The following is a 522,806-nucleotide window of genomic DNA, read 5'->3' on the forward strand; positions in this document are numbered from 1 at the left end:
TCAGCGAAACGAAAACATCGATTTTGTGTATAGTGTGAAATAAAAAAAACCGGATAAAAGGGATATATTGTACCTTTAGTAACAGTTGAAAAACTCACAATCAGATGCTCGAGCAAAGATGACAAGCATCATCATCAGCTCTTTTTTTGCAGGGTGGAGGAGCTCTATGGTGCAACTGGGCACAGCTGCCCTCTCCTCAATATCCTATATTTGAGATATAAGTTTCTATATATGAGTTTATATTTTTTGAAAACTGTCCCTTTTCGGATTTGCTTCCTCTCAACCACTGGTAATGTGAAGCTTTTGACCAAAATCAATTCGATATAGATCCTATCTCAAAACTATCTGCACTTCATTGATTAAAGAAAAGGATTGTTTTTTCAAGATGGCAGATCAAAATCTAAGATATCTAAAAACGTTTTTTTCGCGTTATAACGATTATGTTATCTAGAGCTCTTTGAATAAGGCTGGTGTTTTTCTAAGATGTAGCAATAACGACCAGAGATACACAAGTAGATTAAGCACCATTTCTTTTAAACAGCATGTAAATCTTTCCAAGGCTGTTCAGTTATGTGTTTGAATCACGTGACCCTGGAATCCTATGCCATATCTCATGGTTTAATTTATTCCGATAAATCTTTGGAGCGATTGATGTACTTAATAATTACTTTTTATGCAAGAGAAGATAATATCCGATATATATCTATTGACAATTCCGATTCATATCTATGTGCGTATCTCTTTGAAAAGTTTCAATACGATACTAGTTTTATGGAATTAACCAAGAATTCGATATACCATTCTCGATTGAGAACCTCTCAGGCACTTTGACGTCAAAGATCCTTGTACAAAAAAAGGTAATTGAAAGTTCTTATAAGATAATGTTACAGTATAATTTTCCATAATGAAAGCAATTCTTTGCCGTGTACGAAAACATTGAGCGTTGATCAAATCTTGTTTTAAATTCAACTAAGTGTAAGGCAATGTACATTAGCACACGTGAAGAAATTATCTGCAAAAGCTCTATGTAAATTAGACAGTAAATATTTTATGCTTTTATTAGTTTGAAAATAAATGTCTCAACGACAGCTCTCAGATCTTGCACTGATGATGAAATAAAATTCTAATCACACTGCAACGGCAATCGCGGATGGGGTCTAAGCTAAGGACCCTTACCCTCATGGTACGATTATGACAGTCAACTGGGATCAACTATTGTCTTATCGGGGTGAAGACCCTTCTGGTGTTAAGGGTCCTTTTTATTTTAGTACTTTAGGGTCCTAGGTCTCAGGGTCTTAGGGTCTGGTTTTTACGGTATGCCAAATAAAAGATACGATACTTGAATTACAATCCACTAAAACATAGCATAAAATAAAATTAATACCATCATTTCCACATCAATTCCCACATTCTTACTTACATCGCTGTGTCAATGCCAGTTGTTACATAAATGAAACAGATGTGCGCAGAATTTTGCATAGTATTCAAATATTCGCAAGAAAGCATAAAAGGAGATTTTGGCCGGATAAACCCATTCAAAATAATTAATATTTCATTCATAAGCCTGCTATTCTCTCGGTTTTAAAAGAACACGTACATCGTGTTCCTTCAGTTTCCTGCTGTCGAGCAAGCTCGTGAAGGTCGTCAAACGCTTCTAGAGAAAGCTCTCTGTCATATTGGTAAGACATGTATCAACTGTTTGTCGTTATTTTATGGTCATTACTTAATCTAACGTAAGCAATGTTTCAATAATATGTTTCTGTGACTGTATGACCAACTTTTGAAGCAATGTTTTTCCAAGGTTTAAGACGTATTGGTGCAATTTTTTGTGGTATTGCATGGCTGGACTGAAAGTGGCATTTCAATAGAGATTTTGATTACGCAAATCTTAATTGCAGGTATAGCTAAGTTGAAATGATTAACAGGGTATTTTCACAAGTTTCAAATGTCTTGTACCGACGAAAACACATATCTTTAACAGCCTTACTTTATCGGTCAGGTGTGTTGTATTCGAAATGATATTCCGAAATGAAACCAATTAATAAGTTTGGACTTTGAGGAAATAACAATGCTGGTGAACATCGTACGAGGTCGGGGGAGAGGATCGTTGCCTACAGAATTTCAAAACTATCGAAGCAAGTTTAGTTAAGTTTGTCTTTATGGGAAAGTTTCTTGGTAAATAGAGACTCGCGCTCTGTATTCAGTATTACACTAAACAGGCAGTTTAACAGCTTTGCTGCATGTCCCTTAAACCAAGCGCCATTTTGTATGAAAGAATCTGACAGAGACAAGCTAAGCTAATTTGAAATTATTTCCTTCAATTATCCTACGTTACCTCTCTAAAATATAACAGATTTAATTCTTGCAGTCTTAAACGTTAGGAGAGTTTAAATAATAGAGTCACATTCGATCATTTACATGATTCCTAAAACACAAGAATTTTCGAGAACGTTCATTTATCTCACATTTATTATTGCATATCAAGCAATTGAGAATTTCGAGAGCTTAGACGACAAATATACCACTTATCATTTGATCCTTTCAATTGTTATTTGCATTAGCATTTCTATTCGAGACGATACCTTTTCGCAAAGAAATTATCTCTTTTGTTTTGAAAGTAAGTTTCCATTTCATTGTCGTTGTTCAAACAGCAAATAATGGTGGTTCCAGAGAAAGCAGGTAGATAAATGAGCAGGTTTCTTTTCCCACTGATGTAAATAGTCCTTGAGTTGGAACTGAGCAATCGTTATCAAAATTTATAATGCTTGCAACAGATAACCAAAAGATCAATGCGGTTAAGTGTTGCCCTGAATCTTGTTTGATGCTCTGTAGAATCAAATAAAACCTTCGGGAAAAATGGAATTTGTGCTATTTCCTTAATGAAAGAAACTTGAATTTAACACAAAAATTATTCTAAGTTTTTCAAGATACACCAGAACGACAGATTAGCCTTTATCACTCAGGCAAGCAACAATTTTCCCCTTTTTGTTTGTATGGAAATGAATTTTGGCAAATACATTTTCACTAAAAATTCCGTTAATGGCAGTTGATAAAATTCCGGAGTGTACACTCAATAATTGTGAAAAAAATATTTGTTGCATCCTTTATTGTACAAAGATGTTTCTTAGAAAAAGGAAAGGTCGGCTTTGGACATAATTTATTCGAATTCAAATTGATGCACGTAATCTAAAACTCACAAAAATTAATCATTCAAGCTGGAAGTAAAATATTTGCAATTTTCACCTTTTTCGATTCACAAAAAAAAGTTATAATTATGGAATAAAACAAAGCAACTCTATTGCATTACGGAGAGATAGCCGAATTCATGGGATTTACTAGGTCCTGATATCAATTTTCCTTCATAATTATGTCTTAAACTCTATCATTACATCCAGTTCAGTGTACGGTTTTTAAAGAAGCAAAATAACCTGTTATGAACCAATCACGGTGGGAATCCACCGAGCTAAGATGGCAAGCCTGGTCAAGTGTTTAATTTCCCTGATATCCAAGCGCCGAATACTTTCTATTGATCTCAGTTCATAAATTATGAATGTAAAGGTCTTAAATTCACAAAGCACAAGAGTGAAATCGAAACAAAACAATGATCCCAAATGCAACATGAATCATATTTGCTTACTTTTTCTGCGCGGTTATATGCCGAGAGAGACAAGCATCTTATGCACTTAGAGACGTGCTAAAATCAAGAGCAGAGTTTGGCATGCTTGGTTGTTGTCGACGTGTTTACATCTGTGTATAGGCAGGTGAGTTTTTTCGGCTGCTTCGTGGATTCGTTGCCATTTCCTAATCGCTAGAATGCAAAAACCAGGAATATGAAATATTAAGGGACATATTATACTCATTCTATATTGCTTGGGTTATTTGCAATACGACATAAAATTGTTGATATTTAAAATTCATTCTTTTATCAACTAATTAAACTAATTCTACGCAAGATTCTTGTATATTTCAAAGGCATTTTATCTCCAAACAATCTTTTAAGGAAAAATTTCAAAGCATTTTGATTAACAAAAGCAAGTCCAGGAATTTATACAAACTATTTAACTCCTGCAAATATATTATTAATAGGTTCTTTGTATTACCTGATTAATGACACCGTTGTAAATGTACTAAAATCGTTTTAACATACAAACTATCGAATATTTATTTGTCGTTACTCCGGAGTATATTTGACTGATTTCAGGAAAGCCTAGGATGTTGATATCAAACATAGGTTGAGAAACTAAAAAGTGGTCTAAGTATTGAAAATAATAAATTTGAACTTCAGGAAAAATATTGCTTATTCCCTCACTTCTGTCATTTTTGTAAGTGAGGATAGGGAGTTGGAAGAAGAAGAATATGTGTTTGAAAAAATGCAAGAGAATATCTAAAAAACAGTTTAGTTATACTTGCTATAAGTTTTGCAAGACTCTTAATAAACTACTTGCAATTTCGCCTATTTCATATCATAATGTTGCTAAATTCATCGAGAAATTGTTTTTTTATTGTTAGCATTCTCAATGTTACGCTTCTTTTCATCATAATTATAAACACAACATAGAACAAAACAGAGCTTTCAGTAATGTTGAAAATAACAGCGGATACAAGTCATTCAAGTACTGAATTTTTAATTAATTGAGATAGGAAATCCAGTCTGAAATTTCCAACCGCAATCGAAGAAATTTCAGTTTGAGGTGTCCACCTGCCAAAAAGCTTTTTAAGACCGCCACGTGGTAAATTTTGCCGTGGTAATTCAACTGAATCTGCAATATGACGTTATAATCTATTTTAAACTGCAACTGATATACATAAAAGCATTGCAGATTCTCTTTACAGCCTTACAAATGCGAAAAGCCTTGTCTGGAAGCTAGAAGGCGAAATGCTAACTTATTAAATTATATAAGGATAAGGGCTAAGACACAGACTTATTGGATTACGATATCAGAAGGAAGGCAGTCAAATTATACGAAGAATGAAGATGACCACAACGCAGAAAGGTTATTTAGTATTATATCGGAATATCTAAAAGTGATGTAAAATATTGTCTTTGGTGACCAACCGTGGGTACCAGAGCCCTACTCCTTCACAGTCCCACTCTTTTACTGAGGCTCTTGCACCCAGGGTACTGGCGGTCATTCATCTTTCCCTGCATGGCGATAACGATCTACGGTTTGTGCGTAAATCTTCCCCCTTCGGCCGTTTGGCATTTTCTTTTCACGGCAGATTTATCAAAAAGCGAAAATACTTTCACTCAAATAATGACATAGTAGCAATCCAAGAAGTGGTTTCGTGTGCCTAGTATAAAAATGACTGAGATTAGAATATAACGTAGCATGTATAGAGAGAGCTTTGATTTCAAGTTGGAAGCGTACTTCAGATTTGCCAGGCTGTTTAGGATTTTTACATGACCTTATCCTTTCTAAATGTCGACAATGATTCCAGAGTCACTCAGAATGAAGAAAGTATTGCAATACTCTAAGAGTAAAGCCATGAAAACGTAGCAATTATCCTGATATTTTGCTCGATTATTCGACAGATCATAGCTTACTAGCAACGTTCTCGAAGCATTGATTGATGAAATGACATTAGCTACACTAATTTTTTTTAAAAGAAACAAAGGTCGATGTTGAGTACTACAGTTTTTTAATGTTCTGGAAATTTCAATACTCAATATTTCTTAAGAGTTTCTTAATTATGATGTCATGAATGATGTTATGAAATGTTCGTGACCTTTTTCACGTCAAGAGATTCGTTTCCGTTCTGATGCCGTATTAGATGTGGGAAGTATATGTTTACCCCTTGTTTCTTAATTTCTAGGCCATCAGGGCAATCATGTTCTTGGATTTTACAAAATTTCGTTGTTCTCAGTTTTATCACGACTTAATAGTTTCCTAAATTTTTTGCTTCGAGTACTGAAGTTTCTTAATTTTTTCTGACTGTCCAGTACTCGTTTCCTATAGCCAGTTCCTTATAAGAAAATGAGTGTAAACAGGACGAGAAACACACAGATTGAATGAAACACAAGCCTTTTGCACCGCATTGCCTTTTATAGTTACTCAAAACAGTTTTCATATATGTAACTCTTGGCCAAAGAAGAAAAACGCATCGCAAGTGACCTGCTTTGACGTTTTCAAACAGATGGTTACTGCTATATGAAATGTTTTGGGGAAATATTTTCCACGTTCATGTGTACACACGAAGCGAAATTGGAAAGGTCTGGAAATAAAGCCAGAGTGTTTAGGGCTACCACACAATCTTGACCAAATTACGCACTCAATTATTAACTGTTTCAGCAGGTTTTTGTATAAACACATCACTAAATGTCAGTCGATCACTTCTTGTTTCTGCAAACGGCCTAGCACAACTCTAGCGATCTTCGACTCTAGCGATATTTCAAGCTCCAATACAAAAAAATCTTGCGTCTTGAGAAGATATTTATGATTAACGTCTGTCAGTCTATATTCATGAATATGATTAATCATAATTAATCATAACTAATCTTTGAAGTTTTGAGGTCAAAAAATGCGATTTGAGTCTTACGAAACATGGAAATTAATAAAAGTGGTCTGATCACTGATTAGTCACAATATTGATGCCAGATCTGTCTGCAAGTGACTAATACAGGCAGACAGATTTCACCTGCCTTGGAAGGTCACAGCATTGTCGCTTTGTTTGCTTTTATAGCCTGTTCTGGATATGACGTCATAATAATTTCACGGGACCACGAAAGAACAGTTTCTTGGTGTATTGGTTATGGTGTAACAAGACTATAAGTTCTGAAATCATTGCCGTAATAAAAAGACAACTATGCCAAATATTCTAAACTAGAAATCTAATTTAAACCAGAAAAAACCAGCAAGAAAAAAGCTGTCACAAGTATAACAAAAGGACAATAGGATAATTTTGCATTTAAAGGCTTGAAAACTGCAATAATATCATTTGTTTCTGTAAAGCACAAACAACACAGCAGAAATTAGGGGTTAAAATCTTGAGACGTTCATAAGCTTGATCAAGGTAGACGATGCACATTTCTAAGCGATCTTGTCATGCGACTTTATCTTTTTTGAATTCATGTTATACAAAGCAAATACGAGTTCTTACTTTTGTAGGGAACAAAAAGGGAGCAGGGGACAAAAAGTTGTCTTGACAAAACCTGAAGCCTGACACAATTATCGCTCTAAGAAAATTAGCATCTGTATCCAATCGAGGATGACAGATGTTGAAACCGAGCTTATAACGGGCCAACCGCCTAAATGCGAAGGAAGTACACAGAATGTCTATTTTGATGATGACGTCGACCCTGGCTCGATTAATGCTTTCGACAGTCCGAGGATTTCACTTGTGAATCAATGTGATAGCGAATCAGAAACATGGACTGAGCGCCGTGTGAGGATTAATGTTGGAGGCAGAAAATTCCAAACATGGGAAAGTACGCTAAGAAAATACCCTGACACGCTTCTCGGATCAAACCAAAAAGAGAAATATTTTGACTACAATAGTCGGGAATATTTCTTTGACCGAGATCCAGGATTTTTCCGGCATATTTTGAATTTCTACCGGAAAGGCAAGCTACACTTCTCGGCAGAGCAGTGCGAGCTTCCCTATGAGGAGGAGCTAGACTTCTACCGCATCGACGCTGAATACATTGCTCCTTGCTGCAGGGACGAGTTTGAGCCTCTTTTAAGCAGAGTTGACGATGACGAACATTTGGAGTCTGTTGTTTTTCCATTGCCACCAAAACTGCTATCAGGAAAGACATTCAGGGGCAAATTACACGTCATAATGCGATACCCAGAAGTAAGTTTTGTTGGCAAATTCGTTTTTTATCTCGTTGCGTCAGCAATTATCGTCAGCGTTATTACAACAGTAGTGGAGACTGTTTCTTGCGGGGAGAAAAAATGCGGAGAACAGTTTCCGAACGTTTTCAAAGTAGCGGATACAATATGCGTAATTATATTTCTGGTGGAATTCTGTTTGTCACTATATGCATCCAAAGACCGGCTGAAACACTTGAGGTCACTAAACACAGTCGTAGATGCGTTCGCCATATTGCCATTCTTCATCAACGTAACTGTTGAGGCGCTCAGCGAAAGCAGCAACGCAGAGGTCCAAGCACTGGTAATTCTCAGGGTCTTTCGCATCTTTAGAGTTTTCAAACTGATGCGAATATCCGAAAGACTGCAGAACCTTGCAAAGTCTTTAAGAGCAAGTGCACCAGACCTGCTGTTTCTTTGTTTTACAATCTTTTTGTGCGTTCTTATTTTCTCGTCGATAATATTCTATATGGAGCAGTTGGAAGGGAATCCCGAGTTCACATCGATTCCAGCAGCTATGTGGTTCGGCGCCCAAACTATGACGACCCTTGGGTAAGTTAATTTGGTAATTTGATTTCGTAAAGATCTCGTTGCACCGGACTTCATTATTTTTCCAAAACAATTTTCAATCTAGCTTTGCACTTCAACTAAAAACATTAATCGTTATGTCTTTGGCATTTACCATTAACAAACATTACCGCTGTACTCGAAACTTTGTCAGTGTCGACATAGACAAACTATTTCTTCATCCATAACATATTTAACTAAAACAGCCTATAATTGTTAGCACCTGAAAATGTCTCACCATGTTACCAAAACAAGATAAATATTGCTGCAAATTGAGTAATACACAGGTACTAATTCAGTACAAAAACATATATGATAACTGCCAAATGTTTTCTGGAATACCCCAAGAGTCTATGCTCGGTCTGATGCTATTCTATGTTAACTTTTATTTATCGTCCTGACGTTGTTATCAACTCAATATATTTCTTAAAGCAGCAAAAGATTGAAACAGATGCCATGATTTTGCTGTTGCCCCAACTTTATTATACAAAAAAAACAGCAATTGGTTTCTGCCTCGCTGATTCTCGGTATTTTAGGACCATTTCCACTTCAAATGTTTCTTTATTGTATTTTTTGGGACTTTTTACTACCAATAAACAGCTGGCACAAAAAATGAGAAACTCCTGTTCACATTTTATCGAGTCTGTAAAAACATTTGACGTTGTATTTTCAAGTCTAGATAGTCCAGAGGCTGGAGGGAGGCTATTGTCACTCGAGCGGAGAATTTATCACACCAACTTTTTTTTAAGTAGTTTTAGGCGCAGATTACGAATTTGAATGTTGATCAAGTGCTTGAGGAGGCATTTCCGAGAAACAGGGGGTCAAAACCCAAAAATTGGGGGTAATTGGTCTATCAAGCACTGATTGCTTGTAGTAATCTTAAATCAGTTAAAACATAATATTACATATAATTGGCTCTATATCAGCGAATTTTGTCATTATAAAACCGATTCCTATATATTGGGGGGGGGGGAGGGGGGCCTATGAACTTTTAACATTTCATCTTGTTGGAAAAAAACCTACAAAATTCGCATTTTTCAAACATTTTTCAAGGAAAATGCGGCTAGAATGTATTCTCAATGAATCTGCTAGTCTTAAAAGGTCTCCAAATGCTTTTCCCAGCTTCATCATATTTGCCAGTGCTAGTGCGACACAAGGAGAGCCTTTTCTTTTGCAGCTCTTCCTTAGCTCCAGGATGTGTTGCATCTAGATTTTGCAACTGTTGGCAATAGCGCGAGCTATATCGTGCATATTTCTGCTTATTTTTTTGTGAAGAAAACGGAAGCGATGAATCTAACATTGCACGGCTTACACCCGAATAATTTTAGAAAAAGTTAAGAAGAATCTAGCTGCATATCTTCGAAAAAACTCAACAAGAACAACCAGCTTGAACTAAAATTTTCTGGCTCTTATAAAAAAGAATGTAGCCGAAGGAGGATCATTTTCGATACGGTGTAGGCCTAAGAAAGTGTAAAGACAATTGACGTCATAAACTGATTTTCATTGATGGAGAAATTGATGAAGAATAATATCTTTTAGCTCCTTTTTTTTACTGGAAAACAACATAAAGCGTTTGGAGCCCTTTATGTCTAGCAGCTTCATTTAAAATACATTCTAGCTGCATTTTCCCTGAAAAATGTTTGAAAAATGCAATTTTGTAGGTTCTTCTTCCGACAAGATGAAATGTTAAAAGTTCATAGGCCCCCAAAAATAGGAACCAGTTTTATAATGACCAAATTCGCTGATATAGAGCTAATTATAAGTAATATTATGTTTTAACTGCCATAAAAATCATCACAAGCAATCAGTGCCTGACAGGTCAATTACTCCCCAATTTTTAGGGTTTGACCCCCTGTTTCTCGGAAACGCCCCCTCCAACACTTGATCAACATTCAAATTCGTAATCTACGCCCAAAACTACATCAGAAAGTGTTGGTGTGGTAAGTTCTCCGCTCGGGTGACAATAGCCCCCTGCCAGCCTATGTGTCCAGTTCTAATTGATTTTAAGTTCATTGACTTTAATAATATTATTTTTAAGACATAAAGAAAAGCAGAAGTATAACATATTAAAGTACTTTTCTGTTCCACACTCCTCAGAGTATGAACGTTGTTGTTGGGGAGGCGAGCGAGCAAAAATCTTCAAATAAGCGTGGCAACCTTCCTTCTTGGAGTCACTATAACGTTGTTTCATGCATCCTCTTTGACTCCAGGACGAAGGATTGCCTCACCCATTAAACTTTTTCTTGCTCGTCTCCCCCAACAAGTTGGATAGTGACCAGAGGTAAGCAGGAAATTTATATCCAGATACGGCACGAAAGTAACAAAGGTAACGGAGTTTTAGAGAAAAGTACTGGAGTAGGCTGTTTTTGCTTTTCGGTGCTTTCCTCAAATTTTACGGTACCAAAGGCGGTTTTGAATATTTTCGATGTCAAGCTTTCAGTGTTTTAAAAAGTTTTTCAGAATATCGAGCTTAATGTTTCTTGTACACATGTCTTATTTAAAAAATGCGTAATTTTACTTTTAACCAAACGAACTCTCGAAAATCTTAAATATCAGTTTACCCCATATAAACAGAGCTTTAGTTAGGTCAAACATGGTCTGTTGGAGCTAGTCCTACACTTACTATCTGTCACATGATTTGGACATAACGTAATTTTGCCAGTCAGTCAAAAGTAGGCCATAAGTATTTTAATTTCAAAACTGATTTTCAGCTACGGCGATATCACACCGAGCACAGCTATTGGCAAAATTGTCGCTGCCGTTTTTTGTCTAGCTGGGATTTTGGTTATTGCTTTGCCAGTTCCCATCATTGAAATGAAACAGAAACTTGCAGCACAGTGTGAGCGACCAAGTCTTGAAAATCTGAGACGTAAAAGACGGCTTGAAATACAAATGGAGGAACAAAATGGACATGGTAACACAAGCAGTGAGCCTGGCAGATGTCATTTACACAGAGAAGCGGTAGTCGACCTTTGAATTCAAGCATCATAGAACCAGCCTATCGACTGTTACGTCAGATGACATTTTCGAACTCAACTGGGTCACCTTAGAACGGCAGTATTAGGGGTATCCAAACAGAATTAGAAAATAAGCACTTAATAGAGTTTATAATAACAGCCTAGCCTAAACTTCAAGAGCCGATAAAATAACAAAATAGCCTTGAATGCTCAACAAGTAGTAATTTTTAAAACCAAATAAACTGTTATTTCTAAATCTGTCAATGCAGGCCAACTGTTTCCAAGGTACACGCCTCAAATTTCGGGCTTCAAATTTCGGGCCTCAAATGAGCACTGAACTACATCAATGTTCACTGAACCTTTTTTCCCAAAAGGAACTGGAAAATAACAGAAGTCTGTTGTCTTCTTACTATTCAGTGCCTGTGAACCCCCCCCCCCCCCCCTCCCTTCTGGAAAGTTTCAAAATCCTCCTCAGTCTCTGTCCACATATATACACCTGAACTTAATTCTTCATCTCATAAGTAAATGGTTCTTCAATATTTTGTTTAGTTGATTGCTAGTTTTCAAAGTAGAGAATAAAGGATGAATTATTTAAATAATTACAAGCACGTGTTCAATCTTATGTTGAGTATAATTAATAGAATCATAAAAGATGCAAATTTGCCAATAGTCCTTCATCAAAGTCTTCAAGAACTCTTTTTATTACTTTTAATTTCTTGTTGTGAGAAAACGTCGTCTTTTGAGGTTTTATTTGCGATTTGAATGTAGTTGAAATAAAGCAAGGCCAACAGAAAATGACCGCAGGAATAGAAGGCAAAGAGGACTGGGAACAAGTCAGGGAGACGCTGTGGTGGAGTGATGGTTAATGCCAGTAGATGTATGACGACTGAGCCAGCAATGGAAAGCCCAAACTGAAAAAATATCATATGATTGAATCAATACGAAAGGTTTTTGAGAGTTTAAAGTAAGAGTGCTATTTGAAGTAGTTCTATGAAAATATAGTTTCGAAATGGATCGGAAAAATGAAAACAATACATTTTGCGTTCTACCAATGAATATTGTCTAGTTAGCAAACTTTTCAGTTTGTAATAGTCATTATATACTGAATACTTTCTATAATTAAACAAAACAGCTTTATAACGTTGAAACGTGGACAAAACGAAAATCAAGTATAAATTAGAAATTTATAAGTTTTGATGAAAAAATTCTAAAAAGAAAACGCTGAGAAAAAAACGGACAAAACCCCCCTGATTCAAAAGGAAGTCACTTGATACAAGAAACAATTATCATAGACAAGAAACTTCTTTCTAATCTTTTTGTTCTGATGTTGTTTGCTCCTAGCTTAAACGCTAAATACATTACGAAGATCGGGCACTTACTAGAACTCGAGTTGCTCTGGGTTGTTTCCTCAAATCGAGGAATTGATTGGCCAATATAAGAAACAATAACATCAAGGCAGTGTAAGAAATTGCTTGCCCATCCCTTTCAAGTAAAGGATACATGCTGAAAAATGAAGAAGAAAGTTCGGTTGAGTGATTACGAAGAAATGGATGCATAACTGTGGATTTTTAGCAGGGTGTGAATTCGAATTTTCAGCCATATGGTTTCTAAGCATTTTGTCAATAATCGTGGTTTATAAACACAATAAAGGTACCAAGTTACCTAAATATAAATTTTCTGCTATTTACTTGACCTAAGCATGGTAACTGTAATAAATCTTAAGGAAAAGGCAATGATTTCAATTATGAAACACTGCCAAAATTTGACTAGAATCCAGAAGATGATACATCTGCCAGAAAAATATGATAAGCATAAAGAAACAAAAATATCACATCTATAATATATATCAGTCTAAATAATATTAATATAATTTTTTCACTATTTAGGATTCTAATATTTCATAATATTTTAAAAATGAAATAACTAATAAAGAAAGAAATGCCCATCTTTGATACTGAGTAAGGCATGTAACAAAAAAGCAAATATTACCTGAATGTAGATATTAACAAAAACCAAACACATTCCAAAGGCATTGTTGGCAGCAATAAGCACACGGGCCTGAAAATGAAAAATTGCCTGTAACTTTAACTTACAGACCTCAATATGGCTTTGAAAAAAGCAAACATTTTACGACATACTAAAAGCCTTTTCGTCTGACACTCCTCAGAGCATAAAACGTCAGAAAAAGCTTTTAGTATGTCGTAAAATATTTGCTTTTTTCAAAGCCATTTTCAAATTCTGTACCGCAAAAAAATTGTTCAGACCTCAATATATATTTATAGTAATCAGCTCAAGGTAACTAAGTCTTATGCACCCCCCCCCCCCCCCCAGCTGGCGTCACTTTGTGGCAAATAGGCAAACGTCACACTTTGTGAATAAACACGACTTTATTCGTAATTTTAATGACTAATATCAAGAACATTTTGAGAATGCACTAATAATTGACAAGAAAGATAAAGAAATTGTTGCTCACAAAGTACATAATATGCTAAGACTAAAATTATATTTGATATTTGCCATCTTATTGAATCAATAACAATCAAACTGATTATAAGCTAAGAGACGTCTTTTGATTTTAGACAGAATTTTGTAGAAGGATGATTTCAAGCCAAAAATATGAATTGACCAATTCGTGCGGTGTTCATTGAATGAAATTAAATTTCTTCGTATAAGAAACCGATCAATGCAGAGATTTCAATTTTAAGTTGTTCATGGAAGAGAACAACATTTGTTTTTATCGCCAAAAGTAATTAATAATAACTTTGTATAAGATATATCTTGATCATTTCTCACAGAATTAAAAATAAAAAGGAGATTTACAACATAAGCATACTTCAAAGCATACTTAATAAAAATGGCTTAAATATCAAACATAATAGAGCAGGAAAATTTTGAAGGAAAATTTTGCAACAAAAGTTTAAGGCGGTATTATAAGGATTCTTAAAAAAAAGTCTAAAAACTATATAAAGGGGAAGTGATGTTTCAAAGAAACTTTAGTAATACTTACAAAGCAGCAATTAGAATAGACTTTTCATGAACTTGGAACGAAAAAAGGAAAAACGCAAGAGAGCAATTTACCTGTATAGGAGAAAATTTTTAGAATAACGTCAGAAATATCTTCATTGTAAGCTTTTGTGTATAGAACAAGAAGTAATCGGTTGCAATCCGAGTTTTACGTTTAATGCAATAATCAGGCGTATAGGAAAGACCGGTAAAGGAGTCGTTTCATATATAACATGATTTATAGATCATAGGTATGAACAACCTAACTGAAACTGAAAGGCGATAAATGAGTCTGAGAAAAACGCATAGCTTTAGAGAAAATTCATGATATGATATGCGCTAATCTCAGAAAAAGAAGAAGTTTCGAAATATTGCAGGAAGAGGATAGGCGATATGGGGCTTACCAGACTCAAAAGGAACTTCTTTATTGTTGGTCGGAAGAAAAGATCAATGCTTGTTGGAATGCAGACTAGAAGCGTGGTGATAAGGCTGCGAAAATGAAAAAGAGCAAACCAATAACATTAACGCCTCCTTATTCTACATTGGAAAGTTAACAGAATTATTTGTAAATTCTGAAGGGTAACAGAGGCACAGCCGTGTCTGACACACTTTGAATAAAAACTGATATCTCATAGCGGAATTAAAACAAACTTTTTGTCTTTAATTTTTACCTAAGTTTGATTATATGCAAGCAGGTTTCGAGAACCTGAGCTTCCTATTTTTGAAATTGCCACTTCTTAAAACTGCCAAATATAACAAAAATTATTCAGACGTCAGTAATTTTTCAATTCTGCTGATAAGAAAGTCTAGCCCTATTGCCTTACAATATATAATGTTTCTTTGCAAAGAATTTAAAAGCAAATAAAACAACAGAAAATTTACAAAAAAACGTTAAAGATTTACCACATCTGAACTGTACGTTGCACGGACAGGATATTTTTTATCTTTATCAAGACGGAAAGCGAGCACCAAAAGTTTGCAACTTTGTCCTAGACACAATATGAAAAAGGCAATTGTTTAATGTAGTTTAACACTGGGCAATAAAACATCTATGACAAATGGTAACAATTTTATTCTGATTATTGGTTTAGTCACTGTGTCATTAAGACCAAAGTACGTTATGAACACTGCACAAAGTATTCTCAAAGAATATAGGACCCTCACTTCGACAATAATCTGACAAAAACATGGCATTAGAATGAGCGACATCTGCCGCGAAATAAAAAATACAGAAAGGGAGTCATACGTTCAAAATAACTTATTGATTATACAGAAACATTTTTTGCATTGAAGCAAGATGGACAAAATCCAGCAAAATAAAGTTCGAAAAAGTCTCATAATATTCACATGCCTAAAAAGAACCTAGGCACAGTAAACTCCCGATATCCGCGGGACCAATGAAATGGTTCGAGATAGCAAATGTTTGAGCTACTGAGGGGATATTCGAATAAAAGTATCTGCAAGGGGAATCTATATCAGTTTGACTTAGCAAATGCTCGAGTTATCGCCGGTTCGAGTAATCGGAAGTTTACTGTCTTTCGTTCATCTACCGAAGATTTAGAAGCGTTTACCTCATAGAGTCCTCGAGCAAATGGAAATATTCTATGCAGCACTTGAAGTGCAAGGGATAAGTCGCTTAGAAACGGCAGCCAACTATAACACGAATAAAGAAGAAAAGTTAAGACAGGTGGCGAGGATACTTCAAGGTTACTACGCAACGAATATTAAACAGATTATGTCTAAGCTGTTTTTGAGATTTGGTACTCTTCCGTTTTGATGTCGTAAAGTAGCAAAGCCTTAGATCAAGTGGATATGTAGATATGGTTTTATTGCTTTTGGAAACTTGAAACCAATAAAACGAAAAGTAAGATTGCTTTGTATCAACTTGCGTATAGTAAGATGATATTTGATTGCAGCGACATAAAGGAAACTAAGTTGAAAGATAAGGAATGCATAGACACTGCGGGCAATGCTGAAACAAAGTACTATTGACATCATATCTAGAGATAAACTTGCGTAGATGTTTAAAAAAAGCTATCTATGCTCGGTTTTTTCGATCCGGTCAATTCCTTGCACAACTCTGATCTTTTTTAAAAATAAATAAAGACTTTGTTGCATAATCATCGAGTAGCATGACATGAAGGTTTTCAGCTAAAATTTAGTACAAGGTCGAAACATGGAAAAAAGGGAAAAACGTTTCGTATGACAATTACTTCCTCTAAGGCCGTAAGGTGATTAAAAGAGCCTAAACCTTTACTGTCAAAACACGAAAAAATATTGATAGGTACGGGTAACTTTCGCTAACTGTTACGACAGCGGAACACGCAACATGTGTATGAGATAAAACAACCCAGTACAAAGAAATTGTATACTAACCAAATTATGAAAGTTGTTATAACTGCAACACCAATACCAACTAGCTTTATAAATGATTGAAACCTGAAAAAATCAAGAAGATAATTTTAATTGCATTCTTAATGCAGTAACGTCGATGCAGAAGGACCTCATTTGTTTGGAAAGGGTAACAGAAGGAAAAAATTACTACTGTATCAAAAATTGGAAGATAGCTCATTAATATTACTGTATCTGACGCGTGAGTTACATTTGGTAGCATTCTAGATTACGCTACAAGTCTCTGCTTCGCTACTGCCTCACTTTGCGGAGGATACAACAGATCGAGCGTCTATCAATTCAATTCAATAGCGTAAATTGTGACTCATGGGGAAAGTTCATAAGAATTCCTAAACAGAAACCTCTTCAATTGCTACATATTCCTTCATGAATAAAAGTACTTTCGCAATTTGACTGACAGATATTAGAGAGCTTTGGCAAAATAATTTTGCAAAATGAAAGTCTTCTTTGCTATATATGTACTTATTATGCTATGTTGATAGATTTGTCCTAAATCTTTCTAGCTCATTTCTTTGTAAAACATTTGATGTTGCATTCAGTGGACGTACTTCCAAAGCAAGGTACTGTAGAAGCAAATACTAGTACAAGGAATACAGCCTATTTTCGAAGAAACCCAAGCACCTTAGTCCTGATCAGTGCATGCTTACCAAGTATTTTGCTTGTAACATAACCCAGCCAGATAGAAGAAAAACGGGAATGCATGATACAGCTCCATCTGTTTGTAATTCAAGGCCAATGAAAAGAAAACTGCACCAGCGATAGCCTGCTTTTGAACAAGTAACACGACGGCCCAAACACACAAACCAAGACTGATGCAATTGTACCTGTTTCTAGGTAAAGGAATGTATACGCTGCTAACTAAAAGAGGACCCATGCCTCTGCATCTTTGCAAAGGGCTCATATTTGCACAGGCCCAACAAATTCATTTCTGACAATAAAAATCCGTGTAACAAATGGCCAAACAGAAAGAGAAATTCCGTCACTTTTGCGGAAAGTTTAACATAAAGCTGCTTATCTAAAAATATGAATTAATCAATCGGATTTATCAGAATTTTTTATTTTCAAGTCAAATCAATCTGTGAAAGAAAAAGTAATATATTTCAAAACAATGTTGGTAAAGGCGCAATAACCAGACTTCTACTGCCTCTAAAGCCTTATTGATCTTTTAAAAATCAAAGCCACCTGTACGATTTTATGTACATGTAAAATTAGCCTAGACACCTCAAAACATTAAAAAAAGCCAAGAAACCAAGAAAGTTAGTTTTTTGAAAAAACAACATTTCAGAATCTATTCTAACAATAGTATAATTGCTCTGAAATTAATTACGTCAATCGATTCATACTTTGTAATAGAACGGTAGAATGAATAATTGAAAAGTCTGGTAGTAATTGAATAACCAGAAACCTTAAAAGAATCATTAAAAGGATATTGGAAGTGGCCATGGTCAATTAAAATCAGTCCAGGATAAGCAAGAATCAGCCCAAGCAATATGTTCTGTTGAAGAAAAAAGATCGCAATTACTTTGTTCAATACAGTCTCCTCACCCACAACGAATACTGCATCTTGTCTGGTAGTGGTAAAAAAAACGTTTTCCAAAATGGATTACTATAAATTATAAATACGGACACCATATGATATGCATAAAAAATTACCGTGAAATTGAGGTTTTGGCCAGTGTCTATCAAACTGGGTCTTCTCAGAGAGAAAATGTATAAAATTTGATAGACAATTATTTGGTTCACTCAGTGAAACATGTCATCTGAAAAACTATCCTTGGCTTTTTAATGTTTACTGAGATTTGGACGTCAACAAAAACGTACATCGTTATTTGCCTTTTGTCACCCAACACAGTCTATCTAAAGTACATACACGACCAACACAGTCAGGACATTCTACTTATTCAACTTAAACGATAATTCAATTTATTGTGTACTTCGCTTTTGGTGTAAAGGAGAGGATGGTTTCAAGTTGCTACTCAAACTCTGAGCAAAAACCAAAAGGAGACTTGGTTTTATAACACAAAAGCGTCAAATTGGCTCTCTGTTGACCAATCAGTTTTCTTTGATCCATGGTATAATGGACACACCATACCATGGCAATCAAACAAGCCCATTGTGGTGCTCACACAGAATAAGATTATTTCCCTTACAGCGACAGATTTTTCAAAATTTGAAGTAAAGGAAACCCATTATAGATTTTTGCAAGTTCTGAGCTCCACAAAACAGCAGATCAACAAATGTCATTTGTGATGTTATTTTTGTACCTGTCGTAGACCAAATGCTTAAACATACGCTTTTTCATTCTGTCAAATATCGTTTGCTTGTGAATGCTACATATTGGACGAATCAGGACAATAATTAATAGGCGACCAAATCTTTTTGAGGCGTAGAAAAATTGACATCTTCCCTAATAGATAGAAATTTTTCTATGGTTGAAAAAACTGTCGTTGGTAAGGCGACAGTATATTTTAGAGCAGACTGAGCTGAGCTGAAAAGTTTCTGACCTGAGGCATTTTTAGGTCAACTGAAGATCCCCCTAAAAAATTTCAAGACAAACGTGAATGAATAACATCACTTGCTGTACACATCCTTAATGCTGGTAGGCATACGGCATGCTATTAATGAAATGGATAGAACGAAACAAGTCACTTGTGCATAATGCTAGCTAGCAAACATACTGCAAGTAAATATTCACGAGCATTCATTTCGTCATCAAAGAAGAATACGAAAGAACGACGATTAAAAAAATAGTAGAAAAATACAGTCAAATGTTTGGATACACAGAACGCAAAAGAAAAATGGCTTAGGATGAAAAACACTGCGGAAGGGATGCAAAATGGATAAGCATGAATACAGACAACACTAACAAATCTAATATATAATGCAATAGAAGATAGGAAGCTATTTATTAGATTTGTTGGGGGTAAGATTCCAAGTTTAAAAATGGCCCGTTTCTCAAGGGTCTTGCAAGCAGTGCGTAACATTGTTTAGCAAATGTAACGAAAATCTCAGAAGATACAACCCTTTGGTAAAAAATAACAAAATAAGAACTTCTTTGGATCAATTCACGAAATCCAAATTTCAGTTACCCCCATTAAACTCGGGGCAATTATATCTAATATAATACCACAGTGTAGCAAAAATTTGATGGCACTTGACAATAAGGAATTCCATGTAAGAATAGAGCTAGGTAAACAGACAGTTTTGCCATCTAAAAGTGACAATTATTTGTGATGCAAGAATGCAACAAACCTTTTTGCTTGCTGTCAATTTTGGAAGGCCTGAATTAATGAATGCTAGGACAGCAGTCATGTAAATTAGCACATCAGCAGTTAGTACTAGAATAAAAAATATCTATTAGCTAAAATGTCCTAAATTCCTAGTGGTACATTAAATGGCTAGAGTCAACAAAAACCAGCATTCCAAGATTCAAAGTAAGGCTGGTCAGAAATCAACAAAAATTAACTCAGAGCAGACAATGAGTTCGATCCAAATACACAAACAAACTTCGTGATGAAGAAAAATTTAATCTTTTTTCTGAAGTTTTTTAGGACTCCAATTTACCCCTAAACCCTTTTTTCATGACACTGCCAGGGCTAAAGCAGCATTGATGCTGTTATAGTCTAGCTAGAAAAAAATTTACTTCTGTTTTCTCACATCTGCATGTTTAAATCTTTTTTTATGATTTATAACACACATAAGAAGCAAATGGTTTGCAACTTGAAACAAATTTTATTAAGAAATTCTGCAATAGAAAAATCTTAAAAAAAAATCTGAAAAATATTGTTAAATCAAAACAGAAAAGTTGAAAGAAGCTATTCTTAGACAAAAAAACCTATTGCCAGCAGCACATCACAAATTTTAAAAAGAATATTACCTTCTTCAGAAAAATTCAAAGTGATAAAGAAAGTATAAGGCAGTTTTCACTTGTGCTTCATCACAAAAAATGTATTCTGCTAATCTAGATTTATATCTTTTGGAGACTTTTTTGGCAGTGTGGAAACTGTACTATATCCATCTATGTTTACCTGTGTATCTCATGAATAGTTTATGGTGATAGCTTTCAAAGCCACGAGAAACACCAAGTTGCACCCATACTGGGTCAATATAATTGGATCTAAAAACAAAGTAACTTACTCATCAACTTGCTAAAAGATAAACTTGTGGTATTTATGACATTTAAAATTATGAAGTTGATTTCAAGGGGCCTAGTATTACATAATAAACAATTCCATAACTCTCATATTGAAGATAAATGAAATAAACAGAATGCACTAATCATGACTGGCATCCCTACAATTTATAAACTGTTATCTTAGGTCCAGGAAAATCCCCTTAAATATTTAATTGATTAATAAACTTATGAAAATGCTGTTAAAAAAATAATGAAAAACATACATGAGAGTTTACATAAAGTAAGAAGGAAAAATGCAATCTGGTAGACGGAAGTGATAAAGGATCTATTGTAAAAATGGAAAATTTCAAAATGCCTCACATTAGTCCACAAAACCAACTGTGGTATGCTGTTAAAGGAGGGTAATCAAGTCCCCAGTAGAGAAGATCATTTTTGCTTGAATTCACATACCTGAAAGATTTCAAATGAGTATCTAATCATAAAACCAATTAAAAAAAGTAACGTTTTATAGGTTGCACCAAACATTTGAGGCCCTTGATAGATCATGCCCCTGGGCTTGGAAATTTAAATAAATCCAGTATTTATTGGACCTTATACTTGTTCTTCTTAGATAGCTCAGTATTTTTTCAGAAAATTGTTTGTCCAGTCTAGAATAATTGTTATACTGTATCCCTTATGTAATTGAGAACTGGCTTTTAAACATCATTCTTATTAATGTTGACTGCTTTTGGCTTTTGGCAAAATTGCTTTCAAAATGTAATTTCTTATCTTATTATCTGATGATGATGATTCCATAACTAAGGATTACACCAAAGAGGAAGCTGAGGGGGTGGAGGGAGTTAAGCAATGATTTTAGACAAAATAAAAACACAGAAATATTGGGGTTTTCAGGGACTATAGAGTATATATTATAGAATATGAGGGCTAAAAGCTTGGGGAGGGTGGCTCCACATGCCAAAGTTCAACAGCATGGTTTTTCTGTACTGTTTAAAGTACACTTATGGATAATACTAAGGGGGCTTTGGTTTTTTAGAAAAAGTCACTTGGTTTAGCTCAAAAGACTATCTAAGTGCATGTGGGCTTGATCAAGCTTGAGCACCTATTCTTGCATGGACTGGATGATTTCTCTCTGAAATCTGAAGTTTCAATAAAGACAGTGATAGCATATGTGCATATAGACAGAACAATCAAGACATAATTTTGGCCTTAATCATACTTTTAACTTGAGGAACTTCAATTTAAGCTGGGGGTACCTGTACAAGTACAACAAATAGTAAAACAATTACCATTCCTTAACAGGCAAGTTGTATGTTATCTCCATCCAATGTCTCTGAGCTTCATAATCACCATACATTGGAGCCTTGTTTTCTCCTGCAAAGAAAGACTTGTTTCAAGAGGAAATATACTTAAACTTGCTTGAAACTGAAGTATAAGTTTTCCAGTCTTAAAATTTGAATCCTAAATTCCTTTTCTGCTTTTACAAAATTATTTGCAGTTAACAAGAATCTATGATGGAAAAGACAATAATTTACCAAATAAATTTCATTCTGTTGACTGAAATGTGTTAATATTGACTGACTGAGATCGGCACAAGTCCCAAGCATTGTTGGTAACGTTTCCCCCAGTATAGGGCACCCTAGCAAAGAGTTTAGGGTCGAGCCCCAGCAAAGAGTTTATCAATCAGGATTTAGTTCTAAAGTGTTGCCATTGCTGTTTTGGTGTATTATTATGGCAACGATAGATAGAAGTAATTTCAAGACACAGTGACTTTTTGGTCAGTAGACATTTAGCCATACATTTTCAGCAAGTGGCCATGTCTTAAAACCTGTGCATGAAAGATATTTGTGTAGCCCACCATAACAAAACAAAGCCAGCTTTATTCTTTCAATTTACATCAAAAACCATTTAATCTACCAAATTTCTAGATTAATCCACCGAAAGCCATTTAAATCAAACCAAGCTCAACCAGTGTAATGAATTCAAACAAATGCAAAACAAAATATTACATTTTTGATGATGAGCATTGACTTGGGATTTTATGGACTAGAAGTAAGAAGAAAGAAGGATTTACTATGATCTCAAGGTTGCAAATCAATCTCTGTGAAAATCAGTGTATTCTGGCTAGCAACCTTTGTTTGCAGCACATTTTGTTTCCAGGCATGCAGAATTCTGACTGCATTCCCTGATTTAAAACAGTGGCCTTTTGCTCTTAAGATATAAATTTTCAGTAAATAAGAGTGGGTTCTTTTATCAACCAATAACCTATCATACTTATGGAAGATTCTTGACACTTTTTACTGCAGGAGAAGAGTTGAGGATCAAGCTTTGAAAGGAAAGCAACTGATCTCAGTTTTTTTCATTTGCAGTTGTTCAGTAAGGCAAGTCACATGGCCATGTACTGAGAAATAAAGAGGCAGGGCATGCGGTTCAGCCAACACATACCCTATCTGTATGTGGATGTATCTCAGAGCAATTTGTTGAGATCTGGATTAGAACAAGCACATTGTGTAGATTATAGAGAAGTTAAGTACAGTCATCAAGTTTTATGAATTTATATGTGTACTTCAATACCACCAATAACTTATTGCGGGGACTCATAGCATCATTTCCGACATCAGCACCACTCTTTAACAGAAAGGTTGAAACAGCACAAGGCAAGGCCCCACTCCCAACCCCTCTTCTGCCCTCATCCTTGACTGTAGGTATTAATCAAATGTTCATATTTTCTCCATTTTAAAACATACGTAGCATGATGACTATGAAAAAAATGATCAAATTTTTCAAACCTGTTTTCTAAACTTGGCATCCTCAACGTCAAAGATTTCTTTAAATTAGAAACTGCAAAATTTATGTTTACAACAACAACTGCACCCAAGTTCTTTCTGAATTATTTCAGAAAATTAGTGTAAGACACAACTATAAAACACGCCAGGTTACGAAAAACATGCCAGGTTACGAAAAAACAATTATATCTCCCTCTGGTGAGAACAGACTGTCGAAAAAAATTTATTACCTTTATTAGTATCAAAATCTGGAAGCAAATACCAGAAGAGATTCGCTCCAAAACAAGCAAAAATTTATTCAGTAAATTTCTTTTCAACTTGTTACTATACCTATATTAGTATAAATACAACCAACCACTCTGCACCACTCCATTTTAATGAATTCTGAAAATCTCTATTTTATCTCTCCTCATAAAATCTCTATTTCATCTCCCCTCCTTATCCACTTTCATGTAATTTTTCTATTTTTTCAGATTGTAATCTTTTTCTGTTACTGTTTCTTATAATTTTTTGAAATTCAGGTTTATCTCAGTGTCCTAGGCAACACTCACAGACATTCTCTTTATCATTCTTTAATTTATCTTTAAATTTAAGACAATAAGTAAATATATTTTTAATAAACATGCTGTAAAAATGTTACTTAATGAAAAGAAATTTGAATTTATTTTCATTAGCATAAATTTGATTTAGGATTGTGTTTTAGGTGTTCCCTTTTTAAATTCTTGCATAAACAATACAATTTTAAAAATTAGATGTCGTTCAATAACTCATGCTATTCCACTGATAATAATAATCAAATTGGTCCAGAATAATAAAAACAACATAAGAATGAAACCATACCAAATTATAGTCTGGAATATTGATTCATGAAGTCTTCCAAAGCGCTCTGGCAGAAATAAATTGCTGCGCACACATGGGGAGAACCTTCTTAGGCTACATTTTTGATTTTGGCCATTGGAAGCATTGCTAAGAAAGTGAATAGTTTACCAAAACTGAATAGTGTGCACACATTGCACATTTTGTCAGCACTGTTGTACACATGCACACATTTTTATTTGCTCTTGCACACACAAGATCTTGTCGAGAACTGTCATGTTTTGCAGACTGCTATAACATTTCTTAGCAGACACAACCCAACCCACAATTACAAAACGGTTTCGAACATAAATAATTTTAAAATTTCCAGCCTACCTGAGTACGGATTGAGTGAAACAGTCCATCGGAGGAAAACTGCCCCAATGATTGCAACAAAATGATTGATATAAGAAAAGTAACTCATTGTGATGTTTTGGTTTAAACGTGGACAAATTTTGTGAATCTAGGCCTATCGTTTTTTAGTGTCTCGTCACCAAAGCGAGGCAGCCCTTTTAAAAGCCAGATTCCCCTCTACAAAATATCATAGTGAAAATATATATTATATAGTTGAAAGGGAATTTTGAGTCTGCATGCAGGCTAATAACATATACATAAGCAAGTGTTTTATTTTTTACCACAATTTTAACGGGAATCAATGGAAATTAATTGAGAAAGTTCATTTAAGTCAACGGGAATCAATGGGCATAGAGTAGAATTAAGAAAGATCTCAATACAAAGGACTCCCATCGAGGCAGACCTGAGTCATGACCACTGATCTCAAAAAAAGTATGGATCGAACAACCTACCGTAATGCCTAGAACAAGCGCCCCCCCCTCCCTCAAATTAGAGCCCTCCTCGAATGAGCGCCCACCCTAGAGGTGAAGTTATTGAATAAGGACTCCCTTCGAAGAAGCGTCCATCCTTCAACCTTCAGAAATGGGCGCTTATTCGAATTTTCAACGAGAACACAATTGGAAAGCAATTCAACAAGAAAGATTAATGAACAACACAATTTGCACCCAAATCTACTTTTTAAATAAGTGCCACTCTTGATTAAGCGCCTCTCTCGAATAAACCCCAACCCTGGATTCTCAAAAATTAAATATGCGCCCGGGCGCTTATTCAAGGCATTACGCTATTGTTCTCTTACATCAGCACGATGAAGCTAATCGAGTCTCTCATCTTGAGACCTCTCGCGCCTAAAGCTTTGGGCTGCCATTTGTTAAAACGGCGCACACACAGTGCTACGCCTTAAATTGTGCATTAATCATTAAATTTTTAAATATTCTAAGATACAACATGCCAGGGCCTATTTGAGTGTGCAGTATTACACATTTTGTGCAGTATTAATTTTAAAACGTGCAGTATTGATTTCGAAAATATGCAGTATTGAATTTTGGGATTTGTGAAAATGTCTATTTGCGGCTATCCCGGATTCCTGCTTTGTTCACAAAATGTGCATTTTCCTCGTCAGTTCGATAAAGAGTTCGTGTATTGTAAATCTCGCTTGACTATCGGAAAGTCGTTCTTATCAAAACTTAAAACAAAACGAAATGCCCAGAACCAAAAACATAACATCTACTGTAAATGTCAGCATTGCTGCAAATTTCGTAATTTGATCTTGTCGAAGACAAAACATTTAGTAACAATGTATCAGTTGCCCTATCATGTTCTGGGCATCTAACAGAAGCTCATTTAACTTAACAAAAAGAACGATAAAGAGCCTAATAAAACCTTTTAGTTGTACTGTCCAGACAAAACATGAGATAGTGACTCCGTTGTTTACAAGAGATAAGTGACTATGGTTCTATTCAAGTTTTGTAGCTACTGTTTGTTTGTTTTGTGGCTGTTTTAAAGTGTTATTGTTTGTCTGTTTGTGATTTCTGCATCAGGGCCTATATACGTGTTCAAAATTTGGGGCACGTGGCTAAGACATCTGGGGTTCGCAAGGGTTTGCACTGATTGCAGCAAAAAAATTTTCTATTAAAATACAATTAAAAATGTGCAGTATTAAAAATTTCTTAAAGTAGGCCTTGCAACAGGCCCAGGAAAATAAGTGAACAGTGGATTCTTTGTTACACAAGCTTAACGTCTGCTTAACGTCTCTTACGAATGATGCAAGTTTTTGTTTCAACGGTTACTTTCAATTTTACTATGAAAAAGCAAGTTGAACTAAAACCATCAAAATTTCTCTCTAATCTCATACAACACGGCCAGGTCTCAAGATGGATGCTGCAATGTGGAATCAATGCTGGGCTGGAGAAGCTCGATCCAGTCTCTTTTTGAGATCAGTGTTCATGACATTTAATCGATACAGACTTTTCGGTATATGTGGATGGCAAGGAATTTGCGGTGTAAATCATTGATCTGGTTAGGAGGGATTTGCGCGTAGAGAGTTTAGAATTGGAAAAAATGACAGCTCGATTTTAGCCAAAAAAAATTTGATCTTAATCTTGATGATGTTAAATTTTCGACCTTGAAATAGGTAAATAAAATGTTTATTGTGCTTTATAATACCTTTTCAGTTCTTACTTAGTTTGTTGTCATTATCATGTTACATTGAAGAATCGGTCGGATATATAGCGCAAGTATTTGTTATGTAGTCATAGGAAAGAAGATTGGGCACGAGAGCCAATTAAATCCCTAAAAAAGCAAAACAGTATTTACACTGAGCGATTGAGATCACTCGCTGAAATTGTATGAAGCCAACAACGTAATGCAAAAATATGAATTTTCAATGATTGTTGCCATAAGCATTTCTATGTGTGTTTTTGTTGATTCATTCTTCGCTACCCTGAAAACACTTCTCTTGAGGCCGGCCTCTTATAGGAAAATGAGAGTAAACTGGAAAACTAAATCTAATTGATTGAGTAATTGTAAACAAGATATTCTATCGAAATAATTTGTATTTGTTTACAGATAGTTTGAAAAGCTTGTTTTCCAGTGCAAGGTAGCATGTTCAATCGAAACTTGCTTGGAAAAATTTACGTCTTTTTAATTATTTACCTGATGTTTTTTTGTTTATAAACCAACTGGAAATGGAAGTAAATAGAAAATTCGTTGCGCTCTCAACTGAAGCATCAAGGTTTTAATCAATAGAAGCATTTTAGTACAAGCTGAAAATCATGGCTTCTGGTGATCAAGTTTTCGCTCAACGACCAGTTTTTCTTTTCTTCTACATCTTAGTCGCTGTTCTTGGAATACTTGGAAACTCTCTGGTTTGTTGGGTACTGGGTAAGTTAGCTTCAGTTCAGTGGCGTACGCATGGCAGCAGCAGTGGGGGGTCTGGGGAAAATGTTTTTGGACCACGCCCTTCAAACACTCGCGAATGCAGAGATACGCTCTTTCTGCAAAATTTTTCACATTATTCAATTCATGTTAGCAACGGTAAATGGCAAAGTACTTTTCAATTGTTATTGACACAAGCATACAGTATTCTATCCCACCTTCCCCCCTCCTTGAGTTTTACATAATCTCGGAAACGGTCCTTGAGATTTGGACAAATCTCAAGGACCATATTTTAGAAAAGTTGGGTGTCCAGACCCCTCAATTCCCCCCATTGGGTACGCTACTGCTCCAGTTACCATTAAAGAGTTTTCCAAATGAAGTTACATTGTGGTAAATTAAGTTAGCTCCAGTAAGTTTTTCCTTTCCAGAAAGCTCCAGTAGGTTCAGTAGGTTTTACTAGGGAGTAGGTTTTAAACAGTTCTATGATTGGGACCTCTTCTTTCAAATCTAGTTGAAGTTCATCGATTTTGTAATTCACATTTTGGCTAGGGAAGAGGTATTTCCAAATTGGTTGAGCAAAGACCAAACTGATTAAGTACCGGTTGTGTGCATGTGTGCTGATTAACTAACTTTTGTGCTGATCAGTGCTACACTTTAATTGCATGAAAAAAAATCAATAAAGCTTTAAGATTTGTCAAAAAGGTGGTTTTTAGACCGCTCTTGCCTAATATTAGTTTGAGAGGAAAGAGATTAGATTTGCCGTATGTCATACAGTTAGGAGCGTGTACAGGGCTCTTCTAACGTGCAGGGGCCAAACAGAAAAAGGGGTTGGAAGGTTCCCAATTTAAAATATCCACATAAAGAGCTGCATAGCACACATCAAGAATCAACACAGAAATGTGCAGTACATGATGATTTAAACCAGGGTTATTAACAAACTGTATCTTAAAACAGGAACGAAGAAGCATAAAAAAGACAGTGATGTGTTTATTATCTCCCTCGCTGTGGCCGACTTAATGGTATCCATGACGTCACCAGTTACATATATCATCTACCCAAACTACTATGGCATTTCATCGAAGCGGTACGATGCGTACGTGTGGTACCATATTAACATTTATCTAGGTAGAATGTCTGGTACAGTATCATCATGGACTTTGGTATCAATCGCGGTAGAGAGACACAGGTAAGGAAATTTGAATGACTTTATTCACAGCAGATGTCTGCAGTACGTAGCAAAAAGAGCCCTGCAGAATTTGCTGCAATAAAAGTTGAATCAATATGTTTGTTTAGTAACTCTTCTTCAGTTATTCTCTAGACCTTTAACCTGAAAAGGCCTGTCTCTTTTACCTTTAACAGTATTTTGTGCTTAGATACACTAGATATGTACATAGATATACTGTGCCCCAGAACAATAGAGTGTTATACTAAAGCCCTAGCGAATGAAAAATGATGTTGTGTTAGCATGCCAACGGAATGTAGCCTTCAAATTTTTTCATAAGAAACAAATAATTTAACTTTTAGGAGTGTCTTTTAGGAGGCGTGAGTGTCCAAACGTTATTCTTTCTTTAATTTTTTTTCTACAAATACATTCTATAAAATATTAATTCTTTCTATATTCTAAAATCTTCATCTGAGTCATGCTTTTACTTCGTCTTATTTTTGAAGCAAATCAATCCTCGGTATGTTCTTCAAAAAAGGATGTAATATTGTTATGTTTAGTTATCACTAACATGGCAGTGTGTAAGTTTCAAAGTAACAATAGTTATAAGGAATATTCGTATTGCTCCATTGAAGACCAGTTTTGTTTGGTATCCTTAAGGAACATTGCCCAGAAAACCTCTTCTACCATTGAAGCTTGGAATATTTCATAATTATTATCAGGTGCAACGTAGTCTAAAAACAGTCATAAATATCTTAACAATGATATAGTTCAACATAAACAGTGAAATATTCAATTTTTTCAGAGCTATAACAAAACCACTACAGTCCCGAATTTCAAAGAAGACGAAAGCAGTAGCAATATGCTGTACATGGGCAATTTCTTTTCTTTCATATCTACCAATTTATCTCTACACATACGATGTTCTGAAAGTACCACTCACCGTTATACTGTACTATGGAATAGCCTGGTCAAGCTTAACAATTGTCGTCCCTCTAATTGCTCTAATTGCACTCTATGTCCTGTGCATTAAAGCTCTCAGAGTTGCTTCGAAGGCGAGGCGTCGTCTTTCACAACATTATATAGAGAACACGCGAGCAGTAAAAATGTTCCTTATCATCGTGACTTTGTTCTTTCTGTGTACAATGCCGTTGGCAATCTTGCTGAAAATATTTGTTTTCCGAGGAGTGAAATCTTTAGCAGAGCTACATATGTTCGAGATTCTGACGGAATTCACGCTAGTTCTCCTACTAGTAAACAATTGCTTGAATCCATTCATATATGCAAGAATGCACCAAGATATAAACGCATTTATGAAAAGAAGTTACCGGAGAGTTAAAAGCATCTTCTCCAAAGACAGTGTGACACCTGCACTTTCAGCTACCGTTACAGTCATCTAGAAAACCTTTCCATCTCTCCGATTAACTAAACAATTTTTGTGTCAATTAAAAAGAGCAGTGTTAAGGTAAGCGTTGCTGGCTGCTTGCACTTTGCCTTGCAAATGAAACAATTTCCTGTGACAGCGTCCTTCTAAAGTTTATAACACAAATGGTTTAAGTACTAAAGAAAAAGTGAGCTGGGCACTTGCCTCATAATTGTTACATTACGTTTGAAGGAATCAAAAGGAACAGGTTGAGAGGCTACCAAACCGTGAAACATTGTACATTCTAAAATTGTTGGGACATCCTGTTCTTATTTTGGCAAAACAACCATAAAATGGCAAGATGATCGACAAAGGAAAGCTGCCCATAAGTGTATCAAGGTCAGCCCTTAGGTTGGGCCAACCTAGAATTAAAAGTGTTGAAGGTGATGCTACATTGTACCTACGTTTGAAAGTCTAGTGTACAAACGTGCACAACATCAGTTTAGATTTTTACGACAAAGCAAGCATGAGATAAGTTTAGTGTGCAATTTTATATCAAACTTATATTGTAGTACCATGTAAAACTCTGTAAATAATTAAAATATAATTGATCATTTTTTAATTTGCATTGTGAATAAAAGTTTCCAGAGTTTACTGTTTACAGGTGGTGTGGCTAAAGTCAAGACACGGTCAGCAATCCCAATTAGCATTGCAGGAAACACATTTTTTGTTTACATTCAAGTATACATTTACCAGCAAAGTTTATCTTAACAATAGGCAAAGAAAGTTTCAACAAAATTTGCATGTGATTTTCTAGTTTACCTTCTTGACCCTTATTTAGGTGTTTTGGTGGCTGAATAGGAAAGTTAGATTTGTACAGCAATTTTGAAGTTTGAAAGAAAACCAGAAAACTTTCAGTACAAAAATATTTGATGAAAACCCTATTTTACAAGATACTACAATAAGTAGTATTTGCATGAATTTTCTTTATTATATCGATTTTTTAAATGCTTGTAACAGTTTTTCATCTAAATTGCTAGCAAGGATGGTGCTAGATAAAAGAGTTCAGAAGCATTTTAAAGCTTCTGAAAGGGACACTGGTAGAAAGAGGCAGTAGGCTGCAGAAAATAGGACAATTTTTCATAGTGGTTACTTCTACAAAAAGGTTACCAACATTCATATTTTCTGTAGCTTACATCAAAGGAAGTTCCAAATTGCAAACAAATTTCAAAAATTTCAAAATTTTTCCAAGCCTGCCAGAAGAAAGAAGATTGTACTTCAGGGTTGCTGAAGTCATTAAATGTTTGTATACATCTATTGGAGAGTCAGAGAGACATGCTGATTACGTATCAATTACTTCAGCATCCAGAAAGCCTATATGAATAATAAAAGTAAACTAAACATTTTGGAAACCCAAACAATTAGGATATTAAGTATTATAGGAGTAGAAGGATAACATATCATTTTAATTTTCTAGGCCTTCAAGGAAAAACTGCCATGATTCCATGTAAAGACTAGCTATCACATTTTGAGTTAACTATGTTAGAAACTTCCTCAACAAATTTAAAATAATTGTATTTTATGTCATATTCCATATCATACCAGAAATTGACTGCAATTGTTTGATCAGCCTGGGTAACATGATGGAACCACAAAGATGGCAAGTACAGCAACTGTCCTTCTTCAACTTTTGCAACATATTTCTCACACTTTGCATATTTAGGGTACCTTTTAAGGTCAGGCTTCAATGGATCAATGGCTATCCATGACACTGAGTCACAATCATCCTCGTTTGGTATACTCTGATCATTTGATTCACATCTTTCAATATTCTGCAAAGAAAGACCCTGGTAGTCTGGGCTCCCACTACCATTTACTTTCAAATACATATTATCCTTATTGAGTTCCTTATATTCATTTTGCTTTTTGCTGGACAGTTCAATAAGGTCAAATGTTCCAGTTACATTTTTCTTTATACTGAGCAAGCTTGTAAGTCTTGTATGGAATACAATGAATGTCTGTAGGAGGGTGGAGTATAAATGTTTTCTGTCCTCTGACTACAGCATACAAATTCTCATAGTGATCCTTATGCATTGATGTTACTGATTCAGAATTCCCCATCCAAATATTTACTGCATCTGGATCTGTACCAAAAGCCGCTGAAGCCCAGGAAACATGGTGGTCTGCAACAAAACAAGCACAACAGATAAAAGTTGGCTGTAATCAACTTAATAATTACACGTGGACTGAATAAATATTAGAATATTTTGGTACCAACTGGTGACCTGAAATAGAAAAACACATTAAAATGCACAATCATGTCCAATCCACGATACATAGAAAATTACACTGGATTTTTTTTGAAAAGTAAATTAAGTTAAAATTAAAATCGAAGCATTGCATACTTATAACCTGACTTTCTTGGCGCTATAAATGAATCTTAATACTTACCCGCATCTTTTAGGAGTTTATCAAACTCATCCGTGAAATTTGAATTTTGCTTCTGAACGTAGAACACCCCATTTGCCGATTTCTTTTCCCAAATTTCTACAAATGTGCTAAACTCCATTAGCCTTTCTTCCGGTAAAGCGAATAATTCACCCGAAGGAGCATCTGCGTAGCCATCTGGTGTTACTGTGACGGTAACCTGTGTCGATCCTAATTCACTCTTAAGATAATCATTTGTCCATTTCGACAAAGCAGGCCAGTTGTCAAAAGCGTTTCTTATGATCACGGGGCGGTTTTTTGATACATATTCACGAAGGAAAATCAATGGCGTGGGAGGAGAGTCTAGAACAGGAATTTCTTTTGATAGATACAATTCTCTTGCCTCCTCCGAGAGCTTTTCAAACACTCTTTCAAACCGATCGTCCATTCCAATCTCTTCCTTATTTAGGCCAATTTCAAGCCCAGCCTCGATTCCAAAATTCCAAGAAATCCCGTTGCCATTAGCAATTTCTATCTCTCCAACGATGGAAACGTGAAATTTCTCACGCTTGCAAAGAAACTTTTTTCTTGACTCAAAGCTTTGGGTAGCAGATTTAGCCGTTTCCACCATGGATTTGTCAGAGAAAATGGCAAAAACAATTGACAGGGTCGTTTTTGTGAACAAAGATTTTTCAGATGTATTTTATTCAATAACACAAAGTTCGTAAAAGTGGGGGAGGGGCTCGATTTTTCAAGGACTCGGAGCACATTAGATCACGGTACACCAGAATTGTCGGCTGCTCAATGAGTTCAGCGTCTTTGCTGTGTAAAAAAGATTTTTCGCACAAGGAGAGTAAAAAATTTACCAAGCGATTCCAGACTGAAGGTCTTTCCTGAGAACTATGAAGTATGTTTTAATCCTAAACACTACGTTACTATGCGTTTTAATAAACTACACCCAAAACGATGTAATCACCCAAAACAAGCCAAAACGACCCATAACCAGCAAAAACCAGCCAAAACCAGCCGTAACGACCCAAAACGATCCAAAATGTCGCAAATAGCATCGAGCAGAACGGACGTTTTTCGCGGCTTTTTCGTCCTGTAATAATAATAATAATTGAAGCTAAGTCTCCATTTCGGAGCAGTTACCCAACTACTGGGTATCACAAGCTGGTGCTATACTTTTAGCCAATCTCTTTATTTCTATTTCATCCATTGGTAAGAAATTTTTGAAGGGTGTTGTTGATACTTTTTAGAATTTTTGAATTATTTGTAACTTAACAGGTCTTTTCCATCTTGGGTTTTTGATAAAAACTTGGGCAGTCCCATAAGTGTTCAATATATTCCTGTGCACGGGGACTGAGAGTGGGAAAACCAAGAAAATGGAGGCGATGCTGTCCACCCTTCTAGATGCAGAGCAAGTAATATGTTTTCCTTTTCACTTCTTTTCACTTCTTTTCACTTTTTTTCGCTTCTTTTCACTTCTTTTCACTTCTTTTCACTTCTTTTCACTTCTTTTCACTTCTTTTCACTTCTTTTCACTTCTTTTCACTTCTTTTCACTTCTTTTCACTTCTTTTCACTCCCAGTTTTACCTATTATTTGGCTGCTTCTTTTTGTGTTATGGTCAGAGACCTAAGCGGCCAAAATAAACAACGACATTTTCACAAATCGTCTTGACAGAAGCTTCTGAACTCAATGTAGATATTTGCACGATATTTTAAAATACTTGTATCATAGCTAATAATAGCAAAATAACATTTTAAGTTTTTTGTAAATTCTTGTTTACAAAGATTACGTTATTAATTATAGCATCAAAATTTTGAAGAGTTATTAAAAACATTTTATTATGTTAACGTGTTTGAGGCATGAATTTCAGATGGCTATATTTTAGAAAGTTCTGTTGTAACCTTGTTTTACATCAGTAAAATTGAAAAAAATTAAATGTGAACAATAGTTCAACCTTATTGTTGAGGTGGGAGCAAAAAATAACGTTTTTGAGTTGCTTCCATGCAAAACATTAGTGATTTACTGATATTTTTCAAAGATAACTCAAAAGCTTTAACTGTTGCAACTTAAAAATTCTTAGGAATCATCACTAATATACTTCAAAAAAATTCTAACAAATCAATATTTTTTCGACATTCCACTACCGAGCTGCAAAATTCTTATGACAGATAGCATTGTTAAGCCATAGTGACGAAACTGATTATGACCTGTACGGTAAAATCCTCTTTTAAAGGCAGTAAAAGTAGTTGTAGCATTCGCCAACAGCCCAAGGGGGGTACTTCACTTTACTAAATACGGGGACACGCCCCCAAAATTTGCAAAGGCGCCCTGTTCTGGATTCAAATTAAAAAATCTGACACTCTGTCCCGGAGTTTCTCTAGGCTATCAACCAGCATACATTATTTTCCTATATGGTTTCAAAAAATGTTTCACAGTTTCGGCAATCAATTGTGGTTCATTCTGCGCTGTTTAATTTATCAAAAACTTAAAATGTCATAATTCAATATTTTATTTTTGCTATGGATTCACGCATAATGACCCTGTCACGAAGCCAAAAAGAAAATTACAATCCTGTCATGAACGCAGAGTCAAAAAGTGATAACCTGTCCCGGAGTCTGAAGTCTGAAAACAATACCCCGTTGGTCGGCACGTCTCTGTTTGCGGAAACATATGAGTTCCCCCAGGCTAACAACCAATGCCTTTGAGTAAACAGTAATATAGATATACCCTGAAGGACGATGCCCCCGTGATCAGGACAAAAAAAGGCGCGAAAAACGGTCGTTCTGCTCGATGCTTTTTTAGTGCAGCCGCTTAGCAGTTGAACTGTGCATTTTAAGATACAAGCATGAAAGTTGGTACTAAAAGTACTTTTGTATTCTTCTTCCCTTGTACGTAGACACAGGAACCACAGAAACGGGGAAAGGGGCTATGGGGGCTTAAGCCCTCTCCCAGTAATTTCCAAAATGTACTTAAAACCATACAAAAATAACCTTGCTCTTAGTTTTTAGCATGTTTAGCCCTTCGAAAACGTTTTAGCCCCCTCAATCTGTAATATGATCCGCATGGACAGTGTAAATTTCTGTTTGGTATTTCCTTTTACAATACCCACTGATACCGAGAATGTTGTTTAAATTATATTTTTTCCAAGAATTGAAAAAGAGATTGGAAAGCAAAAAAGGGGATTTATAACTTTTTCAGGAAGTTTTATGAGCATGGCTACAAAAGAACCTTTCTTTCTTGTACACCCCAAGTGTTTTCCAAATGATAATAGGCAAGTTGTTATTTTATGCTAGAATTGTACTAAGCCTTCACTTTCTGAACCCTAACCTTTAATGGTTTGGCCATTTCCTTTTTGAATTGAGAAAATTATTGACACCAGCCATCCTGACAAAATTGGGGCTAGATGGGGGTCTAGCTTACCCCATTGACCAAGAAATGGGCAATGCTATGCATGTTTAAAACGATCTCTCTTTATGAGTGTTGTGAATCAAACCTTGACAGCCCAATTTATCTAAACCGAACAGATTAATTGAAAGAACTGTATTATTAGATCTTTAGAGATTTTAATGATCTCTCATTCATTTAGCTTTGTTGCTTATTTCATTACAAATACAGGGTTTGACTTACTTTAGAAAAATCATATATGTCTGCAACGAAATTACTTTTAAGACATTGCATAGATAGAGGAAGTGCAGTTTGTTCCTTCGGAAAAATTATTATGTGCTTTGTTGCTCGAGAATGTTCACATTAGAATGTGTGCTGAAAAATTTCTATGGAAAGATAAACGAGTCTCTATATTTTGATACTAATTGGTAGAGCAAGAATTCAAAAATACCAAAAAAACCAAAATTGTAAAATCCAAGAAAATCCCATAGATTTATGTTTAAAAAGTGATTTTAAAGCAAATATAACATCAATGTAAATAATGATTGGTTATTTTGGCTTCTTATCATATACATGCAAGAAAAAACTAGCTTTACACTAGAAAAAACTATTCTTCCAGCTGAACTACTTCAATCCTATTTGTAGATCTGGAAGAGCTCATGATAGTTTCAAGGGAAATACATATTTCATATCACTAAAACTTGTTGAAATAAAGTACCGTTTTCAAGCTTCCTCCATCATTGAAGATTCATCCATATCAATGGTTGATTTCTCAGCAGTCCTGTCAGTGTCTTCTCCAAGACCTTCATCATCCGAACTGTCTATGGTTGTGACTTGAGATTCTGCTGCATTATTGAGTGCATAAACGAGAAGTTCTTGGCTTATTGTATCATCTCTGTGAATGCTAAGTGCCTTGTGGAATGCAGATATCGCATTTACATAGCTGCCAAGATAACAATGTGCCAATCCAATTGCTGAGTATGTTGAGGCATTGTTAGGACAAATGTTTAAAGCTGTCTTGTGGTAATGTAATGAAATCTTATAATTACCTAGCTTTCTACATACATGACCTAAATTGCTAAAAAGTGGTTCCCATTCTTCTGGTATGACATTGCCATAAATTATTTCAAGCCTTTTCAAGGCATGCTCAAAGTATTTCTTTGCAGACTTGTAGTTACCATTTTGGTAATCAATGCAGCCAAGTTCATGCTTAACAAATGGGTCATCTGGTGATATTTTCAATGCTTCTCTGAAGAAATGTCTAGCAAGTTTAATGTTGTTGGTTGTTATGTACTCAAGCCCTAAGTAGAAATAAGGAAGATGTGAGCCAGGCATTAATTCTGAAGCAGTAAAGTAAGCTGATATTGCTTGGTCATGCTCACCATCATTGGCATAACTATGGGCAAATCCAAGCCAAGCAGGGGCATATACTCGGTCAATCCCAGTTGCCTTCCCAAAATATCTCCTTGCAGCTTCACTTCTTCCAGTTAAAAGGTAATATGCTCCTACAGCATGCCATGAGATGGCTCTTTTAGGGTAGTTATTAACCAATCGGGAGGCAAGGTGGTAGAGTTCATTCTTCTTTTTTAACTCTACCAAACATGATATGTGCACAGGCAAACAGCTCTCATGAAACTGGTCCTTTGTCATTACTGCAGATGAAAGCTTGTAACACATCTTGAAGTCACAGCTATTGAAATGCCTTACAGCATGACTGGTAACTACATCAAGGTTTTCGTTCAGAGCCTCAAGGTGATTTGGAAGTTTCGGGTCGACTGGCTTACAGTATTGCTTGATTTTACTTTCATACAGAAACCTAACAAAGTCGGCTTCTTCTTTTGAACACTGCGTTGAAAATGGGAGTGACTCAATCAAGTCCAGTTCTTCTTGTGCAGTCATCATGTTGTGTGCAGTTAGGAAATCGAACGCCTCAAAGCAATAAACATCAAGTCGTAACGCCTCCTTGAATGCATCTGCAGCAAAACTCTTTATGATAATACTGTTTCCAGACCCCTCGTACGCCATCCCCTTCAACAAACAGATGGCACTTTCAATTTTCCGACCACAAATTGGTCCTTCAAACTTGGAAATATCTCCCTGCTCATCACAAGAACTAACATCCACTTGATCATTTTCAAGTATATCCAGCACTTTGTCCCATTCTTTTCGCTCTGCATAGCATTTTGCTACGATATATTTGGCGATTGGACTACAATTCACTAGGCCGTGCTTTTTCAACAGTTCTGCCGCTCTTTCGTACTGTCCTGTCAATAGCATAGTCTGTGCTAGCCAAATAATATCTTGCTGGCTGTTGCTGGACAAGGAGCACGCTTTATCTGCCCAAAACAATGCAGTATGGTACAGATGATTGTCAATATATGTTCTAACAAGATTTCGCAGTTGGGCCAAATCAAGTTTCCCGCCATCGTCGTCCATGTTTGGCGAATAGTGACACCTAAACTACTTCGTGCAATACGCACGAAATATGAGAGATCGCTTCGGCCTGTTTCGGAATTATTTTAAATCCAGCTGCAAAGTATCAAAGTACAGGTACAGGATGATATGAAATTAGGTCTTGGTTTTAACAAGGGTAATGGGCAATGATATTACCGAAAAATACCGCTTTTTATTCCAAACATCCAAAATTTTGGCCCTTTTTAATGCAAAACCGCTTGGAGCGAATATCTGTGTGTATAGGAATGACATTCCAGAATTTGACACCTCCCAACGTAACAAATTGTATTTCGAAGTTAATTCTTGCTTAACGGGCGGCTAATATGTTGCTTGCAGCTTGTTGTATGTTGCTCGTTCTTTCTCATGCATAAACTTAGCATATTGAAAAGTGCAACTGTCATTAAAGTTCAGAGGCCCAAATGCCCAAATCTATAGAAAAATCGTTTAGAGACGTTTTATTTTACAGTTCTTAATTGTAAAGGACGAAATATTTGCAATTCGCCGAATCATAAGGGCAAAAAGGAGATTGTATTCGATATAACCAAGGCTTAGATTTCTAAAAAATTATCAAGGCTTAGATTCCTAGTGCCGCAAAAGTGCCCGGTTTATTTGAAACTACCATGGATTGGTAACACTTTTTTGCGATTCGAGAGTCAGATTAGGCAAGCCATAACCAAATGTTTCTTTGCTGTCAATCCTCGGATTGTTTACAGCACTAGGAGAGCCCTTCCATCCATTCAAAAGGATTGCGTTCCTACCAAACAAAAAAGTTCCGTCATTTATGAATTTACGTGCCAGTGTGATTCTGGCTACGTAGGACGCACAAGATTGGGGGATAGGATAAAACAGCATGTTCCTTCCAACATACGAAACAAAACTGCCCCTCAAAGAGAACAGCCTCCTCGATCTTGTAGGTCTAGAAACACTGTTAAAACAAGTGATTCTGCCATCGGTCAACATCTTTAAGACAACCCAGATTGTGCAAAACTCTATAATGACGACATGTTTCGGATAATTGGCAGAGCCCGGTCGTCCTTCCATCTAGCAGTTTTGGAGTCAATCTACATAAAAACGAAAAAGCCACCATTGTGTAGACAAAAGGAGTTCGTTTTCTCTCTTGGACTCCATTAGTAATTTTTCTTTAGGCTCGCGGCACTGATTGGTCAACTATACCGGTCTTGTGCTTGCGTTTTTCTGATTGGCCTATTTCGATCCACAACTGGGTATATATTTTCCATCGTGTTCTTTCGGAACCTTATTCTGACGTTTTTGCTCTGAGAAGTGTCAGACGAAAAAGCTTTTAGTATATCGTAAAATGTTTGCTTTTTTCAAAGCCATTTTCAAATTCTGTACCGCAAAAAAATTGTTCACTTAATTTTAAGTTAGCTTAAATAGTTACATGATTTTTGTTCCGGAAAAATTTCCAGAATCACAAATTCTAGAGCACAGAAAAGATAATTGATATTAAGATTACGATAATTGTTGATGATAAAGATTGATAATGGCGATTGATGATAATGATGGATGATGCTGATTGATAGTGATGCCAATTATTACAGTGATTATGTTTAGGGAGTATGATTAACGATTATGATTTGCGATTATGATTGTTGCATTTGATGAGGACAACGATGATGGTGATTGATTGTGATACCTACGATGATGGTGATTACGTTTGGCGATTATGACTCATGATTGTGATATGCGATTGTGATTGGTGATTTTGATGATGACTATGATGTGATACTGGTTGATACTGATACCAATGTTGATGGTGATTGTTTGGTGATTTTGATTTGCGATTAAGATTTGCGATTATGATTGGTGATTTTGATGATGACAACGATATGATACTGATTGATAGTGATATTTATAATTATAAAGATTGTCAAACTTAGTGGTAGGTGGAAATGACTGGTAGTTACTTCTTGCAGTAAAAAAACAAGCGAGTTCAAAAGAATAGGCAGTATTTACGAGATAATAGTTTGTTTAATGCTAATAATTTCAATACAGTAAATCCTTTATTTAAATAGCCCAAAAATTAAAGCATATAAAATACCCTTATAATATTTCAGCTACAATATATATTGCGAATGTAGAAAGAAATACAGTGTTTTACAAATACATATACCTCAATTCCCATTAAATACATGCATATAACGCCTCATCAAGTAAAAAAGTTTTCATCAGTAAAAAGGAAAAATAAACAGTTTTATTCTTGTCACCTCTATTGTAGGAGGCATTTACGATGTAGATACGCTCAGAGGGGGTTGGGGGTTGGGGGGCTTGGGGTATGTTCCAAGAAAGTATGACATCGAGTACAGCAGAGGTGGAAAAGGTCTTAAAAAAATAGGGGAAACCTTAACAATTAAAGAGTTGTTTGTGTAAAGAAGTTTTAGACATAATGCATTAGTCTTGTCATTAGATGATATCATTTGTTTTTCTCCAATAATCTGGCCATCTAACTGATATATCGATAAAGGATATAAAAAGTACAATTCGAGCAGTGAATCTGAACATTATTAAACGTTTTAGTTTACTTGGAAACGCGAATGCCTGTTTCGTAAAATCGAAAAACATCACCATTTCGTTTTCGTTTGACCATTTTAAACAACACTGCTTTACGTTATAAACATTTTTTATAACGAATTTCAGGGTTGCAGATATTTCATTCCAGATTCTCGTTCATATCACCGTGATGCATGGTTTGCGAATAAGAAGGCCTTCTTCGTTGATGACGTATCAATGCCAAGAGCAGAATATCGCTTACTAGGGTTATCTACAAGTAGGATATTCAATGGGGGGTTGGAAGTCAAACACAGTCGTCATCTTGGCTGATACCTTTAAATAATATTGAGGTATTTCAAAGTGTGCTTGTTTATTAATACCTTGATACCACAAAATATCACGAAACAAAGATTTTAGCTTTAATTTCAATACAATATCCTTAACTACAAAATGACAGTAACAATAGACATTTAAAAATTTTACAATCAAAATAACGATAAGAATGACCCCTCGACATCTCTTCAACAGCTTCAACAACGATCATTTCATTTAGTCATTACACGTAGGACGATAACAAATATCTAAAAATTGATTTCCTTTCTAGAAGTTGCAAAATGTCACTGGGTAAGCCAGTGTTTGCTTCAACTGCGAAGTTGCTCCTTCTTCATACCTTTTTAACTGGAAACAGGGTCAAGATGCTGGAAGGCAATCTACCCCAAAATGCCTTTGGGGCACCGTTTCCTGGGGGGCACTCAGCAACGTGTGCCAACTTTCCCATGATGACTTGCACGGTTGCCAAGTGCCCTCGAGATTCCTGCAAATGTTCACGACTATCCCAGAGGAACTCACCATGTTGCCAACGTTGCTATAACAGGTTTTTGTATTTTCGTCAGTCATCCCAAACAGGTTTACCTTTTGAAACAGGATTCTTAATTGTTCCACTTGGTAAAAACTTTGGTTGGATTCTCTCTGAGGGTTTATCGTCATCTGACAAAAGGAATTGATACTTTAAAGATTAAGAAAGATAACACGAGCAATTAGCTCAAAACCTGTGATAGTTATCAGAAAAGTCTTTTCCATTGCATTTACGTCACAAAATAGCTAAAGGTTTTGAAAACCAGGCAGACTTGCTTATACGTTATCACAAAATCATATCCAATCTTATGACAATCAATCTTGGTTTCTGGATATGTTCGAATCTCTTCTAAACCAACTTGAGCACACAAAGGGCACAAAGGAACATATATCCTAAGATAAGCCACATGTGTGTTACAAATAGACAGTGGTTTCAAAATGGCTTTTAAGTTCGTTCTGTCTTCGTATAATTCGCTAGGAATGATACAAGAGACTTGTGAGAAATGAGATACAAGAAATTTGACGGTCCAAAAATACAATTACATATGTAATACTCTTTTCATGTCATATTTATCATATAATACTATCAACATTTTTGCTATCAAAAATTTTTCTGAGAACATTTTGAAATCACAATACGTTGTCTATTTTTATTAGTTTAAGGCAAAGGCGGATAGGTTCAATCAAAACACAAAAGCATGATTCACTTAACAACCTTAATCCTGTTTTCATGAAAGACTATTTTGTACCCAAAACCGCCTTGACATTCCAAAAGCCAGAACTACCACGGGCTACTGCCCTAAAACAGCACATTTACAGTTTCAGCTTGCATCACCATTATGGTTTAAACAGTATAATGGAACAGTATAAGGATTTATCAAAACCCTCCCGAAAGTTTATTTGCTAAAAGAAAAGCCAAAGTAAAACCCCATTGCAATTAAGCCAGGTATGTCCTAACCCCGCTCAGGGCAACCGAGAGATTTCGGACGGCCTAGGGCAAAACCAAGAGACGAGGTCCTCTGCAAGCAGAACGAGCAGAAAGTCTTTGCGACAACGCCCTTCAGATTAGCTTAAAATGCATTTTAGAACCTTTCTTACAGTCATTTTATCGCAATCGTTGAACGCTTTATGTTGTCTTTAGACATTAATTTGCTACATCTGATTAATTCCATTCTTAAAATGGAATTAATTATTTATGAGGCCGCCCCCTAGACCTAAAGCCTCTGGGGCAATTTGCCCCCTTCCTCCTCTCACGGTGGCCCTGACTCAACTATGAAATTCCTGGTAACATGAAGGCAAAGGCGGAAAGGTTCAATGAAAAGGGCGGCTTTTTTAACGTAAGATTATTCAAATCAATGCGGATTGATAAGCAAGAAGTCTCCAAGGCAGCTTATCAGACGAATCTAAAAAATATTTAACGTGGCTAAGGGAAATGATTATTCACTTCTGTGTTATTTTTTTGCTTTTACAAAAAAGGCTTATATATGAATAATCATAAAGTTAGGTAGAGAATGTATTAATAAAGACATACCCTCGGGTCCGATTTCGATTCTTTCCCATACAAGCAAACTGGCATCCATTCCACCCGTACTGAGTAGAAATTTATCGTCATTCGTCCACCGAACGTTTGTCACGTGACTACAATGTCCTTTGTAGACGCGCGGACGAGCACCACGTTGCTGTGAATGGGAAACAAGAAATACGAATTGAACAAAGCTTCAGTATAGCTTATAACATTCTGTTATCAAGAAAGCTTGGTTACGAGAACAGAGAGAAATGCTGTTCTCTAAGTACGCAGTATTTCCAACAAATTTCAGCATGTCTGCCTTCTTTTGAAATAACAGCTTTCAAAATTTCTTCAAATTCTAGTTTAGGCATCGCAGTTACATTTTTTGCATTGCATAAACTCTTTTGGATAAAAAGCTCTTAAGGAATTTAACTGACATAATGAAAATTGGGCCTGGATTGCTTTTAAGAATACTTTGGGTCAAATGGTATAAGTTACAGACAACAATAGTTCACAGACGAATCATTCAACTGATGTACTTTCCCATGAACTTTCCCAGGTAGCATCGTGGAAAACACCAAATGATTTGTTGACACAAAGTTAAACATTAATTGTAATTTATCTTACCAGAACAGGATATTGAAAGAGTTTCACTTGACCAAAGTCATCTCCGCTGGCAATTAGCTTATAGTCCTTGCTTCTACTGGTTGCATTGACATCTGTGACGTCAGTCATTGGAGGGAATATACCTTTAACCGTTGGTCCTATGACACAAGTGAAGGTGGCCCAGTCTACCCTAGCTACTGCATCAATGCTCATTGTTTTCCTTTTGCCGGATGGGGCTTCGAATAAAAGATGTTCTCTAGCACCCGAGTTTGTTTGTATCATCTGGCCTACGAAATAAAACGGTCTATTGCAAAACTATTCTGAGAGGAACTATTCCAATAGAGTGGAAAAATGACGATGTCATGAATATAACTTAATCTTGACAACATGGGCAGAAGTATCTATGTAAAACTGCGAACAATGCGATTTGATAGTGAGATATCTACAAATGTGCAAAGGCAGTTACACCTGTTACATATTTACTAGATGTGGCCAAGAAAAGATTTGAAGATTGTTTACAGAATAGTGTTTTTTTCAGGTTAGATGTTCAAATCCAAAAACTATAAAAATAGATTTTTGTGTTTTTGTGAAGTCATCAGTTTGCTACTCTTTGGAAGAATTGGTCAAGGTGTCTTTGTATAGCAAAACATAGTGATGCCTTCTCTTGGAATCATTTAGAGCTGGCAACTCCAATCACCACAAGTATATGCTTAGCATTTTGCTTGATATGTGAACTCGAAGAAGATACCAAAGAAAGAGAAAGGATGTTGAAAAGGTTGTTTTTCGTGATGGTCTTAAACTTTGAAGATGCAAATCACGTGACTTGTTGGAAAACATGCTGTACAGAAAAAGTGCAATAGATTCAAAATCGGTTTAGCAGCATATTCGCTAACCATTCAAAAAAGGCTCGGCTAACTTCGATCTAACAACCTCGCTTCTAAAGTGTCTTACCTCGTTTATCCCAATCAAAATGTGTAAGATAACTGGAATTCCCAGTACACGTTGCACACTTCTTGCCTCGCTTAACACTGTAAATATCAAGCATATTGTCGTGAGACGCAGCTGCCACAAATTTGCCATCTAAAAACCAAAGAGGCTTGATTAAACTCCATAAATACCAAATGGTCATTAGAAATATGGCTCATATAACAACACACAATTTTATACCATTTAGGAGAACGATCAAATGATGTCAGTTTTAATTTCAAATAAGTCAACATGAATGCATATAAAACTGCCAAAAAAAGAAAAAAACAAATTGTAAAAATGTCAAATGCAATCCAAAGGCAAGAAAAAATTATGCAACATTTTTTAAATTATACCGATCACTAAACAAATTAGTAACTAACTGGAATAGCAATTTGTTGGCTTTCTAAATACTTCACAAAATGAAATGGTATGCTCATTAACGCTCTTTTAATCTATGCAAGCAACTAAGAGCCGTTCACTTGCGCACACAAAACTTATCATCTTTAGATGAGATATCATACCTGGGGAGAATTTGATATCGGAGAGCTCTTCTTTCCTGTCTTTCAAATGTATTAATGTTTGCAAAGATCTTGCATCCACAATCATGAAACTCCCTAAAACGAACAAAACCAATCAGTGCCTTGATTGGAGTGATCCAACACATGACAAGATTCAATAAGCAAATTTCAATAAAAAATAGTCCTATAAAAGGATTTCTGATGGCCAGAATAATGATAGCCTATTAGAGGTAGAGGCTTATATTTGATTGGCTAAGATTACAAATCGGCGCCTGATTGGTTGTTTGATGAGTGGCAATTTTCCTTTGACCAATCATAATAACTGACAGACGACTTAAACATACATGCACGATGTTTTTATTTTTATTATCATAAAACCGTAATGCAGATAAAATAACGAGTACAGTAGACATTTAGCGTTGCCTCTTCAAAAAGTCTCACTCTGAGAAAAAACGAATTTCAGAGCAAGGTTTCAGGCAAGTCTACTGGTTGCAATGCAAATATCCTCAAGTCACAGCGTAGAATAAAATACGTAACACATTACTCCATAGACTACATACTTTTGCCTCGTGTCAGGAGCGTCGACATAACTTACCGTCATTTAAACCAACAGCTATAGTATCTCCAGTAGGATGGTAATCGAGGCAGCGGCCTCCTTTTCGAAGCACGGCAACTCTTTTCATCTGGCACTCGCTTAAACTCCATATCCTGAGAGTTTTATCATCACTGACTGTGGCGCACTCTGGTTCACGGGGATGAACAGCTAGGCCCCATAACTCACCTTCTCCGTGGCCCTAAAACACAGAGTGGCGTGTAAGAATAAAAATTGACGGCTGTCTTAGTGCAAGTCACAGGAAGGAAATAGAAAAACCGAATTTAAGCGATTCGCAGGTTAATTCATTACTGTCATTAAGGTTCAAACAAACCTGAATGCTAATAAACACATTTAAACAAAATGCTAATTTCAAAAACTTATCTTGGCAACAATCTAAAAAGAATAATAGAATGCGGAGCTGTCGGTGAAAAAAATTAGTTTTAAAAATGCTAAGAAAAAATACCAACATTTGCCGTTTGTCACATTAAGAAGTTGAAGAGCTGGACAAGGAAAAATCACGGAAGAAATCAAAACTATTTCAATTTCTGTAAATTGTGGCAAGGAATGATCTTAGTGCGCAGAATATACTTGCACTTATACTGTGGACATATCTGTTACATATCGTAGTAATAAAAACACATTTTTTTGATGGATGTGGTTAGAAGCAGCTAATCAGAGATAGTTCAATACCTGAAGAATCATTTCCATTGACCCATCAGCAAAAATTTGAATGACGTCATCATGCCCAGTCCCAACGACGATTCTTCCCTCGTCAGTATGCAAAGATCGGATTGGTGGCTTTTCATGAAGGAGTATCGTACCAGGTGGAAACTTGGAGGTCTCGATTTGAAACGCACGTAATGGCTGGTTGAACATTTCATCCCAAAGAACAACAACGCCGTCTTTTCCTCCACTGACAAATCCCTTTGAAATGAAATGAAATCAAGTGAAATCAAAATATGATGCCGAACAGAGAGTTAAAGCTTGAGGACTTCAGATAACTTTGCGAAACGAGTATCTTTGGATACAGGGATTTGAACAAGAAGGATTAGATATTTAGCTCCTTTTTCTAAAGACTCAAAGATGTTAAAAATAAAAGAATTTCGCAGATACTTTTAAAAATCTTCGACATTCAAGTAACTTTGGCTTCGAAAAACTACTTGGGAACATCGGCTTTGTTTTCAGGACCTTTCAGATAAAATGGTGCACCACTGAAACGTTATTGTCGAAGATTGCAAACTGATTCTAATGTGAAATCAACTTTCAACTGAAACAGTTCTCATATTTCTGGGGCCTAAGAGCGTCAAATCCAAATAAGTATCACTCCTGTCACTAACACCATGAAGTACAGGATACACCGAAGGACAATTGGTTGATAATCGGAAAAGTTTCTTGCGGCGTTTACAGTTGCTATGTAACCATCATTTGTTGAGAGATTCCTGGAAAAACTTGCAATAGAAACGGAAACATTTTGAAATCGATAAACCAATGAAATTAAACCAGTGGTTCACCTTATCATCCGACTGCAACAGTGCAAACATTGCGTAGACAGGACCTTTATGTGCTGGCATCCTTTTCCTAAATGTTGACCCTTGCCAAACATATATTTCGCCAGTTGAACTACCAGTATAGCACAAATGCTCATAAGGACTGTGGCACACACAAAGCATGTCGCCCAATTCTCCTGCCTTTCCAAATGTAGCAGTTCTTTTCACGATCTTTTTGCCTAGAAAATTTGAAATCAACTCCAATTATATTCTAGTAATAGAAGCGCATTGCCGTAACATTATTGGATGCTTTACAATGCAATATGAAGAAAGCTGATTACCAACCAGAGAGCTCTTAAAATACAAAGTCACCATCAAAAACAGTCAATTTTACTATTTAAATCTATTGTTACCGGCGAAGTCTATTTCTTGAAAACATGACACCCTTCCTTTTTCTTTCACGACAGAATCTCTTAATGTCATAATCCAATAGCAAAAAATTGAAAAACCATTAAACAAAGGCAGCAAACTTCGACAAGAAAATTCCCAATCATAGCATTTTGGTGGCAAAATGAACCAGTCTAGGTATGAAATCAATTGCAATGAAGATTTTGTCAAGTATATATTTAGGCTAACCATCAACTGCCCAGAACTTGATATGCTTAACACCAACACTAACAAATAGGTTGACTTCATATGGGTTCCATTCCAAGTTGTAAATGACATCTTTGTGACCCCTTTAAACAAAGAAACCAAATTTCAAAACAGATTAAAATGATTACACACAATAAGACTTTCAAATTTAGCAACAGAAGCCTGGATAAAAACAGCATAGGAATCTTGATTAGCTAACTAAGATGGTGTTCGAATGAAATATAAACAACAAAACTGTCTTAATAAGATATCAGGCAAGATGTGCTAAAAGGACTGATCCAAACTTTAAGTGTTAAAAACTGACACCTGTATTTTCATGATCACAAAAAATCAAATCAGGGGTACAAGGGGAATTCAGATCCAAATACTACCTTGTAGATGCAATTTTTTCCTGTTTTCTCCAGTCCCAAACACATATGCAATGGTCATCATCCATTCCTACATCTGCCAGCATGTTTCCATCACCTGTAAAACAAAACAGATCATTTTAACAACAGTTTAGATACAGCATTGCAGAGCATTGTAAAAATTTAGTTATGAATTAGAGCAACCACTACATAATTAGTGGATTCTCAGATGAGTCAAAAAATAAAAAGCAAAGAGAAATCTACTTGAAAGGTGGATCCTTTAATACTCTAACAATTGCACTCTCTATCAAGTAACCAACAGGCTAGTTAGTGTGTTCTGTTTCACTTTTTGCATGGTAGCAAGCAATGCTGCAAACAAATGAAGTTCTAAAGGACTGCTGAAGAGGTATGATAAAAGAGGCACTTGGAGATTATCAAGGATCTTGATGTGTTAAGACAAGGACCAGCGATGAATCCTTCTAAATCTAAGGTACTGAATATTTGTAAAATCCCAATCAGTTAATGCCCTAATTGGTAAAGAGACAACAAGTCTTAATTCCAGGCAGTCTTTCATAAATAGAAAAAACTCACCAGAGAAGTCAACACAGATGATTCCTCTTCTATGGAAACCTTTGAGAATGGCAACCGTCTTCATACTTCTGGCATCCCATACATGTGTTGAGGGATTTTTACCAATCTAAGCAAAATGATAAACATAAAATATTAAAAATATAACTTAGGCAAAGTTTTGGAACATGAAATTGTTAAAAAAGAGCCTGCTTATTAATGGAAAAATGAAGATTTAGTATGACAAATCACTAATTGCTTTAATATTGCAGAAACATAGTTACCTGTTAGGTATTCAATTATATTGCTTACAGATATGGAGTAAACAATTTTCTTTTGGATAAATTAAAATCCCTAATAGATAAAATTCTAAAAATATCTACAAATGAAACAGAATTTTGTGTTATTAGAATTACAAAAGGTAGGTTACCTGACCAGTTGCAACAAAGTCTTGGTCATCATGAATAGTCAGACATAGAACATCATCATCATGGCCACTGTAGAACCTTTGCTCATGAGTTTTAGGGCTATACACAATGCCAAGAGCAGCTGTGTGGAAGACTATTTCATTGCTTTGTGTGTAAAATATATTGTTACAAGCATTGTAGCCATGGTACCTGCAAAAATCATGTTGTTGATTAGAGAGCTTTCATTATAATCAGATGCAGAAATCTGAACAATTTTTACTTCTATCAAACATTGTCAAAATACTTGAGTTATCACTTGATGTTTCTGTTCATCATTCTTTTCTTTTTAAACCTTTTTTCACAAGTATGACTGCAGTTAAAAACTAATTGTTTGTTTCATGTATAGTTTAAATTCTTATTAATAGCAATTTACATATATTTTCAAAATATCCTGCCATGAAATAATTAGGACAAAATGGCTTATGTGATTAATTAAAAAAAATTGATCAATGATTATTGACTTTATGAATAGTTAAAAAGGCATATCTAATGCTTTTAATCCTAATTCAAAATCTCTATAGACCCATTAGGCATGTATGGTATTGAGAGTAACTCCATAAAGCAGCAATATGTACGAACCCAAATGCAAACTTCAGCTTTAGACCATCATTTGGCTTTTTAAGAAGCTTCTCTGGGTTGGCCAGGGCCCTTTCCATAGCTTCATTGTTTGAAGCAATTGTGCCATTTAGATCAATCACTGGGTAACCCTTCTTGGCTCCTTCTCCAAATGGACATTTTCTTAAAACATGCTCATTTGACAGACATGGTACACATGAGAATCCTTCCCTAACTCTTTCTGAAGAGGCAGCACCATACAAATCTCTATCAATAATACTCCAATCTTGGATCTGGCGTAGTTCAGCTTTGCGTCTAAATGCTATGTCATATCTCCACCAAGCAGATGTGTCCTCAGTTTCTCTATATATCCATATAATGTTTCTTTGATATTTCAAAAGATCATGCAACCTAATTGGATGTGCACTGCATATAACTGTCATATACATCGAGAAGGCATCTAACCAGACCAAAATGTCTTTTCGTAACATTTCCCTTAGAATTTCAGTGTTGACCATATTGTTTGAGTATCTCAAAATGTCAATAAGGTCAATGAAGCAAAAAGAGATAACAGCATTTTCAATCTCTGGGTTTATTTGAGGATCTGGTGGTCCAAAAGAATTCATGTTTTTCCTTATTAATGTTGGCGATGTTCGGTGGAAGCCGTTACTTGTTCTTCCTGGACTACTATGACGTACACTTGCATCAAAAGGAGCGGCTGCCGTTGGGGAACTTCTTGGTGGTCTATTTTGTCTTAAAGTAAGAGAGTTCATCGATTCATTCAAGTTAAAGTTTGGCTTTGTATGTCCTCGCTGAAGGCTATTATCAAAAAGAGATTTTGTATCATTAACTCCACTGTATGTTACCGATGATTTTGGGGAGTATCCCAGATCGTCCATCGTCTGGTCAAAAGCTAGGCCGTCGCTCTTTGCTGTTCTCAAGTTTGCTTGCCCGTTGTCAAAATCAGTTTGTTCTTTCATGAGCTTCTCCCAAGGAACTTCTTTCCTTTTAGATTTTGTTCCTGGTGCTCCCTTGTTTGTTGTGCGGCTTCTGGCCGACATCTTAGACTGTCTAGTAACCCTACTCACTGCCCTTTCAAGTCAGCCATCTTTAACTGTTGTTGTTGAGTCACAAACCCTGAAAGGCTTTGAGCGGAGCGCGGGTGTTTACATCTTCAATGACATTGGTTGCTACCAACTCGTTGCTAACACCCGATCTCTTTAACCAGCAACGTGAATAATTTATCGCAACTTGTTGAACTATTGAAAAATACATAAATACGATTAAAAACACAAAAATGGTCTAAGCAATCTCTATAGCTGGGCAGCGATAAAGCAATGTGTCCACTGATAGATAACAAAGGGTAATATGTCCGCTTTGGTATCCACGTCTTGGGGGGTTTTACCAATATTAATCACCAGGTTTCAGGTTTTTTCTCGAAAGCCTGCAGGATTTCGGAATCGGATATTCGGTTTTCCTAATTTTAGCCCGGTTTCCTGGTTTTATTTAAAAGTTTTACAGGTTTGCCGGTTCTAACACCCAAAGCACCCCCTCTTACAAATGTCATTGATAAAGGATTTGATTGGCAAAATCTTAGAACATAAAAATTTCAGTTTCAGACAATATCCTAGAAATTATCAATATTGAGATATGAAAAAAGTGACCAAGTAGAAATTGTTTTTCGTTTTCTTATTGTCGTGCCATTTTGGCATACAGTTGAACTTTTTTCGGGATGTTTCAAAATTTGGTGATAATTCCGGCAGTGTTCATCCATATAGCTATCTCTGTAACAAAAATGTTCTGTTCCATCCCACCCTCGTGCCCCAGCAATGTCATTTAGAACCATTGCTACGATACGCATTGATTTTAGTGACTGCATTCTCTCCATGAAAACCTTGTATCGCCATTCCCATCACTTGCATACTTGCGCTATCGAAAAGCTTTTTTGAGTTTACATGCATATGAAATATAATAAAGATTGTAGTTTACCGGTCTGTTATAAAGTATAAATATCTAAACTTCCACGAGCTTAACAATATTCAACCGTGGTCATTGACTTAGCGGGAAGAAACAGGGGAGATGGCTACAATGGGACCTTTTTCGCCAAATAATTCTATGAAAAAGGTATCTGGGGATGCATACGCACCCAAGCACCCTGTCTGGTTACGCCATTACAATTTCATCTCATTTCATTATTATTTCAATTCTAATTATCGAAATAGAGAAAAGCTATCAATTAAATACATAAATTGCTCTCCAAATTGCCCTTCCATTTCAATCAAGTATTCACTGTGTGCCAGCCTGTTCGCTGCTAAAAATGACCTAATAACGATATTTATAAAGATATTTTTTTATTGAAATAGGAAACATTCCAATTGACAGGGCAGCATTTACTTCATATGGTGAAAAATTCGCTTATCTACTTTGTAGACATTTTACAAAGCGCGTTGGTAAAGTATTTCTTGAGATTTCCAAACTGTAGAATAATAGAGGATAGTAAAACTAAAGAAAAACAGAAATTCAAACTGTTTCTCATAATATGTCTAAATATTCACATGTTTATAAAATACATCGACATAATAAGGAACGATAGAAATAACATTCTACGTAAAGGCGAACAACAGTCTCACACATCAAACACATGCAAACATCAACGCCATTTTGAAATGAACACGACACAAACGATATACGCAAAAGTGGCACAAGAGGGCCTAAACCGAGCGATGGGAAAAGACAGAGAAGAACCTTTACGAGGCCAATACAGACTGTTTAGGGAAAGGAGTCAGGCAATGCATCCAGCCTAAAATAGTTTCGTATAGAGAACTTTTAGATTTGTTGAGAATTATAACAGATATTTGGAATAGATGCAACTAAATGTCAATAAATTCAACCTTATTTAAACCAAAACCACTGATATATTTTAGCATAAACTTCGCATACAAGTCTTCATAGTCAGGCAAGGCAATAACGAATTAGTGAAAATAATGGAAAACAAATTCAGTAGTAATCAGGCTTGATTAAAACAAGGTGACATTTGGATTCAGAAGACTCTTGTTCATTAAACTATTGGAAGGGGGAGGAGTCTGGGAACTACTGTAACAATATGTCGAATGAGTGCAGTTTTCGAAGTTGGGGCAATGGTTGTCGGGACGTTACAATGCCAACTTGACCTACCCATATAAAGGCCAACCAGAATAAGGAGCACCATCAGGCAACAAAGAGTCCTGGTGTGGTACAAAATTAGAAACCAATGGGAAAGAATTAAAAATACAAAACTACCAAAAGTTGCCACTGTTATACAAACAAAACAAGATAAACAGAGTATGAATTCTTAAAATTATTGACGGGATGTTTCATTGAAAATTCTGTTTCTGCGGATACCTCAAACCAGTTAAAAATTAAAGACAAAAACATTTCGCTGGTTTGAGGGACGAAATCTATCAATCTTCATATGGAAACAGAAAATAATTTTGCAAATCTAACTTGAATCAGGCAAGACTTCATCTGCCTTTAGAAGTTACAATTTGCAATACGTCAAAAGACAAACAAAATCTGTCAAACTGCAGCAGTGACTGTCAAACTAAGAAATGACCCAAACGGGAGCACTGTTTAAACTTTAGCTTTGTCTACAATATAGGTTCTTTTTTAACATTTTAAATATAATCTTCTGTGAGTCTAACTATATGCACATTTATCATATACACTTTTAGAATTTTATCGGAGGCCACACTATAGCTACCTCAAGCAACACTTTTTCAGTATCACAAACGTTAATAAAGTTTCTGTTTTAGGCAACTAATATTTCTTTAAGTAATACAATACAATCATAAACTTCACCCAATATTTAAATAAGTGGTCATAAATAAACCAGTAATAGAATTTGTTATACACTTCTATCAAACAATTGTTTGAACATCCCTGTCTTATGTAGAGCACGCAGGGCAAAGCCACATTTTACAATGATAATCGATACTGGGCAGATAGCATCTTACTATCTTGAAGAGGAACACCATCACCAGGAAAACACTTCAAATAAGTGGCAGATTGGATAAAGACGTTTAATGTCCATGTAGCAAGGCCAGAAACTGCAGAACATATTACAGGGAAGTTCAACATCTGCAAACGCATAACAGTAAATACATACCAACAAACAACTTCATTCTGTCCCTAGTGCCTTTCATTATAGTACTTTTGGCAGCATATGCTTGCCAAATCTAAAATGAAGTCTCTTGTGTGGTACTTTTTCTAGGATCTTCATTTTGTAGTAGTATCTCATGGCTCGAGCCATTTTCTCATAAGTCATTGACGTTCTGTTCTTTGAAAGACCCCACAGTTGTGCAACGACGCCAGTCTTGATAAGACGAAACTCTCCTCTCTCTCTCACTGTCCATTCAATAGCTTTAGGTGACATAGAATCGTTGTTCAAGATGTCCCTTAGAAATTCCCACAAATGGAGACAATCATTCGCTAAAAGAAAAAAAGTAATGTTAATTGGTAATACATAATCGGGGATAATTATTTGGTAATACATAATCAGGGATAATTATTTGGTAATACATAATCGGGGATAATTATTTGGTAATACATAATCGGGGATACATCTTGTTATAAGTTCTATGAATCATTACCAGCATAGAGAATTCCAATTTATTTGAAAACCCTACAATAGAAAACTGTCACGCAAAACGAAACCAAATATAGAAACCAGATCCCTTGCAAGCTGTTCTTTTGCTGGTTTTCGCTTCATAGCAGGAGCTGAAGGGAAGGCAAACCTCAAACTTGCTTTAGAATATCTGTGGGTCAGACTTGATTAGAAGTCACACATAACACTATGCAACCACAGTGGTTTTCGCTCTCAAAATTTGATAGAGGCTAATAAACTACTTAAATTACCAGCACTGTAACTTCTATTGTTCTTGGAAGGATGCCCCTCCATACATTATAAAATCTATTGTTGTCAATGAACAATCCCTTCTGTTTCTTTTGTTCTCGAACAATAAACATTCTTTAATAATCATACCCTTTCTACCGTACTAAATTATCTGAAAAGTACTCACATTTCTGTTTCACTCGTTTGAAGACAGGCTGTTGCTTGGCCAATTCTTCGCCTATGTGGTACAAAACGAAAGGGTCATTAGAAAGTCTGTTGACATTACAACGTAAGTGTGGGAAAAAACTGTCGTTAAGACATTCTCTAATTTCAAAATTCAAATACCCTTCAGATCATGTTCGATAATACGATTTAGGAAGTATTCAGAATTTTGAGTGTTGATAACCCTCTCCTCCAGGTTTACCAAATCCCTACCGTAGGGGAGACCAAATTCCAAACAACATTGGCAGTTCTCGTATAATGTCAATATCAACTTAACAGAAAATAGAGATTTCAACAAACGAGTTCAACTTCAATTGCTTAAGAGTTAATACATACCCAGATGCTCGTTTGCCACTCGAGCTAGATCTAGCAGTCGGCTTTCACCATCAGCCTCTGTACCTGTGCTGTCAACTTTAGGGCATTGTACGGCAGAGGTCGTGTATCCATTGGTTGCATTCTCTCGTTTCACTGAAACATATCCATTGCTGTTCGGAGGGGTAAAGGTACTTGAATAGCTAGAACCTACACCATTTATGAACGAGGCTGCAGGTCTCGGTATGATAAAATCGTCACTTGAATATTTGTTCTCCGGGGCATGATTTTCATCAGTTGACTTCGTTCCAATCACATTGTTTATCAGCGCTGATCGAATATAGGCAAAATCATCGCTTTTCGGCGAAGCCGTCTTGTCATGAAAATTGCCGCCATTGGGCAACTTCCCGTTTGATAATGCTTCTTTTTTCCCAGAAATCTTTTGAACAGCCTCTGGAAAAATCACTTTTTCTGAGAACACTTTGCTAACAGGAGAGCTGTCTCTGAACCCGTTCACAATATTATCTGAATCAGAGTTTCGCTCTTGGATTACTCGCACTTTCACAGATGGCATACTTGCTGGCGCATATTCTGTCTCGTGTCGCTTCTGCCCTGGACTGACAGCCGTAAAGGCACTCTTTCCGATATCACGATGGCGACCAAATGTACTCCCGTGTTCCACATGTGGGGGCGATGGGTATTGCCCTGGGCGCCTGGCGGGGACTCTAATAGGCGAGTAGGTCGCATTTTCGGGCGAATGTGTTCTGTATCCTGGGCGAGAACAACATGGCAGCCTGCATCCATAGACCGAGGCTTCCCCAGCATCATGTCCTGGCTCTCTTGGCCTCACAATCATCGAATAATCCTCGTTTTCACCATCGCTGTGATCTGTATCATCTGAGTGGTGCGTAGAACTATTGCTAGATTCCTTAGCATTTTCCTCGTGTTTTATAAAGGAACATCTTTCCTGACCTGTTTGTTTATCTGAGTCAGGTGCAGCGGCTTGCTGCTGGACCACTCTTGACCCATGGTTGTAGGGCTCACGTTTCACAAAAGAGCTTTGATGCTCCTTTGAAATTGAAAGGTCTGGTTTCAAGAAGGTTGACATCCAGGACATCCGCATTGTGTCGGGTGGAGTTATTGAGTCTCTCATTGAACATATCAAAGTGGCAGCCTCGTAGTCTTGCTCGGTTTTGCATTCTACTTTACTGTAAGACGAAATAGAAGGACGCTTTGTTGACGAATTGACGGCCTCGTACGTTTTTGTAGGCGAAACAGTTGGCGAAACAATAGGTCCGTATCTGTCCAAACTCGAACGTGTGACGTATGTTTCTGCAATGTTTTTAGGCCCTTGTTGTAAAGGTCCGCCAAGAGAATAAGCGCGTTTCTCTGGAGGAAGGAGGTATCCAGTTACCAACATCGCTGACGTATCTACGACTTCCTGTAATTGAAATTCAATCGTGTTAATCATTGGTTAAAACTGAATATCTGGCAAAAAAATACACTTATTTGTCCACCCAATTTAGCATGGATTTTTGGGGTTTTTTAAATGAACTATTTCCAAGCAGCGTCGAATTGGCAGGAGACCTCAGACAAGGAACCAGTAAATAGTAGAATGGAATAGAAACCTAGAGGGGGATACCTCGGTTTCGATAACCATTGGTCGGCCTCAACAAAAACAATAAAGTCTCTCCTGGAGCCCGTTTCCTAGTGTGAGCCTATTGCTGTATTAGGAAAAACAGCCTTCTTAACGAGACGCTAATTTCCTAAAAGATTGAGAAGAATGTTTAATTGTTACGAAAATGACATCTGTATGAAAGATGAAATCTGGAGAGTCGAAGAAAATCGAGAGTTCCTAAACACGATTTAATTTCTGACCAGATCTATCAAGCAGGAAGTTGATTCAATCGTCCAAGGTCAACTTGCAACAATACCATTCCAACATTAGTTAAAACCGAATTTTATCATAACAATCCAAAGAAGGAACTGGCAATAGCCTGTTCGATGCACCATAAAACCTCAGCACTATTTGGTATAGGTTGGGCTATCAATAAAACAAATACCAAATATATTTATAAGGTAATTTATAATTCATAACAATCTTAACGGAATCAAAAACACTAGAAGTTTTTTGGTGCCTTATAGCCTCCCCTAAACTGTCTTTTTGATCTCTAACTACCCCCCCCCCCCCTCATGAAACTAACTTAAGAAGATTTAAAAAGAGATACGATTGCACTCGGGGATGTGAAAGGCAATGAAACATAAAAAGACGACTTTATTCCCCAACTTCGCCAGTAATCAGCGCTTACATAATTTTGACAGACTTACCAACCCTTTGCCTCGAGTCATTTACCCTGCGTCTGATGAGTGCAGCCTTTTTCTACTGCGCTCGATCCAATACACCCTCAATACAGGACCACTTAAGGAAGTAAATGAACGGAAGAAAATCAAAACAATATGACGTCAGAGCTTACGCTACTGGCCATGGGCGTTTGTTTCGTTACGTAGGCAGGCTATCGTGGAATTTTTCTAAAGTATTACTCATTCATTTGAGTATTTTGATACTCAAGCAACTGTCTCCCCCCATTGTCTATAAGCCTCCTGATTGCCTCCTAGAAAGCGGCGGATCCATCTACCGCCATCTATTTCCTTATCGGAGCATATTGTTGTAACGCAAAATTGTCGCTATAAAAACAACGAGGCTTGTGTCGAAAGACAAGGAAAAGAACCATAGGCATTAAGATCACAAGTTTTTCCTTAATACTCGACAATTTTATCGCTTTCCCATATCACATTTTCCAAATGAAATTTGATTTTATCGAATAATGTTTGCGATCTGGAAATCCTTGAGTATCAGCTTACTTCTTTCAAATTCTTAGATGGGGCTATTTATAAAAGGTGCCTCAACAAGCGTTTGAAATAATTTTCTTGTGAACGAATTCATGAGATAAACAGTTTTAAAACAAATTTCTTGCTAACGGTTCGGAAGTTACTCTGGCAAAATAACAGACTATGTTTTGAACAAATTCCAATATGCCTTGAAAACAAATCACTTAACCTTAGGGCTCTATGCGGTTAAAAGTGACTTGCGTAAACCAAGCACTAGCTGTAGAAGCAAGCAGAAAACAAGTGAAAAATGCCGGATTTCCCTTGCAAACACATGACTAATCTAAGCGCCAAAGTTATACTTTGTCTTAGATATTGAATAAAGACACCAAATCCTGTTCAAAACCGAGCGAACCTTCAGCATTTAACATCACAAAGAAACACTTCCGTGTAGTAAAACTTTAGACTACCGAAAACGAAGGGGTGAAAATACAAAATCGTAGTTATGGTTTAAAAAACATGAAAATAATGGCAAGTATAAACAAAGAGGAAAACACATTAAATCACGACGTACTGTGATTAGAGAAATTTGAGGGTGAAGAGCTTTGTGATAAAGAAAGAGGGAATAATTAAGTGACTCACTGTGGTTGACTTGACCTCATCTTTTTGCTCTTTTGTATCTTCAGTTTTTATCTCTTTTTTTGTCACATCAAATTCTTCGGTCCTTTCTTCCTACAGTTGAGAACGGTAATGTTGAAGAATCGGTGAACGCGCGATTTATGTAGGCATATGACAAAGACTGTTTGCTAAGGCCGAATGCATTCAGCCGGTGAAGACGATAGCGGCGCTAGCCTTTGCCGCGATAAATTTAGCCTTTGGTGAATTTAAACTGGATTAAGTTTCAACTGAATGGAGGAAAGAGGAAGGAGTCACTGAAGGCAAACTTCTTCCTTGACTTCCAGTCAAATATCTGCCATTTCGGGGTTCATTGCTATCACCACGTGGGCGTTTTTGATTCACAAAAGCATCTCAAACAGTACATTTTCCTGTTGTCTAACGTAAGTCTGCATGTTTTCAGAAAAAATGTACAGGTTAGCGTAAAGAATAAGGTTGTTCGAAGAATATAACTAGAAATAATTTCTATTTGTTTAATATCATGACATACTGCCCTTCAACTACTTAGCCATTGCCTTTAAACTAAAAGCCCAGACAAAATTGTTGAAAGAAAACGTAATTTTCTTCTTTCCGTTGCCCCAATAAACCCCCTTTACCCCCGAACCAATATTGTATAAGTTCTGTCTTTAGTGCTTGAAAACATGCATTCAACATCGAATCGAGGAAGGGAAGAAAGCTATCGGAAAGAGAAAATATCACATTTCCTTAAAAAGTCTCAAATATTTTGTCCGGGATTATGGTTTTTCTACAAACAGTTAAGCGTATATCGTACAGAAGCTTGACCTCAAAGGTTAAACCCCATAGTCTCTTGAATACATCGAGCATTGTAGAACTTTGGCATCACCTCAGCTACCTTAAATAGTATGATGTCGTTTTGGAGAGGTACATGAACTATATAGGAAGCCTGGCAACAATCATTTTTAACTGATTCGAAGAATTTTTCGTATAACCAAAGAAAAAGGTCAAAATCTGAAAAAGGTAACATGGCAATTGCAAAACAAAAATAGTAACTTTAAAAATTAAAGTAACAATGAAAATAGCTGAACAAAATTTACAGCTACAGGGTAGAGGTTGTTACGCTGAAAGAAAACTCAGTGTAAAAAGCAGCACTGCCACCTGCGCCTTTCCCTACCTTCTGTACGCCTACTCTATTAGCAGCTTTACAAAACAACGATAGTACCCAGTAGAGTTGCAAAACCCGATGTGTCCGATTAACGATGGTCTCGAGGATACGGAGCACTTCATATTGTAATGCCAGTCTTTTGAAGAACAAAGACGGGACCTCCTCGCTTGTGTCATTCCAGTGCTGCACTCATTTGAATTTGTCAACGTTCTAAATCCTGTCCTTTTACAGATTCTTTTGTACGGAGACAAAAAGGTTGCAATTTAAAGTAAATAAATTCATTTCGGAATCTACTATCTTGTATATTTCAAGAACAGAAGGCTTTGAATGATAATACAGTAATTTCCATTACATATTTCTAAATCTTGTGACTCGCCCACTTATTTGTAATTTCCTATATATATATTTCTTATCTTTTTATGTTAACATTCATTATGTGTACGTGTAGTATTCGTATTTATTTGTCTAGTTGCATGTAATGGCCATGGGGTTGTCACTGTCCTTTGCTCCCTATGGTACCGTACCTGTAGTATCGTAGAGTCATAAGTATAGTCAAATGTAGTTTGTATTGTAATATATTATCTGAGTATAAAAAAAATACCAATACAAATATTCCCGAGTATACAGCCCCTTGAAAAAACAAACCGATTACATAATTGGGAACTCTGAGTCTGCATTTTCATTCCAAAATACACCCTTATTGCTTAATTGCCAACCCCCAGACTTCAGTAAATGTACCAAAGACGATCCAAATACCATACTTGGTGTCCAGCCACGTTTTGGGCCAAACCATATTTGGTGTGATGCCTTTGTCCATTTTGCTGAGAACATGTTAGCCACATGGTCAGCGACCAATGAAAGAGAATGGTCAACAAAACAAAAGAAACAAAATATTGAACATAAAACGTGCCTTGTTCCCCTTGTTCTTTCGCGGAATTAAGGAGAAAGACAGTAAAAAGAAAGACAATTCTCTTCCTTTTTTGAGAGCTTATTGTCAAGTTGACTTACTTAATAACAATTAGGTCATAGCAAAGGAATGTTCAATAAGTTATGGAGTCCGGAAAGAATTGATCTTGGGTATCATGTTCTGTTTGACTTGAAAGCATTCAATTTTCTCACATACAAAGGTGATAAACAAAAGAATATTATTGTGTTATTCTCAAAAAATATCAAAAAGTTCTATTTAATAAGCATCCCTCCTTCAAGCTTCTTGTCTAACTGCAGTAGAGATTAAACCCCTAGAGATTTTTTTGCAACTAATCCGATTTAAATTGAGCCACCTTACATCTTTGCTGGCGACTTTTGCACATTTGCGTATGGGTACCATGTTTAAACATTAATTTTTCATAAAAATACCTTAATTTTTGTCGGGCCTGCGCATTCCGTGACTTTTAGAATAAATATATCCTTGAACAAGGTCCGGAGTCCCCCAGTGTTCAGAAGAAAGATTCAAACAATTAGATTATAATAGGCTGCAATTCTGAATATCACTTAAGTTTAAAAAGTGCGAAAAATCATAATAAATAGTTTTGATAAAAGGCCTGGATAACATTCTTTATCCACACTTAAATTTTAATAGTTACGAGCCTCAATAAACTGCATGCATCTGCATAAAATGTATGTAGTTGCTTCACCCGCAACCTGTACTTTCAACTGTAATGGGCATAAGGAATTGGGAAAAGCGTCTCATGTATATGCTGATATGCCTATATATGCCTTTACTTATGATATGCCTATTGAAAAAATATTGGAGGGAACGAAGACCAGGTGAATTTTGACTTAACACTGGACCATAAAGTGTGCAAGTCAAAAATGGGCTCAGGAGGGTTAATGGGCCGCGGATACAACAGAACAATCGGCTGTGGGACAACAATGTCGATAATATTGAGCATGCATTGGGAGGAATCATTTGAAAATCGAGGAAGTGAAATGGATATCCAATGGCAAACAAACTGGAAATAGTTCATGGATTCGATGGTCATTTGTGTCAACACTCAGTGTGAAGGAAGTAGATACATGTTTAAACATTTGCCAAGAAGACCTCTTGTTCGTCCAGATATCTTGTTTAAACAGTTGTCAATAAACAGTTATAAAGATACGTTAAATGAAGCGAATATCTTCCTCTTTAGCCATAATAGTCGGAAATTAAGCCATAGCTTCGAATTTCCCGGACATAAATGATTGTGGTTCTCAAATAGCATGGAATTTGCATTTTTATCCAAATCTTTCATGACTATAATGAATTCAAATATTTTCATGAACTGCAGTTTGAAGAATGGCATTTTAAACCTAAACGCTTTTTTTATAAGGAACCTACCTCAAGGCCCTGTTCCAACAGTTCCTTATTCGTAGACCTCAAATCATCAAACTGTAGTACCAAAAGTTCTTTAATAGTTCCTTAATTTGCTTTGACTACAATAAGTCTTAACACTAAATAGAGAGGGGCGAGTCAGCATATGCGGAAACTACTCAATGAAGCACCTGACACACGACGAATAGCAAACAATCGATGTGAGTATTGGCTGCAAATGAATGGAACCAGCTTTTTAGTTCTTGATGCTTGCAGTTATAAAATTTTTCAAATCGAAAAGTTCCTTAGGGATTTCGTTTTTATTAGTATAAGTTCTTTAAATATTTCGGCCTTCTACATGTAGGTTAGGTTCCTTATAAAGTGGTTCCTTATAAAAAGAGCGTGTAAGCAGAGATGAGAGTATTTTTTCATTTCATTGAGCAAGATCTTTAGCGTCCCAGCAATCAGGCACAGAGAAGCGTTGAGAAAACTGGGGGTCAAGAAAAAGTGGGGAGGGGAGGGGGCAAAAACCGAAAAAAGGGTTCACTGGTGGTTCACTGTTTAATTTTTAGCATTTTCTGCAAAATAGGTAAAACTGATCTGCCGTACCTCGAAATGAGTGTCATTGATGGCAATATAGGATAATTTTGAGCTCGGGGCATGGAGCTTCTTAGGACATGAGCTTTTCAAGATGCAAGTGGTGTCATTGTTAAATAATTTTGTACATATTTCACCAAATCACGATCGAATTCATAAAAAAGAAAAGGAGGTTGAATGCAAAACATTATATGCAACTTAGTTAATTTATCTACTTTGCTCTGCTTAACTTTATTTCACAATATTGTGTATTCTTTCGATGGAAATTGATGTCGTCCTCTGTTCACTTTCTCTCAGTCGTTGTTTTCGAATAGAACCATGCCTAATAAGCCTCGATCGGAAAACGTTTCATTAAGGTACAAATCTTACAACACTCTGTATTGCGGCTAATGTGCTAAAAAGAGACCGAAGATGTAAAACACTTGCTGATCGCTAGCGGTGGCTTCACACGGTCATAGGCTCCTGGCAACCCAACAACAATCTTAGTCCACATGGTAAAAAATTAATCAGAAGGCAATGGGTTATTGGATACTCACGTTGGCGCGATCTGTATTTGATTCTCTTTCATCAGTTGCCATGACGACAGCGAGAACAGTGACCTGTAAGGAAAAAAGGAAATTATAAAAATGGCGGGCTGGTAACCAAAAATGTCGATTTAACATACAACTGAGAACTTTCTGCGCGCATATCAACTCAATAAGGCTAAATTAAAAAAAGGAACTTTTGGGGAACTAAAATCATGCCATAACTTAAAGAAATGATCACTTAATGCTCCGCTTTACCTTAAAAAACAGGTAGATGTGAGCATGAGCGGGCAAGGGGGCAAAGAAACAAGGGCTCGCTGGCTTATGTGATCAAGCCTTGTCACATCTTTGTATTGTATGACGTAACGTGTTTTTTTCAATATGATAAGCTGTAAACTCCCCATCGTTCGTTCCTGAAAAGCTGCTGTAATGAAAACCAAAATCCGGGAGGTTTTCTATAGAAGCACAACTCAAAATTCATTATCGTCCATCTTCCCATATAAGCGGCTAGCAGAGACAACGAAAAAAATTTAAGCTGATGATGAGGTACTGTATAATGCAATTTGAGCAAAGTTTTGAAACCCCTTGCAAATATACTGTCTCAAAAACAAGAAGATTTTGCAATCTGGTGGTCGAGGGAGGGGGGAGGGCGTTGTCGGCAAATCTTCCAACTCGTCGGCAAATCTAGGATGGCCAACTCGCTTTGTTAGCAAATGGGGCCTTAAAACTTCCTTCGAGCACAATAGCGAGCGATTGCATTACATACGCCCTAAATTAAAGACAATCCAGCCTCAAAGTTTTGGAAAATCAAGACCAGCAAACCTTAACTCAAATTTACAGGTTTTTATTCAAAAGAGTGTTTATGTTTCAAAACTCACCATTACCTTGAATTTTATTCGACTTTTTAATGATTCTAAGCATTATTAGTGATTTATTTTCAACAATTGCAAGGGCAAAATATTAAATTCATTTTTTTGGAAAAACCTTCCTCCAAACTAGGCTTGTAGGTTCGACAGGTTTTAAGTTTTTGCTATAAGAAATGAATTGTGTGTTATTATTGTTGGAAAGCAAATATGAAGTTGTTGGAATATAAAACACAGAACAAAGGTATAAACTATGCAGTGAAATATTACATTCGTTAGAAAGCAAAGGAGGTACGAAGCCAGTGTTGTCAGCAGCAAAAACCAAAGGGACAAGGAAGCGTTATCCATTGCATGTTTGCATAATCCACTTAGAACTAAAATGTTTAGAATTAAAATTTAGAAAATAGCTCCTATGCGAAACATATTAAGGTAGATAAGCATTTGATTGAAGCTTTCCCAAAAACAAAACAATTCAAACCGCCTACTGCCATGCATTGTTGGTAGGCGACGTGTTTTGTACGGGTTTGACGTATAAAGATGGTCTACCGATACTTTAACTTCCTCGTCCCCATGGCCCAAAACTTAAGTCCATCGGTATGTAATCGATTGGTATGGGCTGAAACTGCAAACTATTAGCGGTCAGAAGATATGTTGTGATTAGATGTGTTTAGAAGCCCCGGCGACTTGAAGCGGGCAACAGCTATAAAATTATGTTTCCGCGTTTGGTGAATTTTCAGTCTTTCTTCTCAGAAAAGATTCCTGTCGTGAGAATATTCCTGGCCTCTCTACAAAGGCTTAGCGTAAAAGGCAAATGCAACTGGTTTCCGTGCATGGGCGTCGAGACGGGGGTAGCTTGACTAGAATATTCCAGGGGTCTCGCCACGAAGGGCCTTGTGTAAATTGGACACTTTTTCATCCTTTGAATTATAAATATCTAGAGGCCGTCTCAAGTTTTACCCCGAGGCCCGAGCTGGCTCTGAACGATCCTGTTTTAGGTAGCATAGTATCCGGTAGTAAAAGCAATTAACTGTCACTGCGGATTTCTATTTGAATGAAATGTTATCCATAACTTTGCGGTGAACCAGAATGTGAGACACGGTCGCCTGTGAAGAGCTCCCTCTACTTGAATGGTTTTGTTTATTTGGTGCATAATTGATATGGGAGATATTAAAAGAGGACAAACAATGTATCAGGGGCTGCGCAGAGCGCAGAGCAGGGTTTCTATGAAAAGAACAAGACAACCCTGATAAAAATATTCTTTGAAAAATCGCAAAGAGAAGAAAAGTGGTACTTTGAGATTCAGAAGAAGACTCAACCATGGACTAGGGGCAGGATATCTTATTCTAGCATTTGAATAAAAAATAATGAGATACAAAAGAGCATGGTCTCAAAAATGTTTGTGGCCTTTGCCAAGAACCTCCCCCCTCTCACTTACAGCAGCTTGCCCCTCCACTCATTCATAAGATATTTTGAGACTTTTGAATCCTTTAAAACATTTGCTGCAATTTTCTTACTCTTGGCTAACTTATGTGACAGCATATGAAATGGTATATGAAATGTAAATTTGTAGTAGCCCATCGTAAAATAAAGGGAACTAATGAATGCTAAAAACTTGAAACGTGAAAAAATTCAGGAATCCTAAATATGTACAGCAATCTTGTGAGGACTATTTGAATGCCTGGGGAAGTATCTAAAATAGCATTTCTAGAAGCAATTTTTAGCATTTGGGAATATAACTTGCAAGATATCACATAAAGTTGGTTCAAGATATCACAAAAAGCTCTACACAGAGAGAAAAAGAGGATGTCCTGATCTATCAATTAGTTCTAAAGAAGTCCAATGATTGGATTTGAGTTTAGAACCTATGTGATTGGAGTCTCGTGAGGCCTTGCTACATTATAAGCATCACAAAATAAGAAAGTAATTCTCTAGCCAATTTCTAGCACCAAGAGGCTCTGTTTGTGAATATGCATTTCATTGCAAGACCTAATGAAAAGATCAGAGGGCAACAGCAAAGATCAGCTTTAGATCAAAATAATGAAAGGGCTGCATTAGAGCATACAATGATAATGGTTTCCAGGAAAACTTTTGTTTATGAATAATAATTGTTCTGTGAATCATGGGGTGGCCAATCATAAAATGGTAGGATTTATGTCTAGACATTATCATTCTTATTTCAATTGCCACATACACCCTGTGTTTCTCAGTAAACATTCATTGACCAGCTTTTCAAATTGCTGTACAAGATACAGGTTATATAATCAGCTTTCCGCTGCATGTTAACCGGAAGCTATTGGAAAGGAACACTTTCATGACTTTCTCCCCACTCTTTGATCTACTGCAAAAACACTGCTGGCATGGATTTCACATGCCAATTAAGACAGGAGTAGAGAATACACATTCATGGCAAACGAGCTCTAAGTAAAAAACACATTTTATTGCATATTTGACATTAGATTTAAAGATTTAAAGGCACAGCCAGTGTTGTATAAATGCTTAATATGGGTGGTGGCTATATACAAACAGACAAGATTAGATACCTTTGGACTTAATTAGAATTACTTTGGCAATACCAAACTGATGAGGTAAAACAATACAGTCTGCATCTATATTCCAGAAACATATTGCATATTGTACCAAACCAGTGTTTAAAAATGCTCAATAAATCAATTTAATGTCTTGCATAGCAGTCTCTGTTGAAGTACAAGAATTAGCAGTAACGGATCTGAATGAACTACAATTCTTACAAAAGAGAGTCCTGTACTGCACAGACTGTAGATATCCAACAAAATTCCTTCAAACTAAATGATATTTATGAAAAAAATCTGAAATTCATGCGCAATATCTACCATACTGATAGAAACTGACAGGCTTCAAAACTACTTCCACAATTATAAAAGTAGGCAAACCATGCAAGAAAGCCAAGTTATTTTGCCGACCCATTGACCTCTTTAGATTTTCATTGTTGACCATACAAATTTTCCAAGACCAGCAAGTTGCCTTTTATCCTACTATTCGTGAATGTTGGTTATATTGTAACCAACTTGGGACTCATGTCCCAGCTCTGAAAAGATCTGAGTCACTTTACTGACTTGTGACATTCATAACTTCATTTTAAAATTGTCTACTTCACAGTAACTGCCAAACAGATGCATGTTACCAAAAACATGAACAGCTTTATTAAGTTATAAATCAAAACTGGATTTTCTTGACATACTGGATACTGATAATTGTGCATTATGTCACTTTCCTCTATTTCACTGCTTTCCTCTATTGGCAAAAATCCTCAAAGCCAATCATATATCTAATTCTCAATCCAATTATCTGTTTCCAGAAACAACAAAAACAACCATGCATACCTTTTTGTTTTGGTAGAAATGTGTCTGTAGAATATATGCAAAAAAATAAAGCTGCCAGGAAAAGGGGGCAATGCATGTATAGGGGCAATTATGTCACCCTTGCGCACATTTTATGGGAAAAGGAAAGATGGTTTGTCGACGGTTATCAGAGGCAAAGAACCTGACGGATAATGCCTAACAATTGCATAAACACTAGCAAATCTTTATAAGGGCCTTTGGGAAGGATTACTTGGAACATATGCTGAGGTTATACAAAGGGGTAACTCAGCATCAAATTAAGCTCCAGATGTGAATCAAATACGTGGAAATAATCCCGTTGGAGACTTTTCGATTGCAAGTTTTTAAAGTGCTTTTGTGGTTTCATATATATAAGACTGTGTTGTTGTTCCACATCGTAGGCAAACCAGTTGGCCACGCGCAAACCACCACGCCATAAGCAAGTTTCATTAGGGCTGTGTACAGGGCAAGTATATGCCATAGGATCTATTGCAAACACAAACTATGCTGTAAAAATTTGACTTATAAATTTTCGCTTTATCTAAGTCCAGCTCTGATTGCGACTGGCAAGACAGATGCAGATTCAAATGAGGACAAGTTATGCAAGGCTTATTATACTATCGGGAAAGACCCGATGATTGGAACACATTAGGCTCCATGAAAAAAATAGAATGCATTTCAAACTGATACAATCCTCTTCTTAGAAAACTTGCTTCAATCTGAATCAAAAGGGAAAATCTTGTTTCTTTGTAAGAGCGATCGACCAGCACAGCTATCGCTCCAACAGGTATTAAAAATTCTAAATCTGAAAACTTTCGCCTACTATAATTACTTTGAATTAAAATAAGTATCCTGGAAATTCCCCCTTTTTAGATGATAAATAATTACAAGTCTTCGTAAATTTGGTTGCCTGCTATGACAGTAACCTAAAAGAAACTGAGTTTTGTTTGTCAAGGAACAAGTGGCATCCGTTCATTCAAGTGTGGATCATCGAGAACAAAGGCAGCACATTTTTATAACGTGTTCAAACAAGATCACTCGAGTAAAAATAATACCTTCAAAAACAGGCATAAAACTTTTAGGATGAGCTTATTAAACGCGAAGATCGATCGTTTATTTGGGAAAGAATCGGGAATATGAAAACTTCCCGGTAGTTTGAAGGGCAGATGTTCAACAACGAAAATAAGGGCCTAATCAGCTAATGGCGACTCACGGAAGTGGAAAAGTTTCCAGTATATCACCGTGAGAAAGATTTGATGGAGTTTTGTATGAAATGTAGCAATAAAATAAGCTTTGTACAACCTTTAAGATAACGTATTGAATTTTCTCACCTCAATATTTTGGCCTTTGAGGCTCTAGCTGACAAGTGCCGTACTTCCGCGATCTTTACAAAAAACTAGTGGCGCACTTCAATCGATAATTCAATTTCAAACGAATTCAGCTATTCAGTAATGGCGTTTCATAAATGAAAAATTTTTCCTTTGCTACAATGAAGTGAAGATGATTGTTACAGAAGAGTCATTTATCAGATTTCTGCTTGGTTTTCCTGTTGCTCAGCACTTTCTCAAACGATTTTCTGAACTTCTTCCGCGTTTTGGCAGGCACCTATTTGAAGAGAAATTGAATAAGGCGGTCATGACTTTAGGCTATAGTGCCGCCCGCGTGTGGCCGCAGCCTTTGACGTCCATCTTAGCGGAAGAGGAAGAAAACCGAGAGCCGAGAGACAACCAGTGGAGACAACACAAATGTGTTTCAAAATTTTGTCATTCTGTTTGTCACTGTAAATAAAGGAGGCAAATGATTCCTCAGCTCTGCTTTTACAGGATCTAAATATCAGGGTCAAGCACCTAACAAATTAAGAATTTCGTATGTTAAATACAAAAGGCTTCAACTTACACGGAATAAGACCTATTTTGAGACTGGGGATCTAATTTTCAACAACAAGCCAATATTGCCGCATGTGCTATGCAAAGGCTGCAAAGTTGATATGTGATCCAAATAGTACAATCAAAATTTTAAGTTCATTGTAGAAAAATGGGTTTCCTCAAGACCCCCCTGGATGCCAGACAGCGATGAACATTTGCGGCTAAGGGGTATGGTTCGGGGTGGACCCGCTGTTTCCTCTCAACGTGCCACAAGAAAACATTGGCCGTTGAGAGAGTAAGCCAACAACCAAAACCAACGAACTTTCACAATTTTTTCTTAATAAAACATCCTTTCAGACTTTAGCAGTTGCAGATGTAGAAAATCTCATTTATCTTTGGGAAAATTAGAAACTTCAGCAAAAAGGTATGGAAGACATCACGAATGAAACAAGAACGAAAATGACGTGATCTGATTGGTGGTCTTTTGTGAATGGAACAGGTGGCTTAATCAAGACGGGGGTCCGAGGTTCAGGCTCGTCGGCGATACCCAGGTACCAGAGAAGATATTCGCCGGGTCCTCGCATCTTTTGAAAGTTGTTTGTCGCCAACTCTGTGGCCTATTGACGCATGTGTAAAACGTAGATAACTAAGTCCATTCAAAAGACTTTTCGGTTATACATTCACGCGCTTAAAAGAAGAGCAAAAATTAATACAATTAAATAACGACTTTGTACACGAATGAAAGGTACGACGTTTCGAGCATAACTCTTCATCAGGTAAAAGAAGACATTAAAAAGGCGAGCGAGATGAAGCGATGGTGTTTAGGTTTTTCTGCAGAAATAGCATATCCTAGGCCACTTACAAGATTCTTAGTTTTGTGTCAGAAATTTACAAATTTTAGAAACGTAAAGCATATCAGCTCCCAAAAAGTTTGAACTGGATCGACAAAGAACAATATACAAGCAGTTAGGGGGTTCTTGCTTCTCTTTCTTCACATGTTATTGTTTTCCAACCCTCCCTCGTATACAGGCTGTGGCCGTAAAATTCAATTAGCATAAAAGACCGCTTTTTGAATTTGAAATGGAACATGGAGTAGAAGAGTTCCACTAAAAAAAGAAGCTTTTCCCAACTAGGGGTGTTTTGTCGGCAAATTTTCAAACATATCGGCAATCAAAGGATGGTTCATCCACTTTGTTGGGAAATGGGACCTGGAAACCCCTCTTGAACACCATAGCTAGCAATGGGCCTGGGCACGGTATCAATTGCCAGTTTCCAGATAATTTTGTCGGTGTTCTTTTCAAAACTACTTGGAAACAAGGAAGTAATCGTTGGGCTAATCCTGAGAAAACAAACACTGCTAGAGGTGCAAACTCAATAATTACCTACGAAACCAACAATGGCACGATTTCCAAGTGATAGTGAATTCTTCGAAATCAAACCGAAACAGGTTTTCAATTCGTAGTACCTTAGCGGAAGATTTTTGAGGTTATTTCTGTGAAAAAAGAGTTATTCCCTGCCCTGTTAATGTGGGGATTAACCCATAAATGAGCAACAATCCTTTTGTTATGATTTCTTGAGCAACAATCCTTTGTTATGATATGGAAAGTTCTTGAAAATTCCCTCTGTTGTATGTTAGAGAACTCAATTAAATTATCCTATTATACCTCAAAATACCAACTGCAAAAAATTCTTGAATCAAATGAGAAAAAATTCTTGCCAGCAGCGACGTTCCAAAATCCAAAGGGTTACAGAAAAGACTACCTTGATTTGTGTTTAAAGATCAGTAAAGTTTTTCAAAAGTGAAGAAATTTTCATAGTTTGCATCTGAAGGCTCTTTTGTAAAATATAATTTCTTGTACAGAAACGCTGTCAAGGCTGTCAATGTTGTCAAGGCAACGGCTTCTTTCAGTGAACTGTGTTGCGCATCCAAGCAACCAGAATAATAGATTTGCGCACGCGCAAAGGCAAATTTATTGGTCTTATCGTTAAGTCTATTACTGGCATCCCTATGATTACTGGATACTGAATGGCGGATAATGGAATCACGTAATTGCATATACTGCAGCTAACAAAGGTATAAATTCATGATTCAAACAGCTTCGTCCCAAAACATACACCTGCATCAACATGTAGGTATTCAAACCAATAGAAAGAAAGGAAGCGATTTGTATTAGCTGTAGCAGGGCGGAGTAATGACATCAAATTGCTAATTGGCTATTGCTACTGATCCGCAGAAAGATCGTCTACGAGAAATGGACCTCACTTTTAATTTGGGCTAAACGGGCGGGAGGATAATGTTTTCAAAATCGTTAGCAATTTGGTATCAGGTAATCACGAAACTGTATCTGTGTGCTGCTAAGGGCCTCCGATGAAGGGGGCTGGGTGTCCCCACCTTTTTGTAAACAATTGAGCTTTTTCAAAATCTTTTGCTATGGGTGTTATATTTTCCCTCGGCCCTCCCCCACTTTCAAACCTGTGTCAGAGCCCATGTTTTTCTCCAACCCAGTACCAACTGATAAAAAAAGGAGTAATCTATGGAAGGGATGGGAACTTTTGCTCGCTGGGCAGCCTTTCCCTTATCTCTTTGCCAAAATGTAAAATAATAAGAAACTAACCACCAGTCAAGTCCCCCCATATTGTTTAAATCAATGGAAAGCCAGTTGGGTTGCAGGGGTAATTGTCCCACCTACACTCTTTTTTTATAAGAACCAGTAAATATAAGTTCAGGCTGACGGTTCTTAATTTTTTCGAAAATCTGAGGCTGGATTGTTCTTAATTTGTTCTTAAATTAAGAGGGTGTAAGCAGTGCTATTGCTAGCTTCTTCGCTCTAAGGTGGTGTTCAGGCCTCATTTGCCAACAAAGTGAGTGAGACAGCCTTAATTTGCTGACAAATTTGAATATTCACCGAAAAAGCACCCACATATCGCTAAAAATCCTTGATTTTGAGAAAAAACGTTGTTCAAAATTACATTTTGCAGAAGCTCAGCCTCAGCTTGTTCTTAATTTGTTCTTAACTTTTGACCAGTTTTAAGGCTCGTGTTCTTATAAAATTGTTCTTATAAAAAAGAGTGTAGTTAGTATGTTAAAAGAGGCCTTGAATCCTTAGCACAACCATGAGCACAACTAACTCTTAACAATCCACACAATGAAACCGAGCCGAAAATAGGTAAAAAAGCAGAAAAACAGCCTAGAAAATGTTTGTGAATATTTGTTTCTTCTGTTGAATGTGATACTGTGTTTCGTTTTATTTGCCTGATTTCATTATCATGAAAATAAAATAAGGCCTAGGGACAGCCTTTAGTGAAAGATTATACTTTACTACGCACTTTTGCAAAGTGATTTCCTGGAAAACACGTCCACAGAGGAACATCAAGTTTTGACCCTGTGTTTTCTTTCAATCAATGTTAACAAGTACGAAACAAAAGAAAGCCAAATAAAATAAGATTGCTTCTTAATAATTTAATTTCCGTACATTTATTTTCCTAATGCAATCAAATCGCGTGTTGTAAAGCTTAATTCAGATTTTTATTGCAGATTTTTAACGATTCCTCTCAAACCAGAAAGTCAAAGGTTACATAATGTGGGTCTTCAAAACATCACCGATTTATAAGCTCTGCAACACAACTTCCTCATTTCGCCACAAACACTTGGCTGTTGAAAACCGTTGGTCCAACATGTGTATGCCAAATGAAAGTAGTTTAGGTAACTTATTTCAAGATAAGGTCTGTCAAATACAGAGACATCAAGACATTAAGGTTGGAAGGGCACAGGTAGGAAGTAGCCTGCGTGCAGACTCTGTTGACAAAGTTGAAATATGAGAAAAAGTAGAGTCTGCGAAGCCGACCCGATTTTCTTGTTCACAGGTTCCTCAAAATCAAGGAACCGAATTTGATTAGTTGCGGGAATTTCAATTGCATTTTTTAGTTTTCAAAGTGGCGCCTTCGAGTAGAAGTATAATAGGTCTGTTTGTTCTTTTGAACAACTAGAATTACAGAAAAACATTGCACGCTAATGGAGTTGTTGTTTTAGTGCTTAAAGTAAAATGTTGATGTCAGCGAACAAGAAAAGCGGCTCTGTTGCGCAGACTCTACTTCCTCGCCTCTTTTAAATTTCCGAGTCTGCAGGCAGGCTAGTAGGAAGGGGTGCCATCATGTCACAAAAAGTGTCACTATTCAGGGCTGTTGGAAGCGGAAGGATGAGGAAGCTGAAACCCCTCCCAAAAATTGTCAAGCTTTACTACTGAATATTTCCTTTATATCAGTGTACTGTATGAAAGCAATACAATGGGCAGCTTTTTCCACCAATATGAATTTCGTTTTGATCTGACGGCGCAAGTATTCAAAGAGAGTACATGTGCTTTCGGTGCACCCTTGAATCTACCGTCTTTTACTCATTTTCAAATAAAGCCATTTAATGAGGGACTAAGGAGCCATTTAATGAGGAACTGATCCAATGTCAACTCAAGACTTAAATAATATTTTCTTTATTTTCATTTGCCTATTTTTTGTAGTTTTTATCTTCTGAAAACAATAGGGAGGGTTTGAAAGTTTGATGCTCTGCCGTTTGTAATGTTTAATTAAGAAGGATCTGAAAGTATAGAAGCCTCTAGAAAACACGACTTGCAGAACTTTAGCCAACCGTTTAGAGAAGTAAAGGATTTCAGCAATTATTAGGTGAAGTAAGTGAAAGTAATATATCCTATAAAAAGGATTGTCCGACATCAACCTTAATTCCGATAAAGAGGCACTATGTTGGTGTCAGAAAAGGGGCTTTTCCAAAAGGTCTGAAGATGGAAATTATAAGAAAAAGGGCACTTTCCTCAGAATTGGGGGCTCGTGACCCTGGTTTCCTTGGTTCTAAAAACCTAGCAATCTCCTTTTAAGCACAATCCTTTGGGTCTTAGATACAGTCGCTGTGCAAACAGAAACTTCAGCGTTGTAAATTCAAAGGAAATTCACAGATCACTACGAGCCAAAAGGAATTATGCTGCTGACGAGAAATCGTTCGTTCTTGCAGTGGAGAACATGTGGTTTGATAGTATGTAAATCAACAGGACACTTCCCTGTTGGCTGTTGAAGCCGTTAGTTCTTGTGGCATAGTTGCTTGAGATTGGCAAAAACAAACAGGAAGGAGTTAGCGATCAACAAGATTTAGCAAATTCTTTATTCAAATGTATAATTCCATTTTCAAAATATATTTTAGCTATTTCTAGTCACTGTTTCTGCAGCATTGATACATAGGGGAAATTTTAGACAACTCCCTTTTGAATTACCAAATTTCAGTAGCACACACCTCTAAACATGGATCTTTTTGCAGATCTTATGCCAATTATAAGAATGAACTTAAAGCCAGACTAAAAGAAAATGTCTTCACTTTAAATGAAAACTTTTGAACAATTGAAAATCGGAAACATGGTCTCCGACGCAGGTTTGAAAATTTAGAGGAGGGGGGGGGGGGAGGCAAGGGAAGATTTAATAATCAAAACAAATGATTTTGAAAGAAACGTTTTCAAAAAATAAGAGGGTCCATACTCCCAGCTCTCCTTCGTCGGAGGCCCTGGGGCACAATAAATGTTGCATGCAAATGACCTCGATTGATATTTCCTGTTTTCTCGCGAGAAGGAAATAGCACACAAGGGGGAGGTAGCCGCTAAGGAGGAAGTACATTAGCTGACGCAGCTATCATTTTTGCGCAGTTCGGAACGGCTCTCCCACCCAGGGTATGGGGAACCGTAACCTTCTAGAAAACAACAAAACAATATAAACGATCTCCTTTCATTACATTAAACTTTATTCAACCTCTCTGAAATTCATTTTATTCAACCCATTAGCGTAGTGGTGTAGTGCTTTCAAAATAACAACCATAGATGCAATTACGTGAGGGGCTTGGGGCTCAAGCTTTCTCCTGGGAACTTATGAAGATGGGTTCTTTACCCATTCTGAGATTTTTTGAAAACAGCAAAGTAGCAGCTAGCTTACCAATTTTTCTAAAACCCAGTTGCAAAAGGCCTGGTTCTAGTTCACTTGAAAATGTTGCTGATACGAAAACACAAAACAAATTACTAATTTTCACAGAGGCTCAAAGGCAAATTTGAAAATGCTGAGCTATAGCCAAAGAGACATAGCCAAAGACTTCACACAAACGTCCTGGTACCCTGTTGTCAAAGCTTATCAAGGATTTGCTTGATTGGGAAATGGCAAAAAGAGACTAGAACTTTCTCAGCATTAAAAAATGCCCGGATTATTTATAAGCACAATTTATAAGAACAGCCTCGTATTGGTAAAAATTCAAAAGCAAATTGAAGCTGGGGCTCTGTATAATAATAGTTAACAATGTTTGAAGACAAAACGTTTCTCGTTCATCGGCATAACCTGTCAAAATAATACTATCAAAAACAAACAATCTCACTAAGAAAACTGTTACATTAACCATGTAATGTTGCATAGGAAGCTAAATTAATGGTTGACTATTCCAGCTTAATGCTCAGCGGGGAAATTGCCAATGAGCATAAAATTGGAAGAAAAATAAAAAAATGTAAAGGGCCTCCTATCTTTCAAAGTTCTAACACATGGCTCTATTCGTTTAAAAAATCCTTGGACTTGCAATTTTGGTTTGGATGAGGAGGGACATGGATTGCTGGAACATTACTTATCACTTTGTCATGTCTTCAAGTGAAAATTAGCGGCATTAGAATGGCCTCAAATTACGTGCATGCTATAGGAAACTCTGAAAAGCATAGCTAGTTGTTGTGGGCTTGAATATTTTTAAATTAAATCTTATTTAAGCAACCAGAATATTTCCGAACGAAAAAAGCAAAGGATGTACGGCCTTGGGCTAATTTGGTCCTAGTAAGGAAAAATCTCTATTAGATTGATCATTGGGTTGCAATAAACGATTGAGGAGTTTCCTTCTTTCTCCTATTAATGCATCAAGACTGCAATGTAATTTTTTTAATGAATCTTAATATGGAAAATCTTACCTTTTTCTGTATTTTGTTTACTTCCTTGTGTGTGAATTGGAAATAAAAGTGGAATCGATGTCCGTGCCAAGTGTATACAGTCGATAAAGGAAGTGCAATAAAACTTTTTGCCGCATTCAGAACATGAAGCTCATCGCAAGTCAAGGTGACCCCAACAATAAGCTTAGTATCGGATTCAAATATATCCAACAGTTCAGATGGTCCGGATTTATTTACAGTTATTAAGAGTACTTCCGTATCTCAGAAAGAATTACTTAAATATGGAGGAAAGCAAGCTGTTTCCTCTATGGTTACCTTGGTAGGGCTGCGCAGAGAAACGAGGAAGCTCTCCAACTCGCAATGGTTGTTATCAAAATCGCAAAGATGCGGCACTTGTGACGTGCAAGAGAGAGTATTTTATTGAGTGAAGCAAGGCAGCCCTCCTTCTTGGAGTCAAAGTGCATGCGCATGACACGAAGTTATCTTTACGCATCCGTTCTGAGTCCAGGACGGAGCGTAGTGGCAGACTGTATCATGTAATGTATGATGTACGAGAACAAACCTCGACTTGTAACTTTTGTTCGAACTACAATGAATTTGAATTTTGAAAAAAAATTGTTGTGGTAGTATTGCTCGTAAAACAATTTGAAATTTTACATAGCACATATAGGGGCTCGTGGAGACTGATGCCCTGAAAGTTATTGAAATTTTTAATTTCCTATTGACACTGGCATTATTATTTTTATTATCATTATATATATCATTCATTATTGTAAATTTATTTACAGTAGGCAAGAAACACGTATAATAAGAATAGCTAAAACCTAATTTGAGCCTACTATATTGAAAAAGCTATTTAAGTTAGTATCTCTCTAATAATTCCTGCGGGATTAACGTAACTAAAGCTGTTAAGTTATCCACAAAGTTTGCTGCTTATTAAAGACAGAGATGACTACCTTTTAAAAAACTTCCACGACATGGAAATCACCGGATGAAACTTTTGAAAGCTAAAAGAAAACACATCGTTTTGCCGACATCAACCCCTCGAGAAAATGTAACAAAAACAGCAGTAAGTTTTCCTGTATGCATTGATGGTGTGCTAGGAACCAATCATTCAGCCTTATCGTTACCTTATCGTAATTGATTTATGGAGAATAAATGGCTGCTCCTCGCGAATTCTGAGCTTTCAATCAATGGACACAACATGGTGGTCTGATTGCAAAATTTTCTTTTCCCGTATCTTTAACAGCCTTCCCTATCCTAACGCCATTTTTGCGAGGGACGTATGTCGTGCACGTGTGGGGCCGGGGGTAATCTATTGCCAATATGCAAAGAAGGCCAGTAAATATACACTGAAGTCGTTTCTTTTTCTGCTTGCAATCTTTGATTATGTTTTGTGGAGATGGTGTAAGGAGTTAGATGCAAAATTCTTGGACCTCAAATATGACAGATCTGTACACCATATTATGGATGAGATTCAGTTCAGTTCAGTTTAAAAAATGTACCTTCGGTAGACTCTAGTTCTTTTCTCCCTAATTGCCTAGCAATCGTTATATCTGCTTCCTATGTTTTTGAGTTGATCCAAGGGGTGGAGAGATATGTAGGTTTAAAATACGGATGCTTAGGGTATGATCTTGGCTTGGGCTTTGCTTTAGTATGAAACACATTTTTGAGTAGCCACATGCTCAATTTCTTTTGTGGGTTCATATAGTACTGGAATATTTTTCGGGCCTCAATATCTAGAGAATATCGTAAAATGGTAAAGTTGCTTTAAAGGCAAATCAAAAACATCAAGGCCACGAGACCAATTTCCCCTTTTCTTTTATAAGAACATGAGCCGGAAATTGGTCAAAAGTTAAAAACAAATTAAGATCAAGCTGAGCTACTGTAAAATGCAATTTTGAACAACGTTTTATCTCAAAAAGAAGATTTTTAGACATGTTTGGGTGCTTTTTCGGTGAATATTCAAGCTTGTCGGCAAATGAAGGCTGTCTCATTTACTTTTTTGGCAATTAGGCCTGAACACCTCGCTAGAGCGAAAAAGCTAACAATCGCACTGCTCATACCTTATACATTTTAAAACAAATCAAGAACAATCCAGTTTCAGATTTTCTAAAATATTAAGAACAATCAGCCTTATAGATGGATATGTTATGAAGACTCATGGACTAAACAAATCTTTTCATTCATTATAAATAAGATCTCTTGATGGTTTTGATTTTTAATCATAAATTGAACTTACCTAAAATGGAAAGACTTCTTGTCAATAGAAACTCAAACAGAAGAAACTCCGCAGCAAGTGCTTGAGAACTGGAAAAAACCCAAATAGGAAGGAAATATATCACATTGGAATTCGTTTCCTTTTACAAATTATTTTCCTTCTTCCTTCTGGTCAAAGAGCGGTCTTAAAACATATGAAAATTATTTGCATGGAAAGAAAGGCCACGAAGTACACAGATATGCAGGGCTTACGGTGGATTGTGTCTAGATAGAAGAAAATCAACGATGACCTATAGAAGTAAGCATTCAAGAAGGGGCATAGGGTTTAACAAATTTGATGTAAACTACACTACACAATATCTTCAAATTGCCTGTTTTATCAGATACCATAAATCCTGGAAGTAGCTATAGCTCCTCGGTATGATTTTGGATGGGGGAATGGGTTTCAAAAATTATCTGCATAGTTAACTCTGAACTTGGGGGGAGGGGGGGTTTACTATTGAAGTCACAACTATTTTGCTTTATAAAAAGTAGAAAAATCAAGAAATCAGAAAAAACAGATTTGATTAAGCTTAAACCCCGTATTATAATGTTATAAGGTATATTCTTGTAAAAAATGTGCATTGTGAATACTCTTTGCACACTTATGCTTATAATTAGTGTAGAGGCTCACTCAAGGGGGACGTATATGGAGGGATCACTTGAAGGTTTAAGAGAACATATAATTGCGATATAATTTATGCTTATCCACAAGATAAAGTGATGATTGCCATAGGCGTTGGAGCATGGGGTTTCGAAGCTGCAGCCCCCCTCCCCCCAATCAAGCCAAATGAGTCGAATTTTAGGCCTATTAGGGCAATTTTATCTCAATGAAGCAACAACATTCGTGCAAAACTCATAGCCCCCCAAACATTTTGCGTCTGCTACGCCCATGACCATTGTAACGATATTCTTCATCAAACACATATGTCAAGTTGAACCACAGCACAAAAAAATCAAACAAAATTTAACCATTCTTTCAATTTTCATCAACATTAAGCTCCAAATTACATGTTATTGTACGTCTAGTTGCAAGGCCTTGAAATCTTTTCTCCTTTTCTATTTTCGTGCGAACTAAAAACTAAAAACTAAAAAGAACTAAAAAAATAAGCAGAACGCATCTAATTTACTAGGGGGTGCTTTCTCCTCGATTAGTTTATAAACTACTGAGAAAGTTTCCTCCTTTAAATAATTCCCTGTTTACAGTACTAGCTTGTTTCTCCACTACTCTGTATTTGTTATGTTACGTTTATATTATTTAACTTCCTTTTACATTGTTTATACTTTTAAGCTTGGATTATTTCTAATTTGTAACAAGTGTATGTATCCAGTGGAATTTAAAATAATACTGAACTGAACAGAACTGAAAAGATCTCGTTTGTTTTTCAAAAATATGACTTCGTGCCACTCCCGCCTCCCTCTTTGATGGGGGCCCTGAACTTTAAGTACTGTTCTACTTTTAGATAATCTACATATACGACCTGTAGTTACTCACATCAGTTTCGAAAAACGAAATCATTGAAAATTCCTTGAGCCACAGGTAAGTGTGGTCAGGGAGCATGATCCTTTACTTTTCAGTAAGATACATCAAAGTGATTTTACTATCTTCATAAAGTGATTCTTAAGTTTGCCCTCCCTTTATTCCAAACAAAGATGTTTTGATGACCAAAGCTTCGAATGTCTCTCTACAGGTAATGTTTAAAGTGTGCCCTCTCTTTCTACAGAGATAAGAATGTTTAAAGAAAATAAGATTTTGTTGTGGCTCGTGCACACAATAAAACGCGGACCAGCGTGACATTTTTGTGGTAATATTTTGACCATAAGCTATACGTTACAATCACTTACCATACTATTGATTTAAATGCATGACATCATACGAACATTGATATAAAAAATGTTGAATTATATAACATAAAGGTACCAAAATAAAGCTTTGTAATCTGATACGATTGAGCAGCACCATTACAAACAACAACCGTAACATCCAGGTGTAAAAGACAAAACATACCGAAAAAGACAAAACAGACACGAGGCAGGGGCATGAAAGAGACATGTGTTCCATTGAATCTTTGTAGATAGTGGCAAAAGAGAAAGCCTTTGTGTTAGCATGTTGTTGTTCAATGTTGATGATTTTTGTGGTACAGCGTGGAGGGATAACTAGTACTAGGCCAAGAAAAAAATTGTTTGGGGCTTCATACCCCTAGATCTAAGTTCTTCTTGTGGATGCTGAAAATTGATCGATTACTCCCTCTTGGAAAAAAGGTTCAACAATAGACCCCCCTTTTTTCCTATATCGTTTTTTCCAAAAAATTTGCAAGAAAAGGCGTCGAAAACCTGGTTCAGGCATTTGCTTGCCCGATTTTCAATAACCTCCCATCCATGTGTACCTCGTTTCGCAAAAAGCCAATCAAGTAATTATGCAAATAGTTTTTGTTCTTAATTAGTATGTACACACATGACCTTTACTAGGGAATGAATCTTTAATACATCAAGTAAGTCATATAAATATTTATTGTATGCAACTTTGCAATTCATCAACAGCATTGAACTTTTTCAAGAACTTTGTATGACTACGACTGTGCTCAAAAGTGTAAACAATTTTAATTTGCCAACAATTAGTCCATATTTAGGGTGCCTATAAGCTATAGCATATTCAAAAATGAAAATTACCAGTTCCCAAAGACCGCGAATCTTTTTTCAAATTCCCTTGTTTTCAAGCCTGTTCCTTTGCCCTTTAATGTTTCTGGCATCTCTGGTGTCTGGTTATTTGCCTCTGAAGCTTTATTTCATCTGGGCCTTCAGCTGCGTTTGTTCATTGCGTTAATTTTCAACGTTGTTTCCCTGTGCGAACTGAGGTTGTACGCAGATAAATTTCGAGGCTCATATTAGAAGGTTTTGAAGAAACATTATTTTCCTTGTTCTTATGCAGCTGTTAAGTTTCATTTGCAGCCTCTAAAATCCCAGACGCATTCAAATTTCAAACCATTCTTCTGACAAAAAATTCTTTCTCTACCTACAGTGCCGTCGGAACAAAATTCATATTGGGGGGGGGGGGGAGGGGAGGGGGCTGCCCAATTGTATTCCTTCTCATCTAGTACACTGTTAAAAAGGAAATATACTACAGTCTGACAATTATTGGGGGCCCTCCCCTCCCCAGCCCCCCCGGTTCCGACGGGCCTGACTTAGATTAGCAAACAAACACATTGCTAGATACGAAACATGCAAAAACCGTTACTTACAGTGAGATAATCTTTTCATCAATTCGGATGCTGAAAATATTATATGCTTCGTTTTCTGTAGTACCAATTGCAACTTTCTTCAACTCTGCATCAAGATGGTCTTTCACCAATTGAACGATTGTGAAGTTACTCAACAGTACTTCCGTGTTGCTCATATTGTCGTAAACAAACTAGAAAAGCATTCAGAAGAACAAAGGGTATTTTGATAATCATGCATGCAAAAATGCACCATGCCGTCAATCTACTTCCTTGTCTGAGCATTACAATACCATAGTTTGCCGATGCAAGCAAAATCTCATCAAAACGTTTTAGTGAACCAGGTTGCTTTTAAATCTCAATCCGATGGCGTTAAGTCAGTTCTTTTACATCTTCATTACAATGACAAGGCTATTTTATTGAGCATTTTCTTTCTACGATTGTTTAACTGCTCTTTGAACTTTCGAGCACCCTCTGTCCCATGAGCGCTTCTTGATTGCTACGAATATGCTAAGTCTGGTGCTATCAAAATGACAAGGGGGTCTTGCGCAAAATATTGCAAGAAACAATAGCAAGATGGGAAAGTGGCTACTTTTTGGTATCAAAAAGTGGGCCCAGGCCCCTGAGCCCCCTAGCACAAAAACCCTGTATGATACAAATACTAAATAAATAACTAAATAAAATTGTCACCGCTTTTGAATTAAATGAACCGAATCATCAATTAAGCGGGATTTAAAGTTGAACAGACTTTCAGCATTGATAAATAAATGCCACTGTTGATTCGGCCAGTTAAATCAAAGATTAACAAATCTTTTTTAGTCGAAACTGGAATAGGTCGATTTAAAAAATCAAGTTTTAAAAAATGAAACGAGGGACAAAAAAATGCTTTTTTAAAGTGCAAAAAAAATTTGCAAATGATTAGAGTTCTATAACATAGGTTTCTACTTTAGCGGCCAGATAGTTTTTTAAGTCAAGTACCAGAAATTCAGTATCAAATCCTGAAGACAAGTTATAGTATGATTCAATTCTAGAAAAACCTGTATGATCTAGAAAACATCCATTGCCTATCGGTATTGACCTCATTCGGCACACATTACTTGGACCTGTAAGCGGTTTCATTCTTCAATTACACGGGTTTAAAGGGCTGAGGGAGTGCATCCAAATCATGCTATTTTCAGCTTGGTTCCACTTAAATTGATTTACAAATTACATGTTGTCCTTTTCCAACAGTTTTGAGCCCGAACCTGCTGTTGTGTGGTGTTTCAAGTCCTCGATCACGAGAAGCCCTGAGTTAAACAAAAATCTTTGCATGTAAATGCTGTTAGCCTTAACTGAATATGCAACAAACTTATTGGACTTATCATATGTGATTCTGGAAAAAACACATGCAAAGGGCAGTGTAGCCGAATATCTTAAAGTCTTTGATGATCCATAAATAAATTCATAAGTTAACTTTTGATTTGCACCTTTCCTTGAAAAATCTTTGAATATCAGGCCATTTGAAATGTATATTTTATGAGTTAAGCGATCAACTCAATCGGAAACAAGTTGATTGAATTTTTTCATGGTTTTCTTACGCGCATGGTAACCAAAGTCTAAAGAAGAAAGAATGAATAGCAAAGCAAGACTGAGTATAGAATTGCGTATGCAGGGGTTAGCCCTGAAGATCGCACTGAGCGCAAACCAATGAGTAGCAACTTCGAACCTTCCCTGTAATGCTCATCAAACGGCTTACAGCTCTCAATACGACAAGAAAGAATGAATAGCAAAGCAAGGCTGAGTATAGAATTGCGTATGCAGGGGTTAGTCCTGAAGATCGCACTGAGCGCAAACCAATGAGTAGCAACTTCGAACCTTCCCTGTAATGCTCATCAAACGGCTTACAGCTCTCAATACGACAAGAAAGAATGAATAGCAAAGCAAGGCTGAGTATAGAATTGCGTATGCAGGGGTTAGTCCTGAAGATCGCACTGAGCGCAAACCAATGAGTAGCAACTTCGAACCTTCCCTGTAATGCTCATCAAACGGCCTACAGCTCTCAATACGACAAGAAAGAATGAATAGCAAAGCAAGGCTGAGTATAGAATTGCGTATGCAGGGGTTAGTCCTGAAGATCGCACTGAGCGCAAACCAATGAGTAGCAACTTCGAACCTTCCCTGTAATGCTCATCAAACGGCCTACAGCTCTCAATACGACAAGAAAGAATGAATAGCAAAGCAAGACTGAGTATAGAATTGCGTATGCAGGGGCTAGTCCTGAAGATCGCACTGAGCGCAAACCAATGAGTAGCAACTTCGAACCTTCCCTGTAATGCTCATCAAACGGCCTACAGCTCTCAATACGACAAGAAAGAATGAATAGCAAAGCAAGGCTGAGTATAGAATTGCGTATGCAGGGGTTAGTCCTGAAGATCGCACTGAGCGCAAACCAATGAGTAGCAACTTCGAACCTTCCCTGTAATGCTCATCAAACGGCTTACAGCTCTCAATACGACAAGAAAGAATGAATAGCAAAGCAAGGCTGAGTATAGAATTGCGTATGCAGGGGTTAGTCCTGAAGATCGCACTGAGCGCAAACCAATGAGTAGCAACTTCGAACCTTCCCTGTAATGCTCATCAAACGGCCTACAGCTCTCAATACGACAAGAAAGAATGAATAGCAAAGCAAGGCTGAGTATAGAATTGCGTATGCAGGGGTTAGTCCTGAAGATCGCACTGAGCGCAAACCAATGAGTAGCAACTTCGAACCTTCCCTGTAATGCTCATCAAACGGCCTACAGCTCTCAATACGACAAGAAAGAATGAATAGCAAAGCAAGGCTGAGTATAGAATTGCGTATGCAGGGGTTAGTCCTGAAGATCGCACTGAGCGCAAACCAATGAGTAGCAACTTCGAACCTTCCCTGTAATGCTCATCAAACGGCCTACAGCTCTCAATACGACAAGAAAGAATGAATAGCAAAGCAAGGCTGAGTATAGAATTGCGTATGCAGGGGTTAGTCCTGAAGATCGCACTGAGCGCAAACCAATGAGTAGCAACTTCGAACCTTCCCTGTAATGCTCATCAAACGGCTTACAGCTCTCAATACGACAAGAAAGAATGAATAGCAAAGCAAGGCTGAGTATAGAATTGCGTATGCAGGGGTTAGTCCTGAAGATCGCACTGAGCGCAAACCAATGAGTAGCAACTTCGAACCTTCCCTGTAATGCTCATCAAACGGCCTACAGCACTCTCAATTCGACATCGAGCATTCTCCATCGAGTTATCTTTATAACTACCATTGCGTTGATTAGAACCTGTTTATTCATTGGCCAAGATTCTCAACATTCATGCTTCTCGTCTTTTTTATATCTGATAATAATTACATGCAAAATAAAGTAGATATATCAGTAAAAAAATATAAATTTTAAAATGCAAATAGCGATTTGAATATCACACTAGAGGATTTATGCCAAATTACAACAGGAATAAAAATAGGGAATTCGATATTATGTAAAATCCGTAGCTATGTATTTTGGTAGACACATAATCCGGCAAACTAGTTTTTCAATTCTCTATTCTTCTTCGACAATCTACGACTACGATCTAAATCAAAATATTTCTTTTTTGCAATTAATAATAATTTAATAATAACAAATACAATTACCAATTTAAATACACATTCAGCGAATACGTACAAAATATCAAAACGAAGTAAATTGTGCTAAATAATATATCCCAATTATTGCTGAGTTTCAGTCGTACTAAAAACCAAAATTCAAAAGTAAAAACAACAAACTGAACAGTGAAATTCAAGCACTAGCTTCGAGGGTTTCTTCCAAAATGCATTAGTTAGAAAACAACTGCAAATTAGCTTGCAAAGGATTTCCATTTTTCAACAACTTTGTGAGAGGATATCTTTTATTGCAATGCTCGCGATACAGGGCTAAAAAAACCTGTTCTTGCCCCCCCCCCCGACATAATAGTTATAGGTCATTGTATACAAAATAACTATTATATAACTTGTTGTAATCTATCCGTGATCTTATTCGAGTTCACCTTATCTAATACTAACTGCTAATTATGATACAACGTATAACACAATGCTGTAGTAAAATGTGCCCAGTGTCCAATGAATAAATATTGTAATTGAGAACAAATATCAATGTTACTTAATCACAATAAGTATGTGTGAAAGATTATCCATATAAATAGAAAATCTCAAAGAATGATTTTTTACGCAGTAACTGTAAATCATAAACGGTTAATGACATCCTTTACGTTGGGAATTGAAGTTTGGAGAGGAAGTGTGGTAGGGGGAGATTGGGGGGAGATTACCTATTAGGAAGATAATCATTGCTTCATGGACAAAATAGGAAGCAATTTTTAAGTTCATAAAATAGAAAAATGTTTAGATTTGAGCTAACATGACTCTGCTTCCGCATTGGATATCAGTGAGCTGGTATTTTACCAGATTTTTACTGCAGCGAAATTCGCTATAGAGACAAACATTTGACATCACATTGAGGAGGGAGCTATGACATTCTCAAAATAAATCTTATTTTTGAATAAACGGTATACAAATATTGTTACAAACAGGGTCCCTCTTTTTCCACTATGCTCAAATATGACTTTGTACTGATGCGAAGTGATTTTAATTTGTTTGGTTATAAATTGACTTGATCAGAAGACCTAAACAGGGAAAGCACTAACACCCTTAGAATAGCTGTAGAATTGAAAGCATAATCTTTTGATGCGGAATTTGCAAGAAGATGAGATGCAGTCTTATCCTGGCTCAATAAATTTAATTCTCCATCAAAAGATAAAAATCTTATGAAATCAAATCAAAGACAGGCTTAATTCGGCGATATGGCACAAATTTTGCATTTACATGTGTTTCATTTTTATACATCAACAAAGACTGTTTTCAACAACAAAAATCGTTGATGTATATGTCCTTACAACATGTCCCATTCAAAAACTTCAAAGCAGCGATCGAATCGACACAATACTAAAGGACTCAGGTCTCCTAGCGTTTTGGTAATAATACAACAGGCCTAACTGTAAAGTAAAAAAAGGTCTCAGGCCAGGACAGGCAAACACATTAACCCTTCAGTTAACCCTTGGGTGCGCTGATTCAAAATTAGGTGAAATATAACTGGGTGCCTAACCATGAGGTAAAGCTAAAGGTATGGCATAATTTGACGCTAGTTTGCTTCTTGGGCTTAAGTTAGGAACAATATATAATTCGGGGGGATTTGAACAAAGTCATATGATCGCAGGATTATCTAAGTACCTATAGACCATGTTCATAATACCCCTATTCTAGGAATCCTCTATAAAGCGGTTTTTAAATATTATAAAACAAAGTTGAGTTAAGGCTGATTTCCACGAGGCGAGTTTCGCAGCGAATTCGCGGCGAAATTGCTGACGAAGGGATTAAGGCATGCGCAGTTTTGATTTTTGATTTCGCAGCGAATTCGCAAGAAAGTAGAAAAGAGTTCTACTTTTTCGCGGCGAAATATTTCGCAGCACCTAATAACCAGTCAAAGCAAAAGTTAATTTGCTTGATTTGTAAGACAACAGTCTTTGGAACATTCGCCATGCATGCATTTCTGAAAATGGGCGCCTTAAATTTGAGTTTTGGGGCAATCAATATATAATTTCGCAGCGAATTCGCAGTCTTGTGGAAATCAAAAAACAATTTCGAAGAGAATTCGCAGCGAATTCGATGCGAAATTCGCCCTGTGGAAATCAGCCTTTACACATCGTTGCGAAAAGACGAAATCGTTAATCACGAATTCATGAAAAATTCGAGAAAATCTTATAACAAAGAAAAGTTTGTGATTTGCATGTGATAAATTTTCATACTTATGACAATTTGTATAACGGCTAGTAGTGAAGGATATTTACTTAACTTGAAGTAACACCTTTGTGTTTCATGTAGGACATAAAGGTATTCCACAGAAGTGTCACAAAATTGATATACATCATTCTTAAATGCGAAGGAACAACGTAGAAATTCAGCAGCTGAAATGCAAAAAACTATCATTAGAACTATTGAAAACTGACTTTTAAATCAAGTGGAATAGAGTTTAATCATGGGTTGCGCAAGGGTAGGAGCTGGCAACAAATGCTTTTCATCCAAACCATGAAAAGAGATAAGGCAAAACCAAACAATACGGATATGATTTGGGGGTCGCTTAAAGCAACGACAAAAATGCCTTCGTCATTTGAATGAGCTTTGTCGGTAGTAATTTTACAGCAAGACTCGTTTTAGAATTTTGAACATGGTAAGAAGCGTAGAAAACGGACAGCATGCACAGGAAAAGGAATGGCCAGAAAGCTGTATGTCAAAGCAGAGGCAAAAATTGATTTTGAAAAAAAGATAAATCCATGTGGTGGGAAACAGGCGATGTTCTTAATTTTTCGAAAATCTGATGCTGGATTGTTCTTAAATTAATGTGGTGTGCGCTCTAAGGAGGTGCTCAGGCCTCATTTGCAAACAAAGTGAGTGAGACACCCTTTATTTGCCGACACATTTTGAAATTCACCTAAATAGCACTTATGTTTTCGAGATGGAACATTGTTCAACATTACATTATACAGTAGCTCAGCTTGTTCATAATTTGTTCGTAAATTTTGGCCAATTTTGAGACACGCGTTGTTATAAAATTGTTTTTATAAAAAAGAGTGTATTGCAAGAATTAACAGAAATAAAGAAGGAAATAAAAGGCAGTAACAGGAAGGAAAAGGGAAGGGAAAAGAGTTGTGTTCTTCAATCGAACAAAATTTTACTTTCTATAGTGGTATAGATTGTTTGATAACTCTCATTTAGGTTTGATTTTTAAAAACTTTACGAGAACAGTCAATGTCGAAAGCTACATTATTTACAATGTTGAGCAAAAGGAAATAAATTAACCGTGGAATTTCTAGTACACCGAACCCTGGTCATTCCTTGGAAATTGATGAAAACATCCTTACTAACATACGAGGCAAATAAACACTCGTCCCATAATGGATAATGTCACGACAGCTTAGAATAACAGATGATATCGAAAGCTGTGTCCACGCGAACTATTGTGGTTGCAACCATGTTGATCTGAATGTAAACTTAGGGATCAAGTATGTTTATGTCTGCATCCAGTGAGAAAAGATAAAATCCACTCACCTGAGCAGCTGGCCAAACTGAAAGATCCGCCTGCAAAAGCAATTTGCATTATTAAATACCGGTTCAAGTTTGACAGTATTTTCTAATGAAATAAATTTTGTAGAGGATTGAGAGCGATGAGCAGGCTATCGGAGATTTCAGGAGGGAGGGTTGTGTCGGTAAGATAGTTATTTGCAGTGTAAAACTTACTTATGTGGCACAATAGTTACTTTTATTGCTATAATTACAATAGCTTAATGTCTCAATGTAGCTACAATAGGTAGCTCCAAAGAAAATAAAAAAACTAAGATAGACTATAAATATCTGAAAAAGATTAAATATTTCTTGAAATTTTTCCTAGGGGGTGAATGATATTGACACCAAGGTGTATACATAAAGCTGCATTTAAAACATACGAGGAGGATGGAAGATTGCAATCATCCAGGATAACAAAACAGATTACACTGGCTGATTATGCACAGATTATCTTAACAATAAGCCTATAGGATGTAAGCACAGTCAATCAATTGTAGTGTAGCGAAACAGTCATCCATACAGAAAGTCAAAATACCATGTCATAAAGTTGATCTGTGCCATGTTGATAATGTGGCTCAATGAAATCAGCTGTTTTAAATGGATATGCCGAAAAAAGGAGATACTGGCTTGAAAGATAATGAAATTTGATTAAAAGAAAATAATTAGAAGATATTATTGACTTTTGGTTTGGTATTCTATTGAAAATTTCAAGAATAAATGAAAACATTAGTAAAGCTGGCTAAAGTAGCAGTGATGAAGACTTAAGGTTTCATTGCTCAAATTAGAGACACACTTCACGAACAGGTCTAGCCTGGTGCACAAGTGTATTAACCAATGTGCAAAGACAGCCCTGTCAAGGTTCAGTTTTTGAAAGAATGAGTGTTTTGAATGGAGAAATCGCTTGGACTACCATGGGGAGTTTCTGCCAAGGCCAGAGGTGGATCTATAGTTAATCCTGGTAGCACATGAATGAAAAGGGGAACCAGGAATAACACTTAGAAAATTTTTTCTCTTGCCATACCCTCTAACTCTTTGGAAACCTTCACTTCGAGTAAAGTATGGTTTCAGACACACCTTTTGTGGGATCTGTCATAACTAGTTGAATTAGAATATGCTTGGGAGATGATTGTTTTCCTTTACATTACAGGAAATATTGCTTGGGGCAACCAGTGTTGTGAATAGGCAAAAAAGGATTATACAGAAATTGTGGATTGACTGGATTCCTTTTCTACACTATCTGTATCTAGGCCATGTTAGGACAGAGGATTTTTTTCTAGGATTTGGAAAAACTGAAGAATTTGAATAAACCAGAAACTTTATTGAAGAATGCATGAGAATTCTGCTTTGATGCGGATGAACAGGAGAAAGTACTGAAATGCCTGTGTCTCAGGCAATGTGTGAGACTTAGAAGGTCTGCAAAAGGCAAATTGGTTCTAAAAATTTCATAAGACCATGCACCTCTTGGCACCTGAAGACACTGACAATGCATCATTTGGCACTATATGGTGGCCTGATCATAATTTTTTCAGATGTTCAACTGGATTCTGGAAACAGATGTTAACAAAAGGACTACATGAACATTCACTACACACTATAAAGTACTGTTTTGCAACACCATTCAAATCAGGGCTCATGCAACTTGGAGGGGGGCAGGAGACCATGGCCTCCCCACTTTTTGTGAAAATAAAGCTTAAATGATTTATTTGGGTAACCTGTACTGCTGGCCCCTCCAATCTAGTCCTGGTGATATTAGGCATGCCATTGCACGCACATGCCTCCACCCACACCTAAAACTCCAGAGGCGCTGCTTTCTATCGCACGCGCAGTTCCGCATTTTGAATTACTATTTTTTTCTCTTTTGTTTCTTTAAATTTCTTGTTTATTTTCTCTAAAGTAATTTTTAATTTATTTTGCGTGGGTTATATTGATGGCATTCCCAGAGGCATTTTAACTCTTTGCTTCATTTCCATTAGGCCCAGTTTCCATTTTACTCTGTTTTTGTGTCTCTCAGTTCTCTCACTTTGTTCTTTTCGTATTCTTGTGAACACATTTTACCCTGAACGAAACGTAGGTGTTTCCATTACTCCATATTTGTCCGCTCATATCCTCTGCTCGAGCTCTTTCTGAAACTGAGATTGAATAACTCTGTTTTTGATTGCCTCTGTCTTTGCTGTTCCCAATAAAACGACACGTATTCAAATGATTCCGTTTTCGGATGACTCCACTTTGAAAAGCATTTTTGAGTGTATTAATGACACTTCTTCTAAAATTTCATAAGAACATTTTGGTCTTATGGAAATCTCAAACAATTTTTCAAACACACCTTCTAATACAAATATGACATCAGGTCTTCATAAAAATCGTAAGGTCTCCATTTTATGAACCGCACATCATAAAATGCCTAAACTTTTCAAGGTGTGCATTTACTAGCACGCCGCCAAATTTCATATTACCAGGACTGAGTTTAGGATCAGGGGTGTAGGCCCTGCTCCTATTTATTTGCATCAGGTACTTGTTTTCTGTCTATAAAGATAACTGGCACACAGAAAATGGTTTGAAATTGTAAACTTAAAATGGACAATCATGTAAAGAAATGAAACTGAATTTAGACTCTCTAAAACTGCTACAGCCAGAATCCATTCTTAAAACATTCAAAGTTATAATAAAAACAGTGAACACTTGAACTTTGAACAAGTCTATTTAAGACTGCTTTTTAGATGCGCCTGCAGCAGTAATTTCATCAGCATGGTTTGCCTGCGAGTGCCGCTCACGTGCTCACGCATTTTAGCGAGGCTTGCCACACCTTCAAATTTGTGACATGGGCCTGCTTTTTTATTAAAAGTAAAAAATCAAAATCCAACTCTAAATACATGCAAAAAGAAAACTACACATATTGGCAAAATGGAGGCAAGAGGCCCCTCATATTTGCCACAAAAGGGGGCAAGAGGCCCCTCAAGTTTAGGATCAGTCAAAATCCAACTCAAAATACATACATAAAGAAACTCATGATGATAAAAACTCACAATGTAAGTTGGTAAAAATTTTTCTTTTGTTTCTGAAACTGTTGTCTTTAACGTTTGACCTTCCAAAAGACCAAGACCTCAAAATAAAAAAAGAATTTTGAAATTAGAAAGACATCTTAAACATGCATTTCAGCCTTTTATAATCTGGGAAGATAAAAAAAATTAACTTTAGACTAGCAGTGGCTGTATCACTGCAACAATAAGGAACACTGCAACATGCCAAAAACACATGTAAATAAAGTGTGACTAATATTTTGCCCCCAACATATGGGGCTTGATAAGAGCAAAAGTAACAGCAGAACAAAAGTGTATTGCCCATTTTACCACCCTGCTAGAACTTTGAATTTCCAATTTGTATTTGCTGGAACTTTTCCAAGGTCTTGCCAGCTGGCAGGAAATATTTTATCTGCACATGATATTTTGAAATTTTGCATAGGTAGAGAAATTTTAAGATCCAAGATAATTTTAAAGAATATTTTGCTCGTTATTTTGCTCAATTCAATCTTTACTGCGTTTTTCTAACAAGCTAGGGGCCCTGATTCTATATTTGTTATATATTATCACCAAGATACACCTTCTTGTGGTGGGATGCACAGGGTAAGCCCAAACCAAGATTCTCCGCATCCCATTGAAAACCATTTTCACTCTGGAGCCCAGCCCAGGGAAATACCAATACTATCCCAGTATACCTTGGCAATCTACTATTGTTTATCAAAGTTCTATGATCTGTGTAACAGAATGATTTGCTTGATCTAATGGAGATTGATATATCTTAAATTCCCTTTTAAGCCCCCTAGGGGGGGGGCTTATTGTTTTTCAGCACTTTAAGGGGGGGGGGCTTTTAAGAGTCTTAGTAAATTGGGAGAGGGGGTTTAATAAATATCCTTCAATAAAAAACCATTTATAGTGGTAAACTAATTTTTTGTTATTTGCAAAATAAAAAGCATCAATAATATTGTCATCATCATCATCATCAATTATTAATTCTAAAATATCTTCTTGGGCCATGTGGCCTTCTGAAATCAAGCATTCAAAAAGGTTGACTTCATCCCTTGGAGTACCAACAGCCTGTAATTTTGATAAAAGGCCTGCACATGGGCCGTGCTTTAAGCACATTTAATCTTTGTCTTTCGATCTGTCATACTGGAAGAGACATGATGTGAATTTTGATTTGATGCAAAGTATTGAATGACCAATTAATAAAATGAAAATCTCTGTTTTTTGTCAAATTTTTTTTTCAGCATCAGTGAAAATTTGGGGGAAGGGCTAAATTGAGAGGGGGGCTAATTAAAATGTTCCTTCTGAAAAGGAGGGGCTAATAAGAGAGGGGGGCTTAACTGAGAGGGGAGCTAAAAAGATAATTTATGGTAAGACAGTCAACTACTATGAAAAATAGATAAAACTCAGTGAGTAACGAACTAAAGTTACCTCTAATTGAATAACAAAGGGTCCCAAACCTTTAGGGGCCCCCAGCAACAATATTTGTTATTTTTCTTAGGGGGCGCAGCTGCTCTTTACGTCACTAATAAAATTATTTGGCATAATGATAGCAGCCTTGATATATCTGTACCAAGGACATACTTATCTAGGGGGCGCTAAAAATCGGGTCATCTTAGCTAATTTTGAGCCATCACGCTTCTACTAGTTCGCAAGGAAATGGCTAGCGTTGGCCCCTATAACTGAAAGTCTGGCCCCCTGCTAGCCCACCCACCCCCCAGATTTCAGGGCTAGATTTGTCACTGGATTTTTTATGCCAAAAGTAGAAAAGACGAACTTAAAATACTTACCTAGATAAAATGATGTACATGCATAAGGAGCAAAGACTAGTTGATCAGCTAAAACCTTCTTGAAAACTGTCCTGTGTATGGTACCTTTAATAAATTTGTCTAGCCCAAGATACCAGAAATGATTCACAGGCCCCTGGAAGGATGCGAATGCAATAACACACAGGGACCTTCGAAAATCATGATTACGATCTTCGCCTCGCATTCGACGCTCCATCAGCTGTGTCAAGGCATCTCCAAGCCCGAAAAGTGTCACGTAACTAACAGTATTTGTGATGAATAAATACTTTCCAAATAATTTTTTATAATATTCCCTGGCCTGATGCAATGCTTGAGGCACAACCACAAACAGTTTTCGCGACATATTCTGTGCCATTCCTTTGTTGCAGCGTGCGTCAGACTTGAAAAATGAGACTTGTATCAGCTAGATACATTTTGAATGATCAATCAAAATCCATGTTGATAAACATCCTTTATCCTATCTTACACAACAAAAACCAAAATCTTCAGCCATTCTCCGCCATGCTGTCTGTTCACATGAAATCGCTACATTGCATGACTAGTTTCAGCCTCAGTTTGATTACCAGCTGACAGTCTAGTTCGAGGCCTCATTTTTTAGATTATTGTCCCTGAGTCCAAATAAACGTCCCAGGGCTGAATTCACCATATTACAAAGTATGAAACGACGCTACAATATGAAACGACCTTACAATATGAAATCACTCTTTGCTACAAAATCACGTTAAGATTTAAAAAGAGCCCAAATATGGAACCACACCACTATATGAACCGGCCCTTTGTGTGTACCAAAGCGAACCTTTACTAACCAAGATGTGAAACAGCCCCACTAACACTAAAACATATTATCTCAATTTCCTAACTCCAAAATGCTAGTCACCTCAAACATTTTGTGACTATCTATACAAGTTTGCAGCGAACATGGTCTGAGTGTAGCACTGTTCCATTCCATTTCAGGGGCAGATTAGAGGTCACTGGTGCCCCAGTCACTAATCAATCTTTGTGTCCCATCCTTTCTAAAAGACCCACTCCATTTCAGCAGTTGGTTTTATAGTAAGTAATTTAGCTAACGATAAGATGGCATATAACAGTGCCTTAACAAATAAAATTTACGATTAAGTGTAACTTAATCAGATATAATTTCATGAGGGTGTACACTTGAGTCGTTACTGTTTGTTGCGACGTCAATAGCTTTCACTTTCTTGTGTGCCGGTTTTATGTACACAATGCTAAAGAGTCGTTCGGTCTCATAAGGTTTTGGTAATAAGGCATTAGGGTTCAATGCATAGATTCAAAGCCTCTGAAGGGTCTTGATTGAACTAGAGTTCGCCTAGAACCGTATTACATTAAAACCCCGCAAACAAGAATCTACTTTTCTAAAGAACAGATTGACTAGGTTCTTATAAATGTGGTACTCATGATATTTTCAGGTTGTGGTTATTATCGCAAGGACACTAACAACTATGATGCACAAGGTAAAAGTAACTAGATTTGAGAATGGCCTGACTGAACTCAAATTGTAGAGGTCGATATGGTATTCTGTTGGGGACAAACCAATTTCAATCACAATATGAAAAAATTGAAAATAAAATGACATGGCTCTGAATATCAATTAATCAAACCACAATGACGACTTGGAAACTATGCTTTCTGACTTTGAGAATTTCATAATTTATTTAATATGATGCACAATCTCATAAGAACATGGAAAGAAATCAGAAAGAAATTAAATGGGTGTTATTTTCCATAAAATCAGTCTGTAGGTTCTTTTTTTCCTATGTTCTTGTTTGCGGATTTTTACTGTATTACATGTTAGCCGAGAGTATACAGTTTAGACTTGAAGTTTTTAAAGCAGGAGTTCGAAAAATCACTTTAGCTGCTCTAGCAATAGTGCAATAGTGATTTTAAAATGCTACTTTTAAAATTGATAAATATTTTGCTTTGATAAAATTATACTTAGATTAGGCAAACGTAGATGAAAACTCTAATTTCACATTCCAAAGGTGAAAACTACGATATTAAATCGCTCATGTTCAAAGATCTTAAATTCACTTCAAAATGGAATCAAATCATCCACAAATATAAATGTAATTAATATTCGTAATTTGGTTTTCTGTAAATAGATGCTGTTGCCCAGTATGTACTAACAGCAGTCAATTTTGTCCATAATGCAACCTCTTAGATGCTTAAATTCCCTAAAAGCAGTTACCTATTGAATCATTAGGTTTTTTTTTGCCAAAATGGATTTTTTTTAGAATATCAAGGCGTAACAACATAGAAAAAGGCTTATCAAAAGTTTACACTTATGCCAAGAAATTTTTTTAACGTGCAATTCTACACAAAATGTGCAATTCTAAATTTTTTTGAGCAGTTCTGAAGGAAAATCTGTGCATTTCAAGAATTTTGCTTTAATGAACAAAAAAATCAGATAAACTTTTCAAGATAAAAACAAACCGAAGTTTAAATAATGAAACACAAAAAAGGTAATAAAGATGGCGCTTAAACTAAACAAATAACGATTGGGATTTAGAATATATAGAAAGGCATTCGATGTAGAGGAAATATAATTTTTACGAAACTCCATGGTCGCTATATCGTTTTTGAGTCACACATACACGAAGCACTAAATTGATAGTGTCAAAACAGGAGTTTGTTTAAACTCTAAAATCAGAGAACATTAAAAATTCAGAGCAAAAAATAAAGCATGTCATCAGTTTCAAATTTTGATTTTACAGTTGTATGGTCAAACAAAACTTGGCTTACAACTATATTGGATACAATTTAACATTTACTTCTCAAGCTGCTGTGCAATTGCTGTTTACACCTTGCTTTTTCGTCATCAGTTTCGTCCGTCTTATTGGCATAGCTCGAAAAAAGACGATACTAAAGTTTCTAAAACATTAAATATTACGTCCCTATAAAATGTCGCTCCACAAAAATAATTTTAATTTTGAAGACTCTTTATTGTTGACAATGGTTTCTTGTGATTCTACACAACAATGGTTGTCAAATGCGCGAGAATTTGGTTTATTATTATAATTTACTTTATAATTTTTCTTCCAAGTTGAGCTAGAAGCTTTTACTGCAGGTTGATATGACATTAAAAATCTAATTCGAAATATTTTTTATTGAAATTGAGTGTTATACATAGGCCTACGATATATTAGCGATAAGCTTGGCATTTGATCATGCATATTAGCTTTGTCCAAACCTCTGCCTTCTAGAAAGGGGGTTCTGGAGCATTAGCATGGTGTCGTATATTGCTTCCAACGCAAACAGCTACTCGAACAGTCCACGAAGCAAAGAAATAGACCTTTTAATTCTACCACGCCGAAATTATCGCTCAAATCATTACAACTCTAGTTACAAATCAGCACAAGAGGCACACAACCTCTATTTATACTACTACTTATTATTACGTCATTTTACAAAAATACCTACCACGATGCGAGATTACCATCGAACGTTCGCCTCACATGTCTTCCTTGCACTCAGTGACTCCGTCACACGTGGTTAGGAAGGCAAGGGGCGGCCGCTCCCCATGCTCAAAAAGTTGGTGTCTGAAAAGTTCAAATCTGCAATTAAATTAGTACCTGGGGGGGGGAGGGGGAGGGCAGTTGATGTTTCAGACAAAATTGAAGCGTTTTAAAAACTGAATGCAAAAACTGTAAGAAATATTCTTAAATTCTAGGCTAATCTAAAGGGCGTGGTCGCAAAACTTTTCTGCTTGCTTAGCTCGCAGAAGACCCTAGTCTGTACCTCTATTGAATAGCTTACAACTTTCCCTCGTTCTAGGGTTTATATAGAAAGTCCTTCACGTTCTTTAGAAATTCTTGATAAAATAGAAATTAAAATGCTAATGCGCTTGAATCTTGAAAATAACTGGATTCTGAAATGTTTGTCCATTGAAAGTACTGTGCCTCCTTGGTTGTGATGGTCTATGACGCAGGCTTTACAACCCGTGTTGAGTATAAGTGCCTAATAATGGACTTACGTTTGATAAGCTCTAAATGGAATTTATTTTCATTTCTTAGAACCCCCGGTACCCGGTACGGTGCCCTAAGGCAATTTAAACTCATGAAAACAGAAATGCGCTCATGGTAATGGTAAATGGTAAAAGCTTCTTCAACTTTTTCTAGATTGTGCATCCGGCCCAATATCTCCGCAAATCCACTTTATTGACGCATTGGTGTAGCGGATGCAAAGCATTCAGAGGGGTAGGGGCTTAGTACGGATCTCGCCTGAAAACGTATGGTTTATCGAGATAGAATTGCTCGCATAGAGCCTAAAATGTGATAAACTTCGCCTGGTCAGTGGAGGGGGGATGCTACAGCCCTCCAGCCCCATTGTCTCCTTCGCCTATGATTGCACGTGATGAAGTAGCGAGCTGAGTTTTTCGTCAGCAGAAATTTTTTTGGAAAAGATTATGCTCACACCACTCACAGTCTGTTACTTGTAATTATAGCAAATGTCTTAAAGGTAGTGCCTGCGCCTCAAAATTTCACACAAAGAAGGCAGTTTTTTGTCACATTCAAGAACGCGCCATTGTCCACCTTGCACAAAAGTACAGTTTGCAGCTCCTCCATAACGATTCAGTTCATTTGCCGCCCAATTTTCATATGTTGACTTAGAGCCATCAACCCATCTGTATATTCCGTCCCTATGTGAGGATAGTCCAATCCAATTAGAAGATTCTGCAAATCTACTATCAATCATATTCTGCCTCTTTTCATCTTTAACAGATATCAAATTGCCTCCAAAGGACCGGCAGTTTTTTTCCGCCATATGCCAAGTTAATGGTCTTCGCTCTTTAAAGAATATCATCACTAAAACAATAGAGGATCTGTGTCAACAGGACAAATGCAGTTAAAAACAAGGTAGGTTCCAAAGCTGAAATTGCAAGGCAAGGTAAGGCACTGTCTCTTACGTAGTATACATTCGTCACTTTCCTATGTAGAGGCAACTTTTGCGCAATGTTGGCCCTAGAAGATAGCAGAGGTGATAAAGCTACTCTAAGAAACTCTAACTTTTGTGAGTGCAAGATTTTGATGTGCTCATAATCAGTAACTGGAAACAATAGTTTAATTTCCATGCAGTTTATCCAATTGAGTTTAAAGTATTCTAGGCTCCTTTTGATGATATTACATTTTCAGTTTTATCTTTATTTTCAGACTGTTTCTTTTACCTGACGTTGGTTTCTAACTCATTACCTGTGTTCTACAAAATATGTCACTACCGACTAAGAGTTCAGGGAAATTTGTTCCGAGAAATCATATTGAAACAAACAAAGCTAAAGAAAGTGGTGGACCACTTTGAATGGTTAATGTAACATATGCACCACCACAGGAATCGAAGGTCTTCCAGGGTCTTCCAGCTAATAATTTAAGGAACCGATGTATGATCTCTGAGGATTTCGTTCATATTGACTTTGAAATAATGTAGAGTTACGATTACAGAATAACTTTGGAAGAAACTTTATAAGAAGCAAACTATAATTATATTTTGGCCATTAATTATATTTACTATTTCTATGGTTAAACCCCTTCATCGGAACAAATTCTGGCGCCACCATTGCTTTTGCGTGAGATACATCGTAGATTTTGATAAATTAGTTATTCGTGACTGACAAATAGCAAAATAAAATAGGTTATCAAATTATACTGCAATTAGGCAATATTTCCCTCAGTGGCGAAGCCAGGTTTGGTGGGTCGGTTAGGCTCAGGCTTGTATAATATGCCACGCCCTTTTGACCACGCCCAATAATAAAACGCCTTCTTCTAATTTGTTAAAATTTATTCATGGTGGAACAATTTTCAGGGATTATTCATGGTGGAACAAGGGAATTGGAAACATTTTCCAACAAATTTAGCTCATTTTGTGAGCTATCAGCAGTAAGCGATGGTGATGTCAAAAGTCAACCAAAAGTACATGTAGAATTTACAGAATGACTGGCTTCTGATTATTGGCTAGAACAGAAATTTCATCATTTAGCTTCGAAGGAATTTTGAATTTTTTTAGAATAAAAAAGTATTAATTCATATTTGAAACTAGGTATTATTTCTGCCAAACACACAAGATTGTATCCCTAGCCAATGAAGTAAGACGTCTGATTGTTTTGAAGACAGTGACAAGAATTATTACCCTCGAATTTATTGTTTCCTTAACAATTGGTCAGGCCATTGCGAAATAGCCTGATCAAGATGTCAGAAACGATGCGTTCACGTGAAACTTCTGGCCAATCACCTAGCTTAATTGGGGGAAACTATGACGTTGGTCAGGCGAATTTCTGGGAGCCTGACCTTGATCATAATCATAATCAGCGGTGAACCACTGCTCCATAAATAAAAGCGCTCCACCGCAGAATAGCGAATATCTGAAGATGAAAGATAGGGACGCGAAGATAGGATGTTTTTCTTTCTTAGAGTTATTTTTTCATTATGGGAAAAACATATCACTGAAAATTGTTGGTAAGGCTCAGCCTGACCAGCCTGTCCTCTGGCTTCGCCACTGATTTCTCCTAGTTTAAAAGTGTTGAGAGAGGAATTTGCGCAGTAGACTGTTCATGTCGAATGTTTCATCTACAAAACATACCTATAAACGTAAAGTAGATTAAAAATTGATTAAACTTACATTCCCTTGCTTGATAGGACATACATTTGAAGCCGGGACATTCACAAGTATCTTTGCATATCCGTCTTGGAGGACAAGGATTGATCTTTCTACAATAGTCACCCATCTAGAAAGTAGCAGTAAATAGCTTTAAATAAGCAAACAGAGAAGTTAATAGCTTGTTTTTTGTAGTAAGACCTACCTTTATTCTAGGATGAAAGTTCCAAGCAATGTATTTTCGAAAATTGTTGTGGTTAAAATTTTTCAACTATATAATGGAACTCTGCGAAACTTCACTATTTTCATTAGGGGTATCAAGCTTAGATGCCCAACGAGAGGGCATGTCATGCTTGATGAAAGGGCGTGTCATGTATGAGCCTCAATTTAAGAGCACATCGCCTCAAGGGCTGAAATCATCAGAGACCCCGAGAGAGGGTCTTTAGACGCAGGCTGTTTGTTACCCTGGGTTCCAGAACGTCAGTGTCGAGGAAATAGGGCGTCGAGGAAATAGGGGGTTGCGGGAGAGTCCTCCGCACTCTCCCGCACCCGCAACCTCCTATTTCCTCGACACTAACGCTCTGGAACCCAGGGTGGCTGTTTGTTTAAAGTCAAGAGTTATGCCTCTAGTTTTTCTGGTGTTGTCTAAGCAAGCTGTTTCCGAAAAGCATTTGTAAGGCCTGTCTTCAGTGGCGGCGCCAGCTGTTACAGAGTGGGAGGGTAATGGGCGTGGCCAGTGTGACAACGCCCCTTTTGCCTCGTTCCAGTGATTCGTCACTTTCCTTGGGAAATTTGATCTACCCCTACCCAGCGCTTTTTAATCCATTTTTAGAAGAAATGTATAGACCATATTTTCAGAATAGTGGGGAGGTAATTACTCCCCATAGCACCCCTTGACGCCGCCACTGCCTGTCTTTTCTATGAAAGAAAAATAGTCTTCACTTTCTAAATCACCTAGCTATTAAGAGAGCAATTCAAGAAAGAGACTGAAGTGGGGTCTCAATTTTATCAAAGTGGAACAACAAAAAACAGCTTGGAAATTTCGGAGTTTAAGAACAGCTACGCAGACTACAATACTTCAACAGAAAAGAACTTCAGTTGCATTTTTTGAGATTGATTTTCAACTTCCGGTTGCTCCTCAAGGAATTTCAACAATTTTAGACACCCAAGCACAGAGTAAGTATTTCTAAATTCACCATAACAAAATCCCTCAAGCAAAGAAAAATTTTTTATTGGAAGTATCTTACAGGTACACCTATCATCAAAGCTCAATTTGTGTGTTATCGTAATCAGAGATATTTTTCAGAAATAGAAGAAACTCGAAAGTTTTTTGCAGTTTATATCTTAATTACAAGTCCTTGATAAATTTTCTATTATTTCCCGCTTGAACTAATTAAAAATTTCTGTCACTTGTTACGGTTATTTGAATTTTTTAGTTAAAAGACTTTTGCGGCCGTACGGCCATTTTCTAGCGAAGGGTGCAACTGGACTGTAATACTTTCGGATCGTAAGTGTAAAACCTTAAGAGAACTTCGGGGCATAACTTTTTATGAATGTATGATGAAAGTTTCATACATTTGGAAAAGAAAGTATTGCTTGATTTTTCTCAATAACGAATTCCGAGATGGTATATCTTTCATGCTTTGATTTATAATGCTGCTAAATTTGTCAGTGTTCCATGGGCTTCGCGGCAGGATGGAAAGTTGGGGGGGGGGGGGAGGGGCTTGTCAAGGGAAAATTTAGAAATCACAACGAAATATTTTGAAAAAGCTCTCTTGTTTTGCAAAAAGTATAGGGGGGGGGGCATGCCCTGTGTTCATTTCCTTCTTGCATCAAACACACTTTACTTTCCGTCTATACTTTCGCTATCGATCAATACTTCAGACTTTATCTCGAGGCGAAGAGATAAACATATGCGCGTCGGGCTCGAGACGAAAGCGCTGATCGATGGACGAAAGACAGAAGTATATGTTGCTGTTCCTTGCCTCGTTTCTGTTTTGTTTTCCCAACTGGGAGGAGATTGAAAAAAAGATGGGGAAAATACCATAAATTCAAAAACCAAGCTAAGGCAAAAAAAAGCAATAAAAGTGCGATCTAAACAAGATTTCCATATTCACCCGACAGATACCTTGGCAGCCATAAGTTTGCCCGACAAAATCTGCTTTTTTGAAGATTGGGGAGGGGGGGGGGGGTGCAGCACATATCCTCCCAGCAGTTTCGCCCCTGCGTGAAACAGAGGAAAATCTAGGATGCCTGATATGAGAATAATCTCTTTCCAAAATGCCAGATAACTTAAATATTACAAATGATTTTGTAAAGAAAGAACTTGACGAACTTTTACCAAGGTTTGATCAAAAAGCGTGGTCTGGTGTATCCATCCTTGCGTTGGGCGTGGCCAGGCCCCATCATCAATATCAGCAATGGATCGATGATGCAGCTCACAGACCCTCTCCTTTTTGTTTGCATTTATTGACTTGCATTTTGTATCATTCAAACATAGCGATTTGCACACATTTACATCAGTATCTGGAACCACGCTATAAGCGCCAGGAAGAGAATACTCGTCTATTGAGACTTTGAAATCTGCAAATGACTTGCAAGAAAGACGCAGAATTCTCATTCGTATTCGGCTTACCAAAACAATCAATAGAAATCTGAAAGATAAAATTTAAAGCTTTTCTACCAACTTGGTAAAAGCCATATAAAATATTTTGAAATATTTCAAGTGTCTCTTTCCAGGGGCATAGCTACTGGGGGTATTGGGGGGTGTCAAATCTCCCAATATTTCCAAACAGTGATAGCATTCAGGAAAATATTCGGGAATCAAAAGTTCGGCCATTAGAGAAGTTTTTTATTTCTTAATATACAACTTAAGAGCGCATATGAGTAACTTAAATATAGATAATTATATTTTTTATTTTTTATTAATAGAGATAAAATATATAACATTAACTATTTTAGCTATGTTTTTCATTGAAATCCCAATTGATTAAATTTTCGGGAAATTTATGGAAAACGGGAAAATACAGGCAAATTTTTTTGACCTAACGCGTTTACCAATTCCAGTTACAATCAGAGATGTCGGAGAGAGGGGCGCTGGGGGCAACCGCCCCACTTACTCTTTGCTTGGAGGGGTTGGCCGGGGCACGTGCATTGTTACCAAGACCCATTCTGGTTCCGTAATTATGGAATCTATATTAATCATCAAATTCTGAATTTTCTTTTTTTGTCAAGCAAGGGGCCCACAGGCCATTACATTTAATGGCCAAACAATTGCAAAAGCTACCTACTGAAATGAAAGAGTCCAAATTTCTACATGCTTTTTGAACGAAGCATAAAATCTTTAGGAAACTTCTAATGTAGTTGTAGATTGTTTGAAACATTATTGTACATATATTCATCGTAAATAGTCGCCTTAAATTAGCTCAGTGCTAGATCTTATTGCCAACTCAACGGTGAATATATTAATTTTTATTTATTACTTCTATGTAAACAAAAATAAAATGTTTATTCTTTATGTTTTTTCTTTTCATTTTATTATACACGCATTGGTTGCCCCAAGGCCCGCCTTTGCTCTCTTTGGCCCGTATTCCAACTCCCGCACGACGTACGGACAAGTGCAGTGTATGGCCACAACCGTCATCATTTCAACACAATATACATTGACTAAAAAAATTTCGTCATGACAAAATTTCGGACAAATCCTTTGACGAAAATTTTTTCGACTAAATTCAAAATGAGACGAAATTTTTTGCATTTAAGATTTTTGAGAATTCGCATAGAAAAACTATAACACGAGGTCAAGAATCAAAGTTGTATATTCTTTTGATCTATTCTATGTAATTTACGTCATTTCCTCATTTACATAATTTTCATAATTATCTTTATCATAGGCATCATCATCATCATCATTGTCGGTTCTTGAATTAACTTTCCATTTCACCATCGTTCAATAAAAATAATTCTAACTCAGTGGCGTAACGAGGGGCAGACGCCACCCCCAATGGCAAATAATCGCTTAGGTTGACTTGCTGAATGTTTCCTGCTCAACTCGCCTTTGCCCAACCCCTTCCCCCCAAATCTTACCACCCTAGCCACCCTACTGCTCTAGCTGTGTTTCGTCGCCGGTTTCAATGGATTCCACCTCTGTCTTTTTTAACTCAACTGTACTATTTCTATCATTCGTTCAAGGTATTTGCACTTTTCACCCAAATTTTGAACTCTACAGGAAGCATTATTTCGAGACCAACTATTTCTTTTGGAGATCTTTCCGAATCTTATACTTATATTCACACTAATAACTTTAATTATACTCTGTTTATAAAATTCTATGCCTTAGAGATATAGAGTAGAGACTCTTTAAAAGTATCCCTTTTGACTCCACCCTTGCATTAACTTAGGACATATACCTCTTTAATTTGGTTTTTCCTGACATGAGGTTCCGTGTGAAAGAGATGTATGGGGGATTAAGCCAAAGTCCGAAAGAGTGCCAAAGCCCCCATGTCTCCACGAATTCGGTACCCCTATAGAATTGAATATAAAGCAACCTGTATGGGTTTGTCACTTAAGATCTTGGTAATATGTTGCTATTTTTGTGTTAAAAAATCCACGACGAAATTCTAAAAAGTTTTCCGAAATTTATTCGACGAAGTTTATCCGCCGAAAATTTATCTGACGAAATTTTTTTGTTGCTAATGTAACAAAAACAAAAAAGAGCTGAGAGATGTTCGGTACCAGACAATGACATGTAATAAGGAGGGCTTTTCGCCCCATTTTTCTGTTTAAACGCAGCACCTGGGCTATTGCAAAATTTGAATGAAAAAATTGTATGACACACATCAATAGTAGCGGAGTTTTTTGCCATTAAGGAGTGCTTAGTCGGCAAATTTTAAAACTTGTCAGCAGTTAAAGGGTGGCTCATCAATTTTGTCGGTATTTGGGACTTGGAAACCCCCTTTAAGCACAATAGTTGGCGATGGGCTTGAATAATACCTCCTAGATATTTTTCTTTTATCATGTTGACCGTTCAAGCCTGATTTTTGATAAATTCTGAACTAAAAGCCAACTTTTAGCATGCAGCTGACATGACTTTTAATGGTTCTATGTACAGTAAATCCCCGCATATAAGAACCTACAAAAATAAGAACCTAGAGGCTGTTTTTCCTAATTTATGTACCTTGTAATTAAGAACCTGTTTCAGTGTGATACAATATGATAGGTTCTTATTCCAAAAGCAAAAAATAGAGTTTTCAATGGTCCTTATTTACTCCCAGATTTTTATAGATGAGGTAAAATCACAATCGGTATAAAAATTTTCAGTTGTGCATTTTAAGCATTTTATACACTTTAACGAAAGAGAGCTTTAAAATTACTTGGACTTTTTAAGATAATTATATATAGCAAAATCCAAAATGTTGAAAATAAAAAAAAACATTAGAATTCATAATTTTCAATTCCTGAGGACGTTTGAGATCATCTCCAGATCCATCCACTGGCATAGGCAGCCAGTGCGCTCAAATGTCTTCCTGTAAATATCTTTGTAATGTTGCATTAATAACATTGCCAAAAGGAAAAAACAGGGTTGAATGCATCTCTTGATAATGAATCCTAAAATTTTTAATAAGGGATCCTTCCAATAAGAACCTTCATACCCTGAAATTCATCCAAGTACCTTCCCAATAAGAACCTACTTCAGCCTGAACCTCAAAAAAGTAGGTTCTTATAAGTTGGTTTGCAGCCTGAACCTACGCTAAAATTGTACAGAAACCGAAATATTTAAGAAGAAATTACTCACAGAAAAGAAGCAAACCAACTGCAGATTTTCATCTTGGTATACAGACTTTGATTATCTATGTTGTTGACAATCCATCATCTGTACATTTAAAGATATGTCGAAATTATTCAAGAATATACGGAGCCGAATCTCACAGCTAAGTCACAGTTACATTTTTGTAAAATAATACAAAAACGACATGACCTATGCCGTTATTATTCTTGTCTATTTGAACTCAATTTTGGGTCTATCGGCCACAGCTAACGTCAAAGCACGCTGCTATCTGACGCTGTCAACACAGTCCACATTTGGCCTTCATTGTTTTTTTTTTTAAATAATTATATACAGATTAAAATAAGGTTGATTTTATATTGTGTATATTGAATTGTAAATTGGGTAACTTGTTTTTTACACTTATAAGAGTTTCTGCAAGTCTTTTAAGTGGAGGGCCCCTTGACAATCAGCATTTCTTAAGGGCTGCCATCCTTTCTTAAGGGCAACATATGAAATGAACAAATGAATGCGAAAATTCAAGGGGACTACTGGTCACATATCAAAAGCTAGCGATCACCAATAGTTACTCTCGAGTAAACAGGGGAACGATAGAATAATTGGGGATTTGAATAAAAATTTGGTGGGGTTGGAAATTTTTTTTATAAATTAATAAGCTCGGGGATGATTCTTTGGTGCTTGAGAGTACCACAAGAACAAGCGCAGTTTTTGCAAAATTTTAGTTACTTATTGCCCAGTGCTTTGGGAAAAACAATTAGAATCATTCCAAATCTAAACTGTCACTGAAAGTATTTTCAATTACATTTTCTATACAGTAGCTTTAGAATTACGTGTAAATAAAGTCTCCATAAAGATAAAGGAAAAGATGTCATTTAAACTTAGCAGTGGCAAATGCTGGCTGGTTGCGAAATTTTCATAACTTTACAATATATTATTGTGATATGCTTATAGAGTATGAAAGAAATTACATTCCCACTATTCGATAACAATATATTCTTGAATATCAAAACTTTCTGCTTTTATGTTTGACGGAGTTATTAAATTTAATCCAATACCAAATTTCCAAGGCATACCGTAAAAACCAGACCCTGAGACCTAGGACCCTTAAGTACTAAATAAAAAAGGACCCTTAACACCAGAAGGGTCTTCACCCCGATAAGACAATAGTTGATCGCAGTTGACTGTCATCATCGCACCAAGAGGACATATCAAATGTCAAATGCGCAATGCAGACAGCGACAAGGAAGTTTACGGCAACGTTTTGGGCTTTTTCTAGTTTTCTTTTCTTTTGTTCCCTTTTAGAGTGGTTGCCATAGAACTGTCGATATTTTCCTGCAAACTTTGCGCAAATCTTTATATTAAAAAATGTATCCTGAAAACCTCTGCCATTTGATTTTAGAAAAATAATTATCAAATAATTCATTGAATTTATTTTTATGCGGGGAATTTGTGAAGCTGACCTCTGTTAGTAGATATCAGTTTCAGAATCATTTCGTCTATTTTTTCTAAATTCGGGTCTATTTTCGATGGCATCTAGTTTACTTTTGATTACTGATTTCCTGAAAGTTCAGCCAAAAACAATAAGCTTTAACGTTTGCTTTAAGACATTTGTCGATTAAAAACACATTCTTGTGTATAAACTTCGTTTTTAAAGCTTGCGTTTTTATAGAAAACTTCTGTTTACACCCCCCACGATTTGCCAATAATGCTATTTTTTTCAGAATAGGGAGGGCAGAATCCAAAAAAATCACGCAAAAGCGACAAGCAGCAACTAAAGGAAGTGCAAAGAAAGTGCCTGCATCTTCATCTCTGACACAGGCCTTGATCTTGATCTGTGTCTCTTCTTTATTGTTGACTCCAAGAGGTTAAACGACTTTGAAAGATCTTCAAATTCCTTGTCACTTTCTGACTTATTTGAAGGCACGCCATAGTTGGCACAAAAGCGCATTTGACAGTTGGTATGTCCTCTTGGTGCGATGATGACAGTCGACTGCGATCAACTATTGTCTTATCGAGGTGAGTACTTAAGGGTCCTGGGTCTTAGGGTCTTAAGGTCTGGTTTTTACGGTATGCCAATTTCCAAGGTCAGAGACACCTCTGCTCGTGTATGTTAGTGGCGTTCTAGCAAGGTGAGCAACGCCTTAAAACTCATTTGGCTGTGTCTGATGTTGCTGACTTGCCAAATTTCGGGTCAGTTCTTTTTTTTTTATAATCATATTTGACGCGTCAAATCGCTGTCCCTGTAAAAACGTCAACGATGACAGCGCAATGGTAGATTTTCTGTCTGACATTTTCATAGAGAGGAAGATAAATAATTCTATTGAGAGAAATGAACTTGGTTGTAATTTATTGAACCCTCTAAAATGACTTCCCACAACCACCAAATGTGCAAAACTAAGGACAAATGGGAAAGGATCTTATGCATAACTATGACTTTGATCGGGAATTTGAATGTGTAACTGTGTTATTGAAAGTAACGTTTCTATTCATCGAAAGGCAATAGGTTTTATCAAAATACCCATACGTTACGTGATGCTCAGGTCACAGCAAAATGCAGAAGATTAGTCTTGGTCATCGTCAACTCTGAACGAGGAAGCCCACATGGCTGTCTTCATTTTAGAAAACATTAATTTCTGTCAGTTGATATTTCATCTATAAACCTTTTTGTGTGACATTGATACAATTCATTCTATAAACATTTATCATTATATCAAACGTATCTTTCATTCGTTGCACCATCCAAACAATTGACGATGATTTTGGTGCAGGCATTCTTGATTTTTTAAACAGAGCATCGCTGAGTAGCAAAGTCCTGTAAAAAGTGTAATAGAATCAAAGCTTTCTAAGAATATTGCAGGTTCAATGAAGTAGGCTACTACAGTTAATCAAAGTGTTTTAAATTTGAGCAAAAGTTAATACACCTAATAACGACTTTGTACACGAAAAAAATTTATTTTCTTCAATTGCAAACTATTTTAAATTTTGTACATATTTTTAATAACTATTTATAATATCGACGTACATCATAAAATAATCAGTGAAAGTTTGCTTTCAGTCTCTTGGATAGTTTTTTAGATATATGCAATCGTACAAAGAAATGTCAGATTTACAGAAATTTTTCTTCAAAACCAAAGATCATGGGTTTCCTTTGCACGATTGAGATTTTACGAAAAACAATGAAAAACCACGAAAGATGGAAATTAAATTTATAAATTACAATGACACCCACACAATTAAAACTAGTGAAGAGTTATGCTTGAAACGTTGTACTTATCTTTCATTCGTATACAAATTCGTTATTTAATTGTATTAACTTTTGGTCATTATTCATCGACATATAACAAGCTGGATTACATTAATTATCAATGTTTTAGATTTGGACGCTGCAAACCCATTATAGTTTAAAAAAGCGAGACTGTGTACAAACTTTTTGGTTTAGCGATTATGAAACACTTAGCTGGGTCTTCAAGAGATATTCATCACTCCTTGTATTAGGTTGGTCGCAGCTGCTGAAAGACTGTGCTTTTTTAAAGCAATTTTTAGCTGAAAAAAAATTCATTATCAACATATTTCAGTATCTTAAGACTTCCATTATGCAGAGTTCAAAACAATCTTCTATTCGAAACACCTTGCCATTCCTAAGTACGACCTTTCTAGCATATAACAAAAGTTGACCTTAAGGGAAGCCTTATGTTTGGACGTCAATTCTTTGCCCCAACTCCATAAGTCTACCACTACCGTGTTAACAATTTCCAAAACAATAAAACGGTAAAAGTCATATTGTATTTGTTCTTTAAAGAGCATTTTCTCTACACCTCTTCTCAACGTTTGAACTGGGAAGTATCTCGAAAATATTTTCATTACTCAGAGGGCGAATCCCTTCTCATTCAAAACCATAAAATTGATGTTGTAGCTAACCATCAATGAGCTGTTTCATTTCAACAACCGTCTTCTCGAATGTCTAAAATTCTAATAAAAAGGAGATCACAAGTCAAACTTTGCTTGCTCTTTTCTTCTCAATTCATCAGCCGCACATCCCTTGAAGGAAGTCCATCGAATATCTCTTTCTCCCTCTTCAAGCTGTAAGAGTACAAAAATAACTTAGTACATAGCAGGTTAGATCAAGGGGGTTAGAAAGAGGGGGCAGGGGGTCCCAAAAGCGTTTGTAGATCATACTGAGTTTGATAATATGCACACGTTGCCTCTTAACTATCTAACCAATGACTGTGTTGGTTTGCACGTGCTTGTGCATTACCACTGTACGCTATTTTTAATATAGTCATTTCTATATGTTGGTAAACAAACTTTTTGGCCCCCCAATGTCAAAGTCATAACCACCCCCATGGATAAGATTAACTGGGTATAGGGCTAAAGTATAGCTATATTATTATAAAAATAGATTTTCATGATATAATGACTTAGCCAGTCTATTGACAAAATGGGAAAAACTGCCATAACTTTTGGTGCAGTAGCAGTAGGGCGTATCAGGGATGGCAGAACGACCAAGGGGCAAAGGGGCAGGCTTGAGGAAAAGGTTATTTGAAAGATAATTCCCAGCTCCTACTTATTCCTTCTACTAACTGCCATTTTTTTCACTCTTCTGTAGGTATCTTGAAAATTGGCTAATTTTTGGAACAAGGAATTATTTCACAAGTTTTCAAAAATGTCATCATGAATTAGCACCACAATCAGAATATCATACAGATCTCTCTGATTATTACAACTGACAGGTTTCAAGGCCACATTAATGAAAAGGACACTCTGGCCCCTCCTATCAAAAGGCAACAGGGATGGTTGACTACCTGTGCCCCTTTCTCTGGTGTCCCTGGGGGTGATGAAGCTCTGTATGCCTGCTGCCTGGGCAAAATATTAGTATGCATTTTATTTAATTTATTTTGAAATTTATCTTATTACATTGGATTCTCGTCACCGTTTTGCTTTGCTCCTGAACTTTATCTGGTACCTAATAAGTACCCTGATCAATTCCAAAATTCATAGTACGTTTTAGTCTAATTCCTGATAGTCAATTCCCTAAATTCAGGTGTTATCGATTCCAGAATCCCACTCACATAACTTTTCCGATTACAAATTCCTGACTCCAAAAAATGGCAATTCCTGCTTCCCCGAAAAACATATTGGCTACCCTCTACACATGCTTTTCCAAATTTAGAATAGCATTTTGTTATTGAGTTTTTTTGCTTACTACATAATATCTTCTTAGAAAAGAAACTTTTAAAACATAACATATTTGTGGTAGATCAGCATTGCAAACAATAACTCAAAAGATGCCAGATCATTTGCATGGATCGAAAGTTTAAACCAGCATTGATCTCATGTACATAAAGATATCTTCTGAAATTACATGCCATTGACAATGCATAATAAATTTCAATAACTATGCGGATATACATCATTATTCTACTGAAGCTGAAAGTAAAGCAAAAAAACTCACCAAAAAGGCTCAAGCAAAAAGCATGAAAGTACCAATAATTAGTACTTACATATAATTGGTACATACAAGTATCAATAATTTTACTAGCACTAAGAAAATACCTCATTCCATGCATAAAGCTCTTCATAACAATGTGGTGAAATGCATTTTCTAATACAGATGTCTTTTTGTAGTCCATCTTCTACACTTTGGCAGGTTTCTTCCCTGCATAAATAATCAGCTCTTTTGACAGCTCTTCCCTATGAAAAATTTTGCAAAAATATCAAACAACTTACCAGAATAAACAGGATTGAAGGCCAGCCTGCACAGGTGCAAGGTCAGTGTAGTGGTGCACACCAAAATTTGAAATTGCACACCAAATTTACTATAGGGCTATTATGAAGACCTTTTCTGCACACCAATGAATAATAAAAGAAAGATTGCATGCATGTGCTTTAATGACTGTGCAGGTGCAGTATCTCTTCAAGAGCAGCCTTAATCTGCACACTGGATTGAAGGAGCATTTATTTGTGCAGTAAACTAAAGCAAGTTTTTCAATTGGCTATGGCAATTGGGAAATGGGGTACCTGATGATTTGGAACCAAATTTTGCAAAAAATATAAACTCAGCTACCAAAAATTTGTTTTCTAGTGTTGCATTTGGCATTGGTCTACTTTTAATCTTGAATCTAACATTCTGGATAACAGTCAAACCCCCAATAATTGAACATTTTGAAAAAATGATAGCTAATATTTGATCAGGCAGAAATTGTATTGTCAAAATTTAAAACAATTTCTGCTAGTACTACTTTTTTATGTCAAGATTGTAATCTTGTGAGGAACTAACAGCGACTTTTTAAGGAAGCAAAATTTCTAGGTACTGTAACCAGACTGCAGAGTATGGCATTTTCTAACAAAATCACAGGTGGGCAAGAGCAAAATTTCAAGTGTCTTTTGCAATAAGTGTGTACTTCAATTGTGTATATAGTGCACACAATTTCAACGAAGATAAGGAAATGGACATAATTGATAGTTGCTTTGTATCTATCAAACCAATGCAAGATTTATGTAGATCTTGAAAAAACACGACTCTTCATTTGCCCTAAGCAATAGGATACACCCATGTCGCACCCATATCTCGAAATGCACAGGTGTGTAGGGACATTTTAAAGAAAATATGAGATGTTTCTCTCACTCATACAGGCTGATTAAGCCCCGGTCAAGTGAACAAACATTTCATCAAACAATGAGTCAATAAGTTATAAGAACTTCGCCAAATTTCTTGAGAAAAATACTAACCCAATTTGATTTCTTTCGAAAATGATAACGATGGAACTCGAGGTCTTTGGCTACTATACAGAGCAATGCAGCTGAAATCAATGTAATTATAATAAATATGCCGCTATAAATTCTTCCTCCCGTTGCTTTTGCTGCCATAACCTGCGAAATCCGGCACTTTCTGCAACTTCCTTTGCATGTTTTTTAAGGTAAGTTTATATTTTTATTGAGGCACCAAGACAAACAACATCAGCAGCAAATAGTCTCGTTTCAGAAGACCGAATCGCTGCTTTGCCAAAACGAGGTATATTTCATATCAAGATAGCGAAGTCAAGATAACAAACTATTTGATATTTGTAAATTTGATCTAAATTTAGATTTGAATTTGAACGTAAACAGGGCTGACAAACAACTTTCCAAACTTGAGAAGGGGTGTTCTAAAACGGCCAAAAAGCGACTTTTTATCGAGCCAACGCCCTCTGGCCCCCTCTACTGCCTTTCATGTTAAACTTACATCATTTAGATTACTATTAAAGTTTTTGATAAGTCAGAGAAATCAGGTGCGAGATTTAATGGAGCAGCAAGCACACTAACGAGAAAATAAATTCTCACTCCACAGGATATATACCATATAATGAAATACCAAGATTGGCTTCTACCAAGCATATGTGATATGAATCCTTTTAGATGTTATAAACAATGAATTCACGGCCCATGTTTTAACATAGCTTTCACATGAAAAATGCTGCCATTTTGGATGTGACAGATATCGACGAAAGTATGCGAGGAGTGACAGCTATGTGCGAGCACCACACTCAAAGCACTACAGAATTTCTATTCTGTGATGGCACCTTGTCACTTTTTGAAAGTTAAGTGTTGTAAATAGACAGTTCATTTAAACAATCGCTTTTATGCTGTTGCTGTTGTTTTGTTCGATTATTGATTTTGCTGCATGTCACGTGATGGCTACATACCAGCATTGCATCAGACATCAGATCACACGTTGTACTTTGTGCCAGGTTCATGTACATTGCATCAGATATTTTTCTATCGCTTCCCTGATTGGCCAGAAACATTAAATACATTTCTGTTAACCATATTTAGTAGAGACGTATTATTTTCCTAATTTTAACCTTTGCCCCTAGATATTCATATATATATCGTGTAGCGTAGTTTTTAGAGAGACTCGCCGAAAGCTGTAGATTAATGAAGTTGCTGTCGAAATCATTTGCCGTTAGACGAGACGTGTCTTCATTCGAGTTCTTCTGCCCAAGGTCGTAAGTTAATTCTACTTACTATTTAGAACTCACGCGTTTATGTTAGATCAAAGTAGTGATTTAACAGTGTTATCAATGTTCAAGGCATCTTCTTTGAATGGCCACTTTCGAAGCAATTTTTCAAGATTTCATCTTTTCTATTTGACTTCATATCTTTGAATTTTGTTGACAGTTGCAGCTTTTTATCTCCGTCACCCCATTAAATGCCAAATTGTTTTCTATTTCATTTCTGGCAGAGTCACGAATAGGAGGCATAAAAATAGCTAGCCCTCTCTTTCCCACGTTTCATTCCAACGATAATGCCCTCCGGTATTCATAAAAAACGGAGAAACATATTCATAACAACAGATCAAAACTCCTTTAAAGCTCAAATATGATTTGCAGATTTGCAGATCTACAGGAAGATATTGTTTGACCTAATAGGGAGATCCACTAGATGTAAGGGGGGGGGGGGTTGATTGCATAGACAATGAGCTATTACTTCCGAAATTAAATGCCTATGGTTTTTGTAAAGATGCTCAGCTATTGATTTATAATTGCCTGTTCGGTAGAAAACAAAGGGTAAAATTAAATGGTTCATTCAGCACTTGGCGAGAAACCTTTGTAGGTGTACCACAAGGATCAGTACTTGGGCCTCTTCTATTTAATTGATATATTAATGATTTATTCTTAATGGTAACTGATACTGCAGTATGTAACTTTGCTGTTGATACTACAATTTTTGCAGCTGACTGCCAATTGGATAAAGTTTTAGAACGGTTAGAAACTGATGCTCTTGTTTTATCAAAGTGGTTTCCAGAAAACTTTGTGAAATTGAATACAGGGAAATGTCATCTTCTTACTTTTGGAACAAACCAAGATGACATTAAGATCAAAATCGGCGAGGCCATTGTTGGAGAAAGCTCTGAAGAAAAACTGCTAGGGGTGATAATAGGCCAAACATCTTAATTTCAATAGTCACGTCTTAAATTTATGCAAAAGAGCCAGCCAAAAACTGCATGCTCTTCCTAGGGTATCGCCATTTATGGGTTCTGATAAACTGCGTCTCTTAATGAACAGCTTCATAAACGCTCAGTTTAGCTACTGCCCCCTAATTTGGATGTTCCATGACAGATGTCTGAATGCCAAAGTTTACGAAATTTACGAAAGAGCACTCAGAATTGTTTATAAAGACAGTCATGCTGACTGCGAAGCATTGCTGACATTGGATAATGCAGTATCGATCAGGGGCGGACTGGCTAATTTTTTTGGCCCGGGCAAATTTTGATCAAACCGGCCCAAAAAAATAGCAGATAAAAAACTCCACGGAGAATGCAAGTAAATGTTAGTCTGTAAGGAAAACAAGTTTTTAAATTCAGTAATTTTGTGCATGGATGAATGCTGGTTAACAGAACATGTTAAATATGTCATTTGCTGACTAAATAGTAAATAACCAAAAATTTTAACTCATTGGTTTGACTTTCTTTCTAAATACAGTAACTTATATGTTGATAATGTGATCGTTCTAGATGTCATCTAACAGGTGTTTTTCTAAGAACATTAACATGAAGGACTCCAGGTTTGGCTGCGAAAAATTGCCACGTAATCTGTTCTTTATATATTTAAAGTGGAAAAGCTTCTATCACACTCAACTTGTGACAAATAATTTTCTAATCCTCCGGAAAACCACAATGATTTTCAGCAGCCCAAAAATATCGATTTGTCAATTTCTGACCCCAGTTGAAATTTTATCGTGTAGCACCATACACATTTGGGCGGGGGTCCATTTGACTTATGATAGTATATGCCTAATAAATTTACCATAAAGCCCCGGCAAAACGACTGGACATTTTCACTGACATGCACTGGACAAATGTCCAGCGTAAATGTTGCGTCGTTTTGCCACCTTGTCCAGTCTTGTTCAGCGATGTTGAATGTTGTTCAGTCGATTTTGAAGGCAGCCAAAAATGTTCAGTGGACAGGATTGAATTTCTTTTGTTCACTGATGTTGTACAGAAATTGTTCAGTCGTTTTGCCACTCTACTGAACATTGTCCAGTTCGCGCACGCGCAATCGATTAATGGTTTGGATTTGGCGTCAATTTATTTCCCATATTCAAATCTTCAACAAACTTTCCTAGTCAACACCGCGAACTTTCATTAGTAACGACGAGTCTTCTGATCAGATTGGCTTTAGTTCCGATAAGGAAAGCGATGTCAGAGAGCACAAGGACGGTGATTTTGATGAACCTAGCAGTCCTATCCACTTTTCAATAATACACTCTAATTCATACGATAACACGGTTAGGGCTCTGAAAAGTGTATTTTCAAAGGTAAAGAGATGCCCTGTTGCCAGTTTTCCCACCCGCATTCTTCAATAGGGAAAAAGTTCATTGGACAATTTTCAGTCGTTTTGCCATAACCAATATTTTCTTGATGTCCATACTCTCTGAACAAGTGAGCAATGTCCAGTGTGCGACCAGTGCAAATGTCCAGTCGTTTTGCCGGGGCTTTATGTATCGCATTGAAACAGGGATGTTACAGTATAATATGTCGCCAAAAAGGAAATACCGTCAAGAGAAAATATAACAAAATGTCAATAACATGTTCCCTGAAGAAGTGTGTTTGGGCTGCGGTGAAAAAATGAATTCATAATTTTGATGGTTTTTGGAATACTCGCGTGTATATTTACTCTTTCCCACAAAGTCTCTGAAAATTCAAGGCAAATAGATCAATGCGTGGGTATACTTCTTTGCCTCGCATTCACTTTTTAAGCTAATTTATTTTTTTTGCACTTTTATCAAACGGCCCTCAAACCGACCGGCCCTTCGGGCGATCGCCCGAATAGCCCGACCAGCCAGTCCGCCCCTGGTATCGATTCACCAACGCAATCTTGATGATATTTGATGATATAAATATACAAAACCAAACATAACCTAAACCCTAGTTTCATGAGTGAGATTTTTGAAACAAAAAATGTACATTATGATTTGCGAACTAAAAATAATCTTTGCATTCCAGAAGCCAGGACAACTTCCTTTGGTATAGAAAGTGTGAGATATTTAGGTAAAAAACTGTGGCAAACACTACCTCACAGTATAAAAGAGTCCCAATCATTGGCAACATTTAAAAAAGAATTAAGAGCACACCCTGTAGAATGCGACTGTAGATTATTTAAAATATTTATTGCTGGGTTAGGTTTTATTTAGAATATTATACCTTAAACATTTTTAACATTGTACCATATATTTATTCTATACTAATTCTTCATAGATAGTTGGCCTTAATAAGCTTCTTTATAGCTTTTAGACGTTCATTTAGTACGCCAACTTTGAACAAATTATTTATTATTATTGTCATTTTTATTATTGTATGTTAAATAAACCCATGGCTCTGACGATAAGAATTTTGAAACAAAAATAAACCTAGAGATAAAAGAATAATAAAAATAACTAAATATAAGATACCATATCAATTGTCATAGTCAGTGGTGTAGTGCTATCAAAATAACAAGGAGGGCTCTTGCACAAAATGCTGCAAAAACAATAGCAAAAGCTGGAATTTGCCAATTTTAGGCATTAGCGAGGGGGGCTCAGTCCCTCTGAGCCCCCTTAGCTCTACATCCTTGGTCACAGTATTTTGCGCTCTGTCTGCTATTGCTAACAATCAAAGATAACCCCAAAGTAACAATCGAAAAGCATCCATTTTTCCTTAGGGGTTTTTGTTTTCACTTTAAGCAAAACAGCAGGATAGAAATTATGTTTTACAAAAATGTCTTGCAGCTACGTACTAATATGGATCTTTCTCAGCTTTCGAAAGCGTGTAGTTGCCATGTGAATCGAAATATCAGTTACGACAAAAATGCAGTGCAGCAACCAACCTAACTCGCTTGGTGTCAGATTCCAGCAAGCCTTTTTCTTTGTCATGATGATTTCCAAATAGATTCGGAGCTACCCGCAATGGTTTCGGATGACAGAAACACGAAATCTTTTTTATTTTTACGAAAAATAAATACATTTATACTTTGAGACATGATAGTTGGAACTGAAACACTGCTATGAAAGATATCTAGGATTAACGAATAACTTCAATTCTCAAGGCAGAACCTTGACATATGCTGCGCCATACTGCTTTTCGTCTGGCTGGCCCTTCAACACAACAGGAACGAGGTAGGAGCCTTGCGAAGACACAGATAGCTAAAATTAAGGAAAGCACTGTACATTTTCAGAATAAGTAGCAAAAAACGGTCACAATTTAGACTAAAAAAGCAAATGATCAAGATAGCTAAGGGGGATTCATATGCAGATTGATTTTAATTTTGGTAATTAACTATATTCAAAGCTTCAGTAACCTAAGTTTAAGGTACCTTAGTCTTAAAGAGATTGAAGACGGAAGTTTTCACAATGAAGGGGAAACCTTGAGATGTTTTGTCGTAGTCGACCAGCTTTCTTATTAAAAGACCACACACTATATCATATCTGAAAAAGTTTTAAATTATGCAAACCCCTTTTCTCTCCTTCATCAGAACATCATTGAAATCAAGAGAAGGAGTCTTAAGAGTCTTATTACGCGTCCCATGTAGAAAGTGATCCCCGTAAAATAAAGTCTAAATACAGGAAAATATTTATAATGAATAAAAAGGGAGAATGACAAGGGAACAGGAGTTGCAGAGAAAGATGGTGAAGCGCCTACTTGTCTTTCAATTTGTTTTCAAAAATCCTCTCCTTTTTTCCTGAATTTATTTGAATTAATGCAGAATCTTTCCTTTCAACGCGATGAGGATGATGGTTAACACATCTAAAAATATTTTTGCTTCGCATAAGGTAGGCTGGGGGGCTAATTTTAGAGGTCTGGTGGCATTGAGTTTTTGGTGATACCCAGCAAAGAGAAAAAAGGGTCAAAAACTGTTTGTACGATGTCATTAATGTATGGCCCATAAAAAAGCCAGTGTTTAATTTAAACTTTCGATCTAAGATATAGCCAATTTTTAAGGTTAACAACTTCTTTAAGAAAAACAAAGAAGAAAAAGGAAACCTATCTGCTATTTTGCAACTGGGAGTCAACTTCTAACCATCAAACCCTTCCCATCTCAACTCCAGGGAAAAAACCTCGAAACAACAAAGGTCAAAATTTCACAAATTGAAAACTTAAAACCATGCAAGAGCACTTAGAAATTGCATTCCTCACCTGGCTTTGCTTCTTAACTTCATCAAACGGCTCCTGTTCAACATTTGGTCCTTCTTCCTTCGCTTCGGGTAACACATATAGATAATCTTTCGAATTCTTTTCAACTTCTTTGGCTGTGGAAAAAATTGTGCGCACATTAAGCCATGGAAAACAATATAATAATAGTATTCCAATAAATACAATAGCATTGGTATAGTCATGACATCTACTGTGTTCTATATACCTATAGCGTAAATATCATTTACTTGGTTTTTTTATAATTTAGGCCCGTAGGCTGAGATGGCCCTCAACCTGATTTCAATTTGTTTCTACTAATTATAAACAAGAACTAACAAAACTGGAAATAATCTACAAAACTGATTACAAAACAAGGCTGAGTTACCGCGTTTGTATAAACTAATCAATGTTTTGGTTAAAAATACGCTAATATTTAAAAAGAAATTAAATTAGCTATGAATTGTTCGATCTTTTCTGCACTTTCCGTGCCGAGCCGTACCGTACCGTACCGAACCTTACCGTAACGAAACGAAACGAACCGTACCGTACCGTACCGTACCGTACCGTACCGTACCGTACCGTACCGTACCAAACTGAACCGGGCTGTTATGGGCCCTTCATCATATCGCTGCACTGTATCAGCTAGTGGCAGATTCAAGTATGGGCGTGAAATTTAAAATATTTCATCACATTGCTATACCCATAAAATTCGCAAAAAATAAGGCACATCTGTGAAATGGATTAAAAATTCCTCATTCTGAACTTTCATAACAAGCAATTTTGCTATATTTACCAAAAAGATGAAAAATTATTCTCATTTGTATATTTTTGCGATTTTTCGCCCTTGTGACCACCATGTTTTCAAGGCACTGTATGTTTGGTCAACTTACATGTTGAAGGTGCAGAGGGTTTTGGCTGTTGAAGGTCTTCATAAATATTCGGGGAGTCTTTCCGACCAAGCGGCGAGTAAACTTTCGGTTTTACGATCTTTTCATATGCATACTCGTATGGGCTCTCATGTTCACTAGCCTTGTTAGTTACAATGACGTCGTCATATTCTTCATGTGCTTTTGTTTCTGTTTGGTTTTCCATCTTGAGATCGCTGGTATTGTCCCGGGGGCTACGTTTTCTTCTTTTGCTACATAGAGGGAATGAAATTATCTCTAAAGCAAAGGTTACTCTGTGAGGGATGTCTGGGTATCTCATAAGAATGTTACCAGGTGCAGTTCCTTTTAAGGTAATAGTTAGTATAATGTATGCCATAAAAATCATGTGTATGCCAAAATCAATTGTAATGTATGCCAAAAATCATTTTAATGTACGCTAAAACCAATGTAATGTATACAAATAGTCGGTAAATGTATGCCAAAAATAAATAATGTGCATATCAATAGTCAATGTAATGTATGCTAAAATCAATGTAATGTATGCCAATAGTTAATGCTATGTATGCTAATAATATATTACGTGTATACCAAAAATCATTTTAATGTATGCCAGTAGTAGATATAATGTATGCCAATTTAATAATTAATGTATATGTTAATAGTCAATGTAATCTATGCCAAAACATAATGAAGTGTACGAAAATAACCAATAAAGTGTATGGCAAAAGCAAATAAGTCTGAAGACAAAATGCACCTTAATGCTACAAAAAACCTCACGAAGGTAAAAAACCGAACTTTAATGGGATGTTTTGATATCATGAGTAACCTAAAGCTACATAACTATTTCAAGAGCCATTGATAACTGCGAGCCTTTGTGCGTTCATAATAATAGCAACAGCTTGTTTGACAAATACCAAGTACGGCGACAAAAAAAATTCTTATAGTAATTTTCGATTTCTATTGACTTGAATCCATTGACAATAAAATATTGGACAGAAATTCGTGAAATTAAAACATTGACAATTTAGTGTTTGAGAAAAACGATAATTTTATTATTGTATTCAAATTAGGAAGATACTTACATCATGAAGAGGAGTACGGCGACAAAAAGAAGAAGTAGAACAACAGTGACTGCAAGGCTCACAGTGATAACAATGGGTGTTGGGTCTGGCTGAGCTGTAATCAGTTAGGTAAATCTAAGTATATTAGCTCAAATAAAAGGAAAATTAACATGACAAGTGAGGGAAGAACCAATCTGGTCAAGTTTGCATGAAAGCAGAGTTCATCTCCAGAAATTCTCATCACTGCAAAACAGAGATTCCGAAATCTGGAGGTGGAGCTCCAAGAGATATGGACCGGTCAACGCCCTGCAAAGTATCAGAAAACGCTGGAAAGCTCTTTGGTCGATTGATATGCCTTGGAAATTGTGAAAGCTTACAACCCTAATGTTGTTTGCATTTCTGTAATAATGATAGCATTAATTGAAGTGATAGTTTTTAAGGGGCAGATTAAGATATTTCATCGATGCTAGGGGGAGAAAGGTAAGGAGTATGCAGCACTAGCCAGGTATAAACGAGCTTAAAGAGGACTCTGGTAGATAATGCCACGTTAAAAGTCGCCATTCAAAGTTATATAACATCAACATAACTTATATATAAAGAGAAATGAGAGATTTAGCGAGAAATGATTGGTCAAGCAAGTAACCAATCAAATATTCAACTAATATGAAGGCCACTGTTCCATGAACACAAAAAACTTTCCGCAAGTTTATAACCAATGAAACACGCCATTCTTCTTCTTTGACATTAAATTTGCACATCTATACATATTTACGTTCATGTCTTTGACATTTTCCTATGGCCTATGCTCTGAAAAAGTAGAGTATACTTGGTGTATTTTATTTACGATTTCTAAATGTCGTACCTGGATAGCCTGTCGTGATTGTCTTTTGGGATGTTGAAACGCTTGGACGCATCGGTACGATTTGCTTACGATTTGTCGTCAGCAATTCACCAGACATAGTTGTCGTGAGCAATTTACCAGTTGTCGTTGAAAATTTACCAGTTGTCGTTGACAAAATTGTCGTTTCGGTGTTTGCGTCAGTATACACCGGACCCTTCGTTTGGGGCAAACAGTATACACACTTCGACTACAAAAAATGAAATTTACAGGTATAAAACAGACATTTGCAAAAAATATCAAATATATTCGAATATTCCTTGAGAGTTTTGCGTTGTCATCACAAGTGACGGAGCGGAAATTTGTGTTTTTGAGTCAGATATTTAAACTGGTCGTCTCTTTCAAAACTCAAATGAAACGACTACCTCAAACTCAAAGAATGCTCTAGTTGATTCAGAAGTAAGCCTTGCACCTCTCCTTGAATAACTACCTCGTTGCATGCTAGCAATAATAAGCCATTTTTATTTTTCTAATTTTTTCAGGGTATCAGACTGAACGCGCTGCAAAAGGGAAGTAAACAAAGAATCGTGCAAATAAAGTATAGAATCATTCGCCACAGCTTTTGACAAACGTAATCAATTCACATTTATAGATTGTCTTAGAATTGGATGCCAGTTATTCCAAAATTGCTCATCTCGCTATGAAATGAGACATTTAGAAAGATTATTCATGCGCATTAGGAGAGCGGTGTTGACTTTTGGATACCGCTCTATAGTTGCGTAAAGCGACCGCCTGTAGAATGGAAAACTGTGGGCACATTTATTTTTTAATATATGTGATGCATTAAAAAGTTTACAAGCACATATTACAAAATACTTTACCTACAGGAAATTACTGTTTAACATTACTAGGACGATACCCAGGAGAGCAAAGTACTTTGTCTACCCCGGAGCCATTAAACATAAGAAAAAAGCACTGCTTGTCCTGTATAATCTAAATAGCAACAAAATATCGACGAGCTGCAAGAGCTTTCTCAAGCCTCTTTAGCTGAGCAGTTAGCATCCTCAAATCGTTATTGCCTTTATTCGTACAAGTGCCTCTTTACATATCTTGACGTCTCACATACCTCTACCTATCTATGCGTATCTGCTCGTACCTCTCAGTATCTCTTGAATATAACTTGCCAACTTAAATATATACATTTTTCTACATCCTGTTGTTGCCATAGCGGCTACTTATGGTAATGCTACTTATGACGTCACCAAAACTTCCTTTTAGAATTTTTGAATTTTAACCACAAAACATAAAAGATCATCGTTAAATACTTCCAAATATGCAAAATTAGTCAAATATGTCACAAATTGGTCGAGATATTGCTAATGAAAGATTTGAAGTTTGCAACGTTTACAAAGTTATGAACAGAGACCAAAATACAGAGGTTTGATGCGAGGTTTAAATTGATGTGGAAAGAGCCAGTGCCTATGTGGCCAAATCCGGCCAAATCTCAGCCAATTCGTAACACATCTGGCTGATTTTGCAAATTTGGAGGTATTTCATGATGTTCTTTCAGGCTATGGGATCCAAATTCAAAAATTCCAAAAATAGATTTTTGTGACGTCAACACTTAAGAACTCTATAATCTAACGGGAAGTAAGCTGATCAATGTGCATTATGGAAATACAAATACACGATGTTACGTCAATTGCAGTGTTCAAATGGTAACATGAATACAGGGTGTGTCTAATTATCCCAGAGTGTTACTTCTCAAACGCGTACGTTGGAAAAGACGCGATCAAATCAAGTTCAACTTCAATTCTTTTTTCATTAAAGCATCTTACTAGTCTTCTTCTGTTTTTCATTTTGTTTTCTAGCTACAGTTAAGAATCTAGCAACACTAATATATAATTCTAGGGTACTATGTGCAGTTTTCATGGCGTCAAATGTACAATTAAGAGGGTTGGATTAAGGGACATTTAGTACTACAATTCGATAAAAAGTGGTCCTAAAATAAGGAACTTCAAGAGCTAGGCCGCGCAGGAGCAAGAAAACACTGACAATTTCATTTGTTTAAATAGCCTGCATGCAGACTCTTATCATTTCCTACGTGAAATAGTTAAGTTTTTAAATACTTTTTCCGCAGTAGAGTCTGCACGCAGGCTATGTTTACAAGTACAACACTTCAGAGAAAAAGCTGTGAATTCTTTTCTGTGGGCCTAAGTCTAGTTTCCACGTTTAAGTTCCTTCTTCCATCAAAAAACCGAATCGCAATTTTAGCAGCTAGGATTGGAAAATTAGCAAACTTTGTGATGAAGAACACTTACCCGATCTTTAATGTTTCCAAAGACTCAACTCCATGGGTCAAAATGCAGAATTAAACAAACTCATTCATGAGGTTTGTTGGCAAAAAAGAATTGATATCAAAACAAACAATCAACATAAGCATTGTTAATTAAACGCGGAAACGATGTTTTAATGACGAGCAAAATTGCTTCAAATGGCATTCTATATTGGAGTGCATTCTATATTGAAGGGCATTTAGGTGGGACATTTCAGAGAATGTCCGAGCTAATTTGGGGTACGACTTTTTAACCTGAACACGGTAGGAAAATCCAATGGGAATCGAAAGTAAGTCCGACTTAGACCCCGTTTACATTACTCCTTGATTTCGTTTTTGTTTGGGCACGATACCTCTTTTCATCTCGTTTACACCGAAGCAAAAATGAACGGATCCAAACTTGAGCCTGTTAACACTTGAGTAAAAAGAACGGCACTTTCATGTGAAGCACGCGCAGTGAAGCCGTTTACACTAGAGAAAACAAGTTCGTTTCGGGAACGGAACCAAAGAAGAATGGAACCCTTCCCAAACTAGCAGGGAACCTACCCTGGGTTCCAGCGTCTCCACTATTTAGTCTCAGAAATGTGGTTAGAAACTAGTCACAGAAGCATCCACTCATGACTCATGGAACCAGGATGCCTAGTGTAAACGCAAAGCCTATCACCGCTTTTCAGGTACGAAACCAAAGAGTTCTGTTCTTTTTTCCGTAGTGTAAACGGGGTTTTAGTTAAAGCCCGAGTTACTCAGGGTAACTCAGACCCTGTTTACACTGTCCCGTGGAAGTTTGGAACCGTGACAAAACTGTCGCGGTTCGCCCTTCCGTTCACGCTAGCACTGTGGAACCGAGACGATTTTGCTCTGCTATCCGGTATAGTTTTGTTCCTGCTTTGAAAGCGAACGAATTTTGTACCGCCACGGTTCCGTTTTTGAACGGGACAGTGTAAACACCTATCCGAGACGATTCTGTCACGGGTTCACAATGAGATTGTCACTTTTGTACGGCTGTTTCAGGTTTTGATTTTAGACGATTTTTTAGACAAGGGAGTTGTCAAGATAGCTGTAGAAAATTCAAACTACGTTTCCAAACTCCTTATCGCCATATTAAATCAAGTGGCAGCGATCACTGGGCTGAATATCTGTTCAGCAGCCATTTACGATGGTTACCACCGTCTTCGACAGCGAGATTTAACTTCTAAGGATAAAGAAAAATTCTGCAGATAGGACGACGACTTCGAAGATTGTGGACGAATTTGTCTCCGTACTTATTTTTTGTTGTCTCCCAGTCCAAGCCTTGCTTGCCTCGGTTGATGAAATATAGCCTCCTTTAAACAATGTTCTACTATTGAATTTAGGCCGTACTAGGTACAGTGTAAACGGCACGGCTAAACGGAACAATTTGGAACCGCGACAGTGTAAACACTTGCGAATCGTAACAGAAAAGAATTGTCCCGGGACAGTGTAAACGAGGTCTTACAATCGTAGCATCCTTCTTGATTGAAAGTGTTAACGTTTCTCATTTAAATGGTGTGTTCAAAAATTCAACTAATGAACATCAGGCAATGTGTATATTATAATAAAATATCTTCAAAAAATACTTCAAATAAAAAAAAATAAAACAGTTTTAGGACTTAAGGAAAATCTGATTAAGGTGAGAATCATAAGCAAGTCACTCTCCGTTAAAAAACCCTTAGTACAGAGCTTTTTATCGACATATTATTACTGTGGTCATAATGGAAATACCAATTTTCATATCTTTACACATGGCGCAAGCTCTGCCAAATCCAATTGGTACCTGTCTCTTGCCCTTCAAGAGTTTTCACAGCAACACTCATTTTTTATAGGAAACTGGCTATAAGAAACGAGTACAGGACAGTCAGAAAAAATTAAGAAGCTTCAGTACTCGAAGCAAAAAAATTAAGAAACTATTATGTCGTGAAAAAACTTAGAACAACAAAATTTTCTAAAATCAAAGAACATGATTGCCCTGTTGGCCTAGAACTTAAGACACAAGGGATAAAAATATACTTCCTCATCTAAACACAGCATCAGAACGGAAGCGAATCTCTTGACGTGATAAAAAAGGGCACGAACATTTCATCAGGAACCCCAAATATAAAATTCATGACATCATAATTAAGAAACTCTTAAGAAATAATGAGCATTGAAATAAGCTTAAATGTGTTCTTAAATTTATTCCTATTTCAACATCGATTATTCTACACTCTTTTACTATAGATTTTGTCATAAGTTCACTAAATAATACGAAATTTTTAGTTGCGTGGTTTATCAGTTAACAGATTCTACTGTTTCTTCAACACGGCAAACAATTTTTAGAGGGACATTGTTATTTCTTCGACTTTTCGTCTGAGGCTGGGTAGGTCTTTATGGCTTTTTTACTTTTTAAAAAGAGCGCCTTTGTTTTAAAGTTTGTTCTAATGAAAAGAGTGTAGTCTTATACACTCTTTATTTATAAGAACAATTTTATAGAAACACGGGCTTCAAAATTGGTCAAGAGTTAAGAACAAATTAAGAGCAAGCTGAGGCTGAGCTACTAAAATAAAATATATATAGTTAAATGCAATTTTGAACAACGTTTTACTACACACGAGGATTTTTAAGAAAGGTGTGGGTGCTTTTTCGGTGAATATTCAAACATGTCGACAAATGAAGGTTGTCTCAATCACTTTGTTGGCAAATGGGCCTCAACACCTCCCTAGAGCGAAAATTCTAGCAATCGGACTTCTTACAACCTATTTATTTAAAAACAAATTAAGAACAATCCAGCCTCAGATTTTCAAAAAAATTTAGAACAGTCAGCCTGAACGTAAATTTACTGGTTCTTATAAAAAAGAGGGTATGTTTATTAAAGTTAACATAGGGATTTTTTGCCACCTTGTTCAAAGTTTAAACAACCAACGTTAACCAGTCGCTAATAAATTCGCCACTGGCTATGAAGGCAATCTGTTTATCTAACATATCACTCCAGTTTTTAGTGGCAAAAACATAATACCTATCTTGGGCATTGTGCAGGGCCTATGGCCGCCGTCACACGTTCCCATAAACACAGCTTTAAATAATGGCCCTTTTACGTTCCCTAACGATTGCAGGTTATCAATAACGTAACAATTCATCTATGAAATTAAATATATTGCCCTTACCATTTTCTATTAACAGTTCTTTTCCCTTTCGCGTTAAGACATCCACTTTTGCTTGCGGCAAATTTTCCTCAATCTCCGTTTGTATAGCTGTCGTGCCAAATGGGCAATGGGTAGTGAAACTGGTCCGTGCCAAATTTAAGTATGCACCCGGAGGGGTATAGCCTCCCAAGAGGGTCTTGTTTTCGAGTGAAAATTCCGGGTAGAAATTATACCTTTTCTCTTATTTTCCGAAACAGGTATGAAGATATTTTTCCAAGGACAGGTCAGATTTGCCATGCAAACGAAATTGCTGTCCACTTCATAGTTTTTTTCTCTTTTTGGAATTTAGAATTTAGAGCTCAAATTTGGAATTTAGAAAGAGTTTAACTTTCTATATCAATTCAAAAAATACATTACTAGTAAAATTATGCTAGGCAAACCATTAGTTTCCTGGATCTTATTAAAGGACAAGTATAATGTTTTCTGAATTATATTCCAGGACAATGGTATTAAATTTTGTCTGGCAGGTGGATTCAGAGTTGCAAAAAGTTGTTGACTTTCCTGCAGTTCATGGCCTCAGCCTTCATCATTCTAACACAGTCGATCGACTCGGCGGTCATTGGTCTCTGGCACATAAGCCGATCGGAGAACGACGTCATCAGGGTGTTGTCGTTGAATATAATTTGGCACAAGATAGACATTTTTGACATGGTTTCCTGCCGATTTTGACGCATTTTTGCAGAAATGGAGCAAAAATATGCTCAATTTTGCGCGGCAAATAAACAACAGTCCACCTAGCCTAGGGTAACATGCACTTTAAAAATATTCACCTCCAAATCCTTTTTTTTCACCGGTTTCCATAAGTTGACACTTTCTTCATGATGAATTCACAGAATAAATTATATAAAAATGTGCACCGTATTGGCCAGTTGCAGCAGTGGAGTGTTTATCCAATATTGTTAACAGGCGAGAGGCAGGGATTCTCGGCTTACGACAAATGAAATTCAAAATAGCAGGGAAAAGCGGAAACAAACTTATACAGATAGCGTATTACACTACAGTTTGTTGTTAATACAAGTAAAAGCTTCATTGTTAAATTTAAGCAGATAACAACAGAGTCAGGAAAACATCACGGCCCTCGCCAATGGCCGCGGGAAGGTTGTAAAGACAAAGAGAAATTGAGGAAGGTGGCAAGAAATTTGGAAGCTTGTGTAAGCTGAAAAATATTTATTGTCTTTGGCTTTCAAAATACAAACATAAAAAAGAACAAAAATCGAAAATAAAATTCAAAACTTCCTTTTTTAATATGAAACTGCTTTGCTCTGGAAAATTTAGGCAGTAACTTTTCATAATTTTTTAATAATAACACGATTTGGTTATTAATCAACATAAGCATTTTACTTTGCATTGGTCTTTAAAAATATCAGTAATTGAAAACAAGCCACAAATTTCTAGAAACGTTTTGAAAAAAACAGAGTTGCCAGGATAGGAGATCAAGACCAGTTGAGTAACACATTTTCAAACCTCGCCCAGTTTACACCCATTAAAATTGAGGAAGGTTTTATAGTAAGGTTTTCTTGGCCGGAGGAGGGCTGACCACTTTTCTGGACACTGGATAACAAAGAAACAATTTAAGGGTAACAGCAATCATTACGTGGTTGAGCTGTAGGATATGCAAAGAACACAGGAGAGCTATCTAGTCGCATGCCCATTTTCATCGTTATTACATTTCATTTCAAACTTATCTCAATGGGTTACAATTTAGTATTAAAAGCGTGGTTTGCAATTGGCCCTGTGAAAAAGAAAAGAACAAAATCTTCTCTTGAACTGTTTAGATCTGTTTAGATGATAAAAAATCTAACGAAGAAAGCACGGATAGAGACCCTCGAAAGTGTTCATTACATCGACTGTTCCATGCTTTTTTCGTTTTCATCCAGCCAAAAAGAGTAAAAATGAAACTACATTGTTACGAGTTGTGCGCTTTTCCAAAGGTTAAATACCACGTGAAAGAGCGTTACGTTTTAAGCCTCTGATATTAACACAATAGCTATCGTGGGCCTATGATGTAGATCACTAATCATCATTCATCAGAGATGATTGAAAATCTAGAGGGCAAATCGTTTCCAAACACGCCTTCAAGGTGCCAGAGAACTGAAAAGTCAAGCATGAGGTATGACAATTCTTCCCATATGCAACATCGACAGTGCGACCTGTGTACCAGATTCAGTTTATATAAAGTGAGTCTGGTACCCAGGACAGGGTAGCAAACTGTGACACCGGCATGAAAATGGGTACACTGTGGTAATTTCACGCGCTGATGACGATGCCGAACAGACACAAGCGGAAAAATGCCCCCAAGTGCTATTTTTAGACTGGGGTACTTGACCCCAGTCCTCGAATTGGGCCAATTAAGTATGCTGTAGTTATTTTGGATGCAGATTCCGGTCATCCCTAGAAAGTTATACTTCCAAAATTTTCCGTTCTGCCTCCACTAAAGGAAATTGATGAAAATTTTCTAGGACCTTCCACAGGTCTGAATGAAGGGTGCTCCCCATTTTTTAGAAAAATGCCTTTTACTACGAATTAACCTCTTAAAAAAGTGCGCCTTTTCTACATGTTCCCCTTCCAACTTTGAATGCTTTCGAAGTTCCTACCGAGTCAATACTAAGTACCATTTGTACTGTCTTTTTCTTGGGTTAAACTTGTGGTTTCGTGTTGAATGCTGTTAATTTAAGTATTACATTAAATTTTTGGTTTCTTGATTACTTGTTGAACTGTCCACATATTGATTGATGGTCAAAGGAAACTTTGGAATTTCAGAACGGGTTTGCTTTAATCAGCTACTACCGAAAATACTTCCCTAATAAAAAAATACAATATGACCCCTGAAATACCTGGAGGGGCGTGACCAAATGTTTGTGGAATAACTTTGCCTCCATGCAATAGCATGGGATCAACTACCAATGCTATTTCCCGTTATCCATTCATCGAGACATTTTTTGGGACCAAGATTTTCAATTCATTTTCAGTTTGAAGGGTAGGAGAATCTCTTCATGTCATGTCATGTCACGTCACGTCACATCATGTCACGTCACGTCATATTATGTCATGTCATGAATTGTTAAATCATGTCAGGTTGTAAAGGGAAATATACTGAAAAGATTATCTTGGCCAAGAGGAGCTCCTGAGGCTGTTATGAACCTACTGAATCAACAGCAGGAAAACCACTTACATTCTCCAAAAAAGTTATCTATAACAGGAATACGCATCATGGTCATTTTGCAGTGTTTTAATAATTCCATATCAGACAACATTTTACGACAAAATCTTATAAGCAAACAATTTATACACACATTAATCAGAGCATCTACTTAACTTTGTGAGTCCTCTCTAGGTGTCTTGAAAAATGCAGATGGATCATGGAATGGTTCTCTGTAGACACTAGTGTATTTGACAACAGCTGCAAGTAATCCTAGTCCAAATGCAAATTTACCTCCTGTTGCAATACCACGATCTTGAAATAAAAAAACCAATAAGCATATTCAAAGTTCTGTCTAAGATGGTGTGTTGTACAGGACAGTGCTGGCTTGCTTCTTTGAATTTCATGCTTAATTCAATCACTAAGCTCTATCTATACTGCAACAAGCACCAAACAAAATGACCTGTTAACAGTATGATGATTCTGTTTATATTAAATATGTACGTTGCATGTGGTATTTCATCCAAAATATCATATAATAGCGAATGAATTGAGTACCAGAATGATATCCATTAATCGAAAGTTAAAAACATGACATTTCGAAAAGTTGTTTGCAAATTTAGGAATGCTTCAATAAATGTTTTTTGGCCATAGTTCATTATTATTTTGGAAAACATACTCTGCTGCAAAACACATAGCATAGAAAATTGTAAAATCATTGAGCAAGCAAGGTCATACTTTTATTTACTAGGCATCCAGGGATCTGTCTGTACAAAAACAGAAAATCATGTGTTATATACATCTCAGCTCAACAATGTGAGCAGTTTATAGTTGCTGATTGGTTAGAAAGGAACCAATCAAAGAGGTCATTCATCCTCTTAATGCTACTTTTGAACTATGCATGGATAAAAATTAAAAATTATTTTTTCTGTATTACCAAAACCAGCAACTTTGAAAATGCAATTCACACCAAACAATAAATCATCTTGCTCTAGTCTTTTAGATTGTTGAGCCCTCCCAAAATTTAAGCAGCTCTCTAGTTGGTGAGATGATACAAAGTCTGTGCTCTGTAATGTAATCTTGCTGACATAAAACATTTGATAATTGCATAAAGCTTATTCTAGTATTGATGTTTGGAATTGTTGTAAACATGCAAACTTACATCGAAAACCTAGCAGTGACCCAGCAGCAGCACCACCAATCGCCCAGCTTTTGTAGTCATCTTTATCTCTGATATTTGTTGCCAAGGTTGTGACCACTGCAAAAGTAGCACCAACTCCACCTTGAAGAGAACAAATTTTGAAAGATTCACTTCGTATATTTCTTATTAAATTAGAAACATGAGACATAAGAAATAATTATTAATCATGCCAGACAAAACAAACAAACAAACTGGACAGTAAATGCATTTAAAGTAACAAAAAAGTTACATTAGGTTTGCGATAGTATTTGCACAACTCCACACATGCCTCCTTAAGTTCTTATTCTTTCGTGTGCAGTATCTTGATAGAGAATTTTTTCGTAAAAACTCTTTGGTTCATCGGTTAAAAATTATTTTATCCTTAAAACCTCATAAACTTTCTCAAACAGCTATACACCCTTTAAGCATATTCACAAGATTACATATCATATTTAAATGGCTAACATATAAAATCTTCATTAAAAATTTTATGGTCTACATTTCATGAGCTGCACACTCCTTCATGAGTTAAAGGTCTGTGATAACTAGCATGCCAGCAAATTTCATAATATTCTCAGCACTGTGGAAGCACTATTGCGACCCCATGGATTGGTAAACCTTTATAATAAAAATTTACATTAAATCTTTCTGTATGGTCACTTGTGTTTTATGTGCTTTTTGCTACTTTATGTAATTGTTATTTGTAGTATGTAATCTTTAATAATTAGATTATATAAATTAGTGTTGAGTTGTTATATTAAATGTTATAGTCACATGGTTGCTATGTATTTCCATGCTCCCTGCGGAATCATCTTGTAACCTTTGTATGTTCTTGTAACATTTATTCGGATAAAAAAAATTTCATGATACCAGGACTTCATTGCTTTCCATACATACTTAGAATCAATCTACAACAATTCTACACTTTTTGCAAGATAAAAACATTATAATTATACTTTATGCTTAAACTTTTTCATTTAAATCAATTACAAAATGTATTTAAGTTCATTCTTGTTGCAACCAGTGGAATAAAACATTGGCTTGAAAACCATTAAATTAGAAGAAATTCCTCTTCCTGAATCATAGAACTTTCAAAAGAAAAAAAAACTAAATAGCTACTTAAGCCAAAAGCACACAAAAATATACAAACCATAAAAGGCAGCATTGATGCCAACTAGCCTAAGAGCATAAAGTAGGGGCTGAGAGCCAGCTGGAGGGGGGAAGAGGGCTGCAACAGCTGATCCATATATACCACCTTGAAAGATAAAAGCAGGAAACCAATTAATGAGTGGCAAGAAAAAGTAGTACAAGACAGTGGCATGGTGGCATGGGGACCATGGCCCCCCTGAATATGGGCACAATTGGAGATAAGGGGGCACCAAAAATGTTTGCTTGTAATATTTACCTTGGAACATCAAAATTGATCGTACACAGGTAGAACACTTCACAGTTACTTGCTGCATAGTGTTGCTGTGAAAAATCTAATTAAACATGATATTCTACAATCAAAGCACATTGGGTTGCCATGACCCAATCAACATTTGTGTCATATATTGCTCCCTGTTTTGTGGTCAACAGATGATGTGTAGATTTCCTAGTTGCAGCTTTGAAGCCTGCTCTGAACATTGTGGAGGGGAAGGGCACAAGAAATCAGAAGTAGTTTGTTAAGTTGTAGATTTTGAATTGAAGGGAAGAAAAAATACATTAAGTTGGGGCAACCAAAAATTAATCCCACAGAATTTTTTGGAAACCAAAATTTTATGTTATCGAAATTAGATTTGCTGACAACACTAGAAAAAACTCGTTTTACATCAATTGAATGGCAAACTAACAAACTTAATATTTTTTATACATCCAATACAGATCTATTTTCAGTTTTTATCTCTCCTTCGTCATCAACAAATAAGATATCCAGCTCGTCTTAACTACCTTCTCTGGCTGATCTGGTGCTTCTCCAGTCTTTTCATAATTTATTTTAATTTCTTTTTCTAACATTCCAGCAGTTTTAATTTAAACGCCTTGATATTTAACCCTAAGTTGGTCAGAACTACTAATCTCCTCCTTGCAATAGGCAATCAAAAACTGTATAAATGCCTCCAATTAATTTTGCTCCATAGGCTATAAAAAAATTGAAAAATACCTCCGCTAAATAAGAGTCTATGACACTCTTTAGCTCCATTTATGGAGGTGATATGAAAACCTGAATGAACGCCAAAGATGTTTGGGCCTAATTGAAAGGAATGCACCCTGACCATCAATACAATAGTTTCTTGTTATTTATATCAATCTGCACTCTGAAACAAAGGTCACCCTTTCTTTCTTTCCCCAACACATGAATCCTCCCCTGCAAATTTTTTCTAAAAATCAATAATTATGTTTCTCTGAGAATTGTCAAATTGTATAGCAATTTATAGTGGTATAGCAACTTTTTAAATTTTAGTCTGGGAGATGCATTTTTAGCCATTCTAGAAGGCTTGATTGCAATAATTTTCTTGCGCGTTGGACCCAACCATGGTGGGTCCTCCTATGCCACTAAACTTTATTCTTAGCCCTAAAGATTTAATTTTGATGAAATCATCCCATAAGCAGTGCCGTAAATAGTAAATGGAATAAGGTTACCTTTAGCCAAAAATCTGAGGAGCCCCAAACAAAAATTCACTCAATGTTATTTCACTCTGAAACTGGTATTCTGGATATAACAAACGAGTTCAAGGGGCTGCCAGCCTGTATGAAACATCAAATGTCTTTTGATTAGTATTTTATGTTTTGCCTATCCTATTTCCTCAAAAATAGGCCGACTCTGGAATATTTTACTGAGCCAAGATCGAGAAGGTCAAATGATACTTGCATTTTTAATCAAAACTTATTCAAGAAATTTTGAATTCAAGTTGCAAAAATTGATTTCCCTTCTAGAAACACGTTCTTATATATAACCATGATATATACACTACCAGGACAAAAGTATTGCAACTCCTGCGAAGGCGATTAATGGCGGATCATGCAATAACTTTTGTTGTTGTCTGATTAAGCTATTGTTTAATCAGCCAATGGCAAGCAAATAAAATTGCAAATTCAATGAAGCGTTAATTTGAATATTCTATTTTGATCTTTCAAAATTTTAATCAGCAATTCAAGTAACTTTTAATTAAACAGACATTTTGTGGAGGTGCTTCTGGCTCTGATAAGTACAGAAAATTGCTTTGGAATTGATGCACAAAATTTGTTGATGAAATGCACTGGGATTCTGTTTCATTCTTAATAAACTCTCCAAGTCAGTTTTTGTTTGGACCTTAGAGAATCTTATGGATTTCAAATCAGATCATTTTTATTGGCAAGAAGAAATATTCACTTATTTTAAGGTTAGGTCTTTGTGATGGCCGAGGAAAGACATAGAGTTTGCAGATTTTCAGGTAAATTTGAGTAAAAATGGCCATGTAAGGGGGATGTATTGCTTTTTATGATAAAAACTGCCTTCCTCATTTTCCTAGCATTGATTTGATTCCACTAAAGAAACTGTTTTGCATTATTTTGACATGTTCACTGCATTAACTCACACATCGCTAGTTTATGATTTACTAATTTATATGGGCCTAACTGTACCCAAAAAATTACCCAAGGTGAAATGGAAAATTTCAGGGCTAAAGAAGTCAGGAATATTGACTTAATTTGTTGTTTCCTGATCTCTCGCTATTTTGCTTTCATTTTCTGTAAAAAGTTTTGAAATCTTTAGAAGTAAAAGACCAGTTACACGAAGTTTTATCACACTACTAGCTCCTTATCCTCTTGATATTTTGATTTTACCACTGCAGATACTTTTTCTTATAACTGTAAGAATTCTTAGGTTAACATTGTAATTCTGAGTATTTCAAAATCCTCAATAAATTTCAAAGAATTTGACTACTGGTTTAGCCTGATTATTTTCTCTCTTCATGGGAATAGTTCAGCATAAAGATATTAGTTTTCAAAACTTCAATTTTTTTGGATGCCATTTTCGTTTGGGTGTTGCAATACTTTTGTCCTGGTAGTGTAGATAGGGCACAAAAATTGACATGGTCACCCCAGGAAAATGTAGCCACCCTTCCACTGGTGCAAGAACACATATGTCAGTAGACTAGAATCTCTTTTCACAATCGTTAACTTTCTCTAACAACTCCTAAAAAAGATTGTTCAAGGGTTTAGTGAAGAGTGTCAGGATGGCTATCAGAGCAAGACAAATGTCCTGACTCTCCATTAAAATAAGCACAACTTAAATTCAAAACTTTGTAAAATTTGTCTCTATTGTATTTTACTTTTTATTGAGTATCTTTGTGATTATTTTCAAAAAGGTATTATTACGGATTACATATTCAAACTACCTTGAATTGAAAAATATTCTGTCTCACTATCAAATATTAAGATACAGATAAAAGTGTTGCATTGCTGTTTATAATATCATGAAAAGAACACCTTACCAAAAAAGGCTGTTTGGGCGCCAACCTGAAAACCCTTTAACATAGCATCGTCGCCTGGATGATGGTCCATTTCAGTAAGATATGCACCGACTCCATACTTAACTTCTGGCTCTTCGCTACCCATCTCGCCAGAGATACAATTTTGCAAAGATGGCTGAATTGCTGGAGGAAAGTTCAACTCGATACCGAGGCTGTACGCGAACACGAGGCTACCCTCATTTTATTTCTTTGGGAGTTGTGGGGGACCCGTTTTCATCACGTCCCGAATCGTAAAACTTTACTAAGAATATCGGTATTTTGAAAATTTTTGAAGCTTTAAAGGTTTGGTAGAAGGAATTTGCACATTGCCATTATTGTGTGAATCTAAGAATCTGCAAAAATACTAAAAAAAATTGAAATATTTGTTGCTAAGATGTCAAGCAAAGTAGGCAGTAGAATTTCTGTTCGAATTTAGACATGTAACTTTCTGAATCCTAGCGAAAAGGTTTGTAGGATGAAGCTGATCGTCTTCTGGAGTTTTCGCAGATTAATAAATAGCCTTTAATTAATTTGTAAATAGTAATAAATCCCTACTACTGTATGCCTATTTAGCCCAGGGATTATTTGGTTCAAAAAAAGACGGGCCAAAACGTAGCGAAATACCGACATTTGCTTGATGGTTGACTGCAGATCGCTCCAGTATGGGGTAAACATGATTGAATCTTAGAAATATAGTTTAAACCTGTTCACAGAAATGCCTTCCGTCGCATCGGTCTTAAAGACCGTATCTCATGTTTCTTGAGGTTCTGTTCTGGTCTGGTACCCCTGTTAAGAATTTACAGACGAAGACATAGTTGAAGGTCGTGACATTTCACCTATCAATAAGCAACTTAACTGATAAACACATGAAGAATTGGGAGTTTAACATCCTTCAAATTTTATTACAAGCACAGGAAGATAATATAATAGATTATTTGATAGACCTTCGAGAAAGTATTTAGCCACCTCTTCAAAATTGAAATTGTTTCTGTCTTTACAGTGGGGATAGGGGTGGTGTAAGGTGGATGAGGACTGTGTTTTTTAAACTAGCTGACATGCATTGACTTTTATCATGCTTTGTCGCCCTTGATACCCCAGGTTGGTTCGTAATTGACAGGTGCAGTTAAACGAACAATCTATAATTCCTCCTGCTTGCTCATCAAAATCAATTTCTTAATTGAATGATTATGCGTTTGTTTGTGGTAAAAAAGCTTCTTATGGATTCATCAGTCGATTAAGGAAAAACGAAAAAAAGTAGAGGAAAGGTTAAACTTCTGCCGAGGCTAGCCTGCGTGCTAGACGAGGCTCGATGTTCTATTTTTTTGGATTGATGCTATAACTACTTATTATAAACTGTCTCTAAAACCACTGAATAAGAGCTTTGCATGATATCCTGGCACAGTTAATTCACCGATAAAATCTGTTTTTGAGATGGTCGTGTTCGTATATAACGTGTTCTTATGAAAAGGAGTGAAAACCAATAGTTGGCCTTATGGGTTCGTGGGATTTTCAGCGTAGTGATTTGCTGCTAGAAAGACAAATTTCTATAATAGTGTTATTTAGATTTGATCATAGATTTTAAATTTTATCAAAGGTTTGATAGACAACTCAAACTTTCTTAGCTAGAAACCTGATGAGACAACAGCCTTAATTGATATCTCATTTAGAATTGCAAACTAAATGAAGAATAAAGGACAGCCTTTGGGCTAGAGCGTAATATGTCCACGAGAAAGTGTGAAGAATTCCATGTTCACATTCATACGAATTTGGCATGTTTAAACATGGTTTTAAGATTATAGTTTTCAATAATTTGCTACATCGAAATTTGTTAGCTGCTTAAAATCCTAAGATAATGGTATGAGAAAAGATTAGGAATAGCAAAGGGTCAGTGACGCCGGAGCACGAAGTTCAATGCTTGTCTATTCATTTTGCTTTTGTTTTGCCAGTTTTTTGGCACTTCGCCCCCTGCTCCAGCACCTCTTTGGAAAAATGTTACTTTCTACAGGAAAAGCCTCTTGATGAAGTCGAGGCTTCCATTTGTTTACTATTAATTAGTCGTCGTTTTAGTTTCACTTTGGCAACACATCGTGCAAAATGAGAAGCTCAACGATAGGTAAACTTTGCCGCGCTGTTGATATCTTTTGTATAATACTGTTTGGAGCTGGAATAATCCTTTTTGCTACTACTGGCAAGCCATATAAGAGAGGCTTTTTCTGCAACGATGAAAGCATTAAGAAACCCTATAAAGACAGTACCATTTCAACTGCGTTGGCTATTGCTGTTGGGGCGGCCATAAGTCTGGTGGTGATTGTTTTAACAGAGATCTTGTGGTATCGCCAACACAAAAATGAAGCGGAAGAATTGCAGATGGGCCAGGAATCTATGTTCTTAAATATACCTCCTGTGCTGAAGACAATAGGTTGGGTCATACTGGTTGATATTTATGGGGCGGCATTGAATACTTTCATTACGGATGTTGGCAAGTACAGCTTAGGCCGTCTACGACCCCATTTCCTCAGTGTTTGCAATCCTGATTGGGCAAAGTTACAATGCACAGATTCAAGTGGCAACTACCTTTTCATTACAGCCGATGTATGCACTGGAACAAATGCAAGGTTGTCAAAAGAATCCCGGTTATCTTTCCCATCCGGTCATTCATCATTTTCAGGTGGGTGACTTCCTTAGATTCAGTTGCCCCTCCCCTTTTTGAGTTGAAGTATCGTTTTTGTCACTTAGTAACACGTTTGGAAAGACCATAATTAAGAAAAATGCAATCAGTTAAAAAATGGACGTTAAAATGTGTTCAAAGGAAAGATGTGTGTGAACTCCGGTCTGCAGAGTATGGCACTTTTCGACGAGATCCCGGTGTGCACGAGCAAAAAGCCTGGTGTGCCGGTGTGCACCACCAAAAATTTCTGGTGTGCTGGTGTGCACCAGCTATTAAATTTTCCCCTGTTATGGTTCAAGTTTTAAATTTGCATTTTACTGTAAAAATGCGAAGGAGCCTGCCTCACGTGCCTTCTTCTTTTGCCCGCATTTTCTTCTTCTTGTCTGGGTCCTTCCAATAGAAGCCACAGAATTGTCTATGGGACCACACCCAGCCACGCCCATATTAGTTGCCACACCCAAAAATACAAAAATATCTCCGGTGTGCACATGCCATACTCTGCAAACTGGTGTGAACTAGTGTTTAAAATTACATTGCTGCTAAAATCATCAAAAAATATTTATATTTTCTACAAATGCAGCTATTAGACTGCACTCTTTTCTTTTTATAAAAACACACTTTATAAGAATGCTATGTTTTATCTTCATTTTTCGAATATATCAATGACAACCTGAGAGCATAACAAGCATAAGATGAAGTTAGAAGATTAGTTATGTAAAATGTTATTCATATAGTTAATTAAAGTTCTGTTAAACATTAAGCAAATTGGCACCAATAAAGGTATCATCAATTGAAGCACCTAAGTGAAGCACCTTTTAAATTCATTTACATTGATATTATTGATAGATTAAACATATTGTTCCAACAACATTTAAGTTTATAAGGCATTCAGTCAAAGTCTTTGGTATCACTGACTAGGTATAAGGTTAATAGAATATTTATAAGTTGAGTTATAATTACCCCAGACAAATATGTTTAGAATATAATTTTATTATCCTTAATAAATATTCATTGTTTTCTCAATTAGCTTATATCATGGTATTTCTGGTGTTGTATCTTGAAGCAAAGCTACATTTCCCAAAAGAAAGCAAGTTTCTCAAAATACTTATCCAAGCAGTCTTGATCTTGTTGGCTTTATACACTGGCTTCTCAAGAGTTTCTGACTACAAACATCATTGGAGTGATGTTCTTGCAGGATTTTTAATCGGAACCATTGTAGCAATTGTAACAGTATTCAGAGTGCTGCAACCACGTTTCAGAAGAAGGGTTATTGCAAGCATTGAGTGTCAGCCAATCAATGTCCAGGGTGAAAATTCGGCATTTCAGATGAACAAAAACTATTCTGGTGAAGATCAACCATGACTTTTTGCTGCAGATTTCCACAGTGATTTATATTGATCAAGCTTGTTGTATTTAACTGCATAGAAAATTAAATGGAATTCCTGAAAAAGGATGTTTTTGATAAGTTGTTTAAGCTTTGTATTCTCATTAATATTTTTATGTTTAAACTGGTGTTTGTTTTGCTGGCATTATAGGCAGTGGCGTACCCAAGGGGGGGAATAGGGGGGGTCCTGAGCCCCCCACTACTACAGCCCTGGGTTCACCACTGATTATAGGATAGGAAGTTGTACAAAGTACAGAGAAATACCACAACAGAAAAAAGAAGTTGCACTCTTAAAGTTAAGCAAATAGGAATAAAACTTGTATTCAAGGGCTACAATGAAAGTCATATTCACAAAATTTATAATGGTCAACCATGTATTATAAACAATGGGTATGTTATCTGGCCTGTATATCTGGCCTGTATATCTGGCCTGTATATCCAGGAGCCAGTCAACTCAATGAAATAAATGAAGAATTTGTGAAGCCATATATACCTTTAAGAGTTTTAAAAGCAAGAACACACCTTTATATACACGTAAGTTTAGTGACAAAGGATTGAAAACAGGTTGACAAGCTAATAGTATTCAGAAATGAGAATGGAAAATAGAAATCTTTTACAAATAATTGTTTAAAAAATTTAAACCAAAACACTTAAAGCACACACATGAGTGTCAACTTGGATTATTCCAATATATTGCTTATTTTGAGAGCATTTTCTTAAAATCTTTATAGTTCTCAATGCTTTCAACTGTACCAAGTTTAAGTTCCATATAACTGTTAGTTGCAGACTTCAATAAAACCATCTCATTAACTGTTGGCAAGTCTCGAAGGATATAACCCAGTAATCGGAGAGTAAGGATTTATTTGTATAGGTAGCCCTGCCTTGCTAATCACCATCATAACAGTGTTAGAGTATGCATCTACAGTATGGAATCCTCATCAAGCAAATCATATAAAGAAAATTAAGGCAATACAAAGGAGAGCTGCTAGATTTGTAAGGATAGATTTTGATCAACACTCTAGTGTCTCTGATATGTTAAAAGAACTCAAATGGCCAACCCTTCAAGAAAGTCGCTCTATTGCAAGGTTATGTCTCTTCCATAAGGCAGTAAATGATAATATTGCTGTTAACATTCCATCCTACATAATGGCACCAATACGGCTTCAAGGAAGAAGTGAGCGGCAGTTTATCAACATTGGCGCTAATACCAACACACATTTGTATTCATTTTTCCCAAGAAATATCAGATGTTGGAACATGTTACCAATCGAATACAGGCAACTTAAAGAGGAGATATTTAAAAGGAAGCTTCAGAAAGAAATTGAACTGAACAAGGCCTAAAATAAGCGTGGTCTGACTCACTTTGTGGAATTGTAATTGTAGAAGGTGTGGATATGTAAATATCGCATTTTCTTAAAAGTGCAGCATAAAATACCAATTGAAACGCCTGAGATAGAATTAGGAACGTTTTTTCAATGCAAAGTGAAAGCCAAATCCCAGCCTTATGAATTGCAGTCATTTTTTATAAGTAAATTGCTACAAAAAATAGGCAATGGACAATAACAAAGAATCAACAAACTGTAAAACTCGAAGCTTCAGTAAATTACGCTTTATGATATTGTCGTACTGTTTTGAAGAAAGATGGACTCGGTATACATCTTCAACTTCAAGACATCATGTCAAAGTAGTTTGCTTTTACGACTTACTTAAAAAAACACTGAGCCTAAAGACCGAGATTATGATTATGATTTCCTGCCCGTAATGTATTTGGGTGTTTATGTAGATTAAAGTAGATTTCAGAAAAAGTTGCAACACTAATTCAACTAAGGTGTTTTAAATTGGAGAAGCATTGGAAATATTGCTCTCAAGGCTAAAGCAGTTTAACGATAATAAGCCTTTCGGTGGTATCTGGGAGGAACATTTAATTGGGAATATTTCATAACAGGGGCTATAGTCCTCCCTAAGTTTTTTGCAATCGTAGGTTACAAAATGTTTTTAAAGTTTACGATAACAAACCCTTTAGTAGCAGTTCTTCCTGACTGGAAACCCGTTTATTTCAATTACTATAGAAATACAAAACCGAGTTAGATAAAATAAAAATTTATCTTTGGTCAAACAAGCTAAAGCACCATGAAAAAGACAAAAACGGCGTTTTTGGGTGAAAAGGGCAGGAAAGCAAAAGGATAGTAACAGGTGGCAAGTTCCGAGTTCCGTGAACAGCTACAAAGATATGGCTCCAAAAAACCAAAAGTACTAGAGTCTGGGAAACAAGACTGATTTAAGCTGGTTTTCGAAGGAGAAATGAAAGAATAATAATCGAAACATTTGACGGAGATTTGACGGAGATCCAAAAAAACCATGTCAAAGGGTTTCCTTTCGATAACTTTTTGCTCACATTAAGATATCATTATATGTTGCTAATTTTCTTATTAACCCAATCCATATCCTGTAAAGAATTAGCTTCTTATACTTCAATCATTTAAAATTTGGCCAAATAAAACATCCTATTTGCACTATAGTGGCAGTTTCTATCTTTGCCACGCCCATTTTGCCATTCGCAGCAAAGTACCACGCCCAACTTTTATGAAGAAATGTGGATCTGTAAAAATTTCTTATTTTAGGCCCTGGAACTGAAGAACATAAACGTTGTTAATCCAAGGACACACTGTGTTCACAGACAGGTCAAAGGGTTGCCTTTAACTGTATTTTAGTTTCTTTTCTATTCTATTCTAACATGTAACTTTTATCATTAATTTGCACCTGCATTAATTCATAGATTCCACTGACCATTCCATTACCACAATGCCCTCTCAATGTTCCCTTTAATTTTCAGTCCCTTTTTTATTTCAGTCTTGCCGCTGACAAAATTACAGCTTCTCATTTGACATGCAAATGTTCAATCTAATCATTGATCAGTGGCATCTTCTAGCACTTTTTATCCATTAATCTATTATTTCTCGCACTCTGAGCATTATACCGGTACTCGGTCCTGCTCAGTATCGATGTAGAAGTAGATGAACACATTTTATTGTTGTCTCCCAGCTTCATTACCTTCTTTGGATGTCTCTCTGCTTCATTACCTTCTTTCGATGTCTCCCAGCTTCATTACTTTGTTTCGAATGACTCCTAGCTTATCTGCTAAAATTACTTAATTTTATTATTCTACATCAACCTATGTGGTTGACTTTGATTGTCCCAAGGTAAAGTCAGGGGCCATGGTCCCCAAATTTTTCTGAAAGATGCATTGTTAGTAATGGATAGCTAGAATTTTTCAGCCCTGTAGCCCAAATTTTGTTGTTCAAGAATGGGCGACACCACAAGTTGACACTTTTCGATGATCGACTTTGAATTTCATTCAGAATCGATGGGGAAATGGTGGGAGAAAGGTGGGGAATGCATGGGATGGGGTGGGGGGGGGGGTAGCATGTCATATAATTTTGACTTTGCTACTGATAATCGATAATTTCTGTTGCGGCTCAATTTCTGATGACACTAGAAAGTCTTTTTCAAATCAGTACAGAACGTGTTATGGTTAACAGAACTTTAAAGTACCATAGATTAATCTAAGTGCTAATTTTCGAAAACCTCCACAATAAAGCAGACAAAGAACCAGACTGGATTATATGATATGTTGACAATAAAGCAGAGGACAAAAACTGTTTTATCCCGGTTTTCTCTGCAATCTTTGAATAACGGGCGCTCCCAGCACTGCAGGGGTTGTAGGACCTATAAAATTCATGGGAAGGCCCCCTATACCCCTGCCTGCCCATCATATTTCTGGCTGGTGCCGTCCTGAAGCTCGAGGTGTGGGTTTTGGTCATGGTACACAGAATTTTTCCTAAGAAAATGAACATAGAAAATTACATAATTAGATTTCGTCAATCACTTTCATTTAAATAATTACTGATGGACTGCATATCAAAGCAATAATATTTTACATTTATTTACACGAATATCTACAGGATTTTCAAGTTCTCACAACACGAAAACTACACATAAAATATTTCCCTGAAGCTAACGTTTAGATGTGGGCTGGAAATAATTCATTTGGACCGTCATAAGACTCAATTCGAAACAAGTTATAATTAATTTCATAGTCTTACTTATGATTTCTTAGCATCTTCATTACCAATGCTCTTCTGTGCAATAATACCAACATTTAGCACAATTGGTGTTGATTTTTTTCGCAAAATCTATAGCATTAGCCAGTAATTTAACGAAAAATTTTTGAAGACAGGAAAAGTTTTGTTAGTTTCTCATAGAAGTAGCCCAGTTCCGCTTGAGATGAAATTACTTGGGAAATGAAATAATGAAATCAGCAAAACTACATTGGTAGATATCGGCATGAAGGAACATACTGTTCTAGAAAAAAGTATCAAAAGCACAGAGATAATGACAATGAGTTAATGATAATGAGTTGGTTCACCTAACGCACTACCAACCGACCGGTCTTGTTTCTCAAGACAAATACAATTCGGTCTGGTTTTTCAAAAAATATAAAGGAAAGGTCCTTTACTCAGGAGAAAAGGCACTTGTGTTCGTGAAGAGATTCAATTGGGACATGTGATGAATCTAGTGTCGACTACGAGGCGACCTGCTGAATTTATAGCTTATGAGTTTGGCAGTGCAAGGGAAGCGGGTAGCTGCCTTCATGCTGAAAATGAGCCTACATGAGGATTCTAAATGCTTTTGATTGTCAAAGGATGGCTCCTTAACTATGTAAAAAGATAAAAAGCAATTCTGGAAGACACTTAAAATTGTGACTGAACCTATTTTTGAAGGGTGAGGTCACAAAGATTTCGTGGCATTGGTGGTCGTGTGTCGTTACAGATCGTTACAGTATTAATCAACCTGAATCATGAAATAATGACATATGAAAACCAACATAAAGTTTTATGACCTCTACCCTTCGAAAATATGTTCTCTAAAAAGAGGAAATGGAAGTGTATATTTAATGTCAGTATAAAATGTCTAGCCTAGCCCTGTTGCGTCATAAGACCTTGTCGGCAGAGGTACATTACAATTGACTAACATAAAGGTTATAATGCTGGCATGTCACAAAATAAAGAATAGTTTAGTTGGCATGCCGTAATGAAAATGCATCCAAATAAAATGTCTGTGTTTACAAAACGTAAAAAATGATTTAACTTCTACCAAAAAAGACCTAATTGCTGATAAATGTTGACGAAGCTAACAAACTGTACCATTCCACGAAGTAAGCTTTTCCATAATTAAGTTCAGTTTCATCCTTTCATCGGGGTCCATAGTCCAGCACTCTTTCATCAGACTATAAAAACCCGCCGGACACTCATCCGGACATTGTAACAAATGTCCTTGAGAAACTAAAGCCATGGCCTCTTTGTCCGACACATCACCATAAGGTCTGTCAGCAAACGAGAAAAGCTCCCAGAACAGGACACCAAGAGACCATATATCGTTGCTTTTTGTGAACTTCTTTGTTTGAAGTGCTTCTGGTGACATCCATCTGGCTGGCAGTGTCATGTAGTTATCGTGATAATAGTCTCCCGGATGAAGGTACAGTCCGATGCCAAAGTGAGCTATTTTAACAGTACAATCGCTATCAATAAGGCAACTGCGGGTTCCGAGGTCCTTATGGACAATGCTGTTCTCATGCAGATACTCTACACCACTGCAAATCTGGACCGCCATATCAATAAGAACATCGTAATCTACGCACATAAACCGACTTTCTAAGCATGCATCTGGTCTTGACTGCATAAGGCAGGTCTTGAGATCACGCTGACTATCACCTCCGTATCCGAGAAAAGGAACAGCACCAGGCTTGGAAACACACAAAAGTTCTGCTATATTGGGATTATCAAGTCCCCTAACGTTGCTTATCTCAAGATTAAAGGCGTTTACTAAGCCTTTGGTTGCATCGCCACTTAACCGTTTTACTAATAATGGTGTCACACTCTGGTCGTTCTCTACGAGCTCTGCTTTCCATAGCTCCATGAAGAATCCTTTTCCAATCATTTCTAAGAAGTTAACAGAGCAATTGTTAACTTCCGGTACCTGCTGAAAAAAAGAGAAGTTTTTCAATTTTCATGGATCTGAGAGGAGACAAAGGGACAAAGTTAAAAAGTCATTACTCATAAACTGAAACGATAAGATAGAAACAAACAGTGAGATTTCACGTATATATCCTCTTCATTAAGATTGTTGTTAATTGGTCTGTTGCAGAGTGCTCGATGGTTCACAGATGGAGTTATTTCGTGTAGAGAAGAATGGTTCTGACTTGATACTGAAAATGTAATTCAGAGTAGCAACTTAGAGCCATCCTGCTCTTTGCAAAAACGCCTATACTCCTTCGCTCATTTTCGTCCCCGTAAAATCATAAAACGTTCGATTAAATTATGTCCTATCAGTTTCTGTTCAACCAACTGTTCACCTAATTGTATGTGGAAGAGACGTATCAAGCATTGAACACGATAAGGGCATTTATGAACTTTAACTTTGCCAACTTTGCAGCCAGATTCTGCACTCATCCTTTTTACTCCATTAAAAAGCTCTGGGAAAAAGGTTTAGATTCATAACAGTTCTCTTTAGTTGAAAGTTTTCCGATTAAATAGTCCATGTTGCTCCTCTTTTACTTGAGTGCGAATTATTTACAGGAAATATTGACAAATGACAGCGAGATGGAACCTTAGAAAATTTTCTGGATTTTTCGCAGTTGCAAGGTCTATGCTATTAGGACCATAAAACATCTTACTGGGTGGAGGTATAGATAAAGATAAATTCTTATATCGGGCCTAAATAAAGATTTAGCGGATCGATAGACGTTTCTGAACTTATAATCAAAGCATTAGAAATCGTACCACGAGATACCTTGTCCATTGGTCCTGGAACACGTGGACTACCTATTTTGTCCTTGCTGACCTTAACGGTCGTAACTGCTACTGCATCGCCATTTGGCACCTGAGCAGAGCTATGACTAGACGATTCGCCTTTCTTTTGCTGCTTCAGGTATAACAGCATTACCAAAACAACCAGCAGGAGAACGGAGAGCACTATTGCTACTGGAACAACGTAGTAAACAAGAGATGGAGAACTGCCACTTGCGATCTTTGCTGCAATATAGAAAAAGGAAGCTTGATATAGGGATAAAGCAACTGACTGCTGAACAACTGAATAACTGTCATGAAGAGCCCCATATCAGTTCAAAGAATGCCAAGCTTGAGTTGTAACGAGCACATGCTGTAGTCGAAGGAAGTTTGTTATGATTTGAATTCCTTTTCTTGATTTCTTCATAAATCAAAGCAAGAGCTCATTGAAAATCATCAGCAATCTCTGATGATTTTCTATAGAATAAGATGGCAATACTACGAAAATACCATGTTTGCCAAATTTAAATTTCTAGCTTAAAGTCTATAGTTCAACAGAAACTGAGATCATTGGTAACACTGAACCATGTACCTTATAAAAAACAAAGCTGTTTGATAAATTAAGAATTTTGAAAACCTGAAAGAGCGCAATGAAATACCCCTAAATATGCAAAATCAGTTAATTGTGTTCCAATTGTTCCACTTCCAAAACCTGGTATGTATCTTTCTATGGCCATATCACAGGAAATCTGTAACAGAACTTAACTTATTTAGAGGTATTTTTCTATGTTATTTTGTCCCGTTAGTCAAAACTAAAAATTCTAAAATCTAAATTTTTTCATCACTTCATCACTTTGACTCTTTCTTATAAAAATGTTGCAAACCTGAGAGACGACACTTGGGTATGTCGCAGTATTCCTTTTTATCTTTGCTTACATAGCACCAGGGGGCCTCCCTTTTTCCTCCATAATTTCTACAGTAACTGTGTCGAGCTTCATACGAACCAACGACATTCCACTGCAAACACTGTTTGCCGGACTGCGACACTTTTATCTGACCACGGTAGTCTTCACCAACGTCACTGTAGCATCCGCTAATAGTGGAATCAGAAGACGAATCTGTTGGCAAAAAGGGGTCTGGGTATCACAACAGGGTATAGGTAGCAAAACATGGAAAGATGGTGTCAGCAGGCTTGGCGGTTGTTTGGTCGGAGAAGTAGAAACATGTTTCTGACCAATAGGAAATAGACAGATTGATTCGCACTTAAACGACTTACTGTATCTTTCCAACTTCTTAACAGTATGCGTACCTAAAAGATTGGAAGGCGTTTTCGAGAGAGCAGCTTATTCTAAAAGGTAGCCTTCTCAGAGCTTGAACTTATTAAGGAGGACTTTCTAAGACGCCGGATTTATTTTCAATAAGGTCCGTACCCAAAAATGAAAAATGAAATAGTTTAAAAAGCTTTTTAACTGAATATAAGTATACAAAGGTGCGCCAACGCACAATGAATCGAAGAAGAAATCAATTGGCTGCTTTTTCCAATACCTGACAACATAATATGGGGGCGTATTTGAGAAGGGGGTGGGGGGTCTTCCAAAACCCGATGCTAAGGAGGGGTCGTATTCGAGAAGGGGGTACGACCGAGTATTATGTTAGCAACTGGGGGGAGGGGTGGTGTGAGGGGGGGTTGGTTGCACAGGCCCCTCCATTAACAACAGTGGTTGTGGCTCTAAATATTCTAAAAACTTGCTTATGACATAAATGAGCTTTGCTAAATTTTGCATCAATGGGGCAAAATTTTATATCAAAATCTCATTTCAAAAGCAAAGTTAAAATAAGATAAAATGATGAATACCATTAGCAGATTTGTCACACTTCAGTATGTCACAGAATTCCTTTTTCCCACCAGCAACGAAACACCATGGAGCATAGTTCTCCCCTCCGAAATTCCGGCAATAATTGTGCGTGAACTTGTAAACGGGTGAATGATTAATCCAAGGCTCACACGCTTTTCCTGTCTTGCTAATATTGACCTTACCATCATAGTCTTTGCCAACACCCTTGTAACACTTTGTACCTGATGCAGAAATAGAAGTAGTTAGGCACAACGGCAGAGCATATCATTGCTGTTCAAGGGTGGGCGTCCTATAGAAGAACGTCGGAAACCTGAGAAAATGGTATAATTCTTAAGAAAAGGTTTTTAGATACTAGATTTCATTGCAAATTATTTTAAAGGCCTAAAAGAAGAGCGAAGTTCATAAAAGTTTGATCTGGGAAAACCAAGGGAAAATATCTTGCAATGTGCAGAAACCGTGGGTATAAATTGCAAAAGATAACAGGACTTTAATTTAAAAGTTCGTACATTTATACGTTAGCAAAATCGTACATTTGTCAAAATGATTTAAGATACTGCGAAGGAAAAAAGCTTACCGTTTTTGCTTCCGCCTGGTGGTCATAGAATAAAAAAGAATTAGATTTAATCATTTGATAAAAATTTGAGTCAAGACCAGAGTAACTGCAAATGCAGCTTTGAAAGCCAAGGCATATAACCGCCTTTGGAGTCATTTCATATCAAACTAGGACAGGCATGTAAACCAAAGAGGAATAGATGTCAGGAATTTAAAAGTAATATACAGGAATTTATAATTTTCAGATACACCCATAATTAGTAATTTATCAATCAAAAAGGAGAGTTTGATTTTATTAAAATTTTTATCATGTTTATCACGGAAATAAATTTCAAGTTTTATCTGCATTGATATTTGCCTACATATTTGCAAAAAAATCAGCCGGGTGCTCGCTGTAAATTTAGAAGTATTTTATTAAGACACTTTTAATATTAGGCACTTTTAGCCCATTCTTCTTCTTGGCTTAGCCAAAGACAGCAAACAGTGGACGAGTCAATCAAAATATAGGGTTAACAATTTGAAATCAGAGACTGGCAAGTGAATTATCATTATTTTGCTAGCAGAAGAGCAAGGGCAATGATTTAGAATATAGGTACGGGATATAGGCATGGAGAAAACGGTGCATGGGGTACCTTGGACAAATATGAGTTTTGCATTTGCCTAGGGTTGTTAAGGCTAGAGGTTCTAGAGTAAACAAGGAATTTCTATTGACAATCAGATTTTTAAGGGTTTTCCTCTGGTTAGAAAGGCTTTACTAAAGATTCGAAATTAATTTTTTGTTTAAGACTTAGCTGTTCTATAATGTTGCATTTTCATTGCATATATTACCCTTCTGACGCATCAAAAACTAATATTCAAAACTTTTATAATCAAAATCACCAGTGCTGATCACAGATTTCAAGTACATATACATTTGTACCAACCAACAGAAAGCTACTCACCAAATACAATGTCTTTCATTGGCTCGCAAAGCTTGTTCTCTTGTGGCAAGAGAGTACAATCGGGCAGAAACTCGAAGGCACTAGTGTGTTTCCTTGCCATTTCTACTTCATATTTGCAATAGACCTTGTCAAATAGATGACAATCTTCATGACATAAACGAGAGGCAGGTGTAGTGGCTGACTTATTGCATGTGTTGAAAACGTTGAAGCACATAATAGCAAGGCTCATCTCCAGGCACCTAAAAGAATATTCAACGTGAATTACAAAGTTCAAGAATAACAAACGTTATTTTTGAATAAAAAACAACAACTACAATCAAAGATGATTAACAAAAACTTTGAAGTGAGTATTACATAGAAGAAGGCTAATTCAATATCTATTCGACAATCTAAAAGAGAAATTATTTGCCTTTGCCACGAAGGCTCAGGAAATTTGGACCAAAATCATCAAACTGAATAAAGAAAACCCCTAGAGTGCATTAAACAAATTACTAGACTGTATTGGAAATTCTGCGACCGTTACCCCCCCTTTCCCCTTGCCCTTCCATTCACCATTCGCAAATAAATTTACTCTAGCCATTTATTCCATCTTGAAAACCCGATCAAACTCTACTTGCCTGTCAGAAAAATGATTATTCTTTTTAATTCTTCTAAATTCACGGACTAACTGCTTTTCAACTAGGCTCTGCGGGCTAAAGCTATATTCGAACACATTGTTGCTGCCCTTTTGCTTCATGTACTTCGCACAGACTTGTCCTTTATAGGGGACACATCTTCCAAGGCCATCTCTAAAAAAGGGAAAACCCAAATGTCACTATACTCAAACAAATTCACAAAATTTCCAACATGAACGCAAGAGGATTTTCTACTAAGTTACTAGCTCTGTTCCTATTCTTGTCCCATAAAACTAATGGTAGACTCAGGATTTTCCAAAAATTGGGAATTTAGCAAACTACAAACAACCACACGACAGTCCTTTTAAATTGGTTCTGTGTCCACCCCTGCGCTATTCCCTGTGCTTCTCTAAGGCAATGTATTTAAGAATTATTATGAGCAACAGCAGAAATTTTCCGAAGAGAAAAACTGACGAATACGAAAAAACGTTGAAAATCTTCCTCATCTCAGCCTTTTAAAAGGGCGTTAAACTTCAAATCTTCCGATGGAGAGAAGGGCTAGCATGTTCTGACAGAGCATACAGCCACCAGCATAACGCTAGTGCCATCCATGGAATTAACTATTCTTTATCGTAGAAATAAGTGAGTGAACCCTTTTCTGAGAAATAATGATCGCATGTTGGAAAAAATATTAAATTAATGGAAAGAGACAGTATAAAACTTTTCAGAACAGGACTTTATGCAGTCTACTCATTAAAACATCGCCATAACGTCGCCACAACATCGTCAAAACGTTGCCACAATAGAAGATCGAAAATCTAGTTAGATAATCATTGTTAAGAATGAATTGTTATATAAAACCCGTCCTCAATAAAGGAAACAGAAAGTTTGTAATAGAAAAAAAAGACGGTAAATAACTATTCATTTGAATAGCGTTTAATTTACAACAAAAACAACGGAAAACTTACCCATATTTGTTAGGAACCTTCTTCACTTTCTCTTCAGTTTCTTTATCATCAGTAAGGGGATCTCCTATCACAAGTAAATGATTGATTTACAACAAAAGTTGGAGGAAATATTAAAGTGCAAAATCAAGAAAAGGAAGATTTTGATATTGCAGATGCTACTTTCACAAAATTTTATTTTTTTCACACTACACGCATTTTGTATAAGAAACCAAGCTCAGGAATAGTACCCACTTTCCTAATAGTCTTGTTCAATTTAGTGCTAAAATTTGTTAAATGTTTCTTTAAATGCAACACTTAATCAGTAAAAGGAGATCTTCCTTTTTAGTTTCCACGTGAATTAAATAGGAGATCGCCGAAATCGTCGAAAAGAGTTATTTCCATCCAGTTTTTAAAATGATGCATTTTCAAGAAACTTCTTAATTGTTGGTCATCTTAGGACTTCGTTCCATGTAAACGGTTCCTTATAAAACAAATTGCGCGTATCTCACGAAAATGGGTTGCAATCAAGGAAGGGTGTCTTTCCCTTCGATTCTTGAGACCTGTCTTATTTCCATGAAAACATAACTTTTTCAAAACAATTTTCAGCATTCAATGGTGGTTGTAAAATTACTGAATTCAACATCTAGATCCTTAAGATCCTCCCAAATTCCTTCAAAACTCTTCTGACAATACATTCAGCTCAAGATTCGCTTTTGGTTAAAGAAATTCTAGATAATAAAGCCCTTTATTGTATCTATCCATAGTTATGGTCTATCCTTAACTTACAAAACAGGTACAAAAACGTTTTCTTATAGAATCTAAAGTAATATTTCCTGAGAAACGATTAACCCGAATACATTCGGAAGTGGCACATTCGCAAATTTTTGACTTGCTTTCATTTGTTATCCACTATACTTTGTAAATTGAATCCGTTTTAGTTTATAAACGAATCGGGATGTAACGAGGAAACCGCCCCAATGACGCCATGTTTGAATTGAAATCAAACATTATACAGGGACCGTTATTCAAAACTTTGCGTCAGAAATATTTTCTGGCTTTCCAACGCTCGTTAAACAGATTTTACCTTGAGTAAGTAATGTCTAGAAAGAGAAAATCTTGTTCCATGTTTGATTTAATCTTATTAAGAGGAGCAGGGCTGTCTCTATTCAAACAATAACCTTGAATAGTTTCCAGGTTTTAGGCCGATTTACGACATAATTCTATAGGCAAAAATTGTCTGATTTGATCAGAAACAAGATTGAAGGTCAAAAACGCCTTTCGTGTGAGCTAAGTAAGAAATTTCATCCTCTTCAGCTGCTTGCTGTTTCCTTATTCTATATAAATTATCAACAAATGTCTGCACTGCTCAACTGCTGAATAGAAGATCGGACATTAGTGATTAGACAAAGCTACTAATTCTGCTTCCGGATCTTTTCCAAAAACGAGCAAGAAGAAACTTTTAGGGAAGATAACATCTAGATATACACTCATCTTTTTTATAAGAAACACAGGTCTGTTGAGTACTCCAGTTTCTTAAGCTATGTTCACATTGCTCCGTATTCGTTTTTCTCCGTTTTCATATCGATCAGCTTGACCTGTTCACACTGCTCCGGATACATTTGATAACGGCGTGAAAACGATGAAGCGTTCCCATTGCTCGGCTCTGGATATATTCCTCCAAGTAGTGTACTAACTTCGAGTGAATCAGCCATGTTAAGAAAAGCTGTTCAAATTGGCGCGGTCTACGCATCTTGCTGTGTTGTTGTTGTTATCGTTTTCAAAAGTATCTGTTTTCGGTGTTCACACTGCGTTTTGCGTTTTCGAAAGTCTCCGTTTTCAAAAGTCTCCGATTTCAAAGTGCGTTTTCAAAAGTCTCCGTTTTCAAAGTCTCAGTTTTCACAGCGGAGCAGTGTGAACGCAAGGTGAAAACGGATACTTTTTTATCCGTTTTCATTGGAATCCGGAGCAATATGAACGGGGCTAGAAATTTCAATTCTCGTATTTTCTTAAGAGTTTTTATAATTATGATGTCATGGATGATGTTATGAAATGTTCGTGACCTTTTTTATCACCCCAAGAGATTCGCTTCTGTTCTGAAACTGTACTTAGATGTGGGAAGTATATTGTTATCCCTTGTGCCTTAAGTTCTAGGCCAACATGGCAATCATTTTCTTGGATTTTACAAAATTTTGTTGTTCTCAGTTTTATCACGATTTAGTAGTTTCTTAATCTTTTTGTTTTTTGATTTCGAGTACTGAAGTTTCTTAATTTTTTTCTGACTGTCCAGTACTCGTTCCTTATAGCCAGTATCCGTGAGGATACACTCATTTTTATACGAATCTCGCTATAAGTGTCACTCTGCAGCGACGAAACTTTCCCCGAAAACCAAACATACTACTGTTTCACAATTATTGCGGGGGGGGGGGCTCAACATCGCTTCCGACAGCAGATGTATCTGCAACAGCCGAGATAAAATGAATCGCTGGGGCATGTATCTCTAGGATGATGGTAGCTGTAAAGATACCGGGTGTAGGCAAAAGTGAGAAAAAAACCGAACCAGGAGACCAGAAGACCAGAAGAAACCGAATTAGAAGAAACTGGGCTAGAGGAAACAGGGCTAGGGGAAACCGGGCTAGAGGAAACAGGGCAAAAGTTTACTCTGGCTCGTTTAAGGGAAAAGGTTGTAAACGTCGGACCAGCGTAATCCTCTTTTTTGAGTAGCACGATGGTGCTAGATAGCGGAATTCTGTTACATTTCTACTCCGAAAAAAGCCAGCTGCTGGCAGCATTGTTTGCAATACTCACGTTTTAAAACAGAGAGAAAAACACTGCTCTTGGCAAAAAGTTTTCCTTGAGCAGCAACGCAATCGTACTTCCCAGCGTCGGCAAATGTCACATACTTTATTATCAATGTTGACACGAACCTAAAATGAATATTTCGTTGAAATCAACTTGCATTTGAAAAAAGTGAGTGAGTTAGAATGTTTATGGATGTCATGAAGAGTAAGCTAACATAATAAGAGTTTGACTTGAATTTAAAAACTACAAACAATCTATACTGTTGTAAAAGAAAAACTAAAACTGAACAAGTATGTAAGAAAATACCCGCCTCCATCAGGGCTCTCATTTCGCATGCAGGGTAGCAGAAAAGAAGGATCAAGAAAGAGAGGCAGAAAAAATTTGATGGAGATTTTAAAAAATTATAGGGTCACGAAATGTTGCTCGTTGAGATTTGGAGTGCCATTATGTCCTTCACGTTGTGAATTGGACTTTAAAACATTTGTTTTGTTTCAAACATTCTTTTTTGTTTTGTTTCAAACATTCTTTTTGTTTCTAAATGTAAATTTTATTACCAGGTCACATTTCCACACGCAAAAATACACAATACTAGCGTAACTCTTAGCCCTGGCTAAACGACCAAACCTTTCACTAAACATTTCACTAAACACTTTGTTTAGCCAAAAGTTTAGTGAAAAGTTTAGTCGTGTTGCCACCCTGTTTAGTGTTGTTTAGTCGTATTGAGTGTTGTTGGTTGGTTTAGCGTTGTTTAGTGCTGTTTCGCAAATGTTTAGCCGTTTTGCCACCAATTAAGCATTTGTTGTGATCACGCAGGCGCTCTAGCTGTGGAAATCCAAAGGTTTTCGTCTGTTTTCGTTGGTTTTTCTGTCTCTATGTGACCCAAAAAGCCTTTATGAGACATCTGCATATCTCGTTGTACACCCCTGTGTCTTCTTCAACAGTCAACTTTGTTGTCAATGAGTTAAAAAGTCTTTTCTTTCCCCGTCGCTTCATCCGATTCTTATTTTTATCCACTGCTTGTGCATGCAACAAAATAAACCAAAAGCAAATTCCTATGCAAGATCCCCCACAACCCAACAGCGTTATAGACAGCTCGCAGTTCAAAAAAGTTAAGTGAAGTTTAGTGAAAAATTTTGTCACGTTTTGCCAAATGTCTGGGTGCATTTTAATAATTTACAATTTTATGGGGATGAAATGATATATGTATATATAGATCTATACAGTTTACAGTTATATAACAACACATAGGTCCATCACTTTTATCACGGGCCTCAATATGTGTGGTCATTTTGGCCTCTTTCCTATCAACTCATTCAAAAAAATTACCGATGCTTTCTTTTTCATTAATTTTATCCAATTTTGTTTCCAGTCTAACTTAATCTCCTTAAATGTTATAAATGTAATTTGATTAACCAAACATGATAGCCCGCGAAACCTTGAAATTGTTCTGTCTCGTAAAGCCTATTCCAGACCAGATTTTGAGTTTATTCTGAAATCTATCGATCAAAAACGCGTCTCTTGGCTGCACAGAAAACAATTTAGTTGGTTTTTTGGTCTCTGCATAATAAATCATTCATCGATTTCGTGTTATGTGGTTTTGTGCTCGCCAATAAACACTGTGGAGAACGTTGAAGGAGTGGCTCTTATCACAGAAAATTGATAAATGTGGCTTTGGTTAATGAAACAAGCCAACCCACTATCACCCTTTATAACTTGATAGCTCCACGACCTTTCAAGACCACGATAAATGACGCTGAATTACAGATAGATTACACAAATGGCTTTTCCACTCAGATAGGGGCCTTCCAGACCATGAAAAAAATAAAAAACACTAAACCGAAATCCTATTTCTTAACTAAACCGATGTTGCTTATATGATATAAACTTAGCATTCACGACAATATGGTTTGATTCAGTCAAATAAAGTTGCTTGCATTCGTGTTGATAAAAGCCAAATAAAAATTAAACGTTTCTTGGATCACCTTACATATTTTGCTTGTTCAGAGGCGTCAACTACCCTGTCAAACTATGCTATATTTTATGGCATTTTTAGCATGTAAATTTCTCTGCTAAACAAGAGTTTCTTTATGATGCTGTCTACACCAGGTGAAAGTTCCGTATCTTTAAATACTTGCAAAGCAAAAGCATTCTTGTTGTTTCATATTATAATTATTAACAAGTATGAGATCTACCCTTTAGAGTAAAAACGGTACATTCATAGAATGGAAAATATATTGGAAATTGAAAGAAAAATACGCCTTCAAGCCTTGTCAAAAAATTCCTCTAAATATAAGGGAGTTTCGGACGAAAGCGCCCAAAGCTCGGAAACTCCTCAACTTTCCCTCGGATGAAAATTTGCTTTATTTGCCTTACTCGAGATCTTCTTTGTTTCCTTTGCACATAAGTTTCTTAATAATGGAATTGAAGTTTTTGTCTTAACACTCTGTCAGTAAAAAAGAAAGTTCAAATTCCTTTGATTGCGTATGCTTTTTATTTTTAAAGTTATGTTATGCATTGGCCATCCTAAAAACAACTATTTCGATGGGAAACATTCCCCTAGTTCACAGCTGTAAATACCAGCTTAAAAAAATCCTCTGAGATTTCTGTGGACTATGAAAACACCGGCTTAAAAAGTTTCGAAAATAATATTCCTAAAAACCTGCAATTTTTGTTATTGAATTCTCTATAACTTCTCTATAAAAGACAACTTCTCTATAAAATTGAAATTCTAAAGACAACTTCTCTATAAAATTGCAAATATGATTTTTCATTAATATTCTAAACCCAGTTGGTGTTAACACTCTAACTAATTGTATACTAGCTTTGGACAGATCTTTTTAAGAAGTGGGATTTTAAAATCAAACTGAACCGAACAACATTGCAATCGAATAAACTTACTGATAGCGGCCTCTGCTCCTCCGCTTCAATCTGAATTTCCGTATGTTCATATTCAACTTGGTACCATTCCTCACCCAATAGACTTTTAAGTCAGACTTTCTTTCAAAGTTGTAGGCCTTAAAATGGCACTTGAGTGCTACTCGATCTTTGTTTGTGGCAGTCAGATTTCTCGAATATTCCACAGCGAGTTCACGGACTGTCAATATGGAAAATGAATGCATTATCGGCTGAATATTCTTATAAAAGGATTGCTATTATGAAAGGATCGCAAAAATGAGCATACGTGCCGAAAACTAGCATGAAATGAAGGATCGAAAGCTAGTTGAAACCTTATTTTAATATTTAGATTGAATATCTAACTTGTTATGTTAGTATACGGCCATGCAGAATCGCCGGTGCTGTCATGGAGAGTCAGAATCCCCTGGTAGGATTTTAGGCCGCCTGTTAGGTTGCTAAGTTAGGCTCTGTTATTGAAGAGTAGCCTTGTATCTTTGCAGAGTCCCAAATACTAACGATTATAATGGCAGAAAGCAAACATTAATCAACTCCAGTGACAATGAGACATTTCATAGATTTTGCTTATGAAATCGAATCAATCGAATGACTTTGAATAAAAAGGTTTTTTAAGAGTGGGTCGTGCAGCTCACTTTTGAGGATCGTAAGTGTGACATTAGGCTAACCACTATCCAGATACGATACCCCATGATTAAAAGGGATATTCATTCTTCTAGGTCAGAATTGAATAGACAAAAGTAACGCAAGGAGGCGGTCAAACAGAGTGTTAGAACTTAGGGGCGTGAATTCTGATACACTTACAAGAGTATGGAAGAAGCTCAAGTATTAACAAGCCATCCCTTCAGAGAACAACAATCAAATACCTTACCTCTCCATTTCAAAACTTACTCAAGTTTGGAGAAAATAAAAGCTTAGCTGTTATACTTGCTTGACTAAAAGAGAGACAAAAAAACTGACAAATTTGACGTTTTCAAGCATGTTTAAAACTATGAAGCATTGACTCACCCAAGGATGGTAACTTTTGACAATTTGCATGAGCTGGAGTACCAGTTCGTGGAAGCGCCCAGCATGATGGGACAAACTGCTTGATGGCATTTATGCTTTTCGCTATCACAAATTCCTCCCGGCAAACTTGTTGTTCCAGGAACTTGCATTCGTCTTGACAGAATCTTTTATTCAGAGGGGACAGCTTTGTTTCATCACAAATTGGAAATATGTGATAACAAATCAAGATTTTTGCATGCGGCCAGCATTTGTCAGAAATTCTTATGATGGATTGTGCTGGTAAAGAGGAAAATAATGATTTTGGTCAAGCAGTTTCAATAATTCAACATTCTTACTGATATTTTGCTTTTCTTGGTTTTCAATTTGGCCGGTTTTTTGTCACTACTGGCTTTCAATTGAAGGTTAGACACATCTTGGAACAATCTACGAATGAAAGCTTGCCAGACAACATTCATGTATTATTGAGGCGCTTACCTTACTCATAATGGTATAAGAGGAGCGATATTTTGGGGGAAGGTGCTAAAATCATTTACTTCAATAATGTGTGACTTTCCACTTTCAGGGTTTAGCCAGGTGTTTGGAACGGTTGGCAGCCAAATATTTAATGGTTGGCAACCAAATTAGCCAGCTAAATTCAGTACACAAAAAAGCTAAATTTTTGACAATTGCGGGGAGTGATAGTGTAATCAAAATTTGCTTTGTAGGTTACAAAGCTTTCATTTACTTTTATCTTACATTGTCTGTTATCTTTTACGTTGTTTCATGTCTCTTTATTTGCAATTTCGAAATCATTCTAAAACAAATTTGAATATCATCTATGTAAAAAATTTATTTTCCTTTGCATTTTTTGTGATTTTTTGCAACATGCTGCCAGAATTCTGCCAACTTTTGCTTCTTCGGCCAAATCAATTTATGACGGCCAATGGGTTAAAAAAATTTGGATGTCAAAACCATTGATCTAAATTGCCTTTTTGTGTAGAAAAGATGGCAATTTTGAGTACACTGTGTTTTAGATTGGGGGTCAAAAAGGCCAAATTGAAACTTTGGTCACTTTTGATATTCTGAGCATCCTCTATCCTTTTACAAGCAGGGGTGCCTTGATTTGAAATTTAGAATAATTTTTGTAAGTCTAGCATTATTTTATGACAAATTTGGCATAATTCGAAAATTGAGATCTGGTCACACTGCTCGGCGTGTCCCTTTTTATAAGGCTATAAAACTTGCTTCTATTCTAGAAAGTGGCTCCCATTTTTAGATCTTTTGTTCTCTTTGATTACATTCATAATGTGACATGAAAAGAGCTTGCCCAGTGCTTTGTCTTTTAGCAAGTTTCGGCAAAAACCGAATAGGGGAAAATCCTCTAGCATCAGAAACACTTTTTACCCAGAATTCGCTGTAAACCCATGACCAAAACATTAAATCGCATAACGCAGACGAGAACAAGCATGGAAGACTATCAAGATATGGTTCTTCTCATACCACGAATATCTAAAATGCTTAGGCAATTTGGTGCTGGCGGCGCGATTCGCCTTCTGACTTAAAGTGGGACAAGGGACGAAGACAAGCTGCACGATTGCTTATAACCTTTTTGTTTTATGTGGTAGAGCATTAGTTCAAAATGGGTGGCAGAAATACATTAAGCTCTTAATAGTACTATAAGATAGACTGAAAAACTTAAGTGGACTACGAATTCAGTCTGATTTTATTCAAAAAGTCTGAATTATTACATGCCTACAGACAGCCCAGATTTTGAGATTATCTACAAGAAAATAATTAATCCAATTAACAAATGGGAATTTCTAAGAAGATCAAATTGATAATGAGAAAATCGTCATCCGAAGTCTGGATTGTCTGGATTCCTGTAAACTGCCATCAATTCAAATGAACTGGTGTGTTGTTTATTGGTGACTCCCAAAATGGCGCACGCGAATGACTCACGTCTACTGCTCATACTCGGAGACGCGCCAAAGTTCTTTTTCTTCAAGATATCAAAGAAGGCTACCATTGAAATTTGTATGTCAATTTCCTTTGTCTACAAAACAGGAAAAAGGCCACTTTCTTGTAGGGATCCAAACGGGTGTAGATCCATTTTAGTTCCGCTCTTGTGTTAACACCACAAAATTGGTACAATAATTCAGTTCTCCTTTACATTGGAAAGTTTGAAAGGAATAAGAAACAGAAATGATGAGGCTAAGGTTTTTGCTGCATCTAATCGTCGCTTTAGGAAGCATTTTCTGCTATTTGAAAAGATTATATATAGTTAAGTACGATAATTTGCAAGATTAAGATGTTTCTGGTGCGATTTTTGTCATACACAGGGGCTAAATTCTTGATTTTTAAAAGAACAACTTTATAGGAACATGAGCCTCAGAACTAGTTAAAAGTTAAAAACAAATTGAAAACAGGCTGGGCTGCAATAAACTGTAATTTTGAATACACTCTATTTCTATAAGAACCAGTAAATTGAAGCTCAGGCTGGCTGTTCTTATTTTTTTCGAGAATCTGAGGCTGGATTGTTCTTAACTTATGACTTGCAACACTTCTAAAGACGTCTTCTTGCTCAATTTCTTACGCAAAAAGTGCCTGTATCGATAATTTCTTGGGCAGGAAATGTGGTGGGCCTTGGCAATTACATAGCTTCATTCCTGTGTTGCTAGAATTAAGATTCGCCAAGCCAAGGGTGTTATTAAAGGAGGTAAGATAAAATTAGTTGGGTTTCTCTCAACTGATCAAGAAACCTTCAAAAGGCGCTCCAACCAAACTGCGAAATTTATTCTTACTTCAACTGCGTAAACACATGATGACATACAAACACGTTTATTGAGGTAATAAAATTTAGATGTCTTTCATCGAGCAGCATGGCGCAAATTTAATCGATCATATGCCAGTTTGCGAAGGATTTCACAAGTCGACGCATTATAGAAAGAAACAACTATAAAACATGGGTTGTTGGAATAACAGGATGGAAGAAAGAATACCGGACCATTTCTTTTCATGAGAGGACCCTGTTACAAACTTTGATTGGTGGACTTGCAAGGGATGCTGGGATGCAATTGAATACGGATCCATCATTATCCTTTCTATTCCGAACAAATTTTCATTGCAAAACAAATTTGTTCAAATGTTTGGAAAATGTAATGTAGCCACCTTCTCCCCTCCCTGTCAATTCATTAGCAATTGTGGACCACCAGGAGGACCATTCTAGAGAAAGTGGGGGTCCAGGTCGCCTAATTCCCAACTTGCATACCCTACTACATACCCTACTAAATGACTTTGTTTCGTTCCTTCATTTGAATTCGATTCAATTGAATTCAATTCAATAAAAAACTGTAACACAGTAGATAAATACCTGTTTCCAACCAGTTTTTTGTTCTTGCTTCTAGCGAGGCTTGGCTTGAGAGATCCTTTATAAAAACATGTTTTCCTCCGAGGTATTGCTTGCACGTGTCTCCAGTGTAAAGTTCACATTTTCCTGCACTGAAAATAAGAACAAAAATAAGTTCCAATGTAAACAGAGATAAAAATATTCACAAATAAAAAATGAACCAAAAAGACATAAAAAATATTCAGGCAAAGATGAAAAATTTTTCTCATCTTCACAGTTTTTGAATCTTTACGAGTATCGAGCTTTAAAATATTTTTTCTAGTGATAGTAAATATTTGAACCTTTTTTACCAGTTTTTTATAAGTTTCATAGCAAATTATTTTGCCATAGGAATCCTGTAGACTGCCGAGAAAAAGAAAATAAGAAACGAAGAGTTTAGAGCATGCGATGGTTACCCGAACCCGGATTTTGCTTGCCAAAAAGATCTTCAAAGTTTGCTTTATTGTCGGGAGAAAATGACCACATTTGTGACTCCGTAGAGGCCTTTTTCTACTCATGCTGTTTTGTGAACTATAAATGTTCTTGACCAAAATGATAAGGATTGTAGCCAAATTAAAGCTACAATAAGTCAAGCTGTATAAATTTCGAAATTAGGTGCAATTAGTAGATGCACAAGTAGAAGTGCATTACGAATCTGTGCCTAATCTTTGTGGTGATCTTGTACTGTTGTACACATTTTAATAACAATATAGTCAATAAGAATATCAAGGCCAAAAATCGCTTGTATTAAAGAATAATTTACGAATAATGCAAAACTCAAGCTTCATCAAAAATTAAATTTTTTTGCCTATTTTAGTTTTTTGGAAAACAAAACAAATAAAAAAGTTTCACACTGTATGTTTTAGAATAGACGTGAGTCTTACGATTGACGTGAATTTATGATTTGGATCAGGAGTGAAGAAATATAAATAGAAACTGATGAAATGGCTGAGTTGAGATTGTGCTACAAAATGAACATTTATATTTCTATTCTGTTCTGTTCTTGTGTTTATTATGACGTAATACTTCAACAAAGATTTGAATTTTCTTCTGACTTTCAGAAAAATTTCTGCGTCGAAAAATAGGCCTACTGACACTTTTTCCTGCTTCATTGATTAAGGCATCCGGTAGGAGCGGCATATAACCACACGTAAACGTTTGCATTTTGGCAGATTATGCCGTGTTTTGGTTTTTTCTGAGAACATCAACTTTTAACCACATTTATGAGGTCCCTAGAAAAAACTTTCAAATTGGCTAGTCAGACGTATTGGTACGAATGAGGTGGGCACGTGATCAAAACAGCAACATGGCGCAAGATTCCACAAGAAATCAAGTTGTAATTTGTTAATTCCATGCGCATGGTCTTACAAGATGGTGATTGACGAGATGCACATTCCCCTGGTCACCGACTGTCACTTCAAGCACCAAGAGCGGATTTGAAAAGTGCTTAATGGCTATGACAGTGTTTAAATGAGCTATTCAAGAATGAAAATCTCGGCGTACAATCAATGTTACTGGTCGGTTTTCTATGAATCTACGTCTGTGGTTGCAACAGCCTATTAGCCTCTCGACGCAAGCAATTACTGGACAAGCAGGTCATTTGAAAGATTCTGACCTTCGAACACAACTGACTTCTTCCTCTACACGCAAACCTTCGTCCGTCTTCAACTATAAATCGTCTAAACGCAAAGTCGTTCAGATGACAAAACAACTGTCTTTTACCCCATAATAGGATGTTGTGTTTGCTTCATTGGTAGATTCTGTCAGGCCTGTCAGGTACTTTAATGTTTTGGATACTTGGAACGATTTAATATATTGAGAATGTCAATAGGTTTATATCATTAGATTGTATTTTTTTCTCCGATGTTATACAACTTATTCAAACCCTTCTTAAAGTGATAATCAAATGCCACAGCCACTGAGACCTTTGCAATAACCTTCAATTTATTTGGCAATACAGCCATTCGTATGTTTTTCTTCTCAAGAAAGAGCTGCCTGCCAGCATAGAAGGGATGCAAAGATACTATTTGTCGAACAAATACAACAAAGATCTCTCTCAGGTTAGTGCTAGTATTGATACTTGATATCTAACGAGCCTGGGCTCTAGCACAAGAGAACAGTGAAATGGAGACTACGTATCAGTTACGAGGTTTGTTTTGACATGGTTCCTTGCTATATCAAATGGAACAAATCGTTTTTTGCGTTAGCTAGCATTTGCTTATCGATTTCAAGACGTTTTTGTGCGTTTTTAGTGGTGCAAAATCTTACGAAACCCGCTTATCTTATTTTCCAGTCTGTTTCAGTCATCGCAATTTTCTCGTTGCTGTTTACTTGCGAAAACAACTAAGCCATCCAGAAAGCGAGTTACAAATATTTACCAGGTAGTAGTTGACCGTACGTTTAGCATTTATTTAGCTTTGTGATCTTTAAGCCGTTGTATCTGCATAAAGGATAACCGCTTCGATATCTTACAGTTTGGTAGGACCAAGACAGAACCAATCACAAATAACAAATACGATCCTTTTTAATGAGAACCCAAGTCTTTTAAGGGTTTTCTGCTCATTCTCTGATTAACGGGGATGTTGCGGGACACATCTGCATTCAGGGGCGGAGCGAACATTAATCAAAACTTAAATCTAAGGACTTAGCAACTTCACATGAAGTGCTGTAGGCTATCAAATATGATTTTGAATTCGTCATTAAGGGTTACGCGGACGCACTGTCACAAAAAAAGATTTAAAATGCCCTAATTTATTATCAAATACAAAGATTATTCGAGTATTGATGTTTAACCTTTTTTGTAACTTCTCTACAAGTTATAAAAGGAGAAGAGATAAAGTACGAAATGGATCATGCTTTGGTTAGCAGGACAGTCAAATTCGTGAAAAGAGAGACTAAAGCAAAGGTACTCTGCGAAACTTGGAAACGTTGAAAAACTCAACCTACTTTACACCACTTGCAAAAAGCAGCATTCAGTTTGAGACTTTAACCTAAATGAATTAACTAAATTATTTCATAGCATGAAGCTTTCTATCTAATTTCTGAAGTTTTATACTCTGAATAGTGTCAGACGAAATGCTTAGGTATGATTCAAAATGTGTGCTTTCTTCAAAGCCATTTTTAAATTTTGTATCACAAAAAGGTTGTTTTTAAATGAATTGTGTAGGAGGATAAAAATTAAAGTGCAAAGAAAAGAGGCAAACAGTACATTGCTTTGAACATTAAAATTTTGCTAAAAGCCATACTGTGAAAATCTGCATAACGTAGACCCTATTAAAAGGGAAAGAAGTTTGACTGTCTATCTTCAACCCCGTCTATCAGTAAGCTTCTAAGGGAAAGACCTTGTTTTCATTAGAAGTCTGTCCTGCATCCGCGGGGTTGCATCTCCCTATTCGGTCCTGCATCCGCGGGGTTGCGTCTTCTTATTCGGTTAAAATATCTCAAATTTTTGCAATTCTTGTAAAACGAACCCTTCTATTTTGGAAACAAAAACTAGTGCAATGCCAAAAACATAAATTTTGAGCAATAGCAGCATAGTCAAAGTGCCACGTGGTTACCACGTGGTTGCCACGTGGTTATTTTGACATTTGCTGGCATCTTTGTTATGACAATTTCACATATGATTATGAACATCTAAGTACGTAAAAGATTTAAGCCTCATTCTTTCATACCAACTCAAAGAAATATCTGTCTGCACTTTAGATCAAGACTCAACGACACTTTCGACACTTCCACACCATTAACTAAATCTGAAGAAATTCCCTTGCTCTTTCCTTGCTTCATTATTTTGCTGCATATCAACTTTCACATGTCAGGCCAAAAAGCTTGCTCTCCACAACTTCAACCACAATCAATCGTGCTATGCTACGTTGAGTTATTCTCAGTACCAGTCTCTTTCCTCAATATAGAAATCTGAATTGTAACTTGTTTTGTAACTTGTAACTTGTATTGTAACTAGTCGGGACAGAAGAACAACTAGGCGCCACTGGAATTGGTCACACTTAGTGAATTCACTTTGGCAATGTTGAAATATTAGCGTCTCCCAATTCTTAGCTTTAGGGAAAAGCAAAAAGAAAATTCAACTTGTTAAAATCTGGTAGGCAAAAAATTCATCAAGAAAAATCAAGAATGGCCATCAAGTTGTGACCTAAAAAAAACTATAGGACAAGATAGATCACATGTACGTGTGAAGAAGAAGACCGTGGAAAAACGAAATATTGGTTCCAAAGATATCGTAGGCCGGTGATCTTCACTACATTAAGAAACCACTCTACTCTCTATCTCAGACAAGCAGCGTGGCCAATGGATAAACTGAGCAGGTTTGAAGACAAGAGACCTTGGGCGAGGTTCTCAATACAACTTTTGGCTTAGAGAATGAAGTAAGTCGGTGGGGGGGGGGGGGCATTTGCCTAATGAAACCCCTCCAGCGCAACCTGCCAGGTAAGACTGTGCACGCAAACAGGAGCCTGAGCTAACCTAATTGAACAGGATATTCTAACCTCTAATGAATTCATTATCGAAAATCTGACATGCACGCTTTGATTACCCATCTCCATCTTCGTGGCTTCGAAAAGCAAATTCTCGATTTCATCATCAGTTTGCTTGGATCCATTTAATGGAGCAAAGTATCGGATAAGACTTTAAGCTCCACCATTAAGTGGTCACAGGAATACTTCGGGGCATTTGGCCTATAACCCGCCCTTATAAAGGTTTCTTGTAAGTAACCTCTTAGGAAACGAAATATGAGCAGAAGAGATGAGATTCTATGATAAGGCTCGCAAACATAGCCTTTCTATCGGACAGGACACATCTTGGTTCTCAGAGAAGGAGAAAATAGTCTAATCTAAAACAAAGAAATATCACTGGAGCTGGAGGGATAGTGGACAGTTGTCCCTGTCTCCCCCCTATGCTTATTGCAAAGGGACCCTACGCATACATTTAGGATTTCTTTCGTTTCATTATTGAGCAGGGGGTTGTAAAGTTTTTTTAGCAGCTATGTTATTGACAATTGTCTTTATCCTCAAGGACCGAAAACACATCCACGATGAAGCAGTAATAAAATTCAAATCTTTCTGTCATAAAAACCCGATCATTAATAAATTAAAGTGTTCTGTCCTGTTTTGCGTCAAGAAGCTCGGGGAGTTTCCGAGAAGCAGTTATTTTATAGAATTCAATATAGATTTGTGAATTTAGAACTAGTTAAAAACTGTTAGTTTTAAAGTTTATTGTAAACCAGAATTGTTGAAATCCAACAATTAACAAGTTTGCAATGAAGATAATGAGAAATGACATTTTTGCAATTCTCTTATTAATGGTCTGAAAGTTTAAAAACTATAGAAAAAATTTCATATAATTCTGATAAGCTAGCGAGTATTTAAATCGAAAGCAAACCAATTAAAAAGGAAATTCTATAAATCTCTATAACAATGATGATTCTATGAATCTTATACTTGTTAAAAGGCAAATAAATCGTTTCCAAATTTTGAAATACTACAAAAAAGGGTCCTATTCTATAAAGCTACTGAATAAAGAAAAAAATTTTGAAATAAAAAATCCTAGGAACATCTAAACAAAGTTAAAATTACGACTTATAATTTCAATTTTATTCTCCACATTTCATTATTCTCTATTTTACAATTATATACGATTTATGATATGATGGGAACGGAATACTTGATATAATATGGTCCCAAGGTTTCCAATCTTTGAAAAATCAAAACATAGGGAACGTAAACAAGATTGTGACTCTTTTATCCAAAAATCAAGTTTTAGTGGTACTCACTGACAGCAAAAAGCACTGTGTTTTCAAAAGATGACTACCGTAGGTAGGCTTTGGAAAAATATCTCGGGTCTTAGAATTACAAAAGGAAATGGTCTTAATGTAATCAAGTGGCGAGATGTATCTGAAGGCGCATGACTCATGTTTGGATGAAATCCATCCCAAAATCAATGTGACACTTACAAGCCACAGGGGATCAATACAATCAAGCCTAGTGTCGTCTCGAAGGCCGTGTAATGAAATTTCTAAAGGCTTCTGCATATTGTGCATTCATGTTATCTATTCAGCGACATAAAAATAAATCGCCTCCCCTCCCTCTCTAGCTGGGAAGATCCTATAGCAATTGCTGTCCTTAAGATAAACAGCCTACATTCTCAGTAGATATGTCATCTTCTTTCACTGCGTAAACTTCTAGTCCCATGACTAGTGTGGACCATAGATTGGAACTTGTCACATTTCTATTTTGGAGGCTCGAAAACCACCGCCTTTAGCCTCAGAAGTCTGAAAGCGTAGCTTGTTAGCACAAGAAATTCTTTTCAATGTCACCTCAGCTGGGGGGCGAGAGCTGTTAACCACGGCTTGGACACTTGCAGTGATCTTGGCCTTGACGTAACCATTGGGAATTATGGAATTACAAGTAAGCGAACGAACAAAGCAAGCATTCTTTGATTAAGCTACTAATCATAATCATAATTTATAAATTAATGATTATTATATAAACGTATTTTCTTACTTATACATCTTTTTCAGAAAGGAATGAAAGATACCCTGTTTTCAGAGCTGATGCCCTGTCACTCCATTCACTGATTGGTTCTCGTCAACAATAGGTTCTGTCGCACTTTCAGAATGGAAGAAATAAACTAGAAGGGTTCGGTAGAATCACGAGAGAAATGATTAGGCGGTATTTTGCTTAATTTTGGTAAGTTCCCTCGCACGCCACACTCACACAAACTTCGAGGTGCAAGTCACTCCATTGAAATCTCGTACAACTTTGGTGGAAATTCTATTGTTTTATCCTTTGAAATCCTTTGTTTTGGTTGCAACCCTAAACACTCTGTTATTATAAAAACTAGTAAATTTAAATTTAAGGCTGACTGTTCTCATTTTTTTCGAAAATCTGAGGCTGGATTGTTCACAATTTGTTTTTAATTCGATAGGGTGTAAGCAGTGCGATTGCTAGCTTTCTCGCTCTAAAGAGGTGTTCAGGCCTCATTTGCCAACAAAGTGAGTGAGACAACCTTCATTTGCCGAAAAGTTTGAATATTCATCGAAAAAGCACTCACATATGTCTAAAAACCCTCGTTTTTGAGAAAAAACGTTGCTGAAAATTTCATTTTACACTAGCTCAGCCTCAGCTTGTTTTTAATGTTTTCTTCCATTTTGACCAATTTTGAGGCTTGTGTCTTTGTGAAATTGCTCTTATAAAAATAAGTTTAAGTTATTTGCAAAAGTCGCCCCTCGACAAGCTTTTATTGAAGGGCCAATGAGTCGTATCCACTGTTTCTTGCCTTAGGCCATAGTTACAGCGTCATTGCTCTCAAGCCAATCTGTAATTCACCTAAATGTGAACTTAGGTGCTCCTCTGAATTAGCTCTGTGCCTATTTGCTCGCCATTGATAAAAGATAACGCAGTAAACATGAATTTAATGCACTGACCTCCTTGCATTTTAGTCTGTCACGTTCACTACACGTTGACTGTTAGCAAGGAAATAACTTAGTTGCAATGCACGATGCATCTTTTCACTGCCTTCTGCAAACAGTTAAGAAGATATCGTCAAAAGCTATCTTTAGTTACAGGAAGCCAAACAGACAAAAAAATCAAACATGGAGTCTCTGTTTGCATCCGTTGATAATGGAAGCGAATATCAATTGCCACTGCCATAAAAGTTTAGAAAACTTAAAAAATATGATGTATTTTACTTCGAAACGTAACTATTGCCAACAGCAAACGTCAGTGCATGGGAGAGAAGGTCCTGCGAAGGGGATAGAAGTTGTAGCTGTCCCAAACATCTTACAAAAATTTTACATTTCTCCTATCGTCCTTTTTCTCTAAGGCATCACATTTCGGAACGCCCTGCGGACTCAGTCCGCAAATTATTGCAACCAGTCGGTGAACCATTGGTCTACACAGTCTGCAAATTTGATACCAAACCCCCCTCCCATTTGCTACAGTTACCAACGGTCAGAATTCCTGCTATCGACAATGGCCTCCTTCCGGAAGGTTGCTATTTCAATTCCGCTTTTTAAAGCTAGGAGTCCTAAACTTTCAAGTTTACTTTTACCCGAAATATTGTTGTAACATAAAGAATTGCACAGCCACCAGCTTAAATGTCATTGTCGTGACGTTGGCCTGTCGTCGACCAAAATATTCGTCAAGTCATCTTCTAACCCAACTCTTTAAACCCTTGAACTTTTCAACAGCAATGAAACTTGCCAGGACAACTTTTCGGATAGAAGCTTGAGTCCATTTAGGTGAAACAAAAAGCTATACAGCTAATTTTACTAAATTTTCTGCTTTTTATTCTCCATGCTTGTCTTTGAGTCTTGCTGCTATGTCACAAGCACTGGGCCGTTGGAGACAAGCAAAATATGCTCCAAACTTTATAAGGGAAGGGACTGGTGAAATACTCAAAATTGATACTATACATCAAAACATATAGACCTGAACAATGGCCTAGCAACCTGAACAAGCGTGAAGTCAGTATGTTCTATTGGCTTCCAAATATGTTATCGCTGTACAGATGGCAATCCTAAATAGTCGTTGATTGAAATGAAATCCAGTTTTTTGCTCCCTTACATGTTTTCCTGAAAATTTTTGCCATATAAAGCATTTCTGACCGTCTTTTAGGAAAGTGATGGTGTAAGTTTGATTTGTATAGCAGGAGATCGAGAAACGAGTCAAACACCGATAAAATGGTATATTTAAAGAAAGTCCTGATCATCATTTCGTTTTTAAACCTTATTTTTATAATATTTATTTATCGGCACTATTTCGACAGATCTGGGAACATTGGTAATAAACGAAGATCATAACATTATTTCAAGATGAGCACGATAAGTGCAAAGGGTATAAAACCAAAGAATGATGGGTTCTTCCAGCCCAACTGTGATATTGCAGATCTGGTTGCAAAAGGGTTTTTTCCGCGTAATACTTTATCGCGACAATGGAATGAGTACATTACCAAGCATCGGACATGATTTCTGGCAGGACGTAAACAATTTGCTTTTAAATTATCTATATCTTTAAGCATGTTTGATGAAACTGGCAGTAACACAATAACATTGACAAGCTTTAGCAATTTCAGCGTTATTCAGAGACAAGAATAGCTCGAGCGCAGGATGCTATTACACGGGATTTCACGATGACGCTTGCGCTTAATACGGCACCGCAGCCCTTGAATGTTATTGAAAATCAATTTAAGGAGACCGCATGAAACTCATGTATCTGATCAAAATCCAATTACATTAACGACCGTTTATGGTATCCCCATTTGGGCATTTGTGACATTGGAACACTTAGCAATGTTTGTAAACGAACCAGAATCTGTGACAAGTTTGAATACCTATGTCGATTTAAGCCACAGTGTTTACATGCCACTTAAACTATCATCTGTGCGTAGTACTTACATTTTTCGAGTTTGTTTACCATCGGCCTTCACCATTAATGATATCCACATTAGGGTAGTCATCAGACCTAGATAAATCGAACGAAAATAGCGTTTACTCATCTGGGCAGAATTGGTTGTAACAAGACACCAAAACCTGGAGCTGTACCGACACGGACGGAGAACGCTGCATTAACTTCGTCTGTCTGGTTTCTACAAAAGCATCCAAATTCTGACAAGGCTATGACAGCTAAATAGCAATTTATTTAGGCTGAATCAATTTCACTTATATCCACAGCTTTCGCTCCTACTACTGGGCAATTAATTATGAATTGTGGTAAGATTCTGACCAAATAATAGTAATTTTGTGTTGAGATCGAATTAAATGGGCTGGCCCTAGCTACCAATATAATGACACGACCTAAATTTGGTATCTAAACCTCCCTAGAATTGATTGTTTATTTCAACAAAACGGAAAACGAATTATCAACATTCTTTAAAACCGCTAAAATTCCTGCACTGGCTTTGACAGATAACGAAGAGTGCCCAGCAAGCCCAATATGTCATAAGGTTCGTCGCTAGATTACGAACGTGTTCCTCATTTTAGCAATCTTTCTCAAAAACTTCAGCTGTTATACCAAATCTTTCAAGAGAAAATAAGAAGTTCACGATGAGTTTTCCTGTGCTGATTCCCAACTAAACATACACTTGAAATCAAAACAAAACAAGAACATACTTATAAGAAGCTCACCATAAAACGAGCATCCAGCCATGAGTATGAAGTGAAGCAAGTGGCTAGCTGTTTGTAATTTGAAACGCTCAACTGTGGATTGTTCTCTTGGTTTGCCTCAGTCCTAAATTCACATAGCTCTGTAAACAAACTTTGGCTACCTTTCGTTTTCAAACAACCGCTAAAATGACAGTGAGAGCAGAAACGCGTCGCATAAGTACACGAGCGGAAGCCTTTTGAAACAGGATTAGCAGCGGCAATTACGACAGTCTCGTTTCACACGAATAAAGGTCCGAGTGTCATTGTGGGTGCTGCTGTCTTCTCGCAATCTGCATGGGCCGATTGATTCCAACTGCGGACCAGAGCCGATAACGAGGATTTATTCTATTGTCTCTCTCCAGCGCACAATTCACCTGATTTCCATTGAAATTAAAACCCGCGTCCGGAGATCGGCCTGACAGAACCTTTCCTTCTCTTTAAATAAAATGTTTCCAGGAAAGGATGCACGTGGTTTCAAACATTCATTTTTCGGACAAAAAGTTCATATCGGATAAAGGTCCCTGTAAACCACATATTCCACATATCTCAGAAATCCGCTCTGTTCTTTTAATACGAGATTCAAATTTTCAAAGACATCTCTTTTTTACTGACATTCTGGTGAGGCTGGGCTTGTTCTAAGCGGACCTCGAAGCTCTTATGAAATGTTTTTTTAAAAAGGGGCTACAACCTTCTCATCTCTCAGGCAAGAAAAGTTTTGTAGCAAAAGAATCACCATGGAGATGAAAAAACATATATTTCAATTAAGAGGAAACAGGCATATGAGGTAGGGGCCGGGGGCTGTAGCTGGTAGGAGCTGAAAATAATGCCGATATTTGAACAACGTTTTTGAGGCTCAAAATGCCATCACTTCCAATTTTGATCGTTCTTGTAGACCCCCTTATTCATTCTTTGAGTTTTTCATTTGAAGGACATTGGAAAACTAGACGTTATTTTTAATTTGCACCCTGTGAGCTTGAACGATTTTCATACAATCTATAGGCGAGAAGCGCAACATCTGCTCCCAAGAAGGAAGAATCTGGCACAGATTTTTGAAAAGTTTTACAAAATTCAGAGATTTTGATTTCATGTCCAGGATAATAAAGGCAAAGTCACAAAAAATCAAAGTCACAAAAGACACAAAATTACTGAAGTCAGAAATGCGTTTGCCGTTCTTCAATTATTCCTAGCATACATTTTTCTATTATTTCAAAGCATATTGTGACAAAATTCACATCAATGCCTTTGAGGTTAACTTTTGCTTCAACAATGGAAATTATAAAAGCCCAAAATGGAAGCTAATCAATTTTCCAGCTGCAATATTTATTAGATAACCCAATCCCTCTAAGATAAACATTACGTTGGGTTTACTGAACATATGAGATGCGGTTTTTGAGCAGACCTGTGTTTAATAATTATTGGGATTATCTTTCGAGCGAAGTTCAGCTAGTGGTGGCAAGTGAAATATTTTGGAGGCTGTGACAGTTAGGAAACGTTATGATATAACCTTCCTTCGCCATAAACACAATTTCCACTCATTTGCCAAATTATTTTACAGGTTTTTCTCTTTGTTGCAATATTTTAGCATTACCTTACATAAGGTGGAGGGGTTCAAATTTTAGGGCGGAGGGGGCATACCCAACCCAGCCCCTAAAAGAATCCTTATATTGGTTATTTCCAAATTTGATGTCGCTTGCAAGGTTATCTTTACAGGAACATTTTCCATATTTAGTAACATCAGTGTATTTTTATTATGCTGTAAATTGTTTATTGTTTTTGTGTAATGTTTTTTTCAGTAAATTTTGCTAAGGCTTGCTTCCTCGATTAATTCAAATTGAATTCAATACCTATCTGGATTTTGATCGTAACTGTTAGGAGTACTTTACAATCTGCTTGTAAAATACTAAAGGGGTAAGGGGTATAGCATGTAGAAATATCATTTATTTGCAGTGAAAGCAGCCTGCAGTAGAAACTTTTAGGATCCGAGCTACTTTCCGCTCTAGGGAGGGGAGGTTCAATTGATTTGAAATAACTTTCACGACACTTGCACTTCCTTAGACAAAATTTATGCTATTTATTTCAGAGTGTCCATTGCCTTGAGTTATCCATAATTTAGAGGTATACCTTATTTGAATATATGAGTCATCAAAAGGCATCCTTTATTCAAAACATTTGTTATTGGGAGTTATCCATTATTAGGAGATGTACCTTTTAGCAAGGTATTTGATATTGTAAGATACCCGCTATTTAGTGATGTCTGTTATTGTAAGGTACCTGTTATTAGGAGCTGTCTGATAGTGATATATAAATATAAGTTTTTTTGCTATTGGAGGTGTTCGTTATCACGAGATGACCATTATTGTAAAATATTTGTCATCGGACGGTGTCAATTGTTGTAAAATAAAGTGCGGCATGTGTTACATTAATCAAGTAATGTAAAATGGTTTTACCTTGCTTTAAAAACTGGCAAACTTTCCTGCCAGAAAATCTTCCATGAGATATCTAACCTAGTTTGTTTTTCAGAAACAACTAGTATATCGCTTAATGCCCATTTAAGATGACGTCGAAAATTAGTGGTTGGTATTAGAATTAGCGGAGTTTTTTGACGCTTTATGATTTGAAAAACAGATACAAAAATAAGGCTCCTCTCGTTACTACAGATAGAGGTCATAATAAATTTACCAAAAAAGGAAATATAATCTATCTTCCTTATCAAAATAGGAAATTTTTATGAATTTAACATTAAACTTAAAGATATAAAGTAATTGTGTTGGCAGGATTGCGATAAAAGTTCATGTAAAGTTTAAATCTGGATTATTAGTATATGAGTATTAGTGGTTTGAAATAAATATTATTTATATTGATGAATGTGTTTTTATTTTAAAAAACAGAATTTTCTGGTAATGCAATCATAGACGGATCAAAATAATTGACAGAAAAAGAAATAAAAATTTCCAAGACTTTTACTTTTGATACAAACATATTTCAAGCTAAAGTATTTATGAACAGATTCTAAACAGTTTGTACTTGAATATTGATGTCGGTTTATGCCTTGTGTGCTTGGAAACTGAATTTAGTTCGCTTCGAGTTAAAAAGGATATTGTCAGAACCCGTACAAGAAGTCAGCCACATTTTGTACAAAAGAAATGAATAGTAACTAACGCTAAACCCTTTTTACTCCAAATGTTTCAAAATATTTCATTTTGCCTTCTTACCCGTATAAAAAATATCGAATAATAACAATTCATTTTCGAAAAACAGACTCAGTTCGTTGAGTTTTGCTATAAACTTTGCTGTAAATTTTTTAGGCCTTCGTTAAAAATTCTCTTTTCATAGAAAACGTGAGTAATTTCCACAAGAGATAACAAAATGAGAGCATTGATCCAAAACATATGGGATATAGAGAGAGGTTAGCTAGATGATGCAATATGCTGCCCACTCTCAAATTAGCCATCCCCCCCAGGCGCTTATAGATTTAGGGACCTTTTACATGGTCACTAGTATCAAGGGGGTCTTATTTGAGAGGGGGGACTATACAACAAACCTACAAGTTGTCATACAAATAGGTTAATGATACTTAAAAATGGCTTTGAAAAAGGCAAACATTTGAGTATACTAAAGCTTTTTATCTAACAATCTTCAGAGTATAAAACGTCAGAACATAGATCGAAAACTCTACGTTATATAAACAAAGTTATGAATCGAAATAGGTCAATCAGAAAAGCGAGTACATGACTGTTGAGGTTGCAGTGCCGCTTGTCTTTTGAGAATGTTACCAATGGGGTCCGTAAGTGAAAACAAACTCCTTCTGTCTACGCAATAGTGGTTTTTTCATGCCTATGTAGATAGATTCCAAAACTGCTAGATGGAACGACGATCGAGCTTTACCAATAATCCGAAACATGTCGCCATTATTTTTTTGCACAAATATATAGTTTATAATTTTTTGCAAAAATGTATAGTTTTTAATTTTTTGCATAAATATAAAGTTTATAGTTTTTTGCACAAATAGGTTGTTTTGTAGTTTTTTCAAGATATCAAAGAAAAATTTAAACCAAAGAACAAAAGTTATTTTCATTGCCTTGGTGGTTTTTTGTCAATGCTTCCTTTTTTTGTTAAATGTACTAAAATGGTGTATCATTCTGTCGCATCTCGATTCAATCCTCGTGGAGGCTTGATGATTAAATACAGTATACTAACGATTAAATACAAAACATTGACATTTTAAAGTAGAGGATTACTTGAGGGTTGAGGAATATTAAAAACTTTTATTTCCAGGGTGGGGGCTTATGCGAGAGGGACTATTTGAGTGAGCCAACTTGAGCATTTACACTGAAAGAAATTTCGCTTTTAATTTGAGGATAGGACGAATAAAAATTCCAACAACATTACTTTTAATACTTTCATGAGACAATCATGCAGTGAGCAATTGAGTGTAAGTTTTGTGGATAGAAAATAGCATTTGCATGTAAAATAAATTTTGAGTTTATGAGAGGTTTCAGAAAAGATGGAACAAATTGTTTTAATGAATCGTGTTGTTGCATGTTTTAATGAATTTTTAATAACCTTAGATAATATACCTTTAGCAAAGTTTTCTGCTGAATAATGTACTTCCATTTAATGAAGCAAGTGATATTTTACATTCAATGTTTTTTTGCATTCGCAAAATACTGCCGTTGTTGCTGTTTATTTTGTGTTGGCTTTATTGTTGTTCCTGCTTACGTTTCTTGTTGTTGTTGCTGTATCTCAATTTTCGCACTATTTGCAACAACGGACAATGAAGCCAAGTGTTTTAGTTTCTTTTTATCTTGCGTTCTTATCCGAGTTTTTTATCATTTTTACCATGACATCACGTTTATTTCATTTAGCTAATTTCATTCATCTAATCCAAGATTTTCCTTTCATACAGTCAACTGTTAGTCCTTCTGTGTTATTTTTGGCCTAACGATCAATCATGGCAACTGCTGAATATAGGGGGGAGGGGGCGCATAAAGCAAGGAGCAAGGTTGTTGGTGAAAGATTTGAATTTGATTTGGAATGAGGAGAACGACAATTTCTGAGGAATGAAAATAGCTGGAGGGTTATTATTAAGGATGAATCGCAGCTTTACGACTACCAATTGGCAAGCTAAATAATTGAATACCCGGAAAGAGCAAAACTTGCATGGGGTCACTGCTGCACAAATGTGCCCCAAAAAGGGTGCTTTAGAAAAAAATTACAATGGTTATCTTTTTGTCGGAATCGGTCTAAAGCCTTCTCGGGGGTAGGCTAAGAAAATTTCAAATTTTTATCTTATATCATAAGTTAATTTGAGTATTTCAATATCTTTGTATTTATCCCATTTAATCCCTTAAAAACTTATATTATGATGACTTCGGTGTGTCAAAGCAGTGTCTTTGAAAATATCGTTTTACTAATCGGCAACTTCTGTAGCAAAAAGTGGCCAAACAAAGGAAGAATTAACCAGACTTAAATCCAAAGGACCAAGTCAAAGTCAATGCAGTACAGTCGTGGTGACTTCTGGGTTGAACAAAAAGATTTGTTTGCTGCTTCCGTTATCATAAAGCATTTCAATTAAATTTCAAGCCAACGACAAATTTAGTTAGACTAACAGCTTAAATGAAATATGATTAAGAGAAACAACGGAAAAGATCCAGAATAAAGCAACGCAAGTTAGCAACTAAAATTTTTGGCGTTTAATTTGATTTGGCTTTGACCCTAACTGGACGCTAGGCAAAGATAAAAGTTGTTGACAAAGACAATAACAAGTTTATAAAGTTTTAAAAATATATCTAGAAATTAACTTTCTTTTATATTAATATGAGATTTAGAATTGAGATATAACCCTATATTTGTATTTCATCATATTAAACTGCTTGATACAACCAGTACTATTATCGTTGATTGATGTTGCCTCCCATTACCAAGGATCAGCAAATAATCCATTGTGAAGATCATTACTAGTTGAAAAGCCTCAATAAGCAAGGTTTTAATAATGGTGGTCACCGATTTTTGACTTTTGATTTTCATCATCATCATTCTTTAATTCAATTTCAAGTGAAGGAGCTACCAGGTATTGCATCGGTAGAGATGAATTTAAACTATAGTATAATTTAATATGAGTAAACTTTCTTTTTCTAATTCGAAATTTTACCGTTATGGTTACTGTATGGGTAAAATGCCGATTTGTGTTAACCTTCAGTTTGAAGCTCGAATATGAAGTAAGGCATTCACCGTTTAAGTTAACTTAGGCTTGCTTTGAAGACATTTGCAGTATTGATCTTCTATCTTTTACAATTCAAATATAAAGCAATAAATGTTCTTGAACAATAATGCTCTTTTTAAAATAACATCAAATCAAAACATCCAACATGTAGCTTTTGGAAAGCACCATTTCATAAAATTGCATTTCCAGTCATTAGAGAAACAACTGTTTTGACTTTTCTGATCGATACTCATCTTCAACAAAACAAGTTAGTCCTTAATTGAAACATAATGGTTTGCAACTAACGTTTTGAGCACAGCAACGCGTTTTTTATGTAATCATTAGTGAGGGGTTTTATAACTCCTCAAGAAGTTAACAACATTTATAGAGTGTAACAGATATTAGATATGGGAACATTCGAGTGACGTCACAAGTGACGTCGAGATGACCAAAATCGACGCCAGTGCATGAACTAGGAAGCATATGCAGCAAATATTCAACTTAAATATCCACCTTGAATCTTAATTTCAAAGTTTGCCTGAATGCTTGTTTTAATTGATTGACATAGTACACCAATTTCTGGTGATTAGGACATTGAATCTAAGGTTGATCCAGTCATTTAGAGGCTTAACCTAAGCCTAACCCAAGTCTTTGTTTGTTGTCATTTTTGGAAAGTTTGTCACGTGGGATAGAGCCGATGTGCCATAAGCAAAGTGGAGCTGTCCCAAATGCAAAATTCCTGCGGGCCTATGATATTCAAGACCAATGGATTGTTAGACAGTTGAAACTTTGCATTGAAGGCATTCTCAATGATGTTACATTTAAATTGAAATGTTTCATTGTCTAAACTAGCTTTTAAATGGATTTTCACTTTAAGGCTTCATATTTAAAAAAACACAAGACAAATATTTTATGCTAGCGAACTCATGTTAATTTTTAATGAGACTCTAAGTTTTCTGATACGAAACATGCAAAGTTCCTGTTGCATGTTCCGGTTACAATTAGTTCTGTAATTCATGATATGCAAGTTTTATAGCTATCTGGCTGCATTTCGCTTAAGCCTTCTCTCCTTGCTTGTTATTCACCTGTCATATGTAGCTTGAAAAGCGATGTAGATCTTTGGATATAGCAAATACAGTTAAGTAAAGCAGTTTACAGTACCTGAGATCTTTTGCACAAAAATGTTCCATTAGCATTGAAATAAGCATTCCCTCTTAAACAATAATGTATAATCATGTTTAATGGTGTCAGGTAACAGAATGCTGGTCAAATTGAGTTGCTAACAATCATGAAAGATAATATGTGTTCTCGGACGCTATTATTTGAATCCAAGCATAATCTCCAAATGAAAATTATTGAATGTGTGATTAGAAGTGCAAACAAAGAGACAGGAGCTTGTTTGTTTCTACGTAGTGATGGAATTTTCTTGGATTTGGCCCCTAAGCCATCTGTAAAGTCTGAATGTTTGATAATTCTACTTAGATCACTGGGGCATTTTTAAGTCCAAAATTGAAAAGTTGTTAGAATGTGGCTAGATTATATTACAACGTGACGTGAGCAAATGGCCAGCTGTCTGCTTGAAACAAACTGACATCCTTCAAATACTGTATTTTATTTAAATAAATTAAAAAACTCATTGCACTCGGTACATCATATTTTATTAAAAATGTTCTTATCTGTTATATGTAACTTACGAAAGTACTTGCAAACGATCCTATCTCAATCAACTTATGGAAAACTTCTAAAATTTCGTATTAATTCAGTTATATAGACATAAAAGCATTTTATCATCTAAAAGGGTGCTGGATAAAAAATTTCATTTGTGATTTCAAAAAAACTGAAAAACAGGTCGCTCATTGTCTTACTTTTGTAATTGAAATGTCATAGAAATCCAATATAGCAAACTCTTTTTATCCAAACTCTTAATTCTGTGAAACTCTGCAATATCATGTCTAAAAATGGTTAAAGTCCTCTCCCATGCCAAGAGGTATTGACAAATGAATATCCATGTAATGCCTGCCAGTTTTAAATGCTACATCCCAGAACCCTTAGTTAAAATAGCAATGCTTTTTGAAATCTTGCTTTTTAAGAGCACAGGCATGCATTTCCTTGCAGATTATTTTCCATCAATACGTGGCAGCTTTCTTATCTGTTCTATCCTGTTTTGATTCTGTTGCATCACCTAAACTGAAACACTAACTAACATAAATGTCCTGTTTTTCCTTTTGCAAATGATTTGATGTAGCTGTGAATGCAATGCGCAGGACAGTGCAAATGAACATAAGAATTTGTTACAGAAACTGCGGCTTTGCCTTAACACCCTGCGAGATTTCATCTTCCCACAACGCTTAAACTAATTGCAGATAAACTGAGGGAAGACAGAAATATTTTCACGACTTGCATGAATAAAAGGGTGGAAGGGAGTATTCTTCTCTAGGAAACGATGGGCGAAAGCTTAGCCATGCGGTTGCGCATCACGACATCGATCACTCATCATCCTCAAGTTTATGGCTAGATTGGAGCCTTGATAGAACCACGGTCGCCATGAACAAGAGGCCTCTATTTGGAAATGAGACTGATATCGACACATTTGCTAAATGATACCAGCTGAAAATTATATGCTGCTGCTCTTAGATTCAATAACTTTTATTCAAACATGTTAAACAGCATTTAATGTAGTTTATAATCGCTCAATAATCAGCCAATTTTCAAGAATGCATTTAATTAAAAGTATAGAAAATTGACACTTACAAGTAAATAGTAACAAGCAACAAAAAACAAGATAGAAATAGAAATATGGATATCATCAAAACGTCTTCGAGAAAAGATCGTTTTGTATTGTGTAGGGATTTATGGTACAGTTTCACCTTTTGAATATCAGCAGCCATTTTGAAATGTACTTTTCGAAACTAGAATGTTAAGGACATCTGATATAGAATTCTCCTGCAGCAGACGTCTTCGAAATGGAAAGATAATCACGTGCATTGCCTTCACTAGGAAAAAAGGCGGTATCCATTTCGGTTTTAAAATCCTAAATCTAATTTGATAAACCACATCTCTGTGGTGTTTAAGAAACTTTCCAGCTGCAATTTGTCTTACCAGCTCAAAATATCCATTAGACTGGCCCGGGGATGTCTTAAACACGAGAGTCAAAGAAAATCAGGGGTTCTCAGTGTTAAGAAGTAGAATAGCAATGAGGAGCGCACGGCACTGAGTGAGCATTATGTGACATTACGGAATGATCCTCTGCTGACTGATTGCATTGCTTAAACATGTTTCAACTTTCAAGAAACAAAGAAATATTAGAAGTACAAAACGACCACCAAATGCAAGATCAGAAGTGCTGCTACGCTTTGACGTATTGAGAAAACCTGTGGTAGAAAACATAAGCTGCAAACCACATTAAATTACTACCAACAAACGCTGATTCGAGAGCTTTTAAGTTCTGTGTTGAAGGGAGGGGGTCAAAGAGTGCGCTTTTTAAGTCAGTATTTTCTAACAGAAGGTGCAGTGCCTGCTTTTCCAGTCGGTGTCCTGCTATAAGCAACTTTCATAAAATTGTTTGAAATATGTTGCATTTAATATTTTTGTATAGTAATAGTCTAGTTTTGCTTGGTAATAGTTTAGTTTTGATACTTTATGAGGCTTCCTGTTGGCCTAAGTTCAATATTAAAAGCAAGTTGGCCTACAACGTAATATCACGCCAAAAAGCAAAACAACGACGCAACCACATGCTCAGAGGCCCAGAGGGGTCACTTGGGCTTTTTATAAACAGGGGGATCCATCCAGCAAATATGGGTAAGCATTTTCCTTAAGACCTGTTAATTTTGGGTACCTGATTTAACAATATGAGCCTCCTGATACCTATGGATCAAACTGCCATATAACAATATCAAAAACAGGAATATAAGAACAGATGTGCTGAATTTTGATAATTGCGGATGGACCTTCCCGTATGTAACAATTTTGGGTGACTCCCATGGGCTCAGAGGTACTGCGCAGCGTCTATGATCTTTCTAAAAATATCTTTAAAAACATGAATTGAGAAAGTCTTTTTTACATTTTAAGCATTCTATACCATAGTTGATATGGAGAGTTTCCCTATATTGACCATGTCTTCACATACCTTTGGTGCAAATAAGTTGCATATCATCTACGCAATGAAACAGTTTTGAAAAAGTACGTGCCTATGTTTTTAAAGATGTGCGATCACCCAACTTTGCAGGACCAGAACCTTGTAAGTTATCTTTAACAGGTTGGTAGCTTCTGTTAGAAATGTAGAAATCTGCTGAAGACCAAATTGATCTTGAAAAACATAATCATATATACCTCCTTCAATTGAGACTATGGACAAATGAGATAGGGAGTATTTTAAAGTTGAACGGGTTATGTATAGGTTGAGAGGGCGACTGTGGCTCAGAATAATGTGCTCCTCTATGCCCTTGGGACCTTAAGTGAAACATGCTGATTCTGTAGCTATTTTCTATAGTAAGCAGACAGTCGAATGTATAGAAAACATATAAGGTTTATTCTTTAAAAATGCTCATAGGCCAAACGTGAGCCAACAAATGCAATCCAAATCTCATTTCCTTTAGTTAAGAGATCCAGCCCACGTTTCATTAAAACGGGTGGCACAAATTAATTCATTTAAGAAACATATTGACTCGTCTGGCCTTCAAAGTATAGAATGAATCCAATTAAAAAAGAAAGAATGAAAATACACAATCGAGGATTACACAAAACTTAGATCCAAGATTTTGTAGGATTGGAGCTCATGAAATTTTGATTTAGAAACGTACACAATTATGTGGAGATTTCCAGGAATCTGAAAATTTAATAAAAAATAAAAAAACCAGGGTAAAAAAACTCTGTTGGTCAGATGATTCATAAACGGAATTTAGAAACATCAGAAAAGGTTATAAAGAGTAGCAAAGAAGAAAAAATCAACTTATTTCTGAAATACCAAAAATCAAGCTAATTAGCTAGTTAGCTAGTTGGTGCGCTCTTCTAAATAAAGTGACAACAGATTAAACTAGTAAACGTACATCAGTGAGATCTTGTTAGCTATGTTTAACTAACAAATTTCATGATCAATTGGTTAGCAAGTTAGTTTTTTAGTTAGTTAGCTAGTTAGTTAAATGGCTGCTAGCTAATTAGTAAGTAAGTTAGTTAGTTAGTTAGTTAGTTAGTTAGTTAGTTAGTTAGGTAGTTAGTCAATTAATTGGTTAGCTGGTTATTCAGCTAGCTAGCTAGCTAGCTTATTGGGTAGTTAGTTGGTTAGTCAATTAATTGGTTAGCTAGTTATTCAGCTAGTTGGTTAGTTAGTTGGTTAGTTAGTTAGTTAGTTAGTTAGTTAGTTAGCTAGTTAGTTAGTTAGTTAGTTAGGTAGTTAGTCAATTAATTGGTTAGCTGGTTATTCAGCTAGCTAGCTAGCTAGTTGGTTAGTTAGTGAGTTAGTTAGTTAGTTAGTTAGTTAGTTAGGTAAGTAGTTAGTTAGTTAGTTAGTTAGTTAGTTAGTTAGTAAGTTAGTTAGTTAGTTAGTTAGTTAGTTAGTAAGTTAGTTAGTTAGTTAGTTAGTTAGTTAGTTAGTTAGTTAGTTAGTTAGGTAGGTAGGTAGGTAGGTAGGTAGTAAGTCAATAAGTGAGATACCAAGATCGTAAGGCATTTTATAGAACGCAATGAAAAAAACTTGCAGATAGAGATTCTAGTTCAAATATCAAGGAAAATCCCAGTTTCCACTTCAAAAATGTAGAAATTTGACGTTGTAAACAAGAAAAGACACAAAAAGTATGAACGAAAAATTTAATCAATAGAAGTTTCTGTTTCATATGAACATAATGTTAGATTGATATTACAGGTTATCGACCATAAGCAGTCACCTGTCTACTTAGCTGGAAGACCAGCCCAGCTTTAGACATATGTCAGATTTCATATTTTGTGTTGAACACTTTAAGCACGTGAAAATGACAAAAATGAACATGGAGAAACCTTAATATCACATTCATATCAATAAACTCTCAACACTGATAAAGCATCACAGTTCGTAACTTAGCAACACAGGGGTTGCTTGATTGCATCGCGAAGCAATTTGTTGAGATAAGATTCTTCTCTGTAAAATACAAGCTTTTTTACATAAAAGAGATATTTCAGCCAAACTGTCACAACCAAAGCCAATTTAATCTCTGTTTTGGAGCGAAGAAATGAATATTACATTTATCACGCACATATAAAACTCCATCTCGAAACACGAAAAATAAATATTTGAACTAAAGTTCAAATCCCTCAAAATGCCACTCACTAACTATGAATTACGAAGCATCTATACAAAGCACCAAACACTGATATTGAAAAATACATAGTTTTGCCAAAGAAACATTTCATGGAGTACACAAATCCATTTAATAGCAATCGCTGCACACATGCTGTTCATAGAGGTAGAGGGTCAAGAAATATTCTAATGTATTTTTGCTAGACTTTGATTATAATAGCATAAAATATCTCAGATGAATCATTTCAAGAACAAATGGAATTGAGTGGATGTTTGTATACTGTGTTCGTTTACAAAAATTGAGTGCTAAAAGGACCACCAACCAATGCTGGGTATTACCTTCAAAACAATGCCAGGCATTGACTGGTCAATATCATGGTAAAATATTAAGAGTGATCAAAATATTGTCTGATCTCTTCTTTTCTTGTACAAAATAAGGGCGCAAACAAAACATGCATAAAGCATGTATCCTTTGCAGGGAGGATATAGGGAGTGACACCCCCTCCACCAAAATTTTTAGTGAGTTGGTCGTTAAAAACTGTAGCTGGTCAACCAAACTTTTGTCGGTAAAATCATCTATTGATAGGTGAAATAGCACCTAAATTTTTCTTTATATACAATGTCTTCGTCGGTAAATTTTACTATTTATGACCCTACACCCCCTGGTATGAATGGTCAAACTACGCCTCCGATTCTTTGCGTACCGTGAACGGTTATGCGAAGTCACATTTCTGTTACTGGCATTGATGATCTGGGTGTTTAAACTCCATGGTAAGTATATAGGTTTTATTATCTAAATAGTTTTCCATCCTTGAAGCCCATTCTTGATCTCGCAAATCTATCATGGCCTGATTGGGTTTACCAGAAGGTTTTCCCATGCATTTTGAATATAGAATTTTGCTGGGAAATCTATACAAAAAAATCTCTTAAAGGTAAAAAGCCATATAGTAATGCTAACATTCAATTTCTTAATGATATAATGCCAAAAATTCAGAATTTAACAAAGTTCAGGGTGATTTGAGGTGTAATTACGTCAGGTTTGATAAATAGTGTCACTTTGTGTCCTAAATTAAACATACGATGTCTCCTCAAACTAGATCCAAAACGTCTCATAATCTATTCACTCACTATCAAAATTTTGAGGTCAAGAATCTGCTTTTCAATACTCGATTTGTCCCATTTCCTCTAATTGATCTGCCAATCTGAACTGGCAGCCAGTCGCAACTTGGATTTCTTGGACCGTCACTCCAGGCCATAACTCCTTCAGTATCAAGCCATCGTCCGGATCAATGTCAAAAACCGCCTGCAGTTAAAACATCAAAATTAATAAGATTAGAAAGAAACATATAGGGAGGGGAACGGGAGCGAGGCGAGGATTTCATGGTTACTTTATGTATGGGAGAGAAGAATCCTTGCGTCAAACAGTAAATCAAAATTTGCAAAAAGGGTTATCTATAGTAAAACATCTCCTGTTTATTTAAACGTTTTACCTGATTCATTTTAGTATAATTTACCAAAATTTGGATCTTTTGTCGTATAGTGGAAAAATTTAAGGAAGACTCTCAGAAATTTTGCACTGAAAATTGCAATTTGAATGGAAATGTTTTTGTATGCAGTGGAGGACTCAAAAAGGCTCTTGTCTTAAGAAATTCAAATTTAATGAAAAAAAATAATCTAAAAAAGAAAATCGCTCTCTTATCACATATTGGAGGATGGATGAAGCAAACTTGGGGCTATAGACAGTACTTTTGGCACAAAAGTGCCACTACAGGCCCTGAAAGGTGACATATGAGAGATTTTATCCCTTCGGAAGAGCAGAAGGTTAGCATAAAGCATTATACATTTATTCTGAAAAAATACAGACAATTTGGCAATGCGTTTCATTCATGTAAATCCAGACATTTCATCAGAGGTCTAAAATGACTGGAATTTTTTTTGCAAAGGAAAAAGAGTCTCGGCTAGTCTAAACGAAACTAGACGTGCGAATTAACAAGACATCGACCATAATAATCATAAGACGGAGAATTTACGGTTAACACTTTGGGCTAAAATTCCCATAATGGCTGTTACTCCAAGAAGTGAAGGATTAAGACATTCCAAAGGTTTGAGATAAATAGTGTTTTGAGTGTCAGACGATTTAAAAACATTTCCGACTTGGAATGGTCCATATTAGAACACTCTTAGGTTAAGTGACTTCGATCTTAGAAGCACCATAAATATTGTGGGGATATAGTAGACACTGTAGTGCTAAACTCGAGGGTAGCGCTACACAAAGGCGCCGAAATCACACTTTTTTGGGTGAGACGAAGTTAAACTAGTGCCAATTGTTTGAATATTGAGTGAAATCTTACGGGGCATTTGACGAGCATGACGAATTGAACTCTTGCTAAACGGTTCGATTCAAAACTGTAGGACGACTGCTTATGGTCACAGACAACAGCTGACTAAATTGACCTGTTAGTAATCAAAAAGAGAAGCGCGCTGTGCCTTGAAGCTGATAGTTTGCATATAAGCATAAGAGAAAGCTTAGAGTTAAATGAAGAACTATCTTTCAATGGTCATTTTTAGTTGCCCTATCAGTCGAGGAATTAAGAGGTTTGGATTATGGCCGATCAAACTGCGCGTAACTCCAACAAACTAGAACTGCAGATAATGGAACCGGCTGATCCTTTTAGTATCCCGTGAAAGCTAATGGAATTGAGTGGAAATAGCAGGCCTTAATAGATAAAGTAGTACGAAAATATCACGTCAATAAGGCTAAATTAGCTGTAATATACCAAAACTACATACTATAGTGACCAGTTCTTATGCACGTATATAGTTAAGCTAATTTCTAACCGAAAAACTTTTTCCATACCTCGTAATCGTTTACACAGCCATGTTTTCGATGTGCAATTTCTGCCTAGTCTAGCATATTGGTGAAGCATCTAGCAGATTGCTCAATTTAGCTGATATGACTGCCGTTAGATAACCCACTCAATTCAAAAGGTAATAAGGCCTATTTAGAGTATAGCGCAGGGCCTCTGACGATCGGGGGCATGACTGCCCCATTTTCCTTTGCCCTCCCCACTTCAACTTTCCAACTTGCATCGGAGCCCATGTAGCTTCAAATCTCTCGTTACATACAGCTTTTCTGCGTTGCCCGTTGTGTCATCAAATGCGTAACGATCTCACTCTCCCAGGTATTCTTGAATTGAACTTAGACAACTTGAACTCTAAAGATCTATGTGAAAATATTCTCTTTTGTGATACCAAGTACAGTCAAATTGCAAATAAGCCAGAATTGGAAGCTACAATTTGCTATGTTTTTTCAACAAAACTACGAAATTGAGCTTTTAAATACTGTTCTTCTGTGTCATCTACTGTTCTCCTCCTTTTGACTGTGGTGTAGCATTGGAAGTGTCGTAGATAGCGAGACAAGATGACGTAATGTCCTCTCCATCCTGAAATTATGGGCTATAAAGGATAGGGGGAAGAAGAGGTGTGAGCCCACTCACGTTTTATACACTGTCAATTGGAGGGTGTCTCTGAGATCAAGATTAAGCTGTCAAGAGTCTCATATAGTAATGATATTTTAATAAGAGAAAAAATGGCCAAAAAGTTGGATTAGAGTCAGTTTCAGGAAGTGAAATCCAAAAAGTTATTCATATTTGCAAAGGCCTCTAATGCTAAGAAACAGCGCATTCCTTGCCAAACTAATTAAACCCTTCACTGAACGTCTGCAAAAGCCCTATGTTTGAACAGGTAATAGAGTTAGCAACTGCTAATAACATGTATAATCGAAGCTCAGTTATTTGCGCCCTGGATACCAGAGTCTCCATTATTTAGTCCAAGAAATATAGTAACGTTGTTTTATCTCTGTTATTTAGTCTCACTAGTCATACATTTTTTTCCACTGCAGATGTCTACAATACTTTATCCCTGGATTCATGAGGCTTTGGTAGAGAGAGTAAGTTATTTGTGAGCACTAACGACAGTAACGTCGAAGTGTGAAATCCTATACAAAAGTTCGTAATAGTTCCACCAACAGTATGTACGAAGTCAAAATAGCACAAAGTATTCGTCTTGCAGAGGCATTTTGTATTACTTAACTATAAAAGGGGCTTAAGCTGGGATGAGTTTTAATAAACAAGTAATTTTGCTTGGTTAAAAGGTAACAAGGATCTTGGAGACAGGTATACATAAAATACCAATTGGCAAAAATGGCAACATTAAAGATACAAAGTTTTTAGAGGCTTAAACCGAGGCTGCCTTACATGGTCAGTGCGAGGCTAAAAAACCATCAATGGAGGAACCGAACAAACGTAAATAAAAAAGTACTGGCATTTTCTAAGAAATCTGGAAATTCAAGCAAAATATTCGACCTGCGGATACAAAAGTAATTTAAGAAATAGATCTCTTCAAAAGATATCAATGGTTTACCTGATATTCTTTTTAACAGTTTAGAAAAGATAAAAGACTTCCTTAAATAGATAATTTTGACACTTCATTCATTTTCAATATCGTCCTGGCAATTGCCAAACCGTTTCAATTACCATTGTGGATTGAAATGATTTTCACAAATCTGGAAAAAGACTTTATTTCACGTTAGCAACGATTCATCAATGGCCACAAAAATTCAAATCAAATTCCTTTGCTGGAGTTGAATTTCACCTTTCATTGTGAAAGGCGCTCTTGCTTATTGCTAGCAAAAACAATGTGAAGAATTTTCAGCATGGATTTGAGGCTTTGCAATTGAAAATGCGCCTCGTTTTGGGATAATCTATTCGGACAAAAGGTAAGCATGTTGATCCCAAAGTAAAACATTACAGCCACGGTCTTTTTCACGTCAAAAGCATTGTAGTAACAAGCCAAACTTCAAACAGGTAGAGCTAAGCAACTTAAGATTTCCTTATTTGATGACTGGCAATTAATTCTAATCACAATTGATTAGGATGTGTCCTAGCCTGAACAGAGCCAACAGCTTATGTTTTCTTGTATTAAAGCAAAATAATACGCAAAACAGAGCACATGGCAAACACTTGGTGAAAGAACGATTTAACAAAGCGGGGAAGGGATCAAAAATAAGAGGCTGTATTGCAAGCATAAAAATGAAAACGGGGCTGGATCCTTTCTTTAATGATGTTTAATAGTGTATTGAAAGCAGGATAAAACTCCAAAATTGTGTATATTATTGGCTTGTTTAGTTCTTTAAGCTATATATTTACAAGAAATGATTGCTTTGAATGTTTCTGTTTAAGCCTAAAAATTTATTGTTAGAATTGCCTTGTAGATATGAAGTTTATTCTACGTAAGAGCTAACAATCTACAATCCTTGACAAAAGTCCTTGGAACACCCTGTGACCAATGAAAGATTTTGAAGAAATAAAGGTTTCCGGCTGTAAGATACAGATATATCCCCCCTCCCCCCAAAAACAATGTTGGCTGAAAAGACTATTACTTACCCTAGCTGATAAACTGACATTGGACGAATTTCAAGCTTTGAAACTGTTGTTATTCAACATTGTTTCAAGGGGGAGAGGGGGATGCTACTGAATTTATGCGAAATTTTAGCTTGGTGTACCAAGACTTTTGGCAAGGATTGTCTGAGCGCTTTTTTTTAAACCGTTAGTTGCATGAAAATCAATGTTATGGGGGTAGGGGTTCTTGGTAGCGCTGATTTCATTGGCGTCGAAAAAAATTTGATATTTAAAATGGAATTGGCCTAATTTAGCTATTTTTCGAATTTTAGAGATATTATGATTATTATTCACTTGTTTACTTGAATTCTTCAAATTCTGCTCTGTTTTTTTCGAAATTAGATATTGAAAATTCACCAGACTTGCAAGGGAAAAAACAAAAGATGAAAAACAGGAAAATTAAGTATTGCAATTGCTGTTCAAAGCACATGTACGTGTGAAAATGTCTCCAAGATAGAATTTTTGGAATGTCAATGGCGGAAACCTTCCTGTTTCTCACTGTGTCGGTGTTGTATAATTAAACGATAAGCTAAGAAATAAAAACGAAATTGACTATAGTATCAAAAGCAGTTGTTGAGTTGCTCTTTAACAAACATGGTGTTTCATAGCAAAATTAGCGACAGAGAGAGAGCGTTGGCTTGCTACTTGCGAAAGGGAAGGTCTTTGTCGTTTCGAAAAATAGCGGAACATTGCAAGATTTCTGTTTCAAGTGTGGTCCGTATTTGTAAGGAGGGGCCTTCAACTAAACAAGAGAATAAGAGGACAGGTAGACCACCACTGATGAGCAAAAGAGACAAGGCAAGGTTTCTTAGGACTTTCAAGAAGATGCGAGAAACAAATGGAAACGTCAGAGTGATGGATGTAGCAAAGGAATGCCAGATCACACATGTTAGCTACAGGACTTTGGTAAGAGCTCTGCATGATGCTGGATATAGGTTTCTGAATCCTAGAAAGAAGGGTATACTGTCAGCTAAGGATAGGAGGAAGAGAGTATCATATGCCAGGGATGCTTTAAAGAAACATGACAGAAATTTTTGGACGGACGATGTTTTGATGTATCTGGACGGAGTTTCATTCCATCACAAACAAAATCCGTATAACGACGCTTTGTGCCCAAGGGGACGAGTGTGGAGAACAAAAAAAGAGGGCCTTGTGTTTACAAGTAAAGGATCGAAGAACTTGCCTGGAGGGCGTACACTACATTTGTTGGTTGGTGTTTCCTATTCGGCAGGGGTTGTTGTTGCGGAGGAGTACGAGAAGATGAACGCCCGGTGGTTCGCAAAATTTGTGCATGAGACATTGGACAGCACTCTCAGAGAATGTGCAGCGATGAAAAAGAAGGAAAAACTGTTATTCGTTATGGACAATGACCCCAGTCAAAGGAGCAAATTGGCAAGCGATGCTTTAGAAGAAGTGGGTGCTGAACTTGTTGAGATACCAGCAAGATCACCGGACTTGAATCCTATTGAAAATTTATTTAATATTATAAAATGTAATTTGCGACAGGAGGCGTTGAGAGGAAAAATCGTGAAAGAGGACTTTCAGACTTTTAAAGGAAGAGTTTTGCAGGCATTTAGTGACTTTGATGTAACTGTTATAGATAGAACTATTCGAAGCATGCATGATCGTTTGAGCACTCTAGCCATAAATGATGGATATAGAACTAAATACTAATTCAAAAAAACTTAAAAGTGTTTTTTTGTATGAAAGTTTCTAACTTATGTATCATAAAATTTGAACTGCAGCTTTGAAATTGCTTTTGTTCTCTATGGATTTGTTTCTCTGTAGTGTTTGGCAGCTCCTCCGTAAGCTGCGTGTTTGAAGATTATTTTAAAATACTCATACTAGCAGTTCATCTGAATTTATTGCTTATTGTTTATCAGCAAAAATTTTTAAAAAGCCCTTTATAACTGACTAATTAGTATTGTTGTTCAAAGTTCTGGATAACGTCCATTGCTTACGTAATAAAAAGTGATAGAGTTGAATTGGATTGGAAAAATGCTCTTGGCCACGGTTTACCATCACGGTTTACCATTTTAAAAAAGCTTATAAAAAATAACAGGTTGCAGGTATATTTCGGTAGTTTCCGCAAAGGAGGTACATTACAACGTACCACAAGGCTGATAAGTTTCTACGAAACTGGATTGATAAATTTTGAGATTTAGCCAAAAATGTTCACGGTTTACCATTTTTGAAAAAAATGAATCTTAACTGTTCCTGTTCTTAGATGGAAAATGGTAAACCGTGGTGATTTCTTTCAATTACACTCGAATAGGCAAACGCGAGAATGGTTTTTTTTTGTCTTTAGAATGTACATCATAGTGTACCACTTTTTTCGGGGAATTATTTTAAAACTGTCATATAAACAAGAAATTCAAGGGGGAAATGCAATGGTAAACCGTTGTCGTTTGGCTGCCCGAGTACCATTTCGCTTTGTACGGGGCAGCTTCTCTAGGAAGGAGCGTCTGGAAATCATTGTTATTCCAAGAGCATTTTTGCAAAACAATGGCCACATGGGGAGACTGTCTTCTGCTCTTCCAAAGAAAACTGATGCCTGAACGTAAATATGCGCCAGCGAACAGACATCATTTCTGTTTCACGATCATCCATTACCGAGCCTTTGATAAAGGAGATGGGGGCCTTGGCAGTAGCAAACACTGGAGTGTCCCTCGTGAACTCGATGTCCTTGCTGTAGTTGGTTTTGGGTGCAGCAAAATGTACCACATGGCCTTCAAGCAACAGCAGCATGTCAGCCCAAGGAAGTATAACGGGAGACCAACGAAAATCGTTGAGGAATATAACCTCCTTGTTCTCAACTCCAAGCCATGCATACGAGCAAGTAGCTGGGGACAGAAAGCTATCGTACACCACTCTAAGGGGGTCTAAGATGAAAGTCTTGCCACAGTTGGCGGGGCCAGTAATGTAAATATTACGGCCCTTGCCACGACCCATAACAAGCAGTTTGACAATGGCATTTGCAAACACAGACCTATCGATGCAATTTTTGTCAAGGATTTGGAGAGCACACTCGAGCCACTGGCCTTCACAGGTGCACCCAACGCTAAGCTGCTCCTTAAGGATGTCTATTCTAGACATAGAAGCCCTTTCTTGCTTCTCCTTGGCAGTCTCCAACTCCCATACGGTGTCCAGAAGATCATTCAGCTTTTTATCGCCTCTGTTCAGGACAAACTCGTACAACCTTCTGTCACCCTTTTCAAAACTGGACTTAGCCCGAACAAGAACATCTAAACGCGATCGCAGCTTATTTTCAACTATAATATTGGCGACATCAAAGTTTGAAAGACGCTTTGACTTCAGCTTCTTTTCCTTTGAAGGGTTTTTTGCAGCTTTTTTCCTTGTTGCCTTGCTCGTTTTTGGAGAAGAAACAGTTTCAGGGTGATTGCTGCTGGTAATGAAACTACTATCCTCCTTGACAACATAATTGAATGCTGTATGATAGCCTGTGTGACCAGAAAAATTAATGACAATACCATACTTTTGTTGGACATAATTTTTCACTTTTAGCCATCTCTGTAATTTGTCCAACAAAATGCACATGTGGAAATGGTAGCCGTTTACTTTGTGCTGCTCCATGCAACATGCCCATTGGGAAATTTTTGCTGTCGTTACTGCCTCAAAACATTTCACGATCATATCAGAGAATTTTTCTCTATCATAAACTTCAGTGTTAGCGCTACTGTATGTTATCAGATAAACTTTTCTTACGTCTCTGCCCCCAATTTTTTGAGGATCTGCGTTGCTACTGGAGTTAGCCATTTTGACTATCTGAAGACATATGTAATCATAATTAAAGAATTTCAACTTTTACTCCCTCAACCGTCAACCAAATTGGCCTCGGTTTCAAAAAGTGACCTCCCTTCTTTAGGTAGATGCAACAAATTTTCAGAATACAAATAATTTCTAATTTTGCTTTATTTTACGTATGAAACCAATATTTTTAGAGTAGATAGACAATTATGTTATGAAGTGGACTAGATATTGAAAAAAAAACACCACCACTGAAATCAGCGGCATGGAAAACCTCAGATTGGAACTAATTGCTTGATCTCGAATGCACTGCTTCAAAAATATTTGTCAGACAATCCTTGACAAAAGTCCTTGGAACACCCTGTGACCAATGAAAGATTTTGAAGAAATAAAGGTTTCCGGCTGTAAGATACAGATATATCCCCCCTCCCCCCAAAAACAATGTTGGCTGAAAAGACTATTACTTACCCTAGCTGATAAACTGACATTGGACGAATTTCAAGCTTTGAAACTGTTGTTATTCAACATTGTTTCAAGGGGGAGAGGGGGATGCTACTGAATTTATGCGAAATTTTAGCTTGGTGTACCAAGACTTTTGGCAAGGATTGTCTGAGCGCTTTTTTTTAAACCGTTAGTTGCATGAAAATCAATGTTATGGGGGTAGGGGTTCTTGGTAGCGCTGATTTCATTGGCGTCGAAAAAAATTTGATATTTAAAATGGAATTGGCCTAATTTAGCTATTTTTCGAATTTTAGAGATATTATGATTATTATTCACTTGTTTACTTGAATTCTTCAAATTCTGCTCTGTTTTTTTCGAAATTAGATATTGAAAATTCACCAGACTTGCAAGGGAAAAAACAAAAGATGAAAAACAGGAAAATTAAGTATTGCAATTGCTGTTCAAAGCACATGTACGTGTGAAAATGTCTCCAAGATAGAATTTTTGGAATGTCAATGGCGGAAACCTTCCTGTTTCTCACTGTGTCGGTGTTGTATAATTAAACGATAAGCTAAGAAATAAAAACGAAATTGACTATAGTATCAAAAGCAGTTGTTGAGTTGCTCTTTAACAAACATGGTGTTTCATAGCAAAATTAGCGACAGAGAGAGAGCGTTGGCTTGCTACTTGCGAAAGGGAAGGTCTTTGTCGTTTCGAAAAATAGCGGAACATTGCAAGATTTCTGTTTCAAGTGTGGTCCGTATTTGTAAGGAGGGGCCTTCAACTAAACAAGAGAATAAGAGGACAGGTAGACCACCACTGATGAGCAAAAGAGACAAGGCAAGGTTTCTTAGGACTTTCAAGAAGATGCGAGAAACAAATGGAAACGTCAGAGTGATGGATGTAGCAAAGGAATGCCAGATCACACATGTTAGCTACAGGACTTTGGTAAGAGCTCTGCATGATGCTGGATATAGGTTTCTGAATCCTAGAAAGAAGGGTATACTGTCAGCTAAGGATAGGAGGAAGAGAGTATCATATGCCAGGGATGCTTTAAAGAAACATGACAGAAATTTTTGGACGGACGATGTTTTGATGTATCTGGACGGAGTTTCATTCCATCACAAACAAAATCCGTATAACGACGCTTTGTGCCCAAGGGGACGAGTGTGGAGAACAAAAAAAGAGGGCCTTGTGTTTACAAGTAAAGGATCGAAGAACTTGCCTGGAGGGCGTACACTACATTTGTTGGTTGGTGTTTCCTATTCGGCAGGGGTTGTTGTTGCGGAGGAGTACGAGAAGATGAACGCCCGGTGGTTCGCAAAATTTGTGCATGAGACATTGGACAGCACTCTCAGAGAATGTGCAGCGATGAAAAAGAAGGAAAAACTGTTATTCGTTATGGACAATGACCCCAGTCAAAGGAGCAAATTGGCAAGCGATGCTTTAGAAGAAGTGGGTGCTGAACTTGTTGAGATACCAGCAAGATCACCGGACTTGAATCCTATTGAAAATTTATTTAATATTATAAAATGTAATTTGCGACAGGAGGCGTTGAGAGGAAAAATCGTGAAAGAGGACTTTCAGACTTTTAAAGGAAGAGTTTTGCAGGCATTTAGTGACTTTGATGTAACTGTTATAGATAGAACTATTCGAAGCATGCATGATCGTTTGAGCACTCTAGCCATAAATGATGGATATAGAACTAAATACTAATTCAAAAAAACTTAAAAGTGTTTTTTTGTATGAAAGTTTCTAACTTATGTATCATAAAATTTGAACTGCAGCTTTGAAATTGCTTTTGTTCTCTATGGATTTGTTTCTCTGTAGTGTTTGGCAGCTCCTCCGTAAGCTGCGTGTTTGAAGATTATTTTAAAATACTCATACTAGCAGTTCATCTGAATTTATTGCTTATTGTTTATCAGCAAAAATTTTTAAAAAGCCCTTTATAACTGACTAATTAGTATTGTTGTTCAAAGTTCTGGATAACGTCCATTGCTTACGTAATAAAAAGTGATAGAGTTGAATTGGATTGGAAAAATGCTCTTGGCCACGGTTTACCATCACGGTTTACCATTTTAAAAAAGCTTATAAAAAATAACAGGTTGCAGGTATATTTCGGTAGTTTCCGCAAAGGAGGTACATTACAACGTACCACAAGGCTGATAAGTTTCTACGAAACTGGATTGATAAATTTTGAGATTTAGCCAAAAATGTTCACGGTTTACCATTTTTGAAAAAAATGAATCTTAACTGTTCCTGTTCTTAGATGGAAAATGGTAAACCGTGGTGATTTCTTTCAATTACACTCGAATAGGCAAACGCGAGAATGGTTTTTTTTTGTCTTTAGAATGTACATCATAGTGTACCACTTTTTTCGGGGAATTATTTTAAAACTGTCATATAAACAAGAAATTCAAGGGGGAAATGCAATGGTAAACCGTTGTCGTTTGGCTGCCCGAGTACCATTTCGCTTTGTACGGGGCAGCTTCTCTAGGAAGGAGCGTCTGGAAATCATTGTTATTCCAAGAGCATTTTTGCAAAACAATGGCCACATGGGGAGACTGTCTTCTGCTCTTCCAAAGAAAACTGATGCCTGAACGTAAATATGCGCCAGCGAACAGACATCATTTCTGTTTCACGATCATCCATTACCGAGCCTTTGATAAAGGAGATGGGGGCCTTGGCAGTAGCAAACACTGGAGTGTCCCTCGTGAACTCGATGTCCTTGCTGTAGTTGGTTTTGGGTGCAGCAAAATGTACCACATGGCCTTCAAGCAACAGCAGCATGTCAGCCCAAGGAAGTATAACGGGAGACCAACGAAAATCGTTGAGGAATATAACCTCCTTGTTCTCAACTCCAAGCCATGCATACGAGCAAGTAGCTGGGGACAGAAAGCTATCGTACACCACTCTAAGGGGGTCTAAGATGAAAGTCTTGCCACAGTTGGCGGGGCCAGTAATGTAAATATTACGGCCCTTGCCACGACCCATAACAAGCAGTTTGACAATGGCATTTGCAAACACAGACCTATCGATGCAATTTTTGTCAAGGATTTGGAGAGCACACTCGAGCCACTGGCCTTCACAGGTGCACCCAACGCTAAGCTGCTCCTTAAGGATGTCTATTCTAGACATAGAAGCCCTTTCTTGCTTCTCCTTGGCAGTCTCCAACTCCCATACGGTGTCCAGAAGATCATTCAGCTTTTTATCGCCTCTGTTCAGGACAAACTCGTACAACCTTCTGTCACCCTTTTCAAAACTGGACTTAGCCCGAACAAGAACATCTAAACGCGATCGCAGCTTATTTTCAACTATAATATTGGCGACATCAAAGTTTGAAAGACGCTTTGACTTCAGCTTCTTTTCCTTTGAAGGGTTTTTTGCAGCTTTTTTCCTTGTTGCCTTGCTCGTTTTTGGAGAAGAAACAGTTTCAGGGTGATTGCTGCTGGTAATGAAACTACTATCCTCCTTGACAACATAATTGAATGCTGTATGATAGCCTGTGTGACCAGAAAAATTAATGACAATACCATACTTTTGTTGGACATAATTTTTCACTTTTAGCCATCTCTGTAATTTGTCCAACAAAATGCACATGTGGAAATGGTAGCCGTTTACTTTGTGCTGCTCCATGCAACATGCCCATTGGGAAATTTTTGCTGTCGTTACTGCCTCAAAACATTTCACGATCATATCAGAGAATTTTTCTCTATCATAAACTTCAGTGTTAGCGCTACTGTATGTTATCAGATAAACTTTTCTTACGTCTCTGCCCCCAATTTTTTGAGGATCTGCGTTGCTACTGGAGTTAGCCATTTTGACTATCTGAAGACATATGTAATCATAATTAAAGAATTTCAACTTTTACTCCCTCAACCGTCAACCAAATTGGCCTCGGTTTCAAAAAGTGACCTCCCTTCTTTAGGTAGATGCAACAAATTTTCAGAATACAAATAATTTCTAATTTTGCTTTATTTTACGTATGAAACCAATATTTTTAGAGTAGATAGACAATTATGTTATGAAGTGGACTAGATATTGAAAAAAAAACACCACCACTGAAATCAGCGGCATGGAAAACCTCAGATTGGAACTAATTGCTTGATCTCGAATGCACTGCTTCAAAAATATTTGTCAGACAATCCTTGACAAAAGTCCTTGGAACACCCTGTGACCAATGAAAGATTTTGAAGAAATAAAGGTTTCCGGCTGTAAGATACAGATATATCCCCCCTCCCCCCAAAAACAATGTTGGCTGAAAAGACTATTACTTACCCTAGCTGATAAACTGACATTGGACGAATTTCAAGCTTTGAAACTGTTGTTATTCAACATTGTTTCAAGGGGGAGAGGGGGATGCTACTGAATTTATGCGAAATTTTAGCTTGGTGTACCAAGACTTTTGGCAAGGATTGTCTGAGCGCTTTTTTTTAAACCGTTAGTTGCATGAAAATCAATGTTATGGGGGTAGGGGTTCTTGGTAGCGCTGATTTCATTGGCGTCGAAAAAAATTTGATATTTAAAATGGAATTGGCCTAATTTAGCTATTTTTCGAATTTTAGAGATATTATGATTATTATTCACTTGTTTACTTGAATTCTTCAAATTCTGCTCTGTTTTTTTCGAAATTAGATATTGAAAATTCACCAGACTTGCAAGGGAAAAAACAAAAGATGAAAAACAGGAAAATTAAGTATTGCAATTGCTGTTCAAAGCACATGTACGTGTGAAAATGTCTCCAAGATAGAATTTTTGGAATGTCAATGGCGGAAACCTTCCTGTTTCTCACTGTGTCGGTGTTGTATAATTAAACGATAAGCTAAGAAATAAAAACGAAATTGACTATAGTATCAAAAGCAGTTGTTGAGTTGCTCTTTAACAAACATGGTGTTTCATAGCAAAATTAGCGACAGAGAGAGAGCGTTGGCTTGCTACTTGCGAAAGGGAAGGTCTTTGTCGTTTCGAAAAATAGCGGAACATTGCAAGATTTCTGTTTCAAGTGTGGTCCGTATTTGTAAGGAGGGGCCTTCAACTAAACAAGAGAATAAGAGGACAGGTAGACCACCACTGATGAGCAAAAGAGACAAGGCAAGGTTTCTTAGGACTTTCAAGAAGATGCGAGAAACAAATGGAAACGTCAGAGTGATGGATGTAGCAAAGGAATGCCAGATCACACATGTTAGCTACAGGACTTTGGTAAGAGCTCTGCATGATGCTGGATATAGGTTTCTGAATCCTAGAAAGAAGGGTATACTGTCAGCTAAGGATAGGAGGAAGAGAGTATCATATGCCAGGGATGCTTTAAAGAAACATGACAGAAATTTTTGGACGGACGATGTTTTGATGTATCTGGACGGAGTTTCATTCCATCACAAACAAAATCCGTATAACGACGCTTTGTGCCCAAGGGGACGAGTGTGGAGAACAAAAAAAGAGGGCCTTGTGTTTACAAGTAAAGGATCGAAGAACTTGCCTGGAGGGCGTACACTACATTTGTTGGTTGGTGTTTCCTATTCGGCAGGGGTTGTTGTTGCGGAGGAGTACGAGAAGATGAACGCCCGGTGGTTCGCAAAATTTGTGCATGAGACATTGGACAGCACTCTCAGAGAATGTGCAGCGATGAAAAAGAAGGAAAAACTGTTATTCGTTATGGACAATGACCCCAGTCAAAGGAGCAAATTGGCAAGCGATGCTTTAGAAGAAGTGGGTGCTGAACTTGTTGAGATACCAGCAAGATCACCGGACTTGAATCCTATTGAAAATTTATTTAATATTATAAAATGTAATTTGCGACAGGAGGCGTTGAGAGGAAAAATCGTGAAAGAGGACTTTCAGACTTTTAAAGGAAGAGTTTTGCAGGCATTTAGTGACTTTGATGTAACTGTTATAGATAGAACTATTCGAAGCATGCATGATCGTTTGAGCACTCTAGCCATAAATGATGGATATAGAACTAAATACTAATTCAAAAAAACTTAAAAGTGTTTTTTTGTATGAAAGTTTCTAACTTATGTATCATAAAATTTGAACTGCAGCTTTGAAATTGCTTTTGTTCTCTATGGATTTGTTTCTCTGTAGTGTTTGGCAGCTCCTCCGTAAGCTGCGTGTTTGAAGATTATTTTAAAATACTCATACTAGCAGTTCATCTGAATTTATTGCTTATTGTTTATCAGCAAAAATTTTTAAAAAGCCCTTTATAACTGACTAATTAGTATTGTTGTTCAAAGTTCTGGATAACGTCCATTGCTTACGTAATAAAAAGTGATAGAGTTGAATTGGATTGGAAAAATGCTCTTGGCCACGGTTTACCATCACGGTTTACCATTTTAAAAAAGCTTATAAAAAATAACAGGTTGCAGGTATATTTCGGTAGTTTCCGCAAAGGAGGTACATTACAACGTACCACAAGGCTGATAAGTTTCTACGAAACTGGATTGATAAATTTTGAGATTTAGCCAAAAATGTTCACGGTTTACCATTTTTGAAAAAAATGAATCTTAACTGTTCCTGTTCTTAGATGGAAAATGGTAAACCGTGGTGATTTCTTTCAATTACACTCGAATAGGCAAACGCGAGAATGGTTTTTTTTTGTCTTTAGAATGTACATCATAGTGTACCACTTTTTTCGGGGAATTATTTTAAAACTGTCATATAAACAAGAAATTCAAGGGGGAAATGCAATGGTAAACCGTTGTCGTTTGGCTGCCCGAGTACCATTTCGCTTTGTACGGGGCAGCTTCTCTAGGAAGGAGCGTCTGGAAATCATTGTTATTCCAAGAGCATTTTTGCAAAACAATGGCCACATGGGGAGACTGTCTTCTGCTCTTCCAAAGAAAACTGATGCCTGAACGTAAATATGCGCCAGCGAACAGACATCATTTCTGTTTCACGATCATCCATTACCGAGCCTTTGATAAAGGAGATGGGGGCCTTGGCAGTAGCAAACACTGGAGTGTCCCTCGTGAACTCGATGTCCTTGCTGTAGTTGGTTTTGGGTGCAGCAAAATGTACCACATGGCCTTCAAGCAACAGCAGCATGTCAGCCCAAGGAAGTATAACGGGAGACCAACGAAAATCGTTGAGGAATATAACCTCCTTGTTCTCAACTCCAAGCCATGCATACGAGCAAGTAGCTGGGGACAGAAAGCTATCGTACACCACTCTAAGGGGGTCTAAGATGAAAGTCTTGCCACAGTTGGCGGGGCCAGTAATGTAAATATTACGGCCCTTGCCACGACCCATAACAAGCAGTTTGACAATGGCATTTGCAAACACAGACCTATCGATGCAATTTTTGTCAAGGATTTGGAGAGCACACTCGAGCCACTGGCCTTCACAGGTGCACCCAACGCTAAGCTGCTCCTTAAGGATGTCTATTCTAGACATAGAAGCCCTTTCTTGCTTCTCCTTGGCAGTCTCCAACTCCCATACGGTGTCCAGAAGATCATTCAGCTTTTTATCGCCTCTGTTCAGGACAAACTCGTACAACCTTCTGTCACCCTTTTCAAAACTGGACTTAGCCCGAACAAGAACATCTAAACGCGATCGCAGCTTATTTTCAACTATAATATTGGCGACATCAAAGTTTGAAAGACGCTTTGACTTCAGCTTCTTTTCCTTTGAAGGGTTTTTTGCAGCTTTTTTCCTTGTTGCCTTGCTCGTTTTTGGAGAAGAAACAGTTTCAGGGTGATTGCTGCTGGTAATGAAACTACTATCCTCCTTGACAACATAATTGAATGCTGTATGATAGCCTGTGTGACCAGAAAAATTAATGACAATACCATACTTTTGTTGGACATAATTTTTCACTTTTAGCCATCTCTGTAATTTGTCCAACAAAATGCACATGTGGAAATGGTAGCCGTTTACTTTGTGCTGCTCCATGCAACATGCCCATTGGGAAATTTTTGCTGTCGTTACTGCCTCAAAACATTTCACGATCATATCAGAGAATTTTTCTCTATCATAAACTTCAGTGTTAGCGCTACTGTATGTTATCAGATAAACTTTTCTTACGTCTCTGCCCCCAATTTTTTGAGGATCTGCGTTGCTACTGGAGTTAGCCATTTTGACTATCTGAAGACATATGTAATCATAATTAAAGAATTTCAACTTTTACTCCCTCAACCGTCAACCAAATTGGCCTCGGTTTCAAAAAGTGACCTCCCTTCTTTAGGTAGATGCAACAAATTTTCAGAATACAAATAATTTCTAATTTTGCTTTATTTTACGTATGAAACCAATATTTTTAGAGTAGATAGACAATTATGTTATGAAGTGGACTAGATATTGAAAAAAAAACACCACCACTGAAATCAGCGGCATGGAAAACCTCAGATTGGAACTAATTGCTTGATCTCGAATGCACTGCTTCAAAAATATTTGTCAGACAATCCTTGACAAAAGTCCTTGGAACACCCTGTGACCAATGAAAGATTTTGAAGAAATAAAGGTTTCCGGCTGTAAGATACAGATATATCCCCCCTCCCCCCAAAAACAATGTTGGCTGAAAAGACTATTACTTACCCTAGCTGATAAACTGACATTGGACGAATTTCAAGCTTTGAAACTGTTGTTATTCAACATTGTTTCAAGGGGGAGAGGGGGATGCTACTGAATTTATGCGAAATTTTAGCTTGGTGTACCAAGACTTTTGGCAAGGATTGTCTGAGCGCTTTTTTTTAAACCGTTAGTTGCATGAAAATCAATGTTATGGGGGTAGGGGTTCTTGGTAGCGCTGATTTCATTGGCGTCGAAAAAAATTTGATATTTAAAATGGAATTGGCCTAATTTAGCTATTTTTCGAATTTTAGAGATATTATGATTATTATTCACTTGTTTACTTGAATTCTTCAAATTCTGCTCTGTTTTTTTCGAAATTAGATATTGAAAATTCACCAGACTTGCAAGGGAAAAAACAAAAGATGAAAAACAGGAAAATTAAGTATTGCAATTGCTGTTCAAAGCACATGTACGTGTGAAAATGTCTCCAAGATAGAATTTTTGGAATGTCAATGGCGGAAACCTTCCTGTTTCTCACTGTGTCGGTGTTGTATAATTAAACGATAAGCTAAGAAATAAAAACGAAATTGACTATAGTATCAAAAGCAGTTGTTGAGTTGCTCTTTAACAAACATGGTGTTTCATAGCAAAATTAGCGACAGAGAGAGAGCGTTGGCTTGCTACTTGCGAAAGGGAAGGTCTTTGTCGTTTCGAAAAATAGCGGAACATTGCAAGATTTCTGTTTCAAGTGTGGTCCGTATTTGTAAGGAGGGGCCTTCAACTAAACAAGAGAATAAGAGGACAGGTAGACCACCACTGATGAGCAAAAGAGACAAGGCAAGGTTTCTTAGGACTTTCAAGAAGATGCGAGAAACAAATGGAAACGTCAGAGTGATGGATGTAGCAAAGGAATGCCAGATCACACATGTTAGCTACAGGACTTTGGTAAGAGCTCTGCATGATGCTGGATATAGGTTTCTGAATCCTAGAAAGAAGGGTATACTGTCAGCTAAGGATAGGAGGAAGAGAGTATCATATGCCAGGGATGCTTTAAAGAAACATGACAGAAATTTTTGGACGGACGATGTTTTGATGTATCTGGACGGAGTTTCATTCCATCACAAACAAAATCCGTATAACGACGCTTTGTGCCCAAGGGGACGAGTGTGGAGAACAAAAAAAGAGGGCCTTGTGTTTACAAGTAAAGGATCGAAGAACTTGCCTGGAGGGCGTACACTACATTTGTTGGTTGGTGTTTCCTATTCGGCAGGGGTTGTTGTTGCGGAGGAGTACGAGAAGATGAACGCCCGGTGGTTCGCAAAATTTGTGCATGAGACATTGGACAGCACTCTCAGAGAATGTGCAGCGATGAAAAAGAAGGAAAAACTGTTATTCGTTATGGACAATGACCCCAGTCAAAGGAGCAAATTGGCAAGCGATGCTTTAGAAGAAGTGGGTGCTGAACTTGTTGAGATACCAGCAAGATCACCGGACTTGAATCCTATTGAAAATTTATTTAATATTATAAAATGTAATTTGCGACAGGAGGCGTTGAGAGGAAAAATCGTGAAAGAGGACTTTCAGACTTTTAAAGGAAGAGTTTTGCAGGCATTTAGTGACTTTGATGTAACTGTTATAGATAGAACTATTCGAAGCATGCATGATCGTTTGAGCACTCTAGCCATAAATGATGGATATAGAACTAAATACTAATTCAAAAAAACTTAAAAGTGTTTTTTTGTATGAAAGTTTCTAACTTATGTATCATAAAATTTGAACTGCAGCTTTGAAATTGCTTTTGTTCTCTATGGATTTGTTTCTCTGTAGTGTTTGGCAGCTCCTCCGTAAGCTGCGTGTTTGAAGATTATTTTAAAATACTCATACTAGCAGTTCATCTGAATTTATTGCTTATTGTTTATCAGCAAAAATTTTTAAAAAGCCCTTTATAACTGACTAATTAGTATTGTTGTTCAAAGTTCTGGATAACGTCCATTGCTTACGTAATAAAAAGTGATAGAGTTGAATTGGATTGGAAAAATGCTCTTGGCCACGGTTTACCATCACGGTTTACCATTTTAAAAAAGCTTATAAAAAATAACAGGTTGCAGGTATATTTCGGTAGTTTCCGCAAAGGAGGTACATTACAACGTACCACAAGGCTGATAAGTTTCTACGAAACTGGATTGATAAATTTTGAGATTTAGCCAAAAATGTTCACGGTTTACCATTTTTGAAAAAAATGAATCTTAACTGTTCCTGTTCTTAGATGGAAAATGGTAAACCGTGGTGATTTCTTTCAATTACACTCGAATAGGCAAACGCGAGAATGGTTTTTTTTTGTCTTTAGAATGTACATCATAGTGTACCACTTTTTTCGGGGAATTATTTTAAAACTGTCATATAAACAAGAAATTCAAGGGGGAAATGCAATGGTAAACCGTTGTCGTTTGGCTGCCCGAGTACCATTTCGCTTTGTACGGGGCAGCTTCTCTAGGAAGGAGCGTCTGGAAATCATTGTTATTCCAAGAGCATTTTTGCAAAACAATGGCCACATGGGGAGACTGTCTTCTGCTCTTCCAAAGAAAACTGATGCCTGAACGTAAATATGCGCCAGCGAACAGACATCATTTCTGTTTCACGATCATCCATTACCGAGCCTTTGATAAAGGAGATGGGGGCCTTGGCAGTAGCAAACACTGGAGTGTCCCTCGTGAACTCGATGTCCTTGCTGTAGTTGGTTTTGGGTGCAGCAAAATGTACCACATGGCCTTCAAGCAACAGCAGCATGTCAGCCCAAGGAAGTATAACGGGAGACCAACGAAAATCGTTGAGGAATATAACCTCCTTGTTCTCAACTCCAAGCCATGCATACGAGCAAGTAGCTGGGGACAGAAAGCTATCGTACACCACTCTAAGGGGGTCTAAGATGAAAGTCTTGCCACAGTTGGCGGGGCCAGTAATGTAAATATTACGGCCCTTGCCACGACCCATAACAAGCAGTTTGACAATGGCATTTGCAAACACAGACCTATCGATGCAATTTTTGTCAAGGATTTGGAGAGCACACTCGAGCCACTGGCCTTCACAGGTGCACCCAACGCTAAGCTGCTCCTTAAGGATGTCTATTCTAGACATAGAAGCCCTTTCTTGCTTCTCCTTGGCAGTCTCCAACTCCCATACGGTGTCCAGAAGATCATTCAGCTTTTTATCGCCTCTGTTCAGGACAAACTCGTACAACCTTCTGTCACCCTTTTCAAAACTGGACTTAGCCCGAACAAGAACATCTAAACGCGATCGCAGCTTATTTTCAACTATAATATTGGCGACATCAAAGTTTGAAAGACGCTTTGACTTCAGCTTCTTTTCCTTTGAAGGGTTTTTTGCAGCTTTTTTCCTTGTTGCCTTGCTCGTTTTTGGAGAAGAAACAGTTTCAGGGTGATTGCTGCTGGTAATGAAACTACTATCCTCCTTGACAACATAATTGAATGCTGTATGATAGCCTGTGTGACCAGAAAAATTAATGACAATACCATACTTTTGTTGGACATAATTTTTCACTTTTAGCCATCTCTGTAATTTGTCCAACAAAATGCACATGTGGAAATGGTAGCCGTTTACTTTGTGCTGCTCCATGCAACATGCCCATTGGGAAATTTTTGCTGTCGTTACTGCCTCAAAACATTTCACGATCATATCAGAGAATTTTTCTCTATCATAAACTTCAGTGTTAGCGCTACTGTATGTTATCAGATAAACTTTTCTTACGTCTCTGCCCCCAATTTTTTGAGGATCTGCGTTGCTACTGGAGTTAGCCATTTTGACTATCTGAAGACATATGTAATCATAATTAAAGAATTTCAACTTTTACTCCCTCAACCGTCAACCAAATTGGCCTCGGTTTCAAAAAGTGACCTCCCTTCTTTAGGTAGATGCAACAAATTTTCAGAATACAAATAATTTCTAATTTTGCTTTATTTTACGTATGAAACCAATATTTTTAGAGTAGATAGACAATTATGTTATGAAGTGGACTAGATATTGAAAAAAAAACACCACCACTGAAATCAGCGGCATGGAAAACCTCAGATTGGAACTAATTGCTTGATCTCGAATGCACTGCTTCAAAAATATTTGTCAGACAATCCTTGACAAAAGTCCTTGGAACACCCTGTGACCAATGAAAGATTTTGAAGAAATAAAGGTTTCCGGCTGTAAGATACAGATATATCCCCCCTCCCCCCAAAAACAATGTTGGCTGAAAAGACTATTACTTACCCTAGCTGATAAACTGACATTGGACGAATTTCAAGCTTTGAAACTGTTGTTATTCAACATTGTTTCAAGGGGGAGAGGGGGATGCTACTGAATTTATGCGAAATTTTAGCTTGGTGTACCAAGACTTTTGGCAAGGATTGTACGTAAGCAGCTCCAGCTGCAATTTATGTTGACATATCGAGATTAGAGTCCCACTTTACAAGTCATTATTCAATTAAAAGAAAGAGGAAAAGAATGTGCAAATGGCTACCTTTTCAGTGATGATCATATTCACGCATCCTTTCCCAGTTAATGGCAACGTGCATTCTTCAAGAATCTTGTGTGTTCCACCCTTTAAAATACAGAAACAACAAAATATGATTGTATTATTAATGCAATATAGCAGGAGGTTCTCAAACAATCTAGTCAGGTTGAGAGGTGAACAAAATATACAGATAAGTATTGAAAACTGGTATCTTTATTGTTACATATTCTTTATTGTTTATTGTCACAATAAGACAATATGAAAAAAATTAAGAAATGATAAATGAAACAAATTGCAGTTTCGTATTTAACGTCAAATGCGGGTCAATCGAATTTTTAAATCAGGTTGTGGAGGCAAACCTTATGAATTTAAACATCTTAATATGCACCTAATGTAATAAGTAATTATGTTGAAAAATAATGATGCAATTACTGAATGAAAAAGTTTCATTTCTGTGATGTTAACAACTTCTCTTTTTACGGGATAACAAAATTTTGTCCTATGAGTACTCATTGTGAGAACCAATCTTTTCTTGTTAATTGTCAGAAAAGACAACACGACAGAAACATAAAACTGTGCATCGTACAATTAAAGGCAATCTGTCTCGTTGTGGATTGGTTAACAAGAACAATAGCTGGAACAATAGCCTAAACACGATTCCAGCGCTCCGCCATATTTTTTACAATGCGATGAATTAAAGGGGGACTGGAAACTATAGAGATCCCTTTGTTCTTATAACCAATCAACGTCGTGACAGATTGCCTTTAAGTGAGATATTTCTAATGGCAAAAAGCTGAGCTCTTTTATGGGAACTCTTGGTGAACCACAAACGGGCTTCGTGATACAAACAATTGAATTGTTTCTCCGTTGTTCAAAAATAAAAGGTTTATATTTCAATATCTAAAGCACTTCTTGTTTTGCCAGTGAGAATTATCAACCTGTTACCTTGGCGCAATGTTCCATAGTTATAATCACTTTTGTGTCCTTGCTTGAGACTAAATCCATAGCTCCCCCCATTCCTTTGACCATTTTTCCCTATACAAAAACAAAAGGTTACAATAATTAAATAGAGGACAAGGGCATTAAACTTATTTCTCGTTACATGGTAGTCCCAAAAGTCAAGATGAATGAAAGTTTTTTAGTAACATCAATTGTTCATCCTTGGAAAAAAGGACAGCCCAGTGACAAAGGGAATGGTATACAAGTTCATTTATTTTTACAATGTAAGTTTCCTAAATTCAAATACAAGTACCAAAACGCTAGGTAAACAGACTAGCATCAATGTGAATATGGAAAAGACAGAAGAGGACCAAAATACACTAAAAAGGACAGAAATAGACCAAAAGAAAAAAAGAAGGAAAAATAAAGAAGAGACAAAAAGTACAAAAATAAACATAATCGTACAAAAAACATAAAATGGGCAAAAAGGAGAAAAAGGGAGAGAAAGGAAAAATGAAAATGAGAAAAAGGACAAAAAAGATTGAAAATGAAGAAAAACGATATAGGGTGCTTAGAAATGATCTGAGAGGAAAGAAATTTGAAATGAATTGAAATCAATAATACGGCGAAATACGGCGAAAAATCAAAGTCATCTTTTCGAGAGTATATTTCCCTGTTTGTAATTTGATGATGAAAATCGAGCCGCTATTGGGTAAATCTTTATTTGAAGTAGGACAAATGGAATAACATCACGGACTATGTAAAGAAAGGGGAAAACATTTATTCTCTGAACTTAATCTCACGTCACTCTTTAGCCCAATATTCTTGAGATTAAGTCATCTTTTCAGCAATGAACAAAAGTCTTTATATATAATTGGGGACTAGACAAAAATTCAACAAGGTGATTGACAGTATACAAATGCCTAAGGACGTAGGATATAAAAAGATTTCAAAACGAAATTATATCCGTAATAGCTCAAACTATATTTCATATTTCGCAATAACATAAAGCCCCGTTTTATCTAAACTGACATATTTGTCAAGGAATTTGGTCATTTCATTGCTGTGCTCGGGTCTTCAAATGAAGCTAGGATGTCAACAATTCATATTTCATTCCTGATTAATGGTTGTTAATTGTAATAGACCAATTCGACTTATGGCCTCGTTTTGAAATAATCTTCAAATTCTATTGTACACAATTTGTAACCTCAGATTCGGATTGACAGCAATGATTTTAGTCTACTTGTAAGTTTTCATTATTTTATTGCTCACGATATTGATTTTATGACGACATAAAGATAAACATTTTATAAGAGATTTGACCGTGATTGGCGACTAGGGGGGTGAAGTTTCACCCGGAATGATTTTTGCGGTAAAATCCTTTGCAAGTTTTCAAACTTCATTTTTCCATAAAATCTAAATTACAAGCACAAACAAAATGAAAAATTTATCCAGCCTAAATCTATTGTGACAAAACCAAATCTGAGCTTAAAAACGTCGTATAATAATATTTTGCGAAATTTCCAAAACGAGGCTGTAAGTAGAATTGGTCTATTGACTCTTGCATTTGAACCAAAGTGTGGTTTACCAACAGAAAATGCCCCCTCCTCTTGCTTTAGACGTAGGGATTGGGGCGTGAAATCGGAAAGCTTTACATTACTGAGATTGCGCAGTGATAAAGAAGATGAGCTGTATATATATACTATATCTCTCCAAAAAACTGTCAACGTCATAACATCAACTATCGAAGAAAACCAATTTCCATACAGACACTTCTTCGCACCTTAGTAATTTCGTGCACACTTTGCTATTGCACGACAATTTCCTTTGAAATTTTGAATATCTAGATTTATCAACTTTCTTAGGTTGCAAAGATCCACCCTTGAATTTTCTTACATTTTTGGAGTACCGAGCACAACTTTCTTATAAAATACCTTCTTATAGAAAAACGTGTAGGCTTGGATGTCATTGGAATCTTAAACCAGCAGACCGCCCTTCGTTATCAGTTTTTAGAAAACTCCATCTGATAAGACTTTCGAGACTTTTGTCCTATGTCAAATGACTAATCGCTGGTCGTAATTTAGTATTTAGATATGACCACAAAGTGATGGCTAGGATGTCGGCAATTCATATTTCATTCCAGATTAATGATTGTTAATTTAAAAACACTCGAGATAAAAATGCTAGCCAATGCACGCAGACTGCAAAATGAAGCCTTTGGCACATCATCCGCATGTTTTTCGCAATAAAATGACAAAATATCTAACAAAGAATTTTAGCAGTTGGTTTTCAAATGCATCTAGATTTCGCAAGTAACAAAATATCGCAGTTAGTTAATGCTACAGGAACCACGGTAACATCAATGTACACAAAGAAAAATATGAGTATGTGCTACCGGTGGACTTACTTAAGTAACAGGATAAATCAGTAAGAATGTTAATTTGACACCGAATAAATTGTTGATTTTGGCGAAAACCTACAAACAAGACCCAGAGTCGTCGCAAGTCATTCTAATAAAGATGGGTAATCAGGTTCAAGTCTCTTCAAGGAGGTGGCACACCTCAAATGCCTCCTCTTCTCACAATGAAAGGGGGCATTCTACACGATGCATTTGATTAAGTATTCTGCTGATCCAAATAAAAACATTTGTCGCAGGCATAGTGAAACGTAATACATGACTGGTCCCCTTTTTGTTTTCACATTTTCAAAGGTAGAATTCAAAAGTCTATAAAAGTTACGAGAGGAAAAAGACATTTATCGAGGCAATAGGTCTTCGTTATACCAATGTGCATATGAGATGGTATACAGATAGCAGCAAGGTGCAATTCATTCACTTGAAGACTAACCTTGACAACTCAGCAATGGCATAATCATTACTTTCTATGACACATCACTACATCTACCTAATAGCTTTCTAGTCACTCTCGCCTACAGTGTCCCATGCAGCTAAATGATAGCTACTCCTAACCCATGACATAAACACTTTTAAGATCAAGACATAACCCACGTACCGGAATCATCCAGTTGGCAACATCACCGAACTCAGAAACTTGCATTGCTCCAAGGATTGTCAAATCAATATGGCCACTAAAATAGAGCAGATTTTCCTCCTTTATCTCTTAATCTTTAATTTCATTCTTTATATATTTTAGGCACTAAGGACCGATCGACTTCTAAGTAAAAGGGGAAATTGGATTTTCATTGAATCAAGTAATGAATTGATAGCAATATAGAATTCTTGAAACTGCAAGCTTCTTACCATAGAAGTGAAGTGTAATTTTTATTAAAGAACCTGGTTTCCAATACAAAAAATCAAGATATTTTATCGAGCCATATACTTTTTTCAAAGCATTTTACAAACAGTCAATCATATTTAGCTCAAAATTGGCAAATACGTAAAACTTGTCGTAGATGTGTCTTTTTTGTTTCCTCCCCGGTAAAAATAAAAACAAAACAAATTGAAACGGAAAAATTTGCACTTTCACAAACTGAAGCCCAAAATACAAAAGGCCTAAAATAACTAGCCCGGCTTCGATTTTTAATGTGAAGTCATAATTAAAAATTTGAGCCCTAACGGTCTACGTAATGAATAACATACCCCCTGATCATTGCAAATGAGTCATCACTTGAAAAGAAGGCACCTCCTGGCAATGTTGTGACAGTTTCTTTACCTGGATACAAAGACAAAAAGTGAAAACAAAATACATAAAAAGAGCTGTTATTCAACAGGAGTTGTTATTCAAAGGGCCCTCTGAAAAAGAATCAGTTGCAATAAAGAATGAAAGCAATAGGATGTCAAAGAGCCGTAATAAAAAAACCAATTATCAATTATACCTTACTTGCAATATAAAAACAAGGCTCAATTTTAAATAGATTTTTAAAAAAACCATTTAGGAAGGAAGACCTACATAAGAAAAACCTTGAGAATCGTATAGACATACTGCCGATTCAACGTAACATCAACTTATTCGATATGACTTTGATTTTCGTCGTCTTTGTACGAAACACATCCAGATCTTCATTTACTTGGAAAAGGAGTGTTGGATTTCAAAGACCAGATTCAAAGCATCTGTTTTGCTTCAGAGTGATGGCATACCTATACTTGATTGGAATTAAACATGAACCCCATCCCCCCAAATACACTGGCGAATTCCGAAATACCACTTTTCAACTCAATGCAACACCACATTAAAAGACGGGGTTGAAGCATATACAACACCTGCATTTATCAAGTCGGCATCCTCTTCGCCTTGCTTTGGGAAAGGTCCCTGAAAAATGAGATAATTCTCAATGAGAGAGACGATTCACAGAAAAACGAGGGCAGGGAACTTTTTACATTATTATCTAACTCTTGTTTTAGCTTTCAAAAGCTACAACTAGAACATTGAGCGAAAGATAGTAGAGCGCCTTAGGCCATAAAAACAAGTATTGGCCAATCAACAAGCTTTTGAGTTGTATCACGCCTATTGATTGGCCAGTTGTTGATTGACATGTAGCTAAAGCAACTTTAGCATCTTTCGATTGCTTTAAGGAGACAAATAAGAGCTGTTGACGTGATTCGATTGCCTCATTGTATTCCTGTGCTAATGGGCTAAACGGTAACAACAAAAATGGTTCTGTCTTCAGCATTTACTTCGTACGAACAGCAAACCTAGTCTATGAAAATCATCAAAAGTTGACCCCATGTAGCGTTTGGCAATTGAGTATATGGTATATGTCTAAAGTGTGTATAGGCACATTTAAAAGCTAATTTTGGTCCTCAAGGTACAAATTTTAGAGATATGGAGATTTTAGAGATTTTAGAGAATTAATATGGTCTTAGAGTTTAAGAGACAAATTGAGCAGCTAGAACCAGCAAGATTTTCCAAGAACGACAGCCAATTAGTCTCAGATAAATGACAGTTCAAAGGAACAATGACTTTATTCATCAAGAAAGTGATCTGTAACAAGAATAAAAATGAAGCTGGAATATACTTTGTGACGAAAAGCAAACGGGTCAGCAAAATATAATTTATCCCTGAACTCCTTCGTAAAACTCACATGTTTTCAAGTTTTCTAATATGACTGTCAGGATCCAGTTTGCTCTGTTTAATATTATGAATTTTTGAAGCAATTGACGAGCATGAATAATGAAAGGGTTTAAAGCCACTTAAGTAGGATTACTTGGTGAGATGACCCCTTTCTTAATGACAGGAGTAGTTGTTATAACGTGGGAAGAAACTGGCCTCTATACGTAATTATACAGTTATGTGTTTTCGAAAATTGTAAATAATACCTTTAAATAGGTGCCTTAGGTCAAAGATCAGCAAACATAATTCACAAAAGCATTTCTGCGCTAGGCTGTTATTTTAATGGCTTAAGAAATTCATGGATCGATAAGACTTGAATAAAGCAACAAATCTAAAGAATATCTGTAATTGCATCTGAACAACTTTCCAAATACAATAAGCTCGTTTGGTACATTAGATCGTGGGTAACATTATAAATGAAGACGAGAGTGGAAAAAATGCAAAGATTCGCTTTGAGACGTTTTTATAATATTCAGTGTCAGGGCTCAAGAATATATGCAAAACAGCATTGGACTAAATTTTAATCTGTCATATGTCTGGCTCTAGCATGCAGCTAGTCACACTCTAATCAAAACGTAAACTTAACAGGATTTTAATATTTAAAACAAATGTGTAGAAATTCATTGCATTTCTCTTTGCATTGCATTTGTTTGTAGATAGTTATTTCTGCTATAATTGCTTAATCTTACGCAACATTTCAAAGCTTGTCTCTGCCAGCAAGACTCAAACTATCGTTATAGACCACATTAAAATATCTTTCTCGCTTGCTAACAAACATGTACTGTATTATACATATGAAAATTACAACAAAAAGTAAAAACTCGCAACAATAATAGTCTGCGAAAAATTAATACCAAAAGCGTATCTTATGAGTATAAATTGGCGTTAATTATTTGGCTATGAGGAAAATTAAAGCCAACATCTGGTTCGAATCTTAAACGATTGTCGTCATTCTAAAATAAACAATTTACAAAACATGCAGTTCCAATGATTAGCAAATGAATCTTATTCCAATACTATTCTATCATTTGCTACACCCGGCAACAGCAGGGGTACGTGTGATATAACAAGTTCGATCAAATTGTTGATGTTGCTGTTGCTATAACACATTGCCCTAATATGTCATCATTGTTACGTCACTGCTTTGCCATTATTTCCCAGAAAGGTGGTTGGAGCTTATATGTAGTATTTTATCTTGATTCCTCGCTGTTTCGTATTCTTACCAGATTTATTTGCTCTTAGGCTTTCTGATTTTCTTTCTTGCAAAAGTATTGCATTTTTGGGAGGTGAGAGCCTGTTTCAAAGATATTGTCAGGTATGTATGACTCTAGGATTGCTATAAGTGCCCTAATAGCGACCCGTGCTAAATTCTTCTTGGCTGGTAAACTTACCTATATATCTGAATTTTTTAACAATTTGGAGCCAACGGTACACCACAGTTCTCAAATATAAAAACATCACATGGTTTTATACAAGCCTTGTTATGTAAGATAAGTTGACAGGTTTTATCGTCCTGAATTTCCAGATTGACGTGAGCCGCAAAAGCACTTCTTTAGTCCACGGCGAAAATCTCTACAGAAAATCACGTACATCAAAGGAACCAACAACAAAACAACGTCATTTAGGAGATCTGCAACCAAAATTACAATTGCTGGTGTTCCAGAGTATCTTGCCATCGAAAGGCAAGTAATGACAATCGAAGGAAAAGAAAGGAAAACATAACAGATGCTGATACGAAGCAAAAGATTTGTTAAATGCAGCTCAGCTCTGAAGTACCGCTGCCTTAGTACAGTGGGTCTTAGGCCGTATTTGGCACTAGTCCTTGATGCCGAATGGACTGCATAAGAATACTTTACCATATCTGATTCGTCATTTTCTGGCGTACGTTGTGATTCGTTGGTTTCTGGTGTACTTAAAGACGTAGGACTGATTTGCAGAGCATCAAGACGGCCTACTGTCTTTTCTCGTAATTTGTTTCCTTTTACCATGACTTTATTTTCATGAGGTAAAATTCTATTCTCGAAAAAGCTTTTCTTAGGTTCAAAGCTATGGTTGCTACGCCCCTGCCTGTTCTCAACGCAAGCTTCGGACATAATTGGTCCTTTTCTTGTTACCCCATAATAATGCCTGTGACGGTTTTGACAGTTTGCATTGAGGTCCCTGCAAACTTTCCTCATTGTCAAACTCGATTCAGAAGAGCTGATATGGTCACTGCTGTTGTGGAAAAAGGAATCTGCGTTACTGCCTTTTAATTGGGTATTCAGATGGAGGCTGTCGACCTTCGTTTTTAATGGAACACCCGCAGGGGATACTTTGTTAGGCCGAGAAGACTTTTTAGTTACAGTGAATTGCCTGATAGAAACTATTCTGCTCGCAAATTTTCTCAAAAACCCCATCGAAATTTCAGGCTCGATGGATTTTTTTGCATCTACATTCGGGTTTGCACCATCCAAGTTGGAAGAAATATCTATTCTACTTTCCGCATTTGATTCTCCTTTACCTGTGTCCAAGTTTTCTTTGGAAAGGTTCAAAGAAAAGTTTTCGATTGTTTCCTGATTGCCAAGTTTTGTAGAACTTTGCATCATAAAATGATCAAAATTCTCGCCATTGGTGGTGCCTTCTCTTACCAATTTCTTGCCCGTTCGCAAGTCTTCAACTTCCAAAACCAAGCTATTTTTGTTGGGTAGAGGATTCTCTGAAACGACATCATGGTCTGAACGACCGTCCTCATTTTCAACGTCTGCAAAATCACCAGACTGTGAGCTGAAACTGGCTGGATCACTGTACTTTTCAGTTCTTTTTCTATATTTTGCTGACTTCACTCTTCTAAATTTCGAAATATCAATATCACTATCATTCATTTCCGAATCATTTGTCCCACAGTCGTTGAATACAGCAGGTCCATTGCTTTCCACTTGTAAAGGGCAAGAGTGATCTATGCTATATACTGATTGAATGTTACGGCCTACATAATGATCGTTATCTCTTTGTATCTCTGCATCTGTTGGGCTAGATTTGTTGGTCTTACTGGGGGAAACATCTGTGCTTTTTGTCTTTAAAATTGTTTTGATGGAAGACGTTTCATAAGAACTGGTGCAATTGCTGTCACTTGGTAAATTACTTGAATTGTGCATTTTCACCACTGCATCAAGATTGCAATTAGAAGTTAATTCACCAGGAAAAACCAAAGAGCGGCTTCTACTGACCCCTCGGAAGAATTTTGTGTAGGAAAATGCAATAAAAGCTACATTAAACAAAACTAACATGATGAATATTGTCCCGAAAGTGGGTCGCTTTGGCGAGAACTTGATGGTGCATGAGCTTCTGATGTCATCAAAACTGTAGCTTTTTAGGCCAAGAAATGATGTTATAAAAGCGATCAACACAATACAAATGTGGTAGAAGATCATTTGGTCATGGGAAAAGATCTGTTTCAAAACTCTCGGTTTCATGATATTCAAGCATCGATTGTAGCTGATAATGCAAAGAATCATAAAAGACTGGATCGTTGTAGCAACTTGAACTAAAGCTATCAGGCTACAAACATCAGAATTCAGATACTTTGCACCGAAAATTTGGTTGATGATTTTCGAGTAAACAACAAAGGATGACTGAACGGTTGAGGCCAAAGATAAATGCACCACAAACTGATTGATTTTCTTCTGCAAAGGCCGATGATTATGAAAAGCAAATATAAAGGTAATGTTGCCGATTGTACCAACAACATAAATCAGCAGATACACAGCGATGCGACCATAAACAATGTACGCAGCTGGCATCTTTGTCAAGTACTGCTAGCGATCGTCGACGAACATTCGGCTGTTTGAGCAAAGCAAAACTAATTTGATAGAGTGGGCCTCATAATCGAAACACCAAGTTGACGACTGGCGCTAGCAGCAAAAAGCTTAGGCTTAGGTTCAAGCTGAAAGACACGTTATCACTGGATAGTACCCTCTTTCTACTTCTGAGACATTTTGTTGATGATATTCTTGTCAATTCTCCGCATCGACTGACACCAAAACATGAGTCAATACCAGTCTTCTTTCCGCATTCCGCCAACACAGAGGCCCCTATAAAAAACTTTACTGCAGCATTAGGAGGAGATAAAATGACAACAGACCCTCGCGTTAAGTACTGTTATCTGATCGAAGTATAATACATCTCCGTTACGGGTTGCTTAAGTTGCAAAATAATAACGACAATTGGTATGAAGACTCCCTTCCAATATTTCTTTCATGTAAAATGCAAAATTGGCAAGTTGAGTGGAAAATCTCTTAGCCTAGAGTGCAATCAGCGGTATACAGGCATCACATTGCCACAACTATGATAATTTATCCAGCAGCCGCGGATGTATTCTCTCATGTGAATTCACGTACCCTTGGGGTATCCATAAAAAGAAGTAATACCAGCTCGGGAAATATCATCTGTCTCACGTCGCTATACACCGAAAGTATTTTCTACAAAGTGACTTGCTTTTGCTTCTCCACTTGCCGACTTTCATCGGATTTAAAAATTTGAATCAGTTTAACCATTCTTTAATACGGTTGCGTTAGTTTGTCTATTGTAACAAGCTCTGGATAATTCCCATAAACAATCTAGGAGAACTTCTGGTCAAAATCGTCGATTCAGTGGAACAATTTTCCATATGTTCGATTAGCCGCGTAATCCTGTGAATGTATTTTTGATGAATTTTCATGCACCTGTCTGTGGTGTTAGCAACAGCAACAACATAGTGTGCTCAGTAGGTCACTTCATAAAGCAAAAATGGGATGTAGGGGTTTACAAATCGGCTTGGGTGTTGAAAAAAGTGATGCAAGAAAATTGAACTCAGTGAACTTAGTTGAAAAAAGCGACTTTGAAGCGTTCCCTGTATGCTAACAAAAGACCTGATCATCCAAAAATTGCGCAATCTGTATTACTTGAAACTTCGTACGAGATCTTTCATTCCCATAATTCACGTGTGCATTGGATAAAAAGAACCCGTTTTCTTGAACCTTCGAATTCTCTGCTGAAATGAATAAAGAGACCGACCAAAAATATCTTAAGAAAAATCAGAAAACAATTTTTTTAATGTGATGAGACATAATATAGCATGTGAATGTTATTCACAACCCTTTGAAATTCACAATAATTGAAGATATGGAAAAGCTGCGAGAACAAGCCGAGAAGACATTTGATATGAAGATCCATTGTCAATGGCCAAAGATCCATTTACAAAACCAGCGGCTTTTTGGCACTGACAGTTTTTAGAGAACTGGATATATCAGCATTATCCCAAGCTCAATTATATTTTGGAACTGACCTTCAGATGAAGCTTTTTTAGATAATTGAGATATTAAATCAAATTGGAGACTTGCAGTTTAGAATTTTATTCAATGCCTTCACATATGAAATATCTTATCCTGACAAAGATCTTCATGCCAAAATAATGAAGCAGCTTTTTGATTGCACATTCAGTGGCTGTTTTGTATACTCCTATTTCAGTGTGTCACTTTTGCATAACGTTTTGGAAAATCGAGAAGACTCTGAATGCGCACGAGAATATTGATTTAAGGTCCAAAAAGGCCTGTAGGCTTGTTCCTCGAGATATTTCGATTTGCACCGATGCTTATTCAGTTGACGAGAAAAGTGTGTGTAAAATGCATAACTAAAACTAGAAACTGTAACAACTGCTAGGATATGAGACTTCCTCAGGCAATGATGCCCTTAAAGCAAGATTAAAACTTGCAAAGAATCCTTGTGCAAGTGTTATTCTCACTGTTTCTTAATTTCTGTTTCATTAGATGGAATCTCCCTGATCAAAGTTCTTCATAAGGTCACAACTCTTTAATTACCACGTCATTGAAAGGCCAAAGCTTTTAATTTCACAGGATTAAATCTTTCAATCACTGGCCGACGACTTCTAATTTCCGTTTATATTCTAATCTTTCAACATTAAGAGAACAGTTAATTTCATAAAACTGTCTCCAAAATTCTTTCACTAAGCAATACTAAGAATTCGTTATAATTACCATAATTATTGCAAATAATGGGATGAATCGTTAAGGACAAGTCAAACTAGAAAAGCTAAGAGAACAAAAAGTACATTGATAAACTGCAAAATCGTTGTTTAATCGATTCATAGCTCAAGTACCCATTTTTCCACGACAACAATCCACTTTGCAACTATGACCAAGACAAGCGTATTTCTTTTCCTTCGGAAAGCATCAACGTATTGAAATGAATCTTCCAATTGCAAGTAAAAGTTAGGAATAACTATAATTATGGTATAGTTCTTGTTTGCCCTTATGGTATCATGGCATATTGTTTCTGAGTTGATATTATTCTTCCACTTCGATTTTTGGAGAATTTATACGCACTGAGTCTTAGGGAGCTGTTTGATCAAAAAACCTTCTCATGGCGTTACCGGATGCAATTAAAAAATGGCTCTACACTATCCTCTAAATCTACGATCTTTTTTAACGGATAGCTAGACAGAAATTGTGAAAGTGTGGTGATAAGAGAAATCAAATGATAAAACTGAGGTGAAGCTCGTAAATGATAGGCATATCCATACCAGATGATTTGGTGGAAAGACAATGAAAAAACAAATTAAAAACACCATATTCCTTATTTCCCTAGTAGGCTCCAAGGCTAAAATTCTATTTTCTTAGCAAAGATAATGGCAGAAGACACTGTGATTAAACAAAATTTGCTACTTTCTTAAATTCTGTAGAACGTGCTTTGGTATTTCCCGAGTACTATTGTCCTCCTTGTTATGAAAGGAGACTTTCTGTAGATTTTTGGGAATTGTACTTTAATTCTACATGAAGCGAAGTCATGAAGGAACCACTTTAAAGCTTTATCGTGGAATGTGTCAATGTTTAATGTTCATATATGAGACAGACCCGTGCAAACGTTTTAAACATTAAACATACTAAGTAACCTAAGCCTGTTACATTTATTATATAATTGTTTCTGCAGAAACTAAATACGTCACAGAAAACTGTTAAACCAAAAAGATCTCATCAAAAAGTTTAAAGTAATCAAATAGAAAATGTTTGCTGTTGAAAATTGATCAAGTTTTATTAACGCAATCAGATTTTTCATAAACGAAAATCGCCACTGTCTGCTAAAATCTTCTCACTTTAAATTGAGCCAAATTGACAAATTAAATGAGAGGTTAAAACTTGATGAGTTAAATTGCCCTTTGTTATTTACTTTCTTATTTGCCAGCCTTATTGATTTTTCTGGTTTTAAAATTGGCGAATATATTATATGCATTTACAATTTAATTGTAATGAAACTTTTAAACTGAAATTTAATGGCATTGCTAGATAATCCTGTTGTGGTACATCCTATGCATAACAGTAATACATTGAGGCAAAGGTGCTTAAAATATTCGTGGATAGAATGCTTGGATTTTAGTTCAAGACAGCTCGTTAGGTGATTTCACTGGCAGATTATTTTATAAGTTGACTTGTTGATAGCCCTTATATTTGCTGTAGAAATTACATTTACTGCGTCAATATTCTATTTTCATACATTAAACGGGACTTAAGAAAAATAAGCCCCATGCAACTATCGCAATAACTCTCTCATAGCCCTGCAATTAAGCAGAATTTAATATAACACTAAATAAGACGCTTCTTTGTGAAATAAATACTTTGAAAATCTACTTATTGTACAGACAGCAAGTTAATCAACGCCAAGGTATGAATATATGTTGGAACAGACAGGGTAATTGGCGATGGAGACAGCTCATGATAGCGTTCTGGTGACTTAATTGCATTCGCACTGACAGGCAAAGGCTAAGTATGATATAAGATTGTTAAAACGCGAAACAAAAATGTAAGAAACACAAATGAAAGCATTGTCAGTTGTGTTCTGATAAATACAGAAGAACAAGAGAAATAGTAAAAGCAAAGGTTATTGAAAAATGTGTCCGAGTTTTACGCGTGAGAGTAAAGATGGGAAGACTTCTAACAAAATGAAACACAGTAAAACTTTGGCATTAGCATCTAATAAAGATTTGAAGAAAAACAGAAAAAGTCACTAAGAGCCATGTAGGAATCTCTAATTCTCAACATAAGCTTAAATTCATCACAGTTATTTCCTTAGGGCACCTGGCTATAAGAAAACATTGTGACAAGAGGTGAAACATTTGATCTATGCGCAAACAGAAAACATTTCACTCACCAATCCTAGAATGCCATTTTCACTTTGCAAATGAACAGTTATGTCCGGTCGAATGTAGTTACTGGCAAGCATTGGCATACCGATACCTAAGTTGGCTGTCACGTGTTAAGGAAGTTTTAAGGTGCATTTGAGGGTACTGGTAGCAATCAGCAGGGAGAGGAAGACGACAGAAAGGCAGGTGAAAACCGAACAATTGTAATGCCACAATGTAATAAAGACTTATATGCATCAAAAGTAGGGAAGATTTCAGGGTGAAAGGAATAAACAGAGATGCAAAAAATCGCGAAGACAAAAAAGAGCTATAATCAAATCTAGAAGGGCTTGTTTCAAGGGGTCTCAGTCTTTGACAAAAACATTTCAATTATTTTTTATTCAAATTCACTTACTTTTTGACAATAGCTAATTTCAAAGAAAGTGCGACTACTCTCGCAAGGTGACACACTATTGGCTGTAATTTGTTTCGAACAATCCCCGTTAACTTCCAGAGAGAGAAACATTTATTATTTGAAAGAATCACTTCATATACTCGTAAACATACATTTATTTTTATGACCGACTGATAAAGGTTGTTATTGAAAGGATACCGTACATTCCGTCTTTGAATTCAAGAGCAGCTCTTTTGATAATCCTTTCCCTCATTTCGGCTGCAGGTGATTTTGGTTTGGAAGTTGTACCTTCATGCCGTACTTTTAATTTCTAAGAAAAGGATGAAAAGGGAAGGATGAAACTAGGCTGATCTACATTAAGGAAATCTTAACCAGATGAAATTGCATTGTCCTCCACAATTATCAATCAACTATGTACTGAGAGAAAATTACACAAATATTGAACGAATACATTTTTTGATACATTTAACAAATCAAGACAAAAAACAATAACTGTTAATCAGAACATTTCTCTTAGGTTGATGGGCCTTGTGACTGGATATAAACAACAAAAGCTTCTGGCACAACATATTCACGTGCTAGAGCCTTGACATTGATTAGTAAAACAGGAATGCAATAATGCATAAAGGTATATTGAATTTACAATACGACAGACAACTTAAACTGTTGACCTTTCAAGACTTAAGTGCTCTGTCTCTAATGAAAAATGTTACCTCAATTCTCTTTTGGTAGTTCTCCCCTAAAATGACTCTGTCTACGTAGACACTTGGAATGTGAATATCTTCTGGCCTGAATTCCCCAGTTTCGACAATCTCTTCAACCTGTCACAAGATATAAAACAAACCCTTAAATTTGACTGAAACATTACCTTATCTTATCTTTATTTAGGCTTTTATCAAACTTATAAATGTTCAGACTACTTGGTAACAAACAGCATTGTTTTGAGAAAATAATAACTATGGATTCATTTTTGGGTTTCTCGATTGGGTAGAATAAAACGAGAGCCTGACTTACTGTAATGCTACTGTTGCTCTTGCTAAAACAAAATCAGTTTTCCAAACTTTCAACATTGTTATCCAGAGGTAAAGAATCTCAAAGCCAATAACGAATCTTGAATCCTTAATAGTTAACGAAGCAAAGATATTTCATAACCTTTCACTTTTTTGATATCTCTATTCCTACCAGTTGCCTGTTGATCGCATTAAGCATGAAAAACAGTGTAGGAACTTAGACTGCCCTATTCTATACACCAAGCATTACCTGTACGGCATCAAGCACTTTGTGACAGATCGGTAATTTTACATCCCTTACAAATCCGATTCAGACAATAGTTTTGAGACGTATATCCACTTATAGATTATTTGACTCTGTTTAAGCCCGGTAGTCCACCAGTCTTCATAAAATAGTTTAAATTAACTAGAAAAAATTTCATCGTGACAAAATTCCGTACAATTATTTTTGCATTTTTCAACCCAAATGTTGAGCTTTACAGGAATCAAAACTTCTAGACCAACTTTTCTTGTTGTAGACGGTCCTACGCTTTCAGAATCTTATACTTTCATTCGCACTTATACTTTTAATTATACTCCATCCATGCTGTTCTGTGTGAAATTTTGTCACGGCGAAATTCTGAAAAGCTGTCCGAAATTTTTTTTGACGAAGTTTATCCGCTGAAAATTTATCTGAAGAAACTTTTTGCTGTTAATGTATTCAAAATGCAGTTTGATATATAAACAAGAGACGACGAAAACTGACCCATCTAGGAGACAGGTCCGGTGCTGTGCTGAAAATTATCATATAATCAGCCCCTTGTTTAGCACTTCTTCCTTCTAATATCTTTGTCTAGGGGCAGTTGCTCCTCCCTTGACGAGTTGAAGCAAGGCTGGTTATGTCAGGGAAAGGCTCTGGAGCCTAAAGCTAAGTCCTAACAAGGGAAAAGGAGGAGGAATTTTGAAGAGAAAAAAGAAAGATCAAGCTTATTTATTTTTGCATTGAATAAAGACGGGTTTGGGAAGCAGGAATAGGGTAAGCACTCCAGCCTGTACAAGAATGATGATTTTTAACCAAATTTATTATTTCATATGGCTCATTCAATATTCTAATCTTAAAAAAATAAAACTTGACAACTTGGTTCAATCATAGCGGCCAGTTTTCTTAAAGTTCTCGACCTGCTTCCATGATTTTGTCGATAGTGACTCCACGGCCAATTGGCGAACACGAAGTCGATCAGTGGTTCATGTGAATTAAACTACTCAACCAATTGTCGAACATAACCCGTAAAAATATTAAACCAAGTTACAATGAATTATTTATTCAAAAACATTTCTGGATAGCAAATAGGATTATAAAAGACACGTAAATTTTTCCAAAAACATCATCTTTACGCAAAGTCCCCTACCGCGTGATGGAAATTAATTTTCAGAACACCGAAGCAGGGACTTACGATGGTTATGCAGTTAATACCACGATAATAAAGTTGAAGCTATTTTCGTCTTGAACTCATCCAGGATATAAAAACATTACGCTGTAGCTATATCTTCTTAAATCTTCAAATTTCCAAATTCAAAAAACAATTCAAAAATGTCAAGTGGGCACGCTTTAGGTTAGGAGAAATAAAGTAAATATTTATTGAACAACAGATTTATATTAGATTTTAACAATATATTTACACTCACATAATATATTCATATTTGAATTTCATATGGCGGGGCTACAGTAGCCTTGATGCACGCAGATGAATAACTAGTGCCTTACCGGAGAAACTATTTATGATGGGACATACCTTATAGCGAGGTGATGTCTTTTTATCAAGTTGATAAAAATGGTTCCAAATCCCCAGGAATTTCTTTTGGCGAATTTTACAAACAACAAGTATTAGCGGTAGATGATCAATTTAATATCATAGAAGATAGATCCTTGTAAAAAACTCAATCATTACGTTACCTCGGCAATAGTAACTTTGGCAGCCTTCGCCATTGGTGCATTGAAATTTCTCGCGGATTTCCTAAAAGATTAACAGAAAATATATGTCACAGAAGCATAGCGAATGGTACTAGATTAGCCTGATCCGTATCTATTGCAAACGAATTAAAAATGTTAGTGGTTTGAGGCCAACTTGCATATAGTTTGCATATATTTCAGTGCTTAATCAAGGTATCGTGGCTGAGAATTCTATTCTATGCTACAACGAGCTTCGCCAGTCAAACGCTACATCTTTTAGCGGTTAAGCGACACAGTCACGTAATGGGACTGAATCGACCAAAAAAACAACATGAAAGTGCATAAAGATTTGGCAGTTATTAAAATACTGTTTGGCGGTGCTTGAAAATAATTTGGCTGCGTTTCACAATATTTGGCGGCGTTTGTCGGTGAATGATGGCGTTTGACAGTGATTGGCGGCGTTTATTGGTGTTTGGAGGCGTTTGATGGTGATTGGTGGCATTTGGTGGTGTTTGGTGGCGTTTGACGGTGAATGGCAGCGTTTGACGGAGCTTGGCGGCATTTAATGGTGTTTGGCGGCATTTGATGGTGTTTGGCGGCGTTTGATGGTGATTGGTGGCGTTTGATAGTGTTTGGTGGCGTTTCATGGTGTTTGGCGGTGTTTGACGGTGACTGGCGATGTTTCACGGTGATTGACGGCGTTTGATGGTGTCTGGCGGCATTTGATGGTGTCTGGGGGTGTTCGGCGGTGTATTAAGGTTTGGTTGGTGAATAGGTATGGAAAAGCCTATGATAATGAATTCTCAATTGCTTGCCTGAATATTAGATTGCCCAGTCGATCAGCCTTCCATGCTTTGATAAGTGCAAAATCTCCTACAATAGCTTCCTCCATGATATAATGCCTTCCATTGAATTCTCTTTCCTAAAACATGATTGGACAATCCTAAATAACTTCAAGATTGAGTAATATTTTGATAGTGATGAGAATAACAGGCTGATCAAAGTAGCATTACAAAATGAAGTATCTACTGTGCTCAAAAGAGCTTAAAATAGCCAATAACTATAAAACATAAAATAACTGTTAAACGAGATTTAAGACATTCCAAAAATTGTGTGTTCTTTGAAGCACATTTTAGACTCTGAGGAAATAAAGGAAGTTGTTATTGTTAATAAATGAATTTCCTTTAACCCAAAGTTTGCTCAAAATCAATCAACACACAATACCGCTCATTAATCTTGAATAGCAATGATTACCAATTAGCTTAGATTACAATACACTGTTTCCAAATTTGCTGCAGTAAAAGATTCAAGTGTACAAGCCAATAATTCATTATATGATAAAGCAACAGCGCTGGATACTATAACAAGCAAAACAATATGGATATGAATTAATAATTATTTATTCATAAAAACATCAAATCTTCACCTCTGCATTTGCATACTCTATGAAGTTATTTCCTTTATTTATTTATTTATTTATTTATTTATATTTTTTTATTTATTCATCCCTTTGAATCAATGAATCAATTCCAAACTTACCTCACGGGGTTTGCTGGCAATTGCTATTGTTCCGTCTGGGTTATACTTGATTGGCGCATTGCCATGATGAATCAATGTACCGTATCCGGTTGGTGTAAAAAAGGCCGGAACACCAGCACCTCCAGCTCGGACCCTTTCTGCCAATGTTCCCTGTGTAAAGAATAAGAATATCAAATAATTCCAATTTACCTCAATCAAGATTGATTTTTCATTGTTTATCATGTTGATTAATTGAAACTTCTACTGAAAATGTAATGAGCTGAGAAAATTTAAAAGTTTCCCAAAAATATTTCTTGCTAAATCAGCCCTTTTGTACTACAAATTTCATTAAGTTTTGCTATGCTTGTATAACGAAATTAATTTTTGCAGTAACGAATGAAAGTAGAATTTAATTTCACTATAATTATATTGCTGTTCAGAGTTATTAACAGGAAATTGAACAATATTTAACTTACCTGTGGAGTGAGCTCAACCTCTAACTCTCCACTCAAAAACTGGCGTTCAAATTCAGCATTTTCTCCAACATATGATGAGATCATTCTCTTAACCTGACAAACAAAGTCAAAATTAACCACCTAAAGATACAAATGATAATGAACTTCTATTCAAGAAATCTGATCTGAATTAAAACCTGAGGTATTTATAACAGGCCCATAGGAACCTGGGGAGCTGGGGGGCCAAGAGCCCCCAAATAGTTGTCAAACTGTAGTATGTTTCCTTTATAACAGTGTACTGAATAAGAAGGGATACAATGGACAGTCCCCCCAAATATGACTTTTGTTCAGACAGCACTGATAAGCTATCAACAAGGAAAGTTCATTCCATTGAAAAATAGCGTTATTGCCTGTCTATCTTATGTGCTTATTCTGTAGATAAAAGAAAAATTATGCATTTATGAAAATGTTGCAGATTTTTCAAAAACCATCAGGCCTATTTGCTCTTCTTTCAACAATTCTACATTACAAAGATAGTATCAGAATAGCATGACTAACCAATGGCTATCACATATAAAAATGCGATTAGAACAAATGAACAATGAGGTTCATGCAAAGTAAAAGTAAGAAATAGTCATGTTTGCTCTGATTAAATTCACATAACAAATTAGTCTTAGTCTAAAATTTTATGACAGAACATGAATATGATATTCATATAAGCCAAAGAACAATAAATTTAAGAACCTGTTTGTTTTGTAGCAAAAGACCAAGACCAAAATCATCCACTCTAATGTTTATAAGAAACAAAGTTATATCAGTTTTAATTAGATAGATTGTACTCTCTAAAATATGATACAAAAATAAAAAGCAGACAGACTGCCTGGGCCGCCAAGAGGTTTCAGAGGCCAAGGCAAAATGGTAAGATAAGGTCCCCTGTTTTCCTTTCCAACCACCACATCCATCAGATTAGCTTAAAACACATTTCAGAATATCGCATAATCATTTTGTTGCTATCATTTAAACATTTTACTTTCATTTAAACATGTTGCTATCATTTAAACATTTTACATAAGGCATTCTTTTGTTTGGTTTAGTTAACTCAATTTCTACAACAGAATTCAATACTTTAAGAGGCCACCACAAGGCCCCTGGGCAATTTGCCTGCTGTCCCCTCCCCCTTTTGTCTGCAGATTGCAAAATTTCTACAGTCTACAGTGAAAGAAGTCTCCTCTTAAAACTTCTATTGTCAGTTAGAAAACAAAAATGTTCTCAATCCCAGCTCATATAAAACTCATTTGTTCAGCTTGAAAAGTTTGGGAAAGTCTGGCTAAATCGTTCTTTGAAAATTCAGAGCTGTTGGTCTTTTTAAAAGATAACAAAGAAAAAGAGATTCATGAAAATAATTGTGCAAAAACTTCAGAAAAATAAAAGCCACCTTTAATGGCTCTCTACATAACAAGCTCACAAGCATGGCAAAATGTGTCCCAAACAAAGTGCTTCAAACAAACATTCCCTAATGCTTTCCACTAAAACTGATACTGCAAATCTTTCATAACACTGGATCATAATACATAGAAAAATGGTATAACCTTCTACCAACTCTTACCCAGCATTGTTGCTCACACATGTCAGTCCTTTTTTCTTTAGTTCAACTAAAGCTCCAATGAGATTTTCAGGAATTCCACACAAACCAAACCCTATATGAAAAAGCAGTTATTCTACTTTGAAGATACCAGTTTGTTCAGATTTATTTCTTTTATGAAATTACAAATCATAATGAAGGTAGTCCGTTAATATGATCAAACCATGTTTTCCCAGAGTGTAAAGTTTTCTTGTTGTGCAGGGAACAGATTTTTGGCAAATTTGTTGATTACAAATATTTGGCAAGAAATCATGTGTAGAATTTGTAGAAAACTAAGGCTTTGAAAGTGACCTTGAATTCATGGTTTTTTGTAATCAGAAATCTAAACTTTAATTGAGGAATATGGCATATTCTTAGTTTATGTGGATCCCAGACTGGAAACTTTGTCACATGCCTGCGATATATTGCCTGAGCACTCAAATTTTCCATCTGCGCACTTTTGCATATTGGCTGCGCAAAGTCCCTATTTGAATACATTTCACAGTATTAACAATACAAATTTCTTAAAAGTGTGTGATTTCAGGCTCGCAGTCATGCACATGTGAACTTGCAGGTGCAGAAATAAAGTTTCCAGTCTGGTGTGGATGGAATGAAGGATGAAAACAATTGGACAGGAACACATTTTACAGCCTTCATAAGTCAATTTTGGTGAAATTTATGGCTGATCTTTGCATGGTCTTTCTCTCAATTCTAACTTTTTTCGTTATTTTCTTCTGGATCATTTTTTTAGAAAGACTGGCCTAATCACAACTAGCCAATATTATTGCATCAACAAAGAACTTTTTAAATTCTCTTAGCACAACAGAATTTTCATGCATTGTATATCTTTGAAAAAGCTTCGGTGCAGATAGAGGGACACTGTTTGTTTACTTGAAAGATTATGGAGAACTTGCAGGCTAGTTTTCACACAAAACCTCAAAATTAACCAGAATCTTCGATACTATTTTTGCCATTAAATTAGAACAAAGCAGCACTTACCACCAACTAGCAATTTTGAATCATCTGGGATATCTTTGATAGCGTCCACGGGACTTGGAAAAAACTTTGCATGAAGATGACTGGTGGTACAAATACTCTGAAATACAAAAGGGACGTATTGTACATTGTGCCTTGTGGGTGCAACATATACAAAGCATAAACAACTTGATTATCCTTATAAACTGTCATGTTTCTAGTTTTAATGCTACAACAGAATTATTCTTCTCCTGTTTTATGATCGGGACATGAAAGATCACGACCTTAAAAAACAAGAAAAATTCTGACCCACATGACTTACATTTTTCTGCAAAGTGATATTTCCTAATGAAGACCGCAGTAGTCTTTTAACTGCTAAAGGCTTGTATATTTTAAACATTTTGTTCTGTTGTAAGCCAGCGATCGCTTAACAGCGAAAATAGAAAACAGCGTTTGTTTACACCACCAGTTGGTGTTTTCATGCACACTTGTTGGCACGTACGTGAATGACTGCCATCAAAATGCCTCGTTTTCATAGAGCGGGTGGAAAAGTGGGTGTGTCCCTTGGAGCTATCAAACATTTAATCAAGATACAATTTTAGTTTTACTTCAATACATAAAAGGTTCAGATATTTAAAATAATTATTTGTATCTATAAAGTTATAGCTGAATGACACGTGCTAATAACCAATAGGAGCTTTTGAGCCATGTGCCATCTTTTGTGAACTTTGCTTCAAGTAATTATAAATCAATACACAACATTAATAAACAAAAATAACGTTTTTTTAAACTAGGAACAAACATTTTGAATAATAGAAAAGATGGTCTCGAATATAATAGTTTAAACGTAAATCAAATCTTTTTGTTTTGAGGGAAGGGTGTCGAAAATTAAAAAGGGGATAAAGAAAGGTGGTGGAATGCTTTTGAAACTTTGTTAGAGTTCTTGTATTTCTTTATGTGTCAATATTATAGTATATCTAGTGGAGGGGGTACTAGTATATTGAGATCATAAATCTTTTTAAGGCTTTAGCAGGAGTTGTTTTTGATCCTGATTGTCTGATGTTTTGTGGAATGGAGTTCCAAACATCTACACCAACATTTTTTATGAAATTTTTACCAAATTTTGTTCTAAAACTTGGCTTAGAAAATTTTTCTGATCTAGCAAATCTTGTTTTGTAATTATGAGTATCTTTGGCTTTTTTAAAGAGTTTACTGATAGAGGTTTTGGCTATACTTTTGTTAATATCATACACAAATTTAGCACACTCAAGTTTGTAACATTCTTCAAAACTTAAATTGTACAGGCATTTAAAAATTGGTTTACTATGTTCGGCTTTATTTTTAAATGTTATCAGACGTACAGCTCTTTTTTAACTTTTTATGTAGTGGATCCAGGGCCGGTCCTATGGGGGGTGTTGTGGGTGTAACACCCCCCCCCCCCCCCCTCAAGAATAGGCATTTATGTTTTTTAATCGGTAAAATTGGGATTTTATTAGGTAGATAATCTTTTTTGTAGAAAATTGTCCTTCGTGTAATTTTTAAAAACATTCAAAGATATTAAAAAGTTCTGCAGTTCAGTTTTTCCGTTGATCCAGGAGACAATTTTCAGGAACATCACAGAAGACAATTTGACAAAGACATTTTAGCCTGGGAAATGCATTTTTGGCCATTCTAGAAGGCTTTATTTCAAAAAAGTTTTGTGGCCCGTCTCTGAAACTGCGAAGCACAATGCTCCAGGTCGTCTACATCTCTTACGCTAATTTGGTGCGAGAAATACTTTTCACAGAACTTTTATGTTATCAAGAAGTGGGTCCGGGTGAAGAACAGAAGAGTTCGATTCAGTGTTTCTAAAGGTTGACCTACGTGACCACAAAAGCTTATTTTAGAACTTTCATAAAACCAATAGTTTTACAGCTGAAGTTGCTTTGTAATAGCTGAAATTTAAATATCAACAATGCTAAAATATTCTGATTGCATTAACGAAGTGTAATGCTGCCAAAATGTACTCAGTAGATAAACACTTGCAACCCCCCTCCCCCCCCCCCACCCCCGAAATTTCCCGAAACCAAGCCTGAGTGGATCTAGTGCAGTTTTAAAGGCACTACCCCAGTTTAAGAGCCCATAAAGTATGTTTGGTGGTACAAAAGCATAATATATGTTATGCAATATATTTTGTGGTGCAAAATGTCTTACTTTTCTTAGGATGCCAATGCTTTGTGATATTTTTGTATTTACATTTTGAATGTAGGACTTCCAACTTAAATTTTTATTAATAAGAACACCAAGATATTGAGCTTCTTCTACTTGTTTTATTGGTTCATTATTTAGTTTTAGTTCAATTTTTGTGTAATTTTCTTTGAGAAGGGTAGATGAACAAAAATTGGACTTATTGACGTTTAATGTCAGCTAATTAGCAATCAGCCAATCTGAAATATCTTTGAGTTCTTTATTCATTACATTTTCTAAGTTATTGGCGTCGTTATCAGAAAAAAAGATACTAGCATCATCAGCAAATAAATTGTTCATATAAAGTAAGAATAACAAAGGTCCGAGAACGCTGCCTTGAGGAACACCATCTTCTCTTCACGGTCTTCAGAAAGTTCTGCATTAATGCTTACACTTTGTGTTCTATCACTTAGGTATAAGTCACCTCCACTGACACTAGTTTGCTGATTTCGATCAAATTTCAGCGCGCACGAGATTTTTAGGACAAATATGTTGTCTCGTGGCTGTCCTTTACCATTCTTATATACAAGAAAAAAGAGATTCATTTATATTTACATTGGAGGAGGAAGCCAGATTTTAAAACTAAGCACGAAAGAAGGGGTGCACAAATTTCATAAATTTAGAGATCATAAAGGTAAATACCAATTAAATCTGCATTTGAAAAACAATATTTGCTTGAGGAGAAGAATTATCTCCTAATCGTAAAGAACGTAACTGCAAGTCAATTTCACTGCTACTAAGTTCCGGTTGCTGTGAGAATGTCATCTTGCAAAGACCCATTATGAAAATCGTGCAGTTCTATTTTTCCATGTTTACCTCGAATAATCTCGCCTGACGAAAAGTAGAAACTATTTCAACTATTCGTCAAGCAAATTTTCCGATGCGCGAACGCTTATCTCATGAATTTTTTTTTCTGCGCATGTGTCATTTATGATCTTTAAAAGTCTCAAAAATTTGTCAAAATTCCTCAAGATATTGCGATTAAAAAACATGTTCACATTGTTGCGTCAAATTGCGAATTTCATATTGCTTGTAATTTTGATTGAGACGTCTCTAGATGTTTATATTTTGATTGTGACGTCAAATTTGTACAGAGCTATAAAAGAGAACAAAAGCATCGAAGTAAACAGTTTTTACATGCTCGCTTGTAGTTTATGCTACTAGTTGCTTGTGAATTTAGTTCGAGATTTATCGAGACTTTATTAGAAAAGAGTTGCTGAGGTGAATTTAATATTCGTCAAAAGATGGGAAAAGTTCTTTCAAAACAAGACAAACTTTCACAGGAGAGTGAAGAATCAATGAAAAAGGTAATGTATATTATATCATGTTATGATTAAATCAGTTTGATTAAGACATTAGAGTACGTCAGAGGATGAACAATTATTTATCAAACAGTGAACAATGTTTTCTAATATTTTTATTGGCAAATTGATATTTTATAGACTGAAATAGTTTCCTTTTTTAAGGTTCAAAAAATTACAAATGAAATTCAAGTTTATTTATTTTCAGGAACCAGTTTCCCGTATTTGGAAAATTAGACAGTTTTTCAAACAGATGAGAAAAAGGAATTCAAAGTCAGCCGGTTTTGGAAACGATAAAGAATCTTCTCACAAAGAAAAAGTTCGAAAAGACACAGGTTTGTAATTCATATGAAAAAATATTCTCCAATTGCCAAATCACACTGTTGCATTAACAAAATTACGAGTCCGCTTTAAAAGCTTATTATATTGTTAGTAATATTCAAAGTGTTAAAGAATTTCAACAAATGCATGAATAAAGCTAACATTAAACAACTGACGTGCAAAAATTGAAGCTTTCTAAATGAAACGATTAAAATTATAAGTAAGAGCATTCAATGATACAAATCGGTCTTATTGCTTTCCAGATCGTATCAAGAATATGTTTCAAAGGGATTCACATTCCAAGCGTTACAAACGAAGTATTGCAGAGGAACTTTTTGCCAAAGATCTGAAAGCAAAAGGTCTTGATGGTTAGTCAAAAGATTTTTTATTATTGCCACTCGGTTTCGGAGGGTCAATAACTTATATAATACAAACATAATTGTTATTACTTTTTCTTTGAAGTTTTATAATATTTAATTTCAATTACATTGTCAATCAATACTTACTTCAATTTAAAAAATTCTTAACAACTAACACATTACAATACCAAAATAAACTAATAAAAACTAAGAGAAAAGGAAAATTATGAAAATATAGAGAAAAAGGTGTTCTTTACCTGATTGTACTCACGGTCGATTGTTTTAAAGGAGAACTGACACGCAAAAATAACTTTGGCTTATTCTATGCAGAATTTGTCGCTGACTTCAAATCTGGAAAAAGTTTTCTTCTTAGATTCGCCGTTTTTCTGATATTTGCACTTTTATCCGCCAATTACGTCACAGCTAGGACTCGGGAATTTCCCGAAGCGGAAACAAGATTATCGCCAGGAGTTGTTAAAATTCTCGGTTGACGTCACAAGTGACATGTTAACAATGCCGTTGTAAGGGCTTTCACCGCAACGGTGAAAGTAAAAATGAAGTTTCGTGTTTTATTGAAAATATTCCGCGGTGAAAAGACAAAAAATTGTCAGGCATTTCATTTATAAGTATAAAGAAGCTATAAAATCCTAGGTACATGCCTGCTAGGACGCTAATATCCACATAAAATTTATTTTTATGCCATGATATCTTCGAACCAGCATGCTTTGAAACATTTAAAGGACCTCTAAGCTTATGAGGAAAGGGGTTGACTTTGTTTGGAAACTGATGCCGTTTCTTCAAAGTTTTTATTTTCATAATTACAAATCGCAACATGGGGGAGGGGGTGGGGGGTTGAAGGAATAGCCAAAAGACAAACGAAATCTAGTGGAGACCGCGGTAAAAACGATCCTGCAACCTGCTTTGGGTGCAGAAATATGAATTTAAGAGAAAACTTGGTTGACGGGTGCTGCGAGTGTGACTAAATAATAATTTCACTGAACTTGATTATTGTATTTTAACAGAGGTTGAGATACAGGGAATAACCTAATCTTGCAAAAAGACCATCCCCCCACCCAAGTCAAAACTGTTTGCAAAAGAAGAAAATGCGCCAGTTGATATTCCTATGACAGCTAAACAGCATTTATTTCCACTAAAAAATCAAGTTCTTTGACTAAGAGCTAAGAGCCTATTTCGTAAATCCAGATTTTTCAACAGCCTTAAAGGTAATTCCCGAAACCCTTCACACCCGGTGAAAATGGCATATAATCCGCACAAGTGCGACTTTAAATCCGCCTTTACTATTTAATATCACGATACAGTTTTCGCATTTGACACATTGAAAACCATCATAGAATGTTACATTGATAATGAATAACTTGCAGTTCAGTTTAGGGCATCATAGGCATTTCAGCGAATTAGGCCATACAGGCAAAGCAGTCTGGACAAAGACGCCTCAATCTGAAATGAAATTCCAGTTTTACGATACCTGATCTCATTTAGATTGTAGCAATAGCAATGTTTTTAATAGAAACTCCATATCAGTTTGTACTTCTAGTCTGTTCTTTGTTCATAATATCGTCACTGTTGAGCCATGGGACGACTATCTGCCCAAGCAGCAGCGCTGGTTGGTGGCACAAACTCAGACGGCTGAAACTCTCCATTTGTTTGGAAATCAGTGTAATAAAACTCCGATTCAGAGTCCCAAACCATTGAAAAAGTCAATTATGTGTAAAAAATGCAAAATTGGCTCCTTTCACATGCACAAAATAAACATTTGTCCGCAGCATTTTGTTAAAGGTTTCTATAGAGAAACACAATACGTGCTGAGAACATGTCACTTGTGACGTCAAAGATGATCGCCCACTCGTGACGATTTTCGCCTCGAGTCTCAAGTTGTCGGAACAATTGTCGTTTCTCAACTTAAAACGCCTGTATTTCAAAAACGGTAACTGTGATTTAAAAAAAATCTTCGATCCCAGAATTTGCTTGTCACAAACTACCGTTTTAGCTCAACTTATTTTTGCGTGTCAGTTCTCCTTTAAGAATATCTCTCTAAGTAAAAGAACTAATCGAGAGATAGCCCCGAAACCAAATAAATACAAAGAAACTGGTTATTTTAAAAAAACAGCATCTATCAAAAAGTGCTTGGAAAGTTGTTATCACTAATCTATAGTATTGTTATAAATTAAGTAAGGATTGCATGGGAATGACAATTTTCAAACGGGATGCAAAATTCATTCAAATAATTTTTTCTCGATAGATTCAGCGATTGACATCATTTACAAGCTTGGATTATCAAAGTCATTTTTTACTGAAACTAATCAAGCTCCAGGTATTTAAATTAGCTCTCGTGAGATTTAATGTAAGTGATTAGGGCAAATGAAGTCTGAATGTTCGTCGAAATGCAAAAAAGGAGACATAGGGGAAAAAATATTCCCAATTATTGTATCGGATCTATCTTGCGTGGTAAATTAAGTGTATTATTTTTTTGTCTGTTTTATATCTTTAATGTTTTTCTATCAAACAGAACTTTTATAGCACCTGTTTTTGATTTTATTGTTTTCTACTTTATATCATTGAAATAATAAATCGTCTATAATGGAAAACCTTTGATAAAGACAAATCTTCACAATTTTGATACACTTAGGCCGCTCCTTCGTGGATAATGAAGTCAAACAAAGCTCTGCTGTTCTCAGAATAAAGAAGCAAAGGACAAAGAAAGAAAGTAAGATTCTTTTCTTACACTGATAATTGGAATTTTTGGCATAAATTTAAACATTTCGAGCTTCAGATGAAAAATTCGAAAGATAAAAAGTTTTTTATATAATCGTCAAATATAATATAATCAGATAGAATCTTTTCTCATATCAACAAACAGACAACCGTGTTAAAGAAAATTTCTTGCAATATCGTCATTCACTGTACTTAGAACGAAGCTGCAGAAAATCAATTTTAGAACAAGGACAACATTAGGAGCATTAGAGCCTTAAATCAACAAAAGAAAAATGTGGCTTTCACGTATCTTTCAGTTTAAGACCACCAATTGACCACTATCCTTGAATTATATTCCTTTACATAATATAACTTTTAGGCAATGGTACGCAAATTTTGCATGTTCAGAAGACAAAACTTTAAAAATTGAATCTATTGTGAACTACGAGGACAGAAAGTGTAGCTCTAGCACGATTTTATTTGGAAGATAAAATAATATTGCTTATAACTAATATTAAACAAGAACTAAATTATTTCTGTTTTTAAGAGAATTAGGGTTTCCTTTGAAGTGTTGTCTCTAGTTTGCAAGAAGAATTTACTTTCTACATAAGTAGCATCTGAACTGTGTTAACTTTTTTTGGATAAAATCCCTAGCTTTGTAACAAATTATGGATTTTATGAAATAATAATAACAACTAAATTCTTGTGCATTTTTCCTTCAATAATCTCAAAGAAATATCTTTTCAGTGATGGAGCTTGCTAAGCAAAATACCGAAGCGCCTGGAGAAAATGATCCAATATTGAAGACAGCGAGTGGAGACGACGAGGCAAAAGCCAAAAGCCTAGTGCCAGGTATCTATTCAATACAATTTTTCATGCCGTTGTCATCTACCAGAAAGCAGGAAGCTCATGATTTTTGTAGAAGCTCATGAAGAAAGATGATGGAAGCTCATCTCAAAAATTTAAAAATTCTTCCTGCAAAAAATTTAAGGTGGTTAATAGAAGATAAAAAGAGTGTATCTCTCACCTTCTGATACTAAATAACATCATGCGTAGAATCTGCCTGATTAGTATAATGGAGTAGCGATTAAATCTTTTTTGACTTTGGAATGTGATAATATGACATGATAGTAATTTACTTTCATAAATATCAGTCTTTAGGCACGCAGACCTGCAATGGATTCTGCAAAAAATCAGAAGATTATTCCAGGAAACAGCATGCAATGGTAGGTTTAATGTTTTCTCTACTAAATAAAGTCTTTTTCCGTCAATTTACATTGCGCTTGTGTAGTTCATACAAATATTCAACGTGACATACATTCGGACAACATTAGATTATTTACAATAAATTTTGCGACCACTCTTTGCTTGTAGCCTTAAAGTTTTTTATTCCTGTTGTAACATCGTATAGATTTGAATTCAAAAGCAAATTCGATATTTTTTTTCTGAAAAGAGGGGCTTATGCAAGATGGGAGTAGCCAAGTGGGGGCTTATTAAAAAGTTGATCTTATTGTCAGAATATACTAAGAAAACAACAAGATTGGTGACAAAAATGGACAAAAAGTGAATTCGATAAAAAAGTTTTTATATTAGCTTGTATAAAACTATAATATATTCATGTATGTGCTTTAATGTAGAAAACAATGTGAAGAGGTTCTTATTAATGGGCTGTCTTTCTTAAACATGACATTTTAATAAGGGGGGGGGGGGGGGGCATATTCGAGAGATGCGGCTTATTCTAAAATCTATGCTGAAGAGGAAGGGTTGTTCAAAAGGGAGCTTATTCCAGACGAGAGGTTTTGTTGAATCATTACAAACTGTGAAATACTGTGTACATTCATGATTCGTTTACTTGTATATAGCTTATGCATTAACTTAGCTATTTTGTAATATAGCAATGTTCTTTTCCTTAGCAGAAATGACTGAAAACTGTGACATGCACAGCGAGAACCAAGGATATAATCCCGAAAAGGAGAAAGTCATGGGTATGTAGAAATTTGCATTAAATTTCTTTGAATTGAAATGTCCCTGTATACACCGAGCGATGCAGGCTACTACTTCCATGACAGTTCCCTAAAAATTTATATTTCAAATACATGAAACTCTGAACATTCTCAGAACAGAGAACTTCGCAATCTGAAATATGATAATGTGTCGCTATTAAATATCATTCTCTTTATAAACTTTTCTTCATTTTCTAGATGGCCTTTACGCTCACATGTGCTACTTTTCTCCAAAAGTCCTCTGCGGTGTTCGGGCCTCGATTGCAGACTACGAAGAGCGCTTTAAGTTGCCAATGATTGAAATCGTCACCAAAGAAACCCCAGAATGCATCATGGCCAGTGTGATTGTGAATCAAACCGTTGTGGAGGAGCAAAAGAGGCACTGCTTTGAAAAGATGTACAGCAGTAGATTGGACGACACATTAAACATGCAAATGGCCATGCTGAACTTGGTCTTTCAGGCTCAGTGGAAGGAGTTTCCTATGCAAGTTCAGAAAGGCGTTTACAATAGATTTGCAACAGCGCAAATCATACTGAAGAAAATTGTGCCATACCAGTGCTCATTGGGTGAAGCTGAGCAAATGGGCATTTGCTGAATAAAGACATCACCCTGACATCTCCAGGAGATGATTAAAGATATATTGACTATAGTAGAGTTTGTTGGACAATTTAAATCTGACCAGGAATAAGCCTTGGTTGAATAAATTTGTAATTGGATTTTAGCGTTTTAAATGTATATATCAATACATGGATTCAATAACATGTTGTTATTTTGATAAAATGTTGTTTATCTCTCGAATTCCTGTTTTTGCTGTGTAAGAAATGTTCAGGCTTTATAAGACAGTATGCGGTAGAGATTTGATTACTCAATGAAAGCATTATAGAGGGGGTGCTAATCTAGAGCTTTGCGCATCTAAGTTTCTAGGAAGAGAATATCTTATCACTGTACGTAGGCATTCGTAGCATGAGCCCTGTGAGTGAGCAGTGATGTTATTCTCTATCTTAACTCGCTTCTTCCTTCGTCTCACATTCCCGCTCTTTCTCTCTTTCCCCCTTCTGGGCATTTCTGCTCTCGTTTGACTTCAGTTTCCATTTCTTCCTTACTAAATCTCTTAATCTTATTGATACCTCTCTTTGTTTATTTCATTGCTTTCCCTTACAATGACCAACCTTACATTGCTTATTCTAAATGACCAACCATGATCTATCTTTTAAAAGTAAAAAAGGATGCAAAATCTGGTACTGTACAATATGTTTATTGGACACTTGACAAAGCCTCATACAACGACTCAAGAAAGAAGACAAAAAATAAATATATGTATTCAGTAAATATGACGATAAAAACTACAAATTGATTAGATATCGCCCAAAGTTATATTAGTTTATATACCAAATGCCGTATATACAATATATCACAAGAGTAATAACATATTTTCAAGTAAATACTTGTAATTATTCATTAATATCATTATGAAATGATGTTCATATTAAACCCGCTTCAGGTTACTGTAGGGGTGTGATAAAAGAGATGAATTTCACCCCATCAACTCATCTAAAACTGATGGAGAATCTTGTGATTGGCAAGTGTTGGCCTTTGTGCTCTTTTGTCCTCCAGTATGCTCTTTTAAAGCTCCTTCATTAATCTCTGTTTCGCTACTATGCACTACTCCGTGCATCAGTTCATCAAGGACCGACAAAGGCAATGGTGATTCATTAGCATCTGTAATTATTCTCTTGCATGCCTCACCCAGCCCTTTGCAACTACCCAACATTGTGATATCCACTGGATGCTCAGAATCAGGCTGAGACGGCCTCGAAGCCCTCTTAATAGGGGAGAACATCAAGTCATCAAGAATACCATTACTGCCCTCAGAGTTTGTCAATTCTAGTGATAACTGTACATTTTCTTCATCATTTTCTGTAGATCTTTTACAGCCTGCATCGTCAAAAGAGATTCGGCTTTTGAACCTGTTGAGGCGCACATCAGCTTGCAGTTTACGCGGGACCCTTTTATCAAAATGAGAGATAACGTTATCACTTTCAGACGAACTATTGAAAGATCCATGCTCATCTACTTCAATATGACAATTTGCAGCAACATTTTCATCATCGGACACAACACCCTCGTCCCTACGATCTCTTTCAAACACAAGGTCTGGCTCAAACTCAATTTTCTTTTGTCTCCTTTTTCCTCTCAATAAAAAACTTTGCTTTCCGTGATTTCTTAGTCGAGTCTTGACTCCTGCCTCCTGTTTTCCTTGTGACCTGCCTCGCAAGGCATTCTGGGATTGCCCGGGGTTAGCACAATGACTTTTCTCTTTCGCAACAAAATAAACATTCCTTAATGACGAAATCCGCACAATCGATGGTTCTTCTGATTTATAGAAATCTAACAATTTCAGTTTGAGCTCCTCCTCTGAACATTTAACTAATTCTTTCGCAAACTCCAAAGGAGTCTCAAACCCGAAATATTTGCTGATCTTCTCGAACTGTTGTTTTTTTAAAAGAGGCGGAGTTTCACCTATTAAAAACATATCTTTTCCAACCCGTTCAAATATTCGTTGCTTTGATGACGTCGAGTAAGGAGGATTCCCGTCATCTTGTTCAGTCCGGCTACTACATGAAGCTTTTTCCGCATCCGGTTTCTTACTTCTTGCTGTGCACAGTACGTCATCGCTCTCTTCACTTGACTGGATGGAAAAGAGCAAGAAAAACAATTTGAGCAATCACAAATTGAGCAAAAATTTGAATATTTGAAAAGACTGTAAAAATTGTTAGTGAAAAAATACAAAATGTTGCGTAGGATACAATGGAATTTGGAAAAAACCACAATAGCAAATACATTGAGATTGCACTTGCATTTGGAGATGAAATTCTAAAATCACGATACAGGTTCCCTCTGAATGTCTTTTTTAGAAAGTTTAATTCAGAGAAAATATTTCAGCAACATTAGAGGATCAACTGGAAAAGCAGTGCGTAGAGTCTTTTCTAACATCTTTTCTGAAAATCACAAAAGTACACACAAAAGGCCATTGCTATGCTCACCAGATTTAAAGAATAAGAACTGCATTTTACAACAAAGTTACTTCAAAATCTTCTTTGCAAACGAAATGGAAAGAATCTGCTAACGAAATTCCCAGCCATGTTGACAAAGAATTCGTCAACTCGCTTATTAAGAGAGATTTTGGATTTAATCTTTGCATGCCTTACCGAATGGTCGATGAAGTGTGCAGGTTGCTGTGAATACACTCCATTCCAGAAGACATCCTTGATTGCTTCCCTTGACATCATGTCTTCAGCGACGCTTTTTGATAAAACTTTCTTCTTCGTACTGGTATACGTGACACCACATTCATCTTGCAAAGAAAAGTATATTTGTTTATCTTTTCAGCCACATTCATCATTAGTACCTCAATAATTAATTTGAATTTCTAGCAGCAATATTCCTCGAAATTGAAAATAAAAACATCGCTGGAAATAGGTCCTGAAAGACCTTTATGAAGACAAATTGGCTGTGTTTATATACTTTAATAGGGTGCCATTCCCAAGCCACAGCGTGAACCATCGTGTCATTGCACGTGAATATGATCGTGGATTTCATTGGTCAATTCAACCCGCCAATCAACACCATTAGATTTAGAATGATACACCAAATTCACTAAACCATAACCACAAGTAAACATATAAAGAAAGTATGATTTTTTAAGCGTACAAACTTTATACCTAGAATATCGTCAATTGATTCTTTGGCATCTTCTTTCACTGTTCTATAAAGGGTAAATTCAAATGATTTTTAAGCAAATATACCTTCTAAAGCCAAAGAACAGTATCAAGACACTCCGCCAAGAGGCACAAAACTGTTTCATTATCATTAACAATTTGGAATTAATTTTTGAAATGAAAAAAAATGAGGTAAGAAAAAGTTCTGATACGGATAAAACTTAAGTACAGTTATGTTAGCATCTTATTATTACATGAACCACAGGCAAGAAGACAAAAAATTTTAACAACTGCTAACTGATTATCAAATTAAGACGATGTACTTACGAATTTTTCCCACGATACCTTTGGGGAGTTTTATCCTCTTCACAAGACGTGTCATCACTTCTGCTTTCAATAAAAGAACCTTTCTTCTTCTTCTTCTTTCTGACGTTTGCATTTTTCCTCATATAATTTTTTTTCTTGGCTCCCCTGGAGAGTGAAGAGCTTTCAACACCTTCTTTTCGCCCTTGCTTCCATCGCAGTGGCGGATAGAGCTCATTGTCTGTTGAAGATTCACTTACGACGTCATTTTCTCTATCACAAGCTCTCTGCCCTGAATGATCTCGTTGCTGTGTGCTATAAGTTTCATTGACATCGGCATCAAGGTCACTTTCAATTTCTTCAATACATTGACTGTCTTCGTATTCATCTAAATCAGAGTTTAAGGTCACATCTCTCTTGTACTGAAACGAAACAGAAGAAATCAAACACAATGTTTTCTTTTACCTTAATCTCCTACTAAACATACAAATTTGATAAACTTAGAGTAATCAAGTCGCATAAAGATTGAGAGACTTTCTGTTCGGAGATTTTTAAGTTATATCAGATTGAGTTCGTTTTATCTGTTTCAACATATTGTCGTCATCGTTAAATTTTCTTAATCTAAATGGGTACATGTAGGAAACGTTTTTCCAGCTTGATTTAATGAAATTTAAGTGGAGTTTGTGTTTATTGTAGGAGTGCTCGAGTAAGCATTACATTGTGTTTTTTATACGGCTAAAGCAACAATAGTGCAAGTGTGCATTGGCCTTAGGTATATAAACTTTGTCTTGGTATAGTTTTACTCTCACACGCTACAAGATAACCTGAAGTTAGACGTAGAGAGGAAAGGTTTTCCTTTGCGACCCTGCCCACCCTACCCATATCTAGGTATTTTAGGTGTTTGCAGGCATGTTAAATTCATCTTTCTTTTCTTCGTGCATTAGTTAATGGCCATATGGCTTGCAATTTTTGCAAGAACAAGGTGGTGCTAATCGGCGGAAGAAGGCCATTGTTCTTGTTCTCAACCCCCTAAAAGCGGTTGGGTTTTTATTTATGGCCGTCTTTGCGATTGGCGCACCGACAGCCCAAAAATAAATGGTCCAAATGATGAGAGAACGCCACCTTCAGTCTTATGATTGATAATTGGTAAAATATTCTGAGGACCATCTTACCCTAATTTGCTAACGGTTTTTGTTTGGTAACCTGGAACAAATATTAAAAGGGCTTTCATTTGCGGTGCCAAAGGTAAACCTAGAAATGCATCAAGGTAACATGCGTCAATAAATCCATGATTATCCTAGAAGTTGAACTTCTTTGATAGCTAAACGATAAACAGCCATCTAATTCACTTACACATGATAAATTTTTTTAAGTTTTCTCACCTCCTTATTGCTCAAGGATCTTTTCAACTCATATTCTGAGCTCCTAACACCGCATTCAATCTTTTCTGTTCTTCTAAGAACATCGTTTGTAAGATTCGAGCCAGTTTTCCTCAGCACAAATAAATTCTTTAAACCGAAAAGCTCTCCATAGTTTGTTCTGCTGCCTGCAACACCTTTGAAAAGACGTCTCTCGTTGCTTGTTTCAATCGCAATGTTTGAAAGTTGCTGAAATAAATTGTTGGGTAATTCTTACTTCCACTATAATTGTTTTTTATTAAATTCTAAACAAGTTGCATCCTCTCACCAATTCTATTCAATATGTATAGCGAAGAACTTATCCAGGAAGCTTTAGATGACACAAGAGGAATCAAAGTAAATGGTGTCACAATAACTAATATAAGATATGCAGACGACACGATCATCATTGCAGAAACAGAACACGATCTCCAAGTAATGATAACAAGATTAAATGAAACATGCAAGATATACGGGATGGAATTAAATGCTAAAAAGACCAAAGTAATGGTCATCGAAAAATTTCCGGGAACAAAAATCCAAATAACATCAGGAAAGACTGTTTTAGAACAAGTAAAAAGCTACTGCTATCTAGGATCACAAATCACAGAGGATGGACGCTGCACAGACGAAATAAGAAAAAGGACAGCAATGGCTAAGATTGCATTCCAACGACATAAAGAATTGTTCAACAGTAACATCAACAGGAAAACGAAAATGAACCTCCTGAAAACATATGTCTGGTCTGTTTTTACTTATGGATGCGAGGCATGGACTATTGGGAAAGAAATTACGAACAAGATTCGGGCATTCGAGATGTGGTGTTATAGAAGGTTGTTGAAGATCAGATGGACAGATAGGGTTTACAACGAAGAAGTGCTACGAAGAATGAATGTAATCCCTATGCTTCTTACCATCTTAGCAAAGAGAAAAGCTGCACTCTTTGGGCATGTGGCAAGAGGATCAAGTGGAGCAGTTTTTTGTAAAATCGTGGAGGGGTATATTGAAGGAAAAAGATCTAGCGGTAGGCAAAGAAGGACTTGGATGGACGATATTAAAGAGTGGGTTAACATCCAGAACTATTGTAGCTTCAAAGCAAATCTGCTACTGAGGAGGGCACGAACTAATCAGAAATGAACCCAGTTTCCACTAAGCAAAAACAACGCTGGCGTTCTTTCTATCTTGATAATTGTTCGCTAAATGAAATAGTTGATAAAATTATACATAATTAATTAACGAGATCTAAATGTAATGCAACTAAATGAAAATAACAACTTGAAGAAAAAGCAACATAAACGATTACAGGTTAACCAAATTAATTTCAACTTACTATTTATTTGACCTCGTAGCATAGCATTATCTAAGCAACAGTACTACTAATATCGCACGTACTAATATCGATGTTGTTCTCTCTTCTTACTGGGTAAAACACGCCCAAAGCTTATATAGGGCTATAATGCAAATCCTCGAAGACACGCTTATAACGAGAAGAAATGTCACGTGTCCCCGAGGACATGCCTAAACAATGCTAAAAGTTTCTAATAATAGCAGGGTCAAAAGTCCAAAATAGTTCTACTGAAAAAACAACAACAAGTAAATAAGATTAAAAACAATCTGTTTTCTACATTCCCGCGCCCAAACAGGAAATTATAGAGACTGTTTTATTTCTGCCATTGATCCTGAATCTTCGACAGATGCCTCCAACAAACACAGTTTTGTTATAGGTCTTCGAAATTCCGAATTCAATGTCTTCACCTTTGCTGATCTCACCAGGCCATCTCTCCCAGCATAGATTTCAACTATCCTCCCTAAAGGCCACTGATTTCTATGCTGTGATTGATCCATAACCACTACCAAATCATTTTCCTTTAGGTTACGCTCAATTGAATGCCATTTCTGTCTTGTTTGCAGTGTAGGTAAGTATTCCTTTGTCCATCGTCTCCAAAATATGTCAGTCATGTATTGGACCTGCTTCCATCGTCTGGTACTGTAATGCTCTTTACCTTTGAAAACACCAGGAGGAAATTGTTGGCTAGATCTTAGAAGCAGCAAATGATTTGGTGTGATTGCATTCAAATCCTGAGGATCATCTGATACCTTGGTGAGTGGTCTCGCATTAAGTATCGCTTCAACTTCACATAGAAGTGTATGCAAACCTTCATCGTCGACCGTCTGATTTCTCAAAATCGCATTCAAAACACGCCTCACTGATCTTATTGCTCGTTCCCATACACCACCCATATGCGAAGCTGTTGGAGGGTTGAATATCCACTTGATGTCTTTCTGAAGAAGAAATTTGTGCACCTGGTTCTGATTCCATTGTTGAATTGCAGTTCTGAGTTCTCTTTCACCACTTCTGAAGTTTGGGCCATTGTCACACCTTATTTGCTCGGGACGTCCTCGTCTTGAAATGAATCTTCGTAAAGCATTTATAAATGAATCTGTATCCATACTGAAAACAATTTCGATGTGAATTGCTCTTATAGTGAGACAAGTGAATATAACTCCATACCTCTTTACCATGCACCTTCCTCTTTTGACCAGGTAGGGACCAAAACAGTCTATTCCAACGAATGAAAAAGGTGGTTTATCTGGTGTCACTCTATCTTCTGGCAAATCAGCCATTTTCTGCTTTCCCAAATTTCCGCATCGACGTTTGCAATCAAAACAACCTCTAATTATTCGTCGCACTGATATCCTTGCCTGAATGATCCAAAATCTTTCGCGTATACAGGCAAGGACATACTCTTGGCCAAAATGTCCAGATCGCAGGTGAAAATGTCGTATAATAAGATCACTTACATGATGTTGCTTGGGAAGAATAATCTGATGCTTTGCTTCATAACTGTTAAACGGAGCATTGCTAAGTCGGCCACCTACACTCATAACACCATTAATTATGACTGGATCTAATCTGCGAAGCGAACTTGATCTTCTTACTGATTTCTGGGGTGACTGCAGTAACTTCAAGTCTTCAGTAAAACATTCATTTTGTACACATTTCACTATTGCACATTCGGCGTCACGCAACTCTTCTGTACTCAGTCTGTAACTCTTGATTCCACTTTGTGTCTCATTGATACTTCTAATGTTCTGCAGTAACCAGTTCTTATATCTCAATAACCAAGCTACAGATTTCTTTAGAATGGTCCAATCAGAGAACTTCAAGAAAATCTGATTTGTCATACCTTTTGATGAGTTGATTTGCACTGAATTTGTTAGTACAACCTTTCTGACTTCGACGTCATCTTCAGTCAAATCTTCAATAAACACGCCCTTTGGCCACTCATTCTCTTCCTTTTGCAGAAATTTTGGGCCATATAACCATGTACGACTATTTATTAAACCGTCAGCACTGAGACCTCTGGATGCATCATCTGCTGGATTTAAACTTGTATCAACATATCGCCATTGAGATGGACTGGACCCATCGTGTATCACTGCAATTCTGTTCCCAACATATGTATGAAATCTTCTGCTTTCATTCGCTATATAGCGTAATACAGCAGTGCTATTTGTCCAAAATACCGACTCACCTAGTTTCATGTCCAATTCACGTTTGAGCATGCTATCCAACTTTACAGAAAATGTTGCAGCAGTCAGCTCTAGCCTTGGGATTGTAATTCGTTTCAGGGGGGTTAGTCTTGACTTCGCAATAACAAATGAACACGAAACTTCACCATCTTTGTTTACAGATCGCAGGTACGTTGCCACTCCATATCCAATTTCGGAGGCATCACTGAAATGATGCAGCTGATTTTTGACTGAATTGCTGATTCCTGAATTTGAATAACATCTTTTCACTTCAATGCGCTCCAATTTTGTTAGATCTTGCAACCAATTTTGCCATTCCTCGAGATTGCGACCAGTTACTTGCTCGTCCCAGCCTACATTTTCCATGCATAAACGCTGAAGAATTGTCTTTGCTGTCAAGATGAATGGCGAAATAAACCCAAGTGGATCATAAACAGATGTAATAATACTTAACATTCCTCTTCTGGTTCTTGATTTATCTTTCATGCTGATATTAAATGTGAAAGCATCTGTTTCTACATTCCACTGCAACCCAAGAGCTCTTTCAGTCGGGAGCTTGTCAGCCTCGAGATGAACATTTTTTAGTTCCTTTGATCTTTCATTTTCTGGTATTGCATCTATGACCTCTCGACAGTTGCTCATCCATTTTGTCAGATGGAATCCTCCTCTCGCCAGCAAATCGGTGAGCTGTTTTTGCATTATGATTGCTTTATTTGCATCCTTTGTAGCTTTGAGAAGATCATCCACATAAAAGTTTCTTTGCACTGTCTGAATCACTTCATCGTTGTAAAATCTGGAGTTATCTTCAGCAACTCTTCGCAAGGCAAACGTCGCACAGCTTGGAGACCATACCCCTCCAAATATGTGTACCATCATCTGATATTCCACAGGTTCCATCTTCAAATTGCCTCGTGGATACCATAGAAATCTCAATGCACTAACGTCATCAGAAGTCACACGTACTTGATGAAACATTGCTTCAACGTCCGCCATGAGGGCAATGGGTTCACTTCTAAATCTGCATAAGACACCAATGAGTGAGTTTGTCAAGTCAGGACCTTGAAGAACATTTTCATTCAAAGAAACATTCTTGTACTTTGCAGCACAGTCGAACACAATTCTGACTTTGTCTGGTTTCTTCGCATGCTTCACGCTATGGTGTGGCAGGTACCATAATTTGCCGTTGCTCACTTCTATTTCTGCTTCTGGAACTTGTCTGGCGTAATCCTTTTCAAGTAAATCGTCAATGAAATTGCTATATCGCTGTTTTAGATCTGGATCTCTTTCCAGCCGACATCTCAAGTATTCCAGCCTTTTCTGTGCCATTGGTCGATTATTTGGTAGATTTGGAGGATTGTGCTTCCACGGAATTGCAATATGGTAATGGCCTTCGTGTAAACATACAGAATTCTCAAATACAGCAAGAGCTCTGGAATCTTCTACAGACATCATTTTCTTGTTATCAACAATTGACTCTTCAAACTCTTGATTGAAGTACTTCTTCAACTGATCATAAAGATGATTATCAGAGGAAACAGTATTGGAATGAAAGCAATGATTACCTTGTTTGGAAGAAACACCAATGGGTCCATTAAATGTCCAACCAAACATTGTCTTTACTGCATACGGACCACCATTTTCACTTTTTTGCACCTCTAGTGGCTGCAAAGCATTTGGTACATCCATGCCAATCAGCAAACTCACTACACCATCGTTAATAGTACCGGGTAACGTTATCCCTTCTAAGTGCGGCCATCTTTTGACATCTTCTTGACAAGCCAAAGCTGATGTTGGAATATTCAACATTTTTGTAGAAAATACATTAGGCATCTGAAGGTGCTTTGTTTCCTCAAGATCCATCACTTCCAAACTAACAACTGACGTCTGACAATATGTTTTTGAACCATTGATCGTAGCGACTGACAATTCACACTTTCTTCCAGTCACACCAAGTTTATCCAAGAGGGCTTCACTACAAAATGAGGCAGTAGATCCACTGTCAAGGAGTGCATATGTCTTAAATAATTTGTCACTTCCTGTCCCTTTTACCATTAATGGAACTATTGGTAATCCAATGTTGTCGCCTTCTTGATCGTTACATCGTGTTACTCCAACAAACTTATCATTGTCTGGACTCGAATCTCTTCTGCGAGCTTCGTTATCTGCATATTTTCCGCTTTCATCCTTACGCCGTTTCTCGTATGCCACCACAGAGTCATGTATTCCTGTCAAATGTTTGCGTCGTAGATTACATTCTGGCACTGTACAGGCTTTTCTTTGTTTGCAACCAGCGGAGAAGTGAAATGATGATAGACAATTATCACAGAGCTTCTTTGAACGAATGAAATTAAACTGTTCCTCACCAGATTTCTTCTTGAATTCCACGCAACTTGCCAATTTATGGTTTCTCTCACAGAAATAACATCGCACATCTGGTGAAGTGACATTTGGCTTCTTGTCATAAGTCTGAATACTGTAATTCAAGCTTCGCTGCGGATATGTCGCATTTGATCTTCTGTTCTTGTCATTTCGTGATGACTGTTCCCTGTTAACATTGTCCATGATAGCACCAAAAACGGGGTCGTTCTTTTCCTTTGATATTGTTCTGATCAAGCACCGTACATCTTCAACTGTAGGCTCTCTATGATACGATCTGATCTCCTGGACACGAGATTGCCAACGGGACTTCACAAAGTTTGGACATCGCTCTAGGACTTTCACCAATCGGTCTTCATTGTTTAGCTGTGTCAATCTGCCTGCAGCCTTCAGAGTCATCTCGCAGTTCTCGAGGTCATCTGCTAATTCTTGCAAGCCTTCTCTGTCACCAGGCTTTATCACAGGACCACAGGATACTTTCTTTAACCACGAGTCTGATACAGTATATGCATCACCAAAGCGTTCAGCCAAGATTTGTTTTGCCTTCAAGTATCCATCCCGAGGTTCGAGAAGAATACATCCTTCTATTGCTCTTCTTGCTTTGCCTGTACAAAACTGAACTAAAAGCTGCAACCGTTTGCTAAAATCACAAGTGTCATTCTCAACATTATTCTGAAAAGATCGTATGAAAAGAAAATACTTCAAGGGGTTGCCATCGAACATACTGATTTCAGATTTTGGTAAAAGTGCAGCAACTGCTAATTTCTTCATTGTCTCAAGGTAATCTTCGCCATTTAATGTCGGGTTGGCACATGTTTCATCAGTAAAATCTTGTTGCAGGGGTGACTTCCAAGGTGGAGCATGTGGGTTCAACTGACGTTCTTGTTGGGGATAGCCAAATTCTGAAAATTGTTTAAATGTTTGCTCACCTATGATTCCTGTTTTTGTTGGCTTCCTTTGTACTTGTGAGCCGAATTCCATATTTTGACTTTTTCTTAACTCGCCTCTAATTTGCTGACACGTGTTCTTAGATCCCACGTCTCTTGGTAATTGACCATACGCCTCGTCTTGTGATCCGGTTGCCATGGCGAAACCTGTGTAAACTTTTTCTTCAGCCTCGATTTTTGCAAGTTTCATGTCTAGCGCCAGCCTCTTCTTTCTTTGACTTAATCGTAGTTCTTCATGAGCAATGTTTTGACACTCTTCAAATGTTGACGCCTCTGCAAGCAAGGATGCCTTTGTTACAGCATTCTTCAACATCATATCCTGAAGGGTAGATCTGCTCGATTTCTTTGAGTTCTTAGAACACATTGAAGTGACGCAAGAATGAGAAATAATTTCGCTCACCGAGTCTTCGGGACTGATTTCAGCCTTCAGCATCTCTGTTGATGTAGAAAGGGGTTGTGTTAACAACGATACTCTTTCCTTGATATCATAATATCGTCTTTCAGCTTCGTGTGTGTACGCGAGGCATTCTTCAATATCATCTTCGTCAACCATTACAGCTTTGTATTCTTGACATGCCACTTTGAAATGATCGAAAGTTTCGTTGAGCCTGGCTTCGGCAACTCTCACATCGTCTACGGTTTGTTCAGTAGTCAAGCAATCAGCAACACGATTCAGAACTTTCGTAAGCTCTCGTTTTGCATTGGCTCTCATTTTCTTTAAATGTCGGACATGCTCAGTATCGATACTATCAGCACCACAAAACGCCATTATCTCTTGTTGTCAAATACGAACTGATGTAGCTTCAAAGCAAATCTGCTACTGAGGAGGGCACGAACTAATCAGAAATGAACCCAGTTTCCACTAAGCAAAAACAACGCTGGCGTTCTTTCTATCTTGATAATTGTTCGCTAAATGAAATAGTTGATAAAATTATACATAATTAATTAACGAGATCTAAATGTAATGCAACTAAATGAAAATAACAACTTGAAGAAAAAGCAACATAAACGATTACAGGTTAACCAAATTAATTTCAACTTACTATTTATTTGACCTCGTAGCATAGCATTATCTAAGCAACAGTACTACTAATATCGCACGTACTAATATCGATGTTGTTCTCTCTTCTTACTGGGTAAAACACGCCCAAAGCTTATATAGGGCTATAATGCAAATCCTCGAAGACACGCTTATAACGAGAAGAAATGTCACGTGTCCCCGAGGACATGCCTAAACAATGCTAAAAGTTTCTAATAATAGCAGGGTCAAAAGTCCAAAATAGTTCTACTGAAAAAACAACAACAAGTAAATAAGATTAAAAAACAATCTGTTTTCTACAACTATGGTATCCTGAAAAGTAGGTGTAGTGACAGGGTTTCTTGGAGGACCATGGTTAGCAACCTACGGATCACGTAGAAGCTACCTGGAATGAATGAAACGGTATAAAAATATTATCAATCCACGTTTGTTATAATGAGCAATTTAGTTGCTTAGTTATCAGGCTGAAACTCAGTCAAAAATTTAGACAAGCTCTTACAAATTCCTGAGGCTTCGGGTTTCGATCTACCTTTTTACACGAAAATAGCTCGGTATATTTGTGAACGCGAATTGAAAAATTCTGCATTAATTAAAACCCCGTTTACACTCCTTTTTTATAAGAACAATTTTATAAGAACACGAGCCTCAAAATTGGTCGAAAGTTAAGAACAAATTAAGAACAAGCTGAGGCTGAGCTTCTGCAAAATGCAATTTTGAACAACGTTTTTTCTCAAAATCGAGGATTTTTAGCGATGAGTGGGTGCTTTTTCGTCGAATATTCAAACTTTTCGGCAAATGAAGGTTGTCTCACTCACTTTGTTGGCAAATGAGGCCTGAACACCTCCCTAGAGCGAAAAAGCTAGCATTCGCACTGCTTACACCCTATTAGATTAAGAACAAATTAAGAACAATCCAGTCTCAGATTTTCGAAAAAATTAAGAACAGTCAGCCTGAACTGAAATTTACTGGTTCTTATAAAAAAAGTGTATATTTTAGATATATTATCATATCTGAAATATTTAATTAAATCTTAAAATGAAGATAATAGAAAGCGTCTAAAACATAAGGACCGGAAAGTGTTCTTTTCACAATTTCAATTAAAAATAACTATAAAAAATAACATCTTTCTTCGCAATTTGTGTTAATTTGTGATCGAATTAATTTGTTCCGCGTTATTTGGTGTACCGCGTTTTTTGTGTAATAAGGCAACAGTTTTGCACGACATTTTTACTTTTTTAGTTACATGGTTGTGCTTGATCACCTGATAAAATTGATTTCTTTTGCTAAAATGTGATTGAGTTTTCAAAAAAATGTCATTTTTTCTTCAAATTTCTATCTGGGGCTGGCCATGCTCTTAAGTTCTTTCTTACTTTTTTGAAAAATCGAGTCTCATTGTTCCTGTAACTTTTTAAAAAAGAGTGTGCTCCTGGTTCAACTATAAAACAAAAGTGCACAAAAAATAAATTTGAGGATGTAAGACCATCAATAAAATTATAATTAACTCATTTTTAAATCTTGGATATACATTTTTGAAACAGCAAAGCAACTACAACCTTAGAACATGAGTAAACGAAAGTATTGAAAAGATAAAAGAGAGAAAAAGGGGCTCAGCCGGGAATCGAACCCGGAGCCTCTCGCACCCAAAGCGAGAATCATACCATTAGACCACTGAGCCGACAATCAAAGGAGAACAAAAAAACAACCATGTCTATGTCTAAACAATGAGTCAAATGACTGGTGGCCTTCAAAAACAAATTTTGTGTGACTTCGACTGAAAGTTGTTTTAAATTATACAGTAAAGTCTCAAATGTGATCTGAGTCAAATTTATTGTTTTTTTCTTCAATTTATTCAAATATTTTCAGCAATCCAGAAATAAATAATGTATAGTTAATACATATTAGATAGATAAAAAAATTGTAGGTTGAAAAAAGATATAAATAACGATAAATGTAGGTAAATTGTACCAGGAAAAATTTTTTAAAATAAAATTGTTAAAATAATAATAGATAATAATAATAATAATTTTAATTTTTTAAAATTTGTTCATTATTTTAAAAAAAATTCCTGGTACAATTTACCTACATTTATCGTTATTTAAATTCATCATATTGTACCGCACGCATTTTAGTATATTTATGAAAAAAGATATAGCTGGATAAAGATGAAAATGACGGAAAGCAATAAGAAATAAGGAGATGAAATCGCACAATCTAAAATGATCGGATTTGTAATTCAACAAACAAGAGCTAAACAATAAAATTTGTCAAGAATTGAACTAAAATCATTGCAGAAAATGAGAATATATGAAAGGCAAAGTAAGATATCAGATTATCTTTGCATTGCTGAATATCAAACCAATCCAATTCACTTAACAGTTGCATGAAATTGTTTAGCATAGGCCGAAAATAAAGTATCGATTTCATCGAAAATTTCGAAAATTTAAACTTCCAAATGTAGGCCTAGATTTTTACAACTAAAAAGAAAAACTTACCTGTTTGTACACTTGTCTAAGATAAATATTTTCTTCGATGCAGCCTTCGCTGATCAGTCGATAAACTCTCACGTTTCGGTGTTGTCCGATTCTGTAAGCACGGTCTTCGGCTTGATTGTCATAAGATGGGTTCCACGAAGGGTCGAAAATGATAACAACATTTGCTCCGGTGAAATTCAGCCCAACACCTCCCGCTCTATGAAAATAAGAGATATGCAAAATCAATATCGATCAATACTGGTTTCTAACCTTACTAACTATGAAACAATTTAAGACTTGATCGCGAAATCGTAATCTTGCAGCTTTTCAGTCCACAGGTACTGGTGAAAAAATCCCAAAAAAACCTAGAACGGCTTTACCTTCCTTTCAATAAGCTTGTAACTATATATTTTAGGGCAATGACGTTTTGCAAACAACAGCCTATAAATAACAGAAGTGGTATTTCTGTATAATGAAAAGGTTTTAGACTCACTTGGTTGAAACTAAGCAAATGAACACATCTGATTGGTTGTTGAACTCCCTGATGACATGCATCCGATTGTCGGGCCTCGTATCCCCATCCAACCGCCTGTAGATGTAACCTTTGCTGAGCACATATGCTTCCAATATGTTTAAAAGCTGCAATATAAACAATGCTCTCAACAGATATGATTATCATTATGAAAATACGAGTTTCGAAAGATAAAATGTATCAAAATTTGTTAATGGCATTTACATCAATACACGAAACTACCGACGGGGAGGATTTAGCAAAATGCGTCAGAAAATTTTTCGGATCACATAGGAGGACAACTTAATGACAATGGTCTCTGATCAGTAGTTAGGTCATGCTTGACATTTTGAAATTGGACCATGTGACTGGAATACAAAGATTTTCAGAAAAGAATTATGCATTGAAATTCTTGTTTTTTGGCAAATGATCTTTAAATCCATAAAATATCAATAACAATATAAAAAAATATGGCAAAGCAAACTAGATTGTTGGAAATATTTTTGAATGTGTCGCCAAGACATGCTTATTAGTGAAAAAGCCAAATTCAATAATGAGTGGAAATTACTTATTGAACGAAGAACTACAAAATTGCTGTAGGAAAAGTACAAAAAACTCCATTCTGCTTTGAAGCGATATATTAAAAAGTTCCTCGTAAATATACACCAGTTTAAAACATTGCCAATGCAAGATAACCATTTATAAGAATTCATACCAGCCTTGGTAACAAAAGAGTTCTCTGAATATTTTAACTGACCTGAACAGAAGTCGAGAATAGAAGAACTTTATCTTTTCCAGGCTGCATTGAAAATTTACAGTCAGACATCTTGGCAAACGATCCGTCTCGATAGATATCTTCCAATTCAGGAAATTTTCCGAAAATCTTTTTGCAGACTGACAATGCCTTCAAGTTAAATAAAATATTGTATTATAATTTCTAATCTATATATTTATATACATCATATTTTATAAAAATTAAAGTTCTGAGACTGTGATTTTAAAATTCTACAGAATTCTAGAGAAAATGATTCACAAAAGTTTGGTTATTGAAAGAACCTATACCAACTTTTTGTAAATTATCTAGCCCATCATTATTTGGCATAAACTTTGATTATATCTGATAATATAATTATATTGATAAAGGCCGGATAAGAAACTTGATTTGTAAGGAATTCATACCCAGTTCTATAGAACTCCACCTACCATTTCCTGTTGTTTTTTGGAAGCTTTGTGGTAAGGCAAAAGCAATGCTGCGTGGTTAGCAACCTTCCTTAGCAACGTAATAACATGGAAAATTTCTGCTCGGTGCTTCTCAACTTCTTCTTTTTCAGCCTAAAATTTTTAAAAAAAGTATTAGACACGTGATATTTCCGATTAAAAAAAGTATTAGACACGTGACAAGTTGCTCAAAATAATAGTTTTTTTGCAAGAACGTTCTGGAAATGGTAAAAGATAATAACACGAAGAAGACTTTTCAGAATGAAAAAAATTTTGTCACAATATAAAAAAGAATCCTTATTTTTCAGCTTTTGCTTCAAAGTCTTAAACCACTTGTACGTAAAGTATAGTTAGATTCTTGAAGGGCACACCCAAGCATTACAAAAATATGGCGAGGAAAAATAACCAATAAGTAGCATGCTTTCCAAAGCAATGAAAGTTACATCTAAATACATTATCGGGGATTATTCTAGTTTCCGCTGTTTACAGAGTAACATTGTGTAACTTTTAAGTTTTCTTATTGCGAGGCATAATCCTAGATAGTCTTATCACAATGGCAAAATAAGGCAGAATTTTTAATATGTTTAATTAAAACCTTCGTTGAAGCTATTATAATAAAAAAAAATTATTCAACCTTCGTTACTAAAAAAAATCACTAACGGTAGGAACGGGTTTAAATTTCATCTTCAAAGGGTAAATTTCAGCCTAGACATGGCCATTAAAATGCAACAGATATTCTCGGATCCTTTATCTGGTTTATTCTTAAGTTTTTGATTTTCTCATTAAAAAATAAACTGTTGCTGCAAAAAGCTATGATGAAATAAATCAATTAAAGTGAATAAATTTACTAAGATAATTCCAGAATTTTTTATAAGAAAGATATATTCATACTTTGATTTGCAAATAAAAACTACCTTTTTTGAATCAGAGACTTTGCTTAACACCGCAGTTTGAATTGATGGCAAGTCAATGATAGCCTCGTAAAGCGCAGTCTGAATTTGCGTCAATGGCGCAAAGACAGCTCGCTCATCTAAAATAGAAATAATGGATTAACAGCAATAGAAGTGTACAGTTTCGTAGCAAAACTGGTTTAAAAAGGATACTATGCCAAAATATCCAAATTTACTTTTAGGAAATGTTTTTAGCAAAAAAGTAGCACACAATTCAAGTGCTTGAACGTTAAACAGAAAAAACTTCATTTGTAGTTTCAGAAAAATTGCAGAAAAAACTTCTAAGAAGATTGTTGCTTTTAAAAAGCCTCTGATTTTAGACTATCGTTTTTTGCCAAATAATTTGTGCCTATAAGGCGTATTTTATAATTGTCAAAATTTTCGAATGTCTCTTTTCAAATATTTTTATTCAAAAGCCATCGTTTCGTCTAATATTGAAAGTGCATACAAATCTATGAACGGAAAAATTTATGAACGAAAACTGGTTTGCAAGAGACGCAAGTAACATCAGATACAGCTTTTAAGGTTGAAGTTAAGGTAAATAGTTTTAAAGTTTGAGTATAAAATTTAAATGACTGTAGCTAGCAATGTGTCTTTCATTGGAGTGAAAATTAGCTGAACCAACCGTAATGGAATTGGCGTTTCAAAGGAAAAACATAAAAGGAAATGTCGCTATATAATTTACCGAAGTATTCTCAGAAATTCTACTATGTAATTTCTTTAACCTTGAAAAGCAGTAACTCCTCTGCTTCCTTGATTAGGAATAACGGATGAGCAACTTTTCTTAAATGCATTGAGAATTCGGAAAGAAAGCCCCAAAGGTTCTCCATAAGCAGCGAAAAATACGCTTCTCGTGGTTTCGATACATAGCCCGGAATAAGACCCATCTTACATACCAGCAGATAACAATCTCAACTTTTTTCATGATTTAATAATATTATAAAGCTTTATCAAATAAAAATGATGTTCAAAGAATCAACAATTACCTTTTCGAGGGAGCTGATCTTGCAAAATGTCCTTCGTCCTCCGCAGAATCCATTTCTCTTTCAGCAATGCAAATTCTTGTTGCTCTTAATAAATATATGCAAATATAAGAAGGTAAATATATGACAATATTTGTAGGCTCTCAAAGTAAATTTCAGCAGAAAAATTCGTTAGATGGGCCCAACAACTTTGTATTTGTTTGATCACTTTGGTAAGGAAAACAATCAGATTCTATATAGTAGTCAGACAACCAAGCTAAAGCAAAATGCAGAAAGCTTCTCTCTACAAATGTCCGTCTTGTTTGACGTCACAATGATTACACAATCTACTGAATGATTAAAACTTCAATTTCCATCAATTCTACGACTTTACAATACCTTACAAACTAGCAGGGTCTAGACAATCCTTGCAACTGTTTAGTTTAGTCCATTCAATCTCGAGTAAAAAATTGCAGAACCTCAAACTTGTAGCAAAAGAATGGATATAAAGTTTATTCCCAAATATATCAACTATATCAGAATGTTTTATAACAGATCAAAAGTCCTAAGAAACTCTAGAGGTGGAAAGTCTCCCAATCAACAACTGAATTAAGGTGGTCTTAGTTTAAATAGTTTTCATTTTTAGCGCAGAAATCAAATTCCAATAGGTTTACAAGTTTACAAAAACTCTTCGTTGTATTGGCATTTCTTCAATGCCAAAATTATGTAACGTTTCGAGCCTTTCGGCACCGCCTAGAGCTTCTCGTGATATAAATCATTTATGCCAGACAAAAATAAGTCAACGCAGGAGGTTCTCTCACTTTTTCTAGCGGTTGCTAGCTGCCGTTTTGTGGCTTCGAATGTTTGGCCATGCTTAATCGGCAATGCGAAGTGCTCCGTGAATTCCTCCAGGGAACCAAGGCAACCAGGATTGACCCAGTCCAGGAGACACCTGCGAAGCAAAACGACTCGTTTTCTTAAAAAATGCTTGTAGCCTATTCCAAAATATCTGTAAAATGTGAACATGAAAATAGCAAAAACAAAAATGGCATGTCTCTTTTCTGTAATCAATACCATAGTTTTGTCAAATTATCAATAATGAAGCATTTATTAAACAGTAGCATTCATTTTCGTTCTAAAATTTATTCAAGAAAGAGAATACTTTATAAAACGGTTTTAACTTAAAATCATCCGCTTATAGATATCTAGGCAAAATCTTTCTATTTAACTTTAAATGCAACAGCCTCTAGACAACAGAAAACACTCTAAATAAGTCATTGGTACCACAGAATTCGCAGGGTATAAACTCAGATATTGGCAAGAGAAAAGCAGAGATGTATATCTGGATGCAGATTTGAAGTAACATGAAAGGCAAATGGTGTGTTCGATCGGTTTCATGTTTTTGAATAATCGACTGCCGCTAGCATCCTACTTTCAACTGTTTGTTTGTTGAGGGGCAGTTCCTCTGGTCACCTTGGGTTTTCTCTACAATAAAGTGTAATCGTAGCTGAAAATTACAAACTGTACTTTTCGAAAGGAATGATGTTCTCTCTCTCACGTTCTTCTAGACCCGGTGTCTGCTATCCCCTATATACATTTACATTTCTATTTATAAATTTTCAGGTATATTTCTTTCAAGATTTCGAAGACTTGGGAAAATATTATATTGCTGAATGTCAAAAGGAAAAGCAAAATATCGGTCTTGGGTTGGCTTGGTAGCGAGACAGGGGAGAGATTCTTGCCTTTCTGCATATGCCAGTGTAAGGCAAAGTTGAAATTGTTTATAAATAAACAAATTGCAAAGCTGTTCATTTAATGTGCATTGATGATGCACATTGAAAAGATCCGTTGTTGTATATCATCGTGTGAGATTGCCTCTAGCAATGCTGTAAAATCGAGGGGCATATCCTACGCCTTTGGCAAAAATCTTTGTTTTCGAGAAAAATCCCTTAAAAAATCCCTAAAAGTTCTATTGTTTAGAAAAAATTCGGACTTTGCTTGAAGAGAGTGATTCACCCCGCGTGAAGAATTATAACCGTTATAGAGGATTGAGAATTGAGTTCCTCCCATCATAGCTATTATTAAATAAGGCATAAAACGTCTCTTGCGTCGTAGTTCTTCGGAATTTGCATCATCAAACACATATCTTCCACTCTGGATATCATTCGTAAAAAGCTGGTAAGAATATATAGGAAGATCATGTATGAATAGTTCATTTTGTCGCAATTTTTACGGAACATATCTATATCACATTTTGATTAACCTGTATCAACTTTCAAAGCTCCCTTAACTAATTGATTTATCATTATTCTTTCTTAAATCTCACTTATTTAACATAACAGGAATAATACTTAACTTTTCTAAAATCTATTCAAAAGACATGGCTTACGAAAATACTAACCATAGCTCCTCCATTTTGTTCTGCATGGGTGTTCCTGTTAGACCAATCCTGCATCGACATTTCATTTTCTTTGCGGCTTTCGTAACTAGAGATTTCGGCTCTTTTATCCTATGAGCTTCATCCATGACAATACATGTCCAGTCAATAGCGTTCATTTCTTCCTGAAACCAAAAAAAGGAACTATCTAACAACATGCATATTCAATAACATGAAAATATATTCTTATTGCTCTTGAGGTGAAGCATTAAGCAGTCTGCTCCTCCCGTATCTATCGGTATACATTCGGTAGCTTTTCTACATTCCTGCAACAGAATGGCCTATTTCAGTAAAAAAGCAAAATATATTTGGAAGAAGCGAACAGTTATGGCCGGTATGCTTTCGCGAGTAGAGTTTTTAAACAAAAGAAATTTTATTTGAAATTTCAACGATTGCTGCAGTTTATGTTCACAGTACAAGCAAATAAGATTAATCTGTACATGCACAAAGACAGCTCGGAGAACTCCAAACACCGAGCATGCACATAGATTGAGCAGCAAGAAAATGTTCTATCTTTATTCCAGTTTATTCTTCACATTTCGTGAGTAGTTAAGACCGACATGCATAGAGGACAATATCCCTATGGTTACAGATCGTGACACAACTGCGACTCTAATATATGGCGCAAACCAGCTTTGCATTGTATTCTTATATCCGTGAACAAACCAGAAACCATTTTTTCGTGAAATAAGGAACTACAAGCAGCATAAACCAATTAAAACTCACAACATGGCTTCGAAACGTTTCATATGTGGTAAGGACAACATCCAGTTTTCTTCGTTTGGCCTTCTCGATGGTTTCTGTTTTTGACGCCCTGTGAAATCGAGAAATGCTGAAGTAGCCCCATGTATTGAGTTCGTCTTCCCAGTTGTACAGAACTGACGAAGGTGATACAATCAAGAAAGGGCCGTCTCTTTCACGGGCTTGTTCCTGTAAAAACAAGGCCACTATAGGATTTAATAAGAAGAACTAGCGTAATATATTAACTGACAGGATTTCATTTACAAAGTGAACTCCTGAAATTTTAATATTGCAACGATTGGGATCATACCTTTTTCTTTTTCATAAATGACGGGATAACATCTTCCTTGGTACCTGTTTTGCCAAACGCAGCAGAAATTAGTGCAATGACCTGAAAAAGTCAAAGTGTAATTTTTTCCTTTCTCAAATTACCGTTCGAATTTTGAGAAGTTTAAACGAAACAGACGAGATCATATTTTCAATGAATGATAAAAATAAGAAATGATTTTTTTCTAAAAAGCGTTGATTAGGCAATGAACGAAAAAAATAGCTAAAATCTTAGGATATTAAAGATCAAGTCCTATGGAATAATGGTATGAGACATATTATAATCCATCTTAATCCCACTTTATCCCCATCAAACTGTTAATCACCGAACCCTAGATTTATTTTAAAGATAACTTGATAGTCTTGTATAAGAAAAGTCAGACCTGAACTGTTTTGCCAAGGCCCATGTCATCACCAAGAACACAGCCTTCTCCTTTTAACATATGCTTGTACATGAATAAAGCACCTTCTCTCTGATAATCCCGTAAATACTGATTTATTGTCGATGGAATCTGAAAAATACAGCATGTTCTCAAGAACCACCCTTGCGATTAGCTTAATTGTCAATTCAATAATCCTATTTCGATACACATATTGCCATAGAAGTTTAGGGCAATACCAAACGCTGTTTCAAAATTTTTTCAATGATAGAATCATCATTAGTAGTACTATATGATAAATAATAGGATGGCAATGATGGCAATTAACTGACATGCAAAATTATAAAATAAACTGCATTCTAAAAATGTTGGACCTTTTGAACAGAACAATCCTCGTTTTCATGTTGTATTGTTTCATTGTTGCTTCATGGAATGTTTTGTCAGTTGTTGTTAATTAAAGAAAAGAATTACAATCACTCAGGTGTGATCCAATCTGTAATTATTTCTTCACGTTCTTCATCTGGTTTAAATTACATTCTTCTTTCATAAATACATGTTCATTCTATCGCATTCTACATTTTGGATGTCATAAAAGGCAAACAGGCTAGTTTTAACGGAAAATCTAAACATGACATTGCGGACGAGCCCAAAGCGGCCGCGGCCATATTAGAAGGCAAATTACGACGGAGCTATCGAAATTTTAAAATTTAGGTTTGCTAAAAAATAAGTGAAAATCAATTCACATATGGAAGCCTTGCTAAATTTAAAAAAAATTCCCACTTCTAGAGATTTTAAAGGTTAAAGAAAGATGTTGGATCACATCAAATAAACATTAATGTAATCACATCGAATCAATGTAATCTCATCGAATTAATGAAATGTAATCGATTTTTGTTAGATAAGCTAAACTTATTGAATATTAGCTTTCATTTGGATAAACTCACAAGTACCATCTTTCTCTCTTAAAAAACGGATCAGTTTTCCTAATCAAAAACATGGTTCAGTTTTCTTGGATAACTTTTCTCTTTTGTTCACCTTCTTTTATAGTCATTTTATGCCAAATCATACCTTTACAACTTTGGCCTCATCCTTGCTTGACAAAACAAATGGAACTTTCTCAGAAACTGGTTCGATTTCAAAGTGAGGCTTTTCCAGATCATGTTCAGTAAAACCTTGGGAATTAATTGTTAAACTTAATTTCACACATATAATAATATTTATGAACAGATAACAATATTGAGAAATCCTTGGACTGTAAGGAACATATTTTTGGGTGGGTCATATTGACAAAGACACCTTCAATCCCCAAGTTTTAAAAAGGTGACTGAAGTTGTTATGCTACAATAAGGGCCATTGCTATAAGAGGAAATGGGGTGTGGTACCCCTCAGAAAAAAATTTGCTTCAAAAACAAGGACTTTGCCATCTAGGAATGATTTGCTGGCAAATTTTCAAACTTGTATACATACAATATCATTGATCTGTTTACAAAATCATTGGTAGCAAACAAAGTTTAACAAAACTCCTCAACTTTATTTGATGTACTTATGAAGTCCGGTCTTTGCAAAATACGTACCAAGCTCAAAGGATTTACTAGGGCTCTCCTTTTTATTTTTTGAGCGATTATCATTTTTCAGGGATGGCTCTATTGCAAGTGTATTTGAAGCAGTTGGAGGGGCTGATTTTCTGTTGGAGGCTCCATCAAAGCAAAGCTTTCTTTTCTTACTAATTTTTCTCCTAACATCTTCTGTATTTTTGACTGATTCTTCCTCTGAACTCTCATATTTTTGTCTACAATAAAGCAAAGGAGTGTTTATGTCAATAAAAGAGTTCAATTAAGATTTAATGACTAAATACAAACAAGCTCATATTTTGGTTAGTAGCAAAGTCCCTTACATAGCATAAAGACAAAGAGATGATAACTAATTATGTACTAACACTGCATAATCGTATTCATAAACTCACTTCATGTATTTTTCTTTCTTATCAGAGTATTTCTTCAAGACATTTGATTCTTTTATAGGGTTGTTTTCTGCTTTTCTTTCTGTGATTATTTTTGTTTGTGGAGATGAAAAAAGAACTGACAATGGAACTGTCTCACAATCATCAGATTCATACCTGCAAATAATTCAAAAAACTGTGAAAGGTATAAATTACAATCATTTATTAATCTATTATATTTTTTATAACAAATATTTGCTTTTAATTTTTTAAGATGACTGGTTTTTCAAGCAGAACTTTTATCTGTACAATGAATAAACTTTGAAAAATTTACTCCCTGTATGCAACAAAGAATGTACTAAGGATTCTGCCCAGATGGAGCATCAGCAAGATACAGGCCCACAAAACAATTGAAAAATATGAGATATTATGAGTCATCAGATTCAAGGAGCATTTACCAAATTGCTATTCTCCTTATTTGTTGATACTGTGCAGAAAACTTAAATCATATTTTGTGTATTTGGCATTAGCAACAGGGATGAGCCCCTCTTTTCTCCTTTTTAAAATTTTCACTTATCCGATACATCCACATCCCCTTAGTCAGATTCACAATTTGGCAAAAGAATTATTTTAGCAAAAACCAAGTGATCCATAGATCTTGACCAAAGACTTTAAAAGATAGTACCCTATATATCTAACTTGAGCTCTGTATGGATTTGAGTCTCTGCAAATTTTCTCAATAGTTCCTTCATAAAATTTGCCATCCCCACTAAATGGTGCCATGCAATGATCTCCAACACACCAAACTGTAAAAAAAGTATGGTCACAATAATTTAAACTGCATTTCAAACAAATTGCTTTTTTGATAAGGGGTGTCCTCCTTAGATATTGAGCTGGGCTATTTGCAGTAAGGATACAGGCAACTGTCCCAGCGAAATAAAATCAACAGAATAAATACCAAGTTTAGTATTGACAAAAAACAGACCTAAAAAATCTTATGCATTTTGTATGCACGAGTCTCACTCATTCCATAAGAGAATTCTAATGCGTATTCAGCTGAGAATAAATCCTTGACTTAGGGAAGTTAGAAAATGCAAAATATTTCACGAAAAACTTGCTACCAATAACTTGGAAACAAAAACCTTGTCCCTTTTTCACATCACATACCAGTTTGTTTTGATGGCGTTAGTTCCAAAATCTTTTTCTGATGATCTGTATTTTCTGTAAGGGAATGCAGCTTTCTTTCTTCTATTGTATTCAGTTTCTCGTGGTCTTTATTTGAAAGCAAGCAAACATCTCTACCTGATTCCTGGTTAGTCTTGAAGCTACCAGCTTCACTTTCATCCATCAGAGTTTCATCTGAGTCGAAGCTGCTCATTGTTGCTACAAGATATCCTCGCCTCACGAAAATACCATTTTTGAAGTAAATGACCGATTTTTCGCTTAAGTATTATCTTGAATTTTCTTTCAAGGGGCAACTGACAAACTATTCACTCGAGAGGGTCGTCATGTTTTGTTTACTTTTTCAGATTCAAATTTTCGGAAATTCAAGCTATTAATGCTTAATTTTTCTGAATTTCCCACATCAAGTATAAGGTCTGCATATAATCCCATGTCACAGATTTTTATAACCTGCTCCATTATCCAATGCACGCCAAGAAACTTCTTCTGTTTAGGATAAATTCATTCGGCCATTTTTTCTTTTCCGCTATTCTCGTTCCCACCCAAACTGATGAATACGAGGGTACTTTGGGTGCCAATTTCAAGCCAGAAGGAAGACAACCGTGTTCTTGTTGCAAGATAGAAAATATAAAGCAACAGTTATTGGAAAGCAAAGTTAAACGCACATGATCAATTTTATGTTAATTTATTCATGTTAAGCCCGTATATGCATTGCTTTGGCAACTGAGGGTTGTTAAAAATATTGCTCACAGTTGCTTTGCGTATCTTCTTCTTGCTTCCTCTGTCAACTCAAGACAATTCATCACAATCATAGCTTCCCAGAGGCGTAAAATGATGCTGCCTTTCTTATCAATTCGTGACCATCCTCTTTAAGATTTATTAGGAAATTGAGCCTATACATCAATTCGACCTACCGCCTCATTTTGAAAAATTCTTCAAATTCTTTTGCGCAAAATTTTTGACCTCAGATTCGGATTGACAGCAATGATTTTAGTCTACTTGTAAGTTTTCATTATTTTATTGCTCACGATATTGATTTTATGACTACACAAAGATAAAAACTTTATAAGGGATTTCACCGTGATTGGCGACTAGGGGGGTAAAGTTTCCCCCGGAACGATTTTTGCGGTCAAATCCCTTACAAGTTTTCAAACTTCGTTTCTCGGTTAAATCTAATATACAAGCTCAAACAATATGAAAAATAGTATCCAGCCTAAGATCATGACGATAAAACCAAATCTGAGCTTAAAGAAATCGTATAATTAAGTTTGGAGAAATTTCCAAAACGAGGTCCTAAGTCGAATTGATGTATTGTTACACTTGCCTTTATAATTTGATATAAAAGAAAATGTTAAGGCCGTTGCATAATCAGCCTAGCCAAGCTTATTGTTCTTTTTTATCTAGATATCTTCATTGAAGACCAATTACTGGATCTACTAATTTTTGTAGTTTGGTCCAAAGATCCAGCCGATTTTTCATCCACTATAGATTTAGAGGACTCTTGTGTGAAATATATTGAAGATAACTTTTTAGACGGTAATGTTTGAGATTGTAAGGATTTTTAGAAATTTCTTTCATGTTTATTTGTTAGAAATCTGGCAAAATATAACTGTTATTTACGTTTGTGATAAGACGTCAATTTGGATATCTTATACAAAGTCACATATAGCTTGATGTAATGAAAGTTAAGTACAATACTTTTGCTGCTATTAGTTTAAAAATGGCCTCGCCCCTTTCAATTTTAAAATTATATTTTTGAAGTGAAATGTTTTCCTTAATTAATAATCTTTTCAGCTTTGCAACAATCTTATCGACACCGACAACCTTCCCTAATCATTGCCTTTTTATCGTGCAGCCTTCCCATCTATGCAACTTTAGCTATATAAGATTTTGCATCGTTCCTAAACGTTATTTTCATGTCTGTTACACAAAAATTTGTAATAAGCTTTAGCAACTTAGATGCACTTGAACATCATGTCATATACATTTTGCTTCGTAACATAAGCATGGGTTGTAATCTTCAAAAGATCCCATCAGCATCACAACACAATAATATATCGATAAGATTTTTCTAGATGATTGAAGCTGGTAGTTGCTCTTTTATGCTAGCTTGTGTTGCTTACAATAAAGAGGAGAAGCTTAATTTTGGTTTTCTTCATTATCTTAGCAATGTGAGCAAAAGAGACTTCAATCCATTGTGGCCAAATTTGGCTCTGCCTGAAAAAGAGCTAACTCTGACAAGGTACCCATTGCAAAAAGTAGAGGAAACGCCATCTTTAATAATATCTTTAATGAGGTACTAGCTAAAGATTTCTCTGATAAATAAAAATAACTGTATTTAAAAAAACGTGACTTTCATGCGATAAAGATTATTTTTAGAATGGCTAACTCCCCTTGAAGCAGGTGTTACCATTGGAGGATCGTTGTCCAATGATTTTATTTAAAAACGAAGTTGCAAAACAGAATGGTCTTTTTTTGCACGAGGAAGCATATCAACTGCGAATCAGTTGCATTCACATATATAAAATCTAGATATCTTTGCCTTCTGGGCAACAAAATATACCTTTTTGAGACTTTCAATTAAGTGATAAACATTATATCTCCTTGAGTACTTGGTTGCTTTCTATTTCCCTTCACATTAGACAAAACAAAAGAACACATCCTTTTCATGATCATAAACCATTTTAATAAACAAAATTCCTATATAAAGCTCTAATATATTATCAAGAGGTATAGGCACTCAATAAAGTAACTATTTTTATTTATCAACTATCTATCAAGTTCTGTCTCTATAGCAAACGGAGTAATATTTCAATCAGCAAATGCCCATTCGCTCAGCTTCACCCAATGAGCACTGGTATGGCACAATTTTCTTCAGTATGATTTGCGCTGTTGCAAATCTATTGTAAACGCCATTCTGAACTTGCATAGGAAACTCTTTCCACTGAGCCTGAAAGACCAAGTTCAGCATGGCCATTTGCATGTTTAATGTGTCGTCCAATCTACTGCTGTACATCTTTTCAAAGCAATGCCTCTTTTGCTCCTCCACAACAGTTTGATTCACCATCACACTGGCCATGATGCATTCTGGGGTTTCTTTGGTGACGATTTCGATCATTGGCAACTTAAACCGCTCTTCCTGGTCTGCAATCGAGGCCCGAACACCGCAAAGGACTTTCGGAGAAAAGTAGCACATGTGAGCGTAAAGGCCATCTGGAAAATGAAGAACAATTTCTAAATAGAATAGCATTTGATAGCAATACATTATCATGCTTGAGATCACGAAGTTTTATGTTCTGGGAATGGAGTGTCATATGTTTTAAATAAAAATTTTTAGGGAACTGTCATGGAAGTAGTAGCCTACATCGCTCGGTGTATACAGGGACATTTCAATTAAAAGAAATTTGATGCAAATTCCTACATACCCATGACTTTCTCCTTTTCGGGATCATATTCTTCGTTCTCGCTGTGCATGTCACAGTTTTCAGTCATTTCTGCTAAGAAAAAGAGCATTGCTACATTACAAAATAGCTAAGTTAATGCATAAACTATATACAAGTAAACGAATCATGAATGTAGACAGTATTTCATAGTTTGTAATGATTCAACAAAACCTCCCCTCTCGAATAAGCTCCCTTTTGAACAACCCTTCCTCTTCAGCATCGATTACGGAATACCCCCCCCCTTATTATAATGACAGGTTTAAAAAAGACAGCCCAGGAACCTATTCACAATGTTTTTTACATTACAGCACATACATGGATATATCATAGTTTCATACAAGCTAATATATGAACTTTTTTATCGAATTCACTTCTTGTCCATTTTTGTCACCAATGTTGTTGTTTTCTTGATATCTTCTGACAATAAGATCAACGTTTTCATAAGTCCCTACTTTGTTACCGCTATCTTGCATAGGCCTCTCTTTTTCAGAACCGAATATCGAATTAGCTTTTAAATTAAAATTTATAAGATGTTACAATAGGAATGAAAAACTTTAAGGCTACAAGCAAAGATTGGTCGGAAAATTTATTGTAAATAAACTAATGTTGTCCTAATGTATGTCACGTTGAAAATTTGTATTAACTACACAAGCGCAATGTAAATTGACGGAAAGAAACTTTTGTATAGAAAACATTTAACCTACCATTGTATGTTGTTTCCTGGTATAGTCTTCTAATTTTTTGCAGAATCCATTGTGGGTCTGCTAGCATTTGGTGCCTAAAGACTGATTGTTTTGAAAGTAAATTACTATCATCTCACATTATTAAATTCTATAGTCAAAAAGATTTAATCACTACTCCATAATACTAGCTCTTTGTGCTAGTCTTAATGTTGTAGAGAATAAGTAATTTTTTCAACTAGTCTTGCAGTTTCAAGAAATGTAAAAGAGCTTTTTACTTTTCAAGTAGTTCTATTGATCAGGCAGATACTACGCATTATGTTGTTTAGAATCAGAAGGTGAGAGATAATCTTAATCTCTTTTTATCTTCTATTAACCGCCTTAAACTTTTTGCAGGAACAATTTTTAAATTTTTGAAATGAGCTTCAATCATTTTTCTTTGTGAGCTTCTAGAAAAATATCCTGCTTTCTGGTAGATGACAACGGCATGAAAAATTGTATTGAATAGATACCTGGCACTAGGCTTTTGGCTTTTGTCTCGTCGTCTCCACTCGCTGTCTTCAGTGTTGGATAATCTTTTTTAGATGCTTCGGCATTTTGCTTAGCAAGCTCCATCACTGAAAATATATTTCTGATTATCAATAAAAAATGCACAAGAATTTAGTTGTTATTATTATTTCAGAAAATCCTTGGATTCATTCAGTAATATCAATAAACTGTTACAAAGCTAGGGATTTTATCCAAAAAAAGTGAACACAGCTCAGATGCTACTTATGTAAAAAATAAACTTTCTTGCAAAATAGAGACAACACTTTAAAGGAAAAACTAGCTCTCTCAAAAACAGAAACAATTTAGTTTTAGTTTAATATTACTTATCAGCCATATTTTTTTATTCTCCAAATCAAATCTTGCTAGAGCTACATTTTGTGTCCTCGTTGTCCACAATAGATTCAATTTTTCAGATTTTGTCTTATAAACATGCAAAATTAGCGTGTAGCATTGCAGAAAGTTTATAGTATGTAAAGGAATATCACTCAAGGATAGAAATCAATTGATGGTCTAAAACTGAAGAAAGGTGGGAGCCACGTTCTTTTTAAATTTGACCAGAAAATTTTTGTCTGAGATCAATTTTCTTATTTTTTTGTTGATTCAAGGCTCTAATGTTTCTAATGTTGTTTTAAAATTTAATTTTTACAGCTTCATTCTGAGAATAGTGAATGACATAATTGCAATTCACTGTTGCCTGTTTGTTAACATGAGAAAAAATTTCATCTGATCATATTATATCTGACGATTATTCATTTTCTATATTTCATCTGAAGCTGGAAATGTTTAAATTTATAAAAAATATTCCAAATATTGGTGTAAGAAGAAGACTCTTACTTTCTTTCTTTGTCCTTTGCTTCTTTATTCTGAGAACAGCAGAGCTTTGTTTGACTTGATCATCCACGAAGGAGCGGCCTAAGTGTAACAAAGATTTGAAAATATATCTTTATCATTATAGATAGCAAAGTTTCAATGAAGTAAAGTCCAAATAATAAAGTCCAAAATAGATGTTTTAAGAGTTGAAAAACTATATTCTAACTGGATGTAGTAAAAGAAGTTTTTTTTAAAAAAACGATAAAAAATATAAAACAGGGCAAAGAAAATATTAAGACTTAAGTTACCAAACAAGATAGATCCGATACAATAATTGGGAATATTTTTTCCCTTATGTCTCCTTTTTTGTATTTCGACGAACATTCAGACTTCATTTGCCCTAATCACTTACATTAAATCTAACAAAAGCTAATTCAAATACCTGGAGCTTGATTAGTTTCAGTAAAAAATGACTTTGACAATCCAAGCTTGTAAATGATGTCAATCGCTGAATCTGTCGAGAAAAAATTATGTGAATTAATTTTGCATCCCGTTTGAAAACAGTTATCTTAAAAACATCCCATGCAATCCTCACTTAATGAATAACAATTCTATAATTCTCCCACTTTTGTAATAACATCTTTCAAAGCACTTCTTGATAAATTTTGTTTTTTTAAAATAGCCAGTTTCTTTGTATTTATTTGGTTTCGGGGCTATCTCTCGATTAGTTCTTTTACTTAGAGAGATATTCTTAAAACAATCGACCGTGAGTACAGTCAGGTAAAGAACATCTTTTTCTCCAGATTTTTATTTTTTTCCTTTTTCTCTTAGTTTTTATTATTTTATTTTGGTGATGTAATGTGTTAGTTGTTAAGAATTTTTTAAATTGAAGTAAGTATTGATTGACAATGTAATTGAAATTAAATATTATAAAACTTCAAAGGAAAAGTAATAACAATTATGTTTGTATTATATAAGTTATTGACCCTCCGAAACCGACTCGCAATAATAAAAAATCTTTTGACTAACCATCAAGCCCTTTTGCTTTCAGATCTTTGGCGAAAAGCTCCTCTGCAATACTTCTTTTGTAACGCTTGGGATATGAATCCCTTTGATACATATTCTTGATACGATCTGGAAAGCAATAAGACAGATTTGTATCATTGAATGCTCTTACTTATAATTTTAATCGTTTCATTTAGAAAGCTTCAATTATTGCACATCAGTTGTTAAATGTAAGCTTCATTCATGCATTTGTTGAAATTCTTCAACACTTTAAATATTAGTAACCATCTAATAAGCTTTTAAAGCGCACTTGTAATTTTGTTAATACAGCAGTGTGATTTGGCAATTGGAGAATAGTTTTTCATATGAATTACAAACCTGTGTCTTTTCGAACTCTTTCTTTGTGGAAAGATTCTTTATCGTTTCCAAAACCGGCTGACTTTGAATTCCTTTTTCTCATCTCTTTGAAAAACTGTCTAATTTTCCAAATACGGGAAACTGGTTCCTGAAAATAAATAAATTTCAATTTCATTTTTAATTTATTGAACCTTAAAAAAGGAAACTATTTCAGTCTATAAAATATTAAATAAAGAAATTAGAAAACATTGTTCACTGTTTGATAAATAATTGTTCATCCTCTGACGTACTCTAATGTTTTTATTAAACTGAGTTAGGCATAAAATGATATAATATATATTACCTTTCTCATTGATTCTTCACTTTCTTGTGAAGGTTTGTCTTGTTTTGAAAGAACTTTTCCCATCTTTTGACGAATATTAAATTCACCTCAGCAACTCTTTTCTAATACAGTCTCGATAAATCTCGAACTAAATTCACAAGCAACTAGTAGCATAAACTACAAGCGAGCATGTAAAAACTGTTTACTTCGATGCTTTTGCCCTCTTTTATAGCTCTGTACAAATTTGACGTCACAATCAAAATATAAATATCTAGAGACGTCTCAATCAAAATTACAAGCAATATGAAATTCGCAATTTGACGCAACAATGTGAACATGTTTTTTAATCGCAATATTTTGAGGAATTTTGACAAATTTTTGAGACTGTTAAAGTTCATAAATGACACATGCGCAGAAAAAAAAATTCATGAGATAAGCGTTCGCGCATCGGAAAATTCTTAGTTTCTACTTTTCGTCAGGCGAAATTATTCGAGGTAAACATGGAAAAATAGAACTGCACGATTTTCATAATGGGTCTTTGCAGGATGACATTCTCACAGCAACCGGAACTTAGTAGCAGTGAAATTGACTTGCAGTTACGTTCTTTACGATTAGGAGATAATTCTTCTCCTCAAGCAAATATTGTTTTTCAAATGCAGATTTAATTGGTATTCACCTTTATGATCTCTACATTTATGAAATTTGTGCACCCCTTCTTTCGCAAAATCTTGATTCCTCCTGCAATATAATATAAATGAATTTCTTTTTTTCTCGTATATAAGAATCGTAAAGGACAGCCACGAAACAACATATTTGTCCTAAAAATCTCGTGCACACTGAAATTTGATCGAAATCAGCAAACTAGTGTCGGTGGAGGTAACTTATACCTAAGTGATAGAACACAAAGTGTGAGCATTAATGGAGAACTATCTGAAGACCGTGAAATAGAATATGGTGTTTCTCAAGGCAGTGTTCTTGGACCTCTGATATTCTTACTTTATATAAACGATATCCGATTCTCTACCAAAATCTTAAACTTTCATTTATTTGCTGATGGTACTAGTATCTAAGTTTCTGATAAAGACGCCGAAAACTTAGAAAACATAATGAATAAAGAACTCAAAAATGTTTCAGATTGGCTGATTGCTAATTAGCTGACATCAATAAGTCTAATTTTTGTTCATCCACCCTTCTCTAAGAAAATTACACAAAAAATTTAACTAAAACTAAATAATCAACCAATAAAAGAAGTAGAAGAAGCTGAATATCTTGGTGTTCTTATTGATAAAAATTGAGGTTGGAAGTCCCACATTCAAAATTTAAATACAAAAATATCACAAGGCATTGGCATCCTAAGTAAAGTAAAACATTTTGCACCACAAAATATCTTGCTTAACATAAATAATGCTTTTGTACTACCAAACATACTTTATGGGCTCTTAAACTGGGGTAGTGCCTCTAAAACTGCCCTAGGTCCACTACATAAAAAGTTAAAAAAAGCTGTACGTCTGAAAAAATTTGAAAATAAAGCCGAACATAGTAAACCAGTTTTTAAATGCCTAAACAGTTTAAATTTTGAAGACTGTTACAAACTCGAGTGTGCTAAATTTGTGTATGATATTAACAAAAGTATAGCCGAAACTTCTATCAGTAAACTCTTTAAAAAAGCCAAAGATACTCATAATTACAAAACAAGATTTGCTAGGTCAGGAAAATTTTCTAAGCCAAGTTTTAGAACAAAATTTGGTAAAAATTTCATAAAAAATGTTGGTGTAGATGTTTGGAACTCCATTCCACAAAACATCAGACAATCAGGATCAAAAACAACTTCTGCCAAAGCCTTAAAAAGATTTATGATCTCAATATACTAGTGCCCCCTTCCACTAGATATACTATAATATTGACACATAAAGAAAGAAAAGAACTCTAACAAAGTTTCAAAAGCATTCCACCACCTTTCTCTATCCCCTTTTTAATTTTTGCCACGCTTCCCTCAAACAAATAGATTCGATTTACGTTTTAACTATTATATTCAAGACCAACATTTTTATTATTCAAAATTTTTATTTCTAGTTTAAAAAGTTATTGTTGTTTATTGATATTGTATTGATTTATAATGCACATGCGTAGCGTAGTTTTGTTAAGTCATACTTGCACATGCACGTGCAAAAAACTACGCTGTTGCAAAACTTACTTGCACATGCGTAGTTTTGCTAAGTCATAAGCAAAATGCTTTCGTTCGCCGCACACGGGAGCGAAATGCTTAAGCAAAGTACCAGGAATGAAACTTTGCTTAGGCAAAATGCTCTCGTGTGCGCCTAGCTTAAGCTGCAAGCTGAAGTGGGCCTCAGCAGGTTCAAAAGCTAGGTCTCTTTGGACGATGGAAGCTGTAAAAATCTACAGAAACGAAGAAGAAAATATACAGTTAAAATATACAATTGACTAACTCTGAGGGCAGTAATGGTATTCTTGATGACTTGATGTTCTCCCCTATTAACAGGGCTTCGAGGCTGTCTCAGCCTGATTCTGAGCATCCAGTGGATATCACAATGTTGGATAATTGCAAAGGGCTGGGTGAGGCATGCAAGAGAATAATTACAGATGCTAATGAATCACCGTTGCCTTCGTCGGTCCTTGATGAACTGATGCACGGAGTTGTGCATAGTAGCGAGACCGAGATTGAAAATGGAGCTTTAAAAGAGCATACTGGAGATGAGCTCGTCGTTTCGGATAAAGGGCGCGTTGTTTGCGCCAACATTTGCGAATCACAAGATGTCCGAATCAGTCTTATGAAGGACCCTTCAGCAATGAAGGACAACTCCTTGACGAAAGAAACTTGTTCTTGTATTCACTCTAGATGACGAAATCCTTATAGCAGAAAGCTCCTGTGTATTATCAATAGAAGAACAACCAAAGGGCCCCACGAGTGCCTTTTGCAAGGAGGTACAATGACATATTACATGTGAAATGAACTAACTACAGCGAACCATCCGAAAAGAGAATTTGATAGTGGAAACTGCATATACAACGTAGGCTAGGGTATTTTGGAGTGTCGGTCAGGGGATATTTGAATTAGGAGAGCATTTTTGCATTTTATGAGAGTAAACTTTGCTCTGGGCCTAAAACCTGAAGCGGGTTTAATATGAACATCATTTCATAATGATATTAATGAATAATTACAAGTATTTACTTGCAAATATGTTATTACTCGTGTGATATATTGTATATACGGCATTTGGTATATAAACTATTTGGTATATATATGGCATTTGGTATATAAATATAACTTAGGGCGAGGTCTAATCAAATAGTAGTTTTTATCGTCATATTGAATTTAGTATTTTTAGCGATTAAGTAAGGAAGAAATGGAAACTGAAGTAAAAAGGGAGCAGAAATGTTCAGAAGGGGAAAGGAGAAAAGAGCGGGAATGTGAGACGAAGGAAGGAGGTAGTTAAGATAGAGAACAATATCACTGTTCACTCCAAAACTTATGCTACGAATGCCTTACGTACGGTGATAAGATATTGTCTTTCTAGAAACTTAGATGCGTAAAGCTCTATATGAGCACCTCCTCTATAATGCTTTCATTGAGTATTTAAATTTCTATCGCATACTGTCTTGTAATGCCTGAACATTTCACAGCAAAGCAGGAACTCGAGAGACAAACAACATTTTATCAAAATAACAACATATTATTGAATCCATGCATTGATATATACAATTAAAACGCTAAAATCCAATTACAAATTCAACCAAGGCTTATTCCTGGTCAGATTTAAAATTTTCCAACAAACTCTAATATAGTCAATATATCTTTAATCATGTCCTGGAGATGACAGGGTCATGTCTTTATTCAGCAAATGCCCATTCGCTCAGCTTCACCCAATGAGCACTGGTATGGCACAATTTTCTTCAGTATGATTTGGGCTGTTGCAAATCTATTGTAAACGCCTTTCTGAACTTGCATAGGAAACTCCTTCCACTGAGCCTGAAAGACCAAGTTCAGCATGGCCATTTGCATGTTTAAGGTGTCGTCCAATCTACTGCTGTACATCTTTTCAAAGCAGTGCCTCTTTTGCTCCTCCACAACAGTTTGATTCACAATCACACTGGCCATGATGCATTCTGGGGTTTCTTTGGTGACGATTTCGATCATTGGCAGTTTAAACCGCTTCTCCTGGTCTGCAATCGAGGCCCGAACACCGCAGAGGACTTTCGGAGAAAAGTAGCACATGTGAGCGTAAAGGCCATCTAGAAAATGAAGAAAAGTTTATATAGAGAATGATAATTAATAGCGACACATTATCATACTTGAGATTGCGAAGTTTTATGTTCTGAGAATGGAGTGTCATGTATTTTAAATAGAAATTTTTAGGGAACTGTCATGGAAGTAGTAGCCTGCATCGCTCGGTGTACAGGGACATTTCAATTCGATGAAATTTGATGAAAATTCCTACATACCTATGACTTTCTCCTTCTCGGGATCATATTCTTCGTTCTCGCTGTACATGTCACAGTTTTCAGTCATTTCTGCTAAGAAAAAGAACATTGCTACATTACAAAATAGCTAAGTAAATGCATGAGCTATTAACAAGTAAACGAATATTGCATGTACACAGAATTTCATAGTTTGTAATGATTCAATTAAACCTCACCTCTCAAATAGGCTCCCTTTCGAACAACCCTTCCTCTTCATCATCGATCACAGAATAAACCCCATCTCTCGAATATGCCCCCCCCCTTATTATAATGTCATGTTTAAGAAAGACAGCCCATTAATAAGATCCTCTTCACAATGTTTTCTACATTATAGCACAGACATGGATATATCATAGTCTCATACAAGCTAATATAAAAACTTTTTAATCGAATTCACTTTTTGTCCATTTTTGTCACCAATCTTGTTGTTTTCTTAGTATATTCTGACAATAAGATCAACTTTTTAATAAGCCCCCACTTGGCTACTCCCATCTTGCAAAAGCCCCTCTTTTCAGAACCGAATATCGAATTAGCTTTTGAATTCAAATTTATACGATGTTACAACAGGAATAAAAAACTTTAAGGCTACAAGCAAAGAGTGGTCGCAAAATTTATTGTAGATAATCTAATGTTGTCCGAATGTATGTCACGTTGAAAATTTGTATGAACTACACAAGCGCAATGTAAATTGACGGAAAAAGACTTTATTTAGTAGAGAAAACATTAAACCTACCATTGCATGCTGTTTCCTGGAATAATCTTCTGATTTTTTGCAGAATCCATTGCAGGTCTGCGTGCCTAAAGACTGATTTTTATGAAAGTAAATTACTATCATGTCATATTATTACATTCTAGAGTCAAAAAAGATTGAATCGCTACTCCATAACACTTTCTTTTTGTGCTAGTCTTGAATGTGAATAGAATAAGTAATTTTCTCAACTAGTCTCACAATTTCAAGAAATGTAAAAAAACTTTTTACTGTACTTTCAAGTACAGGCAGATTCTACGCATGATGATACTTAGAATCAGAAGGTGAGACATACTCTCTTTTTATCTTCTATTAACCATCTCAAATTTTTTGCAGGAAGAATTTTTGAGATGTGTTTCTATCATTTTTCGTGAGCTTCTAGAAAATATCCTGCTTTCTGGTAGATTACAACAGCATGTAAAAGAATATTGAATAGATACCTGGCACTAGGCTTTTGGCTTTTGTCTCCTCGTCTCCACTCGCTGTCTTCAATATTGGATCATTTTCTCCAGGTGCTTCGGTATTTTGCTTAGCAAGCTCCATCACTTGAAAAAATACTACATAATATAAGATATTTCTTAGAGATTATTAAATGAAAAATGCACAAGAATTTAGATGTCATTAATATTTCATAAAATCCATGGTTTCATTCAGTAATATCAATAACCTGGTATAAAGTTAGAGATTGTATCCTAAAAAGTGAACACAATTCAGATGCTACTTATGTAGAAAGTAAACTCCTCTTGCAAAATAGAGACAACACTTCAAAGGAAACACTAACTCTCTTAAAAACAGAAAACATTTAGTTCTAATTTAATATAAGTTATAAGCAATATTATTTTATCTTCCAAATCAAATCGTGCTAGAGCTACATTTTCTGTCCTCTTAGTTCACAATAAATTCAATTTTTAAAGTTTGTCTTATGAACATGCAAAATTTGCATACCATTGCCTAAAAGTTATATTATGTAAAGGAATATAATTCAAGGATAGTGGTCAATTGGTGGTCTTAAACTGAAAGATATGTGGAAGCCACATTATTCTTTTTTTGATTTAAGGCTCTAATGCTCCTAATGTTGTCCTTGTTCTAAAATTGAATTTTTGCAGCTTCGTTCTAAGTACAGTCAATGACGATATTGCAAGAAATTTTCTTTTAACACGGTTGTCCGTGTTTTGATATGAGAAAAGATTCTATCTGATTATATTATATCTGACGATTATATAAAATATATTTTTTATTTTCTAATGTTTTATCTGAAGCTGGAAACGTTTAATTTTTTATAAAAAATTCCAAAGATTGGTTTAAGAAAAAGAATCTTACTTTCTTTCTTTGTCCTTTGCTTCTTCATTCTGAGAACAGCAGAGCTTTGTTTGACTTGATCATCCACGAAGGAGCGGCCTAAGTGTATCAAATATGTGACTTTATACCTTTATCAAAGGTTTTTTCATTTTAGATGTTTCAATTTTTCAATGTTGTAAAGTCGAAAACAATTAAGTCGATAAAAGGTGTTTTAAGAGTTCTACAACTATATTCTAATTGCAAGTGGCAAAAGACGTTTTATAGAAAGAAGTTGAAGATACAAAACAGAGCAAAATGATTTTTATACTTAATTTACCAAACAAGATAGATCTGATATAATGATTGGGAATATTTTGTTCCTTTGATGTCTCCTTTTTGTATTTGGCCGAACATTAAGACTTCATTTGCCGTAAATCATTCACATTAAATCTCACGAAAGCTAATTCAAATACCTGGAGCTTGATCAGTTTCAGAAAAAAATGACTTTGACAATCCAAGCTTGTAAATGATATAAATTGTTGAATCTGTCGAGAAAAAAATTATGAGAATGAATTTTGCATCCTGTTTGAAAACTGTAATCTTAAAAACATGCTATGCATTCTCAACACTATGAAAGAAAATTCTATACCTATTTTAACTTAACAACTTTCAAATCACTTTCCTATGCATGTTGTTTTTTCAAAAATAACAAATTTTCAATTAGTTCCTTTACTTAGAGAGATATTCTTAAAACAGTCGACCATGAGTATAATTTTAGATGTAGCAATTTTAATTAACAATTTAGATCTACGATGTTTTGTTTTGCTGTAGTAGATTAAGGGCCATTTCGGCCTATACGTCTGTTTTTAATACAATCACGTAAAGAATACCTTTTTCTCTATGTTATTATATTTTTTCTTTTTCCCTAAATTATTATTTTCTTAATTTTGGTGTTGTAGTTTGTTAGTTGTTAAGAATTATTAAAATGAAGTAAGCATTGATTGATAATGAAATTGAAAATTAAATGATATGAAACTTCAAAGAAGAAGTAAAAACAATTACGTTTGCATTTCATAAATTATTGACCCTCCGATACCGACTAATATGATAAGAAAATTGTTTGACTAACCATCAAGCCCTTTTCCTTTCAGATCTTTGGCAAAAAGTTCCTCTGCAATACTTCGTTTGTAACGTTTGGGATTTGAATCCCCTTGATACATTTTCTTGATACGATCTTGAAAGCAATAAAACAAATCTACATCATTGAATATTCGTGCGTATAAATTGTTTCATTTAGAAAGCTCCAATTTTAGCACGCCTGCTCACTTTTTTTATTAATGTTAGCTTCATTTGTGCTTTCGTTGAAATTGTTTAACACTTTAAATATTAGTAATTATATAATAAGCTTTAAAAATGGACTTATAATTTTGTTAATACAACAGTGTGATTTAGAAATATAAGAAAATTTTTTCATATTGATTACAAACCTGTGTCTTTTCGAATTCTTTCCTTGTAAATAGATTCTTTATTGTTACCAGAATCGGCGGATTTTGAAGTCCTTTTTCTCATCTCTTTGAAGAACTGTCTAATTTTCCAAATACGGGAAACTGGTTCCTGAAAATAAATAAACTTAAATTTCATTTGTGATTTATTGAACCTTAAAAAAGGAAACTATTTCAGTCTATAAAATATTAATTTGCCAATAAAGAAATTAGAAAACATTGTTCACTGCTTGATAAATAATTGTTCATCCTTTGACGTGCTCTAATGTCTTAATTAAACTGAGTTAGGCACATGATATAATATATATTACCTTTCTCATTGATTCTTCACTCTCCTGTGAAGGTTTGTCTTGTTTTGAAAGAACTTTTCCCATCTTTTGACGAATATTAAATTCACCTCAGCAACTCTTTTCTAATACAGTTTCACTAAACCTCGAACTAAATTCACAAGCAACTAGTAGCATAAACTACAAGCGAGCATGTAAAAACTGTTTACTTCGATGCTTTTGCCCTCTTTTATAGCTATTTGCAAATTTGACGTCACAATCAAAATAGAAATATCTAGAGACGTCTCAATCAAAATTACAAGCAATCCTAAATTCGCAATTTGACGTGACAGTGCAAAAATGTTTCATTCGAGTCTAACTTTTATTATTTATTTGCTCGCTCTTATTTTTATTTTTGAGGATGAAGAGTTATATTTAGCTTACAAATGTACAAAGTCGTTATTTATTTATTTATTCATATTAATCTTTGGCCATTATTCATTGACGAACAACACACTAAAAAACATTGTTTAACAAAATAAAACAAACATTTTATAACACGAAGTTCTGAGCATGTGCTCAAGCTTCGTATTTTCAACAGTCAACTCCATTTTGGTACTTCAATTATTTTTTCATTTCATTGTCGTTATTTGGATTAATTACCGTACACAATATTTTATCACTTAATATATTTTATTGGATTCTTCCATCTTGTACGTTCACAAAATTTTATAAAATTTTAAAAGAGAGAAACATACAAACAAAACGGTTAATAAGAACCAAAATTAGCTAATTAGAACCACCAGTTCCGATTCTAAAGTTCTGAAATAGCTAAAAAGTTTTTAATTAAAGGCAAAAAGAATTTAAAATGATTTTAGGATATGAATTATACTGACTAGTTTAACAGAAATTTGCATTTGAAAATATTTGTAACCTAAAATGAATTTTTCTTGCTCTAAGCTTGGATCTAAATTAAAGTGCCAAGGATCATATAAAATTAGAAATGATGTAATAAAAATATCAAAACGGGTATCACAAATAAATGCACAATTTCTTTCTACCTCAAATACAAAACAAAGCTGACAATTAAAAGCTGGCTTGACACACTTCATTACATTTAACCTGAGTATTTGCTACAGAAAACAACATGCAACTTTACTTTCTTTGTCTATAAAAGTTTTTCCTCTAGTTCGTAACTACACTTAGCTGGTTAAAATGGAAAATTAATCTTTTGAAAATCAAGTCTCACATTTGCTAATACCTCGATGGAGTGCTTAAGGTAGATTAATTCCAATGATGCAACATTTTTTCACTTTATAATGACATAATGAATTTTCAATTTTTTGCTTTTTTCCGGTAGTAACTAACAAGCTTAGAAAGGCTGCATAACAACGGCAAAGCAGTCAAGTTGAATCGCAACCGTAAAAAGGTTAGTTAAATCCTACACGTAATAATAAACTATTTAGATCAAGCATCTTGAAGTTATTTATAGATATTTGAAATAAAACAAGCTACAGAGCTATAAAATAACAACGGCCTAAGTGACAAGTTTCGTTACTTTATTGTGAAATAAATGCAATCTATGTGGCAATAATCCACAAATTTTTGCTGTGTTTATCGACTCGAAAAGATTATTCACTAATTTGACTGGTTGGAGATGTTTAAGACAGGCGGAATCTTTGAAAGGAAAGAAAATTCTTCAAACCAAATGCTTTGACAACTATAGTTTAATAGTTGTGGGGAATGAAGCGACCTTCGTTAATTCTAAAGTTCTTCCTTTTTAAGTTTCTTCACTTTGATTCGATGATGTGAGATGAAAGTTTTTCATTGTTAGTTAAATCTCCTGTATACTTCCAACTATCTATTTTTTGACATTTGCTTTAGATTCTGTGTTAAAAGGCTAAACCCCGATTCGACCATGCCGTTATACTTGTGAAGTCTAAATATTCCTTTATATAGAAAAACCCAAACAGGATGAGTTTTAAAAATTGAAATCTGTTTTGCAGCTTTTATCACCACAGCTTTCTACATAACTAAACCATTGGATAAAAACCTGCAAAGGATTGCCTTAATTGTGTATTCAATCATTTTAATGGTTTTAATTTTCTGATGCCAGTTATTTTTAATACATCTTAGGCAGAATTTTAACTTGTAAACAAGATCTTTTAAAAAATAAGCCGTATTATTACAACCTTTACCAACATTTACACGTTTTCAATTTTCCAAGTACAAACGTTTTAGACAAAGAACTTGTCTTGATAAGATTTGACGCTGTATGATAAATTTTACTAAGCAATATCTTGTTTAGGAAACAAATGACTCTTAGCATTTTTCTAAAGACTTCTATAATGGCTCAGCTCTTTGGAGAATAACTTAAGCTTTTGTAAATCTATGGCTATTTTGTTCTGCATTTCCAAAAAAGATAGCCTCGATTGAGCGTGAAAGACCAGTCGTCACTCAAACGTCATTGAAAAGAATTCCATTCCAACGAGTATAGCGATGACTTTTCTCGTGTAAACAAATAGATCATGTATTATCAATTATCAATCGCTAAAGTGCATTGCTTTAAGGATTTCATCCACATTCTGCTGGCACCTTGCTGGTGCTATGTGAGTGGAAAATAGTACAGAAAGGTTGTGTAAAACAAAGCTAATTTTGTTATGATCGGATACATGTCATGGAAACATGAACGCAAAACGATAGCCAGATACACTTTTAAAAGAAACAACCTTATGTTTCTCCAAATCGCTTGTCTTCTTATGCGTTAATACACTGCTAATTTGCACATGCATTCTCCCATGGAAAAATTCTAAATTTTGGAAGTATTGAGAATAAAGATATTCATATTGAATGCTTTTATATGGGTGGTTCATCTTACATGTTGAATTAATTGAAGCACTTAGATACAAGAATCTTGACCAATAAATATAATTTTTCAACTTCAATCTTTTTGAGTCATTGTTACCATTTCTTCTTCTGCATCTTGTAATCTTAAATCAAAGCTAGGGTTTTATAAGAAATTTGCAAGAAAAATCTAGCATCGACAATCTACCTTTGGAGTTTTGAAATACAAACAATAGTACTCGCTTGTTTTTCGCTGTTACCTTCATTAAACCGAATAAGAACTTCAACTGTAAGTTTGCCTATAGTTTTCTTTGACAACGTCTTGCAAAGTTCAAAGGCATTTATGCAATTTTTGTTGCTTGCTTTTTAGCAAAAGTAGAAATATTTGCTTCCCAGAGACAGCAATACAAAAGAAAATATGAATTTCTATTTACTTGTGTTTCAATAGATTGCAATAAATATGGAGTCACGTGATACATGGCAATATTAGTGCGTACAGAGCCTTTTGGCATCTTTACATCAATACTTTTGACATATTTATCATTATCATAGGTACAATTATTTCTTTGATAGGTGCGTAGAATTAGTTCTTTGATATAACATGAGCATAGGTGCGATTTTTTCTTTAGTTATATTGGCCTACCTCAGATTCTGGGTAATTTAATCAGGGTGACAAGATTTAATCAAGACCCGATTCGACCTTTAGAAACAAAGGACAAGAATTCTTTCAATTCTATTAATGTCATGTTTTTGCAACTTGTAATTCAAATATTTTGTAGCTTTTCGAAGTGAGCATTGCTTCTTATTGATTTATTTCTTATTGAAGTAAACCTGCTATTTCGATCCGATAGTTCATTTAGCGATGCTCCTTCTGATTAGAGTCATTGCCTCAAAAGGGGCCATCTTGAAACATTAAATCATTGATTGTTTTCATTCTTGGTCTGTTTATTTATTGATGATCAAAAATGAAAAACTTTTTTGCTGATCTTCCCAAATCCTTGTTACAATATAACGGCGTAACTATGAAAAGCTGCATAAGTTACTGGGTAACGAATGAAAAACCCCTGACTTACATTAAGTGCTACCTATCAAGCTTTTTTAATGCTATCAAATTATTACGCCAGTAACATTCAATCTGTGCTGTCTTTTTGGTTCTTCTGTCTTTCAGCCTCCAGCTTTGAACTGTATGAGTAATGTGAAGTAAGTGATAAGACTGACGAAAACCTGGAGAAATGAAGAAAAACGTTTACAAGCAGAGAAAGGGCTTAGCTTGAGAAAGAGTGCCATTTTGCAATAGTGATTCAAATGAAAGGTACAATCCTTAACGCTCCTGTGATAATAGGGTTTTTGTGCAAACAGAAAGTGGCGCTATTGCTTCCAAATTATTTGAGTTAAGACAAACTGCCAGTTAAATATTGCAAAACATGGCGCAATCTTTATGAGGTGGTTGGGTTGAGTTATAAGTAATGTTCAATTAAGTTGAAATTTGCGAAAACAGTTCCTTTTTGCTTCTTTCCTCTGGCCTAAGATTCGTAAGTAGCTTTACTTCTAAGTACTCTTCTGATTTCACATACCGAAATAACAATTGACTTGTACAAAGGAACAAGTTTCCAAATCGTCAAAGAAATCGGATGGATTGAGATTTCGTGTAGTAACATCACCAGCTGGAAAAAAGGAGAAGCAGTTTTTGGTGCATAATTCCAGAGATTCAATGCTACATTTTCAAGTATAAAAAGTATTGATTTGGACAAAAGTTATGTCGTAAATTCTATCAGAAACCATGTCTTCTTAATTACTTATCATTGAAGTCGACTCGCGGTTTGGCGGAACTTGCTGCATAGTTTGCGGAAGGGGCTTCAAGCTTAAAGCTACCCCCCCCCCCCCTGCACCAGCTTTGTGGAGCCTCTTTTCAATAAATATTCTCACAGGTTGCCACAGAAAAGGTAAATTGATAGATGGTTGCAGATTGTAAATAGTTACTTTTTACATGAGACAGGAATTCTTTACGATATTCTAGAGAAATATATATATATATATATATATATATATATATATGAATTTGGTTGCTCAAAATTTTTATTTATCATGAAAATGGCGTGCTTATTCTTGTTGTCTGCTTTTGCCTTTGTAAAAGACACAAAATTTCACCAAAGTAGGCACTGATTGACGTTTGAGAAGAATCGTACGCAACCTGTGCGTGAGATTCCAGATCAACTTCGTCAGCACTCATTGTGGCAACGTATTCACTGATGCGCTGTCCCTATAAAAAACAATGTTAGATAGCATATGAAATCTGTAGAAACAATACGGAGAAAACACCTCTTTGCTTGGAAATGATACAAAAATGACAAAATTCAGACATACATGAGCATTTAAGACAATCAATAGATACAAAAATGGCATAATCAACCTGTCAATTAACAATTGACCAGTCAGTGAGCGTGATTCCACTCACACGCTTATTGATTGGCTGATTCCACCCACTGGCCTAATGATTGGCTAATTTTTATTGACATATGGTTTAAGCCACTTGTATCTGTTGATTGCTTTTTAGCAAGCAGTGAGACAGCACACCAGTTTTCTTGGTGTGTTGTATCAAAAACAAAAACATATAATTTGCCCTGCTTTGTGAAGTTTTTTTGTCACAAAGACGGCAAGGAACCGAATTTTCGTGCCGTTAACTGCCAGTGCAGGTTACAGTGGTTTTTCTAAATATTTATTGTTTAATACAGAGAAAGTAAAGAGCAAAAGTGGAATTTAGATAGAATTTGACAAAATATACCCTGGGTACAAGAGCCTCAGTGAAATGGATGGTCTTTCAGTTTTAGGGAAATTTTTTTATCTGTCTAGAGCTGCTCAAAATGGAATGTGCTTGTCTTACCTTGTCAACAACTTTTGATGCACAAAATGAGATGAAAAATAGATTGCCAACAGAGATAAAGGCGCGATATGCGGGCCCCAACTTGTTTATGGAGTGTCCCTTAGAGATATAGAACACGTTATACAAATGGAAACAGCAGAGAACAACATCGAGAAGATAAACGCACAGAGCCATGAATCCAATGCAGTCATCGGTTCGAGAAACCAGTCCCTCTAGCTTCTGATACTCCTCACGAATGTATTTGATGCGACTGCGGATCTTGTTGCAATGAATTGCCTTGACTGACGTGAGAAACTGGTCGAAAATCAAGCAGAGGCTGAGGCAAAGGGCACAATAGAGGTTGACTGGGAGGAGCCAAGCCACAATGAGATAGGTATACCCTATGATGTAGAGTAACTTGATGGGGATGCAAGGATTGGTAAATGGTTCGTAGGTTGCAGTCACACTATAGTGGTCTTCAAAAAAGGGCAGAAATGACACAACTATAAACATGGTAATCTTTATGATTGCTGTAGCCAGTAGGAAAAATAGGATTAGCCGTGAAATCTTCAGGTACCGTCGGTTCAACTTTTGATCAGCAGTATCCATGTACCGTTCAATCTGTATATCATACTCATGAACGAGCTCTTGTAGGCGGGATATCTTTCTTCCATACCTGTGACCAATAAAAATACAGTAAAAAGCCTGAATTGCTGATTTCACGGTCCACAGGAAGTACTCATACTTGAGAAAGCTCGGGTAGGGAGTGTTGCTGTTAAAAAGACACGGTAGCAATCGTATCACAGACACCAAAATGAGTAAAGCAACCCCAACAGTGTAGGCTCTTTCGATTTTATGCCTGGTTCCAATCTTTGTTATAAGAGGACATGTTGACCCATACGTCAGGCCAAATATTTTCATTATGTTGTGCATTGGCACGACTCCTCTTCGAATTATCCAACTCAATGTACACAGTTGGCCATTGCAGTGTACTATCGGCATTATGGACGATTTTTGTGTCTCTGATTTCTGCATAGATAGCTTGACGGCTAGAGCCGGTGTAGTAGCTACTGCTTTCTTGAATTGATGAATCTTTTACCACAGATAGGTCTTTGTCTCTGCACATGCAGAGAGCATGCTGATTACCTTATACTACACTGCTTGAATATTAAAGAAAACAGCTGCTCATGTGCAATTGCAAATCAACGATTTCCTAATTATTAAGATTAGAAAAGAAAACAAATGGTGAATAAAAACAATGCATGACCCTATTAGACTTTTTAATTTGAGCGTTTGTTTTGCATTCAGTTAGTAAAAACTGACATTGCCAAGTGATTACAAATGTGATTTGAACATGGCCTCAATCAAAGGATAGATGTTTTTGAAGACGGAAGAATATACAAGCAAAATACTAATTACTTTGCTCTAACAATCATTTTGACTTAATTTGTTTTCTTTTATCAATCCTGTGTTTGATTGGCTCTGTCATACGGCTGCCCAATCTCGCTTTTTCAATTGAATCTAAAACAGTTATTTTTGTAGGACTTAAAAAGCCTTGACAAATGAAGGGTTTAATTTAAGCGGAGACTTTGAGTGCAAAATACTGACAACACCGCTTGAAACTGCTCTAAGGCAAAGTGATTTTATCTTACAAAAAGCACTGGGCAAGACTCATAGACTGGTTAAAGTTCAATCGAAAAAAGTATCGAGCATTTTAAAATAAGATGTAATGACCATAATGAAGGGGCAGATTTTGGCATTATATTTGATTAGAGAGAGACTAGAAAATTTGTTCTTAAACTTCTTGAAGATAGTTGATTAATAATTAAAACGAGCAGCTGTCATGCCTTCTAGAGGCTCAAATCTAACAAAGTCTCCTGATTGTGTAATTAGATGAATTGGCTTGTATTATAGAAGGAAATTGGTCAACATCACGCCATAAGCACAGCGAAGTTACTAAAGAGAGTTTCAAGATTGAAAGACAAGGTTGTCTAGCAATCACTGTAGTTTGCAAAGAGTTAACGGTAAGTTTTCATGAATCCACATCTTTATTTAGCTGTTGAACGTCTCTTGTAAGTCAAACACACGAGTGAATGTTTTAGCTTGTTTATTTCTTTAAGTGTTGCAGCTTGTTGGTTTAAACATTACAAGAAAGATCTCTGCCTTTTAGTCATGCTCAGAATAGCTGCGATAGTGCAAGTCAAAGGGCAATTAGTTCATTTTCATGTTCAGTGCTATAGCAGCCGAAGGGTTGGTCTTCAACGTTTCTTTTGATATGTAAAAATTTGATTAGTTTGAAGGACAGCATTTTCTTCACTGCTGTTCTAATAAAATGTTGCTTTTAAAAAAACACGTACAAATTGCGTATGTAGTAATAGACTGTCGATTTTCGGGATCAGCCACTTTCTTTGACCAAGTTTGTTTGTCTTTATTTGACTTTCATCTGATATTAAATTGTAAAAGTTAGAATCTTTATGACTTGTAAGGAAATGGTTGTAAGCACAACTATAAAAAACAAGGACCACGAAGTCTATCAAATCAAAGTGCAGCAGTTTCATTGGCACTCAGTGTGCAGGGCCTACACCACGAATTTGAAAGGGGAGAGGCCAAGGCTAGCAAATGTAGGGAGCCAAGGCTTTTTCCCCTTTTACTGCAGCTTTAAAACTACTTGCTTCGCAGAAACGTGTGGGTCATGGTCCCTCTTCCCCCCGGTGGAGTGGGCCCTGGTGTGATTAGCATTTTTCAAAGGGATCGGTGTGATTCCATGCTACGTGTTCATCAGGGCTCAAAAAGAGTAAAAAACAATTTGTGATATAGTTTTGACTTGCTTGGGGGATTATCGATCCCCAGTCCATATCTTTTAAAACCTGTAGTGATTTTCAACTGTTCGGCAAAAGTATATAAATGGAAAGATGGTTCTCACCAAGAGTTCAACTGGTTGTTGCTACTTCGCTACAGTCAGTAAATGGAAGAAGCCATTTTCCTACCTATTGGTTGCTTTATAAGACTGTAAAAGCTCCTGTTGGCCTCACTGAGAGCTTTTTTATAAGTTTTGTAACTCGATATAGATGACCCACTCCTATTTGGGTTCCAAACGAGGCTATGTGTGTGATTTGCAGGATTGAAAGCAGACATAACCTAAACCAGTATGCGAATATATTCTTTGCATTGTACAACAATACTGATATGAGTTCCGGCTTAAGGAAGGGATTCATGTAATTTTCTCTTTCATTTGATTACATGAATTGTCCCCTGCCCCCTCTCAACCAATCTGAATCTAAAAACAAGTGGATTAAAGCAAGCTTAAAATGAAATTTATTTCAGCCTGTTAAGTATGATACCAGATTATTAACATCAGCGCTAGCAAACTCATCTCTCTCAATGAGTTGTATTACTTTTTTGCAAACTTTTATTGCATAGGGCTGGAAAACGTTTCTTAACAAAGGATTCTATTTGGACGAATAAGTTTAAAAAAAACACAGGTAAAAGCCCGACTGTCACTTTAAATAGAGCGTTTTTTACAATCGAATCTAAAATGGGAAGTAAATTCTAGAAGTCATAAGTTATTTTTCATTGCTCTTTATCAATTTTGTTGGTACGGCGGTGCATTTTCTTTAAGAAATCAAGGCAAATATTTATCAAACCTTAAGACTAACATGCGGAAGCTTAGATATTAGAAGAAGTCAACAGATGGCAAAGGGCTTCTGATTTTAGGCTCTTATTCCAGAACATCGTCTTTTTTTGTGGATCTTTTAGAAAGTTGTTTGATTAAGTAACAGATGTATCGACAGTTGATACCTACCTATATTTTAAATATCATATTAGGCTGATATTAGTTAAAACTTATAAAAAATGATTGGAGATCTAGCAATTTTGTATCTATACACCTAATCTCATTGATATGTGAACGAAATTTTTCGATAGGAGACTCTTGATGGTAACTAGCATGATGCATGTACTTCCTGCAAAGATTGAGCCAGTAGAAGAACAAATCAGTGAGACAATTTTTGAGAAAACTTTCCAGCGCATATTCACCGCCTTGAAGATATTTGGTTTCAGCCCAACTGTACCAAGTGTTCTGAAAACTAGAGATCGACGGTGTTCGGCATGGCAAGTTCTGTCCCTCTGCTACGGCGGTGTAATACTTTTGTATTCCATTTTGAGTATCATTCGCACGTGCTATGGCATGGTTTTTGGGGAGTCTGGTTTTCTGTTTTACTTGCGACTTTGCATTGCCGTCTGGATGACACGCTGCTTTCTGCATTCCTTTATTGTCATGAAAATCATGACAAGCAACAATGGTAAGAGAAGTAAGCTCTTTGCCATTGTCAAACAGCTAGATGAAAACATTGGCAGAGACACAATGAGGAATTGCAAAGAAGAAGTTGAGCGGTATAAACGACGTTCGAAATTTCTGATTATAATTATCTTTGGCGTGGTCATCATGAGCACGACTTCGATTGCTACAGCGTTGTTCATTGGTGATTCAGGAAAAATGTTCGTATTGACTCTACTGTATCCATTTCAAGATCAGGTAGCTTACAAGCTCTTGTATATCTTCATGACTCTGCACATGAATGTTGCATGGATGGCACCAAATTTGTTGTACGACTCGGTATGTGACAGCCTCGTTTTAAAACTCAACTTTCTTGAAGATAACCTGGCCTCTCTTAGTGAGAATCTCACAGTTCGCGACCATATAAGTGAAATACGCCAAATGTATTTAAAGATGACACGGCTGGTTGGGGAAGTTGATGCGATGTTTGGTCCGATGGTTATGTTCGTGTATGTGTTTGACATAGCACTCTTCTCCTTGAATCTTTACATTTCGTTGTATGTAGCAAGAAGCTTCCTTGAGCATTTCTGTGTATGGTTTTGGATATTGGGGGCATTGGTAAACCTTCTAGTTGTCTCATTTGACGCATCACGTGTGGTTGAAAAGGTAAGTCTTTTACAGTCTTTGATTGTTCCAATAAACAATAAATTGTTACGAGGGTGAGCATAAGTGATGGAAACAAGTAAAGCAAACGTCTTAAATGACGCAGACTCTTTATTTACTAAACAACAGTTCTTTAATCTTGCAATCTAGAAGTCACTCATTCTTATCAAGGAAGATAAAGCTAATAAAATAGATTTCACTGCCTAGTTTCAGAGCTAAGAGGAACACTACCTTTAAAGACTCAATGTAACAATGAGCCTTTGCGAGGGCGGCAAATTATCCAGGCAACAATCCAAACAATGGCAGTAAACTTCTACGGATTAACATAATTGATTTCGGACTGTCTGAAAATGCATTATGGGATGCTTGCGTAGCGCAATGGCTCATTGCTAGCAAAGAGTCTTTAAGCTTTAATATCTATTCGCTCAAGCGCCAGAAGTCTTAGTAAATCTTTTCAAATTGATTATATCGTGGTATGATAGAGTTGCAGAGAAGATACCACTTGATCAAGTTTGCTTCTTTTACAGGGTAAAGAGGTCGTCGAGCAATTACAGCGACTTTCTCCTAAAGGTGCAGACTCACAAGCAACTGCTGAGGTTTGAATAAAAGTATTCATAAATCACATACAATCATCACCCAAATGAGTATTGGTTCTAATAAATTTGTTTAATTAAGGTTTTAGAGACTGGGAATAAGATTAGATAGTAGAGAAAAGAACAAAGGATATGGATACGCTGCAGGAAAAATCTAATTGAAGTTGGGGGGTGGGGGGATGTTTGGTGCTGAATTTACTGGTGCTGGGTAGAATCTCTCTTTTCTACGGACAAGGTAGCGATGTAGCCTAAACCGCAGACTTTACTTGAGGTTTGGTATGGAGGAGAAGAGAGGATGCTCGTTTGATATTCAGATATGATAAATAGAAAATGGCATCAGAAGCAAAAATGATGCTTCTCTTTTTGTAGGTAGTCCAAATTAAGTAGATAGCTATCGAGTCACTGCTATTCTTAAATTGGAATGTCATTGTTAAATAGTTTTCAGAGGCTTCCAAGCAATTTCTGAGAGGTCTACAAGATAACTGAACCTGGCTATCACATTCTGAAGGGAGAAAAAGTGCAATTCATTAGCCGCATTTTATGTAATAGAGTTATGTCGTTACAGCTTCGGATAGATGTTCTGCCACTGTTGGCGTCTAGCGAGACTTGATTCTGCTCTTCTGTGCCCTCCTTGTCTCAAAAAAACATTTGTCAGCTCGTTTTGAATTGTTTCATGTTTGGTTCTCAAAGAGATCTACGTTTCTGATAATGTACAACCTGGGTACCACTAGGCCGATATGTGTACGGCTGGGTTATTATGGTTTATATTTAATGACCATACTTTTTGACCGAATTGATAATGACAAAAGGAAGTTTCAACACTTCATGTTACTTTATTGCATCATGCAATTTCTCGTTAAGAATGAGGGGTGTTCGATATCATTATATGTACTATTCATCGCCCTTTTATTTTGTATTGACAAAGCAAGTTTTCCATGAGCAGTTTATCACAATATGTTTCCTTCGCAGCTGTCTCTGTTACTGTTTCATCTTTCGGGTGAACCCATTGTGATGACAATATGGAGTCTTATTCCTCTCTACAAATCTATCATCGTATCTGTGAGTACCATTTTCTTAAAATCTTTCTTTGATTTCTTTTCTACGTATATCATAAATTACGGATTTCAATACCATTAGATGTAATTATAGAAAGGGTCTTGGCTTAAGTCATTTGGCAGATTTGCGATTTTTAAGAAAGCACTTGTGCTTTACAAAATTTTCACTTCTTTAAGGTAATACACCGCTTGTGCTAATACAAGAAGCATTCTGTGAGATATAACTAGCGTAACAAATATTGATTAAATATCTAACTCTTGCGTCGTCAAAATTGAATTGAAACGTGGCATTGATGCACTTTGGATCCACCGAAAACAAGCGGTGACAATCATGAGACCCAGCGCACATCCTTGTTGTACCTTCTCTCTGGTGTGCTCTCAAACTGAAGTTAATATTAGTATCGTTTTTTCTACAGGTTTTTATCAGCCTGATAACCTACTTTACTCTTCTGTTGCAATTCAAATGAAGGCCAGAAGAATGCCCAGAAAAGAGGGTTCTCACTTTGATGGTCAAAGCTCACATTGGATGAAGCCATTTACTGTGTCTGAAATTTAGCTGAACTTCCTTGCTCTTTCGTGTTCTTACTTTAAGCATTCATTTCGAATGAGCGTTATTCTAATGACAAAGCTTTAAATCAAAGTCCAATATTTATAAAAAATTTTATTTCATTTCATAATTATTCTGGAAGTAATAGTAATAATCGTTTCAAGATTCACTTTCCCACTTCTTATGTCTTCAATGTACGGGAAGACGAAACATATTAACAGTCAATTTAATCTATGATGTAAATTTAAATTCTGTTAACTCTGGTTTTTTCTATCTTATCTAGTAATTGTAATAGATTACATATTATTATTTCTCTTATAATTTACCGGTAAATAAGGATAATTATAGAATATAATCACAAAAGCTATAAGAAAATTTATTCTGCCTGATCCAATTGGTGAAAGTCGATATAAACTTAACATGTTTGCTTTCATGTAGAATTTATTCACACTGAAACCTAATATTATTGATTCTCTTGAATTTCTATCTACTTTTCCTGATTACATTAGAACGACAATAATCAATTATTTGCTGCAGTATCGTCTCTCCTGGCTTTTATTCTGCTGCCAGTATTCCGGTGATTCCCAGTATTTAGTATAAGTGTCTTCATTGCACCTCGAAACCGATTGTCACAGACCCCATAAATTTGCACGTTATCAAAGAATTCAAGGCCTTAAGTGTCAAGTAACATATATCACGTGGTCATTGCCTCGGTTTATGTCAGCAAGCTTAAGTAGTGTTATGGTGAACATTGGGCACATGATTTGTAAGGTATTTTAGTTTTGAAATCTGAAATAACGTTGATTTCCAGTATGAAACATGAAATTTTGTGTGAGAATTTCTCATTTGATAGAAGCAGCGACTCAAACAGTGAGAATGAGTTCTTTTTGAGATGTTAAGATATCGTATTTCTTCGAAAAAACGTCCGGGGCTTTACTTTCATTTTTCAGTCATAGAGGAGGGGTGTTTGGTATAGGAAGGGGGGGCCAAATTTGGTTCTCACGATCCTTTTAAAAATAAAAATAAATAGCATTGTGTACAGGTAGGTAAAGTGATAATTTCTATAAAGTTATAATCAATAGAGACAGTTGCTGGAGCTAAAATAAAAGTTAGCACTTTAAAGTTTATCTGGTGAGAAATGTTTAATCAAAATATTTTCCCACTGGTGATGATTCTTAAATCACTATATTAAAGTTGTGAAAGTTTCCAGTTTGGCTCTGGAAAAGGCAAGAAAAATTACTTCTCTTCAGAATACTTCCTGAGGATGCTATTTAATAAAAAGCTGTTAAAACGGATAGAATAGTCTTTCTAGCATCGGCTATGATGGGATACGTAGAAGTGTTCTAAGCCAAAGAAGAGATGTGTTATAAAAACATTTTCCGGGAGATGACAACTCCCACTATCACCCTCTTAACGTGTTCTAGTTACATCAAAGAGCGAGCAGCAAATACGTGCCTTATTTCATACCAATAAAAAGGGGCTCAAATTAGGGACTGTGAGCCCCAAAATCTCCAACAAGTCGGTCCCAGACTAAACTTTTATTGTGAAACGTCGTTTTCTTTCTACGTCTTTGAGACTGGGTGGCAGCAAGGAATATTGTTCTATAGATAAGCGCTAAAAAAACTGCAAAAAACGTTATGAAAACTGCAAGAGATATTATGGAAGGAGTGGGTCCTAACCAATCTGTGGAGCTTCTCTGTCATTTGTCCTGTATGTCAGTGAAAAACTACGAGATATGGCGACTATCCGAACCCCGCAAGACTACCCGCATCCCGCAAGACTACCCGCATCCCGCAAAGTTATTCCTATTTTGAAAAAGATAGAAGAACTTATTTTTTGTCACCTAATGTACCTAAGACTGCGTGTTCATCGACATGTCATGAAATAACAGTAAGACTAGAGTAGGAGAAATCCATTGAACAACCGAATGTTCTTGTTATGGAGTCTCTAGGAGGCCAGCAGAGCCAAAGAAGATGTCTTAAGATTCCATGTAACCTTCCTAGTAATTTGCATCTCTATAGCATGTCTGAAGGCCCCTTAAATGCTGTATCCTCTTCACAAGAGACTTCAAATATTACTTTTGGTACATGTTCGTCTCACGTTTGTTTAATTGCTCCCAAAAGAACCAGTTGAGTAAAATAGAAGATAAATGTATCTTCCGGTGCCTTTAGTTCCCCCTCCAATGTACCAATCATGAAATGTGAAGTAATGTCATCCTTCCTACTAGCGCTTCATTCATTTTTTCATTATTGAATTGCAAAAATATCTTTTATAAATATTTATTGCATGGGGATGGAAAACACATTCGCAAATTTTTCAAAACTGTGTTTTTATTGTGAAATGAACGTTAAATTTTCCCAAGTAAAAACGGATGGTCACGTTATTTAGAGTTTTTTGCAATCAGATCTAAAATGATAAGTAATTCTCAACAATTAATTTTATCAATTCTCTTTGTAAGGCGGTACACTTTTCCTTAACAACTGAACAAATATTTATCAAATCCTTACAATTATCTGAGGTAGCTTAAATATTGAAACTATTGAGAAGTATTCAAGAGATGATAAACAGTCAAAAAGATTCTGTCTTGATCGTCACTGGAATTCATGTAGTTGAAGCAAAGATGGAGCAAGTGGAAGAACAAATCAGTGAGACAATTTTTGAGAAAACTTTCCAGCGCATATTCACCGCCTTGAAGATATTTGGTTTCAGCCCAACTGTACCAAGTGTTCTGAAAACTAGAGATCGACGGTGTTCGGCATGGCAAGTTCTGTCCCTCTGCTACGGCGGTGTAATACTTTTGTATTCCATTTTGAGTATCATTCGCACGTGCTATGGCATGGTTTTTGGGGAGTCTGGTTTTCTGTTTTACTTGCGACTTTGCATTGCCGTCTGGATGACACGCTGCTTTCTGCATTCCATTAATGTCATGAAGATCATGACAAGCAACAATGGTAAGAGAAGTAAGCTCTTTGCCATTGTCAAACAGCTAGATGAAAACATTGGCAGAGAAACAATGAGGAATTGCAAAAAAGAAGTTCAGCGGTATAAACGACGTTCGAAAATTCTGTTTATAATTATCTTTGGCGTCGTTATCATAAGCACTACATTGGTTGCCGCAGCGTTGTTCATTGGCGATTCGGGAAAGATGTTCCTACTGCTGCTGTACCCATTTCAAGATCAGATAGTTTACAAGCTCCTATATGTCTTCATGACTCTGCACATGAATGTTGCATGGATGGCACCAAATTTGTTGTACGACTCGGTATGTGACAGCCTCGTTTTAAAACTCAACTTTCTTGAAGATAAACTGGCCTCTCTCAGTGAGAATCTCACTGTTCGCGACCATATAAGTGAAATACGCCAAATGTATTTAAAGATGACACGGCTGGTTGGGGAAGTTGATGCGATGTTTGGTCCGATGGTTATGTTCGTGTATGTGTTTGACATAGCACTCTTCTCCTTGAATCTCTACATTTCGTTGTTTATAGCAAGAAGCTTCCTTGAGCATTTTGGTATATATTTTTGGATACTTATGACATTGGCAAACCTTCTAGTTGTCTCATTCGATGCATCACGTGTGGTTGAAAAGGTAAGTCTATGAGTGCCTCTTATTGGTGAGATACCAGTGACAAATAATTTTATACGATGACGAGCAAAATTGATGGAAGCACGATAGCAATCGTTTTAAGCTTTAGATTAGGCAAACACTTCTATCTAACGTTTAATTCATTATATCATATTCTTTAGGTTTGCAGTCTAGAAAATCAACTATCTCATCGAACAAAGTAAGGTTCAAAGAAAATCGACAAGGTTGATTTGTTTGAAGCTAACTAGAATTTATCCTTCAAGCTTCAATAGCCATTCTCCAGAAGTGCTAGTTGACCAAAGACAGTTCTTTTCAAAGTTGTAAGATATAGTAGAACAAAGGGTATAATTGGATCAATTTTACTTTTTCCCAGGGTAAAAAGGTTGTCGAGCAATTACAGCGACTTTCTCCTGAAGGTGCAGACTCTCAAGCCACTGCCGAGGTTTGTATAGAAGTATCCATAAATGAAATATAAGCAACACAAGAGAATAGTAATCTTGAGACTAGTCCTAATCATTTTGTTTACATTCAGATGGAAAGGATAGGAATCAGATTCAATAAAAAAAGAGAGGAACATGGCATTGACATAGGATTAAGATAAAACTCCGAGTGATTTGAGGCAGGAGGAAAGGTGTCTGGCCCCGCTAATTATATTGCCTAAGATCACTTGCTTTTTATAGATGGCTAAAGTGATTCATATTTGATCAAAAATAGTTAGAGTCAGCAACCAGAAAAATGCTATTCTTTTGAAGGTAGCCCAACTTTACTTGCAGTCATTTTTATTGAAAAATTGCCTTTTCAAGTTGTTATGTTTTTTTTATTTAGGCAATTAAAACATTAAGGCTAGGCAACAGCTACTTCATATGATGCCATTCATAGAGAGAAAAGACACAAGGTCATCGAGCTACCCCTATAAATGGCACTTACAATATATTTAACCATTTTGTCACTCAAGCCAACAAAGGGAAAAGTTGTTATGTCGTTGTTAAATCGTTTTTCAGATACTTCTAATTGCTTTTTTATGAAATTTATGATATAAATATATTTGTTTGTTGTCTTTTGAGGGAAGAAAGGTGCAATGCATTAGCCCCATTTTAAGTAATAGAGTTCTGGTGTTAGATGTTCTGTTATCGTTGTCGTTAAGCGCTCTCCCGTGTCTTACTTTTTCAATAAAAAATACACCTGTCAGCACAATAAAATAAATTCAAGAAAGAGAGATCTTTAAGAATCAATTTTTATGAACTTTTAGTTCTTGATCAAATTTTGTTTTCAGATAGTACTATTGCTCTGTCTTTTATTACCTTTCTTTCTTGACGAATTGACTTCTGAATTTCAGGATAGAATGATCCAATTTACCTCGTGTCATACACGTCGAGGTGTTTTTGACTGTATTCACGTATCACAGGTTGCCTAGGGGCAAAGAACACTGCCAATTTGACAAATATATTACCTATCCAGATTCGCTATTTCCACCCAGTTTATTACTTTGCCTTGCAGCTGTCTCTGTTACTGTTTCATCTTTCGGGTGAACCCATTGTGATGACAATATGGAGTCTTATTCCTCTCTACAAATCTATCATTGTATCTGTGAGTAGCATTTCCTTCAAATCTTTCTTTGATTTCTTTTCTTCTTATATCTTAACTTACGGATTTCAATACCTTTAGATGTAATTATAAAAATGGTCTTGGCTTAAAGTCATTTCGCAGATTTGCGTTACAAAAGAACACACTTGTGCTTAACTAAATATTCACTTGCAATGCATAAGAATTTCTCTCAAACCCACTATACCTCTTCATTTTTATTTAAATATTAAAAGATCAGGACAAAGATATCATCAATTTTTAATACTTTCAGAAACACACTTTATAAATTCTCCTTATGTCGACTCAAAATGCATCTTGTAAGATTTGACATAGCGTACTCAATATTGGTTTAACATTTAACTTTTCCATCAGCAAAATTGTATTGAAACGACGCGCTTTGGTTGCACCGGAAATAAGTAGTGACAATTATGGGACCCAGTGCACATCCTTGTTGTACCTTCTCTCTGGTGTGCTCTCAAACTGAAGTTAATAACAGTATTGTTTCTTCTACAGGTTTTTATCAGCCTGATAACCTACTTTACCCTTCTGTTGCAATTCAAATGAAGGCCAGTAGAATGCCCAGAAAAGAGGGTTCTCCTTTTCATTAGCAAAGCATATATTGGATGAATTCCTTTTGCTATGTTGGAAATATAGCTGAACTTTCTTGCTAGTTCGCCCTCTTACTATACGGAAAATGAATGACAACAAACACTTGCCTCCTAATAGGCCTCAATGTTTTATATTACACCCTTGCACGTTGATGAAACATTCGATTTGAATTTCTGCTCTTAATGATCACATTCTTTCAAGAATCAGTTGAGGCTTGGAAAGATTCTTACTTCGAACTAGAATATTATCAATAACAAGTTTTATTTGGTATAATTATGATACTAAGAGCAGAAGGCAGTTTACTTACGTCATATGCTGTTTTTAGTATGTAATAATGAAGGCTTGTACTCTTTTGATCGAATGATGGCTGCTTTAAGTTCCTAGTTGAACTGAATATGTACATGAAGTACAAGGAACATTTGGAAATGTACTGTTAATATAAAAGACAACTTTTTTAAAGGCTATTTGGTACAATAAAGTAGCTCAATTGTATTATACAAGGATATTTCATATCATGATATCACTTTTAAAAATTTACCACAGTGAAGAATTAATTACATTCGAATGTCAATTTACATATGCTTTCTATTTTTTTCTAATTAACCTGACCTAATTGGTAAAAGTCTATATTTCAGCACAATACAAACTTAACATGTTTACTTTCATGTAGAATTTATTCACACTAAAACCTAATATTATTGATTCTCTTGAATTTCTATCTACTTTTCCTGATTACATTAGAACGACAATAATCAATCATTTGCTGCAGTATCGTCTCTTCTGGCTTTTATTCTGCTGCCAGTATTCCGGTGATTCCCAGTATTTAGTATAAGTGTCTTCATTGCACTTCGAAACCGATTGTCACAGACCCCATAAATCATAGGGTTTATAAAAGTATTCAAGGCCACAAGTGTCAAAGTAACAAATATCACGTGATCATTGCCATGGAATGCGTCAGCAAGCTTAAGTAGTGTTATGATAAACATTGGAAACCAACATATCGCATAGGCAATTACAGTGGCGAACATGACCTTTGTAACATGAATTTCATGAAGACTTAACTGCGTATTATCCCCCTCATTATATCTGCGTGCATTTCTATCCCTTTGCTTCGCTTTGATTTTCTCTGATATAGCTATTACAGCAGTATGCCTGCCTTCATTAATAACTGTATCGTTATCCACCAGTATCCCAGCGCTTGTACCAGGAGACGCATTGTAACCGTTCTTTAAATCAGGCGTAGGTCCAACGGCGTTTTTAGCTGCACTTGGTCGCTTCAAGCCTTCCTTACCACTTTCCAATCTTCTTTTGTAGCTCTTCAAAGCTCTAATCAGTCTTGCATAACAATATGATATTATAGTGAAAGAGACAGCTACGATGAAAAAGTAGAACACGGAGCGGAACAAAATATTCTGACTTGACCAGTCTGCAAAGCATATTCCATGATATTTGCTGTAAGAATATTTGCCAATACCTAGAATAGGAAATGTTGAGATTATCAAAGTTGTTGACTGGATCAGTACACTGTACAAAATTGCTCTTTTGGTGGAGAAAACTCTTTCGTAAGCTTGCCATTTTATCAGTCTATAAAACCTGACAATTGCAATTGCTGTGAGAAGAAGCACGTCCATCAGCGTTGTGATTGTGTATAAAGCACCAAAAACAAGGCAAATATTCTCATTTATTGATTTCTTATCCATAATTTGGTTGTATGTCTTTACTGACAAAATAATCCCCGCCTTAAGAATATCAGCAAATGCAAGCTGAACAAGAAATATGTTATTGATGCTGCGAATTGATTTTGTGTTTGCGAAAGTGTAAATGATCATGCCATTTGCAAGAGTTGCGGTAATAGAAATCACCCCGTTTATTATTGCAGTAACCAACACAAATGTTGAAGGCATCGTTATTACACTGCTAAGCTTGGTGGAGAAGCTGCAGGTCTTTGCAACTGTCCTTTCCTCTCTGTTAGTATGAAACCTATCAATTGGTTCTTTGCAAACGAGTAGAAGAGTAAAGAGAAACTTTGCAAACGTGTAGAAGAGTATAGGTTTTGATAACTTTGTTTTCTTGTGCAATGGTTTTGCTTGTCATTTGCGTCTTGACCTTTGATAGAAGGATCCTGTGATGTTTTTGCCGTGTTTAGTGATCCTTGTTTGCCACTATGTAACTTTCCCAATGCAATAAATCTTTTATTGTATTCATTCCACAACAACACATATCTTCTCGTCCGCAAAAGTATAGTGAAAATGTCTGTATCTATAGAAAACGAGCGTAAGGCATCTTGAGCTGATTGTACTGCAACAAATACCTTGGATATGCCAATGAGAATCCCAAATATGAAAACATGCAATACTGCCTAGCAAGCATCCTCTACCGGCCAAGTCACTGTGAGAAAACTCTACCTTGCACACCTGCTGTTACAAACCCTCTAAAGCAGCATCAAGTCTCTTGTAAAGTAAAGCCTATAGTTTCGTGATTGAATCCTTAAATGTCGCCCTCTAATTTCTATAGTCGCCAACGTAGAATAAATTCAGCTGCCATTTTGTTGAAACAGGTGTGCAAATGGAATTTCATGCTCACTACGGTCTGCTTGTGGGTGTAAATGGTACAACAGAGTAGTTTATTGTAGATTCACTGAAGTTTGTTTTTTCAAACGATTTAGCTGTAGGGCACTGCCAATTTAATGATAAATAATAATAATACAGTAAAAAGGAGATCAAAGGAATCAATATTTGTCACAAAAATTTCCTGGTGCAACGATCCTGTCTTATTTTCGATCCCAGTCGTCAAAAAACGATTCCGTTCTCGATTAAATTTCAGTAGATTCATGATAAAAGCTTTCCACATAAATGAAAAAAGTTGTTTGTGAAAAAGTTCTCCGCTTTAGCTGTTGTTAAAACGCCAGTGTGCCAAGTATTTCTTGCAAAACGTTGAAAGTCTTATGGCAAAATGTTAGTCACTATTTCAAGCTCTTGAAGTCTCGATGTCTGAAGGTTATCTATTTCCTGTGCAAACTGTCCCTCAAGTCAGCAATGTTTTTGAGAATTCCTTTTTTATTTTCTTTGCTTGCCTTATCTGCTATTATTTCTGCCATCATTTCCTGTAGATTTCCTTGCTGTAGACAACAATAACTAAGTCATAAAAAATAATGGGGCTACAGCCAACCCTTCTACAAGTCACACTGATTCTATCTAAACTCATCTTACTCTTTACACCTGAGAATACATTTTACAATTTTTGGTTGGCTTCTAGTGCCCAGTCTTGTAGTTCTCTCTCTCTCTCTATGTGCCATATCCTTTCAAGACGTGGGCGAGCATGGCTTTCTACAGCTTCCTTTCCTTTGTTCTTTTTGTTCTTGTTCTTTCATTCCCCCTCTTTTTCTTTCACGTACCTGCTCTGCCATCCATTTGCTCAAACTAGTCAAGTAGCTACTTGATATAAAAATCATCAACTGTACCTTTTTCGCTCATAAACCCAACTGTTTACTTAAATATCTAGACTCTCCTTAACTTCATATTTAGCAGGCCTCCCGAAAGGCGGACAAGGAGGAAATTAGCAAAGAAGGGCTCACAGGTAATAAAACTGGCTCCCTTAGAAATAAGGACCACTAATGACATGGTAATTTCCAATCATAGAGCGGTCTAGGAAAGTGTAAAAATTCTTTGCAATTTGAATTAATTGCAAATAAAGATAATTCTATGCTGTTCAAAACAGAAGAGGTATCTGATTAGAGAAAGAATCTGAAAACATTGCTTGAGGATATTTGATGCTAAATTACCTGTATAACAAGTTTAATCAAAATTTCATACATAATTAATTTCATACATACTTTTAATCAAACCAGGAGGCTTGAAATCACTTCATAACTGTTGCTCTTTACATCCATTCATTTTATCTATTCATTGTAATTAATTTAAGATTTGTAAATGTAGTATAAATAGTAGGCTTTAATTAGCTGTTATATTAGCTAAAAAGATTGCTTCGCCTACTGTAAATAACTTTATAATAATGGAAACATTTCATTTTCAATTCAACTTAAACTACAACTACAAATCTCACTATTACAAGGTAATTTGCAATTGGCTAGCCTGGTTTTACAAGAAAAAACTATAACAATCGTAAGGTAAAAGGAAAAACTGAGAAAAATAAAATAAAATAAAACAACTAAAGTTAAAAAGGATGTAATTCCGGATTTGTCCATGGCTTATTTTTGCAACAAAATATGTAGTACGTAGTACGGATGGCAATGTTGGAAAGTTTAGAAATGAGATACTGTTTTTGTTGCTGATCGATGGAGAGAGAGTCACACATTTTGAAGAATGAATTGCAGGAATTGCCGAAGATGCCAAGAGAGCTCATAGAAAGATTAACAAAGGAGACACATTTGAACTGCCGCTGTAAACCAGATAAGAGAGGAGCATACTTGCTGTGTTTTCTTGTAGCATTTGTCTCAAGATTGGATTCGAAGCCAACAGTTAGCTCTAAAATGTAGAGGTAATTGTTGTTAGTCCTCAAGAGAAGATCAGGGCGAAGGTTTTCTCCAGTTATGATTGATGGTGAAAGAAAGCCAGGTATATCAGCGTAGATGGCAGATTCATTGACAGCTTTTAGTGACGTAGCTAGAAAGTTTAGGATGGAGTTATGTCGCCAGGTGTATAATAATAATAACAATAATAATAATCTTGTGTCTAAATTTTGTCAATCAAACTATCTGCCTGGAAAGGCAAAACTAGCAAAAGTATAGCTGCAATAGGCTCTTTGCAGCTAGGCGTCACGTGCTTGACTACCGCATAGAAACGCCTCACTGGAGAGCATGAGATCCAGCGGCCTATACGTAAACAATACGATCGCACGTTTTCTTCGTGAATATTCAGAGTTTAATCGCAGTTTTTGAAGATATACCAGCATAATTTACCCTTTTTAAAATATAATATAGTTTTTTGGCTTTTTACTGCTTGTTTGGCGTTTTCCTGTTGGATTTTTTTCGTCACTGAGTAATAGGTAAATCAGTACAAGCTTCGATAGAAGGTTATGGAACAAACGGTAGGCCGATATTTATGTATTTTATTTTCTTCCGTTTCTCTAGCTTGGATTTAATGTATTGGTTAATTTATTAAACTAATTTCATTTACAATAATTAATAGTTGTTTTTCAGTAGGTACGCACAGTAGTGTAATTTGACCTTCAAGACTAGGGGGATGCGGGGGTCATCAATGACAGTGGCGTACCCAGGGCTGCAGCAGCGGGGTTGGGTCTGGGGCATAGCCCCCAGAATTTTTTGACCACGCCCTTCAACCACTCGCAAATGCAGGGAAACGCCCTTTTTGCAAAATTTCCCCTCATTATTTGATTCATTTAAGCTATGGTAAATAGCAAAGTACTTTACAATTGTTATTGACACAAGCATACGGTACACTACACCCCCCAATGAGTTTTACATCTTTTTTGGACAAATCTTGCAGACCATATTTTAGAAAAGTGGGGGGGGGTCCAGACCCCCCTTTTCCACTCCTTGGGTACGCCACTGATCAATGATAAAATTTAACCCACCTATAGCGATGGGTTACTATCTGTGGACGAACTGAAGATTTACCGACTAACTCGAGAAGAATTGCCAACTTGATCCAACATCACTTCCTTACGAGCTTCCATGTACAAGCTTACCTGGCAGTGAGAGTCACACCCAGGTCAGCAAGTGTATGGCAATTCTTCATTTCGTTCAAAAAATCTTCGTCGTTTCCCGGTAAAATCGCTATCGGTGGGTGAAATAGCACCTAAAATTCTCTTCATCAATGTTTTCGTCGGTAAATTTCATCATGATGACCCCGTACCCCTTAGTCTTAAAGGTCAAATTACACTACTGTGTATACCTTCTGGTAAAAAACCATTATTGGCGTAAATCAAAAATTGTTTAATAAATTAGCCAAGACATTACATCAAAGCTAGAGAAATGGAAGAAAATAAAATACAAAAATATCGGCCTACCGTTTGTTCCATAACCTTCTATTGAAGCTTGTGGTGATTTACCTATTACTACTAAGTGACGACAAAAACCAACGGGAAAACGCCAAAAAAGCAGTAAAAAGCTTAAAAAGACTATGTTATATTTCAAAAAGGATAAAATATGCTGGCATATCTTCAAAATCTACGAATAAACTCAGAATTTTCACGAAGAAAACGTGCGATCGTATTGTTTACGTATAGGCCGCTGGATCTCATGCTCTCCAGTGAGGCGTTTCTATGCGGTAACCAAGCACGTGACGCCTAGCTGCAAAGAGCCTATTTTTACATTTCCATAAAGATAATTTCCAGCAATGTTTTGCTCTAAGCTGAGGCTCTATGGATCCACTATTTTTTTCAGCTTATAACAAACTCTCCAATACACACATTATGTATGTAAGCAAAACCTTTCGTTATGCATGCTATTCAAGTGTGCGCAGTACAGGTCCAAAAACCACTGTCCAAAAACACTATTGCAGCGTTGTAGAATGTAAACAGAAGCACTGAAGCACCAGACACCAAGCCGAGGCTCCAGAAAAAGAGGCGGATGGGCATGCAAGGTTGCATGGATCCACTCACTTCAAAGATTTCAAGGCTCTTGACATTACAATTTGCTTCCGTTTCTTCAAAAGCAGGTAAAGGGTAAGTTTGTAGCAAGATTGAATCATGAGTACAACAGCACTTAAGGCCTCAAAAGTGCAGACGAGTCCCTTTGAAGGTCAGAAGCCAGGAACATCAGGTCTCCGGAAGCCGGTCGACACCTTTAGGACACCAAAGTATACGGAAAATTTTGTTCAGTCCATCCTCAATGCGATACCCGAAACAGAGCTGAATGGTTCTACTCTAATCGTTGGTGGAGATGGAAGGTATTTTATGAGTGAAGCCATCCGCATTATAATTCAAATTGCCGCAGCGAACAAGGTATGCTCTAGATTCCCACTGGTATCATGGTACCATTGGACTTTCCTAATAAATTTAGGAGTTTTCAACCGTCCCTCCATCCACTTTAAGTCTCTCACTGCCACACACCCACTTTCTTGGACCTTCTTTCACACACCTCCACTTCTCACTCTCACATCAAAATCATTACAACACAACATTATAGCTGCAAAAATAACCCCAAGCAGGGTGAAAAAATTTGCCAACTTGTGCTTTTTGTGCCAATATCTCACAGTCAGTTTTGTGTTTTATGATATTCAAACTTACGTCTGGTAGATTTCAATCTGCTTATTTTTTTTAGGTTGGCAAATTAATCATTGGCGAAAATGGAATTCTATCAACACCAGCAGTCTCCTGTCTCATCAGGAAGAACAAAGTCTTAGGTATATTTCATTGTACGATTTCAACTTTCCAAATGCCCTGTGTTGATTTTGGAAATTTTTTCAGAACTGTTCTCCTCAAAGTAAGGTGTTGATACCAAGTCCTTATTCACACTAGTGTTATGCCTTTTAGCGATTATTGCATTGTGATGTTTATTATACGGCAGTGCTTCTGTAAACATCAGGCCAAAGCTATCCATCATTAAAATCACTCTGCTCTGCCATTCACATCAGAATCATCTGGAATAACCACAACTATCAGGGCCTTTTTACTTCAAAATCTCATTTTGAAACACTCATTATAATAAATTTTTAAAACCTCATTGTTATGTATTTGTTGCAGAATATTCAAAAACAAGCATTCATTTCACACCAAGATTTTTGTTTTTTGTTTTATCAATTGTTTTATCATATGTATGTTTCCACATTCAAGCAACAGTGTGTGTGTTGTAAATTTTTCCAAAAGGTTTTGAATGCTTTTGCCAAGTTGCAAAATTAAAGATGTTCTCCATTGTCTCATTCATACATATATTATTTTTATTGACTTCCATGTTACAGCATGACTTATTTTGGCAAGATGCCTTAATGCTTTTTCAAATTATTGTATATAAACCTAGTGTAAATTAGTTTCAGTTATAAACCTATTCTATTTTGCTCCTGAAATTGGTAAAAAGCGCATTTCAGAAGCAGAAGCTAATGTTGCGAAGTTCCTACAAGATTATAAATATGAAAGAGTTTTTACTATCATAAAAGTAAAAAGGTTTGAAATTGTTGATTGTGAAATTTGCAATTTGCTAGTAAACAAGATCAAGCCTTACCTTTCCATTTGATTATGGAGAATGCAAATTTTTTTTTAGGTGGTATTATTTTGACTGCAAGTCATAACCCTGGAGGACCTGAAGGAGATTTTGGAATCAAGTATAATACATCTAATGGAGGTTATTTATCTTCTATACATATGTTTTGAGATGTGCTGATAAAAATGACCCAGTAATTGAAAATTATCAAGTTTTTATCACAGTTTTTAATATTGATGACTGTAACATTGAATAAATTGATTTTACTTTTCTGTAACATGAAAATTTTTGACTTTATAAAGCTGATGTTACTGAGAACATAAATGTTCTCAGTTATTTCTTACTATACTTTTCTTTATGTTTTAAATTAGTTGACTATTTCAAGGTTTCACCATTTGCAGAGCCATTTCTGCTTTTTTCAGGGCCAGCCCCAGAGAAAATCACAAGTGCCATATTTGAGGAAACTACAAAAATAACAGAGTTCTGTTTAGTTGAGAATATTGATGTTGATCTTAGCAAAGTGGGTTGTACAAAATATGACCTTGATCAGAGGACATTTGAAGTGGAGATTGTTGACTCTGTGGTTGATTATGTGGCATTCATGAAAGAGATATTCAATTTTCCTCTGTTGAAATCATTTTTGCAAAGTTTCAAGATAGTTGTAAATGGAATGAATGGAGGTAGGTACTTATGTTTGTCAGATGTTATGTTTAGACTTCCCTCTGTTTAAACAAAATTTATCAGAATATGCCTTTTTTGACTTCCTTCTTAAGTTTACATTCAACTATGATAGTAAATTTCCTCAAAGCTGATTTTCATATTATTGTATACTATAATTATTTATAACCTTTTTTCCATACTATGGCCATTTTTTGTATGTAAATGGTAACAGTTTTTAAGAACAATTTGTATATTGTTTTAGTTACTGGCCCATACTTGAAGGCAATTGTTTGTGATGAGCTTGGAGCTCCAAAAGAATCAACAATTAACTGTGTACCACAGGTAGACTTTGGAGGTATGATGCTTTCATAAAATAAATGATATATGTTTTGTGATCCTGTCAAGACATGGATGTAGATGAAAGAGTCCACAGTAATCTGAACATTTGCTCTGATCTTGTAATCTGGACTGTCTTGTAAAGATGATGGTTTATTCAGTCTTTTTCGTGAGCAAAATTACGCGTGTGTGGCAAATCGCACATGTAAACAAATTTGCATGTGCGATCGCACTTGTAAGAAAATTTGAAGTGCCAACCTGATAAAATTGGTAAAAGGAGCAAGAAAGGTAAAAGCCACTCGAATACATGCAAGAGCAAAACTCAATTAAATCAATACATAACAGATTTTGTTACCCTTAGCAGCCATCTTTCAAAAGTTACTTGCTTTCAGGGCACAATTACGTTTTGACAGGAAATCAGTTATTACATTTAACATGCTAATGACAACTTAGCTGAAAGACGATAAACGCACGCGCTAAACGAAAAGGACTGTTTATTCTGTTGTTAGGATAAGGGATCATAAATGGGTTCAGTAGCCAGGCACGGCTAGGGGTAGAAAAATATTGGTATATTTGTCTGCCGTATTTGAGACATAAAAATTCAGGTCGTAAAACTATTGACAAGGCTGGAGCTTACATGTTTTGTTTTAGGGGTTATTTGGATTATTTTTTTTTTGAAAGCGCTGACCTCTGGAGTCACCAAAGATGCTGATGTCCTTTTGAAAATGTTCTTCTAAAATTTTGAATTTAGTCATTTGTGTAGCATATCCAGCTAGTTTTGGGTGAATGATGTCTCCTAAAAAGTACACATGGTTAATGGCTACGGCAAAATATGGGAGGAAAGTAGTCTTCTTATACAGCCGTTATGTGCCTGGTACTTGAGCCCAAAGTTATTTGCCCATTAATTCTTATACCAAAAGGCTTTGATCCACGTGTAGGTGCTTCTACTACTTTACACCATAGAGTAAGCAGCACAAACTCAATAGATATCTAATCAGAGAAAGAATCTGAAAACATTGACGGAGTATATTTTGATGCTAAATTACCTGCATAACACATTTAATCAAAATTTCATACACAACTGTCCTTCTTTAAATCAAACCAGCCTTTTTCAATCAAACTATCAATGGAAAGGCTAATCAAGCAAAGCATAGCTTCCTTTTTTGAAATTCCACAAATATAATTCCATGCAATGTTTTTCTCTAAACTAAGGCTATATCCAATCTTTTTTCAGCTGACAGGCACTGCTCTTTCAGTGGCACAAGGTTTCCCCATTTCCCAAGAGAAATAACTAAGTTTTATTTACATCAAAATCATTCGTTTATCATTCTCTTCCAATCACTATCAGATTCCTTAAGATTGCCTGTTTGTTCAATCAGCCTGTCATTGCTAGAGCTCAGCCAGAAGGAATTGCACTATCTAGATATTGCCCACACCAAAATATTCTTTATCTGCAAGGCACGTAAATGAAAGAGAAAGAACACCACTTTACAAAAAAGAACTCTCTATTAAAGAATGTCTGCCCAGATCAAGAATCAATTGTCTAGAAAAGCTCTAATTGCTTATCCTTTACATGTGTTAGAAAGTGGGGGGGGGCAAGGGAAAGTTTGACAATAATAACAAATAAAAAAGCTCTATTGTTTTCCAAGAAAGTAGGGGACTGGCCCCCTGGCTCCCCTTTGTGGAGGGCCCTGCTTTAACCTTGCATAACATTTGAAGATCTTCTGAATTTTTGTGTTTTGTATATGAACAGAAATTCATCATTCATTAAAAGAAGAGTTATAAAAACATTCACAGACCAATGACCTTAAACATAAACTTTTATTGTTTGTGGTTCTTAGGGGCTTCCTGTTTTTTGGAAGGCTAGTTACCCTTGTAAGCTAGATATCCAAGTTGATCAATCAACCCTTGTGAAAATTGCTTTGAAAATATTTGATATATGATTTTTTTTACCCCATCTTCAGGAAAACATCCTGATCCAAATATGACATATGCTGCAGACTTTGTTGAACTCATGCAAAATAGTGATTTTAAATTTGGAGCAGCTTTTGATGGTGATGGGGTGAGTTTAAAGAAGGCTCTACTCTTAAGAGAAGAAACAATCAAACAAGACTTTTATAAATAAGCTGAAATGAACACAACATTGTTGATATTTAAGATTGCAATCTTTTATTATTATTTAATCTTGATGAAGCAAAGTTATTCATTTGGTGTTACCTAGCAAGATATGTCTCTTAAGAAAATATTTTCTTGCTTCATAAGAATTTCATGTCAGAAAGTTCTTTTATATGTAAGTTCTGAAAACAACGAAAATAAAACAAAGTGAAAGAATAATATGGTTATTTGCCTTTTTTGTAGGATAAGAGTAAGCGATGTTATTTATGTTATTGTCAAAATTATATTTGCTTTTTTTACTTGTTCTTAATAACTTTATTTTCTATTATGTGATCTGAAATTTGAAAGTTTCAACTGAGAAATTAATGAGATTTTTAAATAATATAAGTAAATACTTATATAAGTAAATATATATAATAAAATAGAATATAGACTAGAAATGAGAAATGTTCTCTGTTACTCCGAGTTTCGTGCTTACGCAGACTATAATCTGATGAGTGCGCAAGCACGAAACTCGGAGTAACAGAGAACATGTCTCATTTCTAGTCTATATTCTATTTTATTATATCTATTGCTCTGTGCTTTTGCACATCGAGCACTGTCACGTCAGAATAGACAACGCAATCTGGAATAAGTAAATATATATATATATATATCTTCCAGGATCGTAACATGTTACTGGGTGAACATGCATTCTTCATAAATCCTTCAGATTCCATAGCAGTTATAGCAGCAAATGCAGACTCTATTCCATACTTTAAAAGTCGTGGTCTTAAAGGTGTCGCACGCAGTATGCCTACAAGTCAGGCATTAGACAGGGTTGCAGTTGGTCGTGGGATGGAATGCTTTGAGGTCCCTACAGGTAATCTACTGACTAAAGGATACTTTGCCAATAAAAATTAGCCAATTTTGTCAAGGTCTCATAAAGATGTGGATGATAAAGCATTTTTATTGGTAATTGTTCTGGAAGAAAGTATTTTCAAATTGTTCTTTATTGTTTTCGCCTCCAAAAGTAGTGGATAATGGAATCTTTATGACAACAATAATGGAAGATAATGGAATCTTTGAATCAACTGCAGACATCTCAAAAACCTCGCTGATACTGAGTGGGAAGAAGGAAAGATTATGAATTAGCTAGATGTATATGTTTTTACATAACTTGGTAGTTAGTTTACCTTAAAATATAGTTTTAGTTATTAGCCAAAAAGCAAGTTTACCCATAACATGGAATCCCTGTTAAGATGTTATCTATACCTAGAGAAAATTTAAGCATCTTGAAAACCAGTTTATCCCCAATACTTTAAAGAAGTTTATCTTCCTGTTTCAGGATGGAAGTTTTTTGGAAACCTGATGGATGTAGGAAAGGTTGCACTTTGTGGAGAAGAGAGCTTTGGTACTGGCTCTGACCATATTAGAGAAAAGGATGGCATTTGGGCATTTCTAGGTATGTTTCACATATCTCTCAAAATATCGACATGCAGTTTGTATGCTTGAAACGTATTCTTGACATCAGAATGGTGTCATACATACCGCGAATGATTGAAAAATCAGCTGTTATTTGGTTGATTATAAAAAAGTTAAAACTTGCATTTAAAAAATCTTGGATTTTCTGCCATGCTGGAATGGCTATTATACTTTTAGGTAATGGTTCTTGTTGAAGGTGCTTAATTGGCAATAATTCAACCTATGGGTTATAAATCTGCAGTTTCCTTTATGCCTGATTCACTTATACAGAGGAAACATTACAATAATCTAAGTTGCAATTTTGATCTCAATATCAGATTACTGTCTAAGGTTTTAAGTTGTTCAAGCAATATAGCAGTTGCTCTTTTACCAACAGTAACAGCAATAGGACATGCTATAACAAGAAAAAACAAAATGACTGAGGCAATCTAGTTTGACTCTCTACAAATAATTGGTCATGGCTGATAACTTGATTGGCACAAAGCATTTTTCTAACTGAGACAACTGCTTTGTATCTCCCAATGGCATGAGAATTGTGGTCCAGAGTTGATTTGCTAGATTTTAGTTTTTTATTTTCCAACATCAGCTTTCAATTTTAGACTCTGTTGCAGTTTTAGGCCTATGCGCCAAAGCTTTTAAGCTTTTTGCCCTTTACTGTCTGAAGCAAAGTTTCCCTTCAATTTGAATTGATATAACAAAGTTAAATTCTCTGAATTTTTCCTTTGTCATTTCGTAAATATGAATTATATATCTTTTTCTGTTTTGGCAGATGCAAAATTGATAATATCCATTTTCTTAAAAGTATTACGAGTATTGTAGGCCCTTTTTATAGAAAATTATTGCTCAGAAAATAACCCTCTTGGCTTACACCCTTCACCAATCATTACTCTCCATTCTTATGACAAAATGGCATTAAAGAAGACTAATTTGGAATGCATCTGATACTTTATACATATAATCCCTAGTTTGTGTGATGTTTGCATCAAGAAACAGTTATTTAATGACGGCATTAAGCGCAAAACTCGAGATTGCAACTACTCCCAAGTACCGAATATACGTGGGGGAGGGCTGAGAATTATCGGGGGGTTGGAAATGGTTCAATATAATAATAATTGAGGGCTGGAACAATGAGGGGGCTCGAACAATGAGGGGGCTGGAAATGGTTCTATAGGCAATAATAAAAGTTGGGGCTCGAACAATCGGGGGAGGAGGCTGGACAAATTGAACCTGGACCGATTTGATTTGAGAAAACGAAACCAATGCAGTGTTCATTTCCTTTCTCATGTACGGGTCACGGGTCAAGCAAACAAATGAGAATAAAGTTAATAAAGTTTACGTAATTACATTTGCTTAGCAGGAATCATTCAAAATAATGTACACTGTCATCTAAAATTTCCAACAGTTAATTAAAGGGGGGTTGGAATAATAGCGGGGGGTTGGAGAATTTCTCAAAAATTAATAAGCCGGGGGACAATTATTCGGTACTTGAGAGTAAGAACCCTCTTGTTCTATACACCAGCGAAAAGTTCTTAGGTTGTGTTATCTCTTATTTGATGGATATTTATAGTAGGTTTTCTGAGTTGACTTAAATTTGTAAGTCAACTTGTAGTGAAATAAATATACTTCCTTTTTAAGCGTGGCTAAGCATTCTAGCATGCACAAAAAAGTCAGTTAAAGATATCATCGAACAACACTGGCTTACATATGGGAGGAACTATTATACAAGGTATTTTATTATTCAGCAAAGGGTTGGCATTATCGATTTCTTCCGAATGTTGATAAGCTGCAGCCCAGAAGCAGTGTTGAGGGGTTATGGTATTTTGAGTTCTATAACACCATCTTTGTAATAGACGATAAATCTCATCAAAAAATCATCTTCCTTTGTAACTTGAAATATGTCGCCTTTATAGTCGAAGTTGATAATTCTTTCATTTTGAATAATTGAGAGAAACTAAAATAATTGGTGAATCTTTTTCGAAGAAAAGTTACAGAATTTCAGCGAAAAAGACTTATGTGTGACATAGCTGTTTCACATAAAATAAGATTTAGTATAAAAATAAGAAACATCAATTTCAGACTGATATACATCAAAATGTCGAAGATCAGTAAATACGTTTTCCTTCCCGTTACTGGAGTGATTTAAAAAATGATAGAACATATTGAAATATATTTTGCTCAAGCTCACTTAGTTTTTTGCAATGATATCAAGGTGTACTGCTTTTATTTCAGCTCTGTTTTGATGCATACCTTTTTCATTTTAAGGGGCCATTCCATATGAAATAATCATATCTAAAAGCATTTCTATTTAACATTGTAAAGATGTAAAACTGCCAATTTTTGTCCTTGTTTTAGCTTTTTTTTCTAAAAGATGGGCTTTGCTAACCTCATTCTGTTTTGGTAGAGCTGTAGCCCTCTATCCTGTAAAGTAGCAATATTTTATTCCTTGGTTCAATAAATGTAGGGTATCATTGTAAAGCATATATCAAGCTCTTTATGTAAAACAGTTTACCCCTATGTTAAGAAACTTAAAAAGATGGGGGAATGGCAGTTTTTTTCCAGTCACACCACCCTCCCCTCCGTGGTCTGACTCAAAAATCCACCATTCGAAAGTTCTCTACTTCTAGACATTCAAGTAATGTGCAAAATGTGTTTTTCAAATATCCATTTGAAGCCTTGTTTTGGCAGACATTATCTATAATTATATATCAGTACACAGATATAATTAAGCCTCCTGTGCTAATTTCGTATGAAATGATTGTTCTAGATATTTTGATGCATTTGTAAGTCAATTTCCTCTAGATACGATTACGAAAATGTGTCTGCTGAATCTGGCAAGAAATTAATTCAACGTCTTCGAGATTTGGTGAAAAACCAAACTTTGATCGGAAAGAATTTTAATGGATTTGTTGTGAAGATGATGGATGACTTCCAATATACTGATACCATCGATGGAAGTGTTTCAAAAGAACAGGTATTTGACACTATCAATCTGTGTGTTCATCTCACAATATCAGCAGTCTTAATATTTAATATAAACTTAGATTTGCTATTTTTCACTGACGTTTGTCTGCAGCTGAGCAGGTTCTACCATGTCCAGGCCAGTATCTCTTTTATCACTGAAGTAAGCATCGACAGTTTTTATATTGGCTATTTATTGCTTCTAGGGTATTCGAATTATGCTGGAAGATGGTTCAAGAATTGTATTTCGTCTGAGTGGAACCAGCAGTACTGATGCTACGATCAGAATGTACATTGAAAAATATGAACCAAAGCCAAACCTTTCAAAGCAAGCACAAGTATGATAATTTATGCATGTATGATAATTTATCCAGGTATAAGATGTTTTATGCATGCATTGATAATAAACTTGGTAATCATTATTTATTCACATTATGATGTGTAGTTCTCGATATGGAATTCACTAAAAGCACTGGCTTTTTATGTATCTATTTGAGCATCTATTGAATGCGACGCTTTTGGCCAGAGTAACATAATATCACATATGATTCCGTTTTAGGACGTTTTACAATGTCTTGTGGACGCTGGACTCGTGATATCCAATTTGAAAGACATAACTGGAAAGGAAAAGCCTACAGTAACTACTTGATGTATGACGCTACTATTCACTGCTTTGATAGCAAAAACTATTGGCTGCTCGCGGTAGCTTTAGCTTTTTGATAAAATTCAACCTTTCCCTCCCTAGCCTACTAGGAACCTTCTGTATTGAAAATTTTTTTAAGTTAGGCCAACTGAAGGCTTATGACAAAACACTCTCTGCCTGAATACAAACCTTTGAACGCCTCAAGTCTGTTGACGAAGTATACAAGGCAACCTCAAGAAAGCGTGCAAATTGCCTATTTTCTATTGTAAGTATGCCTTGCCATGGCATTTTCCCATTTCATCCATTTTGTCATAGTGTTTTGCCAGTACACCTTGCTTTGAAAAGAACACCAGGTCCTACGCTTAAAGAAACTTGGAAAGGTGGCTTGAAGGACGAAAAGGTTGTTGGAACTGTTCAAGTTTTAAGGATTGTTTAGCCTTCTGCTTATTCGCTTTTTACAAAGGGCTCAATACAGTCTTATCTAACTGGCTTGGATTTTGAGACAAAATTGCTGTTACATACATCAAATTGTTTTTCAATATTTGTATCATAAACGAACAATGTTTTAACGACGTTGATAATTCTTGAAAAACAATTCCAGCTAACTCCAGTATTAATTCCATGCAATTTTGTTTAAGATTGTACAGAAAAGGTAAACATTGTAACTTTGGAGTACCAGGGTAAACTGCATGTCCTTAAAGGTTAGCTGGGCTCCCCCAGGGATTGTCATTTTCCTTTTAGTTCAGTACCTCAAACCTCGCAATATTTCTACAATTTTGCAACTTGCAATTAGCAATTAGCAACAAAATTTCTGCATCAATGGAAGTTAATCTGAAGATCCACTTGTTTAAGTATGAGGTTTTTTCTGAATTTTGGGCTGTTTTTCTCAATGTGCCAAACGCTTCAAATGAACTCCATGAACTAGCCGCCGACTAAGAGTCATAACACTTATTATTAAGCTGCTTAACTCCTTAGCAATACTACATGAAATATTTTTTTAATTACCATACATCACGCATCCTGTACATTGTTTCATATCAATTATATTGTCTCATTTGCTGTGGAATTGTACCCAGAAAGGTATGCATTTTTCCTCTGTTGTCGATACTCATGTCACGTCCCTAGACTGCTAACAAAAAGCAAATTAGAAGTATGTGAGAATCTTGCTGCAATGTTGATAACAATTTGATTTATTGATTGCAATATTTATTTATTCATTAAATAAAACTCAGCTTCTACCGTGCAGTAATCTTTATGTTTGCAAATTTCTTTGGAAGGACTTCTCAAGCCCACCTTTGTTTGAAATTTCACTTACTCTTTAAATAAAAAATTTACGATACCTCAGCAAGTTTTGGAATGGGAAGGAAATAACGTATTTTGCCAGCCGCTTCGAAGTGATGTCAACCGAAACTTTAGGTTTTATCTTTACAATAGTATTTGATTAGATTAGTATCATTCTATGCTTTTAGTGGGTTATCGAAGATTATGATAAGGAAACCCACTGTTTCTCGTTTGCAAATGTCGTATGTTGATAAGAGGAAGCTAATCGCAAATTTCTAGTTGGGAGCACAGTTAAGCATGAACTACGCAATCAGTGAACTCACATCTGCTTTTAAAATCGTTTTTAACGATTGGCTTACAACATTTATCTAAACTATTAAGCGACATATTTCTCTAAACGACATTACTCTGAATTTACGAATTTTTCTATCATATATCTTTTGCTCCATTTCTAAGAAGTTTCTTTTTTTAAAGTAGATTGAACAAACTACTAGAAGACAACCGGTACTTCTTGAAAATGACTGTTCGAACATGCCATCCTACCTCCATGCTACATGTTCACTTAATGAATGTTCCACGTAATTTTGATGCACCTAGGCTGCGTGTAACGCAGGCCCAATGTAGCCGCGCACTCCTCCTACCAGCCAGCATTAGCTGCAAAACTATACCTTATAAAGACGTAATGTGTGTTTGAAAGCGATTTCTTCACTGTACATTGCTATTGTGGGTCTAGCTTCAAGACTTCAGACAAAAGGAAAATTATGATCCATAATAGCTTCTCATATCTGAATACAAACTAAAAGTAAGTTTTGTTCAAAGAATGAAAACAGTTTAAAAGTGTGCTGGTTTATCGACTCAAAGTTGTTGAGCAAAAGGCCACGTAATTCTGTTTTGTAGCATGAGTTTTTTGTTTACAATTCGTTTATAGAGATGTCCGTTGCCATTTAGGTTCTCTTGAGTTCTTTAGTTTCCAACCCCTCTTTTGAAAATGGATGAATATATAGCTGATCGAATCATTGGGCTTCCGACACCATAGATAAGTGGATTCAGTAACACCTTAAAATCAACCAACGTAACGATTAAATAGAGCACGTTATCAGAAATGTTGATAGCTTTTGATAGCATCAGAATATTGACCAAGAATGCGGGAAGCCAGCATACTGTGTACGCTAATACGATAATAAACATGATTTTGGTTACTTTTATCTCCAGCCTCGACATTTTGCGTCGAACAGACTGCATCTCGACTGAACTGTCAATGTTTTGGTCCGAAGATGCGTTAAAAGAGATTCTGGATTTTTCTTCCGGGCACAGTATTTTTGCAGCTGATGCTGCGCTGATATCTTGTACTCCGTTAATATGCCTTGTGTTCATACTGTTGAAGGTATTGTTGACAGATCTTTGTTTCGCATGTGAATCTAGACTATGCGTACACTTACAACAAGTAGCGTTTGCTGGTCTCTGAATATCAAGCATTTGTTTTATATCTACGTCACAGCTGAGAGCTTTCCCTTGCAACATGCTTTCTGTTTTCTTTATTGCTTGCCGATGGCCTGTGCTTTTTCCATTGGTTGAGTTCTTTAAGGCTTCGAAACATGTGTAACTGCATGGCCTAGCCATACCACTGTTCTTGTGACGCAGATCATACCTCTGCATACCATGCTGAGCTTTTTCTTCGTTAAGGCAATTTTCTACTTTGCCAGTGTTCCTATTTAAGGCGGCTGTCCATTCCTGTTTGTCCTCTTCACTGCTCAAGTTCAGATGGTTAAAAGTAGAATCATGATGATGATGATGTCCCTTTGAGGGCTTCAATTCAAGCTCTGTTAGTATTTTTTGAGATTTTCCATAACAATGATCTACAGCTGAAAATCTTTCTGTTGTAATTTCCTCGTTGACCTTATTCAAATCAATTATCTTTTCATAGTGGCTTCCCGTGGGCTTGCCTACCCTTTTTCCATTAGGATATTGCCGAAGTTTGTAATCCCCGTTACTTTCTGTGCTTTTATATGAACAATTCTTGCGCTTAGAGCCTAGGTTCGATGACATTGCACGTGACAACCTGCGGCCATGCTTCTTCAACTTATAAAAGATGCTGCAATAACAAAGAACCATCACCGGGTATGTGGTACCCATTGTCAGCATATACAATATCGTTCTGAACGCGATATTTTTTCTAGACCAGTCTGCAAAACAAACCCCATGATGTATGCTGTATGTATATTTGCCAATTCCAATGAAAGGTAAAACAGAAAATAGTGAAGCGATCGCCAACAAAAACAGTGAGTATTTCACAATACGTGACCTGGAGCACAATGTCAAATAGAGATGTGGCTTCACGACTATGATATACCGTACAACAGCAATTGCTGCCAGCACCAATGGTGAATGTACAAATGCCATGGCGCTCAAGAAGCCTGAACAGTAGCAAACTGTCTTTACTAAATGCATTTCCATCGATGCTTGCATTGCAGCCTTTAAAGGCAACAGTGTTAAAGCTTTAATCAAGTCAACAATAGAAAGCTGCACTACGAAAATGTTATTGACGCATCGTAGTGATTTATACTGGATGAATACGTAGATGATTGTCAAATTGCCAATGGCACCAGCGAATGCAATTACCAGCGTAGCAATGATATTAACGATAGGCATTGTAACTGTAGATCGTGGCAACACCAAAAATCCAATGAAGTAAAGATACTGTTATGTGCACTGCTAATAACAAAAGCTTTCCAATTTTGTGAACATCTTTCAGTCACTGTTCAGTCGTAGTTCAGTCACTTTTCTTTCATTCATTAGTTTCCTCACATTCCCAATTTGATTTTATCAACTTCTTCTTTTTCTCGCTGTCAAAAGTAACACTTTATCATTATAACACCTTTTGATTATATTTACTGGCGAAAAGAACAGCAAATTATCCGGTAACTGCGAATAACTGACATTTCGAATGATAATATCAGCGATGTTTTGATAAAAAGCTGTCGTCAGGCAAAGACCTGCTTGAGAATTTTAAATGACAGGTACAAAGCATATTTCAATTTGAGTAGCAAACTCAAGCTTAAAATTTGTCACTTTCGAATCTGCTTCGAATTACACTGTGTAATTTCCCTGAGGAAGCGTCTGGTTTGGGCTCTTTAGTAGCTGTCATTGAACGCCATTAGCTTAAATATCAACCATGAACCTAATTTTTCATATAATTTCTGTATGCAATAGGAACCTCAAACGAGAATATAAAATCTCGATTATCGTAAATTCAGAATACAGCAAAATCCAACTTGGTGAAATGTTCTCACCGTAAGGTTGGAGGAAATGTGGTGACTTAGGTTTGAAGCGAAAGATTTCATGCAGCTTGGATCTTCACTTACAAAAGACTTACAGAAAGATAGCGTATATTGATGCAGCAAATACAGTGATGAAGTGAAATTTCTTGTCATTTCTAAGATAATTCAAAGACGAAGGACTTACATTTTCGGCAAAAGGCAGCCATTACTTCAAATCACACCTGCAATATCGAAATCTCTTGTTTTCCTTTAGATAGCGTAATATTCGCTTTGCACCCATCAAGCATTGTTATCGGAACAACCAAGTAGACAGATTTTGATTGAGGTGGGCAACACAGTTTTGTTGTTTCTTTCAAATGACGTCAGAATCGAAATCGAATGTGCGATTGTGCATTCAGTTTCGCTGTCGGCTTAGTTTCGTTATCCCACTTGGTGGTTCAACATTTTGACGTAAGCCCACTAGAAGTCGTTTGGACTGTTTGCTCGCGAGATACCACGTTTTTGATAATTAGATATTTCTGAAGATTTTACCGCAGCAATGAATTTTTTCACTGCTGCAGCAAATTTCTGTGAAATGAACAGGAGAATTTATATTTTGAAAACGGCGTAATTCATGCTCTGACCTTGCAAACAACAAGAATTTCAGATTAGTTAAACATGAAGATTCCAATTCTGTGATCCTTTTTGCCAAATATGAAGATTAGAAGATTAGAAGAAACGGAGAACTCTACCATGGGTGCCAGAGCCTCAGTGAAAGAGATGCTCGAAAAGTCTCCCTTCTCGTCTTGCTACCCACTTTTTCCCCGACCCACCCTTTCACAGGGGTTCTGGCATACAACTAAGGTGAATTCAAGCTGCGAAGGAGAAATTCGATGAATCGGGACTCGATCTCCAGAAATTTCCTAAATGTACTTTTTAAGGGGAATGAATCGCTGCGCTCAAAGTGCGCTGTCTTAATTAAGTATCTAACCTTTTAGCCCACTCAATACCTAGTTTGCTCTCCGTCACTGCCCTTTAGGGCTTTGCAAAATTAACGAAGACTTGTATGAAGCACTATTTAGGAACATTTACACAGTCGCTGGGAGTTTGCTGAAATGTGATAGTTGCTAGCAATAATGTATTGACAAAGATCACATGGTCTTATGTTCGGGCCAGTTTTTTGCGTGCACGCTCAACGATATCAACAACCCTTGTATGCACTTATTCCATGTCAAGGAAGCTAATATATTACAGAATTATATTTGCTGCTTATTATGTCTGTGAAATGGTAGTATCCGGGAATGAATAATTTCGCAGGCTGTATTGACTTGATTGGTCTTATTTACGCGCTTTTCCAAAATATTTCGTTTAGGACCAGGCTGTGAATTAAAAATTCACCTGCTCATCCGTCCAGCTTAAACTCTCAGAATCGTCGCTAGCAATTGTAATCAAAAAGAGACATCCAGAACCCAAGAAAGTGAGCCATTCAGAAAATTTGCCGACGAAGCACTGATAGACAGCAAACAGTTTCTCTTTTTTGCCTCCACATGTGGTCACACCCCACACGCAATCCCCTTCCCAATCAATAGCCACTGATCTGCATACATTTGCCGACTCAGTTTCGTTGTCCTAATGCCCTAAATTCATTCAGGAACCCTGATTAAATTCGACCAGTAATTTCTGTACTGAGGTTTCTTGCATGTTGAATAATATCCGAGGTACCTCATGTATGACGAAAGTTATGGGTCTGAACATTTTTCAAATACCGACCATTACAGAAATGCAAAAGAGAACAGCATTGAGATTTAATTGGACGACAATGTTTTTTAGTTAAGGAGACAACATAAACCCGTCCAAAGCACAATAGATTTTCCCCAAACCTTTAGTATGTTCTAAAACACTTTAGACTAACGTGTTGTCTAACAGGGAGCTTGTGGCATGTAAAGTGCGAATTTCTCTGTACTTTCCAAGGATGAAACAAAGAAGAGACTTGAAGCTGAAGCAACCAGTTTTCGAAGAATATTTAGAGAAATGATCTTAAAAACATGAGGAATCTTTGATGCATATCGTAACGTTACGAAGGATACTAAAACTTCGTTCACTGTAACATGAACATCTCAAAAATCAAAGATGTTTGAAACAGTGTGTCCAGGTAAATGGCCATCCAGGTATTTCCAGGTCACTTTAATTTCTTTACACATGTCATCTGCTTATCCTTACTTTGGTAAAGTAAAAGCAAAAGAAGCAAAAATGCATTTGATTCTTGCATCGGTTGACCTATAAAGATCTAATGCAAGAAGAGAGTGGTTTTCCCTCTCTTTCCAAAAGAAATCTAAGCTAGCCTTCATCTAGTAGGGCTTTCGATTGTCAGTATAAGTTTTAAATAAAATTCAAGGCGATAACAAAAATGCAAAAGTTCTTCATTTTAAAATTCTATCTCAAAATTTGTTACCCAAGTTGATATGAAGCTTCAAGGAGTCATCTCTTCAGACAATCATGGTCTTGATAATGTTTCAGTGTTCTCGCCTCGGGACCTTGATCCTTTGGTTCGGATCAATAAAGTTTTTACTAAATCCAGTTCTTCACGCCTTTTTCTGCATCTGCAGCTCAACAATATGTGTACCGTGGTTCTGTACTAAGACATTTTCTTCGGTCGTTGAATGGTCACTTTCGACTGCTTCACGAATCCAAATTACTTTTCATAGATTAGGCCCATAAAGCTTTTAAAAATTATCTTATGCATGTCACCAGCTCTGTTTGCTGTTTGATTGGTTGCTTAAGATTTTAAAAGCTGTTAAAGAACCTCTATTAGCACAAGCCTCTTGGACTTGACATCAGGTGACTATCGATGAATTGCGATTGCTGGTACCCGGATACACCGCTTTCTATCATAGCCCTTAGCTGCTTTTCAGATGTTTCAGACAACATGCTTCGGAGTTGCAGGGTCTTCCGTAAGTTTACTCGCATAACTTTTGCAAATTTTCCAGTTCATTGTTGTATGTTGCTCCTGTTTTGCAAATCATTAAGACCGCCTTCATAGATGTTTTGTTAAGAGACCTAGGCAAAATTTACATATGGCCTAGATGACAAAATTATAGTGTCTTATTGCTGGTATGCAGAAGACTCGATTTCTGCATTGCTAGCAAATTGATCATTCAGGCTTGCTTAGGCGTGATGCTTTTTATTTTTTCATGACAGCGTTAATCCTAATCGCCGGCGGAACAATCATCGTCATCCAGTATGGCTTGCTGCACTTCGCTAACAAATTCAACAATCCTGGATTCCTCCGAAGAGGGTAAGCATGTACCTACTATACTTTTTTCGCTATACTTTTTTCATACTTTTTTCTTTCGCTAAACGCTATACTTTTTTCACAACAAAGTTCAAAGCTGAAGGATTCGCTTTTTATTTTTTAAGTTCGAAAGAGCTATTTATTTTTTAATGAAGATTTCAAAATTGATTCCATATTCAAATTCTTGATTATCCTTTCAACAATAAGCATTCTTTCAGGAACTTTTTTTATTGATAAATTTCTGAAACATAGCTGCAACAATCGCCATTTTTATATTTAGACCTACTAATTGTGTAAATTCAAGCTTATATTGGTAAATGAACTTCTTCCCTATAATTTTCAGGCTACCATCAATGGTGAAAACATTTGTTTTCCTGAAAACCCACAAAACTGGCAGTGGCACGCTTACTGGCATCTTTAGTAGATTTGCTGATAATCACAATCTTGAAATGGCACTCCCAATGAAGGAAGTATCGAGGTTTTCATGGCCGTCTCCTTTCACTGTTGATGAAGTCGATCTTAGTCGACTGAAAAACGAAAAGGCCAACGTTCTATGTCACCACGCTGTGTTTGGATCAAAATCTGAGTTTGATAATGTTATGTATCCTGGTACGAAATACCTTACTATCCTACGAGATCCAGTTGAAAGATTCGAGTCGCAATTTTTTTACGATAAATTCAATTTGCTTTTTGACAAGAGAAGTAATGCAAACGTACTTCTATCATTTTTGAATGCGAGAAAGTCCACTGGCTGGAAGTTCAAGAACATGACGTTTGAACAAAAGGAGATTTTAAGATTGTTTACGAACGGTATGCTCTTTGACTTGACGGGCGAATTGCTGGACGAGAAGCAACGAGAGGATGATATTGATATATTGATTAAGGATACTGAAAACGATTTTGATCTAGTACTGTTGACAGAATTTTTTGATGAAGGTCTAGTCCTCCTGAGGCAAACCTTTGGCTGGACGTTCCTTGATCTTGTTTATAAAAGAAACCATGTGCGTGAAAATCGTCACAAAGAACTCCTTACAAGTGAAGTACGGGATAAGATCATCGACATAAATCGCGGAGATTTCAAATTATATAGACACTTCTTGAAAATATTCAAAGAAAAAGTGCAGTTGTATGGTGAAAAGTTCAGCCGTCACTTAAATATTTTTCGTAGTTTGAACAAGGAAATTGGAAAACAGTGTCATTACAGTAGTTTTGTTATTAATTTGGAAAATGTAGAAGACTTGCTAGATAAATTTGAACTCAGTAGTCAAGAAAGACGTATCGTTGGGGATTTGAGGAAGATCCCGCACTGTTTTTGTTCGCAATTGCACCGAGATGAAGTCTCCTACGTGAAGTACTTTAGAAATAAATACGAGCCTTATCATTTTGTTAAGCGTAAACAGGCACATGATGAAAAATGTTTGTGACATTATTACTTATGGAAGCTTGGAAACGTCAGCGATCGTCGATGAAATTCTCAGATTTATTGTGTGTTGCTCTGGCTATTTACTTCTGTCTTGGTTGTCAGTCGATCTAAAGCATATCGATTTTAGATTTTCGTTCCTTTGTTGTTATGATTAGGCTTTCTCGATAGAAATGGTTTTTCCGCTACTGCAAAGTAGATGGTTTTTTGACCTCGTCGAGGTCCCTGTGGTGCATTTTAATTGCTGCATATGAATTCTCTCAGGAATTTCTGAATCGGGTAACAGAGTAGGGGCACATGCCATCTCCAGCTTCTCTTTCTGAGACAAAGTGCTCCTCCGACTTTGAAATGTTTCCGACATTCCAATATCTCCCAGCCGTTCCCCCCTCTTTATTTGTTTGTGCTCAAGATGGGTGCCCAGGCAGAGCCGTCGCTAACTATTGTGCTCAAAGGGGGTTTCCAGGTCTCATTTGCTGACAAACTGGGTCACCAATCCTTTATTTGTGGATAAATTTGAAAATATGCCGACCGTGTACTCCTAGATCGCAAAAAACTCCTCGTTTTTGCGAAAACTCCTCGTTGAGAAAATAATGTGACACCATTCTTTTCTCAATAGGGTGTCACAAACCTAACATCCCTCATAGCGACGGACCAGTGTCCAGGTCCCATTTACCAGCAACGATAAAGAGTAGTTTTTATTTGCTGACAAGTTTAAAATTCGCCGATAAAGCACTCCTAGATAGCAAATAACTTGGTAAAAAAGGCCCTGATGTTTATTCCGCTGATTAAACCTAATCTCATTCCAGAAAGGTGCTAAAATAGTCTAGTTTTTGCCCTAATTTGCGAGTAAAAATACGAAACCGAATACAAATTGAAATTGACATATTTCATTGATCGGGGAAGCATTCAGACACTTTGGGTTTACTGTAAATGGAATTTGTAAATAGTTGACGATGTCTGTGTGACGAAACAATAGGTTACTTGAAAGCTGGAGGGCTTCTGGCGTACAGTTTCGTCTTATCGGCTACGAAAGAAATGATTAAGCTATAGCAATTCTTTCTCGTCGTTCTTGATCACGAATACAAAAGTATTCAAGTGTTCATTTTGAACAACACAAAGAAATTTCGGCATAATGCACCCCCTGGTATTCCCTTCTTGGAAAGCATAGAACTGATAGAGCTTTCTCTAGATATTTTAGCCCCCCCCCCCCCCCCCCAGCTAAAAATGTTGTGGGACAGTGGCTCAATCACAGTCCTGCTCTATCACCACAAACCAAAGTGCTATCTAAGCCGAGCACAATTGAAAAAATAAGCAACAAGTCTTGGCTTCAAACTGCACCATGAATCCAGCTAAGAAATGTTTGGTATTAGTAAAGTTCCTTGTTTAAAAATAATGGGTGTTTGTTAAAGGTTTTGGAATTTCACATATGATGAAATGGAAGAAGTTGATCAAACAGGTGTCTTAGTGTTCTGATCATAGAATTAAAAGATTATAAAATTACAATTCTAGTTCAATTAATGTAATATTGATGAGAAACATTGCATTACATGGCAGGAAGGAATTCGTTGAGACAAGAAGTGACATGAATTGATTAGTAAGATGTCATACAGAATTTACTGCATGTTGTCTTGTTATTTTCATCAAAGATCTATACACAGAATCTCACTCTGGTGCTAATTAATAAATTAGGATACAAACTAGTTCAACCTCATCTCAACCTCAGAGAAAAGCATTAAATAGATTTAGAATGGGTGTACAAACTATACAAACAACTTCAATTATGTGGTAGCATAGGGGAGCCTTTTTTGGCATTGGAACAGAGAAGGACGATAAGGAATGAATTCTTATAAGGATAAATTTTTAATCAATTATGGAATGAAAATAAAGATTCTGTATCAAAATTTTCTTCAGGATCTGTGTCTAATTATGATTGTGATTAATCAAACACTTGTCCTAGAGTTTTCTTCGGAAACCTTTTAAGTTCAAAATATTCTCAGTCAAAGAGTTAGGAAACTGATCAAAAAGTAATCCTGTATTTGAGCATTTACAAGTATGCAATAAAGGGTTTTATATATGATGGGTTTAAATTTTTCCAGTTTTGAAAGTAGATACACAATTGTACATGCTCAAGGGTCAGGGAAACCATTCTTGCCTAGCATCACCAAAACAATGCAGCTGACCTTTTAAAAAAATATATGTAAACATACACTTTAAAGCAAAACATATTTACAAGAAGGAAAATCTATGCATCTGAACGCTGTGCACACCATTAAACAATTGCTTTCACAATAGTATGCACTTTTTAGTCTACTCATTGCAACTTAGTTGTCACTGCTTGATGTTGACTGTTTGCTTGAGGGCCTGAAACCTTGAATCAAATCTTTGTCAACAGCTTGTTTTTTCTTCAATTCCTTAAAAAGCCTGAGTGAATCTGCATCAGAATCTTGAACGATGCCAGATGTGTATCCAGATGTGTATCCAGATGTTCTTGTTGTGATGGTGTCATTATCAGAATTTAGTGACTTGCCGTTGCTGTGACCATTATAGTCTTCTTCTGCAAATACTTGTCCCGGAAGAGACATTGAAGACAATGACTCTGCAAAAGAAATTGGTAACTAAGTTTTTGCAAACAAAATGTTTCACCTTGAAGATTATGAGCAAAATCTGAATAGACTATTGGCAATATATATGTTCTACAGTTGCAAGTCGGCAAAAAAAACATTCCAACTAATTAATCAAAAATAAGATCAAATCTGACATTTTCAAACCTTTACCCTTTTAGGGTGCCTAATAATCAATTTTTATTACATTAAAGTTGTTTAGGTCTTCTAAGAACATCTGAGGCTCATCAAGTTTACTATTTGAAGCTAAACAAACAATTAATTGACATATTTCTTTAAATTGCCAATTTTTCAATGACTCCTAATTGACAACATCAGTGGGTTAAAAATACTCTGGTAAAAATATTAGTATAAAAAGACAATAATTATTTTAATTATCCAGTCGCACAGTGGTATAGTCAATAAAATATTTCACCTCACAAGCCAATCACTCCATGATAGGAAAATCTGGTTTGATTATATTGTGATAAAAATTTTCTAAAAAAATAGAAGTCTCCAATAATGTTATCTTGGTCCCTAGATAACATTAACGATAACATTATCAAGATTGATATTGAAATATACTTTTACTGCCCAGCATTTAGATTAGATTTCACATAGTGAACAAGATTTCTTTACCCTCTCTGGCTGTTTTGAATGTGGATGCTGTTCCTGGCCTTGATCCCCTTGCAGGTGGCAACTGACCATTGTCTGGATGAGGGTGCTCTGAGGTCCAATTTTCCAACTGTTCCAAGAACCCGGCAACACTACCGGCACTCTGAAGCCTGTCGTATTCATCAAGAGTTCCAGATGTTGTTGGTCTTGATGTATAAAATGTATCTGATGGTGAGTATGATGGTGGCTCATAGAAATCATCATGCCTTTTTAGTGCATCTTGCACTTTCTTACTTATTTCTTCTTTCTGTTTTCTTTTCAATCTTGTTCCATTCACAAACACACCAAGAGCATACATCTTGAGCAAAAGTCTTCTCTTTCTTGGAGGTACCAATATGAGATCATATTCTCTCTGAGCCAACCTTTTCGAGAAGCTGGGCATCAGTTTTAGAAACTCCTTGGCAGTTTCTCTGACAGACTGTTTGCTTGTGCTTGCTGTACCAAAGACAGATATGGGGGAAAGATGATTGTGGGCTTGGATTAGTTCATCAAGCAGGTCCCATAGTGTATCATGTGTTGGATCAGATATGTATTCTGCTTCTCTACAGAATGCATTGATTATCTGAATCTGTCTTGATAACTCATGAACAGGAGAAAATAATGGAATTGTAGACAATGCCTGCTCCAGTGTATGTCTTCCGCGTAAAACCGCTTTCAAATACTTCTTTGTATCCTCCCCAACATCATTTGAGTTTTCATATGACAATTTTGGCCAAAGGGCTGATTTGCCAATTATTTTTTTCTCCCTCAGCACAAGAAATGCAACCCAGAATAAGAAAATGGTGAGCCAGCCAACATTCAAACTTATCAGGATATGCATAATTGTTGGGTTACGTAAAAAGGACACAATAACAAATTGTGATGGATTTTCCCATGGTGGGACTTCCATGAAATTGCCAATCAATGCATTTGCTGCAATGCACAGATGATTCATAGCAAGCATAAAGTTGAATGTTTTGACACGGAATGGCTTTTTGATAAGCACAGAAATGAATGCCAGAAGAAAAAGCAATGATATTGCTGAACTTGAATAAAACATGTAACTCATGGAACAAGCATATGCAACCACGATTAGTAGCTTTAAGACCAGCTTCAATGGGTTGTAATAGACCCAAAAACGCTTGTAGGAGGAAAACAAATGGAACTGTCCCACATACCAAAGAATATCAAGTCCTTGCTCATATTCCGCTTCTTTTAGTTGCAGATACCCTTCGTGTTTTCGTTGAGAGTCTGAAAATACTTGTTCCCTTATTGACATTGCAATTATGATGGGGTACAAGAGAAACAATAACACATAGGCTGCCACTGATACAGCCATTAGGCCAATGTGGATGCCTGAGTAGCATATGATTCCATTATGCACATCCATCACAACAATATTTTTTGCAACATCATTCCTGCAATGAAAAAGACGCGCTACCGCAATTGCGAACGGCAGCGCTGCCAACTGTATGACAAGAAATAGAATCCTTTTGAGCCTTGCAACATACAGTAATAGGTACAAGGGCCTTTTATAGTGCCATACTATGTAACAAGTTAAAAATGCAATTCCGGCCATGCATACCAGTGTACCCCATGCTGCTATGTAAGATGGATAATTGAATCCAAGGAGCTTTGTGTCAACAAAAGCAGTTTTGGAGCGATTGAAGGCTCCACTTTGAACCATCCAAAACTCCCATATATCGAAGTTGAAAAGGAACGTTACATACGTTGACTTTATCCATTCCAGTGGCCAGCCCCACCTTTGTGCGAGTGCTAGTATAATTGCATAATATTGGATATGTTCTACAAAAAGAGTTACGGCATCATAAACCCAAAGAGATATGCCACGATATTTGAACGTGTCGTTTCTGTCCTCGTCGTCCTCGTCGTCATTAGGCCGTATATCAACAATAATTTTGTCTTCCTGCTCAACAAGTGGAATCTCGTCAGCTGCTCTCCATTTCAATTTACGATTAAGTAAGGCCATTTCGATTTTTTGATATCTTTGAGTGCCAGATCATAGTCATCAATTCACCTTCGTAATAACTGCAGTGCAAATTTAGCCATGAACTTCTCGACCGAACTAAAACGGAACATCGAAATTCGACGGTACGAAATAGGTACTCGAAAGTTTTGATTGGCCAATTACGTGAAAACAGACAAATGGTAGCTTATTTCCATTTCTCCATGGAAACAAGCAAGATTCTCACAACATTCAAGACACCCACGGCCTGAAATTTGCGCAAATAAATTTCTCACAGGGATCCGATATTGGTCTCAATAGAAAACGAAATGCTTGTTATTCTCATAGAATCCAGTCTCCCGCGGTGTTGCAACTGTTTTACTTTGCAAATGATTTTCGCACGAAAAACGAGTTTTAAATTGAAAATATTCATGTTGTTGTGATTATAGGCAAAACACTTCAAAAAAATAAGTTTACTACAGTGTATTTTGAAACAATGTAACTGTAAGTGCTATAGAAGTCTTGTGAAACCAATTTTTCAAAATATCACAAGCAATAAAAAATAATGGAGTGATCAAAATAAAATTGGCCTACAATTAAGAACAAATCGAGAACAAGCTGAGGCTGAGCTACTGAAAAATGCGATTTTAAGCAATGTTGTGAAACCCCTTTAAAAAATTTCCATGCCAAAGAAAAGGAGCTTTTCGGGGGAAAATAAAGGAGTTCTCAATTTCTATAATGGCAAACGAGGCCTGAAGCACAATAGCTATCAACTGCGCTGCTTACGCCCTTATAATTCAACAAAAAATTATGAACAATCAATTCTCACATTTTTAAGAGAATGGAGAATAGCCAGCCTGACTTCAATTTACTGGTTCTTAAAAAGATGAGTGCAATGTAGAATTTTCACTATTATCATGCAATGCCCAATCAGGAAGGCAATCATAAAACAAAAAGAACCATTTAATAATGATGGTGTTAATCAGAAAATAGTCATAAGCTATGATGAAAAATGATATAGATAAAAAATACAATTGTAATGAAAAAAATCAAGGTTAGCCACAATAATTAAACTTATAAAGGATATAGCCTAAACCAAGAGGATTTTAAAAACAAATTTTGGTCTCAAACGTTTTTCGGAATATATCCTTTCTCTTTAGAATTGTTGTTGAAAATAGGCTTATCTATTTTCGTTGAAAGAGGAAGCTAATAACGAGCCCCCAAAATTGATTGGTTGTGTCGATCAGCTCTATGCCCATCACAAATGGTAACTATGGCTTAGATGCAGGGGGAGGGGGCTGTGTTTCCCAAATGAAAATTTTGACAACAGCTGGCCACCTCTGGCTTCAGTTCTTCCAAATGATACTTTGAAAATTTGGCATATTTATAATTCCATGACCTTGATTTCGTCCAAATATATCTGTTTGTTATATATCTGTTTTCTTGTTTTAAAGCCTGCCCCCCCCCCTGAGGTATGATTCTTGCTCGAGTTTGCCCCCCCCCCCCTTCTAGCCGACACTTACCGCCACGTGGTTGCTGAGATGGCTGTGTATTTGACAAGAACAACTTCAATAAAATGTTTTGTTTAAAAGAAGATAGAGAAAAGCAGCAATCTTAGTTATAATAACAATTATAATTTTAAACGGATTTTGAATTGATACGCTTCTATCACTTAGTTATTTCTTTATATATATATTAATCACAAAATTTAACATATCAAATGCAGTTCATTAAATACTTGCTATATTTGCCACAAAATATAAGCTGCATTTCTATGCTCTGAATTTGATGCCATGCAAAACATCTAGAAGATCGTTCTTTAAAACATGGTAGATATCGCCAATGCAACTTTGTAGTGCATATAACTGCATGACAATCATTGTCCTCACTGTTTTTGGACTGTAGCCATTGTAAATTGGATGGTCTGGAAAGTGTCCGCTCGTGTATGGAGCCAAAAGAGGGCCTAGGTTATTTTCAACCTGGAAAGTAATAAACGATATTGAAATGTAGTCCCAAAAAAGTCATGAATTAAGAAACAAAAATCCCAGCTCCTATTTGAGTTCTTTTAGCCTCCTCGTAGAATGGAGGTTTTTGTGCTTAGCACAAAAAGTCCCACCCAACTTATCGAGTAGTAAATCATTAGAGCATTTTCATCCTGAAAGTATTTGTCTTCAGCCAAAGAGCTTTAGAAGTCCAAAATTAACCCCTTGTGAAAGTGGCTGCCATCTTTGTTCTGCAGTGATGACGTTTTACTAGACACTTCCCCTGAAATGAGTTAAATGCATTTCAGTTTCCATCTCGGTTTTGCCATAAATTTCTTTATTCAAGAACAAAGATTGCATTTAGCAAAATGAGTCTTTTGAAGTTCTAAACTATGTTGTCACGTGCCAGGATCAAAATCTGATATGGTTTATATAATATGTAATCTTTTTGAACCTTCAATGGTTATATATTTGCATTTCTTTCCTATTATTTTACCCACCAGTTTTCTATATACTGACTCGGCAATATCCCGAAGTTCGAATTCCATATGCCTGAGATCTTTCGTCATCTCATCAGCCTCTAAAGGCAGGCGTGACTCGTCAATTTGTAGTTGTTGCAACACGCTTACCATAAGCTCCATCATATTCAACAATTCATTGGCTCGATCTTTGACCTGATAAATTCAATAATAACATGTTTTAACTTGTCTTTTGATATGCTATAAACCGCGAGCAATAAAATTCCATTCCTCTTCTGCTTAATGTCCCTAGCATTTGTACAGACCTACCTTAAGAACGATTCTAGAACTTTAAATCCTAATTTATTTCGATTTGAGCAGATTGAAATGGCTTATTTTTCGTCATGCCTTGTTATAATTTTAGCAACAAATGCAGCATCTAAAGAATCATTTGGTAAAGTTTTTATTCAAAGGAACTTCAATAATAAACGGAAATTATATCTTGCAAATTTAGAAACATCGTCTCAATAATACATCGTCTCACAATGTGAAAAATTTATGTGTGAAACGTTTGTTTGATGATAGCACCAGTTTGATAAAATGTCATGACGGAAGAAAATTACAACTTTCAAATGAAATTATATCTCAACCGAAGTTGTATCATATTCTTTGGGGTTCTTGCTCTCTACAATTTCTATCTTTTTCCTTAGATGAAGGCCCCCTATTTGGCTACCATAAGAGCGGGGCCTGGGACCATGGCCCCCCTGGATCCCCCTTAAAACCGCCACTGCTTCTGCAGGTTCTGAAGTGAATTCAAATTCATTTACCAATCATAACGCTTGAAGCCTGAGACACTTACCAACATTACCATTCATACCAACAAGCATGTCATGCTAGCATTAGTTACTCACCGACATTTTTACTTTCATTGTCCTCTGTCTACAAGTCACTGCTATGTTATTCTTCAATGCAATCTTCCCACTGTTATCCCAAATCGAATGTTGCTTCACCTAAAGGTATTTGCAAAACGTCAGCATTGTGATGCCTACTCTTATGCCTGCTTGAGCGGTTATAAATCAGCTTGGTTATCGTGAGCATTCAAAAGAGCCTTCAGAAGGTAATACCTTTTAGAAGGACAGTAAAACCTTAAGATATTCACTTTTAAATTCATACCAGCAAATAAAATTGGGGTCTGGTTATCAGGCTACCTTAACCCTAACCCTAACCCTAACCCTAACCAACATTATAAAAATGTCTAGGGAGCTTTATAGAAATTAAGCTAGGGCTCTTTTGTGCAGTGATAGGCAGTAAAAGTGTCCCAAAGTGTGCAGTGATTAAACGAGTTCATTACACAATTGATGAGGGATTCATAACTCTAGAAGATCAAGTAATGAATGGAATAAAGGAAAAAGTTACGAAAGTATGCAGCTGGTGGAAAATTTCCTCTATATCAGATATTATTTATTCTTAAATTTCCCATGCATGTTGAAAATCAGCTTAAAAGCAGCTACGAGTACACGCTAGTCTTACTTTCAGTAGCCATATCAATCAGGTTTTTTACGTACGTATTTTCTGATAATTTCGATATTCTGGAAATTGAGAAGTTTCAGTCTTTGCAGCAGATCTATTGGCTTGCTGTGCATATCAAAATTGTCTTTCTCCGGTTTTCGATGTCCTTGAATGTTTAACACGACAGCAAACATCACTAAAATATGCATTATCACCTTCATCTTTCCAAAACTTGAATTGCAAATGTCTAGAAAGAAGCAAGAGATAACTGATAGCAAATGCTTGAAGTAAATTAGTGATGCTTTAAAAATGCAAAAATCAGACACCACTCAATCACTCATTTTTTGCTTTGCAACTATGTTTCAACCTAAGTTTACGAAAATGCTTTTAAGATCTCTTGCTGTTTAGTAACTGCCGAAGTTTTCATGGTACTTGCAATGTTTTTATTCTTGGTGTCACAAAAATTGTGAATAATATTGAGGTTAACGCTGTCGGATGAATTAAATACTATATGCTATGCCATCAACAGAGATTTAGATATTCAAGAATAATTATTCAAATTCTATATCTTGCACTCACTTCTGACAACTTCTTGTATTTCTCTTTTCCTGCTTCTCTTTCTTCAACTTTGATGTTCTTCGGTCCAGCACTTGAAGCTTCAAACCAGGCGATACTTTTATAGCCATTTCATGCGGAAATTTGACCCTGAACATCCCAGAAATGCAGGTTGTTTGCGCATACTACGGGGTTTCACACTTGCAATCACGGTAAACTGCTGAAAATATTCCCCTTCATTACCCATTGTTTCATTGACAATGGAAAGAAGATCCTTTGTAAATCGACCGAGTAAGTCAAGCTCATCAGGATAATAAGTATTACAAACCTTGGAAATCCCCATGACTTGCACTCATTTCAATTGATACAAAGTATCTAATTTGAGTAAGAAAAAAAGAGAGAAATTACCACCTTTAAAGCATCAAACAAAATAATAGTCAAGATGAATTATATAAAAATGATATCTATTATGAATTATGACCAACATTTCAAGAGCTTGGGCTCTTAAAAGCCTGTTTAAACTAACAGTTTCTTTGAATGACACGATGAAGAGCTTTGGTCAGACGACAACACGGCGAGACTTTTTAGGATCTATACAAATCATTTTGAAGAGCTAAGTTTTATTTCAAGAATAGTTGAAATTTAGTTGCGATAATTTCTTTATTGACAGGGGCTATTGAAAAAGCCAGTTATTGAGCTTGTTGCTGCAAAATTTATAAAAGAAGCATGCAAGAGATATATAGGGAAAATTCACAATTTAGGTAAAGAAGCGTAAAATTTAAGAAAAAGAAGTCTAAAAAATGTCAGCAGAAAGGTCAAAGATACGGATTGAATTTTTCTGTGTGTTTTTGCTTCCACGACCACCTGCAAGAGTCTACTCTCTTTATATCAAGAGAATAGAGGATAAGAAACTTAAGACACCTGCTTCTTCCTAGAAATTCAAAATATTGTCGTTGCAAGGCATTATTACATCCTATTTTAAGAAATTACATCATTATGCAGAGAATTTTGGTAATTCTGTCATGCCAACATATTCGAGGCTTTTTCAAGATACAAAGAAGATTTTCTCTTCAGATTTTCCCCGTTTAAGTTAAGCATTCTATGCTGTCGATGTCAAACTTTTAAACTCATTTAACATCAGGCGTTACCGATGATATTTCTGATCGGTAAAAATACGTGTCCTTTTGAGTGACAATTTTAAAGAACTGTGAAGAGGTTGGCAGTCTCTAAAAAAGTTAAAGAGTGATGCCGTGACATAAATTGACCTTTACTAGAATGTTTATATGTTGATAAAATCAACTGAAAGAACACTTGAGTAAGACTATAACTTTATAAAACCAGTAATTCGCTCTGAATTGATCAAAATACGACAATTGAAAGGTACGAGGTTAGTTAAGGGATTCTTGCGGTTTTTTGCTCGTTTGATAGAGTCGAGAACTAACTTCAAATTAGAGTGCTTTGGCAGTAAAAGTGTTTGAGTTATTTTAGCGATATCGCAACCAATATTTTTCATGTTCTAATACTGAATTTAAAGAACAAATTTTATAATACTTCTTCAGATTAAGTGACCAAAATCTAAAATCTTGAAAGAATATGTTTATACCAAAGTTAAACGGCAGGTTTTATATAGTATTCGAAATTGAAATTCTACAACTAGCGGCAAGTTTTCTAGTGTGCAAGTAATTCTCTAATAGAACTTCTAAACAGCAAAAGAAATACACCCGTTTCGAAATTACTAGTGTGATATGACGTTGTAACATAAATGAACTAGCAAAACTTTACAAATATATGTATAAATGTAAGTAGCTCCATCAAGGTAAACGAAAGCTAAGTGTTAAATTTTCGAAATAAAAAAATTATTTTCATTTTTTGATCAACTGAGACTGTAGCAACACGACCAGTATCACATTCCATCAATAGTCCCATAGGATAAGTTGCAATAGGAAAATTACCATCTGCACGAGGTTGGTTAGGATGACGGATTATATTGATAAGTACAGATGTGAGTAACAATCCTGCTACAGAATCACAAGTGACTTTCGAACAGTAGGTGCAAACTTGATCTTATTTCATCTGCGGGGGATAATTTTTAGCTTACTGTTTGTGGCGGAGCGCTGCGGAGCAGCTCGTGCAGGCATCGAGAAAGTTACCTTGCGCTTAGTTAGCATACTGATTAAAGAAAGCTGACTTTTTATTAATTTAATTTCGTTTTTAATATTTTTGCATTGTGTTGTACTTCTGCATGATAGATTTTCGTCCAAAGTAGCTCAAAGATATTTGCTTCATAGACCTTATCTTCTTGTCTTTTTTACTAAATTCACTTGATCTTAAATGAAATGCAGCTCCTGCTTAAGACCTAAATTTATGAATTTAGATTTTTTGCTATTTAGACACATTTTTCCTGATGTGGTTTAGTAGAGGGGTAACACAGCATAACGCCGTTATGCTACCTAACATGTTTGGGCTGCAGCGTTATACTACCTAAACAAGCAAATAGTAGCGTTATGTATCGTAAATATCAGTGTAATGCTAGATACAAGTACAAATGGCCAAATTTTACTAGACCATATAGCAAATAAATTGGTTAGGCTTTTGATACTTGCCTCATCCAACGTTCGGGTGAGTATGAAAAGAATTAAAGTCGCATGAAGATATCGCAATTGCATTTCGGACATTTGCTTATGTAAATTAGACATGTGTAGTTCGAGGATCCTTCTCTTCGTGATTGTACGCAGTAGCGAAGGAAGGATATTATTCAATTGTCAGAACAGAGAGAAAAATCAAAGAAGAAGTAAATGATTATGGTTACCTAGGTCATCTACTAATGTCCGAAAATAAAAAAAAAGAAGAAATTTAACAGAAAAGTAGCTGCTGGTGGGAAAGATTTGGGCAATATGTCGTTTCATGAGATAAAATCAATGCTTGAAGAAAAGAGTAATGGATGGAGTCATACTACTAGCAACAAAATTTGGTGTGAAGACATGGACACTAGCATAAATTGGCAGTGGCACAGAAAAGCTTGGAAAAAAGCATGCTTAATATTACATAACTGAACAAGTGGAAAAATGAAAATCTTAAGATCGCAAAACAAATGTTTTGACATTGTAGAAAACTCAGAAATATGTAAGTGGCGAATGGGCGAGCAATGTTGCCAGCATGTAATAAAGAAGATGAACAAGAAGATCACTGAGTTGAGTGGTTATCAGTTTCCATAAAGAAGACGTGAAAGACCTAAAAAGGGACGCAAAGATGATCTGCAGAATATCGCATATACCGTTAGGATGAGATTCACGAGGTACAACGCAAATAGTTAAATGCTCAAGGCAGAGATGTCTTTAAAAAACACAAAATATGACATTGTTCTATAAAGAGCTAAAAACGCGGTTTTTGTTTTCCAATATTTGCGTTATACTCCACCACTGGATGCATGCATCTGAATTGTTTTTTAGTTTGATTTTCAAACCAGAGCATGGTTTTTATATATCCTCTAGAAACAGGTCACACTCTGGGTGTATCATCTGCATACATAATAGGGGTACTGTTTTGAAGGAACTGCCTAAAATGTCATCCATATTAAATATGAAATAAAAGGGACCAAATTACGAACCCTGAGGAATACCATATTGAACTGAACAGATTTCGGCTAGAAATGTTGACATAAGATGAGCAGTACTTTTGCTGTTCAGATAAGAAACTTTCCTCCGCCTTTAAAAAAGAAAAAGCTAAATTTCCGCCACAGAATTGAGATGTGTCTGTTTTCGCCACTGGTCATCGACCTGATCAGATTACTTGTGGGACAGGGACATCATTGTAGAGCCTCGATTTCATTGTCCCTTGTAAATATTTTTAAAAAGATGGTGGCGGCAAGAACAGTGCAATTTACGCTAATTGCAGTGTTGACGATTGGTTTCTTTGTATATTGCATTCAATACTTTCAACAAAATGTGTCACCCCAAGTTCCAGCTGACTGCCATGATGTTGAGCGCTGGTGCCAGGGCCCAGATATCGCAGCATTGTGTGGGGTAAAACTATTTTGATAGAAAAGTTAGTTAGGCCTATGCATAGTTAGTAGTATTACCCTGAATTTGTCTAATTTTCAGCGAATTAAAAAAAGGTATTTTGTAGCTGTTAACTATCTCTTCTTCGCTTTGCTAACATAAGCTATTTCTATGTTGAACCGTCATCCGTAAATTATATTTCTCAAGTAAGCTTGGGTTGTTTTTTATTCTAAAAATTGCCTTTTACACAGAAACACTGCTCCCATCTTTATTTAGTAGTAGATTGGTATACTGGCCAAGAATTGCAATCAGGCTGCCTTTTGTCCAATGTGTTAGAGGACAATTCTGATACCTTCAAGATATTTGGATAAAGCTGTTTCTAGCCCAAGTAGTAAATTACCCTGTCCCCCTTTTTTTCGGATACAAAAAATGAGATATATACAATTTTTAATTAGAAATTTGTTTTTTGATACTTCTGTAGCACAGTGCTCAATACGTTAGCATGTAGAGCGTGATATATCATAGAGTTGAAGAAAGTAAAACTACATGGTTTATCTCTACAAGCCTGTTCCGTGAGTAACTCACTCTTCAGGAGATGTTGATATACTGGAATATTCCTCGAATAAATAGATAATACGGTACAGAAGGTGTTACATAATGTGTGAGGTTATACAAAAGGTGAATTAGGGGCGGTACATAAAGGGATTTAGGTTTTTTGGCAATTTTTAATTAGGTATTTTGACATAAAAATAAGTGTGATGTTATTTTGTTTGATTTTATGCGATGTGATGTGATGTAATGTGATGTAATGTGATGTAATGTGATGTAATGTTATATTATGTTATGTTATGTTATGTTATGTTATGTTATGTTATGTTATGTTATGTTATGTTATGTTATGTTATGTTATGTTATGTTATGTTATGTTATGTTATGTATGTTATGTTATGTTATGTTTTCGAAGTATGAAGTGCAAGAATAATTTTGATGTTCTTCTCGATGTTTAAAAACAATTAACATGAAACTCTGTTACCTTTTCTTTTAGGTTTTAGAATATTGCCAACTAAAATGGAAAAAAGCTAGCTCTTACCACAATGCAACTCCCAGCATCCAATCAAAATTGCCTGCACCGGTGGATGTGGCAGTCTATTTTGAGTCACTTTGTCCAGACTCTATAAAGTTCATTATTGAGCAATTATATCCAACATACCAAAAGCTCTATGGCAAACACATATTTAAGGTTGATCTTGTTCCATATGGAAATGTCAAGGTATGTAAGATAATTTTTTTATGACCCCTTGTCTCTAATTACCTTCTACCAAGACCTTTTCTTAGAGGCACCACTGGTGGTGACCTTGAGGAGGGTGCAGCAGTGGCTGATCCAGATTATTACCAGGGTTGCTAGGTATTTTGGCGTGATAGCATGATTGGCATATTTCCGATGTGAGAATTCGTGAAACAAACTTTAAATTTTGTGTCAATGCCTGAATAGACAAATACTCAGTTGCTAGAGGCACTGACAAAAATTTATAGAGTTGATCACACTGCACCCCTAGCCTTCCTCCCTTGAAACAAGCCTGAATCGCCAAATATGCTTTTGAATCCTTATTTATGAAAATTGCTTGAAAAGAATGTGGGCGTGGGGTTCAATCCAGGGGTGCCTACCCTGGAGGGGCAGCTGCCCCTCCTGCCTTTTTCCTGGAGGGGCAGAGGGGGCAAGCAGTGCCTTAAAATGTTAAATCCTAAGAAAATATTATTGGATCTCATAGATAATCAATGACTAGTTCAGCCACTTTCATTATGTTACTTTCCTTTAGAAATTCAAAAAAATAAACAAATCCTTCCTCTTTACTGTCTGTCTTTGATAATGGAAAATTCTCCTTCAGAAAACGATAATAAGCTTGAAAAACTAACGGACTGACTTTTTTGCCCATCATTGGAATGAGGGTGTAGCTATGCTTATTTTATGCCTTAATAGAAAAAACACGCTGAAGTAAACAATTATTTGTTTTGTCATTTTTTTGTGATTATTATTTTTCTTTTTACACTCTCAAAGCTGACAATCAAAGTCATACAGCCAGCCCATTTATAATTGCCATGATTTTCGTAAAACCAAAGACTCTATATAATGACCAGAGGCGGCTGGTAGTAGAGAAATACTGGTATTGGAATATCGATGACTAGTAGAACTAGACAAGAGAGGCTTAAACAGCACAGCATAGGTTCCAAATCTTTGATTGGCTGAGCGTCCAAAATTCTCCGTACCCCATTAGCCAATCAGAATTCAAGAAGATGACACCAAACAGGCTATCTTTCAGCACATTTTACACGTTTATTTTTTGTGGGTAGTGGTAAAAACGTCCAAAATAGGCCTAAATCTAGCTGCGAGACACGTTTGTAATGCGATATGCAGAATTTTGGTCGCGCAGCCAATCAAAGATTTGGAACCTGGTTTATACCCTAAGACGAAGGGGAAATCCCAACAGAAACGCCTATAAGGGGGTATGCCTATAAAATACGGTCATGCGGCCAATCCATTCAGAAAACGATGGAGCAACTACAAGCACTGAAGGTAAAAGTGGGAGAATTCGCAAAATCTGCATACAGTCTGATGAACAAGTACGACGAAAGATATCAAGCTGCAACCCATGTTGGGGCAATCGTATTCGACAATCTACGACCTGTCTACAAAAATATTGACGATCAACTGTTGACAGCATCCACGAGGAACGAAAAACTTGTTTGCATCCTCGACAACTATCAAGATCAAATACTTACACTGAAAGATTTCATGAGTAAAATTTACGATGAATCGCAGGATACACAGCAGGACAATTTGAAAAGATCAATTGGTGATGTAATTGGCAATTTATCATCTTCGTTGTACATTATTGCCTTCATCAAACACAAACTTGGTGACCAGAGGCATCCAGTGTCCCGGTACAAACAACGAATCGAAATTCTGATGACAGAACGAGTAGCCGAGTACCTTCCAGCAGGTACGTCGAGAGAACTGGTTTATGCTGTCCGTAATTACGTCATATCGCGGGAAGTGATTCTTTGTGCAGAGACAATGTTTCGATATTTTGAAATGCTACAGCATTTCTGAATTTATGCATTCTTCACAAAAAGCAAGAAAAAAGAAAACACCGAAGAATCATGTACGACGAACAAATAGAGACAAATAAGTTTATTTATAAGGCGCAATTATTAATGGATATATGATATCATAGTTGATGATGATATTATTTTGTAAATAGTATAGATGTTGCTTGCTTGTATTTATTTTACAGTTTACAGTATGTTAAATATTTATGATAAATTTGCGCCATGATGATTGGGTCTTATTTTACGATTTTTCTGAATTTTATGTAACCCGTAATAAACGAACAAGGCATTCGTAGAAAAAATAATTAGGCACATATGTGCAATACCTCAACTGGGTACAAGCAAGGTTCAACAATTCCCTGCTGTTTAAAAATTGGTTGTGATGGACATAACATCTCTCAAGGAATAGACGGTCACCCTTTGTTTACCTGCACCTAAAACGCAGGATACATCTGGAAATTTGCCCAAAAGTTCCGCAAAAAAGATAAATTTCATAGAAAACACATTTGAGTAGCAGACCGAGTCCTGATAACAGTTTTTAAAAGCACGAAGCATGAAATTTTGGTCATACTGCTATTTTTACAGACAGTGAATTGGAGAACTTTTTATTCAAAGCACGTGAAAATTTGAAAGCTCGTATAAATGTCACGTGATGACAAGGTGAAGGGAACTTCCGAGAATTGAACGGTTTTCCCCATTGACGTGTCACGAGGGAATCTCTTTATTTCGTCATTCTTTATCTTTGGCACAGTGGCAACAAATGGAATTTTAATTATTTGTACATAGAAGTACTTGCAAGGATACCGACAGAATAGAGTACCGAAGTGATGACGTCATAAAAATCTATTTTTAGAATTTCTGAATTTTGATCCCGGAACCTATAAGAGCATCATGAAATACCTCTTAATATGCAAAATCAGTTAAAGGCATCACGAATTGGCTTAGATATGGCCACATAAGGACAAGCTCTTGCCTAATCAAACCTCTGTAATTTGGTCTTGGTTCATAACTTTATGAACCAGGCCATAATAACAGTGATCCGTTAGCAAACTTGAAATCTTTCATTGGCCATATCTCGCCCAGTTTGGAACATATCCAACTAATTTTGCATATTGAGAGGTATTTTAACCCATTTTTTCAGATTATGCGGCCAAATTTTAGAAATTCTAGATTTTTGGTGACGTCACACTTCGGTACTCTATAACGGTAACATTATACATCCCTCAAGTTATCGTGATTAACAAGGGGGTGGGGAAGGGGCAGTCGCCCCTCCAGCCCCTGTGATTTTTCTTTGTTTAAAACAACAGCCTATTGTCCAGTAGCGGCGCCACGGGGGGGGACTGGGGGGACACTGGGGGGCTTTTTATTTGCAAAAAACTGACGGCCCCATTCGTCGGAGGCCACGCCAAAGGCATTTGCTCAAAATGAAATCCTTGCTCCTTAATTTCGCGAATAGATATCTCATTGGTTTTGAAGGTAAGAGTTTGGAATCCAGAGTCTTGCTAAACCCTACCTTGCATTTACAGGTGGGGGGGGGTGTGTTTGGGGTTGACGGTATTTCGGTATTTGCCTTTTCCTCTGTCGGTATTTCGGTAATTGAAAAATCGGCGGTGAACGGTTTTTAGTAAATTCAATGCTCAGTGTGCAGGAGCGGATTTTAGCAACAATGATTGGCGGAGGGTGTTAGACACTAATTTTGGAACCAGGTTTGGAAGATTGATAGGCCAAAGAGGAAAATATTTCTGCTGTTCACAACCCTAAGAATTTGGGAAAACACCATTTTGTAAATGTATTTGAAAAAGCCATGGCATTTTTACGTGGCAATTTCCCTTTATTCAATGTCATAGGTGACGGACCATATTCTACAACTGTCTATTTCCTTCACAATCATTGAATTCCACTAATGTTTATATCCTGCATTGTTTAAGGTGAGGAATCTTTACGTGTAAAAAGTGATTTTTCAAAGTTGTAATCAAATATCTAAAAAAATTAACAGTAGTCAAAAAGTTTTAAACCTAGTCCGTTTTCCTTGGTGCAAAGTCCACGACAAGCTTTTCAGAATCCAACTTTTTTTAAGGACTGGACTGCTTTAGCATTTAGTTTTTATTCTATCGGGAATGTCTCAAGAACGTGAAGACTTTTCTTTACAAACCCTAAAACGAGGGGAAATTACTTAGCATTGAGGTTCTCCTCCGAGGGAAGTGAGCGAAAAATTTTTGCGACCGTGCTTTTGAGATTAGCTACGTAATACGTTTCTAGAGTATCCCCCCCCCCTACGCTACTGATAAGAAGATAAATACTAACAAAAAATAAATAAAGCAAAATCTTGGCGTTACTTTTTTATTATTGACTACCAACAAATTATTTTTACCGAATGGAACAAAACTTACCGAAGGACACAGAACTATTAGGGGGTGTCTACATCCAAACAAATCATGAATGTTATTTTGGGTTTGCAAACTCATCGGCTCACCCGAGTAACAGGGCTGCAACGGCCTGGGAGTTGAGATTTTTACGAATTTTTTTTCCTGCAAATAACGACTCGATCGTACAAGGTTATTAACCCCTGGAAATATGTCATGCGCTTGAATAAAGAATGTGCCGAAAAAGAGTGACTTAAATTCGAAATCTTTGCAACATATATTTAAGTTAATCAGGATCAAAGACCGAGGTACAACTTTTTGTGTTGGGGGGAGGGCCGACTTTTTACATTAGTGTAACAACAGCCGTATTCTACAAAATAAAAGTTTTTTACTTAGGTTTCTAGAAAATAAAAAATCCTGCCAATTTATTAATCGCTACCTTTATTTGATATGTTAGCCCGCCACACACTGGGTCCTGCGAAACAGAGGAAGGGCCTCAAACGCGTTGAATAATACGATTTTATTGCAAATCTTTTTATGAAAGGTTCGCAAAGGAGTTATAATCTATTTTCCAATCAGGTTGTCGAAATGGAGCCAAAACCTAGTCAATTAATGTATCGATACTCCGCAAAATCATAAAATTACGGCCTTCCAGACTGTCATGCTGCTCAAGTGATTTGAACATGGTGTTTGTGACGTCACGATTATGCGGAAGGCTCGGGCAAACTCGTACGTGCTCGGAAAATTGTTCGGTGGCTAACTTTGACGCTAAATAACTCGTAAACTGTGTTGAATATTAAGAAACTGACAATGTCTCAGGTATTTATGCTCGATGTGCTTTCATTTTTGGTCAAGTTCATTTTGCGTGTCAGTTCACCTTAAAAATAGCACATTTTTATCTAACCAGCTGCTAAGTAGTATGACCAAAAAGTAAATAGGGATTTCCAGGTGCATCTTGAAAAATCATGTCAGAAGAAGAATGATGCATTTGATTGTTTTCTTACTTTGACCAATCAGCAACCACTATTCTCTCACATGGTTGGTCTATTCTCTTGACTCTATTCTGGTCTATTGTGAAAACCACTATTCTCTCTTGGTATCTCCAGCCACAGAATAGAGCTTTTGCCCCTCAACCATCCGTTTTTTTTACAGAGATTCCCAACAAGCTTAAATTACAAATTATAAAAGTTGGGCTTTCTCTTTCTTGGATGTTAATGTATTTGGATTTGCCAGTGGATATTTTACATGTTGCAACATTATACATTATTAACTTGTTATCCATTATTATCATCGATAAAGGCAATACCATGCATAAAGTTTAGCAAGATGTTGTTATCAAGTGTGATCTGATGCACAGTTTGAAAGTGGATACTTTTCAAAGGGTTGTTTATTCTTGTTAACATTAATACTTTTTCCAAATTCATATTTTGCTGAGATATAATGTTGAATCATTGTTTTACATTTTAGGAAACAAAAAAGGGTGATCATTGGGAATTTTCCTGTCAGCATGGTGAAGAGGAATGTCTTGGCAACATCATTGAGGTCATTTAGCAAATTATATGCATTTGTTTTAACCTTCCAATAATTTTGCATAATAATATGATCAATATTTTGTATTAATGTATTAATGTAGTTCCATATTGTGATGCAGCCATGGTACTTTTAGCCACATGGTATGAAGTGAAAAATAGTGGAGAAATTTTAAACCACTTAGGCTACTTTTGAATCCAAAATACTTTTTATTGTATGATTTTTTTGTCAAGAGAATGTATGTGATTGTTAATTTCTGGTAGACATGTGCAATTCATGAACTGCAAAATGAAACTCAGTGGATGCCCTTTATCTTCTGCATGGAGAAAAACAAAGCAACATTACCTGCAGCAAAAAAGGTAACAGAGTCCCAGCTCAAATTCTTAATGCAGATTGGCAGTAGGCATCTAGTATAGAAATAGCAGATAATATAATCATGGTGGGTTAACTTGCAACTTATGGTAGAATGCTAAAATTAGTGAAAATTTAGACAATTGTTAGGGCTGGCTGAATAGGAGTTAATCCCGGCTATGAGTTTCAAATGTTGATATGTTATTTCAATGACAGTTTCTTGAATTTGAAATAACCAACATTATAATGCTCTTTACCGCTCTCAGTATATATTTGGTTTAGATTAACTTGCTTTGGCAACCCTTTGTATAAATGTCTGAAAGTTTCCAGTTCTCTGGCAAGATTAAAGCCTTGTATAAGGATGAGAACCACAAGGCTCTCCTGTCATTCATCTAGCCCCAGTTCTTTGCAGACCCCCAGTTTTATAATCTAATTGCCATGGACCCAGGAATAATTTCAGTTTGCCTCATGCCTGAGCCTCAGTAATTCTGGAATCCCTGGATTAACTAAGAGCAAAGCCAAATTTTGTGCTTCTCTGTACTTTTGAGTTCAAGTATCAATGGAACATGGTATTTCAAAAATATTTTGATATTAAGATAATCCAAAATATTTTGATTTATTTTTAGTCTAGGCGTTGTTCTAAAGTTTGCAAATTTTGTTCAGAACATTCATAGCAACTTTATTTAGCTAATGAAAGCTAAGTTATGTCCTGCTACTTTCCAAGAATTATTAGTAGTGTGATGTTTTTTCGTTAAATTGTAAATTTTGTTTCTTCTTTAGTGTTCTGAAGAGCAGCACTTTGACTTTGATATAATTGAAAAGTGCAGAACTGGGACACTGGGAAACCAATTACAACATGAGGTTAAAACCTTGTTTACATAGTTGTGATTCTGTTATCTTACAAGTGGGCTTGCCTCATAAGAAAAGATTTTTAAAGAGCCAATATCTGATTGGTAGACATTTACAAGATGTTATCAATAGAAGGGATGTGATTGTCCAAGATATGTGTGTTGGTTACAAGTTTAGCATATTATTGTTGTTAGCATATCAAATAATTGATGTTCATTTTAGATCATTTCATTGTATGCATAGTAATTCTTCGTATTTAACTAATGCCTGATGAAAATGTTTGGATTTGTTTAATTGTGTTGGAAATGCCAAACAAAGTGTATCATAAAATTGATTAAAGTGCTATGTAAGACTATTTAGATGTCAAGGTTTGAAATACCCCAACAAATGTGTGGTCCTTAACACTTTCCTGAAAAATGCTTACTAGTTTGATTTTTTCATTACCTCACCTATTTGGAGCAATGTCTTCCTTATTCCATCTTATAGCTGGCAATTAACAATAGCAAAAAACCAATTCAATAACAGCATCAACCTTAAAAAGTACTCCAGACTTCATTGCAATTTTTGTATTGTTTAGGTTATTATTGTGAATTTTGTTGTGATGAAAATTCGCAAACTTGTATATTAAGAGAATTGACTGCAAAAGTTGTTACTGGTGAAGTCGTTTATCCTCAATTACTAATTGTGGTCAAACCCCTCACAAACAACTACATTATTATCTTAAAGTTTCTTTACTTTTTATATTAAAGATAATGCCACAGGCTCTAGCATCATGAAAACTTGCAGCTAGAATTTAGGTTCTTAACCTGAGTCTGAATGCTTAATCAAAAAATTTGTTAAAAAATATAGTAGATGTATTCAATGGAAAATTGTTAATTGAATGTTAGGATTGAAAGTAAACGGGTCAAGCATCATTTTCAAATGATGATTTGATTTTTGACTTAATGGTTTGATGTGTTAATGTGAACTGTGTTTCACTCTTTCAGATGGGTGTAAAAACTAACTCCTTGAAGCCAAAACATACGTTTATACCATGGATCACAATTAACGGGGTTGGTATTCTTGTTTATGTCAACTGACAGAATAATTTAAAGTTAATAAATATATACTTCAAATGTGACTTTCTATATGGTGAAGAGTTAGAAGCTTCAAACATTGTTATTATTTTTTAATTTTCCATGTTCAAAGTTGCATTTTAGTAAATTAATTTGTATTTACCTCATGAAATGGACAGCACACTTAACTTTATTGATGACAAAATGTGTAGTTTGGCATATTTTTCCAATACTTAAAGCATGGTGGCATAAACTAGAATATTTAGGAGGAAAAGCAAATCACATGAGCAGCAAATGCAACTTAGCCTTGTACTAAGCAGGCTTCAAACATTTCTAGTTTTTATCTTATGAGGTGCCAAGCTATGAAACAGCCTGTTTTGTTGAAAAGAACTCAAAAACTGGAAATAAAATAACTTAAGTTATGAGGTAGTTTGTAGACTAGTTTATTCTAAAGAAATGGATCATTTGAATAAATGTTGCTGTCATGATTTTTCTCATATCCAAAACTTCTGGCGTAAATCTTTGGTGGAGAAAAATTATGCAGTGCAATATGTATTCTTAGTGCAATGCTGATACAAGTATAACAATTGTAAGATTAAACCAAACTCTCTTTACCAAGCAATTTGGATCAAATTTTATCATAGTTCTTTTATAAACATTTGCTTCTTTTATATTCAAAGATAATTGCATTCCCAAATCTTCACTAAATTCTGCTTTAAGTCCAATAATTTAAATCTACTTAATATCATTCATAGTTTCATTTATCTTTAACATTTCTGTTTTTATCTCTTTCAGAGAAGTAAAGGGATACAGACAAAGGCATTATATAACTTTTTTGAACTGATTTGTGAAAGTTATGAAGGGCCAAAACCAGATGCTTGTCTAAAATGAGGATAAGAGTTGGTTTAATCGTCTGCAAATTTTCATTTATTTCCAGGAAAAAGTATATTAACAGATATTTATTTTCTTCTAATATTTGTTGCTATCATTCAATTTATTTATTGTTTTCAAAGCAGAAATTTTGATAGTATTTTCTCCCTAAATTTGTCAAGTTTGAGATTTTTCATTGCAATTATGTTGCCTGTTTCCAATGTTTTTCTGCAAAATAGCCTTTGAATTAAATGACAAACAGAGTAAAGTTTTTCAGCTATCTGAGCTCCACATTTGATAGCCATTGTTTGATAACAATAGGAACAATAGGAATTGTTCATTGCAAAACTGACTTATATTGAAAGTGAAAATAAAGAAGGTCAGAAGCAAAAAAACTTCAATTCAATATATTTTCTGCTTGAAAAACTACCATGCACTTTCAAATGGCCTAAATGAATAATTGTAGAATAGTCAATTTAAGTCAATGAAATCCTTTATAACTTCAAAGATCAATTCTGCCATTTTGTCATATCCCTGAGGTGTAAAGTGGAGGTCATCATCCCAGTACTTCATGAGGTCTGAATCGCTAATACCAAACATTGGTAACTTTCTTGATAAGTCACAAAGGCAAACAAGTTTCGAATTTACCGATGCAAATTCTCGCAATTTTTCATTCACTTCTTCCCTGTACTTGACATACCGTCCTGACTGAGGCAGCATGCCAAAAGAACATTGGGGAATGGTTATTGCACATGTTTTGATATTCTTTTCATGTGCAATCTCGTGCAAACGCTTAACATTCTTAAAAAGGTCAACTTCCTGCGCATTGTCTAGATCTGCCATGTCATTTGTACCACCAAGTATAATTGCAAAGTCATACTTGTCCTCCTTTTCGAGAATTGCAGGTAGTCTTGTAACCATTTCCGGGTATACCACTTCGCCACTGATGCCACGATTAACGATTTCAACTTCTCGTTTGATTTGTTTAAATAGCTCACCTAATCTAATTGTGTATGGGTGAAATTTAAATCCTTTTTTATGCCACCCTTCGGTAAGAGAATCTCCGAAACACAACAACCGAAGCTTTCTAGTTGCCGACATGTTTGATGCTGCTTGCTTCAAATCACTTCCCCTTGCTTACCTGGAAGCGAAATTTCCTGCTTGTGGTTGCTAGCCTCTTTTGCGCTTTCGTCTTGATTTGGATACTAACCTCGTTTGTTTTCATTCCATCATAACACAAATGTCATGGTGCAACGAATGTAGTTTGTGTACCAAGAAGTCGTAGACGTGTTGTTCCATTGTGTCATATTTTACAATATGCATATAAATTTGGAACTTTTTTTTATCGTCATTCAATAAATGACATCAAAAGATGAAGATGGTCGCTGTAGGCGCCTTTTTAGGGCCTGAGAGCGCCACCAACAAATGCATATCTAGTTGTATTTAGCACATCTTTTTTACATCAAAACACAAAATGGAGAAATATGACAAACTCAAAACTGTTGGTCGAGGTGCATTTGGGTAAGTGAAGTTTTGATTTTCATTGCTAATTAGTTTTGCTTTAAAGCTTCGAGCTTGATTTGGCTGGCAACTTCAGTGATCTGGTTTTGTAGAATTCACCTCATTGACATTTGGCGTTTGTATAAAATTTTCACCAATAATTAGTTTTGAGACATTCCTTTTATAAATAAGATCTTTGAAATTCAATATTTCTATTTTAGCATTGTGCATCTCTGCCGTTCTATCAGCGACAGTCAGCTTGTGATCGTCAAAGAGATTCCAATGGATGATTTAACAACCGAAGACCGAATTGCTTCAAAAAACGAAATAAATGTCTTGAAGATGTTGCATCACCCAAATATAATTGGGTACTACGACAGTTTTACTGCTGAAAAATCGCTTATGATTGTAATGGAATATGCACCAGGTAGCTTTTTTCTTAGATACCAAAGGGATTTTACATGCATTTCTCCGAAAGGTTTCTTCTAAGCCAAGATTTGTTGCTATGAAAATTATACAGGGGACTTTAGAAGAATTTCCCCTGGATGGGGGACTAAGTATTGGAAGAGGATACCCTATAATTCAAAATTTGGGCCCCATAAGTCCACACATATCTGAAAAATGTGACTTATAATTTCAAAACATGATGAAAACTATAACATAGCTCTGCAAGTCAAAGAAAATTTTTAAAGAAACAACTAAATCATCAAACAAATCTTGTATGTCCTTTGCCCCAAAAGCTCAATGTTACACTTATTTAATTCTTTTATTCTAACTGGGCATATTAATTTTGTTAAATTAATGATTTGCCAAGAATTGTGATTCATTACCCTCCTGCAAATTCATTCCTGTTATCGCCTGGTTAATGCTAAATTCTCGGCTAATAATTTTGTAATATTTCCCCAAAATGGCGCTCATAATTTTTCATGATCCTTCAAATGGTACTCATAGTTCCGCACATATTTCAAAAACTGATACCGATAGCTCTGCACTTTTCAGAAAGAAATTGCCCCTAAATAATGGCACATCTCTGTACCTCAAACCTATTAATGTACCCCAGAGAGAATTTTTCAAATAAAAGCAAAATATATTTGCACTAACAAGGGGATCTCAGCCCCCTGAGCCCCAAATCTTTACACCACTGCTTTTATGCTAATCTGAATTTGTGTGGAAATTGCTTTGCCCATAAAAACCTGCTAATTACAGAATTCATAAAGTAAAGTGCAATCTTAAGGTGGAAGCAAGTAATGCTTATGTATTGACCACTGTATAAACTTTATTATCTTTTTGTATTTGCTATCATGTATTTCATCCTTTTTGAGATTTTATCCAGAAAATCCTTTCTTTATTCACATAATTCCATATTAACATCCATATAATCATTTTAGGAGGGACTGTTTATGATTATCTTCAGCAACGTTTATCTCAGAATATGCTGCTTGAAGAGGAGGTAATGGTGTTTTATGCTGTGTTTTCTAATCGCTATCAAGAATGTTCATTTCTCTGAAGATTCTATAATAAGCTGACATTGGTATAAATGTCCAAATGAAGCAGTCTGATTGTATTCTTGTTGTGTAGATTGTCAAAGAGTATCATAAGTCAGTTGTGTCTAAAGTATTATTTGACTCACAGATGAATTGCATCTCTTGTCATATCATTTGTTGTAAGTAATTAACTGAAAATACTGATAACTTCTGACTAATCTATGAAGAGAAAGAAACTTGCCTTTAGAAAAACCAGCAACTAATCATTTTACTTTGAGACCTTGCTTCTTTTTTTACCCCTCTTTATTATTTTTCTGTTTGTCAGAAGCTGAAATCATGCTGCAAAATATATGAATCATCTGAAAATTTGTAAGTTTTCTTTTGAACCAGACTGCATTTAGCTTGCAGGGAAGACACATTGTAGAGAAATATTAATTGTAAGGATTTCATTTTTAGGAAATCTTGAAAAAGTTTGCACAGATTCTGTTGGCAATTCATCATATTCACTCACAAAATATCTTGCACAGGGATTTGAAAACACATAATATCTTCCTTAGTAAAAACAGAAAGATTTTAAAAATTGGAGATTTTGGTATCAGTAAAGTGATGACAAAAACAAATGCCAGCACAGTAAGTTTTTCATCTGTAAGTTGTTATGTCTTTGTAGTATATTGTCTATGTTACTGATAAATTCAGCCTGAAGGCAAAAGCCCACTAATGGCAATGGAATGAAAAACAAATAAATGATTAGAAAAAATTAGAAGACAGCCTACCACATATCTGTTTTCTTTTGAAAGATCTTGTTAAGTGAAAAAGTCTCATCTGTTTATGTTCGTTTTTCAGCTTGTTGGCTCACCATACTATTTGTCTCCAGAACTGTGTCAAAATCATCCGTATCCTTCAAAATAACAATGTGGTACATCTTATGCAAAAGCTTAGCTCTTGACAACATAGCAAATGCCTGAAATTTAAAGATATGAGCTAGTTTCTTGTTTGATTCACCAAAAAGGAACACTAAGACAGATTGATGCAGAATGATAATAACATTGATCGTTAACAAAGAGCAAGACAGTGGAAAAAAGTGACCTTGTAGCTTAAGAGTTAGCTTGATAACTAATATTTTGTTCCTGCATTCAGGACCATTACACAAGAAAGAAACTAAAAGTAACTATAAAAAACTCTGTTTTTTGCTTATTCATATTTTGATAGTTATTTCTGAATATTCTTAATTGAATATGTAGAATGTTTGCAGTGTCCATGGTAGGTAAGGCTACTTTTTGTTTTGCAAGACTTTTATGACTTCTTGCCAGTCAGGTTTAAAGTGAAACATTACAGCTTTGCATTGCAGATGAACAGATCAAAGACAGGGTTATTAAAACTTATGATTAAAGTTTTTGCTATAGAAGAAGATAGAGGTTCTTCAGACTGGAATTTTCAAAATTGTAAGCTAAAAGCATACCTTCTCTTTTTTCAAAGTGGTAGAAATTCCTGTGTTCAAGTCTCACAAGACTCTTGTAAAAGTGACAAAGGACCTGAAAATGTCTAACAAGGGCAAATTTCTCCTCTGATTCATCTTGTTCTATGAATGCTGATACTGTAGAGAAATTGCACTTTATAATGTTATGGTTTTTCAGAGGATTCTTTAACAAAATTTTTAGATATAATCAAAAAAGTGACGTGTGGGCTTTGGGGTGTATTCTTTACGAGCTGGCAACTCTCAAAAGACCGTTTGACGCTGATGTAAGTTTTCAGTATCTCTGTTGTCCCTGCCACATTTTCTGATGATAGCATGCTCCCTTGCTGCAATTGAAAATGCTTCTCTTATGGAGAACAGTAATTGCTGGTTTTATTATGTAGATAAGCGAAAATTATCATTATTTGTTTCAATGAATGTAACTAAATGTGCGGTTTTAATGGTGCCTCAGTACTTAAAAATTCGCTCTTTTGTAACAGAATATCAGCGCTATTGTCTGCAAAATCATGAAAGGTCAGTACCAGCCGATCTCAGAGCATTACAGTCAGGAACTAAAACAGCTGATCACCAGTCTTCTTCATTTGGATCCAGCAAGGAGGCCTAATGTAAACAAAATCATGGCTCAAACAGTCATGATCAATTCCCTTCTCGATCTCTCAACAGACATTGGTCGAGTGCCATACAAATTGTGAGTATATATAACAAACTAGCAAGTATTTTTGCCAAAACCCTCTGTTCGATTCCTTAACAAAGTCATCTATGCTTGGCAAAGAATTACACAGCTAGCTTGTTCTTTGCTATTGTATCTTTCGCTTATATAAGGTATCCGTTATTGCAGTATGTATTCATATCATGTATGACAAGTCTTCTTTTTAACCCTATTCTTAGACAACATCGGTCAGCAATATTATTTTTACCCGATCTTGGTAACTGTATCGCTCATTGTTTTCCACAAGGCACTGGAAAATGTCTCACGATCTGATTACGAAGTTTCAGTTGATTTGTTTATGTTTGCTGGGATTTTCTATCGTTTTGTCGCAAAGAAGACATGTAGAACGTGATAGCTCTGTTCGTGTCATCCAATATTGAATTTTTTTCCAGTGTGCCCAAGCCGACTGGTGGATTTTCAGCAGCGTTACCGCCAAAAACAAAGCGTGTTGGCCAGTTAGATACCATCACTGCTTCGCGATCCCCAACAATATCCTCACGATCATCATCTAACTCGGGAACAACAAGATTTGATTCAGTAGCTTGGGGTATGCAATTTCCATATGTTCTGAGAATGTCCTTCGTAGAAAGAGAACTTTCCATTAAAAAGATGGTGAATACACAAAAAAGAGAGCAATGTCTCACTAGAGTGCAGATAGAAAAGCGAAACCCGGGAACTAGGTTTCCAGAAAGATTTGAGAGTTGAAAGGATTTGTCAAATGCAACAATTGTTGAAAAGTTAATTATATCTTGAGTCATTACAGCAAGGTATATATTGCCATTGATTGTGTTTATTAGCTGAAGTTGAACATGCAAATAAAAAAATTCTCTATTCCTGCTGAAAATTTTTCAGAAAATTCAATAGGTTCCTAAAATGAAGAATTTTTGCAGTCATACGTCCATCTATGGCCTACGATCACAAAACAATCTTTTTACAAATTTTTCAGATGGCGGCACGGCGACGGATCTTTCGTCTTTGTTAACAGCTCCGAATACTTCAGCAGTTTATTTCTGGGGCAGTGGTGTCAAAGTGCCCGCTCTGTTAGCTCTGCCTCAAGGAGAGCAAACGATCTCAACCGTTTCTGTTGGAAGAACATTGAAACTTGGTGTTACTGGTAATGGCAGAGTTTTCTCTTGGGAGGTTAGTGTTTCATTGCTTGTATTAAAAAGTCGTATTCCTGCAGTAAAGTTGATTTCTAGGTCTCCATCTTGACAATTTATGTACACTTCTGCGTGTAATGATATTGCTACTCAAGACACGTTTAAGAAGTCTGTATAAAAGTTTGACGTAGAACAGGGAATGAACAGTGCTCATTTTTAGAAACTCAAATATGCTGCTTGTTGCTGTAGCAAAATAACTTGTTCACCCTAATATAAACAGCTGGTTCTCCCAAATATTTTGAAAAGGCCACTCGAACTACTGATGATTTTCATAATACTTCTGATATTTTTTTCTTTATTATTCCGACCTTTTCTTCCCTTCAGGACACATCTTTTTACGCTTATTATGATATGTCATTTTTGATTAATTGGTCAATCAATGTGGACTGCAGAGCGATTGTGCCTTAACCTCGACATTTCTATTTTATCTCTTAGAGACATAGATCTTTATCGTTAACTTTGTAAAATTTGGTACTGCTTAAACGTATTTACATGATATAGTACAACGCGATAAAGCACAGTCTTTAGCAACCACTGCCAATTTCCAAGTTCAATATTAGTACAAGTGAGTATTTGTACAAGTGAGTATTAGTATAAGTTCAGTATTAGTACAAGTGAGTATTAGTACAAGTTCAATATTAGTACAAGTGAATATTCCTACAAGTGATGATAATGTAAGCCAATATTGTGGTGACTTCTTATCAAAACTGAGACTTCTATCACTGGGAGTACTTTTAAATGTATCATGTTTTATTCTATATTGCATGACCTTTCCCATTTAAGTTAACGCAACTCTTTCCAACGATTTTCTTAGATGCAAAAATTGCCCATCTTCCTATTTTTGTTCCTTTTTACAGTTTTTATATCTCAATAAGCAACCGAGCATTGGTGCCCATATTGATTCGTAATTTTCAGAGATGCTGTGAAATCTTTGAATAAGAGAGGCAAATAGACGTAACAGACATTTTGTTTACTGGCTTCCTAGCTCCCCGAGCTCATTTCTGTGCATGCAAATACTTTGCACGTCTCTTTACTCTTAATGCAAGTGATTATTTTTCTTTTAGAATCAAGTCTCTGCTGAGACATTGATAAGTGTTGACTCATATTTGGATGGCGGGAAACCCACAGAGAGTGTGCTAGTGCCCAAGCTTCTCGAAGGCCTCTCTGGTGTCACCATCACCCAGGTTTCCTGTGGAGACCTTTTTGCTGCTGTATTGACAGGTGGGCTCCTTTCTTTTATTACAGAAAGCAACAGCATAGAAATACCAGGGAGATAAATTTGAGTTTAGATTTCTTTTGCGGATTTTTCTTCTTTTACGCGATTCTTGGTGATGATCGGGTAATAGATTATCTGTAACAAACTATATGTTTTGAGTCTGTAAGTATATTCTCTACAAGTGGGAATGATATGAAATCCATGTATAGTGATTTATGGGTTTAATCTTTTTACTACTGCTTTTTGTGTATTCCAACAGAAACTCATTTTATTATTTCATACAAAGAACCAAACCCTGTCATTCACAGACAGAATATAATTAATAAATTCTTTGAATTTTCAGAGTAATAAGCTTCTAATAATCTAAAAAAAGCTCTTGCACAGCTAGGTTCTTACAAAGATCGGACAGTAATTATATGTTACTCCCAAATCAAGATTTTTTTCGATCTTTACGAAAGATTTCCTAGAGCAAACCATATTTTGCCACAATTGTCATCAAACATCAATTTCTCTCGTCATAACACCCAAAAACATCCAATGAAGAGAAAACCTCAAAATTTGTGGAGAAATTGTATTATTTGCTGTATAAATAATTTGAAGATTGGCCTATTTCGATCCACAACTGGGTATATTTCCTAGCCTAGAGTTTTTGATCTATGTTCTGACGTTTTATACTTTGAAGAGTGTCAGACGAAAAGCTTTAGTTTACTCAAATATTTGCTTTTTCAAAGCCATTTATAACTTAAAGATAAAACTTAAAACCCTTGGAATATTCTGAACATTCCTACGTGGTAAAATGTTTGTAACCTTTTGAAGATCGCGGAATGTTACTAACATTTGGAAGTGGTTCTCATGGCTGTCTCGGGCACGGTGGTAACACAGATGCGACAAAACCGAAGATTATTGAAGCTCTCCTCGGATACAGTGTGGTTCAACTTTCGTGTGGTGCTGCCCATGTCATGATCGTAACAGGTATCTATTCGGCATTTGTGACGTAAATTTCTGTTTTTCTTTTGTATAGAAAGCAAGAGAATCCCCTTGACATTACAGGCAAGTAGAAAAAAGTTGAATGAAAACTAATTGTTTCATATATTGTTCTCTTGCTCTTTTCATTAGTATGAGAACAACCAAATTTGACTTCTCAAGATCCAGAAGCAATTCATAAAGGGAAAATGAAAGTTGAATTAAAAATAAGATTGCTTCTAATGCTGAGAGAAACAAGATGAATTTGCAGACCTATCCGCTGTTTATATTAACTTCATGTAATTTCTTTGCGATTTTAGATGCCGGAGACGTCTTCTCTTGGGGCAGAGGGGATAGTGGTAAGCGCAGAATTTTATTCTTTACAATGCTGTTACCTAAAGTTTCATCATTCCAACAAATTATTGTTTCTTGTTCGGGTCTTCTGAAATACTTAACAAGGAAGCGACCAGAACTGAGAAAACAAGATAACCGCACAATCAAAGTCTGCGAGGAAGCCCAATGGAAACAAATGCAATGGATGTACCACCCCAAATTTTTTTTTTTTCTAAGGAAGGTTTCCACAGCATAAAGCTGTTGTCTGGAGAAAAAGGAAACACTTTCCAGGGCTCTGATAGAAATATAATTCTTTGATAACGATCCAGCGTATAAATTCAGCATTTGAAAATTTAGAATAGACGCAATTAATTATGTTTGCATAAACGATCAAGGCTTTATCTCACGTTCCCTTTTGTGTTTAGGCAGGCTTGGCATTGGGTCATCAGAGACAAAATCTGTTCCGACAAAAGTGCCCGTTCCTTCTGGCTATAAAGCTGACCTTGTCAAATGCGGTGTAGACTGCTCCTTTGTTTTGTCCAAAGAGAAGATTGTTCTCGCTTGTGGAAATAACAAGTAATACAATTTTTCATGCTTACCAAGTATAAATTAACATATTTTAGCAAATATTCTGCCAACAGATGCAATCTGATTAATTCATTTTTGAGGTCCTAGAGGGGGGCTTATTGGAGAGGGGGGAGCTTATTTCAAAAATTAAGATCAAGTATACAAAATGATACACTGAGTGATTCTCAAGGCCTGCTAGAGACGTTGAAGACAAAACTGGACAAGAAAATTTTGACTCTCAAACACATGAAATTAGAAACTGGCAATATTACAACGAAATACATCATGAGCTATCACTAAATCATTGCACTTCACTTTGTAGTTTTTTCTTGTATGAAAATGGGGGGGGCTTAATAGAGACGGGGGCTTAATAGAGACGGGGGTTTAATAGAGCTTTTACGGTAACCGTATCGACTACTCTGCCAGCCATAACTTTTTTAGTAAGTAACCTGCCTGTCAAAAGAAAAAGAAACGAACCGTAAAATCGTCATCCTAAACACATCTGCCTGAAGTACCACATCTATCAAACCTACCTAAGCCACTTGGCAATTCATGAGCTAACATATTGAATCCTCACAAACATTTACTGCACAAAAACAAAGCTGCTAAATCATACATCACCAAGGTAGTAAAATATCTGACCATTCGCGTGTAATTCATAAGTATATTTCCTTTAGGTCAAATAAACTTGGCCTTTGGACATACGTGAAGGACGGAGAAGCTCCAAATCTTGTTCCTATGACATCACCTCCTCTTTGTAACGAGGCCATCAGCATGGTTCAGACAGGAACATCACACACTGCTTTTCTCACTGGTTTGATATTTTCTGTGTTATTTTTATGATATTTTTGTCCTTCGTGCCGTTTTCATACCAAAAACATTGCTTTCCTTATCCTGAAACAATATGTCATTTTCTTTACCTCATTACAAAAGTTGTACGTTGCAACCAGATATGAAAGTTTTATCATCGTTAAGAACAGGCTTTAAAAGTTTAAAGATAGCTTTCGTCCATTCACAACCACATCCAAACCATCTGTTGTGATCTACTCTCTTTTTATACTGCATTTGGCATTCTTGCAAATCTTTCATAACGATACATACATCAAATTACAGAAAGAATATTAACTTATAAAGCTTCTGAATCGAAATCTTGTAGCAGGTTTTTATCATTATCATTGTGAGCCAGTTTTCATTCGCAAATTTTACCCCAAAATACTCTTAAACACTCCGGCCTAGCGAAGCTTGAAGCAAATTGCTTTTCTTCAGATGCTGAATTACAGAATGAAGAAGCAAACTAATTCTTGGAGTTTTGTACTGATAACCTTTGCTCTGTTAATTTCAAATAAACATCTAAATCAAGACTGTTTTGGTTCTCTTGATGTAGATACTGATAAATTAGATAAATGCCAAAGGTTTGCGTTAGATTAAAAGACCATTTTATCTGAAAAATAAAGGATTGGATTTTATTTTTTGAATTAGTCGAAAAAGACCAATGTTGTGCATATATTGTAATATGGCTTTTTCTCGATTTACTTGTTTTTGTGACGTTTCGTTATATTGGGTCCTAATGGAATAGTTTCAAGCTTTGTTATTGTTATATGAATAAAGAAGCTAGCGATTTTGTCTGCTTTTCATTGGCGTCTAGAACATTTTATGAAAACATTTCTGTTTGAAATGATAAATTTAGTTTGCATAACGCTACGTTACCAGAGACTTTACTTGCTTTGCAGACGATGGCGTTTTATACACTGTTGGATCCAATTCGTTCTTTCAACTTGGATACCAGCGTGAGGACAATGCAGTTACTCCGCAAAAAGTTTTAGCTCTAGAAGATAAAGTCATAACTTATGTTGGATGCGGAGACACGTTCACATTGGCAGTTACTGAAGGTTCGTTTCAAATAACTGTTCTTAGGAAATTTTTCAGCTATTGTATTGTTTCTGGCTTGAAACGAAAACCAGAGAATGAAGTAAAATAAAATTTGACAGTTTATTACAATTATCCAGAGTGTAGCAAACTTTTTTCGTTTGTGTAAGGTAGTCAGGAAAACTTGACCAATTTTTGGTTGCATTTTGCTTGATTAAAATCGATTTTCCTCCTGGCACACCTATGCATTATATTTTTATTTCTTCAACTTGGTCTCGGGTGGGGGGAGTATCTGGTGGGGGGGGGGGAGTTATCGGTATAATTTTTTGAAATATGTGCGGAACTATGGGTTCTTTTTCAAAAACAAGCGAAATTATGAGTACCATTTTGGGATGATATTGCAAGATTATTAAGAAGGAGATTTGGCATTAACAGAATGGAAGTTGGAAATGAAAGTTTTAAATATGTGTAGATTTGAGAATTCAGGGCAAAGATATACAAAATCTATTTGATGTTATTTGCCTTGCAAAATTATCGGTAAAGTTTTCATCATGTTTGCGGAGTTATGGGTCACATTTTTTAAAACATGTGCAGAAGGACGGGTCCAAATTTTGAACCAAAATGGCACGTCCCCGTCCAAAACTGGACTTAGTTAACCCCCTGAGAACTCAATCCAGTATGATGATCTCTGAATTTCGCATTTAAAAACGTTTAATATCAGTTGCCTACTATTGAAAATTTCGAATTTGGATTTTAAAGTAAGGATATTAAACGAGGGTAGTTTGATATATGTTTTAAGAATCTTTAGCAAAGATTTTCCTCCTCTTTTTAGATGGTGAAGTTTACACTTGGGGCAAAGGCAGAAGGGGACGCTTGGGAAGAGGCAGCGAAGAATCATCACCTGTGCCTGGACTGGTTCGATTTCAAAACAAAGAAAGCATGAAAATTCATTCGTTAGCTGTCAGTCACGGCAACACTCTCCTCATTGCTAGCCATCAAAAACAACTGTAGCCTTAGTACTTTTACCCTAATGCTTGATCATCGGATGAAAGTATTAAACATCAAGAATTTTACATTCGCTAATTATTTCTTTAGTGCATATCGGAAAATAATGGGAAAATACAGAGAGAATAAGCTAAAGACGTATGCTTTGTAGTAGAGATAGAAAGATGATTTGCACCCGAATCATTTTTAGATTATAATTGCAACCCTGCCATTTGATGAACGTCGTTGACCGGGATTTCTAAATACCATCCTTTAAATCGGAAACATTTTCTCTATAATTGGAAATCTTTATAGATCTTTTCAATCAAGTAGTCAAGTAGAATTTTTCAGGCAAATAGCGATTTCTTTGGCTAAGCTTTTTTATCAAGAAGGGTGACTATGTGATAAACCTCTCCAATTCATTTTTGGTGCACAGCTTCGCATGGAATGAAGATTTTGTCTTGTCAGTAACCTGTTGTTGACTTTATTATTTAGAGTTTTCTTGCCGAATGTATTTTTAGAAAAATGAAATTGGGAAGTCAATTCCTTTGTTTTTTTTGCGGTAAAATGTTTATAATTGTAAAGATATTGGACACAAAAGGCTTAATAAGAACATTATTGTTTATAATCTGTCTTAATTTGTTGAAGAGATATTTAACACTCTTCGATTTGACGCTAAACCTTGATTTTAGAAGGCTTGACTCTTCCGTCAGAAAGATACTCATAAGGTATCAGGGACGCCGGAGCACATTCTGAAGTGGGGGGAGGGGGTACCTCCAGACAGGTTGCCATACTTTACTTGTAGTTTGCCACCAATTATCTTTGATGCCACAATTGCCACAACCTTAATATCATACTTCAGCAAAAAAAGTGGGTGGAGGACTACAGCCCCCCCCCCCCAGTCCGGCTCCGTCGTGCCTAAGTATTGACCATCTAAAATGCCAACTAGCCTTTTCTTAGTACAAAATACCAAGGTTACGGTAACTTTGACATGAAGCTTCTGGAGGCTTCCTGAGGCCAACGTTTGGGGGCTAGATAGAGAGGGGGAGCAGAGCTCAGCAAGGGAACTTGTTTTTTAATATATAGAGCTTGAACCTTACACTATCTGGTCTAAGGTATTTAGAAGACTGACCTGGCAGGGGCTTTGACGCAAATTGGAAAGTATGACGCGAGAGCAAATTAATGACCCATAGCATAGCTAAAGATTTGACCAAAAAGCAAAATTTTCTTTTTTCTTCTTTGAGAATCTGATTTCGAGGAAGGAAGTGGAGCCTCGTTTGCAATAGAAAACAGACGATGCGAAAATGGCGTGAAATGTAATCGGGTAATAAGTTGTCCATAAACTTTATGGAATAAATATGACTTTAATTCAAGTACGCTGTTCAAATGTTGGCTTAGATTGAAGCTAAAGGACTGCATATTGATATCTGTGGAGAGACGGGGGAATTAGACGTCACTCTACTCGACTTTGCAGCCCAAATGGCCACGGAAGGAAATGGAAAAGAAAATTTGCGTTCGACTATTTCAACGACTGCAATTTGCTCTTCCATTTTTAGTGGAGTATTACTTTCTTACTGGGACAACATACTGGGTCCTAGAAGCCAAAAACTATGGGTAGGAAATGACAAAATAAAAATTACAGCCGACATTATCAGTTTTGTATCCAGTCACACCCTCAATGGTGAACTTTGTCGTATTAGAGAGGAAGGTCAAACGGACACTAAATTCTATGTTTTGTCAGACAGAGAATGCATATTTTTTGCATCTATATTTCTTGGAACCGCTAAAGCTGGGCAAACTATTTACAGTCTAGCTTTCATCATCGCATTAGAAGATCTAAATAGATTTTTGCAACTGCAAACATTCTTGAATAAACAAATTGAGACAATTGTTATGAAATTCAGAGTTTTGCAAGAAAAGGTGGGTGATGCTACGCTTCTATATTTGGAAAAACTTATTCTCTTCAACAAAACATTTCATAGTTTATAATTTTGACAGTTTTATGATTTTGCCTGGAGAGTTTATTTAGAGGCAATTAAAGAATACTAAAGAAACATTGCTTATTGATTATAATGCTTTGTAAAACTATAAATGCATCATTTGCATTCAATGGAGTTTCAGTTTAAGTTTAATTTTTTTTAATTCCACTCTTCATACAATTTATCTCAATAATCCAACAAATAAATTAGCTAAACTACAAGAAAATAAGACTAAGTTACAGAAAAACATAAATCAGTAGGTGAAATTATTTGTAGATACATTCAAGGAGAGGAGACAATTTCTTTTAGATTAAGACAAATTTTGTGGAGGGAATTTCTTAAGGAGGAGCTCTCAGTAGTCGAACTTATCAAGGAGAGAGCAACCCCTTTTTTAAAGTATTTTATGTTCATTTTTTTACTTTCGTAGAGAATGCATAACTACCTCAATATTTTTTGTTTTTCAGAATCTTCCAAAATCAGTGAATAATTTTTCCATTCACATAGAAAGACTGGCGAATGCAGTAGAGTTAATCCAGAAAAACAAACTTCCAATTCAGGATATTTTGGTATAACACTTTAACAGAATAACAGGATTAATCTTATTTTAAATTTTGCAATAAGAGTTTTAATGCAGACTAAACAAATTTCAAAGCATGAAAATACAAAGAGAGTCAAGGATGTTGTGCACACTTGCATTGCTTTATTGCTTTTGTTGAGGAAAAGGTTAAAGAGCAACCAAAAATTATCATCACTTATTTTAAAGCTTATAGTCCAAAATAATTTTGCAAAAATATTTCCAACTTTCAGTCAAATGATCTAAACAAGGTCATCTTCCAAATGCACCTTGAATTTGAATCATATTTTACTAGGGGTGCAGGGAGATTTATTATGACTTGTTAATATTCACAGAGTTAGAAAGGAAGTGTGGGGGGTATGACTGTGCATTTAGTTGCCTGAGCAAATTTTTTTAACACATCAAATTCATATGTCAACTAACCACCAATAATAGCAGTAGATTTTTTGTGAATGATTCAGCCTGGAAAATTCATTTTTGTTTAAAAGTTCTATGATAAGGCAACTATAACCAAAGATTTAGGGCTGTTTCAAGACTGTGAAAAATTTGCCATACTTGCAGCATAGCCTATCTTTCTAACTTTAACTTCTTAACCTTGGTTTTTTAACCCCCTTTGATTTTAATGCTTGAATACTTGGTAGCAAAATTGCTTAACACACTTTTTCAAGCTTCCAAGATTCCTTAACAGAATTTGTGTAGTATTTCAGTTGAATTTAGAGCTTCTTTCTAAATGTCACTGGAGAATATGATTAAAAAACATTGTGATACCCTGCTTATAAATTAATTAAAATTCGTCCTTCCAATGTAGATTGGTTGTACAATCTTTGGAAATAAAGAAAAAGCAGATATTGGAAAACTTTATGATTCAAAATTTTTAATGAGGTAAATCATTTTTCGAATATGCCATCCTTGAAATAGTTTACAATTTGCTTAACTTTATTGCCAAATGTAAGGACCAGTCCTAATTATTATTTAGATGCTCATTCCAATCAATCATACATCTTTGTACTAAACGTTTCTTGAAACTCCCACAGTTTCTTCTATCAAATTTGTTTTTATCTTCATCTGTAAATATGCTGATGGTAAAATTTTAAAGGGTTTTGAAAAGTAACAAGAATCTGTTCATCTACTGCTTGTGTTTTGTACCTTAGGAAGGAATATCCCTTGCTATGAGTAAATGGTGTTTCATTTTACGAATTGTGATGCAGTTGTGCCTTTTTGGAAAATCAGTTGCTCCTGTGCCAATGTTAAAAAGACTACCTTCGGTTGTTATGATTAATATCATCCAACTGGAAAGATTGCATTGATATCTTTGAAGTTTTATTTGATTGTCTGTTGTTTTGTAAAATTGTTAACATTGCACTTGATTTTACTTGTAGAGTAATAACATCACATCTGCAAACATCTGGATGCACTGTTGTTGTTGGCACAAGAGAGGACCATGTCAATTTTGTATGTTTTGCACTCTTTCCTTTCCTTTTTGCTTTTTATCATTCTAAAAGGTTTTGAAACAGGTGCCTCTCTATTTCCAAGCAATGTTTGGTTATGCTACAACCTTATCAAGAATAAAGCTTTATTTAAATTGTTGTCCTTCTGTGTCATTGTGTGCTTTTGTTACCAAAGCAAAGGGTGTAATTTCTTAACACATATGATGAGATATTGAAATTGTTTTGGTGAAATTATTTTCATTTTTGTTAGAATCCTGCTTGCTTTGAATTTATTTGTTTTTCAAGTCATTTGTGTCTTAAGCTTTTAGAATGCTATTCTGTTTTGATTGCGACAATTTCAGAAATGGGCCTTATGCTGCGGTGCCAAAAGCACAACTAATAATCTGCTCCTACTGATGGCTGTTCCAATTTTTATGTAGAGTCACTGTATAAGATACTATGTCTTGCAAAAGACTCCTTTATGAGTGTCTTGTGTTCTCTTCCTATAGCCTCTATGTACCAGTTATCATGTCTACCAATTTCATTTCTGCTAGCCTCTTCACCACATCCCTTGTGATGCCATTTCAAATATCCTATTTTCTAAATAAATTGCAGAATTTTTTTCAGACATTATAGGATGACAATTTCAATTACAGGTTCTTAACACTTTGGCCCAGTTCCTAACACCTAGTGAGAGAGCATGCTCAAGATATGCAATTAGCTCAGAGGATTGTTCCTATGAAAGGCATCTGTTTTTACAAGGATTACTAAAAGTAGGTTTAAAGCAAGGTTGCATCGAAACAAAGGAATTGTTGTGTATTTGAATTGTGCATTTTATGGAGCGTAATCCAACATTTTTTAAGGGAGAAAAGGGAAACAGCTAAATGTTGAAATTTGAAGCAAACTGCTTAAAGCTTGTTTTGCAAATAAAATTATGACTAATAAATCTATTTTCGCAGTGCACTTTAATTTTAAAGCTTTAATGCTGACAAAAGTTGAGTTGCTCTACATTTGACTTTAAAGACTGTTGTATCTTAAATTCTGATTTGCTCATCATCTAAGCATACGACAATAAAAAAATTTACCAAAATGTTCTATGCTCATTTTGCCTTTGAAATTAATGAAAAGAATAATCTACACGCAAACTTTCTTTGTTATTTAGCAAGCCAACTATTTTGATCACTAAACGGCAGCATTAGAAATTGTTCATCTGATATTATTATTAATAACCTATAGCCTGATATCTCAGCCAAAATTATCTTCTCGCTAATATGTGGGATTTCAGAACAAAGGTGCACATATTAAGTTTCAAAATAAATTGAATAATCTTCTGCTTCTTAAGTTTTGCCTGTATTGTAGGGCATTTTTTATGAAGCCTTTGATAGTATTTCCCTGGACTTTTCTGAAGCACTGTTCAACTTCTTGGTCTCTGTAAGCCGCTATTTTAAGTATAATTTCCATACTTTTAGGAAGCTTGTGTACATTTCTATGCTTTTGATATAATGTATAGAACACAGCAGCTCTATGTTGCTTCTCTGATTTAAAGCCATCATCAGGCAACATTTCTAGATATAGTGAGTTCTCCCAAGATCTTAATAAAATTATTGTTCTTCGAAGGAGGGGTGTCATGTAGAGGGCACAGGTTAGAGGAAAAATTAAACAGACCATTTACTGCTATTGACAGTTGACATTTTTCTTGCTTGCTTAATTTCAGTTACAGTAAATTTCTAAGAATGGAGCAACATATCTTGATAGAAATGTTTTCTTTACAGGGGACTAATGGCTATGATATCGAGAGCAAAGATGTGCTCATCAACAGTCTGCCAACAACATTAATCGACATTGACACAAGAGAAGTTAAGCAAACCAGTGAACTAAGACTACACCTCACCACACGCTTTGAATTTCTGAGGCTGTATCTAAACCAAATACTTGAAGGAGAGGCTCCTGTTTTTCCAACAAAGTAAATAAATTGTTTTTGATATACTTTTAATCACATGCTATGATCATCATTATAACCACTATATTATCATCAATGTCAACATCATTTTTTAGTTAACATCATTAATGTTAAGGGAAAGACTCAGGAGAATAAAGCTAAGCCCTAACAACGGAAAGGAAGGAGGGATTTTTAATAGACTTAAATAAAGATAGTTGTTGAATAAAGACAGGTTGTAATATTCTTGGAAGAAAGTAGAGCATTTCTAAGTTTAGAAAGATCTAGGGAGATTGTGGAAATGTGGGGTTGAGTTTGTGTGTTTGGCAAAGAGACTTGGAAAGGGTGAGCACGGTCTCAGGGGACCTCGGGTCATTGATCTCCTGAGAGCAATGGGAGCGAGATCAGCGATACGGCGCCAATGGGAAAGAGGCCGAGAGGAATTTGAAAGTTTGTCAATTGTCGATCATCATCATCAACAGCATCATAGTCATCTTTGTTTTATTCTGAAGAAAAGGCGACATTAAAAAGAATTGGACGCAGTATGTCCTTTCTATTAACTAGATTAGTGCAGTACTTACATTTTCAACCTTCAATCTGAACGTACAGCATATCAATTTTTCTCAACAGGGGACTTTTCAATGATTGCGAAGATATTGCTATTATGGTGCAAACCTTTGTATCAGAGGTAAAATTGAAACCACGCTATTGTTTTTGTCTATCAACTACAGTGGAGTTTCTATATAACTGCCTACCATAATTGCTTGTGAAACACTAAAGCCATTTTCTAATGTCATATTCAATCTTCGTCATTTTCAAATTTTGGCAACAATTGTTTCCTATGAAGTAACGCAGAATACCTGTGATTTTTACAAAAACTACATTTTTTTTAGAAGACGTGGAATAAAATGGATTGTATTAGGGAAAATACACGAGAAATGCAAAACAGGTTGTTAGATGTCCAGAGGGATTTTAGTAGGCATAGTGTCTTTACAACAGGTTTACTCAATCTGAGTTGTGAACACTTTGTATTTTGTTTCTTTGATTTGAAAACATTTTTTGGCTGTACAGAACTTGAAAATAGCTTTGAAAAAGCAAACATTTCACAACATACTTCTTAAAGCTTTTTCGTCTGACACTCCTCAGAGTATAAAACTTCAGAATATAGATCGAAGTAAAGTGCGAGACGAAATAAAGATCAGCAATGGTATGAGTTGTAGACAAAAATTAGTTGGAACTCCACAATACCCCAATAACTAGTAAACGACAACAAATTCACACGTTCCTCTCCATTACCATTTCGATTCACTACTCGATACTCAATGCTTTCATACACCTTTCAGTAGTCTACGTTTCAACCACAGCTACGAGGTGTCGAAAAGATACAACATTGTAAAAGCTACTGATTTTTAGCGCAGATTTTTAGACAATCTTGGCAAGGATTTTAGGACAATAGGGTATCTGATTATATTGTTTTCTTTTTAGATTCAACTATTGCCTGATATAGACTCTGTGAGAGAAAGATACATCAAAAACTTTTTATGTCTGTTGAATCAAAAAGCAACCACGCTGATCTCTTATATGCATGCTAAATCGTAAGTATTTTTATAATGGTTAACACCCTACTTCAAGTGTATGGGTAGGCTGCTAGGTAGATGATCAACGAACTTTAATCTCTGGAAATTATGAATTGACAATAAGTGTGCTTCCTAATTGCTAGTGACATGCATCGACTGTTTGATTAGAAGGTTTTGGTTTAGAGAAGGTTTAAATCCTTCAGCTCCGATGACATTTCTTTGTTTCAAACCGAAGCCAATTTCGTGTTGTATAAGAAATGTATGACCCCTATTTGTAATCATTGGTTTGTTTGGTGTATAGACAATGGTTTGTAAGCAGTTTCTATGGCTATGCTGTTTCATAAGTAACGTAAAGTATTGACAAATAGAGACAGAATAGTGTACCAAACCAAAATGTCTTTTATTGACTGTTAAGTGACTTTGTCAATTCGTAACCATGTCCACCCTTCTTTTACTGTCAATTTGCTCCTTGTTAACAAGAACATTTCTGTCTACCTATTGTTTTGTACGCAGCCAATAGACCAAAGTCAATAGAACTAACTCAACTGAATGAAGCAATCAACATCAACTCGTCCCTTACCCACATATTTTCTGCACTTTAAAGCAGAGTCCTGAAAACATTACGGTCGCACGGTCATTAACCGGTGGAAGGTTTGAGAAACAATAGAAGTTTGGAGGAAGGTCTTCGTGAAAAAGAATTATTGAAGCAACAATTGAAGCAACTTATTAGTGCCAGAAAATACATTTTTATCAAAACAAAGAAACGCCAATGTCAATTATACCTGCAGGGAACCCCCATGACTAACTTTTGGTTACGTAAAGGCAGCAGTTTTATCTCGATTCATAACGTCTGCCAAGGGGTTTTTACCTTAACTTATCCCTAGCCACGTTCTATCAACTGTGGTTGCCTCAAAAACTGGAGGAAGGTTTTGGCAGTGAAAATTTTGACCAGAGGAAGGTTAAGGACTTTTCTGGACTCTGCTTTAAAGAATACCAGCTCTAAAGCCCTATTGACACTACACGAACATACCCGGGTCCAGCCCTGATCAAGTTAGCCCGGATAAGTTTGACCTGGGCTTGTTTTAGATGGTAGTGTAAATGTTGATGTGTAATAAAAATGGGTTAATGATAACACACATGCTTGCTTGGTTCCATTTTTCTAAGTACGATTGCGCATGTTCCTCATAGAAACAAATCCTGTTTGCCCAGGTTTCGCACTTAGACTGTTCGTGATGTTCAAGAGTTGGGTTAGTTAAACCCGCGGGTAAACCCGGGCAATTTGCATTTACCCTGCGGAAACTATCCGAAGATGTTTGCGTAGAATAAATGAGCTTAACTCAACTTACCAATGCAGGACAAGTTGATCCAACAAGATCATGTAACTGCCGTATTCACATTGCTGCTTATTGTTTTTTAGACTTCGTGGGGTGGATGTCATTTCGCTTGACGATATTCGCAAGATGAGAATAGACCTATCGTTGCTATCCGAAGCTGATTTTCAAATCGTGCTTGCACAAGCAGAAAAAAACCGACCTGGAATTGTCCCATTTCTTTTCAAGACGATCACAAGATATGAATCCTCTGAACAGGCAATGAAACAGTTACACGTGTAAACATAACATTCGTGATTTTCATTCGTCATACTCCCCTCATCAGTATTTCTCTAGTCACCTGTATATGTACCACCTTTTTTGAGACACAACAAGATTCTGAAACCTGAGGCACTAAATCTTTCGATGCAGTTAAAAAACTTAAATGCATTCGTTATTCTTAAATCTTATCCATATTGTTTTTTTATTGTTGTAGAAAAATCTACTTGTCAACTCAGTAACTCTAACGATCGAATATGTTTTTCTCAAAAGGGTTCAAATTTATATGATTTTATTCAATGCTATATGCTCCTTTTTATGCCGAAGGCTGCTAGTTTGGTGGCTCGCCAATTAGAAGGCATTTTTTCACACGTTTCCTTTGCTCACTTCTCTCCAAAGTCACTTCCTGTCTTTTCATGGGAAAAGAGGCATGAAAGGTTGTTCCATAGATGTAGAGAGCATTAGGGGGGGGGGGGGACACAGGTAGAGAAGAGCACGTTGTTCTGTCCAAGTTTACATAGTATCTTTACAATTTGTACACCTGTCTCTGTTTAAAACCGAGGCTACAATCCCGGACAAAATTGTTGAGACTTTCCAAACTTTATGTTTTCTCTTTCCATTGTAAAAAAACCCTATCCCTCCCTAGATTCAAGGTATGTTTTGAAGCGAAAATGATAGAACTACAAATTCAACCTTGATTTGGGAGGGGGTTGGGTGGATCTGAATTTACAATGGCAACGTTAAGTATGAAATTGCTAAAACTGCATTTTTGTCTCAAGAATTTTGTGCAGGATTGTAGCTATTCTTCCTACATTTCACTGCTATTGCTTCATCGAGATAACTTTTATCGTTACAGGGAGCTGATATGAATTTCCCGCCATTCTTCCGCTGAGATTTCAATCAGGATTAAAATTGAGATGATCAAGAAGAGTTGGTAAACTGGTTCTTCGATATTTTTGACATGGATTTTTGCAAGGACCTGTTGTATATGAAAAAGTATAATGGTTTCGAACTCTCGATGGGAAAAATATATTTTTGTAGGGAATCAATAACTTGTGCCTAAAATTTCTTATCTGTTGATATTAGATTAGTATTTTTGTATTAAAAGAATTTTGTAAAATGTTGTGAAGTGATGAATTGGGTGTTTTAGTTTGTGTCTTTTGTTCTTTCGTTCCTACTATACCTTTGCCGCCAAATCTGTATCAGTGTGACTTCTTTATTTACAATTGTTTTCTTTCGCCCCGTCCAACGTTTTATCCAACCACAAAAATTTTGCGACTCAACATTTAACATGTCTCCAGATCAATTGACCGTACAATTTATCTGAGTGGCTTTCACGAGGCTATTTGTTGTATTTATTTCTTGTAAAGACCAAACTTCATTGCATTGACAGTTATTGCATTGACTGATTTTGTGATTTGCTCAAAAATATATACAATCAAAAGGCCGACATTCAAGCCAACTGCTTTAATGACCAATGGTCAACACACAAAAAGGCTTGTTTTTGGATGTATGATATTTGACATGTCTTGCTAAGCAGAAACAGCAATTTCCTTTCACTGCGCATGAGGTTTACTGCGAGTACAGCCAAACCATTTTCAAGGGGTCTATGTTCATTTACCATAGCCGAAATGCACTTTTCTGTAGAGTGTTAGCAAGAGATGGCAAAGAATGTAGCAAGGAATGTAGCAAAGAATGTAGCAAGAAATGTAGCTGTAAGTAGCAAAAAGGGATAGCGAGAAATGACAGTTCTTGGAGCCAATACTGACTCAATTCTGGGTCTATCTTACTGCATTTGATTTATTGTACGTGGAAATTGTTGGGATTTTCCATTGATGCTAGCGCATTTAATATAGCACTGCAGTAGATGCTTTTCGTGTAGAGATTTGTTTTTTCTTCTTGTTAATTCATAGAGTTGCTTGCGTAATTAATGTTTGTGTAGGTATCCGTAACAGACTTGGCACTTTAACATTAAATCTCTGAGCCAGCAGATAGTTCTGGTGTTGGTACACTAGATAATTTCTACAGAAATCGTAGTCGTCTGTTTATCTCTCTATCTTTAAGAGTAAGCACACACCCTCGAAGCTAATTTTTTAACGAGCCCACTGCGCTTATTCGAGAAATGACGATGGTGTATACCAATCAGAAAGTGGGATCTTGCATTTTTATTTACAGTATGTTGGTCTCGCAGTTATAGTATGTTGCTTGTTTGCATTTTTCATGCAAGTCCGTTTTACACCGAAATCAACATCAAGGTGTTTTAGTTTACGTTTAAATTTTGTCAGTAAAAGTTAGCTTTTCAAGACCTTTTCCATAATCAAAAATTCTTTAGATGTCTGATTAGATGATAAAGATAGTAATCTGGTGAAACTCTGGTGTTATTGAGTAGTTCAGTGGCGAAGCGGAGCAGTGTGGGGCCATTATTGCAGTGTTTAATAAATACTGTTTAGAGTCCCCTATACTCAACTAACTTGGATTCAAGTTTTAGAGCCTCACTCTTTGGGGTTTTCCTGAAGTGTCTATTATAATAACTAGCAGTAAAATTTGCAGAGACAGAACCATCTACCTTTTTAATGTGTTTATTATAATACCTAGCACTAAAATTTGCCAAGACAGATCCGTTTTATCTTCCTTTATGTACTCGAATGAGCCATCTGGTACTCGAATGAACCACATGGCACATCAATGCGTAAAATCAATTCCTTAAGATCAGAATCAAGCATATCTTCACAAAAGTGGCCACGATCAGTTGGATAAAACTTTGAAAGATGGCAGGATTTCAATTGAATTTTAGCCTGACTCGCACCTTTGTTGTTCTTTTCAGGAGTTTCAGAAGATTCCGAACGGTCCGTGACCTTGTCTTTGGCCTTTTCTCCCTGCAGAAGGAGACTTCAGCTAGTTAGACCTTGGTCTTTGCTTTTTCAAAAAACAGGGAATTTGTCTTGACATAGATGGAAATTTACCGACGGAGACATAGATGAAGAAGAATTTAGGTGCTATATCACTTACTGATAGATGATTTTACCGACAAGACAAACTAGAGGTTTTTTAGACAAACTGAAGATTTACCGACGAATCCATGAAGTATTGGAGGATGTTACACCCCCTACACCCCCGCTAGCTACGCCCCTGATCCTCAAAGATTAGATGCAAAAGTTTATGACGAAATAGATGTGCATTGGAGGAAACATGACAAATCTTACATCTTCATGTGGTTGCTCACAAATCGTTTACGTTCATTTCAATGATACTGTGAATGCTGTTACGCAACAAATGCTCTCATCCAAAACCCGTTTTTCGAGAAACATCTTGGGGGCCCCTTCGGGGCCCAACCTTTGGGGTCCCTTAGTGGTTCCTTTTTTGGAAACCCTTATTGCTCATTTTCTAGGTGTTTTATCTTGTTTAATGATATGATGTATCTTCTAACTTGGTTAGCTTGATGTTTTAGTATCATTAAGCTAATTTCATCTACTTTTATAGTCGTTGTGCTAATTTATCTGAACCAGACTGTTTATAAAAATTGAGTAGAAATAAGCAACTATTTTCTAAAAAGGCTTTTTGGGGCGTTCTAGGGGGCGTGGCCTCAAGAATTGTCGGGTACACCCATTTTAGCACCTCCCCTATTAAGCTGGTGCGCGGTTCCTGGATCTTTCTATTGCTTTCTGTCACAAGAAATGCTTTCATTCTAATGCTATTTTAGATGGGAAAAGATATTTTCATTCTTTGTGTAAATTTTATGCTAACCAGTCAGTCAATCATATTGGTGAATGTTTAAGAACGAGGCTCGATGTGACAGATTTGGAGAGAAGGGCCTAACGAAAACAGGAACAACTTAGGTGAGGAATTGCTAATTTTTGCACAGACAGTTTAGAAAACCAGTGACATTTTTGTTCTCTTTGTTCTTAGTGGCTTTCATTAAAGTTGTTTAGTTTATCTATTGGCATAAATCTTTTGTTGTCAAGTGGTATGGTCTCGACATCGAAGTATATAAGTCACCTAAAGTTCTTTAGTAAGTGGCTATTGTCAATGTTGCAGTCGGTTTAGTTCCCTGTAATCTTTATGTTTTTTGGTTGAGAATCAACCCTGTAGCATATAGAAAAGGCTGGCAACACTTCGTAGGCTGAGCTGAAAGCATTGATGATAGCCACTGCCCATAACTATGGCGGAGGTACTAACATTTGAAAAGTTCAGGTTCAGGTTCAGGTTCATTTTATTTTAAATTCCACAACATACATTTCCACAAAATACTAATGAAAATATAGCAACATCAAATATGAAACAATAACTATAACAATAAGATATGGAACACAAATTATTGGTGGGATATGTATGTATGGGGAATTATTTAAAGGAGGAACTCTCTCAGTTGGCGAAGCTATTCAAGGAGAGAGGCCTCCCTATAGTATACATTAAGATATTTCAGCACTTCAAAGATATCAAAAAAAAAATACCGAAAATGAAACTCCGATTTCTGTAAGTAAGAAGTGAAAAACAAGGTGAAAAATTTCAAGGATTAGCTGTTAATGTTTTTTGCAAGCAGATATGACTTCAATTTATCACGAAAGCAAACCAATGATACAGATTCTTTGATGATACAGATACAGATCCTCACTTTCAAGGGTACCAAATGGAAACAAGGCTGTAGTGCATTGTTTGCAGAACCATGCAACTAAGTTTCCATGTTTCCATCAGTTTGTGCACATTTTGTTGAATTTTCGGCAAAATCAAATGACATGGGCTGAATTTTTTAAAAAAATTGGTAGTAACTTACCAGTCCTTTACCTCCGCGCCACGGGTTCCTGCCTCGAAAAGAGTACAGTTTTATGTTCTCAAAATTGAGCTTGTCCACAGAAATAAAGTTTCCAGTTTGGATGGATACCACGTAATCTTCCTTCAAAACATATCTCCTCCAGTGCCACCTACTTAGACTGTCCTGCAACTGTGACTAGTCAAACTGAATAATTTCTCATTCACTGAATATTTTCTACCTTCAATAGGAAATTTGTAACAGTAACAGACGATGTCAAATAGAAATGACCTTCATCCAGGCCAGTTGGCCTAAGTCAATTCAATTGTTACCTAATGTTATAAAAGAGAAGGCCTTCTCTAATTGCATTTTATCATTTCTGCATATATAGGCTTTAAGAAGGTTTCCTGGCACCGGAGAATTATTTATTTATCCTATCATTGCTAGCTAATTTAAAATGATCATTTATAGCAAGATTAGATTTGCAAAGCTGAAGTTAAAAGATTTACAGTTAAATAAGTATTTATTAAATTTATGTAATTTTTGCTTTTTGATTTTGAAAATTGCAGTGGAAAATTACTGTCAACATCTGAAAATATACCCAAAGAAATTGAATATATAAAAAAGGGCCAAATAAAGCAACATGATTTTATGCCATAGTTGTAATATGCATCAGTTCCTAAAAGGGATATAAACTATTAATTGTCTTATGTTGTCCACATTAATAGATAACATCTCTATACATGTTTTCATTTGGAATTAAAGTATTCATTCCAAATAATTCTGAATTTTGCTCCACTTAGCTCCAATATTTTCCCAAAGTGGTACCCATTCCTGCATGTTTCTTCAAATGGTACCCATAGATCTGCACATATTTCAGTAAGTGATACCGATAATTCTGCACTTTTCAGAAAAAGGTACCCCTAAATAATGCCACATCTCTGTACCTTCAAACATGTTAAGGTAGCAACCCCCTCCCCCCCACCCTGAGCCACTAAGCAAAGGAAATTTATGTACTCCACTGCCATAAGCATATGGAAATAATATTGATTAATGTCTCATCATATCAATCATTATTGTTTCATGATAAAACATATCGCCATTTGTCTCATCATAATGCCATCATATTATCAAATGTCTTAACATTATATCTTCAAGATTGTCAAAATGTCTTGGCTAGCTGCTTTGAGCAAGAGTGCAAATGGAATTCCCAATTGCATAGCTACCTATTCAAAGGTGTGTTGTTATTATTTATTAACATTTGAATTATAAAAAACATCAACAGGGCTGGCAACCTCATCATGGGGTACTCAAATTTGTTTTATGTAGTTCAATCCTGAAATAACATTCAGTTCTATGCTAACAAATAGAGATTTTCCTCTTAAAAGACTGACATACTATAACAGAGGGGGGGGGGGTGCTTTAGCCCCTTTCTTGACTTCACCTCTGATTTACATGCTCCTAAAATCATTTGTTTACTCACTTGACGTCGCCAAAAATGGTAATGTCACACCCAGAATGTTATTCATATGCCCTGAGCTAGAAAGATAAATACAAGACATGGCCATCAATTAGAGTTTTAAGACTATCTATTGTATGTCATCTTGATGGCAATTTTGCAGTGTTTATCCTTATTCAGAGTGATAATGTTTGGAAACACAGAAAGAGCCAACATCGCTTACTTGTGTTGCTTGTATGTTGCAGATATAATTTCCATGCAATATACAAAATTTACTTCTAATGATTACAAAATATAAGCAAGGATTATAAATCTGTATACAAATTTTTTACCCATATTTTCAATTTTGCCATCTAGGTTATGAAGCAAAGTGCTTGTCTGCAATTTTCAAGACTGAACTCTACAAGGTATCGCTTTTAAACCATAGCCTTTCGATAACATCCCCATATACTTTTATGTATCAGATCATTGTAGTAAGATTAAAGGATAGTGTCATGAGCGTTTTGCTAAGGCAAGACCATTAGTCTTGAATTTAATTTTTTTCCATATGTTAATTAGAGCTTGAAGTGTTTTAATTAGCTACACGGTAAGAATTATTACCTTTCTACACTTGCAATAACTTAAGTATATAATCATAGTCTTTATAGGGAATTGCAAAATTTGAGGTAAAACTTGGATTCTGTCAAATTTTGAGGGGATCTTTCTATGAATGGATTTGTCTATGACTCCATGAATTAATGTTTCAAACAGACCCAAGTTTTGCTTCAGCAGAACAAATCTTAAATGTGAATTTCATATGACATGTGCACTAGCAATAATGATAATTATTTAATTAGCAAGAAAGCAAATGCCATCTTGTCATTGAAAATATGATCCGAACATTGTAAAATTTCTTTTTTCTCAGGTTTAATCAGCCCATTGCTTTGGTATATATCAGTTTAGTTAATCTACCTCCTGGGCGATAAATTTAAATTTTAAACGGAAATATTTCAAAGGATTTTCTCTATTAAAATTCGTATTAGCAATCGTTTGTTTCAATACTAATTTTGGGTCATACAAAAATATATTGGCAGTTACCACAGTGTATCCTTCAACACAAAGACAAAGTTGACCAAGAATTTTTGTATTGTTTTGGGAAAGTGTTTTTTCTCTAAGTGCCTTTTCAATAGTTATTATTGTAAATTCCTAGTCATCTTTTATTCTCTTTGTCAGCATAACGCGCATCAGGAAAAAAACTTATGCAAGAATGTACAAAGTGCGTATCGTAAATCCAGATGGATCTTCATATTTTGTTCGGCATCCTGAACCAATCGGTGTCATCCGTATGCCACAAGATCCAAATTTACTGACAGAAGAAGAGAAGAAGTCAAGGCTCCGAAGGTTGAAAGGCGAAAAGATTGTTGATGTAGCGAGTGACTTTGAGAAAGATGACGTAAAATTTGATCAAAGAGCCGTCACCAGGCTACTTAGAAAGAAAAAAGCATGAGTCTTTAATAAAATTAATGAAAATATATATTAGATGTTTGTATATTTGTAAGAACTTTGTTTTGTTGACTGATACAAATTTACTGTCTTGACTGCCTCCTTTATACCGATTTGTTTGCATGTGTCATTTGTACTCTCTTTTTATTAACAGCATTGTTTCATTATAGTTGTGTTGAAGTGTATCGTCACTTAAAATTCGCAATTAAAATTTTCAGCGAGATTTCAGAATATTTGAAAATTTTGTAAATTTAGCGTTATCTTAATTTTGCAGTTTTGCTTTTCGGCTTGTGCCAGTAGTGCCAGTGGTATTTCCACACGCATGAAATGCAAAACCATAGCCCGGGCAATTTCAATGAATCTAAATGATGGAGCAATGTTCAAATGCTTGCTGTCACGAAGAGTTTTTAGTCAAAAGCGAGAATGTCGTGCGCGATGAGCAGCTTTCTTAAGCTAATGAAAAAAGACTTATAAACCACTTATCCCCAGTGCTCTCCTGTATGGAGTGGGTGATTTCCATCCGAGGGGGCGGAAAACCTCAAAATACATAAATCTTCAAAAAACTCCAGTACAAAGAAATAATATTTCCCTTTTTTGCTTAAACGACTAAATGACTGAACCCAATCGTTCAACTACAGATAACAATCTTTGTATTCGGTGTAGTTCAGGTTATTACCTTCAGATTATGAAGAAAGAAAGCAGCATTGTGGCACTAGTCCTCTCGAGGACTGAATTATCATTGAATATCAAAATAATTAGTTGACCGGCGTTTTCAGGGCAAATGCACTAATAGGGTAAGTGAAGTCTAGTGTGTTAGCTCTCTACGCTTAGACAAGCTATGTCGTTCAATCTTTTTTGTGTCATTTTGCTCCACCAGAAACTCTGGACAAGCTTGAGTTTGTTAAATGATCCCTCTAAAAGAGCTACTGTAACTGGTGCAAAAAATCCTCGCACTATTCGAAATACTTTGTCAAGCTTAAATTGTGTAAAACTTATTTTCTAGTCTTACTTTACTTTTTTAAAGGTTAATGTAACCACTTACGAAATTGTCCCGATAAACTGCATGTGATCCTGAGTTGATAAGACCTACAATAACTGCCAAAAGTCTTGGAATACTAACGTCAGTTTACAAAGCAAATTCAGCCAACCCCCTCTCCCCCTAGGAACAATGTTGATTTACTATAGAAAAAAGAAAGGGGTTCTGGAGTACGCTTTTTCTTGTGGATTGTTTGATATTTTTCTATACTTTCAACATTGTTTTGGGGGGAAAGGGGGACGGAAGTGGTAGTATTCAAGAAAACAAATGGAAAATAGAAAAGCACAGCGATAAGTGTTAGGTGTTCCAAGTTATTTTGGCAGTGATTGTAGGTCACTTAAAAACTCAGACCAAAATCTCAGCTTGAGAGATGTATTTATTAGATCAACACGGGTGTCTAGGACAATGTCAGATGACATTACGAGATACGCCAAGTTTATGCTGCTAAACATTGTTTGATGCTGTGCTTTAAGGGTATAAAAGGCCTTGGAATCCCTCCTACTGAACATTTTAGTTGTAACGTGGAACTATCTCAATTCGCTAGCAAGCATGTGTTTGAAACTTCTGCTGATAGTTGCTCTTTGGTGCCAGTTTTCTTTTGTTCTCAGTGCTGAGGTGGAGAGCCACGGAAAATGCCATAAATTGTGCAAAGAATTTGTCAGTTTTGTGTATGGAACCATTCAGAAAAAGAGTATCTTTGATGGTCTGCTCTCGCAAGATAGGATGTACGCCTTTGTGAGGCGGGAAGCGTCAGGGTATTGCAACAACAAAAATGAAAGAAAAACAGAGGTATGAAATATATCTTATCATTACTAACAAATGGAGCATTTATGTATTATTTATGTGTTTTTAGTCATGAGTAACACAAGACAAAAAAAATTCCTTTGAGTAACATAAATAAAATGAATCTTGCAATAATTTTTCTCACCCACGATTGGTGTGGTACGTATTCTTTTGTGGTGTGAGTATCTTGTCCCCTGGCGTTTTTGCCTCCAAATAAAAAGTATTTCCTGTAGAATGGATATCTTTATTAAAAGATGATTGCAACAAATGTCAGCAGGCATAACAAAATTCCAGACCGTAACACTTTCCCCTCCAGATATCGTCTAAATAAACTATTTTTGTACTATTGCTGTCAAGTATGGTTCGCTTTTAGTGCCAGAAACTTGTTGAAAGCACATGGATGATTGTTGTCGCTGTAGAGCATGGTGCCAATGTTGATGAAATCTGCCACCATCTCAATGTTTGTAAGAAGAAGGAAAAGGAGACACCTGAACAAAGGTCAAAGAATGCAGTTAAGGTTTTTCAAGAATTTTGCGCTAAATTAACAGGAAGCCGTGGAGACTCTATGAAAATAGTAAGTTAGTTTGGAAGTTTTCAGTTTGCTAAAGTATCATATTGCAATTTTATGGCAAAAGAACACTTGTTGGAAACCTGTTTGCATTAAATCGTAAAATGTATAAATGACGTCTTAAACGTGATGGCAAAGCTATCAATTTTATCCCTGACGAGACCCGCTGCAATATTGTCAATCAATTTTCGCTGTAATTATGTATAGCTAGAGGTTCGCAATATGATCCTGAATTTTTTCTATAGGCACGCAGCACTGATTGGACAACTATGCCGGTCATGTGCTTGCATTTTTTTGTTTGGCCTATCGATACACAACCGGGTATATATCTTCAATCGTGTTCTTTTGGACGTTTTATATTCTGAGGAGTGTCAGACGAAAAGCTTTTACTTGCATGTTGTGAAATGCTTGCTTTTTTCAAAGCTATTTTCAACACCTTCTGCAACACCTTGGCAGGATAACTCGAAACTATCCCGAACCTAGAATTTGTTAAAACTTCTCGAATATCTATCCCCCTTGGCCACTTCACCTCTGGTTACAGCTTCGCTTTCGTAAATACCATTTTCTATGTTAAATTGCAATTCGTGTCTTTGCCTTTTTCTTTACTGACAACACTTTCTTGCAAATAGCAAAACCCTGAAAACATAGTGCCTATACACTTTGTTACAGTGCACTGATGTTACGTTGATGATCCGGTCATTGGCTAAGCTAAAAGAGGCTGACGTAAATAGTGGCAACGTTCTTCAGCAGCTCACTGCCTGTCCTTCACAGAGTAACACGGTTGGATGCTATGTAAAAAAAGCTCCACTTTCAGCGAAGCTGGCAATCGTCATGGCAACAACGATGATACCGTCGCTCTCTAAGTTGAGGGCAAACATTCAGAAGCAAATATGGCCCCCTAATGCCAAGGTACGAGATTGTATTTCAAACCAAGTTTTAAGGGCCTATCTAGGTTTTGATCGAAAATCAGACGGATTTTGGAGTCATTGCTTCAAATTTCTAGCATTGGGCATTAGTAATTCATTTATGCTCAAAACCGTCCTTTTTTATGATACTTGCTAGGATTTTGCTTCTCATCAGTAGATGAGGGCTTGAACTTGTTTTATTGAACTTGCTAAATATTTTGTTTTCTTTTATTACACAACAGCTTTTTTCAGCAGAATGACAACCTGTAAAATAATCTTTAAAACAATGAAGTCTGCTTCTATTTTGGCTAGAATCGATGTGTCATTCATCCCCGTTTGTCTTTTCATCCTAGTGCCAGGATTTCAGCTTCGACAAATTCCAGCCTATAGCAGAAGTCCAGCTGAACGAATTCGATGGCGTTCCAGTAAGCCGCTATGACTTGGAACAGCGATGCCAGGCTAGCTGTGCCTTCATGACAAACATGGTTTTTTCTTCGTATTTCAAGAAATTTGAAACCTTCCTTGATGTTGAAAAAGAATTTAAAGATGCTTGCGAAGTTTTGAATGTCACGAAGCAAGAAACGGTAAGTTATGTTGCTACCTAATATCTAATTTTTTGCTGAGCTTCAATATTCTTAAACGTCTAAGACTTATCGTGTGAACAAACATTTTTTCACTTTCCCAAAAAATAAAATAAACAGAAAAATCGAATTCTTGATAAAGCCCGAGCATTAGATTATTCTTAAATGATTCTTGAATTTCAGCGATTTTAAGCATTTATATTCTATTTGGTCTTTTATAGATTATTCAAATTCAATCAAACTCCAATTCAAATTCAACTCCATTTTGATGTACCAGTAACTGTACCACTAATCCGAAAAACACTTTGATCACAGCTTCATCATGAAAGAGAATCTCTCTTTCACAAATTTTAATGCACCTTTGTTTATTATGGCATTTCCATACAAACAGAACTTTCAAAAACTGAAATTATCCTTTATCCTTACATATTACACTGATTGTTAGAAATTCCAGGTTTGTTTGTCTTTTATTTATAAAATCGGCAATTGTTACTGGTAATGTGTCTAAAAAATGTATTCTAGTTATGAATGTTTCACTTTTCTAATACTTTTATTTACTTTGTTTCAATAACACTTGATTTGCATTCTTTATGCTATATAATGAGGGCGTTAGAATGTTTCGTGTGAGGAGGGGCTAAAGATGCCTAAATCAACAGCAATGTGGCTCTGCCTATGGTCTTGAAAATATTTTCGAGAAAATTCGGGGAGGGGGGCTAAACCCCCATAACAACCTTCCCCACTTTCGCCGTTCGTGTTCTAAAGATTCTAATTGTTTGTTTGTCTTCCCTTCAAACATGACCCAAAGCAATTATATTTGGTCCAGAATGTACAATGATTGTGATAAAAAATATTTTTGCAAATTGTGATAAGAAATATTTTCACTAGCCACTAATCTTTCTTTCGATTAATATTGCCCTGATGCAAATGTTTTGATCCATTAATTAATCTACTGTATTTTTCATAGTGTGCAGAGCTAGTGGAATACATCCCGAAACTCAAAACATCATTATCCGCTATAATAACAAATGGATTTTGCTTGAAAATGACATGTAATGTCCCATCAACCAAAAGCAAGAAGCCATCAGACTGCAAAGATGTAGGAAAACCTGGTGAAATTTCATCCAAAATTGGTTCCAACTTTAAACCAGAAACTGCTGGTTCTGGGGTGCTTAAAACCCCTTTCTGGTGAGTAGGCTTTATTTCCAGTTTCCAATTTCTTTCAGACCTCAAGGTCAAAATTAAGTGAGTGACTGTCTCACGCTGGTCACACTCACTTGTTTGCTTCCATCGTTCAAAGAATCGTCTGCAAGACTGCTTACCTTTTCCACCAAACACCTTTCAACTATTTGCACCTTGAATTTTTATTATCGTCATAGAGAGAAGGTTTGCTTTCTTTTTTGTGTATTTAGAACCTAAGAAAAATACACTGTGCTCCAATGGTAACTAACAGAAGATAAAAATGTGTAATGATTTGTCTACATGTCTATCGCAGCTTACAAAAACATCAAATATGTCTAAAATAGTCCCCTAACTTTAAGGAGCTTCTTAGATCCGCTTGCTTCCTTGATTTTCCTGCAATTATTATCAGCAAGAAATTTGGATACAAAATTTGTTAAAAGTCTATTGCAATTAACTCTAATATTTTTAGAGTTTTATCTCTTTCTGAAATATTCTCCTAAAGCCTTCATCTCAGACTTTGTAAGTGAATTTTCAATGAGTATTAAAAGGTTCTAAAAAGTGAATTTATATAATTTCAGCATTTTGCCTGTAGCCTTGTGGTTTCGAATTTTTAAGAATATATTAGACCCATAAATTCGACGAAAGAACGAGCTTGCTTCCTCTCAATTTTAAAACTTTAAAATTTAATGCTTTAATTTTGAAATTAGTTGCTCTAAATTTTGTATGAAGCTTGAAAAAAGGAGCCGTTGTTTCAGACCCCGAACTTTCAAGATATCAGGTAATTTGAGATGCTCTAGAGGGTTTTTCTACAATATTTCCCTGACATATGACAATGTAAATGAATTTATTGTAGAGCAACCCATGCTCTTTATGCAACTTTGAGATGTACTGTACATTTTAGGGTGATAGAGTACCAACGAGATGACGTTACAAAATTTATTTGTAGACTTTTCAGTTTTGACCATATAACCCAGAAAAATACCTCTAAATGTGCAAAATCATTGAATTTGTTACAAATTAGCTGATATATGGCTACACAAGCCCAGCCTCTTTTCCCATAAAATCACTGTTACCTCGTCTTGGTTCATAACTTAATGAACCATGCCAGAAAATCTGTAATCTATCACCAAAACTTTATTGGCCATATATGACGCGCTTCTTTGAACGTATTTAACTAACTTTTTTTATTGAGCATTATTTCATGCTGTTCTTTCAGGTTAAGTTGTCAAAAAACATTCCAAAAATACATTTTTTGATGACGTCACACTTCGGTATTCTTTAGCAATTATCTTTAACAGGTCGAGCCCTCCTTGTTTCTAAAAATTGTCTGTTCCCTTGTAGTACATTTTGAAATCTCATAACTGAGTCTTGAATTTTTTTGCAGGGTTGCAAGTCTGATGGCTGCTGCAGCTAAATTGATCATTTTCAGCTAAAAATCGCAAAAAGCAAAGTTTTGAACAGAAAAACCTGCTGGAAACTTTAACACTGATGAAAACTAGTTTTCTGTGTGGTTGTTTCTGATGTTGATAAACTTTAAGTTGAAGTGCCTACAGGAAAACTAATGATATTCATTCGATATTGTATGCCAATTTATTATTAATCAATCTTTAGTTGACTCCTTAACAATATTTCATAATAAACAATTAGTATATATGTAACAAAATATGTATGTATTATTCCCATAAACTGCTGCTTTACCAGAGTGAAAGAGTTTTTTTATAAAGGCCTTCATGACCTTGTCTCGTGCTTATATTGGTTATTTAGCTGGGAAATGTGTGATGGGGTGGGGGTGATAGCCTGTGTTCTAGATCCCTTACATAGGATGGGGGGGGGGGGGGGTATATACAATCCGCGAGCCAACCAGTTGGCAACGTCACACCAGAACCAGCAGCACAACAGATTTCGAAGAGATAAGAAATAATTAACTGCATCCCTATCTCCGCATTGTCTCAAAAATTCAGCAATTCATATCTATAGAACCCTTTGAATACTTTTGAAGAAATCACCACTGCATCCCGATGTCCGTAGAATGCATTGGCAACATATGCTCCCTACTTTTGAAATACACATCCAACAGCAAAACAAAAAGTTTTTGCTTTTCTGCCTTTGATGCCAATTTGATAGCTAGAATGAAATACACTATTTCTCTAAGAAGAATATGATAAGAACACGAGCCTCATAACTGGTCAAAAGACGAGAACAAATTAAAAACAAGCAGCGGCTGTGCTACTGTAAATTGATGATTTGAACAATGTTTCTTCTCAATCATTTTGCAATCTGGGGATGCTTTTCCGTGCGTTTTCAAAGTTGTCGCCAAATGAACAATGTTTTACTCACTTTGTTGGCAAAAGAGGCCTGAACACATCCCTAGCAGGGCTATAAAAAAGGAGCACCTCCCTAGCAGGGCTGCGCCATCTCCTTTTTTCCTGGTAATTCTAAAATATCATGGCTAATTTCTGCCAGCATCAAATTTTTGATTGAATTGAACCGATATTAATTCTTGACATTTGCATAAATGTGTGACCTCGATAACCCTCGTGATAACTGAAAGCTCAATAAATGCTGGCAAACATGTAGATATTCAAGTAACATGTGGATATTGGAAGCTAACTTAACCTTAGAAAAAATGAAAAGGTAAATAAATTGATAACGACAAAACAATTGAAACGCTCGTTTTTTGTCCAGTATAGAGGAAGCTCTATGCCCCCCTCTACATTTTTTGGCTCTAAACTATTACTCCTGAGCTAGTTTACACTTTATAATTCAAGAAAAGATTAAGAACAATTCAGCCGCAGATTTTTGAAAACACTTAGAACAGCCAGTCTGAAATCAAATTTACTAATTCTTATAAAAAAAGTGTAAACAGATTTTGGCTTCCCCAAGTAACTACGATACAATCAAAGCTACCAATTACTAAAATAGAATAATGATTACCATATAAGTTTGGTGAATAATGAGCTGATAATTATTAACCAATCAATCTTTATTTTTAAATTCTTTTGCAAGGTAAAAAATATTGAAAGTGACAATTTGACTAATTATCTGCACCCAAGGTGAAACAGCAACAACAACAAATAAATTGGGCTTTGAGCATCACGTGAGATGCCAGTTCCTTATCACATGAAGCACAAAATGTTTCTGGTGCGAATGTTATAATGTTTAATCCAAGCGTAGTGGCGCTATTTAGGAAGTTCAAAGCCGTATTTCTTGTAACAGGGTAATTTATACATTATTGCGCAATATTAAAAGTTACAAAGCTTACTAAACGAGGAGCAGAACGCTGAACTCTACCGCATCAAATCTGTGTTTACAATGTGGAGAAAAATGAAAACTATTTTCCTACTAATGACGCTGCTAGCAACCCGTGTTTTTGCCGAGAAAACGGGGAACAGAGGAGGTAAGCTTCTTCTTGGAGTACCAAAGCCTATGTTCTTAATCTTTTTTATCTCTAGTACAATTATCTGTAAAAGCCGCATTGTTTTCGCTTGACAATCTTTAGGTTATTTTTTCCCAAAATTTCTGTTGTTTTTCCAGTTCATATAATATGATTGGTTTAATAGGACAAAAAGTAAGCTAAAGCAACATCAAATAAAAACATTGTTTTAAGAATACTATAAAAATTACTAGTAGTGTAAGAAAATTTTTTTGAAGGAGATTTGTTAAGGAGTAGCTTTGTCATTGAATAAATTAATCGTTGATAGAGCCCCTCTCCCTAATTTAAATACTTAAGAATGATGTGTTCTGAAATTTTTTATTTTTTATTATTGATATTTGGAAGCTGTTAGAAATGAGGAGTAATTATCTTAAGTAAAATGATCCATTTATTTTCCCCTCATTGACAAAGCATGTCTTTTCCTCAAGTGACTCTGGTTGTGACAAAGGCTGATATCGTAGAAACTGGACACCATACAACGTTTGCAATTCAATTCAGGTAAAAATAATTCTATTTCTAGCATTTGCTTTGACTGCATAACCTTAAAATGTAACTTCCTTTATTTTCTGCCCCAATCCACAATTGAAACAGCTTTTCACAAAGAAATTTTTGTCAAGAATCTTGTAGAATTAAGTTATATTACGAAATATAATTAGTGAGATGGTTTTTTGAAGCAAGATTAATTTTCTTTGTTTTGTTTAGTGGCATATTGAACAATACTGCAGTGATCATTCTGAACAGTACCAAACCAAACATTGCATGTCCTCTTCTAAATCAGGTATGTTAACTATGTTTTAGCATTCATATAGGTTTATATCAACAGGGCTGTGTAACCTTTTGATGAGATTTCTTAGGTTACAAAGTCATCTGAGATCATAATTGAAGCAGAAAATGGTTTGTGTTTGAGTCTATACCAGTGCAAAAAGTACATCATTGGAGCATCCAATATGTGGCAGTGCACCTGGACAGGGTCAGGTCAAATAATTGTGTGCATAGCATACTTGATCATACCTTTGGCATACCAACATTTGCTAAAATGTAATTCTGCAACGTAACCTTTTACATTATTGGTTGCATCTTTCACCATTGGTAGCCTATTCTTGTCTGAGTGTTTTATTTTATATTTGATTATTCATTATATAACCTATGGGGTTTTTTGTAATATTTTTCTTGTAGATAATTGTTTTGCCAAGCCGTGTAATGGAGCCAGTTGCTGTCTTTGTCCATGGGAAAAATCCTGGAGAAACTCATATTACTGCAACAACTAATTCAAAGGAAATAAAAAAGTACACATGTTTGTATTCTCCCATTAGTTTCAACCATTTGGCTGAATGTGTAGACCTGTTAAGTTTCAATTTTCAAAATGGGCAAGTTTGTGACATGGTCAGGAAAATGTTTGAACTCCTGTGGAAATTTTGATTAAACACCTCTTGCAGATCCCCTTTTTGCAGGATGCCATCATCATCAGTCAAATGAGCATCTTCATCATCATCATCATATATACATGAAAATCACTCCTCTCTGGAGATGATAGGAAAATCGCTCTGGAGTTGTCTTTCCCAAACTCTGATCCACTTCAATAGCCATGCAGTATGGTGAAGACTCCTCCCAGGCCTGCCAAGAGGGGGGGGGGTGTAAGGGGTGCAAATTGCACCAGGGTCTCAGGGTCTAGGGGCCTCATTTTAAGAATGGAATTATGCAAACGAAGCAAAAGTATGCCTAAAAATAGTAAAACTTTCTAAACAATTGCAAGATATGACTGCAAAAAATTATCTTAAATACATAATCTGAAGGGCATGGTCACAACAAATTTCTGCTTGCTCCACTCACACGGAGCCTTATCTTTTGGTTTTGCCTCAGGCCCCTCCTGCTTCTCTCCAAAGCCTTGAAGCGGTCCTGGCTCCTCCTGTACATTTCTGTGCAATTTACTTCTTGTCATTGTTTCAGTAAAGCTAGTAAGGTAAGCCTGCATTTAGTCTAGGCAAGAAAAGAAATGATTGTTCTAGTTCTCTGTTAAATATCACTGAACATGTGCAGTCAATTAGCTGAAATCAAATCTTGCTATTTGCGATGATTTTCAATTGCATTAATTTGTTCCCCATCATTTGGTGTATCACATTATTTTCATGTAATAAGGTAAGGAAAGAATAGTTATTATTATAAAAATTTGCTCAAATCTCCACACCAGTATTATAGTGGGATTTTAAACCAGGCATGAATTGAGCAAATTTAAAAGTTTTAAAGAGTGCCAGCAGATATTTTCAAGAATTATTTATTTGTACTGCCAGGATGACTGTTTCAAATTGACACTGGAGCCTTTTAAATGCAAATTTATTAGCCACAAATTTTTGATTACTTTTTGTTGGGAGTTGCTGGGAAATTTCCCATAGTTGATAACTTAGGTTTTCAATTTATGTTTTAGCATTGATGCTATACATGTTGACGTAAAAGTTGTGAAATCCAAACTGTTAACTGACATCAACCAGGTTATTGGATGGGCATATTTTGTTGCCTGGTCAGTCTCATTTTATCCTCAGGTAAGAAATTTTTTGGTTTGATATTTATTTTTTCTACTATGAATGGATTTGCCAACATTTTTAACAACTGTTATTTCATGAATCAAGTTTTCTTTTAGATATGGGTGAATTTCAAGAGGAAATGGTTAGTAGGTATTTTTCTATAAATACATTTTTTTGATGGTTATATTTGTTCCGCTAGTTTTTGCCCTTAGGACTTCCAGAGTTTTGTTTACCAACTAAGTACTTCGGTTTTACCATCATTTAAAAATAAATCTCTTATCATTACACAGATAATTTAGTATGAACATTGTTTCAAATGTATAATTGAAAAATTGCTAGAGTCAACTCCACTTAAAGTCATAATACCTTTTTGAGACCCAAATATTGTCACCACTGAGGCAACATTTTGTGTGACTATAACCAGAGTCTACTGTACATCTTTCTGAAAAGACATCTTTTCTTCCAGTGTCATTGGATTGAATTTTGATTTCTTGGCATATAATATAACAGGCTTTTTGGCTTATCTTTTCTTCAACATTGGTCTGTTCTATTTCAATTCAATTCAGGTAAGCACTGCTTTTTTCTATGTTATTTTCCTAGTGCATTCATTTTTTACAGTTTTCAGATTGTTAATCAGGTATTGAACCAACTTCTGGAGCAAATGTGTTGCAAATGTCCTCTAAAGCCTTTGGTTAAACTGACCAAACATTCTGTGTGGCATTGTAAAACTAAATGTTTGGTTGAATTATACGGGCCTGTTCTGCCAGATTTTTGCAGAAATGTCACTTAGTAGTTTGACTACTCACTAATGACAGGAGCAAAATAAAGAAATTAAATTTTGATTTCTGTGAGTTGAAATGTTTGACCAGTTTTGCCATTGATTAACAAGATTTTTTTCAGAAATTTTTGTTGAGTAGACAAAAAGTCATGAAATCTCTGATACCCCGTGTGGAGCCCAAATGTTGATAATGACTGTTGAATATGGAAATGAAGCCCTGTTTCAAACATTTTTTATTTCATTTTTTGCAGACAGAATACTTTGACAAATATGGTGGTGATGTTATACCAGTAGAATCAAATGATGTTTTCTTTACAATACATGCTGTTTTCTGTACATTAATAACAATATTTCAGTGCATCATATATGAGGTAATCATCTTCATATGGTTAGAAAAGGGAAAATAAATAAGTCCTTGTTTTTTGCTTTACTTGTCCACATAATTGCATATAGGCTGCTAAATTTTGTGCAAATCTGAATAAAAAATCTTTTCAATTTTACCTCTTTTTATCAATTTATGCTTTGATTATCATAGGAAATGAAATTTTGGTTGTAGTAGTTATTTTTTTATTCTTTTCCTAACTATGAATTCAAGAAAATTTGTATGTGATGAAAGAAATCATATTTGTTTTCAAGGATGGTATGTACATCTTCTTCTTCTTTAGAAAGGAGACCAGAAAGTATCAAAAATAGCAAAGATCTTGGTCACAGGTGGCTGGCTGTTTGCTATTGTCTCTTTGGTGTTAACCCTCCTGAAGACAATCACCTGGTTAACATACCTGTACTATTTCTCCTACATAAAACTTGCTGTGACTCTTATCAAGTATATGCCACAGGTGAGCACATGCGATAATTTTAGTCAGGAGCATACATGCCAACACATAAGTGTTGATGCTAGTATTGACACAGAGCTATTTATGTATTGCCAAATTTGACTTGCTACACAATATGATTGGACCAAAGACAGGCCAACTATTACCAGATGCGATTTCAAGCTAACTTTAGGATACTGACTGGAATGTGGTGCTAAGGAGGGGTTCAGGATTCTCAGTCCCCTAACTTGTCTCTGTCAGAAAGTTTTGACTACATTAACTACGTTATTTTGATGACTTCATTGCTTCTTTAGGCATATATGAACTTCAAGAGAAAAAGCACGGTAGGGTGGAGTATTGGAAACGTTCTACTAGACTTCACAGGTGGCAGTTTGAGCATGATACAGCTGTTTCTTCTGGCTCATAATAACGGTATATTACATCTCCTAGATATTTAATTGTATAATATTATAATTTATATCTACTGCCATTGCTTATCAGGACATTTTTTGCGTAAATATTTTTGATAAGCCGGCAGGCAGCCGTATATGTTGCAGTGGTTGGTAGGCAGTTTTTGTCGTAGAAACAGCTGTCATGAAACATGAACTTCTAAGCCAGTGGGGGTCTCCAAATTGAGGAATGATAAAGGGGTTATTGCAAAGAGACTTTCAATCAACAATAGCAATAAGTTGTAACGGGTAACATCTCCTTTGAACCCCTCTGTGTGCCTGGGTATGCATAAACTTAAACTAGTCTAGTACAATATTTCATTGTCTATAAGTAGTAATGCATTTTATTCTGCTCTGTACAATGGAGAGAACTTCTTTTTCAGATGAGTGGAGCTCATTATTCGGTGACTTGACCAAGTTTGGACTAGGCCTATTTTCAATCCTGTTTGATTTGCTCTTCATTGTTCAGCATTACGTACTTTACCGGAAAAGGAACCGAGAAGACTATGAAAGAATTCCGGAGCCAACAAATGTTACAAACCACAGCACCCCTAACGTAGCCATACGCAGTTCATCACCCCCTCCAGCTTACAATCCGAATTACAATAGTTCTGATTCACGTGGAGCTCTCATAACATAGGTAGAGCAGACCGTATTTATTTTAGTTGATTGGCTTTTTCTTTGGAATTTGATAAGAAAGTGCGCCGAGTACCACCGAAGTTACATGCGAAAGGAATCTAATTGGATTATTATAGTGGGAGAAATATTTTCAGTAGTTGTTTTGGTGCATTATTCAAGAATCAGCTAATTTTATATTTAATCATCTTTTGTAATGACGCTGATGGCAAGCCAATTCAGTACAGTTACCACATTGATAGCACAAGAGAAAACTTTCAAGAATATTGTGCAAAAGGCAAACTAATACGATTCGTTTAAGATACTTGAAGAGGCCCTTAACAGAGTACTACAATTGTTGATTTTCAAACATACCAATGTGTTTTATTAAGTCGTTTTCAATCCTTAATGTAATATGATATAACATCCTCTGCAATTTCTCCATACGAAAAGTATATTATTTTCTGAAAAGTTCAATATTCAAAGCTCTCCCCCAAGTGAAAATTAATCAATAAAGTTTTAGAAAGCAAAGTCGCTAGAACGGATCCTGGCGGAACACCGGATATATTTTGTCAGCCAATAAAGGTACTTCCTTCAATCCAATGTTTCAAAGAGTTTTATAACAAGCATTATTTGTATCGCGTGTTTAATTTCCTGCATGTGTCAAACCAATAACTTCGAAACCTTAAAAGCATTAAGCTTAAAAACACTTCGATTTAAAGCCAAGGTTTATCATCCTTAATAGTTCTGATTTTCATTGCAATACAGCTATTTAGAATTCATGCCACTAGGATTATTTGTAATGCACAGACAGTAATTACGGTGAAATCCTTCGCAAAGGGGATGCTTATTTTGTACCATGGGTCATTTTGCGCAGTGTTGGAGTAGATTTTAATATACGTTATCGTGGGGTGTTTGCTGTCTATCAGGCCCTGAAATGAGCAAAAGTTAGGAGCTTGTTTAATCAAGCCCCTCGATTCAGTTAGGTGCTTGATCAAGCTTCCTGATTATTTTTGTCTTTTTATCATATTTTCTTAAATGTGCGCAATCAACAGTCGTAAGAAATTGTCCTCAAAACCAATTGAAAAAGAACTGTTACGATGACCTTTAATGTACTGCAAGAAGGATTAAATGTGCTTCGTTGATAAAATTTATGTACATCACCATTGTCTTGAAGACGTTTATGCCGAATGATAACAAAAAGTTGTTCCAAACCTTTCTAAAACCGCTTTAACTGCCCACAAAAAGTGCTTACATAGTTAAAATACTAAGTGCCTATAGTATCCTTAAATATTTTCGCGGTGGAATTGATTTTCAAATGCATTTTTTCGGTTATATTTCCTATATTTTGAGATACCGGCTTTTTATCGTCTATGTCACTTGCTTAGGTCACAAAAAATGACTAGAAATGTGTTAATTGATGAGTCATTTATTCCTCACAATTTACTGTTTTTTGCGAACGCTCGCCTGGTTGGGTTTGCGCAAGTGCTAACACGATCGCAAGTGATCGCTCGCGTCAAACGAAAAGGCCTGCAACACAGAAGCGAGCAGATGGAAAATAGAAACTGTGATATGAACATTACTTGGGATTTGCGAAAGCCATGAAAACTTTACACTTATGTTTTGTAATGATCAGCTCGGCCCTCGAGCAATCAAGCCCGTGAAGTTTCTGAGGCGAGTGTGGAGGCGCTCGCGCTTGATCGCCTCTCATTTCAGGGCCTGGTGTCTATCGTCGTTGTAAATTTTTCGCAAAAAAGTGAAATTAAACTTTTTTATCATCATTTATCAATTTCAATTTTTTTTTCATCGTGGATCGCTTTATAGAAGTCTAGAATTCTTTCCCTTGCAAGAAATTGTTTTTTTACTTTTCCAAGTTTCGCACTTTTGATTTCCTTCTCTCACAGTAGCCAAATTTCCTTTTATCGAAGAGCTACGAAGGGAATTTTCACCCTTCTTTACATTAAAAATTCTCAATTTAGCTTCGCTAAGACACTTGTGGTTTCTAGTGTCTATTGACTTTGCAAAAGCGTACATCGCAAGTGTGAGTGTAATTTTATTATGACGAAGGTAATGCGTCGACAACTTGCATACTAAAAATAGCTCAGTTTCATGAAAAATGACGCCTTTACAGCGAACCTACTAAATTTGTTTTCTTTTGATTTGCCGTACGTTATTTCACACGCCGCTCAGAACGAAAAGCCTAATGGTATCGAAGAAACTAGTGCATTTCTGCAACACCTAACAAATGTTTGCCATTTCTATCGTTAAAATTTATTCACAAACCTTAGTTTGGAAAGCCATGATGTTTCCCATACTCGTGCGTGAATAATTCGGGTTTGCTTTGCATTGTGTTTATGCATAAATTGTTTTTTGATTAAAATTCTCGCACAAGTTTTCGCATTTTCAACTTATGCCTAGAATTCGGATTTGTGAAAATCCGCGAAAAAAATATTATTCGCAAGGACAAAAATTTGCCTTCGACGGTAATTTTTCTTCAACATATTTTCGATCCGAACCTAGATAAAAAGAATAAAACTCTTAAAAAAGCAAGGGAAATGGGTTTTTCTACTAACGTTGCAAGTTGAGAATTTTCTGATGGCAGCCCCGTTTCCAGAAAACATGCCTATTCCTCCATTTCGGTAACTCCTTCCAATTTCATCGAAGAAATTGAACTTCCTGGCAAAACGATTAAACATTTCAGTAAACATATCACTCACATTTGTTTAGTGAAAAGTTTATTCATTTCGCCACTCTGTTTAGTGTTGTTTAGTGAGTAAAGTTTGATTCTGGTCAAGTTTTTAAATATTGTTTAGCAAATGTTTAGTCGTTTTGCCACCCGGGAGGGGGGGTGGGGGTTGCTCCTATTATGGCCTAACAGAGGGTCCAGTCAGGGTAAATGGGGGCCAAAGCTAAAATGTTAAAAAAAACCCTCAAATGGTAATGTTTTTTGACAATAGCACTCAAATGGTAGCTTAAGGACGGAAATTATGTCATTGGCAGCATCCATTTCTTTATACGCGCCTGGTCCTTCTTCGACAAATTTCTTCGCCATTGACTGTTGTTGATTCGGGAAAGATAAAACCTTGTTCATTTTCTATAATAAATCGCAAGCTAAAATAAGCCGCTGTATTGCTATCGAAACTGGGCCAATTGGTAAGACTCTCGAATCGACGGACCCCCTGTCAGGCCTTAATGGGAGTACCCCCCACCCCCTGGGTTTTCCCACCACTTAAACATTTGTTGTGCTAGCATAGGCGCTGTAGCGGTGGGAATACAAAGGTTTTCTAGGGTTTTTCTCGGTTTTCCTGTCTCTACGTGACCCAAAATCTCTAGATTGACTTGGTGTGAATCGTGCGACATATTCATCATCTCTTGTCTTCTTCAAAACTCAACTTTGTTATCAATGTGCTAAAAAGTTTTTCCCGTCGCTTCATCAAATTCTTATTTTTATTCATTACTTGTACTTGAAGTTTTTTATGCTAACATGCAACAAAAGAAACGCCCTGCCTAGATCACAGTTTAAAATGTTTTGTGAAGTTTAATGAAAAGTTTAGTCACGTTTTGCCACCCTCGCCAAACTTCGCTCAACTTCACTAAACAAAAGTTGAGTGAAATGGGAAGCTTTGAAACTTTCATTCCGACTTAGCCATTTTAGTGGAGTTGGTAATTTTTTTCCTAAAAAACGTTTTCTCGAAACAAGCTTTATAATTGCGCCTCGTTGTGTTGCACCTCGCTATGTTGCGCCCAATAGTATGCTGAGGAAAAAATCACAGACGCAGACGTAACATAATCTCGTAAATTCATTACAACATTACTACGCAAACAGCCTTTTGATAATATATACATTTGTGTCCACTGTTAATTGAACATTTTTACCGTTTAAGAATACCCTCCCACGAATCCTTCCTTCAATGACGACTCCTTTTTTTTAAAAAAGAAATCATTTAATGACCTTGTGTTTTCGTCAAGTCTTAAATTCGAGACAGGGGTCTCCACAAAATGTGATAAGGGAGAGTCGTCAGAAAATGCAATAATGTGAAAGCTAATTCTACGTCCCTCTATAAAATGGTTGGTTCAGAACATGGTTGCTTTGCTAACTTTTTCCACATGAAAATGCCTTAATTCTTATCATAATCCATTTAAATTTTCAGGGTAGAAATTTGATTGCATTTATTTATTACTTTATCTAAAGCTATATTACATTTAATCATCATTTGTTTCGTAAAGGTCATCGTCAGTGTCCAATTTCGGATGTCCACTTTCATCAAACCACATCTCCATCCACACACAACATTTTTTAATCGAGCCAATTTCTATGTTTCTGTCTACATCAATCGCGTCCTGCTTCTGAATTTCCCTATAAAGCCTTTCCTGTATCAACTCATCTCCGTTTTTGCCGAGAATGCTGCAATTTTGAATTCGTTTTTGTGTTTGATTGGACGCATATCTGCTCGTGTCTTTTGTCGTGAGCTTCGTGTTTACGACACGCGAATCTCGTTTCAAGGTATTTTTCTTTGTGTTTGTCGATGTTGATAAATCGATATGTTTTTCCCGTTTCAGTAAGAACGCCTCTGTGTTATCGTCTTTTCTCAGCTTTAATTTTCCTTTCTTGCCGAACTGCAAATTGACAGTCTTTTTTGGCGACGAGCCGTGAAATACGGTGTCGTGCAGGCTCTGGTATCGCGTGCTTATCGTTGCTCTATCGTGTATGCAATTGTTATTGACTTCATCAGTTAACGATGGAAACGACAAGGGCATTCGCTCTTGCTTATTCGATTTCATAGATTTTGGGGATGCGATGTCACTGCTGATTTTCGGGTCTTTGCTGGCCAGGTCAGGCTCAATCTTTGGAAATATCAGTGAGATATTCGGGTTTTTCCGGTGCATCCCGGGAACTCCGAGCGCCATCCGATTTCCTAAGACTTTAATTCTCAACTTTTAAATTGTTTTTTCCTCTTAGAGTTCAGCTCCTTCCTCAAATCTCTTTTTTGATGTTTTAAACTCGGCAGCGTAATAATTCTTGAGTTTCTTATGACGTTAACACGATTAACTACCCGTTTTCGACAGGTTACAAAACACCAAAATTAACTCACTTTCTCACAATGTGCCTTTAAACACAATTGCACAATTCATTTTAACTTTTTCTTTGTGTCCGTGAACAACAAAGTTGCTGTCTAATCGCGAAGTCAATTCCGCAACTTCAAAATTGCAACTTTGAAATTTTACGTTGGCGAATGAGTCTATTGAACGCTTAATCCGTGCAGATATTTTATCTTCGTTTTCAACCGACACTAACAACTCAAACTGCAATCTCTTCTGTCCACAATTATCAAAGTTCTGTTTTCCGTATGTATAGCACGTCTTCTGAACAATAATGAAAAGTTTGACTTCACGGCTGAAATATGTTTGTACGTTGTCACCGCTCCTTGACAAAAGGCCCTTCAACTAGCCCTATTCCCGGCAGATTAGAACAATCCATGTTTGATTGGACGATGTCGCGAATAAATCGCAAGGGACAAGTACAGCTTTCTCCATGGTCTTACTCATTGCATAATCGCACACAGAAGAGAAATTATCGCCCAAGGGTTCATTAAAAAACACGTTAGCAACATTTTTTATTCAAGTGCGTTTGCAATATGGCACGTCAGTGCATTGATCAATCGATATTTACATGAAACCACGCCCCACAGAAGGCACTGGCATCTAAAAGCGTCAAAATAAGGACACAATCCAAACAAAATTACAGAATTACACCGTCATTGCAGAGCCCTGATGTTAGTTGAAGCCTGTAAAGTTTTGGATCTGTCGCAAGTTTACGCACCTTATGACATTCCCTTTGTAAAAAATAAATCAGTGTACTTATGCCCCGAATCTTAAACCTCCAAACACCTAATTCGTTCGTGGTTTTGTAATTCTTCGACTGCTATGAAATGAGTTCTTTTTTCAAAAGCAAGCTTCTAGGGAAACTTGAAGCGTATTTTTCACAGACATTCCATTTTTCTAGTAAAATGTTATCAGCAACTCATTACATGCCCCTTTATTTTTTACATCAGAGATGAAACTCATGGTGACCAGATGACTTAGAGGCTAGACTATTTTTGCTTGTATGAAGCCTAGGGCTAAACAAATAAATGTTATACACAAAGGGTACGTATTGCTTTTAGGGGCTTCGCTACAGGCCCCGTTTGGCCTTCGCCAGAATCGGGACCACCTCAGAAGGCTGGTAAGCAACTTTGCAATGCTGGAAAGTAACCAATATCTACTTCTTGCTTCGGTTTTGGATGTTTTTTTATGAAAATCCCCTTGCTCTTCTCGTTGCACTACAATTCTCGGCTTAGAAACAAGATCGGCGTATGTTTATTAAGAGTGCTTTCCCCCATTAACGATACTTTTTATTCATCGAACGATCCTAGCTGTTTAAATTTCACATCAGTGTGCCTTCGACTAATGCACATATGTTTACGCGTAGGTACACGTCATGTATTGTATTGCATAAAGATGAGGTCAATTACTCAATCCACGGCTCGACATTCGCCTATTTGCTTTCGGTGAACTTTTTCATAGCCAAGCCATATTGAACATCGGAAACGCTTAGAAAAATTGATTAAAATGCACTTGAAAGATGTAGGTCATATTCTTGAAGATTTGCCTAAAGCAAATACATATGGTTTAATGCACTGAATTGAGGCAAAATGGAAGTGGGTCACGCCCATCACCCTTCCACTCTACAATAGCTGACCTTGTCTCTGTCCTGTTTTCCTGCGGACTGCAACAGCACTGATAAGGGGAGTGGGCGTATAGTCGAAGGTTTCCTCGTTGATTTCATCAGTATGATTCATCTGATTTGTCTCCTCTGCAATCGAATGGAAATTAATTGATAAATTGTTTCCAAATTACGTAACTTGTGAGAATAGAGGAGCAAAATAGAAAGTGTAGAAGAAATCTAACAACACTCTTCTTCAATTAAGTTCTTATATGCCTAATTGAGCACAGGCTACCCCAGCTCATTAATATTTTGCGAAGATTTCTGACAGTTTCAGTTTCTGGCATCAGAAATGTAGAATTTCCAGCGAAGTGTGTGACAGAAATTCATGCTATTTCGTATCACACATTTGTGTAGAGTCCAGAGGGCTCAGACCCCCTGTTAATCCCTAAAGGGAACCTTTCCAATTTTTGCTATCTGTTGTTTTCAGAGAGAGTTTAGTGAGAGCCACACCCCATGCTATGAAACAAATAGATTAATGCAATACCAAACATAGCCTTTTCGAAGGAAAGCTAGCTGAGGTGAGGACAATGGCTTATTGCTTAAGGGGTTGGGGGGGGGGGGGCAATTGCCCACTAGTTAGTATGTTTAAAAAAGCCTTTATGTAAAAATGATATAATTCAGGGAAAGTTTCTTGCAAGGTTGTTCAACTGGTTGCAAAGTTTAGACCTCTTATGAACGACATTAGCTTTGTTAATTATTGATAACGAAGGATTTTAGCGAGCACAATTTGAAACCTTAACGAGCAAAGATAAGACGTAGCTTTAACTCTTTGGACACTGCCTGCCAGCATGGTAGAGTTGAAGAAGATAGTAAACATTTACTTTCGTTTCAATTTTTTTTGCGAACTGCCCGTCATCTATGAAGAAGCACGAAGGTATCTTCTTGACAGCTTCTTTTAGAATATTCTTGGAATAAACAATACAGGGCTGGATTCATAATCCTTGTGTCATCTAATTCTGTTTGGAAACCCTGGACTGAACCTAATTGCAAACAGGATAATAACGATAGTAACCTGTAATTATATCAATTCAACGATTTCGAGCTGGTGAGGCTGGTTCTACGCTGTGCTAGCCTTTTTGAATTTGGATTTGTTTTTGATTCGTACTTCAAGAAAACAAGGGAGCTAGCCCTTAGCATATGTACGTTGAGTGTTGCGTTATTTTTGTAGCTAAATTTTTTCTATTTTATTCCTCCTCCTTTAGAGTCAAGGGGGCAGTCATATAGCCATGGGCGTACCGAGTGAATTCAGGAAGGGGGGGGGGGCTGACATTTTTTTCCCCAAAAATAACAACGCCCAAAATTTTAAGGAGTATACTTTAACACATGCGAGCCTCTAATATCAGTAAAGAAAAGATTAAAATGCAACGTAATTAAAATGATGTTAACTAATATGCATTTTTAAAAATTCATACATTTTCATTAAAATTAGCGAATCTCTTTCACGACAGCGACCAAAAATATCTTTTTGTGAACATGATTTTGCATCATTTTCAGCAATTCAAACACTTTTTTGCAATTCAAACACTATAGGTTCTGTTGCAAACTTTGTACCTGTTTCATATGCAGACCGAGCGCGCATCGATCAGTTTGATCTTGTTGTGCAGCATATAGATAATAACAAATTAGCCGGTGTAATATGCGTTTTGATACCCTATGCATAAGTGATGCGTTTCGGTAACGTTATGCAAAACGGTCCGGGTACAAAAAGGCATGGCCTTTTTTAATGCAAAAATGTACCCAAGCATTTAAACAATGGGGTACCAAAACGAATGTAGAAATTTTAGCATGCAAAACGGTCTAGTTACACAAACGCATGGCAATTTTGCTTATGGAAAAACGTACCCAAGCATTCAAACAATAGGGTACCAAAATAAATGGTAGAATTAAACATGCTAGTACTCTAACAAGAGAATACCACTTTCAAGGTAATGAATTTAGCCTTCCTCTCATTTTTTGCATTCATTTAAAGCACGATTTCTCTTGATATAGCATCGACCGCCTCAAGTGATCACAGGGACAAGTGAAGGAAAAAAGGGTAATAGGGCTACAATGCATTAATGTGCTACAATGTCAAACTGTGTGCAGTATGTTTTCTTGGCTCTGTCGCCGCTCAAGTCGTGCAGCCATTGTTCTGCCATGTAGAGTCCTATCAAATGTCTAGTTTGCGCAGCAGCTGTGCGCAAGATGATATTTTGTTAACCAAATAAGGGTCCTTACAGCATTTGAAGAACCTTTTGTATCAGAAAGAGGACTGATTCGTGATATATGATGAAGAAAGTTAAAAAACGTTTTGATAATGTAGCTTGTCATATACATTGCTAGAATTCTTGAAACACTGATGTTATTTATCAAAGGCAAATCAAGCCACCTCTCACTTTCCCTAATAAAAATTTGATTTACTGAAGAGAAAAGAACGAAGTTATTGAGTACGCTTTTTCTCGTGACTTGTATGATACTTTTCGAAACTATCAAAAATTTTCTTGGAGATAGGAGGGTGGAAGTAGAAAATAAAAAGAGATAAAAATGAAAACAAAACAAAAACCTGCGTCAGAGGTAATTCAAAATTGAAGGAGGAGGGGCTGCCTATTCAGTTGCTATCTAAAAGTACTCTGGTATGGTATAAAGGGGAAATTCAACCTAGTATAACCGTAATTAGGGAAATTCAGCATTAACGTTTTTCATGATGTGTGATCACTTAATGGTACTTAAAACTCATCTAGAAGGAGAGTCAGCGGCTTCCTGGAAGAACAGCGATCAAACATATGCTAAGAGTTACAATTTACAATCCTCACCAGGGGTGCCATGGAGGAAGCTTCGGAGGTTTAGCTCCCTTGATAAAATTCTGAGTTTTTGAGGGGCTCTCAGCCCCTCTTGCAGAAAGCATATGATAAATTGATTTAAATCCATAGTTAGTTATGTTAACTAACTCGTTATTAACTACGACTTCCTTTTAATAAGCAAAGATTTTTGAAGAGACCAAAAGTGAGGCAATTCACAAATTTGAGCTCTTATCACTCCTTGAAAATGTCCTGATATACATGTAACAGTTGCATCAAAAGCAGAAAAACAACAGATAAAACAAAAGATACCTTAAGGTATAATAGCACATATATCGTCATGTAAAGAAATGGAAACATCAATAAGAATATATACATGGATATATAAAGAATAGGAGTGTTGTTATAGCACAAACAGCCTGAAATTTAATCAAAGTGAGATAAACCTACTTCTGAATCCTTAAATCCCCCTGTTTACCAGAAGAGACAAAAAAGGTTATAATTTCCAATGCATTTAGTATTTTTACTCCAAACTCTTGAGAGACTTTGTGCCTCTGTAGCATTGAGCATAAATTTTAAGAAACGGCAGAGCAAATTGCAATGAGGCAAATCATAAGATGTTAATATGTAGCAACCCAAGTTATTATCCAAAAACAAAGACCCTTGAGAATTGACTAATATTGATGAAATTTAATTGATTAAATCCCAAATAAACTAATATCTGTACTATCATACAAACTTCTAATTCATAAAGGTCTGCTTTGGTGAAAATCCTTTTGCTTTGAACTTGTTTGTACAATTCTGCACTTCACGTTGTTTGATGATAAACCAGTTAACATCACCATTCTAACAAAGTTTGAACAAATTGAGCTTCTTGTAATTTGGTCCCCCATTTCATAAAGCACTAAGTCATCCAATTTAGTCTTTTGATAAAAAATCCTATAATTGGCAGCATTTTGATACATTTTGTGTTTATCTACATGATAAGTTGCCCTAAATGGTCAAAAGCCAATCTTTCAAGTCTTTAATTCCATTTCCAGTTTTCAAACTGCATTCAACGACTGTCAGTTTTTGCGTAACATGTTTTTCCAGGTCAGTCAGCCTGAGAATAAATTTATGCTCTTGGATACTCAAATTTGAAGCAAGGTCTGTTTTGTTAAATAGCAGTAAAATTGGTATTTTTGATAGTTTTTCTGCCTTCAAAACATCAAAGAAAAGTATTGTTGATGCTGCAATCTGAAAATTGTTTGAAGCATCTATCAAGTACATTATAGCATTGCTTTCACCATAAAAATTTTTCCATATAGGAGCCATAGCACCACCAAGCTCTCTGAAATTAAGCTTCCTTTTGTTAAAGGTTATATTTGCAAGGTTGGTACCAATAGTTGGAACTGTTGGTGGAATAATTTCAAATTCTTCTTCTTCCTTGTATCCATCTTGTAATACATTTTGCAGTCTCTTCAAAAGAAGGGTTTTGCCTGTAGACTCTGCTCCCAATACAAGAACTTGCACTTCAAAACTCATTTCAATAAATTTTTGATGAAATCTAGAAAAAAGTAAAATTAATAATAATAATAATATCATGATTTGCTACTGGAGGAAGTAATCCCAGCAGGCTGTTCTTTAGTTTAAACTTCCAGGAACACCAAGAAAAGTAACTCTATGTAACTTTCAGTGTTTAGGTCACGTACACCAAATAATGAACTTGTTTAGTTATAAACATAACTTATAAAGCATATGACATCTTGCCTAGTACTCAAAATGTCATGAACCAGTAACAATTATTATTTGCAAGCCTCTCCCCCTGGTGATAGATTAGTATTTAATAATTTGGGTACAAGAATATAACATTGCAATCAGAAAACATGGATGCTGCTACCAGAAAAGTGTATATTCTAAGATGTAAAGTGACAGCTATGGTGAGCATATTCTTTGAAAAATATTTCAGGATGAATGTCTTTAAGCATGTTCAGTGATGTATAGGCAGAACTGTACACTATTCCAATGTGTATATCTGTCTATATTTTAACAATGCTATGCCTATAACGTAAATATTGAGCGGAACCTAATCCTTGTTTATCTAATTTGCCTTGATTGCGCGAGTACCATCAGGGTAGAAGCCATATGAAGCTCACGCCGGATATACGCCAATAAACAATAGAAAGACAATGGGAAATCGATATTTGCGGCGTAAGCTACATGGATTCCACACTGGAAGTACCACGAGCCTCAAATTGGGGGATACTTAGCCTAATTTAGTTTAACAAACAAATCCTGAAGGACACTGAGTCCAGTCTGAATACTTGACTGTCGAATGTTGCCTGCGCTCTTTTAAATGAAATCCTAGGCACTAGCATGTCATAAATTCCGAGATTAGTACTCCTTTAGCGTTATTCAGCCTTTTCACGAGGTTGCAGTCTGTCTGCATCTGCCCAGGTCGGCCTAAACAAAAAAGTAGACAGATGATTCTGATATAAATTTCTTGCTGATAAGTTAGCATCAAGGGTAAAAACTTCTTCTGTATATCACTTCTAAATTTCAGGAAGCTTATTTGGCAGAAAACGTAATCCTGACATAGTACGGTTGTATATTGTCAAGGAATATTTACCATATAGCAATACACTTTTGCCTTCGGTCCCCTCTTAATTATCCACAAATTATCTTGATACGAAGATTACTTAATCTTAAACCTTTTCCATGAATTTCACAACAATCTAATCACCAAAATCACCACTGAAGCAGACTTTGTAGCAATGATTTCAAGTTTTATTCTAGACAAGTTGTCTCCTCCCCTACCGCCATTTTTAAATGTCTTGGAAACAACAAATACTGGTAATACCCGACCCAGTTTCCAGGTTAGAGACGCAATGTAGAGAAGGAAGTGCTTTTATGACGTCACTCTTGAAGGAAAACAGTCACCGTGAGAGAAGCTATTTTCTTCCTTTCGTGTACATTGACCCTGAAACATGGAGAGCGGCAACGAGCCTGCTGTGGAATGCATCAGCCATTCGAACCATGCATCGACCCCAAAAGATACAGGCGATCTGAACCTTAATAATGTCCTGCAATCTGATGGTATGCAACTGCTTTTGTCCTATTTGTTCACTAATCAAAGGGCAGATAATCAATATTGTTTATTTAGGCCTAAGTTTATTTCAATGGCTTGTTTATTTTCAACGTAGGGTCTATTGTTTATGAGGAAAACCCTTTCCAAAGGTGGTTGTTTGCAAATTTGAATCTGCCCCTATGTTAAAAAGCTAAATCTATGTCTCTCCTTTGATCGGAAGACACCTGTAAGTACCTGTAAACGGTTTTTGTGCGCTTCAAGTCCGTATGTGTCCATGTATCCGCTCTTCTGGTAAAACTTGAATGAGTCATCTTAATAAACCAGATTCGCAATTAATTAATCAATTGTTATCACAACAAGCATTGATTGTTCTAATTTGAAAACAGATTTAATGAACAGGCAAGATCCCTCAGCTTGCTCAAAATGAGACGGCTTTTAGCATTTGTTTTACTCCACCTTGGTCATGGAGCACCCCAATCCAACCCTTCAACAACCAGTGATGGAAATTATGGAGAGCTCAGGCCCCCAATCAGTGTTCTAGTTTGAAAATGTTGGCTTTTGCAAGATTACTGACAAATGTTTAACATGCTAAATTCCCATCCAATATGTTATCTTGTTGAAAAATCATTGGTCTAAACCCCCCTCCCAATAAAAGTCTGAATTCCTGCACTGTCAACAACTCTCATAAGCACTGTCACAACTCACATGGCAAACACCTAGCCCATTGGCATAAGACCTGTGCTACGGCTCCAGGTACACTGACAAATGAATATGAACTCATGATCTCACACATTTGAGCCAAGAGCACAAATCACCCAGAGTGGAAGTACAACATTTTTCATCGAGACAATGGTTCAACCTGAAGATCTTCAAATCAAAAGCAGTGCTGTGAAAAGGGCCATATTTTCTTAACAGGATTGAAGGAAGTGTACTCCACAATTTTTTTCTTTCCTGTATTGGAATGCTCACCCCTCCAATTTATAAATTTGTTGACCTTGTTAATTGTACAAACTTATAAAAGAATATTCAGGAGGAGAGGTAAAAGCATATTTGAGAACAACAAACATGACCATTAATTATCTTGTTCATAACTTTTGTTTTTCCTTTCATTTCATTGGTCTCATTACCAAGGATGGCTCGGCCCACCAGTGAACAAGCAAATTGCCCACTGTTTGTCTATTTTTATATTATTTTACTTTTAGGGCTTTTGAAGTATTGACTGAGTATGCCTAACTTTCAAAAAGAGGGGCTCCGGTGAATGTTTGAATTTGAAGGGGGTGGGGAGGCTGCTGGTACAATTTACACTCTTAACAGAGTTTTGTATCCAAGTCTAAAAAGTGTGGCCATATCCCATGGACCATGACATTTGAGCCCTTTTGTACTTTGATTTGGAAATCTTACCATATGCAGTCTCAACTTACAATTTAAAAGAGACCCCAAATTAAAAAGTCTGATGCAAGAAAAATTGTCTTACCAAAGGAACAAGGGCTTGTATTTAAAAAGAACAGATGATGTTTTTAATTGCTGATAAACTCATGGCTGAAGGTGTATGCTTGATGTTGAAGGGGTTGTTGTTCCAGTATAAAGCACTTCATATCTAATAGATTGAATGTTGTTTTGAAATGTATTTTCTTGCATCACACAAATATCACCCTTGCAGAATTTATCAGCCAACAATGACAAGTTATACTTTTAGTCATTATTCTAGGAGTACTTTAGTATGCTTTGTTTTTCTGCTTTTTCATACTATCTTCTTATGTCAGAACCTTGCTTCCTCCCCCAATCTTTTCTCGAAGCAATAGAGCTTTTGCAAAATCTTTTGTTATGGGTCTTCAATTTTCCCTTGCGCCCCCCTCCCCCACTTTACCAATATCGTAAGTTCTTATCAGCAAAAACCACCGACATCCCCGTCTGTTATGGTACTCTGCGGAGGAGAGTTTAACTAGCTACAAGCAGAACTCATGCACAAAGTCAGATGACAAAGCTGAACATTATTTATTTGCTGTAATGCTACAAGAAATTTAATGGGAACGCAGATGAGTTATTTCTTTTAGACAATATATAACCTTGTTCCGAAGTCTCTTTGCCTAACCTGAGGGGCTCGCCAGTACATTTTATTGTGTATGGCGAAGAGGTCTCTTGGGCCTAAGGTAAGCTAGCAAAGGACATTATAGGCCTACCTGAGATTTAAGACATGGCTTATCCTCTGTCTGATTCGTTTAATCAAAATGGACCTAATCGTCTTGAATACACAGAAATCGACGGAAAACAAGTGGAATCATACAAAGCCGACATTACTCTACGTTTAAAGAAAAAACAACGAAGATGGACAGCAATCGTGACAGTGACTGCATTACTTTTTGCAATATTTTTCATCCTGTTGGCATTCTTGATCGTAGCTAGAAAGAGTGCAGTGAAGGTTGATTCCAATTCATCGAATATTGTCTGCCATGGCGCCTGCAATTTTGAATTAGTGGAGACGATCCCAAGTGGAATGAATTACGATCCTGGATCACCAAAGAACCCAGCAATAGTCGAGAAGTTGAAAGAAATTTTGACAACAGCAAATAAAAGTATAGATATTGCTTCATCCTATTGGACACTGAGGGGTACTGACGTTAAAGGTGGACCATACCCAATGGCAAAAGTTGGAGAGGAAATTTTTGATGGGCTCATTGATGCTGCTGTGAAACGAGGTAGTTCATCTTTTTTTAAAACGATTGTTGATGAGGTCAAATGATGTTGATTTATGGAAAATTTGCCTTGTTGTTGATACCTTAAAAATTGGATTGCAAAGGAGTTGGTACTTGAAAGTAAACTTTATATCTTTAACAATAAACTATTAAATCTTAATGAAATCATGATTTGTTTGAAGTTGTCAAACAGCTTCATAAACCATATGCAACGAAACTACTAATTTTTATTGAAGTTTTTACACTCTTTTATAATTGTGAACATTTGCTATTGCATATGCCATTATATTTTCAAAAAGACACATTGCTTCTAATAACAAAGCCAGAAAACAACTAAAAACAGTTAAATTTTCAAGATATTGCTTCAAGCATTGTTTCACTTGTTGTACATTTCGCTGTTTTTTCATTTAGGGGTTCATATAAGGATTGTGCACCAAGTACTTTGCAAAGGTGGAAAGTGCATGTATTCTACAAATGATACAGATACTCTTGCCAAAGTTGAAGGTATTGAGGTTAGAACACTTGATGTTGAAAAGCTGATAGGAAGTGGGATTATACACACAAAGTTGTGGATTGTGGATGGTCACCATATCTACCTGGGAAGTGCAAACATGGACTGGAGATCATACACAGAGGTGAGTGCAAAAAAATTCAAGTGTTCCTGTCCTTCTTTTTTTCTATAATTTGGTTTCCTATTGGGGATATTTCAAAATGCTAAATAAAGTAATGGAAGGAATTTGATAGAAGTTTAATGCCATAAAAATGATGCAAATCAAGGAATAACAACAAAACTTTTTGATAATGTACATAAGGTACAAATATACAAGTGTGCAAATTTTGAAGCAAAATGGCCAATGATATTTGAATTGGATAATATTTGAATTCTAGTTGCAATATATTAGATAAAAACAAATACCTGTATCAGTGGCACAAAATATTATCCTTGAAAATTTATTGAGACCTAGGGTTGTTGATTTGCCAAATTTTACTTTATTCATAGAATTAAGAATATATTCACCAGACCTGGTCATTGTATGCTCATATAGTATGTTACAGCTGTATACTGTGATGCTTTGTTCTTCAGGTAAAAGAGCTTGGAATCATGACATACAACTGCCCTTGTTTGTGTTCTGATATGTCAAAAATCTTTGAGGCTTATTGGGCGCTAGCTCAGAAAGATGCAAAGATTCCAAAAGTATGGCCCCAGTCATACAACACCAATATAAATAAAGGTAAAATTTCATTACCACTGTATGTTGAAAGTCTTGATTTTTTATCTACCTCAAAACAGAATTAGAAAGGAAAAGGCAATGCATATGATCAGCAACGCCTTAAACATAACACAAGGACACAAAGGCTGTGTTTCTTCAGTTGTTATAATTATGCATGCTTATTTTTAGAAGGCACTTTGTTTTCAACTATCTTAAGATTGTTATGATACTGAAGAAGCAGCTTTGAATTCAAATCAGTTCACTTTTCTCCATATAATGTAACCAAAAAATACAGCTGACTTTGCATTGTATACAACACAAGAAAAGCAAAACGTATTCACCCTAGGCTTCTTAAATTAAGACAATAACATATGGAAGTTATGTGCAAACAGAGACTAAGTACAACCTAAATCTAGTGGAACAAACAACTGGGTAAACAATATCTAATTTGAAATTTGAATTGTACTTCAAATTAGGCAGTATTTGCATTACCAGTATTATCAGAAGAAAGGCAGTGTTATCAGAAAATGCACCATGTTAAAGTGTGCGAGACTAAAAAGTGTGCAATTTTTAGTGCCTAGCCTTTGCTTGCAAACATTGAAATAGATCAAGATAAACTTCTGGATATTTATTTTATAATGAAGCAGGGGTTTATTGATCCATTTCTACCTTTTCTGCTTCTACAGAAAACCCATTAGTAATCACCTCAAGCAATGGCTCGTCTGCTGTCTACTATGCATCATCTCCTCCTCAGTTTTGTCCATCTAACCGCACTGTTGATATTGATGCTATTCTTCATGTGATAATGTCGGCCAAGAAATTCATCAAAGTTGCTGTAATGGATTATGTCACTGCAGTTATTTATTCACGACCTGAAAGGTAATACAGATGTTTAGTTGTTGCCTCAGAATTATCTGATTATAGTTGTTTTGATTCATTAGTGTCTAGCTTATGGATCAGTGCTTATTTTGCCCAGAGTAGCTTATCCTTGTAGCAAATATGAAACACCGCAATACGCCAAGAATAAACAACAATAAATACACTTAAGTTAGTGAAGGCTAATTTTCCGCCCCTGCATACGGGGTTTCATCAGAGCTAAAGTTAACGGGCTAAAAATTTTTACACATTTAAAAAAGGCGATGGTGGTGTCGGATTGTGCTTGTTTCTACAAAATTGGAAATATCAAATTGATTAATCTATTGCTGTAGTTGCAACGTTTACATTTATGGGAAATGATTTTTGTCAGATTCTTGTAATTTACCCAAATTAAGTTCCGTATTTCCGGATTTTGCACTTTTTACAGAAAGGCGAAAGAATTTTAGATAAGCTTAAACTGATTCTTTTTCTTGCAAAGGTTTAAAAGGTTTTACTGGCCCACACAATATAAAACGTCCCTTTTGCCTTATTGTCTTTCACAAGTTGATCAAAAACTGTTCGCTGTTTTTCATCCAAGGCAATTTCCATCTCTGTTACTAATGCTACTGTATGGGAAAGATAACTATGATTCAATTTCTAAATAACTATGATTCAATTCCTCAATTTGATCGGTATTTCTTTCATGATCGGTATATGGAATTCAGAAAACAATCGAATAAGGAGGAATGGGTAGAGAAATGACACAAAAGTCGAAATAAACACACTTTCTTTGAACTCAAAAACAAGTTTTTACAACTCTTAATCTTAAAAATCGTTCGATAACAGTTTAAAATAATTAAAAGACAGTATATCTTCTCTTCTTCCTCAGAGCTTTTTTCAGTTTCCTCCTCTTTCTCTAGTTTAGGTTCCTTCGATATACCGATACCATTATCAAGGTTTTGCTTTCTTTTCTTCAAAAGATAGAGCACCGTTGCCTTTTTCAAGATATTTTATCTTTCTCCGTCAGTCCATATCTTATCATTGATTGTAATACAAAGTCACATCCCCAGAACACTGTATGGTATTTGTAGTCTCATGATAATTCAGTTCTTTCTCCAACCAATGAATGTCGCCAGCTCCACTCTATTTTCTTTCACCATGATCACCGAAGAACAGAATAATCAGGTGAACAGTGAAGACATCTATATGTTCATTGTTTGTAGTGAGCAGAGCGAATATTTTGGTGTTTTGTAGGTATTGGGGTGTGATTGATAGTGCCTTGCGGGAAGCTGCTTATGACCGAGGAGTAGAAGTACAGTTGATGATGAGCAGTTGGATTCATACCAAAAAGGAGATGATACCCATGCTTAAATCACTGCAAGATTTTGGCAATGCCTGCAAGAACGGCAGTATCACAGTTGTAAGTGCTATTTTATTTTTTTTGCGCCACACAAGCATCCCATAATGCATTTTCAGACAGTCTGAATTCAATTTTGGTTACTCCGTAGAAGTTTACTGCCTTTGTTTGGACCGTCGCCACGCTCGCAAAGGCCCATTGTTAGCAATGAGTCTTTAAAAAACAATTGAAAGCACACCTACTAGCTGATCAAAAACGTTAACTTAAAAACACGACCCACTGATAGAACAGCAATATTAAGATATTTAGATGCTACATTGCCTTTGAAATAATTTTGTTTGTTTGTTTTATAAAATTGTATGCATGTATTATTAAATGCTAAAGGGTATATTTTTCGTGTATAAATATTTATTCATATCATATCACATATATCATTTAAGATACAACATGTATGTGAATAGAAATAAGAGTTTCGGATCAAGCTATAAGTGACTCAAAGCAGGTCTGTAGCCTATATTGCACTCGAAAGATAAAGCGAGCATACACTGGAGCACTACAAGGCACTGACTTAGGGCTCATTCTTTTTATTTTGTTAATATTTTTGATAGCATCCACTTGTTTAAGAAAACACGGGTGCAAACCTTTACTTATAATGTATTTTGAAGAGGTTCAAAGAAATTTGGTGGTTTAGTCATCTCTACTTTTGACGGAAGAGTGGCATTTAGCCGACCTCTGATAACCATTCATGTACTTTAGGAAAATGCCACCATTAAACAAAGATTAGATAATTAAACATTATACTTTAAAAGTTTTCGCATTAACAATCCGGCTCGGTGGACCCTGTTGCTAATTCGATGATTTTTGTTTTTTATGCTTAAGACAGAATAATATCATAAAAATGTCAAAAACTGTAGCAAAACGACAGTTGTATCTGAAGATACTTAATGCTCGAAGATAAAGGTAATATAACAGCATTAAGAGGAGAGTTGAATAATGAAATGAGCACTCTGCAATGGCAGCAAGTTGTTCCTTTCCTTTTTATATGACTCTTAAAGACATTTTCTCATGCCAAAGGTTGAAAAGGTAAATGTTGCGAAAGTTGTGATATTTTAAAATAACACAGATTATGATAGTAAGTCAAATTTATTAGTTTTTCTAACACTTCTTTTGTAGAAACTGTTTACCGTGCCAGCAGGTACAACGGATGTTCCATTTACACGTGTTAACCACAACAAGTACATGGTAACAGAATCTGAGGCTTACATAGGCACATCTAATTGGTCAGGCGACTATTTCATTAGCACGGCTGGAATAGGGTATGTAATATCACAGCTAGCCAGTAGCAATGCTTCTTCGCCGCCCATCCAGGAACAGCTTCGCAATGTTTTTCAAAGGGACTGGAACTCAAAGTTTGCATCAGCTTTGTGAGTTGTTCAAAATCAAGATAATTTTTTTGATAAAATCTTGCCTTGATTTGATGTTATAGATTTTAGTTGCAATGTTTCTTAGTATGCTTGTAATTTCTGCAATTTCAAACTGTTTAATTCCATCACTTTAATAATTTCTTCATTTACCATTAATTTTCGTCGAATTTAAAGCTGTTTAATTTTTAGTATTCTAAATATTTTCTAATCATTTTCCGAATTTCATTCATTTATTGTTGCTCACCAGTTTTAACGAAAGTTTTAGTTTTAAGCTTAGCTTGTATCAAATCAAGTTTGATTTGATAGCTTCTATGTGATAGAATTTGCCTGTCATATTTGAATGTAACATTGTTACTGTAAATCTCGAATCGAATTTATAACGATATAATGAGGGTTCTTTAATATATCCTGCTTGCTTGCTTGCGTCACTGTCAAAAATTCGACGGTATCTTGACCCCAATTTAATAAATTCGACATTAGTTTAGAAATGTAAGGAGAAATTAAATCCATGAAGTGGATATTGGAAAAAAATTGACGTAAGAATATGTGAAAGAGCTCTCATTTAAACAAGATATCATTGTGCATATATTTGAATTTTGCTATGAGAGAGTTGTAAATTTAATATATATAAATAATTTGAGATTTTAGCTTGTAAAATTAAAGTTCGTATGATTTTTGTACCTCAAAAATAGTTAACAGTAAGTTTTTTTATTCTTCGTCAATCTTGCACCTTAACTTCGACCTTTTTTAATCTCAGAGGGTTTTACAAGCCTGCATCGACGTGCAAAACCATGTTCTTGGTCATTATGCCAAGATATGTTAGGTATTTGAGATTTGGAGCTCCCGATATTGCACTGAGCAAAATTATAATTATCGATGGCTCACAGGCAAAAATTGACGAGAAAACGAAACATGACACGGTAAGAGCGACCCCAAACGAAACATGACACGGTGGTTCACCCAACCCCGAAGGAGAAAAGACCATGTTTGATCTTCCAGTGAAAGAGGACCATTTGATTCCTCAAGGAGTGCGCTGTGTGCCTTTTACAAGTAGCATGGGAATATTTCACATTCCGATGCAAAAGAAAAATGAAATCAACCAGGGCGTATATTAGTTGCAGAAGCAGGGTAATGTTGAGAGAACTGGAGTTTTGTGGAGAATCCAAGGCCGCATTGGCTTGAATTACATTCCCTGTGACACACTGAATAGATTCACAAACAAAGTGCGTCGCTTTCATCGCTATGATAAGGTACGTTTTCCAGCTTAGGCCCGTAAAGGTTTTCTCCAAAGAAATCAACATAGCGTCGTGTTTATGTATCCATCGAATTTCACATAACAGATCCTCAACTAAAACCGAATTGTTGCAGCAAACTACTGTACCCTTATATACTGTTTAACAAGAAATTTCTGGAATATGCTGGTACCACATCACGTGTTTAGGAATAATATGTAATAAGCAAATTACAGCATGTTACGTAAAGCTTACTTAGAAGTTTCTACAATTATTTTAGTCAACTTTTTCTAGTGTGTTCTATATTTAAGAATTACTAAGAAATTACTAGAAAGGCCCAGTCCACCACATTTTTGCATGCAGTAAACACTGTCATGACACCCTGTATGCTGCTAGGGCTTTACAAAGCGTTTCTATTGCTCGTCTTTAATTTTTATCATTATATTTGGCATACTAAGGGGAGGTACTATCATTCACTGGTCAGTTGTTTTCTACGATGGGTTGTTTTAAAATGGTTTTGTGTGGCATTCGTCCGCAGGAGCGGTCGTTTGAGTTGACAGAACTATTGTTGATGGATGCAGAGGCAAAGGGTTATGGTGAATCGGCGGTTTTAACTGATGGCGGTTTTTCTGATCATTTTTTTTGCTTACAACAATTTATCGCCGGTGCTGCAGGGTGATTCCATAGGAAATTTCATACAAAGTGGCAGTTTTTAACCCATGATCTCAGATTTTACTGATTTTCCAATCATGCACTAACATCCTGGAGAAATGAGTTTGTGCAAAATTTGAAGTCAATCTCTTGACTGGTTCCGGAGATATCACCATTTGAAAATTGCCCTAAATTAAGGCGTGGCCCGAGTGACATACGACATTAAAATTACAATAAAATTTAAAATATGGTTGACAGGAGATCCTAAGTTGCCACTAAAGACCTTTCAACTATGCTGAGTCTGTAATTGCATTTAAATGATCACAAAATCATCAGAACATTGAGAAAATTCCCATTTTTCCCCAATTGTAAAACATCGCAAATCTGCACAACCCATTTTTAAGGCTAAAATTCCACTAGTCTTTCAACATTTATGTAATTTTAAACTTCAAATGTTAAAAGTATTTGTGCAGTCCAAAAATATCACACACTTCAATTGCATATTTGAAACACAGGAGATATTGAAGCTCAAAAAATTTGATCTTTTTATCCAAAATTTTGCTCTTTTTCCTTTTCGTGCAACAAAATTTTGCATTTCATTTGTCTACACTTCTACTTACCATATGTTTCTAGAAGCCATACATTAGCATTAGACAATCAGATAAAATAAAAATGATAAAGTTCGATGTTACTCACAGTATTATCCTCAGACTGACTACAAATAAATTTTTGAGAAAGCTGCAGTTATTTCTGAAAATCCATCAACAGTTATATGGTAAGTGCGTCCAGTTGCTGTAGATGGTATTTAAAGCTTGGTTATGACATCTGTCACTGGGATCCAGCAGGCATCGGGTCTCTTGGGCCATAAAAATTTCTAGCTGGACCAGGAGGATGTAAACAATTTACAAAAAACATTTAGTTCATCACCGCTCACTTCTTCAATTATTCCTATCCACCATTTCTTTCATAATTTGCTTGTAAACCCTTCAACAAAATCAGTTAGTTTTTTTCACCACCAGATATATGAAAGGTGCCTGCAAAATCTTTGCGGTCTGTAGTTCGCTTGTAGCCAACAGTGTATGGCGCAATTCGATGAATAACGGATAATCTTTTCTGCCTACCTGTTACCTGAATAAAATTTACACTTTGGATGTTCTCTTTACAAAGGTCTAGCAAAGCCTCCACGGTTAAAATGTAATTCCCTTAATGTCTTTCTTAAATTTTTGGTTAGTCTTTTCACGGTTCCTCCAATGCCATCACATGCAGACTTACCATGACTTGTGGCAAATGAGGTCCATTTTGCTTTGATTCCAAAATCTGCTTTATGGAATGTAAAGTGACACAAATTTTAAAACTAAATGCTGACTCTTAAATGCGTCAGGGATCCATTCAGTGAAACCGCATCAGCTCAACAAAGCAAAATTGGCCTATATGCTGTGTATGGATGGGCTGAAAAACTTAGCGAACTTTAAATGCTGGCTTTAACTTATGTAAGTCCATTTGAGGAGATAAAAACTCTACTTGAGGCTTAAGTTGGGATTTCCTTCGATTAATACTTGAAACAAACACAGCACTAGAAGTAACTCTAACAAGATGCTCAAAAGTGTCAAAAGTAGGTCCACTACAATCTTTTTTGAAGATTTCGTTGTAAGATTCGTATGGATTCAAAAGAAATGCTGTTAAAAGATTATAAACAGATATTTTACCAGAAAAAAACAAAACATGTAAAGATGGTAATATTTGCTGTAGTGTTAGTTGCTTTATGTTAAAAAGTTACAATTACAAACAAACCCTTTAAACAAAATAGTTCTTCTTTAATTATGATGTCAGAGATTGAAGAAAAATGGTATTCCATACTTATGTAAAAATGGTATTCCATACTTATGTAAAAATAGTATTCCATAGCAAAATTTCATGGGTTCCTAATTTACACTTTTCAGAATAAATGACCCTATTTTTTCACCATTGACTTTTTAACTTCCCTTCAGTAGTTACTTTAACAATATAGAAAACTGGAAAAATCCTAAAAGGTTTTTTCTCTAGGAATGATTAAAAAGTGATGTTAAAACTAACAAAAATGAGGTACATAGCAGCTGTCATAAAGCAGTCGACCAAGAGACAAGATTAAAGCAAAGGAAATGTTTTTATGGTAAAATTGTTTGATCGTTGATGTAAGATGTTCGAGGTCGCTTTTCAATGTAAAACGACCCATGGTCTCCTAGTAGGCGTGATAAAAATCGTATGACGTCATATAGACTTTTGAGCAGCCATCTCTGCTGTATATTTCTTGAGCGTTTCTTCGTTTCTTCTCACTTCTGTGGTAATCTGCTAAAGATCAACCATTCAAAGGCCAAGGAGCTTTATAACAACATCCATTCCTTTGGACTTGCCTGACTGCAATGTATCTGACACTTTCTGTAAAGCTTTCTTTACTCGCATCTGCACTTCTTCAACACCAGATTCTAGGAGGCTAAGATGCAAAAACAAAACAACGCAGTCAGTCTTTATTATTTTGAAGTAAAACAATAAACATTGATTGTGTTAGAAATAGTTGTGGAAAGCTGTAAAAAGACAATCTATGTGTCAACAAATGCATTTGAAGAACACAATATTCGAAAGGTACAGAAGGATTTACTTTATCTTCTAGTCAATCCATAAAATTAATCAAGCGCAACAAAGGAAATTCAGGTTTGAGCCCAACGCAAGAAACTTTGATTTATTTGAAGAGCTGAACCCCGTTGAACAACTTTCTAATGGCTCCAAAGCCAAAGTTTTTTAACAAGGGTATCAGTTATAATAGAATCAAATTGGTTACTATTGTGATTCTAGTCAATCGTAGACAAGCTTCCATAAAAGGGGCATATGACCTAAAAACAGTAGCAAACCCGCCAGGCAATTACTTCTTACTTATTTCGTACTTTGCTCAGATTGACGAACTACCATTACGGGCAACATCATAAAACATGATCAACAGTTTTACCGCTCAATCGGTAGAAAAATCAATTATTTTCGCAAATGCAAAATTGGATCAACTATATATTAAATATTGCACATGTTTTCCTCGTAGTTTAGCATCGAGGACAGTACTTTCGCAGTGAATTATAGGTCATGTTCTAAATAGTTTAAGAAACTTTCTAGATACTTTTATAAAGTCTTTGAAGTATAAAAATTCACCTTGCTACAACAAAGGCACCTCTGTTGTACTGTACCCATTTACCATATTCATTTTCAGGAACTGTATCTAATAAAACTTTGCAGAAAAGATTCTTCTCTCCTGTACATCGAAAGAATAGAAATTTTCAAAAAGTATACACAATTTTGGCAAACTAAAAAGCTACTATTTCTTGAAACATTAAAAATAGATGCTACACCCCTGGCTATGGAAATCAAATTGATGGTTGAATCTTGCCTGCATATTCGTATCTTCTCTATCAGGTCTCTATATTGTTTTAAAAAAACCGCATTCATAAAAGATATTGAAATTTGAATTATTCTATCACTGCAATTGTTTGTCAAAACTTTTGAACCTGCAACGGGTATCAACTTCACTTTAGTATTTAAGAAATCTGTTATTTGCTGGTCGTCTTGAATGAACCAAACAAACAAGATTTCGCTTCCTGAAAGTCGATGTTCTTCTTTACCTAACTGTTAAAAGTGGTATTCCTCTATTAAAATCAGTGCCCAGGCTTTGGTGACAGAGATCATAAGGGATTTTAATGCCAATCGTTAATCAAGTGATGCTTTGACATATTCTAGCTCAATCTCTTTTATAGGTCCCTCATTGTAACTTTTCACAAAGCGTTTATTATCAAAAACTGACCTTACTTTCAATTTTGTACTAAAAAAGTCCAGTTCTTCTTACATTCAATAAGATATAATGTATTTTCAATAAAAATTATCCCAACGCACAATCAGGGTCATCATTCACATAACCTATTCGAGTGCTAATTACAACACATACCGACAGAGTTTTAGCTATAATGTTCCATTTGTACCAAAGAAAATGCCAGCGAATCAAATGTTAACTTAAAGCAGCTTTATAGGATTCCGTGATTCCTCAAACAATAACGCGATTATAACGAAGTATGACTGACATGGCAATTAAAATAGAGGCTCACCTCGTTCTTGTCTGAGCTTGTCTTGTTGTATTATTCTTTTGATAACCCAATGAGCGCATGCGTGTATAGCAGGATGATTCTGAGAAATAAATATTGCCATAGCAACACTGATATGTAACCCTGCCATGATGCAGTTACTCTTTTAAGGTTACCCTAACAATCAACTATTTCTAAATACTGGATAATCATCTATATAAAAGTAGCCTTGCAGAATATAAAGCACGGTGAGTGAAGCAATGAGAGCTTGGAGAAAAAAAAACCATCAAAGCATTGACAGTAGCACTGCTTTATTGAAAACAGGGAATGCTTCAGGTTTGAAAGCTCTTTGTAGAATTGATGATCAGGTCTTAAATTATCTAACAGAGAGACGACCATCAATTGGATAATTAGTTTTCAAGGTCAAGCTTACGGGCTCTCGGAAGGATAAACACCTTCCCGGACTACAAAAATATCCGTAATAATTGCTGATAATTAAACTGATAAAAAAATGTCAAATATAATTTCATGGTGTGACCTACGAAAGACTAAGTGCTCGGATATTTCATCATTTGATAAATTTTGGATGGCCATTCCGTTTAAACACAAATTCAAAAAAAATCATCATAAACACAAGTCCGCTTGAATTACCAGAATAATTTAGACCCACGATAAGCATTATTAGGCATATGCCCGAATGTTGTGAATTAAGGCAATACATCGCATGACATTGACTTTATAGAAACTTCCTTTAAAAAATACCTTCCAATAATGAGTACCGGGAAACAAAGGACAAATAGGTTTGCTCCAAAACGTCTTTTCTCGTGGGTTAAAGTGCTTTCAAAAGCCACCCCAAGATAGGACAGATCGACTAGGAACGGATGTTAATTCTGGCCCAATAAGAGTTAGGTTGCATTTGTGTATGTTGGTTTAAGGTGGTAATACATAATAAAATGTATTGAGGCACTTGATTTGACAATGCTTACCTCCTCACCAGCTTCCTGATCCAGTGGTTCTGATGCCAGTTTAGCAATGGATGTCATTACCTCTAGGCTTTCGACTGATTCTAGAAAATGCAATTGACGAAAAGCATTAAGATAAAGAAATCCTAATGCAGCCAATGATGGTTACCAACAGGTTTGCGAAGTAAATCTCCTTTGTATGTAGAGCATATTTACAAAGCAATACCATGTTTCTCATACAAAGAACGTCTAAAACACGTTAACCTGTTTCTTACGTGATAATTTTACGGTTTATACAGCAATTATTTTGCAAAACCAACTACCAGAAAACGAATATTTTGTGAAACTTGGCTGAAAAGTCAGTAGTGAGCTTTCAAAAAATTCTTCGGATTATTTTCGAAAAAACAACTGGTTCAAATGATGCTAGAAGAAACTGGTCAAATGAGCAGATAAAAAACTATTCAAAACATCGTAAACAAAGTAAGGGTATTCAAAGACAGTGAAATCAGTAACAGCTCAATACACTTCAATCCTCCCAAATAGTTGATTTACACATAGGAAATCTAGGTAACTACAACAAGCAACCATCAGTCTCATACGACCAAACTATCTTCGGGCAACGAAGGTGAAAAGGTTCAGAAGGCCTTAGCTTAAAGCTTGAAAAACAACGAAGCTGGGCTCGTTCAATTCATTTTTTCCAGCGGCCTGTCCACAGACGTGTTTTATAAGAGTTTTTAATGAGTTAACAATTTTTCTATCTGTAAACGTGTTGCTCATCTACATGTCCCGTTATCTTCTTTTCAGGGGTCAGGCATATTGCATTTAACGTCAATATGATGTCACATATAAATTTCAGTGCATACCCAAGGAATGCTCCAGCGCAGCGAGTAGGATCTGGCAGTCGCTTTTGTCATTGATAAAAGAGTCCACATTTTCATTCATGTAAGTAAATAATTTGTCGAGAATTCCTCCTCTTAATTCCTCTTGCCTTGTGGCCGCATTTTTCTTACTGGAGAAAGAAAACACAGGTTAACATTATTGGGCCTAGCATTTCAGTCTAAAAAGGGTTAATATTGAGCACAAGTTTACCATGAAACTCCACGTGCATGTTTATTTTCCATGGAATTCCACGCAACACCTTTCTTGCAAAGAGCAAGCAAAACATGAATCGTTACATTTGCAGTTTTTACTCTGGCAAATAGATGATTCAAAAACAAATCTTAGGTAAGAAATTCAACGATGAACGATTCTCAGAAACACACCAATGTTATAAGGCATATTAAAGTTAAACATCTAAAAGCGTACGTATTAGATCATTACTTTGACAATCACTAAAGTCCTTTTCATGCGGTCAAATTGAGTTAAAAGTGAAGATTCTTTCATTAGGGCTAGATATGGGATATTGAAATATTTGATGTAATCCAGGATATATTTCTTATGCTAAATACTAGACCGAACATATTAATTTTGAGCATTCAGGACTAAACAATTAATAAACAAACCACGTCAAAGCTAACTTGACAATAAAAATGATACATTTGCAGTGAGACAAATCGAATGATTTTTCTGTTGTTGATACCGTAGGCTGTGACCATGGGCATAAACTGTTTATCTTTATGGCCTGAAATAGTAAGTCTTATGGTAGATTATGAGAATCAAGTGACTGTTGCAAGATACCTTGTTGGGTTTCCATCTCCTGTTTCTAGCAATTGGATTGATTTTGGTGCAAAGTAATTCTTATTGCGAGGACTTAGCAAGTACAGAATGACCTTTCTTCCATACTGATTCTGTATAAGTTCTGGGAACTTTGGAATTATTTCCTAGAATTGAAAACAGCTCTTTAGCGCAAAGTATGTTCACAACATCAACGTTAGGATTTCGTGTTCAAAAATTTTATCCATACTTGGTAAGCAATTTAAAGCAAGTTAAAGCTGTTTAGTGATTGCACTAAAAGCAAAAATATCAACTTCGCTACACGGTGAAGATTGGTCCGGAAATTTGTGAAATTATTAAAGTCGCAAATTATTATATTTGCGCGTTGTTCTGATTAAATGGGACTTAATCAAGATTTTTTGAACTGCCTTGAAATAATGAAATAATTTCCTGCAAATTCAAAATCATATTGCAGTTTCCTTAAACAATGTTAACTAATGGGATTTTAAGAGATTGTTTCCTTTTTTAGTCTTTAATATTAGGAAAGGCCCAAGATCCTATAGTTAAGCCCTAAAAAGAGAAAAGGGGGAAGAATTAGGAAGAGAGGGAGGAAATATAAAACTTGTTTATTTCAATCTTGAATAAAGACGGGTTATGAGAGTCTTGGAAGTAGGAGAGCATGCCAAAGTTTACAAAACCTTGGGAGGAAGGATGAGTTGTGGGGAAGGGTTTGTGAACTTCCCAAAGAGATTTGGAAAGGGCGAGCACTGGAAGTGTATCTGGTTTTACGTTGAATGTCTATGTTGGCCAGTTTAGTGCCATCTTAAAGCTCTACACCAAACACATCTCTGTGAAGAAAAGGTGCAGTGTCAATAGACATAGCAATCTGTTACCATTTAACTGAAACTTTTCGAAACAGAGTTTAGCTACGAAGTAAAGTTCAGTTCAGATAGCTTATTTGCATGGATTCCAAGTATACAAGAAACATTAAGTTTGCTTTGCAAAACAACAACAGATGCATGTTCCAGTTCCAAAAAATCAAGTAAACAACGCAAGGCAAATCTATCATATTGCCACAGATAAAACTAAAAACATGTTTCGCTTACCGAAAGTATGGATTTTCTCATAGCAACCGTATCATCCACGACGTCAAAAAGTGCCAGAAGTACCAGATAACCGTATTCTTCCTGGAAAGTAATTCAATTTCTAACCAGTCTGCTGTCAAACGTTATACACAGACGTGAATCATGCAAGTTACCGTACAATTAAGAGATAAAATTACGCATCAAGTTGCCGCTAACAAAATGGTCTTCAATCAAATGTCATATAGTCTGTTACGAAAACTACCTTCAAGGGAATTGAACAAGGAACTGAATAATTAAGCGATTGTACTTTTTCTGCCAATTCTCTATTCTTATAGCTATCATCGATGACGACTCTTTTAAAGGCGCGAAAAAACACAGTCGAGTATAAAAAAAACACATTACACATAACAGCAAATTTTTTACAACCTACCATGCAGATTTTAGATACAAACGTCTTGAATGATTTTATTATGAGTTTTCTGTCCTAAAATGAATATATCTTAATTGAGACTAGCACAATAAAATATAAAATTACATTATTTGTGACTCACAATACGCATACAGGCAATTTATAAATGTTGCAAGTACCCAATGTTTCACCAAACTTGAAGTACAGTAGTATTGTCTCTTTGAGCATTTCGCTGTCACTTTGCACGAAAAGAGATTTTTGTACATAAAGCCGATCCAATGTAGAAAATAACTTTTCTCCTTAGTATGTCAAAAAATAATTCTAGGTTTTTCGCATGCAAGCAGTTTTTAGAGATGACCGAAGAGTCCTTTAAGAAAATTAAGAAGCAAAATTTCCAAGTGTTTGACAGTTGAATTGAAAGCTAAAAACTAGCGAAATCAAGATCAGGTCTTAACACATGATTTAGAAGCCCGCTGCATTTCAATCTAGCAACAAACATGTATCCAGTGGCAACAACAAGGAGGTTAAAGGCAGTAAAAATAGAATTTCTCCTTGCCATACTGCACTTCAAGACAAGAATTCCTCTCTAAAAAGGAAAATCTTTACGGAAGGATCATAAACAAGATTCATCTTTTACTGAAAATCAAACACAGAGAACAGGCCAAACGCTTGTAAAATAAGGGCCAATCGACAGGGGACAAGGGGGCAATTACCCCTGGGTCCGTAAGCGAAGATACTTATAATTTAATTACCCGCTGGTACTTAAAATAAATTTTTTTAAAATATGACTCTTAGTAATATGGTCATGTCTGTACTGGGAAAGTGTAACAATGCTTCACAAAATTAAACTGAAAAAAAAAATTCTATACATTTTAAATCCATATTAAACGCATTGTAGGTTTATTGCCCTTGTTAGAAAAGTCTGGCGTGACTCTCGGCGACACTGGGCATAAAACGATTTTTACCTTTTTAGTTCCATACCAGATACAATTCATTGCTACGCGGGAGCCATCTAGTGTGTGCACCATTTGAACAATAACCTCTCTTAAAGCCTCGATCATTTCCTGGAATAGACCAATGCATATTCGAAAGTGAAAAATCACACTTAGATGGATTTTAGTGAGATTTACCCACAAACTATAGGGAAAGTAGCGAGATTTCATAACGATCTTCCATTAAATACAACATTACTAAAGATGAATTCTTACAGCTCTCATCTGATCTTCTGCAAATGTGAAAAATTCAAGAAGAGGCTTATGAACGATCGTCAGCGTTATGGCAGTCCTGTGAATGAAAAAAAAACTTCCTTTAAATGCAAACTTTGCTGTTACAAGGAATTTTTTATTTGCAAACTTCTGAATTCAAAGGTAGCCATATCTAAAACAGCTTTTTATCGTTAGTTCCAGTTTTCATATATTTGTACCTAAATGGTTACAATATTCATTTTCAATTTTTTCTTGCTCCAGAAATGCTTACTAGACTCCTAATACAGGCAGGCCCACCCAGAGGGAGGACGTGGGAGAAAATTATCCCTTGACCAGCTAGCAAAGAGGGCCCATAATAAAATGACCCCAAAACATGACTCTTCAACAATTTTTACAACAATCAAACGCAATGAGACCTCGTCAGTTTGATAGAAGAACAGGCTGCACGGCCTAAGACAGATTGTTAATGTTATTATCTGTTGTTAATGTTACTATTACTTTTTACATCGCAAAATTCTGGTCTTTGTATTATCCCAAGTGTGTAATCAGGGAACCTAGGTGCTGTCTTAATATACCAGAATGAATGACGTCCAGAATTAATGTATGCATATTAAAAATAAGAAAAATATGCCCAAAAAAAGATTTGTGCTGTGGAACTGTCAGACACACTCACTTTGCAGCCAAAGGCATCAACGAATCCTTCAAATGTCTTAAGATTAGAGGTTTCTTATCAGGCTCTTTATCAAATATGTCTTCTAATTTCCTTCCAATGGCTGCCTGTTGAAAAGGTAATATCATTTATAAGCAATAATACGACAAATAGACTTAGGTTTCATCTTTGTTAAAACAGATATCCGCTCCCCAAATCCTGGGAATGTAGAACCACGGGAGTTCAGATACAATACAACATTTTGAACACAAAAGCAGAGATTGGGTTTGGAGCAGGGGGTAATTCGACGAAGTGGACTGGGGTCAGCATGTTCACCCCTTTCTTTAAAGATCTATTCTTCAATTCAATACTTCAGAAGACCAAAAATTGATGCAGTAATGAAAAAAGAGGGTACGATAGTTTTTGATAGCCTACAGCAAAATATCTGCGATGTGACGAAAGATTACTTCACTAAAAAAAATGCACGGGGAAAAAAACAAGAAATGAGAAACAAATAGCAAGCTTGTCACTGCTGAAAACGGAATTCGGTCAAAAGGGACATTATTTCTTGGCTGCAATAGAGGCAAGAAAAATAGAATCCCGAGTTTTTTTCGACAGTTTTTAAATTCTTAACAACATGTCATTTGCATCGAAGTATCGAAGTTTTGCTTGTATTTAATTTTAACTTTAATCTTAATTTCAATCTTTACCCTTAAATAAATGATTTCTCTGTAACTTTTAAGCCATCAGGATCCTAGTGATAACATTATTGTGAATACTTATAGGCTATCCGGTTTAAGTGTTCGCGTATTGTTCATCAAAAATCAACCAGGAAACAGTGTAGAAAGTGAGAGAATGTCAGCAACAATTAAGCTTAGATGGTCACGAGCAAGCACTTTTTTTCGAATATTAACACGACTTTATTGAGATCTAAATATATGCCACGATTCATTTCTTTACCTTGAAAACAGCATACTGAGGGCCATAAAATTCTTCAATCAGCGATGAACGTTCTCCAGAGTCAGCGAATTGATGGTAAATGAATTCTAAGACACCAGATGCCTCCTAAGATTTCAAGGAAGTTTATCTAACATATTCTCGTATACGAAAAATAAAGAGAAATCTCGCGTGGTTTCTGGTCGATGAATAGACAGCTTTTCAAGCCTCATAGATGATATGTCGATATAAAAACCAATCGTTCTTGAAATAATGTTGATATTGCCTTGAAATCAACATAACCCTGATAATTGAAACGTTCAATCCTCTATTTAAAAGTATGTTAGCGAGCATAGAATAAACCGAGCACTTTGAAGATTTCAAGAGTTTGAAAGCGCACTAACGAATATATATGCCAATAAGTAATAACAAAGAAATAGAAATGACAAAAGTCCAAAATGAGAAGCTTGTTACACAACATGTTGTGTAAAAGCAGCAGCGTTTATTAGCCAGGTCAGTTAGATTTTGCTCATTTTGAATCGCTTGACAAGCTGTTTATCTGATAAGAAGTGAGACATGGTAAATTGACAGTTATTGTCCTACCTTTTGTCTGACAAGCTTTTTGACATTTCCGTACAAGGCTTTTATGACCAAACTTCTCTGATTCTTTTTTCTTTAATAAAAAAACATTTATGATGAAATAAGCACAGTGAGGAAATAGCAAGGTTAAAAAAATCAAAACATGAATTTTTTTATTGAAAGAAGGCGATTAAGCAGTCGTAACAGAGTAAATGTTCACTTACCCATACTTAATAAGCTTTTTAACCAGGAATTTTGAATATTTGGATTTAAGCAGCTCTACATTGTGTTCTGAAATACGAAATAAAGCCTATAAAGGTGATGAAATTTAGAATTAATGGTTATTTACAAAATTTAATCTTGTATACTTAAAACAAATTAGAAGAGAAATGAAAAATGTTTGAACATTTTAAACTAAACGTAATATTCTAAACTGAAGTGCAAACAATGCCTTAATATGATTATGAAGCAAAAAAGTAAATCTGACAATCAGATAGTTAAATAATTGGGATGGCAAGAAATAAAAGAAGAGCCTGTGATTAAGTTGACTCTCTAATAATTACGTATCCTTTAGCCAATGAAGTATTTAACCAGGTATTTCTTTTGACATACTCTAAGCTCATCTCAACCATTCGAAAGCTATCAATCATTCCTTTGGCAACACAATAAAATCGAACTAAAAAACAAATTATCAATATCAACATACATTAATCGTCATCTCATTCTAACCTTTATATATTTCATATATATTCTCTCTTTGGCTGTCATTCCCAAACTTTACACAGAATTCTAGTACCCGCACACAGTCGTGTTTATATAGAACCTATTACAAAAATTAAAATTAAAACAACAGAACAGGAAAAGTTTTAACATATCCAGCATGGCTGCCTTTAAAAGGGTATGAGATGCAGTTAACTGTTAGCTTGCTTGAGGTGTACAATGATTTTTTTATGGAAATGTGCCCCAGGAAATTGGTCTATGTTTTTATTGTATTCAGTTCAATATGTTTCTTTTGACTTACAATTGGTAGTATTTCGCCTGTTAGCTTTTGGGAAGACTATCACTGCATATCAAACAGGGCCAAGGTCAATTTGCTTGCAGCTTTCTATCATGCATGATCTAGTACCTTACAATGAGTTTGTACCAATTTAGGGTAATAAATTTTGATCAGGTTCATATGACCTAAGCTTTTTAAAGTTACTTCTTTAGATTGAGCTTCAAAACAAAAACAAATGTAAAATTAATGTTGTACATTTTCATGTGTTCAGATATTCACACAGCAGTTAAATTATTACAGTTAAAATATTCTTTAAAATAGTACCTTGGCCAAGATAAATCTTCTACCTTTTAAGAAGTCACCAACAATAAACATGATAGCAAAACATTAACAATCCTTTGAATAAACATTTTTAACTTTTCCTAAACATTTATGTTTAGAAAATTTGATTTGTGAAAATTTGTGACCATCTTTAGTAACAAAGGATAAACAAACAGAGGATGTTAAAGCATAAATTAAGACAACAATATAAATCTTGCAATCTAATACATTTGACGGTCCTGTAAATACCTCTTGAAATAGCATATCTAAACTCAATGACAATGATAAAAAAGCTGCTTCTAACAACTTTTTTTCAGAGGTGTTATAATTTCATTAGTGCCTTAATTGTTAAAATTTCAAAATAAGAGTAGACTTTCAAGTTTTACTTACATTGCTTTCCTTTCCCTTGATAATTGTCAGGACTTCATTAATAACATCCTGTTTTTGGCTTTTGCTAAGCTTTTTGCTGGGAAACATAACAGTCATTATAATTGTCGACAATATCAATCAAATCATGCGAAATCTACAATTAAAAAGCATCTGAAACTAAGAAGCATTTAGCAACACTATAATGCAAGGCAAGGTGTACAATTGCACTCGCTGGTACACGCCTCCCCACACTGAGGAGTGTGTTTGATCGCAAGCCTATTTTTGTAATCATTTGTTTCTTTTTTAACCAAAGCTCTGGAAACTAAAAAGTAACAAAAAAAACAAGAAATTGTTTTGTGTTTTTTTATTTTGATGTGTTTACTGGTCTTGTCCACTGTACTGGGCCACCATAATCATTTTGAAGAGCTGTTGTGACAACACTTTCATGTAATCAAACACGGACCAAATGACCCTAGCATTGGAGCTAGTAGTAGTCTGGTAAATTTCATTCTTACCTCTATGGCTGAAGAAACCATTATTATACCCTAATTTGCAATCATCTTCTAGCCCAGCGCTTGTAAAAACTAAGAAAAATTTTCTATCAAAGACCCGTGTTAGCATGCACATATTGCTAAAATACTATTTTCTAATGGCAAATTAAGTTGAATTTTTAAACAAAAGGCTTCAGGTTTAGACAAGATTTGTGCCGTATTTCTTCTGATCTACACTCGGAAATTTGGCGTCTTCAGCAACAAAAGTAAGGGGGTCACAAAAGACCTCACCAAATTCCTGAAATGGGGCAACGATGACATTATAGGCTATACTATTTAAGCCCACGACAATAAGCAATATGAAACAAGGATTTGGTGCAAATTGTGTGCGAAATATCAGATCATCAGCCATCCATCATTCTAAGGAGTTGCAGTTTATATGTGACAGCCTTTGCCTAAGGCCCATGCTGGAAAGCTTGCTGTCTGTATGATATTGGTCTTACGCCAGTGATTTTTGTATCCAGTTCCTACCGCCAGCTGGGTTAAACATAAGTGGAGCGCAACACAATGCTAAACAACCCTCCCCAAAAGAGCTTACACAATATGGCATATTTTCCGATGAGGATGTCCAGTTTTTCCACAAATTTTTCAATGTAGATAGATTGTTTTCATATGAAACCGGAAAAATTTGGAAAACTGCAGGTTGTGACAAAGTCATTAAATTTTCGAGGGTTAAACTTGGAAACAGAACGATAGCGCTCTGGAATCAAAGAGAGGAAATTCTGCAATAGAATTATTCTGTTTCAGGCATTTGCATTGAAATGTTTTCTGCCGTTTTCATATTTTGATAAGACACTTTTGAAAGTTTGGGCCAAAATATTCACATTTTTCAAGAATTTCATGAAGACTGCCATCATAGCTTGGCAAGAGGAATTGCCAGAAACTGCATCTAAAATATTTTCGGCATTAAATTTAGGAAAGATCCCTGGCAATAATAATAAGCTTTCCTTTATCTTTACTCCACTAGAGATATTTTTGTTAAAGTTGTGTGAAAAATGAAGGAATGACCTTAGAATGGGTTTTTAAGGCTCCATATACTATGTAGTTAAACCTATTGAAAACACCAATCACACTCCATCAAACGCCTAAAACAGTCTAGGGGTGCGAAATGCTACACTTGTGCTAATTTATTCCCAGGTAGACCTGAATGTGGTTTTCGATCTATTTAACCTAAATGATATTACATTAACAATAGCCAAACTTAATTTCAACAATTGTAGGAAACAGGAGGTCCATATCTACAGTGGCTTGCTATTGTCATGTGACTAAACAAAATATTTTCATATCAATTTAAGCAAGCTTTCATAAAATCAATTATAACAGCACTATAATATACAATCAACCATGTCTGCATAGCAACAGGTACGGTACCCATACCTTCTCAGCTTTTCATACATTTCCATGAGTGGGCTTATGATTCCAGCACTGTCCTTTTGCTCTCTTCTTTTCGCTTTCTTTTCCTTCTTAGTTAAAGGTTGTTTGGGTACATTCTTAGATTTCTTGCTGGCTGTAAAAACAATGGTACTGCAAGGCTGGCTTTTAAACAAAATGTATAGCACTTTTCAACTAAATAAAAACTTACAAACTCTGATGGAAGGATATTTGTACAGAAAGCAGACAAAACATTATCCAAGCTCTCTTATTCTTTTATATAATATACTTTGTTTTAATATTGCCTTAGGTGGAAGATGGGCTTTCTCTTGGTTAGTTCAGCAGTTAGAGAGCCCCCTCTTAGACAAATATCTAAAAGTATGAACATCTCTTGCATCGTAATATTTTCCTTTCTAGATTATTGTTGTTCCAAATGGAATGCCATTTCCATACTAAGTCAATCTTTCTTCTTCTGTTGTGAATTTTCACAGTAGGTCCAAATTAAATTTTCTTTGCACCAATTCAATCTATTATTTTCAAATATAAGATACTAAGATGGAACAGTAGTTCTAACTATAGAGGGGTGTTCTCTCCATGACTAGTTTAGCTATTGAGAGAGCTCTTCCCTTAAAGGAATCCATTTACATACAAAACTTAAGGCTGAAATACACTATGCACTTAAATGGATTCATTTGAATGAACGGTCCATTTACATGAAAATGTCTTTGTTTACAATCATCCATTATTCAATCAGTTCTTTCAAGTGACCCCTCATTTCTTTAGGGAATTTGCTGCTGCTTCCACTACTACTGCAATTGTTTATAGAAATATCTGTTTGGGTAAAGCACTAGTTGGTCTGAATAAATGGGCTATGACTTGATAATATACTTTTGCAAGAATTTTATCTGGAAGAGGGTGACAAATATCAAAGGTTCTTGAGAATGTTTTGCCAAAATATGGATGGGCTTTTGCAACCCATTGAATTTGATATTAAAAAAAAACACAAGGTTGTGAGAGGCAATACCAGCAAAATAAAATTCTTAGCAAGGCTTGTTAATTTTTTTTGTCTTGCATCTCTACTGGGATACAGATATTTGTGTCCCAATGATAGCTTTTCCCTCTCCACAAATTTAAAAACTCTTGGTATTTTTTGATTCTGGGGTTTTATGTTCTGAAGTTTTATATTCTGAAGAGTGTCAGACATACAACTCTAGTATACTCCAATGTTTGCTTTTTTCAAAGCCATTTTTGCACCACCAAAAGATTGTCTTTTCAAATCTGGGACTCTTTGCAGTCATTTATAAGAATTTCAGAACACAGCATGATCAAAAAAATAACCTCACCGGTGGAGTGAAGCCTCAGATAATTTGTCTTCCATACCTTATTGTTATAATGATTGTTTGATTGCTGTATTTTCATTAGTATTTTGTGGGAATGTATGTTGTGGAATTTAAAATAAAATGAACCTGAACCTGAAGTGCAGTGCACATCATCAAAGAAAAAAGGTTCGAAAAATGATTAAAGAATACAATAGAAAAATTTTGGACCAAAGTTGAACATGTTCAACTTTTTAAAAGGAAGTTTCACTTTGTTGTAACAGATATTTTGACATCCCAGACTGGAAACTTTGCTGCGCGCCTGCGATATATTGCCCGGGCACACAAATTTTCCATCTGTGCACTTTTGCATTTTGGCTACGCAAAGTTCCTATTTGAATAAATTTCACATTAACAAAAATACAAATTTCTTAAAAGCGCCTAATTTCAGGTGGGCACTCGCGCAGTCAGGCACGTGAACTTGTCCAAGAAACAAAGTTCCTGTCTAGTTGACATCCAATTTTGCATTTACACTGTCCATTTTCCAGTGATCCATTTAATTGAATCCATTCAACTGCATAGTGTATTTCAGCCTTTACTGATCTTTAGTTTATCTATATTTGTATTTTAATTGTAGATCTGTTGTTAAAATTAGGCAAATCTGTGAATTTATTGTAGGTAAGGGAATTTGAAATAAAACTGAATTGATTCAATTGAAACAATGCAGGTGTTTTACAATAAAGGTATCGAGAGAAAACCAAGATAAAGCAAAACGATTGACCACACAAATTGAACAGAAAAAAATTATCTGTTGGCTTTTACCTGATCCTTCATTCCCATTTTCATCATCTAGCTTTCTTTTACGCTTTGACACTTCTTGCACAGCTGATTTCTTTGCATTATCTTTCCCCGGTGTCGATTTCTGGTCCTTCTTCTTTTTAAATGATGATTTCGGCTTTGTGGATTTCGGTTTAAACTTTTTCGGACCATCTTCTCTCTTCTTTAAATCACCAGATTTACGTGGCTTTTTTCCCGTGCTTCCCTGTCCTTTTCTGTCAGTTCTGCGTTTCATGTTATGCGAAAACAATTTAACACTCGATCAAATGTTAAATTACGATTCTTTTTAATCAAATAGGTCTTTCTCTTCCAACGTGATTCAGGTAGCCATTTCAAGACAGCCTCTTTTGATGCTGAGGAAACCGGAACAGAAATGAGGTTAATTTGACCTCAATACGAGACAACGGGAACCCAAATCTTGCATTTGTTCAAAATTAGATTTCCACAATAACAGACGAGCGAAGTTGCAAGGTGAGGTCTCTGAAGTAGAAATGCAACCAATTTTTTATTTAAATTTTTTTCCTATTGTGTGTTTGCTTATCGCTTCGCAATCAATTAATTTCAAAGCAGTATTTCCGCTCATCTATCGCTGGGAGTGCGTGCTCTATACATAGAATATTTATTTCGTCATAGTGTGTAATCATCTCCTCTGGCATGAGACTATTTTTTTTGTAAAACTAAACTGGCCTTTGTGCAACATTGTTGAAATATATCACTTTCTGATAAGATGTATAGAGGAACAACCTCTAGCTGTTAATGTTCATAGCCACCTCCACCTGAAAGCTGACCTGAATTCAGTTCAAATGGCACATTATTTCGGTCATCCATGCTTGATTCAATCATATTCAGTTTAGGAACCCAACAGAGTAACTCTTCTTTTTGCCTAAAAGCAAGATGTGGTTACAAAGCTTTTACTTTTGGAAATACCAAAAATTCCTCACCTTGAGCATAATGCAGCCAGAGTGCAGGGCATTCCATAATGCAACTGGGCCAGACTGAAAAATTTGGTTTGCTTACTTAAAAGAAAGAATGATTTTTATTCTTCATTCCACCTGCACATTATTAAGAACCTGCCGTAGATTACGCGCACAATATTTGTTTATCTGGTCATGTTCCCCATGAAAAATCCACCATTTAAACTTTGATTTCTGATAGCTAGAAAAACAAAGAATAAAAGGTCGCTTTGAAAGCCTTTTCTTCATTTTCGTGCACGAATTCGTGGGAAATGTTCATTATCAGCAAATTTAAAATCATTGTTCAGGTGTTCTCCATGCAGAAAAAATACTTCACAGTTTGGCAGCTGGAGTGCAATGGAAGGGAGACCAAGGCTAGGCCAGGTTTATGCCAAGGTTCATAGGTAATAAAAAACAAACAAAAAGTTTCATCAACCCATCCCCTTCCCCCAGTAATTTGCAAGCAAGTTATTTGTACATTGGGTGGGGATGATGCAGAAGTCAATGTGTCAATGCATCAATGCATGAAGTTTAATTGCTTTGCATTGAATGGCAATATATAATGAGTCGACAATATAAAGAATAGTGTATAATTTCATGAAAAACTTAGAGAGACTTTGTCACTTTACAGCTATGCATTTCACACATCACACATTTCTTCACCACATATGCTCATCTAACACCAATGCCATGCCATTGCCATATCATTCATTGCCAATGCTATGCCAAAGATCTTTGGATATGGTACATGAAGTCTAACATGATAACACAGTCTATAATAACTTTGAATATCTAGCGAGGTCAATTTTGACCACTAAATTACTTAGCCATCATTGCAGAAAAACTTGCAGGTTTACCATTCAAGTGCCAAATGGATAAAAATTCTGTCATTAGGACCACACTTATGTGTAGTGACCATTAGCAAAACGTAAAACTGTCCTCATTAGTATCTCCAGTCATTAACAATTTGGATTGTCTTTGAATCCATAGTCTTGTAAACAACAACAAATTTACAATACCCCCTTTTTTATGTGTGTACACCCTGTATTTTAGTTGGTCAGTAAATTCATTTAAACACAGTCATGCAACTTTGTATCTTGCTGGCTTCGTGTATTCTGCAAAACAATAAAAGTGTTGAATGGAAATTACAGCAGAATTGAAATATAGGAAGCAACACACAATTCTGATCAATACCTCAAAATTTCTCATTTCTAAAGCAAAATCACCAAAAATGCTTTAAGATAGATAGTGCTATTTTCATTATCAGCAGCCTAGAACTAACTCCATATTTGACAGAATGGAACCGTTAATAGATTTTGTTCAAGTTTGAAGGCCCAGCATTTCACCTTTTTTAACCAAATAACTTGTGATTTGCATTCTAAAAGTTATTCATTGTAGAATTTAAAGTTCTTGATTATTCAAGTGAAGTTGTGATTTCTTTTTCAAGATGGCTTCAAGAGGGAAAGGCAAGTGGAAACCACAAGCTGGCTTTGGCACTGGTTTTGGCATAGAAAGTCAAGGTGCAGGGATTCCAAATGCTCTTATAAAGAATGCAAGACATAGTGGTCAACTTAATTTGTCAAACAGGAGTCTTGAAGAAGTACCAATCCAAGTAAGTTCAATTTGCTTTCTCCTAAGAATCAAGTATCTAAAGAAGATTAATTAAAGTAATGATACTCCTAAGCAGCCTGGCAGCGAGAACAGAATAATAAAGATAAGGAAGAAAGACAAAGGAATTAGTGCAACTGGATAGAATAATAAATTAGAAGGTTAGAATGGGGCATGAAGTCGTAAATATAAGTGTGGGAATCCTCTTTGTATGAAAGAAGAAAGTGTAGTAAAGTCATGACATGGGGACTGAAGACTAGGCCACAAGAAAGTTCATGGGAAAATGGATTGAAAAGACATGCTGGTTTTGGATTGTACAAAAATGATGTCAAATTGTTTTCCCCTCAAAACTGTTTGGCATGTAGTTATTGGTTATCAAATATGTTATTTAATTATCAAGTGATGTATATTTACATCACCTTCCCTCAGTTATTTATACTGCAAGCCTTTTTATTCAATTCTAATATTTCAATGCTTTGTGTAGGTGTTCAGTTGAATCATTCTTTTTAAAAATTTTGAAATTATATCAAGGGCTCTCACAATAACCATGTTTTTAAAACTGAGAAAAGTACTTTTTTCCTCTGTAGGTTTGGAGGATAAATATTGATGTTCCTGAAGAGGGTAAAAATGTGTCCCTTGACACTGGTAGTGGTGACCGGTGGTGGGAGCAAGTTGACTTGAGAAAACTTATCCTTGCTTCAAACCAAATAAAGGAGTTGTCATCAGAAATAAGGAATTTGCCAGCATTGAATGTGCTTGATGTATGTAGGTCTTTGTTTCTTCTCATTTGTTATAAGATGGAGTGCTTAGATTATTTTATCTGTTAAAATTTGTTACACACAGGCATAGTAAGGATTGGTATTGGGGTAATAAAACCAGAGAAAGTTCGTATTTCTTGTTAAAAATTGAGATTTCTGGCTAGGCTTCAATGGAAAAAAGTAATAAAGAAAACTGTTTATTGACCTGCTGTATAATGCTAGATGGTGTGTAGACAGAAGAGTTGCTTGATGATTGCATTAAGCATGAAACTCAGAGTAGCAACATAGTTCCTGTTCTTTGTACCAGAAGTGTGTACAGCTCTACCTGTATATGGCATCAAACATATAATAAAAAAGATATAACAAACATGGTAAACTGTTATTTTCATAGACAGAGATGCTCTTGTGTGTATAGTCAAGCAAGGAAATGTGACAATTTGCAAACCACAGTTAGGTGCCTAATTAACACATTAGCCTCATTTAGAGCTCCAAATTTAAATTCGGGCCTAAACTAGGATTCCTAATTTAAATTTCTGAATCAAACATAAAAAACCCAACTTTTGTAAAGAGAAAGAGTCTTTTCTCTCACATACTTCAATTTATGATAGGTTAGTGGCTGCTGATTGGCAAAAAAGGAACTCATCAAGCTGAACTATTTTATTGTGTTGCCTTCAATCCACATCTGTATTTTTCCTACATCAAGAATTATAGTATAGTGCACCTACTTTGAATACATGGCAACAAATTGAAAGGTTTTTTAAGTTGTAAAACAAGCTATAGGAAAAATCTGAGCTGATTTTTACAAAGAAAAGTTTGCTATGAGATGGAGCATTTGTGCTACTCCCATTATCACAAGACTAAACAGTGAAGTTGTTATCCTGATAGTTTTAAAGTTTTCTCCCTTCTTGATGTGCAGGTCCATGACAACAAGCTTGAGTCTTTACCAGATGAACTGAGTGAATTACAGGAGTTGTCCAGGCTTAATCTAAGGTAATTACGTAATTCCGTAAATAAAGATTAGGTGCCTTCAGACTTGCGATAACCCTTGAAAACAGTAATTCATAACGGTAGCCCTTAGTTTAGATCAATCAGCTGAAGCTCAACGAAATAGGTTTGTTTACAAGGAAATAAAAGAGAAGGACCTTATTTTCACTTAGGCCTCGAGAGGCAAGAGCACTGTGTTTTCCTTACTACCGAGACCAGCTACTGGCCAACTGGGGACAAATAAATGTCCTACTGGGCGATTGTCATGCAGGTTTGTACATCAAAGATTACCCTAATCCATGAGTGCTATCAAATGCTCCTACATGGGCGTGTACTTTTTCACTTTGAAGACGAATTTCGACGACAATTAAACTTCCCATTGGTTAAACTATTCAAAAAACTATTGTTTCGTTTTCCAATCGGCAGCATAAGAGTAATTTTCAACCTATTCCCAATTGAAAACGCTCCAAAGGGCCTAACCCTGAACGGCTGACTGATTTGACAAAAGGACTTTAATCGATGCTATGTTGCTTGATTATACAGGTAAACCATATCACATATTTGGTAGAATATGCTTGCTAATCATAGCCTAATTGATATTTGTGAATCTTTCTCTTTTAAGCCACAACAAGTTTTCTGTCATCCCAGTCTCAATGACAATGTTACCGTCTATCCAAGTGCTTCTTTTAAACGGGAACGTGCTTACAGAATTACCGGACGATTTCGGAAATCTCGTTAACGTTGAAGATTTGGTAAGTTTTTTGACTAACTGAATTGAATGGATCAGTGACATCTAATACATATGAACATTATGAATCATTTGCAGTACGTAGATGATCACTTTGAAGAATCCGAAACTCTCCGATAGTAAAACAAGATTTTTCTAGATTGTATTTCCTACAGTTAGTGTTTTTGAGACTAGTAGAATTACTAGCACAGACAGTTCCCTCTTGCGTGTCTCGTTCATTTGTTGGTTATCTGCCATGGATATTTTGGCTTTATCAAAAAACAAATCATAAAATACTAAATTTCAGTATCAAATCCTTTGAAGTGGAAATTTTTTTATATATTCTTACTTTGCGTAGGATCTTGGTGACAACAGGCTAACGTCGCTACCAGAAAGCTTTGGAAACTTGCAACGACTGCGAAAACTCAATCTAGGAAATAATGAGCTGGAAAATCTTCCTCAAGGATTTCGTAATCTCTCTGGTAAGATCTACTTTATTTTGAAATAAATGCTTTGCCAAATTAAACATGATTTGGCAAGACAGGCGGTGCTTTCGCTGCCAGTTTTAGCTTGCTGTAGGAATTTTTGGTATGGCCTAAGCAGCTCACAGTTTTATGCTTTGTCTATCGTTAATACGTTGATATTTTTGGTAAAGAAAAAATAGATAAATGACAGGACGTTCCGAAGAAATAGTATGAAAAAGCTAGACCTTAATATAAAGAAGAACTGCTGTAGCTAGACGGCAAATCTGTTTTTAGAAATATTACTTTATCTAAAAAAACACCCGATTGAGTTAATATTCTGTCTCCTAAAGTAACAGCATCCTTTTTCCGATTGGTCAGTATCCATGACGTGCAGGTAGTAAGTTTATGTTTCCATTTTTCAAGTCGTGTCATTGAACGCATGGAGAAAATTTAAGTGCCATTATTATCGGGTGTCGCAAAATGAAAGCGAATAGAACTGTGTTCTCATTGTTACTGCCACCGGTGACCATTCGCCAATAAGTTTATGGTGTGATACTTAAATAACGCTATTTGATGTATAGAACAGGACGGTTCTAAGTTCCTAATCCGATTTTTGCGCTTAATGCGATTACCAGGCAACTGGTACTAAAATTAGACAGAATATTCTGATACACCATATTTGTTCTTTGTTTCGGACTTTCAGCATCCAAATTTGGTCTAGCTGCAACTTTTCATATTTCTGAAGCTAAACCACACACATAAGAATTCAGGTTATAATTTGGGCTGTTGAGGAAAATGAAGTGACTCCAGTCGTCAGGGTCATCAGATTCTCAACATAGTGTCTCAGGCTATGAAGACAAAGTCAGCTGAACATTATCACTGAAACCAGGAGTGCAAAGATTTGTTTTGAAAAAAATGAAGTCCTCTAGTCCTTGCATTCAAATTTCTTATTTCTTACCGCTGTAAACAGTTATTGGAAAGGTAGTCATTTGTTGTCTTTGAAGTTCACTATTCTGTGTTGTCATTAAGCTGTCATTGTTCTATATGTGTTTTTAAGTCCGTATAGAGATTTATCAGCATTATGCTTGCATTTGTTTTACAATTGATACATGGATCCTTGTATTAACAACATAGCTCTGATGACCGTATGAAATTATTTATCTATAGGGTAAGAGGTACGGCAGCTCTTTACTAATGAAGTTTTTCATCGCATATTATCCTGTTCTGTTTCTTGTATGGCTTTTATGGTGATAAGAAAATTTAGAGATTTTCATTTCTTCCTAGTATTGCAATATCTTAATTTGGGAAACAACAAGCTGAAGGCCTTACCGGGAGGTATGTTATAGCATATATGATTCTCAATTTTAAATTCATTAACGGTAAAAACACATTTCTAAAGCTTGATTATTGCGGTCTAAAAATATTTGTACTTTGGAAAAACCATTTGATATAATTTCTAAATATATTAATTGGTTTCTTTTATACAGTTTTATAATGTGTTAATATCAGTGTCTTTTTAGGCCTAGATAAAATGACTGCCCTTGATATATTGGACTGCAGAGCAAATTTTATATCAGAGTTCCCTCCACTTGGTGGCATCGTGAATTTGAAAGTATGTTCTTTACTCCTTTCTGATGTCAATCAACTGTCCAGTTTTTGTAGGGCTGTAGAGCAAGTAGTTCTTCCTTCTTTATTTTGATTTTTCTTTGTTCATGCCAAGGCAATTGAACGCTTGGCAAATAACCTCCTACTCTTTGATAACATCATTGAATTCAATCGTTAATGAAAATGGCTATTTGCAAATTTCTTTTCTTAAAATGCTCTTTTCCTGGAACTTTTTTACAAGGGAAATGCTGTGGTGCCTTTTTTTAATTCTGTATCGTACATCAAATAGGTTTCTCTTAAAGTCTAAAAAAATGTCCAGTCTTGTAACGCCTTGAGAAGACTAATTATTAGTGTTTTGGTACAGTTAACCTGACTGATTTTTTGTGCAAAAGTCTCTAAAAATGGGTGCATCTATGCTGCCGCAGAAAATGGCTTAAAGGGTATCTCTTAGAAGTCGTTTAAACAATCTATAGGAAAGGCCCTAAAATTGAGAGTCTTCAATTAAAATCTTGACAGTAAAGAACCATTGTTGAATGCTTTAGAATGAAGCTTTAGAACATGCTCAAAAGATATTGAAAATGAATTTAGAATCTGGGGAAATTCAAACAGACGTTCTAATGGAAGTACTAGAAAATTGTTAAACGAGGTTTTAGAGAGTGCTCCTTTTCCATTTACGTTTTTGTATATGTGCCACCGACGCAATATCTTGCAGTGAAAAGACAGTTGAAATGACGGGAGTGTATCTCCTGATGCTTACGACGTTGATCTTATTGTTGATTTCTGTCTTAGGAACTCTACCTCAGTAACAATCGAATCAAGCAACTTGATGCTGACATGTTTAAATACCTACCGACACTCGTGACCTTCGATGTTAAAGATAACACAATTCAGAGGTATGGGTAATTAAGCATTATGCGAAGATGGACTGACATAGTAACGTTGCATCTAATTCTATCTATTCCTCTCACGTTTCTTTCGATCTGCATCATGCTATACATTTTGTAGTTACCTTTGGAAGTTATCCGACGTTTATACTCCAAGGAGTGCCAGGCGGAAAGTACTTTCATATGATCTGTTTCTGCTCTTCCGTGCTATTTTATAATTTATGCTGCCTGTTTCTTTTAGTGTTCCAGAAGAGATAACTTTGTGCTGCAAACTGGAACGATTGGATCTCACAAACAACTGCCTCTCTATGTATGACTGTATAGCAAAATAGGCCTTCTTTATCAACAATGTTACGATTAAGTAAAACATCATAACCACATTCACAAAACAGCCAAGCTGACTAGTTCGTGAAATTTAGAATTCGATCATGAACGCAATTTTCGTGCAATCTTGAAACATTGCATGCGTATTTAAACGAATTATTTTTGTTGAAAGCAGTTTTGACATATATCTTATAAATTTACCTTCGAGTTTGCTCATTTGTATTCTCAACATCGACCTATGCAACAACTGTAAGCTTTTTTAGAAATGAATTTGTTTACATAACAAATTGTTGCATTAATTCAGGAGCGATTCCTCTTCCTCACAACAAAACCAAGCAAATCTGTTTCCATATGATCTTCTTTTAAAATATAACATTACAAAATTCCGGCCTTTTTTCATTTGCTACATTTTCGCAGTGATGCTTACAATCACTTCGTCTTCCACAAGTTGAAGCTTTATTATCTTCTGTTTTTTTCACAGTCTACCATTCACTGTTGGCAACATGGAAAATCTAAAGACGTTGTCACTTGATGGCAATCCTTTGCGTGGAATACGACGTGATGTTGTTGCAGTGAGTACCTTAAATATTGCTAGGAGTTTGATTACTTGTGGCTTGCGTATAATTTGGTGACCATTTGTCTATCTACATTCATTTCCCCATTGTACCACTATTATTTACCACTATTATTTACACTCGACGTTTTCTATGTATTCACCGTAGCATATTCAAGCACGCATTCATCGCTTCTCCTCGTCTTCGCTGTATGCAACCAATATAGTAATTTAGTCAGTAAACACACCAAGACACAACAACGTCTTTTATTGGCGTCGGGTTTTACAGCTTCAAGCAGGATATTTGCACAGATTCATGAGTATTTTCTTTGTTTAACAATGGCTCGATTTACAATGTTTTTCGCACCAAAGTTTGTTTTTTACTATTCATCATATTTGTCTATTGCTTATGGTATTACCATGAAAATGTGGCATTTATGGCGAGAAAGTCGATCCAGGTTTTTCTACAGTCTCAGATTGACAGATTCTGGTGCAAACGTTGGAGCAGCTTATGAAGTAGGGCAAAACTGTAGCTCTTGAACAAATTGTAGTGTCTTTTTCTTTCGCTTTAGCTTCTGTTTATCTCTAGTCTCTTTTGCTATCCGTGCAGTATAAAATAACGATTTCAAGTTTAAAATGATCTATGCTTGAGTTTTGCAAAAGCTAAAATATGCAACCTTAATTGTGTGTGGTATCATGTGAAACGTTTTAATCGTAGCCAATGACTATGTGTTGCGCATGTGCAAATTGCGAACGAAGAAATTGTTTTAACGGCCAATATTGATCATAATATTGATCGTAGTGATTATGCCTTTTTGTCGTAGAAAGGAACACAGGCAGTGCTGGCATTCCTGAAGAGCAGAATACCTCTGCCAGGTATTGATTTGTTTTTTCCTGAGATTGTATAGCTCAAAAGCTTTCTTTTGGTACATCTGACAATTAGCTTTTAATTAAAGTTGAAGTTTCGGTATCTTTATAAGATGATGAATCTCTTTCTTATTCAACTATTCAGGAACACAAAATATATTTTAGATCATTTGTGTTGATTTATTTTTTTGCAATGGGGCTTATGTAAAAGGCTAGTCCATACTTCAAACCGGTTTAGGGTTAGAGTTACTTACATAATTAATATTCTGTTGCGGATAAATTATATTTTTGTAATATGAAACATTTAGTATGAAATATTCTAGGATGGATGAAATGTAAACATTTTTCGTTTAGAAATGTTTTGTAAGAAACACAAGACCAGGTGCAATAATTACAGATTTAACATGGCTCAGAGATTGTTTCTGACGTGTTCTATGGTCAAACTTTTGAGAAGTTTGCTTTGTAAAAGCAAATTTTGTCAGAAAAGCCAAAAGATTGAAATGCAATGGGTGAAGCGTTAGCACTGTTAATATGAGAAATAGGAGTGAATAGGAAAAAAAATCCGGACAAGAACAAAATTGAGCAGTAAATTAAACAGTAAATGGTTTGCGAGCTACGGTAGTTACCATTTTATCGGTATTTATGTAGACGTTCGGCTGAATTTGTTAGTTGATTTTGATAGAAAATTTCAACAAAGTCCAGTCAAAACGAAGATTATTGTCTCAGATTTGCATCAAAGTTGAAATTACTTGTGCCAGAAATCCTTGCGAAATTCTTAGCCACAAGCATACTGAAGTAGCTTGTGAGAAGATATTGTAAATTTAATTAAAATCAGCTTCGGATAAACACCATGACGCTTGGAATGATATTGCTCTTTTCTTGTATTATGACTTGCAAAAGGCCAGGCAAAATTGGTGAGCTCTGATTGGCTAAAAGAAAAGTGTAAACAAAGCATCTAATTGGACGAAAACGAAATTTCGCCTTGCTAGCAAGAAGCGATGTTTTTTGGATGAATTGTTGTTGCACGTGCATAAAGCGAGAATGCCTTGTTGATAGCTAAAAGGGCCAGTCATGCCTGTAACACACTTGTAGAATTGAAGATGAAGTGTCTATTGCAAGATCAACCTTAAAAATAATATTTCAATGGTTTCAATCATTTACGATGGGCCTGTGATTAAAGTGCCATAATCAAAGGACGTACTGAAAGGACACAGCAAAGAAATGTTTAAGTCGACTTCGAAAGATAACAGCAGCAATAGCAACTAATTTCAAGAGTTTTCTCAATAGCAAAAGAACGATTGAGATGCAACTAAAATTTGAAGTCAAAGATGCTTTAAATGAATTAACCGTTTTTGAACATCATCTCTATACCAACTTTCACATTAGCATGGTGCTCGTGTAGACTTTGGGAAAATTGTATGGGCCAACCGTTGAAAGAAAGCTACCAGGATTCCAATGGAATCCAGAGAATTACCAGGATTCTTATAAAGAAGATACCAGTGATGAACCTCATATGACGGTTACCACCAAAGCCAGTGGTACATCTCGCAACAAATCTATCACTTGTCTCGATATGGTCATTAACTACTTTCTGTTGTGGTTATTTGATTTTTTTGGCTATTTGATCGAAATTCAAAAGTTTCAAAAACCTTTTTATGATTTCACCACTTAAGTATTTTCGCAATAATTATTTTGAAGATTCTGTTAAAGGCAGTATGTTCATTAAGATTTAAGTTTATGCAGGATCATTAAATCTGCTGATAAAGTGCTAATTTATTTTGCTGAAAAACTTGAGAAAATTCAAATTTCCAGAGAACAGGTTTCAAACAGGTTCCAGAGGAACAAAACTCAATTTGCTTGCTTGTCATATGTCTGTCGTACATTCCCTATCACGTGAGATTCAATGACATCAATGGCAAGATTTTTTGTGGCTGATTGGTGCAAATCGTCATGTGTCAATTCTGTCGACCAAATGATTTCAAAAAGCAATTTCAGCCCACCCGTTCATTTTGCAAATAAACATTCATAAATTTTTGATGGGAATCTGTTTGAAGAATTTGTTCAACGGCCAACGAGGCACGTACCCTTAGAAGTAATCAGAAGGATCTTTTTTGAGGTTGGAACTAGGTCAATAGGTCAATAGGTCAATTGTTATTTTATGCTAAAATTGTACTAGGCCAAATTCAAATCATACAGGAGAAATTCATCATGCCGTAAATTGAACCATTTATTCGCAAATATATTTGTAATAGATATAATAATAGTCACAAAGACATAAAAAGTAAATAAAAAATAGTCACAATTAACAACTTTTTGTACCTTAGATCAAGAGAAGAGCAACGATGGTGCAGCGAACAAGGTTCAAAATGAGATTAATGACAATACCATTTCACTAGGAGGCCCTATAGATCTGCACAAAGCCACATCGACTAGAAAAATTGAATATAGGTGAGATACCACCTGTCCTATTTCTACAATTTTATTGAAAAGCTTTGGGGTTTGCTCGCACCATATTCCCTCTACTGAGCGCCGGGTGCGCTCATTTAATATTTGGCCTAAAAGAGGGGTTGCTCGTCAGAGAGAGGCGCTCATTGGAGAGGGACGCTAATTGAAAATAGATGCACCAATCCACCAATCAAAAACTGTGCTTTGAAATTCAAAGGGTCATTTTTTAAAAAATTAACATTCGACTGCATCACAATTGTTAAAGGCAAAACATTTACAAGATGTCAGTTTCTTTCGAGTTGGAACCCTTGTCCGTTTGCATAAATACTGACAAGGCATCTTGAATATCTAAATTTTCAATACCATCGAATAGATTCTTATCTGGTCCTATCAGTATTTGAAAGTATCTTTCCCAATTGAAACAGCATAAGTTTTCTTATATGTATTTAGCTGATGACTGACTTTTGCGATGATTTGCTGGGGGGGGGGGGGGTTACCTTAATAATAGGTTTCGAGGTACGGGGACGTGCCATTATTTAGGGGTACCTTTTGTCTGAAAAGTGCAGAATTATCGTTATCAGCTTTTGAAATATGTGTGGAATCATTGGTATCACTTTGGGAAGATATTGCAACGTAAGAGGAAAATTTAGCATTAACAAAATGAATGTCCAGTTAGAAATGAAAGCATGAAATATGTGTAATATTGAGATTTCGGGGCAAAAGACATAAAAAATTTGTTTTTAAAATTTTATGTGTTTTAAAGTTTGTTTTGTTATGCGTTTTAGAAATGTTATTGCCTTGTTGAATTATGGTTATGGCTTTCATCATGTTTGCGGAGTTGTGGGTCACATATTTCAGATACGTGCGGAATTATGGGTCCAAATTTGAACCAAAATGGCACATCCCTGTCTAAAACTAGGCTTAGTTACCCCCTCCCCCTCGAATATACATCACCTCAATTCGTTTATAGAATTGTCTCCGTTTACCCATACTGCAGGTTCTTGTCTATGTGTTCAGTGACTCTTTGTGGATCAAATCAGAAAACTCAACTGTTGGCTTGATTCCTTGAAACAGCGTTAATTTAAAACTTTTGAAATGTTATTGATTTAGTTGTTAATGGAAGCAGAATTATGGCGATAACTTTGAGACCTAGTAAAACATGTTCTCTCCAAAGATCATTTTTTATTGTCCCGTTGGAGAGCAGGCAAATGTTCGAGCAGATGAAATTTGTTTACAGTAACATGGTAAATTATCGTTCAGCTGCTTTTACCAACTGTTATTCACGTGTGCAGTACTGGCAGATGTAAATTTTCATTATGCAACCAATATCATAAACGGCCAACTGATTTAAATTCATTCGAGATCACGCCCAGGAGATATTCTTCTTCTATTCTTTTGAAAACTATTTAAACTTACGATAAGTTGTCTGCTCCTCCCCCATAATCATCAAATGCGATATTTTTCTTCAATGTCAGCAATTGATTCATTCCATCCAAGCATGCAGTTCCAGCCCTTCTTTCTCTAAATGCTTCCGGCACCTGCTAATGGACCAGCAATGTTTTTTTTCAGTAGCAAAAAGGCAACTTCAATACCAGAATCTTGTTTTGTGGCAGATGTCCCGATATCGGTAGTCGATTTCAGCAAGAATTTATTGAGTGATGTCCCTATTAGGTATGGTATCTTAGTCAAAAAGTTCTTTTTCTTGCAAACATATAGTCAAGGGGTAGCTAGACAAGGTGGGTAGTATTGTTATACCGTAGTAATTCAAATATCCAATTTTTGTAAATACTGTTTAAAATCAAAAGCCCAGTGTTTTCATTGCATGTTTACGTGCCCTTAAAGACATTCGACATGCATAAGTACAGCAAATCCAAAAAACGTTGACCAAATTAATCAGAGCACGCGTTCATGAAAGGAATTGGAAACTGTTCACATGAAACTGTGTACAAGAAAAACTCGGACCATTGCCGATGCCCCTAAAGCGCGAATTTGGCTGCTTGATTATTCCAGATAACCCATATCGTCACTGTGCGCTGCGCTTGGATTTTGCCGTATTACAGAAAGGCGGAAACTGTTCACATGATATTTCTCCCTGCGCAATTCGATTGGTCAACCGATGGTCGTCGATTGGCTGTAAAAAAACCTTTTATCTGTACCAAATGCCTTCAAGATATGACATGCACTTAATTTTGCAACCGCTGCATAGGCCCTGAACGCACTAATTTCTGACATAAAACTCATTATCTTTGTCAAAGTGGAAAATCGAGAATTGACAAAGTTTGACAAAGTTTCAAGTTTAAAATCTTTCAAGTTTGACCAAGATAATCCGAATTCCGTTTGGAAATTCGAGCGCTGTGCAATTCGTGTGTGAATTGGTTGTTTGCTGTTTGGTTAATATAAAGTTGTTTTAAACAAAGAACGATTTGACTGCTCTGGGGCACGACGAAGGAACCTTTGAGGGATTAGTGAATTTGGTTCAGTGGCAATTTTGGTGGGCGCACTGGAAAAGCAGCATTTGTTTACTCGCAAGCTTAACCCCTTTTCTCTATGAGCAATAGAAATTAAGTTTGTCAAAAGTTTTTCCTGAAATCTTGTTCAGTGCGCCCAGGGAAATATTGAGAGAAACAAGAGAAGTGGAATTTATTAATGAGCACCATCAACACACGCCTTATTATCAAAATGCTCAGTGTAATTCGAGAAGGTTTCTGATCCTTATGTTAATTAAGCAATTTTCTATGTTTACAATGTAAATGTACAGTTATAATATTTTCGTCCGTGACCTAGTCTTTTCATTCAATCGCAACCCTTCCATTAACTTTGTGATTGTGTCACATTAAAACGGTTTGGAAAAGTTAAAGTTTTTCCCGCCCGCAAGGTGAAAGGGATTTTATTTTTGTGTGATGGAAACTGGCATGTTTTTCACATAATTCATAATGAAGCAGATATTTTTAGCTTTGACTTGCCTTATCTCTTGAACCGTATTTGCATATTTTGATGAAATTACAAAGTTCATTTTACGCTAATGCAATACGAAAGTGTGGGTACGCAAACGTTGTTATTAACATTTTTTTCGTAGGTTGTCAACCTATGCGGATACCTTAGTAGATCTGAGTTTGAGTTCGAATAAAATAACCACGATCCCGTCAGAACTAGCTGCTTTACAGAAGCTCACGTTTCTTGATCTCGGGTAAATTTCTTTTAGAGGTTACTGTCATTAACATATTTGTAAACAAAGAAGATAGCGATACCAGAGAAAACGAAATCACTGATCATTTTTATGATTCTTTAACATTTTGTTTAATGTTTATGGTAATTTTGTGCATGCGCTCTTTGGGGGAAGCCAGAGAGAGGCATTGCTGGTCAACACGAGGCTTGTTTAAGGGATGTTTAATTGAATAGCTGTAAGTGAGATAGAAAAGTCTGGATGATATGTGTTTGAGTAAAAAGATAGAATAATAAATCGGATTTTGTTTATAGAACTTGCATTGGGAAATACTTTTTGCATAGTGATCCGAGTTTTAGCGTTGCTTCCCTGTACACACGAAATAGGTTTGAATTTTTTTGCGTGCCTGATCCTTGTATAATACAATATAGGTTTTATCTTTCTTGCGTGTTTGTTGACTTATAGGCCAATTCCTGTTCATGTGCTTTTTATTTTAATCATTATATTTGTCTTTCTTTTTTCCAATACCACTTTAATTTTCTCCCTAGAAATAATATGATATCAGAAATTCCAGAGGAATGCAAATCTTGGCAGTGTCTTTCGCAAATCACAATATCTTCAAACAGGTAAACAAAGGCTTCTTTTTAATCAAAGTTTACATTATTGATGTCAAACATTTCATTCATTTCCGTTGATAAAGCATCGCTGATATTGACTAAAAAGTTAGCATCTGGTGCTTGTATTATGGCAAAGTCGTTGTTTTTGCGAAATTCTAATTAGTTTAGAAGTTATAAGGCTTTAAAGTTGCACCTTTTCGGGAAAAAAACGACAAAAGCCGAATCAGTTTTGTGACATTCTGACGTCACAATGTGCGTCTCTGATTCGCCATGAATTTCGTATATCTTCCACCGAATCGTGAAGAAGTCATGGTCACGCGTTGATAACTGCATCTAAATCTACAGCAGGAGCTTTTTAGGATCGAAAAATACTAAATGTTTACAATCATTCTAAGTCTGCGGGTCGGAATGTGTCCATGCTGTGTCACGACTTTGTTTTGATCACCTGTGTAGGCCCACAAAGCTATGGCTTCCTGTTCCAGCTCTTCCCTCGGGTATAATTAATCGAAATTGATACTCATGTTGTTCTCCAGAAACGATGAACAACTAAAGGCTTCAGAATTGGTGTCTGAAATGCTCAAACTAAAAGCCAATGGAACAGAAATGAGAGTACCATCACTTGCAGTGTTCAATTTGCGAATCGCCGTCGTTCGATTCGGTTTGAGGCGAGACTATTCGAAATGCACAGTGACGTCAAAATTGCGTCACAGTGTCACCAAACCGAAAACTTTTTGTCGGTTAATTCAATTCAATTATCGAAATGCAAAAGCTTATATCTCACAAACTGTAAAAAATATCGAAAAACAAATACCGAATTCGTGATAAGCAGGTTCAACTCCTTTAGATTAGCCAATAAAATGCAAGTGCAAAATCCTGCATTTGACATAAAATCCTGCTACGTTTAAAAGAAATCGGTCCCAGGAAACCCCAAATTAGAAGCCAAAATCCATATGTAAAGACTCAAAGATTAATTGCTTTGAAAAAAGAAAACATTTTACAACAAATTCCTCATCAAAATACTCCAATCAGACAAATATGACCGGTAAAGTTGTCCATTCAGTACTGCATGCCGATATTTCAATCTACAACTGGGTACATATTTTTCATCGTGTTCTTTCGGAACCTTATTCTGACATTTTATACTCTGTGGAATGTCAGTCAAAAAAGTTTTAAGTATGCTGTAAAGTGTTTGCATTTTTTAAAGCCAGTAATCTTCGAGACTTTTCCTATAGAATTTGGCTACCATCTTTATGTATCTATTAGTTATTCCTCGATTTTTCCATCAACCGTACGTTAATTTTTTGTACGGCTGCAAAAACACCTATCAATACTAATTCGAAATCTCTCAACATGCTTTGTACGTAGATTCAAAGAAGTTCCTAAACTTCTATACGAAATTGGTACTTTGGAGACAATCCTAGCAAGCTCAAACCAGGTGAGTGGGAGTTACAAACGCAAACAGCCATATAGGTCATTACTTATTTAGTAACATATTGTACAGTTTTACTTTGAAATAGCAAGTACGCCTTGCCTCTAATGTATAGTGTCTGATGTTTATGTCGTATTCGACATATATGGTTCTTTCAACTGCAGATTTATTTATGATTCGCAAAAAAAAAATCCCTATGAAAACTTCTTGTCTTGAAGGATATGTTTACGAGAAAATGAGTGTAATCTGCTTTTTAACATTTCTCTCATTTCCACATAGTAGACCAAATATTATGGTACCTTTATTCGTCGCCATGTTTGAGAAGAAGTGTTATTAAATTCCGCCAAGTTTGTTTTATGAATTTCTAAAAAGACTCGAAAATCTAAGTCGGGACTACGGTCAGGCCTTCTTAAGGTTGCAGGTATTTTGCAAATGTTTCACAGATTTTTTGACAATTTTTCTTTCTTAGAGACACCATTCATCGATCAGATTTAATTTGTTTTCTGGTCTCATAAGACATGGCGAAAATAGTTCCTGCGTCATTCTTATCTCATTCATTGTTTTGATCTGAGAATCATTTTTACTGAATTATGACTTTTCGTCATAATTGTGTACTAATATTTTTTATTATATATACCTTAAATTTAGATTATCGAAATAGATGTCGACGGACTGAAAAAGCTACAACGGATTTCAACCTTGGATCTAAGCAACAACAATATTTCTCATGTGCCTCCTGAACTTGGAAATGTGACAACTCTGAAGTAAGCATAGCTCACCGTTCTTTTTCACTCTTTCTTCCTAAATGTTTTTGTTGAAAAGAATACAAACATTTCACGAGGCAATGAAAATTTATCAATATTTATACACGAATACCTTTCAGCTTAAAAACAAATTAGCATATTAATAACTATTGACAATATGTGTCTAGGAAAAACAAATTTGCTGCTCTGCCAAGGGGACGAATTTGGGTCTTGCATTGTTTAAGGTTCAAAGATACTCTCTTAACCCGGTTTTTTAAGGGAGCAATTGATTCGTTCGCTCAAATACTTTCAGGGACATTGCTCCAGTTTTTGACTTCAGAGAAGTAGAAACTTCACTCGAATTTAACAAACTTGTACGCAAAAAAGCTTTATGTACACTTTCGTTCAAAAGTATTGGGACAAATTCGTTGCGTTGGATTCGGTTTTGCAACGGTACCTTTTTAATGAGAAGGATTTTAAAAAAGTCTTTCCAAATTTGTTGCATAAAATGTCTTCGAAATTTTGTCCCAATACTTATTGAGCGTAAGTGTACGTGTACGTGTACGTGTCAATTTGTATGCTATGCAGTCGCTTGGAATTTCTTTGAACCATCCCTCCGCTTTAGCACTGATTTCAATGGCATTCGACGTGTATTCTTAATAACAACAAGGATACATCATGCCACGTGATTTCTTTCTACGTTAAGTGATCCCTCCTCAGCCTTACAAAAACCGTTCTGTCACATTGGATATCAACAGAGTCCTAAAAGGCATCCCTCTTAATGGTTTGAAGCCTTCCAGGTTTTGACGACTTCCTCAGTGACAGGGAAGTCGGACCACATTTTTGAGTGGGGGGGGGGGGGAGTAGTGTTTGGGTTCTCTTGAAAATGACAAACAAAGGCCACCATAATCTTTGTTGCAACAATTTTGATATGGTACTTCAGCATAGAAATCAGAGTTAGATTAGACATAGAATTGTATTGCATCGAAGTTGGATATTACAATGTTCGATAGTTTACTGTATAACTACAGCACGTTCAAAGTTCTACCGTGCCTCAGAAAACAAAAACAGTAAAATGAAGTTTGTGTATAGTGATTTCTAGGCTCTGGAAGTGGCCTTCGTCACCGTCCGGCCTCTAGAAATCTTTTATCAGCCCTAAGTGACTTTCTTTGATTGTATCATAATTTATGGCGATTTCTCACTTCTTTGCCAGGTCACTGCAAATCGAAGGAAACTCTTTCCGAAACCCGAGGCACAATATTTTAACGAAAGGAACAGCTCAGGTTTTAGAATATCTCAGAGATAGAATTCCCCGCTAAACAATAGGTAGCTATCATTTATGTTTGTATTGAAAGATGTATCATAAATCGCTCGTGTACAGCTAGATTTAAACACAATTTATTTTAAGGGCAGTGGACATTTTCTCCCAATAGAAAGATTTATTTTGAGTTTGATGGTAAGAGATACCTCGTGTGTTACATGCGGAGTTTAAAAAGCGTTTATATTACTCTGTACAATATATTCAAGGAGAAATTTGCACTTTGCATCCTCTCTAGAAGCATTTTGTCACCAAGTAATGGTCTGCTAAACAAGAGTCGATCCGCCATCTTTCTACATAAAATAAAAAACCCGCTTTTGCGTAGACAGAAGGAGTTCGTTTTCAACTTAGTCTCCATTGGTAGTTAATTTAATATGTAAACGGCACTGATTGGTCAACGTTTACAGTCATGTGCGGGCATTTCTGAGTGGCCTATCACGATCCAAAACTCTGTATGTATATATATATATCTTCTTGGTTAGAGCTCTCGATCTATGTTCTGACGTTTTATACTCTGACGAGTGTTAGACAAAAAGCTAAAGTATGTTTCAAAATATCTGCTTCTTTCAAAGCCATTTTTTATTTGTGTACAGCCAAAAAATATTACCAAGACTTGCTAATGTTTTATAGAACTCTTTTTGGCAAGCTCTTGTAAAGCAAAATTACTGATCACCACAAGTTTTTTGCATTTTATGCACTCCATAGCTTTCAAGTCATTCTCCCCATAATGCTAAATGATATTGGCAAAGCCACTGCTTGCAGAACACCAATGCATTTCTTAGTTTTGTCTTGTTGAGATTTTTGGTTCTTCATAGCTATCATCTTGTTTGCCTTGAGTTTTGCATGACGTCATGAAAATGTTTTAAGAAATTTTTACTTCTGGCCTCATAACCTTAAATGTTGTACATAGAACCCTATGTACATATAATATTAAATTTAGATTGCATAGAAAAACTCTCTAAAATGCAAAACGAGTTAAATTTGTTGACAATTTGATGAGATATAGCAAGTGAAGAACTGGGCTTTGAAAAGGTTACAGTTGTTTTGGCATGGTTCGTAGATTTCAGGACCAAAACCAAATTACAATGATTTTGACAGGCAAATAGTCTATGCTGATGTGACCAAAAAGCAGTCAGTTATAAATTACTTTGCACATTTAGAGGTTTTTCGTAATGATTCTTTGGACTATGTGGACTGAATTCAAAATTCTAAAAACAGATTTTACCACGCCATCACCTAGGAACTCTTCATTTTTAACTGCAAAATGTTTTTACAAACATTCCATGTAAATTGCTGTCTGGTGCTTTTCATAACAGATTGCTCCAGTGTGTTGTCTTAAAATGTTTAACAAAAGAAAACTCTCTATATCCTTTCAGATTTAGCTTTCCAGGAGTTTTATCCATAATTTATTGAAAAGAAAACCACATTGCTGAACGCATTTCAGTTTAAATTCTTAGCGGAATATTTTGATGCTGCAATCTGATTATTGTAATCTCGTATTCCAGAACGATATTCTAATTGACAGCCAGGTCCTGTTGTTTTTTTTTAAATTGGATATCAGTACACTGCGTCATACGGAACCAGACACAACAAATTACAAATTTCCAAATTTGTCTCTCCACTTATAGAGGTGTGAAAGATCTTCGTTTAAAGTTATAGAGCATAAAATTTTCGAATTTGAATTTTTGCCTTTTTTATAAGAACCAGAGAATTTGCATCGAGGCTCAATGTTCTTTTTTCTTTTTTTGGATAATTTAAAGTTCGATTGTTCTGTATGTTCTTCTTTCAACATTGATTTTTCTTCATCTTCTTTCTATCAGCTGTTTCAAGACTACCAAATAACTACCAAATAACAGTTTTGCGTGCAATTTTAAGGGGCACGGTTGGTTTGTTGATAAAATTTGCTCTTCTCTAACATGAGCGGAAATTTTAAAAAACACATTTTGTATTCTAATTTTTCATCTAAAGCTGGGTATGTGTTTGTGTAGTTTTTGTTTTTATACTAATTCAAGCCTCGGTTTGCTTCTAATGTGTTTTCATACAGAAAAGAGTGAAAGCATGAAATCATGTTTTTTGTGCTTGTAAGTATGAATTGATCAAGCAATCTAAAATTTTGTTGCTAGTATAAAAATGGATTTGCTATTTTTTATGTTATTCTGCCAAATAATTGCTAGTTTGCTAATCTAGAGTTCTTTTACCATTCGAAAGCTAGTTTGCTAATCTAAAACTAGTTTGCCAATCTAAAGCTAGTTTGCCAATCTAAAGCTAGTTTGCCAATCTAAAGCTAGTTTGCCAATCTAAAGCTAGTTTGCCAATCTAAAGCTAGTTTGTCAATCTAAAACTAGTTTGCAAATCTAAAACTAGTTTGACAATCTTAAACTAGTTGCCAATCTAAAGCTAGTTTTGTCAATCTAGAATAAAATCTCCTTTAGTTAGTGTTAGTTTTGGAGTATCTAGTTTCAGTTTGCTAATACCATGTGTTAACTTGAGAATCTAGAATACATTTGCTAATCTAGATTAAGTTTGTAATGGTAACGATTGATTACTTCAAAACCACCTGCCACGGTAGCATTAATTTCCTGCATTAAAGGTCAAATAAATCCGATTAAATTCAAGCGCCAACATTGTTTGCCTGCACTTGTTTCCATGAGACGCATCATACTTTGTCCAATTGTTAACTCTTGTAAATGGTGGACAGTTAATGGTGAGGTGCTTATTGGAAGGATCTTTTAATTGGATAAGTGACTGCACAATATATGTGCCGATAAAGAATGCCAGTGAGACGCTTTGTGGATTTAGATGTGTGGTTTAAATTAAGATGCCAATTTATTCCATGGTGTTTGTAATATACAAAATTTGATGCGATTACTGTGAGTTTCAAGTTGGAAAGGAGAAACGTGATTTGTTAGCACGAAGTGGCAACACAACTAAAGTTGAAAGTAAGTTTGTCAAGCAGCTTCTTTTGCGTTATTATAAATATTTGTATCGATTAAGTTTCCTTTGTGTCGATTAAGTAGCCTTCTCACAGCACCGCGTTCTTCAGAGTATTTCCAAAACATTGAGAATACTTTACGTTTATGTAGAAAGTTGGGGTATCTTCAAGCTCTCCACAATCAATTTTTCCTTTCGATACAACGTTAATGGTACATCTCTTCTACGATTGATTTCTAAAGGCGTTCTTACAAAGCGACTGAGTTTATTACGTGGGAAGGGAATTCTGTTAAAAGCAAAATCGTTACATAGCCCATCGATTCTATTTCATTGCAAAGGCCATGGTTTTGACCTAATTCAGTCCTTTTTTCAAGTGACATAGAAATACCAATGATCGATTGATTAGTAACTCAATAGAAACTTCAATGCACAAGTACATTAGCGAATGAGCTTGTCGCTTAGCAAACATATTTTCTTATGAAAAGTCTTTACCTTGTCAAAATTGTTTTTTCCTGAACATGCAAAAAGGTCCCAGAGATTGCACTATTTTTCGGTCATAAGAGTAACGAAAAATGGAATTCGTCGCAATGAAATGGATAGTTTCCATAATTTGCCATTTTGTTTTGTCTATTTTCGAAAATTCTATGGTTGTGAATATTCATGTGTTCTTCAGTTTTTGACTATCTGTAAATTAATCTGGATGCACAGAAGAAAATCAATTACATTCACTGCAGAATCGCACTGACTCCATATTTTTTTAAACCTTTGCTTTGTCTTGCTATGAAACTAATTATATAACAAAACACATAAACGAGAATCACAATCCGTTATCACACTTTCTGATTTAGCAATAATCGTTCTCGCGTCATTGCTCTCGCGTTACCTGAGAAAGAAGTAAAAGGCGTGCATTTTCAATCAAGTTTATAGAAGAGGGTCATCATTGGTTCAAAATTTTTTCCTCAGGATTAAACAGATTGGACTCGCAATTATAACAGTATGTTTCCACTCACAGCCACCTACATCTTGGCAATCCTTACAACCACAACCAGCACAAAGGGCCTAGTTCTTGATTTCTCAAAAGGGCCTAATTTCTCTTAAGTCAAACTACAAGCATTTTCGCGTGTTGGGTCTAAAGGTCCTGAAATTCCAGTGGCTTACAAACTAATAAGTTGAAATCTCTACTACTCACAAAAGGTGTTGAGAAAGTTGAGCAAAAAGGAGTCAAGCAAAGACTAGAATTTAAGTCAAAGAAAAAGAAGCACTCAAGCTTGGGACTTGAGAGGATATAGAATGACATATAATAATAATGATAATAATAAAACGAATATTTATACAGGATAAACACTTCAACAATTAGAACATCGCTGTTATCACTGGACAGAGTATTGAATACTGCATTTATATAGCAATTTTAAAGCATAATTTGGAGGTTAAATGACAATAACCAATTTGATAGATTCGTTCTCATCAAATGGGGCTCTAAATTGGTAATTTCAGCTTATAGATTTCCAGTCCACTATGTTCTTATATGCGGGTGTTTACTGTATCTTTAGCGATAGTATTACATAAATATCGTCGAATCCCGTAGATTCGCTCCTAATTGATCGATAACAGCTTGACATATCACAGACATATCAAATTTTTCTGGAAAATATCCCTTACCGATAGTAACTTGTGTCAGGCAGCATGCGATGTTCTTGACATTTCTCCTACGCTTTGACGAAAAATAGAAACTACAATCATGATAAGCGATTTATCTCCCCTGTTATGAACAGGTTTGAGCTCTAAAATCATTTTCGGTTCTTTCTTCTTCAACATTCCTTATCCTGTGATCAAAGATAAAATCCCCTCTTGCCTTACCATACACGGTATCTCCAACCGCAGCTGTCCAGCTTTAAGAAACGAGTGGATCTTTTGAAATGAATACACATTCTTTATTCTTCGACGAAGAACCAATTTCCAGGTTACGATATTCTAATGGCGTCGCAAAGTGCACTTTTTGGCCTCACTGTTTTGCAACTGTGCAATTTTAAAAGGCGGAATCAAGCATATTATAGTATGTTTTGCATTTTGGAATTTTATTAAAACGTCTGGCAAATTTACTCTCTTGTAACCTGGTTGTAAAAACTGTATCCATGATCCTACTGTCTTTAACAGCTCATTTTAAATTCTGTTAATTAGGCCTAAAACGACTCTTCTTTACTGTTGTTGGTCAATTAAAACACAAAACGCCTGCCATTACTCTTGGTACACTATTGTACCAGCAATGCTATTTGAAAACATAGTGCACTGGTGCAAAAAATTAGGAAAATGGCAGTGTGTATAATCTATACACACTGGCTGAATGACTGCAATATCTATATACACAAAATACCTATACCCGCATTTTGGTACACGATTATTTGTGTGTACATATATCAATATATCTATGTCACAATTTCAATGTATATCTTTACACACTGGCTGAATAACTGCAATATCTATATGAACACTGCTCTTGTACTTACATATGAGTACCCAATTATTTGTAAATACATATATTTATGTCACTATTACATTTTCTATGACTACCCATTGTCCCTCCATTTACACAGTGAGCTCGTAGAGTACACTTGAATAAATTATATACATATGCCTCTACGGCAAGGCTACGTGAATAAACTGGATACACATGAACGTGGATATCCCGTTCTTTTCTGTACAACGTTACCATACAATAATACACCTTTGCTGGCATCATCCCTGGACGCAGGGTTGAGGGGGCACCCAGGTGTAAAAGGGGAAACTGATCATATGCCCCAAAATGCTCTACCTGGTGGATTGGCTGATGAGCTAGCAAGGACTCAGAACTATAAAAGACAACATGTATACATGTTTGTATATGTTATATATAGCAGTATAGTATATCTATACTGACACAAGCCCCATTCTAGTTGGGCACACTCGTCTAACCACAAACTGGATCCCAGATCTCCTAACGACACAAGACTTTGTGAGAGGGCCCAGTATGATCTAGTTGAGGTTGGCATTACACTACTTTATCTTAGTCTTTGACAAGCTGTGTTTGTCCTTTTTTATGGTTTCAAACAAACGCCGCTGTAAAAATATACCTTAATGACAATTTCTAGACAACATTTGCAAAAAAACTTTTTATCAAATTGTTCGACGAAAAATAGATAAATCTAGAAAAGTATAAAATGTTTTATTAAAGTAATTGACCTGAGTTGAAAGCCCTGACCCCCACACGTTTCTAACTTGCCAAAAATAGAGGCGACAATCCAATATTTGTAGAACCAGCCTTTTATCTGAGACAATTCACATTAAGGACACAACCACGTATGTTCAATCAGTGAATACGGTTTTTTTTCGATAGAAAAGACGGATTTATCGAATCAGGGTGAATGGCGATAAGATCCATCGATTTATAAATTCCGTCAAACACATTTTTGAATTCAAAATAGCTCCCAGTAAAAGTTGCAGAGCTTAAAATCCACCCAAAAAAATCCAGCTCGAGACCTAGTTCTTGAAGTCACTTATTTTTTAACCTCTTTGGTCAGGCCTCTTTTGATAAAAATGTAGTACTAAAAGTTCCTTAATTTATTTTTAATTTAACTGCAGATTTAATGCCACGAAGGCGTGGTGATAAAGGCGAAGGATTTAGAAAAGTTTAATTTACCAGAAAAAATACACTCTTGTTTTTTATAAGAACCAGTAAATTTAAGTTCAGGCTGACTTTTCTTGATTTTTTTGAAAATCTGAGGCTGGATTGTTCTCAATTTGTTCTTAATCTAATAGGGTGTAAGCAGTGCGAGTGGTAGCTTTTTCCCTATAGGGTGATGTTCAGGCCTCATTTGCCAACAAAGTGAGCGAGACAGCCTTAATTTGCTGACAAATTTTAATATTCACCGAAAAAGCACCCACACATCGCTAAAAATCCTCGATTTTGAGTAAAAACGTTCAAAATTGCATTTTGCAGAAGCTCAGCCTCAACTTGTTCTTAATTTGTTCTTAACTTTTGACCAATTTTGAGGCTCGTGTTCTTCTAAAATTGTTCTTATAAAAAAATATAGTCTTATAAATTTTGACGCTGGGGGTACGTGTATCACCAATTACACCTCCTGGAATAACGGATAACTTTCTCTTCAAAATGGATAACTGTCAATTACTCAGAAAATGTCTTAACTTCGGCCAATGTGCTGTGCTCGTGGACAAAAAACTTTATAATTTTTCCGATATTGTAAACGCTTTCTTGCACCTTTTTTTATAGTTCCGTTACAAAAATGGAAACGCTCGGGGGTTGTATTTACACAGGAACGCTTTTAACATATCGTCTCGTTCCAATAAATTGAACGCTCTCAAAAGAGATACGAACAGTGGGACAGTGCCCCAGTGCTTTGGTTTTTGTCTATAATTCTTCAAATCTGATTCACCAGAAGAGGAAAAGGCTAACCTTCATTTTTAACCTGGATACATTCAAACCTAGGTAAATGAAATCGACAAAAAATTAAGTAAACAAGCGTTTCCGTGGTCTCATTTTAAAAGTCGGATACTTTTTCACTTGTGTTTGTTTTAACCCGGGCTAGTGGAAAGGGCGCCTCTTTAACGTATGTTCGTTTACCCTCTCTCGGGTGAGCAATACTTCAATCAACGTCCAGGGCATCAGACAAAGGATTAATCTTAGATTTTCCTTTTTAACATGCTTTTTGTTCTGGACCTTCCCTTGAACCAACGAAGTCTCGATTATAAAGATGCAAATAAGAAATTTTCATATTAACAGAGACTTTTCGTCCTCAGGGTCTAAAATTCTTATCAGTAGGTACTGTCAAGTCAAATCAAATCAAGCTGTATGACAATTCCGTCCATGGACGTGTATTACTGGTAGAAGTGTATAATTCATAATATATATATATATATATATTCATAATATGGTATAATTTTTAACATAAATAGAATACCCGCATCACAACCAGAAAATATAGAGCATAAACAGAAATTGTAAAACACAATTGTTTATACTTGAAATCATACGAAACAAAAAAACTAAACTTATACTTACATAACACGAATTCTATAAAGCATTGAAATCTGGATCCTAGTGACTATATTTAATTCGCGCATTCAAGGGCAATGGACAGATGCGGAAGTGACTTGAGCCGAATGTCGATCAACTATAAACGTGTTCCAGGCTCTACACCAGGCAATACTGTATTAGGAACCTGCTTTTTTCTGAGTTACGATAAAAAAAACTGGAACATCCTGCTAATAATATGTGCCTCAAGACATTCCTTCTTGTCTTCTTTTAAGTATTTTTATCTTTTTTGGAACCATCACTTGTCCCACAAAAATAGTGCTTGTTGGTCCAGTGGTTTGAGAGATGCTTCAATGCTTTTGTTCCTAAGGGAACTGTACTTTTTTGTTAATCAGTAGTGAACATTAGCAAACAGTTTTTTAGGACTGTAGAGAACTGGGACCTTTGAGAGCGAGCACTAGACATTTAGAGAAATTTAAGGGCGAGCACAAGACAAGCGAATATTGGGTTTTAACGCGAGATATTTCTGACAAGAACACATTATACCAGTGGCAATTCTACCAGTTTATAGTGATTTGTAGACGGCATTGTTCTGTACCGCACGGCCTTGCCATTCGCCTATTCCTATTTTGAAACTTGCTATCTCAAGAATTTTCTATTATCTCTTATGCATATCTTTACAACTCTGTGCATAAAAGCCAGTATGCTAAATCAGTTCTTTTCTTCTCTTAGCTGTCTGTGAATTTTTTTTTGTTTTTCAGTCATCTGCTCGCCATTTCACTGCTTGATCAATCACTCTTTGCTCTTTAGAGCTTTATTCGCGTCAATTTGTAAATGTTATCTTCACAGAAGCATCTGCATTACCGGTCTTATTCCTCCGCTTGCTCATTTATACGCAGATTGCATCAAATCGTGAATAGACACTAAATGCATAAACAGAGCTTTCAAAATAAAACTTCTATGCGTTGGCGCTTCCATTGCCGATTTGCAGCGCTTGTAAAGAAATGCGATACCAGTCTGGGTATGTATGTATTCATTACAAAGCATGGGCATTTTAAATACGGTTTCAAATATAGTTTTTTAGAAAGTTTAGTAAATCATGAACATAGTGAAACTCTGATTCAGATTGAATGTATCGTAGTAGTTAATTTTTTGTTGTTTTTTTTCACCTTGTTCACATTAAAGAAATTGGCGTTTTACGACAAATAGTAAGCATTCCAAATGCCAAAAGACAAAATCAAGTTCACTTTTCATGAATATATTCAATTATGCTAGATAGTCAATTTTCTCAACTTTGTAAAGCCATAATTGACTTTCTTTTAAATTCTTACGAATGATAGAAACGTTTGTAACGGGTATTATGAATTAAAGGCCTATGTCCAACAAAAAGAAGTAAAAAGTGTGGCCTAAAATACTTATTTTCTTAGATATTTACACCAAAGTCGTTAAATCTCTTTTTACATTCGCTTTGCACCCCCAGAACACCGACCCTCTCTCCCTTGACAGGGCTTTTACCTACAATCAGGCTTTGTCATTGGCTAAACGACGATTCCCGACCTGTTTCACCAGCAAACTTTGACAGCCCAAGGCTCCCTTTCTACCAGTCCTGCCCCCGCCGCATCATGAAGCTTCCGGCGCCTCTGGGTGTTTCTTGTACATTGGTAGAGGATAGTTCAGTTGCTGTGACGCGCTGAAAAATTGTGAAGAGAACTTCTCTGCCGTAATTGAAGTGTTTAGAATAGCCTGTGATTCTTACAAGGAAACATTACATGTTGAAGATGACATCGAAGAGAGTGCTGTTTATTTTGGCGAGATGAAGAAAAGGTTGTTGAACATAATGGACACAGTGAAGCTACGCTTAGAGACAGATAAGAGACTCCCCCCGAGAAAACAGGTATGCCGAGTATGATACCGAAACATTCGGTAAGACAAATCGATTCAAATTCACGTCTTTCTTCTAATGCCTCAAAATCTTCAAGGATATCAAGCCATAAAGCAGTTATTAGTGATGGCCAAAGAATCGTTACTTGTGAGGAAACAGAGTCTTGCCTATAAAGAATTGAGGCTAAACCAGCTGAAAAAAGACCTGCAGCTCAAATAGAAATTACAAAAGTTGAAGCAGAAGAAGAAGCATGCAATGAAATGAGCAATTCTTGTGTCCAAGCAAACGAACGCAGGTCGAATGCAATGCACGGTTTCGCAGCTGTCCTCTTCTCGTACCTTGACGTAGTCCAAGCCCAAATACCACACCAATACCTCCCTCCTGCCCATACCGTACTTTAGACTCAGCCCTACTCTCCCAGAAGCAGGCCGAACTCATGACAGACAGTTGAATGAAAAGATGCAGTGGCAAACAAACCATATTTCCAGCCGGACAGACCTGGTGAAGAACTAATTTTCAGACATCCAAACGAATTCAGACGAAGACAAACTTCGTCACCTGTATTCATGGATTATGGTGTTGAATATTTGCAAAAGATGAGAAATTTGGCAGAGCAACTTTGTTACCAATGCCAGAACTTCTTCAATTTGATGGTAACCCTTCACGTTCTTTTCTCTTTATGAAGTTCTTTGGAAACAACGTGGAAAAAGACACAAGTGATCCTGGTAGAAGATGCAAAAACTTATTCAAAACTGCACAGAAAAGGCCAAGACAGTGGTCGAAAACTGTTTTCTTATGGATTCAGAAGACGGGTGCAAAGAGGCCAAAAAATTGCTTGCAGAGATATTTGGCAGCAAATATAAAGTTACCAATGCTTGGATAAGTAAAATCTCAAAAGGACCAGTCATCAAACTAATGATCGTGAAGCATTACTGGGAATAGCAGATGACTTGCAGAACTGCGAGCTCACGCTTAGAGCTACAGGCAGACTGAACCAAGTTAATAGTGAGGAGGACAGACTGGTCAAGATCATAGAGCGTTATCCAGGTTTTGTGAAGGCAAGATGGCAAGCCAGAATGCAGCGGCGGTCTGGTATCAGTTATCTGTTAATTGATAAGCTGGTAGTATTTTTCGAGCAGTTTTTGCACATTTGGTACTTTGTGGTAATCAGTTAAAAGTCCAAGTTGTATCCTTTTTACTTTTAATTACTATGTGCCGTGATTATCAGAATTTCGAACAGTCTCTTTTATTTAATTTTTTATCATTTCTGTTTGGAGATTAGGTGTAAAAGACTATAATTTGAATTGTATTGCAAAACAGCTAGATCAAACTAGAGAGAAACATCGTTTTTGTCAAATATATGTTTTGTCAAGTATTAGGAGGCATTATGAATAATCGACTGACATGATCATGTGACAAAAAATGTTGTGGAGATTTCTATTTTTAGAAAAATATTTGTATAAACTGAAAGCACTTGCAGACAATGAGTCTTCTTTTCATAATGAGCGTGTATTTAAATGTGTTTTATAGAAGGCCTTTGACAAAGTTACTTTGAAGACATATAAGTGGAAAATTAGACGATTAGAGGCAAGACAGGGGCTCGACAGGGATGTATGTTAGACCCCCGCGATTGTTTAATCGTATTACAAACGGGGTTCAACTGCTTTTAAAATTCGTACGAGATTATTTTCATAACGAGACAAAGAAGCTACTAAGACTTTTTAAATCATGATTCAGCTTATCAGTAATTTCATGAATGCTCTTATCCAAATGTAAATAGAATATCGTCATCTGCAAATAGAGATATATTGCTCTTTTTAATACACCGAAATGGAACACTTTTCAGCTGGTGTTCCTCAATATTCTATTCTTGGACCCTTTTTTATGCTTGCTTTTCTCAATGATTTGACTGATTGCTGGAAATGCAATGCAAAACTAATTATTTACGACCCACCGATCTTCAAGGATGTTTACGATCTACATTAGATGTTCGTCATATGAACCACGACCTGAAACATATTAAACCGTGGGCGAATAAATTGGTTAATGTCTAATCGGCAATTTTGGAACTCTCATCAACTGGTGTCTATCCTGCAACCATTTTTTGTTTATACCAGTGAATTTTCTGATGGCTGGAAGCGTACTACCTTTGGGGCTCTAGTGAGGAAATAGACAGGGGCGTCGTGGCTGGGGCATGTACTTCCTATCATCGACCAATCGGCAATTTGTCCGAAATTTCGTATCTGTTCGGCAAATATTATTTGTAGTTCATTGAAATGCAAGAAAGTATTATACATTTGTACACAAAATGGAAAGCTTTCCAATTGATATTACTAAATGCGAGTGCACCTGTTCAAAGCTGCAGTGTGTAAAAAACAGGCTACAATCAACAATGGGCCAAGAGGAGTTAAATAAATGTTGAGCTTAACTTATTTAACACTAAGTTATGATGAAGTAATCGTCAAGTTTGCTAACACACCATTGCTAAGGAGACGTCTCATTCAATGAAAATCGCGCAGTTTGTATCTTCAAATTCTTAAGATATCAATTATCAGTCCTATTGCGAGTTTTATTGTTCATTACAGATACTGGTTATTGATGATTATGATTATCCAATGTGCGAATATGGCTTTCTCTGACTGTCTTTTTGAAACAGTAAAAGTGACGCTGCAAAAGATAGCAATTGTTTGTCATGTCTTTCTGCATTTAAAAAACTGCGCATGCGCTTGATGACGTAATGATTTTAATTTAAACCTGTTGTCGGAAAATTTTCATGCTGTGCCCCCCTCCCCCCTCTACCCAAGACGCCCCTGGAAATAGATTATATGCTCGGTTTAGAGTCCCTAAACCTCCAACGATTGTGCAGTCGCTTTGTTTTCCTTTTTAAGACAAATTGCTGGTACCTCAATGTCCTTAATCTAACCATGATCCCTTGCAAGTTTTGAAAATCTATTAAATCAAAAAATCTAAAATACATGACCAAACAATATCAATAATTGCATTCGGACTAAAGCAATCGCAGCTGATGCTTATCTGAGCTCGAAAGAGCCTTATCATGAGATGCAATGTATTTTCCTAAACAATTATTGCACATTTTGATAAACATTATAGAATTCATTCAAACACAAAAAATTCAATAAACTAACTGTAACAAATAATACATCAGTAAATATGAAACAGGCTAAATATCAAAGTTATTTTAAAAAGTAACAAATAGAAGGAAATTAAACATTTAAGAATACTGTATGTTAATCTGTAAAATGCAAGTTCTTTTGGAAACCCATTTAAGGAGCTTCCTTCGATAAGTATTCATTTCCCGATGGCGGGACAGCGCAAAACAATGCTATGCTTGCAAAAAATGCTTGCAAAGCTGTTCACAAAATGTACAGAAATTAACAATCGCCGATTAAATCGAATAAAATTCAGCTCTTCATACCAGTTCTTATCTGTTGTATTTTTCAACCAATCTGTACTACACTTTTAAAACATATCAAACGCTTTTATTGAGAAATTATAATCGAAAATTTTTCAGTAAATATACATATTATTCTGAGCGTGTCAAGATAAAGTGCAAAAAACATTTATCTTCCACCGAAGTACCGCACAGGGTTTAATACAGCTAAGAACCCAATATTTAGCTAGTTAGGCCCTCCAGGTTTCCCGAATGCCGTCAGTAGTTAATGGATTTTGAGTAAAATGTTTGTCCTTTTACGCGAAAAAAATGCAAAAAGCCCAGCGCATTTTAGATAAGAAAGGAAATAGCAGATAAATAAAGCAATGAACAACAAATTTTGTCTGAGATTTGCGTGGAATATGACATGGAAAACAGGTCTCAAAGAAAACTGTTGTATACAACAGAGCATATTTTTAATATTTAATATATATCACTTCTGTACGAGGACTTTTGTATGATATCAAACAGCAAAGCAAAAATTTTAAAGGGAGGCTGGACAAGAGTTCTTGCATTTGCAGGGGACGTGAAAAATGAAAAGATACCACAGCGTTTAACTTTTCAAAAGGGAACTCCCGGCGAGTTCTTTTCGACTATATGCTCACAATTCAGAAATCCTAAACAAAGATGCTGCGATGTAACCATTTTTAAAAAACTTTACGTGAGCGTCAGAGAATTCATAATGAAAAGAATTCGTTGTTATGGACACTTCGAAATACGCGTGGACATATAGTGATGGGAAACAGCTTGAATTTTTAATAAATGGCGTTGCCCAGAAAGACTATTTCTTCCTTTAAGAGAATTCATACTTAACTTGAATTACGCATAATTTACCACTAAAACGCTGACCTACCATTTGTGTTTTCTACTTTGAGAAAGAGCCATAAAAAGCTGCTTGGTGACTTGCATTCGTTGCAGATTAGGAAAGACAAAAGCAGCACCTTATTTGGCACCTATTCGGACAGTGTTTTTACCTCAAGATTTGGCTCATAAGATGATTTTTCAATTTCCATCACGTCGATCTGCTGAAGCCTTATGTACTCAGCCAATATTATGTCTTCCGCCAGAATTCTTAACTCCAGCAATAGATACAAGCGGCCATGTTTCATCACCTGTTACCCTTTCTTTTCATACTCTGCTCACATCAAAGTTTCACCTTCTCTTCTGTTATAAGTTAATATTTCATTTTATCATTAATAGCATATTATTCTTGTATTCACTTGTTTCTTGCTACTAAAGATATGAAATTCATAGATAGAGCCGAAAATTTCATCTGGGAAATTTACTTGAAGTTAACCTTCAACCATTAAATATGTATTATTTCACTTAACTATAGCATTTTTGCGTTAATCGTTATTTAAAGAGCACATACGTATACACATATATATAAAAAGTGTGCATATACTATAATTCAAGATAAGGGTATGGATAATTATTCACCCCAGGGACGTCGGGAGCGTCGGGCGCAGAAAAAGCGACACTTCTTCAGCGATGCAACTTCTAAGAAAAGGGAATTTGTTAAGTAATGGGGACGCATGCGGCTGGTGCATCCCCGGTACTGACGTCTGTACATGACAGAATACACCTATAAACCCTTATTTTAGAATATCGCGTTAATCGTGAAACACGGAGTAGCAACTTAGAACGGCTCTGTTCATCCATCAAAAGTATGAACAGCACTGCCTGTACGACATCGTGCATTTTATGACAGACCGGTAAAATGGTTATTTTCATTTTATACCCTTTATAGACTATAAACGCATGTAAGTTTTAACACTATGTCAAAATGTAAGACAACACAAACAAAACGTTCTTTTATTTTTTTTTAAACCAATGAACCAAAACTTTTTTATGGATTGCCTTTAATTATATACAATAAAACAGTTATTTTTACAGCTGAATTAATCATTCGAAGTTAGTTGCTTGACAAATGGGCAATATTATCTGTCTTTCTCAATGTTTTTCTTATAAAGTTCGTAAAGTGTGTAATCTCAAAAGATTGTTCGAGGGGCCCCATAGTTTTGCCGAATCATTGCTTTAAGCATCTGTCGTGATTTTGGATGCTAAAATTTGCTTTTGCTTAATACAAGCTTTACGGAAATCGGTAAGAACATGCTTCTTCGCTACTGAATACTTGTTTATGATGTCCAATCAGTGCCGCGCGTGCCTAAAGAAAATTTACCACTGGAGTCCAAGAGAGAAAACGAACTTATTTTACACAATTGTGGCTTTTTCGTTTGTATGTAGATCGATTCCAAAACTGCTAGATGTTTATGATGCTAAATTGCTCCCGATACGTTGATAGTGAACCAGCCATGTGTGTTTGGATTCGCCGTATCACAAAGAGGCGATCACATAGCTATACGCTTAATCTATGAATTTCAACCGAACACCTGTCACTTAATCTTAAATACGTGTGGTTTTGCCACTGGTGTGCAAACGAACTTGGTAGCAAGAGCACTCGAACCGTCTTGTGCAGAGAGAAGTATGGTGACATGGATTGTTATTAAGAAGAACTGTTCATCAGTTGAAGTTTTCTTGGTAAGGTTCCATGAATGTCTTTACAAACAATATACGCTTTCTTATCACAAGTGTAGAATTTTTCTTAAACTATTTGCTAAAGCAATCGGTAGCTGACTTAGATAAATATCGATCTAACTGTCAAGGAGCCCTTAAATTTTGAATCTGATACATCTTGATTTCAACAAGAGCTTGACAGCGAATTCGAAGCACCCATATAAAAAATTTACTAGCCATGTTTTGTAATCTAAGCAAGCAGTCGGTCAGAAAAGATATCTTATTCTTCTGCTGTATTTTTAGTTGATACATTATTTGATGTTTTTGATGTTTTTAATGTTATTAGTTTTGTCTCAATGAGTTCCTTTCGCTGTAGTCATGTTTTTTGCATCTCCGAAATTTTGTAATATTTCAAAACATAAACGCAAGCCTAGTTTGCAAAGGCAGAATTATAAGAACATCCATTAATGAGTTTCTTGATAAAACAAGAATTAATTTATTCTTTTCTGAAAAAAGTTAATTCTCGCGCTATTACAACTGCTCAAGATGACATAGAATTCAGCCTTAATGCATTTCAGTTTAGAACAAGGAGCCTTGACCATGGCTGCGATAATCTTTGGCAGAGAAACATAAGCGATTTTTTGCCCCAGTTAAGTGTTGAAGGATCATGAATTTAAGCCCCAATCAAGTCCTGAATGTGATTTTGATTCTTAAAAACTTACATACGGCTACGAAGCTTAAAAAATAATGAATTTCTATTATTCATATGCACATATTCTATTATTCATATGCACATATATTGATCAAAATAGGGTCAGGTTTTCAGTATCTTCCTTTCTGCTTTAATTGATTTTGAATAAAGTCGCAAAAAGCGTTTGTTCAAAGAATTTGTAGTAACAGTACTTGCTTTTCACGTTATTTTTGCTGCCTTTGCACAATGAGAATAACAAAGGTTGAATTTTTTGAGAGAGTTCTCTTACAAAATATGATTAATATTACAAAACAGCAGCCGATGAACCGGCTGTAAAGCTGTGCTTTTTATCATTATAGCTGGGTATTATGCCCACAGAGATAGAATTCTTAGCAGGATTGGTTTCAAAATATCAAGGATTTCAGTCAAGGGTCAAGAAAGCAAGCTTTTCAATTATTTTTTTTTTCGAACCCTAAAAGTGAGTTTATGATGTTTTCCTTTTGATCTTTACGGACGATTCTTATGAATTTGATCTCATTCATTTTCAGTAAAAAGCATATTTTGGATGATTTGCAGTCGTTGAATCAATTTTGAGTGTTTTAACACGCCAAGATTTTCCATTGTGAATTTATAAAATACGATTTATACGAGTCACTAAAATTCAAGGTATACAATAAGTATTTTCCGGTTGTGAAGACTGCATATATATTGATGACTTGATTAACTTTTGCTCGATTTGGAAATCCACCTGCTTACTCTGAGAGGTGCAACAAACGGCTTAAAGATAGTAAACGTGTTGAAGTTGTCTTGAGAAGTTTGTCTAAGATTTGTGCAGTGGTGATTTGAATTAAACATAAGATAATTATTTTCCAAACATTGTTGAGAAGTTGAAATTCGTTTTATCGTATGCACAGAAATAATTTGATGAAACTTTAACTATAGTTCCTATTATCCTTTATTTCTTTGTTTATATTATTTGATGCAATCTTTTCTTTCACGTGCAATGTAACGGATAATATGATGAACGAAGCCATTACCACTTCTATAATTACAATCAGTCACGGTGAATATCATTTCTTGTCAATATGTTTATTCCATGTAGTTTTTTCTTTGTTTATAGACGAAGTCACTTGTCAAATGAAAAAAAGTTAAAACTACTTTTGAACGACCCAGGTTATCCGTCAACTCTCTGTGAAAGCTTGTCAGCTTCATTTTAAATCTTTACCTGTAGTGCATATAAAACAAAAACGCCATTGAGAATATGATTTCTTATGTCACATTAATCAACATTTATTTACATCAGGAATTTGAAAAGCTAAATCCACGGAGGATCGAAAATAGCAACTGTGTCAGCAAAGCTGTCTCCATCTGAAACCACAATGATCGAATGACACTTTGCCTTATCTTTAAAGACTCTTGGTTAACATTGATCCTTTGCGCGCCCGCGAGAGCAGCCAGCAAAACAAAACAAAGTTTGATTCTAACCGAGCAGAGCTGTGTTTGGAGTGAAACAACTCAGCCTTCCTCATATTCCAAAAAGCTAGGTAAAATAAAGAACTAAGATAGCCTAACTTAAACATTTACCTAACTTTTCTGCATCCCAATTTTCGGTGGAACGGGCTCTGTTGTCCGAAACAAGACCACCTTTGACAAGAGCAAGCCTTGCTGAGACGAATGAGCCGTTGCTCTTACATTTCTATCATGTTTCAGTACGGTTTCCAGTCACTTTTCCTTCGCAAACTTCCGTGTTTTGTACGGTTTTGTATGCCCTTTGCAAATTCATGATCTATGTTTGGCCGCGAGTTCAATTTTTCTCATCTATGCTTGTCGATAGAGCCCATTGTTTGAGCGCTTGAACAATAGTCCGAAAATATATTCGCGCGCGGAAATCGTAAGCATAGACCTGGGCCAAACCGTTAATCGATTTCTGCATTATAGAAATCCCCACGGGGCCGCAAAGGATCAGTGTTAACCAACGTAATTCTGATTTTGTGCTCGATCTATCAAAAGTATGCGATCGACAGGTTCGTGTCATTTCAATTAAGGAAAGGTAAAACCCTATGTTTCTGTAGGCGTTGCTACGATTTTGGCAGAAGAGCTCGAACTGTTGTTGCTGATTCGTACGACGTTCTGATTTGGTTTAGCCACTGATCTGATCAGTGGGTTTAGCGCATCAACTTCCTTTACGCACGCGCAATGACATTCAGTGAGTGGGCCCATCTGATTGCATTTACATGGATAATTTCCATCCCACCTGACGCGGATCCCACCTGTCCTTCTCGCAGATCTCACCTGAGCGGGCTGGCCCACTTTCCATGTAAACGCAAATGAATGGGAAGAGAACAAAGGAATGTTTAGAAAGCACGGATCCCACTTGAGTTAGCACACTTCATGTAAACAGGCCCTAAGAGATTCCAGGTCATTCAAGGGAACGAAGCAGGGCCGCGATTAAAATGAGTAGCAATAAAGCAGCGGGAGAAGATAGAATAACGAATGGGATGATAAAATGTGGCCCAAAAGAACTACACCAAGGATTGCAAATAAACTGAATGAAACATTCGAATTCCATGAAAATGAACTTAACACAAGCGATCAGTCCTTCTACCACTACCAAAGCCAGTGGCGGATCTAGACACAAATTTGAATGGGTTCCTAAACGGGCGTGGTCCAAAATTTTTCTGGCAACGCCCTTGACTTTCGTCCAAAATTCGGCGACGCCCATTTTCGCTTTTCGATATAATTCACAATTGCAAGATTTGATTTTAACAAGATATATTATTTCATCATGATTCCAAGGCAAGCAAGAAAAGGACGATCTACGTCTGATGTTGTTTGGACACATAGATTCATCGCTGCCAAAGCGCATTTATACAAAGAGCTACAAGTTAACATCATAGGAATTGATTTGAGCAGCGCCTTTGATACCATACAACGAAAGCCTTTGATGAGTGTATTGAAAACAATTCTAAATGAAGATGAAAGTAAGATGTGTAGAATTTTATTGAGTAACACATCAATCTCAATAAAGTTTGGAAAACAGAAGAGCCAAATGGTGAAAACAAAAATGGGATCCCCACAAGGAGATGGAATTTCGGGGATTTTATTCAACATAGTTCTAGAGAATGCCTTGCAAACATTACAAACATATTTAAATGAAAAGGAACAAGAAGAAAATCAAGCATACAACAGACATAGCGTATGCTAATGATAGTGCTTTCTTGACTGAAGATAACTCCCGTTCTGAAGTATTGAAAGAAATTGTAAAAGGCAGCCTTGGGAGATTAAATTTGAAAGTAAACGAAGAAAAAAAAGAAGAAAACCATTGTCAAAATAAAACAAGAAAAAAAAGAAAAATGGAGATGGATAAAAAACTTGAAAGTTTGATTGGTGAAAAGAAGGGAGCAACTTTCAATTACAGCTCAAGCAACGGCAAAAAATAATGGATGAGCAAAAAGGTCAATATTCAAACGAAGCTAAAGATTTACAAATCAATTGTAAAGCCAGTGTTAACATAAAATCTTGGAACACTGCCACTTACAAAAAATGAAAGCAAAGAATTAGATTGCATCCATCGAAAGCAACTTCTTCAAGTATGGAATGATAAGAGAATACACAGTAAATCTCCGCTGAGCGCTGAAATAGAGGAATCAAGATGGAGAACAGAGAGAGAGAGGTCAAACTCTAAACAACTATGTTTACGACTTCCTTTAATTTTATTAAAATCTTGCTACTGGCTCCATACTCTGGAGTCTGGTACCCAGGTTCCACAGCCTCTTTTGAATTGTTTGACATTCTAAAACTGAGCCTAATACCTCGGATGTGTGTCTTGCTCTACTTGCTTTTGAAGAAAATGTGTTTCAACAAGAATCGAAAGATTATGACTTTAAAAAGATTTCTTTAGCATCTTAGCTTAGTAATGCGACAGTCACTTTGTATTTATCATCACAACTCTGTTACTTTAAAGACAGAAAATGTTGAACTTATGCATATCTATGTATATCTGGCGCAATACTGATAGCTAATCAGCTGCTAAGCAGACCCAGTGCTGGGTTTTCAATGAATGAAAAAAATATAATATGATAAAAACAAAATCTAAACACGCGCATTGAGTATCTCTAATCAAGGAGGTCTTGCAGTACTTCGTTGTCAAACTATTCCAGGGCAGTAACTCAAACTTTTTTATACGGGAAGGTCCATCTGCAATAATCAAAATTCACCTAAAAAATTCAACAGACCCAAAATTATCAGCCAGAAAGTGTGGACAAGACTCAAAAATATCAAAATGCAAAATCTTGTTGCTGAGCACGTAAGATACCACTAGTCATGGTAATTTAGACTGTTTCCTATAATAATCACTTTACACAAATCTGTGCTTTTATTCCTGTCTTTGATATTATTACGTGATAGTTGAGCCCAAGTATTAGAGAGGTGTATTGTTATATCAGGTACCCAAAGGAATATGATCACAAAGAAAAATTCTTATCCATAATTATCGGATGGACCCCCTATTTGGAGTTCAATCAGTTGTATGAAAGTAGACAGTATGAAAAACAGTTGTATCAAAGTAGACAGCACTTCTTAGATACACTAATTTTTTTAATGAAAATAAATTTTTTTTCGTTTCAAACCTGTAAAATATTCTTCAAGTGGTCTTAATTTTTTTTCAAATCTGATATGGTTTCAGGGGAACATTGCCCTCCCTTTTGAATAGACAACACGCTTTTTGAAAAAAGCGAGATTTGTCAGACATACGATTTCCTTTCACGAGCATCGCAAAACAAGCAGCTGCTGAAAAGTGAGACACAAATATGCAAGCAGAAGCTGAGCAATATTATAATAATAAAATTTGAAAGTTGTATGATTCTGAGCCTGAATATTTTTAAAAACAATATTCTTATCGGAGCCAAGGAGCGTGTGACCGAATTTTCAAGCTGCAATATTGCTTTGTCTTGTTGAAATACACTGAGAATATAAAATATTTTTATAATATTTTACCTCTCTTAGGTTTGCCAGTGTTCACTGATTTATTGGTGAGCATAATTTGCCTGGAGTGGCTGGAAGAGTTAACTGGGTTGCCGTATTGCACATGCTAGTTCCTTATAACTCAATCATATACAGCAACACGAACACGAGAGTTAACTGCAAATAAGATCCTGGGTCATAAAACAAATCTGCTGTTCTTTTGCAATCCTCAAAATGGCCACCGATCTTCGGGAAATCAATGGGACGATGAAAAATTTTCCAAATATGAAGAACTTCACTCGCCCAGCTTTGGTAGATAATGTTGAGCTGGAAATAACCATTTACTCATTTTATGGAGTTATCTTCTTGTCCGGGTTCTTTGGGAACATGCTTGTAGTCCTGAAGATAATTCGATCTGAGAAAACAAAATCAATGAAACACTGTTTCTTGCTGAACCTGGCAATTACAGATCTGCTGACCTTGTTCATCGTCCTGCCGCTCACCATAACAGGCCGATATTTGTCGTGGCCCTTTGGAGAGTTCGTCTGCAAGTATATATTCCCCCTTACAGATGTTGTCATTGCAGTTTCTGTTCTTACCCACGTCAGCATCAGTCTGGATCGATATCGCACCATCATATACCCAATGTCAGCAAAGCCCAGCCACTTGCAACGCATTCTAACCTTGGTTGCCATTTGGGTGATCTCCTACCTTCTTAACGGTTTACCCCTCAGCTTGGTCCTTCAACTTGGAGAAGGTTATTGGGTGCCTCAAGCTTGCATTCTCCAGTGGCCAAACATACACGTTAAAAATGCCTACTACCTTCAGAGGGTGGTGATGATCTTCTTTCTACCAATCATTGTCAACTTGCTTTCCTACATCCGAATCAGTAAAGCATTAAAAGCAAGCCTACTACTGTTGCAAGGATCTGCCCGCGGGAAAAAGCGCGAGACACGCATTCGGAGTCAACAACGACTTATACGAATGTTTCGTGCCATTTTCATTGCCTTTGTGGTATGCTTCTTCCCCATTCACATCTTAACAATGCTGAGCCTATTCGTTGAGAATTTCTACCTGTGGAGTGGCAGCGGACAGGTATTTCAAGTTGCTCTGGTGTTTGCGTATGCCAACAGCATGTGCAATCCTGTCATTTTGGTGATAATGAGCACAGATTACAGGAAGACGTTCTATTCATACCTTCCCAGAATTCGCTGTCCATCATGCTCAATTTTGCTGGAAAAGAAAGAAGGAATGTCTCTAACCTGCAGGGAAGTCAGTTATTCCATGCATTCATTGCACCGAAGGAGCAAAGAAGATAACCTAGAGGATGCTGGGAAATACGAGTGCTATGACCTGACCGGGGAAAGCCCACTCCAAATGAGGTTTCTGGAACAAGAGGGAAACGAGATATGATCTAAGGGGACCTATTGTTCAGGCCAAACTGGTGTTGGACCCTGATTTTAACTGAATACCAATGTATACTAGTTCAACATAGTTGGTGTTGTAAAATTTGAATTGTATTGGCATTAGCTTTATAACCTGTGTCCCGGTTTAAAACATATTCAGCCTTAGAGGCTTTATTTGGGCTTGGTTATACATTTCGGATAATTAACAGTATAAAACAGGCTGGCAGAAGCTGCTGTAGATAACTTTTTAACCATTTTAAAAGTTTGCCAATTTGTCTAGAGCCTTCCTCCAAACACAAACTGTGCTCTAGCGTCCCTGGTATTGTCTGTATTTATCAAGCCTTTCGGTTGAGTATACACAAGTTTAAGCGCCTTGAGATGGTGCTTGAAACCATTTTTCGTTATCCAGACGTTGTGTTGCTTCTATAATGAAATTTTGAATGGGGAGGGGGGGGGGAGACATAAATTTGAATAACTTGTTAGGGATCGTTTTTACCAAAAAGATTTCAATTTAATCACATAACTATACAATGTGGTCCAAGAAACATCTTTTCAAGTAGCAGCCCAAATTTTCTATTACAATATTTTCTATAAAGTGATCCTTTCTATCCCATTATATAGATTTGAAGTTTGTTGTATAGAAAACCTTACTCGATTTCCAGAAGGAGCTTAAAGAATAGATCCCTAGCCATTCTTTGCAATCAATATTCCAAAGTAGTTTTACGAATACGCTAGCCGTATCTCCACAACTATTTGGGTTAAGGCGACATCTTAAGCGTTACTTCTTATGATATCACTGATTACAGTTCATCATAGCCTGCATCATAGACTATAACTGAGGTTGAGGTATCCAGTTATGATCTTCGGTTATGGTCTGTGACTCAGGCTAAGCTTATCATGATGTTCATTACTGCCTAAAGTATGAAATATCCCTCAGGTCATTTCATTTTTTTGTAGAAAAAGTATCTTAGGCTAATCAGTTAGAGATTACTTTTATCCTAGGACTGTAATCATCCCAGCAAAATGAATTTAGATGCCCCATGATATAGACCAATTTCATGTTACTTTTTGAACAATTGTGCAACCTTTGGTGGATCGAATTTAAAAAGCCTCAGGAAAAATCCGTTTGCACAAGGTTTAACTATTTATCCAAACCCGTTCAATCATTTCCCAGGAATGTCTATATTCCTTAAGAAATCATAAAATTTTCACTGTGTTCCTAGAAAAGGGTCACATCTAGACCGTTTATAGATCAATCGAACTTTCCACATGCCTGCAAGATAGCTCCTTGACAATTATGGTGCATCGTTTATTTTGTAAGATACGTTTAGCAAGTTACTCAATCGGAATTGCAACAATTATTTTTTTTCTTTCCGTTGGGATTATTGTGATGTGAATCATAATAAAATGTATGCTATAATATTCTGTAATCTTGAACATTATTGTAAAGTAGGCTGCAATTAACTTCATACAGCCGAAGTTGTTGTCTTTTAGTATTGAGAAGGGTAGAATTGATATTGGAAGAATTTTGGCCTTTTTGTCTGCATTTCTACAAAATTGTTGTGCAAGTTTAATGGGTGTTAGAAAAGTTATCCAAGCAACTTGGTGCCATGTTAAGTCGACAGAACTGCAGAAATAATTGAATGTTTCAAATGATATGCCATTTACTGATTTTCGTACTTTCTCTTTTCGTGAAATTTAGAATGGAACCAAACTAAAGTTTGCAATTTTTTCTATGCTTATAAGATATTACAAAAACATGTTACTTTCTACTATACTTATCCTAGTTACTATACTACACCACATGGACGATACCAAGGGGAGCAAAAGATAATGACTACCCTATGGCCAACAGGCAACGTTGAACTACACATAATTACATTATTTATGATTAAAAACTAATGGCTATGATGCTAGGTTCTGTTTGACAGCTATTGAACAGTAGACACACAGAAATTTGCTGAAGATAAGCAGTGTAACAGTCGAAAATATAGAACATACAGCAAGAAAAGAAAAAGCTAGCTTGGTTGTTCATGATTCGAATTACTAAGTTTTGTTTATCATGCCCAAAACATTTGAGAGAATGTTGGGCAAAACCTTATAAAAACTTACTTGATTTTCTTCACATTAATTTATATGTCTTATTTAGGTTAACTCTTCAGATGTTCTGTGTTTATATTTGTCTTATTGTGTATTGAATTAAAACATTTGCTAGATGCTTGCTCTACTCTTTCAACCTAGAATTATTTTTCCCCAATTAGTGAAGGTTGAGGATTTATAGAGCACATATACTAATCCGGCAATATTGAAACGTCAGAAAAATTACAATATTCAACAAAATTCTGAAAAAGACGAAATATTACGAAGAATTAACACTTAGAATCCCCAAAACTGCTTCTTTGACTGATTTGCAGGAGAGTATGAAGAGCTGCTCCACTTCACTTGCTTCACATAATAATTGCATATACGAAAACGTTATTTGTTTGCACCATTCAGATTGGTCGAACAATTGTTAGTTGGTCAGTCAAGACATCTTTTTGCAGTTAAAATGGAACAGAGTTTTATATATCTAAGATTCTGTCAATAAACTTTGCTTTGCATAACATCGAGGGTAGAGTGCCCCAAGACTTTCGGCAACATTTTTAGGCACCCACCAGCAGAAGGGTAAAAATAAGGAAGTTGACTGTGTGAAATGCGAGCTCGCTAGACGACCAGGGTATTACTCGAGTTGTATCATGTGTTTACATTTTCTCTGAGTATATTTTTCTGAATCACGTTTTCCTATCAAAATTAAAATTTATTTCAAATTCCAATTTAACAGTGTAGTCTAGTTTATCACTTCCTTTCATTTACCCCACACTTAATTTGACCTTTCAGTAGGTAAAATCTTTTATAAGCACTTAAACTGATAAATCTTGACAAAATATATAACATTTCTATAAAACCAAGAGAGTTACAAGTCTCAATCTTTGAACTGGGATGTGGGGCTCTTCCTATTTTTGCTTTTTTGGGACATTCCCGATACCATTTATTTAATAATACTGAGACTAAAAATTGTTGAAATTCGAGGAAAAAAGTTTGGGATAATTGCCAGGCATGAATTTTATCGACAGCTTCAACTCTATTTATCTGAGTATTTTGAGCAAAAACTTAAGCAAAAGGTTTGAGGTGTACACATGATGGTTTTATTGTGCTAGTATGTTTTATTTCCAAATATATTTTCATGATAGAAAAATATTATTCTTGATTTTCATCTTATAACCTTCCTTTTCTTTTTTTTCCAATTTACAATTTCCAATTTATTAAGGTAATAGCCAGTTGTATAATTTCAAGTAACAGCTGCAAAAACTGCATATGACTGTCATTGTGATGGATTAACCAACCGCTGCTACGTACAAATGACATAGCTAATTTCAAACACATTTACAAAATGAGGGGTTTTCCAAAAGTCTGATTTTCGACTGCTAATATGGAGTAAACACTCTATTTAGAATGTAACTGAATAAAAAGAACCTACCTTATATTAACAGGATGTCCCCGTGTTGTTTTGTGTTTACAAGCATTTCCTCATGCGTGGTAAAGATATTCCTCCCAGAATCAGGAACAAGGTTAGGAGTTTTTTCATTACTGGCACCAACATTGATTTACTGAAGAACATTTGCACTTATAAACCTCTATTCACCTCGCCCACTCTCAAGTTTTGTAGCAAGACTTTCTAAATACGAAATTGTTGTTATTTATACGCCAACTCAAATATGTCGGTGCTGAGAAAGGCTTTTTCATTTTCTACTTTTTCATATCACTCCAACTACCCTAAGCTAGGTTATTTGTTTCACTCTTTCCTGACTTTGTCAATTCACTTGAAGAACTTTTATTGTTGCAGTTTTCCTGAGATCAGTAATCCCAAGAAGAGGCAAAAGCAATTTGATTCATTCTAGTGGCTTCTCAATGAGACACTTGACTTGCAAGTTTGTTTGCAAGTGAACAGAACTGGCACCCTAATTCTTGATTGTTTGCAGAGATAGAAGAATCAAAAAGAGAAAAGTTCCTTAAGGTTTTGCCTTTAGTAGTATAATCCTTCTACATGTAGGATCCAAAATCATTTGTGTGTTTGGTAGTAGCTCGATGATTTTCAGAGCAAGGGGTTGTTTCTTGTAGAAAAAACAGAGGTTGCAATATTGGCCAGAGTAATTAATTTCATGAATGGCAAAGCACGATTTGTGAAGTTCATTCTTTTATTGTCATTATCACATAGCACTAGATACAAGTTGAACAGAGAATAATAAGCAGAATTTGGTCAAGAAGTGAAATAAGCATATGAAATGTGCTGAAAATCAAGTTACAATTGAACCCCGTTAAGTCGGATTTTAAGGGGTATGGTCTGACTTTGCGAGTGTTCGACTCATCCGAGGTACAACTTTTGACCAGATCCTGTGCCATAAGGGGGGCATGGCCTCCCTATAGAATGCCCACTCCCAGGGGCGGACTGGCTAATTTTTTTGGCCCGGGCAAATTTCGATCAAACCGGCCCACAAAAATAGCAATTAAAAAACTCCTCGGAAAATGCAAGTAAATGTTAATCTGTAAGGAAAACAATTTTTTAAACTCAGTAATTGTGTGCATGGATGAATGCTGGTTAACAAAACATGTTACATATGTCATTTGCTGACTAAATAGTAAATAAACAAAAATTTTAACTCATTGGTTTGACTTTCTTTCCATTTAAATACAGTAGCTTATATGTTGATAATGTTCTTCGTTCTTTCTAATTACAGTAGCTTATATGTTATATGTTGATCGTTCTAGATGTCATCTAACAGGTGTTTTTTTAAGAACATTAACATTAAGGACTCCAGGTTTGGCTGCGAAAAATTACCACGTAATCTGTTTTTTATATATTTAAAGTGGAAAAGCTTCTATCACACGCAACCTGTGACAAATAATTTTCTAATCCTCCTGAAAACCACAATGATTTTCAGCAGCCCAAAAATATCGATTTGTCAATTTCTGATTCTAAAAAGAAAACATGGGCACCCCTGTTGAAATTTTATCGTGTAGCACCATACCCCTGTTGGGCGGGGGGTCCATTTGACTTATGATAGTATATGCCTAATAAATTTACCATAACTTGTATGAGTTTAGTGAAAGGAGCAAGAGCAAGACCCTGCTGTTTTTGTGACGTTTTTGGCTTTTGCTTGATAAAAAAAGCTTTGTATCGTAGCTGAATCCTTTTTTAAGTCGCGCAGCTTTTCCTCACGAAATTTCTGTGCACCACCTTTGGTTGAAGTCTTCTTGCTCTTCCCTTGTTCTACGTATGATTACATTTAGCAATAGCTTGTGCTTAGGAAAAAACATGACCAGCTTCAAGCAAAATCGGCAGCCAAAAAGGAAATACCGTCAAGAGAAAATATAACAATATGTCAATAACATGTTTCCTGAAGAAGTGTGTTTGGGCTGCGGTGACAATAATGAATTCATAACTTTCATGGTTTTGGAGTACTCGCGTGTATATTTATTCTTTCCCACAAAGTCTCTGAAAATTCAAGGCAAACAGATCAACGCGTGGGTATACTTTTTTGCCTTGCATTCACTTTTTAAGCTAATTCATTTTTTTGCACTTTTATCAACCGGCCCTCAAACCGACCGGCCCTTCGGGCGATCGCCCGAATAGCCCGACCAGCCAGTCCGCCCCTGCCCACTCCTTAAGGTAGCATCTATCTAATAAGGCAGCATCTTTCTAGTTTCGAACTCTTGACAAGCAAGCTTTTGTCTGTAATGATCAAACATGAGTTTGCAAGCGTAGCAAGCAGTTTTATTGCAGGAAAGTATAATTCACAGAAAGGAACACTGCAAAAAAGCTCGCAAATATATAAAGCGCCTCAAGGTCGAGGATTTGGTATCTGTATCTTTATGAGAAAATCGTGAATAAAAAAGCTTGGAAATGATGATAATAATAATCATGCCTGGTTGTTGTTGTTTGTTTTTTTATTGTTTCTTACAGTTATCCTTCATAGCAGCTTTTAGCTTCAAAATGCATAAGGTTTGTATCATGCTTTTCGCTTATGTGGCCTCTGTTAACAACATTCTTCAGAGTGCTTAAATATCTGACGCTAGCGGTGTTCAGATCGAGCGTTTTCAATATTGTTTACAAAACTGCGGAGAACGATACTCCAAGACTATTACTGATTCCTAAGCATTAGATGCCACTGTTACGACACTAGCTTAATTACCAAGTAGCCTGGACGTTTTCATCTCTCTGGTCTTACTCTGTTATTAGCGCCTTCCTTTCGGAAGCTTTCTTCCTGCAGAATATGGTTTTACAGCGACAGTGCAGATGAAGGCAGCAGAGAAGAGGTCGTCGATATAGAAATTAAACGTTGCTTGTTTAATTAAAGTGATATTCTCACTGACAAATTATTATCCCCTTGCTTTGGTAATGATTGGATGCACACTAAGCATAACCGTTTGCCGATATTAAAACATTAAAGTTTAATATTGTACAGCAAATACTGTTTAGCCAACTCGATAATCTGACAGCAGATCTAGAGCTCATGGTAGCATCTTAATTCCTTAATTTTAAGCTTAGCTTTGCAGCTGATACTTTGGTATCAAGTGCAATGATGCGAAGGTCACAGCTCTCTCATCATAGACAAAGCACTTAAATGTCTGCAAAAGAAACAACAAGGTCATTACGCGGTACCTCTTTTCAAACAGTTTGCGGTGCAATAGCAAGTCGCTAGTCCCCGCTCTTAACACCTGCCATTCTGATTATCTGTATACGTGTTTTTACGTGTGAGTAGTTTTATACGTGTATAATAGAGATTCTATCATGAACATCAATGTCCGCATATCCCTTCTGTTCACCTTCAAGTCTGCCAAAACTCAAAACACCGACAGGATTTTTGCTAGCAGTTACCCCTTTCAAACAATGTTTGATTATTCTTCATAGATATATACTTTTTGGACATAACCTGTATTTTAGAAACTAAGTTCGCTTAGATGTTCTTCCAAAATTTGTTCAAGGGGAACAGGGCCGTCGCTAGCTATTGTGCTCAAGGGAAGTACTCAGGTCTCATTGGCCGCCAAAATGGGCGAGCCGTCCTTCAGCAGCCGAAAGTCTGAAATTTTCCAACAAAGTACCCTCAATGGTAAAAACTTTTTGTTTTTTAACGGAAGGGGAGTGGGTGACAAAGCTCTAAAATTAAGGCCGGAAATTTGTAACACGAATCTAAATTCATAAAACTGCGATCCCTTTAAAGTTAGAAAATACTTTATCATAAGAGAAAGCTCGTGGCAAAATATTGATTCATTCTGAAAATATGTTTTTTCAAACTGATCAAATATAGCACTGCAACCTATGAGAAGAATACTTCTTATTTCATCCTCGGTCGAACAGAAGTAAAAAATATCAAACAATTGCTTGAGGTCAGAAGTTGGCTTTGAATTACCGAGACGTCGCAACGCATAAAAAAACCTCGATCTGAATAACGCTGTCAACATAAAAGTTCCCTTTGAAAAATGTTGTTTTGCTTCTCTTGCTGTATCAAGTGGCAACTCACTCTTGCAAACAGTGCACGAGACCTTCAACAAACCATAAAGGATTTCTACTGATTTCCTGGTAAAACAATAAGATTCCCACCAAAGGTGTACGAGACTCCAAAGAGTAATTTGCCACTAGTGATGTACAATGTTTCTTTTATAATTCAGCTAACAATGTTCGGCTCAAACACAGTCGATGATGAATGGACAGGCAGATTGCAACGATCAACAACAGCCTTCTCATAGTGATTTATTGTATGCAAATATGCGTGATCCAAAAAAATTAAAAGTCGGTAAAAAGTTTGTTACAGTAGCCTAAAAATATCCAGAAATTTACAAAACAATAAAAACTGTTTTGATCTTCTAAAACTTTTCAACATCATCAATCAAACTTCTATTTGATCACAAAAGTTGCCAAGCAAGTCTACGTTCCTCTAAACAGTTGCTTTTAAAAACCTCAACGGGAACATTAAAACCCCATTCAGCCTGGAAAACACACCCAGCTGACATATTTCTATTCGGAAGTATGTACCAGGGAGAACACGATCGTGCTTATTCATGGTTAGTGTGTAGGCAAAGTTAGATTGACTCAGCTAGTATGTTATATTAAAACATTTTTTACGTAAGAGAGTCTGTAATGCTTTTATTGTGTACTTCCATAAACTTTTAGCTCAGTATTTGTATGGCTGAAGACCTGGTTTTACACATTGGCAATGCCGCCTCATAGCAGCGTTAGAGTGGCAAGGACGAGGCTTACTGGGTGCCATCTTCGTCTGCGTCATCACTACTCCAAGCATCTTGGTAGGCTTGCTCAGTATCACTTTGTTTTTCACCTGTTTTTTTCTGGAAAGACAAAACATCTTTCATAATTTCACTAAATGATCTGTTCCGCTGCATCAAAGACCATACATAAAAAGAAGTGCTTATTTATCTATCGTCTTCATTAAAACGGGCAAGAAAGTCCCAAAATTAAACAGAAAACAACAAAAAGCAATCCTGCCACAAAAATTAAAACTTTAAATCTAAAGGCAAGTCTTTCGGCAAGAAATCATTACGATAAAGTCAGTAAATAATTATTTGCAAGTACTTTCCTCAAAACAGTTTATCGATGACAAAAGGACACTCCAAAGTTCCATTTAATTCTGTGATAAAGACACTTGTATGTAATGGTGTGATAATTTAGCAATAGCGTGGGTTTTTCCTATTAAAAATTTATCTACCTAAAACTGTTGTGTCAGTCATTTGCAAAACCCCTGGGTCAACCAGTCTTGCCGGTGTACTATACGTTTCTGCATGAGCATGCGTTTCTGCATGGTTTCTGCATGGGCCGAGACGCAAATGCGTTTCAAGTATGACATGCAGGGCCTAGCTGTGAATGGCGTGAAGCGCACATGCGTTATAGACAGGACATAAATGTGTTTCAACGGATGTGCGTTTCCTAACAACTTTTAATAAAGGTTTGTGAAAAGATCCATCGTCACAAAACCTTAATAACAAATTTATGCAAGTTAGAAAACAGCAACTAGCTAATATAAAGCTAAGAATATGTGATAATATCATGCGTTATACGAATAAAATCATGCAGATTTACACAAAGAGCTTCCTTCAAAATGATTCCCATAATTCAAAGCCAACGATATAAAATTAGTTGCTGATATACGACTATTCTTTTGGCTAAAGAACCAGATAAACTTGTTACACAGGTCAAGGAATCAAATTCTGGGCAATTTTCGAATAAATCACAGATGGTATAGAATTCTTACCATTCTGATAAAAAAGTAAACCAGTAGTAGTTGATTTTCATCCTCCACAGCTCTATTTCTAGTATTGTTAATTATTTGTTTTAAAGTTTGCAAATAAATTAAAGCTGAAAATGCTTACCAACTACTTACGAAAAAAACATAAAATTTTCTATTAGAAGAATAAAATTAGAAAAAAGCTTGTTTCAATGTTTCAAACCTAAATTTGAATAAAATATCTTATATTATCTGCTTTGCATTTATGGGCTTTTATAAATATCTAAAGCGAGTTTTTCAAATCTGGTCATAGTGTCTCTCGTACTTTTTCCTATAAATATGACCGTTTGATTCCAAGGCAAGTTGACAATTGTAGTTCATCAAGAGACGTTAGATTGTAAGGAATTTTTTCCACCAAAGCTAGCTTTATGAAGCTAGAACACCGAGGGTATCGCAAACAAAGGGTGTGGGGTTCAATGGAAGAAAGATTGTAAGTAGTTCAGAGCCCTTACGTCTTCAAAGATCAATAAAGAATCAGGCAATGATTGTTACTCCGTTGGTAACATATGATATTCAGGGACAGATTAACCAGGAGGGGGCTGTAGAGGGTGCGCCACCCCCCAATATTTTTATGTCCTTTGGTAAATTTTGTTTTGATTCGGTTAAAAACATTTTTGGTGGTCAGTAGCGAAAAAATAATGGAACAATTTACTTTTTTTATCTTCTTAACTTCTTCACCTTGAAGCGAGAAGTTTAATTTCTAAAATGGGCCTTTCCAATATTTTCCAGTTACCTGAAAGGTGGTTTCACCAAAATCCAATAAAACACCCCCCAATCATTGCCGCTGAAATCCGTCCCTGATGATATTCCCGCGAAGGTTTCAAGATTTCTTGTTGGTACTAAATCGAAAAAAGGCCTCTCCAAGTGGCAGCTTTTTTAATCAATTTGGAGGCACTACTTTTCAAAGTACCATTAATACTCGATTTGGTCCGGGGAGGAGGGCGGTCCTTGTAATTGTAGATGTTTCTGTAACGGGCTAAAGCAAATTGGTTTTTTTGAAAATTTTGTAGCGCTGCCTGAAGAAAGATGAAATTGGAAAAGCTATGAATTGAACAATTACTGTTTACATCGACTTTAAAACAATAATAATATCATCAAAACAGAGTTTTTTTAATACATAATTTATCACTGGCTAAAATCATGTACATTTTTCAGCGGTAAGCCTCAAGTGGGGCTTAACAATATGGGAACTGATTTCTCGGGAGCAGGAGGGACCCATTGGTGGCTTTTTCTATTCTCTGCTGCATTGCACTCGCGATGACTAACTCCAGATGAATAAAGCATTCTCGCACAAGGAAATATAAAGCTTCATAAAGCTTCAGCAAGACACTTGCAAGGGAAAATATTGTAATAACTTTCTTACGCAATAAAACAAAGCGCGTAAAAACCAATATGGGTTTTTTAATCATTCATCATCTGAACGATAAAAATTGCTTCTAGTAAGTTAGTTTGATCTTAAGACAGCAACTTCTTTTAAGGATAGATCTTTTTTATAAGAATTCGATTTTAATGCGGGTTCCAGTTTTGGAAATACGATCGTGAATGGAGAAAGGGCTAGGTATTTTAACGCCCTGGCCATGTTTGTTGATTCCCAAGTGCTTTCTACATCGAATCACGAGATTTCGAGATGTTTTGCCATAATAGGTGGCGCTGCAGCCACTACACGTAAACTTGTTTATAACGTTAGAGCACAAGAGTGGAGTGTGATGATCTATAAAGATGAATAATCCGTGTCTTTCTTGACAAAACGTTTAAACCTACTACTAAAACCTCTAACCTTGACAGTAATAAACAGCCTCTCTCGTTCTTTTTACCCTTTTTAGGAAACTATAGCCTCGGCATTAAGAAAAACATTACTTAGCTCACGAAGAAATGCTACCCTGATGTTTAGCTAAAATTCTCTGAAACTCTTAATGAATTTTAAAGTGCCACTGAATTGAAAAAAATGAAATTTTTTTTATTGTTGATTCTGGTAGACTAATCATCGCTGATTTCGAAAAAAAGTTTAGTTTTTTAATTTGGAGCCCACAAATAGGGGTTTCTGGGGCTCTTTTGCGAGTAGGTCGTGCGAAAAGAGGCTGGGGCGAGTGACGCATTCAGATTTATATAGTCAATTCAGCCATAGTGAGGGCTGTAAGAAGATAAAAAGTTACAAATTGTGTAAAACATGATACAAGCATGAAACCTGATAGAGATAGGCAGTTTGATACGCTGAAAAAGATGGGGTGTGAATAGACGCTGACAAATATCCCCTTGTGCTATTTATAGAGTGGGGTACTAGGTTCCAAACCTCTAAGCAGTAATTGACATAATTTAGCCATTAGATCGCGATACCAGCTTGGAACTTGGTAGTAAAAGGCAGTTTGATACGCCAAAAAAGATAGGAAGCGAATAGACGCTGAAAAATACCACTTATGCTATTTATAGACTGGGGTACCAGGTCCCAGACCTCTAAGGAGTGATTTTTATAATTTAACTTTTAGATCGCGACATCAGCATGGAACTTTGTAGAGATGAGCAGTTTGATACGCTGAAAAGGATAGGATGCGAATAGACGCCGAAAAATTTCCCTTGTGCTATTTATAGACTGGGATACTAGATTCCAAACCTCTTAGCAGTAATTGTCACAATTTAACCATTAGATTGTGATACCAGCATGAAACTTGATAGAGATAGGCAGTTTGATACGCCAAAAAGATGGGGTATGAATAGAAGCTTAAAAATATCCCACCGTGCTACTTATGGACTTTTAATCAATTCCATTTAAAATGAACTTCTTTACTTTTTGAGGTCCCCTGACCACGAGGTTCTGGGGCAACTTATCCCATCTTGACGGCCCTGGCAATAACTGATGCTTTGACAGTGGCAACGCAAGTTGGAAAGTGGGAAAAGCGCCGAAAAATGTGCAATTTGTGTGGTTCTATAATTGATCAACTTTTTCCCTTGATCAGTTTGCTCACTTTTATTCATAATTAGTTAAGCTGTTCGTAAAAGCATTCTTATTCGACACGCTCAATAATTCACAAAAGGTAAATGATCGGCATGAAGTCTTCGTAAGAACTGCACGCAAAAAGTTTGCTTATTTCATATGGGATCGAAATTTTCACAAGAAAATACCTTGCACATGTCTTGTAGTTAGATAGCTAGTGATATTTAGAGCACAAGTATCGCACTATTTCCATCCACTTTAATTTTTTTTTGGTTTTTTATCGCACTCGAAATACAGTCTTCAGTACTGAAGCCCGCATCACTTCCGCGACTTATAAACGTTAATGCGTCACACATTCCTGAAATTCCTCACAGACCGCGCACAAACTTTCGCACAAAAAGTCTTGAAAATCGCAACTTTGAAGCGTTGTAGCTTCAAAACACTTCACAATTCCGAAAAGCGAACTTCAGCATCGGATTCAGGAGCACCGACTTGACTTAGAACATCAATAAAAAAAATTTGATTTTTCCAGTTCAGTGGCACTTTAATAGTAAATATAATAGAAAACCCTCATGAAAAGCACTTTTCAGATATTCAAGTTTTCCTCTTTCAAAATCTTATTATAATCAATAACCGAAAAGGGAACAGAAAATTTTACCAATTCAAGCACAATTTAAACCAGCAGAAACATCACTAATCTTTGAGTCTAAACCATTAAGAAACATCAAGACATACAACATTTAGTGTTTGAAAGGGCATGGTTTTTATAATTTTTCCAAGGTCCAGTCTCGTGGGCCCCTTATTTTAATACCCCATCGACAATATTCCCATCAAGTCTTGCAAGTGTCCTTTAGAAAGAACAGGAAGAGATGCTTCGTAGACTTTAAAATGTTTAATTGCAAAAAGCTCTTTCCGTAGAAGGTATTTGCATTGTTTAACCCTCTCATATATCTCTATTCAAAACGTATTAAAAGCCTGCATTGATAGGCTGCTTTGCCCCTAAAAGATTTTCTAAATTTGTGCAATTTTTTATATTTTTCCTTTCGAAAAACTGGCATATCTTTTGTCAGCAACAATGTAAGGCATAAACCTCAATACATTAAAACTTGTTCGATAGTGCCGTCCCTGGCAAAAACAAATGCTCCAAACATTTTTAATACTGCCAAAAGGTTTAGGGGTACCGATAATTGGTATGTAGCGGTTGAAGCAAAATGGTCGAACAGGGACTTCCATAAAAATAGCAATATTGCTTTTTGGTGAAAATTACTAAAGTTCAATTTTAATGCCAGCTGAGGATTGCGAAAACATATATTCAAAATAGAAGGAAAACTAAAAAATTTCAAATACTAAAGGCAACTTGTGTCGTAACTTAAATCGAATCGGGCTAATTAATCCAACCTCTGTTATAAATATTTTTTTCACGATGATCATCGATGGTGTTTTGCATTTAGACATCCGTTCCTCTCGTTATATGCTCCATGCAGAAACGCATAACACTGAAATTCTCTATGCGTTTCTGCATGGGCCCAAGGCAAACTACAAAAATGATAAAGATTCAAAAATGCTACTTGCATCGAAAAGTTTGACCTAGATCAAGTTCTCACAATCACTTCTTGTTAGTTAACATGCTTTTACGATGATATTCGATGGTGTTTTGATTTTAGATGCCCCATGCAGAAACGCATAACACTGAAATTCTCTATGCGTTTCTGTATGGGCCTAAGGCAAACTACAAAAAAAGATAAAAAATTCAAAAATGCTACTTGCATCGAAAGGTTTGACCTAGATCAAGTTTTCACAATCACTTCTCTTGTTAGTTAATATGCTTTTACGATGAAATTCGATGTCGTTTTGATTTTAGATGCCCCATGCAGAAACGCATAGCACTAAAATTCTCTATGAATTTCTGCATGGGCTAAGCGGATGGTAGTTGCTCACCTTATCAATAGCTTGATTGTAATTTTGCCTTTTGAGTTTATCGCGTGACGAGGTTTATATATTTTTGAGTATTTGATATTTTGTTGATATATAGAACTTCGATTTGTTTTGGTATTGTTTATATTGCATGCTTGCGTTGTGTATCCCACAGCTAGGCCATCTATGTCCGCCATTACACTTTAACATTTGAAACGCATATGTGTCTCAGCCCATGCAGAAACGCATGCCCGTGCAGAAACGCATATGACACCGGAAAAGGATTTTCAAGGGTAGGAATGTTGAGAAAAGTTGGCTATCTTTAAATTTTCCTATGTGAAGACAGGTTGTCTCAGATCAGAGTAGTGTAACCATAAAAAAGCAAGCCCACGCAAGCTGTCAAAACTGACGTTCAGCTATCTATTTACCGTCTTTACTCGATTAAACGCGAGGAAAATTTCCTCGATTAAATTGAGAAAAATTAGCTTTAAGCAAATGGATGCGAGATAAAAGCAGTAAATGAAAAACAGACAATCAGTGGATTCTACGTGACTTAAAAAGCATACTCTGCTGATTATATGCCTCCATATATTACCAAACCAAATCATCGTCCCTCGTGCTAGGCCCCATCGATGGTCAACCTTCCGCAAGAACAAGCTGACCCGGGTTCGCGTAAACATAAATACTTCCTGCTGCAGATGATTGAGCCATAGTCTATAGATTATGATTGAGCTGACCAAGGGGTGGAGTCCAACCCAGGCTTATGTAAACAGCGTTTTAATGTCATTGTTCTGCGGTTCATGTCTTGTGCTATTGCACCGGCATTTTAAATGCGCTGTAAGGAAATCAATTGCCAATTCTATTGTTTCTTATATTAGACTAGTAAAAGTTTAAACGAAAGCTATACTTACAAAATCAAGTAAGTGACTTGCCCTGTACCCTGCCGTAGACCAAGACAAAATACGCGTGTCCATGCTGCCACTGTAGAGCTCCTAAGTAAAAATATGTTCTTGAAAGACTAAAGGAATAACTTTTTTCAAAATAGAATTACTTTTTTCTGTAGATAAAAAGACACCTACCCATAAAGAAACAAGAATCTGCCCAAATTATGTACATTTTGTGCAGAAATTTATGCAGAAAAAATATGTGGAGATGCATCATGTGCAACCTTCGATCCTAAAGATCATGGTATACGCGTGAGATATTGTCTTAGTTCTGAAGAGTCCTGGCATATCTTATTCCAACATCCTTCAGAGAATGATAGATATTTTCACTAACAACAGATATACAACACGCAGTATGTTTTAAGTAGTTATTACAGGAAAAAATCTAAAGAATTCTGATACGTAATGCTCTAGCAATCATATTTCAAAGGCCTTTCAATACATCGTGGACAGCCGTGATAGCAAATCAGCCATCTTTAGGCTCCTATTTCACCTGTTAGACCATCCTTTGGTATCTCTAAAGAACACAAATCAAGCAAGCGACCTCCTTAAAGCATGATAATTGCATACAAAGTTTCTACCGTATTTCCTTTAATGAACGCCACCCTCTGATAAATGCCGCCCTCTATTGAACGCCGCACTTTGAAAAGCAGCGCTCATTAGAAAATACACCAAACAAGAAGTAACGAATGGTTTATTTGTTGCTATTCGAAAGCTATTAAAGTTGTCATGTCATAGAGACGTGGGCTCTGACGAAGACAGGGATATTGACATTCCTTGACATGTCCATAACGTGATCTTTCAAAAAATTTTCACACAATATTTATCACGTGTTTTTGGAAAAAGAAAACATTGCTTGAAGTCTGTTTTTACCTTTTTTATGGTACTTCTCTTGTCATTTTTTATTTGACAAACTTTTCATTTTGTATTTAAGGCCGCCCTCTGATAAACGCCGTCCTCTTTTGAACGCCGCATACAAAATTTGAATTTTGTAATAAACGCTGCGGCATTCTTTAGAGGAAATATGGTTAACAAAAAGTTTGCTATAAAACGTGGACTTGGCTTCGAAAACTCTGTTTTTACGAATTCAGAAAAGAAGGTTGCTATTGAGAATTTTACCTGGAAGCAGTTCTCATATAGACAACAATTGACATTCCCATAATGTCCGGTAAGAAAGCCGAGTTTCTTGCCAGAAAATATGTCGAACATTGCGATGTTGTTTTCTGTTGGTACGAAGACGATATCCTGGTTGAGTTCCCTGGTCACAGCCAGTTGCACGTGCTTTTTAGACAAGTTGTAAACACTTCCATAATTTACCTGAAGAGAAAGGATGGAAACATGAGATTTGAATGCAATGTAATAATATTTTGAAACATTATAAACGTTTCTACACAGAAAACTGCTTTCTGTAATTTGATTTGATTTGATTTGATCTGATTTATTATTCAAATTCTACTACAATAATAATTGCTAACATAATACTGATATTAATAATATAGAAAAATAAAACAACAGCACAATGCAACTAGATGTAGTAGAATTCTTTAGGAGGAGCTCTCAAAGTAGGTAAACTAACGAGATGAGAGCCCTCTCCCCCCTGTCGTCTATCAGAACCATAAACACAAAGGCGATGCCAAATTGCTAGCTTAAATAATATAATTTGTTAAACGTATCGAATACAAATTTCATCTAGGCATTCCCATAGCATTTAGCAAGTGATGTTTTCCATTCTTTTTGAATAAAAATCTTGAGGTAGAGTCTCGAATATCAGCTGATAGGTCGTTCCAAAGTTTCGCTCCCATATATCGAATGGACTTTAAGCCAAATTGAAGCGTTTTTTTTTATCTAGATAGATATATCCTCGGAAAGACTGCCTTGTTTCATAGTGATGGACTGAAATATTTAGTGGGAAGAAATCTTTGAAGCAACAAATGTTAATAACCAGAGTTTAAATATGTCATTAATTAAAAAAACAAATGTTAATAACCAGAGTTTAAATATGTCATGAAGTCTGAGTAGTTTCAGACTTCTAAAGATCAGTGTTGAATGGGAAAAGGCCTTTTCATGTGAAATTGCTCTAAAAGCTCTTTTTTGCAGTTTGAAAATAGGGTCAACGTATAATGCAAATGTTTGGCCCCAAATAATGATACCGTACTGGAAAAATGACATAAATAGAGAATTTTAGATGCATATTAAAGAATCAGTTGGTACATAATGTCTGATTTTGAAACAAACTCCGCATGTCCTGTAATCCACGTCCTCTGCATGGTTTGTAATTATGAAAATCACGTGTCGTGAATCTTAAAGTAGGTCTGAATATCTCAATAGAATTGACGCCATTCGTTTGAGTCAATTCATTAAATCGATCTAAACAATTTAGTTACCAATACACGTGTTAATGCTGTGTTAAGATCTTTATTTACTCTGAATGTATTCATTCTATTATAATTGTTCTTCTTCAAAACTCTAATCTTATGTCATACTTTCTGTTTTAGTATCAAACTAACCTTGTTGTGTGTAGTTGCAGACAAATCAATTTCGAAATAAGAAGAGCATTAAAAACATTCAAGCCACAAACAAATGAAAACAAGACCATCAAGCCTCGCTAGAAATTATCTGGTTCTTACAGCTAAAGCAAGCAAGAATTAACGTGTAAGCTGTTAGGCAAACAGGATTCTTCATGAACAGCTGAATGAAAGATTCGAGGGTACTGAAACAATGTTGGTTGAATTCAGTCAAAATTAATTAGATCTCAAAGGTAATCTTAGAAAATTGCTTAAACAAGAAAATTCCAGATCAGTTAATTTGTACCTTGCTGTCCCCGTAGCAACAAGACTCTCAAAATGGCGAATCTCTAAGTAGTTCCAGGGAGCTCACAGTTTTATAAAAAGGTAGCCAAAACACAACTAGATTGGTTCAAAAATCTGTAGACCGCAAGAAAATTTCCATTTTTAAGGCCTAAAACGCTTTAAACAAACCAGGGTGTTTTGCGAGGTCCATACATCCCATAAGCGCAGTCTATCGTCAGTGCCGTAAGACAAAAGATGAAGACCGTCAGATGTAAATGAGAGCCCATTAATGTACCCATTGTGGGCTGTGACATCTGAAACGTAAAGAAAATACAGACTAATGGTAGCATTGGTTATACATTATTCTGGCATAAAACTCATTAATACCCAGATATTCAATAGCAATTGTCAATACACATTTTTCCCATCATCAAGGACGTTAAAACTTAGTTGCTCTTAGCATTATCAAAACACGTGCATCGTTTTATGAAAGTTACACTTAGTTTACAGCCAGTTACTCTTAGTATTATCAAAACACGTGCATCGTTTTACAATAGTTAAACTTAGTTTACATTCAGTTACTCTAAGTATTATCAAAACACGTGCATTTTTTATCACAGTTACGTCAAATAAACTAATTGTCTTTTGATTTATTAAAGGAATTTGAATCAATCATGTGCTATATCAAGCAACAATCATGATATTGTAAAATACCGGATAGCAATAAATCAAATGATTGAAAAAGCTATGAAAGCTATCGGGGCAAAAATACTTCCTTCACAAAGCAATGGGCGTGAGGGCATAATTTTGTGTCCAGAAAATCTGGTTACCCTCAAGCTAATAGACAGTAGAAATGGATAAAGACACAAATTTGTTAATACTTGAACTTGTGCTACTGGCTGCCTTTCCATTGTGCTGGTCCAAGCTCATCAAACAGGCTGCGGCCTTTCTTATGTCCCAGATCATCACCCGGTTGTCCTGACTACGAAAAAATTGTTGGTTTCAGAAAATAAGCAACACATAAAATGCTACCTCATATATATTCAATGGCTTCTTAAAATCTAGTGGTTCCCTCTCACTTAATTCCTTTAAGTTCTATTTTTTTTTCTTTCCTCTATTCTGGTTCCTCGATTCTTTCACCGATCCTTATCTCTCTTCGCTTTTCTTCACATTCTCTCCTTTTGGTCCAATTCCCTTTCATCCTATTTTCCTTTCTTTCTTATTTCCCTCTACTTTCATGTTCTTCCCCTTCCCTTACTTTTTAATCATTTTGTCCTTACTCCTTCTATCCTTATCCCTTCGATACATTGTACTGCTTTCTTTTCCCTTTCCATTCATTTTTCAACTCTTCTTTAACTTCCATCCTTCTCACTTTCTTCATTCCCTCTTTCATTTATATCCACTGTACTTTCTTACCATTCACAATACTTTTCTCCGTCAAATTTCAACACTTAAGTTTTCAAGCAATACTACCTCTCCATGCTGTTCACGTTCAGAGATAAATTTTAAAGATAAATAGACAAAACATTGCAAAAACCAGACAAAAATCAGACAAAAATCAGACAAAAACCAGACAAAACCAGGCAGAAAACAGACAAAAACATACCTAAAAGATTAAGTAATCAGCTAATTATTACTGCTAATCCTAATATGTTAGACCATAGAACGTGACAAACAGAGTTTTACAAAACTGACAAGGATTCAATGGCAATGCTAGATCGATTATGAATAGTCGACCAATCTAACCAAGAAACTTGCAAAACGTGTCATACATAAAACCCCACATCTTGCAGCATTCAAATTGCGTACAATTATATCACAGGATAAGAAAAATGCAAAAGGGAAACTCAATTCATAAGAATTCGACGCTAATTGCAAGCGCATGTGCCAAAGATTCAAGGCTAACCAAGTTTGTCATCAGCAAGAATGCTTTTTCGTCGGCAAGGATGCTTGCTCAAGGCAAATTTATCATGAAGGTGGCAATGGATGCCTTTACTCGCAGATTGCGGCCAACTAATTGCTGTTTGCCCCACAAAACTTTGGAAAGGACGATTGTTTGTTTCGATTCTTTCGATCACGTCGATTGTTTTGCTGCGTCACTTATCCACTAAAACAAGGTTGACCCAACGACAATTGTTTCTATGGAGTCGTAAAAAAAACAAAAAGGCTGCAGGAGTTGCCCTCCTGTTATTTCTCTATTCTGTGATAAAATACTGCTATACAAAAAATCTGTAAATTTTACTTCAGCGTGCTTCGTCTTCTAGTAACCCAGATTACCTATCAATGCAGATCGTAAAGTATTTTAAAAAATTGTGTTAAAAACATTATGTTAAAAAAATTAAACATCTTGCTTTCCACTGACGAACTAAATTCAATGGCTGAAAATTTCTTAGCATCTCACCTCCCAGAAGCAAGTATATTTTCGTTTCTTGGCGACCATGACACAGCCAAAATAGCTTTCTTATGGCCTGTTTATAGAAAAATTCGTCTTTATTCACTTTACAAGAATATACTTTACAACATTGGCTCAATTCTGAACATTGAGATTATAATAAATATTCTATGAATCACATAAGAAAGGCAACAGAAAAGTTGTTAAACATTAATATAGATGCATCTTAGTGACAATTTTGAAATGCTAATGCCTGCAACGAGGGGAAAATGTACCGCATAGAATGAACAAAATAAAGATGCATTGAAAAGCAATAATTCAATGAAATTTGATATCTGGAAGATTCGTGACACATTCTTACAATTTCAAGAACGAATTGACAGGCATTTGCTAACAATAGTTTTCCTTCGTTTAGTGTTGCATTGAGTAGATGGAGACCGCGTCGTTAAAAGGAAAAATATGCCAAAGAAAATTGATAATCAATGAAGTTGTGCGTGTTGTAAGTCGAAAATGAACAAAATTTGATACAATAAAATAATGACTTTGTACAAGGAATGAATATTTGGTACGATGTTTCGAGCATAACTCTTCATCAGGTAAATAAAGAATAGGAGGAGAAACGGTTAAGAAGAGAATAGAACGGTAGAGTCGAAAGATAAACTACAATGGAACGTAGTAGGAATATGGCGTAGAACGTAAGACGAGATGGAAATATGAAAGGGGGTGGAAAGCGTATGGATTAGAAAAGAAACGAAAATTGTTTATTTAGAATATTAGGAATAAAAGTACCAAGATTGAAAATAATACGTTTTTCGAGGGTTTTGCGTTTAGTGTTGTTATGAGGTGCGTAGCAAAGTCCAGTGATTTAATGCTGGCTGGTGTATGGCCATCTTTGTTAAAATGAATGGAGACTGTGGCATCTGGACCCTCTCTTTTTAACCGTTTCTCCTTCTATTCATTTTACCTGATGAAGTTATGCTCAAAATGTCGTAATAAAAATTAATTTTTTTGTACAAAGTCGTTATCTTATTGTATCAAATTTGATGCCAAAGAAAAGGCTGATACCTCAAAATTTGTATGTTCAGAATACCCATAATAACAGGACGATGTCAATTGAAGTTTTCCCTGAAAACTGGCTAGTGAATTAGTAAAGGAACTGGGCAGCAAAATATAAGAGTGAGAAATACCTCGTAACGAATGTGTAGATGATCCTGATTTTAGGTCACATAAAATCACTTTGGACACATCACATGCAACTGGAAGATGAAATAAAACAGGGAAATTAAACAATCAGTCTTGTAAAACAACTCTCCGTTTGCTATCAATTTATTGCAAGTGATTTGAAGAGGAATACGATTCGCCTTTCCTTGTGATCTAGACTTGCTTCATCGACTTGCAAGCTATAGAATTTTATGCTAAAAACCATAAGCAATGTTATATTCATATATATATTTCTATTGATATACGCCTAGCCTAAACATTGCATTAAAACGCACCACATTATAATTACTTATAGACGACCCCACAATTTCTATAAGACCAGACATGCTTGTGCAATATTTGTATGTGCGATAGTCAATTTTATTCACTTTCACGGTTAAATAGAAAAACAGTATAAGAGCAGGACTTAGAAAACTTACATTGTAGTTACATGGTCAACGTCCGTAAGAACGTTCAGTGAAAACAAAGGAACTATGCTTCTTCGTTTTCCGAAGAAGGCTTTGAAAATCTATCAAATTGTAAGGGGGAAAGGTTTGCACTCTGCATAACAGTCACACGTAGAATAAATGCCAGACGGAGCCTGGTATTTCAGCAATAATAATGTCAATGGATGTTTCCTAAAGAGGCAACGTTTTACTCTTTGCTTTAAAGGATAGAGGAGAATCTGTGAATCTGTCTGCGTATTACCTGCCAAAAGACAATGCTTTTTGGCTGCAACTGACATATGATGACAAAATATATGATTCTGCAAATTGATTTCATCTGCCATCTATTAAAAAAAACAAACACGAACTAAAAAGAGTTAAACATTTTTACTTCATATGGACGTCGGAGCAAATTTTTGGAGTGGGAGGGGGCTCCATACAAATTGTTAAACTGCGATGGCACGATCATCTTTAATGCCAAATCCTTTATATCAGACATCGGCGAAAAAGTGGGGGGGGGGCTACATCACTCCAGTCCCTCGACTCCGACGTATCTGCTTCAGTTATGATTCTTAATTACTTTTCCAGCCGTTTATGATAGAAACAACTTCAAAAATGGAAGCTCTTAAAAGGTCCCTATTTTAATCTATTTACGAATATTGATACTATAACGAAATATCCCTTTTAAATGAGGAAGGGGTCGTGTTTAGCTTATTTGAAGATGCAGAAATTGAAAATGGTATGAAATAGCGGAGACATAGTATACTGAAGTACTTCTCGTCCGATATTACTCAGGGTATAAACATCGGTTAATGACCAAAAGTAAGCTGACAATTTTATCCAGGTTTGGATCGAAAGTAACGTGAGAGGAAGAGAGATGAACTTGATTGGTACTTTTTTACCAATCTGGAGATATAACTTATAAGTCTGGAATGGTTAAAGGAAATAGTGTTATATATAAACAACTCTTGAAGTATTATAGTTTTATATATAATTTATCGCAATATTATCTGTCGTAAACATAAAGAACTTACTAAACAAAAAATTGCAAGAGTCTTCCTAAACTATGAGCACAAGATGTCTGGTTAAATGTGCCTGTCTACTGATTATATTAAAGTAAAATTCCGGATATAAGCCCTGGGCTTATAACGATTAAAATGCCGTCTTTGGGGGCTTATATTTGGGAGGGGGCTATATTCAGGGGGAACTATAAACGAAATTCAGTTAATGTCTGAAGAAAATGCAAAATCAATTTTTTCAAGTCTAAATGAAAAGATCGATCATGTTTCTGAGGCACTTACAATAAAGCTGCAGCCATTGTGGAAAGTTGGATAATTTTGAAAAATAGGAAAGATGGCGTGTAAAGCTAGAAAGGCCTCAGAAGGCACATTGGCTCAAGTAAAAAGGCATTGAGGTACCCTGTTTATATGATATTGTGAGTAATAAGCAATACAGCCTTAAAGGGAGTAATACACTAAAGAAAAAAATGAGCAATTGAATTCTTTGTTCTTGAACTTTGTCTCAGTAATGGCCTGTATTGGTGTTGGAGGTAGAAAATAGTGCTTTAATGTTTTTATGGTTTCATGTTTAACAAAATAGTGCTTTAATGTTCAATTCGAAAATAAGCCTTGGGCTAATATTCGCGAGGACTTATATTTGGAAGCGAGTTTATGTCTTTTACACAATGTTTTTCATGATTTTGACACTTTATTTCAAGTAAAAACAGTCTCAATCTGTAAAGAGAAGTAGACTTAAATTTAATTATGTCAGAATAAATTTACCTGTAAAATATTTGAGTCCCAAATCTTGATTGATTTGTCAAAAGAGCTTGTCACAAACATCCCATTATCACGCGGGTACCACTGCACAGTCTCCACGCTAAACTGATGAGAGTCGTCAGATGATCTACACGAAGAGAGAAGACTGCAATTACTTATTCCATTTACATAAATAATATATTTCAGTCAAATATTTGTTCTCTGAATGATGTCCTAAACGTGAGTGGGCAATGCCAATATTGCTTGATTCTCTGTATACATTTGGTAACAAATCATTTGGCAATCTGTAGATATTTCCACAATAAACAAGCTCAAGTATGAATGATATAAAATTAAACTTTTGAAGAGAATGCTATAAACTTCATGCAATGGCTCTCCTATTCACTGCAGGCTGATTATGTTTATGACAGGGGCGGCTGGGAGAGATTTTAAACTGCTATTAGAGAAAATAGTGGTATCAGGGCATGGCTGACGCTTTTTTTACTTCCAACCACACCCTCTTCAATGGTTGTTTTCAATATTGCACTGTTTTTTTCTATGCTCTACCCTATCGTTACATCTTGATTTTCTTGGCCGCAAGTCGAAAACACATTGCCATTTTCTATTGTAATGCTCATAAAGAGAAAAGCAAAAAAATCAGAGAGGGGGGGCTATGTCCACACTCTTTCAAATTTCTACTAAAACAACCTTCATTGGAATACACCTACAGTTCAGAAGTCATGTCTTCACATTCAGTCCTTCAATTACGACTGTAGGCTTTGGGTTCGACGGCCTGCAGCATGCAGATGAATTTCATCAGCTTACAATGAAAAGGCTCTCTGTCCGTAGCCGTAGCCTCTTTTTTGTTGCTATTAACGGCCCTCTTTTAATAGCAAAATCATATCGGCAAGTATCGTACATTGAAATACTCCTTAATAAGGGCAAATATTTCTGATAAATGCTCATTGTCAACATAAAAAAGCAAAGTACCATATTTTTCAATTCAATTTAAGTGCAGATTTAGATTTTTGATGAAACTAACGTAACAGCTTGAGAATAAACAAAAATAATAAGAGAGTGCTATCTTTCATATATTTAAACGAAGTCGCTGTTGGTGTGTTTATTGTTGTTGTGAAGAAAGGATTGTTTCTCAGTAGCCTAGGAGGGAGGTCTTTTTTTGAAAGGATCAAATCAGTTTCAAGAGTAGTGGCTTCTGCTCGCTTTACCATGGCCATATCACGCCATATGATTGCAAAATGGCAGGGAAACAGTTAACTCAGGAGTTAGCTGTTTAAATAAACTGTTTTTACCAAGGATTTCCAGTGCTAGCTTCATTTTAAAGATACATGACCAATAGATTATGAGAGCCTTTGCTGAAAAAAAATTGCTATTAGACTAATAACACTAATACTGCCCCCAGCCGCCCCTGGTTTATGTAAAAAAAATCTCAACTTGCCTGTTAATAGACCCAATTGATTTGCACACATACTTTTCTTCTTCCTTTTCCAAAACTGATGTGTCATATATTGCAATCTTGGCATCTGAGCTTGCTGAAAGAAGACTAAAGGGAAGGTTGATCATATTAAATGATAGATGATGGCTAATTTTGTATAGAAGACTCAAGTTCATAAGTTTTCAGTACATTAAAAGGATTATCACATTTATTGATAGAGGCTTTTCTTAAATACAAAGTAAAAAAGGCAGCAAGAAGCAAGTTGAAATTTCATTTGCATGCAGTGAAACTTTTTCAATTGAAAACATATATTATTGCCCTTACACATATTATCAGAAAATTGCTAATAAAATAGAACACATTAACTGGAAAAATTTCCTTTAATCTGTCTACTTAATCTTTGTAAATGCCATTATTCAACAGAGCAGCAAGGTTTTCTTGTATTTTAGTTTAAAATTGAAAAGTGGCATTATAAACTTTGGTGACAAACAGACAAATCAAGCAACCAGTTTGCAATTTAGCTTTTGGATTATCTTCTTTAGTTTCCTCTTTTCCCCTCTTTCTGTTTTCTAATAAATGAATTATTTATATAATATAAATTTCCAAGTAATATAAAAATACCTCAATTTCCCCTTTAATAATTTTTTAAAATTTGATAAATATCTTTCAAAGTTAAGTCGATAGATAATTGTGCATCGCTTTTGAAAGTTTCGAAGAAGACAAAAACAATTTTTCCTTCTGTCCAACTTTGACAGCGATCCATCTAAACTAACCTCGTTGCTATCAGGGACTAAGATAGCGGAGGGGGGCGGGGGCCTTGGCCCCAAAAAACTTACGTTGCATAAATAGAATTATTTTTTTTGTAAAATATGGCTGTTGTTTCTCGGTCTTTGGTTGCTACTATGGTTAAAATGAGCTACAGGTTTACGTCAATAGAACACTCACTATCTTTGCTCTTGCTTCTCAAGATCCAACGAATTTACCCCGCTTGAGAATATCTGTTCCATATTTTTATCATTGCTAAGCTGCATTGACATGACACGACGAGTCCTAGCCCACCGCCTCATAAGCAAGCTATCTGCCAGGCCTACCTCTCTTTGCGCGATTAAAGGCACCATTGTTGATAGAAATGTTCGATTTGCACAATCTTACCAAACCACTGAATGCATCTTGGTTACTGTCAATCAGTCATATACTTTGTTAAATCGTTTTGAAAATGATGATTTGTCATGGCTATGTCATCGATAGGCTATGGCAAAAAACCTCGCTTGCATGTCAGTTTAGGTGACTTTCTAAAATTCTTGGAAAAAATCCGTAACGAGAATGGCGGAAGTAGGGAAAGTTTCAAATCCAAAGCTGTTGCTAGATTTCCAGAAATTCTAGTTTGAGAAAAAACTTACTTATACTTCACACTTAATATAAACAATTGTATATTCCGCTATCTTCGAATGTTATTGTACAAACTGCTGACAAAAATAGGAGTTTAGGGGGATCAGTACCAAGGAACCAGCTTCGGTAAACTTTTTATCGTGAAAAAAGGAGACCGCTGTGGTCTCTGGGTATGTAGATCGGCATGCAACGTCATGGTTCGTCAAACATCTCCACTTGTTTCATCGCATGTCTTAAAAAGTTGTAACTTCTTTGAGACAAACAAAAGTAAACACAAAAAATGCCTTTCGTGTTAAAATAGTTTGTCAATTAAAGCTTCTCTCCATTGAGAGCACTTTCTTTCAGAGAAGTAATTTGTTGGTCCCAAAATCCTCCCAACTACGCCTTTTTTATTCCGATATCCACCTAGCCACGCCTTTTCCCCCTACATTCTTTGACCGTGATATTTCGTTTCAAAAAAGCCGCCACCGCAGCAATGCAGTTAATCATTAACCAAACCAAAATTTAGGCCAAATCCGCGTAATCGAAGCAGGGTTTGTCGTGCGCACATTGAGTGCCCAAATTGGAACATATAATTGCCACACTTGTTTTGTCAAATGCAAGAAGGTCAGATGAGCAATTTGTACATCAATCGAAAGCTTTAAGAATGGGGCTCTTCAATGACAAATAAATATCAAATAAAAATCTCCTAATGAAAAATAGGCCAGACAATACATAGATTTACAAAGCTGGGTGCAATTTATTCCATTTTATACTTCCATCTGTGTCTGCAAGGGGTAGTTACAATGCAACTGTTTTTGTAGATTCGTTTTGATAAAGAAAATGTAGACAGGCACAGGTGGAAACATAATGCTTTTCACAAAACATGTTGCGATGCTATGCAATTAGCACCCAGGTTGAAAGAAGAAAAAAGAAGAAAAGAAAGAAAGGAAGAAAAAGACACACTGGTATACAATTGATACTATATTCTTGATTCCAAAGAAAATTAATTAGCGTAAAGAAACTGATAGTCTTAGTAAGCAATATGTATCAAAAATATGATATCACAAAGCAATAATTTTGAAATGTTCCATTTGAATCCCTTGTTTTAAAAATCACTGAATACAATTTTTACATGGGAACTGAAAAAAATTAATTACAGAACAATGATAGCAGCCAGCATAAAAATATTGAAAACTGTTTGAAGAATGATATTATAAAATATTATCAAACAATTAACTCATTTTTAGTAAGGAATTAATATAAAAAATGCATATTATTTTCCATAGACCTCAGTATGATTGCCCCATCAGTTGTGTTGTCTGTGTGAAATGTAAGTGTATCTATTACAACAGGTGTAAATGTTCTTCATAAAAGTTATCAAGACCTTTGTGAAAACCTTCAGGTATATTTTTTCATAAATTCATTCAAGAATTCCTGCATCTTTGGATATATCACATTGGATTCTGTGCCATGAAAAGATTGCAAAATTCCAAGTTTCCTAAAATGAAGAAATTCAACTCCATATAAAAGTAATCAAGGAGAAAATTCTCAAAAACTTAGAAACAGGATGAATGGTATTTTTCAACATGAGGAAAATCAGAGTAGTAATTTGCTCAAAAGAACTGAAAAACCATGAAATTCTACTTTGGCCCTTTACCAAGCTCAACTTGGCTCAAATTCATGCCCCTTGAAAAAAGCAAATATCCCTTTGAAAGTTAAACAGAAAATACATTTCACTATTGTTTCGTAATTCAATAAGCATACATAGTTAGAATACATAGTTAGAAAGAAAAAGTGAAGAACAAACCCATAAAATTCTAGAACTGGAGAAGTCAGTCTTTCATAGTTTTGAAGACGAGCAGTGACAGTCTCAGGCTGTAACAAAATATAATTGAGTCAAATTATTGATGTGTCAAAAGGCTGGTTGTAAGTGGATTGTCTGTATTACACAATCTTACAATAAATATCAGGTAGAAAATATTGAGCAGGAACAAAGCAAAGCAAAAAGATCAACACAATACAGTAAGATTTTGATTGGCCATGCAAAATTTTTAAACTTAAATTAAAAACGAGCAAATACTTTACCTTGCATATACTTTATCAAAAGTAACCAAACAAAAAGTTGTATCTCGATTTTTGTACTACAGAACAGGTTAACAATTATGGGGGGAGTTCTAGCCCCCCCCCCCCCCCCCCCCAGCCAGAAGGGGACAATAACTCTAAGCAAATATTTATCAAAGGAATGAAGGTAATTTGGATGAAATTTATTTGGAAAAATATAACTGAGATAGGAAAATTGATGCAGTTTCGCTTATAATAATCTGTGAGACAGAGCCCTGTAAATTGGTACTGAGGCTAAGCTTAGTGAAATATAAACAAAATTGAAATTCAACAGCATATTTACAATTTTTTGAATATGCACTATCTTCTATGCCAGAAATTGATGAAATGGAAGTTTTAAAGAGTAAAAGATTTTTACATGTTCTTAACAAGAAAGACATATGGCAAAACTCAGCAAGCAAAAAAATTCTACTGTTAGAAGGAAACAGGAATAAAGTTTGACTATTTCACTCCTTAGTGTTTTACATCGCCTATTGTGACTGAGCTTAACAAGAAGCAGATTAAATTAGCAAATATATAAAAACATAAAAAATAAAATGACCCTTAGAAACAGTGTATAAAATGTTTATTTATTGACCTTATCATCATCTCGTTGTATAAGGGGCTCTCCAGTAACATCATCAAGACCCTGTATACAAATAGACAAACATATGATTTGAAAGGCTTTAAAATAAGAGATAGGTGTATCAAACAGTAAATTGTTCATGACAATTTCATGACAACAGATAAAGAAATTGTCTCTGGCCTTTTCAAAATAAATAACCAACCTGAGTGGCCCAGCCCTCATGTGACTTGTTTGTAGACCGACTCCTCCAGGTAAAGATAGCCAATGTTAATGATAAAATCAACAATGCTAAAAGTGTCTGTTATGTTAATAAAACCTTTATAATATTAGATACTTTGGCGTAAGGTAACATCACATGACAATAAACTGTAACTGTGATCCTTAATGCATTTGAAGAAAGATTAAATACCCATATAACTGCATTTTATTTAAAATTTTTGCGTACAATCCAGATTAACACAAATTTTGTACCAGACCAAACCTCACAATTTACAATTTTGAGTTTACTCCTATAACACTTTGTTTAATTCTAGTGAATAGGTTATCTTCACAAACACATAATTTTGAAAGCATATTCTAGCCAAAAAAATTTTTCATCTTACAGGTTTCTTTGGAGGATTCCATTCAGTGTGATAAACTCTTCCAGATGGTGCATGTATCCATCTCATCTGCAGAAATTGAAAAATAAACTGAAGTTAAGATATTTTGCTAAATATATTGCATGAAAAAGGTTATACTTTCCACCAGCTACAGGCTCTCTTAGCTAGAAATTTTTGCTGCCATTAAGAAAAACAATAATTATCTTTTCAATTTTTATCAAAAAAAAAAGACAGCACAAAAAACTAGACAATTTAAGAATTTGATCAAAACTTGGTTCCTTGAAAACAAGTGTGCATGCGTGTTTTGCAGTAAATGAACTGGCTTATGCAATCCTTGAAATTGCTTCATGTTAGTCTTAATTAGTGTATATTCACTATTGTAAAAACTAACGTTAAATAATCTACAATACAATACTATACATAAGGGCATTGAATAATCATTTAAGGAAAGAAATGATGATAATTTTTTGTGCTGCATTGTGCTGGCAGACCTGAGAATGATGTGTTTTTTGAAATTGGTTCTTCAATGACCTGTTGTAAAAACAGACTGCAAAAATGACATCACAGCAAAGAAAAGAATTTCCTGCAACTGATAAAGAATTACTCTGACTCAGAGACGCGGAAGCTTCATGATGCAGCGGGGCAGGACTGGCAGTAAGGGAAACTTGGGCTGTCAAAGTTTGCTGCTGAAACAGGTCTGGAATCATCGTTTAGCCAATGACGAAGCCTGGTTGTAGGTAAAAGCCCTGTCAAAGAAGAGAGGGCCAGTGTTCTTAGGGAAATTTTGCGTTGCTTCACCCTAAACTCTCGGAAATGAAGGCAACACCCAAAAAATACATTTAAGTCAAGACTACAGTCAAACTTCATTCTCGAAATTCCTTTCATTCCAACATCAACCATCAAGGGAGGCTGGACCCAATCCTACTTTACATTCAAACCAAATTTTGTTCTGATGACCATCTACATGGCTTGATATAACTTTTGGATATAACTCCTCTGAACTTACTGTTTTTTCTTTCTTTATTTAAAGTTGGTACAATCTGAAGCTAGGTACAAACATTTTAGATCATCACCTCAAAAAGTCACGCCTTTGCTCATTTTGTATAGCATCTAGGCAATCCAAGGGCACTTTTTGGTTATGTAGTTGGCAAAAAGAGCAACTCAGTGAGCTGCAAAGCAAATTTTTCCGAAATTCGGTATTTTGGAGAAAAAAAAAAGATACATGCACAAGGGGTCCCCTGGTTCCTACGCCTTGCTTGAAATTAAACATCATTGATGCCTTGACTGATATATAACATAATATGCGAGCCAACGTTGATAGCAATCTGAAATCTGTTTGGCATGATCATGAAAAGTTAAATAGAACTTATCAAAAAAAATATTTTTGTTGGTCAAATGGCTTTGCAAATCGATTTAAGTTCTTATCAAAATAAAAAAATTTGACTTTTTTGTCTTGCATGTAGGTATCAAGAGATGCTTGAAACCTATATTTCATTAGCATTCAAAACTTTTAGATGAATAAATATTGCTCGAAAAACAATTTCTTGAAAAGGGCACTTTGCTGGCCCTGTGCTGGCCCTGTGCTGGCCCTGTGCTGCCCCTGCACCACTAGGGCAACAGAGGCAGCTGTCCCCACTGCTCCAGTGGCTCCGGTGCTCTTGCTTTGACTCAATGAATTTAACAAAAGAACTCTAGGTAATGAAGACTTACCATTGATGATGAAAATGGATGCTATGCTTAAAAAAGAGTTCAATAGCTTGATAAATGAAAAAAAAGCTGCAACTGCCTGCTGCTACATATGACATTGCAGTCTGGGGATCAGAGACTTGCTCAGTTCCTCATAGAGAAAATCCACAAAAGGGCAGCCAAAATAGTCCTACCAAAATCATTGCAAGATCATAAAATACTGGAGGCAATGAACTAGAAATCTGCTGAATACATGTACAAGCAAAGAGTTGCATGCATAGCACACAAATTGCATTGTGAGAAAGGCCCAGACACCATGAAGGACATGATAGAACGCTCGAAATCAGGATCAATGAATCTTAGAGATAATGTAAAAGTCGTCTTGAACAGACCTAGAAGGGCATTTGGACGAAGCTCATTCAAATGCAGAGCAGGCGTAATATGGAACAGACTACCCATTAAAGTGAAAGGCATTGAGAACTATGAGTATTTTAAAAAAGAGTTATCAAAAATAAGTAATCAGTTTATTTTATTCAATCTGACTTTAGATTTTTAAAAAAAACATATAAGTATAGCCTGTTGATATATTAATATTTTTTGCCACATTAATTTCAAACGTTTAAATTTTTAGCACAAATAGTCGTTGTATGTATGTAAGCAGGTCCACATCAGCTACATGCTGCCATTAGCAAAACCTGCATATCAATGAAAATTATGTATATGTATGTATATAGAAGGAAAAGAACGAATTAAAAAGTAGTAAGCAGCTCACCTCTAGCCTTTCTCTGATTGTTGCAAATGGTACATCAAGATTCAAGACGAGATCTAAGGCGTGATGTTTTTGAAGGGCCTCTGCCTGTACCACAGTTCTTGGAAACCCTGCAAAACATCATCAGTAACATTTTCATTTTTCATTTCATTTCATTCATTATCAATCAATCCCAAATACAATTCATACACAAAACCCTACAACTAAGATACATTACAACACTAAGAACTAAAAACTAACAATTTTAAGAACAAATGAAAAAAAATTACTTTACATGATTGAATTTAAGATTGACTGATTGAGGAGGAGCTCTCTAAGTAGTAACAATAAAGATAAACACTATATGATAATAGTGCTTGGGGTGATGTACAAAACATCAATCCAAAAATAATTACTTGCATAATTGACCCAAAAATAATTCTTCTTTCCCGTGCACAAGAAATTTTGCAATGTTTCTTGATTTCTTTCAACGTATCTCATATTCAAAACCCAAAAAAAGAAAAAACAAATTTCTTGAACTCAAAAATGTTATTATACAACTGTATAAGGGGGGGGGGGCAGAAAAACTCACAACTTTTGCCTTAGCTGGAAATATATTTAAAATGCACCTATAATGAACAATTGGCTCTCTTCCAGCATCATCCACAATGCACTATTCATAACTGAAGACATTTTCAACAAAAATTACATTTGCCCAACAGAAGGAACTTTTAAACGACGATTTACCCAACACTAACTCTCATTTCTCAACGAACTATCAAAATACACGTGGGAACTCAAAGACAAAAACAAGGATTATGACATACAATGGACAATCATCACCTCAGCCAAGCCATACAATAACATTTTAAAAAGGTGTGTGCTATGCTAAAACAGAAAAACTACACATCAGCAAAGCAAATAACAAAACTCTCGTAAACAAACGATCCGAATTAATCTCCAAATGCAGACACGGAAACAAATTTTATCTCATGAACAATAGAACTTACTACTAATCAATCTCTATCTAATAACATTTTCCTTTGTCAAAATTCGAATTTTAACTGACAAAAGCCAAGTAGCAGATCACTCTTTGATAGAAATCTAAGAAATTATTTTGATTTGTGGAAACCTAGTATTTTTCTTTACAAAATTGAATTCCACCTTGAAATTACGGTAAGTACTTTAGTCCAAGCTATGTTGCTAAAAGTTTGAGAATTTCCCACAGTTAAAGTTTGAGAATTTTTCGACAAATTAATTTTTCCGAAAATCTGTCAAATTTTTAAACCAAATCTCCCCTGCCCTTTACTCGGCCACGGCGCCCCTGCTTTAGAGTTATCTTCAGGCATTATATTATGTCTTGCTGCTCCTCTCGCCTCAAGGATCATCTCAATAACATTAATATGGTCTATAATGATTTCTATATATTCATCTTAATGTAAATAAAGATGCACTTTTACCATCCAGTAGCCAGCTCTTCTGCAACTTTTTCAATTCAGCGACAATAAGATCAATCATTGGTCCATCTGGCACAAGATTGCCGGCATCGATGTAGTTTTTCGCTTCGTTGCCCGCTTTTGTCCCTGCTGCTATCTGAGCTCTAAGTAGATCACCACTAGATAAATGCAGTAATCCATAATCTCTTACGATTCTACTTGCTATCGTTCCCTTTCCACAGCCAGGGGCACCAAGTATAAGGGTTCTTAACACTTTTGAAGTCATTTTCTATACGAAGCATTGCACAGATACCTTTACCCTTGACTAGGCCTAGTAGCCTCGTTTCAGAAATAGCTCTGGAAACTGGGGTCTTGCACTGATCAGTGGGGTCTTGGGGTAGGGCACTGATCTCTGAAGTCTTTTTAGAGAATGGATGAGCAGTGCATTTTATGATACAATCATAAAATTATGTACATGTACACAATTTGACATGGTACATAAAATGGGAAGCAGGTCCCGCTTCAAAAATGCCCCAAAAGTTTTTCTTGGATCGGGGTATCTTACCAAGTCTTCTTTTGGGTCTTTCTCTTTATTTTTTAAACTATCCCAGTAATTAACCAGGAACTTAGATTGCAGGCGTAATTTGATGTGTTAAGTAATATTAGATGCCCCAAAAGCTTTGTAACCACGAAGAAGCTAATACTAGAATGTTTGTCCATGTGAAGAGTATTTCCATTTCAGGACATGAAAGAGTCGCGATCAAAGCGGTCGACACAGATGCTATTAAAATTGCATTGTTTCGTCAGTTCGGCTCAGTGCGATTAAAATACTTTCCTGAGGTTAACGGAGCTTTCGTTGCTCAATCAAGTGCTACTGATCTGTGGCGTAACCGACGTAGGTTGGGGCTGGAGCAACTCCTATGAGTCCCAAGCCTCTGAGCCCCCTAAAGGCTTTTACGATACAGATTTGTTGGCAATAGTTAAAGTGAAAAGTGATTTGAGAAGCGAAAATTCCCAAGTTAACACGCAGTGCCGTCAAAAAGAAATTCATAGTGGGGGGCTACCTATTTTTTCCTTCTCATTCAGTACACTGTAATATAGGAAATATACTACAGCAAGGACCGAGATACCGGGGGTGGGGGCCCTTGGCCTTTAACTGGTGTAAGTAGAATACCTTTATTTTGTAAAATATGACTGTTTATACACTTATTTATCAGTGCTGGCCCCTCCAAATAAAAGTTGTATCTCGGAAACGGACAATGACTATAAGCAAATATTTACCAAAGGAATGAAAATATTTTGGATGAATTTTGCTTGAAAAAAATATAACTGAAAAGGAAAATCGACGCAGTTTCGCTTTATTATAACCTGTAAGACAGAGCCCTGTAGATAGGTGCTGGTGCTAAGCTTAGTGAAATATAAACAAAATTCAAATTCATGTAAATCAGCAACATATTTGCAATTTATCGAATAAATGTTGAGAAATGATACGTTGCTAAAAGATAAAAAGTTGAACATGAACGATATGATAGGCTCTTATAAAATCTAAAGTAAGTTGCCTTGAACTCTAGGAGAACCAGCGTGGCTTGAAAAGTTAGCATGCTTTGTTATTATGGGCTACTTTTTTACAGCACGCGTTACATTTTTTATGCCGAAAATAAATGGCTTAAACCATAATACATAAACATTTATCTCAATGTATCTTCAAAGGTGTTCAGTAAATGTTCACTGTTTTTTTTCATTCTAGCTGTTGTCACCCGCATCCATGTTCCTAATGCTACTGTTCAGGATAAATATTGATGAATATTTAATGTCTCAAGACGAATTTTAGATGGCCCACACGCAAAAAACATGCATTTGCCTGAAGTGTTTTGTAGAATATCTTTTGCATAGTGTTTAACAACTGTTCAGATTTTTTCATTCCAGGCTATTTGCATCTATGTTGTTAATGTTACTGTTCAGAAAATATAGCCCTTTTGGTGCATATTGAAGTTCTTGAGACGAAAGTAGAAGGCCCACGCAACAGAAAACATGTATTTGCCCTAATGTCTCCTAAAAGCTTTTCAACAGATGTTCACTCTGTTTCATTCCAGGCTATTTGCATCCATGCTGTTTATGCTACTCTACAGGAAAGATAGCTCCGTTGATGAAAATTCAAATTCTTTTGACGAAAGTAGAAGGCCTACACAACAGAAAACATACATTTGCCTAATTGTTTCCTGAAAGGTTTTCAACAACTGTTCGTTGTTTTTCATTTCAGTCTGCTCTCACCTGCACCCACATGCTACTGTTCAGGAAAGCTTGTGACGAATTTTAGATGGCCCACACAACAGAAAACATGCATTTGCCTTTAATATCTTATGCAAGGTGTTCAACAAAAGTCACTGCTTTTCATTCAAAGCTATTTGCAACCCTGTTGCTAATTCTACTTTTCAGGAAAGATAGCTCTGTTTTTAGGTGTTTATGATATTTAACCTTCAGAACTTGGCTATTTGCATCAAGACAAGTTGCTTATTCACTTTATTTAATGTTGGTTTACAAAATAATAGCTAATAAACTGCTAATTAACACCAACTTGTAAAAATAACAAATATAACAAAGAAAAATCGTGATTTTTATAAGTATCCAATGTTAGAAATATATGGTGTGCATAGTTTACACGAGCAAGTAAGATCCGTTTGTTTAATATTTGTTTTAAATACTTTATAATTTTGTGTCGATCGAATATCTAACGGTATAGAATTCCACAATCCAGAATTCCACAATCCGTTACATCTATAGAATATTGTATCTAGCCCATAAGTAGCAGTTTCGGTTTTTTGGCATAAATGATTGATTTCGTAAATTATATGCAAGTTCATTCAACTGAAATATTTCTTTCATAAATACTGGATTTAAGTTATTTTCTGTTTTGTATATTTCTATTGATAGTAACTATTCTAATTCCTTATTTTATCTTGCTAGTAGTTGTAGGTTCTTTTGCTGTATCTTGACATCATTTTATCGTGAGAGAATATTTTCAAAGCTTGATTCAAAATCATTCTAAGGCACTCCCAGTGCCCTTTTATGGATACTGAGCATCGCATATTTACGTTTGCAAATCTGCAAAGGTCAGAATATTTTTGGATTATTTATTTAAGCTTACGTCCGTTTCAAGCTTCACAGATTATGTGAATAAGATGTTTTCAAAAGGAATATGAAATTCCATAGCCTCAAGGAAAGTAAAAAACATAAAGCAGCTTTCTCCAATGCAAGATAAATAGCTTTTTTAACCAATCTTGACGGAAGCATTCAAGGTACTTACATAATAAATAAAATTTCACCCTCAGCTCATGATACAACATTTTCCTTACCTATTTCATGGAAAAAGTCTCCTCTTTTATATTGGAAAAGTCTCCCCTTTTGTCTTCATATACCTCCGGCATCCCTCTTTTTCTATTTGACCACGAAATATCAAAGATCTTGAACAATTAAATTCAAGCTCGACTCATTGATATACTCTCCGTTTTGAAGCTTGTGTCGTGGACTGTATATTCTTTTGTTAAGCAACACATTTGCAAAAATGAATTATTTTGAATCTTTTTTCTTATTGATCATGCAATCTATTATCGCAGAAATTATTTATTTTCCTGACATCTTTATTTTGTCTGTATTTTGGAAAATTATCTTGAAGGTCCCCGAACAAAGTTCCCTAAGGGCCTCAAAGGAGGACTGGGTACAGGGTTACAGTCTAAAAATAGCTTTTTGTGGCATTCTTGAAGTGGGGTTTGCATCTAATCTTATTCACCATGTCAAATTGTGTACTTGTACAAGGTTTCATGTTTGTATCATAAAATATACAATTCAACTGCTAAGCGACGGCACATTAGGGGCATTTCTACTTTGTTATAGAGGTGAAATACTTTTATGGGTGTTTTATCTTCGTTTATTGAAAGAGCTCCTGCTTAAAGAAATTTACCACTATCATGCTTCTTTTAATTTCTTTCTTGATAAAATTATGTACTCTCGGGTGATTAATAAAAGGGGGTCGCTTAATGAATTTCAGATTATCAAACTGGACATCCTACTAAGGAACAGACCGAATTTTCAACATTTTCTTGGATTCTGTTTCTTCTTGATTTCCTATGGATATTTATGCACCTCGGAGGAACGTAGTTGCAATTGATCGAGGGACACATGACAGCAATTAACATCCTTTTTCTTCAATAAACAACCATTTCTGTTCCTATTGTTCTCATACAATAGTGCTTCTCCAAAAAGGCGACCACTTCTTCGATCCGATACTGGGAGGTAACTCTTTACATTACATTTTTTTCATCGGTGCTAGATAGATTCACTAAAAATATCACTAGATGCTTCGTCCATGTATTCTAGCTCCATTGTATAAAAATTTGTACTTACAATTATAAATTTGGACAATTTCAGAGAATTTGAGAAATAAAAAGTTATTTGAATAAAGATCTATGATCAATAAAAAACCTTCTTTATTTTACATTACGAATGTAAACAGGTAGCTGTTAAATCACAATTAGGTTACCTTTCATAAAACAATACAATGTTTATTGCTACAAGTGCTTAGGCACTGCGGACGCGGGAAGGCTGAGGGGGCCTAGTCTCCTAAATGATTTTCAAAATTCACTTAAAAACTCCACAAAATATTGCTCTCACTTCTTGTATGTTTAGCCACCCAAAATCGTTTCTCGCTCCTTGCAACTGCTTAATATTTACCTTTATACTATCTTCAGTTCATTGACCAAGATGATATTTCGTCATTAAAAACGTACGTCTTTATTTATTTAGTGTTTCACAAACTACAGATCATAAGGAAGGGCTGATTGCCTTCTTGATTCTAAATTAGCAAATTAGCAATAAACTAGCAAAGAAAGTTACAACAACTTTTTGTTTTAACATTATTAATATAATTGTAGTTATTTGGCACATTTGGCAATAAATTATTTCTTATAAATATCTAATAAGAGTCTATTTTTTTGTAATGTGCTTTGAATTAAACACATCCTCAATACATGGAACAAAGTAATAACATACACTATTTCCCTACAGTATAGTAAACTCTTTTTATCAACAGAAAAGCACTATTGACACTTAAGCTGGCTTTGCTACTAAACTTGATGTACTCGGAAATATGCAATATAAAACGACGCTATGCATGCGATTAAGCCTACGATGAAGCAACGGCTTGATGCTCTTTACATAAAAATTTATCGTTCATTAACAACTTACTTTACATCACATAAATAATTTAGCATTTAAATGTATAACTCTTAAGTTCTAAGCTAATAGTTAAAAAACACAACCCATTCAACATTAGTTGCTACACCTGTTTTTATGCTATATTCATAGAATATCAAACGTTATAACTTTCATCAGTCCATTAATCTAAATGCTCTTTCATTATTAAATATATTCCCTGTCTATTTCAACATTATCGTATACAGTATGCACTATACGGAAAGGGTTGATGACCTAGTTGAGTCTCTTCACACCAACGAGACATATACAGTCAACAATGAAACTTGTTCCCTAAATCTCGAGTACCTAGGCTCAAGATTTTGAATTCCTACTTATCAAGCGTGCTTTCATTTCGAAGAGGTTTGAGACCTGTTTTCTTATTCTATGAAAATTCCTGTTTTTTGAAGAAACTCTTTTCTCCTTCATTTTGGACCTATCCCTTACTAAAGCTCCTTTTACTCTTTGTAAAACTTCCAAACGATTTTTAGCTCTTTTATCTGCCTCTTCAGCTCTCAATACACTATCATTTTTCACAATTACCATTTCTGCTTCTTTTTCTGCATTTTCAATATTTCCTACTTCTCTGATTTCATCTTTAAAGGACTTATTTTTTATTCCCCAGTTGCCACTCTCTGTTTTAAAAAATATCATTTTCAAAGACTCTGGTCTGTTAACAGTGGCAGTTTCCCTGAAACGAACTTGTTTTTGTACACTAAATTCGGTTGTAGAAGTACAGTTTGCTTTGGGGGAGCTTGGTTTGTAAATTTTTCCTGTAAAATGTTTCAAACTGGCAATATCTTGGGATTTTTTAATTGCCCTTTCTTTGGAAATTTTTCGCATCCCAGCTTTCGGTGAAGCTGCAAAATGTTGGGAATTCTTGGAAATATTCTTATTTGCCTGGCTTTGCATAGAGCCACAAAGTTCAGAATTTAGTGGAGATTTTTGATATTTTTGTGAGGCATTTGCTACATACAAATTTGACGAAGGGGCTTTATAGATGCAAGATTCTTTCTGCCGCCTTAACTTAACTGGACAACCTTTGCTGAGGCATTTCTCTGAAATTCGATATGTGGAATTATTTTTTAAGATACCTACATTTTGACGTTCGCAGCTTTTAGGGGCAGCCTTGTTTCTGACTTCCTTTTCCTTAGCAACTATAACGTCGTGTTTTTGTTCAGTACTTAATGCTTTAAGATTTTCTGCTGTTTTAAAAGAGCTAGTTTCAAAAACCCTCGGCTCAAAGATTTTGCCCAATTCTATTGCTTTCTCGGTGCATTTTTCTGCGCTGTTTTGAGTTATTAAAGCTGAAACTTTGGATTTTTCGAAAACTGTTTGGAATTTTGGCGTTTCGAGTCCGAAAAATAAGTTTGATTTGTTTTCCAGCCAAGCTCTTACGTAATTATTCCGATCTAAATTTTTGCCTGTATGGTTATTTTCAATTGCAAAAGTCTCAAATTCTTCTAAATTATCTTGTTTCAATTTTTTATTGGAACTCTCCTCAACATTACCTGTTGTGTTGGCTCTGCCTGTGAAAAGATTTGTCAAAACATTTGTGGCAACCTCGTCTTCTCTTTTACGTTTGACCCCCTTGATTCCAGTCTCCAGATATGGAGCTTGAAAAGACGGGTCAATGGGTTGGTCCACAGCTAAAAGACGATCAAACTTGAAAGGATAAATCTTGAAAAGTCCCTCACCATACTGCATTGCAACATCAAATTCTTCGTCTCCACTCAAACTGCAGATTTGCAGGTGATCACAAAGCTCTTTCTTCATTCGTTCGAAAGATCTTATGTTCTCTTCTGCATCAATAGTTGAGAGGTCCAGAAGAAGTTTGATCTCGTTGCTAAGAGGCGTGTAGCACGTCGCATTCTGTTGGTGAGAATTTTAAGGACATTTATACAGGCAATACAGTTTGAAAGTGACGACGTCAAATACATTTCGGCATCATTGATAATGAAGCGATTTTTTACCGATGGAAATGCTTACTACAAAGAACTCCATGTCAACTAACCTTTGCTAGATTTTCAATGGTATACAGCATAAGGTCCAACAATTTTACCGTCTCTTTAAGCATTTGACCAATATTTTCTAGCATGGTGCATGCATCATCATCATCAACCTAAAGAAAGAAATTATCAGTAAGGACAGATTTTTTGAATTCTTCAACCAAACATGTTTTGATAACGGATTCTTCAGAAGCATTGGGCCTCTATGTTTTACGTGAATACATCAAATACTTTTAAAGCAAATATACTTTTAAAAATTGTTTGAATTATCCTAGCGTAGTTTTCTGTCTCAAGATTCTATCAGAATTCGCTAAGAATAGTGATGACGTCATGAAGATTACCTTATCGTGCATTTTCACAATATATGATATGTATAAAAGAGTACGTTTCGAGATCAATTTTTAACACAAATGAATCCATATAATAAAATTTATTGTACTACAGAAAGGTTTTAGATAAGTAGGTTTGGTGTTTAAAGATTTTTTATTCTAGGGAGTGTGCTGCGTGATGATTGGTTCTCTTCAATAGACGTTTAATGACAGGTTCTCTTTGATAGATTTTTTATCAATTTAAATGAATGAAAAATGTGTCATATCCTTAGAATTTTTCGATGCAGATTAGCAGTTCGAGGATAAAAGGACAGAGTTAAGATCAGAAGTTAAGATGAATGACAGAATTTGATGCAATTGGCATTGCCATACAAATGTCTAAAATTCCTTCATATAAACAGTATGCACCCTAGGCATTTTCTACCAGATAAGTAAATAAACCTTCTTAATTCAATTTTTTCTCATTTTGTTATCGATCCAGCATTTTGGATAAAGGAGTTTTGTAGCAGATAAGATACCACCGGGTACAGAAAGGGGGAAGTTGATATCCATGGATTTAAATTGCTACAAATAACGATCGTGAAATGAATGGATGTTTGGCTTATCATTTAGACACAAAACTTTGTTTGAAGATTTCTGACAAAAATGTCTGATTTCTTACCAAGGCATTGGCATCGATGAGATCCTTCACGCAGTCATTGGCAAGAGTTTTCAACTAAAAGCAAGCATTGATGAATTGAAAAAACAAAATACAACGATATACTATACATGAAATTGAGACAGTTAGTTGCTGCCAAATTTATGTATCATTGACAAAAGTATACAGATTGATAGGGATAAGCAGTCGACATTTTCTAACCAAAATAATAATTCTTGAATTGTTCAACCAGAAAGGCAGTGAAACGGTATTACCAAAAGCAGACAATTACGATGGCACAAATCTTTGTTATTTCGTTATTTAAACTACAAAATAAAACAATAGGTTTCTTTATATTTAAATTTTGCACCAAATTTTGATGATGATTAAATGAAATTTAATCAGAGTTAATTTCACGAGGGGCTTTTGAGCGTTAACTAAATCGTATGAGATTGTTGTTATTACTATTTCGTTATGTTTTCTTGTGCCACGCTTCCTCGTGGTTTTCTTGTATCTGCTCTACTAGTTTATGGGCAATGCGGGGAGTCTTTCGGCCTCCTGTGAATTTGATTTGTATAACTAGGGTATGATGTGTGTTTCGTGGCGTTTTCATTCCCTTGGTTAATCGAGGGGTATTTAAGATTTTAGCATAGCGTGGGTCTCATCTTGCTTGGTGAAGCCACAATACAACTAGGCTGTTTTATTGTATTTTCCCAGCCCTCCCTCCCTCATTTTGTTTTTTATGCTACATGCCTTTTCAGTATAATTTTGCGTGTTGAGTTTCTTTTATGGCATCGTTAGAACCTCTCATACCTTTAGGCATCTTTTATGCTTCTTAGAGTTTTCTGATGATGTTAGGTAGGACTGGTGTATCGGATATTAGTGGAGAAAAGAGGCTTTTCCTGTCCATTTCCTCCCAATTATCAATTATATTTCGGGGTTATTGTGTAACTTCCCTTAGTAACCCCTATATGGTAGGTTGAGCGATTTACACCGATGCACCAACGGCCTAACTCGCTCTCGATGATGTGGGAACGTAGCCTCGTGACTGACCTCTCTGATGTCTATGGCAGTTTTTCTGAGGGAGCTTTTTACCCTTTAAGTTGCATTGGTATTTCATTACCGATTAAGTAAATTAATATCATGTGCCAATTAAGGACGAATTGCTGATGAAAAACTTCTAGATTGCCGGCTTTGGATTTTCAGCCCATAGTGAAATAGAAAAGTCTTGGATATCTTCAGCTCTTTTTACAGGATCAATAAATGGTAATTGTTTACATTTAATAACACCTTTACAAGTAAGTATACAAAATTCGTACGACGCATCATTTCTTACGAAAACAACTTACGTTTGTAAACGCAGATCGCCTGTACGAGGAATCTAACAATTTCAGAATGATCTGTCTGTTGCCGTCCCTTATATCGGTAAGTGTTTTGGCAAACTTCAGCAGAAGATCTAGGAAGATATCATTATGTCAAGGTTTAAAAGTCTGTTTTCGATGGATAAATAAGTCGACAATGCGCTTGAATATCTTTATAGAAAAGATCTTTTTTATTCACTTGCTTGCTAGAAGAGTGTCGGGAAATTAAAAGCAATGTTCACTTCAGCGCATTTAGACATTTATAAATCTTATCACTTTGAAGGGAAATTGATAAAAAAATGACAGATTGAATTTCTTTGTCAATTATATGTTATTCTATAAATGAAGCATACATAGATTAAAAACAGAAAGGAAAAAATAGCTTATTGAGTATTACAGATGAGATTAAAGTGCCTAGAAAGTAATTTTTAATACAGAATTCAAATGAAAGACATAGCAAAATGCTTTCATACCTGCATTTTTCACCAAATTTCCGAATGTTTTGAGTAGCCTTTGTCTTTGCAGCTCAGGATCAAGAGAATTCTGAAGGAATAAATCATTTTATACAAAACTTTTTTAACTTCATTTGACATTGATCCATTCTGTTCTAAATATTGTCCAATGTGAAATTTGTATTCGCAAATAAAATAGTTTTTCAACAGATTAATGTCATATGCAAGAAAAAAAGTTAGTTTGAAAAATGAAACTTCAACAATAGGAAAATTCGACGTCCAAAAGTGTGAAAAATCGCTGTACTTTTTTTAAAAGTGCGATCCTGTAGAGACTATTTGCATTGTCTAATTTGGATCTTTTTTCAAGAAAAAAAATTGAAGCCATTCCTTAAACAACTTGTGTCCGATGATTTTGAATATCATTTACATTAAGCTAAAAATTCTGATGAAATCTTAAGGGAAATCCTTACAAGCCTTCAATTTAAAACCTTAATGAGAACTCTTCTTTGATCTCGATTTGATTTTAAAATAGACTTTAACGAGGCTAGCCCCTGGATACATGATACAATGTTGCTAGGTGATATGTGCTTGACTACAAAATGGCAGCTTGTCTGCGATGCCTTTTACTTAAGACTGCTCGAATCAAACCAAAAAAATCGTCTTTTCTTTTATTGCTTACAAAGAAAGGTTTTAACAATTAATTTGATTAATCGAACAAATCAGAAGCTTCTGTACTTGTTTATTCTTTAAAAAATCTGCAACGTATTTCCTCGAATCATGTCAAATACAAATTGAAGGATGTCATCTCAAATGGAAGTTATTTGAACGCCGAAGTTTCATATCTCAACCCTTATCTAAAAATGGCAAAAGAATAGTTCTCTGGACGTCTTGCTTCTTAAACATCCGACATTTATTTTATTTATCATTGTTTTAAACAGCGGACATTTAAGACATTGTGAATAAAACATTTCTCTTAATTCGGTTTTGCAAGTCTAGCCTTGACATATTGGTGACATTTAGAAGCAACCATGAAGTTTTTAATTAACCAATACTATAATATTCTAATTAACATACTTTATAAATTCTAATTAATATGAGACTCTCAGGCAAAGAATTACCGAGAGCATCACTGTTCTATAAAACTAGAAACAAAGGGCTTTTCACTGCGCGAACAAAGGATTGTGGAAGATGGACGGCAACTAAAGAAAAAGTGTAGCCGTGGCCCTGATTAAAAAATTATCACGTTTCAATCGATCCTCCCTTAATATTTCCATATTTTTAGGCTTTTGCTTTCGCAGGGATTTTTCTAAGGTTTTGAAGTTTTTCAAAACAGTTAAAAAAAGATTCCGGGATCTTTAGGCCTTCTTTGTGCTGTTTATGTTGAAAAATATAAAATTTTCTTTAATTCTTATTTCTATTATAATTCAAAGAGAGGGAAACAAATATTATCACTTTTAATCTGTAATGGTGATGAGTTTTTTAAGTTTTACACTGTTACTAATTCGAGGAAGAAACCTTGTTTCAAAACTTTTTGCAAAATAGGTTATTGCGAAAACAAAAGGTATTTTGCGAGACTGACTCAAAGATGTATTCATAAATATATACCAATTGCGTTAGAAAAAATAATTCTTTTTTTGATGAAATAATGAGTTTTATTTTAGATATTACCCAATCAATAACTAAATTGTTTCATTTAGAAATGAAAAGTTTCAGGAACTCACCGTTCTTTCGATCTCTGCACTCGACAAATTAACAACGGCTATCTCCATTTTCTCCATTGCGAAACAAAAGAAATCTTTAATTATTTCTTTGGAATAAAAATCAGCAAAAGGGCTCTCGTTATTGAGATAATTTGCAAGATTTTCTTGTAAGCAAAATTTGCGTGCAGCAAATGAGTTGAGAAAATCACAACAAAATTCTAACGGTTTTTTCGTTGTTTTAAAGGTTTGATTAATTTGACGTAGAAACTGTCGCAATTGTTTCCAAGGATACCTGAGATATCATGCATTGCTCGACAAAACTCTGATCACCCGTTCCAAGGATAGTAGCACATGGGATCCGATTAGAGCTTGGTAATTTTAGACAATTCAACTTAAAATTCTATCTGTTTAGCGAAACCTTTGCTGAGAAAAAAAATTTCATTAAAGAATTCAAGGTTTTTTATTTAATAATAGATTTTATCGATAAACAATTGCTCAATAAATTGTATAATATCGCATAAAGTGCAAAATTTTGCAAACTTTGATCACTATAATAAAAATGGCAATAGAAGTCATACAAAGCAGCCTGAAGCAGCAGCCTGAAAACGGCTTTATTAACGATAGGCTTTATATGTCGTAGAGGGAAAAATATAACACGTTTAATTATATGCCTTAACGTAAAACTCTTATACCAGCATAGACGTAGGGGGGCACAAGGGGTACAGGGGACACAGAAGGCACATGTTCCCCTTTTCAGTGAAAGTGATGAAATGTAGTGTAGCTCAGATGTGTCATAGAAGGCACATGTCCCCTTTATCAGTGAAAGTGATGAATTGCAGCTTAGAAGAGTGTCCATTTTTTGTTTACCTGTGTCCCCCACTTTTGAATTGCTTTTTACATCTATGTATGTATATCATCAACCTTAGTGCATGTTAAATCAAAGTTTCTATTCGTTTGACTGGGGCTTGAATCTTTATTTTGAAAACTAGTATTATGCTGCCATACCAGTTCTGGTATTATGCTGATTCTGCTGGTATTAAACAGTCGTTGACTGTGTTAGGCTGGCAATGAGCAGTTAAGGAAAATGTTGAGCTTTGTTCAAAAGCTGTTTTTCAGTTAAAATTCGGAATTATTCTTCTCTAAAGGATTATTAAAGGAATATATTATGTTTCAATTGCAATCTAAAAGACTGTGTCGTTTATTCATCGGTATTTACTAAAATATCATTTTTTACCTTCACTTACTCCTCGATACGAAAATTTTGTCATTGTTGGAGATTTACATTTGACTTCGTGGATTGGTTCTTTTTTTTCTACTTATGTGATTTTCACAAAGGTTTTACATACAGCATGCGCTGTTGAGATGAATGGATATTTGCAAGAATTTCCTAGATAAAAAATAGGGTGATTGATACCTTTCTAATGGATCTCTCAAGGGTGTTTGATCGCATAGACCATAAGCCATAAATTGCGAAATCAAAGGCCTATGGCTTGTGTTAAGATGCTCAACTGCTGATTTGAAATTATCTGTCCTGTAGACAACAAAGGGTCAAATTAAATGGTTTAATCAGCACTTGGCGAGAAACCTTTGTAGGTGTACCACAAGTATCAGTCCTTGGGCCTCTTTTACTTAATTTTATTTTACTTAACTTAATTTTTTCATGGTGACTGAGACTGTAGTATGTAACTTTACTGACGCTCTTGTTTTATCAAAGTGGTTTCCAGAAAACTTGATGAATTTGAATTGAAATTTCATTTTCTAATTTTTGGGACAAACCAACGTGATATTAAGATTAAAATCGGAGAGGCCATTGGTGAAGAAAGCTGTAAAGAAAAATTGCTAGGGGTGATAATAGATAAAAATCTCAATTTCAAATGTTACGCCTCAAATTTATGCAAAAGAGCCAGCCAAAAACTGCATGCCCTTCCTAGGGTATTGCCATTTATGGGTTCTGATAAACTGCGTCTCCTAATGAACAGCTTCATTAAAGCTCAGTTTAGCTACTGCCGCCTAATTTGGATGTTCCATGACAGATGTCTGAATGCTAAGGTGAATAAAATTTACGAAAGAGCACTCAGAATTGTTTATAAAGAAAGTCATGCAGACTACGAAACATTACTGACATTAGATAATGCAGTATCCATTGACCAACGCAATCTACAGTACTTGATGATAAAAATATGCAAAACCAAAAATAATCTAAACCCTACTTACATGAGTAAGATTTTGACGCAATAAATGCACATTGTGATTTACGAAGTAAAAATAATCTTGGCATTCCAAAAACCAGGACAACTTCTTATGGAATAGAAACTGCGGAGAATTAAGTTCAAAAGATGTGGCAAACTCTACCACACCGTATAAGAGAGTCCCAATCATTAGCATCATTTAAAGAGAAATAAGAGCACATCCTGTAGAATGTGACTGTAGATTATGTAAGACATTTATTCCTGGGTTAGATCTTTTTTAGAATATTATACCTTGAACATTTTTAACATTGTACCATATATTTATTTTATATTAATTCTTCATAGATAGTTGGCCTTAATTAGCTTCTTTATAGTTATTATACTTTCACCTAGTACACCAACTGTAAACAAATTTTTTATCATTATACATATAATTATTAATATTATTATTTTGGTATCTGGTACCCAGGGCTAGAGCAAGTACACTAATGCGATCGATATTACCTTCTAGCAATTTCTAACACGCAATGTAGGTGGTATCAGTTTCCTGCAATAATCTGCTGTTCAAGAATTTGAAGATTTTTAACGTCCATTTCTTTATGCTAATTTTGGCTAGTTGTTTTGACGTACTTAGACCTTACTTATAAGCATGCATAAGTTATTAGCATATTTTTCATCTGCTAAGTTAGGATAAATAACATTGTAATAACTAAAGCTTTTCTCAACAGCAAGAAAATATTTCGGAATGGAAAGCATTAATGACGCTGTATACGAATGAAGCCGCAATTTCGTAAAAGGTTCTTCGTTTATTGTAGGTAGGTTTATTAGGATAAGAGTTTATTAGAATCAACGGACAATGACAAAATTTGTCAAATATCGGGCCCAGTCGGGCAATTCAACCTTCATGAAGCAAGAGTATCCGGCAACACTCGTATCATGTCCTCCTAAATATTAACCCTTCGCAGCTCCAAAGGCTTCAGCAAACATAAACCGGTGCGCCAAAAATATCAAACTGGGTTTCCCTACTAATGAACACACCCAATTTTCAAGCAAGGAATATTTTGGATTGTGTTCCTTCTTGATTACCTATGGAAAATCATGAATTTATCTAGAGAAAACGTAGCTACAATTGCTTGGGGACACATTAAAACAATGAATATTCTCTGTCTTCAATTAACAGTCTTTTCTGTTCTTATTGTTCTGAAATAATAGTACCTTTCAAAAACGCTACCCTTCCTTCGATTCGATACTGGGAGGTAGCTCTTCGCATTACATTTTTGTTCATCGGTGTTAGACATGTAAATATCCATTAAAAATATCATTAGATGTTTCATCCATGTATTCTATATCCATTAGATAACGATGTCTACTTGCAAATATAAGCTTGAATAACATCAGAAAACTTGAGAAGTAAAAAGGAATTTGAATAAAGATCTATGATTTATAAAAAAACCTTCTTTACATTACATTACGAATATAAACAGTTAAATCACAATTAGGTTACGCTACAATAAATTACAATTAGCTGCCTTTGCTACTGAACTTGATTCGCTGGGAGACAGAATATAAAACGGCGCTACGAATGTGATTAAGCCTACGATGAAGCAACGGCTTGATGCTCTTGACATAAAAATTTATCATTCATTATCAGCTTACTTTACATCACACAAATAATTTCGCATTCAAATGTAAAACTCTTAAGTTAAAAAAACACAACCCATCCAATATTAATTTCTACAGCTGCTTTCTTTACTATATTCTTAGAATATCAAATGTTATAACTTTCATCAGTCCATTAATCTAAATTCTTCTTCATTATTAAATATATTCCCTGTCTATTTCAACATTATCCTATACAGTATTTACTAAACGGAAGGTGTTGATGACCTAGTTGATTCTCTTCATACTAACGAGACATATACAGTCAACAATGAAACTTGTTCCCTAAATCTCGAGTACCTGGGCTCAA

At 35.9% G+C, this 522,806-nt stretch overlaps 41 protein-coding genes, 3 long non-coding RNA genes and 1 other non-coding gene across 57 annotated transcripts; 16 read left to right on the plus strand and 29 right to left on the minus strand.

Annotated features, from left to right (window-relative positions):
* Positions 1–1,543: 1,543 nt before the first annotated feature.
* Positions 1,544–11,793, plus strand: LOC135694693 (potassium voltage-gated channel protein Shal-like). 2 transcript variants are annotated; one of them, XM_065213526.2, is made up of 3 exons: positions 1,544–1,679; positions 7,107–8,363; positions 11,090–11,793. In XM_065213526.2, exons 2-3 carry the CDS (start codon positions 7,207–7,209, stop codon positions 11,352–11,354), a joined length of 1,422 nt encoding a protein of 473 aa, XP_065069598.2. In that variant the 5' UTR covers positions 1,544–1,679; positions 7,107–7,206; the 3' UTR covers positions 11,355–11,793. The 2 variants fall into 2 exon arrangements, with proteins under 2 accessions (XP_065069598.2, XP_065069599.2); XM_065213527.2 differs by lacking the exon at positions 1,544–1,679 and adding an exon at positions 1,731–3,761.
* Positions 11,794–11,840: 47 nt separating this feature from the next.
* On the minus strand, positions 11,841–24,985 carry LOC135695170 (dolichyl pyrophosphate Man9GlcNAc2 alpha-1,3-glucosyltransferase). The gene is made up of 15 exons (XM_065214164.2): positions 24,860–24,985; positions 22,172–22,256; positions 21,246–21,335; positions 20,779–20,867; positions 20,003–20,088; positions 18,181–18,245; positions 17,398–17,574; positions 16,715–16,777; positions 15,910–15,991; positions 15,242–15,327; positions 14,743–14,827; positions 14,343–14,413; positions 13,325–13,393; positions 12,715–12,838; positions 11,841–12,246 (listed from the first exon to the last, which is right to left on the minus strand). The coding sequence occupies exons 1-15, from the start codon at positions 24,945–24,947 to the stop codon at positions 12,022–12,024; spliced, it is 1,485 nt and encodes a 494-aa protein (XP_065070236.2). The 5' UTR covers positions 24,948–24,985; the 3' UTR covers positions 11,841–12,021.
* A 1,419-nt stretch (positions 24,986–26,404) lies between these two features.
* Positions 26,405–30,506, plus strand: LOC148959777 (apelin receptor-like). The gene is made up of 2 exons (XM_089109619.1): positions 26,405–27,757; positions 28,706–30,506. Exons 1-2 carry the CDS (start codon positions 27,649–27,651, stop codon positions 28,939–28,941), a joined length of 345 nt encoding a protein of 114 aa, XP_088965745.1. The 5' UTR covers positions 26,405–27,648; the 3' UTR covers positions 28,942–30,506.
* Positions 30,507–31,618: 1,112 nt separating this feature from the next.
* Positions 31,619–33,183, minus strand: LOC135694623 (bifunctional peptidase and (3S)-lysyl hydroxylase JMJD7). Its single transcript, XM_089109620.1, has 3 exons — positions 32,728–33,183; positions 32,241–32,459; positions 31,619–32,131 (listed from the first exon to the last, which is right to left on the minus strand). Exons 1-3 carry the CDS (start codon positions 33,149–33,151, stop codon positions 31,791–31,793), a joined length of 984 nt encoding a protein of 327 aa, XP_088965746.1. The 5' UTR covers positions 33,152–33,183; the 3' UTR covers positions 31,619–31,790.
* Positions 33,184–36,563: 3,380 nt separating this feature from the next.
* Positions 36,564–38,564, minus strand: LOC135694703 (cell division cycle protein 16 homolog). The gene has a single exon (XM_065213542.2). It carries the CDS (start codon positions 38,532–38,534, stop codon positions 36,822–36,824), a length of 1,713 nt encoding a protein of 570 aa, XP_065069614.2. The 5' UTR covers positions 38,535–38,564; the 3' UTR covers positions 36,564–36,821.
* A 1,957-nt stretch (positions 38,565–40,521) lies between these two features.
* LOC135694700 (echinoderm microtubule-associated protein-like 6) lies at positions 40,522–52,568 on the minus strand. The gene is made up of 13 exons (XM_065213533.2): positions 50,212–52,568; positions 49,596–49,782; positions 49,190–49,295; positions 48,623–48,716; positions 48,234–48,334; positions 47,622–47,836; positions 46,801–47,034; positions 46,111–46,309; positions 45,519–45,611; positions 44,980–45,108; positions 44,050–44,315; positions 43,447–43,594; positions 40,522–42,047 (listed from the first exon to the last, which is right to left on the minus strand). Exons 1-13 carry the CDS (start codon positions 51,246–51,248, stop codon positions 41,950–41,952), a joined length of 2,907 nt encoding a protein of 968 aa, XP_065069605.2. The 5' UTR covers positions 51,249–52,568; the 3' UTR covers positions 40,522–41,949.
* Positions 52,569–52,706: 138 nt separating this feature from the next.
* Positions 52,707–76,922, minus strand: LOC135694702 (uncharacterized). The gene is made up of 6 exons (XM_089109616.1): positions 76,691–76,922; positions 63,639–63,701; positions 59,060–59,149; positions 55,616–57,032; positions 55,245–55,295; positions 52,707–54,654 (listed from the first exon to the last, which is right to left on the minus strand). Exons 2-6 carry the CDS (start codon positions 63,678–63,680, stop codon positions 54,368–54,370), a joined length of 1,887 nt encoding a protein of 628 aa, XP_088965742.1. The 5' UTR covers positions 63,681–63,701; positions 76,691–76,922; the 3' UTR covers positions 52,707–54,367.
* A 7,480-nt stretch (positions 76,923–84,402) lies between these two features.
* On the minus strand, positions 84,403–94,660 carry LOC135694708 (mpv17-like protein 2). Its single transcript, XM_065213547.2, has 4 exons — positions 94,119–94,660; positions 92,332–92,408; positions 89,294–89,323; positions 84,403–88,152 (listed from the first exon to the last, which is right to left on the minus strand). Exons 1-4 carry the CDS (start codon positions 94,489–94,491, stop codon positions 88,036–88,038), a joined length of 597 nt encoding a protein of 198 aa, XP_065069619.2. The 5' UTR covers positions 94,492–94,660; the 3' UTR covers positions 84,403–88,035.
* Positions 94,661–98,606: 3,946 nt separating this feature from the next.
* Positions 98,607–107,055, minus strand: LOC135694705 (bone marrow proteoglycan). The gene is made up of 4 exons (XM_065213544.2): positions 106,534–107,055; positions 103,081–103,393; positions 100,764–100,869; positions 98,607–98,959 (listed from the first exon to the last, which is right to left on the minus strand). Exons 1-4 carry the CDS (start codon positions 106,563–106,565, stop codon positions 98,607–98,609), a joined length of 804 nt encoding a protein of 267 aa, XP_065069616.2. The 5' UTR covers positions 106,566–107,055.
* A 10,862-nt stretch (positions 107,056–117,917) lies between these two features.
* LOC135694706 (uncharacterized) lies at positions 117,918–128,201 on the minus strand. Of its 2 annotated transcripts, none has more exons than XM_065213545.2 (6): positions 127,951–128,201; positions 122,482–122,707; positions 121,641–121,734; positions 120,562–120,809; positions 119,675–119,787; positions 117,918–118,683 (listed from the first exon to the last, which is right to left on the minus strand). In XM_065213545.2, exons 1-6 carry the CDS (start codon positions 127,951–127,953, stop codon positions 118,582–118,584), a joined length of 786 nt encoding a protein of 261 aa, XP_065069617.2. In that variant the 5' UTR covers positions 127,954–128,201; the 3' UTR covers positions 117,918–118,581. The 2 variants fall into 2 exon arrangements, with proteins under 2 accessions (XP_065069617.2, XP_065069618.2); XM_065213546.2 differs by lacking the exon at positions 127,951–128,201 and adding an exon at positions 124,779–124,931.
* A 3,001-nt stretch (positions 128,202–131,202) lies between these two features.
* Positions 131,203–136,946, minus strand: LOC135694709 (uncharacterized). The gene is made up of 4 exons (XM_065213548.2): positions 136,760–136,946; positions 133,459–133,563; positions 132,291–132,410; positions 131,203–131,443 (listed from the first exon to the last, which is right to left on the minus strand). The coding sequence occupies exons 1-4, from the start codon at positions 136,881–136,883 to the stop codon at positions 131,301–131,303; spliced, it is 492 nt and encodes a 163-aa protein (XP_065069620.1). The 5' UTR covers positions 136,884–136,946; the 3' UTR covers positions 131,203–131,300.
* Positions 136,947–138,827: 1,881 nt separating this feature from the next.
* LOC135694704 (phospholipid phosphatase 1) lies at positions 138,828–140,953 on the plus strand. The gene is made up of 2 exons (XM_065213543.2): positions 138,828–139,445; positions 140,473–140,953. The coding sequence occupies exons 1-2, from the start codon at positions 138,872–138,874 to the stop codon at positions 140,805–140,807; spliced, it is 909 nt and encodes a 302-aa protein (XP_065069615.2). The 5' UTR covers positions 138,828–138,871; the 3' UTR covers positions 140,808–140,953.
* Positions 140,954–144,686: 3,733 nt separating this feature from the next.
* LOC135694701 (inactive tyrosine-protein kinase transmembrane receptor ROR1) lies at positions 144,687–173,185 on the minus strand. Of its 5 annotated transcripts, none has more exons than XM_065213535.2 (14): positions 172,786–173,185; positions 172,072–172,138; positions 162,651–162,778; positions 159,302–159,577; positions 158,282–158,477; positions 155,390–155,508; positions 152,606–152,669; positions 151,641–151,811; positions 151,024–151,262; positions 150,105–150,119; positions 149,530–149,751; positions 148,559–148,792; positions 147,679–147,920; positions 144,687–146,865 (listed from the first exon to the last, which is right to left on the minus strand). In XM_065213535.2, exons 1-14 carry the CDS (start codon positions 172,820–172,822, stop codon positions 146,020–146,022), a joined length of 2,856 nt encoding a protein of 951 aa, XP_065069607.2. In that variant the 5' UTR covers positions 172,823–173,185; the 3' UTR covers positions 144,687–146,019. The 5 variants fall into 5 exon arrangements, with proteins under 5 accessions (XP_065069607.2, XP_065069606.2, XP_065069610.2 ...); XM_065213534.2 differs by having other exon boundaries at positions 144,687–146,868; positions 172,786–173,169; XM_065213538.2 differs by having other exon boundaries at positions 144,687–146,868; positions 172,801–173,151.
* An 11,625-nt stretch (positions 173,186–184,810) lies between these two features.
* LOC135694566 (succinyl-CoA:3-ketoacid coenzyme A transferase 1, mitochondrial) lies at positions 184,811–230,577 on the minus strand. The gene is made up of 17 exons (XM_065213370.2): positions 230,384–230,577; positions 230,086–230,182; positions 229,072–229,162; positions 228,210–228,252; positions 227,487–227,579; positions 227,032–227,181; positions 226,308–226,414; positions 225,496–225,556; positions 223,266–223,373; positions 222,751–222,862; positions 222,167–222,261; positions 213,139–213,187; positions 212,518–212,590; positions 211,931–212,006; positions 208,926–209,015; positions 207,987–208,067; positions 184,811–186,591 (listed from the first exon to the last, which is right to left on the minus strand). The coding sequence occupies exons 1-17, from the start codon at positions 230,459–230,461 to the stop codon at positions 186,448–186,450; spliced, it is 1,548 nt and encodes a 515-aa protein (XP_065069442.2). The 5' UTR covers positions 230,462–230,577; the 3' UTR covers positions 184,811–186,447.
* Positions 230,578–240,333: 9,756 nt separating this feature from the next.
* Positions 240,334–266,519, minus strand: LOC135694618 (uncharacterized). Of its 2 annotated transcripts, none has more exons than XM_065213438.2 (21): positions 265,403–266,519; positions 264,921–265,041; positions 264,260–264,412; positions 263,871–264,085; positions 263,365–263,468; positions 262,300–262,428; positions 261,900–261,980; positions 261,575–261,778; positions 260,813–260,973; positions 259,233–259,363; positions 258,436–258,519; positions 257,414–257,529; positions 256,485–256,613; positions 256,039–256,185; positions 255,264–255,409; positions 254,792–254,987; positions 244,389–244,613; positions 243,049–243,428; positions 242,707–242,750; positions 242,194–242,339; positions 240,334–241,673 (listed from the first exon to the last, which is right to left on the minus strand). In XM_065213438.2, the coding sequence occupies exons 1-21, from the start codon at positions 265,611–265,613 to the stop codon at positions 240,519–240,521; spliced, it is 4,278 nt and encodes a 1,425-aa protein (XP_065069510.2). In that variant the 5' UTR covers positions 265,614–266,519; the 3' UTR covers positions 240,334–240,518. The 2 variants fall into 2 exon arrangements, with proteins under 2 accessions (XP_065069510.2, XP_065069509.2); XM_065213437.2 differs by having other exon boundaries at positions 243,031–243,428.
* Positions 245,492–252,554, minus strand: LOC135687759 (uncharacterized). Its single transcript, XM_089109621.1, has 2 exons — positions 252,304–252,554; positions 245,492–252,169 (listed from the first exon to the last, which is right to left on the minus strand). Exon 2 carries the CDS (start codon positions 252,027–252,029, stop codon positions 246,051–246,053), a length of 5,979 nt encoding a protein of 1,992 aa, XP_088965747.1. The 5' UTR covers positions 252,030–252,169; positions 252,304–252,554; the 3' UTR covers positions 245,492–246,050.
* On the minus strand, positions 253,903–253,974 carry Trnap-ugg (transfer RNA proline (anticodon UGG)). Its single transcript has one exon. It is a non-coding gene; the product is annotated as a tRNA-Pro (tRNA).
* A 1,573-nt stretch (positions 266,520–268,092) lies between the features above and the next one.
* LOC135694822 (uncharacterized) lies at positions 268,093–269,058 on the minus strand. The gene is made up of 2 exons (XM_065213702.2): positions 268,843–269,058; positions 268,093–268,630 (listed from the first exon to the last, which is right to left on the minus strand). The coding sequence occupies exons 1-2, from the start codon at positions 268,928–268,930 to the stop codon at positions 268,233–268,235; spliced, it is 486 nt and encodes a 161-aa protein (XP_065069774.2). The 5' UTR covers positions 268,931–269,058; the 3' UTR covers positions 268,093–268,232.
* A 2,171-nt stretch (positions 269,059–271,229) lies between these two features.
* On the minus strand, positions 271,230–272,050 carry LOC148959778 (uncharacterized). The gene is made up of 2 exons (XR_016143947.1): positions 271,929–272,050; positions 271,230–271,413 (listed from the first exon to the last, which is right to left on the minus strand). It is a non-coding gene; the product is annotated as an uncharacterized LOC148959778 (long non-coding RNA).
* A 4,202-nt stretch (positions 272,051–276,252) lies between these two features.
* On the minus strand, positions 276,253–280,308 carry LOC135694696 (uncharacterized). Its single transcript, XM_065213530.2, has 7 exons — positions 280,218–280,308; positions 279,562–279,633; positions 279,131–279,208; positions 278,251–278,355; positions 277,796–277,867; positions 277,045–277,116; positions 276,253–276,834 (listed from the first exon to the last, which is right to left on the minus strand). The coding sequence occupies exons 1-7, from the start codon at positions 280,306–280,308 to the stop codon at positions 276,437–276,439; spliced, it is 888 nt and encodes a 295-aa protein (XP_065069602.2). The 3' UTR covers positions 276,253–276,436.
* A 191-nt stretch (positions 280,309–280,499) lies between these two features.
* LOC148959779 (uncharacterized) lies at positions 280,500–281,011 on the minus strand. The gene is made up of 2 exons (XR_016143914.1): positions 280,902–281,011; positions 280,500–280,702 (listed from the first exon to the last, which is right to left on the minus strand). It is a non-coding gene; the product is annotated as an uncharacterized LOC148959779 (long non-coding RNA).
* A 3,098-nt stretch (positions 281,012–284,109) lies between these two features.
* Positions 284,110–287,831, minus strand: LOC135695091 (uncharacterized). The gene is made up of 4 exons (XM_065214048.2): positions 286,582–287,831; positions 285,892–285,960; positions 285,275–285,364; positions 284,110–284,924 (listed from the first exon to the last, which is right to left on the minus strand). Exons 1-4 carry the CDS (start codon positions 287,593–287,595, stop codon positions 284,865–284,867), a joined length of 1,233 nt encoding a protein of 410 aa, XP_065070120.2. The 5' UTR covers positions 287,596–287,831; the 3' UTR covers positions 284,110–284,864.
* A 136-nt stretch (positions 287,832–287,967) lies between these two features.
* Positions 287,968–295,325, plus strand: LOC135695089 (uncharacterized). The gene is made up of 5 exons (XM_065214047.2): positions 287,968–288,584; positions 290,485–291,502; positions 292,027–292,095; positions 293,062–293,151; positions 293,564–295,325. Exons 2-5 carry the CDS (start codon positions 290,495–290,497, stop codon positions 293,612–293,614), a joined length of 1,218 nt encoding a protein of 405 aa, XP_065070119.2. The 5' UTR covers positions 287,968–288,584; positions 290,485–290,494; the 3' UTR covers positions 293,615–295,325.
* Positions 295,326–296,018: 693 nt separating this feature from the next.
* LOC135695093 (uncharacterized) lies at positions 296,019–299,507 on the plus strand. Of its 2 annotated transcripts, none has more exons than XM_065214050.2 (4): positions 296,019–297,283; positions 297,654–297,722; positions 298,778–298,867; positions 299,378–299,507. In XM_065214050.2, the coding sequence occupies exons 1-4, from the start codon at positions 296,252–296,254 to the stop codon at positions 299,426–299,428; spliced, it is 1,242 nt and encodes a 413-aa protein (XP_065070122.2). In that variant the 5' UTR covers positions 296,019–296,251; the 3' UTR covers positions 299,429–299,507. The 2 variants fall into 2 exon arrangements, with proteins under 2 accessions (XP_065070122.2, XP_088965784.1); XM_089109658.1 differs by having other exon boundaries at positions 296,019–296,956.
* Positions 299,508–300,225: 718 nt separating this feature from the next.
* Positions 300,226–304,116, minus strand: LOC135695092 (melatonin receptor type 1B-B). Its single transcript, XM_089109659.1, has one exon. The coding sequence runs from the start codon at positions 301,375–301,377 to the stop codon at positions 300,226–300,228; it is 1,152 nt and encodes a 383-aa protein (XP_088965785.1). The 5' UTR covers positions 301,378–304,116.
* A 1,878-nt stretch (positions 304,117–305,994) lies between these two features.
* Positions 305,995–317,007, plus strand: LOC135695086 (phosphoglucomutase-1). Its single transcript, XM_065214043.2, has 12 exons — positions 305,995–306,397; positions 306,717–306,798; positions 307,653–307,733; positions 308,015–308,272; positions 308,515–308,607; positions 310,553–310,650; positions 311,367–311,565; positions 312,031–312,147; positions 313,803–313,893; positions 314,967–315,138; positions 315,332–315,463; positions 315,685–317,007. The coding sequence occupies exons 1-12, from the start codon at positions 306,143–306,145 to the stop codon at positions 315,772–315,774; spliced, it is 1,668 nt and encodes a 555-aa protein (XP_065070115.2). The 5' UTR covers positions 305,995–306,142; the 3' UTR covers positions 315,775–317,007.
* Positions 311,765–321,704, minus strand: LOC135695085 (uncharacterized). Its single transcript, XM_089109606.1, has 2 exons — positions 320,512–321,704; positions 311,765–319,892 (listed from the first exon to the last, which is right to left on the minus strand). The coding sequence occupies exon 2, from the start codon at positions 319,696–319,698 to the stop codon at positions 318,013–318,015; it is 1,686 nt and encodes a 561-aa protein (XP_088965732.1). The 5' UTR covers positions 319,699–319,892; positions 320,512–321,704; the 3' UTR covers positions 311,765–318,012.
* A 124-nt stretch (positions 321,705–321,828) lies between these two features.
* On the plus strand, positions 321,829–326,474 carry LOC135695088 (galactose-3-O-sulfotransferase 2). Its single transcript, XM_065214046.2, has 3 exons — positions 321,829–323,257; positions 323,505–323,601; positions 323,942–326,474. Exons 1-3 carry the CDS (start codon positions 323,155–323,157, stop codon positions 325,020–325,022), a joined length of 1,281 nt encoding a protein of 426 aa, XP_065070118.2. The 5' UTR covers positions 321,829–323,154; the 3' UTR covers positions 325,023–326,474.
* A 131-nt stretch (positions 326,475–326,605) lies between these two features.
* On the minus strand, positions 326,606–330,398 carry LOC135695082 (uncharacterized). The gene is made up of 2 exons (XM_065214038.2): positions 328,258–330,398; positions 326,606–327,614 (listed from the first exon to the last, which is right to left on the minus strand). Exons 1-2 carry the CDS (start codon positions 330,260–330,262, stop codon positions 327,340–327,342), a joined length of 2,280 nt encoding a protein of 759 aa, XP_065070110.2. The 5' UTR covers positions 330,263–330,398; the 3' UTR covers positions 326,606–327,339.
* A 1,358-nt stretch (positions 330,399–331,756) lies between these two features.
* On the minus strand, positions 331,757–341,644 carry LOC135695095 (uncharacterized). Its single transcript, XM_065214053.2, has 6 exons — positions 341,519–341,644; positions 334,767–335,117; positions 334,244–334,434; positions 333,590–333,688; positions 332,721–332,894; positions 331,757–332,217 (listed from the first exon to the last, which is right to left on the minus strand). The coding sequence occupies exons 3-6, from the start codon at positions 334,406–334,408 to the stop codon at positions 332,011–332,013; spliced, it is 645 nt and encodes a 214-aa protein (XP_065070125.2). The 5' UTR covers positions 334,409–334,434; positions 334,767–335,117; positions 341,519–341,644; the 3' UTR covers positions 331,757–332,010.
* LOC135695094 (gamma-interferon-inducible lysosomal thiol reductase) lies at positions 338,578–349,082 on the plus strand. The gene is made up of 7 exons (XM_065214052.2): positions 338,578–338,764; positions 339,786–340,010; positions 345,679–345,753; positions 346,005–346,100; positions 346,873–346,953; positions 347,928–347,993; positions 348,792–349,082. Exons 1-7 carry the CDS (start codon positions 338,597–338,599, stop codon positions 348,885–348,887), a joined length of 807 nt encoding a protein of 268 aa, XP_065070124.2. The 5' UTR covers positions 338,578–338,596; the 3' UTR covers positions 348,888–349,082.
* A 185-nt stretch (positions 349,083–349,267) lies between these two features.
* On the minus strand, positions 349,268–349,967 carry LOC135695096 (uncharacterized). The gene has a single exon (XM_065214056.2). The coding sequence runs from the start codon at positions 349,965–349,967 to the stop codon at positions 349,338–349,340; it is 630 nt and encodes a 209-aa protein (XP_065070128.2). The 3' UTR covers positions 349,268–349,337.
* A 278-nt stretch (positions 349,968–350,245) lies between these two features.
* LOC135695083 (serine/threonine-protein kinase Nek8) lies at positions 350,246–361,665 on the plus strand. Its single transcript, XM_065214039.2, has 16 exons — positions 350,246–350,387; positions 350,588–350,793; positions 351,755–351,816; positions 352,307–352,480; positions 352,694–352,743; positions 353,509–353,590; positions 353,804–354,012; positions 354,426–354,580; positions 354,980–355,173; positions 356,258–356,414; positions 357,226–357,381; positions 357,693–357,731; positions 358,131–358,281; positions 358,950–359,086; positions 360,003–360,161; positions 360,971–361,665. Exons 1-16 carry the CDS (start codon positions 350,341–350,343, stop codon positions 361,147–361,149), a joined length of 2,157 nt encoding a protein of 718 aa, XP_065070111.1. The 5' UTR covers positions 350,246–350,340; the 3' UTR covers positions 361,150–361,665.
* A 730-nt stretch (positions 361,666–362,395) lies between these two features.
* On the plus strand, positions 362,396–371,353 carry LOC135695087 (guanine nucleotide exchange factor C9orf72). 2 transcript variants are annotated; one of them, XM_065214045.2, is made up of 10 exons: positions 362,396–363,042; positions 363,566–363,667; positions 364,484–364,557; positions 365,055–365,127; positions 365,759–365,875; positions 366,875–367,065; positions 367,669–367,726; positions 368,524–368,633; positions 370,033–370,224; positions 371,061–371,353. In XM_065214045.2, the coding sequence occupies exons 1-10, from the start codon at positions 362,602–362,604 to the stop codon at positions 371,071–371,073; spliced, it is 1,371 nt and encodes a 456-aa protein (XP_065070117.2). In that variant the 5' UTR covers positions 362,396–362,601; the 3' UTR covers positions 371,074–371,353. The 2 variants fall into 2 exon arrangements, with proteins under 2 accessions (XP_065070117.2, XP_065070116.2); XM_065214044.2 differs by having other exon boundaries at positions 370,033–370,204.
* A 2,614-nt stretch (positions 371,354–373,967) lies between these two features.
* On the plus strand, positions 373,968–378,123 carry LOC135694957 (large ribosomal subunit protein mL55). The gene is made up of 4 exons (XM_065213856.2): positions 373,968–374,040; positions 376,110–376,187; positions 376,768–376,817; positions 377,623–378,123. The coding sequence occupies exons 2-4, from the start codon at positions 376,119–376,121 to the stop codon at positions 377,894–377,896; spliced, it is 393 nt and encodes a 130-aa protein (XP_065069928.1). The 5' UTR covers positions 373,968–374,040; positions 376,110–376,118; the 3' UTR covers positions 377,897–378,123.
* A 1,077-nt stretch (positions 378,124–379,200) lies between these two features.
* Positions 379,201–384,652, plus strand: LOC135694954 (uncharacterized). The gene is made up of 6 exons (XM_065213851.2): positions 379,201–379,717; positions 380,085–380,285; positions 380,949–381,188; positions 381,538–381,768; positions 382,730–382,950; positions 384,329–384,652. Exons 1-6 carry the CDS (start codon positions 379,478–379,480, stop codon positions 384,375–384,377), a joined length of 1,182 nt encoding a protein of 393 aa, XP_065069923.2. The 5' UTR covers positions 379,201–379,477; the 3' UTR covers positions 384,378–384,652.
* A 1,382-nt stretch (positions 384,653–386,034) lies between these two features.
* Positions 386,035–393,376, plus strand: LOC135694951 (cystinosin homolog). The gene is made up of 11 exons (XM_065213849.2): positions 386,035–386,341; positions 386,806–386,875; positions 387,080–387,155; positions 387,554–387,663; positions 388,800–388,914; positions 389,013–389,038; positions 389,363–389,462; positions 389,926–390,045; positions 390,340–390,510; positions 390,801–390,918; positions 391,319–393,376. Exons 1-11 carry the CDS (start codon positions 386,257–386,259, stop codon positions 391,573–391,575), a joined length of 1,248 nt encoding a protein of 415 aa, XP_065069921.2. The 5' UTR covers positions 386,035–386,256; the 3' UTR covers positions 391,576–393,376.
* Positions 393,377–401,406: 8,030 nt separating this feature from the next.
* Positions 401,407–403,916, minus strand: LOC135694956 (ADP-ribosylation factor-like protein 16). Of its 2 annotated transcripts, XM_065213855.2 has the most exons (3): positions 403,702–403,916; positions 403,397–403,535; positions 401,407–402,639 (listed from the first exon to the last, which is right to left on the minus strand). In XM_065213855.2, the coding sequence occupies exon 3, from the start codon at positions 402,615–402,617 to the stop codon at positions 402,087–402,089; it is 531 nt and encodes a 176-aa protein (XP_065069927.2). In that variant the 5' UTR covers positions 402,618–402,639; positions 403,397–403,535; positions 403,702–403,916; the 3' UTR covers positions 401,407–402,086. The 2 variants fall into 2 exon arrangements, with proteins under 2 accessions (XP_065069927.2, XP_065069926.2); XM_065213854.2 differs by lacking the exon at positions 403,397–403,535.
* Positions 403,917–403,967: 51 nt separating this feature from the next.
* Positions 403,968–412,396, plus strand: LOC135694950 (5'-3' exonuclease PLD3). Of its 2 annotated transcripts, none has more exons than XM_065213848.2 (7): positions 403,968–404,168; positions 406,560–406,856; positions 407,265–407,488; positions 407,938–408,085; positions 408,751–408,943; positions 410,174–410,339; positions 411,450–412,396. In XM_065213848.2, the coding sequence occupies exons 1-7, from the start codon at positions 404,060–404,062 to the stop codon at positions 411,702–411,704; spliced, it is 1,392 nt and encodes a 463-aa protein (XP_065069920.2). In that variant the 5' UTR covers positions 403,968–404,059; the 3' UTR covers positions 411,705–412,396. The 2 variants fall into 2 exon arrangements, with proteins under 2 accessions (XP_065069920.2, XP_065069919.2); XM_065213847.2 differs by having other exon boundaries at positions 403,969–404,168; positions 406,416–406,856.
* Positions 412,397–415,210: 2,814 nt separating this feature from the next.
* On the minus strand, positions 415,211–431,164 carry LOC135694948 (pumilio homolog 3). Its single transcript, XM_065213844.2, has 18 exons — positions 430,903–431,164; positions 428,771–428,900; positions 426,864–426,939; positions 425,885–425,978; positions 425,380–425,446; positions 425,180–425,249; positions 424,601–424,705; positions 423,665–423,768; positions 422,995–423,070; positions 422,752–422,850; positions 421,808–421,861; positions 421,399–421,479; positions 420,317–420,459; positions 419,503–419,648; positions 418,664–418,743; positions 417,702–417,780; positions 416,758–416,857; positions 415,211–416,053 (listed from the first exon to the last, which is right to left on the minus strand). Exons 1-18 carry the CDS (start codon positions 431,150–431,152, stop codon positions 415,927–415,929), a joined length of 1,881 nt encoding a protein of 626 aa, XP_065069916.2. The 5' UTR covers positions 431,153–431,164; the 3' UTR covers positions 415,211–415,926.
* Positions 431,165–431,276: 112 nt separating this feature from the next.
* LOC135694949 (leucine-rich repeat-containing protein 40) lies at positions 431,277–450,562 on the plus strand. 2 transcript variants are annotated; one of them, XM_065213845.2, is made up of 19 exons: positions 431,277–431,388; positions 433,318–433,482; positions 434,066–434,239; positions 435,153–435,226; positions 435,843–435,972; positions 436,306–436,429; positions 437,696–437,746; positions 437,932–438,023; positions 438,806–438,909; positions 439,142–439,210; positions 439,706–439,796; positions 440,602–440,653; positions 442,969–443,092; positions 444,659–444,760; positions 446,166–446,276; positions 446,801–446,878; positions 448,235–448,304; positions 448,947–449,062; positions 450,255–450,562. In XM_065213845.2, exons 2-19 carry the CDS (start codon positions 433,318–433,320, stop codon positions 450,358–450,360), a joined length of 1,833 nt encoding a protein of 610 aa, XP_065069917.1. In that variant the 5' UTR covers positions 431,277–431,388; the 3' UTR covers positions 450,361–450,562. The 2 variants fall into 2 exon arrangements, with proteins under 2 accessions (XP_065069917.1, XP_065069918.1); XM_065213846.2 differs by having other exon boundaries at positions 444,662–444,760.
* Positions 450,563–465,439: 14,877 nt separating this feature from the next.
* On the plus strand, positions 465,440–473,487 carry LOC135694955 (somatostatin receptor type 2). Its single transcript, XM_065213852.2, has 2 exons — positions 465,440–466,193; positions 471,865–473,487. The coding sequence occupies exon 2, from the start codon at positions 472,057–472,059 to the stop codon at positions 473,233–473,235; it is 1,179 nt and encodes a 392-aa protein (XP_065069924.1). The 5' UTR covers positions 465,440–466,193; positions 471,865–472,056; the 3' UTR covers positions 473,236–473,487.
* On the minus strand, positions 471,864–477,698 carry LOC148959780 (uncharacterized). The gene is made up of 2 exons (XR_016143972.1): positions 476,746–477,698; positions 471,864–476,009 (listed from the first exon to the last, which is right to left on the minus strand). It is a non-coding gene; the product is annotated as an uncharacterized LOC148959780 (long non-coding RNA).
* Positions 477,699–481,004: 3,306 nt separating this feature from the next.
* On the minus strand, positions 481,005–499,654 carry LOC135694953 (DNA excision repair protein ERCC-8). Its single transcript, XM_065213850.2, has 11 exons — positions 499,333–499,654; positions 498,391–498,495; positions 496,959–497,082; positions 495,440–495,521; positions 494,719–494,787; positions 493,541–493,607; positions 492,021–492,121; positions 491,329–491,453; positions 489,470–489,667; positions 488,318–488,398; positions 481,005–481,610 (listed from the first exon to the last, which is right to left on the minus strand). The coding sequence occupies exons 1-11, from the start codon at positions 499,503–499,505 to the stop codon at positions 481,521–481,523; spliced, it is 1,215 nt and encodes a 404-aa protein (XP_065069922.1). The 5' UTR covers positions 499,506–499,654; the 3' UTR covers positions 481,005–481,520.
* A 1,074-nt stretch (positions 499,655–500,728) lies between these two features.
* Positions 500,729–507,265, minus strand: LOC135694762 (GTP:AMP phosphotransferase AK3, mitochondrial). Its single transcript, XM_065213631.2, has 6 exons — positions 506,938–507,265; positions 505,502–505,608; positions 503,047–503,112; positions 502,457–502,507; positions 501,566–501,633; positions 500,729–501,256 (listed from the first exon to the last, which is right to left on the minus strand). Exons 1-6 carry the CDS (start codon positions 507,197–507,199, stop codon positions 501,157–501,159), a joined length of 654 nt encoding a protein of 217 aa, XP_065069703.2. The 5' UTR covers positions 507,200–507,265; the 3' UTR covers positions 500,729–501,156.
* Positions 507,266–522,806: the final 15,541 nt, after the last annotated feature.

The sequence above is a fragment of the Rhopilema esculentum genome, chromosome 8, assembly GCF_057945365.1.
Source record: "Rhopilema esculentum isolate cy_ngs chromosome 8, ASM5794536v1, whole genome shotgun sequence".
Lineage (NCBI taxonomy): Eukaryota > Metazoa > Cnidaria > Scyphozoa > Rhizostomeae > Rhizostomatidae > Rhopilema > Rhopilema esculentum.

Excerpts from the sequence above, each read along its gene's own strand:
- LOC135694953 (XM_065213850.2), bottom strand. The coding sequence starts at position 499,505 with ATGGTGCCTTTAATCGCGCAAAGAGAGGTAGGCCTGGCAGATAGCTTG. Across the intron at positions 493,608-494,718 it reads ATCTACACATTCGTTACGAG|GCCATAAGAAAGCTATTTTG; the intron begins GTATTTCTCACT and ends TTCTATAAACAG. Across the intron at positions 488,399-489,469 it reads TATATGAGAACTGCTTCCAG|GAGCTCTACAGTGGCAGCAT; the intron begins GTAAAATTCTCA and ends ATTTTTACTTAG.
- LOC135695089 (XM_065214047.2), top strand. The coding sequence starts at position 290,495 with ATGGTAACTAGCATGATGCATGTACTTCCTGCAAAGATTGAGCCAGTA. Across the intron at positions 291,503-292,026 it reads CATCACGTGTGGTTGAAAAG|GGTAAAGAGGTCGTCGAGCA; the intron begins GTAAGTCTTTTA and ends CTTCTTTTACAG. Across the intron at positions 293,152-293,563 it reads ACAAATCTATCATCGTATCT|GTTTTTATCAGCCTGATAAC; the intron begins GTGAGTACCATT and ends TTTTTTCTACAG.
- LOC135694950 (XM_065213847.2), top strand. The coding sequence starts at position 404,060 with ATGGAGAGCGGCAACGAGCCTGCTGTGGAATGCATCAGCCATTCGAAC. Across the intron at positions 406,857-407,264 it reads TGATGCTGCTGTGAAACGAG|GGGTTCATATAAGGATTGTG; the intron begins GTAGTTCATCTT and ends TTTTTCATTTAG. Across the intron at positions 410,340-411,449 it reads AGAACGGCAGTATCACAGTT|AAACTGTTTACCGTGCCAGC; the intron begins GTAAGTGCTATT and ends CTTCTTTTGTAG.
- LOC135694708 (XM_065213547.2), bottom strand. The coding sequence starts at position 94,491 with ATGGCACAGAATATGTCGCGAAAACTGTTTGTGGTTGTGCCTCAAGCA. Across the intron at positions 89,324-92,331 it reads AATTTTTACCAACTTACATT|GCGGATCTTTCAGTTTGGCC; the intron begins GTGAGTTTTTAT and ends TTGCTTTTGCAG. Across the intron at positions 88,153-89,293 it reads CAGTTTGGCCAGCTGCTCAG|CTGCTGAATTTCTACGTTGT; the intron begins GTGAGTGGATTT and ends TTTGCATTTCAG.
- LOC135694948 (XM_065213844.2), bottom strand. The coding sequence starts at position 431,152 with ATGAAACGCAGAACTGACAGAAAAGGACAGGGAAGCACGGGAAAAAAG. Across the intron at positions 420,460-421,398 it reads TGAGAAAATCCATACTTTCG|GAAATAATTCCAAAGTTCCC; the intron begins GTAAGCGAAACA and ends TTTCAATTCTAG. Across the intron at positions 418,744-419,502 it reads TGCGCTGGAGCATTCCTTGG|AATCAGTCGAAAGCCTAGAG; the intron begins GTATGCACTGAA and ends TGCATTTTCTAG.
- LOC135694702 (XM_089109616.1), bottom strand. The coding sequence starts at position 63,680 with ATGGCAACTGATGAAAGAGAATCAAATACAGATCGCGCCAAC. Across the intron at positions 57,033-59,059 it reads ATGAGGTCAAGTCAACCACA|GAAGTCGTAGATACGTCAGC; the intron begins GTGAGTCACTTA and ends TTTCAATTACAG. Across the intron at positions 55,296-55,615 it reads AGTGGCAAACGAGCATCTGG|GCGAAGAATTGGCCAAGCAA; the intron begins GTATGTATTAAC and ends TGTACCACATAG.
- LOC135695170 (XM_065214164.2), bottom strand. The coding sequence starts at position 24,947 with ATGAGTTACTTTTCTTATATCAATCATTTTGTTGCAATCATTGGGGCA. Across the intron at positions 20,868-21,245 it reads AGTTGGTTTTGTGGACTAAT|ATCCAATTATATTGACCCAG; the intron begins GTGAGGCATTTT and ends CTTTGTTTTTAG. Across the intron at positions 17,575-18,180 it reads ATTGACCATGGCCACTTCCA|GTACAATTGCATCAGTCTTG; the intron begins ATATCCTTTTAA and ends ACCTAGAAACAG.
- LOC135694704 (XM_065213543.2), top strand. The coding sequence starts at position 138,872 with ATGAGAAGCTCAACGATAGGTAAACTTTGCCGCGCTGTTGATATCTTT. Across the intron at positions 139,446-140,472 it reads CGGTCATTCATCATTTTCAG|CTTATATCATGGTATTTCTG; the intron begins GTGGGTGACTTC and ends TTTCTCAATTAG.
- LOC135694618 (XM_065213437.2), bottom strand. The coding sequence starts at position 265,613 with ATGAGCAGCTTCGACTCAGATGAAACTCTGATGGATGAAAGTGAAGCT. Across the intron at positions 259,364-260,812 it reads AACAAAATGGAGGAGCTATG|GTGTCTCCTGGACTGGGTCA; the intron begins GTTAGTATTTTC and ends TTTGCTTCGCAG. Across the intron at positions 255,410-256,038 it reads TATTCTCGACTTCTGTTCAG|CTTTTAAACATATTGGAAGC; the intron begins GTCAGTTAAAAT and ends TTTATATTGCAG.
- LOC135695088 (XM_065214046.2), top strand. The coding sequence starts at position 323,155 with ATGAATTGCGATTGCTGGTACCCGGATACACCGCTTTCTATCATAGCC. Across the intron at positions 323,258-323,504 it reads TCGGAGTTGCAGGGTCTTCC|CGTTAATCCTAATCGCCGGC; the intron begins GTAAGTTTACTC and ends TTTTCATGACAG. Across the intron at positions 323,602-323,941 it reads CCTGGATTCCTCCGAAGAGG|GCTACCATCAATGGTGAAAA; the intron begins GTAAGCATGTAC and ends TATAATTTTCAG.
- LOC135694709 (XM_065213548.2), bottom strand. The coding sequence starts at position 136,883 with ATGGGTAGCGAAGAGCCAGAAGTTAAGTATGGAGTCGGTGCATATCTT. Across the intron at positions 133,564-136,759 it reads CGCCCAAACAGCCTTTTTTG|GTGGTATATATGGATCAGCT; the intron begins GTAAGGTGTTCT and ends TTATCTTTCAAG. Across the intron at positions 131,444-132,290 it reads GTCACTGCTAGGTTTTCGAT|ATCGTGGTATTGCAACAGGA; the intron begins GTAAGTTTGCAT and ends TTTTATTTCAAG.
- LOC135694954 (XM_065213851.2), top strand. The coding sequence starts at position 379,478 with ATGTGTTTGAAACTTCTGCTGATAGTTGCTCTTTGGTGCCAGTTTTCT. Across the intron at positions 381,769-382,729 it reads ATGTCACGAAGCAAGAAACG|TGTGCAGAGCTAGTGGAATA; the intron begins GTAAGTTATGTT and ends TATTTTTCATAG. Across the intron at positions 382,951-384,328 it reads GTGCTTAAAACCCCTTTCTG|GGTTGCAAGTCTGATGGCTG; the intron begins GTGAGTAGGCTT and ends ATTTTTTTGCAG.
- LOC135694703 (XM_065213542.2), bottom strand. The coding sequence starts at position 38,534 with ATGGACGACGATGGCGGGAAACTTGATTTGGCCCAACTGCGAAATCTT.
- LOC135695083 (XM_065214039.2), top strand. The coding sequence starts at position 350,341 with ATGGAGAAATATGACAAACTCAAAACTGTTGGTCGAGGTGCATTTGG. Across the intron at positions 351,817-352,306 it reads ATATGCTGCTTGAAGAGGAG|GAAATCTTGAAAAAGTTTGC; the intron begins GTAATGGTGTTT and ends TTTCATTTTTAG. Across the intron at positions 352,744-353,508 it reads GAACTGTGTCAAAATCATCC|ATATAATCAAAAAAGTGACG; the intron begins GTATCCTTCAAA and ends CAAAATTTTTAG.
- LOC135694949 (XM_065213845.2), top strand. The coding sequence starts at position 433,318 with ATGGCTTCAAGAGGGAAAGGCAAGTGGAAACCACAAGCTGGCTTTGGC. Across the intron at positions 433,483-434,065 it reads TTGAAGAAGTACCAATCCAA|GTTTGGAGGATAAATATTGA; the intron begins GTAAGTTCAATT and ends TTTCCTCTGTAG. Across the intron at positions 439,797-440,601 it reads TACGACGTGATGTTGTTGCA|AAAGGAACACAGGCAGTGCT; the intron begins GTGAGTACCTTA and ends TTTTTGTCGTAG.
- LOC135694705 (XM_065213544.2), bottom strand. The coding sequence starts at position 106,565 with ATGAAAATCTGCAGTTGGTTTGCTTCTTTTCT. Across the intron at positions 100,870-103,080 it reads CGCTTTTTGATCAAACCTTG|ATGGGTGACTATTGTAGAAA; the intron begins GTAAAAGTTCGT and ends GCTACTTTCTAG. Across the intron at positions 98,960-100,763 it reads GTCCTATCAAGCAAGGGAAT|TGATGATATTCTTTAAAGAG; the intron begins GTAAGTTTAATC and ends CTATTGTTTTAG.
- LOC135694696 (XM_065213530.2), bottom strand. The coding sequence starts at position 280,308 with ATGTATCAAGGGGATTCAAATCCCAAACGTTACAAACGAAGTATTGCA. Across the intron at positions 279,209-279,561 it reads TGAAACTGATCAAGCTCCAG|GCCGCTCCTTCGTGGATGAT; the intron begins GTATTTGAATTA and ends TGATACACTTAG. Across the intron at positions 277,868-278,250 it reads AGCCAAAAGCCTAGTGCCAG|TCTTTAGGCACGCAGACCTG; the intron begins GTATCTATTCAA and ends CATAAAAATCAG.
- LOC135695091 (XM_065214048.2), bottom strand. The coding sequence starts at position 287,595 with ATGCAGAAATCAGAGACACAAAAATCGTCCATAATGCCGATAGTACAC. Across the intron at positions 285,961-286,581 it reads CATCAAAAGTTGTTGACAAG|GGACAGCGCATCAGTGAATA; the intron begins GTAAGACAAGCA and ends TGTTTTTTATAG. Across the intron at positions 284,925-285,274 it reads ACAAGTCAATTGTTATTTCG|GTTTTCGTCAGTCTTATCAC; the intron begins GTATGTGAAATC and ends TCATTTCTCCAG.
- LOC135695092 (XM_089109659.1), bottom strand. The coding sequence starts at position 301,377 with ATGCCTTCAACATTTGTGTTGGTTACTGCAATAATAAACGGGGTGATT.
- LOC135694706 (XM_065213545.2), bottom strand. Across the intron at positions 120,810-121,640 it reads GCCGTACTCCTCTTCATGAT|CAAAAGAAGAAAACGTAGCC; the intron begins GTAAGTATCTTC and ends CCCTCTATGTAG. Across the intron at positions 119,788-120,561 it reads ACCCTCTGCACCTTCAACAT|CCAAAGAAGTTGAAAAGAAT; the intron begins GTAAGTTGACCA and ends TTTTTTCCACAG.
- LOC135694956 (XM_065213854.2), bottom strand. The coding sequence starts at position 402,617 with ATGAGTTTTGAAGTGCAAGTTCTTGTATTGGGAGCAGAGTCTACAGGC.
- LOC135694566 (XM_065213370.2), bottom strand. The coding sequence starts at position 230,461 with ATGTTTAAAATATACAAGCCTTTAGCAGTTAAAAGACTACTGCGGTCT. Across the intron at positions 230,183-230,383 it reads ATATCACTTTGCAGAAAAAT|AGTATTTGTACCACCAGTCA; the intron begins GTAAGTCATGTG and ends TTTGTATTTCAG. Across the intron at positions 227,580-228,209 it reads TTTTGCTACAAAACAAACAG|GTTAAGAGAATGATCTCATC; the intron begins GTTCTTAAATTT and ends TTTGTTTGTCAG.
- LOC135694957 (XM_065213856.2), top strand. The coding sequence starts at position 376,119 with ATGTCTTGGCTAGCTGCTTTGAGCAAGAGTGCAAATGGAATTCCCAAT. Across the intron at positions 376,188-376,767 it reads GCATAGCTACCTATTCAAAG|GTTATGAAGCAAAGTGCTTG; the intron begins GTGTGTTGTTAT and ends TTTGCCATCTAG. Across the intron at positions 376,818-377,622 it reads TCAAGACTGAACTCTACAAG|CATAACGCGCATCAGGAAAA; the intron begins GTATCGCTTTTA and ends TCTCTTTGTCAG.
- LOC135694700 (XM_065213533.2), bottom strand. The coding sequence starts at position 51,248 with ATGTCGGCCAGAAGCCGCACAACAAACAAGGGAGCACCAGGAACAAAA. Across the intron at positions 48,335-48,622 it reads GAAAAAATTGCATCTACAAG|GGGTCACAAAGATGTCATTT; the intron begins GTAGTATTTGGA and ends CTTTGTTTAAAG. Across the intron at positions 45,109-45,518 it reads CGATATCAAATTCTCCCCAG|ATGGCAAATTTGTGGCAGCT; the intron begins GTATGATATCTC and ends TTTGGTTTTTAG.
- LOC135695095 (XM_065214053.2), bottom strand. The coding sequence starts at position 334,408 with ATGAAGGTGATAATGCATATTTTAGTGATGTTTGCTGTCGTGTTAAAC. Across the intron at positions 333,689-334,243 it reads TCGAAATTATCAGAAAATAC|GTGAAGCAACATTCGATTTG; the intron begins GTACGTAAAAAA and ends AAATACCTTTAG. Across the intron at positions 332,218-332,720 it reads AGTCAGTATATAGAAAACTG|GTTGAAAATAACCTAGGCCC; the intron begins GTGGGTAAAATA and ends ATTACTTTCCAG.
- LOC148959777 (XM_089109619.1), top strand. The coding sequence starts at position 27,649 with ATGGCTTCTGGTGATCAAGTTTTCGCTCAACGACCAGTTTTTCTTTTC. Across the intron at positions 27,758-28,705 it reads TCTGGTTTGTTGGGTACTGG|GAACGAAGAAGCATAAAAAA; the intron begins GTAAGTTAGCTT and ends ATCTTAAAACAG.
- LOC135694701 (XM_065213534.2), bottom strand. The coding sequence starts at position 172,822 with ATGGCTGGATGCTCGTTTTATGGTGAGCTTCTTATAA. Across the intron at positions 162,779-172,071 it reads GGTAAACAAACTCGAAAAAT|TGCAGGAAAATGTGAACTTT; the intron begins GTAAGTACTACG and ends TCTTATTTTCAG. Across the intron at positions 146,869-147,678 it reads TTCCAGGACCAATGGACAAG|CAGGTACCGGAAGTTAACAA; the intron begins GTATCTCGTGGT and ends TCTTTTTTTCAG.
- LOC135694951 (XM_065213849.2), top strand. The coding sequence starts at position 386,257 with ATGTGGAGAAAAATGAAAACTATTTTCCTACTAATGACGCTGCTAGCA. Across the intron at positions 386,342-386,805 it reads GAAAACGGGGAACAGAGGAG|TGACTCTGGTTGTGACAAAG; the intron begins GTAAGCTTCTTC and ends CTTTTCCTCAAG. Across the intron at positions 390,511-390,800 it reads TTATCAAGTATATGCCACAG|GCATATATGAACTTCAAGAG; the intron begins GTGAGCACATGC and ends TTGCTTCTTTAG.
- LOC135695094 (XM_065214052.2), top strand. The coding sequence starts at position 338,597 with ATGGTGGCGGCAAGAACAGTGCAATTTACGCTAATTGCAGTGTTGACG. Across the intron at positions 346,101-346,872 it reads CATTACCTGCAGCAAAAAAG|TGTTCTGAAGAGCAGCACTT; the intron begins GTAACAGAGTCC and ends TTTCTTCTTTAG. Across the intron at positions 346,954-347,927 it reads GAAACCAATTACAACATGAG|ATGGGTGTAAAAACTAACTC; the intron begins GTTAAAACCTTG and ends TCACTCTTTCAG.
- LOC135694822 (XM_065213702.2), bottom strand. The coding sequence starts at position 268,930 with ATGCTCTTTTTCTTAGCAGAAATGACTGAAAACTGTGACATGCACAGC. Across the intron at positions 268,631-268,842 it reads CGAAAAGGAGAAAGTCATGG|ATGGCCTTTACGCTCACATG; the intron begins GTATGTAGGAAT and ends TTCATTTTCCAG.
- LOC135695082 (XM_065214038.2), bottom strand. The coding sequence starts at position 330,262 with ATGGCCTTACTTAATCGTAAATTGAAATGGAGAGCAGCTGACGAGATT. Across the intron at positions 327,615-328,257 it reads ATTCAAAACAGCCAGAGAGG|AGTCATTGTCTTCAATGTCT; the intron begins GTAAAGAAATCT and ends TTTCTTTTGCAG.
- LOC135695093 (XM_065214050.2), top strand. The coding sequence starts at position 296,252 with ATGATAAACAGTCAAAAAGATTCTGTCTTGATCGTCACTGGAATTCAT. Across the intron at positions 297,284-297,653 it reads CATCACGTGTGGTTGAAAAG|GGTAAAAAGGTTGTCGAGCA; the intron begins GTAAGTCTATGA and ends ACTTTTTCCCAG. Across the intron at positions 298,868-299,377 it reads ACAAATCTATCATTGTATCT|GTTTTTATCAGCCTGATAAC; the intron begins GTGAGTAGCATT and ends TTTCTTCTACAG.
- LOC135695096 (XM_065214056.2), bottom strand. The coding sequence starts at position 349,967 with ATGTCGGCAACTAGAAAGCTTCGGTTGTTGTGTTTCGGAGATTCTCTT.
- LOC135694955 (XM_065213852.2), top strand. The coding sequence starts at position 472,057 with ATGGCCACCGATCTTCGGGAAATCAATGGGACGATGAAAAATTTTCCA.
- LOC135694623 (XM_089109620.1), bottom strand. The coding sequence starts at position 33,151 with ATGGACGATCGGTTTGAAAGAGTGTTTGAAAAGCTCTCGGAGGAGGCA. Across the intron at positions 32,460-32,727 it reads TAAACTCCTAAAAGATGCGG|ACCACCATGTTTCCTGGGCT; the intron begins GTAAGTATTAAG and ends GTTTTGTTGCAG. Across the intron at positions 32,132-32,240 it reads TGCTCAGTATAAAGAAAAAT|ACTACCAGGGTCTTTCTTTG; the intron begins GTAACTGGAACA and ends GTGGGAGCCCAG.
- LOC135695087 (XM_065214044.2), top strand. The coding sequence starts at position 362,602 with ATGGCCACGGAAGGAAATGGAAAAGAAAATTTGCGTTCGACTATTTCA. Across the intron at positions 363,043-363,565 it reads TCAGAGTTTTGCAAGAAAAG|AATCTTCCAAAATCAGTGAA; the intron begins GTGGGTGATGCT and ends TTTGTTTTTCAG. Across the intron at positions 367,727-368,523 it reads TGCAAACCTTTGTATCAGAG|ATTCAACTATTGCCTGATAT; the intron begins GTAAAATTGAAA and ends TTTTCTTTTTAG.
- LOC135694762 (XM_065213631.2), bottom strand. The coding sequence starts at position 507,199 with ATGACTTCAAAAGTGTTAAGAACCCTTATACTTGGTGCCCCTGGCTGT. Across the intron at positions 505,609-506,937 it reads GAAGAGCTGGCTACTGGATG|GGTTTCCAAGAACTGTGGTA; the intron begins GTAAAAGTGCAT and ends GATGTTTTGCAG. Across the intron at positions 502,508-503,046 it reads GGAATCCTCCAAAGAAACCT|GGTCTTGATGATGTTACTGG; the intron begins GTAAGATGAAAA and ends ATTTGTATACAG.
- LOC135695085 (XM_089109606.1), bottom strand. The coding sequence starts at position 319,698 with ATGCCTATCGTTAATATCATTGCTACGCTGGTAATTGCATTCGCTGGT.
- LOC135687759 (XM_089109621.1), bottom strand. The coding sequence starts at position 252,029 with ATGGCGTTTTGTGGTGCTGATAGTATCGATACTGAGCATGTCCGACAT.
- LOC135695086 (XM_065214043.2), top strand. The coding sequence starts at position 306,143 with ATGAGTACAACAGCACTTAAGGCCTCAAAAGTGCAGACGAGTCCCTTT. Across the intron at positions 310,651-311,366 it reads CAGCTTTTGATGGTGATGGG|GATCGTAACATGTTACTGGG; the intron begins GTGAGTTTAAAG and ends TATATCTTCCAG. Across the intron at positions 311,566-312,030 it reads ATGCTTTGAGGTCCCTACAG|GATGGAAGTTTTTTGGAAAC; the intron begins GTAATCTACTGA and ends TTCCTGTTTCAG.
- LOC135694693 (XM_065213526.2), top strand. The coding sequence starts at position 7,207 with ATGACAGATGTTGAAACCGAGCTTATAACGGGCCAACCGCCTAAATGC. Across the intron at positions 8,364-11,089 it reads CAAACTATGACGACCCTTGG|CTACGGCGATATCACACCGA; the intron begins GTAAGTTAATTT and ends ACTGATTTTCAG.